At 41.4% G+C, this 576,716-nt stretch overlaps 7 protein-coding genes, 2 long non-coding RNA genes and 1 other non-coding gene across 25 annotated transcripts; 6 read left to right on the top strand and 4 right to left on the bottom strand.

The window, feature by feature from the left end:
- Positions 1 to 4,444: 4,444 nt before the first annotated feature.
- On the top strand, positions 4,445 to 144,051 carry RAI14 (retinoic acid induced 14). 7 transcript variants are annotated; one of them, XM_074356901.1, is made up of 19 exons: positions 4,446 to 4,582; positions 11,691 to 11,780; positions 27,251 to 27,333; positions 88,363 to 88,493; positions 112,372 to 112,460; positions 120,471 to 120,535; positions 123,661 to 123,718; positions 124,428 to 124,498; positions 126,071 to 126,177; positions 126,801 to 126,979; positions 127,227 to 127,255; positions 128,437 to 128,523; positions 129,445 to 129,531; positions 131,951 to 132,005; positions 134,484 to 134,602; positions 135,275 to 136,798; positions 137,998 to 138,147; positions 141,073 to 141,138; positions 142,139 to 144,051. In XM_074356901.1, the coding sequence occupies exons 3-19, from the start codon at positions 27,298 to 27,300 to the stop codon at positions 142,214 to 142,216; spliced, it is 2,931 nt and encodes a 976-aa protein (XP_074213002.1). In that variant the 5' UTR covers positions 4,446 to 4,582; positions 11,691 to 11,780; positions 27,251 to 27,297; the 3' UTR covers positions 142,217 to 144,051. The 7 variants fall into 7 exon arrangements, with proteins under 7 accessions (XP_074212998.1, XP_074213002.1, XP_074213007.1 ...); XM_074356906.1 differs by lacking the exon at positions 11,691 to 11,780 and adding an exon at positions 5,242 to 5,375 and having other exon boundaries at positions 4,462 to 4,582; XM_074356897.1 differs by lacking the exon at positions 11,691 to 11,780 and having other exon boundaries at positions 4,445 to 4,582.
- On the bottom strand, positions 115,569 to 150,968 carry LOC141575851 (uncharacterized). The gene is made up of 3 exons (XR_012503793.1): positions 150,831 to 150,968; positions 116,956 to 117,014; positions 115,569 to 115,719 (listed from the first exon to the last, which is right to left on the bottom strand). It is a non-coding gene; the product is annotated as an uncharacterized LOC141575851 (long non-coding RNA).
- Positions 150,969 to 151,259: 291 nt separating this feature from the next.
- Positions 151,260 to 205,884, top strand: TTC23L (tetratricopeptide repeat domain 23 like). Of its 3 annotated transcripts, XR_012503784.1 has the most exons (14): positions 151,260 to 151,509; positions 152,548 to 152,622; positions 156,158 to 156,341; positions 159,790 to 159,913; positions 167,412 to 167,568; positions 168,933 to 169,058; positions 171,968 to 172,145; positions 173,674 to 173,782; positions 183,721 to 183,848; positions 186,348 to 186,497; positions 191,699 to 191,781; positions 195,496 to 195,598; positions 197,662 to 197,841; positions 205,747 to 205,871. XR_012503784.1 is itself a non-coding variant. In XM_074356929.1 (13 exons), the coding sequence occupies exons 2-12, from the start codon at positions 152,555 to 152,557 to the stop codon at positions 195,572 to 195,574; spliced, it is 1,386 nt and encodes a 461-aa protein (XP_074213030.1). In that variant the 5' UTR covers positions 151,260 to 151,509; positions 152,548 to 152,554; the 3' UTR covers positions 195,575 to 195,598; positions 205,747 to 205,884. The 3 variants fall into 3 exon arrangements, 2 of the variants coding, with proteins under 2 accessions (XP_074213030.1, XP_045373039.2); XM_074356929.1 differs by lacking the exon at positions 197,662 to 197,841 and having other exon boundaries at positions 205,747 to 205,884; XM_045517083.2 differs by lacking the exon at positions 205,747 to 205,871 and having other exon boundaries at positions 197,662 to 199,628.
- TRNAP-AGG (transfer RNA proline (anticodon AGG)) lies at positions 184,314 to 184,386 on the top strand. The gene has a single exon. It is a non-coding gene; the product is annotated as a tRNA-Pro (tRNA).
- On the bottom strand, positions 200,633 to 209,188 carry RAD1 (RAD1 checkpoint DNA exonuclease). The gene is made up of 6 exons (XM_010955544.3): positions 209,051 to 209,188; positions 208,318 to 208,582; positions 206,878 to 206,986; positions 205,232 to 205,490; positions 203,263 to 203,361; positions 200,633 to 202,858 (listed from the first exon to the last, which is right to left on the bottom strand). Exons 2-6 carry the CDS (start codon positions 208,510 to 208,512, stop codon positions 202,675 to 202,677), a joined length of 846 nt encoding a protein of 281 aa, XP_010953846.1. The 5' UTR covers positions 208,513 to 208,582; positions 209,051 to 209,188; the 3' UTR covers positions 200,633 to 202,674.
- Positions 209,189 to 209,284: 96 nt separating this feature from the next.
- Positions 209,285 to 217,532, top strand: BRIX1 (biogenesis of ribosomes BRX1). The gene is made up of 10 exons (XM_010955543.3): positions 209,285 to 209,482; positions 211,615 to 211,726; positions 213,221 to 213,264; positions 214,790 to 214,860; positions 214,986 to 215,035; positions 215,138 to 215,211; positions 215,379 to 215,429; positions 215,558 to 215,659; positions 216,695 to 216,823; positions 217,077 to 217,532. Exons 1-10 carry the CDS (start codon positions 209,324 to 209,326, stop codon positions 217,344 to 217,346), a joined length of 1,062 nt encoding a protein of 353 aa, XP_010953845.2. The 5' UTR covers positions 209,285 to 209,323; the 3' UTR covers positions 217,347 to 217,532.
- Positions 217,533 to 220,788: 3,256 nt separating this feature from the next.
- Positions 220,789 to 245,026, top strand: DNAJC21 (DnaJ heat shock protein family (Hsp40) member C21). Its single transcript, XM_074356946.1, has 12 exons — positions 220,789 to 221,088; positions 228,600 to 228,693; positions 229,904 to 230,027; positions 230,338 to 230,460; positions 230,846 to 231,150; positions 232,019 to 232,170; positions 234,152 to 234,239; positions 236,872 to 237,030; positions 237,440 to 237,482; positions 241,068 to 241,240; positions 243,957 to 244,032; positions 244,542 to 245,026. Exons 1-12 carry the CDS (start codon positions 220,992 to 220,994, stop codon positions 244,704 to 244,706), a joined length of 1,599 nt encoding a protein of 532 aa, XP_074213047.1. The 5' UTR covers positions 220,789 to 220,991; the 3' UTR covers positions 244,707 to 245,026.
- A 20,548-nt stretch (positions 245,027 to 265,574) lies between these two features.
- On the bottom strand, positions 265,575 to 309,334 carry AGXT2 (alanine--glyoxylate aminotransferase 2). Of its 2 annotated transcripts, none has more exons than XM_010955541.3 (14): positions 309,159 to 309,334; positions 293,668 to 293,753; positions 292,452 to 292,636; positions 288,983 to 289,106; positions 287,604 to 287,698; positions 286,027 to 286,120; positions 285,271 to 285,364; positions 281,370 to 281,470; positions 280,713 to 280,805; positions 277,926 to 278,058; positions 276,356 to 276,447; positions 274,899 to 275,048; positions 270,083 to 270,181; positions 265,575 to 266,262 (listed from the first exon to the last, which is right to left on the bottom strand). In XM_010955541.3, the coding sequence occupies exons 1-14, from the start codon at positions 309,244 to 309,246 to the stop codon at positions 266,155 to 266,157; spliced, it is 1,542 nt and encodes a 513-aa protein (XP_010953843.1). In that variant the 5' UTR covers positions 309,247 to 309,334; the 3' UTR covers positions 265,575 to 266,154. The 2 variants fall into 2 exon arrangements, with proteins under 2 accessions (XP_010953843.1, XP_010953842.1); XM_010955540.3 differs by having other exon boundaries at positions 293,668 to 293,756.
- A 9,320-nt stretch (positions 309,335 to 318,654) lies between these two features.
- On the bottom strand, positions 318,655 to 459,953 carry PRLR (prolactin receptor). 4 transcript variants are annotated; one of them, XM_074356964.1, is made up of 10 exons: positions 459,799 to 459,953; positions 363,144 to 363,205; positions 340,085 to 340,197; positions 337,204 to 337,336; positions 335,622 to 335,791; positions 331,953 to 332,122; positions 330,443 to 330,584; positions 329,074 to 329,173; positions 328,532 to 328,601; positions 318,655 to 326,759 (listed from the first exon to the last, which is right to left on the bottom strand). In XM_074356964.1, exons 3-10 carry the CDS (start codon positions 340,152 to 340,154, stop codon positions 325,737 to 325,739), a joined length of 1,878 nt encoding a protein of 625 aa, XP_074213065.1. In that variant the 5' UTR covers positions 340,155 to 340,197; positions 363,144 to 363,205; positions 459,799 to 459,953; the 3' UTR covers positions 318,655 to 325,736. The 4 variants fall into 4 exon arrangements, with proteins under 4 accessions (XP_074213065.1, XP_010953840.1, XP_074213069.1 ...); XM_010955538.3 differs by lacking the exon at positions 459,799 to 459,953 and adding an exon at positions 423,555 to 423,721; XM_074356968.1 differs by lacking the exon at positions 459,799 to 459,953 and adding an exon at positions 420,938 to 421,077.
- Positions 459,954 to 475,085: 15,132 nt separating this feature from the next.
- Positions 475,086 to 498,018, top strand: LOC141575854 (uncharacterized). Of its 4 annotated transcripts, XR_012503828.1 has the most exons (5): positions 475,087 to 475,504; positions 476,335 to 476,471; positions 482,532 to 482,653; positions 491,236 to 491,339; positions 497,928 to 498,018. It is a non-coding gene; the product is annotated as an uncharacterized LOC141575854 (long non-coding RNA). The 4 variants fall into 4 exon arrangements; XR_012503824.1 differs by lacking the exons at positions 491,236 to 491,339; positions 497,928 to 498,018 and adding an exon at positions 480,765 to 481,247 and having other exon boundaries at positions 475,086 to 475,504; positions 482,532 to 485,022; XR_012503818.1 differs by lacking the exon at positions 497,928 to 498,018 and having other exon boundaries at positions 491,236 to 496,677.
- Positions 498,019 to 576,716: the final 78,698 nt, after the last annotated feature.

Raw genomic sequence — 576,716 nt, forward strand, 5'->3', positions numbered from 1 at the left:
GGCCAACAAGATTGAGCTTTGGGTGTTTGTGGCCTGTTCCAAGGTGATGACACCCGGGTTCTAGTCTTCCTGATGCAGTCCTCTGCCAGAGCTGGGAGAAGTAAGGAGATCCATAGGAGAGTAGTTTATAAATAGAGGGGCCTGAAAGCAATGCAAACTGCTGGTCGAGAGGACCACTCTGGAGTTAAGCATCCCAAACTACAATTTTTGGCTCCACTCTTTATGGTTCAAGGATTTGGACGACTTGCTGGATCTATTTAAAACTCAGTTTCTGCACTGTAAAAACAAGATAATACTCGGTCCAAGTTGTGGTGAGAATTAAGAAAAGCTGCATCTACTGCATCCTCCATCCACATTAGCTCTTAAGTGGACAGTGGTGCACAGCAGTGAAGAGTGAAGGCTCTAGAGTCAGGCTGCCCTAGTTTGAATCCCAACACTGCCATGTCCCAGCTGTGTGACTTTGGGCAAGTTACTTAATCTCTCTGTGCCCCAGTTCCCTCATGTGCCCAAAGGGGATAATCATGGTACTTGTAGGTTTGACATAAGGATTGAACTGACCTAACATTAGGGTGGCCTGACATCTCAGTTTGCTCAAGACAGTATCAGTTTATATCTTTTGTCCTGGTGTCCTGGCTGGTTTAGCATTTGCCTGCCCTACTTCACTCTCAGAAGTGTCCCAGATTGGACAATCAAGTAATGGCCACTGAAGTTAATGAATATATCACTTAAAAGAGTCCCTGGTATAGAATAAATGTTAAGTGTATATTAGCCCTCAGAGCAGTACTACCCAATAGAAATACAGTGTATGCCAGATAGTAATTTTTAAAGCCACATTTTCAAAAGTAAAAAGAAATAACTGAAATTAGTGTCAAGGATATATTGAACCTACTATGCTATATCCAAAATATTGGTGTTTCAATGGGTAATCAATATAAAAAATATGTGTGAGACATGTCTCTTTTTTTTAATCTTTGAAATTTGGTGTGTATTTTGCATTTACTGCCCATCTCGGTTTGGATAGTGACATCCCAGGTGCTCGTGGCTACCATACTGGACAGCACAGTTCTGCAGACTCTCCATTCCTCATATGAAACGATGGACCAGATGGTCCTATGACGTTTTCAGGTCTGTAGTGTCAGGGTTCAGATGCTTAGCTTCTCTGCCCTACTCCTACAAGCAGGGCTCTGATGCAGGGCTATGGAATGTATTTTTACCAAGCGTCTCAGCCTCACCTCCCGAGCAGGTGCCCAACGTCACTGAGAAGGAAAGGGTAGTAACCCACTCCTGGAGAAATTTCTGCTGGCTTCCTGGCAAGTGGAAAAACCACAGGCTAATCAGTGTTTGTGGACTACTTTATTACAATGGTTCTATGATATTATGAAAAGCAATGCCAAAGTTACTTTATTAATTTCTCCCACGTCACAGTTTCCTCCTATTTGGAAATATCACCAAGAAAACACAAAAGGTGACTTTTCTATGAATATTTGAGCCTTTTCCCCATAGATTATCTCTCTCCAGTCTTCTGACTGTTTTTGTTCCATTCTCTGGACCAGGTCCAATATCACCACATTCCTCTAAATGATGCTGCCTTGAACTAGACCCAGAAGTGCAGTCAGATCCTGACCAAACACCAGATAGAGTGGGAAGGGTACTTTTTGGCTGTCTCTATTTCCTCCTTCAGGGAGAGTTTCTTTTTTATATATACATATTTTTATTGAAGTATAGTCAGTTTACAATGTTGTGTAGGGAGAGTTTCTTTTTATCTCAAGTCTTAGCTTTGGTTCCTCAGACTTAAGGAGTTCCTAATATGGGAGAACTGGTATGGATGAGAGAGAGAGCAAGAAAGAAGGGATGTGATATTACTTAATTTCAAAAATGGAAACTGAGCCCTACTGATCAATGAATTTCATTTACAGATCCTAAGTCCTGGATGGCAACACTCTTAGGCATTTACAATCTTTTTGGTATGACAAGACTGACCTGCTAGAACAGATGCTTTGCTATATCATGTGTGGATAATATTGCTTGTGAAAGCTCTTCAAAGTAGGAGAATGGTTTTAGGATGTTAGGGGCCATGTAATTCAACATTGTCTTTTACTGATGGGGAAAGTGGGCCAGGAGAGATCCGAACACGTGGTGAAGTTCAAATGGCAATTTAGTAAAACAAAGGGATTGGGAAATGTGGTCCCTTTGGGCTAATTACTCCTAGTGCTATACATCACATCATGGTTACTTTGATTTGGGGGTAATTCTCCAATTGAAGTTCAACATGCTGTTCATCCCCAAAAGGTTATACCAACTTCATGCAGTTTAGATGGTCATTTTATCCTTGCTGCCATCTCTCCAACCCTTTCACCTGGGTCACATCTCCATCAAGAGGTGGTATTCAATGTATTCTGAACCTAATTAGCATTTTCTAAAAGGCCTAGGCAAAAAAAAAAACAACCAAAAACCAATGAGAAGACAGTGTTCAGTCTGGCATTTGACCACCGATCTCCCTCACAGGTGGCAGAACTTCAGCTGTGGACTGAAGCTGTGGACAGGTGGTTTGAGTTTTAAGTTGGGGGTCGGGAAAAGAATCTTGGCACATTGGACTTGGCACAGAGTCCTTCCCTCCACAACAATCTCTCACCCAGAGCTGGACTTGCAGATGTATAAAGTGGGATTATAAATTAAGGAGAATAAGCATACAAGCCACCTAAGGGAGCCACAGGGCTGACAGATGCGGGTGGGCTCACAGGCAGGTGGCTGGGACAGGACCTGGCCATGTAAAAGGAAAAAAAAAAAAAAAAAAGGAGAGGGACAGGGCTTCTATGAATAAAAGGCTGATGACCCTGCCTGACACAATTATTGTTTGATATTTTAACTCCTTCCACTACAGAATATGCTCATGTTAACTTTCCAAGGCAGCAGAGTAACACCCTGGACCACGCTCCAATTTCCACCTTCCCAGCTGCTGTTGCTTGAAGGAGACAGATGACCTCAAAATGGAACAGAAAACTCACAGGAGGCAGTATTGTTCCCAATAAGTACTCTAAAGTACACCATTCATATGAACCACAATGAAAAACTGTATTGTGGAAATTGCCAGCATTAAACTAAAAACTTTACCAGTTCACATTTCTTTTAGAGGGTGATTTTATTTGAGAGGGATTAACGACCGGAAGAGGAGTTGTACATCTTGCTTTAAACGGGGTATTCCTCACTTCTCTAAGAAATCTTGATTTAGGAAGGGAAGACCATGCAATTAGTTACACGGCTTTTGCTCCCTGTTTGTAAGTCACCTGTTCAAGATAAGACAGGTTGTTTCCTTGGCTTGGTGATGGGTGGGGGAGGTAGGGGTACGGTGGAGATCTGGCTAAGATCTTGTAAACTAAACTCTGTTAAGGCAAATTTCATTTTTGTTGGATTTTCTTTTTTGAAGTTCAATTGATTTAGAGTGGATCCCACCAAAAAAGGACTCATACCACTTATTTATGCTAGAAAGCTTCCTGCCCTGTGCAAAGAACCAAGAGTTCACAGGCAGAACACGGGGGCTTTGGTGAATAGAGACTTTCTAAGCCATAGCTAGTTGGCACGACCAGAATGAATGGCAAAGCCTTCCCAAATTAAATGAAAGGTGGAGAGCTTTGAAATCCTGGGAGTTAAAGGAGTCCATCACGGTTCAAACTCTGGCCTCAGCCGGCTGTGGAAGGCCGAGGAGCTCTAGGGGGCCTGAGGAGCAAGGCCGTTCCCATTTGCATCCTAGACCCGGCAGAGAGGGTGTCCCCCACATTGTGCCTCTCAGGTTAAGCTGTAGGGTTCTCCTTCCTAAATCCTGAGCTACACTTAACGCTGGGAGTTTTCGCCTGCCACCTGATGAGCGTTAGGAAACAGTCACTCCAACCAACTGGTTCAGTCCGGAGACTGTGAGCATATTCTAGTTTACTTTCTGTTCGGTAATTTTGGAAAGTACAACCGATTTGATTAGAGGGCGCTTGGATCAGTGATTTTAAAACACCCTCACGACCACAAACGACTTGGGACGTTAACCAGAAATTAATACTATTCAGGATCTCATCCGTCCTAAAGCCGGGGGTCAGAGCACCGGTGGTTTCCACTAACTTCAGGTGATGACGATGAAACAGATCCACGCGGGAGGGTCCCACGATCCGTGGAAAACTGAAAGCAAGCCGCGGACGCCGAGGGCGCGCAGGCCCTGGGAGGGGGCGGCTGCCGGGCCGGGAGCACCTCCCGCAGGTCCCGGCCGGAGCGCGGGGCCGGATCACCTGACTCGCGGAATTTGGGGCCGCGCGGGGTGGAAGGGGAGGGGAATGGTTAGCACCTCCCTTCCCGCTCCCGCGGGATCCGGGTCGGCGGGGGCCGGCGCCGGGCGGCCACGTGGTGGTGCTGCGGCTGCCCCCGCCCCGCCGGCCCAGCCCGGGAGCCGCGGCGCCCACTGACCCCCGCAGCGGGGTAGGAGGAGGGACTGAGGCGCAGGAAGCCGAGCAGGAAGCGAGCCCGGTGGCCGCGTTTTCCTGGGGAAGCGGCGGGCAGGGTGGCGCAGCCAGCAGGGAGCGGGAGCCGCCGCCGCCTGGATGGGGTGAGTGCGCGGCGCGGAGAGTTGGGAGGCTCCCCGGAGCGGGGTCCTCCCTCCGGTCCCCGCCTTTGTGTCTGGGGCTCGGCAGGGGAAGGAGGCGGCGCGGACGGCGCGCGGGGCAGAGTGGCTTGGCGGGGTGGCAGCGAGGGTCCCGCCACTGCTCCCTTGTCCCCGCCGGCCGCCAACTGTCTGCAAGGGGCAGATTGAGAAACGGAGGCAGAGGTGGCTGGTGGGGGTCGGAGCACAGAAAGAGGACGAGCCAAGTTAGGAGAGGGCTTTTTTTCCTACCGGCGGCCGAGACTCTCAGGCCGGCAGGGGCCGGGGGAGCTGCGGAGGGAGCGCGGGTGGGAATGAATGACCAGCCCCGGGCGGGGCGTTCTGGGCGCGCAGAGTCAGTTCCTTGGCCCACCTGCCTGGCCCGCCGGGTGCCTGGCTCCCCCAGGTCCCGGCTTCTGGGCTCGACCCGCCTCCGCGCTGAACTTGGGGGAGCTGGGGAGGAAGGCGCGAGCGGGAGACTCCGAGGGCTCGGGCGACCGAGGGTCTGCTATTGTTCCTTTTCTAACTCCAGGAGCCCTCAGCTGGTTCAAGGATGCAGGCGAGGCCACTCCGGGCCCGCGACTGCCCCTCGCTCACCGTCTTCCTTGTCCTTTTCTCCATCGCAGCTCTGGGGAGGGCCGAGAGGAGAGATGCTGGAGTTCGGGCTGACTCTGGGCAGCTGGGACTTCGGGAGGAGGGAGGATGCGGAGCCGCGAGAGGGGCGCCCGCCCGCCATCTACTCCAACCTCTGCTCAGGAGGGTGGGTACCCTCCCGTCGCTGCTGCCTTACGCAGGTTTTTGTGTCCGCGGTTTAGTTTCTGCAGTTTGCAGAGTTTGTCTGCTAACCCCTGGCTTATGCTCTTCTTTGAGTTTGGACCTCGTACCCCGCGTCTGTGGAGGAGGGGGCGCTCAGAGCCAGGAGGGGCAGCAGGCGCGGCAGATGGAGTCCAGGGTAAAGTGGAGGCGTTACAAGTGACCTCCCAGGGCCTGGGCTGTATAGCCAGGCTTAGCTTCTCCAAGGAGCCCAGCTCAGCTCAGCTTTGTTTCCAAAGATTGGGACACACTTGCGGACTCAAGGCCGCTTACCTGGACTGGCGGCTTTCCTTGGCCGCAGGCTCACAGGTGATTTAGATTCGTTTCTTGGCTTTCCTTCCGCGAGAGGAAGCATCCTGGGATGGCGAAACATTGCTAGTTCTCTGGAGAATATGATCTTAAGACCGTCAGGGGCCTAGCAGAGGGAGGAATTAGCTTTATCGATCAGTAAGACGCAGCAGAAGCTTATCTTACTGAGGAGAGTCTCACCTCCTTGAGGCCTGAACGAAGTTGGAAGAGAGTGCATCACAGGGAGGCTGGGTTTTAATTGCTCTGTCTCCAGCTTGCAGTCCTGTTCACAGGTGTGGCTGTAAATTTTATTGCTGATGGATGTAATCTGATCATGGTTTCTTGATGATGCTTAACTAGTGTCATATTTTTTCCCCTTTGGCTTGTAAAATAATAGATTTTATGTGAGGAAATTTACCCACTTATTGTAATTTTTAACCAGTGTTGGCATAACTTGGATTTGAAGAGGTGGCCCCCGTCTGGGCTGTCTCCATTCATTGAGATGCTTCATCAGTGAATTTATTGTATCATTTACAGTCCTTAGATTTGTTTTATGGCTTTTTGGGGGTGGGCAGGAGGTTATAACCCTGTTAAAAAGTCTTATTACTATTGTCTGTGAAATTTGAAAACAAAGAATGGATACTGGGCCCTGGAGATTCATTGAGGGCATGATATAGTGTCCCTGTCTGCTAGTATCTGACAATGAAGTTGTTTCCAGACTGACACTTCCATAGCTTCTTTGAGGCAGGCACACCTAGTATCACTCATGTTTTAAAGGTGAAGGAACTGGGCTTTGGAAGTTAGGGAAACTCGGACTTGGAGTTACTGGAATGTGATGGTGGAGTTTTGTCTCTCGCTTTCTCCCTTCCTTCTCTCAACTTTTCAAAATAAAAGTATGAAATGTTTCAAATATACATAAAGAGAATATAGTTAGGGTTTCCATTTTCCCACTACTTATGTCTGAGTTCGTAATCCTTCCATATTTTCTTCATGTCTCCCCTCCCCAATTGAAAATAAACTGCAACCCCAATTAAATATGTTCTCTATCCCCCCTCCTCTGCCTCCATCCTCAGGTAACCACTGATGTGAAGTTAGTGTTCAAAGTGTCCAGATATGTTTTAGTACCTCTGTATTACATTTCCACAGGCAATATCTGCGAGCTCGTGTGTTTAACATTTTACATAAATGGTATAACTCTATATACATACTGCTTGCATTTTTAAATTTGTCCCTGTATTTGAGATATATGTAGATCTTATTTACTTTAGCTGCTATGGAGAATTCCAGTGTATGAATAAATTATAAATTATAGGATACTCATTCCCTTGCCTTAGAGTGTTTCCAGTTTTTCATTGTTACACTTTTTCTGCTGAGGACACTTGATCTTTTTCTACTTTTTTACTATAAAAGTGCAGCAGTAAACATCTGAGACCTGTCTCCTTGTGCAGTTTCTCTGTCACACATACAATTGACTGCTGGGTAGTGGGATCTCGGTAATGATGCATTAATTATTTCACTCCTCAACAATTTATGTAGGGCATATGTAGGTTACTTGTTGAATGAAAAGTGAATTTGATCAGTTTTTAGCTCTAAAATTATGTTAGTTGGCTGAATTCTTTTGTTTTTCAATTTTTTTAAAAAAATTGAGCCTCTGTATTATAAAGTTGGAGCATGAGACAAACGTGGTGCTGAGTTTAGGATGCTTGTGTTGAAGCCGTTTCTTGGCCAGTCCCTGGTGGTGTAACCCTGGATCACTCACCCAGCCTCTCTTCCCCATTTCTTCCAGCATGGTAAGATTAAGGGGCTCAAATAAGCATTTGCAAAGGCACGTTCCTGCTCTAAGTGTGTGTGAAAATATGGCTGTGTTCATGTCTTTTCCCCCCTAATGGCAACCCCTTAATCTGGAAACAGTTAGAGGCGTTGAAACACATTGGCTTCCTGATTATTCCTTCAAATTTCCAGGCACATTCCTGCCTCAGAGCCATTGCATTTACTGTTCTCATTGTCTGGACTGCTCTTCCCCGAGATATGCCCAGGGCTGTGCCCCTCAGCCCCTCAGCTCTTTATGCAGACGTCAGTCCCCTTCTTAGCCTATCTTCCCTTGCCATCCCCTTCCAGCATGCCCTGCCCCTCTTTTCTCCTTCATTTTCCTCCATGGCACCCTCTAAATTGCCAGATAGTTTATATTAGTAGTCTGTCGGTCTGTACTAGAATGTATGATCCATGAAGACCAGGGTTTTATCTCTTTTGTTTCCTGTTAAGTATCTAATGTCCATGTTGACGTTCAGTAAGCCCTCAAATGTTTGTTGAATGAATTTCATGCTTTTTGTTGTGATTTTCTGCTTAGAGTTTGTCTTTTAGCACATATTGGATATCCTGAATGGTGCTAACTATTCCCACAGCTGTAACTTGAGTGCCCCAGTTGTCATATTTACAGGTTCCATCAGGACGAAAACCCATGTGCTTATAAAGAAAGCACTCTATTTCAATCTATGTGATCTATTCCACAAAGCACTTGTGTCTTCAGATTTTTTTCTGCCAACATTTGCCTAAACCTGAATTCAGAGGAAAGCATAAGTACCACGATGCTCAGAAGAACACCCATCTTTCCTTTTCCTGGTACCTTAACTTTCCAGCACTTTAAATGTGGAAGATGCATAACCAAGTGATGCTCACTCTCCATCCCCTACAGGATCCAGACAGACAGGCTGGCAATGGTCTTGAGTGACACACTGAATTTCTTAAGAACAGAAAGTGTATTTTTCTGAATTGCTGCAGAAGGTTTACTCATCATTGCTGACTTAGTGCATTTATCCTGAGGTTTTTGTTTTGTGGTTGGGGGGAGTAGTGACCTTGATCTGAAGATCCAGGAGCAACCAATAGCTATACTGGTATGCCCAGGAACACTTAAACTGCCAAGTCATAAAATCCTTAATTCATGGTACTGAGAACATACACTGTTAGTGCCGTGTGTTATTTTGCTAGAAGCCAACTGAATTTTCTCCATGTAGGAGAAATGATGAATATAGGAGTTGACAAAACAAAGCTAAATATATCAAAGGCCTCTTGGGTATATTTTAAATGGGCGATAGGAAAAAGGATTCTAGATTTCCCCCCCATTGTTTACCTAGGTATATGAAATGGATGGTATCCTTTCTTTAAAAAAATCGTTAAGATGCTACATGATTTAGAGATTTCTTTTTTATTGCTACCCATGAGCTGAAAAGTACAGGTGGTTTCATGAAAGAGAAAGATTGTTAGCTGAAACTGGGAAATTAATGTTTGACTATATACGATGGACAGACTGGTCTAGTCTTTAACATCAGACTTGCTGATGGGTATCAGTAAATTTAGTCAGTGTTTTAATAAGTAACTTTGCAGGCTTGACCATGTGTTTTAAAACCAAACATTTTTCTCTTTGAATGAAGTGTGCCTCATTCTTCAGTTCTGTATTTTCTGTGTCCAGTAGAGTGTCTGTCACATAGTAGGTGGTTAACATTGAACAACACCAACCTGTCCCAGGGGTCATAAAAGCCCTTCATGGTGGTCATCAGAGAGTGAGCTTTCCTAGTCTAGTGAATTTACACAGTAATCAAAAGGCAGAGGTAGTGGAGGTAGCAAAATGTAGGCTGAAGCTCAGAAGGTGTCCTCCTTTCTCCTTAGGCAAGTCATGTCACCTCCCTAAACCTTAATTTTCTTATCTGTAGTTAAGAAACACCTTTGCTCCCCGTCCACCCTTTGGAGAACTCACTGTCTTGATTGCTTCACCAGCTGATTTTGTATGATGGGTCCCACCTCATCTAACCTTACCTGTGAGCTACTCCAGTTCTTTCTGTAGTAAGTCGTGTTCACTGGAAATAGTGTCCTGCCGTGTAAATTCCATGACCATTGGTCACCCCTGGGTAAGGGGCAACCTTTGGGAGTTCATGCTTCGAACATCCCTGCTTCGAAATGAACAGAATCCAGTTGTGAGAAAAGTTGGTTGTAGTCCAAGAAGTTTATGGCACAGTAGAAAATATGTAGACTTTTTCCTTTTTTTCCCTTAAACTGACATTTAGCGAACATCAAAGTTGATCAAGTAACGTAACACAGTTCATCCTCTACCATGTGAATTTCCCTCACCATCAATTATTACATTGCTTTTTAAAACATCAGTTCGACTTTTCTTATCCCTATTAGATATCGAGTTGGTAACAGCAATATCAATCTTTTTTTTTTCCCCCTTTGCTTTCTAGATGAATTCAGTTTGCTTAATCTGGAATGTTTTCTTTTTAAAGAGCTAAATGACTCTAAAATTTTAACAGCCACAGCAGCATATCTGTCTCTTCTCACTGTCATACATCTGTCTGGTTCCTCTTGCTGGCTGAATTGACAGAAACCCAGCCAGAAGAGAAAGCTCTGACAGAGCTCACGGGTTGGGAATAAAAGGCCGAGAAGCTTCCTTTACTCTAGGGCAGCGCAGATTCAAGGGTTTCCTCCAAGAGGAGTTCGTCTTGCAAACTGAGGCAGGCCACTGAGCAGTGATTGTTAAATATTTTTGAGTCATAGGTGAATACTTTCGCAAATCGGGTTGCAGGGGTTGGACCTTTTTCCCTAGGGGAGATGTGCTTGTATGCAGTGATGCTCTGCATTTGGAATCTTTGTCACTTTCGAGAGGTTCATGGAACTCCCTGTGCTAGGCCCACTTATGAACCACTTTGGAATCCCCAAGTTAACCCAAGATCCGTTGAATGTACCGAGAAGATCTTGTTGCATTTGTCCTGTTTACCTTTAATAGCTACCTCTTCAGGATCAAGAGTACAATGACAGGGGGTCTGTTTTCTGTCATGTGCCGCTGTTCCCCAGATAACCTATCACACAGGAGTGAAAAGTACTAATTGTGGGTTTTATACCCCCAGTAAGAAAACCAGTCACTAGTTGCCACACCCAGCAGTCTATGTACCATTGACCATTTTTGGAAACTATTTCTAGTGGGTGCAATAAGATGCTATTTAGAAGTGATAAAAAGTGAAGCTGTAGTAAGACTGTTTCACAGAGATGTGATGAATTCTAAGGATGGGTCTTTTTGTCTCATCCCAAGGACAGCGTTTCTTGGTCTAGCCTTGGGCCTGCCTCATTTTCTGCTTTCCAGCTGGGAGCAGTGTCCTCTTTGCTGTTGCAGGAGGGAACTGAGATGTCCCTGGCTCTAATCTGTGATGCTTCGAAGCTCACGGGGGTGCATCTCTGACTGCTCAGCCTGGAGAGGAGGGATATCCCCCACTTGCTCTTGTCCTGTCCTTCTCATCTTGGCCTCCTAGCCTCTGGGGCTGCCTCCAAGGGGACCTGAGGAAGATGGGACCGCAGTTCCTCACTGGGGAGCTGGCCCTCAGCCAGAAGCCTGCTCTTCCAGAGGAACTCACCCTTCTGTGGGGAGTGGCAGACACTGGGGGAAGGGACGGCCATTGGGAGCCACACTCAGAAGCTTGTTCTGTCACTGTCCATCTTCGGCGGCATCCTCCACCTCTTCAGTCAATAATTGGGCCAAAAGGAATGTGGACCTACCTGTCACAAAGGGCAACTGATTCTGGCTCCTTCAACAAGACAGTTTAATTGAACTGAGTGCCTTCTCTTCACCAGTCAGTCTGTTCCTAGGCTGGCAGCTTCCGGGCAGATCCCCCCTGAGCAGTACATGCTCCGAGAGTCCTTGAGTAGCAGAGGACTGAGGATGAACAGCACTGCCTGCCTCCATGGAGCTTAGACTTGTAAGGAGGTTGACACATTTACATTCCACTGGAGCACAAGGCAACCGTTAACGGTTGGAGTGGAGTGGTGGGGGGAACTCATTTTACATCTGAGATTGAGGTCTAGGGAAGAGAAACGACCCCTCCGAAAGTGGCCCGGTTAGTAAGGGGCGGAGCTAGACGTGACCGTTAGTGCTGGTTGCTCTTGGCACCAGGCTTCTATAGAAGCTGTTGTGTTTGTCTCTTTCTCTCAGATGTAAACAGTGACCTGTACCTTTGTTATCAGTGAAGAAGACGGGTGGTGACTCAGAAAAGCTGTGCTGGAGACCAGTGGGGAGTCCCAGGTGAGGCACGTGGCACAGAGGTCAGAAAAGGACCTGGAATGCAGGCCCTCAGCATCCTCCTGGGCGGGAACCACAGAAACAGATCCATTGGTCAGGCTTTATCAGTGAGTTGACAAATTCTGTGCTCAGCCTCTTAATTTGATGAGAATGCTTCCAGAACTTGGCTGTCTCCTCCTATGAGAGTTGACCTGTTGGTGATTGATCCCTTTTCAAAAATGAAAGGGAGTGCTAATTTCCAGAGGGTGATGGGGACCTATAGTCATCTCACTGTTGGGAGGGGCGGCCCCTTCCCAGTGGCCCCTTCCCAGCCACCCCAGAGGACATGGGAACTTTGGCCAGGAGGCTCTTGGCCTGTGGGTGGCTTTTTCTTCCTTCCAGCTGCCTTTGGCAAAGAAGAAAAATACCATTGGCCCTTGAACAACATGGGGGTTAGGGGCACCCCCCTACTGCCCACAAAGTTAAAAAATCCGTGTGTAACTTTTGACTCCCCCAAAACTTTACTACTAATAGCCTCCTGTTGGCTGGAAGCCTTCCTGATAACAGGCGATTAACAGGTTTCGTATGTTTTATGTGTTATATGTTGTAGTCGCACAATGAAGTAAGCTGAAAAGAGAAAACAGTTCCAGTATGTACCGTATTTATTGATACCGTAAGTTTATGTTGTCTGTTTGCAAGATGAATTGTCTGTCAGAGCCCACATCAGTATTGTCTTAGGTGATGCAAAACATGGTAGATGTCATACGTGTTACTAACACTAGACGTCAAAAATGAAGCGAAAGGATATTCATATTTATAGGGATAACGATTCACACATTAAAACGAAGCAGCAGCAGTGTGATTGCTTGCTGGTAGCCTCGTGTAAGTGATGCCATTGCTTCGAGGTAGCCTGGCCTATACACTAATGGATGAATGGTGATAAAATTTTTATGGCATACATATTACAGTCATATTTATAATATACTAATGGAAACACTGTTACATTTTTAAAAAGACCACTTACCTACGATGATAGGCTGATAAGCAGTTTTTCCAATTATGAGAGGGAGGGAGGGAAGTAGGCAGGCATCCTTTACAGTAATGTAGTTGTCTGAAAGCAAGTCACCAGACAGTAAGAAAACTAACACGTTATTAATTTTATATTCAACATCACTCACCTTATGCCCATGTGAAGATAGGCTAGTATCTACTTGTAGTTTCTGCACTCGTGACATACCTTTTTCTTAATTTTTTTATATTTCTAGGCTTACACGATTCATCTGAGTTTTTTCAAGTTGTTTCACATCTCCAAAATTTTTTTCCAATATATTTATTGAAAAAAATCCACATATGAATGGACTCGCACCGTTCAAACCCATGTTGTTCCAGAGCCACAAACAGACGCCGGGCCCTGAGGTCCTGCACTGAAGGCCTCACCGGGGCTGGGTGGTGAGTGGCCTGCCATTCTCTCTCCAAGTGAATCTTTTTTTCTTTGTTTTTTATTTTTTTTGAGGGGGCAGGTAATTAGATTTATTCATTTATATATTTTTAGAGGAGGTACCAGGGATTGAACCCAGGACGTCATTTATGCTACGCATGCAGTCTACCATTTGAGCTATACCCTCCACTCAAGTGAATCTTGCTTCAGACCCAGTCCACATTCATCATGGATACAAAGTTGCTTTGAATGCTCTCAGAACCTTCCTGAAGTTTTGCTTTAAAAAAATCCTTAATTTTCTTTGGGATTATACCATTTTTCTCTTCTGAGAAAAAAAGTTTCACATTTCTTTTCAATGAGCTTTTTTTTAATAGGAGAAAAATTGAAAATAAAGGCATGGACACTATCTGTATACCATTCAGGATTTCCTAGTTTTTTTTTTTTTTAAAGGAAAAACTCATTTCTGCCGCTCGCCTTATGTACACACCCAGCCAGCAATCTTGATCAGCTCCTCAGTAATTAGATTCCTTCTGCGCTCCACAACTTTAGACCATGTTGGGTGTGCTGTTTGTTTACTTTTTCTACTGCTTTTCCTCTAGAGCCTCTTAGAAAGAGATTTTCTCAGAATGACTCCTGTCCCAGCCCATCTCCTGACCCATCTACTGAGGCTCTGTTACCTCTGTGCCTTGTTTGGCAACAAGCTTGCTTTCTTCTTCTCTAAAACAACCCCTGATTATTTTAAGCACATACCCCTTGGAACAAAGCGCATTTGATTCTCATTGCATTGAAAGTGGGTGTTTATATCCACGACTGTGAAAGAAACAAAGAGCCGCTCACCCTATCCCGGTGAGATCTGCTTCAGGCCTGGGTGGCAGCCTGCCGGCCGTGGGTGCTTCTGTGTGTGGCTCCCAGACCAGATTTCACCTGCACCGCCTGCCCCTTCCCGCCTCACTAGTGATTGTTCTAGGATATGCTTTTATTATTATATTGGCGCTTTTCATTGTCCTGAAGAACTGTAATATTTCATCTTTTTTATAGCTTGGAGAGAGTTGTTCTGCAGGCTATTAGAATAATTTCTTAAGGAACAGAAGGATCCTAATGATGGGGAAGCATCGAAATATCTAAAAGTTCTGCTTTTCCATGTTGTCGCGAAAGCATGGAAACCTCCACCCCAGTCTGTAGTTTGCCAGCTCAGCCGAGTATAAAAATAGCCACTTTGCTTGTCTATACTTATCTTCACGTTTTCTGTTATCAACTTGGTATCTTTAGCAAAGCTATATGGAAAAGGATCTTTTTGACTGGTGAGTTCTTTAGATTTATTCATTATGTATATGCTCCACGTATTAAAAGAACAAAGAAAGAAAAATGCTACCCTCCCCTGGAATGAGGCAGGGCAGACAGCCAGGGGGAATGGCCTTTTTCACATTGGTCCATTCATCCTTCTTCAGGGAGCTCTGTCCTGCCAGCTGCCAATGTGAGGACTGTCCATTTTTGAAGGTGACTGATTTTTTTTTTTTAAGTTGTAAAAAGATTGGTCTGTTGGCCAGACCTTTTTTTTTATTATTATTCTTACTACTGGTGTTGTCCAATATGCAGTCCCGTGTTGTATTTTGGGCTCAGGAGCTGAACCTGATTGTCGATCTAGCCTCCTCCACCTATAAATTGTACCACTTTGGCCAAATGATAACATATGCTTTTTTTTTGCTTAATGTTGTGCCTGCCTTGTAAGTAATAACATACTGTTACTATTAATTGGATGCTGTCATCACAGTCTTCAAAGGGAAAGTCTAAAGCATCACTGTCTAACAGAACGTAAGCAAGCCACAAATACAAGCCACTGTAAGTCAATTAAAAGTTTCCAGTAGGCCCAAAAAGGAAAATGAACCAAATGAAATTAATTGTAATAATATATTTTATCTAGTATATCTGAAATACTATCAACATGTATTCAGTCAACCTATTAATGATATGGTTGACATTCTTTTTTCGTAGGAAGTCTTGGAAATCCGTTGTGTATTTTGTACTTCAGCAGTGCATGTCAGTTTGCACTGGCCATGTTTCAAATGCTCACGGGCCACGTGTGGCTAATGTCTACAGTACTGGACAGCACTGGTCTAAGTAGTATGTCATGTTGTAGGTCCTGCCACTTCAGTATCACCTGACACCTAGAGTGCCCTCAATAGATGCCTGTTTGATTAAGCTTCCCCGCATCTTTACCCAGTTACCTGGAATTTTGCCCTTAGCTTTCCATATTTCCTTAGGGAAGTACAGTAGCTTCATCACAAATTGATGCCACAGAGTATAATGGCCACCTGTGTTCTTGGTTTACAAACCTGTATCTCTCTGCTTTCATGCAGGTGCATTCATCTACATGGACCTTTTTTTTTTTTTTTTTCCCTTTCTTGTAGGCAAGGATTATGTATGGTCCACATTTCTACATCCCCTATGTACTTGGCCCATAGTTGGTATTCGGTGTATATTACTAAATACAATCTATTTTTTTCTCTTAAATTGCAAGTTCTTGATATGCAAATTCAAGTAGCTATGATATTTTTACTCTGTAAACCTTTGTAGATTAAGGTGCAAGGTATGTGGATTTGTGGACATGTGTGGGGCACAGGACTGGGTAAGTGTGTATTAAATCTTTAAGTCTTTGTTACAGTTAATAGAAGCATTCTGCATCCTTTATGTTAATGCTGTTTTCTTCTTGTCCCAAAACACAGAAAATGGTTGAAAACTGAGACAGAATGTCCAGGGTACCAAATTCAGTTAACAGGAGTTGGTCTTCACTGGGGAGGCGGTTATGGGCCCCCCCACATAGCACAGGTGTGGAGCAGCCTGGGGCTTCTAATGGAAAGGATCTGAGAGGCTTTTCCATTTGCGCTGCCCGGACAGTATTGTGGCAAATCCAGGCTGGCGTAGCCCCTGGGGGGTGATGCCTTGGTGACTGAGCCTCTGTGTTGGGTTTCTCTTCCCGGTATTTTGTTTAGAATAAATTAGGGTAAGTGAGAGCATGTTTGTGTATCATATCTTCAGCAATATTGAAGGATTAAACTAACTGCTCAGAGAATTATCCTTGGGCCCCGAGGTCTCCTGGTCCAGCTGAACCCCAGCATTCCACTCCCTCCTCCAGGGCAGCTCTCCCACTGTCTGCCCCTCTCTCCTTGTCCCCACCTATCCTAAAGAGTTGCCCTATTCATCCTTAGCTGCGGCACAGGGTCCCTTCTGGGCCCAGCTGTCACAATGGCTTTTTATCTCAGGAGGGTTTTTAAAAGTCTAATGCCATTCATTTCCAGTTAATCATAGTTGTTTTCATTGTTGGCTGGTTCCTGTAGGAGAGTCAAAGAGCCAGAACATATTTTCAGAATGGAGACGGCCCAGAAGATGGGGCTTGCTGGCTAGGTCTTCTGTGGTGAATAAAGAACGGAATGCTTGGAGGTGGGGCTGGGCGAGAGTGTGCGGCTTGGGGCAGAGCTGATCAGGGAGCAGCTAATAGCTAGACGAGTGAATGATAAGTGTGCCCTCCCTTACCTGCAGGTTCAGGTGACCTTTTAGGTCACCCCTGTATTCAGCCCAGGGAGACTCTGGAGCGTGTATATTTCATTTCTGCAGGTTCCTAAGGTGAGTTTAGCTACTGACTTCAGAAATGAGCTGGACAGACAGAAAGGCAGGCTGCAGCAGTGCTGTCCAAGTTCTAGGCCCCTCTTTTACTGTGGCATCTGAGGGGACAGGCTGAGCAGGATCGACTGGGTGAGACGGCACCAAAGAACACGTCAGCACACTCAGACTGCAAGTGACGGAAACTCAGCTTGAACTATCCGAGGCTCGAAGTGGGGTGCCTTGGCGCATATGACTCCAAACCCTGTGCTAAAAAGGTGTCAGGGCCTCAGGAATCCCTGGAATCAGGCCTCCCTGGTTCCTTCCCTCAAACCAGTTCTCTGTGCTGGGGTTGGATTGGGTTGTGGGCGGCCGTCAGGCTCACGGATTTCCCAGTTTCTCCTCCAGGGAGGAAGATCTTCCCTTCCCCCTTCCACTCCTTTCCCTTCTCTACTGCCCTTTCCCCTCTCCCCTCCCCCAACTCCGAAAATGCCAGGGAGGGTCTCTGAATAGCCTTGCTGAGGACACATCTCTTGGGGACAGCTACAGTCAGAATATAACCTGGCTGGAGGGGGGAGCAGGGGAGGGGAGAAGGGCAGTTTTCTAGAAGAAGAGGAGTGCAGGCTGTGAGGACCCCAGGTCAGACAGCACGCACAGTAACATGTTAGAGAAAATGCGGAGAGCTGTCTTCAAGGGGGCAGAGACCCCCTCTGCTGGACCAGAGATGCCAACGTACGGTTTGAACACATGCTGTCCGAAGGACATCCAAACATGATAGCCGGGGCAGCAGAAATGATTGCTGTGCTCTCAGCCTACTCCCCCACTTCTGCTCCTAGGGCATCAGAGTTCACAGAATCCATTTTATTAACTTATTTACTCCTTATTGTGAAAACTACTGGAGGCACTGGAAGCCTGGGTAAGGATTCAGCAGCCAAAGAGAACCACTGTGATCATCATAAATGACATTTCCCACATTTCAGCATGTGGAGAGTCCAAGTTGCCCCACTTTAAAGCCAAGTCAAGGACCAGTGACATCCTGGTAACCATCATTTGGCAATTAAATCTTTCTAGAGCAAGATCAAAAATCAAATATAACCATCAGTGGAGCTACCCTCTCACTCCAAAGCTATTTCTCACTACCTGACAACTTTGCACATGGACCTCCTTTTCACTTTTTGTATTTGATCTTTTTAAAAATAGCTTCATCGAGGTATGATTTACATTCCATAAAATTCACCAATTTTAGTGTACAATACAGTTCAGTAATTTCTGATTTATAGAGATGTATAATCATCACCACGGTTGAGTTTTAAAACATCTCCCTCACCCCAGCAAGAACCCTCCTGCTCATGTGCAGTCCTTCTCTGTTATCATTCCCAGCCCTAGACAGCCGCTTATCTACTTCCTGTCTATAAATTTGCCTATTTTGGACAAGTCCTACAAATGGAATCTTACAATCTCTGTGTCCAACCTTCACTTCATATAGTGGTTTTGTGCTGCACATGTATCGATACTTTGTTCCTTTTTCGTGCTGGCTGAGACACACTCCTGTCTGGAAATGCCACATTTTGTTTACCTAGTTGATGGGTATTTCATTCGTTTCCCCGTTTTCCCAATTACAAGTATGGCTGCTATAAACATTCACATACAAATCTCTGTGTGGACATGTGTTTTCATTTCTCTTAGCAAGACACGTAGGAGTGGAGTTGCTAGGTTGAATGGTAAATTTATATTTAACTTCTTAAGAAACTGCCAAACTGCTGGCCACAATGACTTGCTTTCCACGTTTTATGTTTTCACCAGTGATGTTGGAGGATTGGACCTGTGTTTTTGAACTTGATTGGTTCCTTTTGGATTTTTAGATGAGTGAAATCTAAGGAATGGATTTGAGATAAAGAAGATAAGGCGCTTATTGGCACTTAAGCCTTGCCATTTGGGGTTGATTGCTAGGTATGTGCAGGGCAGCTTTTCTGCTTTGAGACCTGGACACAGTGGTGTGTTTAGACAGAGCATCAAAGATCTGGAAACATAAGACTAGGAACAGCGTCTTAGAGATCATCTTAAAAATAACCTCAACGTGAGGGATAATCACATGGAGTTGCTTAGTCCTAGAGTGATTTTTATATTCCAGAGGTAGCTTGTTTTGATTAAGACTGTGCTTTTTAAATTGGATGGATTTAGGGCACGAGATAACCTTGGGGCTTTTGTTTGGTAGGTTCATTGGAGCATGTGAATAGCAGATTTGACAGACCAGATAGTCATGTTACCAGAGCCCCGGCCAATTTTGTATCAGTGCTGGTGGCTCAGACTGATTCGTGAACCAAGACTGGTCCTAGTTGATGGCAGATTTTATTCTTAAAACAGAATGATGTGTCCGTTTCTCAAAAGAAACGTCATCCTCTGGATAAAGGCAAGTTATCAATATAGGGAGGAAGATTAACTTTCTCAAAAGAGTTTTACTACATGATTGTTATGATACAATACCTAAATGGCATTTACAGTTTTAAAAGAATGTGGTCATTTTTGAGGTGGGGAGGGAAGTGAAATATTAGAGCATTTTAGAAAGGATTCATTGCCAAAATGAAACTACTGCTTATATCTTTTTTTCTCCCCCTCCTATCTTCCTCCCATCTTTTATCATCTGGGCAATCTTTTAACAAACCTGCACCTTGGTTAATTAATAAGAGATGACATGTATTAAAGTACTCAGCTCATAATTAATGCTTAGGAAAGCTTGCATGTTTAGTCCTTCATTCATTTATTTATTTGTATCTAGTCTGCTGAGTAAATAAGACACCTAAGATATAATCATAAAGCAGCTTTGTTTTGTGTCCCACTGACTCTTTAAAATTTATTCAGGGAAATTCATATATCTCTTGCCTTTGGATGAGATCTGTACCTTTTCTGATTCTTCTTAGATTAAAAAAATTCTACAGTCAACTTCAATTGCTAAAGATTCTTATAGAACTTGGAATGCCGGATTTCAGATAAAGATGAAAACTTCAAATTTGATTTGAAAGAAAGTATCTTTCCTTTTCTCTTTTCCCCCACTTTTCCCTCCATTCTGCCATCTTCCTCTAACTGTCATGGTTTGTGTCCCCTCCAGAGTCACAGTGGTAAAACTGAGGGTGGGATGGGGGAGGGGAGAGGTAAGAGGGGCAAGAACATTCTTACTTGATGGTACCTAGAGGGACAGTGCTGGCTCTCTGAGCCTGACAGATGTGTCGAGCTGACCCTTGCTCTTGGGTTTCTTTTCTCAAAAAATTCGTATGTTGAAGTCCCAACACCCAGTGCCTCGGAATGTAATTGTTTTTGGATAGGGCCTTTAAAGAGGTGATTAAAAAGTAAATAAGGTTATAGGGGTGCGCCTCGTGTCCTTATAAGAAGACATTAAGACACAGACACACAAAGAGGAAGACCACGTGAAAACAAAGGGAGAGGACAACCATCTGCAGCCTGGGAGAGAGGCCTCAGAATAAAGTTAGAATCAACCCTGTGTTACCCTGGTCTTGGACTTGTGGCCTCCAGAACTGTGAGGACACACATTTCTGTTGTGTAAATCACCAGCGGGTGATACTCTGTTATGGCAGCCTTCGCAAACCTCTCCCCTCCATGTTCCACTCCTGGACCATCACTGGGGACCCCTCTGAGTCCCTGATGCAGGTGATGTACACACCTTTGCTTCGTTGCTTCTCTGTCTGGGCATCAGCTGCTCTCTGCCCCCTTCACCCTGTAATCCACTCTGTAAGACGGGATACGAGACAGCTTGCTACCCTCTCTTGTGACCTGTCTCCATCTGGTTTACAGGAAACATAAACCTGTGCTCAGATACATCCCAGCATTCAGGCTCATCACAACTCAGCAGCCACTGCTCCTTCATTCCCATGCTTATGGCAGAGGCCAGTTTCTCTCCCACCTTTTAGATTTTCCAGGTGAGGATCAGACATCTGCCTGGTCTCTCCAGGGGGTCCTGTAGGTCTTTCTAATGAGGCTGAGGAGGCGAGATGGGAATCATTGCATAGTTCTCTCCGAAGGAAGATCCTTCCCCAATCTCCATGTGCTCAGCCCCCTTTAAACCCTGGCTGTGAGTGATGGTTCCAGTCTCCTGTTAGCAGTTTCTAGCTAAATCCTTTGAAATTGTGCATCTTGGACTGGCCATTTCCTTTGGAATGAAATGTCTGTTGTATCGCTGTGCTTCCAATCTGACCCTCAGTGCTTACTCATTCTTCCCTCATCCTTTCCCTCAGCCATAAACCCGCCCACTGAGCGTTGACCCTGGAGAGAGTCTTAACTGAGGTTAGAGGTGAAGGCTTGGGTCCACCCACGCTGGACTTTCTCCTTGAGGAGCTCCCTGACTAGAAGTGGTAGAATCTCATACACAATAATAGACCTTGTCCTGCCTTGCATCAGGCTGATAAAATCTCTAGCCTAAACACTCGCCCCAGAGTGCTATCTGATAGTCGTGGCCCTCTGTTGATTTACATTCCATTAGAAGCTCGGCCTGGGGTTAGGGAGATGCAGCGGGAGGAGCCCAGCAATGAGAGGAGAGGGCAGGCGGGAGGGGAGGGCAGGGCCACCTAGCAGGATTCCTAGGCCAGATGAGCTGGTGGTTTTTTCTTAGCGCATTCATATGCACATGTGAAACCTGATCACCTTTCATTCACTCAGATCCCAGTGCTGCTAACCCTGTCCATTTGGGGCCCAAGAGCCTTGCCTAGGTCAAAGATGAAGCCTAAAGGCTATCCAGGCACCTAACCCATATCTCTGTCCTACAGATTCTTTCAGGAAACATGTATTGATTTTATGCCAATGGCCAGGACCCAAGTAATAAGCAAGATGAAAATTCCCTGTTGCAAAGTCAACAGGCAGAGATGTCCATTTTCATATATGCCGAAAACTGATACTGGGACTCCTTGAACCCCTTACTCATGTCCAAGGTCTGAAAGGATGAGAGAGTATGGATTTGGGGGCAGGATCTTTCTTCAGAGAGAGCTATGTGGTGATTCCCACCACGCCTACTCAGCCTTCTGAGAGAAGCTTACAGGACTGCTGACCGCGATGGGACAGGTGTCTGACCCTTGCCTGGAGGATCTCAGGTGGCTGTGCCCCGAAAGGCCTGACAAGATGCCCTTCCCTCACCAGCTTGCCCCAATCCCGAGTTTCCTCTAAAGCCAGTTAGAACCCCTACCCCTATGGTGAAGACCTCTCTGATTTTTTCCCAGCTCTCAAAGATTTCCACTTTTTTGAATGCCTGCGGTATTTGACACCTAATTAAGGAGGATTTTGTATCATTCTCTACTGATACTCTTGGTCAGTTTTAAATTCTCTGTAGTGTCTGCTCAGAGATCTAAATGTTTAAGATCCTGTCTTAACAAGACAAGAACAGATCTGCTGTAGATAAAATAGATTGGGGGGGGGGTCAGAACTCACTGGCTTCTGCTTCCCAGTTTGTAGTCTTTATTCCAGAAGCAATGACCCTGTTGTAGGCACGGCCCTGTCTGAGAGGCAGAGTCTGGAAGCAGCTTCTACCCCCAGGAGCAGCTTGCGTGGTGTGACGTGCTTTGTCGTCAGGGACATCTTTGTCGGGAAGGTCGGTCTGGACAGACCTTTGACAGCATGTATTTGTTTTGCCAGATTGAGAGAACTGAGTGTTTTTACAGCTTTCGGTTGAAATGCCATGTTTGTTGCAGAGAGATGGTTGTCTGCGGAAACAAGTACTCGCGGGAGAAGAGGTAGATGCTGGCGAGGAGAGGAGTATTTTAATTTTAGTTTCTTACATTTGTTCAGTGTCTTCTTCAGTGCTTTGGATTCTTTTCACTTGAAGAAAATATTCTGAAGCCTGTCTGGGGCGCGCGCTTGTGCTCTGCTGTTGCTGAGATTCCGTGGATGGAAGAATTAGGGTGAAGACATTGTTATTATTCTGTTATTTATTTTCCTCTGCTGGATGATTCAGAGGGAATTATTTTAAGCCACTACCCTTGAATCCTGTGGTATGGTGTCTTGGATACTAATATATTCTTGTGACTCAGGAAAATGTACATGTGTGCAGCTACCGTCTTCCTCTCTTTGTGAATTAATATTGTTTCTTAGTGGCCATAGGTAACCAGCTGATTCCTCGCCTAGATTTTAGTGTAGAGGGCTCTCCTCTCACCCCCTACAATATTGTGAAAGATTCAGTCAATGCTTGAAAATACTGATTTAGCATATCTAGTTAGACAGTGTCTCTAGATTATTTTTAATGAAGGTGTCAAGTACAGATACGGGGTCACTGAGTCTAAAATGGCGGTTCCCGGTCTAGTTGGGCATCCAGATCACCTGGGGAGTTAAAAAATAAAATAAAATACAATCACAGATTTCTGAGTCTCACCACTGATTACAGAATCTAAACACCTGGCTGGGGTGCCACGAGGGCCCTTAGATGTTGACATAATTGGCAACGTCTTATGAAATAGTCTTTGGGTCGTATGTGGTGGGGAGAAGAGGGGCTGGGTGGGGGTAGGAGTGGTTTGAAGCTGGAGGAGAGGAACTTCTTCCCAGCCATTTCTGTCAGGGGTGGCTTTCGGGAGAGGAGCAGCTAAACAGGAGAGTCTAAGAGCAACCATGTGTTAGCGCCGAGGGCGTTGCTTATTAACTGTTGTTTCCTCGAAGTTCTTTCTCAATCAGTCCAGAGGTTTCTAACCTGGAATTTTCCTAATTCTAAGGATTGGAGAAGATAATGTAAAGTATTAAACTATTAAAAAAAAAAAAAAAGCTTTGTTGAGATACAAGTCACATCCTATCCAGTTTTCCCATTTGAAGTGTACGGCTGAATGGCTTTTGGTATGTTCACAGGTTGTGCAGCCATCATGACAGTACATTTAGAACATTTTCACCACCCCGAAAGGAAATTCGGTATCCATTGTAAGTTATTTTTAATACTCAGAGGTCTAACTTGTTAGTTCTTAATAAAGCTCTATAGGCTAATATCAAAGTTTTTTGATTCAGGCTAGAATTAGATAAGAGTAGCTCATGTTAAGCTTTGATTGAGATTTACATTATTTTGAAAGGGAAAATGGATTAATAAGTAAGCCCTGTTTGGATCTAGTCTTTCAGATGAGAGGGCAATAAGCCTTTGCATCTCTGCCCTGTTCCATCCTCACCGATGGACTCAGTGTCACATGATGCCTGGGGACCAGTGATGGAGGCTACGGGTCAGTGACTTATTTTGATTTGAGCAGGGGGTAAACTGACTACCATTTCTGCTCCGTGGGGGAGATATGCTTTATTCTGCTTGAAATGGGAGAACTTAATTCACACACCTTTTCCCATAGATGTGTACTATTTCCTCCCCTTTTTGTACCGTTCAAATTAGATTGCTGTGCAGTCAATTCAGCTTCACCATGGCTCTTTTGAACTGAGCATCTTGATTAAGTGACTTTTCCAAGGAATGCTGTTAGTGTCACCTCACTAAATTGGTAGATGTCAGTGTATCCAGCCTGGGCTTTGGAAGTTTGGATTTGGGAATTGTAGCAATAAGATTCCAGCTGACCCAAGGAAGGCAAGTCTCTGATTTACTTGTGGGTTCTCTTGGGGAAGAGGAGGTACAGAGGCGGAGGGAGCCCAGCAACATTTCAGGGATGGGTGATTTCCCACTTCATGGCTTCAAAGTGTTAGATCCTCCTTTTTATCAATACTGGGAAAGCAGTGATCTGTTAGTAACTTCACCCCCAGCTACAGTTCTTGTTTCTGAAGTTACTATTCTATAGGCTTCCAGAACTTCTTTACCTTTGACCCCCTGGCGCGATACCCATGGACCACCCAGCTCTCACACACCCAGAGCCTTGACTCCAGGAAAGCATTCATTTCACAGCTAATACTTCTCCCTGGGAATTTTTGGAATTGGTGCTTTATTTACTTAATCCTCTTTAATTGAGAGTTTGCATACTTCTCACTGCCATGCTGGGAGGGGTGGGGGAGACAGCCAAAGACTAACACACCAAAAAACTAGCACCACACCCATGAAAACCTCTGTGACCTCAAATAAAAATAGTATCCACCTTTGCCTAAGAACATTGTGTTCTCAACTGAAACAGCACTTTGATTGGTTCCACCTTGGTGGGCTACACAGTTTGTGGATTATCCAAGTCTGGGTTTCTCTTTTCTCCCTTTCCTGCTGCATGGATTTGATCTCTTTTCTTGGTTATCAGCACTTCAGCCAGAGGGTGGAAGTTGCTGAACTCAAAGGATGATTTCGTTTTCTAGCTACAGTTGGTGGAGAATCACAGCTGACTGTCAATATTTCTGCTTGGATTCATCAAAAGGTGGTTTTTTTTTTAATACTAAAAAAAAAATGGAAGAATTCATATTATGTTTTCTAATTGCAGTGTGTCTATTTGTAGGAGACACTCGAATCTGTTTATTGAATTTTATGGTCCCTTTCTTTGGTGCTTGCAGGTTTCCTAGGGAGAAATTACTTCATTATTATAATAAAACAATGTCTGATTCAAAATTTGAACAAAGTTATTTAAATAAGTTGTATGCCAGTACAAGTTTATTGTTTCAGTATACCCATACGAATAAAACAGTGCCAACTGCAAAAAAAAAAAAAAAGGTTTGTTTTGAATTGAAGAAAGACTGTTTTCTAAACCAATGCAATTTTTGACAAGGGTACTCCCCATTCCACGTGCCCCATTTCTCAAACTTGTGTGCCAAGATTTAACCAAGGAGAGTCCTGGGCCCTGCTCCTGAGATTCAGTTTCCACAGGCTATGAACTAGGATTTTGCATTTAGCAGCCTGTCCCCAGGCCCTTCTGAGTCAGATTAAGGAGGGGCCACCTTTGAGAAACACCATCCTGGAGTTTGCACTTTGCCTTTTGGGGACCAGCCCAGACTTCTCTGTGGTTAAATAACATGGCAATTAACAAGGTGTAATTACAGTGCATGCAGTTTCCAAGGCAACACACTCTGTCACTCCTGCCGAGGCTGGAAAGATTGAAAGGGACCACAGAGAGGCTGCACTAGTATTGTGGCCTCCAGGTTAATGTCACTGAAGTGCCTTAAGATGACCAGGTTTTGGTACCATTCATCCAAAGACCCTGCTTCGTGGTGCCAGCAATAATGAAAGTCAACAAATTAGAGACCGGGGAGTCGCTGGACAACTTCTGGAGGCAGCGATGAAGACCCGAAGGGATGAGTCCAGCCATTCCGTTGCTTGCATTTTCCCCTGCTCTTTCTCCTCAAATCAGTTTAGTTTCAGAATAATAAGGATGGTGGAGGAACAAGATGACCTTGAAAGGCCTTTGAAAAATAGTAGTCAACTGCGGTCAGCATCTGACCACTCTGCCTTAGTTCCCAAATGGACGGGAATGTTAATGCTCCCCTGTTGGCACCGCCTGGCCGGTGAGGCTGGAAGTTACGTTTCTTCAGTGCTTACTGTGTGGTGGGAACTCGAGCATACATTTATCTGGCCTTTTTGACCTGAACGCAAGGGTTCCACTCTTTGTGCCTTTTCCAGGTTTAAAGATGGAAAAGGTAGTTTGCACCATATTTTAGCACAGGATTTCACTTGTGGGTTTTAGTTTTGAAAGCCATAGGGCAGTGGAAAAGGCACTTGCCCATCAGTCAGCCCTGGTCTGGTTCTGACTTTTGCTTAGAGGTTTTGTGAATTCAGAGGGGTTTCTTCACCTCTGAGGCTCTGTCTCTCCCTCTGGAAGATGAGGGACTTAGATCACTAGCTTTAACTTTTGAAGGGTGACAACCCCTTAGCAGAATCTGATGAAAACAGGAACTATTGCCATTCAGGAAAATCACCTCCACTTTCTAAAGGGACCACAGACCCCTCCTAAGTGAGGGGGTTTCTTAAGACTTCCAGGTCCAACTTGGGATTGCTGGGTCCCATGGGACCTCAGGGTGGCGTGGAGGGGGTTCTTTCACTGTTTTGAGTGGCCTCCTGAGGACTGAGTTATTTTGATGAGGGAGGTTTTGTTGTTTCTTGCGTTTTTCACTCTGCCCTGTGCATCTAGGAGGGGAGGGGAAAAAAAAGAAACCACACTGAGAAAAACAGGGAATGCCTGGCATCTGGAACGTGGACAATTTTCCTTATCGTGCTTCGCGGCTGTGGTCCTTGAAGAGGAGGCGGATGGTAGAGCTATAACTCAAAGGCTGGTTAGAGGATGAGTTCGGCAGGGACGCTGTATTGTGCGTGATGACAGTTCAGTTACTTAAGCTTGTTCTACTTTTAACGTTCGACAGGTTGGGATAGGATTTAAAGTTTCCTTTAACTTGACAACGTCAGAAGGTTCTAGGGATATCGCAAATGGGAATAACGTGTTCTTTACTGAGTTCCCAGCCCTTAACCCTGACCACCTTCCTAATTGGACCCCAGTCTCCTACCTAAAGTCATCATCCAATCAGGAGGGAGCATCTGTTGTGTGATTTGGAAACCTAGATACTGAATTTCTTTTTTTTCTTCTCTGCTTAGGTGCTGAACGTCTCCTCTAGAGCTCTGGAAGGCTGAATGGACTAAACATGAAGAGCTTGAAAGCCAAGTTCAGGAAGAGTGACGTAAGTACCCGTGACTCACGCCTGCCTGTCCCACCCGTGTTCCTGGGGCTGCAGAAACACCCCTCCACCCGCACCGTGATAAGGCGCCGGGCTAATCAACGACAGAAACCAGTGTGCTCTGGGGCCCCGCTCAGGGTGGCTTTTGTGAATGGCATGCTCCCGGCTCCTTGCTGTTTGTTTGTATAGCTGCCCACAATGACATTTTTAAAAAGTTTCTGGCATCTGTGCCTTGCAGAGAGAGGAACGATCCAATTAAACATCTTAACAAAAAAAATCAGTAAACTACCTCAGCATTTCTAACATCCCCCAAATCTGATTCAGAATGTCATTTTTAGAGAAAGCCAGCCTCATGAGAATGGTTAAGTAATTACATATTAGCTTGGTTTGTTTTGGCGTGTAGAGAACTGTTTTTAATTCTGTTAAGGCTTGTGTGGGAAAACAACAGTATCTCTTGCCTCCTGCACCTTTAACTACCCCTGCATTCCTGGGCTTCTTCCTCATTTGTTATTCATCATAAAAGCCTTTGAATTGGAGGCACCAGTTATGATGTCAGAACCATGAAACAAAGTCTCCCAGAAGAGAAAATGGAGAAGAATAACATAGCAGCGGGATTATACTCGACGGTATTGTAACAAAAGTTCGCCTCATAAGCCCCGCTGAGATTCCAGCCTCGGACTAGCTGCACTCCAGATGCTTGGAGCAGAGTTGTTGAATGGGAGAGATCCGTGGAAGGGGATTAGATGGAAGCACAGATATGTCACCCTCCTAGTGGGCTTGCTTGGCTGTCATTTCACATTAGGTAATTAAAGGGGAACCTGGATTTTATTGCTTTGCCGTGAATTATGTGACAGCTTGGCACAGCTGCATTTTTGCAATAAATGGAGGCTGCGTCTTCTAAGGCTGATGTGTCACACACGCACACCTCCTTTTGGCTGAGGTTTATCTCCTGAGGCTGCATCATGACATGTAACTTACTGCCCTGATAAGGCCCAGACCGGATGAGATGCTTGTGGGATGACTGCAGAGTCTGGTCCCGCTGAAAAAAAAATTAGAGCGAAAAAGGGTTTTTTGGAGAAAGTTAGCCTCGCCTTCTCATTCTTCAGGTGAATTTACCTGAAACTCAGAGACTGTGGAGTGACCTGGCCAAAGTCATCCAATGGGCCTTTGGCCGGAGTGAGCCTGGGTCATCTGACTTCCTGAGAAACCTTCAGCTTCCTCATTTGCTGGCCCGATGATATTATAGCCTAGAGACCTCGTTTAACTTCCATTTAAGAAAGAAAAGGCAATTAATGGAAAATGTTCAGTTGAGCAGACAGGGGTTTGTAAGTTGTATGACCAGGTTAACATATCTTTTCCAAGGGAATTTGGGCAGCTTCCATTTGTACAAGTTGAGATTATTTTAGCAAAATGTATTCAGTCTGGAGTTCCATACTGTATGAACAGGGACAGGCAGGGAGAAATGATAGTGTAAATTTATGGTTTAAAAACTAAAAACTGGTGACAGTAGGGAGAGTGTTGTAGCTGAAAACTAGTTTTTAAATAAAAACTGAAATATTTCCATGGTTTTAAAAAAATCACAGAAATAGCACTATTAAAAGCTTCTGGGGTTTGGCAGCAGAAAGGCTGTGATTTTGGCAGTTAGCACGAAGGGAAGAGATGTTAAAGGAACAAGCTTGAGGGAGGGGAGCAGAAGAAATTGGTGTTATGGGGCCAGACAGCATCAGATGGTTCCCCAAATTCATCCCAAATTGCTTCCCAAAGCTACACTGCTGTACTCCCAGGTGGAAGGGACAGAACCAGAAAAGAAAACTATTTCTTGCTCATCAGCTGTACAATGATCATAGGTAACCCCTATGAAGTATTTACTGTACGTCAGGCGTCAGGCCAAGCTCACGATTTGAGCTTCATTTAATCTTGCCACAAACCTTATCATGCGGTGGGTATTGTTGCCAGGCTCATTTCACAGATGATGAAACTGGGAGCTAGGGAGCCCCGGTCCCTTGCCTGGGTTCTCAGAGCTCCAAGTTGTACAGCCAGTTTTTGTGCCAAAGTAGCCTGATTCCAGAGCCCAGGTTTCCTGAAAGAGGAAATTTGGACGGAGGTTTTGATGTTATGAAACAGGACAGTCCAGGCGGTAGCGTGGAAAAGCGACGTAGGTCCGTGGTGACCTTGGGTAAGTCTCTTCCTTCTCCTGAACCCTCAGGTTCCTCACCTGACAGTGGAGACAATAGTATTAGACTCATGAGTTTGTTGTGAAGGTTAAATGTGCTGATGCGTGTAAGACACGCATCTCGGGCCTGGCGCTTAGGAGCTGCTTGGTAAATATTTATTCCTTTCTCTTTAATTAGAAAGCCACGATAAGAAGTCAACTGAAAAGTGTACATGGTCTGGGGAGGGGGTGGAATAATCTGGTAACAGTTACTGCCTCTGAGGAGGGAAACTGAGAGCTGGGAGGGGGTGGCGGAGAAAGTCTTCTTTCACTGTGTGCCTTCGGGTTTGCAGTTTTGGGTATACGTGTGTGCATCGACATGTATGACTTGTTACAAGAAAAGCAAGTTTTGAACTGTTTATATTCAGTTCAGTGAGCCAAACCCTTAATCTGCTTTACGTGAATTGAGTGGTCTCTCTCAAAGAACAACCCTAAACCCTCAGCCGTCAAATTTTCCTGCTTGTCTTTGTGTGAGGCTGAAAGGAGAAAGGGGAAGAAAGGGCTCTTTGTGTTTCTGGGGGGTAGGAAGAGAGGGACAGCAGATCACATTCGTGCTCTCATAAAGAGGAGGCAGGTGACCTGCTGGCGGGATCGTGTTTCAGCCCGCCTGTGCCTGGGAGGTCTGCCGCCAGATCGGTTTGTGGCCTTGGGGAGCAAAACCTAGGAGTGAGAAAGGACCAGGATGGCCCAAAGGAGCTCCCCTTAGATGGCCTTAAGGTCATTGTGCTACTCCAGGACCAGTATGTGATTATCAGAAATTTCATCTGAGCATCCCTTCTGGAACACTTGACCCAGATGGCTACCAAGTCGGGTGGTTTACGTGTGTGAACTGGGGAATGAGCCCGGTTCTCTGGGCTGTGGTTAGACACTGTCCCTGTCTAGATGCCTGGATCTCTAAACATACTTGGGAGCCTGCGGATAACCACAGGGGCTAAAGAAGGTTATGGAGCTAAACATGTGTCCTGCCACTGTGGATGACATTTTTCAGTTCCCATTTGTAACTTTATTTTGGGCATCCTTAAACCTGGGTTAGAGATTGTAAAAGATGTAAAAGAAATGTGCAGCGTGCTTCTTGTCTTTAGGAAGCTCATAAACCACACTGGGAGGAGGAAAACTACATGCAGGAAATAACCAAGGCAAAATACAAATCATGTAGACTGCAGATATTAAAGGGATCTCCAGGATGATATAACGAGTTGTTCAACTGTGAGATCTGGATGATAAATGCTGCAGATTTTCAGAGAGCGGCGAGTCACTGGAAATGGGAAGGTTGGGGGAAGTTTTATGGAGGTGAAGCTTCTTGCAGGCTTTGGGATGGCCAGGATTTGGAACGATGGTTAGGAGAGGAGGAAGGAGTAACACAGGGGAGCCAGCCGTGAAGCACAGTGGATGGACTCGCCTTCCAAAAATTGCCCTTGACTTGTGGAATAATAATACTTGAAGAGCCCAGGAGAGCGCCTGTGGCCCCATTCTGAGTCTTTTAATCAGAACACTGTAAATTTTTTTTCATTCTAGTTTTGAAAATGGATATGCTTGACTTTTTATGCTTATAAAGTAAGCACCGAGTTCTAAATCATCACTATTTATTTCTTTTATGACCATAGTTTGAAAGTAGCTTCTTTACCTCTTTAAACATTTGCAGCAACTAGTACGTGGTTCCACATGGAAAAATGAGCTGTCATCATGAGAAATGAGGCCAAGAAGGTTGGGATTTCCTTCTGCTAATAAAATGCTCAGGCTTCTGGAATTTCTTTGTAAATGCCAGTTTTTAGGCCCTGAGTGAGAGGTTGAGGCATGGGAATGAGGGTTGAAAGATCTTTGTACCAGATCTTGAGAAATGCCTCTCAAACGTGGTTGAGGCTTTTAGAGTTTACTTTGTGGGTGTGTGTTTAATTTTATGAAAGATTTGTTCCCAATTATGTTTTCCATTGTAAGAGGGAAGCAGTGGACATTCCATTAAAAAAAAAAAGAAGAAAGACAACCAGTTCAAAATGGATGGCTCCACAAGAGATTAAATTGATGATGTTTCTTTATGTAGCAGCTACTAATGGTTGCCGCTTTCAGCCAAAGAACGCACACAGCCCTGGAATCTTGGGGAACCAGACACATCCTGCTCAGACAGGAGCTTAAATTTGTTGCCTGTTGAGAGAATAGCTCTCACAAGGTCGACGGTCGACATCTCTGCCAAGGTGTTTCTTCCAAGGAGTTTTTAGTCATTTATAATAAATTTTTACAGATGCCCAAGCCTCCCTCCCCTCCCCCGCCACACATGCAAAAAAAAAAAAAAAAAGGTGACAGGGGAGGTATTTAAAATCCAAGCCTCTCTTGACAGAGGCACCTTGGCCAAATCTGTTCTAAAGCAAAGCCTCTTTTTTTTTTCCCGCATAGACATGATTTTAAAATACATCAGAGATGACCTTTTTGGGGTGGAGGTATGAGGCTCTTGTAAACTTCTGCAGAGAATTTGATCAGGTTTGTGTCACGCTGCATAGTTTCCAGGTCTTGTCAGCCCTTCTTAAAGGGGGAATGTGCTTGCTGCTTGATTTCACCTTGTGTTAGCGTCCTGGGGCGGCCCTACACACACCGATGGAGTGGCTTAAAGCACAGAGGTGTATGGTCTTACAGATCTGGTGACTGGAAGTTGGAGATCAGGGTGTTGGCAGGAGCTTCCTCCTAGGGCTGGGAAGGTGAATCTGACCCATGACCCCCCCAGCTGCTTCTGGTGGTTTTCTGGCCATCACTGGCTTGTAGATGCATCTCCCCCATCTCTGCCTTCATCCTCATGCGGTGTTCCACGTGTGCGTGTGTCTTCGAATTTCTCCTTTTTGTAAGGACACCAGTCATAGGGGATTAGGGCCCACTCTAATGAACTCATTTTAACTTGGTTACCTTTGTAAAGACCCTGTCTCCAGATCAGTCACATTCTGAGGTACTTAAGATTTCAGCTTATCGATTTTGCAGTGGGCGGGGGTGGGAAAGATACGATTCAACCCAAAACACACCTCCACCCCTTTGCATCTGAGAGCAGTTTATCCAAAGCCCTGGCGTCTCCCTGCTGAAAAATGCACGCTCATAGACTTCAGCTCCACAGTTTCCTCATCTTTTGGACTATTTTCAGGGTCTAAAAGTGAGCCTAGAGTATCACAAGGTTTTAGTGGGTGTCAGTGCTTAACATATAACATGAATCACATGAGTAAACATATATTGATCACTGACCTAACTGCCGCAGGAATTGTTGCCGAAAGATCGGCCCCCGTCCCTGACAAGCCAAATAACCCAGAGGCAAGGTCTTGGAGCTTAGTAGAAAAGAGAAATTTTATTGCTTTGCCAGGCAAAGGGGACTGACAGCAGGCTGGTGCCTTCAAAACTGTGAGCCCACCTTGGGGAGGGGGTGGGGTGGTTCTATAGCCAGAGCTCAAACAGTAAAGCATCGATAAGAAGCAGAAGAATGATTTTCTCATTAAAAGACTTAGAATGGTGACATGATGCCTCCAGGTGACCAATTCTACAGAGGCCAGCGGTTAGATCTCTTTATCTCCTAAGCACTCAAGGTGTGGTCTTCTTGGTAATTCAGGCTATTTTGTAAGGTTACAGTCCTGTGACCTTGGAGAAGGACTCAGAGACCAAGCTTGATTATTACTTTCAATGACTGGAATAAAGTAGAAACAGTAAGATCAATAGCTTTAGTTTTAACAGTGGGCCTGGAACTGTGGGTAGCAACGGGTCAGTCAGGTCAGTTGACCCTTTTAAGGGCAAGCGTAGGAGTCAGCAATCTGTTAGCCCAAGTGCGGCCATTTTATTAATCCTCCTTCACTATTAGAAGGGGAGTCCTCATTGACTGCATGCTCACCACGTGCCAGGTACTGGACCAGACCCTTTACGTGTGTTGCTTACAAAATCCTACCCAGTAAGGACCATTGCTATCATAGCAGTTTACAGAGGGAGAAATGAAGGTTGAGGGAAGTGAAGTAGGTTGGCCAAAGGCACATTTGATAAATGGCCGAGAGATCTGAACCCTGGTTTTTCCTAACACCTGAGCTTCCTGGCAGCTGCTGTACATGCTTGCGAACACAGGGCATTCATGTCTAAGTTACAAAGCTTCAACCTGCGTGAAGTGAATTCTGCTCTATTGCCCTGAGGGTAAAGACTCAGAATGACTTTATCATTATCAGCACTACGCACAGTGGCAAGGCTCACCAACATTAGTGTCACCCCCCACCCCCCAGGCAGGGGAGGATCTGGGAAGATCTTGAACTTGTACAGCTTGGGACAACAGATGCTCCTTCCCTCTGCTCTTTGGCTGCAATTAAGAAAACTAATTCTGATGCTACATGGAGCCCTATTGCTGGCTAACTAGACCACAGCTTCATTCTAGTTCCCCCAGACCATAGCTCTGGGAATTCTTAATTAAACCTGATACCATTCCAGCTGCAGCTGGAAACTGATATGAAACTCAGAACCTGGCCCCTAAACTTGGAGAAATCTGATCATCTACCCAAGTAGTGAATCATCTCAATTATTACCTCTTATCTCTTTATTCTGAATTAATTACCTAATTATTTTGAGCTGTTGCTGAGGTTTTTTTGTTTGACAATTTCCTGTACGTAACTTCTCCTTGGGAGTGAAATAGGAATTGCTTCTGAATTCATTCCATGGAGATTTTCAGCTGAATTTCTATCCGAAGATCTTTGCTGTAAGAGGTGGTTATTTTCATTTCTGTGGTTGTAGGTGTCAGCGTGAGTCGAAGACCCAGGCCGTCTGTAAAGATGATGTGAGGGATCAGCCTTGACTTTCCTTCTGAGCCCTCACCTCCTCTCCAGCAAGGAGCGTCAGTGTGTTCTGATCTACTCGATTGTCCAACTCTTAGCTTTTATCCCATGAAAGTATTTTCACTTTTGGGGAAGTGCTTCCTGAAAGGATTTCATTTTTTATTTTTCTCAGGAGGATGAATGATCTGGTCTCTCCCTCCCTCCTTCCTCCTGGGCTGTCCATGGGCTGACTTACTGGGAAGTGTAGAGATTTATAATGTGGGAAAAGAACAAGAAGTCTGAGGAACCACACGTTCTCCTGGGTTGGGTTTATTTTGAAATGTATTTCTCAATCCTGAGCATGTTTCTATGGTAATTTTTCAAACTTGAGCTACGTTTTTAGAGGGTTTTTTTTTTTTTTCCATGGGAGTCAGTGCCCATCCTTTGAAGGGCTGTTTCATAACTGAGAAGCTGCAGGGTCCTTCTGTGAAATTCCAGAGGGCACATTTATTGTGATACTGGATAAGCTGTGGTAACAAAGTACCCTGAAATCAAATACAATAGAAGTTGTTTTCTTAAGTAAAAGCTTCAAGCACTTCAGAGCCAGCAGGACAGGTCTGCTCCATGGATTCATCCCAGGACCTTGGTTCTTCTGTGATGTCTTTCTGGTGCCCTCCAGAGCTGCCTGGTGTATTGCAGTAGCCAGTTGCCACCTGGGGCCCTTGTGCATTTGAAATGTGGCTCATCTGAGTGGAGAGATTCCGTAAGTGTGACGTGCACCACAAGATTTCAGTGACTTAGTACCAAATAAAGGATGTTTATAAAATACCTTATTAATAATTTTTTCTCATTACATATTGAAATGCTAATATTCTGGACATAGTGGATTAAATAAGTTAAAACTTCATTTCCCTTGTTCCTTTTTATATTTTTAATGTGGCTGCTAGAAACTTTAAAATGACTTACTTAAAATTACTTGCATTATAATTCTTCTGGACAGTGCCGGTCTAGGATGTGCATGTTGCAGATTCTATATTTAATTCTCAAGGGACCAGAAGGAGGGAGAATGAAACACAAGCATCTTCCTTTTTAAACTGTGTGACCTTGGAGATGCACAAATCTCACCCTCACATGGTCACGTGCTCCTATGTAGCTGCAAGGGAGGCAGGAAAACACTTTCTGTAGGTGGCAGCCATGAAACCAGCTAAACTCATGGGGCAGGAGGAGTGGGTACTGGAGATTAACTCAGTGTTATGGGTTGAATTGCTGCCTGCCCCACCAAAGATATATTGAAGTCCTAACCCCTAGTATCTCAGAATGTGACATTTTTTTGGAAATCGGGTCTTTGTAGAGGTAATCAAGTTAGAATGAGGTCATTAGTGTGAGCTCTAATCCAGTATGACTGGTGTCTTTATGAAAAGTGGGAACCCTGACAGACCTGCACAGAGGGAAAGCTGTGTGAAGAGACACTGGGAAGACAGGAGAAGACAGGGAAGATGCAGGCAGAGCCCTGGGCGATGCCTCTATAAACCAAGGAAACACTAGAGATTGCCTTCCCACCACCAGAAGTGAGGAGAGATGCAGAACAGATTCACCCTCCCGGCGCAGGAGGTTGCCACCCAACCCTGTCCACACCTTGATCTTGAGCTGCCAGCCTCCAGAACTGGGAGGCGATAAATTCCTGTTGTTTAAGACTTCCAGTTAGTGGTACTTGATGGTGGCAGCCCCAGGAAACGCGTACAGCCAGCCACAGGCAGTTTCCACAGTGAGTCAGTCTCTTCTGAGAGTTTGATGATAAAGGTGTGCCAGATACTCTTAGTTTTGGTTACTTTTACCCTAGAAGTGAACATTGGTTGCTGTCTGCCCAGTTCCCCATTGTTGTGTTGGTGGAAGCCTGTTGGAGCTCCGTGCTCAGGTGAAGTTAAATGCCTTTTCTACGTTTGAAATGGAAACTGCTCCTGAGTGTTCCCTGCTGGTGACATTAGGTTATCAATCAGGCTTTTCCTTTTAGTCCAGTAATGTGTTGGGTGATCTGACTTAATAAGATGTGGGATCAATAGGGCCTGAGTTAAGCACATCATTTGTTTACACAGATGGGAACTGTCATGACCTGATCACACACCTTCACAGAAAGTTTGGGAATGATGTCAGCCTACAATTATATGTTGTAAACTAAGTTTTATGTTAAACCACGTGCATGCATTCATTTAGTCAACATGCAGTTTATGAAATTGTGAAATGTGAGGATTCTTTATTTCAGTTTCATTTGAACATATATGCCAGTTTGACTTACTTTCAAACTGGGGCTTAGAATTCTGAGCAAAGCATTAGGTTTGTTGCAAAAGAATTAAAATAGTGGCATTTCTACTCCCCAGACATGGCTTTGTTATAACCTGAGATCAGACTTTCTTTACCCACGTTTCCCTCTTCATTCATGTTGGGTTTATTGTGGATTCTTTTCTACCACTGTTGCTTGCAAAGCCCTGTCTGTCTCTTGGTGTGCTTACCTGTTTGGATATTTGAACCTGAATGCAGGACACTATAATTAACCCAGTTAAATTTTAGTTTTTCAGTTAAATTTGTTCAGTTTCATTTTGCTCAATATATCTGTTGCTCTGATTGTTGCATCATTTTAAATTCTGACTCTGACTGTAATGACATTGAGTCATCCACAAACTTGGTAGGCTTGTCTATTTAATCTAAGTCATTAATGTGTGTATTGAACAGCTCTGTCTTCAGATACGTGTATATATAACCAGATCCCAAAGAATGTGAATTAAGGCATTGTCTGTTTGGAAGGATGTCAGTAGTTATTTTATATGTATATAATGTATGTTACGTATTTTATGTATATGGCATTGTCGTACATTATATATGTCATATATAGGCATACCTCATTTTTATTGTGCTCCACAGGTATTGTATTTTTTGCACATTGAAGGTTTGCAGCAACCCTGCATCGAGCAAGTCTATTGGCACCATTTTTCCAGCAGCATTTGCTCACTTGGTGTCTCTGTGTCACATTTTGGTAATTTTCATAATATTTCAAACTTCTTTATTATTGTTATATTGTTATGATCTGTGATCAGTGATCTTTTATGATACTATTGTAATTAGGTTGTTTTTTGTTTTGTAATTTTTAATTAAGGTATATATACTGCTCTTAGGCATCATTTTATTGCATACTTAATAGACTATGGTATAGTGTAAACATGACTTTTATATGCACTGGGAAACCAAAACATTCTTGACTTGCTTTATTGCAGTATTTGCTTTATTGCAGTGGTCTGGAACTGAACCCGTAATATCTCTGATGTATGACTGTGTGTGATATTTATTGACAGCCTTCCAAATGGGCAATGCCTTGGTCTTTGGGGTCTGGTTATAGCTGACTCATTATACTATTTCTCAGCCCTGTTTTCTATCATGTCCCAGTTTTATCCCTTACTACCTATGCGATATTGGGCAAGTTACATAATCTCTCATTTTTTATTTTCTCATCTGTAACATAGGGTGATGACAGCACTTACCCCCTTCCAGCGTCAGCATGAAGATTAGGATAAAATCAGGCACACCGCAAATCCTCAATAAATGGCAACAAATGTTAACAGTTACCCTGATGCCTTGCCTGGTGCCTGGCACATGTCGGTCTTCAATAGTGTGTGTGTGAGATGCATGAATCACAAATCACAAAGTTGACCATCTAGTGGATTGACCGACATGAAACAGTTACAGCAGTACAAGGCTTGTGTTATTCAAAACAAAATCAGGAGTCCAGCTGATAAATACTACAGGAGTTTTGAGAGGGCTTCATTGAAAAGGTGAGGTTGGGGCTTGGTCTTCTTGATTGGGTGGGTTAGGATTAACAGGAAGCCAGTACGGGGGAAGGAATATCAAGAGAAGAAGTGGGGGTGAGGAGACAAACAGAAGAGGGAGTGATAGTTAGATGGGAGGGCTGGACTTCTGCCTGGCATTGGAGGCTGGGGGCTGGTGGTGTGGGCAAAATGGAAGAATGAGGTTGGAAGATGATTAAATTTGGCAGTAGGGCGATTAGGGGTTTTGAAAGACCAACAAGAGGAAAGGGCCAAGGCTAGGGTGGTGGCTGCTGTCAGGATAGAAAGGGTGTGGGATGCAGAGCAGGGAGGAAATTGTGATTCCTGTTGCTACACAAAAGCTGCACCCTGCCCTGGGCATGGCAGCCAAGAACAGCGCCCCTCATCTCCTGAGAAATCTGGTGTGGGCGATTATTATTATAATTATTGTGCTGGCCTTTTACTAAGCAACTGGGTGGGAAGAGACGTTAAAAAAAAAAAAAGAGTGAGAATCCACTTAATTAAAAAAAGAATGGAGAATATTAACATTCAGATGTACTTCTCTGCCAGACATTATTCTAAACAACAAATGGTAATTTGTTTATTCCTCTCTTAGAGGAGTACCATTCTTATTCCCATTTTGCAGATATGAAAATTGTGACATAGTAACTTGCTGTGTTAGATTGTTAGCATGACTGAAATAAAGTGATGTAAATGGAGTGGCTTAAACCACAGAAATATATCATTTCACATAAGACTTGAGATCAAGATGTCAGCAGGTCTGAGGGCTGCGAGGGAGAATCTGTTCCTTACCCCGTTCCTCGCTTCCAGTGATTTGCTGTGATCTTTGGCGTTTCCTTGGCTTATAGATGTGTCACCCAGATCACTGTCTTTATCTTCACGTGGTGTTCTCTGTGTGTGGGTCTCCCTGTCCAAATTTCCCCCTTTTGTAAGGACACCAGTATTATTGGATTAGGGGGCCCACCTTTCTTCAGAATGAAACGTGTCTGCTTCCACCCTGTTGCCAAATAAGATCACACTCATTGGTGCCCGGGGTTAGGACTTCAACGTGAATTATGGGAGGACTCCATTCCGCGTAACGCTTGTCCAGATCACAAAGGCGACGGAGGAACCAGGACTTGTGCTTGGGGATCTGGGTCCAGAAGCCCCGCCTTGCCCACTCTGTCTGTGATCGCTGCTATGCACAAGTATGATTCCAGCCAACCAAGTAAAGGCCTGGAATTGGATTTTAAATTCTTTCCATTGTCCAGTGGCAGCTGGTAATTATGGATAAAATGGGGCCACAGGGTGTTTTGGTGAAGCCTCCAAGCCAGATTCACCCTGATGGGTGTGAAAGTCTTTGGTGCCAGAGATAAGAGGAGGGCGGAGAATATGGAGAGCAGAGCAGTTAGACTTGTTTTCAGAGGGGGTGGGGCAGGTGGAAAGGAGGACCTAAAATGCAAATTGGGACCTGAGGCTTAAGGAATGTTTGTCTTGTTTTCTGTTTTCAAAATAACAAAGGACAGGACTTTCACTGGCCTGGCTATGCTAAGACATTTGGGGCACAGTTGTCCCCAGTTGTCACGAGTGGTGGTTCTGGCGCCACTGGGATAGGTCTTAGGGTGTTGGCTGTGCCCCGTGAATAGCTGGGAGATGGGTTGTTTGCTAAGTTCTGCTGAGTGTTCGGCAAGTAAGTCCCACGGCCCTGGGACCCTGGAACTGTAGAGTCCTGCCTTTTCCAGTGCATCTGGAAAGCCACCTCTGCCCTTTCCCCACAGTGAACTGGTGGATTTGGGTGGATCTGGTGGATCTGGGCATGGTAGGCAGGTTGAGATCATTGCCCCTTCTCTGTCTGCAGCATCCGCTGTGTTGAGTGAATGAATGAATGAATGACTAAGGGCAGCGTGAAAACACTGACAGTTCATTGTCACCTCTCATTCCTCTGGCCCCACTTTGCTCAGTATTTACTACTCTCCCCATATCGTGGATGGAAACAAAAGGGCAGAGGGGTTTTCTGGGTGCGTTTCCTTTAGGGTGATCTGGATGTCCTCTTGGCCACTTCCGGTTGTGTTATGTGACATTAACAAGAGTCACTGGAGGGCGTGGCTTGTTATGTACAGCACCCTCCTGGGTTTTGTACTCAGGCTGTGAAATTATTTGGTGTCTGTAGCTCATTAGCTGAAGAGGTTGGAGAACCACACTGATGAGACCAGTCATGAACTTAGACCTGGTGGAGGCTAATTAACTAGCTTGTGTCTCATGGGCCAAAATTACCTAAATTTAGACCCAATTTACTGACTGGCATCTTGTGTCTCTTTGCTCACAAGAGAACCTGAGTGTTCCTCATTAGAAGCACGACCACTCATCACTGGAAAGAAAACAGTGCTTAGGTCCTGGTTAAGGATGGGGCAGCTATTTCAACCTCATTTAAAGGAGGCCACAATATCATTATTTTTCAATGTTTTATACATTTCTGAGTCCTTTAGCCAAAGTTGGTCAAAAAGAGTCTGGACAACTTGCTCCTTGCTGGGGAAGAATTCTCTACAATAGTCAAGTAATCCCTCAAGACAGTCACCGGATTCAGTTTATGGTCTAGGTATAGTGTGGTGACTGTTGCTCATCTTCGAGGCTCTGTTACTTTCAAGTCCATTGTGAGCCCTGTTCATACATTTCATTTCTCTACCACAAACCTGTTTTATAAATAATACTATTGGGTTAGGCACTGCTTAAGAGAAGCTTTGTGAAGGAAATGATCTAAAATATGGAGTTTTTTTGTTGTATTATTTACAGTAATAAAATTGGAGAGTAACCCATATTTTGGAGGAGTAGGCAGATAAATGATGTTACATCCACAGACAGGAATGTTCTAGAGTTATTAAAAATACTAAGCTTAAAAAATCATGTAGCAGCGGGGAAAGTGCATTTGATAAATTAAGTGGAGATTCAAGTTACAAGATTATATTACATTATAATTACAGCAAATGGAAAGCAAATGCATATGGTACATATCAACACTTAGGAATACTTTGGAAATAAGGATGAGCAAAAATATTTAGCTTTAAGGATATTCACCATGGTGATACTTAAATATATAAAAACTCAAAACCACTTAAGTGTTCTAGTAAAAAAGTTGGCTGAGTATATTTTTGGGTACATATTACAAAGCCATTAAGCATGTTGCAAGGATCTATTTATGAGAGCTGTTTTGTATGTTATTATTATTAAGAGATAAAAGCAAGTTCTTAAACACATTTGTGATGTTTAAAATTTTTTTAACGTTTTTCTCGTCCTAGAAAAAAATCTGGAAGATACAAACATTTTAAGAGGCCTCCAAGGATACAGCCAAGTTTTATGGAGCCTGAGGTTTATACAAAAATACATGGGGGAGTTGTTCCTTTAAAAAAATTCCAAACAATTTCACTTTATAAGTTTTACAAAAACGAAAAACAAGTAAGTTATGTGTGTGCTCTGTGAGCATGTTGTTGCCAGCCCCTGGAAGGGACCCATACTAGTGAGGGGTCCCTGAGTTTTGAGTTGCAGTAGCTTCTGGGTAAGTCTGCATTTTTCCATCTTCTGACCTGAAAGGAGGAGGCTACAAGCTATGACATCCAGCCCATCTCAGATCCCAGCAGTTACCTTCTAGGCCCTCCTCTGATGTAGTCGTGAGCCTAGTAAATTGCCCTAAAGAGCAAGGTTCTTAAGAGAATTTGTGGTGGTTCTTTTCTCTCCCTTTAAGTGCATTTCTCTTTCTTAGAGTTCAGTTGTTCCCCAGGTGACCATCAGCATCCGGGTTCCTGGGGAACTTGTTAGAGATGCAGATTCTTGGGTTCACCCCTAGGCCTACCTAACCAGAAATTCTGGGAGTGGAGCCCAGCCAGTCCCTGATCCCAGGCAGTTCTGGTGCAAACTAAAGTTGGAGGTCCAATCTGTCTCTGTAGTTGCCACCCCTCACTGTACATGAAAACCGCCTTGAAAGCCTTTGCACCTGATAATTACTAGAATGCACCTCCAGAGATTCTTTGTCCAATGGGAGAGGGTGTTGCATCACCACTAAAGGTGAAAGATTTATAGTTTCATGGCACTTTGAACAAAAAGGAGAGCTGTGTAGATGAACACTTCCATTGTGTGCTTTGTCCTGTCTTTTCCTAAACTCTACGAGGGATTCAGTATCCCTAATTACTTGACTGGCTGGGTGGTGTTTTGTGCACGGAATCCAGAAAGTTATCTCCTGAAAGTTAGCTTCATTCATTAGTTAAGCACAATTTCTGTTTCCCACTTATTATCTCTAATCTGAGCCTATGTTTCCTATTCAGTAAAATGGGAATATGAGAAAAGTACCTCCCTCCTAGGATAATATGAAGATATTAAATAAGATTGAAATGCTCAAGATAGTCAAATCGCTTTTCCAAATTCTGATTCTATCCCCAGTAATAAACTCATCTATCAAATCTACTTACAAAAAACTCAATATTTCTTCCATTTCTGTATTCTATAAGGTGAATTTCATAAAGGTTTTAGGTGATGAAGGAATTATATTTATCACCCTATGGACTGACTTCAAGTTTTGTTTATTGCCTGTCTTTTGTATTCCATGGAAGATGTAGCCTCTTGAAAAGAGAAACGGCTCCTGGGAGGGTGGAACAGGGAGGGATATACGTATGAGACTGTGCTGTCCCCTCCTGTAGCCACTTGAAACGGGATAGAGCAACTAAGGAATGGAATTTTAAATTTTAATTTAAATTTTAAAATGAATTCTCAATTCAGATGTTGGAAACTTTTAAGTTTGAAACAAATGGAGTATGCAAATTTACTTGTTCATGTGTAAATTTCATGAAGTTGAAATACATGACAAGTATTTTGGACAAAAATGTAGCAGCAGAATTGAGATGTAGTGTAACGTACAGGATTTTGAAATCTTAGTGTGAAAAAAAGTGTAAAATATCCCGTTAACAGTTTTCATGTTGGTTTCATGCTGAATTGATAATATTTGGGTTATATTGGTTTATATGAAACATTATAATTAATTTTGTCTGTTTCTTTTTTACATTTTTAAATGTGGCTATCAGAAAATATAAAATGTGACTTGCATTATATTTCTCTTGGACAGCAGTGTTAGACACTAATAAAACAACAAAATTGCAAAAGCCACACACCTGTAGGACAAAATAAAATGATGGAGCTGATCACCCATCATTTCTTTACATTAGCACCATGGGCTCTGAGTCTTCATGCTTGGGAGCACCCAGCCCACTTAAAATTCACCTTTGGGGGACTGATTTACAGCCCTTTTCCTTTTCTTTTGACGTATGGCAATAACCTCTGTATTTGAAAAAGCGATAGCCTACCATTTGCCCTCTGAACTTAAGAGGAATTCGAGCTGCTGGTCCAGCCCCACTCATTTCAATATGGAGCCTCTCAATGAAATGCATTTTTTAAATACTGTAATTATGGCCTTTTTTTTTTTCTGTTAAGTGTTCTGTTAGCATAGGAATGTAATTGTTCTGCCCCAGTGTTTTATCTCTCTCCATACAAGGGAGTTACCATCTTTGGAGCTCAGATTTATAACCACTTCCTTATTTTTGTAATGCCTCCTAATACGCTTTTAAAAAGGGACTTGACCTTCACATAATTCATACTTTTTTCCTTGAAATGTTAAATCACCCACTTCAGCCTTGGCTTTATATAACCCATGGAATGTGTGTATCTTCCTGCATTGAAAGTTGCTCGTTAAGTTAAACTGAGCACAGTGAAGATTTCTTATAAGGTAAAAATACATGCGATGTCACTGAAGGATTATTTTCTGCCTTTATGTGGCTTTTGTCATATCTGGGGAGGCCCTTACTCAGTATCTCTGAGTAATGGATTCGAGGTTGATATTTAGACACTTACGATGACATTTTAAAGATGACACTGGAGCCATGGAGTTCTGAGCTTGTGAGGAAATTTTTCATTTCAGAACATCATTGCGCTGGTGTTTTGCCTATTGCATCATTATGCTACATCACAAGGTCTTTCAAGCTTTTTGTTCCTGATCTGTGTAGTGCCCTCTTTGTTGGTGGCTCCTGTTACATGTCTTTTGTTTTTTTAATGGATAACTTTATTTTTTAATTTTATTTTTAGTGGAGGTACTGGGGATTGAACCCAGGACCTTGTGCGTGCTAAGCATACACTCTACCACGGAGCTATACCTTCCCCCAAGGAGTGTTTTTCTCAGCTTGAAACGCCAGGTTATCCTTGCCATCCTGTGAGCACAGAATACCCCCACGCCCTCCCCCCACCCTTCTGCCACACATGGTTCTTTGACCTCGAACTTTGTACTGTGAATTGCGTGTAATGGGAAATATCCTCTTCCCACTCCAGAACAGCTTTTCATCTTAACAGGAGGTGGTAACTCAGTCAAGATCTCCAGCTCTCACCACCCCCCATCAATTACAGCATATTAAAGGATGATAAATATGTAAAGCATGAGGCCAGAGAGGCAAAGAGGTTGGCTCAGCCTTTTACTGTGTCTTCTGAATGGCGTCAAGACTTGGCAGCCGATTTTGTAGACGGAACTGCGGGCTTCATTTACTGATCTTAATTCTGCCGGTTACATGTGCGAGGCTCCTACAAGTCAGTTCACCTCCCCAGGTTTCCACCTGGGTAAAATAAGATGCTCTCAAAAGTCTCATTAAGCTTTAAAGTTCTGTGTTTCCTGTTAAGGTCTCTTTTCCAACCCCCTCTGCTCCCATTCATCTCTGCGTCCACTGGTAATTGCTTCTGTAAGAGAGTCGGAAAGCAGTACATTTCTTTTTACTGGAGTTGTGCAAAGTCCCACGGGTATCAGGAAAAAAAGAACACACATCTTAATTGCAGAGTGTTCAAGTCTCCGCTAGTACCTAGTCAGAATGTATCCTCTTGTTCCTCTCGCCCCTGGCATTTCTTGTAATCTCTGCTAATTAAGAACAAACAGGGAGGGAAGAATGTGACCCTTTTGTATGTAGTGGTTATAATGACCTTCTTTTGAAATATGCAGGTCTTTTTTCACGTTTCCTTAAGCACAAAGCAGAGCTGTAGACAGGAAATCTCTGTCTCTGACCTTCTTTCCAAGGGGAAAAATCAAAGCTTTGAGATTTGGGATAGGCAGGAAGAGAAAGAGAGAAAAAGGTTTAAGAAAAAGGCTCTTTCTGTCTTATGTCTACTGTATTGATGAATTTGTTTTGTTTCTGAAGTGCAGTAAGGAGACGTTATCTTGTCAAGAAATTAAGTAGTATAAAAGCTAAGCTCCTTCTGTGTTTTTTATATACGCTTAATTGAAGACATAATTTAATACAGTCTTTAGAGCCATAATTTAAAGTAATAAAGCAGCTAAGTAGAAAGAAATTGAAATGTTTTGAAGACGTCTGCAGAGTTCTGATCAAACACGCCAGCTGTTAAACAGTTGTCAAGTAATTACCTTGCCCTTTTACCAAAACTAAACAGAAAAAAACCTTAAATTTATTCAGAACATATTTCATAGGTGGTGGGTAGCTTTAGATTTAGATATTTGGATATTTTACTAACTTGCAATAGTGAAAAATATCAGTAGCTTAAAAAAAAAAGACTAAGATAAAATTTTACTTTCTGTTAGAACTATGGAGGGTGGGATTGAATATCTGAGACTATTATGCCGTAAATTAGATGTCTGAGAGCCTGGGTGGAGCCATTTAGTTAAAACATAGCTAATCTAACACAGGATGGAACAATTATTCATATGGAAATCAGATTTCTAAAGTCGGCTTTCAAAGTTTATGGCTACTTAATGTCAATTTCACACAGGATGGATTTTCCTATTATTTCTGAATTTGGAAGGGGTCCCCCCCCCGATTGATATTTGGGGGGGGGAACTTCACGCATGTAATCTTGGGCAGTTGTTCTTGCCTCCTACTGTACATTAATATTGCCTGGGGAGCTTAAAAGCCAAAGCAATTTCTGCTTCTCATGCCCCGGCCCTAAACCAACTGAATCAACATTTCTGGAGAGGAGTCAGGGCTGGGTGTCTTTAAGTCTCCTTGGAAGACTGTCCTTAGCAGAAAGCGTTTAGAACCACTGATCCAGGGTAGCAAGTGGTCACGTACCAAGGAAGTAGTATTGTAGATATTCCTGATCTGAGAGGCGTCAGAATGAATCCCCTCCATCTTCACTTACACCCACCCCTCAATGATAAGAAGTAGAAAAACCTGGTTTTCAAAGCATCCTGGAGAAAGCAAATGCAATTTAAAGCCTGCGTTTAAATGCAATTTAAATTATTCTCAAGTGGACTTTTGCAGTTTCTGTGTTCTGCTTTCAGACTGAGTTGTGCACGCAGATAGCTTCAGTCTTAGATCAGGGACGTTGAATTTGACCTTGACGAAGAAATACACTCACTAACCGATTGCATTCATTGGCTAGGGCTGCTATAGCAGAGTACCGTAAATGGACTGACTTAGAACAACAAAAATTTATTGTCTCACGGTCCTGGAGGCTAGAAGTCTGAAATCAAGGTCTGCAAGATTACGGCCCCTCTGCAACTTGTCTTGTTTCTTCCTGGTGTCTGGGAGTTTGCACACAATCTTTTGCATTCTTTGGCTTATCAGTATATATTCCAGTCCTCTGTCTTCTGTCCAGGTGTCTGTGTCCAAATTTCCCCTATTCATAAGGACATCAGTCCATTGGATTAGAGTTCATTCTTTTGACCTCAGTTTAACTTAATTACCTCTGTAAAGACCCTATTTCCAAATAAGGTCACATTCTGAGGTACTGGAGATTAGGACATCAATGTATTTTTTGGGGGGGAGAACATAATTCAAACCATAACACCAGAACATGAAAAATAATCTTCCTTTAACATATTTATTTCATTCTTGTATTCATTATATTATGAAAGTATAATTCTTCACTCATAAAGTGAAGGCCAAATATAAATTGGAATCATTTTCTTCTGTGGAAAGGTCATGGCAGATAGAAGAAGTTTCTGGTATAATTAGGGTGCCTTCACCTCAGCAGATTGTCTCAGTTTTAGCCTGGGATGGATGGCAAATGAAATTGAGACAGGAGGGAAGGGGGCAGGGCACAATCATTAAAACGATGACGCAACAGTTGAGGATACGACATAAACTATTTAGAACCAACTCATCCCAAGATGGCAGAGGATCTGACTTCCAGTGGACCTTGATCCTCCTTATACGATCAACATAGTGTCTTAGCATGCTAAATGGCACACCCACAGGTGTCACGACAGCTCTGAGGCTGGCCATAAAAAGGCCAAAAAGGCAATGGCCCAATTTCTGGAAATCACCCCACACACACACACACCCCTGTCTTTACCCAAACAGTTGGAATAATCCTCCTGCTTGTTAGCATATGCAATTACCCAGCCCACAGAAACTAACCACCCCACATCTCGTGGCCAATCTCACTTTCCTAGAGGACCCCTTCCTCGGGGGCCACCTTTTGCCTTTTGATTCAGCTTGCATTCTGTCTGTGGAGTGTGTATCTGTCTTCTAAGGCTGCTTTCACTTTCTCAGATGACCCCATGCTCCGGGGCCACCTCTCTTGCCTTCTGAGATGACTCGCACTCTATGGAGTGTGTTACCTCCTGGAATAAATCTGCTTTCACTTTACTGTGGCTTGCTCTTGATTTCTTCCATGTGCAAGAGAAGAACCTATATTCTCCAGCAACAAAATCAGAATCCCCATCAGCCCTAGGATTCATTCATCACAGCAAGTTCATCCTGGGGTACCCTACGGTTCCAGAACTGCTAGGATGGTAGACTACACGGTCCTCAGTACATTTGTTTGGAGGAAATAACTGCTGCAATGGATGGAGAAGCAAGAGTACAAATCAGGAAGAATTGACTTCAGAATGGTACAAAGTGCACTACACCTTTGATCTGGAGCTACTTTAACCCTCAAAGAGAAACCTATCCGCCCGTAGGCTAAAGGCCTTCAACCAACTTCGGGCAACCTTCCTGGAGTGCTCCCTAATGCACCGCGAGGTACCACGGAGGCTGAGGGACTCTGACACTTGTCAGACTTACATACCAGTTGGTAAAAGTACAACTGAAAAAATTGGAAGAGAATCATTCTAAAGCTTTCTGTAAGGAGTGGACTGAATTTACATGATCATGTTAAGAAACAAAATTCGACCAAGGACCTTCAACGATCTAATTGGCTTTATTAGGTGATTCATGAACGGGGCAGCATCCCATCCAGCGACCAGAAGGGTGCTCAGAGATTGTCCAAAATGGAAGGTTTTTATAGGAAGGTGGGGCAGGGGAGCTCTTAGCAAAAGGAAGAAAGAATTATTTTTAGGTAAGGACATCTTTTTGCGGGGGAAAGGGAAGGGCAGGGGTCTTTATCATGCAGATGGCCTCTTCTTCCTTTGGGGGATGAAAGAGGCCCAGGTGGCCCAGATTACCTCATTGGTGCTGATCAGAAGATTCCAGACTGGTTGATTAAGATTGCATTTCTGGTGAAGGTCCAAACTGCTGTTTGGTTGGGTATTAAATCTAGGTTTGGTGTCATGGGCTTTAGAGCAAGTGATGCCATTTTGGGCCTGTAGTTTTTCTCTTTAGCAGTCATATTTGCTCATGTGATGAAGCTGGTTAGTTAAAGCATTTGGTCGCCCGATTCATGATTACTTTGGTATAATTCCTTAATGGTGAGGCCCCCTTGGTCTCCTCCTGTCGGGCAGGTTCTCTGATGGAAGTTGCATCAGTAAAAGAAAGAACTTTCATGTCTCTTGCTGCTTGAAGGTGGACCGAGTGCCTCTGGGGCCCCAAGGCTCAGGAATTTGCTGAGACTGCCAAATTGGGTGGAAGATTAGATTTCAGTGTTTCCCAAACTTGCTTGATGATAAGAATCACCTAGGGTGCTTGTTAAAAACAGAGATCCTTACCTCCTCCCCATGGTGGTTCTGGTTCAGTAGGTCTGGGTGGAGCCTGGGAATCTTATTTCAGTGAAGATCTTCCCTCTTACCCCTCCACCGCTCACCCTCCACACATGATTCTTATCAGTGAGTGAGCTTGAGAAATGCTGGACTAAATGACTTCTGACCAGAATTTTAACACAGTAAGAGTCTTACATCTTTATTCTTCCTTCTTGGCAGAGATTGCTAGGAGACTACCCAATATCCATTTTCCTATTCTTTCTTAGTGATAGGACTTCATTTTTAAAATTTGGAATTCAGTGTACTCAACTAAAAGACCACATTTATCAGCCTATTTTGGGCTGATTTTGGCTGTGTGACCAGGTCTGGGCAATGAGATATTGATATGGGTGATTGAGGAAAGTCTCCATAAGGGATCTTAATCACTCTGCTGAAAGCTACGTGTTTTTTGCCTATTCTGTCTTTTATTTTTCTGCCTGGGATGAGGACGTGATGGCTAACATTCCAGCTGCCTTTCTGGGTCCTGAGGTGACCTCAAAGATGGAAGCCTTGTATTAAGATGGTGAAACAGAAGTTGCCTCAATTTTAACTGTCCATGGGGCTGTCTTGTTAGCTCTGGTCTGACTCCCCTCAGACCCTGTTTATACGTAGAGACTTCTGTCTTAGTTAAGCCACTGTTATTTTGGGTTTACTTCCATACAAATTACTTCAAATTACAGTTGAACCTAGTCCTTACTGATATATCTCTAAATTTGGAACTTTGTTTCCTCTAAGCTAAAGTCATATTACTAATCAAGTCACCTAATTTCTCTGAGTCTTCAAAGTAGATTTCCTGAACCTAAAACCAACCCCCCCCCCAAGAGTATAGGGAACAACTTAAAGTTTATATCTAAGGACCTTCTTAGTTCCAAGAGGCAGTCCCTTGTTGGGAGGAATAGGTCGAGTCACATTGTATCCTAAGTGACTCACAGTCTGAAAGAAAAGGAGTTTTCAGCTGATGGATGCATGAAGGAAGGGATGTGAGTGAGAAGTCGAGGGGGTGGGAGGAAAGGAAGACAGTGAGTTTCCCTTCTTCTTAATGTCTTTCTTTATAAGTCTGTCTTTTGTGGGAGTTCAGTCGTAATAACACATTGAAAGTGCCTTATAAACTGTAAACGGTCTTACATGTGTTATTTACTGAGCACTTAGTTATATATAGGATGTTGTTTCAGATTCCCCAAGCAGTGCTGCTGGATGTTGACAGGTATTATAGGCAAGAAAAGTTTGCTTGTGTCAAATAAATTCAGAAAATGTCCTGTTCAGCAAAATAAATAGGTTTCTTTATTGCAGGACAACTTGATGCCTTAACGCTGTTAATGTACATTGTAAAGCTTTGAGGAAGGGGAAGGTTGGGTATGGGGAGTGGGGAGTATGCCACATGGTAATATTTTTTACTTCACAACCCTTGGGGATGCATCTTGAGGAACAGAACAACCTTGGAGAAATGCAGCTTTATGGGGAAATTACATAATAATATTAAGAACACATTAAGTACCTCCCAGGTGCGAGGTCCCGGGTCCATACATAAAATGGGAGGCGTGATTCTTGCCTTTGGGGAACCTGCACTTTTCACTGGGGAGACAGGACATTTACATGTAGAAGAAGCATACTTAGGACAGAATCTAAGTGGTGCATGAGTGATATGAAATACAGGTTTTAGAAGTTCAGAGGAAGGTATTATCTTGTAGAGGGGAATTTTAAGAATTTAATAGCATTTTTGAGGACCTTCAGTAAGTGCTCCAGAAGATGCTAAGGTGCTCTGTTTGAATTTTATTTTTTTCCTGAGTAATCAGCAATTGTTCTGTTAAAACTGTATTTACATTCTTGAGCTAGATTTGTAAGTTTCAGTTATAAAGGTTCCATTACCAGATTTCTCCATCATTTTTAAGCATCCGTTAATAAGTTGTTTTAATCTTATTGACAGTTTCTATCTCTCAACCTGCTGTTCTTTAGAATTGCTTTTTAAAAAGTCACATTAAACACAAATGAGATTTGCAAAATAATTTCAAATTTTTAGAGAGGCAGTCATGTAAATGTGGCATTGGGTTAACTGGGATAGGAAAGTGGAAGGAACCAAAATAAATACATGTACTTTCTAGTGGCCATTCCAGCCAAGAAGCCAGAAGAATGATTTTCAGTTTCATTTTCAGGGCTGAGTGGCTTCACTCCTTCCGGAGCTCAAGGTCATATGATTGTGATCATATGTTGCCATGAGTAAGAAATGCTGGCCTAACTAATTATTGGACAGGAAAGGAAGCAACAACTCCCAGCTTTAGAAATCTAATAACAAATAATAATAATTAACCCTCTTTTGTTGAGTACCAGAGCCAGGAGTGTTTGACATGCAATTAGCAATACTGTGCCCAAATGCCTTCCTGGCATTGTCAGAAATTCTTAGCCTGGGGATTCTGTTTTTCATTTACTCTTTCTGTCCACCTCTGGGATCAGGGGCATGGATGGCGTCTGCTGGTTCTATTTAGATTAGAGCCGCAATAAACCAACCTTGAAAATAACAAATGTGTGATGAAAGTCAACTCCAGCCATCCAAGAAAAGGTGGACCAGAGAAGGGGACCTTAAGGCCATGAAAATTCTTCTGACATCTCCCTACAAGAGTGTTCTCTAGGGGGTCATAGGTATTAAGGTTAACCAGAGATAAAAGGATTTTTCTAAAAAAGCACCCCAGTATTATAATAGGTGCTTATATATAGTGTTTCACCTTTGCAGTGAAGGTGGTATTATCCCCATTTTACAGAAGAAGCTGAGACTCAGGGAATTTAAAACTTTTCCCCAAAATGCTATTAAATTTATCTTTTCTTTAAAAGGAAAGGGGGAGAGCCTTGGTAGACCCGATGTCTATCTGCCCAGGTGGCAGAGCTGGGCTTTGACTCCACACCTGTGTAATGCAAATGCCCTGACCTCTGTGTCACATCACCAGAGCATACTAGTTTTATGTTCAGAATAGGTCTACAAATGGACTGCCTCTCACTGTCCTGACTGCTACCACCCCATCTTGCCAGAATAGGTCTCCCTGCTTCTACTCAACTCCCTGCAGCTCGAGAGATCCTTTCATCACTCCTGTGCTCAGAGTCCTTTTGGTAGCTTCCCATCCCACTCAGGAAAGAGTCCTTTCCAGGTCCACAAGCCACCTGTGCTCAGCCCCTCTGACCACACAGTCGTCTTATTCATTCTCTTCCAGGCTTGCTTGTAGTTCCTCAAGCCCACCCAGCCCGCCTCAGCCTTTCACTTGCTGTTCCCAGCCTGGAATGCTCCTCCCCAGGCATCCTCAGGGCTGTCTGCTCGGATGTCACCCAGAGAGATCTTACCTGATTACCCCTCCCCCCAAATCACACTCTCCTGTCACTTCCTGTCCTCACTTCCATTTTTACACATTTATCACCCTTAATATTACACCTGCTTATTGGTAATTGTCTCCTTTGTGCCTGACCTGTTTCTTCCCTGAGAACAGCATGCCTGGGAGGACACAGGCTTTAGCTAGTTCACTGCTGAATCCCCAGCCTGGCATATACGAGCTGCTTAATAAATCTCTGTTGAATGAATGAATAAATGGATGAATGAATCACAATTACCTCAGTTATAAATTAAGGATGTTATCATTCGCCTTCCCAGAATTTTTATAAGGTCAGACACTTTGAAGGAAGGAAATGAGACTTGAAAAAAAAAAGATTCCTGGCAGAAATGTATTACTTTGTATGCAATATTTGGGTAGTTGTAGTACAGTACAAGAAAAACAGCCCTACTTCCTGTCCTCTAGGAATTTGCAATCTGTAAAGAACTCTGACCTTGGAAATGCCTGATAGTACGCATCTGGAGTTGTTTCTGGCAAAGGATGAGGCAAATAGACAAGTATTCTGTATAACAGGAAAGGCATAGGTTTTAAAGGATAAGTTTGGGTAGATTCACATGCCCGCATCTTTTGAGATAAGTGGGAATTTGGAGGTGATAATCCTGGGAGACGCAGAAGCTCCCTGGCTGTGACCAGGTCCACTGGGGCCCCTTGTACCTCCTGGGTCAGCAGTCCTGCGATTCAGAAAATGAAGTGCTAAAAGTCAGAGAGGTCAACAGTTCTTGTCACGTGGCTAATTATGAATTTGGTGTTAATTCCTTAAATATCTTCTCTCCCACTGCTTCAGCCTTTCTACTTCCTCCTCTTTTTCTTTTTCTTTAAAAGGAAAAGGGGAGAGCCGCGGTAGACCAGATGTCTGTTTGTGAGACTGTCTTCCTCTACTGCCTTCTGCCAAGGTTGGGAGACGGTGAGGTTCTGGGAGGGAATGGAGGACCCTTTGGGCTAAAGCTGCTTCTCTGTGTTTGGAAGAAACGTTCTGACAGCTGGTGGCCAGTATGTGAACTTAAAGGTGGACATGTGTGTTTATGTGTGTAATGAATCCTAGTTGTGTTCTTAAGATGACGGACATACATTTCTTTCATTTATGAATTAAACAGTGGTTAATTGGTAGTTCATTTTAAGACTGTGTTTATTTTGAAATAGTCACCACAAAAAAAAAAAATCTTTAAATTGTTCACATACCTGAAGTTAATGCTAATAAGCCTCAAGATATTTGAAAGCACATTTCTTATTTTCTTCTTTCCCCACTTAACCCAGAGCTGAACAGCTCACAAGCAGAAATCATGGGGTTTGGCATATAGGCACATAGTCTTAACAAAAAATCAACATGCAGTTTTAATAAAATGTAGTTTATGAATTGGAATTTCTTAGTTGGTTTGGCACCAACAGACTTCATTAGATATTGTAATTTCCCCCCTTTCTCTCCCCCTTTTGGGGAAGAAAGAAATCCTTGTGGAATGCAGAGATTTAAGAGCTTAGGGCAGCGGGGAAAGTAGCCTGGGGCTGGTCACATGGGAGGACTTGCCTCCCAAAGCAGGGCCTTCTTAAGGGTATGAATGCTGATTACTGCAGCTAAAGAAAAGAGCCCTGGGAAGAGAAGGTGCACCCCACCCACCCCATGCATGCTTGCCTGTTTGTCGCAGGCTGGAGGTGGCCCTGTGCCTTTCACTCAGCATCCCCTGTGAATGTGATAGCAAAGGACTCTGGTGAAGCTGTCTGTCTTTGCTGAAAGAAGCCTTTCTAAGGCATGTTAAGTACCAGCATTCTTGCCTCTTTAGCACAGATCTGAATGGAGCCCGCTGCCATTTCTCAAGGAGGCAGTGTACTTGCTCTACATTCTTGATGGGTAATAAACTTGTTCCCCAATCCATCACCATCACCGCCTCCCATTGCACCCCTAAGGGGAGCAGAATACTTGTTCAGTAGGATATCCTGAAGGATGGAGGCAAAGCAAGGAGAGCACAGAGAAAAGGTCCTTTCTCTGACTGCCATCCCTGTCACTTGCCTGTATATGGAAAATGGGAAGGCATATACATCATCATTAACTAAAGACGGGATGCTGGCCAGTGCTCAATGGGAAGAACAATTTACCAATTAATGAATTGTGGCTGAGGGGACCTCTCCTCTCAGCGCCCACTATTTAAGAACAGTCCCTAGATCCGTTTATTAGGTCACCTTTATTAGATCAACACAGATGCAATGTCAGTCCTTCGCAACTCTTGTGTTTTCCTGTGGTAACACAGTTGTCCAGCTCACCCGGCATGAATGTCTGTTACTCACGTAGAGGTGTATGGTTCATGGTTCCCAGCATCTTTAAGCATGAAAACCCTGTTCTAATATATGTATGGAAAGTTTATAGACCTTTAACTTCTAGTAGCTGTTCTACAGTTATCATCTGTTAGCTGAGAAGATAAATATTCAATACCCAAATCATAATAAAAATCAAGATCAGTAATGTGTGAGATGAATTTAAATTATAATTATTATGGAATTTACTATATTTGAAAAGTGTGTGTGTGTGGCGTGGATGGGGGCATACTGCACACAATGACAAGAGTTCGTGGACTGATGGACATTCCTCTTTGCCACAGATTGAGACTCCTTCCCCTACTCCTCGTCCCCGCCCAGGGCGAAAGCCCCCAGGGAGAGTAAAACGATGGTGAGTTCTATAGTCAGGCAGACGTGGAATCAGACTTCAGCTCTACCGCTGCCTGTGTGATCCTGAATAAGTGACTAAACCTTTCCGTGCTTCTGCTTCCTCATCTGTCAATGGGAATCACACTTAAACCTCGTAGAGATTTTGGAGGAATTGAAGTTTTCTCATACCCGACATGGTGCCTGGCCCAGGGAAGGTGGCAGTGTGTTTCCGATTCCTACCTTCTCTTTCCCACCTACAAGACAGACCCAAAGTCAGACATGTCTAAGGTCAAAATGAATCAGTTAGTTCTGCCTCTAGGCATTAATGTACATTCCAGTTACTAGGGCTGTTTAAAAAATGACTACTAAACTTCGTGACATAAAGCAAACATTACACTCACAGATTCTCTGGACTGGGTACAATGGGGCAGCTGGCTCTGATCCACCATGTGGGAGACTCAAGGGCTGTGGGTGGGAACCCCTTGGTAGCTCATTAACTCATCATTTGATGGCTGATGCTGGTTCTCACTGAAGATCTCAGCTGAGACTTTTGCCAGAACACTTCTGTCCCTTCTATGTGGCCTGGGCTTCCTCACAGCATGGCAGCTGGGTTCCAGGAGAAACATCCCAGGAGGGACCCAGATGGAAGCCACATCACCCTTGATGACCTAGCCCTGGGAGTTCCGTGGTGATAATTCTGCCACATTCCATCAGTTGAAACCATCTCAAAGTCCTGCCCAGATTCAAGGGGAGGAGCAATAGACTCTGCCATTGGTGCAGGTGGCAATGTTTTGGAAGAGCCTATGGGACCAGCAATCTTGTGGTGCCATTTTTGGAGAAGATCATCTGTCACAGTATATGAGCAGTTTATAAATTTATAGGCAGAGGAGCTCCCAGAATGTTCTAGCACTGGTGTTCTTTGGGTTACTGCAGTAGCCCCCCACCCCCACCCCGCCGGCAGGTGCACTGACCAAAACCCAAGACCTGAACCTAAGGGCCTGGAATTCAGGACTTTCAACTCTGTAGGACAGGTATCACCTTCCAGCTTTGAACCTGAGCCTGGGTTTTCATCTAAAAGCCACTGAAATGCCTGGCTGTCAACGGCATGTTAGAACTGAACTCAAAGGTGTAAGATACACTCGGGAAGCCAGAGGCTGACCCTTTTCTTCTCCTACTGCCATAACCTTGTTTCATTTCCAGACAGGAGCTGAGTTACCTGTACCTACTGTGTCCCCACTGATAGCGGTTCATCAGCTTTTCCCCTGAGATTTATCTTAAACTCATTTAGATGGTTCTAAAAAAGTTGTAGCGTTTGGAAGGTCACCTCTGGAGGGGAAGAGTTGACGTCGATTCTGGGAAAAGAGTTCTTCCGAGTGTTATCTGAGTATTATCACTCAGTTTTTCCTGGTAAATGATCATTTGTCTATCACTTTTCTCTCAAAGCTCGTTTGCGAGTGAGATAATCCTCAGAGCTAAACAAACTAAACTCTCAAAAGTATGAAGCCAAAAAGAGTGGATGCAGAATTTTAAAAATACACATAGATCCCATAGTCTGATTATGTGTAAACTAGAAAGTTTAAGGGAGGGAGGATGGGGTGAGAAAAAAAATTGTAGTTGTTTGTCATTTCGACGGAGTCAAGTTTGTCTGTAAAACGTTCAGTTGTTTCCAGAGTCCTTAAGTCACTTCAGGGACTGTCTCAGATTTTAAAAAATTTGTCCAATAAAAATAATAGTTCCGTGAGGTCTCACTGGGCTGTCTGGGATACATGAGGGATAACAGAGGTGAAAAGTCTTTGGAATTCACATGGAAAGTTCTGGCATTTTTGTTACTAGTGAGGGATGGGGCCCGACATAGTGCAGGGCTGCTGAGAGGAGAGACGGAGACCCGCCTTCCCACGCTTTTCCCTTCCTGTTTCTTGTCGTTCCCCTCTTTCTTCCATCCATCCTCTTCCTTACCTCTTTTCTGTTTTCTTCTTTGTCGTCTTACTGCCTTTTTTTCCTTCCTCTGTCTTCTCTAAGGCCTTGCATCTCTACTGATCCCTGCAGATATTGGCTGTCAGATTAAGCACCGACCAGCTGGTGGTCAGAACTTATGTCTTTAATATATATTTACAAGGATTTCACATCATGCCTCGCCCCAGGCTTAAGAGGGTTTGGTAACAGACTTTGTGATGACTGTAGCCTGTGGGGACGAATCATTGGCTAGGCTCAAACAACTAAGTCCTTGCTGCTTCCTACACCTGAGCAAGACGCAGCATATCGTCCCTGTGACAAATCGGTGCCTAAAATTCAGTGTCTGCCTTGATGCCTAGGATTTGGGGCTCTTATTTGAAATTATCTCTTTATTTTCACTGCCAACCAGTGTTTAAATGTATTTGCATGTTTTTCTTGATTGGATGCTTTTGGCTGACCTAGAGGAAAGCCACCCCTCTGGATGCCTTCCCCCGCAAGTGAGTTTTATGTATGCCGTGTATCCTGTAGAGTAAGTCAGATTTTTTTTCAGATAGACCCTCTGTTATGGGCCGAATTGTGCATCCTCCCTCCATTCATATGTTGAAGCCCTACCCCCCTGAACTTCAGAATGTGGCTGTATTTGGAGATAGGGCCTTTATAGAGGTGGCGAAGTTAAAATGAGGCCTTTAGGGTGGACCCTAAACCAATCTGACTATTGTCAAAAATTTGGACACACGAGGGGACACCAGGGATACAGGCACACAGAGGAAAGTCCACATGGGGACACTGCCAGCCGAGGAGAGAGGCTTCAGAAGAAACCAAACCTGCTGGCGCCTTGACCTCCGACTTCCCAGCCTCCAGGGCTGTGAGAGAATGAATTTCTGTGGTTTAAACCCCCCAGCCAATGGCATTCTGTCACAGCAGCCCTAGCAAACTAACATGCCCTCCAATTTTAGTGAAGATTTGCAGAGCCAAGCTTGTGCAATGTGTAAACAACTAGATAAATATCAGCTTAATTTCACTTTTTTATAGAACAGCTGTAGAGTGATGGTGATGGTGCACATTAGAGTTCTCCAGAGAACCAGAATTGATAGGATCTCTCTCTGTGTGTGAGTATAAATGCGTATGTATGTATATGTTTATATCTGTCTATCTAGAAATTCTAGGGAAGGAGCTCACACAGCTGTGGGGCTGGCAAGTCCAAAATCTGCAGGGCAGGATGGCAGGCTGGAGACCCAGGGAAGAGTGGATGTTGCAGTTCCAAGTCTGAAGCCTGTCGGAAGGCAGAATTCCTCTTTGGGGAGAATCTCAGTCTTGCCTTTTATGGTCTTCAACTGTTTGGATGAGGCTCACTGACATGGGGGATAATCTGCTTTACTCAAAGTCTACTGATCTAAATGTTAATTGCATCTGAAAAATACCTTCACGGTAACATCTAGACTAGTGTTTGACCAAAACAGCGGGGTACCGCAGTCTAGCAAGTTGACACAAGAAGTTAACCATCACACGGTGGTAATGCCAAAGTAGTAGCCTGGCTCGCATTGTAAGAAAAGTGGAACAGATAGACATTACTATATATAAATAGACTAACAACAAGGGCCTACTGTATAGCACAGGGAACTATGTTCGGTTGCCTGTAATAAGCTATAATGGAAAAGAATCTGAAAAAAAAGTATGTATGTATTTAACTGAATCACTTTGCTGTACACCTGAAACTAACATTGTAAATCAACTACACTTCAACAAAAATTTTTTTAAAGTCAGATTTCAGAAGCTGATTTAATAGACGCTAACTTTCAAATGATGTTTACTGCTACTAATATGCTTTTGCCATGGATAACCTCCCTTGATTCCTTCAGCCAAACTTTTTTTTCCTTCCAGTTTTATTGAGATCTAATTGATGTACAGCAGTGTGTTAAGTTTAAGGTGTACAGCATCATGATTTGATTTACATAATGAAATGATGACCACAAGAAGTTTTGTGAACGCCCATCATCTGGCCTCTTGATTTAATACATGAATATACACAACCATAATGTACTCCTTACCCCTAAATTTCTGTTGATGATACAAGCATTAAGTGTGGTATAGACTCTGGCCTGGTAGTTACACAGTGCTTCAGAATTTCAATACTCGTGCTACACTTGTGTCATAAATCACTTGGTCTACACTTTTTTTTTTTTTTTGCCTTGGTGTCTTAAATAGAGAATAGAAAACTGGTGAGACTTGTAGCTTAATTTTCCTTGGGACTTTGCATCATAATCCTGCTTTGCTACCGTGGGAAATTCCTACTTGGAAAAAAAAATCTAAGCTGTAGTTGAAGTAATACTGGAATTTTACTTTTTTTGTGTTACTCCTACTGTCCATTCGATTGAGGCTTAGAAAAGTGGCCGGCTAGTAACTGAAGCTGCTTTTCTGAGGTGACAGGCCCTGGTAGAAGGGAGAGGTGGGGTCTCCTAGGCAACCAAACTTGTGCAGCATCAATGCCCTCCTTTTAAAAGGGCCTGGGTCTATTTAAAATGGGATGGTAACTGTTAAAGAAGAAACCATTAACCCCCCCCAACCAACTTCATTGTGATTTAAATTAATCCCTGCTTTTCATTCTTGCATAGAACTAATTAACACCCTAATTAGTTAGAGTGCTTTAAAACCAGGTGACAGGGCACCCCCCTTTCTCTAAAAGGGATTGGAGTTTTTCTTCTGGAGCAAGTGAAAATGAATCTATGGGTAGTTTACAAAAGGATTCAAATCATTGAGAAATACACCACTACTATAAAAATTCCATTTTCTTTCAGTGACTGACTTAGGGGTCATGGAGATAAATCCTGAGGTTTATAGAACCTAAATAGCTTTCTAGATATATAAGCTGAATGTACTTCACAACACAGATTAGAGAAACTAGAAAAAAAAGAAAGAATTGAATATTCATTATATCTTTGAAGGAAGGGAGGCATTCTGAGCTTAGAAGCAGTAGAAGGAATCACAAAGTATACCTAAATTAGGAAGCTTAAGTTCGCTGGGTAGGAGATGGACTGCCTCACTGCACCTCCTGTTAGTAGGCAAATAACGGACTGAGAAAATACTTGTAGCAAAAAACTGGTTATCAGTCTTTATTATTGCCAGCCTATCAATTCAATTCAAAACAAGCAGAGGACACCAGAAGATAAATTAACAGCCAGTAACTGAACACAGCAGCAATGTTCTCACTCATCAAGAATCAAATGCTGCAAATTAAAATCAAATGCCAAAAATATCTCAGAATACAATGGAGGAAATGTGACTACTGATCAGATATTTGATAACATTAAGGTGTCATTGTTAAGTCTTAGATGTTATAATGGTATTTTTAAAAAATTGCTGTCTTTTAGATGAATGGAAATACTGAGAGATGAAATTACATGATGTCTGGGATCTGCTTCAAGATAGTCTAGGTTGGGAAGACAGGCCAGTGAGTAAGGACGTGGATAAAATAGAATTAAGGGAGAGAGAAGCCAGTGAGTTGGTATGAATTAAAGCCAGGTGATGGATACATAGGAATTCTTTATGTTCCTTTCTCTCCTTTTGTTTGAATTTTTTAAAAAATAAAATAGTTTAAATTGTTTATAATAAAAAGTTAAAAAAAAGACCATTTAAAAAAAAAAAAAAGACAACCAGACATTCTGTGCCTTCTGATGGAAGTACACAGCACTTTCTATGATGTATTTATTACTGCCAAAACATCGAACTTGAATCTGATCAAGCCTTTAGATCCTACTACCGATTAACAGGAAATAAGGAGATAGAGGAACATACCATTATGAGATGTGTTAGTACAAAGTCAGTACAAAATAGGACAGTTAACCTCATTTCTTCAACAAGTAAATAAAAGAAAAAGAGGGGTGGGAAGGGAGGGAAACCTACAGATTAAGAGGCTGAAGAGATGGAACCGTCATTTACAACATTAGGACCTTACTTGTATCCCGATTCCAACAAACCAAGAAAAATTTACAAGACAGTTGGGAAAATTTGGATTTTGTCTGGATCTTTGATGCGTTCAGGCATTAGTGTAACTTTTTTTTTTTTAAGATGTGATGTATTGTGTTCGTGTTCTTAAAAAAAAAAAGAGTTCTTATCATCTACAGACAGACACTGAAATATTTTTTGAAGCTACACTCTGTGGCCTGGGATGTAATTCAGATAATCTAGTGAGGGAAGTATTTAAAGTGGGGGAATAACAGAAACAAGACAAGCACTAGCTGATACTCATGGAAGATGATTATATAATTATTTTCTCTACTCTTGGCTATGTTTAAATATTTCCGTAATTTAAAAAATACCAGTTTTTGCTCATTGTTATATAGTTGTAAACATTTTCTACAGTGATGATATCCAGTGCCCTCACACTTTGCTGGTGTCCTTTATGGAAAGCAATTTTATCTAAGATATTTTTGAAAACTGTATGCACTGACGTGTATTCGGCTGTGTGTTTTACGTCACTTTCCTGAAAAGAAAAAAAAAGCCCTAAATATTAACAGAGGAATGTTAAGTTAATGAAGTTTTTCAAAATAATTTATAGAATTTTATGTATCCTATAAAATAACAATGCATTGCCCTGTAAGTTGCTGTTGATACGTTAGAGAGAAAGAAAGCAGGACATAAATCAGTGATGCTAGAAAAGAGATAGGGAAATAGACTAAAAAGAAATAAAGCTTCAATGTTTACCTTTGTGGTTAGCAGAGGATCAAATTATGGGTGTGGTCTCTGTTATTTTCTGTTATGTGGTTATATTTTGCTTTTAAAACCTTAAGGTAAACAGATTAAAATGTTGTAACTTGAGAAAGTATACGTCTATATGTATATTTAAACTTCATTATTTATCTGCCCCTAAAACAAAGGTACTGTCTTTAAGAAAGTCGTATCTTGGGGGGTTATTTTATATTTTATAGTGAATAGTTAAATTATTTTGTAGTTATATGCCCTAGAAAACTCTTCTATGAGGTGTTTATTTATTTGCATGTTTGTCCATTTACCTATTTATTGTAGAATAAACAAGAGGATGTGGCCTTGGCACTTTTGACCTGTGGGAGGTTTTTGCATTTTCTGACCTGGTGGTACGTGGAGGCTGTTGGCAATGTTGCCTTACAGATTGCTTTTCCATTTTCTTGTTTCCTGGCACTCAGCTACTGAGTGCTTCCCTTTTGCAGGACTCAAAAGAAAAAAGTAAAAAAAGGGCGGGGCGGGGGGGGGAATAGCCAGTGGTGTCTTGTAATAGTTTGGGGAAAAGAATTTAAGGAAATGACCAGTTAAGTTGCTGAGAATCTGGTAAGCTTTCTTTGTAAATGTTGTCATCTCAACTTCTGTTTTGCTAGAAGACAGTTGAAAGCACTGGAATGGGACCATCCTGGTGAAGTTTACATGGATTCACAGCAGGAAAGTTGAGGATTAACCAAATGACGGGTGGCCTGACCTTCCTGACGTCCAGACACGTCCGGACACTGCCAGGCTGCCTTCGTACTAAAGCCCTAAGGTTGGGGGGATAGTGAAACGCCTGCCTTACCCCCTGCCCCCGCCACACTGTCTGTTTTCTGCTTCTAAAGCCTTGGCGAGGAGTGAATCAGAGGTCCTGGGAGATGACTTGGTAAGAAAAAGCCGAGGTGCACGGGGCCAGCCTGGGTGTGCTCAGGAACCAGCCATTTCAGGGACTGCCAAGGGCCTGCGGCCGGAAGATGTAGCTGGCGGGGCTCCCCTGCTGCGGGACAGCCACCTTTGGCCACATGGTGGGTTCTCTACTGCTCCACAGGGATGCTGAGCTATTGCTCATGGACCAGGAGGAGGGGCCTGACTGACTCTCTACCAGTGCCCAGAAAGAATTGGTTCATGGATTGCGTAGTATACGTAGATACAGCACTAGTCCTGGATGAGTTGAATTCCCACTGCTCATTTTACCAAGACACTTCTTCTGGGTTTCTCCTCCCTTCTAAAGTACTGGCACTTACCATTAATTTTGCAAAAATATTTACACTGCTTGATATTTTAAAGTCATTAATATAGAGTTTTTGGTGCTTAGAGGATTTCCCCCCCTTTGGATCTGGAAACAAGGATAATGAGGTTGCAGTTGGCCCACACAAGGCGAGCTGTTACCGGCTTCCTTCAAGAAGGCCACTTGCCCTCCTCTCTTCTGAGAGCCTGGAGTGACTTCTCTGGGTTTAGAAGCCTCCATGTGGCTTGTGCTTGGGTTTCTGAAACACAAGCTGTTCATCTCAGTTTAGTTGTCTAAAGTGTGTGATGCTAAAATTTTTTTTAAAAGATTGTTTTATTACACTTAATGTCCAGGCTTCTTGGACATTTATTAAGGAGGCAGGTGGAATATGAGAACAAGATTCTCTGAGGAATCTGAGGCCCAAGAAGGTTAAGAAAGTTCCCTGGAATCGCTCATGTTCCTGGAATTTAACTCCACACAGCACAGGGCCCTTGTGGGTCTTGTTCACAGCTTTGTCCAGCACCTTGGAGGTGCTCAGTAAATATCTGCTGAATGAATGAATGAATGGGCCACGCCAGGATCTGAGCCCAGGCCTGCGTCAGTAATACAGTGCCCCCACTGAATATGTGCATTTTTCTGTTGGAACTGTAATTGATCTACTGAACTGTCTCAAATCCATAAAGTGGGACACTGAAAGGGTCCCCTTCCCTTCAGTCCTTGCTATCAACCATGCCAGGCTGAATCCCCCTTTCTTATCTCTTCATGGCCTCCATAAACTTCCAGAGATGAATCCAATTAAAAAAAAAATCAATCTCAAACATTTAAGCCTTCTCTCTTTCCCCCAGTGCAACTTGACCCTGACTCAGAGCACTGGAAGTGAGGGAAACATGGGTATTCTGCCCTTTCACTCCCACCGCTTGCTCTTTGGGGATCTAACCCCGAACACTGTCTCCCCCTGCCAGGGTCAGGGATGGAGAAGCATGGGGGTGGCAGGCAAGGGGAACATATCAACTTAGCTAGGTGCAGCTGCTGTCCTCTTGCTGCTGGTCCAGGCGATGTCTCTGGCCAACAGCTTGCTCAGAGCACGTTCCAGGTCTCAGCTCCCTGACTCAGGGGCTCTGCCTCCAGCTGGCCCTTTTCTAGGCTCCTCTCACTGCCCTCTGACTGCTGGGGTCCTCCCACCCCAGGACAGCCTTCTCAGTCAGGGTACCAGCAAGGTGGCTCAAGTAAGGCTCCCTAATGTGATATCCATGAGAATCCCAGGAAACTCACTGGTCCTTGCATCTCCAAACTGTGGGTGTGGTGGCTGCTTCCCTGGTGCTCCCTCTCCCCTCTCCTGCCCAGTCCCCTTTCCTTTCCTTTCTCTCCTCTTCTCTTCTCTGTTCTTTTGCTCAGGACACAGGGAAACTGGCCAATCCACTGCCTAAATAGATGGGCGACCAGTGAAAGGGGTGTTGGTTTTGCTTCTTGCAGATACCCCCAGTCTCTGCATGATTCCCTTGATACCCCACCCATTGTCGGGATGGGGAGTGAGCTGGGCAGCTGGGGTGCCTGGAAGCATGCGAGCTGCACTCCCCCCAGGGGACACTTGTTCTCCCTCCTCCCCTAGTGCTCATAGAGACCAGGAAGCTGGGATTAACAGGGCTGGCTCTGTTCCCTTTTAGTTACTTCTGGAGGAGTAATATAACCCCAGTTTTTTTAGAAGTTGGGTCCCTTAGTGGTTTTTTTATCCTCAGCAGTGGGCTTTGTCTCTAATGCTGAAGCAGCAGGGAAAATCGTATCAAGATTTTATTCTAGACACTTAGGTCTGAAATCTAAGGTGTGAAAGACATTTTGGTAGAAGGAAAAACACTTATGACAAGTGACACCCTTAATGGTCTGAAGGATTAAAAAAAAATTGTGAACTTATGAGATTGTCAGGCTGGGAAGATTCCAGCAGCATTTGTGCCTTATCTCATTTATTCTTAAAGTCACACTATACTATACAGACATGAATGTTCAAAGATGTTCAAGGCAGAACTGTTTATAATCATGAAAACCTGATAACAACCTAGATGGTCCATACCATTTTAGTGGTAAAAACTTGTGCTATAGCTCGATATTGACATGGGAAAATGTTCAGCATATATTACCTGGTGAGAAAAACAGGTCAAAGAACAAAATATTTTCTATAGGCATAGAAAAAATACGGACTGGTACAACAATTTTAACAGGTTTCATTTTTGAATGATAAGATTGAAAGTGATTCTGTTAATTTTATTCTTTTTAACTCTCTGTAGTCTTTGAACTTTTCTGCAATGAATCTTGTTTACATATATAAAATTTTAAATTAAAGTATTAATTGATTTACAGTATTTCAGAGGTACAGCAAAGTGATTCAGTTATATATATCTCTTCTTTTTTAGATTCTTTTCCATTATAGGTTATTACAAGATATTGAATATAATTCCCTGTGCTATACAGTAGGTCCTTGTTTATCTGTTTTATATATAGTAGTTTGTATCTGCCTGTCGCTAACTCCTAATTTATCCATCCCCAACTTAACTATGTTTTCTATGCCTGTGAGTCTATTTCTGTTTTGTAAGTAAGTTCATTTGTCTCATTTTTTTTTTTTTTAGATTCCACATGTGAGTGATATCATATATTTGTCTTTCTCTGACTTAACTTCACTTAGTATTATAATCTCTAGGTCCATCCATGTCACTGCCATTGGCATTATTTCATTCTTTTTATGGCTGAGTAATATTCCGTTGTATATGTATATGCCACAACTTCTTTATCCAGTCATCTGTGGATGAACATTTAGGTTGTTTCCATGTCTTGGCTATTGTAAACAGTGCTGCTATGAATACTGAGGTGCATGTATCTTTTTGAATTAGAGTTTCCTCCAGATATATGCCCAGGAGTGGGATTGCTGGATCATATGTAACTCTATTTTTAGTTTTAAAGGAACCTCCATACTATTTTCCATAGTGGCTGTACCAATTTACATTGCCACCAACAGTGTAGGATGGTTCCCTATTCACCACATCCTTTCCATTTATTATTTGTAGACTTTTTGATAGTGATATAAAAATGTTTTTAAAGAGATTCTATTAATGAAAAACTAGAGTATATACTTGCATCAGCTCTTTTATCTTTTACTTCTTCTATGTCATTAGTTACTGAAGAATTTATACATTTCTTATAACTTCTGAACTTTAAGGCTTTTAGTCAGTTTTTTTCTCGTGGCCTAATAACTATTACTTCATTCCACAATCTGGCTTATATTTCAACAACTGAATGTCCTAAATATTACTTGGCATTTATAAAGGCATATGGTAATTTGGAAAAATGCCTTTATTACAATATAAATCTTCCAAGTAACTTAAAAACTTATGTTGTAACTTTCATTTTGAAGACCAGAAAATGTGAACACTCCAACTTGTAGAGAGAGCCTCCAAATGCTATTTGTCTTACATCTTGACTGTTCTGTGATTTATTGGAATCACTGAAGTGTTTCAGGAAAATTAATTCCACCGTGTTTGTTTAAGTGCTGAGGGCTTAATAAATTAGAATGGCGTTTTAGCAGGCAGAGAGATGTTGTGTCACACGTCTGCATCTCTTCACCTATCTGAATCAACTATAGCCTGTAAGCTCTGCGGGTTGGGAACCTGGCTAAGGGTTTGATTTCCTGGGGGTCCCCCAGGCCGAGCACAAAGTGCGTACATGATACAGGTGATTGTGGTAGTAGCCTTTACTCAGCGCCTCGTATGCACAGAGCATACTACTATGTGGTTTTCATGCATTGTCCTGTTGAGCCTTCAAAACAAGTCTCTGAAGTAGATGATTTTTAACCTTTTTTTAAAAGGGTGGGGAGGTGCAGAGCTGGACTATTCATATTATGATGTATGAAAAAATGCAAGTGTTTTGGATTCCCAGCTGGCCGTAGTTATGGACACACTTTGGAAAGGCTTTTGATTAAGTAGATTGAACTTGGGTTAAATTAAAGCATTTTCATAAATGTCTTTATACAATGTGGGTTTGAATAAACTGCGACAACAGTGAGAGAAGGCACAAAAAATAATTCTTTAGTGTTACGGGAAAACTTTAAATATGATCTTCTTAATGGTTGCCACATTTTACTTTATTAAAATTGGTAGAATCCCCTGTATGTTCTGAGTACTGTAATTGGTATAGTCAGGATACTAAACAGAGCAATTCAGAGGTAGCAGGTGAATGATTCTAACATAGTGCAGGATGTGCTGGGGTTAAAGGTGGTGGCATTTATGCTGGGCTTGTAGGATTTTTGACAAGTTAAGGAAGGTGGTACTACTGGCATAAAATCTTGGAGGCAGATCTTGAGAATGGTTAGGCTTTTTAAAATACTATGGGGAATCATTTGGTTATCTGAATTAATACCCATCGTTCATTCCAAGAAGATCACCACTCTTTATGTCAGGAGAGTGTATTGGAGGAAAATATGGTGTCTTGAACTTTGAAATGTCAAGCCTAGATGTTTAGTATAGAGTGATGGCAATCAACATTGCATCCTCGTTTTCAAGTTCCAAGATAACTTAGAACTCCGTTGTTTTATAGCTGTATTAACAATATTCCCCCTTTTGCCTTACAACATTTACGTCAACCAAATTTTCTAGATTTGGGGGTTCTGATTTTGATTCATTTCTTGGTCAAGTAGACCCTGGCTTTGAAAACTTAAAGAGCATTTAGTAAGTGCACATGTAAACTCTGGGTGTGTGAGAATGAGTTTCTGTTTTCCGCACATCTGAAGGACTCTGTCAGATAGAATTGCTGCATGATGCTTGGTTCCTCTCAAAATTGTTGGTGGTGGTGGGCCACTGCCTCCTGGTGTTGGGTGTTCTGAAGAAATCTGAGCTAGGCTGATTTGAGGAGCCTTTGAAAATAATCTGTTTCTTATCTGGATACCAGTAGTGTTTTTCTTCATCCTTCGAATTGAAAAAAAATTCAGCAAAATTGTCTCAAGATACTGGTCCCTTTCCCCTCTGCCCTCCCCTCTTATTAATTCTCACTACAACTTGGAGAGGCATTTCATTTTATAGACCAGCTTTTCTTTAGCTCAGGGTAGTTTTCTTTTATTAGTTCTTTTATTTCTTTATTTCGCTTAGCTTTCTACATCATATATTGCCTGGATCCTTTTTTTCATATTTTTTTTCCCCTCTCCTTTGTATTGTCTTTTTTCTTCCCCTTTGAGTTAAACTTGTCTTTTCCTTTAACTCCAGATTTCCTAGATTCCTCAGTCTTCTCACTGTTTCCAACACATTTTAAATTTGGCATCTTCATGCAGTCGCCTTTGATGCCAGATTGCTCTATGAAGCAGTTTCATAGACATATTTTTCTCCTGAATCTAGTTGAAAGCACACATTAGAAAAGCTCTCTGGTTTCTTAAAGATTAATTCTGCTTCACAGGAACAAATGTGCTATGATTCCTCAAAGAAATTCCCCTCTGTGGGACTTGCTGGAGCTGTGCTGTTTCTGTCAGCTAATATTTACAGAAGAAGGGCGTTGCTCATTCCAAATTATGGGAAAAGATGGGTTCTATCAGATATTGTAAGACTCCGGTGCAAATATTTCAATCCAAAATATAAGGAGAAAATCTACAGTTGTCATTCTGCTCTTGGCTGTTTCCGAAGTCCAGCAGCTGGAGTAGCAGGTGAATCTGAGGTGGTTGCAGCAGGAAGCTCTCGTGTGTGCCAGAGTTCAGTGTCGGGCAGCCTGGAGTTCCGTGGGGCGGTGCCCCCTTCTGGGCTGGGCAGAGTTGCCTGCCTTGGGTGCTTGCCACACCTGTCTGCACTGTTGGCCTCCCATGTTTTGTCAAGTGTCCTGTTGGCGTGTGGTTCGCTGGGTGGTGATACCGAGTGGTCACCCTCACCGTCTCCCTCTGTCCCTCTGAATTAGGCACCATGAATGGAGTTTGTTGGGTTCTCTTCTGGCATCTTCTTGGCAGGCAGGAGGGCAGCTTATCATCATCGTTGGCCCAACTGGCCATTCTTCAAACTTGTCCCATCTGACCTAAACTTACAAAAAATTCCCTGAAGTTTCTGGCTTGTGGATATCATCTTTCCATAGCTTCTTGTGCAGATACAAGTTTCCCCTTAATTTTATATTCTGCAGTTCATTTTAATGGGACATTGATAGATCGTTCAAGATATTTAAGACATTGACGACTTTTCCCGAGGTCCAAACCACTTTAGTAGCTTAGCTTAGAGTAGAGTTGCAGCTGGAGCTTTGGAACGTCTCTCTGGTCTACAGCGTCCCTCATCTGTGCTGTAGCCGGTCAGTCAGTTGGGGTTTGGCCATGGGAGTATATTGTGAATGTGAACATCAGCCAATAATCCTAGAGGAAAAGATCCACTGTTCAAAATAACAGAAAGGACATTCCCTTAGGAGTGTGATTAATAATCATATGAGCTAATGCATACTGAATGCTTCCTATGTGCCAGACCCTGTTCTGAATGTCTTGCAAATATTTGATTCATTTAATTCTCACAACAGCTCTATGGTAGAAGTGACTCTTGTTGTCTCTTGTTTTACAGTTGAGACACACAGGAGTTGAGGAACTTGCCCAAGGTCATGTGCTGGAACCAGGCTTTGACCCTAGGCAGCCTGGCTTATGAGACCATGCTTTAAAGCACTACGTTATACTGCTTTTCAATAAGGAGCATGAGATTGGGGATCTGATAATGTAGAGTTTGGATTTGTTAGAATAGATAGAAGGGAGTCAGTCAGTTGACGGCCAGTAGTGCAGGGAGGTGTCAAGATGAAAATGTCAAGATAATATTTAAGTAGTTGCAGTGAAGACGAAAGACTGTCTTGGGAGCATTGTGAGGGCTGGCTATTTCCTCGGTGCTTTTCAGTGGCAACACTGTCTTTTAAAAAACCCAGTGCTTTGCTGGAGCCTTTTACTCATGCAAACAATCATTCACTCCACGAACATTTATTCATCACTAGCCACGTGTCAGCCTTGGTGCTAGGCGCCTGGGGTACAGATGTGAAAGCCATAGCCCCTGCCCTTGGACTCACAACCTGTGGGACACCACTCGGTGTACACCAAGTGACTTTCTGTAGAAATTGACTGTAAGTGATAATAAGTTGTATGTAGTATGTCCTGAAAGATAGAGTTTCAGAATTCTGAAAACATCCGTGTTGTTAATTATCATTTCATTGTTTTAGCAGTAGACTCATTTTCAGTGTGTATGTCCAAGCTGCAGAGTCCTGACATCTTTATTAGATCAAGGTCAAAATCCATAGCCCAGGACCACACGTTAGAGTTCCAATATTGCTTGACTAGAATTTTCCCTCTTTTGGTGATTTTTGTCTGTGTTTACCGGGCAGTCGGCATTTAGCTGAATCATAAAACTCTTATGACATTTTTGGAGGAGTCCCTTGTGGGCTCTAAAAGAATAATGAATGAAGCTTCACATATGGGAACCTCGATGAGTTTCCAAAACTCTCTGTGTCTCTCAGTGTCCTTGGGTTTGGCTTGTCTTTTGCTTTTGTTAGAAAACGTGCAGTTGCAGGGTTAAGTCTCCTTGGGCTTTTTATGGGGCCCTTTGTCTTAGGGGACTGGGGAGACGGTGGTGCAGGAGGGCCTCCTGTGCACATGCTCATGGAGAGCCTCAGAAAGAGCAGACTGGTGATAAACGTCACGGCCCCTCGTCTTGCGCTCTTAAAAATCGCTGCCCTCTGCCTTTAGACGTCAGGCAGAAATAATGTCTTGGAACCAGATTTTTTCCCCTGTGGGTGGATATTGGAGTTTATTTTGGGTTGGCTATTATTGGAGTGTAGAAAGGCTATAACAGATATGCCCTTTCTTGAGAACTACAAGAATTTTGATATAAATAAATCAGTGGTATCTGTTGTCTCAAATATATTAAAGTATCCAGCCTATTTTAAATTAACCTCTGATAACATTAGACGATGTGCTTATGTGTATGTAGTGTTTTGATTATTTAAGTCACTTTCCAGTTTTTGAGGCTTCCAAACCCAGTTGTGGCGTAGATAGAAATTTGGAATAGTGAAGATGAATTGGAGCACTGGAATGTTTCCTCCAAACTGGAGAAGATTTATTTTAATATATTGATTCATTTAAAAATATCTGGATAACTACCAGCGTGGGCACCATGGAAGACTACAAAACTTTCTGCCATCAAATATAATCTATTTGGGGAGTCAAATATTTTTAAATGTGTTGTTGCCTTCTATTTTACAAATGAGGAAACTGAGACATAGGGAGTCAAATGACCTCTCCAGGCTACACAGCTAGTAAGTGGTAGATCCGGGGTTTGGACCCAGGAACCTAGAATCCAGGCTCTTAGCCCTGCACTCTATTGCCCGCCTGTCCGAAGACATGAAATGAGAAAATTATATACTTCGCCTACTAGTGCGAACTTTGTTAAAATGCAGCTTATACGATGCAAAAAAAAAAACAACCCAATCATAAAATGGGTGGAAGACCTAAACAGACATTTCTCCAATGAAAGACATACAGGTGGCAAATAGGCACATGAAAAGATGCTCAACATCTCTAATTACCAGAGAAATGCAAATCAGAACTACAGTAAGGTATCGCCTCACACCAGTCAGAATGGCCATCATTAAAAAGTCCACAAACAAAAGTTGCTAGAGAGGCTGTCGAGAAAAGGGAACCCTTCCACACTGTTGGTGGGAATGTAGTTTGGTGCAGCCACTATGGAAAACAGAATGGAGATTCCTTGAAAAACTAAAAATAGACTTGATTCAGCAGTCCCATTCCTGGGCATATATTAGGAGAGAACTATAATTGGAAAAGATCCACACACCAGTGTTCATAGCACTACTATTTACAGTAGCCAAGACATGGAAGCAACCTAAATGTCCATCAACAGATGGTTGGATAAATGGATTGTATATACATACGTGCACACGCACATGCACACACACACATGATGAAATACTAGTCAGCCATTAAAAATGAATGAAATAATGCCATTTGCAGCAACATGGATGGACCTAGAGATTATCATACTAAGTGAAGTAAGCCAGAAAGAGAAAGACAAATGTCATCTATCACTTACATGTGGAATATTAAAAAAAACCACACAAATGAACTTATTTACAAAACAGAAACAGACTCAGACATAGAAAACAAACTTATGGTTATGAGAGAAAGAGGGGATGGGGAGGGATAGATTGGGAGTTTGGGATTTGCAGATACTAACTACTATATATAAAATAAATAAACAAGATCATACTGTATAGCATAAGGAACTATATTCAATATCTTGTAATAACCTATAATGAAAAAGAATATAAAAAGGAATATTTATATGTATAACTGAGTCACTAAGCTGTACCTCAGAAACTAACACAACATTGTAAATCAACTATACTTCAATTAATAACCAAAAAAACCTTCATTAAAATGGAAGGCATGGAGCCACTTTATGCCTCCTTGATGGTGAGAGATGGCAAGGTAAAAATGAGGGAAAAACATCCCTTGAGTATTTTCATGTAGAAGGGGAAAGAACAGCTTGGATTCTGGAGCCCAGAAGCTTGGCTGGAGTGGAGCATTTGTGTGGGGTTGTGACAGGGGCCAGAGGGAGAGCTGGGCAAAGTGGAATTTAGGATTTGAAACCAGATGAAGAAAAACCTTGAATTGTGTGTATATGTGGAGGGGTGCTAAAGAGTATGGGGTCTCTTCTTGGCCAGAGACAGCCGTGGATGATTTTGTGTAAAAAAGTGAGCCAGGGCAGTAGGCAAGAGTACTTAACCACTAGGGAAGTTGGTGTGGCAGAAGCAGGTGGAGGGGAACGGGACTAGAAGTTGAAAGGTCAGTTAAGAGGCTATTGAAATGTCCCAGATAAACAGTGATCAGTGGCAGAACCTCTTCCCTGGGTCTCTCAGTATCTGAACCTGTCACTGTGCCCAGGAGCTTGCAGAAGAGGAGGCCCCCTTCTGCAGTGTCTAGCATGATGCCTGGCAATAGCAGGAACCAGAAAGGTGTTTGTTGATCTGAACTGGATTAATTAAAGGCATTGACTGTAGGCTGGAAAACAAGTCAGTGCAAGAGAAACTGGAGAAGCAGTTGTCAACAGTTGTTGGTGAGTAAGTGGCTGGGGAGGTGGTGGGGGAGAAAAGCCAGGGTCTCTGGCTTGGCTGATGATATGACTCTAGTACCGATGAGAAAACGGGGGGTTTTCCACACACCTTCAAGCAATTCCTTGACACCAGCTGGGTATCCTACTATTTAATCCAACTCTGACACTATCTACCTGGAAATAACATCAGATCCACAGGTTACGGACTCAGTCCCACAAGCCTGCCCCCTACTTGAGATGCCAGTCACAAGTCCAGGTCATCAACTGTTCTTTTGAATGTCTGGCTATAAATCAGAGGTTCCCATGAATACCTTCCCTTTGGATTCGATGAATTTGCTAGAGCAGCTCGTAGAACTCAGAGAAATATTTTCTTTACTAGATCTCTGGTTTATTATAAAAGGATATAGGTCAGAATCAGCCAGACGGAAGAGAAGCATGGGGTGAGTTGTGGGGAATAGGCACAGAGCTTCCAAGCCCTCTCCACATCTGCAGGTGTTCACTAACCCAGAAGCCCTCCAGACTCTGTCCATCTGGGTTTTTACTGATACTTCCTTAGTTGGCGTGATTGATGAAGTCATTTACCATTGGCAGTGGATTGAACTTCCAGCCCCCCTCCCCTCCCCTGACGTCAGTTCCCACCCTCTGATCACATGATTGTTTCTCCTGGCAGTCAGCTCCCATCCTTAGTTGTGGTCCAAAAGCCACCTCATTAATATAACAAAAGATACTACCCCCCCCTTCATCACTTAGAAAATTCCAAGGGCTTTGGGAGCTCTGTGCAGAAATGGAGAAAGATCAGATATATATATATTTCTTATTGTATTTTACAATATCACAGTTGAATTTATCACTAACCAAGGTGTGGGCATCAAGACAGGGGACTCACCTGAAGGAGGGTACAGTGAGTTTGGTTAAGGTCCTTCTCTCTTTGTGGGGCATCTTGACTGCCTGTTGGTACTTACTCTATCTTTATGTGCAAGAAGGTGATGAATATTGAATTCACCCTCTCGTCTAGTCTAGCTTGATAGCAGATACAGATGTGGTTACTATCAGGCTAACTTGTCATCTTCATTGTTGTCAAGGGAAGAATAAGTCTGGCTGACAACAGAATCACTTGGAGAATTTTTTAAAGTTAGCACTCATTTTTTCCAAGAGACTTAGGTGATTCTATGCAGCCACCTAGCTGTGCTCCTTGAAAAACATTGGGTTAAACAGTTAATTTTTTTTAATCATAAAAACTTTTTCCTCTTAAAGAATTTGAAAAACGTAGAGAAGTAGATTTTTAAAATAAATTTGGCAGTCCCACCAGCCTGGATGCTCTACACGGCCACCTTACCACAGGTTCACCATTTCTGGGTCTATACCCTGGTGACTTTGAATAAATAGGAGCCAAATCCTTGTCATCTGTGGGTCCTGCAGAAGATTGCTGTTGACCCCAGTCAAGGGCGAAGGAGTACTCTGCGGGCCATTTTTGCTGGCTGAGCAACCCTCTTTCCATGTGTCGTTGTATTAGATTCTTAGGACTCCCACAAACTGGTTGGCTGAAAACAACAGAAATGTATTCTCTTACAGTTCCAGAGACCAGAAGTCCAAAGTCAAGGCATAGGCAGGGTCGGTTCCTTCTGGGAGTTCTGATGGAGAAACTGTCCCATGCCTCTCCCCTAACTTCTGGTGGCTGTTGGCAGTCTGTGGTGTTCCTTGGCTTGTAGACACATCACTTTAATCTTTGCCTCCATCTTCACATCGTCTTCTCCTTGTCTCTTACTTCTTATAAGGATACCCACTCATTGGATTTGGGGCCCATTCTTATCTCAAAATCCTATTTTCAATTAAGGTCTCATTCTGAGGTCCTTTGTGGACAGGAATGGGGGTAGGATTCGAATCACTGTAGTCGCTTACCACTTACACATGGCTAGTGTCAGGGGACGCTAAGTCGGGGGAGCTACCTTGGCCTCCTTCCCTAAACTTGGGGTCCTCAAATGTTCTCTTAGCCCCCAAGCAAGAAAACAAATCAATGGCAGTTGAGATACCCTGGTCCTGGAGTCATACTACACCTACGCCATTAAAGGTTCCAGCTTTCGGCTGTTGAGCTGACTTGTTCCAGAAAGGAGAGTGTGTATGGGGTGGGGGGCATGTAGGGAAGAGGGGTGCAGCAAGTGGGGAGGGCAGCAGAAAATACAGAGCAGTCAGATCTCCCCCAGGATTTGTAACTTCAAGGACTGTTTCCACTGCTTGTAGATTTCTTTAGCTGTCATTTTGTTCCTTGGTAATCATTTGCCATCTGTAAAGGGCACGATGCCCGGGCATGATCAGGGCAAGAGACCACACTGATCCCTTACTCTGACCATTGAGGCACTTAAAGTGCACTCTAGCATTTGGCTTAAGACTTTGTGGATGAAATCATTTCATCTGGATACTTGATGTGAAATCTATCCTTTGCCCCTTGGGTAAAGAGCAAAGCTTAGGGGTCATGGCTGCCCATTATGCTCAAGTACATGCCAAAAATACTTGTGGTGTGTGCTTGGATTATAGCCAGACACGTCCCCAAGGGTCCTGTCTGTGTGCGGGGAGAGCCTTGCTCAGACCTTAAGATACTCATTATTACCTGTGTATCTCCCTTTAAGCAATGAATGTTTCTTTGAATAAATCAAATCTCTCTCTCTCTCCCTCTCTCTCTCTCTCTCTTTCTCTCTCTCTCTCTCTCTCTCTCTCTCTCTCTATATATATATATGCTTACTATTCAAAGAGACCTTCCTATGAACATGCTTGTAAATAATCATACTTTATATGCTCTTGTATGACTAAATTTCACATATTGAGTTTCATATTGAGTTTGCTTTAGATGTGGTTCCTGTGTTTAAAAGGGACTTTGAGCTCAGAGTTTCTGATCTCAGTACCACCAGGCTGAGGTCTGTCCCTCTGCCTCACGTTCCCCCCCAACTGCCCTCTGTCTGCCTGGTCTTCCCTGGTGCTGTGAGCGTATGTGAGGGGCAGGACTGTGCAGTGGAAAAGGGACAAAGGTCTGGGTTTGAATCCTGATTTGTCTACTTTCTGGCCTTGGGACTTTGTACGAAATACATAATCTTCCCAGCACCAGTTTCCTCGGCAGTAAAAATGAGGATAATGATACACCACTGGATGGTGTGTTAATTTCCTAGAGCTGCCGTAATAAACTCCCATAAACCAAGTGGCTTTAAATAGCAGAAATGTGTTCACTCGCGGATCTGGAGGCTAGAAGCCCAAGATTAACGTGTGGACAGGGCCATATTCCCTCCAAAGGCTCTGGGGAAGAATCCTTCCTTACATCTTCTAGGTTCTGGTCCTTGCCAGCCATACTTGGCTAATGGCAGCATAACCCCCGTCTCTGCTTCTGTCATCACACACTCTTCCTCCTGTTTCCTCCATGTCTTCATCTCTCTCTCCTTGTAAGTTTGCCAGCCATGGACCTGGGGCCCACCCTAATCCAGAATGACTTCCTCTTACCTTGATTACCTGTGCAAAGACCCTGTTTCAAAATAAGGTCACATTCTGGGGGAACATGAATTTTGTAGGGACACTATTCAAGGCTGTATAGGTGCTTAGAGTGACTTAAATGAAATCAATTCTTTAGGGCACCTGGAAGGGACTAGCACATAGTAGAAACTCGGTAAATCACAGGAAACCACTTCTTTATGAGGCTTGACCGACTTGCTCTACAACCACATTACGCCTTTCTCTCTTAACACTCTTTTGGGTTATGCTGGGCCACTCTCATCTCACTTTCTTCACCATCTTTTGAGGGCTATTTCTCCTGGAATTTGGCTGCCACCCCCTGTTTTTCCTTTCTGCCATCGTTCTGGGAACTCTAACATTCATCTAAGTTACCATCTGACACCCTGTCTCTGGTCTATAGGACTGTGCCCTAGACCTTAACCTTATTCCCTGGTCTTTTTAGATACCTGCCCACTGGCACCTCCCATACTCCTGACCCTGGAATCTCTGCTTTACTTGTCTTTTCATCCCCAGTCGTGGATCAAGCTACCACCCCTTGCCCCCATCCTACTAATGCTTCTTGTGAAAAATCACACAACACCACTAAATGGTTTCTTTATGGAGTTATAATTCCTACTCTCAGCTGGGCGTTCAGGGCTGCTTGAAAACCCCTTTACTCATTCCAAGTGGGTTTCCTTTCTCCATTCCCCCAGGAGCTGTTGGGAACGTTAGCTACTGGGAACATTTGTCAAGCTCTTCAGCCCACCACGGACCCTGCCTACTTTACCTCCTGCTTTTCCCGGGAAAACAGAAGCCTTAAAACACTAACTGACCTCCTCTCTACCACCAGATCTCTGCTCACGCTCCTCTTCCTTCGTACCATCTCCCAGGCAGAACGTGGCTCATTTACAAAGATCAGCTTTCTGTCTGGGTTGAATGCCCACTTCTCCCCCCCCCCTTTATTTTTCCCTCCTCCTTTCTCCGCTGACTCCTTTCTTGCCTCAGTCTATAAACACACTTACATCTTGCGCATCCTAAGAAGTCCCTTCATCTTCTTGAAATTGAACTGCTTTAGCTTTCTTCTCTTGAGAGAACCAAGAGTAACTTTCTGTGTTTCTTAACTTCTCTGTGCCTCAGTTTCCTCATCTGTAAAATAAACCAATGATGGTACTTAACACGTAGACTTACATTACTATAAAATTGTGTTTATATTATTATGTAATATTGTTACATCTGTGTAATCACAGCTGTGTAATTTTAAATAGGAACTGTAGTATACTTCCTAGAACGATACATTTTTAGTTGTCTTTGGTAGTAATTGTACCCTCTCTGGGCTTTGATGGGACTTAGTTCACAACCCTGGCCGAGCACTGACAGATGCTAATGTAAGTAGGTACTGGGTGTGTTTCTGTCTTCAGAAATAAGTGAACTCCTTGAGGGTCAACATTACTTCATATCCATCTTTTTATTCCTAGGACTTTGCATGGTGCCTGATATTTGTATGTATCACATACACCTGGTTGATACAGATAAATAAATGGGTGCTTGAGCCCAGTTGAGTTGGATGGAACCTGTAGGGTAAAGTTGGCTGGACCTATTCCCAGACTTACCTCTGCTCCCATGAGACTGTTCTGTTTTTTTTTTTTTAACCTCATTTGACATGGTTTTTAGATCTAGAGTGATGTTTTAACGCTGATCAGCATAGTCAGAGGAAGGAATTAGATAGCATTATGGAGCCTGTACCTACATTTGTAGACTGAGACGAAGTCATCAATGGAGAAGGGGTTAATTAGCACTGGCTCCCAAGGGAGAAGGAAGAAAAACAAAGCTGTTGTGCACAGCTCTGACTCGAGCTCCTGCCATCTGGCAGGCCGTGGGCCAGGGGCCAAGGCTTTATGATGAACAAGGCAGATGCTGGCCATTGGCCATTGGCCATTGGCCATGCCCTGGGACTCCTAGGCCAGTGAGAGGTTGACAGACCTTTAAAAAGATACTTTAGAAATACAGGGGTGCCAAATGCTGTGGAAGAAAAGCAGGGGAGAGCCTAGCCGGGAGAAGGAACCTGGTCCAGGTGATTAGCAGTGAGGGGAGGGGGGCAGGCAGCAGTGGGTAGGGTGTTTTCTTGGTGGGTCAAGCAGCGGAAACAGCCTGTTTCTGGATGGAGGTGTTTATAATTACGGCTTATGCCTGTGACACAGCAGTCAGCACTGATGTGGAAAAGACCTCGGCGATCTCAGGCACGGTCCACTAAAGGGAGGCTGGCAGGTTGATTCTGGGGTGATTCGCAGAGACACTGTAACCTGTGTGTGGGGGTAATCTGACATAAAAACGTAGGGGGGTCTCATTTTAGGTGAACTTGTGTGTTTTGACATTATATGTATATGTAAGTAACTGGCATTATATGGAAAGCGCTTTCTAAAGCTGCGGGGCTTGTTTAAAACAGGAGAATTGTCAGATTTTTAAGTCCTGATGTGACGGCAATTTCCTGGGTTTACTATGGATGCTAACGAGAACAGTCTTATAAGACCTCACTTGGATCTACTGACTATTAACACTCTTACTAAATACATCCTGCGTTTTTCAACTGTTGTGTCTTCTCTCCATTAACCTAAATATTACCCATCGTTAAGGCCTAGTTCATGATCCAGTCGAAAGCCTTCCCTGCCTGCCCCCGTGAAAGGTGTCCCTCCCTTTTATTGTGTTGATTCCCTGTTTTACTCCGTCGAGCACTCTGAGGTCTGGTCTTGTTGGCGTACTTCTCACACTGCTCTGTTTCATCTCACCTACCTAGAAAATTCAGTAAAAACTATGCCAATCATGTAAAAGGCAGTAAGTATATATTTGAATGAATGAACGAACAAATACATGAATGGCATATCTATAGAATTTAAAATTACTTTGTACCTATAGCTGAATATCTAATAAGTACTGCTGGTACAGTCAACAGGGGAAAATGCCATCTGGCCCAAATCTTGTTGATTTCCCGTCCTCTGTCTTAAAATATGAGGTGTGTGCTCTTTTTTTTTTTTTTTTTTTTTTTCTGGATGGTATGACTCTGAAACCTTCCCGGTGGTGAAAACACTGTCTACTTTGTCTAACTTTCATTTTAGCCTTACTGATTATTTTGGCAAAACAGCCTACTCTCCGTAAACTAGAGAGAGCGATGCAGTCTTTCCAAAGATAATGTCTCAGACTCCTCCCGCTGACTGCCCAGCTCCATCCAGCAGGAGCTGTGCGAGGTTTTGATCCTTAGGCTTTTAGCATCTTCCCTAAAAAAAAAAAAAAAGGTCAAAGAAACTCTTTCTCTTCCTGGATTGTTCTGTGCCACTGGATTATTTTGGTTGGGTTGGTATATTCCAGAACTCAAACCTGCCCACTAGCCAGATGTCTGTGACCACTGAGTTTCCACTGGTTTTTTAAGTGCTAGTGATTAAACCAAAATAAAAGAAGGTGATGCCACGTCTGGCCAAGGGCAGACGTTGCCAGCTGCCAAAGCCGCAGCATTCATCACACAGTGGACATGATGTCTGTTACCCTTGCAGGAGGCGGGCAGGTCCTTCCAAAGGCCAAGCTTCATGGGAAAGCTCTGAAGCAAGTGAGTGTCATTTGGAAATGATTTGATGAATAAGACACTTACAGGCCAGCCATTGAAAATCCCATTTGTGATATATTAGCAGGAATGTTTGGAGCCCACATGGAAGGTAAGGTCTGCCTTTCCCACATGCTGCCCTTCATAGCTGACACATTACACATGTCTCCGGAGCATAACATATGGCTTCCTGAACTTGCAAATGTGGCCGAATGTGCTCTGTTGAAATAGCGTCTGTTTAAACAGTCTCCTGGAAAAGTGAGCCGTATTCACTAAAATGGGTAATTTCATGTCTGTGAATGTTTTCTCTAGAGCCCTTTAAAATGTGATTTTGAAGGAGCATAGTAGAAAATTTGCCAATTTAACACATTATCTGCCTCTGAAAGGGTAGTGGACCATCCGTCCTAAATTGTAAATATTCAAAGACTTGTAGAGGATGAATCAAAAAAAGGAACCGTGCAGATCATCTAATTCAAGCCTAATCATAATCACCATTTGTGGGTGCCTAATGTGTGCCTGGCCCTTTATGTGCATCACATTTAATTCCCACGGTAATTTGCAAGTAGGTAGGATTTCTCCCACTTCACTGGTGAGGAAATGGACTCGGAGCAGGGTGACCTGCCTGAGACTACCTCAATGGGAGGCAGCGGAGCTGGAATTTTAGCTAGGAAGCCCTAAGATCTGATGCCGATCTCTTTTTCTACACCAGGAATTCTTCACTTGGGCTTATGGATGGGTTGGGGGTACAGGCTGATACAAACCTCTGTTGTATACAAGCTTTTGTGTATTTGTGCATTATTCTGTGGAAAGTCTGTAAGTTCATCAGATTCTGCAGGGGGTTTGTGAGGCCTCCTGAGAACCATATTTTGGCACCACGCTGCCTTCATGTTAGAGACAAGGAAACAGCAAGTGTAAATGCAAACCATCCAAAGGCACTTGGTCTGGAATTGATTTGACCTGAAAATGAACCACAAGAATTCTTTCAAAACTGCTTGTATGCATGTGTGAAATAAATCACATATAGAGAACAGTGCACAAATCAAGTGTCACCTTTAACTCGTGAACATCGGTGGAGCCACTAACCAGGTCATGAAATTGAGCAGGACTCTAGAATGTACCCAAGTGTCCCTTCCTGGTCAAATGCCACACCCCCACCCCTGACCACTATCCTTTTCTTTATGGGTTTACCGTCTGTGTATGCACCCCTAAACAATATGGATCCACCTTTCCTGTTTTCATCTTTATGTACGTGTGGTCATACTGTTCTTTTGTGCCTTGCTGCTTTCACCAGTGTTGTTTTATGTATTTGTCTGTGTTGCATGCAGTTGTAGTTTGTTCCTTTTCACTGCTGTGTGGTTTTCCATTGCCTGATTATATTGTACTTTATTTATCCACCTTCTATTATTAGATCTTTAATTATCTGTAATTTTTGCCTTTGGTGAGCAATGCTTTTGTTAACTTTTTTTTTTAATGGAGGAACTGGGGCTTGAACCTGGGACCTCATGCATACCAAAGCACATGCTCTACCACTGAGCTATACCCTCCTCATTAACACCTTTATCCATGTCTTATATGTAGGTTGCACATGCAACTCCTCATGGAAGCCAAATATTTACGAAGCTTTTGTAGGAGACAAAATACATAGTTCCATAAGGAAAAAGTGAAGAATTTTTCTCCTTTCCCATCCCTGTCCTTCATAATGCCTCGTGGAGGAAGAAAATTCTTTCAATTATCTGCTTATCCTTAGCATAGGTTTCAGTTGTCCCCAAATGTGCAATAAGAATCCAAGGGAACACCTGTTGAACCTGGGTGAGTTCTGCACCCTCTCCCCACCCCAGATCCCTGGGATTGGAATCTCCAGGAAGGGGCCTGGGAGTCTGTGTATGTCACAAATACCCAGGCGGGTCCCCTGACTGGGAGACGATGGGTTCACCCTGATGAGTTGGTAAGGCATGGATCCTTGGTTGGGAAGAGATTTGGAGAAGGTGTACATATGATTAAAATCTTGACACATTGATCTTGGGAAAGTTAATGGAGTAGAGAAGTTAAGGGAGTGGAATTTGTTTAGCCTGCTTTGAAAAAAAAAAACTGAAACATGATTAAATAGTTGTGTGCAAAAGGATGAAAAAGTTTTAGAAATGAAAAAAGAAATATTTGCCAAGTCAGAGATCTAGGCTCATCGAGAAGAAAAAAATTCTGCTAAATCAGCAGACAGTGAGCATTTACTAGGCACCACAGGAGTAAGAAATAAAGGCTGTTGGCAGTGCCTTGAGGAGCTGAAGACAGGGAGACAAAAGGAGCACACACTGAGCTGACGAACAAACGCTGGGACGTGGCATTTCATCAAGTCTAGACTGTGGGCTTCAGTGGAGATGAGTGGGCGGGCCCTCCGGGACCGATGGAGGGGAGGGGAGGTCACCAGGAAAGGCTTGAAGAGCCTGCAGGGCTTGAGCCGGGCTTTAGAAGGCAACCTTTCCCAAGGCAGGTGGGATAATGGCATTCTGAAGCAGTGGTGTCCATCGTTTTTTATTGTGATTCCCCAGTAAGAAATGTATTTCATATCACCAGCCAGTACACACAAACCAAAGTTTCATAGCTTGTATAACCTTATTAAATATTATACATCTGATGCTTAATTTTTTTTCTATTTTATTTTATTTTTCAATGTTGGATTAACCCTCTAATAGGTTGAAAGCACTGTTCTAAGGGGCTCAGGAGCCCAGGGTGGTGGTAGAGCTGAGCCTGCCCCACACATGAAGGGAGTGCCAATAAGAGGAGGGGGTTCCCATGGGAAGAGGTGAGAGGGTATGTTGGTGTGATGGTGGTCTCCAGCAGCCTTCCTCGATTCCGGAGTATAAGTGAATTACTTTGGAATGTTATGGCGAAATCTCATACTTTACCCATTGTGTGATCTACTTCTGATACAAAACCCTTCTGACACCAGATGTGGGGTGGTTTCCTTCATACCAACAACCAATAATCCAACTCTCACAACAAAAATTCAGTGTCCAGTAATTCAGTTTTGACACTAACATCCTGGAGTTAGTTAGCATCAGACCCCACAGGTTAAGGTCTCAGTGCCACAAGATTGCCCCTACTTCAGAAGCCAGTTTCAAATAAGAAATGCATAGGGCAAGGCATGGGGTGTGTATGTGTTCACACGAGTGTGAGTGTAAAGCTTTCATGCCCTCTCTAGCAACACCACCCTCCTAGAAGCTTGATGTGTTCTTGGAACCATGTGCTCTAGGCGTTTTTATGCAGGTTCCATTACATAGGGGTGATTCATTAAATCATTGGCCATTGGGGATTGGCTCAGTCTCTGGCCCCACTTTCCCCCTGAAGATGGGGGGAGCTGAGAGTTCATACCCTCTAATCACGTGGTTGGTTCCTCTGGCAACCTTCCAGCCACTAGTCATCTCCTCATTAACCTAAACTCAGGTAAGGTTGAAAGGGGCTTATTATAACAAAGGATCCTTCTCACCCCTGTCATTCAGGGCATTCCATGGGTTTAGGAGCTTTTGTGCCAGGAACCTGGGACAAAGACCAGATACATGTATCACAACAACACAACCTATTTCACTGACCAGCGCTACCTTTAGACAGTAGATTGACCAAGATAACTTTTTAAGCAATTCCTTCTGATGCTTGATTTCAATTTGGTACCACTCAGCAGAAAGATGGAGCTGAGGGGAGAGGAATCTGCTTCTGGATTCCCAAGAGCCATGACATTAAAAGTGTTTATTAAATGCATGTCTTGTCTCACTTTGTGACTGGCCATAGCACTTTTGGTATCGAATGCAGTGCTGGATAGAAGAGCTATCTAGGAGAAGACATAGAGAATATCTCCATGGACAGATTTGGGCTTAATACATCTATTACTTGAGTAAATTTACTTTCTTTACTAAATATTTGTGTGGAGGCAGCCATGTTCTCTTTGCCTCATCTGCTCTAAGAGAAAAGTAACTTCTGGCCTGCGCTCTGGAGAGACTCTAGATGAAATTGAGTCCCCCTAAAACCGAGGTCCTCTGCTGAGTTTATGATTAACTTCTCTATCCAAAACTTTATCCTCTTTCTTGTCCCACCGCTGTTCCCCTGAGGATCAGGGACTATCAAAGACCAGAGATTGAAACCGAGCAGGACCCTGTGGGCCCTCCCGTGTACCAAAGCCCTTCCACAAGGTCACTGTTCCTGTTTGTAGAAAAAGGCTTGTCTCGTTGCACAATAAAGTGAACAACCTATACATTGAGAGTTAAGTTTTATTCAGCGGACCTTCTGAGGACTCGAACCCTGGAGGCAGCCTCTCAGATCCCTCTGAGAGACTGTTCCACCCAGACAAGGGAGGAGCCTGGATATATAGTTTTTGTAACAAAAAACAGGTAGTCAGAACATCAAAAGATTACTGTTTATTTAAAGAATAATAAGATAAAATATCTGAGTTAAGGAATTTAGTGCTTTTCTGTGTATGGGAAGGCACAATGGTATGGGCTCATTGAAATTATTTGATATGCACCTAGCTGTCTAGGGCCAGTATCCTGTTCTTTCACATCCTGAGTCCCCTCAGGGGACACCATTGTGGGTGGCAGCAGAGGCGGGCTGCCTGCCTATTCGCATCCTGAGTTCCCTCCTCTCACTGTCCAGGGTGGTGGTAGCGGCTGATGACTTGCTGGCTACAGCATCCTCTGTTTACTCATATGGCTGGCAGTATTTTTCATTCACAGTCTCCTAGACCTTTCCTGAGTCCCAAAGAGCAGACTCAAGCAGTTACTAATTAAGGAAGTGAGGGAATGCAGAAACGAAGGAAAAGCAGTCAAGAAATAGTTCAGCAATAAAACAGTCTTAGTTCCTCCTCAAGGGACATACAGAGCAGTCTGATATGTGTCTTTGAGTTGTTCTGCAGGAACTAAGGCCCCCCACCCACCCACGTGGAGGACGGTGATCACCTGCTGAGAACCCAGACTGGTGGGAACTAGAAGGTTGATGATTGAGTTTCCTGGAGCACCCCCCTGTTACCTCCCCACCAACAAATCAGAGGAAAGTCATGCCCCCCTGCAGCTCTCACCCCAAATGTTAACCTATAAAAACTTCCCTGAAAGCCATTGGGAGTTCAGGGCTTTTGAGCATGAGCTGCCCAGTCTCCTTGCTTGGCCCTGCAATAAACCTTTCTCTGCTCTAAACTCCAATATTTTGATGTTTCGGCTTGTTTGGCCTCATTCTGTGTTGGGCACAGGATTTGAGTTTGATAACATGACTAAAAGGGAATTTTAGACCTCAAGGGATGTGTTTGTTGACCTTGTCTTCTGAAGAGTACAGGGGGTGGGGGTTGGGGGACATCATTCTTCCTGTGTCCTATGGAAACTGAACTCCCTAAGGATACACATGTAACCAATTTTAGGAGCCCCTACAATCAGATTTTTCTCTACCCGAGTTGAGTGCCTTACCAGCACTGAGAAGGAAAATCCTTTCATGTGGCCTTTCTTTGCTTAAGTACTTTGAATCCTGTCTTTGGAGATTTAATACCCTTTTGATCTTCCCAATCCAGTTTTAATTTGGTTAGTTTAAGTTAGGGGAGGATTTTAAAAGGCAATGCTAATAATGCAGCATTAGGGATAATTTGCTAGGAATAACTGGTCCTAAATGTGCTTCAGTAACCTTTTTTGTTTTGTTGTGGCTTGTAAAATGCAGCCTGGGGGAAATAAGCTGCAGTCTGTTTCTTGGTGTGTGCGACATTTTGTTATTAAGCGAAGCTTGCTGTTCCACTAACAAATGCTTGTGCCTTGGGTAGTATATTTATTTCAGTCCCCTTCTATAGGAGGCTTGATTTATAATTGAAGGTAAAACCTAATGTCGTCTTTATGAGTAGATTGATTGTTGTAGGAAAATTGTGGATGATTTGGTCCAGACACATTCTTTCTTTGGTAAATATTTTGAGACCCTTAATGTAGAACTGCACTGTTCTGTATGACAGCCACTAGCTGCTGGCCTTTGAAGTCTAAAATTAAAATTAATTCATATAAAAATAGATTAAAAAAACAAATTTCTTCTGTATAGCACAGAGAACTGTATTTAATATCTTGTAATAACCTTTAATGAAAAAATATGAAAACAAATATATGCATGTATATGCATGACTGGGACATGGTGCTATACACCAGAAATTGACACATTGTAACTGACTATATTTCAGTTAAATAAATTAATAATTAATTAGTTTTGTTAATTCAGTTCCTAAGTCACACTAGCCACATTTCCAGCGCTCAGTGGCCACACGTGTCTAATCTGTGATTAGTATTTGGGGCCAGATAATTCTTTGTTGAAGGGAGGAGCCTGTCTTACGCATTGTAGACTTTAGTAGCACCCCGGCCTCTACCTGCTAGATGTCATTAGCACTCGCTGGTCATGACCGTTAGAAATGTCAGTAGAGATGGCCGAATGTCTCCTGAGGCGTAGTTTTGCCCCCGGTTGACAACTAGTGGCCTGGTGACCAGTTTTGGACAGTGCAGATACAGAACTTCTCCATGATTGCAGACAATACTGTTTTAGAGTAATTCCTAGCAGAGTTTGGTTTAGGGCATTTTATAGATTAAACCTTTTAAGGTTTAGAAGAATTGCAATGGTCATCCCGTTCAAAGCCTTGGGAATCGGCAGCACAGAGAGGTTTTGGGTGACATAAGGTCTGTAGCATGTAAGTGTCTGTCTGGGGTTCTGGGCTTCCTGTAGCCTAGAGTACAGACTTCTGATTTTCATTGAAACCTGCCTCATTTTTACTGAGTGCTTGCACTCAGTGATGGCCATGGGGGATGAAGGGGGTCCTAAGAAATGGGAGAGGTCCAGTCCTGAGACTCTCAGAGAAGCAAAGTCCTTACTTGAGCCCTGAGTACAGGTGTTTTACTCCTCCGTGGCCTGTGGCTTTCTCTAAAGCCTCTAAGCCAGGGTTGGAGGGGTGCTGGGGACGTCTGGTGCCCCCGTCTCCTTGCTCTATGAGAGGGCACAGTCCTGTGGGGTTTCCCAGTTCCACCAGTGCAGAGGGATGGGAACACACCCCTGCACCCATGGAAGACTGTCATTCTGTAAGAGTCCCTCCTGTTAGCTTTTAAGTCTACAGCCTCCCCTCTGCATCTTCCCGGAAGTGGTCCATGGAGAAGCCTTGCATATGAATTGCCTGGAGATCCTTATCTTTGGGATCACAAGGAAGCAGCCATCCCTGGAGACCTGTCTGTAGAAAGTGTTGGGGAGGGAGGAAGATTCTCCTTCGGCGGGGGGGGGGGGGGTGTCCACTGCTGGAGGGGCCAGAGTGGAGGCTTTGCAAGGGGTTGGGATGTGTCTGGAGGGCAGGCGGGGCCTGCAGTCTCCCAGGGCTCTGATGGGCCTCAGCATCTTTTCTCCCTCCATCGACCCCACATGCAGGAGACACCTCCCGATGACTCCTCTGCCATCACTGATTTTATTCTCCCCTCTGCTCTAAAATCGTCAGTGGCTCACTGCTGCCTCTTCACATTGGACACTTCTTAGTACTCAAGCCTCTTTCTGCTCCTCTATTGAGAGCCTCTCTTTCCTTCGTGAGAGTAGAAACTAGTTTTTGTGCCTCTGAAAGCTTTCCTGTTACTATGGCTTGCAGAGTTACTCTGTTGGGGCGGAGGGTCATGGTGGGGGACGATTTGCTCAGGGCCACTTGATGTGTAATAGCTTGTTCAGGAGGAAATTTGGTTTCTGGCGACACTCTGTTGAGTCAGAAGCCTAGACAACTACATAAAATCAGTGTCCAGTTCAAAAATCCGAGTCCAGTAAACAGGCCAGAGGAAGCGGCAACAAAAACAGGTGGAGAATTGCACGTGTGTAAACATGCAGGTAACCTTAGGCTGGTGGCTGGTTGGTTCTGTAACATCATGAGCCCAGTGAGCTATGGACCAGGTCAAAGGTCAGTGTTCCGGGGAGCCAGCCATCAGGTTTAGCTGGAAATAAGCTAATGTGTAAACTGACCTCTTGGTCTTTTTAAGTTGCTTCATCTTCCCCATTTCAGTTAAAAGAAGTGGCTCTATTTCAGAGTTCCATGACCGGCTGCTATTTGATTGACCTGTGGATGTTTTCTTTTGGGAAACCAGTCTCTTTGGGTGTCTCCATGGTGAAAGGAAAGGTATCTTTAAAGTTGCCCATTTGGGGGCAGGTTCTGATGGGGGCGGGGGGAATGGGAGGACCATGGTCCTGCTGGTTGGTGGCCGAGGCCACTGTCACTCACTAGCTCTGCATCTCCCCTTTGCTCTGCAGACCAACGAGTGGAACAAGAATGATGACCGGCTGCTGCAGGCCGTGGAGAACGGAGATGCCGAGAAGGTGGCCTCACTGCTGGGCAAGAAGGGGACCAGTGCCACCAAGCAGGACAGCGAGGGCAAGACCGCGTAAGCAAAAGAGACTGGCTTCTGACTGCCAGTTCTGGGTTCTCACCGTGCTCTCTGCAGTTCTCAGCATCCCGAGGGGAACTTTGCAAGCGCCTCTCTGGGGACTTTGTGAAGTTACTGCCTGCCTACTTGTCCCCCCACCCCAGCCATGTTAAAATACATAAGAGGATATTTTAATCTAGATCCTTCCTCTTCCAGTTCCAAATTACACATTTGGGCGTTACCTTGAATGGCACCATTTGCTCCCAGGTACGACCAAAGATTTGGCTGGAGAAGAGGTAGCAGCAGGCTTGCAACCCCTTCATTGAGAGGCGGGAAATGAATTGTATCCTGGATTAGAAACAGCATAAAAGAGAAAGTAATTTTTTCCATAACTCTCAAACCTTATTGTTTATAGTGTTATTCCTTTTAAAACCCCTTTCTTAACATAGATCTGTAATCACATAAGTAGTATGAATTTTGCTTTATGATTTGCCATATGTGGTACTCTTGCCAGCCGTAGTGAAAACTATATATTTAAGTATTTGTGTGTGTGTGTGTGTGTGTGTGTGTGTGTGCCTGTTTGTGTCCATGTAAGGATACTCTGGTCCTATTGTAGAGAGACCTCTGACTTTAGACTTCTAATCTGGACTCTGTCACTTAGGAGCTGTGTAGTCCTTGAATCTCAGTTTCTTCACTGTGCAGTGGAGATGACAGAATTCAACTACTAGGGTAGTTATGAGACTAAAATGAGATCCTGACATTGGTTGAGTGCCCCCAGAAGCAGGCTGTGAGTTGAGGATTTGGGTGCCAGTAGTTTTTTATAGCCCACGATCCCAGGAAGTGCACAGTAAGAGAATGAACCCTACGTAGCATGGTATTGGCAGGTTACTGCTATGGGCGACAGAGACGCATTCCCACTGAGGACCTCTGGGAAGTCTGTTTAGCCTTAGACCAGGGATGGCCACCTATGGCCCACTGTCTATCTTTGTAAATAAAGTTTTATTGGAATTCGGCCACACCTATTCATTTAGTAATGTCCCTGACTGCTTCTGCACCACAGAGATAGATTTGAGTAGTAAGACGGGGACTGACCCACAAAGCCTAATGTATTAACTAGTTTGCTCACAGGACAAGTTTACTACCCCAGGTTTAAAGTATGCCTCAGCACTAGCCCGCCTAAGGGGTCAGGGGCTCGGGGTATCTATTCCTAATCTCCTGTCCCTCCAAAGTTGAGTGCTATTCGTAGGGGCCATAATGCTCCTGGCCAGAACACATCCAGGGCGATGAGGGAGGGGCACCTACTGCTATAGATCCCGTATGTAAACAGCTAGCACGGTACCCAGCCCACAGTAGGCATCCTTATAAAGCCAACCCCCTGCCCTGCCCTCCTTGTCCTGGGTTAGTGGTTCTCAGCCCTGGCAGCTCCTGCATGAGCCTCTCCCGGAGTGCTTTGAAAAAATGCTGACGCTATGCCCACTCCAGATGTTCTGGATCATTTGATCTCGGCAGAGGCCCAGGAATCATTATTTTTCCGAAGTATGCTATGTAGGTTCAACCAGAGAGAACCATCCTCTAGAAACTAGCTGGACTCGAGATTGAAGGATAGGTATCAGGCATAAAAGGCAATTATCAGAAGAGTGTCACATTTTAGCATATTTTGCCAGTTAAACTCTCTTCCGAGCACCCACAGGCTCCCATGGCACAGACACCAACCCTGTTGTCTTGGGAGCCACAGGACAGCTTAAGGGGCTGAGTTTTATGGGGACTAGGCTGACTGGTACACAGAGAAGAGGGAAGCCTTCCCACGTCAGAGTCTGGTTCTCTAGGAGCAGGGCTTGCCCTCTCTGCCAGTTACCCCAGGTTAAGCTCCACCTCACAGCCTCGGGTGGACTTCCTCCTTTGCAGAAGCCTGTCTCTTAGGTGCGGGGCCCAGAGCCACATCCCCGTGAGCTCTGGCTCGGTAGCCGGGACACCCCATAGTAGGCGGGCTTTGGTCGTTGGCTCATATTTTGTGGCGTCAGTGGCCCACTCAGCCTTATGCAAGTTTCATTTCTTATCTCTCTTGCACTCTAGATGGTAATTTCCTTGATGGAAGGGACCGTGACCTTGTAGTTCACTGCTATGATTATATCCTCTTAGCCAGCGGCTCAGTTTGTAGTAGATATTCAATAAATATTTGTTGAATGAGTCGGTTAACCTTTTCCCATGATGCCACACTGGGAGTCAGTGCTGTCTGAGCTCTGCTGGCCGAAGTCATGCTTCTGAGCCTGTCTTGAGATTTCTGGTGGTAGACACTGTGCTTTTGCATTACTTCGTGACCCACTCTGCAGCTTTCCTGGCTCCTCTTCTTCCCAGTCTGGCTTTGCAGGTGTCTGGACAAGACACCTTTGTTGAGCCAACCCAGGGAAAGGGGAGGGAACTGTTGGTGATTATTTTGTCCAAGACAGTACTCACTCAGAAGACAGAAAATTTAGGTGAGCAACTTCGCCATAGTTGTGATCACCTTCATCCTTTTGTGCCTTTCGTTAATAAGACATTTATTACATATGGAATAGAAGGCCAGATTGTTACTTTCTAGTCTCTCTTTTTTAATTGTAAAATACATATATACAATTGACCATTTGAACCATTTTAACATGTACATTTCAGTGGCAGTAAGTACATTGACGATGTTGTGCAACCATTGTCGTCATCTCCTTCCAGAAATTTTTCATCGTCCCCAAGAGGAAACCCGTACCCTTTAAAAAGAGACACTCCTCACCTTCCCCTCCCACTCTCCCTGGCAGTCGCTAATCTGCTTTCTGTCTCTGAATTTGCCTGTTCTGGATGTTCCATGTGCATAGAATCATACTATCTGGGGCTCTTTGTCTCTGGCTTCTTTCACTTAGTGTAACGTTTTGCAGGTTCATCCTTACTGTAGCCTGAATCATTCTATCCTGTAGAAATGCACCCAGCAGCTATTAATAAAAAAACAAAAACAACCCATTCCCTCCATTTGGAAGATGATAAAACTAAGACTCACATGATATACAGCTCTCCCTGAATTATCTCTAGAACCATTTCTAACACCTCTACCTCTGCGCTCGCAAGTCTACCGTCTTTCCCTTCAGTGACTCTTAGGTAGAAAGTTGGAGGAACTATATGGGAAAGGAAGAGAGGAGGTAATTCTTCTTTCAGTGCAAGATTTTCCGTAAGGAATCATCTGCTGACATTTAACTTTGCTGCCTGGACTATTCTTGTTGATGTCTGAAGTTATTAACTGATCACTCTAAGAATTTAATTGTCAGAGGCACCATAGAATTAAATGTGTCTGGCTTTGTATATGCCTTCAAATCTAATGGTCTTTGTCTTGAAATTGAGGTGGGGCGCTGTGGGGTTGGAAACTGTCTCTCCTGTCCCCTTGGTACTACGTAATTCTGTAAGACCAGGTGTTTCTGTTGTAACAGTGAGCCCCAAGCAGCACTGGTCCCTTGGCGTCAGCCTGCCTACCTTGGAAGTCTGCACTTCTGGATTTGGGTGAGCCTGATTTGTGCCTTTCTGCCTGAGTGTGTATGTGTCTCCCTCGAGCTGTGGACACTTGGCTGTTCTTGTTCCTGCTCCTTCCACATGCATTTGGTTTGGGAGCATGTGAATGGGGAACTTCCAAGGAGCAATTCTGAATTCATAACAGACCAGTGCAGGGTGTCCCTCCTGCTGGAGCTCTCGGTGCCTCCAGCCCCGTGGAGCTTGCAGGGTCCGCATTTGTTCGTGGGGGTGTAGGTAATGTTTTGCATTTATCTCCAAAGGGTAACACAAGATCACACACTTGAAAAGTCCTTGGGAGCACTTGGTCTCATTCTCTGCCCTGCTCATTAGGGTTTACCCTTTGATTTATATGCACCTCCATATCAGAATTAATCTGGAGGCCTCTTTTCCAGCAAGCTTTTATGATAACCCACTTTTGTCATTGTGCTCAGTGATGCACAGTGTTTTCCTACTGCCTGACAGCCTGGAGTCCTGATTTTGGCTTTCAGGGGCCTCTCAGTGGCCCAGCCCTTACTTAGCTAACTGTAAGTCACACTCCCTTCTGCTGGAGGTTGCACTGTCTGCCCCCCCTCCCCCATAAGACCATCCAAATGTTTGCCCCAGGTTCTGTGGTCCAGAATGCCTTCCTCCCTGATATTCTCAATCCTTTCTTTTTTAATTTCACTTCTCTTTGAAATACTAGAATCTTGACTTTGAACTTGATGTTACAACACAGAGAAATCTCTACAGCTTAAGGGGGATCTTTGTCTTCTGAAAGACTTGAGTCCTTCACAACACAGAAGCTCCCCGAGGACGGGGGCCTCTGATTTTGGTGGCTTTGTTGGTCTCTCCCCCTGTTCCAGGCATCAGGGGGCATTTGGCGGGTATCTGAAAGTGACCTCTCAGCGCGGTGCCCATGGGGAAGGCACACTCCCGTTGCTGGTAATGCCTCGTGGGGAGAGGAGTTAGGGGTGGATTAACTTGAGGTTCAAGGGGGGAAAGGCTATCCTGGTGAACGTCACAACACTTGTCTCTCCTAGCTTCTCGTGCAATTTAAGTAGAGAAATACTCAGCCTTCTTACCTAGAGAACCAGACAACCCAGAACATCCCAAGAATGAGGCAGCCATCTCGGCAGACATTCTCCAGAGCCTCCATAACCCAAGGTCAATAACCAGATGGGTGGTTTGGTAGCTCTACAGGCTTTTCAGTTTCTCCTGGGAATGATTCCTTCAGGGAGAGATAAGAACCTTGTCGGAAAATCTCCTCCCTCTAAAGCTGATCAAAGAAGGGTTAAAAAAGTAAAAGCAATGGAATGACTGGAATTCATTTAGGAAAGGGTAAAAGAAGGGTGGCGTCTAGGGTCACAAGAGAACGAAATAGAGCAGGGCAGAGAGTTCTAGCTGCGGGCTGTGTTTACGGAGTCAAGCCTGGCCTCCCTCAGCCCATCTGTTCTCTTTCCGAGATGGAGGTGAGGAAGAGGGAGGGTGCTGCTGCCCCGAAACCTCTCACCATGGAACAGTCTAATTGTTTCAAGATGGTTTCCCCTACGGTTGGATGTGCATTTAATTAAAGTTATGTGTGTTTGTTTTAGGAACAACCAGACTAAATAAAATCACGGCTGGGGCTTTCGTATTTGAAGAAATACCACCCAGGCATGTGTGGATGTATGTGTATATTGTCTGCATCCATAACCCACGTTTCGGAAACCTGATCTTTTTGGCTTTGAAAAGAAGAACTTGTGCGAGTATTTTTAGATGACTCAGTGGAGCTTACATATAAGATGGTGGCGGTGGTCCTTGAATTCTGCGAGTCAGTGTGAGAAGGGGCTTCCCTGCCTGGTGGCTTGTTGCATCCTGTCTCTTCCTGTTTTCTCGGAATAGGGACAAAGCGGTTCACTCTTGGAAATCAAATCATACCACCTGGCTGCCTTCCTCCAGTTCCTCTCACGCTTGGCTGCCAAACTCATTTACCTAAAACTGCTATATGCTTTATGCATAATTGCAGCCTTCTTGCCAGCAAAATCCCCTTCCAGGCAAAATCTCCCTATGTCTTGTCTAAAGCCTGTTAGTTTGGTGGAGGGATAAATTGAAGAATATAATTGCTGTAATGCGTATCTGTTCTGCTTTTGGTCAGGCAGGTTTTTTTTTTTGTTTTGTTTGGAGAAGGGGAGGTAATCAGCTTTATCTATCTATTTATTTCTTTATTTTATTTAATGGAGGTAAGGGAGATTGAACCCAGGACCTCATGCATGCTAGGCATGCACTCTACCGTGGAGCTATACCCTTCCCCACTGGTCAGGTAGATTTTTGAAGGTGATGTCACATCTGTTCCTACCTTGTAAATGTACCCAAATGTTTGCTTCTAGTCAGGAGGTACTCCTTGTGTCTAAAATGTTCCAAACTCTATCGTAAGCACATATAAAAGAAGAAGATATGGTCCTCACCTAGAAGATGCATAGCATCTGGCCAAGAAGACAAGACCAGTGGAAGTACTGGAGAACAATTGTTAAATCATAAAGTACTAACTGTAAGGGGTTCAAGGTGGGAAGAGATGGGAAAGCACTGGAGTAGCAAAGGAATGCTTCCTGCTTGAGGTGTTCTGTCAGCTGGGCCTGAAAGAATGGAGGGGAGGATTTGGGCGGGGAACGGGCAGCAGAGGACAGAGCGGGTGTTCGTAACAGTGTGGATGGAGGCCATCCCAAACTGAGAAGAAGAAACAACACTGGTCGTTGTTTCCTTTCCTTCCTCCAGAGCTCATCATAGCAGTTCAGGTTCAGGGGCCTGCTGGATGCTAGATTAGTGGTTTGCAACTTAACTCCCTTTCGAATCACCCGGACAGCTTTGCAAAGTGCTGGGTGTCACCCTCAGAGGTACCTGTTTAATTGGTATGGGGTGCAGTCTGGGCATGGGGCTGTTTAAAACACCCAGGTGATTTGAATATTCAGCCCAAACCAAGAATCACGGCACTGGACACTGCACAGTGAGACCCCAGGTTTCTTAGCTGCAAGCTTCCCCGCAGAGTTTACCCCATGACAGGCTACATATGGGCCGAGGAAGGCCCATGGAGCCCAGGTGGGTTTTTTTCTAGCACACGTGCATGTACATATGTGTACATGTAATGCTTGTGCACAAGCATTTTCTTAAAGGGGAAATAGCGTTGTAGGTTAAAGCTCAACAGATCGTGTTGCAAAACTGTGCTTTAGGAGGAAGACTTGGAACCAGGGAAGCGGTGCACATTGATGAGAATAGATTTGGGGATAGAGAACCACATTGATAAAAAATATTGGTGGGCTCACAGGCTTTTTCATTTTAAAACTGTTTGCAAAGCTTGATTAATTTAAGTATATTGCAAAGGAAGGATTTTAGAAACTCAGACCGCTTCTTGCTGCTCAGGATTGAAGCAGTCTGGCTTTGGGCCTCTGGCCGGGCCCTCCACCGGCCGGACCTGCTGGACCTGCCCCCACACGCAGAGGTCAGGAGAGCCTGGGAAATGGACCTCACTGTGACGGAGAGAGGACAGGGGCGGATGGGCGTGGCTGTCAGCACACGCGGGCAGTGACCTCCACCCAGCCTAACCCCACGACAGGGGGCACCTGGGGCGGAAGGTTCTCACGCTGGCAGCAGCCAGACAGTTCAAGGGTTGAGGCCCCTTAGATCACTTAACACGTGTCTGTCCCTTCAAAACATTCTGCTTCCTTTCCTGCATCCCTGAAATTCACAGCTTCTCAAATGCCACTACCACCTCTCATGCTGCCGAGTTTTGAGGGTCACGCAAGGTCCAGTTAATGAAGCCTTTTCGAATTTCCGAAGTGGGTGAGCCTGCTCTCACCACTGCCTCTCTTTAACCACTTAGGATTTCATGGGTCTTAGTTACCTATGTACTTATCCCTTTTTTCAGACTATTAGGAGTTAGAGCTCAATCTTACCCAATTAAATAAGAAAGGAATTGTGATTAATCATGTTCTGTTGAGTGCCCGCCCAGCACTGGGCTAGGGGCTTTCACGTGTGTTATTCATTCAACAGAAAGTTCATTTTCCCACCCATTTTAAAGACTGTGTGTGTTTCCTCCAGGTCTTTCTCATCTGATGCTGTCAGTCACCCTGGAGTAGTTCGTGAAGGGGGAAGTGTGGGTCAGGAAGGTTCAGCTGTTCTAGGCTCTAGGTACTAGAATCTGGGGGTCTGTCGTAAATATCAGAGACCAATCATTTGCCCTAATGGAGATCTCATAACGCCAGGTGCTCCATCCACACTGCATTTGTGAAACCAAACCATCCTGAAAGACAAGAGTGGATGCTCAGCGTACATGTCACGGGGCTTCGTAGCTCTGAGCATGTGATCTTTCTTCTTGGCATCTCCTCCCTCCCATCCCCAGGAGGTCTCTGTCCCCAGAAGGAGCACGGCTGATTCCATTAGCACATTGTGGGCACTTAAAGGACAGTAATCCTGTTTTTAAGTCTTTCTTTTATGCTGGTCATCTTTTATTATATCTACCTAGAAAGCTGAGCAGGAGAAAGCAACCAGTGTTTCCATTTCTCAGACTGCCACCTCAGCTCCTAATAGAAGCAGTGATCAGAGACCCTGTTGCAGCTGCCTTTGAAATAGCTGAAAGCCAGGTGGCACTACCCTACCTGAGGCAGTTTCTCCTGGGCCCAGGGAGCTCATCCCTTCTGGTAAAGTAGAATTTATTTTTTCAAGGCTTTTTTGACTAGAACTAGACAATGATGCCTTCCCTACCCTCAGGTGATAATCTGACATGGGAATCTAGATCTTCTTGGATTAAGGATTGCTCCACTGAAATACTCGGTGTGGGCTGACCCTCATTTGAGCTTAGTGGCCTCGTTAGAATTTAGATGTTGCAGCAGATGAGCGCCATGAAACCACTGATAGGCTGGGCTGGAATCGTAGATGTTTAGGGCTGAACAAGGCATCAGTGATCGTATGGACCAGATGAAGGCCAGTGGATGTGAGTGACTTTATTGTCCCATCCTTGGGGATGGCAGAGTTAACCAAAACCAAAGAATACTGGCTTAGAGATCATGCTTCTTCCTACTACTGCCAGTGGTCCTAAAAATTGGACCTGCATCAGAATCACATAGGAGGCTGGTTAAGACTCAGAGTGCTGGGCTCCCTCCCTGAGTCTTGGCAGGATCTTAAGAGTCTGCATTTCTTACCAGCTCTGCTGCTGCTGCTGCTGGTGGTCTGGGGACCACACTTTGAGAACCACTGAATGACATGATGCTGGGAAGCGAAATCAAGCCTATAAATAACAAAGAGGCCCCAGTGTCTCTCTTAAGAACTTACATTACAACCTGAGAAAAGCCTGGTTATTGCCAGTTGGTGGGCATGTCCCAGTTTATGGAAACTCAAAATAGAAACTTCAGGTGAAAAGAACAAATTCAAAACTAAAGATTTGCACTATCCAAAAAAAAAAAAAAATTCAGTTGTGTGTGCTAGGAAAATTGCAGTAGGCAAGACAAGGTCTCTGCCCTCATGGAAGGTATAGTCTAGTGGACAGACGGACAATAACCACATGCCTCTCTAATGTAACATCAGGTGCACTGAAGAAAAAGAAGAAGCCAGGGGCCACTTTGAATGAACCTAGGAAAGAAAGTCCTCTCTGAGCAGCGCCCTTTAGGTGAGCAGATTCTTGAATGGAATTGAGGGGTCGAGCTGTGCACTTTTCTGGAACTGCTGTCCTGGTGGAGGGACCAGCGGGGCAGGTGCCCCGAGGTGGGAGGGTCCCTGATGTGCTCAGTGAACCGGGAAGAGCTAGAAGCTGAGGTCAGAACGGGAGCCAGGACCTCCTCATGTAGAGTCTGGAGGGCGTGGGAAGGATTTTGGATTCAATCCTAATAATAAATACTTAATTTCCCTGATTTGTCTTAATATGATTTAGTGTCATTTCCCCCTCCTTCAGAAAGAGGCTTGCAAAAGGAATGCAGTTAAAGCATAGGCGGTGTTAGGTGTTTGGGAAATGCTGAAGCTGGTTATTATCAGGAAGTATTTGAGTCTCTCAGTCCATTGTGACCCCTCTCTTGGAAATAAAGGGCTTTAAGAGGAAAGAAGGGAGAGGTGGGTTTAGCCAGGAGGAACTACTCTTAGAGTCAGGGCAGTGAATTCAAGTCCTGATCTTTTACACATTTCCTAACCTCTCTGGGCCTCAGTGTCTTCATCTGTGAAAGGAGGATGTTAGGCCAGTTTATCCTTCTGGAACCTTCTAAAACTCTACTGCCTGTAGGATTTGATGGACAGTCTTCTCTCTGTGGCTTGCTAGATTTGGAGGGGGGTGGAAATTGGTTGCAGGGGCGATGGAAGGGACTGGAGAGTTGATAGCCACCCTGTTGCATCCTGACCCCACGAGGCTGTTGGTGTCAGGACCTGGGATGCTCATGAAGGTGCAAGAAAGTTTGGTTTGAGTGAAGGTTTCTATGAATGAATACACCTCAAAAATCCAAGCTTCTTAAAGTAGCCTTGTGAGTTTGTATTTCCTCCCTATGTATATTTCAGCTGGCAATCAGAAACCAGAAGAATTGTGTTTGTTATTACTTCGAAAGATAGGAGAACTTTCCAGGCCATCACTCATGGGCTTTTGAACAGCAGCAGTTCAAATGCCCGTAGGGTTGACAGCCTTGAGTAATATCCTGACCTTGTCCCAAGGCATTGAATTCGGGAAGGTTTGCACAACTTCGCTGAGCGGTTTGGTAGGAAATGAAACCTCTGTTGTAGGCTCCGTTTGCTTTCCTGCTCAGATTGCATTCCTCTCTGCTTGAGACCACTGGCAACCCTAATCTGCCCCGTGAGAAGCCTGTATTTGCTTTTTGGCCAAATACTTCCATTCTTTTAGTGTAAACTTTATTTCTTAAAAAGCGGCACAGCCAGTACCTTATATTATACAGCGTTCCACACTTTGCAGAGTGATTTTAACAAATGGTGCAATTTCTCAGCGCGGTGGTGAAGGGTCAACTCTGCAGGCAGAAAGCCTCGGTCAGAATCCAGGCTCCCCTGCTTAATAGTTCTGGGACTTTGGGCAGGCTTATTTCAACTTCTCTGTGCCTCCGCTTCCTCCGCTGTAACATGGGGATGATACTAATGACCCCTCCCAGAGCTGGCTGGGGGACGTAATGAATTGAAACATATCTGGTGCGTTGTGTTTCAGCAGATAAAGCTGGCATTTGAAGGATGTGGATGTTTTTTAGTTGCCCAAACTTGGTTTAGAGGTGAGGGAAGTGAAGTTAAGCACCCCAGCCAGGATGGAACAGCAACAAGGCAGCAAACCCATCCGTGGTACCCTGGCCTCCCGGGCTCCCCGCTCTCTTTATGCGGGTTCTTCCTCTGTGCCTTCAGGCTGCTTCCCTGCTACTATCTGGGGACCCTCATTGAGTTGGTCTTTTCTTAGGGGCTGGAGGGCAGGGCACAAGGAGAGGGAGGAGGAGGGCAGGGGAGGGATGGAGGGAAGAGGAGAGGGAATAAGAAAGGGGGAGGGGAGTTTGGGAGCCACAAAACTTAATCACAGAAACCTTGGGAACTTTCCAAGCGATAAAAGCAGAGAAATTCCAAATCTCCATCAGCAGCAGAGGGATCAAAGGAGCCTGATGTAAATCTTCAGGCTGCTGTATGGGTGCCTTTTAGTTACCCCTCTGTGAAAGGGCCCAGCTGAGTTTCATAAGCAAAGAGAAACACTTCCCATCATAGTGAAACTTAAAACAGCGCAGAGTCCTTTTTTGTGGAACACACCCACAAGACTGCTCTCAAGGCTAAGGGGACTGTGTTCGCAGAAGAACTTTGAAACAAGAGGTACCTGGTGAAAATGACGGTGTGAGGCTCTCACCTCGTCCTGCGTTTAGAGCTGTGCTTCTCAAACTTTAACATGCTTGTGAATCAGCTGGGAAACGTAAAACACAGCTTCTGATTCAGCAGATGTGGAGGGGAGTCTGAGAGCCTACCTTTCTCACGGGCTCCTGGACCCTGGACCACTCTGAGTATCCGAGACTTGGGCTGGTGAAGTGCTGCCTCTTTGTCTGCACTAGAATCCAGCCATCCTGCTGTTTCCCTGGGCAGTGAAGAGAGTCCCTGTCACTGGGCCTGGTAGAGGAGTGGATAAAGGTTTTTATACCCGTCCCTCCTCCACTGAATTCTTGACCTGTCTAAGTGGAGATATAAACAAGCCCATAGAATCTCTCCTAGAATGTATTGCTGTAGACTCTCGAATGACATTTCTTGTCTTTAAAAGGAGAAGGCACACTGTTTAATTGGGATGAATAGCCCAAAAAGAGACAAAGCCAAAGGATGTTCTGAATTTATTTTGCATTCACGCTTGTATTCCTCTGAGGGGAGCTTTCAGCTTATAATTAACTGAAATAACTACCTCAAAGGGTTCATTAAGAAAGACTTACATGTTTCTTCTGTGGGTGTAATTAAAATTCTCACCTCTTAAATTAAAATTTGCCAGACAGTAACAAGTCTTGGCTAGGATGTGGACAAGTTGGAGCCTTCATGTTGTTGCTGGGCATGTAAAATGGAACAGCAGCTTTAGGAAGGAATTTAGCATTTCCTTAAAGAATTAAGCATGATTACATTAGTGCTTGGCAATTTCACTTCCAGGTCTGTACCCACTAGAATTGGAAACAGGTGTGCGCACAAGCACTCAGCCACAAATGTTTAAGCAGCATTATTCATAATAGCCAAAAAGTAGAAACAAACCAGTGCCCATAACCAATGAACGGATAGATGAAATGTGATCTGTTCACCCAGTGGCAGGAATGATATCCTGGTACCTCCTACAACATGGATGAACCTTGTTCACATAAATGCCACATAAAAGAAGCCAAACACAGAAGACCACGTATGTATGATTCCATCTTGATGAAATGTCCAGAATAGGCAAATCCATAGAGACAGAAAGTAAATTAGTGATTGCCAAGGGCAGGCATGGGAATGGGGAGTGGATACTAAAGGGGATGAGGATTTTTTTAAATCAATGGAAATGTCCTGGAATTAGTGATGTGTGGCTGCAGAAGTTTGTGACTATACTAAAGACACATTTGAAAATGGTAACCTCACATGCCATAAAATATATCTCAATGAAAAGGTTGGAATCTGCTCACTTTGTTTCTTCAGCCTTTAATTTGTTTTAATAGAATTATGTCGTGCATTTGTTTTTGATGGTTTATCTCAAATTCTCAACCTGGGCACTATTGCCGTTTTGACATGTTGATATTATTGACATTGTCGACTCGTCAGAGGATTTCTGTTGTTGGGGGGGCTATCCTGTGCATTGTAGGATGTTTAGCGGTCTCTGGTCTCTACACATTAGACGCCAGTAGAATCTGCTCAACCTCCACCTTGTGGATAATCAAAAATGTCCCCAGATGTTGCCAGCTGTCCCCTTGGTGGGGCAAAACACCCCCAGTTGAGGACCACTGTTTCATCTTTAGTCTTCTTACTAAAAGCCAAGATCCAGGAGGGCTTTGTTTTACTCGCCATGTGCTTCTCAGTGCTTAGAACAGTGTCTGTATCATAGTAAATAAGAGTGAATTAATATATTTAGCTACAACAGTGTATAAAAATACAACTATAGAAATATCCAAATTTTCCCATACTTGGGTTAGTTCCAATGCCCTAGAATTAACGTTGTTAAAATAATCTTTATGTTTTGGGGCGAGGGGGGTGGTTAATCAGCCTACTGCTTTGCCTGCTCACCTCACCCCCATCTGCAAACTCTATTTATCTGGAGGTGTGTTCTTTTACCAGCTCCCCAGGACACAGGCCATTAGACGTCACCAACCATGCTCTTCAGTTACTTGTGTGGTGACCTGGGGCGCTGTCTGCTCTCTGAGCCTGAGCCCCCTCCCCCCGACAGGTGCCCACCTGCAGTGCAGGCCAGCACCCATTGGTCACCTGGACTGCCGCCCTGAGGATGCCTTCGTTTCTCAGTCACTACATAAGAAAGGAAACCTACTCACTGTCACTTACAAACCCAGGTCCTGTCAGTGACTAATCCTGCTTTCCCACTCGACCAAGGCCAACTTTCCACTTGAGTATCTTATTCAAGTTGGCTCTGCTGCTCTTTCACGTTCAGAGGCTAAATGCTAATGACTTGTTGCTGCCAAACCCTGCTTTGGGGATTATCATGTCTTGAAAGGTGCCAGGATGTTAGCAGCTCAAGTGTGAGCAATTGACAAAGCTGGTCCTGGATGGTTGGATGGGGGGTTTTTTGTTGTTTTTTTATCATCTGCGGCTGTCGTCAACTTTCTTGCTTTCTTCTTGCTTTCCTCCTCCTCTTTTCTTTCCTTCTTTCTTCATGTCTTAAGCAGTGGTGGTTCTGACCTAACTTCTGCTAGCCTGTCTCTTCTGAACACTTGAGACAAATCCCTTTATTAAGCAGCATGTCGGGGACTGTGCCTTGCCTTGTGTTGGTGAGGCTCTAACAATTTTCTCGGGTATTTACTACATGCTTCACATGTTGCTATAAGTGCTTTTACATATAGCTCATTTATTCCTCACAGCCCATTTTACAGATGCGGAAACTGAGATGCAGAGAGCTCTTGCCCAAGATTGCATTTAATTAATTAATTTTTTAAACTGAAGTATAATTGCTGTACAATGTTATGTAAGTTACAGGTGTACAATATAGTGATTCAAAATTTTTAAAGGTCATGTTTCATTTAAAATTATTATAAAATATTGGCTATATTCCCCATGTTGTCCAATATATCCTTATAGTTTTTTTATACCTAATAATAGTTTGCACTTATTTATTCCTTACCCCTGTTTTGCCCCTTCCCCCTTCCCTCTCCCTGCTGGTAACCACTACTTTGTTCTCTGTGAGTCTGCTCTTTTTTTTTTGTTTGTTTGTTATATTCAGTACTTTGTTGTGTAAGCGGCAAAGTGCAGATTCAAACACGGTTAGTCTGAGCCCTTAAAAAATTATATGTATTGCCTCCCCAGTATCTCACTTCTTGTTACACTTTCTCATCTGACTACGTGTGTTTGTCCTTCCTCTAAGCTTTAATAAAATGCAAGGTTGGGAGTTTTGCTTAATTTTTCAAAATCATGGAAATTTGGAATAAGGACCAGATTTGCTGATGTTAAAAGCCTTAAAAATGACTGGCTATCCAAATTAAATATGCACACAAAAAATAACAATTTAATTTTCCCACCTTGCCCTTCTGCTGAATGGAATTTACTCCACTCCTGATTAAGAGTTTCCTCCAGGCGCAGGGCTGGGGGATGAGAAAGAAAAGATGGGCCTTTATCTTCCAGCAGCCGAAGGAGAACTGACAAAATGATCCAGCTTGTTCGGTGGTGGTTGGTTGAGTTCATGTGCAAGGTCAGTAGATTGACTGTAAAAGTGCCGCTGTGCTGGGAAGGAGATGGCTTGTTAGGGACTTGCTGACAGAGTTGTCTCCTTGTCCGGTTTGTGCCTTATTTCTTCTACATTTATACAGCTTTCTTAAAAATAAGACAAAGCTGAAACAGTACACTGACCCTTTGGGTTTTCTTTTATGTGGTAACTGGTTGAGCAAACTCAGATAATAGATGTTTTGTCCTAAGCAGTAAAATGATTTTCTGACTAAAATTCTATAGCGATGATAGATGATTAAATAAGATAGGATACTCTGAGTATCAGAGTGATCAACAGTCACCAAAGTAACTGGATGTCTTGATGGTTATTTTCTTACTTTATATTTTCTCTAAGTCTAGCCCACAGATTTTGTTCACTAGCCACTTTATGCTAATTTTTAAATTAATTTTTTATTGAAGTATAGTTGCTGTACAATATTATATAAGTTACAGGTGTACAATATAGTGATTCACAATTTTTAAAGGTTATATTCCACTTATAGTTGTTATAAAATATTGTCTATATTCCCCATGTTGTATAATATATCCTTGAGGCTTATTTTAGACATAATAATTTGTCCCTCTTTATCCTCTACCCTTATATTGCCCCTTCCCCCTTTCCTCTCCCCGCTGGTAACCACTAATTTGTTCTCTGTCTGTGAGTCTGCTCTTTTTTGTTATATTCACTAGTTTGTTATGTTTTTTAGATTCCGCAAATGAGGGAGTATCATACAGTATTTTTCTCTGACTTGTTTCACTTAGGATAATACCCTCCAAATGTTTATCCATGTTACTGCAAATGGCAAAATTTCATTCCTTTTTATGGCTGAGTAGTTTCTGTTGTAAGTGTATATACTACATCTCCTTAATCCATTCGTCTGTTGATGGACACTTGGGTTGCTTCCATATGTGGGCAATTGGAAGTAATGCTGCTATGAACATTAGGATGCTTGTATCTTTTCTAATTAAATTTTCGTTTTTGTTTTTTTGGATAGGTACCAAGGAGTGGAATTGCTGGGTCATATGGTGGTTCTATTTTTAGTTTTTTGAGAAGCTTCCATACTGTTTTTCACAGTTAGCCTACAGATTTTTTTAATAGTAGAACACAGTATAGGGTGGTATATTTATATATTGCATAGAGTAGTTCACAGTATTTATATAGAATATAGTCTGTGGTACTGAAGATTTTACTGGACCTTCTTTTACTTCTGCTTTATTACTGAAGAACCTGTGTTATTCCACAGGATGTGTCCATAGAGCTTTTAAAGGCTTTCCCAGTTTTAAAACAGCTGGTTATAGTATGCACAGCTGTGTGTTCCCATATGTGTTGTGGATGGGGTATTTGTTATTTTTTTCAAGACCAAATTCACTGTTTAAAATCTGAATTATCGCATTTCTTTTTTGCATCATGGAGCATTGTAGACTGAGTGCCGGCTCTTATTTGTCAGTTGTTTTTCTTATCTTTGGAGTGGTGTATCTTAAACCTTTCCAACTGGCTCTTACCTTGGCCTAACACTATATCAGAAAACACTTTTGAAGTCACTTATCATATTCTGTATAATTAAAGGAATTTGACACATTCTGCCATGAAAGCATTTTAGCCAAAATGCCCAAATATCTTAAGCAGACAAGCCAACTGAAAGCAGCGTTGAAAATTTTTTTTTATCGCAGTGGATATGACGTGTGCTTGTTACTGGGATGTACAATGGTGAAACTGCTTAAATTTGTCTGCAAAAAAAACTATAGAACTGGTTGAGTATCATGCATACATTTACATATATTTAACTTACATGTATTAATCCTCCTTCCCTCACATGGGTCTCCCTCCTTTAGAGGGTGCAAAGGAACCAACTCAATCTTACAAAAATTTGCACAAAAGTAAAAGGTCAGATATTTCTCTTTCCTGTATGAACTATATTTCAGGAAAACTAAATTGTCATTGAAGGTATTTTTTATTTTCCTCTAGAAGAATTCCAGCCAATGAATAGAAAAGAAATAATAGATTAGAATGTCACCATTTTCAAACCCCAGATGGAAGGATTGAATCCAAGTGGTGATGCTCAGTGGTGGTGAACATCACTGAAAGAGAGCCAGCTAGATATTGTGTGTCTCCAGTGGAAGTACAAGGTGCCACTTACGAAGCAGCCTTGCCAAAAAATGGAACCTGTATCAAACCAAGGCTCTAGGTCTGACTACAAGTTTGCAGGACACATAGAGGCATGAGGAACATGTTAAAAGATACTGTGGGGAGGGAGATACAGAAAAATACAGATACTGAAGATGCTACAGGCCTAGACACATGGCTTTTTCAGAAAAGAAATTACAGGCACCAAAAAAGAAAGAGGGAACATTATTAACTGACCTTTTGGAAATTTTGATTCACGTAAACTATTTAAAAGTGATGACATTTATGAAACAGTTGGAGACATGAATACTGATGCCTGAATATTTGGCACTATTGAAGAATTGTTAAAATTTTTCAGGTGTGATAATAGTATTGTTATTACATTTTTCTAGAGAGTGATTTTATTTTAGAAACACATACTGAAATATTTATGAATGGAATGATAGGACACGAGATTTGCTTCAAAATAGTAATGGTTGGTAAGGGTGTAGATGAAACAAGGTTGTTCTTACTGAAGTTAGACATGGTTGGATACAAAGCATTTCATTGCACTCTTATCTCTACTTTTTAAAGTGCTTATCCTTTAAATATACATGTAGAAAAATTTAGAGATGAAATATGATACGTGAGGTTTGCCTCAAAATAATCCAGCTGTGGTGGGGAAGGGTAGAGAGGGTGAATTTATAGATAAAATCTGTGACCTTGAGTTGTTGGTGGTTTTTTTTTTTCCTTTAAACTAAAAAAAGATCATGTTTAATTCTTTATCCTCTACTCCTAAATAGTTCTTTTCCCTTGGCCAATATTTTAATACACTTCTTTGTAATGTTATTACTCGTGGCCTGAATTAACTTTAAAAAAATCATAGGAATAGAACAACTAAGAAGTCAAAATATCTAGTTGTCTGATACTTTTTTTTAAACTGGAAGTTTGTACCTTTTAATGGCCTTCATCCAGTTCCCCTTCCCCCAAACCGCCTGCCTCTGGTAACCACACATCTGATCTCTTTTTCTATGAGTTTGTTTGTTCATTTGTTTTTGAAGTATATTATACCTACAACACTGTGTTAGTTCTTGTTATACAACATGGTGATTTGATATTTGTATACATTCCAAAATGATCACAATGATAAATCTAGTTACAATATGTCACCAAAGATATTACATAGTTATTGACTATATTCCCTACACTGTACATTTCATATCTATAACTCATCTTTTATTTTACAACTGGAAGTTTGTACCTCAATCTCCCTCACCTATTTCTTTCCTCCTCCACCCCCTCTCCTCTGGCAACCCCGTTTGTTCTCTGTATCTGTAACTCTCTTCCTGTTTTGTTTGTTCATTTGTTTTTTTAGATTTCACATACAAGTGAAATCATACAGCATTTGTCTCCCTCTGAGTTAACTTAGCATAATACCCTGTAAGTTCGTGCATGTTGAAGCAAATGGCAAGAGTTCATTCTTTTTTTATGGCTGAGTAATATTCCATTGTGTGTATATTTATGTATATATATCACATTCATCTATTGATGGGTACTGATGATGCTTCCATATCTTGGCTATTACAGATAATGCTGCAATGAACATAAGGCTACATGTATCTTTTCTAATTAGTATTTTTACTTTCTTCGGATAAATACCCAGGAGTGGTAGTTATATTTTTAATTTTTTGAGGAATCGCCATACTGTTTTACATAGAGGCTGCACCAATTTATATTCCCACCAACAGTGTACTAGGGTTTCCTTTGTTCCACATCCTTGCCAATATTTGTTGTTTGTTGTCATTTTGATAATAGCCATTCTGACAGGTGTGAGGTGATATCACATTGTGGGCTTGATTTGCATTTTCCTAATGAGTAATGTTGAACATCTTTTCATGTGCTTATTGGCCACCTGTATGTCTTCTTTGGAAAAATGTCTATTCAGATCCTCTGCCCATTTTTCATGGTTTTTTTTTTTATTGAATTGTATGACTTCTTTTTATATTTTGAATATTAACCCCTTATCAGATATATTGTTGGCAAATATCTTCTTTCATTCCATAGATGGCCTTTTTGTTTTGCTGATAGCTCTCTTTGCTCTAAAAGTTTTTTTAGTTTGATGAGGTCCCATTTGTTTATTTTTGCTTTTGTTTCCCTTCCCTGAAGAGACATATCCAAAAAATATTGCTAAGATGGACATCAAAGAGCACGCCTATGTTTTCTTCTAGAAGTTTTATAGTGTCAGGTCTTACATTTCAGTGTTTAATCCAGTTTGAGCTGCATTTTGTATGTGGTGTGGACAAGTCGTCTAGACCGATTCTTTTGCATGTAGCTGTCCAATTTCCCCAGCACCATTTGTTGAAGAGTCTGTCTTTCCCCAGTGTATATTGCCTCCTTTCTCATAGAGTAATTAATTGACCATATAAATGTGGGTATACATGGCCAGTGTCTGTCCCCGGGATAAGCTCATCACCTCCTGCTTCTCCAGGGGGCTCCCCAAGATCAGCAGTGGGTCTGACCCAGGCTTCTTTCAAATGACTACTTCTGCCCTGGGTCCCAGAGCATGGGGGATTTTGTGTGTACCCTTTAAGACTGGATCTGTCTTTCCCACAGCCCTCTGGCTCTCCTGAAACTAAGCCCCACTGGCCTTCAAAGTCAAACATTCTGGGGGCTTGTCTTCCTGGTGCAGGGCCTCTGGGCTGGGGAACCCAATCTGGGGCTTGGACCCCTCACTCCTTGGTGAGAACCTTTGCAATTGTAATTATCCTCCCATTTGTGGGTTGCCCACCTGGGGTGTGGGTCTTGACTATACCGATCTCCGCCCTTCCTGTCTCGTTGTGGTTTCATCTTTATATCTTTGGCTGTAGAAGATCTTTTCTATTAGTCTTCTCATCTTTCATTGATAGCTGTTCTGTAAATAGTTGTAATTTTCATGTGCCTGTGGGAGGAGGTGAGCTTAGGGTCTTCCTCCTCCACCATCTTCTCTAATCAAAAAAAATTTTTAAAGGCTGAATTTGGCCTTTTGGTGATTCAGTCAGACAATATCCACAGGAACCTAAGAGTTCATCTGTGGATGATCACACACAAAGTACCTAACTCTGATGTCATCCAAGTTCCCAGCAGGTAGCACTCTCAAAGAGGATAATTGATGAGCACTTAAGAAAGGAACTATTTACAAACTTGTGGGCAGAGTAAACCAGCAAGGCTGGGAAAGCAGCCCTGGCTAGTAACAAGGGGAATGTATTTCACCACCAGCACCACCCACACCTGAAGAGGCCAGGAGAGAGATCAGTTACCAAAACCCAGAAAGAGCGGCAGCTGTGGCTCTGGAGGAGCTGGCCCACAGAACTGTGAACTTCACCGCGGAAGCAGAGGGAGGAAGGCAGCCGTGGGCAACGTGTGGCCGGCAGGGAGGGAGCGGAGGGGATAATGCCCCGACCTCTTTATACTCCTCTCCTATCTCGCGTAAGTGCCTCCCATTGGTCGAACCCAACCAGAAGCCAAAGGACAAGGCAGCTCACCGGATGCAGCCCAGTCTGCCTGTCCAGTCTGCCTCCAGGGCCACAGACCCAGAGGTCAAGGTGGCAGGGCAAACAGACGATGCACAGATGCACAGCGTAGTGAATCATATCCCCCGAGAGCAGACTTGACACATCATCTTTCTTGGCTTTGCTCCTGTTTCCCGGAAATGCATACTTGGAAAGAAAGAATGATGATGGAGTTCTTTGTCTGTCTGGAAAAATGAATGAGAGACTTCTGGGTAAAATGACCAGATCTTCTCTTTCCTGCTCTTTTGGCCCATCTTCATGCCCACGTAGCTTAGACAGTAGAACAGCAACTTTTATGTGACTTTAGAATGTAGCAAACACCTGGACGTGAATCATCTTTGAAAAACATCTTGAAATAATAATATGTTTAATTGAATCACATCCACTGAGAGTGATTTTGTTAGGTAACAATAGGATATTAGATACTCAGTGTAAAATTACAGGCATGAATAGCTGTCCTTACAATCAGCTGTTTCTAATTACTTGTATTTATACTTGTTCATTTTATCTTTAAAAACAGTGAGCGCTGAAGTTTTAGGTAAAATATAGGAGGATAAAACTATGAAATGGGAAAAGACCCTCCTTCTCTCTTCTCAGCAGAATACAATACTCTGCAGGAGAAAAGTTAGAGAGTTCTCAGAATAAAGGAAAAATCACTTCCCACTTCCTGATCTAAACTCGAGAGAGGGCAAAATAAAGTCTCGTGCGTGCGCGCACGCGCGCGCGCGCACACACACACACACACACACACACACACACAAATTGTTAAAGCATGCAGCAAGGCCATAGTTGAAGTGTGTTATAGCCATCAGAAATGGGTTGATATAGGTTGATTTGAGGGATTTCATTTTAAAAAGCAATGTTTAAGAAACTTTCACTGGATTGGGTTGGATATTGAGTCCAACTTCCTAACACCTCACTTCTCTTGCCCCGTAGTGATCACTGACCTTCCAAATAATGATCCAGAAATCCTCCAGCTCCCAAGTCGTTCATGACTAGCATGTCAAGTTCACCAGACCAGATTTATCAGTGTGCAGTAGTAGCCTATAGGAATGCTTCATTGTCACATGAGTCTGCAGTTTCAATCCTCTGTAAATATAGTGTGCACTCCAGAGTTAATCTGAGAAGCCTCAGAGAAGGAAAAATATAAATATCACGTGGGGAGGGTTACGAACCGTAAGTAGAAGGGGCAGCTGGAGAGCTTCTGAGGGGCTAGCAGGAGCACAGGAGGAGGCTTTGGGGCCTCTGGTCATGTTGTGTTTCTTTAGCACAAAAGTGAAAGGGGCACGTTCCATCTGGGAAGCTTTAGCAGGCTTTACAATTACGATACATGTAGCTGTTTTATACGTGTTTAACACCAGTCAAGAGTCCTCTGTGTATACACACTCATACATTGTGTGTGTGCACGTGTGTGCACGTGCTGATTTCTCATCCTGGTACTGTTCTCTCTAGCAGAGGATGTGGCTGTCCTCGTGTTCAGATCGTTTTGATTGAGTTCCCCCTGGTCACAGGAGGCAGCAGGGTGAACAGCTTGGAAGCAAACACATAGACATGAAGAAAAGAAGACTAATATTAATAAATGTTAGCACTCAGTCATCCGGGAGATTTAGGTTAATAGCCTTGAAAGCACAGTTCAGTCACTGGGGCTCTTAGTGGTGACTTCACATCCTCAAGAACAATTAAATTACATGACACATACTTAACTAAGGCTGGGAAAATTTTAGAAATCTTCCACTACAACCAAACGATTGACTATTTAAAGACGAACTTTACTTACTGTACAATGAAGTTATCCCAATGATGCTAAAAACAGAGGTATTATTGTACTGTCTTTTAGGGAGGTTCTTTTGGTTAAGCCGTATTTAATCAGGGATTCCATTTATAAGACCCCACATTCCCGAGTTCTTCTATATGATTGAAGTTTCACCGTAATGTGTAATCACCTACCAAGTGGACTTTGACTGTGAAGAAACATTGCACACAAATTGCTGTACAAATGCAGAAATAGTTGGTGGGACAAGAGCCAGCTAAGCTAAAAAAGTACAATGTTAGCACTGGAGGGAACATTGGATATTGCCTGATTCAATCCCCACGCTTTACCATGGAGGAAATCTAGGCTCAGAGAGGTCAAACTGACTTCCCAAAGACACACAGCCAATGGATGGCTGATTTGCAGCCAGAACTGAAGTATCCCCATTTGCTGACCTGCCCACCTTCACTCAGCCTAGTTCCCCGGAGCAGAGGTGTGGGGTCTAGCTGACTTGGGTTTGAATGGCTTTAGCTCTTGGATTTGCTGCTTGGGTGTGAGTGACCCTGGGCCCCAGTGAAAGGTCCTGTCCTGTGAAAAAATACTGTCTGGATATTAGTTCACAGGGACCGACACTGAGGTCCTGCACGGCAAGTGTCCTGAGAAGATAATGCCCTAAGACGGAACCAAGGCAGGAGGAGAAGGCTCATGAACTTCTATCTCTAGGAAGGAGACTCAGAAGAGGGAAGACCTCCCTAGTGGAGACCGTCCCATGGTTTTCACTTCTCAGCCTCTTGAGTCTGAACAGCCAGTAGAATTGTGCTTTCCTTCTGCCTGCAGAGTGCCCTTCGCCCCTGGGTGCTATCGGGATGATAGGATTGGCATTTGAATGTTATCCCTCATTAATGGCAAGCCCAAGCACGCCGAGCATGGTTTGTACTCCCAAGTGTCCTTCAGTCCTGGAGCCTAACTGTGGGCTTGCCTTACTGCTGTTTGCACCTGACTGAGGGTAGACATCTGCCATTTAATGGAGACAGTCCTGGGACTTGCCCCAAAAGGCTGTTATGAGAATGAAAAGAGAACGTATTAAAGTGAGTAGTAAAGTGCTTGGCACACATTAGTCACCTAACAATAGTTGCGTATAACCGTTGTGATTCAGTTAGAACAGAACAATGGGTTTGACCTTGATACTGTCCAAGAACCTTGACCATTGTTTGGCTTCGACAAATTTCTCTTTATAGAGCATATTACTTAAAAATAACGACTTTGGTGAAAGCACTAGACAACACCAGAAAAGTTGCTAAGTTACTCGTTATTTGGGAATTGAATCTAGTTGGGATTCTTTGGATGTTCTTTTCCTAAAGGGACAACGAGTTGGATCTGACTTTTTTCAAACCTGGTCTTTAACTTGGAGGACCAAAGATCTGGCTCCTGCTTCATTACTTATTAAAAAGTGTCAATGAGCAAATCATCAGACCACTTTGAGCCTCAGTTTTCCCATCTTTAAAATGAGGTTGATAATGATAGCTACTCACTAGGTGGCTGTGGAGCTCAAGTGAGAGAAAGCTGTATGTGAAGAGACAAAAACATTGTGGGAGGTGAACTGTGCAGAGTGGAAATCTTAAGGAGACTCTGTTACTTCTTTTCCAGTTTTCATCTTGCTGCTACGAAAGGACATGTGGAATGCCTCAGGGTCATGGTCGCACATGGCGTGGATGTGACCGCCCAAGATACTGCCGGTAGGTGGTCTTTATCTCTTTTTAAGTCAATGGGTCAGCACAAGAGTTGCTATCACAAAAGCGATCCGTATTCATTGTGGAAAATTTCCAATCTACAGTTAAGCCAAGAGAAGAACATGGCATCTCCTCCAGTGACTAGGCTCTGACATGGATTCACCCTTTGTGCCTTTCCAGGTGTTTTCATCTTGTATGTGGTTAGTCACCTGGAAACTAGATGCTTCTTATCCTCCATTTAAAATTTTATTTTCTAAGATTATATGTGTGGATCACGCATCTTCCCTAATTTTTGATTTTACGAGTCATGTATGAATTGATGAATGGAGTGAGTTGTGTAGGTGCTCATTTTGTCAACTGGCTGAGATGACAGGAGCCGTGATCCTCACGTGGACCAGCTGCCCAGGGTCCACACCCCTTACGGTGCTCTTAGCGCACCTGAATCACGTGGGAACTGGTGGGGAGAAAGGGAGGGGGAAAAGAGGGGAAAGGAAAAAATACACAGTACACACACACGCCAGCCCCACACATATCCAAGCTCTGCCCTCGGAAATTCCGATTCTATTGTCTGAAGATTTCCAACCAGTTGTCTTCTTTTGTGAAGCTCCCTGGGTGATTCTGATCGGAAGCCAGTGTTAACAAATGATGATCAAGACAGAAATGTAGTGTTATCTTTTGTGAACCTTGTTCTCCAGGAAGGAACCCCTGGGACTGCAGGGTCTCCAGCCTGGGATTCTGCCCCTGTTGACCACACTGACAGACCACAGCAACTGCTGATTGCTTTTCTTGATTGTGCTTAAAAATCTTTGTCTTCCGATAGGCTTTTGTCAGTTTTTACTGGAATGTGAAATCAGCCTACTCCATAGCTTTCTTGAGGCTTCTCGTTAGTCCGTAATGGATTCCTATCCCTTTCCCCCAAAATACTGGCACCTTAGAGCAGTCATCTTGGAGGCAGACTAATCAATCAGATATTGTCAAAATGCAATTATTACTCGAAATATGGCTGGAAAACTTGTGTTTCAGAACTGTTTTCAAAAAGTCTATGGCACTTTTTTAAAAAAAATCATCTCAGTGTTTGGGAATCTTTATTCTTTGAGAATAGGTTTGTTTTTTTTAGGACAGGCCAAGAACCACTTGAAGTCAGGTCAGGTAAATGAGGTGTCAAACTGGTAAAACCATTTTTGGTAAAAAAAAAAATAGGGAGTGACTGAAGTAACAGGATGATTTTCTCAAGCAGTGCCACATAAAGCTCCAAAAAAAAAATACTTTGAGATGTGAATACCAACAGAAGAATGAATGGTTTCCTTAAATGACTGCCTTGAGGAAAACACTGATTTATGCTGCTAATTAAAGTCATCTTTAATCCCGAGACCCAGTTACTTTGTTTTTAAAGTTTATTGTTACTACTTTTAAAGCCATACCGCATATGCGTAGAGTAGCGTGATTGGCTGAAGTCCCCTTGATGAGATGTACGTCCATTCAAGTAGACAGCTTCTTTTCTAAGAAAATCATAAGCTAAAAGAATTTGCTTAGAATGAATAAACTGGAGCTGTAGTACAGTTTTATTTCACTGCATTTGATGTTAAAAAATAGATTAGACAGGAGCCTAGTTATTTCCATTGTAACCAAACGTCTCTCCCCCCAACTATGTTTTTGTTAAAGAGAAAAAAATGTTTCTTTAATACACACTCAACTGTAGAAAATTTGGGAAACACCGAAGACTGCTTCTACTCCTACCAAGAAGAAAACAATTTGACTGTTTCGCTATATTTCCTACCAGATTTTTCTGACACATTTTTGTATAGTTGAGATCACATTATATCATAAATTTTACATTCTGCCTTTAAAAAAAACCACACACCAAAACACTACCATTATCATTTCCTTCACTAAAAGCTCTTAAGAAGCAGGGTTTTGTGGCCATCTAACACCATGTGGGTAGAGTTTGTGTTTACCATCAGAGCCCTAACTCAGCTTCTGACAACCTGGTGCATTGGGCGGTGAGACCTGGACACCCCAGTGCCGTGCCCGCTTCCTTGCGGGCTGAGATAACCGTGCTCTCCCAGACGCAACACTGGAGGGGACCCTGCAGACACATCCTGGGTGCTTCTCCGTGCTGGTCAGTGGGAACTGCTGCAGTCTATTTTTTTCAGCCCAGATTGAATTTGGTGGAATCCACAGCTCTCTAGCCCCAGAATATTGTCCAGACATTCTATGAGCTGAGAACATCTCAGAGCTGTCGGTCAGTTCCCTCTCACCTGATATTTTTAGCGGTGAGGTCAGCACTCTGGTCCTCGGGCTTATTGTTTCACTTCGCTCTGAGTGAGACACTAACTTCTCAAGATTTCTTGAAAGCAGGCAAAGAGAATGCAAGAACAAAAGAAGGAAAAGCAGCCTGGATAAAAAGGCGTGGCAAGTCTGTTGTGTTATCTAGAACAACGCTTCTCAAGCTTTTTTCTGTCACAACAAGCAAGATAAACGTGATGTCTTTATTGCTCATGTCCTTCCTGTTGGCTGTATCACCTACTCCCATCTCTCCCTCCCGAGAATGCAAGGAAAGGGCAAGGACATTAGTCACCATGCTTTAGAGGTCATCCTCAGTCCAAAGCATTTGATGAATGGATGAATTAAATGATGCAGCTCCTACAGGGGTTGTCTTTTCAGTAACCCTACCTTAAGTATTGCCACGTCATTGCTAAGATACAGTCACCTCAACCCCAACACCCACCGAGAGCTCGCACAAAAATCCACAATAAATCTAACTGCCCTGCAGAGTTTCTGGGAAAAAAATGAAAAACAAAACCGGCTTCCAAAATATATTATTACAGTGACCCTTTTTATTCTTTTTGTCCACAAAGTCTATAGGATGGTCAGATTGGTACAATTTCCTACTTTTAAAACTGTTGATTGGATTTAAGTTACAGAAGCAAAGGGGTTTTAGCATCAGTCTCTTTTTAACAACTCTCCTCCCACATAAAATGCTTGGCAGTCTGACCAGAGACTCTTCGTGCATGCTTTACAGCCTTGGGAGCAGAACAGTGTCAGAAGATAAGGCCTTGGGTATGGTAACAATACAGCATCTCAGTAATCGGCATTTTGGATGGCCTGGGAGGCTCAAGCGAGATGACGTGTGCGGGCACCTTAGGAGCATCCAGCACGCTGAGTGCCCGCTGCGTTTGGCTCCTATGTTACCACCATTATTGCTACTTCGTCCACATCACCTTTATTCTCTTTTCCACATAAGGCTTGTGAAAAGGTTTCACGCCTTTAAAAATAAACATTAAAAAAAAAAAAAGAAATAAGCTTTGACCATCACCACGCCAACTCTTCTCATAGTACGAATGAGAAAAAGAAACCCCCAAACTGGGCTTCTGTTTTGATTTGGGGGTTCCCCCCCTTCCCTATGCCCCGCCTGCCGGACAGCGCGGGAGGCACGTGGACAGCCAGCCCGGGAAAGCCGCGCCTAAGCCCGTGGTGCCCTCTCTGAGCCGGACCAGCATTATTTGTCCAGCACTTCTCATTGCTGTTTGCTCTTGTGTTTCACTGATGTGAGATGTGGCATTTCTGTCTGGTTCTTTAGAAATCACTTCTCCAGATTCCTAGGCTTTTTTAGGGGGCTGGGTGGGGGGGGGGGGATGCCAGCTGTTAGCACCCAGGAGAACAAGAGAAGATTAAACAGAAGCATTAACAGAAGATTGAAGAAGAGCACAGAATCTTCTGCTTGTTATCAGTGCTTGCCTCAAACATTCGTTTTCACACTCCCTTTATTAATGAACGTGTTGCATTTGACACAGTGTGACATGGCAGCTTGAATGAGATTGACTTTTCTCTCTCAGTTGAAAGTCCCAAATCGGTTTGTAGCTCTGAGTCCACACTGAGGGACCCGGCCTCCTATTGCTCCACCATCCAGGGTGTGTGTGGCCTTGGTCCTGATGGCCTAGGACGGCCCCCTGCGCCTGCATCCCCGGACTAGTGAGCAGAAGGGCGATCCCAGCCCATGACAGACACTCCGATCTCACTGATGTTAAAATGTAGAAGGTTGTGCTGTTGAGGGAGGTGGAAACAGATGGAAGGCTGATGCGCGGTTTCTGTCACACTCTCAGATCTTAGATTTTCTCTGATCCCTTTGCATCCAAAGCTTCTTTTCTCATAAAAGAAGAGAGGCCTAGGAGAGTGAGAACTGAGCTACAGAAATGTTATAATGCAGAGTCCTGAGGAGGGGGAACTTGAGAACCCTGATTCTTTTCTAGGGTTTCAGGTGCTTGTTTAGCTTTTGTTTGGATTTCTGGGTGGCCCTCTGTTCCATTGTGCCCCTAATCCCACTCAGATACGACACCATGTGAGGACGCAGAAGGTGCTGTTCATCTGAAAGCTCAGGCACTGTAGAGAACGGGTCATTTAAAATGTAACTGCAGATTATAGCCCATTAAGTGGATTTTGTATTTTATTTTGGAAAAAAGAAAACCCAAAATGACCATATGATTTATAGCCCTTTACTTACTGTCACCACGTGTGTATAGGACGTCGGAAGGGCCAACTGTATACAATGACCAGCAGAACCTGAAACCATGAAAATATACACATGAGCTTGCAAAAAAACCCTTTTGATTCTCTGTAAAAAAAACTATGCAGATCTATTTTGTGGAGATTATGGGATAATTTCAGAACCTTATTTAATAGTAAGAATAGTTATTAGAAATAACATCTTTTATACTCTCATCTTCTCTCTCCTGGGACTATAACTGGATAAACAGTCTTGTGATTCAGTGATAAAAAGTTGATGTAAAGATGAGGATTTCTAAGAACACTGTTATTTAAATGTATTTAAAGTTCTAAATGAGAACCAAATTAATTTATTCTTTAATTGTTTATATCCAGCATTCTGAAACTTTGGTTTTTTAGTAGATGTATTTTAAACCTTATCTACTTGAGTATCATTAATTCTCTTTATTTTTCTAAATGTCTCTATATTATGATCTGAAACTACAGTTGCTCGAAGTTTAGCCTTTTGGTGGTTGTTAGCCATGTCTTTGTGTCCTGCGACCTCATTGGTTTAACAGTTGATCACCTGCACTTGAAGACTATGTCCCCATGTTCCCAGTCCCATCAGTAATTCCTTCACCATGTGAGTTAGTTCTTCTCTGTTTCTCCAGTGATTTTCAGTCCTTGGATAAATGGTTATTGTCCGAGGTAGTTCAGAGGAAGGTGTTCCGTGGCTTCAGTGGCTGGGCCATCCTTCTTCGAGTCCTTTCAATAACAGGATTGTGGATTCTTAAACCACTTGAAATAGCCCACAGCTCTTGACTTATAAATAGCGCAGGTCATTTTACTTACAGGCAAAGTTATGCCGGAATGCACTTGAATTAGGCTTGCCCTGTTATTTGCCTGTAGGGAAATTACTTCCTGATATTCCAGACAGATCCATAGCCAAATGGGGGCCAGACTCAAGCACTGTCTCGTTATAGTGAGGTTCTGTCACTAACATAATATATTCTCTCTGGAAAATGTTGCATTTGGAAAGAGAATTTTGTTTTAATGGTAGCAGTGAGGGACATCTCACTCCAGTGTAATGTCCAGGGACTGATGCATCATTTGGATTTGGGAGCTATTTTAAGTGAAAAATACTTTTGTGCTCCTGGTTAGGAAAACACATTATAAGGCCAAGAAATAAAAGAATTTTGTTTCTCTAGAAACACAGCACTCACTTCCAGGTATGAATAGAACTCTTGGAGTGAAAATGAAAGCCTGTAGTTTGTTTTATGATGAGTTGTTTAAACCTCCCTACCCTCTTGTCTTTGGAGAACTGTGCCTTTTTCCAGTGGGTGCTATTTATGTAGAAGAGTTTTGTCCACATTATAGACAAAAGTTAATGAGTCACACACACGACATAAACAGTCTTCTACTTACAATCAGGATGGGTTCCAAACGTTCAACTGTAAGGCACTTGTTTAAAACACAGAATGTGCTTGTCCTTAGAAACACTGGTATAAATGATGGTTGAGGGCCAGGCTAATGTGCCAAGGCCAGTTTAATGCATAGTGTAACTGAACTCACTGTTATGTGTTATACATCCTGAAAGGAGGGGGGTCTCCTGCAGTAAAAGGAGGAAAAGGAAGAGATCTTTGTCTTCCTACTCCCAAGGGTCTCTTTCCTTCATTTCCTGATTTTCCTCATCCTCATCCATTTGGGAGGCGGTCAGGGAACTCCTGCCTCTCAGTGTTCTCCCATTAAACAACTCGCCCTCACTCAGTCCGTCTGATCTCAGAAAAGGAGGACTCTGATCTTTTGACCTTACACATGCTTTTGTGCAGCTCACTGTGGTCCTCAAACCCTCTAATTTTAAATATGGCATTTCCTAGCCTTATGATTCTTTAATGATTAGTAGATTTCCAGTCAGTGTATACAGTAAAGACGAATTCAGAAAAGACAAACAGTATTTGGAGACCGAACCACCATACAAAAGAAATTGTTCCTCTGAGCCAGTGGTTCACAACTAAGGGTGACTCCCACCTACCCAGGAGATACTTGGCAATGTCTGGTGACATTTCTGACTGTCCCAACTGAACATGCATTGGGTGGAGGCCAGAGATGCCCCTCAGCATCCTCCAGTGCGTAGGACAGCCCCCCACAGCTTAAAACGTCAGTAGCCCTGCAGCTGAGAAACGCGCTTTAAGCCTGTTCCAAAATGTGGGTTGCTTACAGGTGTTAATATTGGGGGTGTCTTGGCTAAATCACTTGTGAAATGCAGAATTTAAGAGTTTACTAGGTGAATTGGGTTGGCTGGCAGTGGTAACTTTGGTTCTTTCCCTCCAAGCCCCTCTCCCCAGATATTTGTAATAAACATACCCTCTAATTCAAATTAACAAAAGTATATAATGAGATCGGTGCTTGTAGGTACTTGGGACACAGCCGGGAACAAGACAAATTCCTGTCCTCATGGAGTTTACATTCTAGTGGAGAAAGAAGAACAGCCAGCTCCGTGTGTGTGTGTGTGTGTGTGTGTGTGTGTGTGTGTGTGTGTGTGTGTGAAGAGTGGGGTGGGAAAGGTATTGGGAGCTGCTGGCTGCTAAGAAGGACAAAGAAATGAAGCAGGGAGTGGGGATAAATAGGATGGGGGAGGAACTGGAGTTTTAAGGGGAGAAGTCAGAAAAGGCCTCATCCAGAAGGCAGTGTTTCCATGACATCTGAGGGAGGTGAAGGGCAAGCTGGATAGTTATCCTGAAGGAAGAGAATCCAGGCTGAGCAAAGAGCCATTTGTCAAGGCCCTGGGCTGGGAGCCTGCTGGTCTGGTAGCCACACCGCGGCTCCCCTAAGCTTCCCTAAGAAACTCTATAAGCCCTCTAGGTGGGGGTGGGGACGGAGGGCAGGGTATATAGCATTAGAATTGCCTCAAGTTCTCTGACCATAGAAACGTCAGAGTCTCATGTCAGCCTCGTGTTCTGTGAAGGAAATGTGACGAGATGCCGCTTGGACAGCGCGTTGTTTTTATTACTCGTTCCCTTCTTCTGTGTAAGAATGCTGACTACCTGAGAACTCCAGGTAATTTCCACACAGATCTGGTGCACATTTGGAGGAGAGAAAAACGAGAGGTCAGAGTGAGGGTTTCATGTGGGTGTTTGGTATGTTCTCTGCAGGCTTGCTGACCGCCTTTGCTGGGTTCCTAGGCCGGGTGACTGCTGTGGATGTGGGGCATTTGGCCTACAGGCTGACGGCTGAAAGCAGAACTTCCGGGCTGCAGACCTGGGTCCACTGCCAGCTGCTCGCCAGGAGCTTACCCTAAGAGGACAGCAGCTGGCGGGGCCCCTGAACGTTATCCAGGGGGCAGGATGCTCTGTGTCCGCCCTGCTTTTGTCAGCCTGAACTTTGCAGATAAGAAGCTGAGGCCTGACTCTCAAGAGTAACAGTCCTGTCTCTGTTGGAGAACAGTTTATTTCCTCATAGTTGCCTTCATTACAGAGATAAGAGATTTTAAACGTGTGGTCTTTTTCTTCCATTTTTTTTTTTAAACCCATTTAGGACACAGTGCTTTGCACCTCGCAGCCAAGAACAGCCACCATGAATGCATCAAGAAGCTCCTTCAGGTAAAATGGAACCACTTAAAATGACAAATGTGCCTTTTTTTTAACATCGAAAAGTAACTGTGAAAGAACACATTCATTCTCTCTCCCTCTCTCTCTCTCCCTCTCCCTCTCCTTTAAATGTTATCGCAGAACCTGGATTTCCTAAGCAGCTTCATTATCAAAATGACAGCCCAGAAGAGCTATTTCCATAGCAATTACGCAGGTAGAGAAGAGGGTCCTAATAAAAATTTGGATCCTGGGATCCAGCCTTTTTCTCTTTATTCAGTTCTCCTTTTCTTATCTTGAAAGAGTTGTACCCTTTAAATAGATTAAAAAAATTCTTTTCTATGCTGTTAGAGATCCTTACAACACAAGATCTCCAGTATTCTGGTATTTGTTCTCTCTCAGTCATTAGGACACAGCTTGTTTTGAGAAGCAGCGTTTCAACCACTATTTCCTTGTATATAATTTGATGAGCTCTTAGTTCTTAGCTTTTGTTCAAGTTCTTGGTTTTATTCTTCTTTATAATTTTAAGTCAGCTCACTGGTTTGATCACCTTGCCAGGAAGTGTATAAGGATCACTTTGGGTGACAACGTCTGTAAATCTCTGAAGATGAATATTTAATAAAATCCCAATGGCAGTTTGTACAGTAACTTCCAGCTGTTGCAAGACAAAGTGCAAGCTGGCTGTTTTCAGGAACAGCACAGAGCAATAAAATATGTGCTTGGAGTACTGTCTGTTCTACCGAGCTGTTGTCTCGGCCTTCCTGAGCACTGTTTGGGACCCGGCATCTTGCTTTCATTTGGCTGTGCAATTCTAATGCAGAAATGTGGTCACATTCTTCAACTTGTCCTGCTCTGTTGATCACACAGCTTCTTGTCTTGCATTACATGATGCAAACTCCCACTAATGCCAGGAATGCTTACCCTTAACAGATCTTTGAAGTGAAATTCAAGAAAAATAGATCAACATCTGTGGTGGTGATGATGATGATTTTTATTATGAGGCTTCACGCTAAAGACAGTTACAATAGAACTTTTCTTACCTGCCTCCTCTGGTGCAGGGCACTCTGTACATAAATGAAAATCACTGACTCACCCAAGTGCCCTGTTTCCACACCCTTGGTCTTACCTTCATTTTTGTTAACTTCTTTATATTTTAAATCTTCATTCCCATCCTGGCTTGGCTAGCCAGACTTTGCATCTGGCTCTGGCTTTAAGGAAGAATGAACTTGACAAGTTGGCAATCCTCATGGGCAAGGAGCAGATATTCTAGCCTCTAATGTAATTTTATATCTGGTTATGCAAATAGATTGGTTTTTCCCTGGAATCTTTGAAGCCTTTAAACAGTTCCTTGTGCTGTTCTAAAATTAGGCCAAAGCCTGGTAAGTCGTAAATTGATCTCCATTCTTCTCACCACCATGGGGCAGACAGACATTTCCCTCTGACGCTGCCTGTTCTCTGCAGATTGTCTGAGGGCCGTTCTTCTTTCTGGGTAGTTGTTAAAACCTGAGGTTTTCATGTCCTCCTCATGAGCCACTCTCCTGGGGTCCTGCACCTCTCTGGTCAGGTCTTCACTTCTCGTCTAAGCATCCCACATCCTCTGCGTTCACTGTGTTTATTGTCTGTGTTGGGGCCCCTGTCGTCTTCTGCCACCCCTCACCCTGCACCCTCTGCGTTTACTCCTCTCTCTGGGACTTTGCTCATGCTGTCCGTCCACTGGGGAGACTTCCCTCCTCCAGTGGCTCCATTTTAAAGTTCTCCCTCCTCAAGGCAGTGAGCACCAAAAGAGGTTCGTGAGATGCTTCAAATTCAAATGAGCTCTCTCCCTCCCCTGATAGCCCACCATTCCCCCCATTCTCTCCCAGCAAGTGTTCCTTGGGCACAGTGCACTGTGTCAAGCAGTGAGTATTTACCCACGAACAGAGCAGCCCCCATCCCGCTGGTTTGCCACATGGTCAACAAAGACACAAATACACGTGACAAACTGCACGTCACTAAGAAGGAAACTAACAGAGAACTGTGAGATTGGAGCGAGGGGTGGATGTTCATGGAAGGCTTCCTGGAGGAGGTGATATTTAAGCTGAGAACTCAGTGACGCAAAGAGCCAAGGGGAGAGCGTTCCAGGCAGACAGAACAGCAGGTACAAAAGGCCTGAGGGAAGAAAGGCACTAGTCAGGGAGGAGGAAAGCCAGCGAGTGGGCCTGGGGCAGAGCGAGAGGAAAGGGCACAGAGTGCAGCCTTGTGTGCCCTGACAGGCAGACTGTGATTCATCCAAGTATAGCATGGAGCTGTGAAGGGCTTTTAAGTAAAGAGTGACCTTCCCAGTTTAAAGATCACTCTGTCAGAGAATCGATTAAAGAAGGAAAAAGCAAACTGTGGAGACCCACTGGGAGGCTGTCGTGGCTGTCCAGGTGAGCAAGTGCTGGCTGAGACCAGGTGGTGGTGATGGAGAAAGAGGAGAGGGTAGATGGGGGTGTGTTTTGGAGACAACTGACAGGACACAGTGGTAGATTAGATGTGCGACGGGGAAGAGGACAAGAAATCAAGGATGATGTGATGGTTGCTGGCTCACTGACTAGACTGACGATAGACAGGGAAGAATCGGGGAAGGGAACCCAGAAGTTTGGCTGTGCGACCTTCCAGGTGCTTGTGGGACATCAGACCGAAGTGTGAAACAGGCAGCGGATTGTCAAGCCTGGGGCTCAGAGCTGCCGTCTGCTGTGTCCAGGTATAGATAGGAATGTGGGCTCTAGCCCAGCCCTTCTGGTTTTGAATCCTGGCTTTGCCACTGTGACCCTAGCAAATTACTAACCTTTTGGAGCTTCAGTTTCCTCATCTGTAAATGGTGGTAATCATAGTCCCCAGCTAGGGTTGTTAGGAGCCTTTAAAACAACTCCCTGAACAGTGTCTGGCACATCATAGCTAATATCCACACAGCGGTACCGTTGTCATTGTTAAGATATGCATCGGGAGGTCATTAGCTTCTGGATGGAATTTCAAGGTGTGGGTGTGGATGAGATGACGGAGGAACAGAGCTTAGAGAAAGGATGCTAACTAGTAAGTCGCATCGTACCTTGCAGGGAAAGGAGGAACTGAATAGAACTGAATTTTATCATATGTATTTATGGATTTTTGTCTTACAGTCTAAATGCCCAGCGGAAAGTGTCGACAGCTCTGGGAAAACAGCTTTACATTATGCAGGTAATTTTCATTCTCCTATTTGTCTTCTTCTGCCACAAGAAACGCAGAGTTTTCACCTTCCTCATTTAAGGCATTAGCCTTACCACGTTATTCCTGGTGCTGTTTTCTGCCATCCCTCCTAGCCATCATTCCCCTTTTCCTCAGTTGGCAAAATGTGTCAGATTTTACCAAGGAAGTCATCAGTCGCCTGCCAAACAACTAGTAAAAATTGTTATGGTTATTGTATTTTAATTTATGTGAGTTTCCTGTTTAAGAGAGATTGATAAGCATTGGTAGATTTCAGGTAACATGTGATACTTTTTTTTTTTACTTGGGGATCAAAAGGAACATCAGTCAATTTTATTTATCAGCATTTGGCTTTACACAGTTGCAAGTGACAGCACGTGGACATGGAACTCTGGGGTGATTAGGTTTACAAATTTCTTTTAGAGTTGGTTTGTGGCAAAGCTAAGTCCTACAAAAAGCTAAACCAAATTTGCTTAAAGGCAGCTGGCGGGCACTGGCTTTAGGTCAGGTCTGGGTGACACTGAAATTAAACAGGAGTTTAAAACACCGCTTACTTAGCCTTCCTGAGTCCATGTCTCTTCAGTACAACTGAGTAACGTGGGCAAACTGGGCAGAACGTGAACTTTCCTTCCTGGAAGTGTTTGGTGCCCCGGGTTGTGAGAGTTGCTTTGTGATTCGCTGTGGTTTCTGTGTCTTTCCTTAGCGGCCCAAGGCTGCCTTCAAGCTGTGCAGGTTCTATGCGAGCACAAAAGCCCCATAAACCTCAAGGATTTGGTAAGTACCAGGTGGCCCTAGAGGTGGAGATGGACACTGGTTTCTGGAGCCCCATGGGCTACTTCTGGGAGTCACTAAGACCTTAGAGACCCAGGCATTTGGCAGAAGTCTGTTGCTTTCTGACCTGGATCCTCTTATGCAAAACAGATTTTAAGTATTATTCCCATCAGTCCTTAAACCATTAATAAAACATTTTGTAGCATGCACTTCCTGTACTTGTTTCTAGGGATGGACATGTGGTCTGTCATCAACCCAATTATTAATAAGGCTTAATTTCTTGATTTTTTTTTTATAAATAAAAAGTAAGTCTAAGTAGAAGTTCTGTTATTTTCTTTCTGTACCCCATTTATCACCTTCAGTACTCTGGGCTAGAGTTTCTCAACTTTAAAGACCACTTCTAGCCAATTTTAGCCTTGCTGGGCTATTTTGAGAATAAATTGACATGCCTGTTGCTCCTGGTTACAGGCTTCAATTTCCTGCTGTAGCATGGGACTTCTTATGTATACCTTATCCCTGATGTGGATGTTGTGAAGTGACCATTTCAAATCTATAAATGAATTCATACTCCCTGAATCTCAGTACTTTATACCCAGAAAGTATTATAACATCACAAAGATAATTTTTTAGAAATGTGTCTGAAATTCTACTTTAAGTGTATACTTAATCTTTGAGCAGCCATTGTATTTTTTTTAAAAACCCATGTTAAAATAATTGGACGTATTCTTAACTTATTTTTTTCCTTTGCCTACTTGACTACATCTACCTTAAAATTACTGTAGACCCCATTTGTGGGGAATGTTCAAGGAAAGAGCAGAATGAATGCTTCTCTTTATGGCTGGCATAATTTGAAAATCATAAGATTGTGGAAATTGTCACCTACATGTTGTTGCCAGTATTTTTTTTTTCATTTGTTTTATATTGTAATGTCAGGGTTTTCAATTCATCTGACATAGTTTGTGTGAGTTGGGGAGCTAATTTTTTTCCTAAAGGAATTGCCAATTATGACATATTAAACCATTCTTTCCATCAGTCTCTTTATCTAGTCATGTGTCAGTAACAGACACAAACTCTTAGTTTTGTGTTATGTTTTGGTTCCTAGTAAGATTATGGAAGGGTCTGCTTTCTGAGAAGACAGTGGGTGTAGAATATAGGATACGTGGGGTTCACTCAAAAGGAACTGCTTAGAGAGCAGTGGGACCTACAAACGCCAAGCGGAAACAATCCTCATTTCTCCAGAACTGTGGAGAACCATTTCTCGGTAAACCTGGTAGACTTGCCTTGAGCCTTGTCATACTTTGTGTCCCTCTCTCTCACATCATCACCAGAGTGAGTGATAGTTGAGGGGACAGGCAGCGCAAGAGGCTGGCTCCTAAGGAAAAGCTAACTGTCAGTGAAATTCCATGAGAAGATTGTGCTGGAATGTGATGTTGCCCTGTTGGGGCACAGACTGTCCTGGTGGGTCAAATATAATACCAGCAGGATAATTCTGGAATAAATGTAGATGGAATAAGGACCTTTGCAATTCTGTCTTTGGCATCGAAATTAAAATCTTAATCTGAGTTTGTCTCCTAGGATGGGACTATACCACTGCTTCTTGCAGCACAAAATGGCCACAGCGAGGTCTGTCGCTTTCTCCTGGATCACGGAGCAGATGTAAATTCCAGGGACAAGAACGGAAGGTACCACAGAATTAGAAATCATGTGATTTCAATGATACCCACATTCTGAGAAGCTTTCAAAATACCATAGCTGTATTTTGGATCATTGGTTCTAAAGTGGTTTTAACTTCTTTCCTTTACTGTTTTCTGCCTTTTTGGATAATTAAGAATCTGTTTTGACTTAAAAAAATATTTTCCCCAGACCTCTGGGAGTATCATTGCTGACTGTGTCTGTGATGAGATTAGATGCTACAATGAATAGACCATTTCCTTTGACTTTTTATGCAAAATGAAAGTAAACATATGGGTTGCTTTGTAAAAAATCATTTTAACCATGGTGTAGATTCTTTAAAATACTTGATTTGAAAGACAAGATTTGTGCCAATCATATTAAATTCCATTACGTTTAGAAGATTATGTCTATGTTTTTTGATGTAATATTGTTTAATGTTTTGACTTGATCTGAAGTCTTATAAAACAACTATCCAATTTTATTTTGATAGCATTTATTTCAAATTTCCTAGAAGACTAAGTGTAGTACAGGTTTAAGTACATTTAATCTCTGTTTTTAAGACAAGTGAAGTGATTTTCTAGCAAAAAGTTTTCACATTTTGTTAGTACTAATTTGTTGTCTCCTTTTTTAGAACTGCTCTCATGCTGGCTTGTGAGATCGGCAGCTCTAACATCGTGGAAGCCTTAATTAAAAAGGGTGCAGACCTAAACCCTGTAGATTCTCTTGGACACAATGCCTTACATTATTCCAAACTCTCAGAAAATGCAGGAATTCAAAGCCTTCTGTTATCAAAAATCTCTCAGGATGCTGGTATGTGAAAGAAAATAGCCAGTGTTGTTTTAAAGTTATCCACCCCATTTTCCCCAAAGGATAAAGGAATTTGTGCAATATATTTTATTATTCTTTTAAACATACTCTTGAAGAAAAATGAAGTGTTAAATAGTGTGTATGTTGTGTGTGTGTGTGTTTGTATCCCCTGCCCCAAAGTGGATATGAGTCATTATGGTTCTTATAGTGTTGTTGTGTCCCCCCCCCCCCCCCCTTTTTTTCTCTATAGATTTAAAGACACCAACAAAACCAAAGCAGGTATTTATCTTTGGGGAAGGGGATTTTTTTTCATCATTGCTTGTGGGAATTTCAAAATGTTCAGTGGTCCATTAGTGATAAAGACTTATGTTGAAACTACTAAAGGAGTAAAATATCTTTGGAGTAAATGATTTGCTGTTAAGGTGGTAAATGTTTTCATAATGATTTGCCCAATTTCCAAAGCATGTAGTTTTAAACTTGCTACTTATATATTCATCTTTTCCTGAAATGTACTAATATTTCCTACTGGTATGAAACTATTTGATATGATTTTAACTCTGAGAATGAACAACAGTATCTTAACTGCTTGTAATATCACATGAAATTATAGAACTCTATTCATGTTAGATATTTAATGAAAATAAGAGATTTGGCATTTTCTTTCATTTTAGTTAGAGCTTTTTAAAAATGTCATTAGTGTTACACAGATAGAAATTGAGAAGTTTGCTCTGTTATTTTTGGAATTTTCCCTAAAAATATAATCACTATTATTTATTAATGAGATATATATTTGGCTGTTTTATTTATTTATATGCCAAGATTCTTGAAAAAAATTATCAGAAACAGCAAATACTACCTAATTTATTTTGTACTAATTCTGTTACTTATTTCTCCATAACGTTCAGAGATGAAGTTTACCTTTTTTCATTCCTTGATATCTGCAGGGGATAACCAAAACCTGCAGATGCTCAAGTCCCTTATATAAAATTGTGTAGTATAGTTGGTTCTGGGATATGCAGGTGGTTGAATCTGTGGATGTGGGACCTGCAGATATGGAAAGCCAATTGTGTATTCTTTAAGAAAAGGAATGGAAATAATGAAGGTTGGGGAGATACCACTGCTTTGCATTAAGATGGAAGCTAGACTGTGAATGTATTCTGGGTTCTAAATTGTGTAAACAACTCCTCATCCTCTACTTTCCCAGTTCTCCACACCAACTTAATCTGGTTTTGTCTTGTGTTTTTTTTTTTATTTTCTTGCTATTAAAGCATGGGCTGCTAGAAGAAAACTTGGAGCATGCATATTACTTATTTTTATGTTGGTAGCAGATTTCAGATCTTGACAAAGTAAGAAATGCATGAACTGTTGAGGATTTTCTCATTTGTTTGATGAAGCTATTTGCTCAGACTTTACTAACCTAACTAACCCACCTCCATTCTTTGGACTGTGATAACTTTCAGCATGATCAAGTCTCTAAAATAAGCTCAGAGAGAAGTGGAACTCCAAAAAAACGCAAAGCTCCACCACCTCCTATCAGTCCTACCCAGGTAAAAATAAAAGCAAACCAACAATGAACAAACACATAACAGCAAAGCTGTAATTTTGTCATTTTGTGTTTAGGCCAAAGAGAACTATTTTAAAATTGACCCTTAAATGCATATTTAAAATTTTCTTTAGTGGATTTAAATTACAAATAGTGGTATGAAGAATTTTCATTAATGGTATGGAAATAATGTTGATTCATACATATTTCAAAACTAAAGAATTAAATAGTATCTTTTTTAAAAGCCTCAAAGAAAATTCTCAAAATCTGACAGAAACTTTTTCCTTAAGACAATAAGCTCGTCTATTTTTAGAGCTCACATTAACAGCTCTACACCAAAGCGGGGATAGAATGCATAGCTGGTGAGGCATGAGTTGAAAATGAATTTTAGTTGGTTTATTAAACATTGTTAAAGTATATTTGCCTTTCTAATTATATTTAAGGTTGACCAACGTTAAAAGCAGCTTTCATTTCTGAGCTTACAGTGATTACTAAACAGACGTGAAATGGAAAATAAAAATAAGCCAGGGTTTGCTATTAAAAGAATGATAGGCCTTAAAAAGAATAATCCATATCAAATATTTGAGAGGAATATCTCATCCAGTAAGCAATGCTAATAAATATGTTAGCATATTCATTAATAATACTCTCAATCTGCAATAGAAGTTTTATAGATCTTTAAAGTTAATTCTAGTGAATATAGGAGTAAAGTTCCTCAGTTAATAGTACTCTGCAAACTTTCAAGAAGTATTTGAAGTAGCTGAATTACACCGAAAATATGTTACCCTTGAATTTTAGTTGAAACTAAGGATAATCACTGTTAGATTTCTTTGCATGGGGTTAAATAGGCTAATTCTTTGGCACCAGAAAATATTAGACTTTGAAAAAGAATTCTTTATTTATGGGTTTCATTTTGTTTTTTTAGTTGAGTGATGTGTCTTCCCCAAGATCAATAACTTCAACACCTCTTTCGGGAAAAGAATCAGTATTTTTTTCTGAAGCACCGTTCAAGGTATTTCCTTTCTGTTTCTAACTTACTGTTGAATTTTAAGATACATAATAGATTTGATTCAGTTAGATAACACTAGGCAAACAGAAAATACTTCTTAGTGATTGGTTCACAACCCTTTCATCATGAAACACCCTTTGATTACTTTTGCTAGCATAGACTCCATACTAAAAGAGTAGGGTGAATAAATTACAGTCACTAATATTTAATTTTATTCATTTAAAAAAAGGGACAAGGATAAGAACTTACCTAATAACCAGTCAAGCATCTTGCCAAATTGAGTTGATGTAGTACCAAGCAAATTGAAAGAAATGTTGGTTTTTCTCTGATGTTGTACTGAGAAGTAATTGTGTATTTTTAATTAAACCTTTTCCTGACCATAAAATATGTATGTATTTTAGAAATTAAAAAAAAATCCTTTTGGTCTTATTCCATCTGATTCTTTAAGTTTGTGGTTGGAAAGTATTTTAAGGAATGGAAGGCTATTTCAATTTAATATCTGTTTACCTAAAAATCACTAGGAAATTGTACTTGGAAAGAAAGTAAAATTTCTAATTTTTAAAGTGAAATTTCAGTGGTATAATTGTATATTTATTTCCTCATCTAAGAATTACTAAAAATAAATTTTCTTTTAACTTGGATGCACATTAATCTGAAAAAGATTCTATCAACCTATCATTTCCCTTGCTCTAATGAGATTTTATTAATAAATACCTAAACAAGGCAGGGAAAGGAAGTTATGCTCTTATAATTAGCACCCTAGTATCTTCTAATACAGTTATGGCTCAAAGGAGGTAATGCATTTCAAAGAGTAGTATCACAAATTATGTTTTTCAGAAACAGTGTAAATAGACTTTTATTTCTTTCAAAAAATCATAAAAAGATTAAAAGGACACCATTTAGAATGGCTAACATTTAAAAAGATTAAAAATACCAATTGTTGGCTGTGATGTGGAAGAACTAGAACTTTCATACCCCATTGGGAGGATGTAAAATGGTATAACTACTTTGGAAAACAGTCTGACAGTTTCTTTAAAAGTTCAACACACACCTGACATATGATCTAGCCCTACATTCACTGATGTTTACCCAAGATTAAATTAAAATATGTCTCAAAAATTTTTATACACAAATGTTTATAGCAGCTTTATTCAAATATTCCCAAACTAGAAACAATCCAAATGTCCTCCAATAAGTGAATGGATAAAGGTAATGAGATGTCTATAATGGAATATTACTCAGCCATAAAAAAGAATGAAGTGCTGTCCAAGCAGCATTATAGAGCAATCTGAAATCCATCAAGCTGAATGAAAGAAGCCAGACTCAAAGAAATTCATCCCTTATGACATTCCATTTATAAGAATGCTGCAAAATGCTGAAAGAAGAGTAGTGGTTGCCTGGGAATGGGGTGGGCAGGGATTGGCTGTGATGAGGCATGAGGAAACTTTAAGAGGTAATGGGAATATTTCGTACCTTGATTATAGTGGTGGTACCGTGGGTGTGTATCTGTCAAAGCTCTTCAAATTGTAACCTTTCATTGAATGTAGTGTATTGTACCTTAATAGAGTTGAAAAATAAAAATAAGCATATATTTTTAAGTGAAAGTACAGCTTTTGTAAAGATAAGCACTTGCCAAAAATGAGGCACTCTAGTTTTAGCATTTGGGCCTTTACAAAGGTTCCTTTGCTGAAAAATTATCTCTCTTACCATGGTTTGTGGCCCATCTAGATGAAACATAGTAATTTCTGGCAAGTGACTGTATTTTGTTTTGGAATGAGAGTCTGGCTTTGAAGTTATAAGAATTTTTTTCATCATATTAACAGATAGATATTCAGGGATGCAGGCTGAGAGATAAATCTTTAAGGAGAGTGTCAATCTATGGCCATAAGAATTTTTGTTGCTTTATAAAATTAACTTTATCTTCCCTGACAGGTCTTATTTACTACCATTTCTCTTAGAAATATTAATAACAATATATTAATAGAAGTTAATTTATAAAATGATAACGCTAAGAAGTATTTTAATCCATGTACTTTAATCAGTGTATTACCCAGATAGGTAAAACTTCTATTTGCCTTTATTATGAAAGTAGCATTTATCATCTCAAGTTGAGCATATAGCCCACTAAATTAGCTATTATGTAAAATTATTATAATCTTAAAAGATACTTGTACTATACTTACTAAGAGAAATTTCTGGAAAATATTTTGCAAATATACCCTCTGGAACCTCTTAAGTGATTTAAAAATTATACCTCAGGAGATAATTGTCACTTATGTTTTCAAATATCTTCTTTCTTTGAGATTTTCTGGTTTTCTAATAAGATAACAGCAACTCTGTTCTGTGTACATACAAGGAGGAAAACTTGCTTGATTCTTTACACTTGGGAATATTCTTTCAAGTCATTTTTGTGTTCCAACAGGCTGAGATCAGTTCTATACGGGAGAACAAAGACAGACTAAGTGACAGTACTACGGGTAAGATGAAGGGACACCTGTTTTTATCTCCCTCTCATGTCCCTTTAAGAGAGCAGAGGTCACGCGGGGCTACCCTGGATAGAGGAGGTTGTAGAACCCTGGTGTGCCCCTCTAACGCCACCAGTACTGCATAGGCTGATGCGCTCTCTCCTTCAGGGGACTTTCACCTGGATTAAGGGGTCCCTGAGCTTGGATGTGAAAATATATCTGTTTCCATCTGTCCCTAACTAAACGTTAACACTTCCTCCAGTTACGAATATAGGCAATTAGCCCCAGTGGTATTAGCAGTCCAGTGGTTTTGACACCAAGAGGATTCACAGATGATCTCATATCCCCTTACTGTTATTACAGATTTCTTGAAATATCATTTAGAGCATCTCTGCTAGAAATAATGGCAGTTATTAGAGCTGCTGCTAGATCCTGTTATTTGGCATGTTACAAAGTAAGCTCTGTAGTGACTGTAGCCTCTACATTTCTATTTTATGCATTTTAAAACATTGTTTTGAGATGAGGTCCTTAGACTGCAGTCTTGGGTATGGATTAGTGGCCCTCCTTGCAGCCGAGCAGCAGGCTGTTTCCTGGAGGGAGAGCCAAATGACCCCTTCCGGAACTTCTGCTGTGGATTTTAAAGACACATGCAAAGAGTGTCAATGACATCACACATGATCACGTTTTCTTCACCAAGACAGGGTTTAATTCATTGTAGGGAGTCCATCCTGTTGCCTTTGCCCTCTAAGAATATAGTAGAGTATCTTCAGAATCAATTTAAGATGTAGAGTAGGAAAGGGTACAGCTCAGTGGTAGAGTGTGTGCTTAGCATGCATGAGTTCCTGGGTTCAATCCCCACTACCTCCATTAAAAATTTCTTTTTAATTAAAAACAATAAACCTAATCATTTCCACCCCCTCCAAATGTAGAATAGATGATTTCAAAGGCCCCTTTGTTGCTCCAGCATTCAGTCCTTAGTCTGTTATGCATTTCATGTGTGTTTGGAGCCCTTACCTTACAGAATTTAAAAATATTAAGATACATTCCTGGCAGGGAACAATGTTGAGATAACTGACAGTTGTTACATTGGATACTTTAAAAGCCATCCATTGAGTCTTAGAAGTCATTTTTATTGCTTTAGAATTGCCCTCGTGCTTCCAATCCCCTGGTTCATTCCAAGCTGACCAGACCAGACTTTAGAAGTAAGCATTTCTATGAAGAAATACAGTTTTGCATCCTTCCAAATTAAGATTAAAGCTTTCACCTTTGCATTAAATGGCTGTGAGAAAAATTTTTAAATAACAGTAAAAATTTGCCTCAGTGCTATTCAGAGTGTGGTCTCTGAACTATTGCCAGTCTGCAGTAGGTAAGGAGTTTGCACCAGAAAGTCATCCAGTCAAGTACACTGTTTTGTCCATCTGACATTGTTTTTTCTCATAGAAAAACTTTCTGGATGAAGGAAGCAATACTTTAAATTACATTCAGGAACAAGTTTCTTGTCTTGTCTCAGTGAGAACTTTGAATAGCGTAGCTTTAGATGTTATTGTAGCACGATAATCAGTAGAATGTCAAACAATTGTGGTTTACCAATAGTGTTTACTGTGGGATTCAGAAAAGGCTATTTCGTGCCAGGGTGGTCAGCGAGTGCTTTAAGGCAGAGGCAGAGTTTGACATGGGTCTTGAAGAATGCTTAAGAATTATCTAGCCACAGAGATGCAATGAGAGCAGTTGTATGGATGAAGAATTAAAGCAGCAGGCTAGTGTTGCGAATATAGAGGGTGTCATGGAAATCTTGAATCTGATGAAAATGGAATTCTAGAGAAAGACATCATGAGTTATAAACCTGGGTGGAAAAAAAATAGATTGGAACCAGACCATAGGGACCTTACTCCAGATAAAGGAATTTGGAGATTATTTTTGGAGGAAGAGCAATTAAAGCACTTGAACCAAAGGAATGACCCTATCAAAGTGTATTTTAGGAAGATTAATCTGACAGCATTGTACAGGCTACATTTTCACTAGAGGAGAGAAAGAGAGATTTATTTGAAGGCTGTTTGCAGAGTTACCAAGTATGGCGATAAAGTTTGAACTAGAGTGATGGAGGTGGGGGTGAGAAGTGAACCAGATTCCAGAGATATTTCTGAAGGGATTCATATGATGGGATATAGTAGGCATGGGAGGAACAAAAACCTGCCAAGGTTTTTATGACACTTAATTTAAGTGAACGGAAAATGTGTGGCCAAGTCCGTCAGTTTTCAGTTGAGCTTATTTGTATCCAGGCGTCTAGTATTGTGCTTGGGATGCCCCAATAAGGAGAGCCCGGTGCTTGAGAATTGCTGGTCATCTGTCCCGCCATGGGGGTGGGGGGTGCTTTCATTCATAGTCCCAACTAGGAAGAAGAACTGGATTGGGTAGAAAGTGAGTTTGTTAGAGGTCAGAGAAATAACAGCTTAATTATTAAAATAATTTAAATTGCCTCTCCTTACCAAGGTGCCGATAGCTTATTGGACATAAGTTCTGAAGCTGACCAGCAAGATCTTCTTGCCCTACTGCAAGCAAAAGTTGCTTCTCTTACCTTACACAATAAGGAATTACAAGATAAATTACAGGTAGGTAAATAGGTTGCTACTACCATCTAATCTGTAGAGTCAAGCTATTGGGTTTTTCAGGGTTAGCCAGATGGCATTTTGTCTTAAACATCTACATTAGTTTCTTCTTCTTTTTAAAATATAATCAGCCTTAAGCATTTTATAGATTCAAATCATTTGTCTCTTGAGTTATTCATTAACTCTATTTCTGTAGAATGGCAAATTGGTAAATTATATAAATTAAAAATTAAATTGGTAAATATATAATATACATAGTAATATATATGTATAATATGACACACACATATGATTAGTCACTCATTTAGTAAAGTTGTTCATTCAGCAGATTTAAGAACTTGATAAGGAGTTGCTGTACTAAAGCCCATTGTCCCTCTTGGCAGCTACAATAATATGAGAAACAAAGGAACAATTTGAGTCAGAGGCTTTACTGCCAAAACAAATCTTGTGTTTTTAAAGAGGCTCACATAATCTGCCCTAATAGAGCACAGAATAAGCTTAGTGTCGTTAATGCGACTCCCGTGTCCCAGACCATATTTTTTCATGGGGCAGGAGGACACATGCAGAGAGATTCGTCTGCTCTCCTGTATGTAACGTGTGGATTGTTCTCTCAGTCCAGTTGCTGGCTCACCTAACCACACTTTTGGTGCCATTTCATTCTTGCCTTTCCCCTAGGCCAGAACACCCAAGGAGGCAGAAGCAGACCTGAGCTTTGACTCTTACCATTCCACTCAAACAGACTTGGCCCCATCCCCGGGCAAACCTAGTGAGACCTCTCCCCCAGACGCCAGATCATCTCCATCTGTCCTAACACATTCCCTGAGTAAATCTCCTATCGACAGCGATGTCAGAATCCAGCAGCTGCAGGAGGTTGTACAGGACTTGCAGAAGAGACTGGAGAGCTCCGAAGCAGAAAGGAAACAGCTCCAGGCCAGCAGGACGGAGTCCGTGTGCTTAAACAGTGCGGAGATTTCAGAGAACGGCTCCGACCTCAGCCAGAAACTTAAAGAAACGCAGAGCAAGTACGAGGAAGCTATGAAGGAAGTCCTGAGGGTGCAGAAGCAGATGAAACTGGGCCTGGTCTCACCGGAAAGCGTGGATACTTACTCACATCTCCGTGAGCTAAGGGTCACTGAGGAGGAAGTGGATGTGCTAAGGCGGGAACTCCAGGACGCCTTGGAAGAAAGTGAACGAAATAAGGAGAAAGTGCGAGCGTTAGAGGAAAAGCTTGTGGAGAGGGAGAGAAGTGCGGTTCTTAAACCACCCGTGGAAGAGTACGAGGAGATGAAAAGCTCGTACTGCTCTGTTATTGAGAACATGAATAAGGAGAAGGCATTTTTGTTTGAGAAATACCAAGAGGCCCAAGAAGAAATCATGAAATTAAAGGATACCCTCAAGAGTCAGATGACCCAGGAGGCCGGTGACGAAGCTGAGGACATGAAAGAGGCCATGAACAGGATGATAGATGAACTCAACAAGCAGGTGAGTGAGCTGTCCCAGCTGTACAAAGAAGCCCAGGCCGAGCTGGAGGACTACCGCAAGAGGAAATCTCTGGAAGATGTGACAGCTGAATATATCCACAAGGCAGAGCATGAGAAGCTGATGCAGGTGACGGATATATCCAGAGCAAAGGCAGAAGAGGCGCTGTCTGAGATGAAGTCGCAGTACGCCAAGGTGCTGAGCGAGCTGACCCAGCTCAAACAGTCGGTGGATGCGCAGAAAGAGAACTCCGTCTCCATCTCAGAACATTTGCAAGTGATAACCACGCTGCGGACCACTGCCAAAGAGATGGAGGAGAAAATGAGCAGTCTTAAAGAGCACCTCGCAAGCAAGGAGGGGGAAGTGGCCAAACTGGAGAAACAACTCCTAGCAGAGAAGGCGGCTGTGACCGATGCGATGGTGCCCAGGTCTGCATATGAGAAGCTCCAGTCGTCTTTGGAAAGCGAAGTGAGTGTGCTGGCTTCAAAGTTAAAGGATTCCGTAAAAGAGAAAGAGAAGGCCCATTCAGAGATGGCCCAGATTAGAAGTGAGGTCTCACAGATGAAAAGGGAAAAGGAAAACGTTCAGACTCTCTTGAAATCCAAAGAGCAAGAAGTAAATGAACTCCTGCAAAAATTCCAGCACGCTCAGGAAGAGCTCGCGGAAATGAAGAGATACTCCGAGAGCTCTTCGAAACTGGAGGAGGATAAAGACAAGAAGGTTGGTGAGACTCTGTTGCTGATGGATTTCAAGCTAGTAAACCCTAAGGCCTTCAACTTTTATTTACTATCATTAACATTTTTAGCATTTGTTAACTCTAACCTATTGTGAATGCTCAGAGGCTCCACACATGACTCCATCTGTCCCCAAGGGCACATTGAGAATAGAAGGCTGGACATTTATTTTTAAAAAAAAGACACTGATCTTCTACCACTTCCCTCATACTGAAGCATTTTCACATGTGTGGTACACATTTTCCCTTTAAAAGTAATTTTACAGAAGCTCTGCCAAGGGTCAGGGATCAGAAGTGAGCCCACCAACTGAGAAGCCTTTGTGACCCATCTTGAACTTGAGCTCTTTTGGAATGCAGACAGATGCGTCTGTCATGTGGAGACCTCAGCACTCCCAGACTTGATACAGATTTCCTCAACTCCATAAGCTTTCCCCTGAGTCCATATAAAAACCCTCCCTGGCCCTCATTTTCAAAGGTGTATGGGAGAGGAAGAGAGAAATGTTGGGGGTGGGGCACGGAGGGAGGAGGAAAGGAAAGGGAGGGGAGGATGGTCCCGTACCTGGATCTGCTCTGTACCCCTGGTCCTCTGGATCAGATGTTCTGAATGGCATTCATTAGAGCACTGTTTATCTTTTATTCCTTTATTATAATGAATGTTTCAAAACGAGCTTCTAAAGCCAAGGGGGCAGGGGTCGAGAGTGGGTAGGGGTAGGGTAGGGTACTGCCTTCACTGTACAGAGCAAGATGTCGGAGATACCATGGCGCCTCCAATGTACTCCTGGTTACCCATGTCAGCAACATTGAACAAGGCATGGCTGTCTCCAAACAAAGAAAACCCAAAATCCTGTTTCTGATTTATTTTTTTGACAGTACCCCTTTTAAGGGTAAAAGAAGGAAGTCAACGTCACAGCTTTTGTTACCTTCATGCCCCCAAACACAGTCTATAATTCAGGGGCTCTTGTTTGCATATAATGGCCTTAGAGGGCTTTGTTCGCTTGCCTGATTTTATCTGTTTTTTTTATCTGTTTCATTTTATGGGTTTTCTTTTTAAAATAAACAAGGGATTGCTTCAAAGTCTCGAGTCCTGGAGGCCAGCAGAGGCTGCCTTCCAGGTTGAGAGATGGCTGGGAGTTCTGCTTCTTCAGGGACGTTCCAACCTATTGATAGACGTTTCCTTTCTCACTAGATAAACGAGATGTCAAAGGAAGTCACCAAGTTGAAGGAGGCCCTGAACAGCCTCTCGCAGCTCTCCTACTCCGCCAGCTCGTCCAAGCGGCAGAGCCAGCAGCTGGACGCGCTGCAGCAGCAGGTCAAACAGCTGCAGAACCAGCTGGCTGTGAGTGGGCGAGTTCCCGCCGCCCGGCTGGGGTGGGGGCCGGGCAGCTCGTGCCCCAGCCCCGCCGCTGGGGCAGGTTGGCGTGAGCAAAAAGCCGCCCAGCCTGGGGGTACCTCAGCGAGCGCTTGACTAAAGACATCTTGGGTGAAGCCCAGAGAGGGAGCTGGTGGAATTCCCGGTCACTACCTGCAAGGAGATGGGTTAGACGTAGCGCTGGGAAGGGAGGAGTCCACAGGACAGTGGGCGGAAGCCTTTGTTCTTGTTTGCTCATCCACTTACTTTTTACCCTTCCTCCATTCATCTGCAGTGGTGGTCACTGTCTCTGACTGTGGCAAGAGCTGCCTCTTATTAGGGGCCAGGGTCTCTGGGAGTTGTGTATCTACACGTTGGAAGCTGTTCCTTGGCCCCTCTCGTGATTTCACCCAGAAAAGCCATATTGCATGTCTGTCTGTATGCGTTTCCAACGGCTTTCGTAATACAGCACCACAAACTTGGTTTTAAGCAACACGAATTTATTATCTACAGTTCAGGAGATCATAAGTCTGAAGAAATCAGTTTCACAAGACTAAAGTCGAGGTGTCAGCAGGGCTGCTTCCTTCTCAAGGGTCTAGGGAAGAATCCATCTCCTTGCCTTTTCTAGTTTTTAGAGACCACCTGAATTCCTTGGCTCGTGACCCCTTCCTCCGTCTCCAAAGCACGTCACTCCAGCCTCTGGTCCTGTCCTCCCATCTCCTCCCACCTTTGACCTTCTTGCCTCCCTCTTCTAGGACCCTGGTGTTTATATTTAAGGTCTACCCAGATAATCAGGATAATCTTTCTTTCCTGCTCAAGATCCTTAACTTAATCTGGAAGGTCCTCTTTGCCTTAGAGATAACATTCCCAGGTTCTAAGGATTCAGATGTGGGCATCTTCGGAGGGCCATTTTTGGCCACCACAATATCTGTTAAGGTTTTAGTTGACAAAGGTGTGTTACATTTTCCACGTGAAGTCAAGGGTCAGTCTGTCCTGGACTGTGTCTAGCTTCCATTTATAAACAGGACCTGGACTTTGTGGTTTCTTCCATGCAGATTCGACACTGGTGAATTCAGGTTTCTACAGTCCTTCCTCCAGCTGGCTGCAAAGTACAAAGCCAGCTTTTTGTGTGTTCCCAGCTGTAGCAGTGGAGGAATAATCAAGGAAGGAGAAGATGTTCTTGACTGTTTTTCAGGTCGTTTCAGACTTGGAGATAAAGTACTAATGGTTTATACAGTCATTCTGACAGTTATTCAACATGCGTTTAATGAGCTCCTGTGCATCAGTGATGTACAAGGTGCTGGTGATGCAAAAATGAATGAGACACAGTCCCTGTTCTCACATAATTTACACTCAGTAGAAAGGCTTACCATGGACCCAGTGTAGTAAGCGTCCACTGATAGATGCCCATCATGCTGTGGGCGTAGAGAGGCAATGTGCTTACCCAGTCTGGGTGAGTCTCAGAGGGCTTCCTGCAGGAGGCGATGGTTGTGCTGAATCTCTAAGAGATAAGCAGGAGGCAGCAAGGACTGAGATGTGGCATTTTGATGGCCCCTGCTATCCTTGGCGAGCACAGTTCCAGTGGAGTGTGGGGTGGGTTGTGGATTGCAGTGGGCTGACTGCTGGAGAAGTGACTATGGAGCTGGGGTATCTGGTGGGGCTGACGGGTCATAGAAGGAGGCAGGGGAAGCCTCAAGTCCGTTTACTGGAAAGGTAGGAGGTGGTGGTGAGGGAGTGGGCTGCTTTCAGATGAGATTTCAGAGGTGATGACCGAGGCAGAGCTATGACAGTAAGAGCGAGTGGCTGGAAGGAGGAGGAATAAGTCAAGAAGCTGAGGTTGAAGGACTGAGGCCAGGTTGGTCAGTGACTCATCCACGTGGAGAGTGGAATCAACCAAGTGATGACAGAAGCGGGCATGGCAGAGAAGACAGTGATCAGGAGATACAGTTATAAATGATGGAGTGGAGGTCACCAAAAGGGTGGAGGAAACTCAAGCACAGATTGAGAGCCGCCAAGCGTACCTTCTAATGGCGTGAACTTCAAAGACAGAGGTTCCAAAGGCTGTCCTAGAATGGGGCAGACACTTCATGTTCTGACACTGATGGGAAGGAGGTGTGAATGAGTATTGCTGAACTTTTATCAATTTTTTAAGCGGTCCGTATGAGTCTCAATTTGCACCATGAAGTAGGAAGCAAGGCCTCTTTTTAGAAGAGTTTAAGAGCCGAGATCCTTGAAATAGTCACTGAGAGGAACTGGACTAACAGCTCAACAAGGAGAAATCCCAGCATTAACAGCTGTACTGAGGAACTGTTTGAGACTGGTGCCGTCACCCTGTTCACCTCCTTGGTACACAGACAGCTAAATAATTGAATTCCCCAGGGATTACACAACACTAGGTCATCAATAACTCTGTAAAAGAGTACATTTTGAATGTTAAATTAATAAATATTTGGTCACAGTAGAAAAGCTGGAAGATACAGAAAACTCTGGAAAAGCTACTATAAAGAAAAATGGCCTATAATCCCACCACTCAGAGACAGTAACGTTCTACATTTCATATAGTTTCATATAGTCCCCTGCACTATTGACTGTGTGAATAATTCCGCACTTAACATAGGTGTGCATATAGTTTTAAAACACATTTTGAAGTATAATAACTACTTTTTACATGAATTTTCTTTGGGAGTTTACATACCAAGGTATGAAATAGGTAGATTTTTTTCCCCCTAAGAAGATTGACAGGCGTTCCAAATTGGCACACCCACTGAGTCCACGACAATTTTAAAGGCTTCCTATACTGGTTGGTGGAAGGGATTGCTTTGGTCGCTTTTGGCTGCAGCTTTCTGAGTTTATTGGTTTTGTTTTTTCACGGTCTCCTAAACTCTTGAACAATGTCAGATTGTCTCTTTCTAGGAATGCAAGAAACAACACCAGGAAGTCATATCGGTGTACAGAATGCACCTTCTGTATGCTGTGCAGGTATGGTACCTGGGGAGCCTGAAGAAATTCCACAGCAGGTGTTGCCCAGACTCCCTTCATTAAGGTAGCAGAACCAATGAGGATTCAAAGAGACAACTTCTCACTGGAAAGCTTAAAAATGCCTTTTGCTTTGCTTTGGATTTTGTGTCGGGAGCAGCCTCATTTGCTGCGAACTGAAGGAGGATGTGACTGCCATCCGCCACCCCCCTCCTCCTCCTAATAGAGGAGGAGTCTAGATTTATTTTCCAGGCATCACGGTATTCTCAGAGCCATCGGCGCTGTCTCATTCCTGGGACTGTTGCTGCTGTGGTTGGCTGGGCTCACACTTGCAGAAACTAGAAACCCTTTGCTTTTTTTATTTTCCCCTTTAGAAAAAAATATTTCATCAATTATCACTGATGGATATAATTATTTCATTTTAAGAGTATTAAGACAAGGATAGTTTAAAGGCTAGAAGACATTAAAAATATATTGGGTTTATATGATTTTTGGGGGGAGAGGCAATTAGGTTTATTTTTATTTATATTTTATTTTTAATGGAGGTACTGAGGATTGAACCCAGGACCTTTCACATGCTAAGCATGTGCTCTACCACTGAGCTACACTCTTCCCACTCTATATGAATTTTTAATGCAAAAAAAGGACATCTCTTCCCTCAAAAAGGATGAATAAAATCCCTGCAAAATGCACTGCTTCATGCTTTCCTTCCAGTGCAGGCTGTGGTAGAAACAAAATCTGTCTTAGAGAACTAGCTGTGAGAAGTAAGACCTAAACCTGAAGGTTTAGGCAGCCCAGCCTCACCATCCTCCAGAGGAAAAAGAGCAGGGCCCGCTCTTGGGCTCAGTTCCTGCTAGAAATGTGGGAATGGGTAGAGCTAACATTCCTTTAGGAGATCAGTGGGGAGAAGCCAAGGGCTCATTCCAGCCAGCCATCTCCATCCCTAGGTGAGACAGTGTCAGGACTCAGGTTCTGATCAGTGTCTTTTGTTTGAATTTCCTAGGGCCAGATGGATGAAGATGTCCAAAAAGTACTGAAGCAAATCCTTACCATGTGTAAGAACCAGTCCCAGAAGAAGTAAAGCAGATCCCTTGGCAGGACGCTGGCCCCTTGTTGTCCACCTTTGTGTTCAATCCAGAGTTGTTGGCAACCACTGCCATTGTTCTCATTCGTGGTATCACTGTGACCCTGATAATAGACTTGCTTCCTTTCCAAAGGCTTCTTTCTGAGGACTGGTTCCAGGAGAAGACCATCGATCTGAGAACTGCTTAGAGACTTCAGAGCAGCAGAGGTGAAGCCAGCCCTTCAGATTCCAGAGCTGGGATTGGCAATGCCCAGGAGTCCGGTCCTAGTGCTGGCAGTGGGAATCCTCCCCAGTACCTGCCCAACTGAGGGGCTTCCCCATCACTGAGTGATACTGACGCCGCCACGCAGTGAAGGCTGCCTCCATTCGCACACTCAGGCTGTGCCGTTCAGCACAGCAGGGCTCTTTTTGCCTTTGGTTTCCAATCCCCAAACATGATTTGATTTCTAACCAAATTAGTATAGCACTGGTTGTGCTACGTACAGCACTGGTGCGTGCCTAAGACCCTTTATCGTGATATCCTGTGGATTTAAAATCTCTAGTTCCATCCTTTTCCCCCTCAATCTGCCTTATATTTCTCATCACCGTGCTTGTCAGTCTCCTAGCTTGATGAGCACTATTAACTAAAACATGAAGTTTAAAAAAACAAAAGCAAGTTGCCCTTAAAAGTTCTTTTTAAGTAAATCGCTGACATATTGCAAATTTTTCTATGCAAACTTGCCTCCTGCTGTTTGTTACCCACAAAGCTCAGGAAATCCAAACATTTGTGTTTCAACAAGGGACAGTAAACTGCGTGTTTACAGCCAAAAGAAATGCCTCATAGTTTTTAACCTCAATTTTTTTAAAGTGTTTTTTTTTCTCTACCATATTTTTATTGGCTCTTAAAGAGGTTTTCATATCTAAATCCCTAAATAGGTGAAATTTACATTAGACTATATTAACAAAATATTTTTTAGGTAATCATGCTTAAGACTTTTTTTTTAATGTAACTTTTTCCTCGGAGTTTTCAGCTATAGCAAACGGTGGTTATATACTCCAAACTCATGAACTGCCACCGATACCCCTAGATTTTTCTGCCGTCATGTTCTTGCTCAGAACTGTAGCACATCTCTGAATGGAGTAAGTCGTCTTTAACCTGTTGAATATTTTTGAATGCCCCAACAATACCAGCACTCGTAAATTATCTCTGGAAGGACTGTTTTTCAACTTTAAAACAAAAAAATCCTGGTAAGCGTTATGGTGCCTAGCCGAGGTCTTGGCAGAAAACATTTCTGTTCACTTTACTTTCAGGTGAAAAATGTTTCTAACTTGCTTGCAGCTTCCCTTCCCTTATGGCATTGATCTTACTGAGGGGTGTAAACGGAATACAGAAATCTCTAAAGTGTATAACCAAAAGTGGAGGCCAGCTCTGAGAGGACCCATGGGCCACTTGGCAGGGGTGGATGGCGTGTTCATCTGTGTTGGATGAGGAACGACAGCAAAGCAAAAATGGCTTTTGAGCTGGGTGTTACTGTCCTTAAGTTGTTTAGAGCTCAGCAACTTCTCGACAATGCTCCAAAGAAATGTGAAAGGACCTTTTGTCACAGCACTTAAGAAAACACATAGCCACCCTCCACCTGCCCCCCTCCCCCCACAGAAATGCTGCAGAGGGTAAAACTTGAGACATTTTATAGGATGCCTGACAGAGTGTAGCCTTTTATCTTGTTTCAGAATGCATATTTATTACAAGTACTCTGGTTAAATATTGAAAAGTTACATGCTGTAGTTTAGCATTTTTGCCTTTGTAATTTACAGACAGGATTGCAGAAAATAAACTTCTGTTTCATTTTGCATCTCTGGTGTGGATTTTGAGCATCTTCGTCAGTGCGCCGGTACGGCTTCTGAAGATTGGCTCAGCAGCCTTTCGGAGCAAAGGTTTTTATACCCTGTGTTCAGCTCAGTGGTGCCAGCTGTTTGCAGGTACTCATGTGATGTGTCCTGTCATTTCTGTACTCTAGCTCCCGGGGCCATTTTGAACTCCGCCCCAAACATCAGCCACTTTGGGGCAGTTGCATCATAATTCTTTTCATTCAAAATTGCCTCTCAGTTGATCTGTGGTCTTTTTAACTATGTAAAAGCCTCCATTAGATTTTTTTCTTTCTTTTTTGAAACAGTAATATACGTGGTTTAAAAAAAAATAAAATAATGCTCTTATCACAAGGATAATTCATTCCTGAGAAAACTCCTGTAGGGTGAATTCTGGCAGGTTGAAATCATAATTAAAATACCAAATGACAATGAAATGGGTGCAGTTATTTAAGTAGCTCACGTTATTCTTCATAACGCAACGTAAAAAGGTCATCTCCCCGCATTGAGGCCGTTTCTCATCACTCACAACACGGTTTTTGGTGCCTTGACTTTAGCTCCCACTGCCATTACATACCATACATACTTACTTGAACCTTTAGTCTCCCCAATCCCTCAAAAAGGACAAGGAATCAATGAAAATAATGCAAATGGTGTATGAGGTTATTACTCTTACAAATTATCAAGTACGTGCACCCTGAAAAGAGAACCTACCTCCATAGAAGGCAACCATTCAACTCAGAAGATGGTTTTTTTAGGGACATTCAACTGAGCACATAACCTAGATAAATCCAAACCAGTTTCTTCTTAAATGGAAAGAAATGCCTCAAGTGCCGAAGTTGGAGTATGAAAAGAAACTGTCACACCTCAATGATTAGATTCTCACAGGGTATGAATAAATGAAATAAACTGAAAAAAAATCTCCTGGTCCAGATCCTTATTTTACCTCCCCAGAGGTAACAGCTATTAAGTGTCTTGAGGGACCCTAGGCTATTCAGTGTCTATGTACATGTAGGCATGTATTTCACATTCCCCTTTAAATATAGAAACGATACACTTTTTAAATTTTCCTTATCTTAGTGATTTTTAAAATTTTATTGTTTTGGGGGATAGGTAATTAGGTTTGTTTGTTTATTTTAATGGAGGTACTGGGGATCAAACCCAGGACCTCGTGCATGCTAAGCATGCAGTTTGCCACTAAGCTATACCCTCCCCCTGTATACACTCTTCTTGATCATACTTTTTCCACTTAAAATTATCTAGGAGGCTGTTGTCAGTACATACATCTCAACCTTTTCCATGGCTGCATAATATTTCATAGTAGGATTGTGCTGTATTTTATTAACCTAGTTCCTCATTGATGGGCATTTAATTTGCTTCCAGAATTTTACAGCCCTCAAAATGATATGACTATCCTACATATAAATGTCTTTATGCATATGTGTGAGGATTATTTGGATAATTTTCAAATTGCCCATTTTCACACTAGCTTCCATCATGTGATGCAAGAATGCAGAGAGAAAAAAAATCATTTATAGATCATCACAGTGAATGAGAATGAACTTCACAATGTTTACATCAGTCATCAATTTGTTTTTCTTACATAAACTTTCAGATAGACTCCAAAGCCTTTAATAATTAAACTCACTCATCTATAGACACATAATATACTATGTGGGGAAAATGCTCCCAAAACATGTTGACACACAACCTTTTGCAATGTAGCATAACTGCGGAATGCTGGGTGCTGACAGCAGTAGAAACACCATCCAGCAAAGATGGGGGTGATAATTTCTGAGCACGGTTAAAAGGCAGACTGCAAGACAGAAAAAGCTGGGAAAAGCAACAGACCAAGGCATTCAGAGTAGCAATTTCTGTTCACCAGCTGAGGGCAGAGAACTGTCAAACATTTTGGGAGTGTGTGGCGTATTTGTGAAACAATCAAAGGATAATAGCTCAACTAGGATGGTCACTGTAAGTGGGCCATCAGGGCCATCAGAGCTGGTTGAGGGAGCAAGTGATGTGAGTTCCAGCAGATGGAAAGGCTTCCTTGAGTAAATTCCACAGAGATGGATGGAGGTGAGTGGAAGGGAAGAGACACTATAAGCCAGGCCCTGAAAGTGGGAAGAAACAGTATTTCCAGAACTGTGACTGGATGTACCAGACTGTTAGTGGAGGATGTGTAGGGGGAGACAGGAGCAAGACATAGTCAGTGTACGTTTTTAACAAAGGAGGGATGTGGTAGTAAGAGTTACCTATGTGTCACCTCCAGATGTTTTTAAATGTGGAGGGGAAGTAATTAGGTTTATTTATTTATTCTTGGGGGAGGTACTGGGGATTGAACCCAGGACCTCATGCATGCTAAGCATGTGCTCTACCACTGAGCTATATCCTCCCCCACTAAACCTGTACATTTAAATTAGCTTAAACACCCTCTGGAAGGCAGAAGAATACTTCCCCTCCCCTCAAAGAGGTTCATGCCCTGATTCCTGGGAATTTAAATATTTTATGTGGCAAAGGAGAATTAAATTAGCAGATAGATTAAGGTTGTTAATCAGCTGACCTTAAAATAAGGAGCTCGTGGACCTGAAGATGGTCATTCTAAGTGAAATAATCCAGAAAGAAAAATGCCATATGATATTACTCATGTGGAATCTAAAAAAAAAAAAAAAAGACACAAAAGAACTTATTTACAAAACAGAAACAGACTCACATAGAGAACAAACTTATGGTTACCAGGAGTTAAAGGGGGTGGGAAGGGATAAATTGGGAGTTAGAAAATTTACACCTCTTGAGAGTGATGGAAATGTTAGCTATGTTGATTGTGGTGGTCGTTTCATAGGTGTATACATCTACCAAAATTCATCAGATTGTACACCTGAAATATGTGTAGTGTACAGAAATACCACAGTAAAGTTGTTTTTAAAAAAATAAGCTCATCTTGGGTTACTCGGGTGAGGCCTGATGTAATCAGAAGGGTCTTTTCAAGTGGAAGGAGTAGTCAGAGATTTGAAAATGTTTCCGAGAACTAAGGAAAGCAGGTGGTTTCTAGAAGCTGGCAAGGGCCAGAAAACAATTCTTCCCAAGAGCCTGCAGAAAGAACCAGCCTTGCCAACATCGTGTGTCTAGACTTCTGACCTCCAGAACGAGGAGATAATAAATTTCTGTTGTTTTAAGCCTCTAAGTTTGTGGTGACTCGTTACAGCAGCAATAGGAAACCAACATCCAGAGAGAGGCCGGAATCTCTACTACTGGTGAGTTCCTGAAGACAACTCAGCTTACTGTTACTGAACATTAGTAGTAAGCCAGGCACTGTGCTGAATGCTAAAGGCTTGGTGGTGAGTATAGAGCTGCGGTTCACAAGACCTCAGAGCTGATCCCACAGGGCCCGCCACCCAGCAGACACTCAGCATCACTGGTGGGTGGGTGGAGACTTAGAATGATTGCCGATAAGACCCTGCATGACCTGCTCTTTTGCTGACCCATTCTCTGGTCTTTCTTCTCATTCCTTTTTTTTTTTTTTTGTGGGGGGGCATACACATATGTTTTTTATTGAAGTGTAGTCAGTTTGCAATGTGTCAGTTTCTGGTGTACAGCATAATGCTTCAGTCATACGTGAAAATACATATATTCATTTTCATATTCTTTTTCACCATAAGTTACTACAGGATATTAAATACATTCCCCTGGGCTATACAGTATGAACTTGTTGTTTATCTATTTTATATATATTAGTATCTGCAAATCTCAAACTCCCAGTTTATCCCTATGAGTCTGTTTCTGTTTTGTAAATGAGTTTTTTTGTCTTTTTTTTTTTTTGATTCCACATATAAGTGATATCATGTGGTATTTTTCTTTCTCTTTCTGGCTTACTTCACCTAGAATGACATTCTCCAGGTCCATCCATGTTGCTGCAAACAGCATTATTTTATTCTTTTTTATGTCTGAGTAGTATTCTATTGTATAAATATACCAGAGGTTCTTTATCCAGTCACCTGTCAATGGACATTTACTTTGTTTCCACGTCTTGACTATTGTAAATAGTGCTGCTGTGAACATTAAGTGCATGTATCTTTTTGAATTAAGGTTCCCTCTGGATATATGCCCAAGAGTGGGATTGCTGGGTCATGTAATAAGTCTATTTTTAGTCTTTTGAGGAATCTCCATACTGTTTTCCATAATGGCTACACTAACTACATTCCCAACAACAGTGTAGGAGGGTTCCCTTTCTCCATATCCTCTCCAGCATTTATTGATGTGGACTTTTGAATGATGGCTATTCTGACTGGTGTGAGGTGGTACCTCATTGTAGTTTTTGATTTGCATTTCTCTAATAATTAGCAATATTGAGTATTTTTCCATGTGCCTATTGGCCATTTATATGTCTTCATTGGAGAATGCTTGTTTAGGTCTTTCTTCTCATTTTTAATTGAACCTTTTGCTGCCCTTTTGCTGTTCCTTGAACCCATTAAACTTGCTCCTGCTTCAGGGCCTTTGCATTTGCCATTGATGTTTTACAGTGGTCTCGATATTTGCATGATTTTTTCCTTTATTTTCTTGAATGCCACCTTGTCAGAGACGCCCTCCTTAACTACACTGTATAAGCTGGCATACCCCTCCCCACGTGCCCACATCACTTTCTAGATCCTTTACTTGGCTTTACTCTTCTCCATAGAACTTGTCACTTCACTGTAAGGTGGTTTGCCAAGCTGAGGGATGGAGGGAAGGAAGGAGTCCAGAAATCTAGCCTACTGTCTCTTCCCAAAGCTAAACCCCTTAGCTGGGGACTGAGTCTGGCTGGAGGAAGAGGCTTCCTCCTAGTACACAAAAAGTGCTGTCTATTCCCTAAGCCACACACCTTTTTCTAACTTGCAGAGAGATCACATTGTTTACTAGCAGCCCTAGGTTTTTCTTCACCTGCTAGAATAGAAGCTCCAGGAGAGCAAAATCTTTGTGGATTTGTTCACCTTCACTTCCCTAATGCTTAGAACAATGTTGGGCACATAGTAAGTATTCAATAGATATTTTTGCCTGGGTGGATGGACAGATGCATGGAGAATGTGAGAAACTCACAAGTAAACAGTGCCAATAGACTTGTGTCATGATGAGACTGGATTGTGGGAGCTCAGAAAGCAGGCATCTACTCTAGCCTTGAGAGGCCGGAAAACGTGTTTTAAGAAATTACACAGTCCAAGAGAAAGTTTATTCGGATTTCCTTGTTCTTAAGTTTCACAGTTCCTGGGTTTGGAATCATTTGGAGATAATCACATTTGATGAGGGGTTGGAAGAGTCCAGAAGTGCCCTCTACAAGTGGTTCCTCTGTGTGACTTCCACAGCAGTGATGCTTACCTCGGGACCCAGGGAGGGAGTGTGCATGAACACACTTTAAAACCAGATGACTGGCATTCCATTCCAGAGTTAGAGAACAAAACTAAAGCACACCTACTGTAACTAAGTTTACATTGGCAGACAAGGTTAAGATGCAAGGAAAGAAAAAAATATCACAGAGGTGTAGAACTCTAACATTTGAAGTTCTTTTAATTTGCTTTCTAATTTTACAGATGAGGGCCACATGCTTCCAGTCAGAACTAATTAAATGGAGATGGAACTAGAGTGTACACTTTAGGAATGGGAATTCCGTGCCTGTTCTGGGACCACACCTCCCTTTACAGCGATCAGCAAAGCAACTGTTCAGGAAAGAGAAGCTACATTTAATACGCTTAGAAACACCCTCCTAGCCATTTCTTAGAATGACAGAATGTTAAAACTTTTCAATTCGATGAAGACAAACTTGTAACAAGGGTAAAGGAGACAAGCGTTATAAACAGGAGACCAGTTCTTTTTCATCCCCATACATGTTAAATACAGTTTATAGAATCACACAAATCTGTGGTTTACTCTCATAGAATCCTAGAACTAGAAATAGGATTTTAGAAAGCAAGTGGTACAAATACTCTCACTGTACAAGCAAAATTGGGTCCCCTAGGCTGTGACTTGCCCCAGGGCACAAAGAGTCCAAACCAGGCCCTGTTATCTTGAAGCCCAGCTCAGGGCTCTCATCATTGGTCCATGCTGAGGGTTCTTAAAGGAAATAAGAGAATAAAGGGGGTGGGGTCTTTCTAAAATTTCTGCTCAGGAGCTTGAGGGTACAGATTTAAATTTTTAATAGGTCATCCAAGTTTTACTTAAGCGATATTAAAGCAAACTCATTTAAATAGCTCCTCCAACCTAACTCCAGGAAGGCTGTCTTAGCAGTCTTGGATCAATAGCAATTAAACTTCAACCTTAGAAGTGGAAAGAACAAACTAGCTGTAAACACCACCTGTCAAGTTCTTGGTAAATATTTTCCTGCTCTCTACCGAGCCTGCATTTTTTTTTTTTTTTGAAAACAAGAGGGACATACATACCAGTTCCAACTTGACCTGTCATACCCCCCCACCCCCGCCCAAATCATGGTAGCGTTCATGTCAACACCCTTAAACACAAGGCTGCTGTACCTGTGCTGTTCGTTTGGGTATCGACCGCAATTGCCCTTGCACCTGTCAGATCTGTGTTACTGTTACCGTTGTATTTCAGGCCACTGAAGATGGATAGGATAAGAATACGTGATGCATAACTTAGGGCTTCGCGGTGTTTGTCGAATGTGCCCTCTGCCCTCGAAAAATATTCTCTGAACTGCTAATCATTAGCAGAATTAGTGGTCCATTTCTTAAACTACTCATTTCCTGCACTCAGCCTCCCTAGTCATGCATTGCTCAAATCTTACCGGGAGAGGTATCACAGACGGTGCCAGCACCATCAGTAGTTCTATCTGAGCCTTTCCTCCTGGGTCCGGAGATCCCGAACACCCCTGCAGGAACTGCGGGGACGCAGGGAGCGCGGAGAGGCACGCGGGGTATTCCTGATTACAGCCGGGTACTCGTAATTTAAATAAATAGGGTCGTGGAGCCGGGCGCCCCTTCCCATCCTTCGATGGGATTTATTTCCTCTTCCTGTGTCTTTATCTCCAAAAGGTGAAGTCCCTTTGAGAAAAACAACAGTGGACAGCTCAGCCGCCGCAGAGGAAAATGTGGAGACGAGCCAAACGTCGCCTGCGGGGACCGGAAACCCGAGGGTGCGGTGTCAGCTGCGGTGGGCGGGAGCTGCCCGGGGATTCCGCTGGGCCGGAAGTGAGCCGCGTCGCCATGGCTACAGGAGCCCACGCTCCCTGCGCCGCCCGCGGCGTTCCGTTCCCACGGCAACCCCATTGTCTCCAGAGCCAGAACTCCGGCGGCGGGCGGGAAAGGTCGACTTCACGGTGTCTCGCTTCCGTAAGGCGTCCCTGCGGCGCCCTGAACGAGGCCCACCGACACCGGGACACTGAAGCCGCCCGAGGAAGCCGAGCTGCCAGGCTGAGGGAGCCGGGAAGGCTAGTTCCGGGCCGTGGCTCCTCTGACCTCGGCCAGGTACGCCGCGCGACGCTTGCGTGTCGGCCGTCCCCGCCCGCTTTTCGGGCCAGGGCTTCTGGGGCTGGGCACTGCCTGCACGATAGAAGCCGGGGGAAGCTCGCAGGTTGTTTGGAAAGTGGGATCCGGGCTTACTAAGTTACGGCGAAACAACTGCAGAAAAGAAGGAAACGATTAGTGTTTGAGAGAGAGGCCAACGTTTGGTGTTACAATTCAGGGCCATGTGGAACCTCATAGAAACAGAATTTAGGAGGTTAAGAAGGCAAACGCCCTCGCCCTGGCCATAGATTTCAAAGTAGTGGTTAGAAAGAGTGTATCTTCCCTTCTGGTCTTTGGATTGTGGATGTTGTGGAGCCTGAGTCAGAGAGCTACTGAAGGCTCAGGTGCGAATGAGAGACATCCTGTAGGGTGAAATGAGGAGCGACCTGGTGGGTGTTTGTGTTCAATTAAAAACAAACAAACAAACAAAAAAACCGTTTGATTTGGATTTGATTTAAGCGACAGGAATAGCTGTGAGGGTTGAATTTAGCAAGCAGTTAAAAGTCAGTTTTTTTTTGCCATGAGTTTCAACCATTTCGTCTGCCATAAGTTAATGGCACAACTAAGACACGTGTTAGCTCCTTAACTAGGATCACCTACTAAATAGTGAGATGGCCTTAGGGATACGAATAATAATTAACCAACACATAGTTAGTAGTGAGAGCTGGTTACTTTGCTTGGATCCGTCTTGCTCTCTTATCTGCAAAAACAATATCTGACTTGAGTGGGAGATGACAATTTTAATGATTCAGGAGCCATAAACGATTTTGGAGGTAATGTGGAGTAAAAATTGAAGAAATTTAATTCAGAGATTTAATTTGGCAAATGTCTTTAATTTCTGCTTTCCAGAGTCTCCATACATGAGTGGGTGTGTATAGTGTATTTGTGGATTTAGGAAAGATTATGTATTTGGGCAGTTTCAATTTAATGCTACTAGCATCCAACAGAGACAAAATAGAATAGACTTCCAAAGCTGACCTTACATGTGATTCCTGGTAGGAAGAAGATGCGGGCCAGCCCCATCCGCATCCCAACTGTCAGCAACGACACTGACTGGGACTTCTGCTTCCATCTGTAAGTATCACAGAAACTTGACATCCCACTCACTCACTGCCCTGAAACACTGGGACCACCACTTAAGGCAAACCTTGGTGAGAAGCTTTGCAGGCATATTATATTGAAGAGACGGTTGAGCTTCTGTGATGTGTTCTAATAATGATTCTGTCATATCCATTTGTACTTGTGTAACCTATGGAAGGTGGAAAACAAATGTTTTTTCCTAACTTAAGGGAAATTTGAATTTTTTAATAAAGATAGGTTAATTATAACAAAATTGGTAAAGTCATAGAGAATTAAATATAACAAAGTTGATGAGCAAATTAAAATTGTTTCCTGAAATAAAGAGACAATAAGTTAATTAAAAATTCACATTCTAATAGCTAATGCTGATTGAGCAAATCCTCTATGTCAGGCACTGTTCTGAGTACTTATACATATTAACTCAGTTAATTCCCCCAACATCCCTGTGAGGGAGGCACTGTTATTACCTGTTTTTTAAAATAAATGTGAATCAGAGAGGTTAGGGAGTTTGCCCAAAGTCACACAGCTGGTAAGTGCTATCCACACTGGGCAGTCTAACTCCAGAGTCCATTCTTTAACCACATCTTTTGTACCAGGGTTTCTCAACCTCGACACTGTTGACATTTTGGATCAGATAATTCTTTATGGTAGGGGGCTGTCCTGAGCATTGTAGGATGTTTAGCAACATCCTTGGCCTCTACTCGCTGGATGTCAGTAGCACTGCCCCAGCTGTGACAAGCAAAAATGTCTCCAGACGTTGCCAGATGTCCCCTGGGGGTAATATCACCCTGGGTTGAGAACCATTGCTCTATACCAGCGCTGTCGAATAGAAATATAATGCAAGCCACAGACGAGAGCTATATACGTAATATTACATTTTTTAGTAGCCATATTAAAAAGTAAGAGGAAACAGGTAAATTTAATTTTAGTAGTATATTTATCTCAAGATATCTAAAATATTATATGGAATAATTGATGACATATTTTATTTTTTTTCTTCACAATAAGTCTTGGAAATTCAGTGTGTAATTTACACTTGCAACACATCTCAGTTCAGGCTAGCTACATTTCATGTGCTTAGTAACCACATGTGACTGGTGGTTAAACCTATTCGTGTAATTCTGTACCATCTCATAAAATATCTGAAGGTTAAGGGTTATATAACCATAACAACTGAAGTTAAAAATGTAGAGTTTGCAGTGGACTGTCTTGGAAATAATCAGATAATTCATATTTATTGTTACCAGTCAGAATGCCTATGTATGATGGCAATGTATAGAGTAAGTCATAAACCTGGCAAGGCAGACCTTTCATTCAACCGGCCTCGTCTTTTTATTCTGACTATTAGATCTGATATCTGACTGGTCAGTATTCTCCAGGTATCTTTCTTACCTTTCATAGCAAGATGTTCAAAGCTAGTTCAGGGCTTTGCAGTCTCAAGTTCTTTGTCAAGACTTCAGTGTTTTTTCTTCTTTGAGGCCCTACTGTTGAAGCTTGCTGCCTTTGGTCTCAGCTTAATTTCATTCAAGGCTGAATTTTAAGTATTTAGGGCTTATAATTTTTTATATCCGTAATTAGCCATCTCCTTGGTGACCCTGGTAGATTAAGCTTCTGCTCCGGGTCTGTGAAATATGCAACCTAAACAAAATCTTCTATTGAGGGGCTAAGTTTTCTTTCAGTTAGTTTTCTTGAATTATGATCTCTTGCCACAAATTTCCTCTCTCTTCAGTCTTTTTCAGGCATTCTAAAGACCTTACACTTTCTTTTTCCATTCATTTGTTCATCATTTAACAAGCCTTTATTTGCCTTGACTGTGAGCCAGGAATCAGGGTTTCAGACACAAATTAGCAGCCCCAGCCCTGGTGGAGTTTACTTGCTAGGAAGCAAAGAAGACTCGGAAACAAAACAGATTTTGAAAAGGAGACTATAATATGATTCACACCATAGTAGATGTTGGAGGAAATTTTTGCAAGCCCTTTGGAGGGTGTCGCTACTGCTACTCTAGTGTGAGACTTCCAGCAGAGGTGACATTCAAGTTGGGTCTTGGAGGAGGAGTACGGAATTCACCAGGTAGAGAAGAGGCAAGGTTAGCACCAGTCTCCTGATCACCAGCCAGTGTCACCTGCTTTCCCTGGCTCTTCTATGGAGTTTGCGTGTCTTCTGAAAGCACACTTTGTTGGTGGGCAGAAGGCAATCCTGCCAGGGCCTGCGCCTGAGCCTGAAGAAATGTTGCTCTCCTACCCACAGAACCTGGTTTGTCCACGTGCCTAAGTAAATGTCAGTTATTTAGAACAAGACTCTGGATAGATATTAATCATGTCATTTTTTCAAACCTGGTGTAAAAGTTTACACCTGACATTTATTTTCCTTTCTGAATTTTCCTTTCTTTTTTTTTGTTAACAGTGAACATTTATGACTTATCTAATAAGTGGAAAAGGAAGATACATTTATTTTAAAAACTATGCAATGGTTGGACTTTTAAAAGCTATTGTGAATACAAAGGCGATTCTTTCGGGGATTAGATTATAGTTAAAATTTCTGTGGTTGCCCTTAAGATCTTAAAATTCTATTTCTTCTAGCTCACTTTATTTTGATTTTTCTGGTAGAGTTAGGATATCTATTATCTCCTTTGTTATATAGTATTAGCTCTTTTGACTTTTATCAGTGTCATACCAATTACCCATTCATAATTATGTTCAGCATTGAAGTGTGAGATCTACATTGTGTGTGTGTGTGTGTGTGTGTGTATTGGGGGTGGTGGGGAGCGCTGGGGAAGGAGAGGGAAGATTTTCAACCACTCAGCTGTTTTTCAAACACATTTTTTCCTAACATAATTGCAAAGGACATTTCTCTTCTGAATCTGCACTTGACCCAGTGTGGGTTCCCTCTCCTCTCCATGGTGGGACCACATCCTCTTTAGTTACTATATATGTTGAAGCTGTCAAGAAATATGAACGAGGACATGTGAAGTTCTGACCGCAAAGTGTTACTTCCCTTTACCTTATTTCATTATATCCATCCCCCCCTCGCCCCAATTTGGTCCAGAATTTTAGAACATCAGGAATCTTTGAGATCTTCCAATTCAGTACCCTCAAGTCATAGAGCTAATAAAATAACAATAGCTAATGTTAAAGAGCACTTACTAAATAGCAGGCACTATGCTAAGTGATTTATATGTATTATCTGATTTAATCCCATGACCTCATCAGGTAGGAATTCATATTGACTTGATTTTACAGAAAAGCAAATTAATAACTTGTTTCAGGTCACGTAGTTAGAAGGCAGCACAGCTGTGTCTCTGCTGTAGGTGGATGTTTCACCACATCTGTTTCACTTGGACCACCACATTGCTGTCTGAATTCTGGGCTTTGTGAGTGACATAGGTTTACCACCTAGCTTTATTCCTCAGGTTTGTTTTAGCGATCATATCCCTAGCCCCTAGTTGGGAGGGCTCTGTCCTTCAGTTCTACCTTATTTGAGATCTGCAAAGGTCAAATCTGACTCCATTGTCACTCTCTGGTACCCACAGGCCAAAGCAAACCAAGATCCCAGCGCATCAGCGAACAGATGGGTTGTGTCCCATTAGTGGGTCTGGAGAGAGTGAAGAAGACACTAACGCCAAGGCGAAGAAGGCCATAGACTGTATGTCTTTTCCCAAAGAGCAACTGGCTCAATCCCAGAAGAAAATAGCTCAACTGATTAAGGAGAAAATGGTAAAACAAAAAACTCACTGGATTTTTCCATTTGAAAATATGTCCATGACTAGAGAAGCTCTTCCTTAACTGTAGACTAAAGCACATGAGGGAGAGGAAGGTGTTATTTCTTAATAAGTGGGAGGAAACCAAGCAGAGCAGAGCTGTGGAGCGAGCCCGCCTTCGGGCTCCATGCTGGGGCACTCTGCATGTGCTTCCTTGAGTATTTGCACTCTGAGATTTAAACTCAGCATTAACATTTAGTTCTTCCTGTTGCTGTTTGATTACCTTTAATTAAAGAACAGTTTTTGATTCCTCCTGAAAGGTTTCAGGGTAGTATCTTGGGTAACAAAAAGGCCAGAGTAGTGAGGCAGGAGGCTGGGAACAAGGGGAGCCAGGCAGAGTGTAGGCTCAGGCCTGGCAAGGATGTGGTAAGATGCCTGCGGGGACAGTGGAATCATAAGCAAAGCAAAGGACCGGAAGTGGGCGGTAGCAGCAGGGCTCAGAGAGTCCGGGCATCCATCCCTAAGAGCACAGCAAGGACTTGGGAACTAGGACCTCGGAGCAAGGGTTTACAAGAGGGTTCAAAATCCAGGGACCTGCAGCAGCATGACAGTGACCCTCATTATTAAAACACAGACACTAGCCTGCACCCAGAGCATACTTCACCAACAGAGGAGCTCACACACTGACTTGCCGGCCATTCCTGGCCATGGGGAAAACATGATCTTAAAGCACATGTGTGAAGAACAGTCTGCAGATGGCTTAGGAGAGCCTGAGAGACACCTCGGAGGGAGATAAGAGAAGCTGATACCCCCTTAAATGGATGTATCTCTAAATTTACCTCTGTAAATTACCCAGAAACTTCCAAAGGACAGTCATCCTGGCCTGGACCCACTAGGATTTCATGAATCTAGGCTAGAATGATCACTTCTACAAAGACAAGTACCAACTGCCGTGGGGTGCAGGTTGGGCTTTTAAGGCTTGACAATGACTTGACCAGCTTGGATACCGACAAAGATTCAGAGTTCAAGTGAATCTAGCCCAGCCCAGTGCTGGCAGCCCCGAAGGGCAGGAGGATTGGCAGTGGCAGTGCTGGGTTGACCTCTGGAGCCCACGTGGACTGTCTCCGTTTCCCCAGGGCAGGGAGTCTGGGGATGGATGAGGACAGAACGTCCAGCCAGGACACAACTCAAGGCTTTGGACCCCCATTCCAGCGATCTTCCATGGTGTTCTGCTCCCCCCTCGGAATAGAGCTCAGCATTTACTGTGCTCAGCCCAGGGAGAACCCTCAGAAATTCGGACTGAGTGGATGTTTTTAAAGCATGAGGGGAAATGTCCCTCTAACATTGTTTGCATGTGTGTATTTGAGCTGGGAGCAGGTGAAGCATCAGGTTAGGGAGGAGGCGGGATCAGGAGGGAGCCGTCCTTGGATACTGTGTCTGTGTGTAACTGTGTAAATGGGTTGGCACGTAACAAATTTGGATCACTCTGATGCTGACTCACTTCCCTTACAGTAACTCCATGAGGTGGACGGTGTAGATTTCCAAATAGAAAAGGAAGCTGGGACTCAGGATAATCTTGCCCCAAATACCACAATTAGTGAACAATAGAACCAGGGCTGACGCGCCAGGCTTTTGAATCTGGGAAGTGCCGTTTTCCCCTCACCAGGAGATAAATGCCTGTCTTTGTCAGTTAGTGCAGCCAGCTGATGACTGTGTTTGTAAAGCCACTGACACCTATGACTTGAAGATGCCATTCTGTGATTTCTTAGAGAGCTCTCCCTGTCAGTTCTACAGGGGCCGGGGGCTCTTTCCCCACCCCATCTTTATCCTTGCCAATAGAGAAGTGATATACTTAATGAATAATGAGGCCCTCCTCTGTGCACTGGGCATACAGTAGTGAACATGAGAAAGAAACTTCTGTTCTTGAGGAATTTACTTTCTAATTGAGGAGACAGATAATAGGCAAACAAACAAACAAATACTTAATTCACTATCAGAGAGAGGTAAGTGCCATGAAGAAAGAAATCAGATATGTAATGGGACAGTAAATGATGGGGTGAGAGGCTGCTTTAGATAAGGTGGCCCAGGAAGGTCTCTCCGAGAGGAACAAAATGGAAATGAAATGAGAGAGTGAGTGGTGTGTAAGAGGTTGCCAAGCTGGGAGAATAGTAGGTGTAAACGCTGAGTTAGAAGTTCGTTTGCCATGTTCAGGAACATCAGATGTGTTTAAAAATCCATTAAGTTTATAATAATAAGAAACTAGCTATTTGGTCACCATGGGAGGATGCTTGTGTACGAACTTGCTACTCTGGAAGCTGGTAAATAAAGGGAAAGAGTAAAGCACGTAGCCTGTCTTTCTGAAATGAACTGTACTATTGGGTAACCAGAAAGTAGATCAGGAGAGATTTCTTCTTATAAAGTTAGCTAACAGATAAGGAACAAACGGTAGAATTAGGATATCACCACTTTATAATCTTTTATTAACTCATGTAGTTGTGCTTTTATCAGAAAGAGACAACCAGAGGGTGGGTGTCTTCTGATGAAAGAACATATGAAGGAGTTTAGCTTAAAAAAAAAAAAAAAAAAGCTAAAGGTAACTAAACTTCTCAGTCCAAATACCAGTATAAAGGCAGAATGGAAAAGGGAGGAACATGTCAAGTGACACCATAAGAAGACAATCAACAAAACTTATACCTTTGGGACATCCTGTAAACCAAGTAATTCCATTTCTTCAACAAATAATTTGCAATAAAAAGAATTAGGAATGCAGGTGGAACCTCTGGAGGAAAAGAGACTCAGGAGACTGATCTCAGTGCATGGACAGTCCAACTGTAAAAGAAAGATTAGATTTATAAAGTAATTATTTGATTTATGAGACTAGATATTTGATAGTAAGGAATCATTGGTAATATTTTGGTGAGAGAATGATTTTGTGGTTTTATTTCTAAGTCTGTATTTTTTGGAGCTACTTAGGAAATAGGAGATAGCTTAGTATCTTTGATTTGCTTCAGAATCATGGAGGGAGAGGGTGGGTGAGTGAGGAGCACAGATGTGAAACAAGATTGACCGTGAGGAGTTAACCCAGTGAAGCTAAGTGAGTCATTCTCCGTGCAATTTTTGTATATTGTTAAAAGTTTTTCACAATAGAAGGTTAAAAGAAGTCACTCTGACTATGATATAGAAAGTAGACCATGGGGCCAAGAGTGGTGGCAGGAGGGGCTGTTGTCACCAAGGTAAAAGTTGAGGGGGGCCTGGGCCGGGTATACATGGCAGGAATGAGGAGAGCTTGGCTTTAGTTTTGGAATAAGGTGGAGCTGGCAGGACTTGTCAGATTGGATGTGGGATGGGGAGGGAAGAGGAGAGAAAAAGATGACAGTGGATTCAGTCCAGCAGCCCAGTGAGAAGACTGGGCTGGAGATTTTCTTCCTTTCCAAAAAGCATCATGACTTGTTTGCTCTCCACAGAATACCCAAGCAAACAAGGAGCTGATTCGCTGTGTCATCCTGTCTCGGATCATTTTTGGGGAAGAACACTGGAAGTGTGCACAGGCTCTGGCTAGCCTGGCATATGGCTACTTGACACTGAGAGGTACTTGGTTTTCCCGGCTGGGTCTGGGCGGGCCGGCCTGGGAGGGCCACACTGAGCCCACACACAACCACAGTCCGTCCTGTCCCCAGCTCGCACCTTGTCAGGAGGAGGCAAAATCCATGGATGAGGCAGGCAGTGAGACAGGGATTTAGAAGTAGAACTAATAATGAGGGAAAGAGGGCAGAGGACAGAGGACTGGGACCAGGAGCGTTAGGAGAAGCCGAGGCAGTGTGAAAATAGAGGAATCAGGAGGCACTGGGTCAGGGAAGCCAAGGGAGGGGAAAGGGTTTCGAAAAGAGGTGCAGCGTGGTTCCAGCAGGTGCAGATGGCGGGGAGAGGTCAAATGCGGTGAAGGCTGAAGAGGTACCCATGGATTTGGCAACTGGCAAGTCACTGACACTTGGTTTGACACCAACAAGTATACCTCTTGGGCCCTGGGAGAGCCTAGAATGAGGGAGACAACTTTGGGAACTTTCTCTGAAATTCAGGCTGGAGACAATGGCCGCTGGAACCTGAGAGGAAGATACTGGAAGTATTTGACGGGGACATTTGTCTGAACCGGGGGCAGACCAAATGCTGCCTCCCTTTCTTTGGAGGTTGACTGTGGTGGGTCTGTGGAAGGAGGTTGGCCTTCATCTTCTGAAATCAACCCTTTCTGTGAACAGCCACAAACAGATTTTGAATTTTACTTCTCCAATTAGATTCCAAGCTGAGTCAACAGGGAAACAGCAACACCACCTTCTTTTCTCTAATTCACAGTCCTCCCTGCCACCTGAACAGAGAACCACGTTCAGTTAGTAGGTTGGAGGGGGAGAAAGGGTTCCTGTAAAGGAAGGTTTTTGTGTCCTTGTGTCCCCTAGATAGAAAAAACCACTTCCCGATTAGATGGAATACCCAGCCTTGAATCCAGCCTTCCTGAAGCCTAGCCTAGCATTTTTCTAGAATAGTTTATGATCATGACCTTTCCGTGAGAATAGCCCAAGGTCTCTTATTTCAGGGATAGGCCTTCATTTTAACTCTTTTTTTAAAGTCTGTGGTCCTTGGAATAAAACAACTAAAACTTTGAAAAATCACAAATCTTCAAGAGGGATGAAGTGCTTGCTGAACTCCACTCAGTTTTGTTGTCAAGAATCCTGCAACTGCTTTAAAATGGACAGAATTCATGAGCCAAGCTTCTGTGTAGGCAGGACGTAGGCGTCTGGGTGTGTTCATGCCTCGCTGCACCACGTGCGTGTTTTACCGCCATCAGACCTGCTTGCCTGCCTCACTTCCCTGGGAGCCTTTTCCCTCATTGGGGGATGGGAGGTCAAGCCAAAGGGATAATTTCTCTCAATAAACGGTCTTCCAGTAAGTATTTAACGAGACACTTGTATATGCGAAGTACCGTGAAGAGGGCTTTGGGAGCCATCAGTACAGAAGGCACAGTCTTTGCCTTCAAAGATCTTACAGCCTTGTGTAGAAGGTGACCTCCGCACAGATAGTTCTGATAAAAGTTACCAGAAGGCAAATGCCGCTTAACTGACTGAGTGCAGGGCCCTGGGGAAGCTGGGTGAAATCATTTCTGGCTGAAGCTAGCAAGTGATAGATTCAGGAAGAGGTACTATACAGCAGTGCCCTTTAAAATGAGTAGGGTTGAGCAGGCAGAAGAATGGGCGCACATTTCTGATGAAGAACAAGGCCTGGGCAGAGGCCGGGAGGGAGGAAAGTGCAGTGTGTGTTCAGAAAGCAGTCAGCGGCCCTTGTCTAGCTGAGGTGGGGACCGCTCAGGTGAACCTGGAAGGGGGGCACATTGCGTAGGCTAAGGAATTTGTCATTGGCTGGTCAGCAAGGAGGACAATTGGAGATTTTCCAGCAGGGGGGTGAACACGTCAAGGTGTGCTTTGGGGAAGGTCAGTCTAGCAGTGAATGGGAGCGCTCTCAGTCATCTGGGTGCAAAGCCAGGCTGGTGACGGGGGCATGAGTGGGAAGGTAAGGATGTAAGAGTCTATGAAGGACAGATGCATTTATCTTTTAAGCCAGAAATTCCGCTGCTGGGACTCTTTCCTAAATACACACTTAAAAAATAACATATGGGTGAGGTTAGTATCTGCAGCCTTGTTTATGGTAGTAGAAGACTGGCAACAACCAAGTGTACTCGTCACTGAAGGACTAATGCACACTATGGGGGTACATGCAGCTTTACAAACAGCGTGAGGAAGCGCTGTATACTAACCATGAGGGAAGGATCCCCTGGATGCAGCTTCAGGCAAAAGAAAACACACGCTATAGGACAGTGTTTGTCCCATCTCCTTTTGTGTGAAGGAGGGGAGAGAAAGGAGAATATGTGCTTGTATTCATATAAAGAAACGCTGAAGGAAACACAAGAAAGAAAGCAAAAGTTACCTGGAGGTTGCTTGTGGCAACAGGGAATAGCATTCGAAGTGAGACCCCTCGACGTTTACCTTTTCAAACAGTTTTAACTTTTGAACTCTGGGAATGTATTACCTATTCAAAAATGATCGTTAGAAAAAGACTGTGAAGGAAGAATTGGCAGGATGTGGTACTGGATTTGGGGTTGAGGGAAAATGAGGCCCCAAATGACTGTGAAGTTTAGGCCCTTCAAGGTGCCATCGTGAGAGCTGAGCAGGTCAGGGCAGGAAGCGGAGCAGGAGGGGAGTGGTGGGTCTGGCTTTGAGATACTGAGTCTGAATTGTGATAGAGAAGTCTGCTAGTATATTTTCGCTTGGTGCCGGGAAGCTGGGACCAGGACTTGGGAGGAGAGAAGAGGAGTCACGGGCCTGGGGGAATAGCTGAGACCCGAACTAGGGAGGGGACATGGACAGTTGTAAGCTTGTTGGCCAAAGGTAAAGTTACAGGAGTTGATAAAGGCTTGTGGAAGAAAGAGAGAAGGAAAGGAAGAAACTGAAAGGCAGACCCTTGGAGACCGGACATGTTAATGGAAGGGAACAGAGGGCCTTGGTAAAGAGAGGGCAGAGAATTGATGAGAGAAGGTTTATCAAAGAGAACTGAGTTGGTGCAGTGCCTTGGGCACCAAGAGAAGCCAAGCAGCTAAGGTGTCTGATGCTGCTGCGAGGTGGGGGTGCAAGCGACCGTGATTGCATTACTGGGTAGTGGGTCTTTGGGGACCTCAGCTCAGAATGGTTTTGCAGAATGGTGGGAGCAGACGCCAGATCCCAGGGATGAGGGGAGGGAGTGGGCCAGTAGACCAGGCTATGTGAGCTACGTGCTGCATGTTGGACGGAAGGAGGGCAAAGAGGAGGGTCGCTAGGGAAGGCAGAAAAGTCACTGAAGATAATTTCCTAAGAGGAGGAGACTCAAGAAGATTTTAGGCAGCGAGGAGAGAGCTAGTTAGAGAGTTTGAGTTTAAAAAAGATGGAACGATGGATGGAATGGGGGTCAGGAGGCAGTAACGAGAGAGCACAAGGCTTTTGCAAAGCAGAAGCCACCTCGGGCACACTGTCTCCACGAGTTCAGGAAGGAGAAGACATAATGTGGACAAGCAGGTTCATGATATTTTGCCTACTATTAATGAAACATTGAATTAATCAGTTAGCCTGTTACTACCGGGAGCTTTCCAGGTATCTGGGGCTCTATTATTAGTGTTGGAAAATATAGGAAGAGAAGCATCAGTCATGAACCCTACCTTCTCTAATTGGTTAAAAAAAAAATCCGGTATAGGAACAGCAGGGAATGATAAAAACCAGGTGATCTGACCTACAGGAAGCCTAGTACCTACGTGAAGTGAGTATGCATTTGAAAAGGCAGCCTTTTATAGAAATTCTGTGAGCAGCTTTTTGAAAAATGCCTAAAGTGCGTAAGGACAAGTATGACAAAATGCTTAAGAGGAACAGACCCTGGTAGTAATGATAATAATATTGGCTCATATTTATTCAAACTGATTTCATTCCTGGGTGCCAGGTAGTATTTAATCCTTTTTCATGAGTTAATTAAGTTGATCCTTGCAACAATCCTACAAAGGCGGCGGGTATTTTCATTTCAGTTTGATAGGTAAATAAACTGAGGCACAGATAGATGAAATCGTACCTCAGGCAAGCAGTAAGTGGCTAAGCCAGGTTCTGTACCTGGAAGCCTACTCCCCATCCTGCTCTCTTAATCACGGTGCCACGAGAACTTCTTAACTAGAGGCGATGACCAAAGGTGACAGCAGCAGCCTCCAAAGACTGAGTAGCTCTGAGCAGATTCTCTGTAACCTGAGTCAGAGTAACCGACGTCAGTGGTGAAATCTTACCGCAGCTAAAGCAAAATGACTGATACATTTGGTGGACAATCTCTGGACCCCATTTCCAGCTCATCAGTATGTCCATGTGATTTCTGAATCTCAGGCTCCAGAAGTGACTCTTACAGCCACTCTGATTTTCTTTTGTAGTTGCTGCACTGTTGGTGCAGGGAAAAGGCTGATGCCCTTGGAAGGGCAAGTAAAGGAAAATGATTTGGTCTCAGAGCAGACATTGGAATTGGGGAGGTGGAACTTGGGGTTAGGGAGCAAGATCACTGATCTGTGAGCAGCCTCCATAGAGAGAGAAAGTAAGTCTTGTACATAGACATATAGGCAGAGTGTTGTTTTTACATAAAAGAGGGTGTTCTTGCAATTAATAAAAAGCAAGTACATTTCAGAGTATTCCTGATTCTGATTCATCATACTTTTTGTCATCTTGAATTTTTTCTCGTGCTACAAAAATATTATCACACAGTGAGGTTTTTTAAAACATAAAAAGAGCTCTTTCTTACTGGAAAACGTTGGAAAATACTTGTCTAGAGCAGTGGTTTCTAAATTCTTGAGAATTAGCTCCCTTGTCACTAAAAAAATTTTGAGCACTCTACATAAATATGTATTTATTATAAATTATATATAATAGTATTAAATATTATGAAATATTATAAATGTTCATAAAAATAGAAAACAAAAAAGAGTTTTTTTAAAACAGAGGGGTTTTGATTTTTTCCCCACACCCTCATGGCATCTGCACACCTGTAGGAGTACACGCACTCCACTTTGGAGACCAGGGTGGATTCTGGGAAGGGTAAAGGAGTCATTTTGTCTTTAGGATTGCCTTTAAAGTTTACTAAGCTATTTTAAGTCAAGATCCTTGTTCAGTTTACTTAAGTGGTCACCAGCTCAGCTTTTTCATCAGAAGGACCACAGTGTGGGGCATGGTCAAGTGGAGGCAAAGCACTGTGGAATGAATTAGCTGCTGAGTTTAGAGGAAAGTATTCCTGTTGGGGATTTCACAACCAGCACGGGCCCCTAGAGATGGGGTGTGGGGGGAGTGGGCAGACTTGCAAAGCCTCAGAACAAGTTTTGGATTTGTTTTCCATTCAGGAGCCCAGAAGCAGTGCTGTGCTGACCCAGGGGTGATTTTCAATAGCTCATCCAGTTTCCTTCTTTTTTCCTTCCTGTAGACCCAGAGAAGCATCTAAGTGGGATTCCTGTGCTCCTCATTTATTTTTTTCTATTGAGTTATGATCAGTTTACAATGTGGACAAACTGTACTCCTTGTTGACACACCCCCAAGGGCCCACCCAGTGGTGGATAACAACCTATTTGATAAAAAGACTCTTTCCGTTTCCACTTTCCATCGCTGGTAGTTTTTTTTGTGGCTGCTGCCTTCTTCCTGACCTAACCCTGTTACCTAACAGATCAAATCCAACTTGCTCATCTTGGCATCCAGGACTCCATTTTCCTTACATGTCTTGCAGTTGAAACCCCCCTTCAGTCAGACTGGTCTTCTTACCGCCTTCCCTAATACTCTAACACCCACCTCTCAGCCCACCCCACCAGGGCACATGGGCACATGTGCGCCCACACACACGCTTATTCTGTCTTTATGACCTTAAGCTGTTTACTCCAAGTGGAAACTCATTTTCCATTCTTCTCCATCAGTCAAAACTCCACCTACTCTTCAGAAAGGAGATGAGTCCCGCCTCCTGTATAAAGACGTCACTAATTCAGTGTTTCTCCAAGTGGGGTCCTCAGATGGCCTACATCACTATCACCTAGGATGGGTGCTATAAATCTGAATCCTTGGTTCTCACCTTAGAGCTTGTGAGCCATTACTGCTGGAGGCGCGGGAATCTGCAGTTAACAGGGGACTTATGATGCACAGTGCAACGTCAGTACCACTGTTCTCTGGGAACTTAAGATGCAGCCCTCTCTCACGCCAGAGTCCGTTTTTCTCTTCAGTGGAGACCTGTAGAGCAGGCATCTCTGAGTATTCTACAAAGACCTCTTGGCTTCTGGGTCACTTTTAGGGCTCTTCCAGAGAAACTGTTCTCATTGTTGAACTCCTGAAGAAGGACCTGCACACCTGGAACACAGGAGGGCTGCAGGTATCCTTTCCAAGCATCTCTGCTGCCACTGACTGCAGCCAGCCTGTGAAACCAGGCTCCAAGGGTCAAAGGGAGAGCACGCTAAGGGCGGGAGTGTGAGGTGAGAGTCAGGGGCACGGTGGGCCTACTTGGCGGGGGTGAGTATGTTTCCCAGGCCCTGGGTGTGCAGAGAGGAGTAATGAAAGTGGACACGAGCCGTGAACACCAGACTGGAGCAGAACTCCTAGGGTACCTTGTTCTCTACCGGCCCTTCTCTTCTCCAGGGCTTCCCTTTCCCATCAGGGATCACTAGATATGAGAAATAGGTCTATAAACTGAATTCTCCCAAGTCTCCCTCTGTTAACTGGACAAATAGCAGTTCAAGGAAGTGCCCAGGAATGCCAGCTTTTAGTTAGAAAACGAGGGGAAACATGCCCCCGAGTTCTGTCTAGTGGGGGTTTGGCATTCTCTTCATCTTCTTAGAGAGGGGCCTCACTGCATTTAGCAATTGGATCCTGTGTGTGTGTGTGTGTGTGTGTGTGTGTGTGTGTGTGTGTGTGTGTGACCAGTCACTAGCTTCATCCTGGATTGAAAAAATCCCCAGATAGAAGTGATTGTTTCCACAAGCCCTGGTCTTTATAGAACGCCTTGTCCAAGAAGCTCAAAGCTTAGCACTCTGTAGCATAACCTAGTTTGTTCCTGGACGATCTCCATGTGTTTAATAAAGGGGCAGCTTCTTTAATTTTGTTGTTGTTCTTCATTTGGAGGATAGAGAAGTTGTGTGTTGGAAAGGTCACCTGGCGTTGGTGGTAGAGTTGGGCGTGGGGTACTCAGCTTCCACCCCTTCTGTATCAGTGATTTCCAGAGTCCACAGACTGAGGCCAGAATGGCTGCTTAAGAAGCACTTGTGGGATTAATTCAAAATGTAGAGTCTTGGACCCCATTCCTCTAGAGATTTTTAACTCAGTAGTTCCGGTGGGAGGGGTGACCCAAGAACCTATATTCTTTATGAGCACTCCAGATAATTCTGATGCACTGCCAAGTTGGGAAACCGATCTGAAGACCGTATGACAGCCACACTGCCCTCCGAGCCCACCCTAGGAAGGTCTTTGACAGAAACATGCCTTTTTAATGTTTTTCTTCTTACCCACCCACCCTCAAACTTCCCCAGGCCTCCCAGCTCAGGCCAAGAAACATGCTGATTCCGCCAAGAATACACTGCTGACCTGGAAGGAAAACACGACCTCAGGCAAGGAGAAAAAGGAAATCGTGGAAGCTCTGGTCATGCTCTACTACACGCTGGGGGTGGCCTGGCTCCTGCAGAACCAATATCCTTTCCTTCCCAGCTGGGTCTGGTGAGCAAGGCCGGGGGCTGCCCAAGCCGGATGGGTCGTCTCACACGGGGCTGGGAGAGGCACCCAAGGCCTGATAGTTCCGTCCCAACATCCAGGCCCTTCATGAGCCTCCAGTATCCTTCTAGAAAAGTATGAGTGTTCCTCCTGTGTCTATTCCTGTAAGCTCTGATTTGAGCCATGGGAGGGATCTCACTGGGGACACATCCATCCTCTGGCCAGTTGAAATTCATTTTTGGAGTCTGTCCTGCTCTTCATTGGACACTCAAGGTGATCAGTATTAGCAAGGAGGACATGGGTGATAGTGGGGGGAGTGTAGGAAGACAGAGAATGGGTGGAAATGGAAAGCCCTGTTTGTCCAACAAGGCACGTTCTATTCCCCTGGGGAGTTTGAAGAATTACTGCTATTTGGGTCCCACCCCAGAGAGTTTGATTTAGTAGATCTGGGGTGCATCTGTTCCTTGAGATTTTTAAAAGCCCCAGGTGATTGTAACACACAGCCAAAACCTCTGATTTAATATACTCTTGATCATTTTAGTTTTTCTGAAATGCTGTTGAAAACACTGCCCATGAAACTGGAGGCCAAGCAAAACAGACAAAAGAAATAGTTCTCCGTATTTCCAGAGGGGGAACTGTTGTATATGCCTCTCCTCAAAAAGCTGTGATTTTGATGGCCTTTTGGTACCATCTGGACTTGAAAACTGTTCAGGGTATTTCATGTCCATGAATAATCCTGAGCCCTCTTTGAGCCCATGTGTCCCCAGTCTCTCCTCTCTAAGCTTCCCCCTCTTGATGCTCAGCTTGCAAAATCTGATATGTTTCCTTCCTCTTTTGCCCTTAGCAGAGGGCTATTAAAAATGTGGGAAATAGAAGGATATTTGGGAATTAAGGGGATTTTCTTTGCTGCTATTTGCCTCTTGCCAAAAACCTGCTTTGCTTGGACTTTCTAAATGGCCCAGAAAGTCCCTTTCAGCAGAATTAGTTCCTCTCTTTTACCATTCATAGAAGCCAACTTGGGAAAAGATGAATAACTGTTGTCACGCAGTAGAGGCCTCCAAGGAAATCTAGTGTTAATTTATGGTTTCCGTTCACTCCGAATGCTCCCCACCCACCCCAGCCCTGGATTCAGACACCACCACAGGACACCCAGGGCCCTGTTCCTTTTCTAAAGCATCCTCCCTTCTACACGACATATACAGATGGAAAACAGAGAACCCAGGGAAGTGCCCATTTTCAAATACTGCTTCCTTTTCCTAAAGGGCCCTTCTGTTTGCTTACCAGCTGCTGTCCCTGCTTCATAGGGTGGGGTGTGTACCCAGCATTTTCCTTGACTGTTTCACTGGCAAGGAGGCTTATTTCAATCTGCAGAAGTCAGACAGAAACATGAAGGAGCTGAAAGAATCATACAAGGGAGGCGTTCGTGGATTACAGGTCTCAGAGAAAGACCTAATGATTGCCTTGGGCAGGTACGATCTGGGCCTAGAGAAGCTTGGACTTTTATGAATAAGGCCTGGAAGCACATGGTTGTTCTGTAGTCTCTGTAGAGGGGGAGAAAAACATTCAGAGCAAATGGACCAGAGACTCAAATGATAGAGAGGCCTCTATTTACCAAATGCATCCACCGTGGTCTAAGCTTCGTGTGCTCTGCCCCAGTTAGTCGTCACAGCCACTACTCAGGGCGTTGGTGCAATTATTATCTCAGCAGAGAGAGGGCAAGGACTGGGCTGAGGTTAAACAGACCGTCCAAGGAGACGAGCTTTAAGTGTTGGATCTGAACTTGATCTGAACTTACAGACCCTTAGCCCCTCCTGTGGTGCTCATACTTCTTCTAAAGTTACCTTTTTTTCCCCGAATTGCCACCTACTTTTGTCATTACGTATGTATGACAACTTAAAAGATGAAGAGGGAACGCTTAATCAAGACAGTTAGTTTATTGGCGGTCCAGGAGTTACGCATAGCACAAGCATTTTTAAGTAAAGTTCTGTTCCGTATGGAAACAAAGTTCATGTAGTTGGTTCAAGCCAGGACAAGACTTGGCTATTTTACAGATGGGTTAGGGATCCTCTGAGAATCAGAACGTTTAGTTATAAGAGTGGGCCCATCAGATTATCAGAAGAAAAAAAGAGTAATAAAAGGTCTTACAGTTCCCTAGATTTTTCAGACATCTTCACATCCTTGAAAGCAAGCTGTTTCCGGAACTGTAAGCACTTGGCTTGGTAGTGTAAACAACTGAATGGGAAGTAAATGAAATATGTGAGCCATGCCTGTCTCCTCTAGACAACCATGAATCTAGAAGTCACATGAGAAATGATGGGGAGATGTCCCAAAGTCCAGAGTTAAGTCAGACTATTGACTTCAGTCCACGGGGAGGTAAATTAGAGTCTAGTGAGTGTCTACTGCTGTCACGTGGGGCAGTGACTAAGGTTTTCATGCTTATGTGAAAGGTGGCCTTGTTCTACTTTCAGAATAAATTCTAGTGCACGTTTCATTCATCCATCCCACACTGTTGAGCACCTGCTTTGTGTGTGCACTGTTCTAAGTGTTGGAATGGTCACCCAAGTATAACTACATCCTAGACGCTGTTCTATGAGCTTTCCATAATTTATTTCACTCAGTTTTCTACCACAAGTAGGTATTTTTATTTTTAACTTACAGATAAGGAAATTAAGGCACAGGAAAATTAAATAACTCAAGGAGACACAACTAATAAGAGAGCCAGCACTGGGTCATTGGAATGCATAACTTCTATGCCACACTGAGTTATGTCTGATACCAACCAGATACCTAGTAAGGGCAAATCTTTTTTCCCATTTTAAAGGTGGAGAAAATGAGGCAAGATTCTTCAGGCCAGACAACTTGGCTAATATTTGTCTATAAGCTCTAGATGATAGGCATCATTCTGTAACTTCTGCTCTTATATTCAAGGGAAATAGTGGTCTAACTGAACCCTCCAATTTTTTTGTAAAGGATTATCAGATAACATGCTTTATATATTATTTTGATTGAAAATCCTAATCTTCAGAGGAGGAATAAATCTTAGAGCTTAAAATAAATTGTAACTACTGCATAATGCCTTATATAAAGTAATTTTATACACATACTTATATTTTTAATTCAACTTGGAAATACAAAGGTGGGGACTAGGTGTGAGGGGGGAGAAATATTGATTGTGTATCTACTAAACGTTAGGCGATTTTACGTATAATTTTTAATCTAATCTTCACAACAACCTTGTAGTTTAGGTATTCTTAACCTTGTTTTATTTGGAAGGAAATACAGATTCCTGGAGTTTGCCTGTAAAGCTAATAACTGAGAGCCAGCTTTGCACTAGCCATGTTCTTCTCGTTGTGTCTTGCTATCTCTAGAAAGATAAACCTTAATGAATCCTATTTTATTATCATTAAAAATTTATATTCCCCATTTTGTTTTGAAAATTTGAAAATACAAACATATATGAAGAAGAAAATAAAAGTCAGTTGTAATATTACCACCCAAACGTAACTGCTGTGAACAGTTTAGTTATCCTTCTGTCTCTTTCTACATACACACACACACACACACACACGTATATATACACACATAATATATACATGCCAGGATCATATTTTAAATACAGTTTTATAACTTTTTTTAAAACTGAGCACATTTTGTGTGGGAAAGGATAGCTCACTGGTAGAGTGCGTGCTCAGCATGCGTGAGGTCCTGGGTTCAAGACCAGTACGTCCATTAAAAACATAATTCAATAAATAAACCTAATTACCTCCCCGCCACCACACACAGAAAACACAAATCTAGATAAAACTTAGCACATTTTAAGTTTCTCCCCATATGAGTTAGTCTAAAAAGAAAACATGATGTTTAACGTCTGAAGTATTTCATCGTGTGATGTGCCGTAATTTATTTAACCACCCCTTTGGGGGAGATACTCACATTGTCTTGTCTATCCTCTCTCATTTTTAACTGAGAAGGGAAAAACTAAACTTAATCAAACAAAATAAAGGAAAACCTTTGCTTTGGCCTAAAAGAGAAGGAGACAGAGGTAATAAAATTTTATTTTGATTTTAGAAAAATGTTTTATGGGTAAATTATCCCATCTTATGAATTACTAGAAGCCTTTTTTTTCCATTTGCTTTCTTATAAAATTTAGACTATAGCATGATATACTAATGGGCTTGATGAATGGTTGTCAGTGGAATCTGGTGGGTAAAATGCAAGTTAATAGGATTTCGTTTTCAGCAAGGCTGGATTTTGAGCCAGCCACTCAGATGATTGACCTGTGAAGTCCAAATTGTTTAGTTCTTAGAATCAGTTCCTTTTGTGTCTGCAAAGCAAGTGACTTCTCTGTGACTTTCGGTCCTCATCCCTTTTTTTCCAGAGCCTCCTTGGTCAACCGCAGGCTAAACCTAGCCCTGGCGTACTTTGAAAAGGCCGTTGGCAATGTTATTGCTGCCAAGGGTGATAGGACGTCAGATTTGGTCATTCTATACGAGGAAATTGCTCAGATTGAGCAGCTGAGGAGGAACCATGAGCAGGCCATCCAGTACCTGCAGCAGGTAAGTGGGCTGGAGCCCCGGCCAGGTGGCCTTGTTTGGCCCCAGGACCAGTTCCCTCAGAACAGAAGGTAGGATCAGTTTTCCTCCAGATCCACACAAGAGACCTTCCTCAAATTCAAAAGACCCAGAGAATGCTTCTTAGGTGCGCATGTCTGCTATGCTGCATGACCTAAGGCAGCACACCCCACCCACACCCCCGGCCTCCCTCACCCCGACTGTGCTGGGAAGAGGTGGCTAGCTGAGTGAGTCCACTCTGAGCGAGAAAAGCCATAGGGGCAACTGAACTTAAGTTTTAGCAAACGCAAAGGGCTTTTTAAATGAAAATTTATGATATTTTGGTGTAATGCTGTCACTTGTCCTTTAAACTAGTCTAGCTGGTTGTATTTCCAAGTCTAAGGTTAAACTAACAAGAGGGTGTTTCGCTTGGAGGTAACTAATTTGACACATGCCTGAGGAGAACAAAACATACAAAGGAATGTTAAGTCTCTCATAATGAAAACAGTGTAGGCACTTTTATGTATCAAGTACTTGAAACTTCTCTCAAACTGCTAGTTAAATTCACCTTTTCCCTCCTCAAATGAGAACCATGCCTGGCCTTCAGGAATCTTCCAAAGTCAAAACCACGACAATATTGGATTTCCTATGTCACAGCATAGGTGCCGTGCCATCCAGCAGTGTATGTAAAAACAGCCTGATACTGAAGAAAAAGCACTGCAGTAAATCAGAAGTCCAAGGCTGTTAACTTCACACAATGCAGGAATGTTAAAGAATGCTGCTCTGAAGACAGGGAGTCTGCTGCTTACAGAGAGAGCCAGCCTGGTTTTTGTGTCCAGGACTTACTCTCTTCTTTCTCTTTCCAAAGTGTTCCTCCTTTATTTCAGATAATAATAATAATAGTAGTAGTAGTAATAATAATAAAATCTACACTTTTCTAGGGCTTACTACACTCCAGGTGATATTCTAAACACTTTATGTGTATTCATTTAGTCTTTTCAACAGCTGTTTGTGACAAATACTATTTTCATCACCCCTGTTTTATATTCAAAGAAATTAGTGATTTGCCTCATGTCACAGTAAATGGCTGACGAGGATGGGAACCCAGGCAATGTGACTCTGGAATACATGCTTTACTAGACTTTTTTTGATACTGAAATTTTGAGAGGCTGAGTTAAGGTTACGATTTTATTTTTGCTATGAAACCTAATAAAAAATAGTAATAGATAACATTTATTGAGCACTTACCTTGTAATGGGTACTATGCTCAGTGCTTTGCATGCACCATCTAATTTAATCTTTCCAACACCCTAATTGGTGGAAACTATTCCGTCTACATATGAAGGTAAAAATACTTGAAGACTCACAGCTAGGAAGTAGCTGAGCGGGGACGCAGACTCATCTCTCATGGAACTCCATGATTACATGTATATCAGCTCTCAATCAGCTAGCAATTCTACGAGAGCTGGTATACAGTCCACAGTGAAACACTGTCATTTGGGTACTTACTTCGTCATGATTTTCTCCATTCCAGGCTCATTCTATCTGTGTTTCTTTGTTCACTGAAGTCAGCCCCCAAGCTGCAGAGGCAAGCGCGTTACTGGCCAAGGCGTATGCCATGTCTGGAGAGGCCCAGCACAGGGGTAGGTAAAAGAGATGGCCTTGCAGAAATCATCGCTTCCCGGTCAGAGGAGGGAAGCACGTTGGTGAATGGTCTACCTGTCAGTATGGAGAGATTATAACTAGCTATTCATGCCTGTGAGGGAGAGAGAAGACTGGACACCATTTTGTACAAAATCATTTACATGTGAATTTAGGCACAATAATATCTCCCCAGAGTAGTTGGAAATCAAAACCAATAAGATCATCTGATTTCTGTTTCCTTTATTCACTTAGAGTCTCAGAAAAACTCACCTGCATAAAGAGAAGAGATGGTACCCGCTGTGAATGTGACCTGTGTTGTATCAGTTGATGAGGAAATCCAGAGATAAAGGAGGAAACATGGGCTCCTCCCCTCATCCTCCTCTACCCTCAACCTCCTTGACTATTCCTCTGGCTTATGAGAGAGAATGTTTGTAGCAGCTAGAATTGTCTTGACCTGTATTCATAAGTGAGGTACTGGGGGTTCTAGAGGAAAGCCAGGTAATGAACTCATCCTTCAGCAGCGGTCCTTTCTCAGGCAGGGTCATCCTTTCCAGAGCCGCTGCTTTGGGGGAGACACAGAGGAGCTGGTGACCGATGCTCAGCTGGCTTGATCCGTTTAATGGACACTAATGGATTTAGTGGCTTATCAGGAGGAATTTATGAAGAATGTAATTTAAAGCTTTTTAAAATGTTGATTTTCTCTGCTTATAAAAGCAATCCGTTTTGGTGGACATTATTTTCCAGTCATACATGAGAGAGAGAAAGAGAGGGGAGATATTACAGGGCAAGTTTTTATCCTACTCTTTTCCACTCTTGTATTTCCCCAAGTGATTAAACATTTTTTCAGTTTTCAGAAGTTATTTGGATATTTTGAATATTGTTTTCTTTAGCATGAATGTTCATTGCAGACTCATTTTCTGTGTTCTCTAGCTAATTATCTTGCTCCTTTAAAAAATTTCCTTGTGTATGCTCACAGTACTTGTATTCAATCTATATATTTGAGTTTTTAAAAATAGTCTTCGTAGTTGTTAAGAAATTTAGTCTGTGGCTATGTAAAATTTGTTTTTAGTGAGAAAAAGTTTATGATTATAGAGTTGGGAGATTCCAAGGCCACCTTCTTTTCTTGAATACTCATTTTTAACATTAAAGAAAATCTGAATCTTCACCTCATATCATCCACTAAATTCCAGGTGGATTAATATTTTTATATCAAAGCTAAAAAATATAAATTAGCCAGAAGAAAATATAGTACTGGAATAAAATATGCTAAAATTAAAAATTAGAGGAAAGAAGAACTCTTGAGCTCACAAGGATATACCAGAAAAGAAGAGATTGATAGGTTTAATTATAAAAAGATCTAAAACTTGTGCCTGTTATGAAATACCATAAATAAAATAAAAAACTCAACCAAGATGAACAGATAATTTGAATAGGCCCTAATTATTTTTTTTAAAAATATAGTTAGCATTCCGAGAAAGAAATCTCCAAGCCCAGATGATTTCACTGGGTAATTCTACTTAACATTTAAAGAAGGAATAACACCCATCCTACATAATATTTTCCAGAAAATTGAAGAGATGAGAATACTTCCCAACTCATCTTAGGAGGCCAGCATTACCCTGATACTAAAATTGGGCAAAAGCATGAGAAGAAAAAAACCAAAACAAAACAAAAAAGCCTCTATAGACCAATACCTTTCATGAGCATAGATGTAAAAAAATTCTCAGCAAAATATATAGCAGTGTATAAGAAAGAATAATATACCCTGATCAAGTGAGATTTTTCCCTTGAGAATGTCAGGCTGGTTCAATATTAAAACCTGAATCAATGTACTCTACTGTATAAACAATCCACAGACAAAAAGCGAATAATCTTATCAATTGATGCAGAAAAAGCATGTGACAAAATTCAACATCCTTTTATGATGGAAGGGGAACTTCCTCAATCTGATAAAAAAGCATGTACAAAAAACCTACAGCTAACATCATGTTTAATGGTTTAAGACTGAATGGTTTCCTCTTAAGATCAAGAACAAGGGAAGGATGTTCACTCACTACTCTTATTCAGCACAGTGCTGGAAGTCTTAGCCAGTGCAATAGGCAAGAAAAAGACACACAGCTTAGAAGAAATAAAATGGTTTCTATTTGCAGACAACATGACTGTCCAAGGAATCTATAACTCTGTGAGAACTAGTCAGTGAGTTTAAGCTTAGCAAAGTCAAAGGGTACAAGATCAACACACAAAAACCAGTCACATTTCTATATTAGCAATGTACAAGAGGAAACCAAAATTTTTTAAAAAATCACTTGTAATAGCCCTCTCCTCCCAAATGAAACACTTAGTTATAAATCTAACAAAATATACAGAGGATCTGTGTACTGAAAACTACAAAATCCTGAAGGATGTCAGAGATGACCTAAATAAATGAAGACATACTGTGTTCATGGATTGGAAGACTCAGTGTCACTTCCCAAATTGATTTATGGATTTCACTCAATTACAGTCAAATTTCCAGCAGGAATTTTTGTAAATATAGACAAGCTGGCTCTAAACTTTACGTGGAAAAGCAAACAAACTAAGAAGCTAAAACTTTTTTTAAAAATAGTACAGTTGGAGGAATCATACTACTTGATTTTAAGATTTACTGTAAAGCAATAGTTACCAAGAGAGAGGTATTGTTGGAGGGCTAGACAGGATCAGAATCATTGGAACACAACAGAGAGTCCAGAAATAGACTTAATTAATTATTGGCCAATTTTTGACAAAAGTACGCAAGCAATTCAACATTTAAATGATAGTCTTTTCAACAAATAGTATTGGAACAGTTGGTATCCATGTGCCAAAAAAAAAAAAAAAACCCAAACACTCTCATACCATACATAAACATTAACTCAAAATGAATCACTGTTCTAAATGTAAGAGCTAAAATTTACACTTACTTTACAATAATTAAGAAATAATACAAAACAGCAAAGAGACCAATTTTCTCCTGTCAAACTGTCAACATTTTTAAAAAGATAACACTTAGGATTGATGAGAGCAATTTGATTACAAATGCCCTGAAAAGCAATTTGGCAGGATGTCACACATCTTAAAACTACATATTTTACAACTATAATGAGATCAAGTCTTCACCCATCCTATATGAAAATTTAAAAAATTTGAAAATACCTAGCATTTGCCAGATTGTGAATAAACAGCTCTGCTCATTCATAGCTGGTGGGAGTGATAGTGTAAATTGATAGGAAATTTGGGACCAATTTGATATCTAGTAAAATTGGAAAGGAAACATGTATAAGGATGTTCACTGTGGCAATGTTTGTAATTGTGAAAAATTAGAAACAAACATCTATAAATGAGAGGAAAATTTGGTGTATTAACTAGATAGAATTCTGTAGTGTTTAAAAGGGCTAGATTTTATAAATGAAAAGGTTAATTTTTAAAAAGAGCATTAAGAAAAAAATAACTTGCATTTTTAGGACACAGAAAATACTATTATTTATAGTTATGTATATGTAAACATGAAAAATGAACTGCAAGTAAGTGAAAGTGCATCAAAATGTACATCAATGTGTAAACAGAGGCAGAGACATCTGAACATGGCTTTGTGAATAGGTCTGTGAACCCTCTGAACACACAGCACACACACACACACACACTCAAACTGAATTAAAAAAAAAATTTCAGGGCACTGGAAATAGATAGGCTGACAACAAAGAGCACTCATATTCAAAATACTATTAGAGCTTTAGGTAAAGAGTGTCATCTTGGCCATCTTGCCTGGGCCTGCTCCCATCCATCCACTGCCCCAGCTCAGTCCATGAGAAAAACAATTTTATCAGCCTGGGGCTAGCCAAGAGAAACAGCTTTGCTGGCAGAGGAGGCTGACTCAGTTCACAGCAAGGGGCAGAAACCTACAGATTTATCAGGTAAGAGTGGCCAACTTAGTAGGAAATGAACTGGGGAAAGCCTGAAACTTGTTAGCCTGAAGTTGCTGTCCTGGTTGTTGTCAGTTGCAGGCCAGTCATAAATTTTAACTAGAAGAACCTGGAATTGAGAGAGCCATAGAAAGGCTAGAGAAGCTCTCCCAACATCCCTGCCCAACTGGGAAACTGCGTACACATGCGGGGGACACTGGAGAGTCCAGTGGAAAGTAACAACCGAAGGAGACTCGAAATGCAGCAGAGCTTTGAATGCGCTCCCCAGTCTACTTACAGGTTACTCAACGGAGGATGAAGGAAAGACGTAAAGTCTGGAGGTATTTGAGCACAACTTCTTCCCAAGCCAGTGGGTCAACACGAAGCTATGCAGGCACAGGGTCACCCCCAAGAATCCAGACTGAAAATAAAAACAAGCATTAAAACCTGAGCAGAGACTTTCAGTTCTGGCCCAGTATGCAGGGACTTGGAAGTCATCACTCCATCCTAACAACAAGAAAAAAGCTGAACAAACTGAAAAGTTGACAACTCTTCTTAGACCTGTCAGAGGAGTGAAGTCACAGGGCATACTGATGGCCCTGAAATTGAAGAGGCAAGTGAATACAGAGAATCACAGTTGACCAGAACACATGCCCATCTTCACAGGGACCAGTACTGGGATAGGAAAACCTGATCTGTAGTTGATGAATTTCTGGAAGCTCAGTGTGGGCAAGTCTGAGAGTTAAAAATTCCAAGGATACTCAGTCATAGGGGAGCCCCCACATTTTTGTGAGTTTTACCTCCAGGAGCTTGGCTAGGTTCTTAAGGTGAATATTGGAGAAAAATCCCCCTTACTTCCAGCAGGGAGAGGGGGAAAAGTAACCATTTAAAAATACACCAGAGCATGCTGCTTAACAAGGCCTGTCCTCAAGAGAAACTTTTTACCAGGCCCTAACTATTGGAGTTTTTTTCCTGAGCTGAACCACCCTGGAGAAATGGAAACACCCAACTCCAGCCGCCTCCATCCTGTCCCACCAAAGGGAGATGGGGACTGAGGAGCACTTGTGAAGTTCACAGCCCAGAGGCATAGGCTCGCTAAAGGACTGAGACCTAATGATAGGACTATAAAATACTTCCCTTCCCCCAGTGCCTCACCACATTACTAAAGGCCTGTTTAGGGCAGTTCCTTTTATCCAATTCATCATGCCCAGCTATCAGGAAAAAATTACAAGGAATACTAAAAGGCAAAAGCACAGTTTGAAGAGAAATCTCAAGCATCAGAACCATACTCAGATATGGCAAGGATGTTAGAATTATCAGACTGGGAATTTAAAACAACTGTGTGATGTCCAAGGGCAGGAGAGAGAAACTGCACAGCTCAAGAAGAGAGAAGGAGAGAATTCTCCCTTCCTGTACCTTTTTTTTTTTTTTTTTTTTTTTGCTACTTGTTGTTCTATTTAGGCCCTCAGTGGATTGGATGATGCCCACCCACACTGGTGAAGGTGGATCTTCTTTACTCAGTCTGCTGATTCAGATGCTAATCTCTCCCAGAGACACCCTCACAGACACACTCAGAAATAATGTTTTACCAGCTATTTGGGCAACCTTTAGCCCAGTCGAGCTGACACAGAAGTAACCATCACAAACCCACTCTTGTCAACTTGATACCTATACACATCTCCTTAAACATACTCTCCAAATAAAGAAAATAACAAGGTCGTAATTCCACCTGACGTGATAGAACTATCCAGGGTACAACTGAAAATGCACCAATCCTTCCCCAGAAGACGAGGTAAAAGTCTTCAAGGATGTTACTCGTCTCCAGGTATCCGATAACTTGAAAGCTATGATGTAAAATTAATGATACTTAAATACTGACATAAAGTCAGTACATCTTATATAACATGATAAGGGAATAAAAGAGGAAAGAAAACAAAGATATTTGCTGTGCGTATACACACACACACACACACACACACACACACACACACTAACATATTCATAACAAAATAATGAAATACTCAATTACATTTCTGTAACTGGTTATGTGGTCATAACTGGTATTTATAACAACCTTTTTCTACTACCCATTCTGTATTCCTTTTCCCTTCAACTAGCATCTCAGTTTGTAGTGGTTCTTTACCTAGTGGGATGACCCAGATTTTTATTCCTGAATGTTCTGGGCCATTACTAATGTGGCCTGGATTGGGATGTTAATCACAGGGCGTAGCCGTACTGAGAGAAGCCCTGTGGGATCTCCTGTTTTCCAGGCATACTCTTCCTTACCTCCATTGTGGATTAGTACTCCAGTTTCCCCTTAGTGGTCAGGATCAATCACCCCAGTCAGCACAATGACTCCGTTCCTTGTCTTGTTGATTCAAAGGCATGAGGAACCCAAAATGGCCAGGTGGCAGCCTTAATTAACTTCCAGTTCAATTGAATCATTGTTGTGTCTCCTGGTGGAAGCCCTCCTCCCTCTGGAACTAAGACCTCCAGCCCAGCAGAGCATAAAGTTACAGGAACAGGAAGCAAAAATTTTGCTAGTGGATCACTAGGGGTATTTGATGCTATTCTGATGTTACTCATATTTCCACCCCTTGATTCCTAGACCTGTGTATCTTGACTATTGGAGAAACAGCACCATATATTGGATGCCAATTCAGAGTATATATAGCCTTCTGGAGAATCTTGACCCAGACTTGCAAAGTATTGCCACCTAGCTGGCACTGTAACTGAGTCTTCAAAAGGCATTGCACTGTTCTATCAAGCCAGCTTGAATTCCAGGAGCATGGGCCCATTGCCACACTTCCTTTGCTGTGAAGTGAGTTCCTTGATCTGAAGCAATATCGTGTGGAATACCATGATGGTGGATAAGGCATTCTGGAAGTCCACAGATGGTAGTTTTGACAGAAGCACTGCATGCAGGAAATGCAAATCTGTATTCAGACTAGGTATCTATTCTAGTAAGGACAAAATGCTGCCCCTTCCATGATGGAAGTAGCCCAATGTGCCAACCTGCTACCAGGTAGATGGCTGATCACCTGGGGAATGGTGCCATATTGGGAGCTCAGTGTTGGTCCCTATGCTGGCAGATTGGGTTCTCGGCAGTGGGCATAACCAGGTTGGTCTTGGTGATTGGAAGTCCAGGTTGTTGGTACCAAAATCTGTATTAGTCAGGGTTCCCCAGAGGAAAATAACCAACAGTATATATAGACAGAGATATGTAAGAGGAGGTTTATTATAGGAATTGGCTCGTATGTGGTTATGGAGGATGAGAAGTACCCCAGTCTGCCATCTGCAAGCTGAACCAGGGAAGAACCAGGCAACCAGGGAAGATGGTGGTGTAATTTAGTCTGAGTCTGAGGGCCTGAGACCAGGAGAACCAGTGGTGTAAGTCCCAGTGTAAGGCCAAAGGCCTGAGAGCTGGGGGATGAGGCGGCCACTGGTGTAAGTCTTGGAGTCCAAAGACCCACACAGCAGAAGTAAATGGGTTTTTCAGCTCAAGAAGAGAGAGAATTTACCCTTCCATTGCCCTTCTTTGGTTCTATTCAGACCCTCAATGGATTGGATGATTCCTGCCTATGTTGGTAAGGGTAGATCGTCTTTACTCAGTATACTAATTTAAATGCTAATATCTTCCAGAAAAACCTCCACAGACACACTAGAAATTATGCTTTACCAGCCTATCTGGGCATTCCTTAGCCGAGTTAAGTTGACACAAAATTAACCTTTAAGTACATATTTGGTGGCAGGGTGATATTGGAAATCTCTGTACCTCCCACTCAATTTTTCTGTGAATATAAAACTGTTCTAAATAGTCTATTAATAAAAAAAAAGAAAAGAAAAAACAAAAAAAAATACACAAAAATAACACCAGAGCAAAGACATTAGCCTTTAAACACCATGGAGGAGAGAGATGCTGAAAGTTTCCTTAAAAAACAAAACAAAACCCACAAAGATAGATCAGAATCTGTGATTGCTCCTATATGTTATCTAAAATGTACAGTTGTCAACGAAAAAGAGACAAGAATACAAAGAAGCAGGAACCTGTGACTCACATACAGAAAAAGAGCGGTCAGTAGAAATTGACTCCAAGTGGGCTAGATGTTGGATTTAGCAAAGACTTCAAAAGCAGCTATAATAAATATGTTCAAAGAATTAAAGGAAACTGTTCAAAGGATTAAAATAAAATATTATGAAAATTCCTTAGTAAATAGGAACTCTCAATAAAGAAATATAAGCTATTTTTAAAAACTAGCTTAAATGGAAATTCTAGTTTTAAAATATAGCAAATGAATGAAAAATTTGTTAATGTCTCAGCATCAGATTTGAAATGGCAGAAAAGATAGAGATAGCTCAAAGGTCGTGCTAGCTCATCACTAGAGATGAGCCAATCCAAAGAAGAGAGAAAGAAGATACTGAAGAACAATGAACGGAGCATAAGAGGTCTGTGGGACAACAGCAGGTGTACCAACACTCATGTACTGGGAGCTCCAGAAGGAGAGGAGATAGAATGAGGCAGAAAATCATCCAAAGAAGTAATGGCCTCAAAGTTCCCACATTTGATAAAAAAAAAAAAGTTATATACAGATACAAACATCTCAGTGCCAAGTAAGGTAAGCATAAAGAAAACCACAGTTAGACACATAGTCAAATTGCTGAATGACAAAGAGAAAATCTTAGAAGCAGCAGTGGAAAAACAACTCTGCACAGAGAAGCAACTATATGCTTAATGGTTGATTTTTCATCAGATAAATGGAGGCTAGAAGGGAGCGGAAAAGTACTTGGAATAGTGGAATAGGAACATACTTGTTCAAAATACTGCAATGAAATTCAGTCAAGAATTGTACATCCAGCAAAACTATCCTTCAGAAATGAAAGTAAGATAAATACGTTTCCTGATAAAGGATTTATTGGCCAAAAAAGGATGCTAAGAGAAGCCCTTAGACTGAAAGAAAATGATGGCAGATAATAACTCAAATCCACAGAAAGGAATGAAGAGAATTGGAGCCGATAAGTATGTGGATAAATACAATAGACTGCATACAAAGACACAAATATTCATCAGCTTGCGACCGTGTAAACAAAGTATGGTATAGCCATACAACAGAAAACTACTCACTCGTTAAAAAGGGGTGAAGTACTAACTTCTGTGACAACATGGCTGGACCTCAAAAACAGCATGCTGCATGAAAGACTCCAGACTCAAAAGGCTACATGTTGTATGGATTCATTGATGTGATCTCTAGAAAAGGAAAATATATAGAGATAGAAAACGGATTGACGATTGCTTGAGACGGGGGATGAGAGCAGGCATTGACTGCAACCAGCCATAAAGAAAGATTTTGGGGTGATGGGCATGTTCTAAAAGTGGGTTTTGGTCATGATTACATAACTTTTAAAATTTACTAAAATTTTATCAGACTGTATAATTACAATGAGTGAGTTGTGACACACAAATTATACCTTAATATAGTGGTTTAAAAAAATGTTAACAAGTGTCTGTTCCTGAGTGATGTGTGTGGAAATAATTTTCATTTTCTTTTTGCTTTTCTGCATTTTCCAGATTGATTACATAAACATCTATTATGTTTAGAGTAAAAGACAACATTACAAGTAAATTTTTAAACACTAACAACTGTATATTTAAAGTTCTTTAAAAACCAAAACTCATCCCCTTTCTCTCCACACACATATACTGAACAGAAATCCCAGTAAACAGCAATCTCTATCAGACTTTAATTTAGCTAAAAATGTCTTGCATTGCACTTGGGAGTTTAACATGGTGGTTATTTTGGGTCTTAGGATAAGACTGTTCAACATAAGGCTTTTTTTTCCTACAGAAAATCCATGTGTTTCATCCACAGAATAAAATCAAAACATCATCTGATGCTGTCAAATGATATCTCAGACTTGTTGAGGCTTTTATGAGTCAAAAGAAGGTAGACATGGGCTTTAAGCATGAAAAAATGTCTAAGTAATTACAGCTTGCCTGAAATAATTGTGTCACTTTTTTGCAGATGCTGTTGAGATATATTTTATAAAAAGTATCACTGCGTATCAAACAACATTGGGCCCAGAGGGTTATGAAACACTGACGACCATTGAAGACTTTTGTAAATGGCTTATCGAAAATGGGGGAAAACAGGTAAATATCATCAATTCATAAATCTAATTGCTAGATTGTTTATTAGATCAGGACCTCTTTTTCATCTCATAATTCAGAAACTGGAGCTCAGAGACGGTTCAGGTAAAGCCAGGGATAAAAATAGGGCTGCTGCAGCTTGCAATATTAGTGAAAAAAGGAAAAAGTATAATTTTTCTTGTATCTTGAAACTTGAGGTTCTTCAAATCCAGGCACATATAATCTCTGGTTCTGTAAATTTAATATTTTAAGTCAGAATGGGCTTTCACCTTTGGATATAGCTGGTGGTTTCTTTTTTCTCTTGATACTATTCTTTCCTTCTCAGGTTTTGGTCTTCAGTTCTTTATTAGCCAAACTTTTGTTTGCAAAAAAAAAAAAAAGTTATAGAAAATGCTTTTGATTGCTGACCTTTTTACTTAGAAGTCACATAAGTCTAAGCTTTTACTCAAACACTTCTGACCTGAGCGGGGAGGGTATAGCTCAGTGGTAGAGTGTACGCTTAGGGTGCATGAGGTCATGGGTTCAATCCCCAGTACCTCCATTAAAAAAAAAATGATAATAAACCTAATTACCTTCCCTCAAAAACAAACAAACAAACTTTGGACCTGAACTTTGTGTATTGAGTTCAGCATGAATGCAAAAAGGCATCCAAATAGGAAAAGAAGAAATAAAATTAATTCTCTTTGCAGATTACATGATGTTATATGTAGAAAACCCTAAAGACTCCATACCAAAACAAACAAACATACAAACCTGTTAAAACTAATAAACAAATTTCAAGATACAAAACAAAATTTAGGATACAAAATCAACATACAAAAAAATCTGTTGCATTTCTATACACTAACAATGAACAATCTGAAAACAAAATTAAGAAAACCCTCCCATTTACAGTAGTATCAAAAAAAAAAAAAATACTTCTGAATAAACTTACCCAAGGAGGCAAAAGACTTGTACACTGAAAAAAATAGGAAAATAATTTAATTATATGAATGTTTTCCTATTTTGAAAAATGCAAGGTTTTTGTTGTTTGAATTTGTCCATATTTACTCAGCACCAATAAATGGCATGTTCCATGTCAGGAGACACAATCTGAAGCCAGAGAGGGAAGTCCTGTGGCTCTCCAATGCTGCCACTTTTGGCAGGGCAAACCCTGTTAAGTTACTTCAGAGTAAAGTCACTCAGAATGTACAGCACAGTGTAAAGCACTCAGCCTCTAGGGCCAGCTGGACTGGGTTTGAATCCGGGTTATTGGCAATTATTGGCAATGTTTCCTGGAAAGCAACAATTGACATCCTTTTTATGTTTGTGCTGACGTGCCACATATGAAGGATGCTGCTTGCATGTTCACCCAGCTCCAGAGAAATGTTCTGTTTATAAATGTCAGCACAGCTGATGCAGGCAGGGGGTGAGGGTGCCAGCAGTCACTACATCTCTTCACTCCCTCTAAAGGTAGCACATTGGGAAATCCAATGAATTACAAGCAGTGTTGTTCCAGGAATAACTTCCAACGTATACTCAATTTTTCTCTGACTCACATGCCATATAGTAAGTAGTTAGGAGTCAGAGCGGTGCTGAAAGACAACTGGCCTGGACTTAAAAAAAATACCAATATTATGAAAGACAGAAAGGGAAGAACTGTTACAGATTAAAAAAGACTAAAGAATTGTGAAAACTAAATTCAACACGTGACTCTTGATTGGATATTACTGTTTTTTAAGTTATAAAGAACATTATTGGATAATTGAGAGATTCTAATACAGAGGATATATTAATATGACATCAATATAAAAATTTTTGAGAGTGATAATGTTCTTGTAGTTACATGGAAAGATGTTCTTGTTCTAAGAAGATAGCATGCTTAAATATTGAGCGGTAAAGTATCTTAAGTACAGATTATTTTCAATAAGAACATATGTATATGCATTTATGTATGTATATAAAAATGTTATCTATATAATATATATATTTTATATATGTATGTAACTTTTTAAAGAGAGAATGTAATAAAGTAAATGTGGCAAAATGCTAGTAGCCATTGGTGAATTTAGGTAAAAATATTATATGTATTCATTCTTCTATTCTTTCAGTTTTTCTGCAGGTTTGAAATTTTAAAACATAATAATTAAAAAAAAAGAGAGAGCAAGTGCTATGGAATTGAGACTGGTTTGAATCCTGACCTGCTAACTATAGGCTGTGTGACCTTAAGGAAGATCCCTACCCTTTATTAGTCTCCATTCCTTCTTCTATAGGAAGCCTATAATAATATCCCTCTCTCATAGGGTAGTCATAAAGGTTAATTAATAATAATAGCTAATTCATTTCTATTAATTATAGGCTTGGAACTTTAACTCTTCGTGGGCACATTACTTAGGTTATGCATCACCACTGATCTTAGTGAGTTACGCCAGTGTGGGGTAGAATGCCTCCTACAGAAAGCAGCCCGCACGCTCCTTCACAGTTGCCAGGCTAATTTTAAAACTGTATTTTTTATCCCCTTAGGAGGCTTACAGACTGCTAAAGGCTTCCCTGAAGTCTCAGGTCATCAGTTATGGTGACTATAGTGAAAAAGTGGCTGAAACTTTTTTTAACATGGGCAGGATCTGCTTTGCCAAAGGAGAGCTCAGAAAGGCAATTCAGCTGCTAAGGAAGGTGAATACTGGCTGGTATTGTTACATTTTCTCCTGGGCCTGTAAGCACAATGTGAGAAGAGCTGTATGTGTGTGTGTGTATTGATGGATGGATAGATGGATGGATGGATGGATGGATGGATGGATGGGTGATGTATGTGTATGTTTTCCCTTCCTTTCCCTTTCTCTTTCCTTCTCTCTTTTTTTTCTTTTTTAAAAAGTGTTCTATTTTGAAAGCTCTTCACATTCTTAGATGTGCTGAGGGAGCACACAGCTACAGAAATTTTTGTTGTGTCCATGCCTGGACCAGTCTTAAGAGAGAAACATCCTAATCCTGGAATCGTGGTGTGGCAATGGCAGAGTCTTGTGAAAGCACCCAAGGTTGGGTTGGAACAAGGAACACCTTGTATAACTATCCTTACCCAAGTACTAGGTCCCCTTTCAAGGATCTCAGATGACTCTGGAAGTGCACTCCCTAGTAGTAGGACGTGGCAAGAGGTGTGAGTGGCAGTTGTTCAGTCAGTCAGTGTACTAATAGACCAAGCTAAAGACTTGGTGAGATTGGTAGTGATGTCTCTACATAAAACCCAAGTTTGCTCAACATCAGAAGAAAAGTTGGGAAAGATTAACTGATATTCAAGAGGGTGGAGTCAAAAGCAGTCTACACGTGTACATTGGCAAACATCAGGTCTGGAGAGATTTTATCTCGTTTCAGGTTAACTAAACGTAATCAGAAAACAAGTATGAAAATAGTAAATAATAGGAGAAAGGGGACTTCATTCTGAAGATTCAGAGAAAAAGAAAACCTTATGAAAATAAGTTGTAAGGATGAGAATCACTTCTTCAAGGAAAGCAGGACACATGATGGCAACTGTGTAATGGGAGAGAAAACTGTAAAATCAGGAGAGAAAATTTTAAAATAAAAGGATGACAATTTGAGGCCAAAAGATGAGGTGAGATTAGTAAGGGTGAATTAGGAAGAGATAAGAAGAAATTTCAGGGAAACAACAAATCTAAAAGAGTTCAAACCCACACTGAAAATAGTGAAGAGAGTTTTAACATGTCATAGTGATGCTGAGCCATATTTCCCAAATCTAGAATTGCAACAGAGTCAGTAAAAAACAAAACAAAAATCAAACAGAAAACAGATTCCTGAGTCCCACCCTAGACCATCAAATCAGATGTTCTAACAGTTGTGTCCAGAATCTGTATTTTTAATACTTCTAGAGGTATAATCTCCTGTCAGTTTTAAGAATCATTGATTTATATGACAAACTTCAAAAGCTCTCCCATAATTCAGGGGAAAAGGAGAGACAGGTATAGTGAGAAAGTAGTTGATGTGGAGGACAAAGTAGATGTTCAGCCAAAGAATTCTATGTATTTCTGAAGAGGGACTATAATACTTGGAATAGAACTCATTGAAGATAACTTTTCTGAAGTGAAGAAAGGCCCCAGCAAAAACATGATAAGGGCTTATTACCACATTCCACACAAAATCAGTGAAAGGAGAGTCCCATCTTGACTTCACCTAGCAATGAATGTTTGGTGGAATGGCTACATCCTCCATCTGGAATAGGGATTCAACATGGAGATTTAGGATACTATAAGTGTGGGGAAGGTCTGCATCTTTGATATCAGCTTTTATCCTGAGGGCTTTAGATACGTTCCTACTCCAATGTCCTAGCCCAGAAGAAAGGAGAAGAATAGGAAGATATTCTGATGGTAGAGCTGCCCTTTTGAGTTTGAAATCCATCCTCATGCTGAATATTCAGTAACAATGAGATGCTGGTGATGAAGTTTCTGAAATAGACTATGGTAATGGATGCCACTCTGGGGGCTAGAAACTGCTCCTGGAACTAAAAAGAAAGTAGGAGATCTCAGCAAAAATTGACGCTGAGAGGAAACCCCTTTGATAGACACAATACAGTAGAAAGAGGGTCATGGATGCATAATCCTAGTGACACTTCTGGCTAACTTTTTCTCTTGGGCAGTTCAGGTTTCATGTAAAAGGAATCAGAGTTAGATGTAGTAGGGTGTAGGTGAGAAGATACAGGAAAGACAAATATTAAACAGTAATGATCTTGTGATGGAATAATTTTTATTGGCATACAAAAAACCGCACATTTTGAAATGTACAATTTGATCAGTTTTGACATCCCTATTCACCTGTGAAACCATTACCACAATCAGGATAATGAATATATTGGTCACCCCCAAAAGTTTATTCATGCTTTTTTGTAATTAATCAGTTCTACCCCCTTCCCAGGTAACAACAGATCTGCCTTTTTTTTTTTTTTTACTATAGATACATTTGCATTTTCTACAATTTTGTGTAAGTGGGATCATATAGTTACATATTTTTGAATGGTTGTTTTGTGATTCATCCATGTTATTGTGTTTATCAGTGGTTCATTCCTTTTTATTGCCAAGTATTACATTCTATGGACACCACAATTTGTTAATCCATTAACCTGATGATGGATATTTGGCTGTTTTCAGCTTGGGTTTATTATAGATAAAACTGCTATAGATGTATGCTTTTTTTCCCCTTGGGTAAATATTTAGGAGTAAAATGGCTGAATCAGATGATAGGTGTATGTTTATATAGAAGAAACTGCCAGTTTCCCAAAATATTCTTATCATGTTATATGTTCCCACCAGCAGGGTATGAGAACTCTGTTTCTTCCACTTTCTCACCAATATTTGGTGTGGTCAGTGTTTTTAGTTTTAGCCATCCTAATAGGTATGCAGTGGTATCTCATTGTGGTTTTAATCTGTGTTTTCCTTGAGCATCTTTTCATATACTTATTTTTCATCTGTATATTTTCTTTGGTGAGGTATTTGTCCAAATCTTTTGTGCATATTTTATTAGTTTTTTCTTATAATTGACATTTAAAATTCTTAATATATTCTATATACAAGTTCTCTATAAAATATGATTTGAAAATATTTTTCTTCCAGTGTGTAGTTTGTCTTTTCATTTTCTTAAGTGTCTTTTGAAAAGCAGTTTTAAAATTTAATAAATTTGAATTTATCAATTTCTTTTGTGAATTTTGCAGCTTTACTTCTTTCATTCTAATTTGTATATTTTTTATTTCATTTTATTGCTTTATTGCACTGGCTAGAATATCTAGTACAGTGTTGAACAGAAGTGGTGAGGACAGGTACCCTTGTCTAATTCCTCATCTCAGGTGAAAAGAATTTAGTCTTTCATAATTTGGTTTGATGTTAGCTGTAGACTTTTCATAGATACCCTTTATCAGGTTGAGGAAGCTCCCTTGTAATTCTGGTTTGCTGAGAGATGTTTTTGTTCTGTTTTGTTTTAAACCAGGAATAGATGTTCAATTTTTTAAAACTGGAGGTTGGATATCATAAAATTCTTTTTCTGTACCTGTTGGGATGATCTGTGGTTTTTCTTTATGGATAATTCCTATCGTTGTGTCTTCAGCTACACTCATTTTTTTCCTCCAATGTCAAACTTGCTATTAATCCCATCCAGAGTATTTTTCCTATCAGACATTGTAGTTTTCATTTCCGGAAGTTTGATTTGGTTCCTTTAAAAAAAACTATATTTTCCATGTCCCCAGTTAACTTTTTTAACACATGGAATAAAGTTACAATAACAGGTTTTTGGTTTTTTGTTTTTGTTTACTTTTCTTTTTAATGTGCACATTTAAAAAAAATTGAAGTGTAGTCAGTTTACAATGTTGTGTCAATTTCTGGTGTACAGTAATTTCAATATACTTCTCTGCTAATTCTAACTGACGTCTGTGTCGGGTCTAGATTGGTTTTGATTGAAGATTTTTCTCATTATGGATCACACTTTTCTATTTTTTGGATGCTTTGTAATCTTTGTTTGGATGCTAGGCATGTATTTTACTTTTCTGGGTGTTGGATATTTTTGTGTTCCTGTGAGTATTCTTGAACTTTGTTCTGGAACTCAGTTCAATTACTTTTTTGTGGAACTCAGTTAAATTACAGTTTGGTCCTTTTTGGTCTTGTTTTTCAGGTTTGTTAGATGGGACTAGTGCAGCATTTATTCATGGGCCAATTATCCCCCACTACTGAAGCAAAAGTCTCCCACCCAAAGCTCCACAACAATGAGGCTTTCCAGTTTGGCTGGTGAGACCAGGCACTGTATCTGGCTCTGTGTAAACACCGAGCACTGTTCCCTCCAGTACCTTCAGGTGATTCTTTCCTCAAGCCTTGGGCAGTTTTTGCTCATGTTTGTGTTAATCAGTACTCTGCTGAATACAGTTGTCCTCAAATCTGCAGGGGATTGGTTCCAGGACCAACTCCCCCGACACCAGATCTGCAGATGCTGAAGTCTCTAGTATAAAATCGTACAGTACAGTTGGCCTTCTGTATCCACAGGTTTCCACACTGAAGGCCAACTGTACTTGAAGGGGATGCACTGCAGATATAGATATTCCTGTTCTTTTGCTGTGCAGCTGTCTCCTCTCTGTTACTAAGCCCTGAGAGTTTCCCGAGACTCTCAGATCCGTATCCTCAATTCAGGGAGTCTGCTGAGCTCCACTTCCCTGCATCACAGCCTGGAGATACTCTCAAAGCAGTAACCAGGGGCAATCATAGGGTTTATTTCCCTTGATTTTCCTCTCTCAGTGAACACTGTCCTTTGTTGCCTGATGGTCAGTGTCTTGAAGATTATTTCAAATATATTTTGCCTGCTTTTTCTTTTTTTGGTTGTTTCAGGTGGGAGGGTAAATCTGGTGCCTATCATTCCACCTTGACTGGAAAGAGAGGTCAGCAGTAGAACTGAAAACAGAAAACTGCCTACGAGTAAACTGATGTAGCATGAGAATGCATTGCAAATTTGGTACACGTACACTGATTTAACTTATATCCATCCATTTGGTTACAGTTATTTGGAAAATCCTGATGGAAACTAGTACTGCAGCTGTGTTTTCAACAGGAATGCTGTCAATTCCCAGACCTTAATTTGGTTACCCACAGCCACGTGTGGTAGCGGAAGCTTCACTGCAGTGGAGTGACAGACGTACAGCACGAGGGCGACAGAGCCTTCAATTCAGACTCCTTTCTCCTTGGTGGGGAACTGGGAGGAAATGTCAGTGTAGTACAGGCACAAGAATTGTAAACCTGTGACATCTCGGGTCCATAGGTGCTCTCCTGAGTTTGGTTTGTAATTAAGGGCCTTGCTATCTGGTTTTCTTTAACCTGTTTTGTTTCTCAACTCACCTACAGTGTCTGATGATTCAGATCGTTATATATGGAAGTGGGCACAGTAAAAGCAGAGATACAGAAAACCTCCTTACCCTACTGCAGAGGTGAGTTCTGACTCTGGTCACCAACCAGGTTATCAGTGTGGATATGTGGACAGCATGGCCTCTCCCAGATGCATTCATTTAGGGGTGATTCACCTCTGTTGTTCTTGCTAGTGAGGCTAAACACCAACTTGTACTATGGATTTGGCCAAATCCTGAACTGGAGATACCTAGTCAATCTCTAGTAGTCTCTCAGAACCCAACAGAGGTCTGCTGAAACAATATTTAGTACTTATATCTCTTTCAATACTGAGCATTATAACCGAATCCTACAAGGCAGTGTCTCAGGTAACAGCCTGTGATATAATATAGGTTTATAACAAAGTAAGTGAACACAGTAAATTTATTTTTCTGCTGAATATACAAAAGCTAAGTCCCTAAACATATGGCAAACTTTGGGGAGAAATAGTTTCCATAGTTAGCAATAAAAGAGCTTCTTCAGAGTCTTTAAAAAAAAAAAAGCTTAGAATTTCAGCAAAAGAGAGTGCTTCGTGCAGACCTGCCCTTGTCCTAACCTTGGCACATTATTGCTGTTTGTTCATCTCAGAATAATGTTGATCCTGAACTGATCTCTTCTGTCGAGTGTATACTAAATCCCTAAAACCGAGCTAACTCCTACTCATGAAGTGTTTAGTCCCCACAAATATGCTGCATGATAGCTCTCATTTGACAGAAGGGAGCCGGATGTTCTATACAGGAGAAACTGTCTAAATTTGCTTAGTCTTGGAAGTCTGGCCCCAAGCCAGTGTGACTCTAAAGGCCACAGGCTTTCCCGCTGTAATGAAGAGGGGCATCATCATGGGCTGAGTCAGGACTCTGCATTTCCTGGGAGGTGGCTCAAAACTGCTACTTTCTCACCAGGCTGGACAGGCGGGGAACAAGATGAGCACAGAGAATACATTCAGCCCACCCTGTCCCCACCTGTCTCAATCGGAGCCACACCTAGGGTGGGCCCAGCAGAAGACAGTCTCTTGTTCCATCCTCATCCAGGAGAGCACGTTCTCAAGTCTCTCTCTGTGATGCCCACGGTAGGCGGTATATGGGGAACTCTGCTCCCTGCTTACTGGCGAACATGAAAGCGTATTTTCTTACTCAATAACCATGACAATATTAATGATAACTATAATGTAGAACTCCTTCCAGTTCCCCGGCACTTTACAGCACATATACTACTTCTGACTCACAAATAACACTATTTGGTAGGTGTTTTTATCTTTCATGTTTGGGTGATGAAACAGAGACTAAGAAAGGTTAAGTATCTTGTTTACCATCTAGCTGGAAAGTGTGATAAATCTGACCCCAGATCTGTCATAGTTTGAAAATGCACTGCTTTTCACGATATAATAGGGATTCTGACGTTGGTGAATTTGAGAACTTTTATAGGGACACCTGTCAGCAGGCAGGTCCCCAGCGCCTCATCTGACATACAGGGGAACTCAGGACTAATATGTTCAAGTCAGATTACCCAAGAGGAGGCAGAGCTGGGACTTGAACCCAGGGCTCCCTAACTCCAGAATGTGCTCGCTGTAGGCTACACAGCTTACCCTCTGAAGGCAGACTATGGATTTTAAATCAGGCTCCAACACTCAGCTCTCTGACTGAGGTGAAGTTCCTTAACCTCCCTAAGCCTCTGTTTATTCATCAGTAAAATAACAGGACCTTCCTCAAAAAGCGGGTTTTCTGAGAATTAATGAGCTCACATACACATTAGATCAGGGCCTGGCAGGTCTTCTGTACTCAGTGAATGTTGGCATAAGAATAAAATAACAAAAAGACTTATCTTTCTGAGATGCTGGAGGTAATAGGCCAGAATGTTTAGATAAGAAGCTCTGTATATCACCCCGACTATTATTATTTTATATTAAGAGTGATGGGTAAAAAGTACGTATTGCTGGAGTCAGCCCTGTCATCTTAACCTACCTCTGCCACTTACTAAATATGTGACCTTGGGAAAATCACTTAACCTCTGAGTCTTGGTTTCTTCATCACTAAAATGCAGACAAATAGTGTATCACATGGAGTTTTTGTGAGTTTTAAATAAAATAATGTATATAACATGCATAGGACCGTGCCTGGCAGAGTACTCAAAAAATGTTAGCAAAACACCCTTCCCGCCCTCTTCTGCAGCACATGGCCCTTTGCTTCCAGGGCAACAGGTCAGAATATTTGAAATCAGGGATAATTGTTAGGCAATATTACGGTATGTTTGTATGTTCGAGAATTAGATTGAGAATTTGAATCTCTGAATACATCTAAAGTACATTTTGTACTCTGAAGGTAATAGCAGTGAAACTAAAAGAACAAAACATGTAATTTCAGACAAGAAATGCATGCTTCCTCAAAAGTGGAACAAAATTTCTACTCAGCTTGTATTTAAGAGACACTTCAGAATAGCTGGAGTGAACCCATTTCCTCAGTAGCCTGAGGCTGCTTTTCCCTCTGAGTCTTTTACTGTTCCTTGTTCCTGATTTGAAAAGAATCGGGGAAGAAAGAGAGGAGTTGGGAGACGCTGGCATAACCCAGTTCAGACCCCGGGTAGTGGGAGTTTCTTCTGGTTCTCGGAGACGTCCTTCTCTCTGTAAATGGCAGTGAGACCTGGACCTGCCAAGGAAGTACGCGTAAGGGAAAGAGTTTTGATGAGACTCTGCTGTAGAAGTTGAGTCACTAAAGGTTTTCCTTTCCCTGAAACAAGTCCGTACCTCATCCCTCCGCAACTGCTGAGCAAAGCCATAGGAGCGCCGCCAAAGCCCGGATGTTAAAAAACAAACAAACAAACAAAAAATACTCCCAAACCCACAAAAAACCCAGTACAAAAGTCGTCCTCCTTGCTGGAGCATCTCACTGGAATAATCAGTCCCAGATGTCCTGGAACTCTGCTGGCTGCCCGATGTGCTCTCGTGCTTTCTACCCCGCCTCCTCCAGAAACCCAGTGACAACACTCCCTGGACGTTCACTGCCAGGAGCCCCAGTTCTTGCCTTTAGCTCTCCACCCTAGGGTCTCCCTGTAGGGGAACAGAGGCTGCTAAGCCACACAGAGCCAGCTCAGGGCACCTTGTCTTTAGCAGAGCAGTGGGTGGGGGCACTCTATAATCAACAGCCTCTCTGCTGTGCCCACAAAATGTGTTGATAGGAGGGAACAGCGCGGAATAGTGCAAGGAGAGCAAGTATATTTCATCTCATGGGCCCGCTCTGTTAGTGGTTTCCTTCAGTGATGCTTGAGTTTCCAGAGCAAAAGCCTGGGCTTGGTGGAGCCTGACTTATTAGTACTGTCTGCCGTGGGTAGGGTGGGGGAGTAGTTAAATTCTGCCATGAATTTGCTATTCAGGCATAGTGCAAAGGGCAGGCTACTTGGAGTCAAGGCACCTGTGTGTGAGTCCCAATTCTGCTACGATGTAACTATGTGACCATAAGTTGCTTACCATTCTGAGCCTCTCTTTCCTCATCTTCAACATTCCTTCAACAGATTTATCTGGTGAGCACCTACTAAGTGCTAGGTACAGTTAGAGCTGCAAGTGGTAATAAAATAAGATAAACAAACATGGTCATTACTCTTAAGGGGACCACAATCTAGTGCAAGAGACCAACATGAAAAATAATGAAAATGTGAAATGTAAGTTCTGTAGCAGTCTCAGTGCAGTAAGAGCAGAAAGGAGAGAAAACCTAAGAATGCTGGGGAAGACTTCACAGAGAGGGTTACACTTGAGTTGTTTCTTGAAGGGTGAGTAACGGTTCGTCCAGATGGAGAAGCGAGGCCACTCCAGGAAGATACTCTCTATGCAAAGGCACAGGCGCGTGACGGGGGCAGCGTATGGAAGGAATGGTAAGTGGTCTCTGGCTGCTGGACGGGGCAGCGTTTCCTAACAGGTATTGCAATCAATGCTGATTTCAAGGGATGGAGGAGGGAGAAAGACTCTGGCAGAACTCAGTTTAGGGAAAAAAAATGGATTAAACAAAGTGACACAGGCTGATTTCCTGAGACTTCTCAGGACTTTTTTTTTTTTTTTTTTTTTTGTAGCGGGAGGTAATTAAGTGTATTTATTTTTTTAGTGGAGGTACTGGGGATTGAACCCATGACCTCATGCATGCTAAGCACATGCTCTACCACTGAACTATACCCTGCCCTCATCAGGACTTTTTAGATACTAAACCTCCCTATTGGCATGTTGGAAACAAATTAGTTTTTTAAAAGCCACTGTATTTATATATACTTGAATTCTTTTTGAAATAGTGATTTACATTTTGGCAAATAAAACCTTATACTATCTTTAGAACCAAAGAGAAAATACCTTAGGCTTGGTTTTCTTTAAAGCAAAAAGAATATACAGCACATGCCTGAACTGAGGATACAAGAACACTTTTGTAGTTTGGTAAAGAATGTGAGCCCCACTTTAGGACATAATAAATTCTTCATAAGCAATGACTATCTCACCAATGAACTATTTTATCTGATCATGGAAACATGACGTCAGCACGTCCTTATGAACTACTTTTTCTTTATGATTCATGGAGGTTAAGAGCTCTGAGTCTGCAGACAGACAAGCCTGGGCTCAAACCCCAGAACCACCACTCCTGGCTGTGTGTCATCCTGGTCTCGTCCACAGGATGGGGATGAGAACAGTACTTATCTCTTAGTGTTGCTGTGACAATAAATGAGATCACGTCTGTAACGTGGTGAGCAGGGTGCCTGGCCCCACAGTAACAGGTAATAAATAACAGCTGTTTTTATTTGTACTGAAACCTCGGCTTTCACTATTACCTTCTAGCTGCACCACTGGCAGTGAAGCCAAATGAGATAGGGGCTAGTAACTGAAAAGCGACCACTCTGCTGGTGTGGGGAAAACATTTCCTGGTTAACATCTCAAAAGTGTGCTAGAGCTTCTCACCCTGTGGAAGGACAGTGTTATAGACAAGACAGTCCAATACAGTTACTTAAATCCAAAGAAGATGATACACACACCATGGAACTCACGTCCTTCCAGGGGCCTGAGGACTTCAGGCTGGGGAGCCGCCACCTTGTGGTGGGCAAGTAGGCTGACTTCTAGCTGGTCCCTGGCAGACATCCCTCAGATCTTTGCCCACCCCTGATTTCATGAGACCCCTGGGCAAATGACTTAATTTGTTTCTATTTTTCCTTCAAATGTGGAATCATATTATCTCTTGGTTTACTGACAAGGAAGTTAAAGTGCCAGATAGCTTTCTGTATTTTATATGGCCCAGTAGTAGACGGAGGATTAATCAGTCTTTGGTGGGATTTGCATATAAAAAACCCTCAAGTTACCCATAAAATTTTGTATCTCATGTTTCTGTGGAACAAAAAAAATTTTTTCCAGGCAAACAGGGGCTATGAAAACCACACTTGTTGCGGGCTTGAGGTCTAAATGGGGGGTAACTGAAGAACACTTAATAGAAACCGGGTTTCTGGATCACATTCTTTTGGACCAGATTACCTCTAACGCCAGCCCAACCTCTCCAGTATTAAGAAACCGGAGAATGGAACTCTTAATGGCTGGAAACAGGGAAGATAAATCCTCTTTTTAGGACTTTATAGTGCCTCTGGGCTCTAAATCTCTCTGCTCGTGAGAAATCATCTGAAAATCACAAACCGTATAAAAGGCCCCAAATTAGATAAATTTTTTTAGCTGTGGTTAAAAGCAATCCAGGTATCCTTGGCCTCCCTGCTCTTTAGGGAGAAAACCCAAGACTCTAGTACCATTTTGGAGGGCTACTAGAGGAGTCATATTTTAGGGGGATGGTCACATGGGGAAATAGTTGCCTCAGTCCGAGTTTAGCCTTCCGGCTTAATAAGGCAGTGATTTAGGGCTAGAAGGAGGAAGAGAAGGCTCGAACCCACAAATGCACAAATGGTTTTCTCCTTTTCTCTAGGTCTTCTGTTATCAGTAAGGACAAAACCTCTATACAAGATAGCCAACAATAAAGCCAAACTTGTTGGTAACAAAAATTCTGGACCACAAAATATATTCACCAACACTCAGAGCAGTGACAAATCGGAAGCAGAACCAAGAATTCTGGGGGGAACAGGTCCACTCAGCAGCAGCATTACAGGTAAAAGACCCGAGAGCCATTAGAAACCAACATCCCGTAACCTGAGAGGAAGAAATATTTTAGGCACGTGCGTTAAGTTAGTCTCTCATGCCACTGGGACTCCCTTTACCCTCCATTTCCCTTCTTCTAACTCTAATTCCATTCTTTTCAATTCTGACCTTTTAGAAAAATTCTGCAATGCCTAAGTAGTTTATTGGTGAACATTTTAATATACTACTTGTAAGTATCTTTAGTCATAACCTGTTAGAGTTCACTACAACTGCTTTGTGAGGAGATGTCTGATCTGGTGAAACACTGGCCTGATCTGGCTTACTGGTCATGCGTGTTAAGAGTCAGAAAGGCCTGTTTGATTCTTGTAAGTGAAGAAACCAGGGACAAGAGGAACTGATCTGCTCAAGGTCAGCCTGGTGATAATAAAGCAGACCTCCCGAATCCCGGACAGTTCCTTTCCATCCCCCCGTGCCATCCCCACCAAACTGGACGATAAAGGCTTTTTTAGGAGAGGAACGCTCATGCTTGCTGAGGCTGTTAAATCCTGAGGCTCTGAACAAGTGTGTATCTAGGAAACTGGCAATCTTGAAATATATTCCTCCTTTTCCTCTTTGTATACTCAGGGACAGAGGAGAAATCAGATTCAAGTTTGCACTTTTAGTTTTCCTTTTCATCGTTCCTCAGTTACCTGAGCTCATTTAACGAAGCTCAAAGACCTGTCTTTGGAGAGCCAAGTGTGTCTCTGACAACGTCTCTATCACTCAGTGCTTCTCCAATCACATTTTGGTTCTTGATTCAGGAAATTCTTTTTTCATTTCAGTCATTTGTTCAGTCTGTAAAATCTAAACATCAACCAGTACCCAAGGTATAGCAGTGAGCAGGGCTCCGCATATTACCAGTTAATCCAGCGGCTGGTCCGCAGACTTCCTCCCCGCAGCTGCCACTCTCCCTTAGCTGACTCGCAAAGTGCTTTAAGCATGGCACTCAGGACCAGGGTCTTGGGCTTCGGCCCTGGCTGAAGGCCGCAGTATGCCACTGACCTTCTCTGCAGTGTGTATGAACCGGTCACCCCGTCTGGAGATGGGACTGCTGTTCTTGCCCAGAATATTCTAAATTGACCAAAGCAGCCTCAGAAGAGTTGCTTTCATTTTCTCATATCCAGTTGAAAAGAGATTGTCAACAATGACTGTGATAAAAACAAAGTATCAGAAAGAAGTGGTCATTCAGACTCCGTCTTGGGTGGCCCTAAAATTTAAAAAATTTTATGATTTTGTGAGACCCCAAAATCTTGAGATCTCCAAACCGACAAACCTGTATCAATAAAACAATAGCATAAAGTATAACATAGTAAAATAAAATGTTATGGTGTAACCCTGTTATTTCACTTGCAATTATTTTTAGTATTTCCAGTTTTTCTTTATTGATAGTATAAAGTTGCTAAGTAAGCTAACATTGTTATAAAGTTGTCTGAGGTTTTGATGTTAAAATGTCTTATGAAACAGCAGTGAGAATGAATGGTAGTTATAGTTTTAATATCCTCATATCTGACAAAATAGAAAGTTACTACTTATGTTGGTCTCAAAAGTTTAAAAATTTGACCATTTTGTAAAGTTCCCAAGTTTTATGAAACCACATTGGAAAGTTCAGGACAATACAACTTAATATGAAGCTTCACTCTTAGAAAACTGTAGACGAGAACTAAGCTGCTTTCTAAATCATTCAGTGGGAAGCAGCAATCTGGGTATCAATCCAATCAAACACCTGATGTTTCCACCAGACATAGTTACCATAGTCATCCCCACTTTTAAATTCTTTTAAATTAGCTACTGTCTACTGAAATTTCTGAGGTGGATGAGGGTTAGCTATTTTCTTTCAATCCCTGTATACCACATTAGAAAAAAAAATCAAGCCCAGATCAAACTGTCCCACATACAAATTTGAATAAACATTCATTAGTGAGCACGCAGGACATTTATGCGGCCTGTTCTGCAGGCTTAGTGAAGCCTGACGTCTCTGTCCTGGCTGCTCACCCACCACTTTCCATGAAAGGTCCACTGAAGGCAAACCTGACAATATTCCAGAGATGGGACTGCCCTAATCCAGTCAGCAAATGCTTGGGCAAAATGGCAGGAAGACAGACCACTTAGGGGTTAAGCCTCAGGCACCAGGCCTAAGGGTACAGGCTACCGGCCTCACTAGGTGCTTATATCCTTTCCATGCAAGGATGGGAAACTAACTACTCTGAAATAATTTAGTTCACATATCCTGAATAGCTCTAGTTTTACCAGTGAAAGCCACTACTCTTTAACTATTATACTGATCAGTGAGCTATTAATTTCAAAAAGAAAACCTTCAAACATTTGCTCTGCTAGTTATCAAAACCTCTGGTGGTGACTGAGATATGGATGCCAGACACACTTGTAACGGTGCTGCGGCACTTCTGATTAGAGCACTGGCTGTCCGCTGCTGGAGCGGGAAACCCCTGTGAAAACTGCCAGCTGCCGCAGGGATGCGTGTAACCTGATGTGTGTATAAAAACACTACTCACGCACGATTGGGGGAAGAGAAAATACTATATAATGTCCCCAATTTCGCAGGACCCACAGATTTTATTTCAGGTGGGGACAAGGGCCAGCAGTGTGAAGACAGGGGGAGAAGGGAGTCTACACGTTCGGAAGCCCCACCGCCCTAAACTGGAGCGAACGCCCATGCTGCCCTTTTGGCACCTGTCGCTGATTCTTCACAGCACTACTTAATTCTTATGGAAATGATTGTATTACAAGACTTATTTTGATTAGAATAGGAGAATTTAACAAGTCATTTTATTTTTATTTATTTTGAATCATCTCATTAATTCTAAGTGGAAGTACCTCATCAAGAAGGGAGTAAACTAATTAAAAACAGAGAAAAGATTACCTACCCAGTCGTGGTAAGCACAAACTTACTGGAAAGAATATGAGATAAACTTCAAAATGGCAAAGCGAAATCTTAAAAATAAGATTGTAGTCTTCTCTGTGACACAGGAAATGAACTTAGCCTGGGGAAGTGCTCCCCCTAGTGGTCTGACCTTTCATAGGCACTTGAACAAAACCCAGCGAATTCCTAGGTCAAATAGGATGGCACATAAATAGAAAACTTTATTAAATCATACCTTGATGTTAGGGTGACTTAGAAAGAATTAAATTCATTAGCTTCTGAATTATAAATAACTCAAGATATGTGCAGCTAAAACAACAGTCTTAAATGTGCAAAAATGTCCGTCAAATCGATACATATTTTAAATTCTTCATAGGTTCAGCTCTTAGGAAATACAAAGTTCAAAATATATTCATAACTAAATAATTGGAATTAAATAGTGAATAATAATCTGTAAGTAGAGGTTCTTTCATCTAACAAATATTTTTTGTATCCTAGGCACTGTTCTAGGTACCAGACATACCAATGAACAACAACCAAAAATAACTGCCCTATTTTAAATTTAAAGAAAAATATAGTCCTTGAAATGTTTACTGATTGAATATTTTCATAATTGTTTTAGATTTGTTCTGTTCTTAGTGTTTATTTAGGCAAAAAAAGAAATCTGACATTTAGTAGATTCGATCATTTCCTCCTTAAACACATACTCTACAAAACTCCAGCCTCTTTTGTACCTGCTGGGCATCCTGCGACTGCCTGGGAAACTTACTAGTTATCAGGTACTCAGCCTGGGCGAGATACCCAGAACTGCTTGAGTTGGACGCAAGCTTGGGAGCAGTGCCTGCATCTGTTGTGGGGGAGCTTTTCCCTCAGTGCTTGGCTGAAATACTCTCCAAAGGCCAAGAGTGCCTGCCCACTGAGACACACTGAGCTGTTGTCACCTGGTACAGAAACTTCATTTTAGTTACGTATTTTTTCTACTAGAAAACAAGGTAGATAATTTTAGCATTATATTTTATCAAATATCTGCACACCACAAACATTATTTCATTGAAAACTATCCAAGAAAGTGTAAAAACAGTAACTGGTTTTGTACACCTTAGTTTGGTTGAGAAACTTCTATAGGCAAACAGAAGGTATCTAATAAGTATTTACTACACTGAACAGTTTTCAGAACAAGATGAAAATCTAACTCTGAAGACTATTTTATATCTTGTACATAGATGTCTTCAAAATATACACTTCAAAAATAAATCATATAATTATCCAGACTTGTTTGGTGATGCCTAAGTTTCCTAACATTTGTGAAGAAATCACATGTAAAAGTAGTCACTTCAATGCAATTAAATGCTATTTTTAAAAACGGATTCTTTAAAACAGTGGTTCTCAAACTTTAGCATCCATCAGAATCTCCAGGAGGGAAGTTTTTTAAACTATAGATTGCTGGCCTGCCCCCAGAGATCCTGACAAGTTTCCAGGTGATCTAGGCACTTTGAGAACCACTGCCCTAAGATAGATACTCTAGAATTCCAACTAATAAGCAATGCCCCTTTGCCATTGCTTTCTCTAATAGTAAATAAATAAAAACATTTCAGATATAGCTTCATCAAACTTTAAATTTTTAGACTCTTGGAAGGTCCAATTTAAATAGAATAAAACATAAAACTTACTCATCTTGGCCCTTAATGATTCCCATGAGTTCAAAAGACAGAACCACAGGGCAGTCCAGGACTGGATAAACCTGTGACCACATGAAAACATTACTTACAAAATACAACTATTAGGGGACAGGGACTTTGCTCCAGTCTCTTCCAGGCTTCTTTGCCTTAGAAAATCCAGTAAGAAATCATGAAGAGCACCACACTCAGAGCAGGAACACGACCTATCAGGAACGTGTACGTAAACACACACACGGAACGGCCAGACTTAAGACTCAGACTCAGGAACTTCTTCGTCAGGACAGCAGTAATATTCCACAAAACATATCTGTCCGTCTTCATTTCTAATCATATACTGTAATGAGAGGAATCCTCGGTTATCTGTCCGAATAGACACCTTACAAGACAGGACTAATGCCTTTGTAGAGGGCTTCAGTAAAGAAATCTTGTATCTGTAGAAGAATAAATAAAAGGCTGTTATTTGGACACACTTTAAGCAGTGCTCATAATTCCAAGGAAAGGACAAAAATTAGCCAACAACTACCAAGTAGCAAATATAAGAATAAAATCAAATCCTTGTCTAATTTACTAGTATTTTCTCATTTTAAAAATTTCATCCCTTATTACAATCCAAAATCCCCAAGTAAACCCAGCAACCTACTGTTTATTGATTGGTTGGTTGATTGATTGACTGAATTATAATCAGTTTACAATGTTGTGTCTATTTCTGGTTCACTATTTACTTTTTAAATGCTACACTTTTATCAACACATTGAAAGTTTTAAAAAATTTAACAGAAATGTGGTAGTTAACCTCCCCTTCATCACCAATGACAACCTTTACAGTAAGAACTGACCTGTTGACCTGGGTCTGAGTACACTGAAATGATTCCATCAAATCAGAATCTTTGGGATAGTCAAGGTGTGAGCTTCCTGCATTCCCAAAAGTAGATAACCTGTAGTAGAAAACGAGCAACTCATTTATTCATTGGTCCAACAATAAGCCACATTAGGATCCAAATAAAGACAACACTTGCTTAATAAAGCTCATTCTGTTGAATGAAACAGATATGTAAACACATGCTGAAAATGCACGGTAACAATTACATAATGAAGATTCCTGTAGGATGCTGTGGGAGTATAGGAGAGCTGGCAGCTAGTAAACAGCTTTGAAAAAAATCAGTCACAAAAGGAATTGGTGAGGGGTGGGCTGCTTCAATTTCATTACCTTAATTCTTCTCAGACATTGTCCTTTCCTCACCCTTAAATGAGAAGTATGTAACAGTAGAGTTGACGAGTGACAAAGACCCTGGTCTAAGTCAGCTGCCAGCCTGGGGTCCTGTTCCCTATCTTTACTGCCACACTAAGCAGTTAAGGCTTTTCTGTATCCCAGACTGCAATCAGGATGTTTTATGGTTTTCCTCGCTTGGTAATATCAGCAGTTTGTAGGCAATTTATAAATGTATGTTTACTTAATGTGCAAGCACTCACCACTTGCTATAGGGATAACAGGCGGATGAGTACTCTTCTAGCACAAGAGAGAAGACCTATGTGCTGATTTCCCCTAGGACCCATCTTTTCTCTCTTATAACGTAACCTCTTTCTCTGAGTCAAGTCGTCCATGCCCAGCCATGATGATGGTTCCCAAATCTAAATTTCTGGGCTAGACTCTCTCCTGAGCTCTAGATCTGTATGTCCAGCTACTGCCTAGTGTCACAGGCGCCTCACATTTAACACATCCAGAAACAGTATTTCAACTTCCAGTTCCCCACCACCAAACAGTTTCCCACAGGGGAGATGACAGATACCATGACCCATCTGGTTACCCATGCTGAGATCTTTAATATGGGGATCCTCTGGAACACTCTTGTTTCAGTGAATCTTAATTCATATCACTGCTTAAGTAGGGTTCTGTTGATTTCTATTTTGGTTAACATTTTAACCAATCTTGAGCCAAATTTTTAACTGCCTAAGCCATGAAAAGGGCCTGCCGTTCTTCCACAGCAGATACAAAAAGAACAGTTACACCTCTCATATCATGTGTATTTAACTTCCTACTCTTTACTATTATGAAATATTTCAAAAGAGAAGAAATATTTAAATTCTCTCTCCAAATTGATTCTAATCCTGAAAAGAGTTCTGCCCCTTCATAATTTATTGGGCCAAAATATGAGAAGCAGCTTGACAGCTTTTAACATTGTATTCCTGCAGAAAACTGCCCTCTTTTAGGATGCTCATCCTGACCTTTCCTCCCTAAGGACTCATCTATTGGTTCCTGAGGATCTATGTATATTATTTTAGAATTTGACGGCATGTAATTTTGTTCCCTCTGAGGTGTTTCACATATTTCCTCTTCACCTTGATTTTAAGCTGTTCCTTCCTGTTGTGCTTAATAAGGCAAATATGCACACAGGAGGTGATCAGTAAATACTTAGTGGATGAACCATGTCTAGAAAATACCTACTTCCTTTGGTATTCTGTACTAACTTGAAAGAAAGAGATACCATATAACATGAACACCTTTTCCAAAAGTTTAAGCCCAGTTTTCCTCACGATGCCCCCTGACCCACAACAGTAAGGAGGACAACAATGAAAAGACCACTAGTTTGTGAATTCGGAGACGGGGCTACTCTCCTAGAAACCAACACTACCTGTGAAGCTTTGGAGAGTGAGCTAATCTTCCCGGGTCCTAAGGGTCCTGACCTTAGTATGAGCTAAGGTAAAAGCTCTCTGAAGTTCTCAAAATTCTAATAACCTGGATAATAAAAGGTCTGCATCTTAAGCAAACGTGTAAGTAGGGAGATGGAGTCAACTGCTGTCAAGTACCTGAAATAAGGCTTATCTGGAGACATGGTGATCTGTAGGACCTCGCTCGTCATATCCAATTCGGAAAATGCTTCACGGAGCCCCTCTGACTGCAGAATAATTTTATTAATAACATTGGTGCTGCAGAAATCAAAGTCCAGGGTCTCCTCAGGCTCCTGTGTATTGATTTTACAGACTGTCACCACTCCACCTTCTTCCAGAAATAGCATCAAAGGGTAACCGTAGCCTTGGTAACACATCCGAAGTGCAGTTAAAGTCCCTGCGATGGAAAGAAATCACACTTTGGGCCTGGCTTTATAGCTCTGGGTTCAGCTCCTCCTCAAATAATGCAAAAAACTCCCTCCTCAAGAGTATTTTATTCTGTCCAATTTCTAGCATGTATGTATGTATCTCCTTATAAGAAGGGATCACATCTTCCCTGATGACAGTTGTGTGTCGACAATTCCAAAAATAACTTCAAGAAATTGGGGAACCAGAACAAAATGTAATGTAACTCTTTGAAACTCATTTTCCAGGTTGCCAAAAACCACCTGCAAAATAGCTTGTTGATTCTACATATACAACGTCAGGCTGGAGAATCTACGTGGTCCAATACTGTGTGTCATAGAACTGCTGCAGAGTAGGCTATGCCATGGCTGAAGGTTCAGTTTGTGCAACAGTGGATTGCTTCGATACTGTCTTCCTATAACCTCACTCTATTCACTGTGATAAGGATCCCTCCAACCTTTTCCATTGGGAGACAGTCTTTACATTGCCTCAGATTTTAAGATCTAATTGGGAGAAAAAGAGTGGTTAATGGTGGGCAGGGTTTTACCACTGCAAGCCGTTAGAGAGGAGGAGTAATATGACAGGACCTTCCAGCTCCTGTCTCTTACTGGGTGGAGAACCACAGTGAGGAATGGGGGAAGGCAGAGGCTTTTATGAAAAACCAGCTGGGGAACACGGCATTAAAAAAATTTATAATTTTAGCCAATTCTAATAATAATGGAATTGTCAGTACAAAATTAAAATATATTTTCTAGAGAACCATAACTGAATTTTTTCTAGTAATATCCAGATTCCTTTCCTGTGAAAAAGAAATCATTCGTCTTGGGATTCCTTGTAGTTTTATACCCATAGCAACCAAAGTCACTATTCCTAAAAATACATCAGTATTTTAAAGGAAAGCATTTAGGAAAATAAACATAATTTATAAACAGGGCTTAAAGAAAAAAAGCAAACAAATTTTGAACACAGTAAACTGGGAGTCAGGAGAATTGGTTTCCATTTTTCTCTGCCGCCAACTGTAATTCTGGACAAGTCAGAAAAAAGAAGCAATTAAAATATATTTCCCAATGTTAAAGATATTTAAGACATGTTCAAAGTCTTCTTTTGATTAGTTTAAATTTAAAATCTTAAAAGCTTTGTAAATTTAAAAAAATGGATGGGTGTAAATACTTTTGCAAATATGAAAAGAACCACAAGCATATGTTCTGTTAATATTATGAAAAATCAGAATCCATGACTGTGGCAAATGAAAAATGAATCAGCAATTAATTTTCTAAAGAAATGTTTATATTACTTATATTCTAATAACTTTTCCTGTATTTTTCTGACCATTCTGTATAATGCTTTTATGTTGTTATAATGATAATAAAATGGTTCACCTGGAGTAGGACTTGATCCAAAAATAGATAAACAGTCTAAGAGGACGGTTAAATTAATTCGAAAAGTAACAGACTCTTCTTGAACTGTAAATTCTTGAAATATTCCAGCCTATGAAAAAAAGTAAATGTGAAAATGTACGTACATGAAAGAATGAAAACTTAACACTAAGGCTCTAGAGTTCCCTTTTAAATGGTTTTAAAATAACAATATTGTGCTAAACGCATTAAAGTAATTTCTGATTACCAATCAAAACATCTTACGCTTTCCAACTGTGATCCATTAGAACACTACTCAATAGTTAAAGGTGTAAGAGTGATTTCGATTCCATACCAAACTTTATAAGGATCCTTCATCTAGCTTGGATCTAAACTATCCCCCACGTGACTCTCTTGTCTCCTTTTTGTGCCCATCACTTCAGCTAAAGTCATTTGGAAAACAGCCAAACAATTAGACAATTAATGAGTGATACTGGTTTTCAATTTCTTCTGAGGACAGGAACCATGTCTTAGTTATCCCTCTATACCTAAGGTCATACAGTGCACTTAGGTGTTCCCCAAAAATGCTGAATTAATCTGAAATCCTATCTGAACCATACAAATAATACAATGTAAGAACAAGTAGATTATAACCAATGCAAGGAAATTTTTTTTAATAATAGGGAGATAGTGGTAAAGTGTTATTATGGAAAAAAATATTCTGAGGTCTTCATCCCAACTCAGCCATCTGCCAGCTGTAGGACCACTGACAAATCCATTAAAACTGTCTTAGTTTTCACATATGTAAAGTGGGAATAATAACAGAACCCACCTTGTAAGACTACTGTGATGATTAAATGAATTAAATATATAAACATATAAAACACTCAGTAGAGTGAGCGCCTGACCTATACTTTATTTTTATTTGGAGGGGGAGTTATTCTTTTACTATTATTAAGGAATCCACTTCTATGACTTCTGTGAAGCCCAGGCTTGGGTAACGGTGGCAAGCCCTGAAGGGAGCTCTACCCTACTCTGGACTTTCTGGTCATAACCACTGTCTTCTCTATCTCAGCTGAAAACCCAAACACAGGAGGCCTCAATCTCTGAACTCCTCCCTCCCGGAAGATGCCAAAGCCAACTATATGAGAGGTTTTATCAAAGGAGAAGACGACCTTATCCTCCCAGAAGACAAATCCTCTACTTTGCTTTATGAGGCAGATAGCAACCCCAAACCACAGACAGGTTGGGACCTGCGCAGGCCTCACACTGGCCTATACATTGGCTTAATATATTTTAGACATTATTATTAACCATTATCTCTGTAAAACAAGATGGGAAAAGAATTCAAATAATGACATTATGTTCTACAACTTAAATGACGTTTGTTAAAACGTTCGGAATTCACTGACCTCGGTGAAGAATATCACATGTCACAGGCTTAAAGGTGCCTTACTTCCGTACCTGAATAAAAGCATTTGCTTGCACACATTTTGCGTTTTCCACTGTCACCTTGATTCCATTCTTAGTAGCGAAACACGTGGCATGTTCTCGGAAATGAATGGCCTTCAAGATAGTGGAGAGATTCCTGACGTTGTCAAGGCTGGCCACTAAGCTGTAATCACTCTCATCTGGGATCGGCTGGGTTAGGAGGGGCATGGTCCACGGCGCATTCGGCTCCCGGGGATGCTCCCGGTGCCAACACCCGCGCCCGCGGGTCGCGAAACACCTGATTAGATTTGACAATAAAACTCCGCGTCAATGCCGACGAGGCCCGCGATCTCAACCCGCGCGGAGCCAAGTGCAAAAGGCCTGGACGATGATGGTAGAACCCGGCCGACCAGGGACCGAACCCCACCTCTGCCACGTAACTGTCTAACTCTGGGGGAAACTACTGATGTCTCTAAGCTGCGGTTTCCTTGTCGCTAGTATGGGAATAGTAACACACGAAAAGTTGTGAAGGATGAAAATACGCTCCTAACACGGCCATTCACTCGGGCCAGTTCCTCACGCCAAACTGAGGCTACGCATCCCAGGAGACGGCTTGGAGCTGTCCTTTGTCACTAAATTTGCCCCTAACAGAACAGCCGATGGGAGGCAGGCCCCAGTCCTCCCCGACAGCACGGCTCACCAGCCCGCCGCGGGACCGCACGCGTTACTAGTCTCGGGATCCGGAGAGCCCAAGCCCAAACCCTACCTCTACGCCGCGTCCCGGAGACAGCTCCCGGGAAATTGGAGAGAAAGTGGGAGACTCCCGCCACTCTTTTCAGATCGGCCGGCCACTTCCGCCCCCGTCACCACTGAGATAGACGAGGCCTAGAGAGTCGAGCGTGCAGTACCACAGAGACAGGAAACAGGCACCATAGAGCTGTAGGAGGACCGCCGAGAGAAGCCCCGGGACCATAGAGATGGGAATGCGGAGCGAGCGGCAGAGCCGGAAGGAAGGCCCAGAACGTAGGCGCGCAGCAAGATGGCGGCGACCAAGAGGAAACGGCGTGGAGGCCCAGCGGGTCAGGCAAAAAAGCTAAAAAGAACCGAAAAAGATGCCAAGCCGCCTGCTAAGGCCAGCGACGTAGCAGAGGAGGCGGAAGGGGAAGAGAGAGATCGTATCCCAGGCCCGGTTTGCAAGGTAGAGGGGGCTCTGCGGCCTCGGCTCCACGGGCCTTCTTTGGGACTACCTACCTGATAACGGCTCTGCGGGTTCCCGAGTTGCTGGGTTGTTGTGGGAGCTCAGTCTCAGCTCTCCCGGCGGGACCTGTGCTGTGTTTACATCTTATCCTCGTGCACGTGGCCGCCCTCCTGGAGGCGGTCGGCTGAGCAACTGGCCGGTCGTCAGAGCTCTTCGCGGCTCACAGAGAAGGGAATTAAGGGGACTAGTTCCAGTGTTCCGTCTTCTAGCCGTTCCACGTTTTGTTGGGTTGTTGTTGGAGAGTAGTTCGTTTCACTAAAGTTACTTCTCGCTATTGACTATACCCCTTCCAGGTATTAATATTCCCATATTCAGCCATAGTTAGCTAAGGTCAGTTAGGGATACTGAAGCTTGTAATGCGGTCCTTCAAAAAGTTGCTGGTCTTGGGACTGTGATTTTGACTTGTTTGATCTTCAACTGTCATGGGATAACGAAAGCTGAAGTAGACAGTATGAGCTTTACTTATATTCGACGAAGTTTTATCATGCCAGGCTCTGTAAAAGGTTAGGTTTCCCCTGTTTTGGAATTGCAAAACTAGAACTTGATCACTGCCTCTTAAAATGTTGGCTGTTAGAAGGAAACTACTCATATATAAGTTGATGGTTTTTATTCAAAAGAAGGTGAACCCAAGTTGTTGGATCTTTCATTCACCTGAGAGCTCGTTAAGCTAGATCAAAGACTGTGGAGACAAGAACTGCGTTTGACTAATTTCTGTATCTCCCCAGCTTAGAGGAGATCTCTACTACGTAGTGAGTGATGAATAAATGACCCTTTGTGCTGTGGTGGGGTGGCAAGCACTGGGAAAGGAGTTAGCTCTGAGGAATGAAAGACGAGCTTGAATGCTAGCCCTGCTGTTAATTAATAGGGAAATGTTTTTTGAGCTTTTTTCTGCAAATTAAGAGGAAGAAAATGTGATTTACTTTTTGTGACGAATAAGCTGGACTTCCAGTAGATTTTCAGTGAATGTTACTGCTCTCACTTTTCCCCTTAGGAACTAGAAGGATGGAAATATGATAGTGTTTATGATCTGAGTCATAATATAAAAAATTCTACTTAAGTACAGAAAATGAAGATTGCTTTTACTCTGGGATAACCAAGTAAGGGATCAGGAAGGATTTATGTAGCCTTTGAGCTGCATCCCAAGGTAAGGGCAAAATTCCAATATTCAGAAATGAGCGAGAACAATGTAAGGGAGAGAGAGAAAAACAAAACAAAACTGAACAAAGGTGTTGAAGTAGAGGAAATGCTGAAAGTTTAAAAAAATACAGCCAAATTGGCTAAAGTGTGGGGTCGATTTGGGACAATAGTGAGGTAGAAATATAAATATTTTAGAATTCAGTGTTAAGCTGTGTCATTTTGGACCTTGTTTAGAAAAGCCTGGAAGGTAAAGATGTGATTGGAGCAATGCTTTAAGAAGTTAAGCAGGTGCTAGTCTGCTTTACCTACGGTAGGAGCTCCTAGCTGGGAAGACTAAAATTTAGGAGATCGGCAATTGATATGAGATTATAAGAATCTGAAAGAAGGCAGTATCACTAGGAAAGGATTAAGAGTTGTTGCAAAGAAACTGACATTTCTTAGTGCTTATGATATGAGAGGATAAGGGCAAGTGGAAGATTCAGAGCATGGGGGACTGAAATGGTGGTGACATCAGAAGTATAAACAGCAGGGCAATTTACTGGATTTTAAGCTTTAGCATTCTAGAGTTGAATTTGAGGTAAGTTAAGTTAGGCTAGAAGAAGTTCCTTACCTTTCTGTAGAGTTGGCAGTTGAAGCTGTGGAAATGGTTGTGAGAACTGTCCTGGAAAGATCAGAAGTAAAACAGAGGGCTAAGAAAGAATCTTTAGAATCAAGAGAAAGAATTGGAGAGATTAAAGGAAAAAACTGAAAAGATAAGAAAACAAGGAAAGCATTTTTGGCTCGCAAATGGGGTCAGTGAATGCTGCTGAGAGATTGACTTAAAGGTTAAAATCAGGATTATTTGGCTCACTACTCTTGGAAGCTTTATCTTTAAGCAAACAAACAAGGTAGCTTCACTATGAGATTTTGAAGTCTTCTTTTTTTTTCCCCTTTAGGGCAAGTGGAAAAATAAGGAACGGATTCTTATCTTTTCTTCCAGAGGAATAAATTTCAGAACAAGACATTTAATGCAAGACTTGAGAATGTTGATGCCTCATTCTAAAGCAGGTGCGTATATATATGTATATACTTAAAAATTAGTGTTTATAAACTTGCTTACTGATGTGTTTTCACTTTGTGTCACACTTTATTTGTTCAGCCTTGTCAGGTAAAGAGCCATGACTTCTCAGACGTTTCTCTATTCAGTGCCAAGATTTTTCCAGTTAATATTTTTTAGAATCCTTTGCAAAACTCATTAAACATTCTCTTCACTTTCTTAAACAGATATCCTAATTAGCAAAACATTTCTTGAAGGTCCAGGAATGCCTTCATTGTAATGTTCTCAGAGAACTTGTTTGTCCAACTAAATATTTCAGGACTGCTATGAATTACTTTCTGCATTTAAAAAAAAAGAAAAAAAAAAAAAACAACGTGTTCTTATTAAAAATTTAATGGACCTGGAGTAGGATTTCAGGCACCTTTAAGTTGGGGCTCAGCCTACTCCTAAATGCCAAGCCTATTCTTTTTAGCAATGTGGTATCTTAGAGGCAACTGAAGATCATCTGGTTTGGGGTTTAGAACCATGGCAGTGCTATCATGAGACTGTTTTTGTGCCTGTGTTAGGAGGTGCTTTTGATTTTAGTTGTAGGTGATAACTTAGTTCCTTAGACCAATGTTCCTCAAATTGAGGTCTGCTATTGCATCTTCAGATCCCTGAAACAAACTAAGAGAATTTTAATTTATTTTGTTTCTTAAGTGAGTGTTCCTTGAACCAGAGTCCTAGAACGTAGTTTGTGGTTTGTGAAAATTTTTCTGTTTTTGAAAAGGATTCATAGAATGCAGGCAAAGCCCATTTTATTGCACTTCAGTTACTGCGTTTTAAAACAAATTGAAGGCTCATGGCAACCCCACATGGAACAAGTCTGTTGGCGCCATTTTTCCGATGGCATTTGCTTACTTTTTGTGTGTGTGTCACATTTTGGTAATTCTTGGAATATTTCAAACTTTTATTATTGTTTTATTTGTTGTTGTGATCTGCAATCAATGATTTTTGATGTTAGCCACTGTGACTCACCTGGGGCTCAGATGATGGTTAGCATTTTCTAGCAATAAAGTATTTTTTTAATTAAGGTATTACATTTTTTTGACATAACGCTGTTGCACACTTAATAGACTATGGTATAGTGTAAACATAACTTTCATATGCACTGGGAAACCAAAAAATTCATGTGACTTACTTTATTAAGATATTTGCTTTATTGTGGTGGTCTGGACCTGACCTGGCAGTATCTCTGAGGCCTGAACACAAAGTCTGAACACAAAACACTGCTGACAGCTTAATAATTCCTGAGAACTATTATTAATCACTCACTTTTACATTTGAAAAAACAAGATTTTTTTAAAGAAGTCATGTGTTTTTAGGTCTAATCATTTTGAAGAATAGTAACATCTCATTTAAACTGAAGATTATAAAAATACTTAATATAATTTCCTAGAACATGTATGATTTGATTGAAGTAGCTTTGAAATCTTTTGTTTACTTGCTTTTTTCTCTTTTTTTAGATACTAAAATGGATCGTAAAGATAAGTTATTTGTGATTAATGAGGTAATTTTAGAAAGTAATTAAAATATTCTAGCAACATTGTATTTAGGAACAAAATATTTTGGAACACTAAAAATAGTTCATTTGAAAAATCTAAAATGATTATAAATCAGTAAAAAATGTTTAAAAAAATGTTATTCTATGAGTTAAGTTGTTTTAACATACTCAGACAAATTTTATTAACTTTAATAATTTGCCTTCCAAATTTTTATAGAACTCATTGTCTATCTCTCACAGTTTAGGGCTTCAGGATATATTATTTCTTGATCATCCTTATGTTTGTCTTCTCTCAAAAAGCATATTGAAAGCTCATTATTTTAAAAAGCTCAAATTGAATAGTATTTGCCAGTATTGAAAGTGATGTATGTGATAGTTGCTCTTAAGTTGTTGCAAACTAGTAGTGGGTTAAATTTGCAAAGTAGTGTTGAAGACTAAGCTTACATTTTAAGCAGATTTTTTAAAACCTAGAAGAATTGTTTAAAAAAAAAACTCTGTAGCTGTTAGAAAAGCTTCTATTATTCTTTTAGCAAAAATTTTTGAAGCTCTGCTGTGTTGTGGCATTATTATATGGAAACTGTTTAAATAACAATGCCCCTGTTGTCGTGAAGACTACATTCTAATGGCGGTGACAGTCCCTAGACAAGTAGTATAATTTCAAAAGAAGGTATGAGAAATAAACAGGGTATGGGTTTCCAGCAACTGAAACTGAATTGGAAAACGCCAACTTAGCATTGTTATGTTTATTCTAAGACCAGTAAGAAATAGAGCATTGGACTGAAGAATTTTTTAAGTCTTAGTAGTTTAGAGTTTATAATTACTATATGTATTAGTTTGTGAATCCTATAATAATACAGGACATAGTTTCTTTGTTGCTTTTGTGTATTTCTCAGTTGTGACTTTGTAAACCGTCAAGATGTTGAAGTTTAATTCAACTTGAAATAGGTTTTATATACTTCAACCTTTCACCAATCCCTTAGTAATTTTACAGAACCAATCGCAGAAATGGTAGTACAGATAAGAGGGGGAAATGTAAATTTCTTGAGCTTAAAGTCAAAAAGCTAGAGAGTTAAAAATCAGAGTTAGTATTGTAAAGGATGTTTTAGGTTCTCTAAGGACTGTATTTTCCTACCTTGGTCAGGCTATTTGTAGTCTGCTTTATCCCTGGGGCATCAGTTTTTAGTCTTTGTAGTTTTTTTGGTAGTACTTCGTAGTCCTTTGTGCGGTATACAGGACTATGGTGAGAAGAGGCTCCCAGTAATCAGAAGTGAGGCCAGTTGTCTTTGAAATGCTAGCCAAAAAGAGTGGCTGCTTTCACCAAAGAGGTGGGCAGAGCATCTAGTTTACCTTGGGCAGAAAACCTAAGAGGAACTTAAACGTTTCTTTCTGTGAATAAATTTACCTATATTTAGACCTTTGTCGCCTGTTAGCCTGCTCAAGTATTTTTGGAGGCATCTAAATATTAATTGCATTGAATTGCTTTAGTTATTTTTCTCATCTACTTCAGTTTTCTGTACTTTGCTCCATTTAGGTTTGTGAAATGAAAAACTGCAATAAATGTATCTATTTTGAAGCTAAGAAAAAACAAGATCTCTATATGTGGTAAGAGAATGTAGTAATATTTGGGAATGTGTGAGCACATTATGGTGCCTTTTAAACTGCATCGATAGTAAGCATTTACTGCATTCTAAATTCTAATTAGTTGGAAAACCTTTTATATTTTTTAGGCTTTCAAATTCACCTCATGGACCATCTGCTAAATTCCTTGTTCAAAATAGTAAGTTGATTCAATTTAAATTTTTTGGTGAGAAAATTGAAAGTAATCTTTTGGGATAATTGTGCCAAAGTATAACTGTTTTTGTTGTTATAATTTTTCTAGTTCATACTCTAGCTGAGCTGAAGATGACTGGAAACTGTTTGAAAGGTTCTCGGCCCCTCTTGTCTTTTGACCCTGTAAGTTTCTAATTTAGTGTATAAGGTCTCATTTTCTTACTCTGCATGGTTGTTTTTTAGTGTATATAGTTGTATAATTCAATTTAGTTAACATAAAAAAACCCACAAAAATAATTTTAAGCAAAACACTGCTATTTTCAAATAACACGTTCACTCTATTTTTATAGGCTTTTGATGAATTACCACATTATGCTTTGTTAAAAGAACTCTTAATTCAGGTAAATATCTTTCCTAGAAACAGTTTTTAGTAAAATACTATAAATGAATGTCTTCCTTTAAACTTAGCTATCAGAACGCACATGGAATGTCATAGATTACAGAACTGACGTGTCCTTTTTTTCGCTAGATCTTCAGTACACCACGCTATCACCCCAAAAGCCAACCATTTGTAGACCATGTGTTTACTTTCAGCATTTTGGATAACAGGATATGGTTTCGGAACTTTCAGGTTAGCTTTATTAACTTTTAACTGTACTTTGAAATAAGTTAGGGTATGTGATGTTTATAGACATAGAAAATGCAAACGATAAATCCTTTTCTTTTAAATGGGTTTCTTTTCCCCTCAGACTTGTAGTAAATAACTACTGCTTAAGTTCGTGGCTATCAGCGGATGTGGAGTATGGGTTTTCTAACAAGCCACTATATGTTCAGTAAAATAGAAGCTTCTCTCCCAAGAGGTTAGAATCTACTGGGGGAGGGGTGGGGTTAAGACGTAGAAAAACATAACCCCTGTAGAAAGCATTCAATGAGAACTATTAGGTGAGTCATACAGTGACTCATTCAGGAGGAGAGGTGATTCTGGAAATCGTGAAGCAGGAGTTTGGCAAGATAATAAGCGCAGAGAGGTGGTGAGGTGGAGAACAGCAAGACAAAATTTCAGACAGCTTGTGAAGTGCTGCATGTGCTGTTATGTTGGGTACCTTGCGTTGGGAGTTAAACATACCCCCTTCTTAACCTCTGAGGGCAGGCATACCTTAGCCAACAGTATTAATATTTGTAGTTCAGAAGTTGCCTCTTAATTCCACAATCAGTAGCCATTCAAAAATAAATTTTACCATGTATTCTTTTATATACCTTTTAATCTAATTTGAATTAGATTTATAAAAGCAACTTAGGGGTTGATTTAAATTTTGAAAGGGGGCCCCGTAGGCAAATCACATTTAGTTACCGTGGTTGCAGTTTTAAATATTCACTTAACCACAGTTTTTCAAGAAGACTTGCATTGTAGAAGCAAGATACAGACCAAATTGAAATGACTCAATTTGGAAAGAACACACTGAAAAAAAAAATGTATATTTTTCCATGACAACTACTATATTTCAGAACATATTGATGATTTTGCACTTGCCAAGTTTCACTTCCACAATAATTTTATTGGTTATCAGTTCTTTTAGGCACGTTTGTAATGAGGTCATAGTCAATATATATACCTTTTAGGAATGGTATAATCAAACCAAAATGAAATGTTTCCTTTTTATTAAAGATCATAGAAGAAGATGCTGCTCTGGTAGAAATAGGACCTCGTTTTGTCTTAAATCTCATAAAGATTTTCCAGGGAAGTTTTGGAGGACCAACTTTGTATGAAAATCCTCACTACCAGTCACCAAACATGGTAAGCTGTTTCTGTTATTCAGTGCCCCCTCAATGTCTCAGAACTCTTGGCCAAGATAATTCTGTCAAGGAATTACTGTTCTGTGAACTATGAAACTGAATTTGGATTTTGCTGCATACAGTCTTGCAAATTACTACTTTTTTTTTTTTTAATGACACGATGTGAAGGGAAATAGGGTTCATAAGTGAATATCCTTGCCATACATAAAATGCTTATTTTCATTTCAAAAGTGCCTGTAATGTTTTGTTTCTAGCATCGGCGTATCATAAGATCCATCACAGCTGCAAAATACAAAGAGAAACAGCAAGTGAAAGATGTGCAGAAACTGAGAAAGAAAGAACCAAAGACTATTCTTCCCCATGATCCCACTGCAGATGTTTTTGTTACACCAGCTGAGGAAAAGCCGATAGAAATTCAGTGGGTAAAACCAGAGCCAAAAGTCGATTTGAAAGCAAGAAAGAAAAGGATTTACAAAAGGCAAAGAAAAATGAAACAGAAGGTGAACAGTGGGAATGCAAAGTGAATCAATGGATAACTAATTTGTTTTCAGTTGTTTTTATATTTATTTTCTATTCAGTGTGTAAATACTTTTGTTATCCAGGGCTGTCTTATATCTAATTAGTGTGGCATTTAAAAGAAAAATGAAAATTAAGATCTTGTGGCTTCAGTGGCATCTGTGTTTTTCTAAATAAAATATCACCAGAACTCATCAGTTAATTTCTGTTTCTCTTTTCAAAGCTTGTTTGGTATTATTAAAAACTTAGCACACTTAAGTTTTAGGCCTGTTCTCTTGGATTAAAATTTTGAGGTTAGCAAGACTGAAATTCCAACAAATTTTTTGGGTCATTACTACTTGTAAAACAGCATTAGGCACTCTGAGAGCCTAGTTTCAGATGGTAAAGTTGGGATAGCCTAGTAGAAGGGAAAACGTGTTACTGAGGTTTGAATCCCTGAGTCACAAGTCAGTGAGGCCCTGGAAAAGCCAACTTCTCATCTTGGTTTCTTCTCTTGAAAAAGAATGTGTAAAAATACTTAGGTTTTACAAATCAAATAAGTTAATACGTGTGTTGAAAGCTTTCTGTAGATTACAAATTTAATTTAGAAGCAGGTGTAAATTACTTACCAAATTAACACTAAAACGAAGAAAAATGGGACAGTTGTTAAGAGTGCACCAAAACATTTGAATTTCTCCCCTTATGAAAGAACTTTATTTGAAGCAAAGAGAGCACTTGCCTTACCACCCTGGGGGTAGGTTAGTAACAGGGAAAGAAAAGATTCTGGGTCCAAGTGGCCCTAGACAGGATTGGGTCATGCATGTGGTGTTTTGTCACCTTATTTTTATTTCAGGCTGATCATTTCCTCATGTCTTTGTTCTGCAACATGATTAGTAATTACATGGCATTCTACCCTGTCACAGCTATCTAAACAGTCCCCTATTGTTGGATATTTGAGTATTTCAGTTTTATGTTTTTCTCTGGTATAGGTGTTTGCAGCAAACATTTCTATTCCTATATTTTGTACAATATTTGTGGTTTCCTATAAGTAGGACTCAGGTCAAAAGTTATGAACATTAAGACATTTTAATTGTCCCCCTAAATACTGTATTTCATCAGAGGTTGATTTTCATTTCCTTGTACTCTTGCTAATGGTGAGATAATCTTTGTCAATTCGATAGATAAAAAAAGGAATACTTTTTTGGGGGGCTAGGTAATGGTTTTTGTTTTTGTGTGGTAGTTACATGAATTTGTGAGTTCTTTTATATAGTAAAGTTTTTCTAGACATCTTTTCTAGTTTGTCACTTGCATTTTAATTTTGTCTTTAGATCCATCTGCAGGCAGAATGATCAGTTTTTCCATTTCAGTTTTTCTCAATTTTCTGCTAAGAATTTCTTGAGTGTACAGTTAGGTTACTTTATCTTGAAATAGCCTGTTAGGCTAATTATCTTGAAATCCAGATTATGTAGGTAATTCAAATCAGAGGTTCACTGTAAATACTTTTATGTGGCTAATGAAGGGCAAATCTGGTTAAGTCCAGGAAAAAAATGGCAATTTAAGCAATTGAATATAGGATGAAAATAAGACAGCTGTATTCAGAATTCATTGCTAAACACCCATATCTCAAGAAGTTAATTACAGGTTGTAAACATAAACTGGATCAACAAGTGAGTTTGAAGACCCAAAGTTAATATTTTTTAAGTGTCTGTTGTAGAGTTTTAATGGAACTTATAATTTAACAATTGTCAGTTTCCATGTAAAGGTATTTTTTTGTCCCCAGTTATTTCACTTTCACAGTCATTTATGTAGATACCTCATTTGAATGAGAATTCCTCATCTCCCAAGTCCATATTCATTTAGAAGTCAACTTGTTTTGCAGGGGAGGATATAGCTCAAGTGCTAGAGCACATGCTTAACATGCATGAGGTCCTGGGCTCAATCCTGAGTATCTCCTCTAAGAATAAATAAATAAATAAACCTAATTACCCCCTCCCCAAAAAAAGTTAAAAAATTAAGGGGAAAAAGTCAACCTGTTTTCATAAAGATCTTCCTTTAGACTACAATTTAAATCCAGTGTAATTCTGTTTAACTTTTGATACAATGTTATAGGCAAAAATAGATCCCTCTTCCCTCAGGAGGAACAACAGGCAAATCTCAGAGGGAGCAAAACCAGATGGAGGAAGAAAAATTTTTTTTTTACTCTGTTCAACACCCTCCCCACTACCCCAGTTCCATTCTCAGATGGTGCAAGGTCCTGTTTCTCCTTACACTCAAAACTTCTCAATTCCCACCCATTACCAGTTTACAAGCCAAGGCCATATGGTATCTTCCCTCTTTGGAAAAGAGACAGGTGTTTGAATTTTGAGTAATGAGTTGATGAGACAGTGTTGTGTGCCTAGAAACTTGAGGTTTAGAGTTGGTTTGTTTTGATTGTGCAGGGGGCAGGTTACTAGGGAAGAAAGGGACAACCTTCCTAAATTTTGGGTACCCTAACCCTGTATGATAAATTTTGTTAGCAAGAGAACCAAACCTAACCATATGTGGTTGACAAATATAAACTACAACTAATAACTGATACATATATATACATTTCACATTACAGTGAAATAAATTGATGTATCGAGGCATTTTAATAACAACTAGGATACAATTTTGACACCTTATCAAATTGTTTGGAACAGTTGTACAGATCTTGCCTCCCATAATACAATGTATCAGTTAGATCAACCAAAACCTGCTGCTTAAATATAATCCCTTAACTGCATTCTTAACCTAAATCAATCTTGGAAATGAAGGTTTATAGGCCACAAAGTTAGGATTAAAGAGCAATGGATGGATGGGTCAGCACAATTTCGTCCACATTGGTGGTAAAACATTTAGTACTGTGTTATTTTAAAGCGTGTTGATGCTTCCCTCTTAAATTGCTTCAGTTTAAGTCATCTTATTTTCTGTTATTTCTCATGCAAACTGGCCAGGATAAGCAATACTAGAGATCTCATTAAGTGGTAACCGAAGGTAACTGAAAAGAGTTTAAAACCTGGTTTATCCAACCGAATCCTGCCATTGATTAGTTGGGGAGGCTTGAGCAAACCGCTTGACTACTTCAAGCCTGAGTTTTCTCATCTGTAAAGGCAGGGCTCAAAATGAGGAGTTATCTTCAAAACCTTACAAGATGTTTTCCAGAATCTTATCCCATCAGACTTCTATCTCAGCTCTCAGGTTGCCTGCCCATTTGGTGTCACCCTGACTGCCCGTCTGTACCCCTCACAATGATACCCACGAGGCCCCGCCCCTCCCGCCGCGGCCCCGCCTCCTCCCCGCCGCGGCCCCGCCTCCTCCCAGCCGCGGTGCCCCCTCCTCCCCACCGCGGCCCCGCCTCCCTCCCGCGCGACTATTTCCGGAACAGAGCCCTCCCCCCGCCCATGCAGAGCCGCCGGCGCCGGCGCCGCCCCCTTCGCGCTGCCGCGTGCCGCAACCCGCGCCGCCTTTCGCCGCCGCGCGCAGCCGTCGCCCCGCGCCGCTGTCGCCGCCGCCGCGCTCGCTGGCTGGCCCGGTGCGGGCGCCGGGCTCCCGCCGCAGGAGAGGATCGTCCGCGCCGCCACCACCACTTCGGCCCGGGCCCAGGTTCTGGCCCCGCCCCGGGCCCCGGCCCGAGCCCCCCGCCCGGCCGGGCGATGAAGTGTCACTACGAGGCGCTGGGGGTGCGGCGCGACGCCAGCGAGGAGGAGCTCAAGAAGGCCTATCGGAAGCTGGCCCTGAAATGGCACCCGGGTAAGTACTCCCAACCGCCGCGGCCCCGGCAAAAACCTCGGCCCCCCCGACCTTTCTCACCCCTCTCCCCGGAGGAACTCGGGGAACCTGGCTGTGCCCCGACCTACCGGCCCTGTAACTCCCCTCGCCCTGGACACCGTGCCCGCGCCCCGCCCGGCGCCCGGCCAGGTGGCTCCTGCGCAGCCCTGGCGGCGAGCGTCCTCTGCATCCCTCGCCGGACGCAGCCCTCCACCCCTAGGCTTCAGTCAGCCCCGAGCACCCCATTCCTTCCCAAACGCACCCGGCTTCCCGCATTGCCACTGGATGGGGAAAGATAACCTCCCAGCGACTTCACCTGCTCCTCCCACCCCATCGCAGACAGCCCCGAGGGAGGAGGAGTCTCGCGGTCTTAACCCAGTCCTGCCTCCGGTTTGTCCCTTGTTTGAGTCCCCTGCAGCTCGGCTTCTCCGGACTTTTCCTCGGCTACCTTTAACTTCATCAAGGAATCTCATCCACTGAAGTGTAATTAACACAAAAGAGCAAGTAAAAATTCTTTTAAATAGCTGTACTTTTTTTCTTTCTCTTTTGGTAGGCCAAGTGACCCTGTACTTCGCTTCGGGAGTTCGGCAGATTAAGAGTTTTCATTAAGTGTCTTCCCTAGTGAAGTTTATGTGTTTACTTAGAAGTGTGCTTCCTTTGGGTGTTTTGTTTGGTTGTAGTCCAGGCCTGTGTGACTTTGGTGAAGTAATCTGATCATCTGGACTGGGAAACTAAGACAGTATTTGAATCTCAGCTTTTTGAGGTTTCTAAGGGGCCTTCATATTAGCACTAATCCATAAGCATGTTTATAGTCTCCAGTATATGCACCATCAGCACCCTGTGGATTCTGAAATGCTAAGACGGAGACCTCAGCGTCTTGCTTGGAAAACACTCCTTTACACACACATAAAGTTAAATATGAGTGCAAACAAAATAGCACGACATGTATAATTGGTAGTTGGATTAACAGAACAACTAATAAATGCGCCCAGGAATTCAGGGGAGGGGATTTTCACTACGGACTGAGAGGCAGTGAGGCTTCCCCTTGGCAGAAGAGCCTGGACTTTAGGTGGGTCCTGGAGGAATGGAATTGGAAGAAGAGAATTTAACCGTATGGGAAAGAGCACCGTGGTGGACGACAGGTGGTCCAGGGGACAGTTTGACTGAAGACAGTGTTTATTGGAAGTCTGAAAATACGGTTTGAGAGACGTGCCGAAGGAAGGGCTCCGGGCCCAAAGTAGTTGATGGAAAGGGAAATAAAGGTATGAGTTTGTTGCTTAAAGTTACAATGATTACCAACCGAGGAACTGAAAAAAATCTGGTATATACTGAAACAGAAGAGGTAAATGAGCTGAATGTTCATCACAGCAGGAAGTCATTAGCTATATCCAAAATTAATAAATCCAAAAATCATTTAGAAGCATGTTCTTAGAGTAATAGAGGCTACTGTTAGAAATCGAGTTAGGAATTCTTTGACTCTCTGGGTGGGAAAGGGTGAGGAAGAGGATTAATGCTTGTGACCAAATGATAATATCATTTTGATGACCAAATTAAAACTTTTTTTGAGTGGTAGTTTGGGGTTAGATTGTAAAGGGCTTTGAATGTTAGGCTAAGGACTGTGAAATTTGTTTTTCCAATAATGAAGAGTTGAGGCTGGTTTTATTAAGATATCTTGGGGAAAAACTATGAAGGCAGCTGCATGGCTTGAGGAGGGATGGAGACAGAAGTCAGGTAGAGCCCACTGTGGGAAAGTAAGGGCCAAAACCAGGCTTGGGATCAGTGGGAGGAGTAAGGCCTGGGTTGAAGAGATGTTACAAAGGAAAATTACCAGATTTGGTGATTAATTGGAAACCAGTGCAGGGAAGAAAGGAAGTGTTCAAGTGTTGCTAAAATATCAGTTAACTACTTTGAAACCAAATGTGTTAGGAGCTAAATGTGTATAACTTCTTTGAATTTCATCAGAATTGATAGCATCCTAAACACCTTGGTTTGAAGATGCCTCTACATCTGAGGGATAAATATTCTCCCAGGAGACACTTGATTTTGATATACTTTGCTGGCTCATTAATTTAAGGCTGTCACTCAGCAAATGTTTCATTTCATTCTGTGTGCAATGTACTGCACTAGAAGTTTCCAAGGTTAACATGTGGGTTGGGCTTCTAAGGCTAATATGTATCTCAAATAGAAAGGCTACCTGGTTTCATTGTTAAAAAAGGAAGAAATGATCTTTATTTCTTTTATTGAGGGACTGAGGATAATTTCCAGTAGGGTCAATAGCACTGCCTAGTGAGGTCACTCCTTGTGAAAGTCAGGCTTTCAGTAATGCACCTGATGACTCTTCCCCGAAAGCTTTGCTGTGTGAACTGGATAAGAATGGTCCCTGCCTTGCTGGCCTGAGCTGTCTTCTGCAAGACACAGAGAGGAAAATAGGCAGTTTCAGTCTGGTAAGACAGGGCTGTGTGAGGGCAAACACAAGGTGCTTATGAACACAGGTACCAGCCTGGACTGGGTTTTTGTGTGGGTGGGATAGATGTGCATCCATGAAGAAGTGACATCTGGGTTGAGGCCAAAGGGGGAATGCAGGGAATGTAGGACGTGGGAGGCAAGAGGAAGCATGGCAGAGCCCAGGAACCAGAAAGAGGTGAGCCCAGCCAGGTCCTGAAGGTTGTGGTCAGCTGGATTAGGTAGACTGGATTTTAATTTAAGGGCTTTGAGAAGCCATTGAAGAGCTGGAAGCAGGGGAAATGACAGGTTTGTGTTTTTCAAGTATATCTCTGGCTGTGATGGGGAGACTGAATTGATTAGTGGCAAGGCTGGAGGTGGGGAGACCAGCAAGTCCAGGGACACTGATGTCACCCAGGATGACGATAGGACCTGGGGGTGGAGACTCTGAGTCATGTGCCAAAATCCTCAGTGAGCAGGAGGAGTGGTTGGGAGATCTGTGGACAGTGAGAGAGAGGGGAGGAAGGTGTGATGGCCAAAAGGTCTGCATCTGGACAGAATACTGGTTTGTACTCAGGTTGAGTAAGTGATTGGTGACCAGGAGGATGTCATTTCTACTGCCGGACCTGTGAAAGTTGTAGCAGGAGGAGCCCGGGAGGCCTGCAGGGAAGTGGTGTTCTCAGGTAGCCTGGTCTCAGTCAAGGCAGGGCTTAAATGACATGATCCATGAAATGTTCTAGAAGGTACTGTGAAAAGATTTGGGAGAAATTGGAAGAGGGCGTGAGTGGATCAAGAGAAAAGTGAGAAAAATAGTATAAGAATGTCTTTTAAACTCTAATGACTGGATTTGCAATACCTGTGGCTTTTGCATTTGGCTAATAATTAAGGTGGGCTTCCCATTTTTGGGGATTGATTTTTAGTTTATTACACTCAGGCTTTTTAGATCTCAGTTCAACCTCCTTGTCAACCAGGTATAGGCATATTTAAGTGAAATAAAAAGCCATATGACAGATTGAAACAATTATGTGAAAAAGAAGTTTCAATAAGAGATTAGATCTTACTTTCACATGGTGCGTTGATGCATTTTATGTGTAAAGCTTTAGCTTTCTCCAGATTTCTCTGAGGGAGGAATGAAGTGGGAAGAAACAGTACGACAAAGTACAGCACAGATAAAAAGGTGAAGAAGAACCACCCACCTGCCACCCCGAGACAGTCACCTTTTCTTTGTTTCATGGCAGAAGATCTAGTTACTGGCTTTTTCTGCCATTCTGATTGAATTTGAACTGTGGGGGGTTTTTTTGTTTGTTTATCTGACAAAACTCTTATTAATGATTTGATGAAGATATAGAAATCATGAGTTAGATTGTCACTTTGAAGGTGAATCGCGATTGTGTTCAGCTGCAGGTGACAGGAAGCTGACTATAGTGGCCAAACCAAATAGTCATTTTATTTTTCTAACAAGAAATCCAGAAGTGGCCGATCTTGGTCACTCCAGCTGCTTGATGAAGCCATCAAAGACCTGCTTCATCATCCTGGCCATAAGGCGAGTCCTTACATCAAGTGTAAGCAGTTAAGCCTCAAAGAAGTTTGTTGCTGTCATGTCGAGGTGCAGAGAGGCAGGTGACCCCCAGTGTAGCAGCTCTGCTCCATGAGGTCCTTGGACTCTGCTCAGCACCTATCAGATGGGGCCTCCTCTTCTGAGACGGCAGCCCAGGATCCCAGGCAGCAGGGCGGAGGAGGAAAGGGTAAAGCAGGGACACAGTGTTTGCTGGTAGCCTTTTAAGGGAGAGTCTTAAAAGCCGCCATAGTACTTTTGTAGATTTTATTGACCAGCGCTTAGTCACATGGTCATGCCAAGCTTCAAAGGAGACTGGGAATGGAAACTTTATTTGGGGACCAGATGCCCCCATAAAATTAGGATTCCGTTGTTACTGGAAGAAGGGGATAAACTAGCAGTGTCTGCCTCAGTCTTCATAATCTGCCAGCAGCAGTATATCCTGGGTTTGAGCAGGACACAAGGGATGAGCTAAGGGGAGATGAATTTTTTTAACTGGGTACATTACCACTATTAACAGAGTTTTGTTAGGAAGAAGAGGAGAATAGATGTCGGGTATACAATTAGTAGTATATGTTACAGAGTGGTAAGCAAAATCTAAAATATGTAATTACAACAGGATACTGGTGTCTTGTTCTTAGAACCCTGTCGCAGCAGGGCTGACACAGGGTGGAATTTGATAATATTTGTTGGAAATAACAGAAAACCTAGCTACAGTGGGTTAAGTAAATTAAGAATTTATTTTTCTCAACCACAAGAAGTCCTGGAGGTGGTGCCTGTTGACATTGTTTCAGTGGCCAAGTAATGTCACTGTGAGGGTCTTGACTTTTCCTTCATAGTCTCAAGATGGCTACTGAGGCTCCAGCTGTCATGTCCACATACAAGACAAGAAGGAAGAGGAAAGAAGGAAAATACATCAATAGACACCTGCTTTCATATCATTGGTCAGAACTGTGTCACATGCCCATTTCTAGCAGCAAAGGAGGCTGGATGAGCTAAAATACTTGCTTATTTTATAGCTTATCCAGCCTCCACAGTAAAAGCTATGAGAGAAAAAGGAGCGGGAGGTGTTGGATGATCTAATAACCTTTAGTGTCTGCTGCAGAATGGATTAAGTGCTGTATTTGAGTTAAAGTTTTGTTATATAGTCATTAATTAGCTTGTCAGTAATTAATATGAAAAATACTTGAAACTTCGTCAGCTGTAAATTCAGTATGACTTAATGTGTTGCTGTTGCTAAAGCTAATGTAATTAGCTATAGTGCATGGAATTAGAGTGTTGAGGAGTTAATAAATGGCCCCTTGATCGTAGGCTTCTGTCTTGACTACATTTGAAGTAGAGGTATCATGGTGTGCGGTCAGAAAGGGGAGCTTTGGGCCAGAGAAGAGGTAGGCTAGGAGATGACCCACTGGGCTGCTCTGTGGAAGAGGAGTCAGACCTGCATTGTACTACCTCACATACAGCTGGGCTCCTGTGATGGAGTGTTGTTGTTTTTACCCTTTTCAATCCCAAGGGACCATGATTCTAAAATACCTAGAGCTTTTTGTGTTAAAGCATCTTAGCAAAAACAGCTGTATTGAGGAGATCATATTTATTTCCCTGTGGAAGGAGCACTGAAAACCTCTTTAAATAAAAACCATTTGTGTTTTCCTTGAACAGTCTGTTTCAAGAGTTGTTACTTAGAGATATCCGATCGCTTTATAATTTTGACTGTGAAATATTTTGTAAATACACTTTTTTACTTTTTAAATAACGGAGTAAGATAATATGCAATGAATTTTATATAAATGATTTTCAAGTTGTTTGATATATTTCATCTAGGTTTTGCTTGACTCAGTGTAAAGTTGTCATTTTGGTTAAGCTGTGCAAACAATAGTACCATGTGTAGCATTTTGAAACATTTTCTAAAACCGCTGTCTTGCTGCCGCTATTAATGCGGCATTGTGAGGAACTGTGTAAAGATATTTTTGTTACAAACCTGTGGACCTGTTGAATACTTTTAAAATAAAAAATTTTATCCCATGTTTGCTTGTTTTGTATAGATATTTCTCTTCTATATAATGCTTAAAATATTTTCTTTCCTTATGTACTGTACAGTTAATCCTATTTGCCATCATCTTGAACATAAAATGTGTATTTAGAATATTTGTATAACTGTATAAAATAAAAAAGGAGTTATGTGGTCAGTGCATTGTTTTCTAAACTCATTTTGTTTTAAAAGTTAATGAAAGGCATATTAAAATTGAATAAAATATGAAATATGGCAAAAAAAAAAGAGCTGTACAAATTGCTACACTGGAGAAGGCGTTGTCAGTGTCAGTTTTTGAGCAGAAGGCCACTTGAAGGACTTGGAACGGTATAATGGTATCTGAAAAGAGGAGGTAGGGTGCCCCTGAAGGCCTTGCTTTAAGGCTGTTTCTGTCATATATTCTTGCCTCTTAGAAGGCAAGTATTGAGTTGTAGCTTAAGGAACATTGATATACTTCATAGTAGATTTAAGATATTTTGCCTTCTGAGTGTGTGAGTTATCTATTGCTGTGTAACAAATTGCCAAAAACTTAGGGCTTAAAATAAACAGCAAATATATTCACTGTATGGACTCACACAATTTCTGAGGATCAGAATCAGAACAGTATAGCTGGGTGGTTTGGCTCAAGGTTCCTCACGGAGCTGAACCATCACTGTCTTCAAGCTCACTCACATGGGCATGGCAGGCCTTGCTGCTTGTCGGCTGTGGACCAGAGGCCTCCGTTCTTCACCGTGGGGTGTCCTCCTGCTGTGGCACCTGCTGCTTCCAGGGTGAGCTGGGAGAGAGCGGGCACCCAGGATGGAAACTGCAGTCTTGCATAACGTAATCTTGGAAATAATGTCCTGTACCATCATCACTTCTGCCGCCTGCTTTTGATTGCACAGACCAGCCGTAGTGACATGGGAGGGGACCCCACAAGGGTGTGAATGCCACGAGGTGGGGGCCTTGGGGCCATCTTGGAAGCTGGCTACCACTTTGAGGCAGAGATGCTATCTGAATTCCACGGTTAAGGAAGCACAACTATGGGACAGTAGTATATATTTTTAAAAATATATGAGCTTTTGGGATGTGTTGATAAGAAAGAAAACCTTAAGGACAGTGGTAAAGACAGATCAAACACAATCTAGCACTGAATAGTAACAGCTTTTCTATAACTGACTTGATGTATATATTTTGATCCTTTTAGAAATAAAATGTGTACTACTCAGAGTTTTCTGTTTGTGGATATCCAGATTGAGTGCCCAGTGATGCACTGAGGTTTAGGGAAAAGCATGAAATTTCTGCTCAGGTTGACACTTATAGCAGATCCTGATTATCAGCTGTCATCTGTTATCTCTGCTTTTCTCTGGTGGTTTTTCTTCGTTTTGTACACTCATCTATTTATGGAGTTTGTGATGAAAGAGGTCCCTTTTAGATTCTGTCCTCTACTTTCTGGATGACTGAATTTCTGTGCCCTTATTTTAACAGATAAAAATCTGGATAATGCCGCAGAAGCAGCTGAACAATTTAAACTAATCCAAGCAGCATATGATGTGTTGAGTGACCCTCAGGAGAGAGCATGGTGAGCATCACGCTGCCCCTCCCGGTGTGTCTTGGTGGAAAGAATTGCCAGTAGGGTTTTTAAAAAAATTTTTTTAAATATGTTAAATGGTTTTGGGTGTGTTGAAGTACCAGTCACCTGTTCACTATACAAAATGCAATATTTAGGTAGGCGGGAACCTTAGAGATGATTACTCCAACTCTGGCTTTATAGATGATGAAACAGGAAGTTTGGCAATATTAGATAGTTTTAATTTTGATACTTATGAAGTGACTTCTCATTAAGTAAGGTCTCTTTGATGTCTGACAAATTTACTGATGTCAGAAAAGGAAAAATGTTGACTTGTCCTTGAAAAACAAAACTGTTTTCATCAAGAATTGTAATATTTTCCCAAGAACTATTTTATATGAAGAATTTGAGTTAAGCTTCTCCATTATGACAGATACTCTAACTAATAATGACCTGATCTTTTAATACATTTCGACACAAACATTTCTACATTTGGAGTTCTGAGTTTCCAGATTCTTGATGAACTTTTGCTACAAAGGAATAGGCTTTAAGCCCTGACATAACTGTGTGAGATCCTGCTGTTACAAGGAGCAGGTGGGTGTTCAGATCAACCATGCACATCTTCTGCGTGTTAGTCTACAGCATGGCTGGCCGACAAGAGAGAGAGGCTGTAAAGAAGATTCTTATTAAATTGTCTTTTATATGAAAATCAGAGAATCCTCAGTTTTTCTCCTCCTAAGAAATTTGGAGATCTGGCCTTACAAATGCTTTTGCCTTCCTTTGGAAACTTTGAAAATTTTCCCTGCCTTTCTTTATCGTGGTACATGTTGGTAAATTTTCAGATCTCAAATGTGTGACTGGTCTGTGGACTAGATGACGTCCACTGCTGTCCCACTCAGTACAGTTTCTTCCCTGTGAAAGTGCAGCTCCTTTCTGGGAGAGTCGGGGCAGTTCCCTGGCTGATGAAACTTCCCTCTCCATGCGGCCTAGTCCTGTGTAACGCCTGTGTTGTATTAGAGGTTGCAGTCATAGCTTTTTAATCAGCAGTCTGTGAAAGATGACTAAGTCTTTTCATATTGTTATTTTTCTTAAAATGTTTTGATTGTGGCTTGGCCACAATTAAAATGTGCAATAATGATCTTTTGGCTGTTTCAGAGTAAGGAGTTCTTTGGAATTCTTATTTATTCAGCCTTCCCTCTTGTTGCTAATTGTTTGTGTTTAGGTATGATAATCACAGAGAGGCTCTGCTTAAAGGTGGGCTTGACGGGGAATATCAAGATGACAGCTTAGACTTGCTTCACTATTTCACTGTGACCTGTTACTCTGGTTATGGAGATGATGAAAAGGTAAGACATGAACTCACTCATAATTTCCAATCAAGTGCTTAAGTAAGACTCTCAAATACAAAGAGAATTCTTAAAATTATTCTGTAATAGAAAGTGAAACTGTTCATTTTGAAAACTGAAAACTCATCACCTTTCTGTTTAAACTGTCAGCGTGTAAAAACCACGAGTTGAAACTAAACGTACTTGCAGGGACAGAGCTTGGGGCTGCAATTCTTCAACATCAGAGGTTTCCATGTTACATTTTAAACTCTTATTCTGTGATTAGACTACAAAAGTATTAAGACTTCATGTTTCTGTTACTTTTTTTTAGGGCTTTTATACAGTGTATCGTAACGTTTTTGAAATGATTGCGAAGGAAGAGCTAGAATGTGCTTTAGAAGAGGATGTCGAGGACTTCCCAACTTTTGGAGACTCCCAGAGTGACTATGATACGGTAAAAGAAAACTGCATTGCCACGTTGTGATTAGCATTCATCAGTGTGTCGTTTCCCCCCATTTCTTTTTTTAAAAAAAATGGATTCTAGATCTTGGTCCTATCCTGGGACTCTCCTCCTCTTTCTTCCTTCCTGGTCGCCTCCCCTATTTACTTTTCCTTATTTATTGATCATGGTTCCATTCCACTAATTTCTTCATCAAATTTATTCTGAAGAACGATTTATTTTGGAAAGCCTTCAAAGGTCTGTCTTCTCTATTGATTAATGGTAATGTTGAATATATATATATGAAAAAAGGAGGTTAGATATTTTGCAGCACCAGTATCTCTGCCTTACTAAAAAAGACTAAAAACCCCAGCAATATGCCCATTTTCTCTGTCACTAGGTAGTCCATCCTTTCTACGCTTACTGGCAGAGTTTCTGCACTCAGAAGAACTTTGCTTGGAAAGAAGAGTATGACACACGACAAGCTTCAAACCGCTGGGAGAAACGCGCCATGGAAAAAGAGAACAAAAAGATTCGAGACAAAGCAAGGAAAGAAAAGAACGAGCTTGTCCGCCAGCTGGTCGCTTTCATTCGTAAAAGAGATAAAAGAGTGCAGGCTCATCGGAAACTGGTGGAAGAACAGAACGCAGAGAAGGCGAGGAAGGCCGAGGAGATGAGGCGGCAGCAGAAGCTAAAGCAGGCCAGGTATGGGGTGCACGACTGGGCCCTGCCCTGACGGGGTGTGCGTCCCAGGGAGCATCAGCGAGTACCTGGCGTGGGGGCTTCAGTTCTCATCCTGGCTCCATCCTTCTGTTTTACATCCTGGCATTGGATGAGACCTTCATCTACTATGAAAAGATTTTTCTTTTGACTTGGATGTTTTCTTTCAGAGGCTTTTTATACTTGAGATTCTTTACAGACTTTTCTAACATTTAATAATAACTAACGTTAATTGAACTCTTACTCTGTACAAGGCCCTGTTCTGAGTGCCTTTCTCACAGTAATCTGTGAAGCAAGTTCTGGTTTTTATCCTCTTTCTTTTGAGGAAATGAGGCAGACAGGCCTGGGGTCACATAGCTAGTAAACTGCAGAAGTGGAAACTGGACCCAAGAAGTCAGTCCAGCACCCTGTAGTACTCCACTTTGTCAGTGTACTCTTAGATATTTAGTTCATCTTAGTGCCTTTAAAGTACTGTTGTTGTGAGTCACTGTAAAAGCATTGTGCCCAGAGCATTACAGCATTCTTTAAAAAAAACTGTTCACTTCTTGAGAATTCTGCCCACCTCATCTTTGGAATATTAGCACTTTACTTGATACATACGATTTAAAACCACCTGAAGACTTTTTAATGAGTTACTGAGAGTTATATGTTTGGAAACTCATTATCTAGTGGAGCAATTGAAATCAGCCACAGAACAAATAACAGATTTAAGTGACTTTGCCCATTTCAACCAAGCACAGGTTTTAAGTTTGTAAGCACTGACAATGTGCGAGGAAGAAGCTCTCTGGGGGATGGATTTTTAAGTCCCAAAAGTAAATAAAACAAGTACAGACACTGTGCTGTGTGTGTCTAGACTGGCAGAGCAGTACAAAGAGCAGAGCTGGATGACCGTGGCCGATCTGGAGAAGGAGCTCAGGGAGATGGAGGCGCAGTATGAAAAGGAGTTTGGAGATGGATCAGGTGAAGATGAAATGGAAGAACATGAGCTCAAAGATGGACTGGATGGTAATTTCTTCCATTCCTTACGAAACTGTAGAAAATAAATGTTTTTTGTGAGCAAGAGTTGTTCACTCACGGTGCTTTCAGTAAACTTTAAAGGGCTCAGGTGAGAGACAACAAGGAGTGGGAGGGGGTGAAAACCTGGAGATCACCTAGGTTCCAGCCGATTGTTGCCAGTCTCACGTTTGTTTTGTTTGTTTGCTTGTTTTTTAAGTGAAGCTGGAAATCTGGATTTTTATATGCAATCTCCCAACTTTTAAATATAGCAGATAATTGAAATGAAAAACAATTTTGCGTGGCCAAGCAAAAGTAGTCTATAGAAGTAGTAAGATTGCAGTAATTTCATTAACAGATTCTTTTCAGACCATGTTTTAAACCATTTGTGCTTCTGGCTGCATGAATATATTGAGAAGTGGGCATGTTGTCAGGTGTAACCGGTTATTATTTAAAAATGCAGTTCTGCAGTAGGTCAAGTTTTAATAGCAACTCTTTCCAGAAAAGCTGATACTGTGCAGGAATCTATGTGGTATATATAAATTCTTCCTCTCATTTCTGACTTGTAGAGGGGCTCCTCTTGGCGTGCCGGGCTGTGTCTTTTCTCTGCCTCTATCACTAGAGCACAGGCATGTGACTACCTGAACAGGCGAGGACTGGGCATTATTGAGGAGAGCAATACACCAATTTCCCCCGCTGTCTCTTGCTGTTCCATGAGAAATAGAATTAAATGATCTAAACATAATTTAATCAATTTTACCTTATCTACAAATGTGGTTTTTCAGATGAATAGCCCAAATGATAAAATAACAAACTTTTATTTTTTCCAGATGATTAGGAAATGAAATGTTGTATTAATGAATTAGAAGTAGTATGTGTGAAGGTGCTTTGAAAATTATAAAGTGCTATATAAACATGAGGTGGCATAATTATGTAGTTTTACAATTTATAAGGTGCTTTTACGTACAAGATCTTGTACAATCCTTACACAATGCTTCTTAAATGTGGGTTTTTGCTCATATAGTCATCCCCATCTTACTGATGAAAAAACTAAGACTCTGAGAAGTTATGGGAGATGTCTGAGAATGTGTGAGAGCGTTTTAGATCCAGGTTTTGACTTCAAATCCAGCATTCTGTATTAACTGTTTGATCAAACTATTTGAAAGTATACAAATAATTGGAAAATAATGTCTTATACTAAATTGGATGTATTTTGATCATTTATGATTTCAGATGAGAATGTCCCTCAGAATTGTATTACCATTACTTATTATTAGAAAAAAATGTAGAATATAGAAGAAATGCCTTGGGATCTTTATTGATCCATAATAAATTCCCAATGGCAATCAGTTTGTTCATTTCGTGTAGAGGTAGAATGTGGGATTATGCAAGGACTTTCAGTTGAGCTTTTTAGTTGTTAAGATTTTATAGTCTATGTTGATAATAATTATTTCATTGTAATAAAGCTTTAGGCTTATAAAAAGTCTGTAAAGGCAATTTTAAACTTTACGTGTAATATGCTATTTTATGACCTTTCTAATGATGGAATGTTATAAGCTAAGTTTATTTAAGCATTTAAAAGTAGAACAAATTATAAATATGTTTACACCAAATCTTGTTCGAGTAAACTAAAAAACCTTTGTGGGAAAAAACTACTTTGTAGTGGAACTATGAAAGTGATGTTTGAGTTTTTGAACTGGGCTCACACCCCGGACTCTGAGAATGTTTTGAGTCGTTTTCTAAGCAGACTTGTGAAAATACGTGAAAAGTAAAGTGATCTGTTTAGATGCCTTCCATTGTAAGTCAGTGCTGCTTTTAAAGGCCAACTCAAATCCTGATAACATTGGGGTTTTTTGGATGAGGAAATAACAAAAATTTTAGTTTCTAATTTATGTGCAACTTTTGATCCTTACTAGGGAGTTGTAACTGGTTACCATGTTTTAGATATATGTTCTAATCAGACAGGATTCTGATTGTAGCTTCCATCTCGTAGGTAAAGAGAGTGATGAGGGAGAAGATACAGAACTTTACGATGACCTGTACTGCCCAGCGTGTGATAAATCTTTCAAGACGGAAAAGGCGTAAGTTTAATATCTCTGAACTCGCCTCTTCTTTTGAGGCAAAGTGTAACACTTCTAAAGTTCTTAAATAAATAAATAAATAAATAAATAAATAAGTAAGTAAGTAAGTAAGTAAATACATACATACATACATACATACATACATACATACATAAATAAAGGCTTGTAGCAGTTGGTCCTTAGCCCTCACATGTCATCTTGGGGGAATAGCTTCCCAGCAGGGGAGAAAGAAGAATCTATACCAGCAGCAAAACCTGTCGTGCTGATCCTCGTTCATGCAATGTTCCTGTGTAATAGCTGCTTTTTAAACATGCATGCTGTCTCCAGAAAGAACTGTCACTTGTTTTGGTGAGGAAGGCAGAGTCACACCAGCAGGGAGGCTAACCCACTGCTAGCTGGTCATCTCTCTCCGCTGCTGGGGGCAAGCTCACTGCCAGCTGTCGCGCTCCCGTGCAGGCTGCTGCTGCCCACCCGAGAACGTCACACCTGCCCTGCCTGCAGTGACCACAGGGGAAGCATTAAAAAGGATACTGTCATAAAGTGGTGGTGGTGGGGGGCGGGATACAGGAGAAAATGAGAGTAGAATTAGCAAGGGAAGAGGGAGCAGGACACATGCAGTAAAGAACAGGAGATGAAAGGGTGAAACGGGCTGTGGAGTCCTAAGTGGTGCTGTGTAACCCGGGGAAGGCGGCGGGGCAGCGGGAGAGGTGGTGCGAGGCAGGCAGGTGAGAAACAAGCAAGGAGATGGAGCAACAGTGGAGGAGCTTTTTAAAATTATTTTTTATTTGGAAATAATGTCAAACTTACAGACAGGCTGCATGAATAGAATATAGAGGTCCACTTGTTGCTCTCATTTTGCCCCATTTGTGTGCACTCATTCTCATGCACAGATAAGATTCTTCTGGAACAGTCTGAGAGTAAGTTACATACATAATGCTCCTTTACCTCTAAACACTGCAGTGTACATTCCTTAAGAATCAGGACTTTCTCTTACATAATCACAGTGCAGCTGTCACTTCTGGAAATGTGTAGCGTTGATACGGTGCTTTTATTCCATTTACTGCCCTTCATTCACTTTTGTCAGTCAGTCCCTTATTAATGTCCTACGTGGCATTTTCCCCACTTCAGTACAGGATCTAGTCTGGAATCATGTACTGCGTTTATTTATTTAATCTCATTCAATCTGGACCAGTTCCCTTGTCTTTGCCGCTGACATTTTGGAAGAATACTGACCTTTAAAATGTTTTTTAATAGAATATGTCTCATTTTGGGTTTGTCTGTTTCCTCGTGGTTAGATTCAGGTTATGTGTTCCTAGCTGGAATACGGTATAAACACGTGTTGCTCTTGAGATTTCGTATCTGGAGGCAGAGACATCTGTCTGCCCCTCACTGGTGGTGATCATTTTGATCATCCAGTCAAGGTGTTATCTTAATTTTTCCACCGTACAGTTAGTATTTTTTTCCTTGCAACATGTTTAATATGTGGGGAGACGCTTTAAAGCCGTGCAGATATCTTGGTCTTCTTCAAAATTTCCTTCCTAGATTCAGCGTCCATTGGTGATTTCAGCTTGTACCAGTCTTCACTGAAATTGTCTCAAAATGAGGCTTTTCTGGTGCCAGAGCTCCGACGTCACTGGTCATCAGTTGTCCTCTGCTGTTCACAGGAGTGTTTATCTACCTGTTGTTAGTGTGAATTTATGAATCTCTTTTCAGTGTTTTATAATTCATTGTTGCCCTTCTCATGCTCAGAGTTTTCCAGACATGGTTAGTGAGAATGAGAATTCCTTGATCCTGGCTCACATGTCCTGCGTCATGTCCCAGTTATATTTGCTTACTTTCTGCCATAAGATGTTCCAATTTCTCCAAGGAACCTTGGTCTTAAGGAGAATTTTAGTAGGAAGGAGGAGTAGTAATCCCAACTAGAAAACCCAAACCTGAGCAGGATGAGACAAAGGGGATAGAGACACACGTTTCCTACTTTCTAGTTTATCTAACCCTCAAAGCTTAAGTGTTGTCAGCTCTGTTCTGTGAGGTGTTACTTAGTTACCATGGGGACACTAAAGTAGACACTGCTTATGGAGTTTTAGACAGAGGGTAGAGATGTGTCTGAATTCACATTTAGGGTGGCGGGAGTGAGAAGGGAGACCCCTCTTGAAAAAAGCAAAAGGAAGTAAACTCCTCTTGTGCTTCAAGGCCCCAGCTTACCAGTTCTCAAATCCAAGGGGTCTTCTTCCTTTTAATGCTAGGATCTTGTTTTGTAATTTCCCAGGGAGCAAATACTCAGTGATTAAGAAGAAACAGTGAGGAAGACTTGAATTCTAAGAATTGGAAAGGAAAGATAATAGAGAATTTGACAAAAAAAAAAAAAAAAAAGATAGGAAGAAACTATGTAGATGAAAGGACAGAAGGAGTGGAGAGTGCTGGGATACAGGAAAGAGCGCAGTCATGGGCTTCCGCTGCACGTGATGCTGCAGAAATCCCGACAGGGTTCTGGGCCGCCCCGTAGTGTCACTAACGTTTTGCTTAGTTAACGGGAAAAAGTTCATTTTAGCTTAGCTGCACTCACCCAGCAACATAGTTGGACACGTGAATTAATCCCATTGCAGCCGCTCACACCAGCTTGTCCTTTCAGCTTGAGGAATCACGAGAAATCGAAGAAGCACCGGGAGATGGTTGCCCTGTTAAAACAACAGTTGGAGGAGGAGGAAGCAAATTTTTCAGGACCTCAAACCGATGAAAATAGTCTGAATGCCAATTCGGAGGAAGAAATGGAGGATGCACCAAAACAAAAGTACTTCCAAAAATGTCTCTCGACCTGTTTAGCACATTTAGAGATTTCATTTAAATGCTCTGTTATCTCAAAGAAGCTCTTCTGTTATGTTAATATTGTCTGCATTTCTTCTAATTAAGGGAAGTTTATAGTATTGAAGGGGGTAAAGAGATAATGTCAAATACAGTTTTTACAGAATATATTATGACTGTATTAAAAGCCGTTTTCCACCTGGGTAGTAGACATGCTAATTACTACTAACTGAGCCAGTTACATTTTTCTAAAATGATAATGTGGATACTTTCCTTTTCTTTTAATGCTTTATGGAATTACTACTTTTTAATGTTTTACTTCTCTTTTATCACTAATATTTCAGTATTTTTTTCTTTTTACTTAGGTGTTTGACATTTTGATTTATATTTGTTCTTAGGCTTTCTAAAAAACAGAAGAAAAAGAAACAGAAACCAGCACAGGTACGTACGTTGGGAAAGTTTTATTAACATTCAGCATCAAGTATAAAGTTGGATGCTCCTGTTTATTCAGTATAATCCGTATTAAGGAGAGGGACTTTTGCTCCCTAATTTCATGTTGATTGTAAAACAGATTACAGTGAGTTGAAAATATTTTGATTTTTCAGTGCTTCACCCCATTATTTGTATGTGGCTAATTTACCTAATTACTATTGTCTGTGTGTTTAAAAATTTTGCATGTGGAATTCCCATAATACAAATTAGCTGAGGGCCCATATTAAAAAAAAAAAATCTGGATACATGTGATGACAAGATTGTCAAGATTTCTTGATGAAATCAAGACAACAATTAAAATCAGAAAGATATAAAAATTTGGGGATTGCTCGTATGTGTATCCAAGTTTATTCTGCCAGTCACATAAATGAAATTTTGGAAAAGGAACATTTGCTTAGAAGCTTGTAATGATTGTAATTCTTGAAAAAAAAATGTTTATATTACTCAAAAATTTAAGTAGTTTAAATATTTCACATGGGGTTCAAATTTAATTTCTATCTTAAGAATTATTTTTAAATGTAGTTTTATGTTGTTATATGTGTAACACAATCTTTAGGATTTTTTTAACCTATACAACAAAATGAGCTTGTCCATTTTACTAAGGATATTTGGTGGTTCTACAGGGAATGGAATTGATTTCTGCCCTATTTTAATAATTTAATCTAATTTTATTAGATTAAGTATTAAATGCTAAGTGTACTGATTTTTAAGAAAACTTAGGTAACTAATAATTTTTCATAAAACTTTAGGTTTGACTTATTTATGCAAATGGTTATAATATACTAGATAATTTCTATCTGTTTCAATTCCAAAAATGATCCATGACACATGACACTATTAAAACTGTGACTGGAACTTTTTGCCTCAACTGTAAGACCACAAAGCAAATTGTATGTTCCTTTTATAAAATGACTGATAGCATCTTCCACCCAGAGACTCTCCAGTCGTTAGTTTAGAACACATTCTCTTTTGTATGTGCGCCGGAACCACCAGGATGAAGGCAAAATAGAGCGGAGAGGGTTCTGTACCTAACCCAGCGCATCTCATCTCAGTCATGCAGGATAGGCCCTAAGATGGCAACAGCAAACCCATGTGTTTGTCTTTCTTACCAGTGAAAATGCTGCAGTTTACCAGCCCATTCTTCCCCTCCAGAACCATATGTGTTCCTTGACGATGCCTCTTCTTTATGGTTTCTGATTATATCAGGAGGAAAGCCCCACTTCAGACCTAGGGTCACGTAGCACTTTTCCTGACATTTTCTAGGCTGTCTTTGAAGGGGGCGGGGGTGTGAAGACACGTTCGGTAGATGAAAGAGCAGGAGGCAGCAGGTACCGAGAACCGTGAAACTTCGGGCTGGGAGCTGTTTGCGTTGCCAAAAAAATTACATTAAGCCAACAAAGATTGCGAAAGAAAACCCAAAAAACTAAAATTGAGAGTAAACAAACAAAACACACTGGCTGACAGCAAGGAAGAATTAATCCAAGAAACTTCTGAACGTAGTATTCTGAACACCATCCATGGGACATACTCTAAAGACAAAATTAACTGCGAAAGAAAAAATCTTGAACTTAGTAGATATTTTGGTGATATTGGAGTAGGATTTCTGAAACTGTTCTATATGTATTGTAGGCTAGAGCAAATGAGTAGATCTATTAGTGTTTTTGGGAACCAGATTCTCTGGTGGGAGAAAGGAAATATAGTCTAGATTGAGGGAAAGAGGTAACACACTGATGTTGGGTGGAATTGGAGGTATCAGTCTGAGCTCATGATATAAAAAAATAAATAATACATGCATGAGCAGAATACACTGAGGGCCTAAAAGTGAATGAGCATCTTTGCTTCTAAATCTCCTTCCCCAGGAAAAGGAGGCAGGGCTTGGTCCTTGGAGAAATGGCTGATTCTAGGGCTGAGGCAGGAAAGGTACAAGGTGAGCCCAGATTATCTATGCCAGAAATTAAGGGAGTAATTCAAAAATCAATGGGGGTAAGTCAGAAGTACCCAGGAGTCAGCTTAGGGGCTTGTCAAATATGGGAAAGTTTGAGTCATCAGGAAGAATAGTGGTGATAAGAGTTTTACACATTGATTTTATTTAAAAAAAAGAAAGTATCTATATTAAGCCTAAAAAAAGAGAGTTGGAGAAAGGAGGCAGACAGAAAAGCTTCATTACAAAAATGTGGATTAGTACAAAAGCAAGTGACAGGACTGACAGAAGCAGAAAGATCACTGTTCTGCATCCACCAATGTAATAAATAGTTCCCATGAGGATCATCAGTAGATGCCAGGTCCATTGGGTAAATCGTTATTAGGGAACTGGATATTGACACAATCTCAAAGTATCACTCTGTACATTACTTATTAGTTAAAAAAGGAAAAAATTACTTTATAGTAGAAAAATTTGGCAGTACCATCCTAACCAAATGATGAGACTTTAATCACTGAAAAGTGGGCACTGACATTTTGTTTCCTGATAAAACGCACTGAGAAGGACACAGCATTATCTTTGCAGTATTCCTGCTTAGAAATGTTTAATCTGCATCTCATTGCAAGGAAACAGTCAGACAAAGCCAAACTCTGGGACATTCTACAAAACCACCATCAAATTGTCAGTATCATGAAAGACAAAAAAATAGAGGAGTACTGTTCTGAAATAAAGGAGATAAGAGAGATACGACAGCTAAATGCAACGTGTGGTGCTTTGTTAAATCCACTGTCGGGGTTACAAAAAAGGACATTATTGGAACATGAATATGGATTGTGTAACAATAATGTCAGTGTTAAATTCTTGAGCACGAAGAGGGTATTGCGGATCTGTGGGAGAATGTTTCTGTTCTCAGGAGATGCAGTATCTGCCTGCGGCTTACTGTCAGCTCGTGGTGGGGAGTGTTATGCAGAGAGAGGGCAGGAGGGAAGAAGAGAGGGAGAAGCAGGTGTGGCAAAATGTTACTCCAAACGGAAACAACTGCTTGCACATAGTGAAGATCTGTTTGCCAGGTGTTTTTTCTTTCATAATGCCTGTTATTGTTGTTTCTTTTATGTCTGTTGTTGTGTTGTTTTTCCTGACTACGAAATAGTTGCTCATTGCAGATCCTTTGGAAAATATGGAAGAATATAATAAATACCATCCCTAATTTCGCTTCGGATATTACTTAATGTTGAATTAAATTGTAATCAGATGTTATATATCATTTTCTCTCCTCCATTTTTGCTGATATGTTGTATTTTTCCACATATTTCAATCAGTATCTTTGGAAACATGATTTTTAGAGAGTTTTATAATTTCTCTTCATATATCCAACCGTTCATTTATTGAATATTGGGATTGTTTCCAGTTTTCCCCCAATTTAATATTTCTGCAGTGGGTATTCATGTTCTTAAATTATTCCCTGCCTGTCCTTTTTGTTTCCTGAAGATACTCTCCTACCAGAGTGCACAGGACATCACCATTGTTTATTACAGCTATTTGGCAACATAACATAAGAAGCCAGTATTACTAGGATATTTATTTTGTAATGGCATGCATGTTTTCTTACCTAGAATTATGATGATAATTTTAATGAAAATGGAACTGGAGAAGGAGTAAAGATTGATTTGGAAGATAACAAACTAAATCAGGACAGTGCCAAAGAATTGGGAGATGGTCCCCAAGAAAATGTGGCTGTCACAGAGACTGTCAAACTATGTGATGACCCCAAAAGTGAAGCGAAAAGGTAAGTCAGTTGCTTAATACTGGTGGTGAGGATGGCTCTTGGTGTAGTGAATAAAGCCTCCTTTCCCATGACTGACACCGTGAGTTAGATGCACCTGTGACTCATGTAACATACATGCATCTGCAGAGGACAGTGTTGGAGGGAGAATGCTGGACGACGTGCTCACAGACGTTTCAGCAGTGCGACCCAAAGCAGAAAGAAGTTGCTCGGACCCGTTTTTGTTCCCCTCATCCTGCTGACATTCTTGTTTTGCTCTGGATCAGTAATCCTTGGCACTCAGCTGAGGTCAAGGCTGCTGATGAGGCCATGCCCCACTCGCCTGAGCATCACTAACTGAACCTCCGTGCTCGGGCCAGTCCTGTGCCAGCCCGAGTGCGGTCGTCAGGGTGTATGTGCACAGCTTGGGGCCCTGCTGCTTGAAGGGGCCCTGGAGTCCTGGAGCTGCACATGCCACCGCCGTCGGCCGGGGGAGGGTCTCGCTCAGGGGAGGCGGCATTCTTTTCCCCCGCCTTCCTCTCCTGGTCTGGCTCTTTGCCCCCAGCCTCCTCTGTTCCTCTAGAGCAGAATGATTTCCTACTCCTTGAGGAAAGATCTCAACAGTAGGTGGCCTAAGGGTTCCTGTCACAGGACTATGAAAAAAAGAGTTCAAATGACAGAGTAAGGTGCGAGCCTGAGTTGAAAATGCCCAGCACTGGAGCAGGAGTGAGGGGTGGTGGCATTTAGGTGGCATAAATGAGGGAAGAGATGCTATGGAGGCCCGGAGGAGGCCTGCGGCTGTAAGAAAGTGAGGACATGACCTCCACAAACTGGCCATCTGGAGGCCTTGAAGCCTGGAGAGTGGAAGGCTGGAAGGGGAAGTTACACACTACTCTGCTGCTCGCTGTGTGTTCCCATTTTACACATGAGGAAACTGAGTCTCAGGTTAAATGACTTGCTCCAGAAACAAAGCTGTCACTTAATCCCATCTGCCTGACTACTTGAAGGACCCAGCCCAGCTCATTCTGTGTGGCCCCAGTGTCCTATACAGGTCTCTTGGGGGCTGCTTGGCTACATGAGGGGTGGGCTGAAAAGTGGGGCTCCAGGCCCTTGACCACCTCCTTCATCTAGAGCTAAAAATGTTTTCACTCATTAGTCATCTTCCCTCGGCGTGGGAGTGTATTTGGGGAAGAAAAAGGGTTCTCACTGCTCACAGTCAAACACTGGCTACCACTGATAAAGTCCAGCTTTCTCATTTTACTGATGTGAGGAAAAGAATCAGAACTCAAGTGACCTCCTCGCTGCTGAGGAGTGGCAGGCTGGGGTCGACACCCCTCCTGGGTGTCCTGACGCCCCAGGCCTTTCTGCCTTCTCTGAGCGCACGGACACCAGCCACCTAGTGAGAGGCTCTTCCTTAAAAAGTGTGTGTATGTGCAGGGTACAGTTTTTTTTTTTAAATTGAAGTAGAGTTGACATATGATGCTATTTTAGTTTCAAGGGTATAACATAGCAATTCAATATTTATTTACATTACTCATCAATCAGAATAAGTCTAGTAACTATCTTTCTGTGTACAAAGTTACTGCAGGATTATGGGTATATTCCTATGCTGTATGTTACACCCTCTCTAGAGTTCTTTTTAAAAATAAGGGCTTAGATAATAACTTCAGAGACAGAGCTGCTGTCTTTCATAATATGGTAAATTGTTCTCTGGGAATATTATCCTAAATTTTCTTGGATATATTTGTGGCACAACTGTGATGATATTTTATAAGTTAGTAAATGTTAATTTGTTGCCTTTTATGCCATTGTGTCCTTTTCTTGTTTCTTTCAAAGCTGGCTGAATCCTGCGTGATGTTGTAGTCAGCATCTTTAAACGTAGAGGCCGCGTAACTGAAAGCAAACTCTGGGGTCCTGCTTGAAGAGCAGCACCCTTGTGAGGTGCTTGGCCACATTGTGACTCGTTGGTTGTAACCCATCCCATCTGTTCTGCAGATGTAGTTGCACTCAGATTTTACCCTAAAAATTTGGTTAGCACAAATGAGAAGTATGAAGTGACAAAGGAAAATGAAAATTCATATAGAAGACTAAGGAGAGGAATGTTCTGGTGTTAAAGCAGAATAGGAGGCAACTGCCTGTGCTGGCTGGCAGTTTCTGGGTTAAAGAATATGGGGGAAAAACCCGCCAGATCAGCAGGGAGGACATAATCTTCTAATATAAGAAAATACTTTACACTGAACAAATTTAATTTTATGAAAAACACATTATAGTGTCTTTAGTTTTCTCCTTTCACTGTGGAACTGTTGAAATAATGTTTGTCAGAAAAGGTTCAGCAAATTGCCTTTGGGGAACCACAGTTCATGTGGATTATTTGTGAGTGTTGCTGGGTGGCTCTCAAGATGGTTTGCATCAGTAAATGGAGCATTAAGTGCTTTGCTTTTTATGAAAATACACTGTATTAAAGTTCAGAGATATTTTAGGAGTCTTATTTTTGCTTGTGTTTTCACTGTTTTAAATAAATTCCTGAATTTTTGTGTTAAATTTGGTATCTAATGTGATCTCTAAAGTTACTTTCTAAAGCTCTTCATTTATGATATGAAAATGTATTAACTTGGCCATTAAAATGAATGGATTAGCCTTTAAAATGCATGTTACTCTTTTGAGTCTTCTTGGGAGCAAGATGACAGTTAAGAGGTGCATTATTATTGGATTATGCTGAATTCTTTTATTTATTTTCCAGTGTTCCTAAACCCAAAGGAAAGAAAGCCAAAGATGTGAAAAAATCTGTCAAAGTACCTGCTGAACCACAGACAGTGGTAGGTCAAAATTATATTGACAGCTCTTCAGTGGACCTTATGGTTTAAGCACTGTAATCTGAATTCTTAATTCTAATTCTAAAGATGTGTGTGTTTGGTGAGCCCTTCTGCACCTGCTCCATGGGTGCGGATCCATCAGCGGTTTTCCTTGAAAACAGAATTTATATATGTGCCACTGACATTTGTTTTCTTTAAAGTAAAAAGAAGCATATTGGACATATCCGATTGTACCAGAATATTTACTACTCTGTTTTCCATTACTCTGAAATCCAAAGCCTTGTCCATGTGGTACAAGCTCTTGAATGTCTCAGGACCCTTAAGGTGATGATGTTGGTTAATGACACTAGGCTTCCAAGAACAGCTGCCTCTGTTGAGCCTGTCTTGGTAGCTGTCCATTTTGTTGAAAGGTCTTTATTTTGCAATTATTTGATATTTAATCTCAACATAAGAACACCTCTATCAAATAATAATACTTGTTCTTATTTATGATTTTTTTTTTCCCTTCTCAGAGTGATGTTCTTATCAGCTGCACAACCTGCCATAGTGAATTCCCGTCCCGGAATAAGCTTTTTGACCATCTAAAGGCCACAGGTCATGCAAGAGCACCTTCATCATCTTCTTTAAACAGTGTAACCAGTAGTAGAAGCAAGAAAGACAAACGTAAAAACAGATAGAAATTCTGCCAGTGGTTTTTCTTTTTGATTGTCTCTAAATTTTGAAACCAAAAACCGAACTGAAATCATCTAAAGAGTTAAAATTTCAGTGATCTGCAATTTACTGCATTGTGGAAGATTATTTTTTATCTTGTAAAACTTTTTTTTGTTTAATATATATTTTTTAAACATTTCATTAGTGATTGAATTCTACTTTTGCCATCTGAATTGACTTGAATGTCTCAAACAGGTAAATATTGTAAAATATGCATTCTTGATTCTGTTGCCTCACGTGGACAGAAATGTACAGGGAGAATTAAATTATTTTAACACATACAAAAGCTCCTTTCTGTTTTATTTTGTCAATTTCACTTTAAGTATTTTTATATGATTCAGTGCTTTTATGTTTTATTATGCTTCATGGTCTGTTGAAGACTCAGAACGTTTTAAAATTGTCATAGATTTTTTTTCCCACCTGATACCATGACTCCAGTTCTGATTTTAAAATTGTTTCTAAATAACCTATTGTTGATTACTGCATTTTTTTTTCCCCTCAAGGACAATGATAGGTAGGAACTAGGTGAACATACATGGTTGTGTTTCAAGAATAGTATCCCTTCAAGGTATACTTACTGATTAGAGTTGCGATTTTACTGGCAGTTATCAATAAGATGTAACTTCCTGGTTTTTGAATTGTGGAGGTGGAACAAATTAATTTGCATGGTGCTTCCTCCTTTGGCATGGTGACAGCTGTAAAGCATGATGGATCAAGATAGCAGATGGTGCAGAATTTATTCTGACTCTTTAACAAGGGATATTCTGCCTTGGTTTTTTTTTTTCTCCCTCCCCACTATTTTCAGAAAATTTTTAATTTTGTTTTTTCCATCATTCAGTGGAGAGAAACTTTTTTAATGAAATATTTTTTCAGTAGGGCTGATGTTTATGCCATCTATTCTGTAACAAAGATGAATTAAATCAAAAGAAATATGGAGAATCTTTGTACGTGAGTGTGCAAGTATATGGATCAGTGGTGAGTCCATTTTCAGGATGGATATTAATAGGCAAAGCTTTTAGTTAGTCTTGAAAGTAAATTTGAATTCACCAACTTGAGATGCATACTTTCTATTCATTGAAGTGGTTTCTCTCCTTATACCCTTGAATCGTCAAATGAAGCAATCTTCAGTTGTGCATCAGTTCTGAAACATGAGTCCCCGATGGCAGGGTCTGTTCTGAAAGCTGCATGAACAGTATTGAAGAGGGAGATCGTTCTGTATGATGGACTTGAAAATATACATTTATACATTAATCTTTAACTTTTTTCTTTTAAAGAGATGGATATTTTCTCTACCTTCTTTCCATTCTATTTCCGTCTGATTTCTGTTGCTAATTCCTCCTAATAGTTTTCCCCACTTTCTTGGTCCCTTTAGGGGAAATACCAGTCAGATTTCTGTCCTTGGTCTCTTCCTCCCAGACTTCATCTGAACACTCGCCCCCTTCCTCTAATTGGAACTAGATGTATTAGCCATCATTATGAACAGGAGGGCATATCAGTCACATGTCTTTTATTGTCCAGTAAAAAACAGGAAGTCGTCTTGAAAGGCAGAGAGTGTCCTGCAAATTCCCTTCAGACCTTCCTTGCCCCTCCTTGTACCAACCATGCAGGTGTATTTAATCTATTCCTGCTTCACGTGAGGATTGATTGGGGTTGTCACTTTTATTCTGGTAGATAAAAGTTTTCCATAGTTTTTAAGAGATCTTCAGTTGTGATTGGAAGTTAGATCTCATTTCTAATCCTGTGTGTGCGATGGTGATGAGTCAAAATTTAACTTCTCTGAACTTACTTTCCTTGTCTCTGACATGGTTCTTAGTGTGGTAATATTGTCTCCGTTTGTCATACAGGATTATTATGAAGATCAAATAAAATAGTATATATGAAACTACTTTTTAAATACAAAAGCTTTACACAAAATTTTGAATTTACATGAGTTAAATCCTTTCGTTAAAACATTTGCAGATAGAGTGTACATGCTGAATTAAATGTGCTTTAATTTTAAGTTTTATGGGAATTTCCTTCCTAATCTACTTCTGAAGAGGAAAACAGAAACATGTATTATGCCGAGGGTAAAATATTCTTTTTTGGTGAATCACGGACATTCGATTTTGCTTGTCTGAGGCAGAACAGAATATTTGAAAATACACGCTCACATATTTTGCACTGATCTCAGAGGTCAGTGGTAACTACCATCTTGACTGCAGTTAGCTCAGGCGTGGAAGGTGCATAGCTTGAGGGTTCTGGGAGGAGACGGTTAGGGGAAATCCCATTTTTTCCCTCCATAATTCATTCAGTGGCACCAAAGCTAGGGTTCGCCATAAAGCCCAGTGAGATTTTGTCTGTTTCAGAATAGGAGCAGTATCCTTAGCAAAAGCACGACACTATAGGAAAACGGGGCTGCATCAAGGTGAAAACTTCTGTAGAACAGCAGGCACCATAAGTAAAAAGATGAGCCTCGGAGAAAACGTTTACAGTACATACAACTGACAAAGGATTAATATCCAGAATACATTAAAGGCAAAACAACTTCCTGTCAGTCAAGTGAGCAAATGGCAGCCATGCATTAATACAGCAGTTCTCAGACTTCTTGGTATCAAGACCCCTTTACGCTCTCCTAGCGATATTTACTCTACTAGAAATTAGAGGAATTTTTAAAGTATTAATTTATTTAAGATGATACATGCTAAATAACAATTATAGAAAATAACTTTCAAAATAAAAGTTTAATGATAGAGGCATTGTTTTACATTTTTGAAACTCTTTAATGTTGGCTAAATAGAAGACAGCTGGATTCTCATAGCTGCGTCTGCAAGCAGTCTATTGCTGTATGTTTTGGTTAAAGTATGAGGAGAAAACTGAGCCTCATGCAGATAGGAAATTGGAAGAGGAAGGACCTCACGCACCCTCCTGGCTCCCCCAGGGTCTTCAGACCACACTGAGGACTGCTGCATCAGGGAAATGGATAAAATACACGAACAGAAAAAGCTTGAATAGTCAAATAACGTGAAAAGTTAATCACTGTCACAGATTATCAGGGAAGCATGACTTAATTGTTTCATGCTTTCAGGTTGGCAGAAGGCAGAAAGTCTCACAAGACCAAGTGTTGGTGAGGATGGAGACATGAGAACACCTGCTTTTGTTCTGGAGTCAAATTGATTCAATTTGACGATGTCTGTGAAAGTTGAAGACGTGTGTACCCCATGACCTGACAAGTCCGGGTGTAAACCTGGAGTCTCACTTGTCAGTGTTGGCAGAACAACAGCTTGGGCTCCCCCTGGGGACTGTCACCCAGGTCCCACCCAGGGTCTGCTGAATGAGAACTTGGCGGTTGACAAGATCCCTCAGGTGACTCATACCCTCCTCATACTTGAGAAGCAGAACTCTCCATAACACATGTGCATGTGTATGAGGAGACTTAGTGGAGTTCACAAGTGAATTGCTTGTACTTAGGAAAAGTCAGAGATGCCCTAAATGTCCATGGATAAATTGTACCTTAGAAGGTGGCAAACAAGCAGGTAAAATGAGTGAACTTGGTATGAAGTATCAGGGGCCAGCTCCTGAAAAAATACTGAGTAAAAACAAGCTGCCAGAAGGTGGCAGGTATGCCACTTACACAGTTTTTTAAGTACTGTTATTTATGGAGAAAAAAACAAACATCGGTGGGAAACATGTCATTCAGAAAAGTAGCTGCCTCTGGAAAGAGAGAGGGATGGAATAGGGCCGTGGTTGTGAGGGGCCTTGTCTGAGTCAAGACTTCTTTTTAAGATCTGAAGGAAGATGCTAGCATCTGTTAATTCTGGGTGGTGGGTAATGAGGGTTTGTTACTCTGGTTTTCATGAAATACTTCAAACATCCAGAGAATACAAATTAACGTTCCACTTCTTGCTAGCAGAAAATACACTTGCACAAAATAAATGATTTCAGGTCTTCATTTTCTTCTTGGTGTATTCCATAAGCTCACTGCGGCAAACGCTATTGCTTGTCTCAGTATTCATTCTCTCCTTCTTCCTTCTAATTCTGATTTGTAGTTGTGCACAAAGCCACCTAGACTATTAAGATTACCTTCCCAGCCTCCCTTGCAACCAGATGTCAGTAAGTTCTGGCCAGTGACTTGAGCACCATTCTGGACATGTCCTTGAAGATGTGGAATGCCCTACTCCTTCCTCCGCCAGCTTAAGTGAACCGGCAGTGGTCGGGGCTCTAGCCCCAACCCGGGGCCTGAATCCTCGCAGGGCAGAGCAACAAAAAAGCACAGGAGCGTCAGCCCTTGCCACTCAGAGGGACCCTGTGAGCCCCGAGCCCCCACTACCTGCATCTGCACTCGAGAGAAATAAAACTCCTGCGTTCCCGAAGCCTCTGTTGTCTTGCGCTTCCTGTCCAGGTGACTCTGGTCCGGTCCTGACTGCTGCTGCTCCCAGCACGGGTCAGTTCCCTCCCCGTGTGGGAGGCGAAGCTACACAGCGGCTGGCGGGGACTGGGCTCTTGCCTGAGACCTGAGACCAAGCTGCAATGGCAGCAGTAACTGCGGTCTTGGGTAAGTCATTTAAACTCTTTAAGCTCTTTTTGTTTTTCACTCTGTAAAATAGAGGTGAAATCAACCTTGCAGAATTGTAAAGATGAAAGCTTTTAAATGTGAGCACCGGGCCTGGCACATGGTAGGCATTCAGTAACTGTTAGCTTTTACTTATTTGCAGTAATCTCGTCTGCTTATAACCGCCTTGCTTTATTCAACTGCTTCCTTTGATTTCTGAGATAAGTCAGTGGAGTGGTAATTTGGAGAGAAATCCATGATTATATTGATCCTGTGGTATATTTTTATTAAAGTACTATTGTATATATTGAAATTCTTTCTGGCCCAAATGGAACAAAATTTGTATAGGCTAAAGCTAAAAATACACGATTTTGATGTGGTTGTGACTTCAACGGACACTGTCTTGACGATCAGCGATCTTAATTATGTTGACTCAGTGTATTTGTACAGATAATTACTTTGCCATTAAAATGAGTCAGGGCCCCAGCATCATCGATGTCCTTTCAGATACAAAGTACCTTCTGAAAATAGAAAAGGCGTAAGTTATCCTTTGCACTATAAATCATTAGAATGTCACTTAGAGAAAGTTTCTAATAATTCCTAAAAATGAAAAGACCATGGTATCACTCAGCATTTAGATAAGATGGTATATAGTTAATACATCTCTTCAGGTAGTTATTTTCAGATTTAATAAGGACTCAAGCTTTTGTGTGTGAGGTAAGTAGTCTCAGCATACGTGAAGCAGAATTTCCAATCCTTCGTCCAGTAGTGGAATCTGTCTCTTACGATGTGGCAAGCCCCCTGTCCCCGTGACTGTCCAGGCAGGTTGTCCGTCAGAGATGCCGGAGGGGTGGGTAGGGGTTCGCAGGCTGACAGCAGGATCTCAGGCTGGGATTCGCTACCTGCTGCTCCAGAGAAGCCCAGCAGCTTGGTGAGGCCTCTGACAAGCAAGCTCACACCACTCTCCACCTGTCCTGGCCACTCGGGCTCACTTCGAAGCTCTTTACTGATTTTAGGACACCTATGTCTGTACTGATTTCATTGTTCTTAATTCCTGCAGTGACACTTGTGCTGGATTGGGCAGGTGGGAAGTGCTTTCTGCATGTTTTAGAAGTCATTCTCCAGGTTGCTGGCAATATCGTCAGAGACCATTTGTCATATTTTTGCTTTTGAGTTTAATCTCCATTTTCCAGAAAAGAACAGCAGTTTTTCTTTTCTTTCTTTCTTCCTTCCTTCCTTCCTTTTTCTTTCTTTTTAATTTTGGGGGAAGTAATTATGTTTATTTTTTTTTAATGGAGATACTGGGGATTGAACCCAGCACCTCGTGCATGCTAAGCATGTGCTCTACCACTGAGCTATACCCTCCCCACTGAACAGCAGTTTTTCAAAAGCTGATTTCATGTTTGTTTGAAAATTGTTTTAATAATGAAATTATAAAATTCTCTTTGCAAAACATTCAGAATAATACAGAGAAGACAAGCATCACCTGGAATCCCACGTACGGGCATTTTAACGTGTACTCCCAAGACTATTTCTAGTCAGAGATACTTTTTAAAAAAACTGAACTTGTCCTCTAGATAAGATAGTGTTTTTCAACTTGCCTTTCCACCTAGTATACACAGGTTCTCTGTCAACTGTCATGTATCAACATCATTTTAAAGTCTGCTTAATATATGATCATATGTATGGTCGATATAATTGATGGTCATTTAGGTTTTCTGATTTTTCACCAGACATTCTGATAGATGACCTTTTCCTTACCTTTATGATGCTTGTATTTTATTTTTCCCCCTTAGGATAAATTTCTAGAAGCAGGAGTGTTGAGTCAAAGGGATGCCCTATGTATAATGTTGATCTGCAGTGGCCAGACTGCCCTCCTCAAAAAGTGTACCTGCTAATATTCTATTCACAGTGCATGAGAGAACAGCTTATGTCAGTGTGTCAAGGCCACCATAAAAATGTCTACAACATAGCTTAAAGAAACATACACCTAGGTTTAAACTTGATAGAAATGAAAACAGTTTTGAGTGACACCATTTTCCTCTGAACAAATAGGCTTGTCGTTGCTTATCTGCCAGTGACATCAGGACGCACGCCCTAGGACAGCCGCAGTTGGACTTTGGTCCGGGACGGGCTGTGACATGTTCTGTCCCGCACTCTGACAGCATGGGAGCCTCACCGCCGCCTCACACAATTTTCAACACCATTTCCAAGACCAGCCACATAGTTAGGCATTTAGTGTGATTCCTGAATATTTTATTAACTCAGAAGATGAAGCATCTTCATGATTTCAAGCTTTGATTTGGTCACTTTTGGTCCTACTTAGTACCTTCACTGAACAAAAAGCAACAAGTCAGCCTCAGCCAGCGTTGGAGACGTCTCTTGAGGGCCTGGCCCCGGTTTGCCTTTAGCGGTCTGTGTGAAATGGAGCCATCTCGAAGAGCTTTCCCCCCAGAGAGGCTGGAGACGCTGCCGGCTGGGTGGAGAGGAGGGGATAGTCAGAAACAAAGTCCCCTCTGTCTCACCGAACAGCCTCTTAGAAAACCACCGCACGTGTATGCTTTCTCTCCAAACCTGAGCTGGGATTTGAAAGGGTAGTGCCGATGCAGATAGCAAATCCCTGCAAGATTTGAGGAGAAAACTTATCCGAAGTGGGCTGGCCCAGCTGCAGGCACATTTTTAGCTGAGATAGGTATGTTCTGCGACCTGGATCATCCTGAGAGAAAGCTGTGCAGCTGGAGAGAGACGTCTTGGGTGGTCTACACTCCCCGCTCTGAAAATGCCTTTAACTCAGGCCCCCTGGGCTTCTGGCATTCAGTGCCCTCAGGTGGGCCCAGAGAGATCCAGTCGCTCCTTCCTGAGGGGTCCTTCCTAGTCCTGCTGCCCAAGGACCCTGCCCTCCTGAGGTCCTGGACAACAGTGAGTGAACCCTAAGAGGTGGCGACAGTTTGAGAATCAAGGTAGGTATGTGAGGGAGCCTTTTAAGGTGCCTCAAAACCAAAAGGCAGAGAAGGTATTTCCTCCACTTATTCAGAAGATCAGTGTGGAGAGAGTTTGTATGGGTCTTGTACTTAGAGCTACCTAGGTTCAAATCCCAGCTTCAAATGTATCATGCCAAAGCCTTGAGCCTGTTTCCTTAATGTGAAATGGAGATGATAATACCTATTTCACGTCAGTGGTTAAAACATAAAAAATAACGAAATATATACAAAGAGCCCTGCAGAGTGCTTGCCACACAAATGCCTAGTAAATCCTAGTTCCCATCCTGTTCTGTTTCTTTTCCCCCGCAAGTGCCCTGAGGAACATGGATCTAGTTGCCAGCCCATCTTTACCCAGATCTCCCTGTACAGAGCGCTTTCCTCTCTGGGTCTCAATTTCTTCACCATTTTGTGGGGACCCAGAACAGTGACCTTCCTGGATTTCGAGAGTTCTCTTGTCTTGGGGAAACTGTAAGAGGCAGACAAGGCCACCTCCAGTCCCCAGACCTGCAGCTGCCTCAGTAGCCCCCAGGGAAGGGCAACGTGGGTGGAAGGGGCCAGGTGTGAGAGAAATGTGTGAGAATGGGGAGCTTCTCCTGCTAGGAACTTGGAAGCTCTTTTGCTGTTGGAAATGTCACCAACTCCCCGAGATCCTCAGCCAAGAATAGAAATCGAAAAGCCAAGAAATGTCCATTTTACTTTAATATTTGCTGTAAGGCTGCCTTGTGTTGTCCTGTAATCCACTGAGCTGTTCTCTATTGATGGGAGGACTGGGTACTTCGGGGAGAAGGACCTGAGCTTTGGAAGTAAGTGGATCTGGGTTTGAACCCCAGCTCTCCCCTCACCAGCTGTGTGACCTTAAGCAGTTACTTAACCTCACTGAGAAAATGAGGGTAATGGTAGTGTATTAATTTCCCATTGCTGCTGACCACAAACTTGGCGACTGGAAACAACACAGATGTTTTATCTTACAGGTCAGGAGTCTGAAATAGGTCTCACTGGATTAAAGTCCAGGTGTCAGCGGGGCTGGTTCCCTCTGGAGACTTGAGGGGAGAATCTGTTTCCTTGCCTTTTGCAGCCACTAGAGGCCACCTGCATTCCTTGGCTTGCAGGCCTTACCATGTTCAGAGCCAGCAGTGGTTGGCTGTGGTGTCTCTTCTGACTCTGATCTCCTTCTTCCACTTAGAAAGACTCTTGCAGTTTACACTGGGCCCACCTGGACCATCCAGGACAATCCTCCCAAGATCCTTAACTTAATCACTCTGCAAAGGCGTTTTTGCCACATGAGGAAACACAGGTCTCAGGGATGAGAGTGTAGGCATCCTTGGGGCAGGAGGTGCATTATGCTGCCTACCAGAGCCCTTAACTCAAGGGGCTGTTGCAGGGACTGAGTGATGATGCCTGTGAACCACAAAGCACTCAGCCAGGTGTACAGCCGCGTGCTGACAAGTCTTGGGGCTTCAGCTAGACTGTGAACTTCCTGAGGGCAGAGAGGGGCTCTGGCCTCCTTTTCTGTCTTCCACCGAACTGAGTCTGGTGCTGCAGCCATGGCCCATGCTTAAGAAATGCTTCCTGAACTGAATTCCAAGCCAAACTCAGAGCAGGCACAGAGAAAGCAGGCTGTGGTCGGAGCACTCTGGCCACTCATTGTGTTATGTTCCATGAAAAGTAAACGGGCATCAGCTGGCCAACCAGTTGGCAGTTTTAGATGCAGAATCCTAGTGTGGTTCCACTTGCCGCTGCGCTGGTGGGGCAGATCTGATAGGCACTCTCATTCCATGGAGCCAAGTCCTGGCTCTGTTGAAACAACACAGTCATCTAATGAGAGCACTCTCCTCTCCAACAGCAAAAGACAGACCCCCTCCACTCGCTCCACGCACACTTGAGATGAAGCTGAACTGGGAAAACCTCCTGAGTATCCAGCCCACGAGCTTTGTGCTAGCCTAGTGTTCTCCATTGATGGCCCTTCTGTTTTTCTTTTCTGATTTTTTTTAAATTGAAATATAGTCAGTTTACAATATTGTGTTAATTTCTGGTGTACAGCATAGTGGTTCATTTATACACACATATATATGTATTCCTTTTCATATTATTTTTCATTATAGGTATTGAATATAGTTCCCTGTGCTAGACAGTAGGACCTTGTTGTGTATCTATTTTACATAGCAGTGGTTAGCATCTGCAAACGGGATGCCCCTTGTAAAGTGAAATCACGCAGCTTTGAGGTTAGGGAAGCATCTGATAATGGTTTTCTTTTAAAGGAAATTTGAAATGTACTAGCTTCCTTATATTTTTCTCAAACCCTCTCATACTTTATGAGATGACTCAGGATTCAAAAGAAGTGCTCACAGATGAGTTCTAGAAATAAAAAGGTAAATGAAAGATATATGACTTACATTAAAAATACAACTGGAACAAAACAGAATAGGGAAAAGGTGGCTTAACCACAAGATGTGGAAATGAAGCAGGGCTGGGAGTTGACCGCAGCATCGATGCGAGTCTGGGTGAAGAGGAACGTCCGCTGTCCTTAGGACGGGTCCATAGCTGGGCAGAGCGCAGGGTGCAGGAGGTCCTGCTCTGCCCAGCCGTGATCAGTTCTGGGCATTGCACTTAAAGGAAGGCACCCTGGGTAGGAGCACTGAAAGCAGGCGCGGCAGGAATTATTGGAAAGTTTAGGAACATTGACTCTAGAATATAATGGAAATTGATCAAAGATACTTTGCAATATTTGGCTGGAGAAACAACATCCCAAGGGAGTCAAAGTAGGAGTCTGTTTTGTTCACTGCACCTCACCAGCCTGAAATCTCTCCTTCTATCTGTTTCTCCAAATCCTACCCTTCCTTCAAGTCACACTCGAAGTGCAGGCACACCCTTAGAATTCCTGGGGCCTGGGGGAGGAGAGCAAATGGAGACCCACGCACCATATGTTGAAATGTTTCAGAGTTATAAAGCAAGCTAACAAGCGATTGAGTTAAACTTGCTTTATCTTCCTACTTTGGTCATTATAACTCAAAGGACCCAACAGGCGGGTTTGAACTTTTGAGTTCTCAGATTCTTGCCTGTCCTACCAGAAAGGGGTGGCATGGTAAGACCTGACACCTGCCCTCTCATCCCCCTACTTCCCCCCTCAGCTCCATTCTGCTTTGTGTGTATACATGTAGGTCTCCCAGCTCTCATGTTCCGAGCTCCAGCTAAACCTCAGCCACCAGCTGCATCAGGAGGAGATCCATGTAGGCCCTGCAACTGAGCTTGGAGCCATTTGGGCAGGTGATGCTGGAATTCTCGGGGCCTGGGTATCTGGATTATGATCTGGGCCTTAGGGTCTTGTGGATTCCTTACTCCTTTGAGAAAGGCATGGCCACAGGAAGGCCAGAATGGGACCCCTCTAAAGCTGGGGGCCCAGAGCAGGGGCCCCTATTGCCTGAGCTTTAGAGCAATATTATTTGACTCCTTTTCCATGAAGTTTTCCCACTATCTCCTCAGTCTTAATAAGTTTTTCTTCCTCTGACCTCCTCCAACATTTGATACTATATGCTACCTCAAAAGAAAAACAATGGAGCTTTTAGAAGATGCACCCCATTCCTGATTGCTGGGGGCCTGCCTCTGAAACCACTCTGCCCTGGAAAGCCAGAGGCAAACAGAAATACTTAGTCAAGACTGGTATCTGTTTTGACCCCATGATCCATTTTCAAATGGAAACTTCAGCTTCTTAGTCCCAGTGTCTTATTTGCTTTAAAATTTAATGGACCTCAAGTTTAATTCTTTATCATCCTATCCGTATTAGCTCTGCTCTACCTCGGGAGAGAATGCAGTGATGCCTTCCCCCCAAAGTGATCACCCTTTCGGAGAGGGGGGCCCTAATAAAAGCATTATACATTTTAAAAATGAATTTATTTTTGGAATTTTAGGAATTGATTCATTACCCCTATGGAAACCTTAATGCCTAAAGCTTTATTATTTATTTTTAATGTATAGTTACCTTATTAAGCAGAATTTCCCCTTCATCTGAATCATGTATCATTTGTGTCTGGGGTTTAACTTCTGTGCCAAACACTTCACTATAGGATGAAGGTCTGTGAGACTTGCTTTCTAATTTCCTACATCGTTAGCAACACTCCGGCATCCTTACGGGCACTTAGGAACATAACCTGTCTGCCAGAAGACCTTGGAAGCCGGGGCTGAACGAGTCTGCAAACTCCTAAAGCCACAGAGCTCAGACTCTCTGAGAACGCACTTTCTTCCACTCTGTTTCCAGGAAAAAAATACACAAAAGTCGTCTTACAGCACCCTGCTGCTCCTTCACAATTTCGGAGAGTAGCAGAAAGCTGGGGCTGATGGGGACCTTCGAGCTCATCCATTCAGTGCAACGTACTCATTTTACAGATGAGAGAGCGGGCTTTGTTCCTTCCTTTGTTCCAAGAAGGGATCTGAGAAATGTCTGGTATTAAGAAACCCATCCATGAAGGAAAGACATAAGTTCTCTGTGCTACAGGGAACATTTTTCTCACCTAGTTATGTAAGTGAGGCCTATTTGCTTTCATGCGACTGAATCTTTGTCATTCATTCATTTATGCAATCTAAATCCCTATTAATTCTTCACTCTGTCCTCAATGGAAGAAATATTCTCATACATAACTATGTTCTTTAAAAATCTTTGGAAAATTGTTGTAAGAGTTACCAACTCAACTATTTTTAAGTGTACAATTCACTAGCATTAAGCACATCCACAAAGTATTCATCACCACTAGCCCATTTTCAGAACTTTTTCATCATCCCAGACAGAAACTGTATCTGTTACACAATAATTTCCCATTCTCTCCTCCCCTCAACTCTTGGTAACCTCTATTATATTTTCTGTCTCTATGAGTTTGCCTACTCTAGGGGCCTCGTGTAAGGGGAAGCATACAATATTGTACAACAGTTATCCTTTCATGACTGGCTTGTTTCAGTTAGCATGGTGTTTTCAAGGTTCATCCATGTGACAGCTTGTATCAGAATTTCCTTCCTTTTTAAGATGGAATACTATTTCATTGTGTCCGTAGACCACATTTTATTTATCCATCAATCCACTTATAACATTTGAGTTGTTTCCATCTTTTGATTTTTCTATATTATGCTGCTATCAACGTGTTTGTGCAGATATCTCTTGGAATTCCCGCTTCCAATTCTTTTGGGTATATACCTATTCCGCTAAGGTGGAATTGCTGATTCACATGGTATTTCTATGTTTAACTTTTGGGAGAACTGTCAGAATGTTTTCCACCATGGAAACATTCCCACCAGCAATGCATAAGATATCTAATCTTTACATATCCTTGTCAACACTTGTTATTTTCTGGTATTGTTCTTTCTATTTTTTTTTTTAATATAATAGCCATACTAATGGGTATAAGTGGTGTCTCATTGTGGTTTTGATTTGCATTTCCCTAATGACTAGTGATGTTGAACATTTTTTTATGTGCTTATTGGCCATTTGTATATCATCTTTTGAGAAATGTCTATTCAAGACCTTTGCCCATTTTTGCACTGAGTTTTTTTTTTTTTTTTAATTGTTGAATTGTAGGAGTTCTTCATATATTCTGGATATTTAGCCCTTATCAGATAAATGGTTTGCAAACATATTATCCCCTTCTGTGGGCTATTTTTTACTTTCTTGATAGTGCCCTGAGATGCACAAAAGGTTTTAATTTTGAATAGACCCAACTTATTTACTTTTTCTTTCCTTGCCTTATCCAAGAAATCATTACCAACTCTGTCATGAAGATGTTTACCTGTATTTTCTTCTAAGAGTTTTATAGATTTCTCTCTTAGGCTTAAGTCTTTAATTCGTATTGGGTGAATTTTTGTATATATTGTAAGGGAAGTGTCCAACTTCATTCTTTTGCATGTGCATAACCAGTTTTTCTAGCACAATGTGTTGAAAAGATTATCCTTTCTCCATTGAGTGGTCTTGTCAAAAATTAATTGACCATATTTGGATGGGTTTACTGTTGGCTCGGCTCTCTGTTGTGTTCTGTTGGTCTAAATGTCTATCCTTACGCTAGTACCAACTGTTTTGATTATGGTAGTTTCCCTCCTAGTAAGTTTTGAAATCCAGAAATGTGAGTCCTCCAATTTTGTTCTTCCTTTTCAAATATATTTTTAAAAAATTGCTCACCTATGTAGTATGCATTTCTGAAAGATATTTTCAAGAATGGCAAAATCTGAATCTTTAAAACTTTGAGGCAGATACTAAAATTTTTGGCCTACCTTTCTTTGCCACACTAAAAGATTGAATGAAAATACATCTTGCTTCTTTGTACCAAAACCTACCTCCTCTTCCTACGGCCTCTCTGGAAGGGTTAAAGGAGTAAGGGAGGAGTTTATTCTGGGTGTAAAGATGCCGCTTGAAGAAGTACGAGAAGAGGTGAACAGGTAGAGGAAGGCAATGCTCCTGGGAAGGGAAGGGGCTCCTTGCTAAAAAAAGGATGGAGGGGAGGATATTGCTGAAAAGAAGGAAGAAGGGGGTTTACCGGAGATGGCTCCCAGGGTCTAGGAGTTGACTCTGGGGATTTTACCAAGAATAAAGAGGACCCTCCTGCCCAGGTTGGTGGCATCGGCACAGGACCACTGAGGAGCATGGGCCAGGCCCCTGTGCCAGGTCCCGGTGTGTGGCAGTGCCGAATGGAACTAGCTGGAGGCCAGCTCAGCCGGACAGTGGTTTTTAATGACACCTCTGCTAGAGTTCACTCCCTACAGTGACATCCCTCGTCCCCAGTACCATCACAGGAAGAAAAAAGTCCCTAAAATATTTTATTTCTGGCATACTTTTCACTGTCTCCTCCTACTTCTTTGCTTTTTAAAAAATTGCTTCAAGTGCCAATCAGTGATGCCTGCAAGTTGGGACTTTGAGCTGGAGCAGAGAAAGAGATAACAGGAACAGCTCACTGCTTAACTCTTGCATGGATAAGGATGTGTTGATGACTGTCAGCGTGGGCAACGTGACAGGGAAGGGAACAGAGCAGTGAGTAGGATAAGGAAGGCCAAGACTGTGCCAAGGGCCAGCAGTGAAACTCCCAATCAGCCATGACAGCCAGGGCTGGGGCAGTTAGAGGAGGCAGGAAAGCTGTGATGGGGGATAGGGTAGCTCAAAAGGATGGCAGGGAGGCAAGCAAGAAGAAGAGGTTTGGGTAAGACTGGCTTGTAGGGGGAGGCGATTTAGTACCAGGCACTTACAGAAAGAAGGTAGTTGGCTCAATTAATACCTCCTGAGGCCAGGAAAGCATTTGTGCTCCAGGGAGGAGGGAGAGAACGCATTCGGTACCCAGCGGAAAACGGTCAAGGAGGTGCTGACAGTGTGAGTGTATAGGCCAGAAGGAGGTGGCCCTGGAGATGCGTTTAGATAGTAAAGCCATCATGGATAATGGATGAACCCCCCCCCCCCCATAAAGTATAGGGAGAAGGAGGAAGAAAAAAGAGGTTGAGATAAAAATCCCTGGGGGGCACCAGCCTTAAGGAGCAAACCAAACAAAGACCAATGCATGAGAATGCGAAGGACTAAAAGGGTAGTAAGACAGTGACTGCGGAGCCGTTAAAAAAACGGGAGAAGAAGATGGCTGAGTCAGCTGCCACAGAGATGCTAAGTAAGGGGAGGGCTGTTGGATTTGGCAGCTGGGGGTTATATTAGTCAGAGTTTCCAGAGAAAGAGAACCAAGAGGAGCTATTGGTTCTGACTCCTGAGAACACGCTCGGTTCCTTCTGTGATTATTATGGCCTCACCATCCATCCAAGAGTGCTTTCCTTTTCTTTCTAAAGTTATCTGTGGTATTTTATTACCAAAATTGTATATATACGAAACATTGAATTTGTAAATACATATTTCTTTCTATATTATATATTTCTAATTGTGTGTGTTTGTCAGTGTATACCATGTGTTTGTCTACTTCAGGTGGGCTAACTGCCGTGTTAAACTGCTGGTGACACTGTAGCCTGTGGATGTGTCTGTGGATAAAATGCACACGGCACCACTGGGAGTTAGTTTTTGCCTTTCTGTGGGGAGCGCTGTGTTAGGCCTGATGTACATGAGGATGGAGAAGACAAGGTAACCCTGCCAGGAGCTCAGAGTCTGGTTAGGAGGTAAGACACAGGAATCAACATTATCCCACGATGGTGAGAGCCAAGGGCCAGCTGAGGAAGTCCTGCATTGAAAGGAAAGTGACGCTAAGGAAAGAGTTAATATTAATTAAGCAGCTGCCAGTGTATTTGCTTATTTAAATCCTCCCAAGGGTTCCATGGGGTTATATAATCCTCTCTTTGGGCCCAAGGAACCTTCAGCTCAGAGAGGTTCATTTGCCCAAAACAAATCAAGTGGAGAGCTTGGGCGGGCTCCCTCCGTTTCTTCGTCTTGCTGCATCTAATTAAAAGTTTGTGTTTTCCTTAGTTACTGTCCGCAGTGACCCTCCCCAACTAGCTCTTGATTAAATGTTTTCTGTTTTTTTAAAGTTTTTTTTAAATTATTTTTTTGGGGGGGGGCGAGGGGATTTGGTTTGTTTGTTTGTTTGTTTGTTTATTTATTTATTTTTTAATGAGATTGAACCCAGGACCTCATGTATGTTAAACACTCACTTTACCAGAGAGCTATACCCTCCCCCAAAATGTGTTCTTGACATCTCGTTACGTTCTCTGTCCTGGATTACTAGCACTAACAACCCCTTCACTTCTACCGAACCCTCCCTAACATCTGCCACCAATCAGATCAGGGTGACCCACCTTTATCTGAATGAAACCTGAAGGGATCACTGTAACTGAACCTTTGGTTCTGTGTCTTCATTCTTACTGAGGTAGGTGGTCCTCTTGTCTTTGTTGAGACACTTTGTGGTGTTGGACTCTACTATGGGCAAAGCTGCGCCATTTTTACAGTTTGTGCCTCAGCTGGAAATGAGGCTTCAGCTTTAATTACCCCGATAACCTGCTGCTGCGTGCAGGGTCCGGAGCCCGCAGACTTGCCTCTGAACCATGACTACGATGCTCTGGCATTAAGTGATGATAAAGTGGCCGATGTCTATGAGATTTAAGTGGGATTTAAAAGTAGAAGAAAAATCAAGTCCTTCTATAGTTTAAAGATACCTTTTGAGGTTACGTTGAATTACTGAAAAGTTAGAAACTACACTGATTGTAAAAGACAGAGCTTTAGAACACAAATAAGTGCATACTTTATGACAGTATTACCAATTTATCAGTGTTACATTGCATCTCTTTATAATAATTATTATTAATCATATAACCAAAGCTTGATACTTTTTAAAAAATATTATCCCCTCCTGAGTAGATTGTCATTTCAAGGGTTTTTAAACAGTTGCCAACATTTTAATGTTATGTTCTAATCACATGATTAACTGTCAATATGTTCCTTGTGTGGAAAAAAGTTTACTTGGGCAGAGTGTTCATTATCTTCACTTTAGGCAGTTTTAACAAGAAAGGAAATAAAAAAGAGCTTGGCAACCATGTGGGCTTCTTGCCTTATGTAAGCTGGCTTACAGCCCACCTCCTGTGGGTAGAGCAGAAAATGGAAGGGCAAGAAATGGTGGTGCCAAACTCCTACCCGTAGTTCCAAATGAAGAGAAGTAGGAATCCATCATGTGCATAAACTAGTGAAAGAAGCGAATACGTGCTCAAGGCCACAGTGTTTGCCCTTCCTGCTCCGTGCCTCTGATAGCTTATGCATCTTAAATCCCCAAATGCTAGTTAACAAGGAGGAAGAGTTTATTCTGATCAGCAGGCACTTGGGTAGAGCCATGCAAACTTCACAGTCAAGAAGTGAGACCCAGGACCTGGCTACGTTTCTGAATTCCATTGCTGGCTTTTACTCTGCAATGACCCCTGGAGGTGGGACACGGACAGGATATAATCCTAGATGCACGCAAGATCCTCCAGGACTCAGGAAGCCAACGAGGAATGTGTTCTATGAATTCACCTGAATGATTAAATCCCTCAGGCCCCTTCTTCCAGGAGAGGATGTCCTAGCAGGAACCTTGGCCTGAACATGAAAACTTTTGTTTTTGTCTCTGTTTTGTTTCAAATTTTGTTTTAATAGAGTTTAGCACAGACAGCTAGTTACTGGGCAATCTCTGCTAAATGCCAGAAGCATTTTTAGATCCACATGTTTAAGCTTGACATACACATTTATCTGGATCTGTTCCTGTAAGACTCTCCTATGTTGGCACCTTATCCCTATCATTGTCTCCATCCTAAGGAACTGCCCAAGGACTCTTCATTCCTCTCATCGGCAATTGTAGGAATAAATCAGCATAATGGTTGTAAAGGGCTTTGAAAAAATAAAAAATGCAATACAATGCAAAACAAATTTGTGTTTTACTGTTTTCTCTTCACATTTTACTAAATTTCTAAATGATTATCATAAATGTAATTTTCAATGTTTTCCCCTTTTACTTTATCTTGAAAGAAAAGAACTATTGAAAATGGGAAGGCTTTGAAGAATGACAAAGAAGTAAGTGTTGGTTTTCCTGTCCAATCTCCTTGATTCCATAATTTCCACTGACAAAGAAGAGAGGACAAGCGTTCCAGGTAGAGTGAACTACAGGAGCAAAGAACCAACATGCACGACATGGAGAGAACAATGGGAGTAAAGCTTGAAAACTTGGTCTGGGGACGAATCATGAAGGCTCTTGAATGCCACGATAGTTGGAGTTTGGGCTTTGTTCCATGGGCAACAGGGAGCCCTCAAAGGCTTCAAGAGATGAGAGATGTGATCACACTTATCCTTGAATTAAGTGACTTTGGAATCAATGTTGAGAATGGATTGGGGAAAAGTCCAGAATACCAGGTAAGAGGGCACTTTAAATAATTTAAGAGAGAAGATGAGGGCCCACATTAAAATAATTTTGGTATAAATGAGCCATATCTGAAAATTTATGTTGGAGAAAGTATTTATAGACTTCGCCATATGAAAGGAAAAAAGATAACTTGGGGAAAAATAATGCCCTAAATTATGAGCCTGAACAAGAGGGGTATTAATCAAGAAGGAATTCACTGTAGGAGACAGCTTTAGTGTGTCTTGTGTTAGAAATGTGGAGGTGTCCTGTGACATCCAAATGAAGGTGTCCAGGTAGCTAGCATCTTGGGGTTGGAGCTCAGCAAAAAGTTTGCGATGGAAGATAAATATTTGGAAATCATCATTATAGTCAAGATAGGGGAAATTTCCAAAGTAGATGAGGTTGACAACAGGGAGAGAGTATAGCATGGAGGAAGAGATGGCTCAGGACAGAAACTTGTAGTGGAGGAGTTGCCAGGGGAGGCCAGAAAGGTACCATCTGAGAAAGAAAGAGCATATTGCAGAAGCCAAGGAAATCATTTTCAAGAAGGAGCCATTGTTTGGAAAGAACAACTTAAGGAAACATTAAGTTTGGGCCATAAGGAAATCACTGGTGGCCTTTTGAGAAGACAGCTGCCAAGGAGTGAGAGGCCAGAACAAAACTCTGGCTGTTGAGCCATGGGTGGGAGGCCAGTAAGGACACTGGAGCACAAAAGCTGCTCTTGGAAGATTTTGTAGTGAAAGAAAGAAGGGAAATGTAGCTTGAAGGTTAGAAATGTCTATTTGTATAGTTAATCAGTTTGCAAGCACTTTTACATCTGCTAGCTTACTTGATTCCCAAGACAACTCAGGAGGTAGAAAGGGCAAGTATTGATGTACCTGGGGACAAAACGAGGTTAAAAGTCTTGCCCAAGGTCCTCTATAGCAAATAAATGGAAGAACTGAGTTTAGAACTCAGGTTATTTGGCTTTTAATCCAATCATTTCTCTATTGTGCCAAAACAGAGCATTTCTAAAGTGTTTGCTCCTGAAGGGCATTGAGCTCCCTGTTAAAAGGATTTTGATCTTATCCAGGGGACACTGAGGAGCCACTGGAAGCTTTTGCACAAGGGACTGCCATGTTTAAGTCAACTCCATGTCAGGAAGGTGTAGTATGTCTTAGCAGAACAGACACACCTCAGGGGTAGGTGGTTAGGACATGGCTTCAAACAAGGACACAGCTTAAATAAACATCAAATTATATGCTGAGAAAGTTCCTTCCCAACCAGTTCTCATCTCGGTTGGCCAGTATATATTTTTTTTAAACATACTTTATTGAGTTATAGTCATTTTACAATGTTGTGTCAAATTCCAGAGTAGAGCACAATTTTTCAGTTATACATGAACATACATATATTCATTGTCACATTTTTTTCACTGTGAGCTACCACAAGATCTTGTATATATTTCCCTGTGCTATACAGTATAATCTTGTTTATTTATTCTATATATGACTGTCAGTATCTACAAATTTTGTATTCCCAGTCTGTCCCTTCCCACCCCGCTGCCCCCTTGGCAACCACAAGTTTATATTCTATGTCTATGAGTCTGTTTCTGTTTTGTACTTATGTTCTTTTTTTTTTAAGATTCCACATATGACTGATCTCATATGGTATTTTTCTTTCTTTTTCTGGCTTACTTCACTTAGAATGACATTCTCCAGGGACATCCATGTTGCTGCAAATGGTGTTATGTTGTCATTTTTTATGGCTGAATAGTATTCCATTGTATAAATATACCACATCTTCTTTATCCAGTCATCTGTTGATGGACATTTAGGCTGTTTCCATTTCTTGGCTACTGTAAATAGTGCTGCTATGAACATTGGGGTACAGGTGGCTTTTTGAAGTAGGGTTCCTTCTGTATATATGCCCAGGAGTGGAATTCCTGGGTCATATGGTAAGACTATTCCTAGTCTTTTGAGGAATCTCCATGCTGTTTTCCACAGTGGCTGGGCCAGTATCTTTTACCACTCTTCAAATACTCTCTAAGCTCCCTTTTGAACAAAGAATAAGCCTCAGGTTCAGAATATCTGCCAGCAACTGTATCTTGCTAGAACTGAATTACATCGCTTTGTGTTAGCTCTATTTTTTGATCACTTTCCAGTTGTGACAAGTGGCACTTATTTCTCATTTATTATAATTATAGTAATGTTACTATCAAATACATCAAAGTAAAAAAAGTCAAATTGAGGGAAAATATTAAGTCAATTTTAAGACAGGTGGTGTACACTAATGGGGAAAAACACTATAAATGTGCATTCTAATGACTAAAGTTTGGGAAATTCTGTTCTTGGAAACTATTGCAATAGGAGTAAGGAGGGTTTAGTCCAGGCTGGGTTGATGGCAGTGAACACAGAGAAGGCTCTGATAGACATCTAAAGGGAGTTAAAGAAGAGGACAGTTATCTACCTGGGATATTTTCTGCACCGTTCCTCAGGATGCTTGTGGCTGTAGTAATAGAAAACTGAAATCGAAAAGGCTTGTGCAATACATTGAATTTATTATCTCATTTAACAAGAAGCCCCAAGGTATGGTAGCTCCAGGATTGATTAAGTCAGTGGCACATTGACATCACTAAGGACTTGGCTTCCTTCCACCTTCAAGCTTCAGCAAATAAGCTTTGTCTTCTTGGCTGCAAAGTGGCTGGCATGGTTGGAGCCGTTCTATCATGACACAGGATGTTTCAGTGCAAGAAGAAGACATCTCTTTAGGAGATGAAGAGGGAAAGATGAAGAAATTTTCCCTGAAACATCTCCACCAAAGGGGCTTCCTTCAGGAATCATGTCACATATCATATGTAATCACCGCAAAGGGGAATCAAATGACCATAACTAACCTAGACTAATTAGGATTTATTCTCTGAGCTAGGGATGGAGATCTTTTCCTCAAAGATGGGTTTTTCAAGATAATAGGGGTTCCATTTACAAACATGGCTGGTAGGCAGTCAACCATGTCTTTTATAATGTATACCAGGGGCTCTGGAATTTCCCAGACTAATGCTTAAACATGAGTGGGAAGTTCTTAAGACTCTGGGTTTTTTTTTAATTAAAAAATATATTTATTTAGCTCTTCTCTCCATGTGTTGGATTAAGGCAGAACGGAATACTTCCACTGCAAAATCAACTTCTGGTTTAGTGATGCACATTGAGGGTGCAATGCGGAATGTCTGAGGAGACAAAGGAGAACAGAGCAACGGATCGTTAGGGAATCAATTGTGACTTCAAGGAAATGCGCTAGACTAAGAATCCAAAATCTAGTTTTCATGACATTCCTTACATTTCCCTCTTGGGTTGGTCTCCTCCCTCCCCAGTGCTGTGTCCAGGCCATTCATCCTCCAGTCCTGTAAAAATTCTGGCACCATCTGCTCTTTCCCTTTTCCTCTTTGTCATCTGCTGACCTCCTGGTCCTTCCACCACCTCCACTGAGCTCTTAGGCTTCTATCTACAGTCCACTTCCACCATCACCCAGGGTGACAAACTCGTGTCTCAGTTTCTTGATGGCCACGACCCCCAGAACCTTCATCTGTGCTCCTCCGCATCTGTGCACACCCGAGGCCAGTGCCATGAGCCTCTTCTTCACTAGGAATGTTTTGATTTCTGAGTCCCATTATATCTGCCTTTTCACCAAAACTTCAGTCTCCTCGTTTCTCCATTATCTTCTAGTCTGTCACCCCACTCAGATCTCTTCCTCCCTTTCCTTCCCAGCTTGGAGCACATGGGTGATTGAACTACTCTCTCACCTGCCTCCTCACTTTGCTTGCAATTCTACCCTTCTGCTGCTGCACCCATACAGCGAAGTCCTAGTTCCGATTGAAACTATAATTGAACCGCTGTGCTCCAACCCACAGAACTGAGAAGTGGTAAAGAATCACACTGCTGGGCAGACTGACACTGCCAGAAACGCAGGGTCCTAACTGCTGGTGCCCTAAATCTTGTCCTCTGTCAGCTTCCTTTCCTGTTCTAATTTCTCTTCTTCTCAAATTCCTCACTCAACTCCTACACCCCTCACATTACTTCATAGACAATCTTGCCTCATGTTTCTCAAAAGCTGTCAGGTAAGACTTTGCTTGCTCCCACAGCCATTCTTAATTTCCTGCCTGAAGGCTCCGAGAATGAGGTGTCTCTACTAGTCACCTCCAGATTTTCCTCCTGTGCCCTTGGCCCTTGAAGATCCCATCACCTTCCCTCCAGGAGACATCCTGTGTTCTCTTGCATCTTCACTTTCTCTTCCACCTCCCCTCAACTTATAAACAAGCAGGCTTAAAGCTCTTGTGACCCAAATCCAAACCGCAACAAATAAAACTGTGTCGACCTTCCTGGTCCCTTCTAGCCACCATACAAATGCTATCCTGCCTTTCATCAAACTTACTAAAACTAAAAAGACTGGTTGATGCTCATTGGCCATTATTTTTCACTCTGCCCTCCCTCTCTTCACATTTCAACCCAGTGCAGGCTGGCTTCTGTCCCATCAACCTACTGACCCCACTCTGCCTAAAGCTGCTGGTCACCTGCTAAGTGGGGAATCCAATGGGCTTGTCCCAGCCCTTATGTTGCCTGGCCTTCTCTGCTGCATTTGCCTCTCTGGTCCCTCCCTCCTCCTGAGCCTCTCCATTCTCTTGCTTCCATGACTCCACCCTCTTCTCGCTCTCCTCACACGTCTCCACCTGTTTTTTGTCTCCATCCAGACACTTCTTATTTCACCTGCCCTTTGAATGTGGACATGACCCAGGTGTCTAGCCTCATCTCACTGAGTTTCACATCTAGACTCCCTTCCTGGGAGATCTCCTCTCACCCCTTCTAAGCTGATGACTCCCAAATTGTGATCCTCAATCCTTTCCTCTGAGCTACAGACTTATCTAGAGAAAGAAATGTCCAGAAACACCTCAAACGGAGCAATTTCAAAGCTGAACTCACCCTCGAGTTCCCTAAGCCAAATTAGGCATGAGGGGTTCATCCGTGATGCTCCTTCTTCCTTCGCACCCAAGTCCCGTGCATTTCACTTCCAGAGTCTCCTCTCTCCCTACTGCTGCTGTTCGAGTTCAAAGAGCATCAGCAGCCCCCACCGGGACCCCCAGCCTCCAGTCTTGTGCCTTCAGGCTTATCCTCATCAGAGGACAGATTCAGAAATTAGACTGCCTGAGTTTGATCCTGGCTTTGCCACTTACTAGCTGTGTGGCTTGGGCAATTCACTTAACCTCTCTGTGCCTTTTTTCCCATGTGTAAAACAAGGATAATAATAGTACTTATTTCATAGGCTTGTTGAGAGCATTAAATTAGTCAATACATGCAAAGTGTTTAGAACAGAGTCTGACAAGTAGTAAGGCTTCTTACCATTACCACTCGGTGCAGCCAGGCTCTTGGTCCAGCCAATTAGTGTGCGTGTAGCCCTTTGCACGCTGCTGCATTTCTGCATGTGCTTTGAGTATTTACCTCATTCTTTAAGGCTTAGCTTAGCCAGAATGACTGGCTTAGGAGTCCCTGTTCTTTCCTCCTCTAATATCCCTTTTTATAGCTATAGATAAGCTTCATATTTTGTATTATGATTTTCTGTTTATGTCTCTCTCTTCTGCCAGCTCCAGGAAGAGAGGGACAGATCTTATTTATCTAGGACCCAGCTTAGCAACTGCTGCTTAGTACTTGAGTGTGTGCCGCCAGATAACTAAGGAATAACTAAGCAAGTAAACAATTCATTGTTTTCTGTCTTTATAAGTTGCCTGTCTCAGGATTTTTCATCATTAAATTACTCTGTCTGATCTGTGCAGAAAAGTATCTGTGACCAGGACTAGAAAAGACTCATCAAGTATGTCCCAGCAAAAGTGCCATTCTGGTTTTGTTTACTGTGGTTTGGTTTGGGCTGGGAGAACTTTAAGTCTACCTGTTTACAGGCTGAGGGGAAGCTGAGGAAAAGCTGCAGATACGAGAGGACACAGGTCTGTTTGCTTAAAGGGAGGGGGGGTCGAGGGTCAGGAGCGTGGGTGAACAGGAGAGATGCCTAACTCTCTGAACCTTTAGGAAAGGAGGTAAGAAGTGGCCCTGGGGACAGACAAGCTCATGAGAGACCTTAGCTAATAGCTTCCACTTTCTCTGAGAAGAACGAGGCAAGACTGTTCACTGACATAGAGGGAGAGGCAGGGGTGGAACTGAGGAACTGGGGAGAATGACTCATGTTTAAAATGAGAAAAAAAGATGACAAAGGCCAAAAAACAAATCAGGGGAGGAGCAGATGTCACCCTAAATCTTAAATCTCTGCCCCGGGGCTAATCCCTGGAGAGGGTCCTGCTGGTGTAAGGGGCTGAGGAGCAGATCCTTTTATAGAAGCAGTAGCAGCCCGTGCCCAGGGATAGGGCCACGCTGGGCCCCGACGGGGGAGCTGGACTTGGTTTTCCCAGGAGTGGGGCAGGGAGAGATTGATCTCCGCCTCTCCCCTCCCGAGGGTGCAGGGCACTGGGAGTGGATGACTTTGAGTTCTGCATGTGGGACTCAGCCCCCACCTGTCCTGCAGTCCTCCGGGCCTGCCAGCGCTATTACGTTGCTCCTGGCCATGGGGGCCACTAAGGCTTAGCAGGCTTGGGGTTCATGAGGTCAGAGCCCAGGGCTGAATTAAAAACGACCAGGCTCGCTCTTACAGAGGTTAAAGCTAATTCACACATGAGACAAACTTCTTAGGCATGATCGTTATGATACTATTATGACCTACCCTGTAAGCCCTCTGGCTTGTCTGTACGGCCCGTTTATGCCGTGTTAGACTGTTAATCTGTGTTTATTCCGCACAGAACCGCAGTAACCAAACTATTTAGACACAGCGCCCCCTCGTGGCCTAGTGGCATCACTATTTTTTTCTTTTTCTTTTTTTTAATACCTGCGCACTAAAACCGACACGAGGTGGAACTGGGTCCCCTAGCATAGTCGTGAAGTAAAAGGACCAGCATTAGGACATCAGGGAGGCACCTACTTAAAGCGATAGGTAAAGATCAGCCCTTTACTTACTTGAGAAAAAATGCCGCCTCTGCCAATGAGAAGCCCCATGCATTTGCAGTCCTGGTGGATTTGATTTACTTCTTCACAGGGAAGAGGCTGGTGGCTAGCCTGTAAATACATTTAAAATTTTTTTTTATATTTTGCATTTGAATGATTAAAGACATTATTTCCAAGAGAAATAAAAAGCAACTCAAACAATCAATGCTCTTCTCTCTCAATCACTCTCTCCCCCGTAATTGAATAAAGCTGCTAATTGCTGGATCAGATTTCTTTGTTGGGGGAGGGTGTTTTTAAAAATATTTGTTTTTATTCCAGTTCATCCCAAATTCCCAAAGACAAGATGAATTTGAATGCAGATCGCCAGTGAATCTTGGCCCTGCCAATGGTTACCTGGGGAACTTGGTTCTTGAATGTCCATCTTTGGAGTCTGCTTTATTTATATGGAAAGTGTCCTCAACTCTTCACTTTGTTTTGTCCGTGTAAAGAGCTCATTTTGAAGTCCAGGAAATGGCTCAGAAGTTGCACAAAGGCACGAACAGTCCAAGCTTTCCCTGGGCTACGGCATGTCCCAGGCGTGGGACTGTTTGTTCTCACCTTCTCCGCTTGTGGAATTTGCTCTTTCTCACCCAAGACTTAGTCCCCCAGGATCAGGAAAGGTAGGCGTTTCGGGAGCCCAGAGGCTGTTTCGGGTCACTAGGCATCAGGAGCTGTTCTCTACTTAAGACTGCTCTGATGACACTGGCCCCGGGGACTTCTGAGTCTGTGACAAACACTCCTCCTAGCGTTGCAAGTCTGACTTAGTGTCTGTGTTGCCTGGAAGCCTTTTTCAACTACAGATATTTAGGCCTTGCGCCAGGCCAATGGCATTACGATATTTGGGGCAGGGCTTGGGCATCTGGGTTTGTAAAATGCTCTTCAGGTGAGTGGGCTGAGCACCGGTGAGCGGTGAGCGCTGGATGCTGTCGCGGCAGCTGGTCTCTCTGCAGCATGGCTGTGAGCAGCAGCACGGGGCCTGGCTCTCTGGTTTCAAATGCAGGAGGCCTGATCCTGGCTCACAGCCAGTCCCTGCGATCCTTGTGAGGTGGAGGAGGGCTCCCTCTGGTGCTCCCAGCTTCATTTTTCTGCTCAGGGCTTCCTGCCTGCCCTCTCTCTGGTCTGTGGTACCCACGCCCCTCCCCCACCAGCCCCCAATCCTTCATTCCTGGTTAGGTGTCAGTGTCCCGGCACAGAATCAAACTGGACTGCCCAGAGATGTTTGCATTCTTTGCCTGCTGAGAAGCTTTAAGATAAGGAAAATACTATTCAAACTTTCAGACTACTAGCAAAGGGAGGAACTGGGATGGCACGAAAGACTACAGTCTTCTCATTGAGGATAAAATGTCATCACGCACTCCTGCCTGCCCCTGGGCTTCTCATCTGTTAGAGAGAGAAGATGAAAATACAGCAAAATAACCCAGGGCTAAGCTGTGAGATCTGGGAAGAAGGCAGATATGGTTTGGGGGACGAGAGGTCAGAGGGTCAGAGGGGTCCCGGCACCGTCCGGAAAAGGTGCTCGAGGGGTGGTGGGATTGGTGGGGTCTTGGTGGATATCAAGGGTCTGGAGAGGTAGGCGGTGTTTGGCCCTACCCTGGCCTGGGCCATCATCCTCCCTGCCCCTTTGGCTATCTGATCACTCCCTGGCCTCAACTGCTCTGACTAACTGAGCATCTTGTATGCATCTCATGGGAAATCAAACAAGGCAAAACCACAGGACAGCCTACCCTGGTCCTGTGTGTAATTGACCTCTTCTTGTGGGTATAATGTACTTTTGTGTTTATGTATTTTGTTTCTTGGCTTTTTTTGAAGGGGTAAGTCTGCATTTAAACAATTATAAAAATAATCTACAGATACTGGGGAAAACCTCTTAAAGCAATATGGAAATACACGAAGTAAAGATGGAAAATTTCCCCTCCTTGGATCCCACTTCTAGGGACACTGCCTGTTGGTAATTTGGTGTGCACTAGACACCTTTTCTATGTATGCAAATACACTTATAAGCATATTTAAAAAATAAGTGGTACTTTATAATCTTTTGCAATTTGCTTTGAAAAATTTACAATGTATCTCAAACATCTTTCCATGTCAGTGTCTTCTTAAAGATTACTCAGTATTTTGTTGTTTGTTGGTAGAGATTTGTTTAATCTTTTATTGTTGGGCATTTATGTTGTTTTCATGTTTTTGTTTATAATTATAAATAATGGTGCAAACATCCCTGCTCACATCTATCTTTACACACTTCTGTGAGCATTTCCTTAGGACACATCTATAGAAATAGAATTGTTAGGTCAAAATGTCTACATGTCCTACTCCTGTGGGAAGGGTGGCCATGGGACATTCACTACTTACAGGACACTCCTCAGAAACCCTCTGTGACATTTCTAGATGGGGAGAATTTGGTTCCCTTGTGATGGTGGAAAAAGCTGCTGTTGACACTGAAGTTACATCTCTAAGTGCATTTAATTTATGAAATTCAATGTACACATTTGCTCCCAAAAAAGGAAAAAAATTTTTTTTGATAGATACAAATTTCTTTCCAAAGAGCTGTACCAATTCACATCCTCACCAGCAGCACATGGAGTGTTGATTTTGGGCTATGCTGGGCAGCATTAGACCCAAGTTCTGAGCTGTTATAATTATATGAACGTGGTCTGAAGTGCTGCAGGGGCCTGGAGTCAATCAACAAACACTTATAAAGCACTCACCACCTGCATATTTCCTGGCCTCAAAAGTGTACGATTTATTTAGGAGAAGAAGGTGTTTATATGTGAAAACTGAGTCAGCAAATACATGACTTATTTGAATGATCCTTTCAAAGGAGCTCTTTAGACAGTGAGTGCTGGAGGGACTCTTTGAAGGCTGGAGCCCCAGGGGAGAAGGAAAGGCCAGCTTTAGACAGGAGGTGTGATGAAAGTTGGATCCTGAAAAAGGAGAGGATTCCTGTAGGTAGGTAGACACAGAGAGGAGAGGCTGTGTCCCCTGCTTGGAGAAAAGTCTGAGCAATAGTTGGAAGTGGGAAAGTGAACAGCCTTGAGGGACAATGCATAGAAGGGACAGGGAAGCTCCTTCAGAGACCATGCCTGCAGCCACCAGAGGGCAGCGGGAAGAGGAAACAGCTCATTTTACACGTATCAGTTCATAGCGTGTTTCATTTTTCCCACCATACACTTTGCACATCTTTCCGTGTCACATGTATTTCTACGCCATGTAGTATGAATGTGTCACAGTCTAGCTTGTTCTACATCCATGGCCATACAGGAGGATTCTGATGTTTCACCATGACAAATCAAGTTCGATGGACATCTCTGTTCATATGTCTTCGAGCACACCGAAGTTGGGTCTGGATTAGTGGGAAAGGAGGACCCTCTCTTCTCTCGTGGGCTTTCCTTGGCGGAGTCTGGACTTTGAGGAGTCTAGATGTCCTTGAGGGAGCTCCTGGGTTGGGGGGCTAGGATGGACTCTTCTGAGCCTTAAAACAGCCCTTGACGGGGCCTCAAGCTGAGGATAAGTATGTTACGGCTGTTACTAGCCAGAGGGTCTAGTCTCGTATCACTCTTATTTTCCTACTGTTTTCCCTGATTTTTTAATTTTTTATTTAAAAAAAACTTTATCTTTTTATTTATTTATTTTTTTCATCTTTTTGTAGGGGAGGTAATTAGGTTATTCATTTTTTTAATGGGGGTGCTGGGGATTGAACCCAGGACCTCAGGCATACTAGGCATGCACTCTATCCCTGATTTTTTAAGTCCTGTTTAAAGCATCCCAGCTTTGTACTGGCTCTGCTGTGTGGTGTTAATAGGAGAGTCTTACATCCACGGTCTGGTCTGAGTATTGGAAGAATTGAGCGTCAGTCCTTCTAAACTAGGGTGATGTGGTGAGATCAAACAGCAAGCAGTCACCAAAGGGAGAGCGGGGTCTCCACGCACAGGAGTTAGGGTAAAGCGGGTGGTCTGACTACCTCTCCCTGTGCTGAGATCCCCCTCTGTCACTCTCCCCAGAGGATCTTGGCTTTGTTTTGACAGAGGACTGGGACAATTTCCTACTGCCGTGGACCTCAGGGGCAGCAGTAGAAGCAGTGGAAAAGATCTGAGAAAAGGAAAGACTCAACAGGACTTGACATTAGAAATAAGGGGAGAGAAGGAGCCACAGATTATTTTGTGCTTTTGAGGCTGAGGAATTGGGAGGAGAGTGGAGGGTGTAACACAAATAGTGAACTTGGGAAGAATAACTGGCTTGAGGGAAAATGCTAAATTCACCTGTGGTCATTTCAGTCTGACATCACAGTGGTGACGTCATCAGGAGGTCGCGTTCCTCCCTGGCTACTTGGGAGACTGAAGTCCATTCACAAACAAACAAATAGAAAACCCTATAGATTTTTATCATCCTCACCCCAAACCATCACCACAACCTTCTCCTGGCCCTTCTCTCTTACTTTCATGAGCTCTCTGGATCTCTGGACCTGCTCCCCCTCAAACAACTTCCTCCCTTCCTAATGTTTCTAACTCAAAATATTCAATCATCACCAATGCCCTTTGCCTAGTCTGGCAGGCATGGCATCAGCTCCCTCTTCTCACTGCTCTTCCTCACTCCTCTAGAACTCTTGATGGCATGCTAGTCTTTGCTTCATACCCACCCATCTCTGCTCATCCCTAACTCCTCCTGGCTGAGCCTTGCAGTCCTTGTGTGCTCTCACGCTGAGAAAGAATGACGTGAGCTTCAGCCGAGGGGTCCTGCTTTAACTCTTGCTGCCCCCAAGAAGCAAAAGAGAGAGCAGCAGGTCAGAACCTACCTTGTCCTTCACCATTTCTATGCCTACCATGAGCCCTTTGCCTCGGACATCTCCAATAATTTCAAATTCATCCCGCAGCTTAGCAAACTTCAGTAGCATATAGGTGCCCACTTCTTGGCTGTTTTCTTGCAGGTTTTCTTCTTTAATCACCTGTTCAGAGGAAGCCCCAAATGACCTTGCATTAAAAAAAGTTTTAAAATTGACAGAAACAGGGAGAAATAAATGCATGTGACCCTCTTTACAAAATCGGTACCAGACCAATAGAACTCAAAGTCTAGTGTGGTCCTAAGGCTTGGTAGAGGGGATGCATCCTCTGTATCTCCCTTATCCTGAGGGTTGGGTAAAAACCGAGGAAAGAACAGAAGACAGTTTTCAGTGTTGAGCTCTGTGTGGGCCCAGAGTCAGGGCACCTGAAGATACAAAAGGATTTTCACCTACTGCCACCCACAGCAGAGCCTTGTGACTCCTGACAGATTCGTGCAGTGTCCTACACTTATATCTAGCTGATAATGGTTGCATGACTCCAGGCAGAACTTCATGTTTTTAAGACTTATTTGTTTACCTAAATCCTCTCTATCTTCTAAATTGGTTGAGGTGACACAGCACTTAAAAAAAAAATAAGTTGGCAATGTCTAGAAAACGAAATAAATGACACATCCCTACACACGTTTTCTCATTTCAAGATTTTATCATATTTGAAAATACTTTTTAACTAGCAAGGGCAGCCTTTCCTTACTTTTAAATACTTTTAAATTTAATTTTTTGAATAAATGAATCGTGTACCTAGTTCAAACATCAGAAAGTACGGAAGTGTAGAGAAGAAAGAGCCTTGCTGACCCCTGTCCCCTAGCCACCAAGTTTCCCTCTTCACAAACAACCACTGTGATGAATTGCTTGAACATTCTTCCAGAAATACGTAGTGCTCATTTAAGCAAATGCTATTATGCATGTTAGCAAGGGCATTTAAATCTTTTTCAACAGCTGAGATCCCAGGCAAAAATCAGTGGCCTGGGGCTGAAAAACAGCTGAATCACCTGCGGGTAATTGCATGGAACTCGCTTGCTCTCTAGTCCTTTAATTTATGACAGTACAGCAAAAGTAAGGAAGACTAGACAAGTCAGGGCCAAAATTCAGCTGAAATCAAGGACAGCCGTTGGTAACCATCCATAAAATACCACTCAACTCACAAAGAAATTTCAGTGCTACTAACTAGCCAGGGGAATTCTTCTATTTCCTGTGTCTGTGAGGTTTATTATATATTACTTCATATCCAAGACGTTAAGCTCTCACAGTAGATCTTAAAAAGAGGGGGAAAGGGCAGAATAATAACTGGAAATCTAACTTAAATTCACGGACTAGTGATTAAGTCTTCACTTTAATAATTCGATGTGATAGAGTTCTGCCAATGGGTGTGTAGCTTTGGAGCAGTCTTTTTGTGGAATGAGTGACGGAATTACCTCAATCACTGCTGATCCAATGGCACAGGCCATGGGGTTCCCGCCAAAGGTGTTGAAATGATGCAGGCGTCTAGCCAAAGACTTGGCAATCTCTAGGGGAGAAAATAAAAGATGGATAAAGAGTGACACATCCCTATCTATAATCTCCCATCATGTCATCTGGACTATATTTACTTTCATGTTGCGTATGTATGTATAATATGTTTCATGGCATCACATCCAAATCATTCTTCACTCTCCAGATAGTGGATGTTATGTGAGTGTAATTGGAGATGTGAGTGTAATTGGAGATAGCACCTTTAGGGAGGAAATTAATCAATAAGGTCATAAGGGTGGGGCCCTAATCTAATAGGATTGGTGTCCTCATAAGAAGAAGAGACACCAGAGCCTTTCTCTGTGGAAAAAGACTTGTGGGGACACAGGAAGAAGGTGGTCATCTACAAGAGAGGTCTCACCAGAACCCAGCCCTACTGGCACATTGGTCTTGGACTTCCAGCCTCCAGAACGCTGAGAAAATAAATGTCTGTTGTTTAAGTAAGCCATCCAGCCTGTGATAGCTTGTTATGGTAGCCCGATCTGACTAATACAGTGAATAAGGAAAAATTGCCTATTTACTCAGTGAGACGTTTGATAACAAAATCTTTAATGTGTTGTGTGAATTGAAAAGTACCTTAAAACTTGATTCATGGGAATTTACATGGAACCTTCATTAGCTAAACCTTTTTCCTGTATTCCACTCTTGAGACTAAGAAGGAAATATTTGTGAAAAATATCATCTCAAGGGTTTAGTAACATAATTTCTGGACTGTTTCAGGGTGAGTATATGAATATATTCTTCATTATGTTATATTCACTATACTTCACCTTCTACATACACATTTTAGCACCTTTATTCATTCAATTAAAACACTGAGATAGTACCAGGCACTTAATTACCCTTTAGAGCCTCTGAAGTGTGCCTACTATGGTGGGGAAAAACAAACGAAGTAATTTTAAGGTTTTCAACAATAAACATTTCATAAAATTGTTTTCTGTAAAACCTCCCTAAAATGGGAAATACAGCTAATTCTAATGTTCATTTTATAGACTGCTCTGGTTAAGTGAGATTGTACTGTATTTAGCTGTTTTATGGATGATCAACAGTGAAAACTGTCACTCCGGACCTTGTGTTTATAGCTTATCAGTGTGGCAAGATCAAGTCAGAGTCTCCTTCAAGAATATGACTCCCTCGGAAACTTCAGGGCTGGCTTCGGGTTGGTTAACGAAGATCTCTCCTGTTGGTTTTGTCTTTGTGGCACGTTTTCCTAGACCCTGTTGGTGTGGAAGAGCCCTGTGTTTCATTATGGGGGTGGGAGAATTAGTCTTCCCTGCAGCAAGAGCAAAAAGGGCTACTTTTCTTCCACGTCTTCCACACTCTGGCAGACAGACTGTTTCCCCTTTTCACTGCTTAGGAAGTGCATGTGTAGTTCCCATCACTGTCTCCAACACACACAAGTCCCAATACACATGCTTTCTACCATTGCTGATGTAGGAGACCCAGAAGCAGGCACAAGCTGCCCGTAGTACCCACCTGGAGTTGTCACAACTGCTGCCATGGGAAAGCCATTCCCGATCCCTTTGGCCATGGTGACAATATCCGGCAGGACGTCATGGGTTTGGAAGCCCCAGAAGTGAGAGCCTAACCTTCCAAATCCTGTCTGCACCTGATGGGAACAAATCCAAAGTCACTGGAAACGTTTCAAGAAGTGTTGGTTTTCCTGGCTCCTTGGTCTCTTCTCTTTCCTCTTCTTCCATCTCCTCCTCCTCCTTAATATCATTATCACCAGCCATCTTCATCACTTAATCCTTGTACTGTTCCAAACAAAGCACTTAATCTGTGCCTGAGCTTTTAGGCACCAGGAGCCATTTACTAGCATTGTGTGACTATAGACATGTTTCTTAAGTTCTCTGGACCTGTGTTAACTCTGTTGAATGGAAACACTAAAAGCAGTATGTCCCAGGGCTGCTGCGAGGGCCATATAAACAATGCATGTGAAAAAGATCATGATGATTAATAATCCTTAATAAGGATTTCCTGTGTATAGGGGTGAAGGGTGGGGAAGCTACGTTTGCCTCAGGCTGGATGAATCCAGGGTTACAGCAAGCAGATTGGCGCTGGGGCACCTGCCACCCGGGCCAGATAGGCTGATTACTCTCTTCCCTTTGATGTCCCTTTCTTCCTGAGAATTAGTCATGAGGAGGGCCCAGCTGAGCCAGAATACCATGAACTCATCTACAAAACAGTAACAGATTCTCAGATGTAGTAAACAATCTTATGGTTACCGGGGAAAGGGGGTGGGAAGGGATAAATTTGGAAGTTTGAGATTTATAAATGTTAGCCACTATATATAAAAATAGATTTAAAAAAAGTTCCTTTTGTATAGCACAGGGAACTATGCTCAATATCTGGTAATAACCTTTAATGGAAAAAAATATGAAAACGAATATATGTATAGTATATGCATGACTGGGACATTGTGCTGTACGCCAGAGACTGACACATTGTAATTGACTGTGTTTCAGTTAAAAAAAAAATTAAAAAATAAGGAAGAGGAAGCCGAGGCTAGCTCACTAAGATGAAGTATATGATCACTGGGTGGCAGCACTGGCCCCGCACTCAAGTTCTTCATCTGCTCCAGCCTTTTCTGCCATCCTTTGTCTTTCTGCACCACTGTTCCCTCATTCTTGAGAGGCAGGTTTTCCCAGTGGTTAGTGTGGTCTTGGAGTCTGGGTTTGAGTTCTGGCTCTGCCCCTAGGCACTGCATGATCTTGACAGGTGAATTAACCATCTGGGACTTAAATTCACTCATTTGTTAAATGGGCATGGTGACAACAGGACAAACCTTATAGAACTGCTATGAGCATTGACTGAGTTAACACAGACTAAGCGTTATAAACAGTGCCTAACACCAGAAGGTTCTAGCTGTTCTTTACCTAGTCATTAGGACAGTCCTTCTGAAGGTCACCCTTTATTAGTTTCCAATTAGGTTCTTGAAAATGGTAAAAACACATATCATAGGAAATTCTGAGATCCATTATTTTCTTTGAATTCAGTCCACCTTCCCCCTAATTAATCCAACGGTGGCAGCTTCATTCTGTGCTGCTTCCAAAGGCTAGAGTTTATTCTCTTCACCAATGGGGCTGATTGTAAACTGACTGGCTGAATATACTATTTTTCTTGTTTTAACAGCAGGTTAACTTTTGTCAGGACTTCGATTGGTTCACGTTCCCTAAACTGGTACAGGCAGGTGGGGGAAGGGAGGATGGGTGGGGCAGGAGGAGCTGGACCACACACGCTTCCACGTGCAGGGCACCGGGGGCCGTCCAGCCACCGTGGGGATCACAGACACCTGGCTGCATGTGAAAGAAACTGCGAAAGAATTCTGCTGAGGGGACAGCCCAATGTCCTCTCTAAGGAAAGTTTTAGTTGAGAAAAACTGTCCAGGCAAAGCTGGCAGGACTGAAATGGCTATAAATCATACAAGGTCTCTACCTGTTCTTGGGGGTCTAACCACCAGTTAGTAGACTCATGGTGGGTCACCCAGAAATGAGCCAGGACCACTTCGGAGGCCCTGGTGGCCAGCCTCCCATCTTTCCATCTCCATTGCTATTCTCAGGAGGCAAACGACTGCTTTCTTTGATGCACTCCAGTATGAGGTGTGATTATAATGGAAATTAATCCCTTTAGGAAAGACACAGGCTGGAGTTGACGGAGCCAGGGATTTTATTCCCTTCAGTGTCCCCTTAGAGGTGCTATATCCAAAAATGTTACCTTAACTCAAGCTATTTTAGAATTTTTTTTTTTTTTGGAACTAGTTTTTGAATATCTATGATGATGACCCTCTTCTAACATAGAGGTTGGATTTTTTTTCCTTCCTTTTTACTGTCATTTCCAAACAAGTTTTGTTATTAAGGTAAAATGAATGCCACCAGGTTGGTTAATATTATTCTGGCAAAAATTAAGATAAATATTGGTTATGAGATTCGATAACATTTAAGTTGCCCCTGATGCACTCCCCAAGTAGGAATTTTCCATGTGGAGTAATGGCAGCATTTACCGATGCCTGTTTGCCACTTATCTGATGGACTTCAGTGTGGATGTTTAAGTTCTGTTGTCCTTGTTTAAATGGACCAACTAATCCACTAACGAACTAACCAGTCAACTAGGAAAAGCTTCATTAACTTACACCCACATCTTGGAATTTCCACGGTGGATGGAAATTTCTGCCTGGACCACAGAGGAGGGTTTAAAGCAGTTTCTCCCTGTACTTTTCCTGTCCTGGCCTCACTACACAGCACCTATTCCATGACCACTCACTTCATCCGCAATGCACACGCCTCCCCGCTCTCGCACCAGCTCGAAGGCTTCCTTTAGAAATCCCTTGGGGTACTGAACAACTCCATTCACCCCCTGCAAAAGACCAAACCAAGAAGCCTTATGATAACAGCACAACCCTTGAAAGTATTAAAAAAAAAAATGGAAGCTAGCTCATGCTCATCATTAGTAACACCAGCAATTTTGAAAACAGTCGCTAGAACTGTTTCAGCTACGGGTGAAAAAAGAGGCCATTACTCTTACATCTTCTGGATGGTTGCAAATGTATTCTTTCCTGAGATTAGAAAAAAAGCAGGTTAAGGGGATTTAGTGTGATTATAGAAAGGCTCCCTGTGACAGTGTGTATGCTAGACAACTAAATACCACTGGGGTTTTCTTTTCTTATAGAATTTTAGGAATTCAGTAGGTCCCTCTGTCTCTCTGTTTGATCTGGGAAAGTAGGGGATGGTTTTTTAAAGCCATTCAATTTTCAATTAAAAATCAGAGGCTCTCTTTTTTCAAGGAGACCAAGAGAATGAATTGAGTTTGATGAGGGACATAGCAAGGTCACTCAGATAGTTTGGAATTCTCTAGCACGTATGGGTTAAAACTCTCTGATCACTTTAAACTGAGCTCAGTGTTTGAAGTTAATACACTCACCTGAATCGGCTCCGCAAAAAATCCAGCAATTGATTTGGCCACAGAAGTGCTCAGAGTATCTTTGAATTGTTCAATGTACTGGTCTTTAGCTTGGCAGCAGCCTGCAACAAACAACAAAACAAACAAACAGAACACAGCATTTGAGGATTTGAGAATGGCATCTGGAAGAACGAGGGAAAACATGGAAAAAAAAGAGAAAACATGATAATAAATTGACCAGTCCCTCAGGATACAGTAAACCAGGACATGAGGATGTACGTTTCTGAAGGAGGAACGTTCTGTCAGGAGGACCTGTACTTTGGTTCGAGCAGCAAGACTTGTGTAGCCATAAAGGCATAAACAAACCACTTCAGTCGTTTCCATCTGCAGAAGCCATGCCCCAAAGTACCACTGAGGCTGGTGTACAGACAGCTGTTTCACTTAAGGATACGGATCCTCTCCACTGGGTAGATTTAATTCAAATGTAATTGCTGTGTGGATTTAATCTATTCGGAGACAACTCTATTTACCTTTCATTGCCACTTAATCTGATGTACAATTTTAAAGCTACAAAGTAGCTCAGTCTTTATAATTAGTAAATATGTTTATAGAAAAATTGGAATTCAGTCTAAAATGGATTACAGTCAGATAACTTTCACCCATTGTAGCCAGGGAGAGGAAGCTTTCTCCTCCGGAACACCCAAGGTCCCAGATCTACTGCATCCGCATATGACTGAAGCTTCAGAAATGGTCTCCACACCTGTAACTGGGTTCTAAACAGCACCACACCCATATCCATGGACAACAGAAGGGACGCTGAGGGAGATGTGACAGGGGTCCCTGGCCCCAGTGACGGTGAAAGCGTCTACCATCATGATGACTTACCTTAGAGGTAAGGATGTAGCCCTGTTGCCTGAAGGCTGGACATAAGGAATGGAATCTTTCAGTCATCACCATAAAAAAGGAAGTGTAAATATATTTTATACTTTGGATCTTCATTAAAAAGTGGAGGAAACATTACCTAGCCCTGAACATACTTTTAAGCTACATGTGATGTTTGGGAAAGCTTGACTGACAGCGGTACCTGATCTTAGCTGAAACTGAGGATTGGGGATTTGAAGAAGGAAGTAATGAATTGACTATCAAGCCCAGAAGGCGCATTTTGTTTTTTAGCATCACTCACGTTGTTTGATGGGCAGGATCTGGTAGGCAAATAAACCTATGCCCCTAGAGACTGAAATGTCCTATTTTTATTAAGAAGGGATGAGAAAAAAACCTAAGATGACCCTAAGGGATAGATGAGACATATGTTCAAAAAACATAATTTGGGAATTTAGCAAACTCATTTGTAACTAGAGAAATCAAAGGTGGAGCCAAATCAACCCTGATGACTTACATTTGGACAAAACTGAACCATGAAGAAGGTTTTGCTTGGACCTGTGCTAGACCTTTCAGGATTTCCCCCCTACTTCCCACAAGTTCAGCGGCGAGAGAGGTCATCAACTGTCATCGGCTTTTTCCTTCATTTCCTTCATTGGCTCGTTGCTGTAACTCTAGGTCAGGCCACCTCTGGGGAGAGACTTGGTGCAGTGGTGTTACCATGACAGCTTCATGGGGGCAAAGATGCTCTCCTGGATGCTCTCCAAACAACAGAGTAGAGATGGAAGCACTTCTACTCCAGCTGGTGGTATAGCAAGAGTTAAGCAGACTGAGGAACCAAGAAGAAAACATTTTTTAAGGAAAAGGCAACTTGTCTTGCAAAAGGAAGAAAAGAAATGACATGATCAGCACCAGGTTTGGGACATTGTGGGGGCAGTGGGTGTTGAGAAGTGCATTTCATCACAGGTTACATCTGAAATTCAGGCACTGCAGTGAACACTTGGAAAGAAAAAAATTCCAAGAAGGGGGCGGAGGAAGAGAATGAAATCTACCACATAAACATCTATATTTGGCACAAAAATGGATCCTTGCTCAAAAATGGACTCTCTGAGGGGGTGATGACATACTTCTGAGGTGAAAAAAGAGCCCCTTACCAAAAATGGCACTTGTTTGTGCCCACTGAATGACCTCTAAGAGGAACTGAGAACCGGAGACTTCTACACTCAAAGTAACTTACACATGGGGATGCATTTGTAAACAGATATGAATGTACCTTTTTACAACAAAGGCCAAACTCTTCTCAGGCCCTAACAGCGCTAGAGGAGGCTGGAGTCCCTTTTTGTATAAAGATAGGCTATCTGTCTTGTCTCTTGACGATATGAGTTAAGAAAACAGCTGAATTCAGTTGTGCCAAAGACCATGGTTCCAAGAAGCAGAGATGTCTGTCATGATCATTTAGTCTCCAGATGCCACTAGAGAGATGACACTGGGGTTCTGGTACTTTCATGTCGGCCTGATGTTGGGGAGAAGGCCTCAAAGAGGGAGGAGGCAGGGAGGATGAAGGGAGAGAGGGACAAGAGCCAGGAGGGAAGGAAATGACCAGGGCTTGAGGCTCCTGCCTCCGAGGCTCTGCACTCGTGGTTTTGCAGTCTGGTCGATGTCTATGAGGTGCATCCACCTGAGTTTGGTTCTTGATGCTGCGTGGGAATGAGATGCAGGCATGGCTGTCCTTGGTGTTGCTGTTTCCTGCCTGCCCCTCCCTACAAAGAGCTCTCTCCCTTGGTCTCATGAGTGCCTGGAGTAAGGAGCTGTGGGGTGTGGGGAAGGTAGGTACTGCTGTCTCCATTTCACAGAAGAGAAACAGAAGCAAAAGATGCAGCTTTTGCTCACAGCTGAGCCACGGTAGGGCTGAGAGTCCAACCCAGGTCTCCTGACTTCGTGTGTCTCCTCAATCCCGGCCAGCAGATCAGGAATTGTTTTTAAGCTGGGGTTCATCCGGCTGGCACCCCAGTGTGAGCAATGGTGGTCCTGGGTAGGGGGCATGGGCTTTGGGGTCAGAAGACTTGGGGTCAAGTCCTAGCTCTCAGCCTCCTAGGTGTGGACCTCTGTTTCTTCATCTTTAAAATGGAGAGTTTGAAAGACAGCTTTAAACTTCCTGACGGTTTTAGGTTTTGTGAGACTGACATCTTGTTCTAAAGCTCATTCTTTCATCCTGCTACCTCTGTTTTGCCATTATCCCATCTGAATTTTCAGATGGCTGTGAATGTCTTTCCCTTCAGAGCTGATTTTTCAGGTTTCCATTTGCATTCAGCTCCGTGACTCACCCTGTTCCATTAAAGTTTTTTGGCTGGAGCATTTAGTCCTTTCCTTCAAAGGGCCCTGCACTGTGATGACAAGCACGAGGTGGGACTTGCTGATTAGCAAAGAACAGATGCTGTCTCCATGCCTCCTCTCCCTCATGGTAAGAAGTGGTCAAGATTGCAAATGACAATGCGGCTGATAAAGAGATGCTTTCCTTGTGAGAATGTCTTCACAACTTTTGAAGGGATGTCAGCAGCCTTCAAGAAAGGACTTATGTTTTGACAAGTGCTCTCATCTTGGCTGGTATTCTGAGTCCCTAGGGGAGCTTCTCAACTGGACCTTTGAGATTGCTAAAAGCATTCTTTCCCCTTTCCCCTTCTTCCATTGGGACTTGATAAATAATCCCCGCCAAACTTGTTTTCTTTTAAAATTGGTAGCAGAGTTATTGCTGAGAGAGGTAAGAGAGCCCTTTTAATGAAGGACCAGGTGATAGTCTGGTTTTGGCTTAGCCCTGATAGCACGGGGTGCATTTCCTACTAGGAGATGGACGCTCTGACAATATGGTGGCTGAAGGCATAAGAGATGTTGGTTCAATGAGGGGTGACTTCCTAGTTGTGTTTCTCTCGGCTTCTCCCTTTCCCACTTTTTCAAATTTGTTCAATCAGGAAAAGTTCTGTCTTCCTCCACATTCCTTACCCCTCCTGACCTTCGGCCCTGTGCCTCCCTCCCTGCCCAGTTGGACCTGGTGCACAGCTGCATTTCCGAATGGTTTGCACTGGAGAATCTCGGCAGTGGCTTCCTCCCCAGGGCCCACGGAAAACATCTGGGCACATTGTCTGCAAATGACAGAAGAGGGAGTTTGGCAAGATGTGAACACAAGACAGTCAATTTGGGGCAGCATATGGTACCAATCAAGGCAAGAGGGCTTCTTAATTTGATACTGAGATTCCTCCTCTACTCTTCCTCGACTTAGAACAAAAACCTAATATTCTGCTTTGAAGAGAGAATTCTTTTCTTGGAAATCAATTGTGTGGGCACTCTACAAAGGAAACTGATTTCAGTATCAGCCTGGAAATAATTTGCTCAAGAGTTTGGTGAGTAAGGGCATCTGAAAGAATAAGAATAATTAGGTATCTGATTTTAATGCTGAAAGGTGACCACAGGGAGTGAGAACAGAAGGTGAGAACAAGGATGACCCTATGGAAATTTTATGCATTCAAGGCTCCGAGAACTTATTTCAACACATTTATTTGCAGTTTACCTGATTTTACTTAGAAACAAAACAACAAAAATCCTATCATTAACCATTACTCAGGCTCTGAAGGTCTTTCTAAGAAACATTTCTTTTAAATGGTCTTTAATTCAATTATATCAAATTGAGCCCCTGATTAATTATAGGCTCTATATTAGTTTCTAATCCTAATGCCTGGAAAATCTGATCAGTGATTCCACACACCCAGCAGACCTTAGAGAAATAAGACAAAATCTCAAGACCTACTGATTGGCAGCCCATCCCACTGGGGAGTTCCATCTTGAAGAGCCCCACGTTTGTCAAGCCAAGTGTGTAAGGACTGCACCCGTGGTAGGCGCCTCTGCAGGGAGAAAATAGTGGGAGGACTGAGTTACGTTTATTTTCCTTCGATCCCTGGTCTGTGGAACACTGGGTAGGATGAAAAAGAAAATCCACAAAGGCTACAGAGGTGAAAGAGAACATTATTGATATGCGACTCCAACGATCGCTAAGAAATCTTCTAAGCCTGTGTCAAATGAGTTTACTTATTTATCTTCCCTACTGGTGTCATCGGTCTGAAATTGTGAAAGACATTTTGGAGACCATCTGGCCAAGGACTGACCTTAGGTTTGCTCTACTCTGTTACTCCAAAGCAGTGCGACTCATAGCAACATGCTAGAAATCACATATTCAATGAGTCTTAATCTGCAAAGCAGTTTGCCTTTAAGAAGCCAAGTATTTGTTCCTGTGATGCAGCTGTTGCTTACCATCTTTGCGGACTTCTCTTCATGTCTCATAAGCCACCCTACTTGAATCTAATAAACACAGGTTTTGTTTTCTTTTGAACCTGAAACAGTCATATTTAGCATAAGTCATCCTAATCTCCAGTCTTGGTTTTAGATAAGTTTTGGCAACTTTCCAAATCAAGTGTATGTATTTGATTCTCAACAGTCACCCAAAGGAGTAGAAATATACAGGGTTAGATATGCATCCTCTGAACTTAAAAAAAAAAAAGGTGAAAATTGGTGCAGCCAGCACCATGAGATAAGTACATGGTTCCTCATCATAAAGAGAGATTAAAGTGGGTCCAGTGTCACATGGCAAAGTGATGAGCTTCTGGGGGCCTAGACTTCACCACCTGGTGTATGTTGGAGTCAATACCACGTCTTCAACGTTAAAAAGCTCTCATCTACAAAACAGAAACAGACTCACAGCCATAGTAAATAATCTTACGGTTACTGGGAGAAAGGGCGTGGGAAGGGGTGAATTTGGGAGTTTGAGATTTGCAAATGTTAGCCACTATATATAAAAATAGATTAAAAAAAACCCAAAATTTCTTCTGTATAGCACAGGGAACTCTGTTCAGCATCTTGCAATAACCTTTAATGAAAAAGAATATGAAAACAAATACATATGTATGCATGACTGAGACGTTCTCTACACCAGAAATCGACACATTGTAACTGACTATACTTCAATTAAAAAAAAGTTAAAAAACTATCTTATGACCTTCTCTTCAATTCCATAAAAGGATCTATGACATAACTAGGACTCCAAACTCTTGGTTACCTTAGTCAGGGACCCCTATGTTGGATCAGGCCAATTTGGATTGCGTTATTCAGCCATAAAATTCATTTGGCTGATCTTACCCTAAAACCTAAAATTAGAAAAAAAAAAAAAAAAAAAAAACCCAAAACCAAGACCAAACCCAAACAAACAAACAAACAAAAAAAAACCCTGGGGAAGCCCCTCACCTGCTCTAGGCTGTATTTTAAAGATAAACCTTTAATGTCAGGATGAATCCATGTTACTAAAGTTAAACATTCCAAGATGCGATTGATTACCTGAAAGAAATGATGTCTGTGTTATTTGAGTGTGCTCTGGCCATCAGCATGGCTAGGTCATTGGCTTCTGAGCCACTGTTCACCAAGAAAATGACCTGGAGAAAAAAAGAAGACATGGCCATGAGATGCATTATTATCCAATTAATTCAAAATGGCTGAAGACAGTGTGTCCCAGCCTCTGATTATTAAGAAGTTCCCTTCTGACCGGCAGTCCCATCTTTTAATTACTATTAATTCTACAGCTCTTTATTGAGCAGATGCTAAGCACTAGAGATACAAATACGGCTAAGGGATTGTCCCAGTTGTGAAACGTTCTGGATGTTCATTGGCTTTGCTTGATGCCCTGCAGAATGCTAAGATGGGAGACTTGCTGAGATGTCCGGCGGTGAGTGGTTGAGTGGCTCTGAGGACTGGGTCTCTTGTCTCCTGCCCCTGAACCACCCCACCTGATCGTGAAAGCTTGGACCAAGCAGGCTCCCTAATCCTGGAACCCCAGAGTGTACCCCAGCCTGCCTCTTCAGCATGTGTGAATGCTGAAAAAACACGCAAGCAAACCAAAAATGCAGCTTATCCTGGCTGAAAGAAAAGGGTACCAGGCTCGGGGACCGGGGGCAGGTGCTGTGCCCCGGCTGCCTTGTGCCCTGGCTGCCTTATGCCCCAGCTGCCTTCCCTGCATCAGCTCTTCCATGAACCTGCCTGCCCTGAACTTGGGTTGCAGCTCTTTCAACTTCCTTCATCCCTTGTAGATAATGTAGTAAATAATGCATCTAGTGATATGGTGAAATAATGGTAAGAGCTGATTCGGGTACGGCACACTGCTCTATATGTGTATGAACTCACTGAATCCCAAAACGCAAACCTTGGCCAACAATTTTGCATCTCAATTCAGTTAAAAAAATTCAGTCATTTCAGATGCAGAAAAACATCTCATTTGGCAAAAATATCTAACTGCATCTCAGACCAAATAAACTAAATGGTATATTAATTTTATTAAAAAATGGCTCCAATCTTTGTTAAAGAAGAAATGCTGATGACTTTGCAGAGGGGCTGTGGAGCAAAGAGACAGAAACTTCCTGAGGAACAGAGAGGGGAGGGTCAGGAGGCCTGGGACTCCCGCTGAGTGATTTCTGCAAAGACGTGATGGCGAGGAGAGTGACCAAGGAGGGACAGCCGCTTAGAGCTGATGTGGTACACACTGGCTGGTTTCACCAGCAGTACCTCAGTTCATTTCTTCTCCTTGGTTGCTTTCAGTACGGCTACTAGCTCACTCATTTCAGTTGTTCAATGCACAGACCAGATTCCCCACCCATACTCCCGCTTCCTAGGCCAGCTTCCGGGGACCATGAGCCTCCTGTCCCTGTGAGCTGGGAGCATCATACCTTCAGAGGCTCAGGAAGAAGTGCTGAAAGCTTCTCTGCATATTCGTGGATTGGAGGATGGAAGAAGACGGTACTTGTGTGCCACAGACGGCCAATCTGCTTTTGTGCCGCTGCGTTTACCTTCCTGGGTGAACGGAAGAGCTGAGTTAACCACACATGCAGTGGGCATGTCCCTCCCAACACATCACTGGCCATCGAGCTCAAACCTACGGCCGTTTCTCCAAGAGATTCAAGAAGCTGATTTCATCCGTACACAAGAAAAAGTTTCTCTAACTTCCAGAAGTATCTGGCAATGGGATGAGTTGCCTCAAAAGGTCATGAATTCCTTACCAAAGGAAGTGTTCATTAGGAGACTAAATGATTGTCTGCTGGAGACTTCAGAAAAGACATGCTTAGTGTAGGAGGAGGTTCGAATTTACAATCTCTTCTAACTAGGTTTTCTTACTAACTACCTTTTGAACAGTTAGGGAAATAGAGACGACTAAACGTAAGCTTGGGTGTCTTCCCATTTTATTCTAAAGAATTACAGATCCATCAAGTACATGCATACACGACAAACAGTTTTTCCTTTCAAGAAGATTCCAATATTTGGGTCCAGTATAATTAGTGGTCAGTGTTGATGAACATTCTGTAACCACATTCTGTGAAAGAGCCAAAGGTTCATGTTGAGGGAGGAAAAGAGGTAAGTGTAGGTAAGAATGTGGGATCTGACTTGGCATGCCTTGAAAAGACAGGCCATGGTGTTTGAACTTGATCTAAAGGACAGCAATTGCTAAAGTCTGTTACACACCAATTCTGTTTAATTAATTTAATTTAATTTAATTTAATTTAATTTAATTTATTGATAGCTGTCACCTCCTCCCCCCAAATCAGTTCAGTGGTTAAACAATTTTGAGGAATACCAGATCAAACAGATTTCTTTACTGCAGGACTTGTCAGTACCTTTAATAGGTTAATGTATACTGTGTTTCCCCAGGAAGGATACTTTCAAGTGTTTCCCAATCTTATTTTCTAATGAGACCCTTAACAATTAACCTCTCCTGTGCTTGGTGTCCCATGGAACTCACTTTAGAACTGTGGAGTATCAATAAGGTCTTAAGTGGATGAGACACTTGATAAGAGCATTGTTTAGCAAAATAAATCTGAGAGCCACATGAGGGTAGAATGGAAGCGGGGATACTGGTAACAGTGAGGCCAGCTAGGAGGGCATGGTTGCTTCCAGGTGTGGGAAGAGAAGAGCTCCTAGTGTTAGGCAGTTAGAAAGAAATGAGCACTGGGCAGGGGGAGAGGAACCAACCAAGAAAATAACAGTAGGTCTACATTCAGGATAAGGGACTCCAGAAACTATTACTTTCCCTAAATGAGGGCCAGCAAAAGAAGCCAGCTAAAATCAAAATGCTGCAGCTGCGCCTAAGAGAAGGATCCGGCGTAACTTGACCCATTAACCTGCCTGAAAGGGGATGGGCGTGCCAGGGCACAAGGAATCTGAGTTGTCAGTCAACCTGAGCACTAGGAACCTGAGCTGTCAATCAGCCTGATCACTCAAAGAACCTGAGCCATCAATCAGTCAATCAATCAATCAATCAATCAATCGCAAAAATGCCCCTAAGCCAGGATATAAAAACAGGAAAAACAAAGGAGCAGTGCCATTTTTCTTCTCTCGGATTGGCCTGTTTCCAGTTCTCAGGAGTGGACTATCTTGTATTATCTTTTTACTTTACTAATAAAAATCTTGCTTATGTCACGCTTTCTGTCTCTCGTTAAAAATTCTTTTTTTTCGGGTAACTAAGCACTGAGGTCATTCTTATTTCCCTTTTCCTTGAAACACTAGGAGACTGGGGTTAGTGAGAATTAGTGGGAGGGGAGTGGTAGGAGAGGCATTTCAATGGAGGGAGAAGTAGACCTTAGTATCAGGTTGGTTATATGGAACGAAAGGCAGAAAAGAGTCACAGATGACTTTAATATTCTTGACTGTAATACTAGAGAACTCTCAGGGTTGGTTGAGAAGGACAGCCAGTTGTCTTAACTCCTCAGCTCCTAGCAAGGACTTTCACTGAGTAGGTGGCTCATACGTGCTCTTTGAATATGTGAATAGAAATAGTACTGTGAGAGCATGGTGGATTTGATCTTTGTAATGCTGAATTTCTCCTGATAGTGGAATATCATGGGGCAGGGTGTGTCCTGGAGGCTGTGAGAGATATGGGGCATTTTAGTGTCCACCCCGGGTGTCTTAGAGCTACTATCACAGCTTGGTGAGAGGCCAAGGCTGCTGGGTAAGGCTGCCGAAAATGCAGCAGTTAACTGAGCAGAGGTGGGGAGATGCGGTGGGACCATAAGAGATGAAGGGAGTATAGAGAGAAAAGCAGGGGGCTCAGGAAAGAGCCTGAGGCTCCCAGAGTTAGAGGGTCAGAGGGACAGACTGGAAGGTCAAAGGGAGATCAGGAGAAGCACCAAAGTCATGAGAGTGGTATGTTATTGGGAGGATTCATTGCGAATATTTAAAAAAATTTCTCTCCTTCATTTTTCTTTACTTCTTTCTTGCATGTTTATCGTATGTTTTAAATTGCATCTAAAATTTATTTTGCATGCCCCTCACGACTTCATATGGGACTAGTGCCTCCTGAAGATGGAAATGGGAAGGAGAAGGCTATGGGAGGAATAGGCGAGGGCTAGACCCGGGTACAACTCCCTCCTCACCACCTGACAACTGCTTGCGGAGAAGACCCTTTGCACCTGCTTTGACAGAAGAGCCCGAACCTACTCCATTTATTTAGACTTGTTGCTTTATTTTTGCCCCACTTAATGTGAGCTTTCCTGGCTAGATTACTGAAGGCAAGTGAGAACAGACGTTAAAATGAGGTGGGTGCACCAAAACAGTAAGGACCCCAGAAGCATCTGCCCAGGGCATCTGTGGATTGATGATCAAGGTTGCAGGAAATCTCAAGACTAATGGAGTCATCCGTTTCCGATGTAAATTTCCAGCCAGAGTTACATCTGCTATCATCCTTTCTATCCTCTCCATCACTGAGTTGATGAAGAAGACCCTCAGTCAAAAAGTGATTTCTCATCTCTCATTGCCCCCCACCCCACACACCCGCCCTGTGCTCTCTGAGAACCGCTGGCCTTTTCCTTCCTCTCTGCCTTTCCCTCAGTGCGTTTCCTCTTTGGAAGCTGTTACTACTGAGAAGAACACACAGAGCCAACACTCCCGTCACATGGTACACACCCCACTGCATGTTCAATGAGAATGATGAAATCTTGCATTGTCAAGAGAAGGAAAAGGATAATGTCAAGGTTTTTTGTTTTTTTGTCACCCAGGAAAATAACAGGGAGCATGTCAACCATCAACTGGGATGTGCCTAAGGAGAGAAAGTTTTTAATAGAAATTTAGAATCACTAACGTGGTCATTAGCCTGTTTTCCATAGATTCTTCTGGAGTGCAAAATCTCAGAATTTTAAGGATACTCACGGGTGGCAGTGGCCAACACTGACAGTGACGATCCCAGAAAAGAAATCCAGATATCTGTTTCCCTCATAGTCAAAGAGCCACTCCATGTGACCTTGGGAGAGCAACAGAGGTGTTGGGAAATATGCTGTCGGCACAGGAGAAAGATGTTGCTCGTGGATCTCCAGGACTCGGCTGTAGGCAAGGGACTGTTGGTAGGCAAGGTTGAAGGGTTTAAAATCTTCCTTTTCCTTATCCTACCATTTCATACAAAATCAACAGCAGGTCTACAAGGCAGGGCCTGGCCTTTCCACCGACCCAGCCCAGGGCTGCTGCCCTCGCTCACTGGGGTGGCTATTCACCCGGTGACCTCCCAGCTGGACAGACACCGAGGCCTTCCTGTCAAGTGGGGGAATTATTAATGTGGCCCTTCAGTCCCTTTCTAGATCAAACATGAAGAAGGGGGCTGGAATTTTCCACCTCTCCATGGAAAGTCTTGGCTTTGAGCTGATTTTAGCTGTGAAAAAAAAAAAGACTTTGAAAGTCAATACCTGAAGTAATTTTTTCCCCCTCTGTAGCTTTTTCTAAGAATTAAAAAAAAAAAAAAACCAACGTACTGGTGGTGTTTTTGTCTTTAATTATTAAGCTCTGCCCTATAGCTATCTTCGTCGTGGATCCCTCTTGACTCTATTGATTCTACAATTTCTAAATTATGAGTATCTCATAGAATAAAGGGGTTGGAGAGAGAGACAGAGTTGGCGGGGGGAACAATTTCAGTATTTATTAGCCTGTGAACAAAATGATAACTTTATATTTTCTGGTTGAGGACTCAGGAAGGTCAGCTCATGCATTGCTATATGAGGTAGAATAAAAACATTTTAAAGCAAACGTGTGCCGTCATATTTGTGATATGTGTATTTGCGTGTGTGTGGCTATACCTATGTCCCTGTGATATATGTATTTTCATGGAGTCTATTCCTTGAACTCTCTGTCTCCCTCTGTTGTGTCTCTCCATCTCTGCCTCTGTCTCCATCTCTCTCTCACACCATCTCTCACAACAGCACTGAATGGAGTCAGAGAGTTCAGATGCTCCCAGTGATTTAAAGGACAGGGTATCTGAGGTGGATGGCTCTGTGGAAGGCAGGACCATTTGTTGTGGGTCTTTCTTGGGGAAACAATTACTTTAGCCTTCTCAGGAAGAACCACTTCCCTGGGTTTTTCCTAAACCTTTGACTCTTACCTGGTATCTTTCAGGTGTGAAGTCACACGGAGGCATGCTGGGTTTTGTATGAAGACCGAGCTTGGTTACAGACGTCCAGAAAGCACCTGCTGAGAGTGAAGTGGGTTAGGATCCTCAACTAAACATCACACAGGCCCGTTGGTAAAAATAACTTACAGTTAACCTGAATCAAGGTCCTTAGGCAATCTTCTTTATTTCTTAGTTTTGAGAAATTCATTTAAACCAGCCTTTAGCTTGGATTTAAAAACTGAGATACCGCAATAATGAATTTTCTGGAGGAAAGAGAGAATCTTGAATCTAGTCAGGAAAGGTGTGGAGGACGTTGGGAGAAGTCATGGATTCTCCCTTTTTGGTCCCTCACAATCTTGGGAAGCTCCTCCTTCAACACGCCCCCCAACCCCTACTCCCATCCCTCTCCACCATGTGTCAGCTACAATTCTCTGTTCAGTTGACCAGACTCTGCTAGTGTAGGGTGTTGCTGGTGTATATCCTCTGTGTTAATAGAGATGATCTCTAAGCTGTGAGCTGAATAGTGCCTGAATCCCAGCACCTATCCCGGTTCTGGTACTGGGTTGGCGCCAATGAACAAGGAATGAATGGCTGTTGACTATTTTCATAGGGAACGAAGAGAGATGGGTGCTAGATAATGCAAGGTAATAATCAATATACACAAACAGATCTGGAAGACACAGCTTCCTGCAGAACACAATGCAAACTCCAGGACAGCACAAGACCACAACAAAGCCAAGAAAAGCTGAGCCAGAGGAATCATTAAATATTTGGAGATGTGGGGTGGGTATAACTCAGTGGTAGAGCCTTTAGCTTAGCTTAGCTTGCACAAGGTCCTGGGTTCAATCCCCAGTACCCCATAAAGAAAAGTTTAGGAAAAAAAATTTGGAACTAGAAGGAAACAGATTTTTTTTTTTTGTCAAAATGCTCATTTTATAGATGAGGAAACCAGCCTAAAGCGGTAAATTAATTTGTTCGGGGTCACCAAGCTAGTTAGCTGCAGAACAAGAAGGAAACTCTGAATTTCTTTTTTTTTTTTTTTAACATTTTTTATTGATTTATAATCATTTTACAATGTTGTGTCAAATTCCAGTGTTCAGCACAATTTTTCAGTTATTCATGGACATATACACACTCATTGTCACATTTTTTTCTCTGTGAGTTATCATAACATTTTGTGTATATTTCCCTGTGCTATACAGTGTAGTCTATTCTACAATTTTGAAATCCCAGTCTATCCCTTCCCACCCTTCACCCCCCTGGTAACCACAAGTCTGTATTCTCTGTCTGTGAGTCTATTTCTGTCCTTTATTTACGCTTTGTTTTTGTTTGTTCGTTTGTTTTTGTTTTTGTTTTTTAGATTCCACATATGAGCGATCTCATATGGTATTTTTCTTTCTCTTTCTGGCTTACTTCACTTAGAATGACATTCTCCAGGAGCATCCATGTTGCTGCAAATGGCATTATGTTGTCGGTTTTTATGGCTGAGTAGTATTCCATTGTATAAATATACCACCTCTTCTTTATCCAGTCACCTGTTGATGGACATTTAGGCTGTTTCCATGTTTTGGCTATTGTAAATAGTGCTGCTATGAACATTGGGGTGCAGGTGTCATCCTGAAGTAGATTTCCTTCTGGATACAAGCCCAGGAGTGGGATTCCTGGGTCATATGGTAAGTCTATTCCTAGTCTTTTGAGGAATCTCCACACTGTTTTCCATAGTGGCTGCACCAAACTGCACTCCCACCAGCAGTGTAGGAGGGTTCCCCTTTCTCCACAGCCACTCCAGCATTTGTCATTTGTGGATTTTTGAATGACGGCCATTCTGACTGGTGTGAGGTGATACCTCATTGTAGTTTTGACTTGCATTTCTCTGATAATTAGTGATATTGAGCATTTTTTCATGTGCTTTTTGATCATTTGTATGTCTTCCTTGGAGAATTGCTTGTTTAGGTCTTCTTCCCATTTTTGGATTGGGTTGTTTATTTTTTTCTTATTGAGTCGTATGAGCTGCTTATATATTCTGGAGATCAAGCCTTTGTCGGTTTCACTTGCAAAAATTTTCTCCCATTCCGTAGGTTTTCTTCTTGTTTTATTTCTGGTTTCCTTTGCTGTGCAGAAGCTTGTAAGTTTCATTAGGTCCCATTTGTTTCTTCTTGCTTTTATTTCTTCTAGGAGAAAATTTTTTAAATGTATGTCAGATAATGTTTTGCCTATGTTTTTCTCTAGGAGGTTTATTGTATCTTGTCTTATGTTTAAGTCTTTAATCCATTTTGAGTTGATTTTTGTATATGGTGTAAGGGAGTGTTCTAGCTTCATTGTTTTACATGCTGCTGTCCAGTTTTCCCAACACCATTTGCTGAAGAGACTGTCTTTATTCCAATGTATGTTCTTGCCTCCTTTGTCAAAGATGAGTTGACCAAAAGTTTGTGGGTTCATTTCTGGGCTCTCTATTCTGTTCCATTGGTCTATATGTCTGTTTTGGTACCAATACCATGCTGTCTTGATGACTGTAGCTCTGTAGTATTGTCTGAAGTCTGGGAGAGTTATTCCTCCAGCCTCTTTCTTTCTCTTCAGTAATGCTTTGGCAATTCTAGGTCTTTGATGGTTCCATATGAATTTTATTATGATTTTTTTCTAGTTCTGTGAAATATGTCCTGGGTAATTGGATAGGGATTGCATTAAATCTGTAGATTGCCTTGGGCAGTGTGACCATTTTAACAATATTGATTCTTCCAATCCAAGAGCATGGAATATCTTTCCATTTTTTAAAGTCTTCTTTAATTTCCTTCATCAGTGGTTTATAGTTTTCTGTGTATAATTCTTTCACCTCCTTGGTTAGATTTATTCCCAGATATTTTATTACTTTGGGTGCTATTTTAAAGGGGATTGTTTCTTTACTTTCTTCTTCTGTTGATTTATCGTTAGTGTAAAGAAATGCAACTGATTTTTGAACGTTAATTTTGTAACCTGCTACCTTGCTGAATTCTTCAATCAGCTCTAGTAGCTTTTGTGTGGACCTTTTAGGGTTTTCTATATATAGTAACATGTCATCAGCATATAATGACACTTTTACCTCTTCTTTTCCAATTTGGATCCCTTTTATTTCTTTCTCTTGCCTGACTGCTGTGGCTAGGACTTCCAGGACTATGTTGAATAGGAGTGGTGATAGTGGGCATCCTTGTCTTGTCCCAGATTTTAGTGGGAAGCTTTTGAGTTTTTCACTGTTGAGTACTATGCTGGCAGTAGGTTTGTCATATATAGCTTTTATTATGTTGAGATATGTTCCCTCTATACCCACTTTGGCGAGAGTTTTTATCATAAATGGGTGTTGAATTTTATCAAATGCTTTTTCTGCATCGATTGAGATGATCATGTGGTTTTTGTCCTTTCTCTTGTTGATGTGATGTATTACACTGATTGATTTGTGTATGTTGAACCAGCCTTGTGTCCCTGGGATGAACCGCACTTGGTCATGATGTATAATCTTTTTTATGTGTTGTTGGATTCTATTTGCTAAAATTTTGGTGAGGATTTTGGCGTCTATGTTCATCAGTGATATTGGCCTATAATTCTCTTTTTTTGTAGTGTCTTTGCCTGGTTTTGGTATCAGGGTGATGGTGGCTTCATAGAATGAGTTTGGGAGTATTCCCTCCTTTTCAATCGTCTGGAAGAGTTTGAGAAGGACTGGTATGAGTTCTTCTTTGTATATTTGGTAGAATTCTCCGGTGAAGCAGTCCGGTCCTGGACTTTTATTTGTAGGGAGGTTTTTAATTGCTATTTCTATTTCCTTTCTAGTGATCGGATTGTTCAAGTGTTCAGATTCTTCTTGATTCAGTCTTGGTGGACAGTATGTTTCCAGAAACTTGTCCATCTCCTCTAGGTTATCCAGTTTGGTTCCATATAGTTTTTCATAATATTCTCATATGATATTCTGTATTTCTATTTTGTTTGTTGTAATTTCTCCATTTTCCTTTCTTATTTTGCTAATTTGTGCTCTCTCTTTTTTCTTCTTTGTGAGTTTGGCCAGAGGTTTGTCGATTTTATTTACTTTTTCAAAAAACCAGCTTTTGGTTTGGTTGATTTTTTCTATGGTCTTGTTAATCTCTATTGTATTTAATTCCTCTCTGATCTTTATTATTTCCTTCCTTCTGCTGCTTTTTGGGGCTTTTTGTTCTTCTTTTTCTAATTCATTCAGGTGGTGGGTTAAATTGTTTATTTGAGATTGTTCTTCTTTTTTGAGGAAGGCCTGTATCGCTATAAACTTCCCTCTTAGCACTGCCTTTGCTGTGTCCCATAGGTTTTGAGTGGTTGTGCTTTCATTATCATTTGTCTCAAGGTATTTTTTAATTTCAGCTTTGATTTCCTCATTGATCCATTGTTTTTTCAATAACATATTGTTTAATCTCCATGCTTTCCTTTTTTTCTCCTTTGTTTCTCTGTTGTTGATTTCCAGTTTCATGGCATTGTGGTCAGTAAAGATGCTTGAGATAATTTCTATCTTCTTAAAATTGTTGAGGTTTCTTTTGTGCCCAAGTACATGATCGATCCTGGAAAATGTTCCATGTGCACTTGAAAAGAATGTATATCCTATTTTTTGGGGGTGTAATGCTCTGAAAATATCCACCAAATCTAGTTTTTCTATTGTAGTATTTAATTTCTCTGTTGCCTTGTTTATTTTCTGTCTGGAAGATCTGTCTTGTGATGTTAATGCAGTGTTAAAATCTCCAACTATGATTGTATTCCCATCAATATCCCCCTTTATCTCTGTTAGTACTTCTTGTATGTACTTAGGTGCTCCTATATTGGGTGCACATATATTAACGAGTGTAATATCCTCATCTTGTATCACTCCTTTAATCATTATAAAATGTCCTTCTTTATCTTTCTTTATGGCCTTTGTTTTAAAGTCTATTTTGTCTGAAATCAGTACTGCAACACCTGCTTTTTTGGCTTTTCCATTTGCATGGAATATCCTTTTCCATCCTTTCACTCTCAATCTATATGTGTCCTTCTCCCTAAAGTGGGTCTCTTGTATGCAGCATATTGAAGGTTCTTGCTTTATTATCCAGTCTGCCACTCTGTGTCTTTTGACTGGAGCATTTAGTCCATTAACATTTACAGTAATTAATGATAGATGTGTGTTTATTGCCATTTTGAACTTATCTTTGCAGTTGAATTGGTATATCCTCTTTGTTCCTTTCTTCTTCCTTTTGTGGTTTGGTAATTTTCCTTTGTATTATCATGGATTTTATTTAATTTTTGTGACTCCTTTGTAAATTTTTGGCTTGTGGTTACCCGTTTTTGTAAATCTGTCAACCCATTACTATAACTGTTTTTATTAAACTGATAGTAACATGATCTCAAACCCATCCTACTGTTAACAAAAATTAAAAAAGAAAGAAAAAAAATTCTATATTTCCCTGCCTCCCTCTCCCACTCTCAGTGATTTGTATGTCTTCTTTTATAATTTCATGTTTACTTTATTTGTAATTCATGAGTTATCACCTTTCCAGTTGTGTGTTTCTCATTTCTGTAGCATCCTGCTGCTTTTCTATTTAGAATAGCCCTTTCAATATTTATTTTAGCATGGGTTTAGTGTTGCTAAACTCCTGCAGCTTTTTTTTTGTCTGTGAAACTCTTTATTTCTCCTTCTATCCTCAAGGATAGCCTTGCTGGATAAAGGATCCTAGGCTGCATCTTTTTTTCATTCAGGGCTTTGAATATATCTTGCCACTCCCTTCTGGCCTGTAGTGTTTGTGTAGAGAAATCAGCTGGGAGCCTTATGGGGGTTCCCTTGTAACTTACTCTTTGCTTTTCTCTTGCTGCCTTTAGAATCATTTCTTTATCCTTGACTCTGGCCATCTTGATTATGATATGTCTTGGTGTGGGTCTATTTGGGTTCTTCCTGTTTGGGACCCTCTGAGCTTCCAGTACTTGGATATCTGATTTCTTCTTTAAGTTTGGGAAGTTTTCAGTCATGATTTCTTCAAAAATCTTTTCAATCCCCTTTGATCTTTCTTCTCCTTCTGGGACCCCTATTATGTGAAGATTGGGATGCTTTATATTATCCCATAGGTCCCTTATGCTATTTTCATTATTTTTTATTTGCTTCTCTTGTAGTTCTTCTGAATGGGTGCTTTCTATTGCCCTGTCTTCTAGATCACTAATTTGTTCCTCTGCATTATCTAGTCGGCTTTGCACAGCTATTAGATCATTCCTCATCTCTGTCAATGAGTTTACCCATTCTACTTGGCTCTTCTTTATAGCTTCAATTTCATTTTTGACATATTTTATATCTCTAAACACTATCTCTTTTAATTCCTTCAGCAATTTGATCACTCCTTTTTTGAAATCTTGATCTAGTAGGCTATCGATGTCTATTTTGTTGATCTTTCTTTCAGGGGATTTCTCTTGTTCTTTTAATTGGGAAAGGTTTTTCTGCTTCTTCATCTTGCTCATACCTCTTTGGCACTGTGGTTTATGGAGTATCAGTTGTTTATTTTGGTCCTTAAGGATTTTAATCTATCTGATGCCTATTTAGGAATAGAACTTAGGAAAAAAAGAAAAAAAAAATAAGAGAGAGAGAGAAAGAATTTTAAAAGGGAGAAAGAGGGTTTGAAAACAGTGTATAATGAATAATAGAAGAGTGAGTTGAAGCAGAGTATTAATCAGGTTGAGACGTCCTTTTGAAACCTTTACAAAAAAAGGGGGGGGGGAGATGAATAGATGTATTTGAAACTTGTGTCTAATCAATAGCAGGACATCAAAACCCAAGAGAAATAGAAATGAATTAAGAAGTAAAGATTAAGAGAGTAATAGAAAATAGAACAGGTAAAAACAGATTTAAAAAGAAAAAAAGGGGGGGGGGGGTTTGTTGGTGTTCTCCTGGAGTCTGTGTGCTTTTAATGTGAAGTCTTTCTGTCTTCGTCCTGTTTTGGAAGCTCAGCTTGCTGTTTTCAGAGGCCCTCCGTTGGCGCCCTCTTTTGTGCTGCTCTGAGCACCTGTCGGCAAGCAGATTGCGCCTCCTCCTAACACTGGGTCAGGTGCAGCTCTCTGCTGTGGGCGGGCGGGTCGCTGCCCCTCCGGATGCCGCAGTCAGATGTTGCAGACTGGCCGGGTAGGAGGGCGGGTCGTGCCCCCTCCCAGCACCTCGGTCAGGGGCTGTGTTCCTGCCCGAAAGGCGGGGGGCCGCTCTCGCTCTACCTGCGCCGCGGCCGGTAGCTCCGCTGCTCTGGTCGGCGCTCCGCCCTGGTCGGCGCTCCGCCCTGGTCGGCGCTCCGCGCGGGTGGGCTCGGGAAAGACCGAGGGACAGCCCTGTCCCTGCTCCGAGCCAAAACCCAGCTCCTTGTTTGTCTTTGTGGAGCAAGTTCTCCGAGGGACCAGGGTGGAAGGATCCTATCTGCCCCGGGCTGCAGGCCAGTCTCAGTCTGGCCTCTGAGGCTGCCAAGCCCCTCGGTGCGGATGCAGGTTTCGCCCCCGCCCCCGCCTGAGTGCTCAGCGCGGAGGATATGGCGGCTGTGCCTGAGCCCCGCCTCTCTTCCCCCGAAAACTTTCCGCGGGTTTTCAGAGATGGGGGTGTGCACCCTTCCCCCGAGAGCACATCAACCTTGCTGTTTTATGGAGGGCCCAGGTTGTTCTGCCCTGTGCACCCACAGCCACGGCGCGCAGCCCCTTGCGTTCCCCCGGGGCTGCCTCGGTGCAGCCACTTCCGTCCTCCGCCCCGCTTGTGCAGCCTGGCCCTGCCCGTGGCTGCCGGCCCGCGTCTCAGGCTGGGTGTCGGGGGGACGCTCTGTGCCCGTTTAACTTAGTTCTGTTAGTCAAGGGCTGCTCTGTATAGATCCGAGCCTCGGAGGCTCCCCCTCCGTCCCGCTGGCCTCTCAGTTGGAGAGGGGAGACCCAGCGAGTGAGCGCCAGTCCTCCTTTGCCGCTCTGTCCCGCGCTGCTTTGCCTTTTGTTCTTTCTTTTTTCCTTTTCTCCTACCAGATTTTTGGCGTCTTTATCTTTTGAAGAGGGCGATGTTCTGTCGGAGTTCCACAAGTGCTCTGGTTGGCTGAGTGGGTCTGTAGATGTGGGTCTTGGTGTATTTGTGGGAGAGGGTGACCTGCGAGCATCCTTCTACTCCGCCATCTTCTCCGTCTTCCTCGAAACTCTGAATTTCTGATTCCCAGCCTGGTACTCTTTTGCTCCTTCACTGGCCACCTCCACCCAACCCCCTTTCCAGCACAGATTTTGACTCCTCTGTAGCACTGGGATGACTAATGGAAACAGAGAACAACAGAGCTGGAAGAGTGTCTAAAAACCTTATACAAGTACTCTTGGAAAAGAATGCTGCTAATTTTGAAGATTCAAGGTCAGTGTTGAAACAATTTTTACAGGTGGAGAGAGCTGAGGAAATGATGTCTCTTGATCAGCATGAAGGTTTGAATCCATGGACTTAATGTCGGTGTTTTGTGTGACTATGAAGTCACTGTCCTGAGAAACACAATGAACGATTGTGTTTTTAAATGAAGCTGGAAAGTGACAGCTCTGAGTATATTTTCTTTCAGAGAGATCTCATTTACTTTTCTGCTCTAAATAATCACGAATGTCATTAATTTGCTCTTACTTTAAAAGTAAGTGGCTTTTGGCTATCCATGCATGGAAATGACAAAAAAATGATAGCTTAAGTTTTCTGAGAATTTCACCCTTTGAAAAGCTTTTCATTGTGTCTCTTTACATTAGTTACTCTTCTGAGACGGGGGAAAACATCTCCTAGTTTTTCTGAGAATTCAAATTCTCTTTACTCATTCAGTCTCACTTTCCTATCTGCAAAAGTAGACTTACCCATTGAAGAGGCTGAAAAGCCTCTTGACTCCAAAGTTACAGGAATTATGAAAGTAAGTGGAGGGGTAAGAAAGAAAGTTGGAAAGATTCGATGAAGGAAAAGTCTGGATTTTAAATAGTTAAGTTAGGTATATTCATTTGTTCATTCGTTTATTCACCAAACTGATAGGAATATGATAGTGAAATGAGGGCTCAAAATGAAATACATAAAATTCTGCTGGAAGGAAGGAAGGAAGATTAGTGAGTAAGTAGGAAAAATAATTATTTAATAAGTGAAATAAATCTAGATAACATCTCACCCTTATATACAGAATCTAAAAAATAAAACAAATGAATCAAAATAACAAAACAGAAACAGACTCACAGAACAATCTCATGGTTATCAGTGGGGAGAGGAATGGGGGAGGGGCAAGAAGCTATGGTAGGGGATTAGGAGGTACAAACTGCTATGTATACAATAAATAAGACACAGGGATATATTGTACAGCACAGGGCATATAGCATTATTTTATAATAACTTTAAATGGAGTATAATCTATAAAAATACTGAATCACTATGTTGTTCACCTGAAACTAATATAGTATTGTAAATCAACTATAAGAAAAAAAGAAACAAAAGTCCAGATTACATCTCAAAACATCTAGAAAATCCTCTCACTAAACAACCCAAACTCAAAAATAACAGTAAAAACAATAAGTGATGGATAAAAAGAAACAAAAATGCTTTGGTTTCCATGATTTGCTTAGGAAAAAAAAAAATCAAAATCTAAAGATGTACATAGTTGCTTGCAATCTTTATTCAAAATAGTCTGCATTTTGAGGATGACATAGAAGTTGAGGGTCCATAAAGCTTCTCTTGGGCTCCTGGAAATTGTGTGTGTGCACGCATGCACAAGCCTATTTGTGTGTGTGCACATGGGGACTGTGTGTGTGTATGGAGGAAGATGTATCCAAGAGGGGTTGGGGAAGGGAAAACTGAGATCTGGATTAATAAAACTGAATCCCAGGTCTATTTCTGTATAGGCATTTAAAAAACATTTATTATTTATTTAAAAATTTTTTGAACAGTGACATTTATTTATTTAGGGTTTTTTTTTTTTTTTTTTGTGGGGAGAAGGCAATTAGGTTAATTTATTTATTTATTCTTAGAGGAGGTACTGGGGATTGAACCCAGGACCTTGTGTATGCTAAGCATGCACTCTACCACTTGAGCTATACCCTTCCCCCTGTATAGGCATTTTTAAATTTCTTCTTTTATCATTTTAGCTGGTCTGATGTTCCCTTTTTAAGCCTGATGTTAAACATGGATGACAGCTAATAATTTTCATTAAATTCATTAAATTTAACAATTTCCACTCAATTCATGTAAACAACTCAAGACATTTAAAGAAGGCATAGAGGGAGGGATAAATTAGGAATATGGGATTAACAGATACACAACTAGATATGAAATAGATACACAACAAAGACCTATACATAGCACAGGAAATATATTCAATATCTTGCAATAAACTGTAATGGAAAAGAAACTGAAAAAATATGTATAACTGAATCTCTTTGCTGTACATTTGAAGCTAAGACAATATTGTAAGCCTACTATTCTTCAAAAAAAAAAAAAAAGATGGCATTCAATTTGGAGACCACCACCACTCTTGCCAAGTGGGTAACTAGATTTAACAGCTGCCTAATGCTCACCAACAGACAAGTCACCTTGTTAGAGCAGGCACATACGTAGATAGGAGCAGAGAAAAGGGGACACAGACCAAATGGCAGGAATTGGGCAGAAAGGAGGGGCACAAACCAAATGCAGGAAAACCACACATCATGTAAGCAGCAGGGGTCCCTGGGCAGATAAAAGCAGGAACCTTTGGGCTGATAAGGGGTCACACCTTTTGGGGTGATGAGTGGCCTGGAGACCAATAAAGAAAGGTGAGAAAAGGCAGGAGTTTCTACTGTCCAAATGTAATCTTTTGCTCATTTTGCCCTCATTTCAATAAAATTAGCCTTGCAGATCAGAAGTACCTATCATGCACTGATGCCATGACACTTCCGATCCAGACTAAGTAAGGACAAAAATCCCTCCCCACTTTGGGAAGGTGGAGTTGGAATGATAATCAGGGAACACGACCCCAAGTCCTTACCTCCCCAGTGAATATTCTGCCCATTCATTTTTATACCCTATGTAACTAACTTGACAAAGATACACAGGGCAGCTGCTCACCTGAGCCTGACCAATCTCCCCTGAGAGTGTACTATCCATCCTTTAATAAATCCTCACTCTACTTTTTTAAACCACTACATCTTGTCTCTGAATTCTTTCTGGGACGGGACAAGAACCTGGAACACCAGTTGTATCCACCGGCAACAACCTTAACTTTGTTTTCTTTCCCTCAAAACCATAGTATCGAAAAGTGAAAACCTGTTGGGCACAGTAAGTGAAAGAAATCCACTTTTGTGGGCATTTGAAAATTTTAGGGGAAATTGTCTCTGTAACGATAAAGATTTTTCTAATATCCACAACCAGCTTTCAACAGAGACTGGGTATTTATCAGGAGCTTGCTTACTCTTTCAAATTAAAAAAAAGTTATAAAATATTTGAAAATACACAATGGACATACTCGGTAGAACATTAAGGTGATTTATTAAAATGCTAATTATGCCTTATTTCTGCACAGCATATTAGGTAACTTAAAAAAAAACCTGTCACTTTGTGTATCTCATTTGATACCTAGGATAGCCAGTGAATTAGGAAAGAAAGGGTTCCTTTTATGACAATTTTTTCATTCACCTTAGAGCCGAGGCTGTGGTTAAATGGGAGGAGTTCGCAGTTTCAAGCACCCCCCAACGCCCCCCCCCCATAGGGTTGAGAGCCACCTCCTTTGTCCCTTCATCAACTGTCCCACAGTCTGCAGGGAGTTACAGAGGAAGCTAGTTCTTGATTGAACTCTGTGCTCTGAGTGATAGTGAGACAGGAAGAGGGCAGGGCACAGCCATTCAAGGAACAACACAACAATTAACACCAGAATGGCAAAAGATTCAACCCCCAGTAGGCCTTGAGGCTCAAGATGGTGGGAGATTTGACTTCCTTGAGCTCCATTATATGCTCACTGTAACCTATTAGCACGGTAAATAACATAGCCACAGGCACCACCACAGTCCCAAGGCTAGCCAGAAAAGGTCAAAGAGTGGGAAGTGGCTGACTTCCTGAATCTCAGCCCCTTCCCCAGGCTAGTTAGACTGGCCGTTCCACTTATTAGCATATGAAGCCACTGAGCATAAAAACTGGCGCCTCCTGGCTGCCGAGCTCTCTTTCTCTCTCTTACCCCTTCAGAAACAGCCCACACTCTGTCTATGGAGTGTAAGCTTACTTTTACTCTAATCTGAGCACCCAACCCCCACATTTCGTGGCCTTTCTCTTGCCTTTCGATGTATCTTTCTAAATAAATCTACCTTTATTCAACTGTGGCTCGCTCTTGAATTCTTTCCTGCATGAAGCCAGGGACCCACACTTGGCAGGGCACGTCCCAGGGTCTCAACTGAATCCTGGGACATGGCCCTCCTCACACCCCACATCCATTTTTCCTGCATCAATAGGATAGTAATACTAGGTGCCTGTCTCCCGCCAGGGAAGCCAAGAGATGGACATGAGACCTCTGAAGGGTGAATCAGATGTCCTCTCTTTGGATCTGCAGTCTTGAGCAGAGGTCCCGGATCAGGGGACTAGCTGGAGGCTCTGATCAGAGCCATGAGGACCTTCTGAGGCTGTTCCTGCCTGGAGTTCCCGCTACTCCTGCAGGGTCTTCCCGGGTGTATTTCCATGTCCAGTCCTGCCCACCCCTTCCCCTTCCTGCTGATTCTCACAGCCCCCTCTCTCCCTCCCTACATCTCCTTCCAAGGACTGTCCTTTTGCTTAAGTAACCCAGGGCCAGTTGCCGTTGTTCACAAGCAAGAGCTCTGCCTCATTCCAAGGCTGGTGGCTCCATCCTTCCTTTTGGCACTTTTGGGAGCAGGCCTTCCCTGAGCCCCTCCTGGCCCCCTGGGCTTAGATCAGCAAGGATGGCCTGGCGGTACAGAAGGAACACCTGCCTTTAGGGCTAATTTGAATGTTTTTCTTGGAAGAGCCTTTGCAGGAGGCTTGGAAAGTTTCTCAGCTGGAAATGGGCAGGATTTGCTATCAGTCTGCCTGCCTCTGCAGCCCTTGTAGGGGAGAAGGCAAATGAGAGCAAAGCGGTGCGTTTATGCACACACCGCAACTGCCTGGGCACGTTACACATTTAGTTAGTAAGAAACAAGGCACCACTGAGATACTTTCTCTACTTTTTTATACTGAAAACAAATTGCCTCTATAACTTTGTGAACATAGCCTAAAGTGACTGGGCCTATCAGAGGCAAGGCTGAATATTGTAGGCACACATACAACCCACAATATATTCACAGGTGTTTGCCAAGGATTGCGACACATTTTTATTTCTGCCTATCTGACAGCACGTAACACCTGGTGATCTTATCTAACCCTGGATCCCCCTTCCCCCATTTAATTTTTCTATCTTCTCAGTGTGATTTGGTTTTATTCACAGCATACATCTCCATTGGATGTTTTTTCTTATTTCTTTGTTTATCTGTTTATGCTCGGTGTCTCCCACTGGGATAGATCAGGGCGGAGGTTTTGCCTTGCTCACTGGGGCTTGGTCTGTGGCACAGGTGCACAGTGGGTGCTCAAATACTTATTGGAAAAATGTATACTTGCACCCAGCTGGTTCTTAAGAAGGGTGTGTTCAATGAGTGTGTGTTTGGATGAACAAACGTAAGCAGGCAGATATTTAGGACTAGTAGGAAAGAAGTAGAAGCCAAGTCCCAAAGGGTTTTGAAAGGCCAGGAAAAGAGCGTGCCCTCCGTGTCTACACGTCATGGGTTTTCAAGATGACTTCTCTTCCATAGTTTCCTTGATGGAGCTATGTGAAGGAGGCCCCAGTGAGTCGATCAAGATCTCTAAGCACCTCATGTGCCATTTCTAAGATTTCTAAGACACCTACTCCCACCATCAGCCCAGCTCCACAACCCCTGGGGCTGGGGTAGGAAGTGGGAAGGGCCAGCAGAGAGGATATTCATCTTGCTTTGTCAACAGCTGGTACTTTCAGTGTAGCATCCTCCTTACTGAGCATAAGACTCTGGGTATAATTCTAGCTCCTTCTCAGAAAATGTTAGAATTAAATGATGTTCTGGCAAAAGACCCATGACTGAGGGGAAAAAAGAAATCCAAACAGAACTGGAAGAATAGCAGGTAAGAAAGGGCCTGGCGGAATCATGCTGACTTTGGAGTCAGACAGACTGGCTTTGAATTCCAAGTTGTCACTTTTCTGTTTCTGCCTTTGACCAGATTATATAAACATTTTTTTTTTATTGAGTTATAGTCATTTTACAATGTTGTGTCAAATTCCAAATTCCAATTTTTCAGCTATAGACGAACATACATACATTAATTGTCACATTCTCTTTTGCTGTGAGCCACCACAAGATCCTGTATATATTTCCCTGTGCTACACAGTACAATCTTGTTTATCTATTCTACATTTTGAAATCCCAGTCCCTTCCCACCCCCTGTCCCCCTGGCAACCACAGGTTTGTATTCTATGTCTATGAGTCTGCAGATTTCTTAATTATCCTTTATTCTTCTGTCTCCTCGTCTGTGAAATGAGACAATAGTACTCCCTGAGAAGTTTGGTCGAAGATGAAAGGAGATAATGCATAGAAAGCATCAGATATGTATTTGGTTCCAAAGAGTTGCAAGTGTTAAGGAAAAAAAAAAAGGAAGAGGAAGGAAGGAGAGAGGAAAAGGAAAGATGAGGAGAAAAATCAAGATAAAATTGATCACGCTAAGGAACGGAAAAGGGTCCTCTCTGTGTGTTTAGGGCCTGTGGGGCACAGGGTCCCATGAGAGCACATCAGCGTGGAGATGCTGATGCTCGTGTCTGCACCAGGATAGCTGGTGAGGAGGCGGGGGCTGCTAGTGAAACCAGATACATGTGAAAATCTCGAGCGTGTAGGATGTATGTATACATATATATATATGAATAATATATGAAGTCACCAATGACTGGCTACGGAGGTCTCCTCATATTTTCTGTTCCCGCTGGAGAAAAAGGAAGAGTCTGAGTGGGAGAAGAGGGCTCAGGGTCTAGTCCTGCGTTGGGTGACTTTGGGCAAATGACCGTACTTCTCTGGGGCTCCATCTCCTTGTCAGTAATCGAGGGGGTGGTGCCACCTCCTGAGGGCATGGTGGAAATTTGTGAGGATGCTTCATGGCTTTTAAAGTAGTTATCCTCAAGCATCCACGTACTACAGCTAATTCTTTATTTTGAATTGCTTTCCTTTTATTTCTTTTTTATATTACAGTGACTGTTTTTGCTTTGAAATTGTGTATAGTTGGGTTTTATTACCCATAAATTTCATTTTAGGACAAAAGAAAGCATTACAAAACACTGGACCTGAGAAGGGGGCACTGGGTCTGACAGGGTGAGGTCTAGCCCACAGGTCTTAGATGACCTGTCTCTACGACCCCATCCAGGTCTAACATTCCAGAGCTCTGGGCTCCAGAGCTCAGCCCGTGCCCTCCCACTGTTTCTTTGCTGACCCATGTCCCCCTGGTTTCCACTCACGGCTCAGAGAAGGGCATGTCTTGGGGGTCTTGGACGATGAGGTCTCCAGGTGCAAAGCTCTGAGCACACGTCTCCAGGCTAGAGTCATGTCTCCCAGGCAGGAGGCAAATCCCTGTGGAAGCCGTTTGGAGGAAGGGCTCCACTGCTCACTGACCAGCTGGACTTTGAGATTAGGACGGAAGGGGAGGAGCTCCCGGGGGGCATCCTGGAGTGGTTACTGCCTCCACTTCCGGCAGGCCCCAGAGCTTCCAGGGCTGGCAACAGTGCCTTAAAGGGAGAGAAAGAGGAAAGGACTCCGGGAGAGGGAAGGAGAGTGGTAGACAAAAAAAAAAAAAACAAAACAAAAAACAAGGCAGGCGAGGAGACAAAAAAAGAGAAGGCAGGCGAGCAGGCAAAGCAGTCTTTGGGCTATATTGTTAGTTTTCTGTCCTATCAGGATCTCATCAGGATGGTGATGGGTGTGTGTGTGTGTAGGGGGGTCAAGATCCCACTGAAGGAGTCAGAGACTGAGAAACTAGAGGTGTGAGTAAGAGTGAGAAGGAGGATATTCATGGAGTGAACGGATAAAGGCACTAGTATTGACATTGGGGGTCCTGGAGGAAGAGAAGAGGGACAGACGAAGGAGGTAGTCCGTGGGGAAGGAGAAGGGGCACCAAACAGCTAGGGATTGCTCTGGAAGCTACGCATCCCCTTAGGTGTCCAAACAGGGCCAGACATTGAGAGCTGAGGAGTTTGGGTGCTTTATTTTTATTACATTTTAATTTCTTAAATTACCATTTGTCACTCCTGCCTCCCTGATATCCCTCATCTCCACAGGAACTATTTTGTGTGTTGAATATATAACTTTTTGTTGGTATGTGTATTGTTTGTGGCCAATGCGTTCTTGATTTATGTAAATATATGTACTTTTTTTTTTTTTCCCAACTCAGAGCCATGTTTTTAAAATCCATGCAGGTTGCTGTGATTATATCTCTGCTGGGTTTCCCACTGCTCCGGAGTGGGCGTCCATGTGCCCTCGCATGGCAGTGACTAAGAGGGGACAGTGACAAAGACAGTTGGAGCTAGGAGACTGGGGGATGTTGGTTTGAGAGCTGGCTCCCATACATGGAGGACGAGGAGAGATGGAAGAAAGAGGCAGGCCACTCCAGATGAGTAGGGGGCAGATTTAACAAATGGAAATTTACATATGAGCATTGGGCAAGTAGATGTCTGCATCTGCCCACTGGACTCTTAAAATTTTATATAGAGGGCTTAACTGGGTCAGCCATGTACACTGAACCCCGATGAGCTGGGTTCAGTCATCTACACCATCCAGTAATATCCATGTTACTTGCTCAAGGCTGAATCCTTGGAACAGCTCCCATTGTGGGAATGATGGGCAGAACATATATTCCAAGGACAGAAAAGGAGGTGAGGAGCCTCTGAGTGTCTGGATGCAGCTCATGGGTCAACCAGGGGTCACATCCTTTCAATGATCTCCTCCAACAAGTGTGGGCTTGGGTGAGCACTGTACAAAGTGGACATCTAATATCACCCTTCAGGGAGGACAGTTGGCTTGGCCACATCCTCCATCAACATCTGGGAAACCACCTTCTACCCCAACTGCCCACAAGTAGTGAGGGCATCAGGTAAGTGCAAAAAGTATTTTAAATTCAATGTAAATTGTCCCCTTTGGCATGGGCTTCCAGCTCCCAGCCTCTTATGTCTTGGGGGCTGTGATACAGCTGGTCAACCACTGTGGGAATGACCGACATCAATGAGGCCAGTGGTGACACGGCCCCTCCCGGGGGTGGCCAATTATTCACGCTGTTGGACTGGGGTGAGAAAATGTTGAGTTCCTAGAGTCTAGCATACCTTCTTCAACTCCACTGGGCTGGGCTCCATTTTGCCTTTGTGAACACTGTAGGTGATAAACTCCTTTGATGTGAAATTTTTCTTGGGCTGAAAGATTAAAGATTGTCATGGTGAGAGGCAGCCCACAGCATCAGAGGCTGTCTAGGGTCAGGAGCAAACACAGCATCTGAATACCTTCAAAGCGAGAAGTTGTACCTTCTTTATTTAAAAGGAAAAATGTTTATTTTGATTACCATAATACAATAGATGCTTTTTGTGTATATAACAAACTCAAGCTTAGAAAAACATAAGGAAGAAAATAAAAATCAGAGCAAATCTAACCTATATTTTTGTAAAGATTTTTTCAGAAAAATTTTTATACTTGTGTATGCCTGCATATATACAGGCTGTTTCCTAAACTACTTATAGTCAATAATATAGCTTTTCATTCAAAATATAGAGATCTGAGTTATCATTCTTAATTCTTTCATAGTATTCCATGATATGTTTAATTTTAGAAAATTCTTGGCCATTATATCTTCCCCGTTCTTTCTTCTCCTCTTGTATTTCAATTACACATTTATTACACCTGTTGAAACTGTCCCACGGTTCTTGGAGATTCTGTATGTTTTTTTCCCTCCACTTAATTTTCTCACTGCATTTTAATCTGGGAAATTTCTATTACCTGTCTTCGGAGTTCACCAATTATTTCCTCAGCCTTATTCGGTCTACTCATGAGCCCATCAAAGATATTTTTCATTTCTCTTATTTTTTGTTGTTATTATGTGTTTTTGATTTCCTTTCAATTCTTACTGAGAGTCTCTTATCTCTCTCTTTACATGACTCATTTGATACTATATAATGCCTGCCTTTTCCATTAGGGCCCTTAATGTATTGATCATAGTTGTTTTAAATTGTCTGATAATTCCAATATTTGTGCTATATTTGAGTCTGATTCTGGTGCTTACTTTGTCTCTTCAGACTGTGATTTTTTCCCTATCATTTTAGCATCTCTGGCAACTTTTTGATGAAAGCTGCACGTGATATATTGGGTAATAAGACGTGAGGTAAATAAGCCTTCAGTGTGAGGTCTTATGTTAATCTGGTTAGAAGCTGGGATGTGTTTAATGTTTTCCGTAGTTGTAGGTGCCAGAGGATTCAAATTCCCCTAGTGTTCTTATTTTTGTTTCCTATTATCTTAGGGCTTCCCTAAGAAATTCTCTTTAAATAGAGCCAGGGCAGCACTTAGAGCTGCAACCCACTATTATTATACTGGAGCCCTAAAATCTTTTTTTTTTAAAGTTGAAGTATACTTGATTTACAATGTTGTGTTAGTTTCTGGTGTACAGCATAGTGATTCCGTTTTATATGTATACATATATTCTTTTCCATTATAGGTTATTTCAAGATATTGAATATAGTTTCCTGTGCTATTCATTAGGTCCTTGTTGTTTATCTATTTTATACATAGTAGTGTGTATCTGCTAACCCCAAACTCCTAACTTATCCCTCCCCTCCACTTTCCCCTTTGGTAACTATGTTTTCTGTGTCTATGAGTCTGTTTCTATTTTGTAAATAAATTCATTTATATCATTTTTTAAAGATTCCATATATAAGTGTTATCATATGATGTTTGTCTTTCTTTGACTTACTTCACTTAGTATGATAATATCTAGGTCCATTCGTGTTGCTGCAAATGGCATTATTTTATTCATTGTTATGGCTGAGTAGTATTCCATTATATATATATATATATATATATATATATATATATATATATATATATATATATATATATATATACCACATCTTATTTATCCAGTCATCTGTCGATGGACATTTAGGGTGCTTCCATGTCTCGGCTATTGTAAAAGATGCTGCTGTGAACATGGGGGTGCATGTATCTTTTCAAATTAGGGTTTCTCCAGGTACACACCCAGGAGTGGGATTACTGGATCATATGGTATTCTATTTTTATTTTTTAAAGGAATCTTCATATTGTTTTCCATAGAGGCTGCTCCAAATTACATTCCACCCACAGTGTAGGAGTGGAGCCCTGAAATCTTATGATTAGATCTCAGTCTCTAATTGGGCCTATGTCTCTGGACTGGGCTGTGATTCTCTATGAGTACAAACTGAAAAAATTTCTGCTTCTATTCCCTTCCCTGGCTTCAGATTGCCAGTCTGTTTCTTTGAAGCCCTTATGCCTTTTGATTATGTTCTTTTTTCTCCCTTAGGTGAGGTGGGAATCATATAGGTGGCTGGTGTGTGAGTGAAACACAGCTGATACAGGGCTCTGGCAAAGTCGTCTCCCTGGAGAACAGAACTTTGTTCACGCGAAGTCTGTTTGTTTCATGATGATTCCCCTCCCCCTTCCCCAGGCAGAGCAATAAAGGGATCATCACCATGAAAACCTGGTGATGTTCCTGTAGGTAATGCCATTAAATTTTAGGGACCCCCTAAAACTCTGGCAACCAGGGAGCTTCTCTTTCTCATGCTAGTCTACACTCAGTCTCCAGCAGTTTATCAAAAATTCCTATTTAAGTATTTCTACCAGTTATGGCTCCAGGTTAAGAAAATCTTGGCTGGGAATTTTAATATTTGCCTGTATTTCTAGATTTCAGAGTGATGTTTCACTCTGCAACCTCACTTCTTTGCTGGGTTCAAGAAAAGTCAATTGTTTTCAGTTTGTCCATCTTCCTCAATGGGAGTGACATCTTCCAAGCTCTTTACATATTGAAGAATCTGGAAGTCTCCATATATTTTATTTAATAAGCCCATATATTTTATTTAGTAAGTCCTTATTGATGGACAGTAATATTTTCTCCAACATCTTAGAACACAGAATTTTGTGCACTGGATCTTTTCCTTGGACAAGTCCTTGAAGAGGGATTTCTAAGTCAAAATGTATGTACATTTTATCTACTGTTTAACATAAGGAACTATATTCAATAGTTTTTAATAACCTATAATGAAAAAGAATATGAAAAAGAATAAATGTATACGTATAACTGTATCACTATGCTGTATACTAAAACTAACACAACATAAATCAGCTATACTTCAATAAAAAAGTATGTGTATTTTAAATGCACTCTAATAAGATGGCATCAATTCATAATTCAACTAACATGGCACACAATTTTTTTTCAAGATGTTGGGTCTTTTGATCTTTTTAGAATTACAGTGATATCCATTGAATCTGAAAACTGGGATGAAGAGGAAACATAGATCCCCCAGGTCTAGGAGTCATTTGAAATAGCAATCCAAGATCTTCCTCTAGGGTCACAGGTAAAATTACTATTAAACAGAAATTATCTCTGAGTTACAGGGACATTAAGAAACATCTGGTTCTTTTTGTTCTCTCTCCTTTAAGTAGGCCAGATGTAATGTTCTTCATTTTATCTAGCACTACCCGATGACTGGTAAATAGGAGGGACAGGATGTTAGTTAAGAGACTTGCTTTCTCTATTTCCCAGATAATGAATGACTTTGAAAATACAGAATATAGTTCACTAGCCAGGAAAATATTGGTATTTCTCCTTGAAAAAGATAATTGGCAAATGAGGAGAGACGGAGATTCTGTCCTCATGTTAATAATTATAGGGAGGTTTTATTTGCACACAGTTTCACTAATGATTTATCAGTTAAATCCTGAGTGAACTTTACTCGTTGACCCTAACCTTCTGCCAATAACAGAGCAGGGTCTGTAAGAGTTACTAAGGATAAATAAAAGCTTTTCCAAAGTGACTCTTTCCCTCTCCTAACTCATTTAGGAGTGATGGATTGAAGGAAAGGAAAACAGTTTGTAAGGATTCCAGATAAAACCCAGCATACGTGAGCCCGCCTCGTACAGGTGTTCCATTTCACAGTGAGTGGACTCGGAAGGGGAGCGTGTGCGGCTGCTCGGACTGAGGTGCAGAAATGGCAGGTGTGTTGGGGAGAAGATCTGCACGGAGATGTGGCTCAGACACTCTTAGACTTTGGGGCAGTACTGATTTTCTTGAAAAATGGTGTAGAGTCAAAGTTCTTTGTGTATTATGGTGAACTCTTTGGTCAAGTCTCACCTGGAATTATTAGACAATAGTTTTTGAATAAAAAGTCAGTCTAGTGAGACCAGACACAATGGCTACCTCAGCCTTCCCACTAGACTGTAGTCCCCAAGAGAACAAAAAGCATGTGCCTAATTCTTCCTGAATCCTAGCACCGAGCCTGGAACACAGTGTTCGTCAAGTGTTGTTCAGTAATGCGTGTGGTTGAGTGACTGACAGATCACTTAATTGAGGAAGAGTTAAAAGGAGGGCCTTGAACATCCAAATTAATTTCTTTTTGGTAGAATGTATGGCAGAAATAGTTTTGTGTATAGGGCTCACTGTCACTGTCACAACCTAAGCTCACTGTCTCTTCCAGTTGCATCAGGAGGAGAGTCATTAGAATCTGGCTCCCTATGGCCAGGGTTGAAACAGGGATGGGAGAAGAGCTGCCCCTAACCTCGGTCCCTCAGATACAGTGAATTCTCTGACTAGGACCTCTAATTATATCCTGTTCCTACAATGATTATCACAGAGTTGGTTGATTTAAATTGCAAATAGATTCAGATTGCAAAAGAAGAATGAAGGAAAGGTGCTCCCAATGAGGAAAAGGGAATGGATTTATCACCTAACAGAAAAAATTCTCCATTTGTATGAGAAAACAAAATCTAGCTATACCCTGTTTATAAAAGAAACACTTAAAACAATAACTTAAAACAACTGAAGCAAAAGAACGGAAAGAGATTCATCAGAGAACTACCACCTGAAGGAAAGCTAGTGTAGCAATATCGGTACCAGGAAAAAAAAATGTTTTAAGACAAAGAGAATCATTAAGGGTAAAGGGGATTGTATTCAATGATGAAAGGAGTAGTTTGTTAGGAAGACTGAATATTTAAATGTATATATATCTAATAATATAGTCACAAAATATATAAAGCAAATATGGGTAGAATTTCAAGGAGAAAGAGGAATTTCCATAATCTTAGAAGATTTTACCTTGTTTACAAATCACCTCAGAAAGCTATATCTTAAGCAGCACAAAAGATGAATCTCATAAATGTAAAATTCTTAAATAAAATGTTAGCAAATTGAATGCAGCAATGTTTGCAAAAACACATCATGACCAAGTAGAGTTCACCCTAAGAATGTGAGGGTAACTTAACATTGAAGTATTTTCTCTCAATAAATTCTCTGTAATAATTTGCATATTAACTGAATAATGGTGAAGAGCTACATTAACATATCAATAGATGTAGAAAAAAATTTTGAGAGCCTTTAACACCAATTCAAGATAAAAAAATTATTAACAGACAAGGAATGGAAAGAAATTTTCTTAACACAGCCAAGGGTATCTGTAAAAACCTACAGGAGACTTACTTAATGGTGACATTTTAGTAGTATTTTCTTTAAAGTCAGGAACAAAAAGAATGTCCACTATTCTGCTTCTATTCAACCTTGTACTGGAAATCCAACCCCAAGAAATAGATCAGAAAAAAGAAATGAGGTCTAAGGACCAGAAAAGAAGAAACAAAGTTGTTACATTCTGATGATACAGTTGTAAAAATGGAAAATCCGAGAAAACCTACAGATTATGAGTACTAATAATTAGATTTCAATAAGGTTCCAGGATATGGGATCAATATTAAAAAAATCAGTGATTTCTATATATAAGAGACAACCGCTTAGTAGAATAAGATAATTTTTAAAAAGATACCATTTACAGTAGCAACGAGATTTTTTTGGTGCCTAGGGATGAATCTAATAAAACACATGTAAACATTTATGAAGAATAGCATAAAGCTTTATTAAAGACAAAAGTAAATGAAGTGATACCACGTTCAAGATTAGGAAGACACACTCATAAAAATGTAACTTGTCCCAGAATTAACACATAAGTTCTATTAACAACAATTTAATTACCAGCACAAGTTTTTGGGAAAGTTGATAGGCTTATCTCAAAATTCATCTGATGAATAAATGGCCCAGAATTGCCAGAATAAATTTGAAGTTATGGGGGTGTAAGAATTAATTTACTAGATAGTAAGACTGCATAAAACTAGGGTAATAAAACACAGAAACATGAGAGCAGGGACAGACAAACTGACCACTGGACTGGAACAGAAGCCCAGATGTGGTCTCAAGGCTTATGTAGAAACTCAGAAGATGACAAAGATGGCATCAAAGATACGCAAGTCAAGGGTGAGTTGTTCAGATACAGAACAGATTCATTAGGACAATGAAAATGGAAATAGCAGCAATAAAGTCTTTTATGTCCATCAAATTGTCAAAAATTAAATATCTGACAACACTTGGCAGTGATTAAGAAGGGAATGAAAACTCTTACACTGCTGACTGGGGTATGCATTGGTACGACCACTTTGGAAAGCAAGTTATCAATATCAAGAAGATGTTGAGATATGTGTTCCATATGATCCAATAATTTCCCCTGTAGTTGTGTATCCTGGAGAAAGTGTTGCAAATACTTAAAATCTGAGACTTGCTTAAAAATGTTCATTACAGAGTCATTTATAATAGTGGAAATGGAGATTGATTAACACAGGGGTTAACAAATAGATTGCATATATGTGCTCAATTGCATACAGCAGATAAAACCAATAACCTGGAGCTGTTCAGGTCTAAAAAACCCAAAGCTGGTTGAAGAAAATATCAAGATGCTTAATGATATATGCTATTATCTATGTAAAATTCATAAATACCAGAATAATTATATATTGTTTATAGATACATATATATGAAGTAAATGCATTTTTTAAATGGCCAGGAAGGCTATTCAACAGCTGTAGGGTTGTGGTTACCACTGGAGAGGGAGCTAGAGAATTGGTTATTAAGGGATGCAAATTACTGCGTTTGTCATGTTTCATTACAGAACAGGTATGGTAAAAAGTCAATATTTGTGAAGTTTTGGTGTTGGTAAGTGGATCTTTGTTGTTACCATCCTCTATAATAATTTTCAAGTGTGTCGAAATATTTTATGTAATAAATAAAAGATCATAAATGGAAGATTAAATTACAGCTGGAATTTTAGGTGAAGTCATAGGATAATTCTAGGTAGGAAGAAACAAACAAAAAAAAAATTGTGCATCCTCGGTGCTGAGATTTGTGGCTTAAGCTTCATCTGGGAAAGCTGGTTGTGTATCAGATTTGGAAACTCTCATTGTGATTGATCTTGGTTATTCCCAGAAGGCTCAGGGAACATCTGTGTGCCTTCCAAGCACGTTAGCATTTTTAAGGCTTGGATCTGGTAAATGGCTAAAACCTGGGGGAACTTGAGGGCAGTGGAAAGAGAAGATGTAGAGTTTAGCTGGGTTGGAAGCAAGATGTCAGTTTTGATTTAGAATTAGTAGGAAAATAAAATCAGAGAATACATTGAAAGGGGAGCATAAAAATGGGTTCCTGGAAAAAAAAAATGCCTGGGATGAGCGTTCTAAGCCAAATATTTTAGCATGTGTCTGCGTGTTGTATTTCCAGAGAAACTTAGAATGCCGTTTTTTCCCTTCTTTCAAAAAATATGTCCTAATAAATTTCACTGAAACAAATAAAAACTTCCCAAACTTACATTATTCGTGAAATATGTGTTTCATGTATATATATATAAAAAGACCCTCCAAAAATCATTGCTTAGGAAGTAATTTATTGATTCAAATTAAATTAAGCATTGCTACCATTGCAAAAGCAGTTGGTCTGAAAAAGGATTGAAAAATACATCATGAATTTACACAGTTCAGTAACAATATCAATATTGATTATGTGAAGTAAAACGACTGGCAAATGTCATTTAAGCTCATCTTGTAATTTTTAATAATTTATGGAGCGAATGTGTGTCACCTTAAAAATGTGCCTGTGACATTTACAAATTCTTTCAAACACATTTATAAATACAGTAATAAAAATTCCTGAGCTCCTTTTTCTTATACCAGTGTTCCCCAACTGACATCCAGGTGTTTTATTTGACCGACATCCTCTAGTCTTTACTTAAAAAAAATATTTTATCACATTCATAAAAATATCTGTGCTTCAAGTTCATTTGTAAGCATATGTTTTACTGTGAACCTGATCGTAATAAGAGAAAAATACTTAACACTTGTATGGGCAGCAGAAGCTGCAGGGTGGGGTGAGTAGGCGAGGTTGTAGACAAAAGAATTCCAATCTAGGTGTCAAGACCTCCAAAGCAGAATATGCTTCACAATATTAAGAATGGATATAGTCTCACCTGCGTCATTTGGAAGGATTTTCACAGGAAAATCTGGCAAGAATCTGCTTCCCTGGCTGGTAAGGTCCTATTAGGTGCTTCGCAATAACCCCATTTCCTATAGTCCCACCCTACCCCCATCCCCAAGGTTTTAAGATTTCTACTAAATGGATATTATATTTCCCAGTCCCTTAAAATCGGGGAGTTCAGAATGTGTAAAACTTGGTTAGTAAGTTGTAGAAAGTTGGGTGGGCTGAAGTTTTCAGATACAGTTCTGGCAAGATATGGCAATGTAAAATTTCTGTTTTCTTTTAGGAAAGTACATGCAGCCATTTGGAAAATTAGCTACATCTGACTTTTCCAGCTCATCATGAATTACATGAATGCTGTGTCTGGTGAATGACAGTCCAATTTTTCCAGTTTAAAAGCAAAAGAGTGTGTCCAATAATTAAAGGCAGATGGCACCAACATAATCATGGAGGAGTTACTGCTTCTTTGACAGAAGCCAAGTTTTAGGGCGTTATGCTCACATAAGACATTTCTCATTCCCCTGTAAGACATGGCATGTAGAGAATTTAGGAGGCAGAGAAGAATTTGTAAAGCCAACCCCACACCACCTCATAATTCTGTCACACAAGCATCAACAGTAGGTAAAGATTTCTAGATCTAGAGCCATTAAAAGTAAAGGGTTATCCTTTTACATTTAATCCGATGAATTTTGTCTGAAAAAATGCTGTTAGTCATATGGATGAATCATACTGTTCAAAAGCATTCCGTGTTTTTAATGGCTTGGCTTTTCCTTTATTTCACAATATTTAAATAAGCTTCTCTGATCTGATCCCTGTGTTCCTGGTTCCCTCTCACTTAATTTTTAGCAGCTTCTTGTGTGAGGGGTGGGATGAAGGAGGGAAATTCTGTTTTGCAATCATATGGAGGGGTGAAGATAAAGGAGGAAAACTGTTTTGGTCCAATTTATACAAACAATTTCTAGATTTATAGATCCTTTAGCAGCAAAAAGCCATCAAGAAAATTGTTTCTGGCCACACATACGTGTTATTCTGCTTATTTACATATCAAATAAAAATAAATGGAGGAAGGGAAGGCGAGGGGAATAAATGTTTATTGAGCCAGGCACTGAGCTTGGTTATTTTCAATAACATGAAGAGAAATATAATGGTCATATTATATTGGGATGATTTTGTTTGGCAAGCATTGTTTTTGGCATGCAGTAAAAATGAAGATGTGTGGTAATAGCAATTAGCATTATTTCCCATACTGTTGATAAGGATTTAAGTGTCCACGTTGTCCCATCAAAATGGGAGGAGACAAATGAATAAATCCATGAAAACCAGAAAGCATAATGTGCAATAACCAAAGATTTACAGAATTAAAGATGCAAGATAAATCAGATGACCACTGTCGTCTATGATTATTTAAGGCTAAAAAAAAAATACAGTAAGTTCATGTAGAAATGAGTTTTTAAAATCAAAACAAGGTTATTTCTCATGTAGGGCTGACTTTTCCCACCTCATAATATATTTGATGATTAAAATCAAATGAGGAAAAGATTGATTTCTAGGGCCTTTAGGGAAATCAAATTGTGAGAAATACCATTTTCATGGCTTTGGATGACCACCTTGCGGTGACTCACTGTTAGGAAAAAATCTGCATCTATGGTTTTACTGGTTTTTCATCTGGTGACTTCCTATGTATTTTCTGACCCTTATTTGTCAGCCAGTTTTTAGAAAATGTAAAAATGGTTACTGAGAAAATCTAGTGTAAACTTACAAACTGGTGAATTAGAAGATGTCTTCTCATGTAAATACAAAACCAAACCAAACCCCTGCAAATTACTGTAACACTCACTTCTAATTTCTCATATAATGTTAAAGAATTTTGCTTGGCATTTTCTAGGGAGAGAAAAAAAGCAGAGGTAGTGATAGCTTTGAAAATATGGAAACTTGCTATTCCATGGCCTTCACTTCCATATGGCTTTACAGAAGACACAGCTCTCCTAACAGGTTGGTTCTAGACTGCTTTGGTTTCCATGTGAGATTCTGAAGTTATCTGAAATGACTGATGAAGCCCCTAAACGAGCCTCATGGTGCAAATAATACCCAAGAAGTATCACAGGTCACATGAAGCAAAGCTGAGGGGTTGCTGGATATAAACAATTGTTGGATTGTACTTAAAACATTTACCCCAGATCAGCTGTGCGATGGTAAATTACACTGACCTCTAGACAGAGATTGTGAAAAAAATGAGTACATTCACGATTTCAATAGAAATATATGATTACATATTTTTGTCAGTTTTGTTTTCCAGACACAGACACAATGAAATATGTATGGATAGATTCTAAGTCATTAAACAATTATTTTCCTTTGTATTACTTGGTGAGTTACACAACACGAGGATTAGGTATTTCAATGTGTCATATAGTTTTTGAACCACAGAAAGCAAGACAATGTAAAATTCCAGAGCAGTTACTTTAAAATCAGGAACGTTACATGGCAAATACACCAAAACTCTGTCACAGAAAATAGTCAAAGTGTGAGACGCGATGTCTTTCATTTCTAAACGGTAAGCAGCTTTGAAGGAAGGACATTAAGATGAGATGGGGAGGTAGTTACTTTTCAAACTTCAAAATCATTTTATCAGGAATTTTTATAAAACAAATTCTTCTTCAGGAGCATCCTGGCCCTAAGTTTTTCAATTTCAAATAACCTAACGGCAAGATTTTCCCCACTCAAGATTTGTGAAATTTGTGTGGAAAAACTCAAGACTGTATTTGGAAGTGAAGTATAATTTGACCATCACTATTAAAGGTTATTTTTCATAGTACTACTTCAGTAACTGAAGTGTATAGAGTCATTTTTTCTTTTTAATCAGCAGCAGGTAAAAAGTTAACTAACAGACTCTGCTTATCTAGAGGTCTTTCTCTTCACTGACCACAACCACATGAACAGTGTATGCTCTTCCACTTTACACATCAAAGTGCTTCCTGACATGAGATCAGAGCATATATCAAAGGAATCGATGTGGACAAATGGTGGTGGGCACACGGCACTGTGAGTTATGGACATCTCTTAGCCATAAACTCAGAACACCGAGCAGATTAGAGTCACTACTTCCAATCAGATTTGGGGTTAACAGGCTACGCTCAGCCTTTTGTGGACTCTTGAGATGCTCAAACCTCTGCAAACATCTTATTTTCTATCGTTCTGTCTTTTCCTTTCATTGAAATAGATGCCATAATGGTCTCAGACCAAAATTCACCTTCCTGAAAGACTCAAGGCTAGGGAGACAACTCCTATTTGATCTGCATATGATATATGTGCTGACCATAAGTCCAGACCATTATTATACACAGAACTTCTGGTTAGATCATAAGCTCACAAGCAATCTTTTTTGTCTTTCTAAGTTTCTACTTGAGACCTCCACAACCAAGTCTTCAACATAGCCTGGATTTACTAACGGACTTTGAGTCTGTACCTAAAATATTGATCAAATGCATATGCAGTATGTTAGGAACAATTGGAGCTGATGATTTAAAAGTGAAATAAAATGAGCACATCATTGAAGAGGAGGACTTGTATTTCTTTAATGAAGGGAGATAATTTGTTAGCTGAATTAAGATACAAAGCATCGGTTAATAATCACTGTTGGAAACTATTTAGTGAGTCGTGGAATCAAAGAGTCAGAGTTTAAAAAGACATTGGAGATTATTTGGTCTAACATTTCCTTCAGAGGAAACTGAGGCTCAGAGAAAGGAGTTGCTCTAAGGCAACACAGTTAGGACTAGAACCTGGGTCTCTGCATCCTTCCATCCGACTACAGGACTCCTTAATTGAAAATAGATCATAATTTAATAAAGAGTGCTAATTGACCGTAGAATTATGGTCTTGGCTTTACTGAATGAGTGGTAGTAATTTACTTGCTAATTGGCGTTTTTTAAGGATTCAATTCAAGGTGAATTTTTAGCCATAACATTTTGTCCCCATATATACCAAATTATATGTGAAGAGAAGATTATTTTTGAATGTTTGTACTATCAGAGTCATTGATTTACATCTTGGAGGAGATTGGACTATTCTGGGAAAGGTTTAGGCTGTCCTGGCTTTGAAGGGAAGAATCTTTGGTCAATGCTTCTCAAGGCGGAATATATTTCCTGATCCTCTTAGAAGTTGTGTGTACTTTTGTGGATCATTCACTACTATTATGTGAATCCTAAACCACCAATAGATTTTTTAAAAAATGATGCCTTCTCCTAACACACAGTATTGTTTAATGCAAATCATGTAGACTCGACCTGTACTTTCTGGGAGAGGATCACTCCACACACTAAAATAACCTGTAGTGGAATTGATCATTTAGGCAATGCTTCTCAAACTTCATTGTGCACATGACTCATCTGGGGATCTTAGGAAAATTCTGATTCTGATTCTGTAGGTTTGGGGCAACGGGACCAAGATTCTGCATTTCCAAGCAGCATCCAGGTGATGTGACAAAGCTGGCCCTTGGACTGTATTTTGAGTAGCAAGGGTCTTGGGGATTGAATAAACTTGGACAACTTTGCCAAATATTCCTGTCACTCTTAACATGTTGTTTGTATACTGGGAGAATAGAGCTCAGAGTTACTACTTTTGCAACTCTGGAAGCCCTGGCAATGTGTTCACTTTCAAACATCAGGCTACCTCTGAGTCCAGCTTGTATCATCATGGACTTATTGGGGCTGAATATTTAACTCACAGAGAGAGTTCAAATTCTCTATGTCCCAGCTAGTGAGTGGACATCGAAATGGATTTGACATCAGGTGAAATGAAAGACAGAGGCGGACAGCTGGATGAGTCATGGATGTTCTCTTTAAAATGGAGATCCAGGCTTTTGATTGCTCTTGGAGAGCCTGCCCTTGGAACTGACTTGGAGATTCTAACTACCAGACCCTGGTCTTTGCAGCTGTTCTCACTGTTCCACAAATGCCTGGTTTCTTGGAACTTGGATTTGGACACTTCTGACATGAGTGCTGTCTCTGCTTCTGCCAAAATTTTGCAAATGGATCTGCTCCCAAGAGATACAAACTCCTGGCTTTACTTAAAATGTCTTTGTTGCTCCAGATTGCTCAGAAAAACAAAACAAAATCCCTCTCTCTAAAACAGTATGTTAGATGTCACCACTCCCCCTTTTCATGGGAGCTTTATGTGTATCTACCTAGAGAAGAGCAGAAGCCCCAAGAAGCCCCAAATCACAGGAGAAGTAATTTGTGGTCTGTGGAGAGCCCTGAAACTCTGGGCCGGTGACTGTTGCTTAAAGTATCCTGAAGAGTAAGACTCAGATAAACTAACTGCACTGTGTGGGAAATTGAATATTGTCACCCACTTCCTATTCCTCAGTGGCCTTTGGGTTGATATGGCATCTTATTCCACAAACAGGGACTGCATATACTACTGTGTCCTGGAAATACTCATTATCACCTTGTAGCAGAAAATCCTGCCCCCACTGAAAACGTAAACAGCTGTACTGGGAAGATAGAAAATAGTCTTTTATTTTACCTAAGTGATAGAAAAATAGTCTTCAAAAATACACTGTTAAACTTACGGGTTTATGTTAAAGCGCAGTTTGTATATACAGTAAGGCAGTACTTCCATCAGCATCCTGTTGTGATTCTTTAAATTAAGGTTAGTCTTTTGAGATTTTTTTTTTACTAACAGAAGACTAGGGGGTATAATAAATTATCATGCTAAAATGAAGCAAGAAAATATTTCAGAAAGATTTGTCACATGAAACTCATTTGCCTCTTGTGTAAGAATATTTCACTTTCTAAAACTATAATCTCTAGAAGCTCTAGAATGGAATATAATTTAGGGGGAAAATCCATGCTCAACAAATTCAAACTATTTTAAGAAAAAATTGGAGGCATCCTTTTTACTTACAAATTGGCAATGCATCATCGTGATAATAGGAACTGATGTAAACAATTTGTCAGGTGTTCTGGAATGCACTCTTTCTTTAAATGGATCGTATTTAGTTAACTGTAATAAAATGAAGGAGGAGTGCAAAGGTTGAGCAACTGGTTTTCAAAAGCAGTTTTCATGGCGTTTTCCTTGTATCTACCATCTTCCTGTGGTAAACAATTCTGACGATTTCATTTCCTTCTGCAACGTACTGAACCATGAAAGCCTTTTTCAGAGGCTATACCTATTGGTACTGTCTCTAAACAGTACTAGACAATGTGCTTTTGTTTCATTGAACACATAATTTTGTTACTAAGAGCAAAAAGTAAATCTACAAATCACAGGAAACGAAAATGATTTGTTCTGGAATCAGCTGTTGGAGAAAGGCAACCGGTTGAAAATGGAGCGTGAAAAGGAGTGAATTCTGAGTTTTGGTAGTGTCCTTCTAACCCCATGCTGGAGCATTCTCTGGTAGAGTGCATTTCACGGACTCTGTAGTGTTACCTGAAGAGAAATCACATTCTAACCCATCCTTTCGTGAATCAAGCTATCACTGAAAGGAGTGCATAAAACACGCGGGATCCAGGTAATCCAAGCCGCCCAGCTGGAGTCTGCGGTGGCTTGGCCCTGCGGGGAAGGGGACCAGGTCTTTCTCAGCTGCATTCTGTGGCAGGGAGTGCGGGACCTCCTTGGCTGGCTCTTCAAACAAAGCCAGGTTTTGAGCTCGAGGATCCTGCACTAACACCAGGATGTTGTCATCCATCACCCGGGACACCTTCGAGTACTCCTTGCTGGTTTCAGGAGCGCCAGCTTTGTCCGCCTGGTTGCTGTTCTCGTTCTGTTTGGGGAGCAAGGACAGTGCTCCATCTTTGCTGATCTTGTGGATCTCCACGTACTCCAAGGGCTTGGCAGAGATAAAGGGGGTTTTGTCCTGGGGCAGCAGCCACACCGTATCTTGGTCAGTCTTGGAATGGAAGCTTTCCAACTCCCTCTGCTCGGCGGCCTTTCTCTCCCCACCAGCCTCAGTGGTTTTCGAGGGTTTTAAAGCATATTTGTCTGTTTTGTCCAACAAAGTGGCTGAGGCACCCGCCGTGCCCAGGGCCAGCTTACATACATCAGCAAGGTTGTGGTAAGAAGATCTGGGGTTGTGCATGCCAGGGGGCTGCGAGAAAGGCCACGTTGAAGATTTGGATCCGTCGGCATGAAAGTAGGGGATTTTGCCTTCCACGCTTGTGCTCTGAGGGTCTCGGGTGCGGGTCACGTTCGTTCCCGGATTCTCTGGCTTCTCCATGCCCTCAGGAGGGTGGAACTTGGAGGGAGGGGCTCGAGGTTCATCACACTTTTCAGACAAAAGGGAAGGGCTATCGCAGCTGCCCCGGCCCGAGTCACTGTCCAGATCCAGGTGTGTGGGCTTGGTGCCTGGACCTGGGTGTTCTTTTGAGTGCGCTGGCATCAGCTGCTGGTCCTCGCTGTCATCCACTTCCAGGAACTCCACCAGCAAGTCCTCGCAGTCCGAAGTGGGAGGAAAACCCTGGCATCCCAGGGCGCTCAGAAGCTCTTCGGACTTGCCCTTCTATGAAAACACAGACACATGGACAGAAAAGGCTGTTAGCTTAGCTTTGTAAGACTCCGCAGCAACATCACAGCCAAGCCTGTGTTCGTGACTGTGGGCAGGTGGGATGTGGTCACGGCCTAGCAGAATTTCCCAAACCTTTGTGTCCCAGGCCATCTATAATCACCTCCTGGACGACAAGTCATCTAATTTTTTAAAGTCAATTCATGATTTTAACTTAGTCTTTCTCTAAGCAGTTATGATCATGAGTTTAATGGGCCAGTAGTATATACCCATGTAATAAAAATCTAACTATTAAATAGAAAAGCTTGGGAAGCTTCTAAAACCGCTGTGCTCATGTGTGCACTGGGCACTCTGGGACTCACTGGCTCTGAGGTCTGGCTGTTAGCCTCCTAACCCTGTCCCCCCACCCCAAAGCCTGGCAATGGTTTGTTGATCCTGGACTTTTCCTTCTCCTCTTCTGGCTGCCCCCATCCTCCCTGCTCCTCCTGGCCTGCTTGTTCTCTCTTCCTACTCCATTTCCCCTCCCCTTCCCTCCCTTCCCACCAACCCAGATTCTCCCCTCTCCTTCTGTTCCTCTCCCTCCTCCTCCTCCTCTCTGTCCTTCCCTCCCCTTCCCCCTCATTCTCCTGCCTCCTCTTCTTACATTCAACTCTTCTCCCTCATCCCATCCTCTGACTTAGGTCAGGGACTGGTGCCTACATCTTGGCTCTAGCACTTATTAAAGGGTTTATGGTTTTGGGCAAGCTGCTCTGTGATCCTCAGTGTCTCCATTTGTCAAATGGGAATACTAGCCCCCATCTAGGAAATTTCTTTTGTGGATCAGAGGTAATGTCATTAAAAATCCAAGAACTTTTTTTTTTTTAAACACAAAAAGCAGTTATTCTCTCATGAAGTTTCTGTGGCTAAAAGGTCAAACTGCCAGCTGGACAATCATTAATTTTGTCAGTTGAGATGTTCATGCTGAGTCTACAAAAGTCAGCGTGAGAGACTGGACAGTGGTGGTAAGAGCACTGGAGCAGGAACTCAAATTCTGGGGCTCCAGTTCTTGCTCTGCTATCTGCAATCAAGGTGAAGGCAGTCCAGCCAAATCCCCTGGGACTCCTGTTTCACATTCTCATGCTTTTGGCCTCCTAGTGGCTGGGCCAAGTGACAACACGTGCAGGTAACTGCTTTTTATACACATCAGTGTTAAGCTGAAGGTCAAACTGAAACTCTGTATGTCAACCTGCAGAAAAATTTAAACTGTTCTAACCTCTCTTTTCATTCAAAACACTTAAGTTTAATTCCCACTCGAATCTGTCTAAGTGGGTCCTGTACTGATCTAGTCTCAACTGAGCATTCAAACTGACCAAAAATCACAACAGCATATTCGGTTACTATGGCCTTATGTAAAGAACATTCCATTGGGAGCTTACACCAAAGTATGATAGAGGGGCTGGTGGGAGCTCCCTTTTTTGTATTAATCAAAATATTCACCCTCTTTCTAAATTGATTATTTGTACAAAATATTTATGACTGTGCTTATGAACAGACCATGTGTTTTCCTGGCCTCTTGGCTTTTTTCACTGCCATCTGACACTAGTATCTGGTATCTGGTAGGAAGCACCCCTGAGCCACCCACATCTTTCTGTAAACATACATGCTGAAGAGAAACTGGTCAGGGATGGCCGAGCTGGCCAGGCTGAACTTACAGGGACTGTGTGTACACATGGAAGGACAATGATTGCAGACCAGTGAATCACAATACCTCCTTTATCTCTGGCACTTACCTCCAGCAGATGGGTATCAAAGCCTTTTATTTTTGGCCCAGGAACCGGTGGAAGGATGCAGGTCACCATGCTACAAAATAATTTGAGAGAGAAGACAAATGTCACACGTTCCCACTTTGTAATGTTTGAAAGATCAGCATTATTTTCTAATAGCTGCCCCACGGAGTTAGAGTTCCGAGGCTACGTGAAACCAACAAGCCGTGGTGGAGACAATTATTAATTACAGAGGCCGACATCAAAATAACTCTGGCTCATGGAGGAGGCTGATTCTGAAATTGCTAGTGGATTATTTGCTGCTCTTGCCAGAGTTTTACTGTTTCACAATTGTGAGCCTCCACTGGATGGAAAGAGCTTCAGTTTCAAATGAGTCTATTCTACTCTCAATAGCACCGATAAAAGGTTCTTCATGGAACACACTATGACTAATGGTTAAAATGAGGTGCCTGAATTATCTGTAGGTTTCCATCATTTTTGTATTGTGTTTTTTGGCCATTATGCCTGACAACCATGATTGGGAGGAGAGTTGATAGACAGTGAAGTACCTATAGCCCTTCAAAGCCACTGCCCAGACCATAATCAAACAGACGACAGCAGAAAGAACGGCCACAAAGATCCACACGGTTGTATCTTTTGTTGAGAAGTCTAAAAAGCAAACAGCCAGAAAGCTCTGATCACACACAGCATCATTAAAAACAAACAAACAAACAAACAAACAAATCTTTTGAATGTAAGTTTTTCTCCCCCTCCCTACACCTCTTCTGAGTTGAACAGCAATCCAAACAGAGTAGCCTTAATGAGGAGTTTAGTTCTTTTCCAATATTATTAAATTTCAATATGTGGCATATATTTTATGATACTCTAAAATTTTCAGAATCCTTTTAAATATTATTTTATTTGATACTTAATAGAGGAAATTCAAGGGTACATGGTTGTTGCATTAACCATATTAAAAAATCTAATATTTATTAAGTTTTTAGTAAAAGCCATATGGTGTTAAGCTCTTTACAGATATGGCCCATATGTAAAGATGAGGAACTGAGGCTCATAGAGTGGTTTACCTAGGGGCATGTCACTATACAACAGCAGTCTGGGATTTGAACCCAGGCCTTCTGCCTCGAGACCCTGTACTTTTATTCAGTAAGAGCCGGGGCTGGACTAGACGCACAGTCTTATGAGCCGTAGTTCAGGGCTCTTTCCAGTATGCCAACGCAAGTCCTGACACTTTGGCCAGAAAGTTTTCACACGAGCTAGGCTTCACCATGTAGTTCTGGGCAAGACTTCTAACTCCACTGAGCTTTAGTTTCCTCACTTTCAATTCCTAATGGCCATTCTATTCTCTCTGAAGAGCTGAGATGGTGAAGAGGACCAAGCAAAGTAAAGACTTTGTAAAGTACTTTAGAAACGCGAGATGAATCATTCTCTTGTAGAGAACACAAGCCACCATGTGTAACGGCACTTAAAGAATTGAGTGCCTTTTACATTCTGTGCCTCGACTAAGAGACCCCAACATATACTAACATTAGGGACTGAAAATCAGTTCACGCCTTTTAGATGAGAGAAAACCTTACAAACTCTGGGAGAACTAGATGATGGCCTTGACTAAATGAAAGGGATGGGGCAGATGGTGGGGGGCACAGAATGATTAAGCATCTAGCCCTGTGAGACACTCCAAGCCCATGTCTGCAGACTTATCCTAGAAACTGGTCCTCGCCGACAGTGACCCAGGGAGCAACGCGACACTTCCAAATGTCTTTGTGCTGAGTGGAGAGTTGATAAACCCACCTCTACTCATTCTTCTGGCAAAGGCTCAAGATAGTATCTCGTTAAGTAGTTACTACATACAATTTTACTAAACTCATTCCATTTGAAAAATATTTAGGAATATAAGCAAAAGGTAGCCAAGATACTCACCATTAGGTATCTGGATGGAGCTCTCTGGGCTCCACTCACTCCAGAATCCATGGTCTGGCTTGCAGCGAACCTGGACAAGGTATTTCTGTCCTGGATATAAGCTGAGAATCTTAAACTGAGTCTGCTGCCCAGCGAAATGAGTCTAAGGAGGAATAAGGGAAACAGAAGTCACTTTGATTTGTGTTAAGAAGAAAGAGACTCTTCCCTAAGATAATAAACTATTGAAGGAGTAAGACCAGATGATCACACTTAGTAAATACCCCTGTTCACACCATTCTACCCTCTCAGCCCATCCCTTCCTCCTCTAAAACATTGCTCACACAAAAACAACAGGTTTCCTATCTCTGCATTTGGAACTCTATTTCAGAAAGACAAATATTCTGCTCCCTACATTCTGCCTTCTAAATTCTATATTATTTTGTAAACTATAATAAAAGAATTGATTCAAGGCTTATTCATTGGTGTAAAGCCATTAGGTGGAAGAGAACAGGACACAGAACACTGAAGCAACTCTGCACAAACTAAACATGACTTTACAACCAAGGGATCAGGTTGGGACCTCTCTTATCCAGGAGTCAATTTTAGTATCATTTATGGTAGGTCAACCAGATTGTTTAATGGTAATATCAACCAGATTTACTATGATGCAATATGAAGCATATAATATCACCTCTGAAGTATTTTTAACCCAAATTGTTCAACCTGAATCTAAGCAAGTCTTTAGATCTAATATCTGGTTACAGAAAAATATGGGGACAGAGAAATTAGCTAAATGATCACACAAAGAACTAATCAGACAAATGCAGAAGGTGGGACCTTCTCTGGGACAAGTGGCCCAGTCTCCCAAACATGTTGAGAGTAAGGGGATAGCTCAGCCAGCCACAGTATGCGATCCTGAAATGGATTCTGGATTGCACTAACTAGCTGTTAAAGATATTTTTCAAAGTAATTAGGGGAAGTAAAATATGGACTGGCTGTTAAATAATATTAAGGAACTAAAAAATGATATTAAGGAATTTTTTATTAATTTTCTACATGTGATCCTATTATTTTGGCTATGTTTGGAAATATTCCCTGTTTAAAAGAGACATACTAAAGTATTTAAGAGTAGAATACCATGATGCCTATAATTTACTGTATTGTTTCTTTACAATGAAATATTTTAAAGTAAATAAAAATGCCATTGGCCAGGGACTGGCTACACTGAGATCTTTTCCTCCCACTGGTGTCATTTATGTACTCTCATAGATACTTAGATCTAAGATCTCCTGAGGGAGGTGGGTTGGAAGCCGGCTCAGTGCCAGGGAGCTGGCCATGGGACAGTTGTGAATACGAGCCCCCATCCATCCCAGTGGAGGGGAGAAGGCCCTTCCACATGTGGGTGGGTCACATCAGCATCAGGGAAGCAACATGGTGGCCCCATAATTAGGAGGCATGGCCTGTTCTCAGTTATAGGGATTCATCTTTGCCGAAGGACATGGTTCCTTCCAAAAGCTTTCTGTTGACTCACCTCCCACTCAGCTACTTTCTCAGGTTTTAATCGAATTTCATACTGGAGTGTGAGCCAACCAGATCTGACGTCAACCAGGGTGGGTGGAAACCATTTCATCCACAGATATGATTTTCTGTCTTCTGGCTGTTTTAATTCCAAAGTCAGGTTCACAGGTGGGTCTGGTTCAACTGTAGATATGAAAGAAACTATATATTTAGTCAAAGTGGTATCTGAACCCAGAACTATATGACTTGAAGGCACGTATCTCTACCTTTTCACTCTACTGTGGTTATGAGACACTTGGCATTTGATGTCAGATGCTGGTCAGCAGAATTAGAATTAGGTCAAAGCAAATGAGACACCTAGGTTGCAAAATTTAAGGGGCACAAATGTCCAGAAAGTACATGAAAGATGCTCAGTGTCATCAGCCATTCGGGAAACACAAATCAAAACCACAAGGAGGTACCACTTCACACCCACTAAGATGGCTAGAATTCAAAAAATGAAAAAATAACAAGTTTTGGCAAGGATGTTGGAGAAATTGGAACCCTCATATATTGCTGGTGGGAATGTAAAATGGTGCAGGCACGGTGGGGAAAAGTCTAGCAGTTGCTCAAAAAGTGAAAGTTAAAATTATGATGTCACCCATCAATTTCACTCCTAGGTATACACCCAAAAGAACTGGGACCAGGTGTTCAAACAAAAACTCATATAAGAATGTTCATAGCAGCACAATTGCCAACGGGTGAAAACAAGCCAAATGCCCATCAACTGCTGAATGGATACACAATATACACATAATGGAACATTATTCAGCCATAAAAAGAAGAAAGTACTGCTACATGCTCCAACGTGGACGAATCTTGAGAACATTATGCTAAGTGAGAGAAGCCAGACACAAAAGGCCACATACTATATGATTCCATGTATATGAAATATCCAGAACAGGCAAATCTGTAGAGACAGAAAGCAGATGAGGGTTGCTCTGGGGCTGGGGTAATGGGCAGAATCCAGAGAAGCTGCTGAATGGGTATGAACGGGAATGAGCGATGAAGATGTTCTGGAACTAGACAAATGGTGATGGTTGCATAATGTTGTGAATGAACTCAGACCACTGAACTGCGTGCTTTAAGATAGTTAAAATAGTAAATTTTTTGTTATATGTGTTTTACCACACACAAACAAACAGAAGAGGCACTTACTCTCAGGTTCCTTCAAGTACAGGTCTGTGAGCATCTCCTTAAAAGGGAGATGCCTAGGGCGCTGGCTTGCCTGACTCTGGTCTCAGTCTTGCTGGCCAGTAACACTTTCTCTGTTCATTCCTTACCTCCTCATGTCAGTGTCCATTCCAGGTAAGAGGAGAGTGTGTGTTAACTATGTGTACTTGGCATTATAACCTACAGCTGTCTAAAAAGCAAACTTCAGAAAATTTGCCACTAATCCTAAAGCTTCTACGTTAGTAAGTAAATAACTAAGAAAGATTATTTTCTATGAACTTACTAAATAAACATCAGTTATTTAATGCAAGTTTAAAAAAATTTAAGTACAGTCAGTTTACCATGTTGTGTCAATTTCTGGTGTACAGCATGGTGATTCAGTCATACATGAACATACATATATTCATTTTCACATTCTTTTTCATTATAGGTTACTACAAGATTTCAATATAGTTCTCTGTGCTATTCAGAAGGAACTTGTTGTATATCTGTTTTACATACTGTAGTTAGTATCTGCAAAGTTTCAAGTTAAACAGAAGACCGAGAAATGCCTCTGATCAAGAAATCTTTGTACAAAAGTGCAACTAAAATGTTCAAGATGAATCCTTGAAAGCAATGTTTCTCAACCTCAGCCTTATGTGTATTTTGGACCAGATAATTCTTTGTTGCGGGAGCCATGCTGGGCCTTGTAGGATGTTTTTTAGCAGCATCTCCGGCCTCTACCCATTAGATTCCCTCCCTCCCTGAATTGCAACCATCAAAAATATTCCCTGCCATTGCCAAATATCCTGCGGGAGGCAAAAGAGCACCCAGATGAGAATCACCACTTTCAAGTGTGTTTAACATAGTGAAATATTTGTCAGGGACAGCAACAACAATGAAATCTAAGGATTTCTGGGAGGTTATCTGCCAAGACTCTGCACTGCAGGTTATTACTGGATGCGAGTCAAGCTGGTAGACCTTGCTGTGGTTAAAACTGAGTTTTGAATGAACTTCTGTGGCTTGTCACCAACACCATATGCTGCAGGGTCATATGAAAATTCTATGAACCTTTCTTTTATTATTTTTAAAAGTCTGGTCCAACACATTCGTTCACCAGAGAATTTATTTTCACCAGAGTCAATATGAATTTGATACCCTCACTGATTTCACTTTTTAAACATACCACTTTTCTTTACCGATCCTATTTTTTTCTTTTTTGGCAGATACCCTTCATTATAGTAGTTGCACATTTTTAAATTCTCTTTCTTTCACTGTCTTCACCTTAAGTATTAAATATTTTAACATTTGAGGGCAGATCATTTGAAGGCAAGGCAATCTAAGAAAGAGCCCATGAAAACAGAATTATTTGGCATTTAGCATTGAAAGACTACATATCTTAAGTAAATTTATATGACTGGAAATTTATCTTATGCCTACTTGTCAGTGGGGTTACCTTTCTGATTTTCCTAAACTAAGATCACATTCTGTTTCCACTCCCATGCTCACCACAATGATTTGCTGGGGGGAGAAAATATTCAAATGTGTACCAGTTGATGTTGGAAGCTTTTCTAGTTTTTAAGGATCAATCACCTATAACGTGCCAATGGGATGAAGGACAAGTGAATACTTCTGAGTCTTAGCCTGCTTTTCTTTGTTCGTTTGTGTTAGGTGAACCAGAAAGACGTGGCTGACCTTGAACCGAATTAGTTTCTCCTTCGGTTACTACCCAATAGGAAGACTGAACCCCGTCCTGGCCAAGCCATCTTTTGTCCCACGATGCCCTTTCCCATCTCTGCTCTGCTAAACCATCCAGGCCACTGCACTTACGGCTCATTGCCCTGCAGGTCAATGTTGACCATGCAAAGCAAGAAGCAGCTCTCAGGTTGATTGGTTTCACTTTGCTAATGACTTCTCCAAACACTGTGGTTGTGACCTTGGCCTTCAGCCTTCTGTTCAAGTAGCAATATTTACTCCCCTAATCCTTTAATTCTAAAAGAATAGCTCCAGTTGCTAAGAAACATCTGTATATTGAGAACTGAATCTGCAGCAAAGCAGTTGGAGCAATTCCTGTAGGTATAGAAGAAGCAGATAAGCTTCTTTAAGAGTTGCTGCTCCGTGAAGCAGCTCTGTCTTCCAAGGAGAGAAATCTCAGAGAAGAAATTCCAGCTTGCCCACGGAGAAGGCAACACTGATTGCAGGAGGAGGGCTGGAGGGACGGTTGATAAGGGAAACATAAATAGTACGTTCCTGCTGGGTGCAAGACATTGGGAAGAAGAGTCAAAGGAAGGCACAAGAGCACAGGGATCTCACTGTCTTACTGTCATGAATAAAAATTGGTTTAAAATATCCAGTTGACAAGGATATTGTGAATTTTCTCATCTTTCTTTTTGGAGATTCATCCATAAGCCAAGAAGAGTCAAACTGAGTTTGACTATTGGCAGATTCATAATGGAGTAACAAATTCCTCACCCATCACTCTTCCCCTTACCTATGTAAGTCACGTCCACGTAGCGTGGCTCCGAGGAACTGCTTCCCATCTGGTTGGTGGCGTTTACTGTGATGATGTATATTGTCCATATGGAGGTGTGCTTCTTGTTAAAGTAGCAGGAGTTGGGGCCACCAGTTCTGTAGTCTGGACATTCGTGGGTGACTGTCTCTCTGCAGTGAGTAACATATTAGGAGTGAGTAAGAAAATGATAAAAAAGGGTCTGGTTTTCTCTTAACAGATCAATACCACTGGATTTGGGGAAACAGGCATTCCAAATGCAAAACCCAGAGCTGAAGATGGGCTCCCCAAGCTCCTACACTCTGCGCACGTCAGCTGGGAGTGACCCAGGGAGGAGAGTGTTGGAGAAGGGGGTGGGTCACTTCATAGCCTCAGTGACTGTAACACATCAACCTGTCCTTTCTACATGCTGTTGTGAACTTGGGGATATGTACCCCCATCAATAAACACTTGAGTTTTCCATGGCCCAGGCATCGGCCATGCCCAGGGAACCACCACTGGGTCATCTCAGGTCACTGGGACTTTCCTCTATACATACACACCTGGGAGGGGCCATACACAGTGCAGCATTCATTGCACAAATGTGCTGAATTGCATGTCATTAAAAAAGATTAAAGAGAATAAAAACTGATGTCAATATATTTTCGATCGCACTAAGCTAGCCACAGAGTAAAGCGGCGGTGAAGGGGGCTATTTCAGGCCCAAGGCGCTCATTAGGCTGCTCATTTTGAGACTCAGGGGCCCCAGGGCAAGATTCACCACACAGGTGTGGAGGCTTTTTCCACTTCGGTTGCCAGTTTGAGTTCCTGCAATCTGTCTGCTTGACACCCCTTTGGGTCCCAGAAGGGATGACAGCTTTGTGTACAACAGAGAGCAGTCCCTGGGATGTGGGCCAGCTGTTCCTCTCACTACAAGCTTTCTTCCCTGGGGCAGGAGACAGCCCTCCCTGGACTTCCAGGAGGGTCGCACTGTAACTGTGACAAAATCCTTGCCCAGAGATGACCCTCTTTAGTCTGTACTACAATTTACCTCCACATACACTTTCTGGGAATCGTGGGTCCTGGGTCAGCAATTTCCTAATGCAAAGGTCCTCACCTTCTCTTCCTTGTAGGGCTCTTTATTTTCTTGCACATGAAACAAGTTCGAGAAGCTAGGATACCATGGTGGTCAAGGATTACAAGATAATCCTCTTATGTTGCAAAAGTAATGATTATGGAAAAATGATAAATGGCACAAGGTGGATAGCTAAGCACCTAGAATTAACAGGCACTTAGGAAACACTTATACATGATCTTGGGCTACAACCTAAGCTTACGACAGGCAATGGGAACGTGACTATATTGTGTGGCCATGGTGGTGGCCAAGCTTCTGTTCATTGAAAATGTGGCAGGGACACTAACAGGAAGACATGGACGTGGATGTTTGACTCCTCTCTCCCAAAATACGAGCCTTATCAGTGTCAATCCAGGAAAGTGTGGCAACTCTAACCCAGAATCAGTGTTCCTTTGGTCCGGAGAGTGAGAACACTCACGTAGGGTTTGATAGGAGAGAAGAGAACATTTACCCTTCCTTGTGGTAAGTCAGTGTGTAATTGGTAGGAAGTCCTCCATCTGCCCCGGGCTTCCACCAGCAGGTGAATGTTTCCTTTTCAGGAGAACGACATTTAAAGATCTCGGGTTTTTCTGGAGGTGACTGTCCTAGAAAAAGCCAGAAGCCACTGGAATCAATGTTAAGGTTCATTCATACACTCAACCATTCTGCTGGTGACAGAAGCAGATTGATGGGACCAGCCCAGTGATGAGGTCTTGGGGTGAGTAAGCCTAGGGGTTGGGGGGACTCAGAAGTGTCAAGGTGTCAGCATCCAGCCACTCTCCTCTGTAGGCTGCCTTGAGGTTGGCAGGATTTAGAGAGAGCTTTGCAGTGGGGCGTGTGTGTGTGAGTGTGGACCTTAAGACAGAGATACCAGCCACCTAGGATCAGTGACTAGATGTAAAATTCTAACAACGGTGAGCATTAAAATGAAGGATACATATGGACTAAAGAGGGCGTGGCCCTTCCGTAATCCTACAGAGTCTGTAGAGTTGATACCCCTGCCCCCCACAGTATCAGAGTGACCCTAAAAAGAATTTTTCCCAAGCACCTGGTGGGCATTTGTTGATACAGTGCTCTCTGGACCACTCTACTCTGCTCTCTAATCACCATCGTTCTGCCTTCCCCACACTGTGAACCCAATCTCTGCTCTTTTGTTCTCTCACTGTATCACTGATGCTCCTACTTCAGCTGCTGCCTCCCCCATCTTCCCCACCCCTTCCCTCTTCTCTTCACTCTTCCTTGATTCCATTCAGCTTTGGCCTACGATTCAGTCTCACAATGTCTCCCCATCTTTCCTGCCTCCATTTCTGAATCTTGGTTTTTAGTCCACTTTCTCTTATATTTCCAACCCCTGTCACTTTGGGTCTTTATGTGGTGAAGAGGCAAAGGCCCCCTTGTAATTCTTGGCTCTTTTTGGGGTAGGAGGCATGGGAGCGCCTAGAGGTGGGGAAGTCGGTAGCTGCTCTCTGGTTACGAGCTACCATCGTTATCTGCGAGCTGTATCCAGTTGCAGCTGGAAGCTAGAAGGGCTGCAAGGAAAATCCAATGTCGAGTGGATGGAGTTTTGAGTTGCCTAATCCCCAGAACTCTTAGTGAACTGGCCCTCCCTTTTGTTCCTTATCTGTTAGGTCCAAGGAGGGAAAGAGTGGTCCTGAGTTTGCCCTGATGCTGCTGGGTGGGGGAGGGGGAGGGGACGGGGGGTTGCCCAACCATGCCCAGCCCTGTAACCCCAGGTGATGCTCCTGCTGGCTGAGCTGGACACCCAACATTTAGTTCAGAAAGTCGGGAGCAGAGAGGAGAGCTTCCAGGAGGCAGGCTCGAAACCTCAGGGGCTTCTCTGTTTTCTCCCACACTGTCCTTCATCCCTCATGCTGGCTCCTGGCTTGAACTACAGATCAGAAAGAGCAAGTTTGGAGGAGAACACAGATGGCAGGAGGGGGCCTTGGGCGAAACTGGCCAGAAAGAAGAATGTACTGGAACAGCATGACAGCATGATGCAGTGTGCAGGCTGAGTGTCAGCTGGAGCCATGCCAGCTCCCGGCCCCCGAAAACCGTCCACGCCAGCCAGCCTGGGGCCAGCTCTGCCAATATTTGTACCATTGCTCATCCTCTAGGGAACATTTCTTCAGGATAATTGCACAGAGTGAAGTTATTTTTGTTTGTTTGTATGTTTACTTTTTGTTGTGGCTGGGGAGGAGTGTGTGAAGTTGAAAGAAAAGTTCATTTAAAAAAAAAAAAGCAAAAAACCTTATCGCTCAATAATGAACATATTCAAATGCTAATTAAGGCAAGTTGATTATTTGAGTAAAGGTTCCCTGTGGATTAGACTGATGTCTGCTTTCCCTCTTCTCTCCCTGAAAGCTTATCTTTTTCACATATCGCTGGTTATTAATAGTATCTCTTGGACACTCAAGAGAGGAGGGTAAAGTTGTGAAATTATAATTAGTAGAACGTTCCCTTCACCCACTTTAGACAGTTACAATTAATGAACTGTGTCTTTATCTCTGTAAAATACACACAAACAGAGAGGAACACATAGGTACTACACACACAGGTACACACACACACATACACACACACATATGCTCAAGTATAGCTATATCAGAAACACACCTACACACCACAGAGGAATCATATAGACAGGTGCATACTTATAGAAGTCGACACTGGTCCCCACACAGGTATACACACAGAAACACACACACACAAACGTATATGCACATAGGTACACACAGAGAAGCATCTGCAATCAGGCACGTACATAAGAAAGTTAAAACACACAAGTACACACACCCAGAAATACGTAGGATAGATACACAGAAACATACACATACAGGCTCACACACTGCAGTTCAGCTGTGAATTTCATTTCCTTCATTAGCACAGATAACAGAGTTGGCTGGACCTGTTTCCCACCAGGTAACTGCAATCCACTGTCTCTATAGATTTGTCAAAGATTTTCATTGAAGGTGGAGGAAACATCACTATCTTCACTTTGAAAATGTGGAAACCCAGAGAGGTTAGGTAATTGGCTGAAGATTGCACAACTAGTAAGGGAAGGAACCTGGACTGAAACTCTGGTCTGTCATTGATAGAGCTGTTTCCTTGCACTCCCAGAATGAGGATGGAAGTCAGAGGATAGTGACAGGATTCTGCATTAATTGCATTCATTAACTTACATTAATTTTTGCATTAATTTTAATGCCAAAATATTGTCACTAATTTAATAGCAGCAAATGACACAGGCATTTTCCTTTGTCATAACTGCATTGCAAGAGGACTGTGATGGATTCTCCCCTCCTCTCAACAAACACCTAAGGTAATGAAAGAGAGCAGGACAGTCTGGTACTTACCATTCAGAAGGTTGGTGTTGAGAAAAAGTAGCAAAATGAAAACCAGGGTGGATGCCACATTTTCCTTCATGTTGGCGCCCTTCTCTTTCCACAGGAAACGTATCAGAGATTCACTGAAAGAGAAGGCACGTTTTTGAAATGAAAGTCTGATTAGGCACATGCACCCCTTTATTCTGGGTGTTTGCAACTGATTCTTGCTCCTTGCTGAACGTGAATAACAAAACAGGAGGAAAGGAATGCAGGAAAATGTAACAAGGATGGCTTGGCTCAGAAGCATAGCTGCACACATGCTAGGAAAAATTCCACCACTAGAGGTCACCAGATGACAACGTTCAAGGGCAGCTGGCCGCAGCTGGCTTCTTTGCACACATCCCAAGGGAAAATTGCTCTCTCTACATCTCAGTCACCTAACAATATATCACCCGTTTTATGTGACGCAGATTGTACGCCCTACAAGAGAACTGTTCTGGGGCAGCTATGATCCACCAGCCAAAAATAAGCCAGGCTGAAAAGTCAGTGCGTTCAGTTTAACTCCAGCCTGGTCTCACGGATGCCACAAGTAAAGGGGCGCTTCCCCTGAAGGTTCAGGCTGAGAAGATGCTGGAAGTCTTCTGGGCGATGGGTATGGCCGTGAACCACACAGTCAACTCTAGTGAACCTCCATGTAGTTTTTTTCTCCTCTTTGGAAAAACCCCATAAGCAAGAAATGACAAATCCCGGTAATAATTCAAGTCCTTTGGGTTTGGAGTATTAAGCAAATTCTGAACCTGCAGGGGTTGAGCATTTTGAGCAATTTATTATTAACATGATTATTTTTTACCCTTGGAACAACTTTCAAAGCCTCTAAATGTCTTTCTAAGAAAAAAGGATTTTTCAAGACACCTTTTTTTTTTTTTTTTTTAATGGAGGGAGGTAATTGGGTTTATTTATTTAGTAGAGGTACTGGGAATTGAACCCAGGACCTCATGCATGCTAGGCATGCGCTGTACCACTGAGCTATGCCTTCCCCCTCAAGACGCTTGAAAAAGGTTCATTAGTCTAGTTGGACTCCAAACACCTCTCTGAAAACAAAAGATGTGATAAATTCTAGGAAACACATGGCTTACATTTTCCCTCTAAATGTTATGGTTTTTTTAAATCAGGGGAAGGGCACTCAGTGGCACGGCTGCCCATCTTGAGACTTCTGAAATGACTGAGTGTTGTTTGATGAGCCCTGAAAAGACCAGCCAGAGGGCAGGTCTCCATCTGACAGCCGGACACCACCTAACAGAGAACTTCTTGAAGCTTCTCCACCTGCTACTACTCCCTCTTGGAAATAAAAATCTTAGTGGCAGTAGAGATTTGGGGTATAAGGTACCATCAAGTTACTTACTCCCTTATACTGGGGCTCCTGGGAGGCAGCCAGGATGTTGTCCTTTGGGAACCTTACAGTTGCTTTTCCCGGATTCCTTCCATAGGCCCTCCCAGGTGGCACATACTAAGCTCAGGGTAATTCTAACTTAAATCAAGTGGTTAAGGGCTCATACTGGGTTTCAAGTCACTCCTACTACGTATGGAACACTTACTAGAGGCCAGGCCCTGTGCTGAGTGTCTTAACCACCTAGTGGGTGGTTAAGGGATAAATTAGGAGCTGAAGATGTGCAGATACTAACTGCGATGTATAAAATAGGTAACACGTTTCTACTGTATAGCACAGGGAACTACATTTAATATTTTGTAGTAACCTATAGTGAAAAAGAATATGAAAAGGAACGTATGTCTGTATATGTATGACAGAAGCATCGTGCTGTACACCAGAGACTGATACAATGTTGTAAACTGACTACACTTCAATACCAAAAAGTTGCATTGCACCCTCACAATAGCCCGGTGAGTAGCATGGATTATTACCAACCCCTTTTACAGATGGGGAAATTAAAGTGCAGAGAGGTTTAGAAAATTGTCAGCCGCGTGACACTCGGGGAGAGAAATCTGGCAAATCTGTGAGTGTCTGATAAATCATCCTGCTATGTGGACAATGTGATGAATGTGCGATTACTCCCCCTTCCGTGGGGGACGTGGGGGAGACAGCAGCAGCGGAGCCGGGGTGAGCAGCACGCCCAGCCTTGAGCAGGTGTGAAGGAGGCAGAGCCGGGGCTCAGTGAGATCACCCGCCAGACTTGTGCCTGAGGAGCTCAGCTCCGCTGTTCTCACTAACCCCGCTTCACTAGGTCCACATAAACCTCAAAGAATTCTTCGTCCTGGAGATCTGGTGATCTCAGCCTGGCTTGGGGAAGAGAATTTTACCCACTGGCTGAAGTTCTGTAATATCCTTTACTGAGATGTCCCTGCTCTTTCGGGCATTGCACTGAAATGCTCGAGATCGTTATGCTATAAGTCATACCTTCCGGGCGAGGTCATGTGCTATCCAGACAGCTCTGCCAAGTAAGGGTTCCACGTGTTTTGCAAAAGAAACGCCCGGATGGGGAGCAGGGTGGGGCAGATAGGAGCAGATTTTGTCATCACTTATGCTTCCTGGTAACCTGGTCCAGGCTCAAAGAAACTCTCCTACATTAAGTTTTCCAATAAAAATGCTGTCAGGAAGCATTTTATAAACTAAAAAGAAATAAGTTCCTCTTGGATGTCCTAAGATATCCCAGAATCCGGTAACTAGCCATGTGCACTTTCTGATGCCTTGAAACTCCTGTGTCAGAGCACCGGACACACTCATAGTGGTCTCAGTGCTGTGTTTTGATAATGATTCCCACCTCACACTACATCTTACCCTCCAGTAGGGCAAACACAGTGGGGTAAGTAAACTTTCAGAGAGGAAGGCAATCCCAGCTGCCCACGCCTAAGGATGCTACACTGCATGCTAACCTGGTCATCTGCCGTGGTTTCTCCCAGCACTAGGCACCCCTCCTGCTGTCCACTGATCATTTTTTATGGCTAGTGGACACTAAGCTGGGGATAAATTTGGTCTCTGTCTCTCTGAGTCCACTCCCAAGCAGGATCTTAATCAAGAGTACTTGCCCCACCTGGGGCTGGCTCCAAAGAGCATCCACAGACTACTTTTAGTGATGCTTATAGTGGTAAATGGCTCCAAATGTTTGGAGACCAATTAGGAAAAAGTCAGCCCCACACCCCCATCGAAGGACAATGATCTTGGCTTCATTCCTCAATAGCTCTCTGAGTGTGACCGTGGTTTAAAAATGCAAGACTTAAAACTAAAGAGCAGGTCTCTAGCAAGTCAGCAGCCCCCACACCTGGCCCAGGACCAGCTGTCTTGGCTTCTTTGCTTCTGCACCCTCAGGGACTCTCCCATCTTTGTGCGCCTCCCATTATCCTATTCAAATATGCCTTCCCACTGAGCTGTGTCCCACTGTGGTGTGACCCCACAAAGCCCCCTTCTTCCTCCTTTCATCAGTGTAGTTTCTGTTCAGATTCTCTCCAAAAACTTCCCTTCATCATCCCCTTCTATTATAACCAAGTCTCTTCTACACAGGCCAACAGTTGAGAAAGAACTCTAGCAAGTTTTGTCCTAGTAGCTTGCTCTTCTGAGAAACAAGAGCCACTCTCTCTGGATGGCAAAGCAGGGCCACAGTCCCAGAGCCTGGGCTGATCCCACTGTCCCCAGTAGGGATGGCGCGTCATAGGAGAGGGGGCAGTGCGGTCTCTTGACAATTAAAAAGAACAGATCTGAGCTTCCTCTGGTAGACTGCATCTGCACATTCTGGCTCACCCACTCCTGAGCCAATCTCAAACGCCAGAAATCTCAGCGCGATGATTTTGTGGGACTTGCTCCCAAGACCTGGGATCAGGCGGTCCTGAAGCGAATGCAGTCCTCACCTGGTCTAGCCTCATCTGCTATGATTGCCCCAATGCTCGGCTCAGATTTTTTCACTCAGTTCCCCAGAGTCTAGAAATGGACCTAGCATGCTGGGCAGGGCCCTACCTAGCTTTCGCAAACCCAATTTCCATGGACAAGCAGGACCCCATCCAAGACTTGGATTTCTTTAAAGATTGTCACCCGGGTGAAAAGCACAAATCCTAAGTATTCTGATCAATGAATTATCACACAGTGAATATGTCTACATTTCAACCAGGTCAAGAAGCAGAACACTAATGGCATCCCAGAAAGGCCCCGGGGATCTGCCCCCAGGCTCTGCCCACCTCTTCCCAATAGAAGCCATCTTCTGACCTCTAACGCTTAAGCAGATTAGTTTTGTTCACTTTTGGACTTGACAGAAATAGAATCACACAACGGGCATCTGAGTGTGTGTGCCTGGCTTCTTTCACTTCACGTTGCTGGATGATTTATCCTTGTTGTTACACGTGCCTTTACAGATTTCCTTTTCATGTCACCTCATTCATCTTCATTTATACTACATTGAATGAAAGATCATAATTTATTTACCTAGTCAACCCCCTTGATGAACATTTATGTTTTCCAGGTTTTGGTAAACCTTGGATTCGGCCAAGACTGATCAAGTCTCAGATGGCAGGAGAGCCCTGCATGCCTCACACCCGCTTGGTGCCTCTGCCCAATTTCTACCATAAATGATAAGGACACTGCCTGCCATAGCTCCTGACTGTAAATGCAAATTAAATTTCTAATGCCTTTCTCATCCTAAAAATGCAAACAATCTCATTTCTTGCAAACAGATTTTAAATACATTCACCCATTGTTTTAAATGTTAGGAACTGTGTCAGCTGCTTCTTTTGGGGTCTGCTGGGTCAGGGTCCTCTGCTGCCTGGGTCTCCTTACCTGTTCCTCCACCTGTTAGATGGCCTGAGGCTAAAATAACAGGGAGAGAACCCCACAGGTGCCCTTGGATTTCCAAGAATCTGGCTTGTCTTTCCAACACAGAGTGCCAACATTTAGTCTGGAAAACAGAGGGATTAATCTGCTCAGGGTGGGCAGAGTGGCAGCGGGAACGAGCTGTTTCATTCACTGTTGTACAAGCTCTGCCAAAGGTCAATGGTGGATGACTGTTTGCAGAAAGAATGAGTGACATGGCATCTGCTCTTGAATGTAGACCTTGACTGCTGGGGACCCAGTGCGAGGAGAACCCTGGCCCGAGGGTGGGGAGTGAAGGTTCTAGCTCTTCCTGTGTTGCACGCAGACATATTTACCTGACACGAAATCTTTATCTGTCCATAGGCATAGCCCAGAATTTTACAGCAGGACACTTGCTCATATGTCATCCATTGTTGCTATTTTTTTTAACCATTGCAATGATCAAGTTTACATATTATTGCTTCTCAAACAGGTTTCCACCTCATTCCTTGTTTTGAGATATCCTTCAGTGGGAAATATCTGGCACCTTCCACAAGGGAATCACTTCTATGTAAAACGACCATCGCCTTAGAGGCCAGCAGTTTAATCAGAACATCATGGCTGTGTGGACGTTATTAGAGTAGAGAGCCTGATAGAAAACATCTACCTCTGATTCCAGACGCCCTTTCCCTCTCTCTTGTGAATCCCAGAGATTTCACAGAGGGAAGAGCTTCTTGAAGACTCTGCTATGTGACGATGTGTCCAAGGGGAGGGGGTGTGCTGTGCATGATGAAGGCTGTGTGTTCTAAGAGGTAGACAGTGAGCAGAGATTGCATTTGTCCAAACTGGAGCTGAATCAGGGTTGATATTCCATGTGGGGACTTAAGTAGAAAGATCTCCTGGCCCCTAACCTAGCCGGGGTAAATCACCACACAGTGATGTGTGTGCCTCTGCACTGCAATCACCTTAATAAAACAGAACACTGAATGCTTCCCTGTGGCTGGAGGCAGGGCTTCCAAAGCCAATGACGCCAACTCCACTCACTGGCTACAGCATGCCAGCAACATCTTTGATCTGAGGGACGCTTGTTTTCACTCAGCCTGCTTGGCCTGAAGGCCAGAATGGGAACTGAGTGAGTTTTAATTCTCCCCAGTCAATGCACACTTCAGACAGATGGTGGAAAATACCCTTTGGCCTGATTTTCAGAAGAACTAGTTCATTGTAAGATTATCAATTAAGAACAAAAAACATCCATAAATTGGACGTTGTGTTTTGCAGTTTACAAAGCTGTCCCACAGACGTCAGTGGTTTTCAATCCAGAATTCACATTAGAACCACACAGGGTACCTCTTAAGTCCCTAGAGATTCTGATTAATTGGTTCAGAATTGGACTTACTGGCACATGAGCATTTAAAAAAAAGCTCTCTGGATGATTCCAGTGTAAAGCCAGCGTTGGGATCCACTGAGGTCATCTGATACATATGCTATCCCACCTCTGCAGGGAGGCTCCCCTTGGTGGAAGAGGAAACGGAGGCTCAGAGAGGTAACTGGCTTTGTCCACTATCTCACAGCACAGGCAGCAAAGCAGAAATGGGAACCCAGTCTTCAGGTCGCACGTGACTCTTCTAATAATCATGTGCAGTGGACAGGAAAGCTATTACTGTCACTAGTACTATACCATTGCGCCCATTTCAAAGGTGAGGAAATGGAAGCTCAAAGGGATAGGTGGTTTAAACCAACAACTTATCTTAAAAGCCTCCTGTGTGCTCAGAAATGTGTGGTGATGAAGCCAGCAAACCTTTGTATAGGACGTACTACATGCCAGGCACTGAGATGTAAGTACCAAGAATATGTCCATTTTACAGATGAGACTGGGGCCCAGAGAGGCTCCCTGAGTGGTCCGAGGTCCCACAGCTAGCGAGCAGTGCCTGGAGGGAGAGAAACTTTGCAGCTGGGCTCCACTGTCCGTGTCGTTAAACACCATGCTTTCGACTTCTCATGGCTGGTCCCTACCTTCAGGAAGCTTCAACATACAGAACCCCATGGCTTGGTGGACACGTCAAGGGACCTTGAGACCATGGTTTCTGAGCCATCTAGGGCATCTGTCTTTCTGATCAAGGGCTCTCTCAGCACACTCCCCTTTCCCAAGGGTGGCTCTGAGGCAGGGTGCTGTGGGGAATCCAGGACGGTCCTGCAGCAGCAGTGAATATCTTGAGGCACTGCTTCCAGAGCATGTTCTGGGCACTACTGCCCATCCCAGATAAAACAGGTCAAAATTCTTAGAGGGTGGGGCCTAGGAAGAGGCATTCTTTTAATTAGAAAATTAAAAACAATTATTGGGACATAATTACATAAAATTAAGGTGCACAACATGTTGATTTAATATATTTATATATTATATTACTACATTAGCTAACACCTCTATCAAGTCACATAATGATCATTTCTTTCTCGAGATGGGAACAGTTAGGATCTAGTCTTTAAGAAACTTTGATGTTTATAATACACTGTTGTCTATAATCATTATGCTGTGCATTAAGCTCTCCAAGACTTATTTATCTACTGGTTGCAAGCCTGTACCTAAAGGGGCATTTCTAACAAGCATTCAGGTGATTCTTACGCAAGCTGACGTTTGAAAGCCCAGCTTTCCTATGAATGGGAAGATGCAAGAATCTGGGGTGCTCCTCCACCCTCTGGGCCTGGAAAGGGCATTTTCCTAAAAGGACCGACCTGACCTGGGCATTTCTTGTGGGGAGGGCTCTGCACTTCAGGAGCTGTGAGGTCAAGGGGACTCTCTCTCCAGGGGTGCAGGCTCACAACGGGGGGTAACTGTTACCTTTGCAGGAAGCTGGAAGCCCGCTGGCTTGGTGTTGGTGGCTTGAAATCAGCCATAGCGGGAGTATTTACACCACGGGAACCGGCAAATGCTGTAAGTGGGAATTTCTTCTTCTTCTTTTTTCCTCTTTGGAGAGAGCAGTTGTTCAACATTTACCAGCACATCCTTAACTCCATCTCTCTGGGCTCAGTGTTCCCACATGTAAGAGGAAGACTTGGGGTAGTTGAAACTTTCAGGCCAGCTTAAGGCAGGTTTGCAGGGAGCCTTTTTCGACTGGGAGAGACCTGGGAGGGGACCTGTGAACCCAGGCTCCCCTCCTTCCTCCTTTTCCTCTCATCTGTCTCCCTCTCCTGTGCTACCCTAACCTGGCCCTCCTGGGGGCCCTGGTCAGGCTCCGTCTGCCCTGCTGCCTCTGCGTACCTCTCAGAGCCATGATGAGAATTTAATGAGTTGGTATTTGTGATGAGCTTAAAACAGTGCCCTGTCTACAATGAGGACTACATAAACATTTGCTAAAATCCCTCCACTCCCCCATTGCTCACTGCATCTCCCTCCTAACTTTCTCTAGTTAAAGAACTTCCCACAGCATAAGGGCTAAGAGCCAAGGTAGAGTGGCTTCCTCTCCATGAGGAATGTTGCAATTAGAATTTCAATGGAGGCAATGGAGGTGTGAGCAGACTGGATGACAGTCCCCAACAATTTACTCCCTCCCAGTCATAGGATTACGAACCCCCACCTTCTGTCATAGGACACACTCGTGTAAACAAAGAAGAACAAACAGCTCACCACCCAACTCTACAAGGATTAAATCAGCCACTGTATTCACTAACAGTGCACCCTGAGAAGAATTCAGGATGAAAAAGAGGGCGAGACACTCTGCCTTGGAAAAACAGTTCCCTCAGATAATTAGATGCATATCTCATGAAAAGTTTTAATAGCCTCAGATTCTTGCATCTTCCCATTCATAGGAAAGCACTAAAATCATTAACTTGAGATAGCCATTCTTTGTGACCAGCAGTAATCTTTCACAAGAGGTATGCTCCACTGCATGTGTACCCCAGCCAAAAATCATATATAAACTGTCTCCTCCCCTACCTCTTCAGCACAGTTCCCTCAGAGCTACTGAGAGCCTGTCTCTTGGGCTATATAGTCCTCAGTAAGGTCCACAAATAAAACTAAAACTCACTACTCTTACACTGTGTGTTTTTCTTTAAGTCAGCACATGGACCCTGTGTGAGGAGTTCACATGCATCTCAGTGACTTTGAACTTGGCCATGTGAAAAATTCTAGTTAATGGAATGTGAGTGGGTGTGAATTTTTCTGTCCAAACGAAGCCTTAAGAACAATTGCATGGGACTGTATTTACTGGCTGAAGGCTTCTTGCTCTTATTCTCTGTATGCCCTCGGGATATCCCAGACAATGGCTATTTCCTCTGTCAGGGCTCCAAAATGAGAAAACAGGTGGAACCAGCTGAATTCAGCCAATCCCAGCAAAGCCATGGTCAACCTACAGCTGATCCACAATCCTTATGTAAAGGAAGAAAAAGGAAATGTGTTGTAAGCCACTGAGATGGCACCATTTGTTACCACCGTAGAACTGACTAACACAGGGCAAGAGCAGGAGGAGGAGAACATATGTTTTGCATGACTGTTAAAACAAAACTGTATTTCACAGAGGGAGCTCTGTGTGTGTTACATATGTGTGTGTATGTGCTGTTCATCCAAATGCAAAACAACTTTGCCATAAAAATGATCACTATTATATTGGTGACAATCTTGTCTATTATGTATATTTTAATTTTAGAAATGTGGGCTTGGAAAGTTAAAAAATGAAATAAAAAAATTATTGACCAACTGGCATTGCTTCCTGGCTCTTTGTTTATTTGTCTCAGGAGGAAATGAACAGCAACAGTTCTAGAATCATAGCATTTTATATATAAAAAGAGCCAAAAGACTTGAAAGAATTCTGATCCAACCCATCTCTTTTTCACATGGGGCAACTGGAGCCTCAAGAGATGAGGTGCTTTTTGGCCAAGTACCAGATGGGAGACTCTTTAGAGCTTTGAGGGTGGCTGTGTGCACATCTGAGAAAGCTGCAGTGTCTAAGAAGAAATTCTCAAGAATGTGTCAAAAGCGTTTTCCCTCTCTAACTCCTGCTTCCTGCAGGACCACCTCAGCTACAACTCTGGGAGACCATTCACAGGCATAGCAGAAGCTTCTAGGGTCCATCAGAATTTGCTTCTCCTTTTCTTTCTGGGCACAAGAGCTATAGTTTACCTCACTGACTGCCCTGTGGTTAGACAGGATCAGGTATTGAGTTGGGGGCCTCTGAAAGTGGGCAGAAATGATACACTTCTTGTCTAGTTCTGGTCTTTAAAACATTCACACATTCTCATATTCTCTCTGTCTCTCTGATCCGTTATTGTCCAGAGGAAGATGAAATTGAGCATGTCAGTCTTAAAGGCTTAGTACAGCCCATGGATGGAAGGATCCTGCATCCCCTGCTGATGCCACTGGATTGTAATGGGTGAGAACCAAACCTTTGGTTGTTAAGCTTCTGAGACAGAGTTTGGATGTTATAATGACTAGCTTTATATAGCACGACTAATCCAGATACTCCAGGACAATCAGTGTAGCTTAGTTTAGATGGTAACTACTATCTTTAGCCAAGTAGAAGAGCTGTTAATAAGAAGGAAGCCTCTGACGTCCAGCCTACTGTTCCATCTTGAATACTATCACCAAAGTCTGGGAGTCACCCCTGCCTTGCTTTCTCTATATTTTCAGCCCCGACACAACAGTCACAATTATACATGCCTGCAGGTGTTCAACACCAATTGTTGGATGGCTAACTGAATATTTTAATAAAGCCATATATTACACATTACTTTGATTCACAGATCCACTGAAAAAGCACTTGACCTTGAACTCTACAACATATTCTTCCCATTAATCAGTAGGCCCACCATATTCGTGCAAGATATATCTTGAGAACTTATGGATTCCTCCAATAAAGCTGTTTGTGTTCATTAATATGAACTTGAGGACAGATGAGTGACAAAGCCCACTGAGATGCGGTTGCAGGAAAAGTGAGCTTTGAAGAGCGAAGCATTTCTGTAACCCAAAGCAAGACAACTGCACTTAGGAAAATGGGGTACACTATGCTTAACATTTCAAAAAGGAAGTGTTGCTGTCAATTACCAAAGAATCCCTCCACATATTTCTTAATAAGCCCACCGTCCCATTAGTGTACATCAGCAAGCAGTGGGCCTAGCTCCCAACTGGCTGCTAGGCTCCTGTGCCAATGTATCTGCACATGGCAAATGGAGTAGGTCTATGCAAATGTCTACATACTTGGCTACCATAACACTGGCCTGGCAGAACCCAGTTAATCATGTTGACTCACTGCTTTACAGTAATAATGTCACCTCTTTGCACAACATATAGTTGATGGTGTGTCTTCCAGAGAACCCTATCTGAGACCAAAGGAAAAAAAAAATAGATTAGGAAGTCAATATCTAGAAGCTTAGTCAATTTCTCCTTATCTTTGTAAACAATCTTCTTGGAATATTACCCATAAGGAATTTTCATTTTTTGGTGTGGCAGACATCCCACTGTTGCATTCCCATGCTTCTCAACTCAGCTTCAGAGATAGAAATTAACTTTAATATTACAACAAGAACAATATAATTTGGAAGGGAAGTTTGCTGCTTTGCTGATTCCTCCAGTTCTGCCAATTGTCAGCTTGTTTACAAGTCAAAACGTAAGTGGCTTGGGCTGTTTCTCCTAGGAGTACCTAAGCAGAGGGTCTGATCGCACCTGGATTTCTCAGATGCATTTCTGAAAGTCCTTGATTGCTTAAAAGACCCATTATAATCCTGCCTTTTCTTTCAAACGGTGTGCGTGTGCCAGGCACGCAGAGCTCAAGTGGGGTCAGTGAGCCAATATGGGAAGAAGAGCAGATAATGTTCACTTTAATATCCTGTGCAGTTCAGAAGAGAGGATCCCTGCTTAAGAGAAGTCTCCAGTAGCACTTAGATGCTTACAGAATGAGGGACGAGTAAAGCAAGTGTGCAGCCTCCAACAGGCAGTCTTAGTTCTCACTCTTTACCCATCAGGAGGTCACGTTTAACTCCACATCACTTCATGTATTAACAAGGGAAAGGATTTTGCGGGTAGACAGGTACCACATTTCAAAGCAGACACTTGGCCAAATTCCTTATTAAGAGTCTCTGTCTTTTCCTCTGTAGTTCCTCTCCCTGCCAGTTGCCTTGTCTTGCCCCTGTATCTCCTTTCCACTCTGCGCTCAAATCCCCTCTTCAGTCCCACGCCATCGTGCTCTCAGCCTCAGTTAATGTGTCTCGTTGATTGAAAATGCCAGGCTGATATCTAAAGAAATTAACACCACCCAGTGTTTCTCAAAGTATGCCCCCCAGGGATCTTGTCCTCCCATGTGGCTTGTGAAAGTCTTTGCCACACGGAAATGGCTCCCTTTCTATGCAGACGTATACGTACTGGGAAGATGCTGTTTCAGAAGCAATGAGGATTGGCACATGGCCGCCCACTCCGAAGCCCCGCTGCCACCTATCCTCAGTTTCAGCTTCCTTCCTTCAGGCAGGAACTTCCTTGGGTTTCCCCAAAGTGAGGGATGCTTGTCTACAGAGAACCCAGGACCTGACCCTATCATAGAACTGATAGTGAATCCCTAGTTATCTTTCTTCCCAAACTCCACCCAGGCTAGTAGCTCAGTGATGTCAAGAACTGTGTTTATTATTTTTTTACTCTATATTCCTCTTAATACAAAGCTCAATGCATAGAAGGTACTCAATACATGATTTTAAATAAATGACATTTGTTGGGTATCAATCATATTTAGGGGAAAGCTGGTAAGGATTATAGTCTCTAATGGGCTGTAAATCATTGGTGCATGTGGTTGAGACAGATAGTATCTTACCTATCTTGGGTAGTCTAAGAACTGATAATGAGGGCAATGCGGGTTTTAATAGGATTTCGAATTTTCAAAGTATTTTCTTATTAAAATATTTTATTTTATTCTTTTCCCAACCCTGTGAGATTTCACAATGGTAACAGTGAGTTTGCAAACATTTCTTGTTGTTTGAAGGTAGAGGCGGGACTGGCACTTCGCCTTTTGAGTGTAAATGTATACAATCTTCCTGGTAATACATATTAAAAGCCTTAAGACCGTAGACACACTTTGAATCAGAAAATACACTTCTAGAAATTTATCCCAAAAGAACAGAGATGTGCAAAAAGAATTATGTGCACACACAAAAATCCCCCCAGTGCTACTTTATAAAAAGAGAATATTGTAAAAAATCTAAGTATCGAATCATAAAGGCTTATTTAACTAGATCACGGTACAAATCTACAACAAAATATTATTTAATCTTTAAAGTAATGTGATAAAAAATTTTTAAAGATACGGAAACGTGAAAGAAAAATGATAACTGAGTAGAGAAAGCAGATGTGTTTGACTTCAATTACAATATAGGTAACTCCATATGTGCACAGAAGAAATATATATACACTGGAAATATATATATGTATATATACACACCTATAAAATATGTTGAGATATATATATATATATATATATATATATATATATATATATATATATATACACACATTGTAATATATATATATACACACACACACATCAATGTATTAGCAGCAATTATCTCTGGGAGGATGATCGTAAAATTAAAAAAATTACTTTTGTAATAAAATAAAATATTACTAAAATACCTAAATAAAATACTTTTGTAATTGAGGGGGAAAATTCCCAACAAAAATGTTAACACCATAAAAACAATCCCCTAATGAAAACCTGGACTTTAGTGATGTAAATACATGGAAAAGGTCCCCATTAGGGTGGGTTACAGAAATTGCTTATATGGGTCACAGCAAAATTTTCAGCTGTTGACAGTCAGCCTCCAATGTTCATCTGTGTGTGGCTGAGCGTGGGCCCCATCTCTCAAGCAGTAAAGAAAGCTTTCAAGGTTTTGATGTCCTGCTCACTTGTCTTTAAGAACTCCCTCCACTTCTCCGAATTCCATTACTATGTCCATTTTAGGGTTATTTAAAATACCCAGGGCCGATGAGCCATTATTTGTCATTAAGCTTCTGACAAGTGGATGAAAGGCAATTTCATGGAAAAACTCTGGCAGAGCCTCAGAGAAGGGTGGGGTCATCTTTTTAAAGAGGAGTTTAAGAAGTTCAGTAGGATTCTCTCATGGAAGCTGGGGATTTGTTTTGCCCTGGCCCCTCAGTTTCTGTTCATCCTTCAAACACAAAGCAAGAGGATCTGGAAGTTTAAAGTGAGGAAAAGAGGGGAAAAGGGTGGAGAAAGTGGGAAAATCTGAAAGTCCAAAGGGTGGTGGGGAAGAAGGGCAGCTGGCGGGCTCAAGAGTTAAAGCCCCACCCCCTTGCCTATGGCCTGGCGGTCTGCCCATCTCTGCACCATCTTGAACCCACATCAGTACCAAGCCCCTCTCTCTCCCCTCATCTTGCTCCATCTTGTACCAGCACAGCCTGCCTCTACCTGATTTAGTTACTCGTTCTCACTCATGTACAATATGCTCTTTCAAACTTCCTTCTTCATTCAGAGCCTCTGGGCTACTTATCCAGCAAGATAATTACTTGTCTCTCTTACTGGCTTATATTCACTCTTTTTTTTCTTCCTTCTCCTTTACTCAGCTTCTCTCAGGAGCCCTCTCTTAGCAGAAAAGCAACCTGCCCAATCAAAGACGTAATGGCCAGGGACCACAGGCAGGCTGGACCTGGGACTAAAGCAATAAAGACTCCCAGTGCAGAGCAGAAATGGTAAGAGGAACAGAAACCAGGATTTACCTACTTCTAATGCATTTTCAGAAAAATTCAGGGTCGACCTAGTTTGGTGGCTGAAACACCTATCCATCCATCCATCCATTCACCCATCCATCTTTCAACAAATGTCCACTGAGCAGCAGGCATGGACAGGGCCCTGAGAATCTAGCATTGCGCTAAAGCAACCCGCTTAGTACTTAGTCTGGTCGAGGAGAGAGAAGCTAATAAAAAACTCATAAGCTTATGAGACCCTGATTTGGCAGAGCTGTCTGGATAGCACATGACCTCGCCTGAAAGGTATGACTTAAAGCATGTTGATTTTGAGCATTTTGATGAAGTGGCCAAAAGGGGCTCTTCAGGAGCCAGAAGAGTCAATAGCAGGCAGACCTGATCTGCTCAGGGTGGTTCGGGGCTCCCCTGGGGCGGCTGCCTCAGGGATGAGGAGTAGAAAGCCCCTCTTCTTTCTCCATTCACTGCCCTGTGTAGAACTGGGTACAGTAGACACTGCTGGTTGTTTTTCCAACAACTATTACCCCCCCCCCCCTTTTTTGTTTTTGCACAGAACAAAACAGTTTTGTCTGCTATCAGCTGCTTGGTCTGGGAGATAAAGAGTCATCAGTCTAAGGTAACCGTGGTAATCTCATTTCCGGTTTGTCTGTGATTGGTTTGGGAGTGGTTATCCCACCCAGTATGGCCACTGAAATACAGCAGAAATCTTCTGGGGTCTGCTGGGAAAGATATTTGGCCATGGTTGAAAGAGAGAGTGGGGAGGAGACATCTCCCCAAATGGAAAGAGTCTGGGTTCTTGCTGATACTGGGAGCTGGTGCCAGCAACCTGGAACTGGTTTTCTCAGGATGGTGAGTGTAACACGCCGACTGTTTAATTCACTTTTAGCCGGGCGTCTGGCTTTGGGGGATGATTTCATCAAAGATTGGACAGCTCCCTGGTCTAACTGATGACATAGTTATGTTTTCAACTCCAGTGGCTTAGAGATGAAGAAAGTGGGCACTGACTGAGAAGAATCAAGATGCTGGTGTAAAAGGAAGGCACAAAGTAGCAAGTGGCCAGGGGTATTGCTTTATTAGGCACATTCATAGTAACCATCTTGTTTTTGTCACTCTCCTCACTATTGCTTTATCTATTTGATTAGCTTGTAGATTTTTTCTTTTTAGTTCTGATTTAGTGCTAGAGCTCACTAAGAGTGGAAGTCAAAGGTTACTCAGCACATCTGTTGATTTATGTGCCTGTTGTGTCAAAGGAAACATGGAATCTGATTGGCTGTTTAGCCATGTATATAAATGGTTCTCATACAGTGAGAAATCCTCTTAAATTTGAGAAAAGTCATAAATATTTGGCCACAAACTATTTGAAAGTCCTACAGATGGACTAATCTAATTCAGTTTTCTGGATCCTTTTCTAGCCAACAAAAGCCCTTGGCATGTTCCGAGGTCTCCCACTGCAGACTTAGAGTTTTGGGGGCCAGGAAAACTGTATCTTCTGATGTCTTGTGCACTGGAAAACAGACTCAGCAGCTTTGGTGCGTTAGTGCCATCAGTATTTTTCTGGGAGGCGTCTTCTGGGAAAAGTCACATCGGTGTTCTCATTCCAGCCAGGAGTCCACTTTGCCCTCTGCTTGGCTACTCGCAAGGGTCATTGGGTAACAAAGCATCCAGGAGACAGTCAGGGCTTGGGACTGGATGTGAAATAAAGTTGCAGCGTGATCCGGATGGAGGTCACACCCTTTGGGGCTGGCATACTTGGGGATCTGGAGGGGTACAAAGCAACCCTCATCACCTGAGAGGCAACGCAAGCTGCAGAATCAGATGGTGGTTTCTAGAGCCCATTCTGCCATTTCTGAGTCAGACTGACTTTGGATCCTCTCTTCCTCTTTCTGAGATGCATTTCTTCTAATAGAAACTGTTGAGAGGGTCCATCTGTCCTGCTTTCCTCAGCCAACTATCGTAAGGGCAAGATGAATTAATACTGTGAAAATGCTCCACGGGACTGCAGGTGCTATGTGAGTGAGAAAGAGTCAGCAGTGGGGGCAAAGCTCCTCAGATCCTCCATGCCCCCAGACTCTGAGCAGAGGTCGAATTCCAGATGGAGAAGGTGCTCCTTTCCCCTTCAATGTCTTTTGATTTAGGAACTCCCAAGGGGAGACTCTTGGATACTGAGGGGCCGCCATGTGCCACCGGAGTGATGATTTCCCTTTGGCTGGTCGCCCAGTGACTCCTTTGCCCTTCTTTCAGCTCAGGGTTCAGGACAGGGTCTCCTGCTTCTTCACAGGGAGCCCACAGATCCCAGGGGCCATACAAGGGAGGAAGTGGAGCCAAAGCCAACCCCGGTTGCTTCTGTGTTTGCAGATGTCAACATCAAAAGTTTTGCGGTGGGGTAGATGCACGTTTGCTCAAGGTTGGGTCCTTGACAAAGCACACGAAGTTTGCCTTTGATGCCCTTTCGCTATCTCTTTGGAATTCTCTTCTCTCTCCTGTTCTTCTCTGTCCTTCCCAACACAGCTGGTGATTTTAGGCTCTCTCTGTGTCCCGGAACTCTCCATTGGCAGTACCACCTCCATCGAGATGAGTGCCACACAGGAGAACTTTCTACAGTGATGGAAATGGTCTATGTCTGCTCTGTCCAATATGGCAGCCACAGCCACTTACGTGGTTGAGAAACTGAGTTTTTAATATCATTTAATTTCAATGAATTTACATTAAAATTGCCACATGTAGCCAGTGTATTGGACAACACAAGTCTACAGCAAGCTCAATATCTCACTTGTTTTAGTCTTTCCACTCCAGTCAAAATTAACTTGTCTTGTGCCCCCAATTCCAAGGCCCTCTTCTTAGAGAAGTACCAACAAGCTAATCTGATAAACAAATTCCTATCTGTAAATTAAGGTCTTCCCCCTCTTAGGTAAATGCAGATTTTGAACAATGCCATAGTTCAGTCAATGCAAAGGCTCAAATGATAGGCATTTGAAGGATAATGATAGGCCAGCATGGTGGGTGAAAAGATTATGGGCTTGGAGCTTTAGATCCACATCAAAGCATGCTCTCTGGATGGGCACATCTTTCCCAGTGCCCTGGGCTGCTTCAAAGTTCCTCCTAGCTTCTTGCAATCTGGGGAGAGTTAAGGTCTAAGATATGCAGATGGGAGCCTGGGAAAGAGCTGGAGGTAGAAGGGTTGGAATGGGCAGAGCCCAAAGGATGTCAAGCTCTTGCAAAAGAACCTGGCTTGCTATTCAGACTGGCATTCTGTTCCGCCCTGGGGAAGAGGTGCCAGGGAGTGGTTGTTAGGGAGAGATCATTACCACTGGGACAGGATTGGAGGGTTAACAGTTCAAAGACACCAGAAGCCAGACTGGAAGCCACACCATGGACTGTGGCACTGTTGCAGGGTCCCAGATAGGAACTGCAATTCTATTCTTAATTCTAATCCCCCCTTTAAGGGAGAGATTTTCCTTCTGAATTCTTTTATGAACACTGCTCTCTGAATATCCCTTTTACCCTGACACTGAGCGGTGTTTCTGCTTCTCTTGGATGACCACAAGACTGCTCTCAAGTTCTTGCCTGTATTTTCACAGATATATACTGGCATCAGAAGCAAATACTTTCACACCAAATACTAGGTTGGGTAAAGGGAGGAAGATAGTAGGGGTGAATGCAGGGGAAGATCAGCTGGGGACAGAAGAGGCACACTTGGAGATGAGCAGGAAGAGTGAAGATCAATTCTGGTGCTCTGGAATTTACTTTCGGGGCCGTGGTTTGCCAACTGGTCCCCAGGTAAAGCTGCTACCACCACCTCACTTGCCATACGCTCTTTGAGGGATAGAAAAAGGATTTCCAGTTAAGCCACTGCCCAGAACCCACACATATTTGTTTAAACAATATCCAATTTTATGAAGGAAATGAGACAATTAAGTCACAAATCTTTCATGCAACAATGTAGTTTATAAATAAGTACACATATAAATTTTAAAAAAAGAGTAGCCAAGTCCCTCTGGGGCTTTGCAATGCAGTTCAGACCACACTGTGCTTTTCTGGACCTCATGAAGGAAAAGACTGCTTGAGTGTTCAGTGTTGCCCTGTTCTCTCTCATTTGCCTTTCATTCAAGCAAATCTTATGAGGCATTTGGCATGCCCAGGAAGAAACCCAGGAAAGGGCAGAAACCCAGGAAGAAGAAAGAAACTCAGAGGAGCTGGTGGTCTGGTTTGATGGCAGTATTACCAAATACTTCTGAGCTTTAAGCCATAGGGCCCTGCCATGCCAAACCATTTTGACAATTTATGGCACCCCTTCTGCCAGTCCTTGCTAATGTTTACTCTGGACACTATACATTTCAGTCTATTTGCATGAAAAATAAAAGTTCTTGCTGGGTTGAGGTAATTTTGGAGCAGGGGTTTTCTTTGGGGGTGATTTTGCCTTCCCCAACCAAGGAGACATTTGGCAATGTCTGAAAACATAATTTTATTGTCACTACTTGGGGTAGGGGGAGATTTTGTCCTCCCTGGATCTGTAGCCAACATCTGAAGACACCGTTGGCTGTTACAAGTTGGGCGGGGTGGTGGACTACTGGCATTCAGTGGGTAGAGACCAGGGGTGCTGCTAAGACTCCTATAATGCACAAAACAGCCCCCACAACAAAGAGTTATCTGTTCTAGAATGCCAACAGTGCTGAAATTGAGAAACTCTGTCCCAGAGGGAAAGCTCAGGCTTGGTTCTTGACACTGAAGTGTCAGATGGTCCTCAAAGAACTATCACTTTTCAATGCTGAAAGACTAGTAAGTACCCTGGAGTGACCTCAGGAAATCCTCAAATAATTTTGGCCAGAATTCTCTTCCACCCATGACCTAGTTAGTTTCATGTCTTCATGAGTCCTTAACGTCCTCTGAAAGAGAGAGTTCACCTTCAGAGCTACATGTGTCAAGTTGGTTTCAGAGGGTCTAGATCCCATTTTACTGTGTAGTATATACAGAGACAAGCCCCGAGGCTTGGTTTCTCCATCTGTCAAGCTGACTCTTAATACTTCATGACCTAGTTATCAGCTGGGCCTAGTATCCTAAGGAGATGAAATTGGGGTGTGCTACTTGAGTTGGCATAAAGGGGGAATATGTGAGTTAAGTGCTTCCATACAACTCTAACTCCAAAGAGTAATAGAATATTGTAGGTAGGGAAAAGTAATCAACAAAGTGTGAGAGCCAAGCCAGGAGATTGTGCCTGGGGCTCAGTGGGTCATGGGGCCATGAAGTGATTTTCCTTGCTGATAGTAGATGGGGAAGATGCAGAGCCCACCATATATGAGCCGTTCTATAGGGACTGTCAGTGGGCTGGGAGGGAGGGGATGTGTAGTAGTGACAATATTGGGGGCTGAAGCAGCCAGAAAGCTTTGGCAAGAATTTATGCAGAGCTGCTTAAGAAAATAAAAGCAAACATAATGTTTCTTTTCCTGATTAAAAAATACAGTCATTGTTGAAAAACTCTCAAGCACAAAAAAAATAAGGAGAAAATTGAAATCTCCCTTAATTTCACTACAAAGATGTCAGCTGTTAATAGTTTTGCTACTGTCAAAACTGAATCAAGAAGAAATAGATAATTTGAACAGACTGATCACTAGAAGTATGACAGAATCTATAATAATAATAATAAAAAAACTCCATGCAAACAAAAGTCCAGGACCAGATGGCTTCACTGGAGAATTGTATGAAACATATAAAGAAGAACTTGTATCAGTCCTTCTCAAACTTTTTCAAAAGACTGAAGAGGAAGGAACATCCTCAAAGTCATTCTATGCAGCACCATCCAAAAACCAGATAAAGACACCACCAGAAAAGAAAATCACAGGCCAATATCTTTGATGAATATAGATCAAAAATCCTCAACAAAATATTAGCAAACTGAATCCAACAACATATAAAAAGAATCATACACATGATCACGTCAGATTCATCCCAGGGTCACAAGGTTGGTTCAACAGATGCAAATCAATCAATGTGATACACCACATCAACAAAAGAAAAGACAAAAACCACATGATCACTCACTAGTTGCAGAAAAAGCATTTGATAAAATTCAACATCCATTCATGATAAAAGCTCTTACCAAAGTAGGTATAGAGGGAAAATATTTCAACATAATAGAAGCTATTTATAACAAACCCACAGGCAACATAATACTCAACAATGAGAAGCTGAAAACAGTCCTATTAAAATCTGGAACAAGACAAAGGTACCCACTCTCACTACTTCTATTCAACATAGTGTAGGAAGTCCTAGCCACAGCAATCAGACAAGGAAAAAAAAAGGTATACAAATTGGAAACAAAGGGGTAAAATTGTCATTATATGCAGATAACATGATACTATATATAGAAAACCCTAAAGACTCCACACAAAAACTACTAGAACTGATAACGAAATTCAGCAAGGTAGCAGGATACAAGATTAACATACAGAAATCTGTTGCATTTCTTTAATAATAAAATATCAGAAAGACAAAATGAAAAAACAATTTCTTTTAAAATTGCATCAGAAAAATAAAATACTTAGAAATAAACCTGACCAAGAAAGTGAAAGACTTATATGCTACGAACTATAAAACATTGATAAAGGAAACTGAGGATGATTAAAAAAAATGGAAAGATATCTCATGCTCTTGGATTAAAAGAATTAATGTTAAAATGGCCCAACTACCCAAAGAAATCTACAGATTTAATGTGATCCCTATTAAATTACCCAGGACATTTTTCGAAGAACTAGAACAAATAACCCTAAAATTTATATGGAAACATAAAAGACTCAGAACTGCCAAAGCAATCCAGAGGAAACAGAACAAAGCTGGAGGCACAACCCTCTTAGACTTCAGACAATACAACAAAGCTACATTAATCAAAACAGCATGGTATTGTCACAAAACCAGACATATGGATCTGTGGAACAGAGTAGAGAGCCCAGAAATAAACCCACACACTAACAGTCAATTAATCTTTGACAAAGAAGGCAAGAATATACAATGGAGAAAAGATGGTCTCTTTGGCAAGCAGTGTTGGGAAACCTGGACAGCCACATGTAAATCAATGAAGTTAGAACACTCCTTCACAACATACACAAAAATAAACTCAGAATGGCTTAAAGACTTAAATATAATCCAGGACACCATAAAACTCCTAGAAGAGAACATGGGCAAAACATTCTTTGACATAAGATGTAGCAATGTTTTCTTAGGTCAGTCTCCCAAGGCAAAGGGAATAAAAGCAAAAATAAACAAATAGAACCTACTTAACTTACAAGTTTTGCATAGTAAAGGAAACCATAAACAAAATGAAGACAACTTATGGAATGGGAGAAAATATTTGCAAACGATGTGACCAACAAGAGATTGATTTCTAGAGTATACAAACAGCTTACACAGCTCAACATCAAAAAAACCAAACAGTCCAATCAAGAAAAGGGCAGAAGACCTAAATAGAAATTTCTCCAAAGAAGACATACAGATGGCTAACAGGCAAATGAAAAGATGCTCAACACTACTAATTACTAGAGAAATGCAAATCAAAACTACAATGAGGTATAACCTCACACCAGTCAGAATGGCCATCATCAAAAAGTCTACAAATAATAAATGCTTGAGGGGGTGTGGAGAAAAGGGAACCCTCCTATACTAGTGGTGGGAATATAAATTGGTGCAGCCACTATGGAGAACAGTATGGAGGTTCCTTAAAGAACTAAAAATGGAATTACTGTATGATCCAGCAATCCCACTCCTGGGCATATATCCAGAAAAGACGGAAACTTTAAAGCAAAAAGATATGTGCATCCCAGTGTTCATAGCAGCATTATTTACAACAGCCAAGACATGGAAACAACCTAAGTGTCTGTTGACAGATGAATGGATAAAGAAGATATATCTATTTATTACTCAACCATACAAAAAGAATGAAATAATGCCATTTGCAGCAACTTGGATGGACCTAGAGTTTATCATACTAAGTGAAGTAATAAGTCAGAGAGAGAAAGACAAATATCGTACAATATCACTTACATGTGGAATCTAAAAAAGTGATACAAATGAACGTATTTACAAAACAGAAACAGGCTCACAGACATAGAAAACAAATTTATGGTTACCAATACCAGGGGAAAGGGGTGGAGGGATAAATTAGAAGCTTGGGATTAACATATACACACTACTTCATATAAAATCAGCAACAAGGTCCTACTGTACAGCACAGGGAACTATATTCAATATCTTGTAATAATCTATAATTGAAAAGAATCTGAGAAAGAATATGTGTATGTATATATATGTATAACTGAATCACTTTGCTGTACACCAGAAACTAGCACAACATTGTAAATCAACTATACTTCAATAAAAAAGATAGTTTTGGTATTTTTCTTTGAGAAAAACAGAGAAGGGTTTTCTAGGTAGGACAGGCTGGGGAGCTAGAAAAGGTCTCTGAGAATAGCATAATGCAACAAAGTGGATGTTGGCTGGTTGGGATTTATTCTCTCTACGAGTCAAGAGAGTTGAGTCCTTGCCGGTGCCTTGATGAAACGGATAGCAGGACAGACGGGCAGTGTGACAAGCAAGAGAGCTCGCCATCAAGTTCCCCTTACCTTCAGGGTTCATATGGAAAGCATCCTTAGTGTTCATCTCCAGACATAGAAGAGTTCTGTAGCTGAAAGAGGAAATGACTTAGTTTAGCTCAATGATGACGAAACAAGAGATGCTCCTTCTGACTCACTTCACAGCAACAGCATGACTGAAATTACTGCGCTTCAGTGACAAGCATATGACAGCTCTAGTTTTGTTTTTGTTTTTTGAATTAGTTTTCTAGCAACTTTGATTTATCATTCCTTTTCTTTTCTGTATCCACAAATTATTATTTTTCTCTGAATCATTTGAGAAATCATGATGCCTCTGCGTCATTCATTATTTCAATGTGTCTCCCTAAGAATGAGAGCATTGTCTTACATAACCACAGTGCAATGACTAAAATCAGAAAATTACTGTTATAGTACTATTATCTAATCTAAAGATCTTACTCAAATGTTGCCAGTTATCTTAATTGGGATTAGATTTTATGAATTTGGCCCTGGAGACCTGGAATGAAATTTACTGACATATCCTGTCATTGCCATGGCTGACTTGAGAATTTGGCCACTCCAACTGCAAGCTGGAGTTTGATTCTATCTCATGGGTTCATCTGAGCACTGGCAGAAGACTGCTTTTGGAAATGTGAATAATTTTTGGTTGTGACGGGACCTGGACTGCCAGGTATGTGCTTATATCTGCTGGGCTGTGCCCATCAGGGCTTGTGGTTTCCAGCTGGTTCCTTCCAACAGATCTGGCTCTAAGTCTTGTCTAAAACATTCTAAACTCTGGGGACTGACTGGCCTTGGTCTGTGAGGCATGGGGTGACAACTGCTAAGAGTATGGATCTGAGTTAGAACAAAAATGATCTCAGGATTGGAATACAGGAAATTCCTGAATACATGAATTCAGGAAATTAGGCTATGTGTCTGCAGTCACTTTTTAAAATGTGCTTTGATATACAGGCAACAATTCCTAATTTAGTGCTCAATTTTCTCTTGCACATTCCATGAAAAAAAAAACAGTCTAACCAGAGTAGCAGACCACACGATATTTTCAAATTATTTCTATGTCTTCAAAATCCAGAATCCTGGGGATTATCCTTCGAGGAATCCAGTGCTGAATATACCCCACGCTGACTCAACCCACAGAGGAGGAAGTGGCAGGCGGGAAGCTGCGGACTACTTCCAGTGGCTTTCTGCCACCCCGAACCTCTCTCATACATCCCACTTCCTCCACATCGTGGCTACTGGCATAATGAACAGAGACCCCGACATCTTAGCAATAAAAGCGTGTGAAGTGACAAGGGCCACCTGAGCATAAAGCGGCCAGCCCCAAGGCATGTGGTAGTGAGGTGTCTGGTGAATGCAGAGTTCCTAACACAGCTGTCTGGGGGCTTTCTCAGAAGCCACCAGTTCTTCTTCACAGGGTCCTGTGATGTTGAATTTTTAATTTTAAAATGCTAAACATTCTAGAATGTATTTCAGATTCTGGGAATCATTTCAGGACTAAAAGCCCTCTCTTTTGATCATGTTCTAACTCTGTTTAGAACAATTCCTGCTCTGCTCTATTACCTCCCAAGTGAAATCTCAACTCTTCTTATACCCTTGCGGGAAACCCTGAGGGGTCAGCAGAGGCTAGGGGAGGAGGGGGGGGAGGGTCACACGGGAGGAGGGCTGTGCTGAGGGTGGAAACTCTGGAACAACTAGCGAGCAGCAGTGGTCAGGGCTTTGGGGCAGAAGCGCATAAAGGACATTGTGGTCCTTTCACTCATTTCTGCAGTTGAACAAACATTGACTGAGTGCCAGGGCTTGCGCTCACTTCATTCATTCATCTGTTTATTCATTCAGAATTTTTAAAAAGCACCTGCCATACCACCTAGCTCTTGTCACTTTCTGCCCCAACTCCCACACCTACTCTCGGTCCTGCTCTGTGCCCTGGGGGCTGACTCCTGTGACTCACATTTCCTCCAGTTTCTGGTTGGGTCCCACACACAGTAGGCAGAGGATGGGAGAGGAGCCCATCACGGTATCTGTTTCCCCATCTCTCTGCCTTCCTCCTAGCTGGGTTCTGGCAGGGGTTATGTCTCCACTGCCACAGCTCCAAGTGAGGAGCCTCTCTCCATGGCTCCAGCTATCACTGGGTGCCAGTAAACCCCTCCCTCCCCATTCCCTTCCTGCAGAGAGAGTGCGACAAATTTCCTTGTTAGTTTCCTCAACTCTGCCCACAGGTACGTAAACTGTAACATAACATTCTCTTAAAAATCCTAGCTGAGTAGTTCATCTTTCTCCTGTCTGGCCCTGACTGATACAGCCTTCGACTATGTGCTGAGTTGTTTTCTGATGGCTTTAGACAGGCCAGAAAGATGTAAAGTTTTGTAGACAGTTTTGCAGACACTAGGCTACACCAGTGTAGGGTGGGGAGGCATAACTTAACAGAAGCCTCCGGGAAAAACAAGTCAGAGGTTTAGTCCTTTTTGACTCCAGTGTTGTGTGTCAGTCGAAGCCTGACCTGCTCTCTGGCCACATAATTGGAAGTATGATGTCCAGAATAAGGGAGGTGATAGTACTATTTCATTCTGCCTCCATTAGCTCCCACTTACAGTTCTGGGCTCACTTCTGGGACTCCCTACTTTAAGAGGAGATATGTTAGTTGTCTTAAGTGTTTAAGGTCTGTCATGTAGGGCAGAGTCTGAACAATTTTTTCTCTAAGGACCAAACAGTAAATAATTTTGACTCTCTGGACCATACAATTTCTGCTGCAACTACTCTGCTATCGTGCAAAAGCGGTCACAGACAGTGTGTGAATGAACAGTCCTGACTGTGTTCTAATAAAACTTGATTTACTAAGTAAATGGTGGGCTAGATTTGGCCTGCAGGACTTCCTTTGCTGACTTCTATTAAAAAGGGGAAAATGGATTTATTCTGGATGTATCCAGAAGGCAGAAGTTAGATCAATGTGTAAACATCATAGGGAAGCAGATTTGTGCTAATTTGAAGGAAGATCTTTCGAAAAGAGATGACTGTTCCGGATAGGATGAGCTCATTCATGAGGTGAGGGGTTTCTTGTCACTGAAAGTACTCAAAGGAGGAGCCAAGTGTTGTAGACTAATGCTCTGCAAAGCATGGAGGCTAAATCAGATGATGTGGGAGATAGCAAAACCTCAAATATATATATACTCTGCACAGCACTATGCATGTAGTTAGTTTCTAGATTTTATATTCCTGGAGGCAGGACACTGTGTCATACCCATCTTTGCATCCTGCCCACTCCTGAAAGACTGGTACCCTGCTTTAAACATGGTGGGTGTGACCGACACATGTTTTGTCAACTTGGCTCTTTGAGTGAAATCTGGCTGACAGATTAATTAAACTAATTTGTCTTTAGCACAGTTATCACTACTAGTTGCATAAATTCATTCAATTAACTCAAATAGGCCTCAAACCTTGAGGATTTTCACTGAAAAGAACAGACATAATAGTCAACATTTATCAAGTTCTGAGAACATGCCAGCTACTGTGCAAAGAACTTTACATGCATTATCTTATTTAATTCTCCCCAAATCTATGAGATGGGTATTATCATCACCTTCGTTTTATTGATGAAGAAATTGAAATTCAGAGAGGTCTCATAGCTGGAAAGTGGCATACCGAGTAATTCACCTGGGATCTCTTTGATGTCAAAGGCTATGGTCCAACCACAACTCGATCCTGCTTCTCATTCATTCATTCATTCAATATTCAACAAACACCGACTGGTTGTCTGCTATTGGCTAAGCACTGTTTTAGATGCTGAGGACTGAGCTGTGATCATAATCAGATCAAGTTCAGGCTCTGAAGGAACTTAATTCTTGGTGGGATATATTGAGGGCAGACATAGCACTGGCAAACGAGAAGATATTAAGTGGTAATTCATCACAAGACACAGAGATTAAAAAGATAATCAATATTTCTTTCCACACCAGAACTTCTAATCCCAACTGATGAGTTTATCCAAGCTCTTTCTTATTTACCAAAAAAAAAAGTTCTGAGAAAAAAAAAGAAAAAAAAAAAGAATAAAAAAGAAAAAAAAGGAAAAAAGAAAAAAGAAAAAAGAAATAACAGAAAAAAGAAAAAAGGAAAAAAAGAAAAAAAAAAAAGAGAGATGAAAAAGCCAGTTCAGTTGACACAAAAATAAAGAAGAAAAAAATAACTCTTGGCTATGTTCTATTTTTCCCTTTCCTGAAACACAGAAATAGGAAAAGTCTAAATTCTAATGCCCAGCCCCAGGGATCAAGAAATCCATACTTACAACAAATGCCACAACATGGAGAATGTCTGACCCCCAATAATATGGAGAGGAAAACACACCAACTGGAGTCAAGGGGATGGGGCTTGTTTAGAAGGAATAAAGCTCCCACGGTGCCTGGGAGTGGAGGGAAACCAAAGGGAAATTCCAAAACCTTGATGGAGATGGAGATTGGGAGAGGGACCAAGAGTGCGAAGCTTCAAACAGCGCAAAGCCAAACAGACTGTCAGGTCCAACAGGCAAGTGCTGACTGGAGTGGGAGACAGAGCCCGAAGGTCAGGGGCTGAATAAACACAAGCCCAGAGGAGGAAGTGAAAGAATTCAGGACCTTGTTTGTGTCTTTTTGGTACAAACAACCAGAGGTGGGCATGGATGGCCTAGTTAAAGGCATAGGATGGCAACTGACAAATAGTAGTCAGACTTCTGCAGTTCCAGAATTCCTCTTGTCAGTAGACTGCAAAGTGATTTTCAGTTTAGTGAGTCCTTACAGCATCAGCGGACTGTTATTTAGAAACATGGCACGCAAACAGAGAATGATAATAATTAGTTAATGTTAATTGACTGCCAGACACAGCTTTTAAACACCTTAATGCATTGTCTCATTTTAACCTTCACAAGTACATCTGGAGAACCAAGCTCCTTATTAGAGACTTAATTAACAAATGATTAAAGATATAAGTGACATTTGGAGGCAACCATAACATGTCAACAGAAACAAGCACTAGTCATTGTACTAGTCATTTATTCACTCATTTACTGGCATATTTCTTCAGCCACTAGTGATGGAGCACCTAACACATGCTGGGTACCATTTAGGGTTTGGTCTGTGCATGGGTGATTTCACTGATTTCCTTCATTGTTCAACAGAGAGTTGGTACAGGAAGCCAGGGATTGTGAGTGGGAAAATATCAGGTCTGTTTTAGCCTTGCCTCCAATTGTTCCTGTGGTCCCTGGACATGTCAGTTTTCTTTCTGTTTAACGTCAAGTCTAAAATGAGGAGCAAGGACTACATGATGCTTGAGGTCTTTTAGAATTTAATGTTCAAATATTCAGTAGCATTATAATATACATTGCAATTTATAATAAACATCCACTTACAGTCTATCATTATACTCTCCCCCCCACCCCTGATCAGGTAAATAATATGATGAAGCTTTAGAGAAATTTGTCAGGGCTTGAACCAAGTTCTTCTACCCTTTTCACAAAAACTTGCTGCCTTCTGTGTGTGAGTTCATGCTTGGTTTCCGGAAGAATTGTAAGAGAGCTGGGTGCAGCTATCAGAGGAAAAGGAAGAGATTTGGGAGACAGAGAGGACAAGGAGATGCTGCAAGCAGGAAGACGTGCCAACACTCTGGGGCTTTGTGTGTTGTCTCTGAAACCATCTAGGGCCTCTATGATCGCTGAAGAAGTGGATCCAAAGGCACAAGAAGAGAAATTCTTTAACTGGAGGAAATTACATGGAGGTAGATTCAAGTTCAACAACAGGGTAGTGATGTGCCTCCCTGGACAATCCACTTGTCCATCATTGAGCAGAACCACAATAAATGGGTCAAATTATAGGGTAAAAGCCCTGGACTCAAGAGGAAAAACAGCCTTTTAATGAAAATTACGCCCCAATGATGAAATGAACCCCTTGGCAGGAGGCCAGCTCCTCGTCACTGCAGATGCTCACACAGAGACCACATGAGACCCTAAAGGGGTTAGCGACTTGGATCAGGCCTGGAAGACCAGTCTTCCAACTCTGAAACGGTATGATTCTGGAGACTGGACTCTTACAATTCAAGCTGTAGTCTATAATCCCTACTCCAGAGTATAGATATTCCTGCAGTCATCTGTGGGGAAAATCTGAGACACTTTTCCAGCTACTAACATTCAGGACAAATTGCTTAATTCATTTCTTTCTAAGAAGTTCCTTGCATGACTCCTTGGCAGCATATCCTCCTGGTCTTGGTGTTACTGACCTCCCATTCTTAAGAAATATCCAAGATGGGAACTTCTCTGGAGGCCAGAGTTGAAACCAAACACCACTGTGTTGGACCAACATGTTGAAATGCTAGTCCTACCAGTCCACAGATTAACAAGGTGACCCTTGCATTTGTCTCGTATCCTTATTTTCCGAGATGTTTTCCATCTGCTAGCTTTATCAGAAGCATATCACAGGCAATTGGGGTTCTGAGGGTAATCACTTTAAGAAGAGAAGGTACATGGAAGGGCTTTGGAAGAGTTTGTTGACTGAAATAAATGTGCAGCCTAAAAGTTGAGAGTTACGTTTTATTTGGCGGGAGGACTCGAGCCGGGATGACAGCCTCCCAGATCGCTCTGAGGGACTGCTCCGAAGAGGTAGGGGAGGAGCTAGGATATACAGGAGCTTTACAACAATGACCAGGTAGTTAGAACAATAAAAGATTACTTGTTATCTAAAGAAAACCAGGCATCTCAAGTTAAAGAATTTAGTGCTTTTCTATGCAAGGGAGGAAGCAAACATTTGGGCTCATTGAATTCATTCCTTTGACAAGCACCTAGCTATCTAGGGCCAGTATTCTGTCCTTTCTTATTCTGAGTCCCCTCGGGGTGCACCATTGTGAGTGGCTGCAGAGGCTGGGCTGCAGGCTTGTCTTCACTGGGGCTACTTCAGCTACAGTGGCTGATGACTTGATGGTTTCAGCATTCTTTGTTTACTGATATGGTTTGCAGTATTTTTTTGTTCACAAGTGAAACACTGTGAAAGGTTGGATGTCTTATGATTGTTATAATGTGCCCCAGGTCACAGTACAGAAGAGCCGTATGTAAAACAGGCTACTTCAAATCGTTTTTGGGAATGAGTGTAAAGTAAATAAAGAGTACTAGCAATACTTAAAAAAAACAAACACAAAACAAAGTCCAGATCTTCTTGATTGACTAGCAGGGAAGGGTAGAGTTTAGAGCTAGATTTTACAAGCCTGATAGCAGTAACTCAGGGTCACTTAAAAGCAGGGTGGGGGTTCCAGTCTGGTGAGTGGCCACGGCATGAACGTGAGTCTGCATAAATCAGCCAATGGCCACTTTGACTGGGGCGACCATGGGTTGGATGAGGTGGCCACCAGCAGTGGATCTGAACAAAAGAGCTTTCTGCTTATTTTAGTTCAGAGGCCACGAGTGTAAATCCACCTTCCCAATGAAGCTTGTAGCATCTATAAGCTAGGGTTACACTCCTCATTAAAAGGACAATAAAAAACAACCTCTCAGTGCTGAAAAGACCTTATCCAGAATTCTCAAGAAATTGGCTTAAAAGATAATCCCCAATTGATTGCAACATTAAGAACATTTTTGGAATGTTACATTTGTCCTGATGCCTAAATCCCCATGAAGGGGTTTACGAAAATGTTCTTTATGCATCTGAAGCCACTAATACTATAAGTGGGGAAAGAACATACTCTTTTAATTAAAATAGCATATTGTTATGATTGTGGTAATCTGAATCGAGAACATCTTTTTACCTAGAAATAGGAGAGAATAAATATTTCCTGGATTTAGTATCCAAAGTTCAGGATTATTTAGGATTAGTAGCCAAAATCGTTCCTATTTGACACTGTGTAATCAGGAAGGCTGTTTAGAGGGGAATGTTAGGAGGAAAATCTGTTTTTGCTTTTCTGCTACTTTAGCCAGTTGGGGACCATCTAAATGCCATCTGGCTCTTGAACTGTTTTCTCCCTGACTCTTGAAGCAACACAGCTAATGACCCTTGTGTTACAACAAATAACTAGCATGTGTCAATGCTGACACTTCTGTTTTTCAGTCTAGTTGTTGGCTTGCCTATCAGATGTTACTTTTTTTAGGCAGTTGACCGTGGCAGAATGATAAATTATGCTTCTGTTTACTCTTTTGTTCCCAAGGCTAATTGAAAAGTGCTGTTGGTGGGTGAATGGTGATGGTAATGGGAACATCTTAAATCATTAAGCTGAGAACTCAAGTATCAACATGGGCACAACAGACTTATTCCCCAGTCGATGGAAATAAGGCAACACACCTTCTTTAGTACGAAGAGTGCCATGTTCAGTGTTCTTTTATTTCCCATAAACCTGGGGCCTGGCTCCCCAGAGTCAGGAGGACTAGCATCTAGCCAGACAGTTTGTTTTACTCTGAGGTTCCTTAGCTCCATGTTTGTTTCAACAGCTTCATCTCAGGCTCTTACTTCTGTTTTCTCTCCATGGGTTTTGGTAACATCATTTTCCAAAGGGGCAATGGCATTACACTTTTATTTTTATTAAAACAAATTTATGTATGTTAGCGTAGCTGTATCCCAGTATGCAGCACATTGGCTAGCATGGTTCATTACGTATAGACACCTGGGTTCAATGGATGGGTGAAGAACTTGAACCGGACGAAAAGGTATATAAAAGTGACTTGTGCCGTTTTTTAGCCACGTGACCTTGAGGAAGACATAAAACTTCCTGGACTCTCAGTTTCTTCATCTGTAAAGTGGGAATACCTTTAGCTACTTTTGGATTGTTGTGAGAGTTCAATGTACAGTATCCAGGAACTAGCAAGTAATGAATACATGTTAATGATATTAACAGTTAACATCAACTGCACATTTGCTATGTGCCAGGAATTAAGGGAATCCCCAATGCATCTCTGGGAAATAAGAATAATTATTATCTTCGCTTTGCTGAGAGGACAAAAGAGACAGGTTAAGTACTTGCCCAATGTCACAGAGATGTGAAATGACCACGACAGGATTCCATAGCTCTCAGTCTGGCCACATAAGGAGAGTGGGCAGCAAGCATTTTGCCACATTGAGAAAGGACTGTCTGAATATGGATCCCAGAGCAACTTCTCAGACCTGTGCAACCGTATTTGTTCCCTCTCTCTCCACTTTTCCGTGTTTCCTCATTCTTCCCTGAGCCAGAAGCAGAGACAGACAGAAACTGACACAATGGTCCAGTGTGACCAGTAGACCCCTGGCAGCCCAGCCATGGAGCTGAGCCTCAAACTCAGCTGTTAATTTGCTGGCTGAACACAAAGGAAAGTGCTCTATTTCCTGTGCATGTCAGTAAAAAGATTTCACACATTCCAAAGTTATTTTGTTAGAAGGGAGGAGTGAACACTCTTCAATACAGACCTATTCTACTAAGATAATTGAGAAGCACAAATATAAATATCATGACCTTATTGTATTCTTATCATTAGGTCATCTTGCAAACATCTGCTCTCCACAAATTAAAATAAAAAAATTTTTGCAATCGATATGAAATTCCCTGAAATCTAAGATAGTAGGATCAGCATTGGTTTTATGAGCTCATACTTACAGCTAAAAAGGTGTTAAACTCAGATCGCAGAGATTGTGACAAAATTTCCTCTGTTCATTAAAATACTAGTATATTAAAATACTAATGTATTTTAATGAAAATAAAATAAATAAAATCTATCCATCAAACAAAATTTGGTATATCCTTATGAGATCTTATTTAGCAATAAAAAGAAAATGAAGTACTGATACATCCTACAACATGGACAAACCTCAAAAACATCATCTTAAGTGAAAGAAGCCAGTCACAAAAGACCACATATAGTATGATTCCATTTATATGAATTATCTAGAAAAAGCAAATCTACAGAGATGGAAAATAGATTCGTGGTTGCCAGGGGCTGGGGGTAGGGGAGCTAGGGGAATGGGGAGTGACTGCCGATGTGTAAAGTTCCTTCTTGGGGTGGTGAAATGCTCTGGAAATACACTAAAAACCACTGAGTTGTATACTTTAAAGAGGGAAAGTTTATGGTATATAAATGATATCAAAATGAAGCTGTTTAAAAGGAATGTTAGTGTGTTGGTTCCCCTACTTCCTTGAAAGAATGATAATAGATATCCTTTCCTGTTCAGCAACCCTCATTATTAGCCACACTCTTTTTGAATAAACAGTGATGAACATGAAAGCATTTATCCTGTCCCCCCCGCCCCCCAAGAGCCTTGACAATTAGTCTTGTCCTCACTTTTAACCTGTCCATCAAGTATTTGACAGCTGGGAAGTCGGAGTTCTAGAGATAACTGGCCCTGTATTTAAATACAACTTTCAGGCCGAACCTTCAAATCTACCTCCATCTCTTGCCCCTTCCCTGTGTTCTCTTTCCTTCCTTTCCAAAACCTTGCTGCTGAGGACCCAGTATTCCAAGTCAGAGCAGACCCAGAACAGGGCCTCCAGATTGCAAAGGGAACAGAACCAATTGTTAATCAATACAAAGCAACAGAGATAGAATTCAGTGGGGAAAGAACAAGCAAAAAAACAAAAAAACAAAAAAACAAAACAAAACCCCATAATGTCTCATCCTTTGAATGGTGGTAGTGGAAATGTATGCAGCTTTTATTACAGGAGCTGGATGGGAACTGAGATGCCAATTGAGAGAAATCCAAAAAATCATGATTGGTATTTAGGCATCAAGAGAAGAAAGTTCTCTCCTTAGTGTTCTTGATTTGCTCCATTACTGTACAAACAACTAAGGCAACAGCAAAACCCTATCCTATGGATTGAATTCCCAGTCCAGTTTCTAAATATTGAGCATCCTGTCCTCCACTCAGCTTTCCCGTGTGCCTGGCGGAGCTGCCAGCAGATGGGCCACGTGGATTTGTGCCGGTCTGACAGAACCCTTCCTCTGCCTTCCACATCTCAGGTCCAAGGAGGTTAGGGAGGACTTACACAAAGGTCAAGGGACTAACCATGGCAAACGCGGAGTCGGGGCTCAACTGGTTTTACGACACGAGGAAGTCTTGAAATGTGGACAGATTCCAGTATCTTGGCCAAATCGACTTCCTCTATCATTCAGAGATCATTATATTGTATCATGATAGGTCCTGATCATTTTACCCACTGGTAATGTTTTCTTTCCTCTTTGAAACATATTTCCCCTTTCTTCTGTTCTTTTTTTTGTTTGTTTCCCTCTTGCCCTCTCCTTCCATCCTCTGTAAGTGGCAGAGTGGTTTACCCTACCTGAGAAAGCTGGTCAAACGCCAAGCAGAAGGGTGGGAGGGTTTGGAAACACACTTTCACTGTCTCTCCACCGCTAGAAGACCTGATACTCACCGAGGTGTGGGGGGGGGGGGGAGACAGAGACAGAGAGAAAGAGAGCTTGTGGCACCAGGAAATCTGGCCAGAATCCAAGAAGTACAGTGACTTACCCTAGGCATGCCACAAGCCAGGTGAAGTTTGGACCCTTGCTTCAGAATGCAGAGGGCGAAGGCACAAAATTTGCTAGATTTGGCCAAGGTGCCTGGTAGGTTCGTTCCTGGCTCTGAACATCCTCAATGACCGGTCTGTGCAGCTCTGATGAGCACCAACCTGTTTGCTGATTACCCCTTGGCAAGCTGACTCTTTAGGCAGATTAATATTTGACTTGTGATATATAAGGCCCTTACTGCCCCTCCCCTCACTGCAAAAAGAAAAAAAAAAAGGCAATAACTGGATAACTTGCTTGTGACAGTGGCTGGATTTGCGCAGTTTGGCTTGATTTGGTTTACAGCTCACTTACCACCAAATCAAAATGGCTAGATTCAAAGCAGCTGTTGTTTCCCAGCCAAGCAGAGAGGATGAGCTCAGGCAGAGGGGGGAAGCACTGAGAGGGGTAAGGGCCAAGACAGCAGGGCAAGCAGCAGGGGGCAGGTCATCAATCCTCAGGGCCCTTTCCACTGCAAGCTTGAGTCTCCTCTACCATCCCGGCATTGGCAGCATTACTTGGGTTCTGTGGAGTGTGTTACGCAGGTTGGGACGTGTGTTTCTCACGGGGCTGGCACTGGCCATGGAGCTTGGGCTGTTCTCTCAATCCTTCTTGCCAAAAATCACTTCCCAGATGGAATTGGATTTTTCACTCTGATATGTGTCAAGTCAGGAGCCCAGCCACAACAGTAAATGCAAGTGGAAACCTTGCAGTGTCATCGGTTTGGATGGTTTCATTGATTGAATCGTGTCCCCCCCAAAAGAGATGTTACCATCCCCCAGTAGCTCAGAATGTGACCTTATTTCCCCTAGTAGCTCAGAATGTGACCTTATTTGGAAATAGGGTCACAGGAGATGTAATTAGTTAAGATGAGGTCACATTGGTAAGAAGCGGAGAAGAGACACACAAGGAAAAGGACGTGTGGTAACAGAACAGAGACGGAAGTGATGCAGTTGTAAGCCAGAGGATGCCAAGACGTGCTGGCCATCACTGGGAGCCAGGAAGAGGCACGGAAGAAGTCTATCTAGAGTCTCAGAGGGAATGTGGCTCTGGTGAAACCTTTGTTCTCTGTAAGTGTGAGAAAATAAATTTCTGTTATTTTAAGACATTCAGTTGTGGCACTTTGTTACAGAAGCCCTGAGACACTAATACAGATGGTTTGTGTCTGAGTGAGCTGGTGTGCTTATGTAAAGACCTTCTCTGTGACCAATTCACATTTCTTTTATGAATAATTTAAACTTTGATTGCATTTTTAAAAAGTGAAAATAGCTGGAATGTGTAGCATTTGGTCAGCCTGACTAAAGTGGGCACAGCCCACATCCTATTCCAGGGCAGCACCTAAGCCCCTTCCAGTGGGGAAGTTGCTAATATCTCACAAGAAGCCAGGATGGTGTTCTGCATTCACTGCTTTGAGGTCTTGTTAATTTTTAATTAAAGGAGAGCTTGAACCACTAGAAGGAGCTTTAAGAACAATTAAGGGGACTAGGATACTGGACAAATTAAAAAATGGGAAAATGGTACCCAAAGCATATTGCTACTTTTGGTACTTCCCCAGCAGGAGGGGGAGGAGGTACAGAGGAGAGGTAGTCACGGAACCTCACCCTGCAGTCCTCATTCTGGCTTTGATGGTGCAATTAGTATGCGTCCCCAGCAAAGTCACTAAAACTTCTCAGGGCTTCCATTCCGTTCCTCCCCTACCCCCCACCAGGGTAAGCTTTCAGCTTACCATCCTATTCATATAACACAGAAGAAGGAAAGGTAAATTAATTCAACCTTCTTATTCCAGATTTTCAGGAAAAATTTTGTGTGGCCTCGAAAGCATCTCTTGGCTCTGTGTCCACAACACTCAAGACCATTTGCTTACTTCTTCAGGCTCCTGACTCCTTTTTCTAGAACCTAGATTCCATATTCAGAAAAGGTGCCAGCCCAAAAGGCATCTTGTGAGATCTAGATATATTATTGGATACATTACTTTATTTTATTATTTTTTAAAAAAGCAAATCCCAGACATCCTGCTATTTGACCGCTACCTATTTCAGTATGTATATCGAGCAGTCATGACTGTGTTCTTACACAGCCATGGTGTTATTTTCCTTGTCTAACAGAAGTAATAATAGTTTCTTGTTATCTAATGTAGTCCTGAAATTTTTGCAATTCAAAATAGGAAACAAATTGGTGAATTAGTCTGCAAATTCTTGAGCAGGAACCTCCTCTAATCAAGATTCTATTAATACCCACTCAAGGCAGAAGGCTCCATGTCCTGTTTTTAAATATCACAGTGTGTTAGTGTGTAATAAGGGACTTCGATGATTACCCAGCTCGGCCTCTCACCTGACTGACGAGGGCATTGAGGCCCTGAAAACTCATGTTACAGGCATGGTCACGTGGCAAGTTAGAGGTCAAGGTAGGATTGAGACCCAGTCCTCTGATCTCTGTTTCATAGCAGACTGTCTCTTTAGCAATAAATACCACTGGCTTCTTCCAATGGTCAAATTTATTATTTAATCCTGAAGTTACTGTCTCTGGTTCACTAAACTGACAATTACCTGCACTTTAAGCTTGTTTCCTCTGTGGAAATAGTGACCAACTAGCCTGAGTTTTCTTTTTTTATTTTTTTTAACAGTTTTTTTTTTTTTTTTTTTTTTACTGAGTTATAGTCATTTTACAATGTCGTGTCAATTTCCAGTGTAGAGCACAACTTTTCAGTTATACATGAACATACATACATTTATTGTCGCATTTTTTTCATTGTGAGCTACCACAATATCTTGTATATATTTCCCTGTGCTATACAGTATAATCTTGTTTATCTATTCTACATATGCCTGTCAGTATCTACAAATTTCGAACTCCCAGTCTGTCCCTTCCCAACCCGCTCCCCCTTGGTAACCGCAGGTTTGTATTCTATGTCTATGAGTCTGTTTCTGTTCTATATTTGTGTTTTTTTTTTAGATTCCACATATGAGTGATCTCATATGGTATTTTTCTTTCTCTTTCTTAGCCTGAGTTTTCTTTCTGCTCATCTGTCATGCTTTCAGAGATCATCGTTAAGTGGTGTTTTGGGCTCTTCCTATGGGACTGAGCAGCCCTGAGTAGCCCTGAGTCTGATCCCTTCCTCACAGGGTTCGCTTTCTGTCCTTAAAGGCTGTGCACCTGCAGATGAGGTGCCCGGACTAGCAAAGGACCCCGCTGCTAGGAGCACAAAGTGGTCTCGCTCAAATGAGGTCTCACAAATGGTCATGAGAACAGGCCATCACAGTAGAATGCCCTCTGAAACAGGCCCTGGAGTCTTTCCAGCTACGCTTACTGAAAAACAACACAACTCTTCACATTTGAAGACGCAACAGAAACCAGGGAGCTGAGACAGAGCCGGAACTGGGAAGCCTCTGGAAGTGCTGGCTGAGATGGTGAGGTGTGGCTTGAGGGATTCTGATGGCTACTTTCTCCTTACATGATCACACCCGGATCCGGCACCTTGGAGATGTTAGTGCTCCCGACTGACTCTGGGAACACGGTGGTGAATAAGTCAGAAAATCCCCAAGGTCCCAAGTTGTGTCTGGATAAGTTAAAACACCAAGTTATGAAGCTGAAGATTAAACTAACAACCCCAAATCAGTGAAGTTGACTGTTTTGACTATAGGAGGCCAAAATGCTAGCCTGACAGCTACTTTGACCCCAGCTAGTTGCCTTCTGGGAATAAATTAGAGCACAGCCTCGATTAACTGAGATTTAATTCAATTAGTTGAAAAACAACATATTCTCTTTCACGTTCCACTTTTTAGTAAAAAGTGGCAAGACAGCAATCCAGTATCAGGACTTTACTGAAACATCCTCTAAAGTCGTGGTTCCTCAAATCTGTTGCACGTTGGACTCCCTAGGAAACCTTAAAAACACATTGACTTCTTGGCTTCCCTGCCACCAAACATTCTGATGTAATGATGTGGGGTGCCACTTGAACTTTTCTAGGTGTTTCTTTTTTTTTTTAATTAAAAAAACCTTATATTTTATTTATTATAATATTATTTAATTACTTTATTTTGGTGGGAAGAGGTAACTAGGTTTATTTTTAAAGGAGGTACTGGGGATTGAACCCAGGACCTCATTCATGCTAAGCAAGCACTCTACCACTTGAGCTACACCCTTCCCTGGTTTTAAGGTATTTCTTGGGGTTGGTAGGCTGCATCTCTGTCACCTAAACCATTTAAATAACATTGGATGGAGGAACATTTTTTTCCCCCTTTGGATCTATTAACCCAAAGAAGAATGGTTCATTCAAGTCTACTTAAATACAAATCTAATTTAATGCGGTTTAGAGTTTTGAGTTATTTTCCTTAAAGAGTTAACTCTGTTGCTTTTTAAAATTAAAAAGTAGGAAATAAATACTTCTTTTCTATTCAGTTAGACAAACAAAATTCTGATGTCATGAAACGAACTAAAAGAAAAGCAAAGGAGCTAGGAGGGGTCAGAGAGGGAAGGGATGAGTGGCACAAAGGACAAATCAAATCTCTCTGTGGCGCCTTGACTTCCTCAGCAAATGCAGCATTTCCACTGTCTCGTCCTACAAGCCTCCTGACTGAGCTGTTATGTGGATTAGCTTCCGCTGAGGAAGGTGGCGAGTAAAAGCAAGAGAGACAGAAGTGCCTTACTTTTGCTGATTGTTCGATAGTATTGGTTTGTTTCTGCTTCTGCATCTGAGCTTTTTCTTTGATCATGTGGACCCCTTGAGCCCTGTCCCTTCTTCCTGGACCCCAGATTACCTCCCCCGCTTGACTCCACCCTCATCACAGGCTTCTGAACCTGCTGGTCCTTACTGCACCCTGCTTTCTGTTGAAGGTCGATTCCGTGCTCTTCCCTTTTCCAGACGACCTGTGGCTTCTCCAGCCAGAGCCCAACCCCTGGATTTTCTCCTCATCATCTTAGTTAGACAGGACCATCCTGATGCTTGCCCCAGTCAGCGCCTGTTCTGAGGGAGCCTGCCTTGAACGGTCGTACAAGGACCAGCTGACGTGACTCCCCTCCGGCCTTCTCCATGTCACGCTGGGTCTGACCAGGATCGGGGCAGCTACTGCACTGGATTGTCAGGGGCCCACGAGGACGTCTGGTGTGAAAAGCTCCTCCCAAAGAAGAAACAGCAGTGTCAATCAGATGCCTCATCTTGGGGATTTGAGCTGGGAAATGAAACAAGAAAAAGGAAGCAGCAGTAGGGGTAGAAGTTGAGAAGTTACGAAGCAGAGACAGCAGAATGGCCGTGAATCTAGAATGAGCTGAAATGACCAGCAAACTGAAGTGGTGAATGAGCAGAACTCTGAGGCAGAGAAATAATACACAGAATTAACGTAGAAAAAGCCTCTTAAGAATTTCATGAAAACCATGCACCGCAGCCTTCCCAAAGCTTGCCACACACACACACACACACAAATAAATTAATGAATAAAGAAAGAAAAAGACAATATTTTGTTAACATTTGTGGGAGTTTATGGACTTTTTGAGTTCTATTCATGGACCACCCCTGAGGGTTCACAGAAGCCAGTTAAGAGCTTGTAGGTGACAAGGAGAGAAGTTAGTTGGTTGCGGGGAGAGATGCAAGTAGATTAGGAGGAAGACCTCCAGAGAGTGGGGTCTCTCAACTTCAGCACTATTGACATTTGGGGCCAGATTTTTTTTGTTGTGGGGCTGTCCTGTGCATCGTAGGATGTTTAACAGCATCCCTGGACTCTACTCACTAGATGCGGGTACCACCTCCCCAGTCATGACAGTAAAAATGTCTCCAGATAGTGGCAAATAGCTTTGGGAAGCAAAATTGTCCCTGGTTGAGAATTATTGCCCTAGAAGTTGACTGACTGATGGGAAAGGCAGCACCGGGGTAAAGACCTACTAACGCCAGCTCCCAAGGTCCCTGGATCTGGCTTCCAGTCCTTGAGAGACCAGTTATTATTAGACTGCTGTCTCTGCTACAAACTGGCCTACCCCATACCTCTCCTGTTCCCACTTTAGCTGGTTAGTCCCTGTGAGTCGTTTCTTTACTCAAACCTCAGTGTGCATCAGAATCGCTTGGAAGGCTTATTAAAATACAGATTGCTAAAATCCACCCCCAGAGTTTCTGACTCATAGGTTTGGGGTGAGGCTTGAGATTTTATAATTCTGATAAAGTCACTGGTGGTGCTGAAGCTGCTCGCCCAAAGCCCACACCTTGAGAACGTGCCTTACAGGGGGAATAAAGCACTTATCTAAAACTCTTTCTTGACCTCTTATAGAAGAGGCAGGTGGGTAGGAGACAGACTGAAAAAAAGTGACATCCCATCAATGACTGTGAACCAACGATGCTTGGTGCCCTGCAATGTCTGATGCTGGCTACCATCAGCCAGCTGAATTCACTGAGGACGTGAACTTCATGTGAGACATGCTTAATACTCTATTTTACAATCCTCTCACCAGGTTGGTGATGACAATACCTAACATTTTACTCATAAAGAAAATGAAGCTTGGAGGTTAGCGATTGGTCTAAAGACTGCACAGGTCTGAGTTATAATTTGAACCCAGATCTGTTTAAATAAAAAGCGTCTATTTTCTCCACTTTTCAAGGAATTTTTTTAAAGCAGCATAACTTTCTTTTCTTTATGGAAATCCTGAAAAATCTATACAAGATCTCAAAACATTACAAAACAGAGAGACTCACTGACATAGGAAACAAACTTACGGTTATCAGAGGGGAAAAGAGGTGGGGAAGGATTAAAACACAAACACACACGCACACACACACGTGTGTGTGTATATAAATATATATAGATATTTTTGTGTGTGTATAAATATATAATATATATATATACACCAAATAGGAATATTTGAAAGCAGAGAAGAGCGAGCATGCAGCTAGCTCCATCCATTTAGCCTCCTATTTGTACCCTGTGTTCCCTCTGGAGGCACCAGCACCGAGGTCTAGGGCTTCCAGAAATTCAGTAGGAAAACCAATTTGCCTTCTCATTAGTTCATATGTTTCAAAACAATCTCCTTCAACAAGGATACAGTTATCTGATTCAACCATACCTTTGAGTGCAGATCATGAAAGACTATTTTCTGACTTCAGAGAAGCACAGTATCATTAAATAACAAGGCAAGACAAGAAAAGAGATCTGGGAACAATTACTGTAATGCGTCAGGTCCTTTAATGGAAGGACACATTCCTTTTTGGTGGGAGCCAATCAGCAGGGAATGTTTTGAAGTATGAAAGTGCTAAAATATTAAAATGTTTAATTCCACTTTATAGACTGATATAGTCATTCAAACAAACTTACACACACATACCTAAAGATAGTAAAGTTTGAAACTTTAAAAAAAAGTTTTAATGGTCTAATCTGGCTTGGGCTGGGGCTAACCCTCTGGGTTGAGGCTTAGAATTATCTGAAACTGTTCTGTCAAAAATTGTAAGGGCTGTGTAGCTAAAAGCTGGAGATTAGAGAATTGCCTTTTAAAAGATATCACAGGAATTCCAGTTTTTCAAGATGAGGGGAGTTCTAGAGATTGATTGCATAACTACATGAATTACTTAACACTCCTGAACTGTACTCCTAAAAACGGTTGAATTAAGATGGTAAACTTCATGTTATGTATATTTAATCAGAATTTAAAAAAAAGAAGGTATCACAATAACTACAATATTCTCATTGAGTAGATAGGTGACCAGGAAGTTACTTAGTGATTTGTTTGCTATTGTGGTGGGGGAGGAGTGGAAGGAGGACTGGAAATTTACAGAAAATAGGACATGCTTTATATTTTGGTTTTGTTAGTCATTTGCAAGGCATAGTCAATAGGTTCAAAAACTGCAGTTGAGAAAAAATCCTATGTAGAGACTCATAAGGACAAGTATCTATACCCTTACTTGCATTTCCTATTTTCAAAGACTTAAACCTCATTCTGGTTAGGATATAATAAGACGGCACAAGTCAGAAACAATTGTATGGTTCAGAGCAGGTTCCTGGATCATTCAGAAGTTCTTCAAAGTAGACTGTTACTGTTGGAGATTATTTTACTTCAACGCATGTGAGAAGTCATCAATTGTTTTATTTCCTACTGTTAATTTATGTACTGCCAAGGGGAAAAAGCCTTCCGATTAAATCATAATATGCAGCCCCCTTCCAAAATTAAGGATGTATCCCAATTTCAAAAATAATAAAATGTGTGCAAAAAAAGTTCATCTTAGAATTGAAGGTGTAGGATATGAAGAAGATAACCCACCATACTTTACTAATTTAAAAAATCAGCCAGGCAAAAATGTAAAGAGATTTCCTGAAAGGACCAAAAAAGATGTAAGTATGTAGCTCAAATATTAAAAGGAGCCAAAGCAAGAGATTAAAGATAAAGGAATGAAACGAAGCACCCACTATATTCTAACCTTTATTACCTCATAGAATAATTTGCATTTCAGAGGTGTTTTAGTGGAAATTATGATTCAAAGGTAGGTCTTGCCAAGCTAATCTGGAAAGTGGATATTGCATATGTATATTTTTCTTAGTAGCCCATTGATTTTTTCAAATAATTTCGGTTATACTTGTATTTCATAAAAAAACACAGAATGGAGAATAAACTGGAGAAGAAGAGCAAATGAAAAAAGTATAGTAGAAACTGAAATAGCATTTAAATATAGTGAAGCAGAGGAAATACAGGCACTTGGAAAGATTTGATTAGTGAAAATTAAACTATGAACATTAAAAATACGTAACTCTTTTTTTCAAGAATAAGAATTGATACATGAATTTCTGAGTTAATCTCAAGTTTATAAGAAAATTAAGTAAAACCCTCCATCCGTACCTCTCAGCATTCTAGTTACTCAAAATTCGAGTGAAAAGAAATAATACACTATTAGGTTTATTACAGGCTGGAAGAACCAGATGTAATTCTTTAAGGAAATGATTTTTTTAAAAATTCTTTATTGTAACAGGGTGGGGGTGGCTCCTTATTAATTCTATTCAATCTAATAAATGAAGGGAAAGGTCTTCTGAATCTCTGAAGTGAAAAGCTTCAGGCAATATTTTTTTCTCTCTCTTTTTTAAGTCTATAATGATCCTTTTGAATAGTTGTAAGAGATCTAAACAACCTTCAAAGCCCATATTCATCTGCCACCTTTATAATCAACTGTACTGTGGCATTTAGGATATACAGTCACCATGCAGAGGAGAAGAAACTGAACAGATAATAACTTGAATATTTCTTTGCCTAGTTGTCTCATCCTTAGATTATAATATGAATAATTCAACTCCTTTCAACAAAAGTGAACACTTACTTTATGTAAATGTCACTCTTCTGGAGAACGGAAAGAATATATGAAAAATATAATCCAGTCTTTTATGGACTTCGGGTTATTACATGGGGGAAAGGGGGATGCAATGACTATAATGCCAAGTAGAAAAACTTGAGGGCAGCTGTTCAGCTTGTAGGAGCTGCTCCAGGGTGCTGGCCAGCATCTGTTCTGATTGCTCCGTGGCTACACCAGATCTATTTAAAAATATTTTGAATATTACATCTGAATAACCTTCAGCAAATGATGTGAGCTGCCTTTCCAATATCCTTTCTCCTTTTCCTCCTTATCAGCACAACCCTCATTCTGTTTAGTGCATCAATGTCCGTAGTCAAAAAAAAAAAAGACCATTTCCCAGACCTCCCTACCCCTAGGCATGGCCATATGACACAGTTCTGACCAATGAGATTTAAGCAGACGCCAATGGGGCAAGCTCTTTCAAAGAAAGCATATTCAGCCAGCCCCTGACTTGCCCTTCTTGATAGCCCTTGTTCTTGCCTGGATGTCAGACTTGAAGCTATAGACGGAGCAGCTGTCTTGGAACCACAGATGGCTAAGAAGAAAGTTTGAGGGAGCCTGAATTCCAGATGCCCTTATGTACCTATTTCATCAACCATAGGCTGCCTGCCTCTGGACTCGTTAATAATTGAGAAAAATAAACCCCACTTGGCTTAGTTCCTGGTCAGTCAGGTTTGGGATGACAGACAGAGTAATACAATTCTAACAGATACACCGTCCTATGATCCAAAATTGGGAAACTCCACACGAAGCCGCAGAGATTAGGGAAGCATTATGAAAAGGACATGACTTAAAAAGGTAGAATTTTAGAGGTAGAAGGAACCACAAAAATCATTTTGTTCAATTTCCTTATAAAGATGAAAAGACAGGCTGAGCAAAGTTAAGTTCCTTGTCCAAAATCCCACAGCTGGTTACTAGCAAAATGAGGCTGGATCGATTCTCTTACTATCTTGAGGCAGAAAAGCATCCATGAAACATTGCAGAAGGTGTCCTGATTTGAATGGATGAGTATCAGCTTTGGATGTGTGTAGAAATATATACTGAGAAAAGGCTAATAATTCAACAAAATGCTGGTGATGAAACCAGATGTCACCCTTGGCTCCTTTATTTCCAATCCTCTCTCTTTGTATACTCCAACTCTGATCAACTATATCTTCTAAATTTTGTCTTTTAGGAAGCCTTCCTTGACTATGCTCTCCACCCCCAACTCCTAGTTAGGTGCCATGGGTCTGGACTGCTCTGTCATCCTGTTCATTGTTCATCATAACACTCACTACATTGTATATCCACTTTCCCTCTCCCCACTGTTCCATGAGGATAGAAACCATCACCACCTGTGTGATAAGGTACTGTTAGCACTTTATGGTTACTCAATAACTATTCATAGTTTCAGGGTTAAGGCTGTTAGGAGCCTAGACTGGACTAAACATCACAGAATTTGGACTTTCCAAAATAGATTTTTCAGGTGAGTTTACACATAGTTGTACCAAGTATATGTAGGATTTTAGTGGAAATCATCCAGAAATCCAGGGAAGAGATGCTGAAGTTACACTGGATCCTTAGGAAACGAAGAATGATAATGGCTCTAATGAACATCTTACAGTCAAAACAAGGGAGAGTCTGCAGAATTATCTAGTACATTTAGTAATGAGCTCATTTGGGTAATTAAAGAAACAGACTGGATTTCCAGTATGGATGTTTCTAAATGATTTCTCCAGGGCTTCTCAATGAATCTTGAGAGGAAATCACTCAGAAGCCGTCTCTTTATTCTGAATGCTAAGCAAGTAAGAGTGGTAAAATTTAGCTCTAAAGCAAGTTCTAAATTCTCTGGAGCAAGATGTTTGCTTACTTGTGCAAATTAGGAATAGAGAGGCAGTTTTAAGCTATGGGGTCTGTTATGGTGGTCGAGTCGCAGAATGCTAAGTCATGAAAGTAATTTAGGACAGTATTTATGACCCAAGCTGTCTGGTTTTGAATCTTGGTGCCACCACTTGCTTGCTGTGTAATCAAGTGAATCACTTAACTTCTCTGTGTCTCAACTGCCTCATCCATACCCTGGAGTGATAATCCTACCCACCACATATGGCTGCTGTGAACATTAAGTGTAATGCAATTCACATGAAGTGCTTAAAACAGTGCCAGGGATGTAATTTCACTCAATAAATGTCAACTATCATCACCAGGTGCATTTTATCAGAGTTTCTCTAAATGGTTGGTTTGAGCTCACAGAGTTTTAAAGAATAAAAAAAGGCCGTATATAATGATTATTCAAATTGGTGATTGAGATCAGGTGTTGGTAAATTTTTTCTGTAAAGAGCCAGATAAATATTTTCAACTTTGTGGGCCGCAGGGTCTTTCCTACAACTGTAAAGCTCCAGTGTTGTGGTGTGAAAACAGCCACAGACAGTACATAAAACAGTCCTGGCTGTGTTCCAGAAACACTTTATTTACAAAAAAACGGTTAAATTTTTAAAAAATGGAAACAGATGGCAGGAGAGGATTTGCCAACACTTGATTTAGATAATTGCATACTGCTTTTGTCCAGGCAGAGCCATCTTTGGAAAAGAGTAGGTAAATATTCTGTTTTCTGCCTGAAATTCTTTTCCTCCCTGATTTGCATGATTGGCTCCACCTGATCACCTTATGTAACGCACACTTTTACACATGCACACACACACGCACACACCTACCATTTGTTTTTTTGCGCATCACATATCACAAGTTCTAATATCTGGCATATTTTTGGTCTATTTGTTTGTTTTCATTATCCTCTTATCCAAGCATAAACTTAAGGATTCAGGACCCTTGATTTCCAGTGCCTAGAACAACAACTGATCAATCCACAGAAGCAGATCAATACATGTTTGTTTAATAAATCAATAAATGGAAGAGTTCCTGGCCATAAAAGACTAAAACATTCTGACAGTTTAAACTGATGTAAATTAAGTGCTACTCTCAGTAAAACACCCTTATGTAACTAAACTCAATTCTAAGTAAACTGATCTGTGCATCGGTTTCAATATTCCAAGTCTATAAATGAGGCTTTCTTCCCCAAATGCATGGGCGCAATCGTGCTGTTTCCAGCTTATCAGTTTACTCATGGCTGTTGATTGAAATATGTGATCTGGAGAGATTTTGAGTTCTCTCATTCATTATTAATCCACTTCTATTGATGGCATTTATTTCATGGCCTTTTATTGTCTCTAGATGATGCCACAGTTTTTGGAAAAGTTTGGGGGAAAAAAAATAAAAACAGTCTCTGTATCAGATGCTTTCATCCTTCTCATTGTTCTGTGTTGAAGACAGAGTGTAGTGCCAGGCACACAGTGGGTGCTTAATGTATACTTGTAAATCAACAAATGAATGAGTTATTGAGTTATTTCAGAATATTCTACAGTAAGAGTCTCAGCAGAAGGTGATCTACTGGCTGAAAACACTGGTCCAATAGAGGAATATCCTCTATGTGTTGTGTGGGCACCAGAAAGTAAGAATAGGAGGAATGTAAAATCCAAATTTGAGGTAATCTTGTCTGAGTTTTTTTTGTAGTATTTACAAAAGAAAGACAGTACTCTGGGATTAAAAAAAAGAGCAATGGGAACACTGTGTTTCTCAGATTACCATATGCATATTATTTACCAGCATGATGAAGCAAGTAATGAATACACAAGGAGAACAGAGCTCATCCTCTTTGTGTTTGTGATAAAATATCACCCCTGTCAAACCACCCAGGAATGACGCCGATGGGCTGTGGAAAGCTAGTGCTCAGTTTAGCCTCATCCAGCAGGTACTGAAAATTGATTTCATAAACATTATGCTGATGACAGAGCACAAGCTCTCTCCGACTGCACAGAAATAGCCATCTGTTTTTTTCTGACACGGATTGCTGGAACATCCAGTTGCCCTGAGGATAATTTAGTGAAAAATCCAAATAAAGAAGAGAAATGTTGGTCTTCAGGATCTGCTCTGATAGAATTCATGGCAAGAAAAAGTGGACAACACCTCACTTATGTCACCTGCACACTAACTGGTTGCCTTCCTTTGTGGTTAAGGGAAGAAGTCCCCACTTTACAAAGCTCTTAGAACCTCAGGGTTGGATGAATCTTTGGAAGTTGCCTGTTCCTATCAAATGCACCCTGAAAGCATCTTTTTGGTGGTACCCCATATATTAGAGGGTTTTTTGAATTCTGCTTGAGCATTTCAATCGCTTTCTCTACGCATCTACTCTATTTTGTACATGTTGTTATTGTTGCATTATTGCAACTAAAATAAAGTTTGCCTTGAGGGTCATGAGTATCTTGAAGACAGGGTTCTTACTCCACTTTTGTGTCTCCAATACTTTGCTGAGTGCCTGGCTCATGGCAGTCTCACAACAAATGTTTGCTGACTGAATAAAACAAGAAATGAAAGCTTACCATTTGAACACAAAATTCATTTCTCTGCTTGGAAACTTCTTAATACAATGGTATAAAAATATAAGAAATAGACTACATTTCTATTTATCAGTGACTAAGGCAACTGGAGTTGAGATAGAAAAATAAAGTTAAGCCTCACCATAGCATACTTGTTATTTTTAAAAAATTTTACTTTGTGTACGAACACTTAATGTGAGATTTACCCTCTTAAAATTTTTTAAGTGTACAATACATTATTGCTAACTGTAAGTACAATGCTGTACAGCAGACCTCTAGAATTTATTAATCTTCCTTAACTGAAACTTTATGCCCATTTATTAGTGGCTCCCCAATCCTCCTCCCTACCCAGGTACTGGCAACCACCATGACATTTTTTAACCCCAGATGCTGTAGAACTCCTAGAGGAAACCATAGACAGAACACTCTTTGACATAAATGGCAGCAATATTTTTTGAACTAGCTCCTAGAATAATTGAAACAAAAGCAAAAATAAACAAATGGGACCTAATTAAACTTAAAAACTTTTGCACATCTAAGGATGCCATAAACAAAACAAAAAGACAACCTACAGAATGGGAGAAAATATTTGCAAATGATGCAACCAACAAGGGACTAACTTCCATTTTTTGATTCTATAAATTAGATTGTTTTAGATACCTCAAATAAGGGGATTCATGCAGTATTTATCTTTCTGTGACTGGCTTATTTCACTTAATGTAATGTCCCCCAGGTTTATCAGAGTTGTAGCATATTGCAGACTCTTTTTGATGGCTGAATAGTACTCCGTTGTGTGTATATACAACATTTTCTTTAGCCATTCATCTGTTGATGAACATTTAGGTTGTTTGCATGTCTTGGATATTGTGAACAGTGCTGCAAGCAACATGGAAGTGCTAATATCTCTTCAAGATCTGGATTTCCATTCTTCAGGATATATACCCAGGAGTGGGATCCTTGGATCTATACAGTAGTTCTATTTTTAATTTTTTTTAGGAATCTTTATCCTATTTCCTATTTCAGCTGTAACATTTTGCATTCCCACCAATAGTCTGCAGGGGTACCAATTTCTCCACATTCTCAACAATACCTGTCTCTCCCACCGCTTTTGGTAATAGCCATCCTGACAGGTGTGAGATGATATCTCACTGTGGTTTTGATTTACATTTCCCTGATGACTAGAGACATTGAGCATTTTTTCATATATCTTTTGGCCATTTGTAAGTCTTCTTTGGAGAAATGTCTATTCAAATCCTCAGCCCATTTTAAAATCTGTTATTAGCTGTTTTGTTGTTTGTTCTTTTTTTTTTTTTTTTTTTTTTTGCTCTTGAATTGTAGGAGTTCCTTCCAAATTTTGGATATTATTTCCTTACCAGATATATGGGAATATTTTCTCCTATTCCATAGTTTCTTCTTTTATTCTGTTAATTGTTTCCTTTGCTGCACAGAAGTGCTTAGTTTGATGTAGTACCACTTGTTTATTTTTATTTTTGTTGTCTGTGCTTTTGATGTCATATTCATGAAATCACTGACAAGACCAATGTCATGAAGCATTTCCCATATGTGTTCTTCCAGGAGTTTTATAGTTGCACGTCTTACATTTACGTCTTTAATCCATTTTGAGTTGATTTTTGTGTATGCTATAAGATAAGGGTCCAATTTCATTCTTTTGCATGTGGATATCCACTTTTCTCAACCCCATTTGCTGAAGAAGACTATCCTTGCCTTGGTGTGTATTCTTGGGACCCTTGTCAAAGATTGATTGACTATGTACGTGTGGATTTATTTCTGGGCTCTCTGTTCAGTTTCTTTGGTTTATATATCTATCTTTATGCCAGTACCATGCTCTTTTGATTACTGTTATCTTTGTAATATATTTTGGAATCAACAAGTGTGATGCCTTTAGCTTTATTCTTCTTTCTCAAGATTTATCTGGCTATTTATGGTCTTTAGTGGCTCCATATTTTTGTAGGACTGTTTTTTTTTCCTATTTCTCTAAAAATACTATTGGGATTTTGATAGGGTTACATTGAGTCTATAGATTTGCTTCTGTAGTATGGACATTTTTAATACTATTAAATCTTCCAACTCATAAACCATTTGTTTGTGTATTCTTTAATTTCTTTCATCAGTGTTTTGTAGTTTTCAATATATGAGTCTTTCACTTCTTGCTTAGGTTCATTCCTCATATTTTATTCTTTTTGATGCTATTGTGAATGGGATCATTTTCCTAATTTTCTTTACGGATAGTCTGTTGTTTGCATATAGAAATACAACTGATTTTTTGTGTGTTGATTTGTATTCTGCAACTGTACAGAATTCACTTTTTAGTTCCAACAGTATTTTTACAGAATTTTTAGGGTTTTCCATATGCAAGATCATGTCATCTGCAAATAAGGGCAATCTCACATCTTCCTTTCCAACATGGATGCCTTTTATTACTTTTTCTTGCCTAACTGCTCTGCATAGGACTTCCAGTACTATGTTAAATAGAAGTGGTGAGAATGGGCATCCTAGCTTTAATCTTAGAGGAAAAGCTTTCAGTTTTTCACCTATGACTATGATGTTAGCTGCAGGTTTTTCATATATGGATTTAGTTATGCTGAGGTACTTTCTTTCTATTTCCAGTTTTTTGAGAGTTTTTATCATGAAGGGATGTTGAATTTTGTCAACTAATTTTATTACACCTATTGAGATAAAACTCATGTGGTTTTTATCCTTTACTGTATCAATGTGGTGTATCACATTAATTGATTTGCATACATTGAGCCATCATTGCATCCAAGTGATCAATCCCATTTGGTCATGGTGGATGATCCATTTAGTGTGCTGTTGGATTCTGTTTGCTTTTTTTTTTGTTGAGGATTTTTACATCCATATTCATCAGGGATACTGGCCTGCAGTATTTTCTTATGATGTCTTTGGGTGGCTTTGGTATTAGGGTAATGCTGGCCTCATAACATGAGTTTGGAAGTGTTCCCTTCTCTTCACTTTTTAAGAGGACTGTGAGAAGAATTGACATTAATCTTTAAATGTTTGGTAGAATTCACCAATGAAGCTACTTGGTCCTGGGCTTTTCTTTGTTGGGTGTTTTTTGATTACTGATTCAATCTCCATGCTAGTTATATCTGTGTTCAGACTTTCTATTTCTTCATGATTCATCTTGGTAGATTGTATGCTTCCAGAAATTTATCAGTTTCTTTCAGGTTATCCAGTAGTTGATGTATAATTGCTCACAGTATTCTCTTATGCTCCTTTGCATTTCTGAGTTACCATCATTTCTCATTTCTTATTTTATTTATTTAAAGCTTATCTCTCTCTGTTTTAAAAAATCAGTCTAGGTATGGGTTTGTCAGTTCTGTTCATTTTTTCCAGAGAGCAACTCTTAGTTTCACTGATTTTTTTCTATTATTTTGGCATGTTATATTTCATTTATTTCTGCTCTAATCTTTGGTATTTCCTTCCTCCTGCTAAGTTTGGATTTAGTTTGTTCTTCTTTTTTATAGATCTTTGAGGTGTAAAGTGAGGTGGTTCATTTGAGATTCCTTCTTTTTTTAACATAGGAGTTTACTGCAAAAATTTCCCTCTTATAGCATACTCGTTATTTACATGGATTTTTATGTTCCAAAAGTCTGATCATGCAACGGGAGCCTTGCGATGCTAGGTTGGGTTTTTTTTTTTCCTGGTGGGGGGAGGTAATTAGGTTTATTTATTTAATTACTTTTTTAATGGAGGTATTGAGGATTGAACCCAGGACCTCGTACATGCTAAGCATGCACTCTACCATTTGAGCTACACCCTCCCTGATGAGGTTAGCTTTTTTAACTGCCTTTAGCTTTTTCTCGGACACAGCGGCATAATAAATCTGAGCTTTCTTTTGTTTCTTTTTTGTTAGTTTAAGGTTCATTCATTTCTGATTCATCAATAAAAGAGAAGAAGCATTAGTAAAGACTGGCTTCAAAATCTTCATAGTGTTTTGAGTACACTTATTTTCTTCACAATATACATCTCCTTGTAATGTGCACATTGTTTTAATACATTGGAGACTAAGTTCCTGCCATAAAGGTCTTTACAGTCTTAAAGTCACTTCAATTTTGAAAACAAATTTGGTTATATTCAATGCTCAGTGCAGTTAACTCATCGCTAAGGGAGTTAGAGAGCCCAGATATTTTAAGTTTTGTAGCCCAGGCTCTTGGTGAGTTCTACTGGAGTCTGGTTGACTCATTGGCTGGTTGAGGAAAACGTTCACGGTGAAATAAAACAACAAAAAAGAGGGAGGAAATAGTAGTTGCCGTGGGCTGATTACTTCATCACTCATTCTTCCCAGCTCTAATTAGTCCTAAGTACTACACATGTTGATGAAACATCTCATGATAATAATTATCAGAAGGTGGAGCCTGGAGGAGGAAAAGTCATGCTCAAACCAGCATGCTCAGTGAGAGTTAGAAACGCTGGGTTCCATACTGAAATATTTTTCAAAATATAGCCAATGCAGATGGTTGTTAAATGCTGTCTAGTGGAGGGAGAATTTCCTTCAAATTAATTAGGTGATACTTACTGCTTCAAGCATGGTTGTTCACAATAGACCGCATAAAATTTCCTTAAGCTATTGATGGTATGAACTGGTTAACAGAGAACCTCCACAAATCCTTCATCATGATCTGCACACCTAGGATGATGGAAGTCTCACCAAGCTACACGTGCCAAGTCACTGCCAGAGTCTGGTTCCATCAACCTACCAGTCAGTCAATGTAGGTGATCAACATGACATGTTTAGTACCAATCATTTAAAATGGACTACCCTGGCCACTGGTTGGGGGCCATACCAAGGAGCACATACAGATGTAATTAATATTGTGCTCTCCTTCAAGGAACCTACATAGTAGTGGGAAACAGACATGTAAACAAATCATTTGCAATACAGGTTTGTAAGTATGTTTCTGCCTATAGTTTTGTTTTTTTTTAATAACATGCATCTCTTGGCCATGTGCACATTGTTTTATTACATTGGGGGTTAAATTCCTCCCATAAAGGCCTTTACATTCCTAAGAAGAGATACACTTTCTTAAACACAACAGTTTTCAGTATATGCGTGGCAACTTTCTTTCCTAATTGAGGTTTGGGGAACACCTCAATGTCTTCCCCATGTGTGTATCATCACGATAACTCCTCATGAGACTATGAAGTCAGGGACGCATGCCCAGGGTGGGACACCACACATGCTGTCGATGGTTTAGAATGTGGAAATTTACTCCCTCTTTCTGCAGGAAGAATGGAGGTCTCAGAATATATAGGCTTTGAGTGATGAAAGATACCGCCAGTGCTTTTTCAAGAATAGCGCTGCAGCCAAAGCTACTGTTTAATTAACCAGGGGAATCAAGTCAGCTCTTTTTTAAAAGAAAAATTAGGTTATACATTTAGTCTCCCTAAATCTTTCTGAAGCCAAGACTTCTTTCACTCCTTTGGAAAGGAATTTGAGAAGAAGAAAAGAAGAAGAGGGAGGTGGAGCTTCCAACTAGCCTGGGGGCAAAAAAGAACCTACAACCACCTCACCCCTGCTCCCCACTCCCCAAACCCCTACTCCTGTCCCTAAACTTCTGGGGACCCAGAACAGGCATGGATGCTGCGGACAAGAGTAGGATGCTAAAGTAAGCCCCAGCCCTCCTTCCAACACGACCCCATCTGCCAAGCTTTTTTCTCACCATAGGTCATTGATTCTTCATACAGTTTTCTGTTTCACAGTATCTTGTATCAACCCAGCTAGAAAGCACAGCAAAGGTTTCATGCAGTCATGGCGGGGGCCAGCCACAGCTGGGAAATTGACTGGTCAGGCTTGTGACTGTTCCTGCTCCACGAGACTCACTTTTCTGCTGCCAGTTCCTGTGTCGCTCAACCTTCCCTTCCCCGAGAGATTTATCACTCGCTCTAGTAGTGCTGCCTCGACTGCGCCTGGACAGCATCATTGCTTCATATCTGCCCTCATTTCTGGAAGATAAAATGCTTCCTCAGGGTTCACATGAATCTGCTAGCGTCCCATTTCAGAAATGATTAAAGCGCAGTGTTAAAAGGCAGCTTTCTTTCCTATGTTGAAATGAAACAGAGAGGCAGTTCAGCCATTTTTCACTCAAAGTAGATGTTGACAATCAGAATGTACGTCTTGGGACACAGAATTTACCGGAGGCTGAGTGGTAATGGGACTCACAGCAGTTAAAGCTGTGATTGACGTCCTCAGGGTTTCTTGAGAAAAATGCTTTTGTAAAACTCAAAACCAAAATAAAGGATAAATTCCAAATCAGGAGAGGCAAACTTAAAACAGCCACATTTAGAAGAATCAGAATATAGAAGAAATTTAAAGCATGATTAAAGAACTCTTGGTTTATTCTTAGACAGATATATTTTAATGCTCAAAAAATAAAGGACAATGAAACGTGGAAAAGGAAAAACAAAAAAGATTTGTCAAACATACATAGTGCTTCTCATGGAACTGACTTGATAAAAAGATTATCACAGATGGGGCATGTCAGTGCATTTACTATGGTAGCACTGGAGGGAAAACGCTTTTTAAAACTATGAGAACAATATGTAAGATATATTCATGTTTGTAATACAGATAGGGAACAACAGGTTTAATTTTTTCACTCATTTTCAAGAATTAACTTGGGAAGCTGTTTTGGCTAAATTCTCTAAATATACAGTACTGACTTAAGTTGGACAATTTTACAACCCACTCTCAAATATTTCAAACTGTCTTTTCCTGAATAGCAGTTATTTTGACCTTCATTATCTAGAAGATTGTTGCAATCAATCTTCAGATGTGGAACAACTACCCTCTACACACTAACAATATTCCAACCTTTCAATTTGGGTTGAATTTCCTGTATATGGGTTTTTGGGAATTAGTGATACTTTTTGTGATGCCAATAAAAGGAGTATGTTTGGCTGCTGGCCCCACTTGATAAGAAAAAAAAAAAGGCTTAATGTTTTGTGGTGGAGATGGCCACTGCTTACTGCAAATTACCAGGTGAGCTGAGGAGGGGCAAGGACACCAGACAGATTCGGGGTGGAATTCCAGGTTCCCTGCTGACCTGTCATGTGAACTTGAACCAGCTTTCATCTTTAGGAGGTTTGGGTTTTTCATTTGTAAGAGACGAACAACAACATCTACCTGAGAGCGCTGTTGTGAGTATTAAATAAGATGCTGTAGGGGGTATGGGGCACACATTGCATCCCTGATAAATACTAGATCCTTTCCTTCTCTCAGAGAAGGGGCAGATCTTAGAAGCCATTTAGTTCAGACCTTGATTTTAAAGGAGACAATTTTTAAACTCAGCATTTTACTGGGAATTTGATATTGCCAACAAAGGAGATCCTAATTTCAGATTTTAAAATGCGATTATTCGTATTTAAGTATAGAAAAGAAAGAAATTACAGGCAGCATGTATGTTTGGGAATTTTACAAAGTATACATACATACATGTAGAGTTTTACAGATGGAAGACATATACATCAAATATACACATGTAGATAGTTCCTTTAATGTTTGAGAACTAGTAAGCCTTCAAAAGTTTTAGAAAAGTACAAGAAGGTGACCTTTAAAAGTATAGCTGCGGGCTGTAAAAGAGTGGTTTGGATTCTCAAACATAGAATAAGTGAAGTTGGTGATCTGTATCTAACATGATGTAACTCAAATTCTTAGAATTCAAAATGTTGAGCTGTTTAGTAATTTCCTTTTAGTATAATCATCATCATCTAACTTAGCTTACATCTGACTGACCTTAAGAGACCTGAGATTTCATTAAAAGGCAAGTTCATCAACAGGCTACCTATTGTCGGTTTTGCTTTTGGTTTTGATGATATCTCTGTTTATTCCTTTTGGCTCAGCCAGATATGGCATGCTAGATCTGAGGGCTAACTGGTTGACCTAGTTTGGCAGACCTAAGGAAGCCACGTAGTTTCAGCAAATTAAAACCTATGATAATAATCCTATAAATTACCAGTTTTAACCTAGCTTACACCTAAGATATTGGGATAGACTAGCAGACAACTAAGTTTCTTCTATCATTTCTACAAGGGTTCTTGTTATTGTGGGTGCACTTCAAAAGAGGAGTCTCTACTGAAACGCTTTAGCAATCCTAATTTTTAATTTTACTATCTACACATTTATTTAAACATATCTTGGAGACATTTTTCATGTGTACCTCCAACGATTTCCACTGTTTGCATTTCCTATTACTTGCTGTTAAATAAGTTTAACAGCCCTAAGTTCTCGATGAATTAGAAAATTTCAGTGGGAGATTCCATAGGATGATTTGCTGTAGGGATAAACCAAGGTTATGAGTGATTTTCTACATACTCAAAGTCACCCAGGAAGACAGCCAGCCAGGCTAAAACACAACATCCTCACTTCAGTCTATCACAGAGCTCATTTCTTCCTCTTATTCTTTCTCACCAGAGAGTGAGGACTGTGGTTTTCCACTAGAAACACACAGTCTCTAATTGAAGACTGAAACACAAACCAGCCCCAAACAGAGCTCCTGATGGTTTTTGTTCCTTTCATTATTGAAATGCAGCTTATGAGATCTGCTTTTGGAAAACAGGAGACTTCGGGCCAGAGTTATCCATCGCTCACAGCCTTGATATATAAATTTCCTTTAAAACAACAACAAATGGACTCATGCTGTTAGATTAATGATGGGCGATAGCTCCAAACTGGATTACAGCCATTTAATTTATCATACAGTTTATTGCCATGGCAGTGTCTGATTAATAGTTATCATCTGCATTTTCTGGAAATACAGCTGCATCCTCAATAGTCTGTCATGAAATTAAGACCTGAAAAGGGGAAGACAGATGATGAATATTGAAAGAAAAAGGGTTTTGACTATACTAGTATATGAAAATGATAAAATTGATGACCATGGGAGGTCAGGAGAGAAAAAAAGTCTGATTTCATATGCCTTGGAGGGGATCTGAGAGAGACGCCCCCCCCCGCCTCCCCACCTCCCAAAGGTGTCAATGACAAAGCAACTGAAATTTCAGTTGGTTTTCTGATGTAAAATTATATGCTTTTGGTGGGAGCAGCTGAATTACTTCCAGGAGCTAGCTACTGATTTGTTGCACACAGGCATTTAAAACAGATGTGTTAGCTGGATGAAGCGACGAATGAAGTGACTGGACAAAGTACCAAAACCAGCCCTGAAGGGAATTACGGGGTTTCACCACTTGAGCAGTATCTCTGAGGCGGTGATGAACACCACTGCCGTTTGCCAACATTTCGAGCTCTCTTTTCTTTCTGGGAACACAGCAGGGCTCCACTGAATTTAAGCATGGCTATGCAAGTGGTGAAATGTGAGTAGAAGTGACTTCTGTCCCTTCCAGGTGGTGGTATCGAAGAGTTGGTGTGTGATCACGCATGCTGCTCGCGCCTGGCAGCAGTGGTTGTGGAATCCCGGGTTGATATGGAGGAGCAGCAGCCATGCCAACAGGAGGACATCTGCTCTGCAGAATTGCCTGTATCCACAGCAGACTTTGAGCACAAAATAAACCCTTGTTGTTATAAGTCAATGAATGGCGACTAAGGTATTCCAAAGATGATCAAGATAGCCCACAGCATCTCCCATCCAACGTGCTCCAGTGTGAACCTGCCAACCTCCCAGCACGAGGTAGACTGTGTCTCCTCTTCCCTTCGACTTGGGTGGCGGAAGTAATGCTCCACAGTGGCTGAGAGAGGTCAGACAGGGCCAGGCAGCTTCTCTTGGAGCAGCTGCTCTCTTGGAAGACCTGCTCTCTGCACGTGTCAGAATCTAGCTGCCAGCGAGCCCAAGCCCACTTCACAGATAGGTGCTCTTGTCAAGAGTCCCAGCTAGTCTGAGTCATCTCAGCTAGGCTCCGAACATGTGAGTGAAGAAGCTTCCAGGTGATTTCAGCTCCTAAGCCATTTGAGAGTTCTCACATGAGACCCCAGATACAAGTCATCATCTCTGGGTTGGGTCTAATTTCCTGATGTACAGAATTTGTGAGCATAATAATACGATTGTCACTTTACGCTGCTAAGTTGACGTGCTGTGTTATAAAGTAACTGGTATCTGGAGCATACCAATGGAATTTGCTACCAAACCATAATTTAGCCCATCCTAATACAAAGATGTTTTCTGGAAAGTCAAACAACACAAAATAACAAAGTAAGATGAACAATATTTTCAGTTTTTTGGTAGTAGTGCTCTGTATGGTACCACCATAATGGGGGAGTCATACACGCTTAATCTGGGATCCATTCTCCTTCACTATAAATCACATCCCCAGTACCTTATTTATGTATGCAAGGTTTAATAATCTGAAGTTACTGGTAAACAGTAACAATTTTTATTGCTTCATCCAGGAAAGATTTATTCTGCAAATAACCATATTCTTCTGTGCCTCAAGGAAACAGAGGATACATTAAAAATATGTACACATGATAAAATGCTATGAAGGAAACTGGTAAGCTCATTTGTGGGATGATTGGTTGACATTTCAGAAACAGTTGTCACCTAAGCCAACCATGGTATATGTAAGTTTCAAATACTGCCATGTAAGTTTGGGAGACTTAGTAAGTCTTGCTCCTCCCCTTCAAATTGTTGGTATTAGTACAAAAAATTTTAATAAAACAACTAAAATAACTTAGGAATTTATATCATATATTAGGAAGCATGGACACTAGGAATGAAAAGTATTGAAGAAAATCGCCAACATTGCACACAACAATTACACTGATTGATAAGCATAATTTTAAGATTCTACAGTTCCAGGGACAAATGGACATCACAAATCCACACCACTGCAAGCATTGTCTGAGTAAGGTCTGTTTCACAGCTTCTTAATTAAACCCTGCGAGCTGATTTTCAGTATTCATAATGTGCTGGGAGACGTGTCCCAGAGAAAACAGGAAATGTACATTACTAGCTTGTGGAGAAGGCAAAAGAAATATCCCAACCCAGGAGCAAACCAATCCAGAGCAAGGAATCAACTACACACAGAAGACGCTGATGTACATGATGACTTCGTGTCATTTGTATCTCACTCAGAGCAGTAAGACAGGCAGAATGAGAAGTACATAAGGGCCCACACGTTAGGGTCGTGTACACGTTTGCTAAGTCTCACACAATTAAATAAAGTCGAGTTAGGGTACTGGAAGGAGCATGGGGCTTGCTGTTGGCAAGACCTGGAATTAAATTGTAGCTCCGCTTTAACTTGCTGTTTAAGCTTGAGCAAATAAATTTTTTATGTCTCAGTTTCCTTATCTTTTACATAGGGGTAATAATTTCCATCACAAAGGGTTTAATTTTAAGGAGGAGAAATCATGCGTATAAAATACCATGCCTGATATATTGTGAGCACTTAGTAAAGGGTGGTTATCCTGATCAGATTTTAATAGGAAAGATAATCAGTAGCCATCTTTCCAACACAAAAGGGTTTTGTCGTCCCTTGGATTACAAAATCCAGCAGTCAGTTTGCTTCTTGGTAATTTGCTAAGAGAGCTGCAATTTGAATTTAGGCAAAGGTTTTGAATTGTCCTCTTGTTTTGTCCTTTCCTTTTGTTGCCAAGGCAAACTCATCTGGGACTTCCTCTCTCAAAAGGCTATGTTATGACCAGTCTTAAATCTGCCTCTTCAGGTCGGTAGAGTCAGACATATAGACCCCCACGTTTGAAGACTTACTCGACACAAAAGCCATATGGGAAACTGGCCAGTACGCTGTGATTCCCTTCTGTTCTGGGCTTTCATCAGCAACACCAAAATGATTATTATTATATAACAAAGGCAGGAAGTGATTTGCAAGCCAATTGTTCACACACACAGCCAGTGCTGCCTTCTAAGAAATTCTTTGATTTGCTCAGGGTGGGTTGCTGCTCCTGTGATTGTTTCCTTTTCCTATCTCTTCCTCATCTCTCTGCCAGCTGCCTCCCATCCTTTTATCCCAACACACACACACACACACACACACACACACACACACACACACACACACACACGTCATTATTTCTGCAAGACTGCGGGAAGCCAGCTGCCTGTCCTCGTGCAGTCTTCTGGACCCAAGGGTGATGACTGCCCTTTTGGTTACATCTGAAACAGTATCTAAGTCCCAGATGCCCTCCTACTTTGTTTTATTTACTGCAAAGCCTGTTGATGGTGAGATCCCTTGCCTCCAGAGAGAGCCTTGCTGACAGATTTCAAAATCAATCACACAGAATTGATGATTCCTTTCACTGGGTTTGATAATAATTTTCTCAGATCCCAGAGGGTTTGTTGACAAATTGCCGTAGTTCACCAAAACTGGATTCTAAAATTTAGGATTAAATAAAATATATGTGAATATATTTTCTACGCCAAATGGAAGGAGCAGTTTCCAGATAGAAGACTGATAGAATTACAGACCCCTTTAGCTGGAAGATCTCTTTGAAGTAAAAGAATCCAACTTCTTGGCTGACGTTTGAGGAGGCAAAGATTCTGGAAGCCAGACTTGGAAACTCAAATAATCTAAGGTGTAGAGACTCTTGGAGGCCATGAAAATCATGTCTCAACTTTCGCAGTGCCTAAATACCCTATGACACATTTTCAACTTTATAGCTATTTAGTCTCACACCTTCCTCTATTTTACTTATTTTTTTAAATGTATCTATTTCTTCTTTGGCATCATCACAAAGCATTCAAGGCTGCGTCCTTCCAAGATGAAGAAAATATTTCTATCGGCAGGGATGCTTGTTTTCCGAACTGTTTTCTCAGTAGCAGTGATGGATTTACACTCTCTTGTCTGACTCATATGTAATCAGTTCCACTCATTTGTGAAGCTGAGTGAGGTGTGTGGCCAGGAAACAGAGTGAAGCTAATTTGTGAACACACAAAAAGGGCACCTCATTAATTTCAGAATATAACCAATTGAGCTAACTGGTTTCACCTCTTTGCTCACATAAACCACAGCAAAAAAAAAAACAAAAAACCCATCATTAATTGCTTATGACAAGGAAGAACAATGAACAAGAGTATAAATTATAATAAGGATAAGTCCAAATATTTGTTTAACTAACTTCTGCTTAAATAAAGGCCATTAGAATTTAATGACACCTGGGGTTTGGATGCTGTTTCCGAGCTGACAAAATGGGCAACCATCATCCTCATTTTTAAGATGTGGGAGGAACTGAGGCTTAAAAGAATTAAAGAACTTGCTGGAGATCCCAAAGCTTTAATAAGGGCTACGCCCAGGACTTGAAGCTAAGACCAAGGACTCATCCTACTGAACCATAGTAATTTTAGGTGCTGAACTTTTCATTAAAGGCACAAAATGAAGTTTGAACAAAAGGTAATTCATGATTTTGCAAATCATTCTTTCCGGCTGTGAATATTAGTGTCTTGAAAGATACACACGTGCACATTTTGCACGTTGCTTGCACAGACAGAGCAATACAGGTTCGTCTCTCTTCTTTTTCAGAAACTTTTATTTTTACTGTACTTCAAATCATCCAGGTGCTTTTTTTTTTTTTATAAACTGCCATCAGTAATATAGTTTATCATTATGTTCACCCCTATGTTTTCCTGAATAGCAAAGTAAATGAAAATACTGACTTTCTCTCTCCAGTTGCTCAAGCTAAAAAGACTTGGAGTCATTCTTCACTCCTCTGCTCTCTCTCTTTTATGCCACATCCAATCCATTGGCAAAGCCTGTTGACTCTGCCTTTACAGGAGACAGAAAAGGCAACTTCCTCTTATGTTCGACCTGGCCACCGTCTTGGACTAAGCGATCACCATTTGCCTGGAGTACTGCATTCACCTCCTGCTCAACTCCCTGCCTCTCCACATGCATTGTTTGAGGGCCCTTGTGGTAGGGAGGGAAAAAACAAGAGGGAGGGAGGGAGGGAGCCTGGCCATGGGCAGAACTCTTCACTTTCCAGTGCAGTACTCGGAGGAGTGTGAGAATGCCAAGTCAGAGCATGGCCTTGTACGATGTAATAAAGGTTTATCATTAAGGTGGGAGGATGGTCCATAACTGATTTCACAGTTTATCAACTATACAGACATTTGGCCCACAGTCCTTCATTTGTACTTTTCTTCCAAGCCCTGCAAACATTAGGGGCATTCTGGCTTCTCATGACTGCTCTATTTGTAATCGCTTCCCTTCTCTTGGACACTCCAAATCATTCCTCTCTTCTTTTTGTTTATCTCCTTAGCACTTATCACCACCTGACATGCTATTTGTTTAGTTTATTTCCCACACGGAGACTGTTAGCTCCACTGAGGACAGGATTTATTCCCTGTTTTGTTCATTGCTGTTTCCTGAGCACCAAGAACAGCTCTTACCACATGGTAGACATTCAGTAAACCTTTACTGAGTGAATGAGTGGTTGATGGTTATCCTCTAATGAGCACCTACCCATTTTACACGTGTTACATCATTTCAGACTAACTAACCCTCTGAGCCTATTATAATAAACCCCATTATTATTTCCATTCTCCAGTGTAGTTTTTAGAGGGTTGAAATAACTTCCCTGAGGTCACACAGTTTCCAAATAAAAGAGCTAGAATGTGATCACTGGTCTCTCCACCTCCAAAGCTCATGTTCTCTCCACCATATTGTCTTTGGATAGGCCAATATTAGATTTAGAAGATTTGTGATGCAAGGATTTCTATTCCATTTGCCTGGCTAGCTGACTCTCTCTTTAAACTCAAGAGAGCACTGAATTGACCAGAGAACTTGAAAATGGAAAAATTTTTCTCTCAACAATTTGAATTTAATTTACTTTCTTTGTTCAGCCTGGACAAGTAGTGATGATGTTTATTAGTTGGGGAAATTCACAAAAATGTGCTTGGACTGAAAATATTCAGAAGGAGAATAAATGTTTTCTACTAGTCAGATGTGTTCAAGATGGAGTTCTTACATAGCGATTCAAGGTGGTGATAGGGCAATTGTCAGTGGTCTGTAAAATAGCCTGCTCTTTGGAACAGAAGCAGAAATTGGGGGAGAAACAGGACTTCACGTTTATTCATAGCTGGTTTCACTTGCTTAGGACTATGAACACTTTTTTCCTAAAGTGCCATGTGGAATGTGGGTTGAGATATTGTGGAAAAATTACAGATGCCTACGTGGGGCTGCTTTTCACCAAAGCTTCCTCAAGTCTGGTGACCGTCTATTTTTCTCCTAGGATGTCTCATTACATCCTCAATCTAGCTCCTGATTCAAAGCCAATCTCACATTCCAGGAAATAATCCAAGAAATGTTCTGCCTGAGGGTCTTGCCCCTGGATACATCGACACCAGGCTGCCCCTTTCTTGCAGACTGTCCTTTAAAGCTTTCCTTTTGAATCACAGCCCTTTGGACATAATTTTGGAAATCACAAATTTTCTCTGGATTCAAAGAAGATCTTATTTTATTTCAGACGCTATCAAGTCCTTTCATGCCATATTTGTTTATTATATTATATAGCATTATATATGTATGTGTGTGTGTGTGTGTGTATACATATATATAGTATATAGTATAATAACAACCTTCCCTACCATTTTAAAACTTTGCCTCTCTGCCTGAGTATTCATTCATTCTATGTATATGTACTGAGCGTCTGCTATGTGTTCTGGCTGGAAAAAAAACCTGAAATAAATTGTAATCACTAAATTCACAGTGTTTACAAACAGACTTAACATGGACAAAAAAACAACCATTATGGAGGGACCATGATAGATTAATTGGGCTTTCTGATGCAAAAGAAATGATATGGAAGGCTACTTAAGACTCAGCTTTCCTGAAAATGTCAAAAACCGAATTCCTTTTTCCTTCTGTAAATGGGACTTTATGTGGCTGGCATAAGGGCAAAATCTTGGATCTGAAGTATGCACTTCTTACCAGGTCTGGGGACAGAACTCACTGGCAGCCCAAATTTATAACAGCACAATAGTTTGACTTTCTATGCAAGGCATGGAATTTTAGGGAGCCTCATGGACACTTCCAGAGGGCTGAGGTGTAGATGTCATCATAGCCAGTCTGAATAACCACTACCTGGTTGATGAGATGTCTCGTCCAGGAGAGGACTTGACCTCTTTCCTGAACAGAGCAGAGCTTGGTGACTCTCATGCTGAATCCAGTGTAAGCTCAGAACACAGATCAGGAAGGTGGACACAGGATCACAGAGTATCCACACGGGACAAAACTGTGGGCCTTCATTCATCTGAACACCTCATTCTATTCATGAGTGTCTGAGGTTCCAAAACCTCAGGCTTCTTCTCTGAGGACATAAAGCCATTGGAAAGCCTGAAGAAGATAAGAGAAGACCCCAAGAAGTGACATCCTGATGAGTTTACCACTTTTCCCCTTGCAGACTGTAATTTCCCTTCTTGAAAAGGCATCTGACTTCATATTTTCACATTGCTTCGGGTGAGTTTTAGCACAAAGAACATCTGGAAAATACTTTTTTATTGTGTGTTTTATCTGCTACCTCCTTCCCAGCTGGGGAATCTACTGATTCTTCATTTTCCATTAAAACACTGACTGAACATTCATTATCTTCTCGCTGTGTTCTTGCCATGATATGAGGCTCCCTCTGTAAGCCAACTGTCTGCTAGTGCCACGCTTTGGGTATTCAGAGACCCTATGTGTGGTGCTGAAGATGACGGTCCTGTCATCTGAACTTGTGCTAGCTTCCATAAGGCACTGACATCAGCACTGGCATCAAAGTCTTTGCACTGTCTGAATCCTCACACCAGCAGAGGAAGATGGACCATCCTATTTCTGCTGTCTCTGACCCACAGCAAAGTGGATCAGCACCCTGGGCAAATAACCACAATCTCCTGTCACTCCTTGGATGTGTGCTGTTTCTGGGTTGCCTTCCTGAACTAGACCATGGGAATATCGAGAGCAAGGATGGGGTCTTTTTCATTTGTGTTACTTCAGCTCATAACCCAGTGAAAGGAAGAATGAGTAAAGAAAGGTCTAGAGATAACTGATGACTCACCAGGTGTCTTTCTGATTTGCTGTTTATGAAAACCGCATTCTTACTGAATACAAATGAGTAATTTGAGTAATTTACCAGTGCAGTAATTTACCTGAAGCACACAGCTTTCAGTTTTGTATCTGTCCCACTTTCTTTCATTTTTAGAACTGCCTCCCACTCACCCCTCATGACTCTAGTAAGACCAAACAGTGAACATCTGGCCCAAGCGAGTCAGTGTATTCCTGCCTCCTGGATTCACTGAGTTCAAAGGTGAGCATGCGACTCAAGCAGGGACACCGAGGTCTTTTCACAGAGACAGAAACAGGTGCTGAAGTGTGTGTGTGTGGAGAGCTTTCTCCTTTTGAGATCATGAGCTGCAAGGACCCTCTGAGTCTGGAAAGGCTGCAACCTGCCTTCTCTGCCATGTGGAGAAAGTTTGTCAGAGCACAAAACCAACACAGATAGAAGCTTAGATAAGAGAAAGAAAGGGAAGTGAGATGATGCTTGCTGCTTGAATACAGGATGCAGTGATGTCTGGAGATCAATCTAGAGATCTTTTCAGATTTTGAGCTAATGATATCTATTTTTTTAAATGTATTTAATTTTCTTTGGGTCAGTTTGCTTTAGATTCCACCACTTGCAACCAGAAAGTCTTGATAACTACGGATGTTGTAACAGGCAACATTGTACCAGTATAAGTGATTCCAGGGACGTACTGTGGTCCACAATATTGTACAGGCAATGCGAGTGAGTGGTCCTCAGAGCCTGGTGCCCATGGAAGGCATCTGAATTGGTGTTCTAGACTGTAGTTCACCTACAGTCCCTTCATTCTGTGGTGGTTCCAGCCAGAAGTGGAGTTACAGTGGCAACTATCTGCTTTGGCATCCTTCATCCTTCTCTTGCCTCCAGAAAACCTTCATGGCCTACTCTTTTCCTCGGAGGGCCCTCCATTCAAGAAAAGAAAAAGAGCACAAAGCATTCTTTCTTAGCTCAGACCTATCACCCTCATTCAGGTCAGAAAAACCACAGACCCGCATCTGCTTCTTTTCAACCCAGAAAAAACTGGAACGTGTTACCAGAGGGCTGTCCACCCTAGTGATATAAATAAACAGTGTCAGCAGGAGAGAAAGCCCTTGGATTTCAAGGGGATGTTTGGCTGTTATGTTAAGTAAGCAAACAAAGGAGGCCATTCCAGGGAATGGGCCACCAGAGCTCCTTCTGATCCAAGGAATGTGGCAAATTCCTGAGGCTCTAGTTTATACACAAACCCAAGTATTTCCTTCCATGGTAAATACAGAGTTAGTGATCTGAGTAAGGAATTTGGGGCATTTTATGTATTTCTCACTATAGCCATGTTAACCAGCAACATTCATACTCTCTCTCACCCTGTGTTTTTAAGTGTAACCCAAGCCACCAACACGCACAGAGGATGTAATTGGCATTTGTGGCTGGGTCTGTGTCAGAAGGATTTCTTTCCCCTGGCCCTTTTTCTAAGTGAGTCCCATGACTTCAGTCTTACCTACAATGACTTTTATTAAATAAGGCACTTTAGAGACAAAATGCAAAAGTGACCTGACTGTAGTGTCTAACGTGACGGCATCCGTGCAGAGGAAAAGTGAGTGAGATCTGAGGTTCTGGGGTGCGGAATGGAGCCAGAGAGGATGACTACCCGGAATCAGTTCTCTCCTGGGCTGGGATACCTTACTCTGCAATATGGATACACATCCTGGCCCTTGGGCCAAATCTAGCCCACGGTGATCTAAGAATGCTTTTCATATTTTTTCAATAGGTGAAAAAAAAAATCCCAAATGGATTACTATTTTGTGAAACATGAAAAGTGTCCTTCTTTTAACCAGCTCCTACCCCTCTTCTCCATTCCCCACGCCCCTAATCCCATCGGTGGTTTACTTATGTGGTTTGATCTCCAGCACAAAGCTCTACTACTGAGCTATATCCACCCCCTTATTTCAAATATTTCTTGCCTTCTGGCTTCTGGGATGAATTTGGCCCACAGGGAGCCTTGGCAGGAGAGGGAGGGAGGGAAGGAGTGTGGATGGGGCATTTCTCCACCTGCTGCCTTGCTGTGAGGTCACCTTGGGCTGTCTGAAGGTCACTGCCTCCCTCAAGGTGGTCCCTTCAACACAACTGTCCCTTTGGGAGTTGAGGTGGGACTGTTCCCACCCCTGATACTCCATGTGGTTCTGAGTACCCTTCTCACTCATCAGGCCCTTCTCAAATTGCTGTTTCCTGCAGGGACCCTGCACTGTGGGGACAACTCCAGTCTCCCCACAGTTTCTGCAGCAGCAAGAGGTCCCTCCTCACAGAGGATAGATCCCACTAACCCTGACCAATTGTGGAGACTTGGTGTCTGTTTTCACTCCAGGAGGCACTTTCTCTTCTAGGGTGATGGATAAGGCTTGATTTATTCTGAGGAAAAGATAATTCTGTATTTTTATTTAAGCAGAAATGAGTTCTGGTTCAGGAAATGGTTCTGTGAAAAATGTAACAAATTCAATTTTTTGCTTCAGCCTCATGGATAAGAGGAAAGTTTCTGCTTTGGGTTTAGAATTTCTTTTTTGCTTCCTAAAATTTTTGGGGGGGTTTGTTTGGTTTTGGTTTGTTGCTATGATTTTTTTCAAGCTGGTCTCCAGAAAAATGAGCCTTGAAAAAACTTGACTGGTGGACAAAGCAGTTCTTATTCCCACTCTGAGCCCCCACACTTTTTGGCCATTTTGTCCTTCTTCTAACCAGCTCCTACCCCTCTTCTCCATTCCCCACGCCCGCAGTCCCGTCTGTGGTTTACTTACATGGTTTGATCTCCAGAGAATGGAGGATCTATTCCACAGAGGATGTTGGATGTTATAAAATTCACTATCTTTCAGGGGTGAGTTCATTTTATGAGGGCCTCTTACAATCTAGAAATCCTTCTCTGTGGTGATGGGCTGGCCGGCAGAGAAAATGAAATGATTATTTTGGGCACAGGATCCATGCATTACCTGTCTTCTCTCTTCCTTAGCTTTGATCTGGTTCCCTAGGGAGAGTCATTCCAGTGGAGGAGAAACGGCCAAAGCAGGTGGAGGTCCTGCACAGCTCAGTACTAAAGGATCTGGAAGAATCATTTAAGAACTCAAGGGGCAAGCCTGGCCTGACATCTGTGTCCATTTATTTAAGGAAGAAAATTGGGAAACAAAACGCAGAGCCTTGCTTTCCGCAAAGGCCGCTGGCAAGAGTCACCCTCTAGTTCAGAAGGTAAATTCTGCCCTGCTAATCTTTCATTTTCAACTGAAAATAAGCAATTGAAACTTTTCAGCCTCTCACCTCTTTAAAAAGACAAGTCACACTCAACTGCAAGACATTTCAACTGATGTTTCAGCAAACAACTTGTGAAAGAAATGGGAAAGGAGGGAATGACTGTCCGCATGTGTTCCTTTTGCAAGTAGTTTTTTGTTGTTCTTCATTTTCTACGTTGACACATGCTGCTCGGGTTTATTAATTTTCTCTGCTGAAAATCTGATGATTTGAAAACCCCCAATTGACTTGTCCATTCCTGGTGATGGGTAACTGTTTCCCACACTCTCTCCTTACAGACATTGCTGCTGTGAGCACTGTCGAGCCCAACGCCAGGCACAAACGCAGAGACGCCGCCACTTTGCCCCCTCCATCGTCACCTTGCCCCCTCCAACGTCACTCCCTTCCTTCACCTTCTTTTCCAGGGAACCCCCTCCTTCTGCCCCATGTTCAAGCCACTCTGTTTGGGCTCCATCTCCTGGCTCCTGTTGCTGGACAGGCTCTTGCTTCCATAACCTGTTTTGGGACCTGCCAACTTAACTGTACCCTTAAGGTCTCCTCCAGGCTGGGGCTCTTGTCTCTGCCCTCCAGCTTCAGGCTGAAAATGATGGGTAAGGGCCCCACCTGAGCACCACAGGGCCTGTGGGGCTCATCATACCTGGGCCAGCTCCCTCCTGGCTCCTGCCTGACTAGACTGTAAGCCCAGGGAAGCAAGAAGGGGTCTGGCTTCATCAGTGATAGATGCTCGGCTCAGGCTCAAGGCCCAGTACTGGTATAATCTTTCTTTAAAGCTAGTTCTTTTTTTTTTTTTTTTTTTTTAAATTTTTGTTAGCTTTGTGGGGAGGTAATTAGGTTCACTTATTTTTACTTATTTATTTATTAGTGAAGGTACTGGGGATTGAACACAGGACCTCTTGCATGCTAAGCACAGACTCTACCACTAAGCTATACCCTTCCCCCGCTCCCCTGGCACTGGTATAATCTTAAGGGTGATTTTAAAGTTATTTCGTGACTTAGCAAATCAATTTTCATTACTTTTAGGTGTCAACTGTCTTGTAGACATAATCAGATTAAAGACTGATAAATAGATAGATAGATAGGCAGACAGACAGACAGATATTGATCTGTAATATGCCTAATACCTAGTGACTTACACAGAGTATACATGTGGTTGCCTCAACTTGAGGGAGAATCTGTTGCACAAGGAGAAAAGGCCTTTGTATGCTTTGCCTCCAGAGTTTTTTAGAACAAGCCCTCCAAGCATTAGCATTTTAGAGGCTAAGCCATGCTCAGGTTTTCTGTAGTGATGCCCACCACAGTCTACGTGTTTTCTCTCAAAGTGAAGACAGATCTCTTCCAGCAGGACATTACTTGTTAGTAAGACTGACAAAGACCCCTACTTTCTTGGTCTGATCAGAGAGTACACTTTCTTAAGCAATGTCCTTCCACCCTCACTTTTTTCTCCTTTCGATTTAACTATAACTATGTGATCACTGTACACAAAGTAAGAGAATATTAAGAAACAAAGGGAAGAGGATTTAGAGCACCAGAAATCCCACTGAACAAGGACAACTGATGTTAACATTTGGTGGTATATTCTTTGAGAATTTTTCTCATGTGAATATATATATTTATTATATATTATGATATATAAAATATATTATATGTGTACATATATATTTCAAATACATACACACCCTCATGTACATCTGATTGATCATTCTCATAAACCTCAACCTAGTCTCTCTGTAGTCTCTTGTTATCATCTAATTCTCCCCCAGTCTTCTTTGACTCATTCCTTTCTTTGCTTATAATTTCTCCCAATTATAATTTTTTCATGGCTTTCCTCCAAACCAAGAACTAATTTCACTATGTGGCAATCTGCTTCAAAACATCATCAACAATTCCAAGTCTAATTTTTTAACTTCCTTTTTTGATTTTTATAATGAAGAAATAATTCACATACCACAAAATTCACCCCTTTAAAGTACACGATTCAGTTTTTTTTTGATATGTTCTCAAGGCTGAGCACCACAATCAGTTTCAGAATATTTTTATCACAACCAAAAGAAACTCTGTAACATCAATAGTCACTCACCACTACCCGCCCCCATCAGGCCCTGGGAACCAGTAATCTACTTTTTGTCTCTATGGATTTACCTATTCGGGATATTTTATATACATAGAATGATCAAATACATGGTCTTTTGTGTTTTTTTTCTTTCAGTCTGCACAATGTTTTTGATGATCATCTACGTCATAGTATGTATCAGTAATCCACAGTGGTGAGGGATCTGTGAATGTCTGCTGGGAAAATGAACAGCTATATTTGACATGTAATACTTGCTACTTATTTTGGCTCATCTGTTCATCCCGTCATTAAACTTCCTTGTGTGTTAAAAATTTGCCCATCCTTCAATACTGACTTCCACTACGTAGCTTCATCAGGCTACAGTCTTTCACTGATTGCTGGTTACAGGCCAGGTGAATAGAACAGATGTATAACAGCAGAGATACGAGCCTTGCCCTCATGGAGCTTCCAGGCTTGAGTGGTGGGACAAGAACACTCAAGCGAGCACGTAAAGCGCTATCTGTCACTGTACAGTGCTTGGGGAGTGCGGGGTGTCACACTGTGACCTCATCTGGCACTCCTCTGCCCTTCTCATTTGGATACTCGCTGCATATCATTCTGTCCAGCTGTTCAATTTTTTTAATGAAAATATATACCTCCTACATCCTCAATTCAAGCTTGAGAGCAGTGGCAGATGGTAGGCATTCAGAATGTGCCGTTGATTGGATGGCCTTGGGCAAAAGTACTGAGCAGCACATTCAGCTAAGCCCTAAAATGTTCACTTCTTGAGAGTCCACAGGAATGACAATTTGTCCTAGGACCTTTACTGGGATATGTAGTTGAATCCAACAACCAGCTAAGCTCTGCTGACCATTTTTACATTGGAATTCCACCAGACATTCTAGCTATTTAACCAAGAGTGATCTCATTAGGAGCTGCAATTTATCAAAGTCATGATTACTAACCCTGGCATTGCTGTACACTAATTAGTCAGGTGTCAGAGTCCAGCTACTAGTTACTCTAATAGAAGGGTGAGCCCATACCTTCCAGCTGGTGTAGTATCAGTGAGGAAAGAATGATTTAGCTCCCTTAAATTCAGTAAAGTTGTGAGGGAGAGATACTGTGCGTGTATATTAATTTTGAATTATTTAATGTAACCATTAAATGCAGACACATTTCTAGACAGAAAATTTCTTAATAGGCATTTCTATGCCTGTTAAATGAGAGATTCCACTCAGGCTGTGTTATTCTTCTAAAGGAGCCCTTCTCTCTCTCTTAATAAGTTTAATAATCCCAATTTGTGATACTCAATTCTCGTTGTATCAGACCTCATCTACAGATTAAGTGCAATTCTTTGTGAGGTAAGGAATAAAGTGGAGGCTAAAATAATTTGACCCAGTAAATTCCTTTTTTTTTTTTTAATGATTAAAAGGAATAGATCTGAAAGCTTTCCTAAGTGGGAAAGGCTCTGAGGAGGGAGAGAGCACTGTGGCCACGACAGGTTCCGTGTGTGCAAGAAGTTAATCGGCTCCATTGCTCTCCTCCTCTGTCCACACACATTGGAATATTCCTCTAGGCTCTTATTTCTGAGGTCTTCTTCCAAGGACTCCTGACAGCTGTTTTAAGGTCTTCAACTATTGTTAGGCAGGGGTGACAAGTGATCACATGTGGTTGAGAGAGGATTTGGAACATGTCACACCACATATGACCCATGTTTACTGTCACCCCCTGAATGTTTGGACGATGTATTTTTCTACCTGGGAGAACGTAACATGCTGGTTTACAACCTCCTGCCAACAGGCTCTGTGGGCATTCTTTACAGATCAGTATGCAGCATCTTCTGGACAGGTGAAACCTTTCTGAAGAAAATTCTGCCGAGTTTAACCACCATCTATATAAGTGCTCAGTCAAATAGAGAACTAAGCGAAATAAGTCAAACAGAGAAAGACAAATACTGTATGATACCACTTACACGTGGAGTCTAAAAAATACAACAAACTAGTGAATAGAACAAAAAAGCAGCAGACTCACAGATACAGAGAACAAACTAGTGTTTACCAGTGGGGCGAGGGTAGGGAGGAGGGGCAACTTGGGGTAAGGGATGAAGAGGTGTGACCTGTTATGTATAAAATAAGCTACAAAGATATACTGCACAACATGGGGAACATAGCCAATATTTTATAATAACTATAAGTGGAGTATAACCTTTAAAAATTGTGAATCACTATATTGTACACCTATAACTTACACAATATTGCACATCAAGCATACTTCAATTTAAGAAAACAAACAACAAACAAACAAACAGAACAACTAATAATGGCTGACCTAAAGAAACGAGGGCACTGATTCTAAGTCACTAAGTTAGCCGGTCAAACAGTGCCTCTTGAAGTTAAACGTTATTGCCAGAGATATTTTTTCCTCTGTAGATTAAGTGATGTCATGTTTCATACAGTAGACAGATTTCCATGCGGATAGATGCTTATGGCTAGTGTCATAAGCAATAAAAGGGAAAGAAATAATAAAGAACAAAGCAAACAGGAGAAACACCTTTCATCTCACATTTGATTCTACCTCATGTTTCATCCCCACTCAAAATTTGAGGATAGGAATGAACCTGCAAGTTGGAAGAGTCCTAGGAGGTGTGCTTATGCAGGAGATGAGCCCATGCTACCCAAGCGCTGATGTTGCCCCAGAGCACACTAATGCAGCATAATAGTTCTTAACATCTTACGATAATGTTGGTTTAATAGACAATTCAAGAAAAAGGGAACCAGTGTAAGCGCTCCTGCTTGGCACCATCCAGTTTCCAAAGAGACCATATGGAGTTGTCTGCATTCTCGCTGTTGTATCTACTGAGAGCATGAAAAATAATCTCACTCTGCCATACGCGATTGATCATTTAAAGTCAGGACAGGGCTGCCTGATTTCACGTAGAAACAAAGTGGTGTAACCCCCAGGACTGAAAAGCGCTTTGCTCAACAGCAGACTCTGCTGTTTCCCCAGAGATCTGTTTCATTTGGACAAACGAGCCGGCAGAAACTCAACAGCTGCATAATTTGTCCTGAGAGGGACATTTAAAATCTTTCTCCCCTCCCTTTCATTAGCTGCCAGCCTAATACAGTGATGAGAGCCTGGGAAATTCAAAGGACTGGAGGAGGAATGAATGGCTCCTATACCCCAACAAGACCTCTCAGTGCAAATTATCAGGCAATTATCAAGATGAGAAACTAAGCCCTCTTGTGTCATTTTCTCCTCCTTCCCCCCTCCTCATACAGGTGCTCTTACGATAAGAAAAAAAAAAAATGTAGAGTAGAGATAATTAGGTTGTCAACCAGATGTCCCTGCATTGTCAACAAGAGGGCAGAGGCGTAGTCTAGAGGAAGCCATGATTTTTATTTCTCTCGGGGAACCAAGAAGCCAAGACGCAGCCACAAGAAACAGTGGAAATCCCAGGGACCTGGCTACACTCCCATTCTCTTTGGGATCCACTACTCAAAAAAAAAAATCACTGGACTCTATTTTTTCCTTTGCTTCATGGGACTCAGCTGTCGTTCACTCCACCGATAGGATTTATCACTCCTGTATTGGCCACTAAAAAATGTCCATTATTACCAAAAAGGCAGCCATATTTAACGTCTCCTCTGCGTGATAGCACAGATCAAAGAAACATACACGTTTTTGCTGCAAGCTGATGCCACGCCGTTTAAATTCTCTCATGGACTTAGGAAATGATACTGGCTTCTCCTTCTCTAACAGCATCACTAATCCGGACTGAGTGCTCACTGCGTACAGGGCAGAGTTCTCATGTTCTAGATGCGTTCCCAGACCTCAGGCTCACAACAGGAGTACAAGGCAAGTGTTATTGTTTCCATCTTGCAGCCGTAAAAGTGAAGGCACAACTAAGTCAGGTAGCCTGTCCACAGGCGTGGAGCTTCAGGAGGGCAGAGGCAGGATTCGGACCCCTGTGGGCTCTGCCCCACAGCCATGCTCTTACATGACCACACGGTGCCTTGTGTGATCCAAGGGTGTCCCAGAAAGTATGTTTAAATTACCCTGCAAACTTCTTAGCTTTCCAGATTCACAAGTTTTCCATGCACAGAATAGTTAAGATGGTAATCATCGTTTCTGGAGTACAGAGACCATAAACACCCCTTTATCGCTCATCCATTAAAAAAAATCACAAAACCATGCTCTTCACAACTACAACAGCCTGAGTAAGTCTCTAGTTCAATCTCCCACCCAAGGGAAGGCAACCCCTCTTTAACCTCCCCTACTGGTGTCTCCTTTTCCCCCAACCACTGGACCAACACATCAAACACCAAGAAAGCCCTCGACCTGCCTGCACAGTGTTAGTTCCCTGCAGACAGCACTGATTGCCGGAAAAGCCTGATTGTCCAACACTACCCTTCCACTGCTTCTATTTTTAACATTTGGAACAAAGAGGAGTACTCCGTCCTCTTCTCTCTGAGTGCTTTAAAGAGTGGACAGCCGTCTCATTCCTCCAGGCCTTCCTCTTCTACAGGAAACAACATCCCAATTCCTTCTCACATTTCTCTGGTCTCATCCGTCTGTTTCCTTGTCGCCCCCTACTGGACACACATTGTGTTGCCAATACCTCTTGTCAAAAGTATATCATATGGGGTGTAGGATTCTCAGCCTTGGGTTCTCAATGAACCTGGCAGGTCTACGGCATGCCTCCCAACGGCCAGAAGGTGTGGCTTATCCCAGGTCCTGCGTCTCTCTCTGAGGATCCCATCACATTTGCTTAATTTAGGCCAAGGATCTCCAAGACACAGAAAACAAGGTCCCTTAGACACCATGTGTTTTCATTTGACACACAGAGAAGGGCCACAGAGAGTAAATGAAGTCCTGGTCCTGAGCTGGTTAGTCTGTGGCAGCTGCAGACACACATGCAGTGGGCATGGGATAGTTCTGATTCAGACAGAGAGCCCAGAACTGAGTGGAGTGTTGAAATCTCGGGGTTATGAACTGATGTGTCTCTGAGAAAAATGACACAGACATGGTATTTGAAGGACCCCACCATCTTCTTTTGCCAAGTCACTCACTCAGGGCTGTAAGAGTTTTTCAAAATATTTTTCCTACCTGAAAGAAGGCAACCCAAGAAGATCTGAATTTATTCTTATAGAAAAAGTCAATCTGGAGTAGATCTGACTAGTAGGTCATGTCAAAGGACCATCTCTTGTGGTCTGAATTCTCAGCATCCCATTTGAGGCCACCTCCGAAGGTTGGCCTTTTCCTATATGGTCTTCCTCTTTCAGATTCCTGGGAAGATGTAAAAGAATTTCTGATAATGGTTGGCTGATTCAAAGCTTACGCCTCCGAATAGAATCTGCTTTTTAATGAGGCGCCCGTAAGCTTTCAGATGAAAGTAAAGTTGAACCTGGTGGGCAAGAATGAATTAGGCACGGGCATGGGGGCCGTCCCACCACACAGCCCTAACCTATCAGGGTCTACCTGTAAGGTCAATCCCGCCTGCCTGCACATCATCTCCTTCCCTTCCTTGCAGGGAGTGGTCCTACCTGCTGCAGGTGAGATGGGGGATGGCGGCATTCTAAGCACTTTGCATGTATTTATCCAGTCTTCCGAATAACACGGGATCCCTGAGGCTCCTCTGGGGTAAGTCACCTGACTGTTAATGTATACTGTCAGCACGGTGCTACACATATAGGAAACACTCAGCAAACATAGGTATTATTATTAACTCAGAAGGATGATATTTTGGTATGAATTAGGCCAAGGTCCACCTTGGTATTACATCAAAAAGGAAAGTTTTGTTTCACATAAAAAAAATTCAGGGGACTGAATTCGAAGGACTTTAGAGAAACAACTGTTATATAAGACATTATCCAGTAGCCTTGGCTTTCAGATCTCCTCGGGAAGGAAGCAAACTGACCTGCGTACGAGCCATTAGCCTTGCTCTCTAGATTTAGGACTTCCTTTCATTTCAGACGCCTCCTCCACATAGTAAGAAAAGACACAATGAATTCCCACGTCCCTTCCAACCTAAATTCCAGGATGTGTTACTTTCATGGCGGGTATATGCAGCCAATAAATCACATTTCCTGAGAGCTTACCATCACTGAGAGTTACTTCGTACAATGAATTAAGTTCTCTTTGGACACCCTGAAAGTCAGGCCAGATGACCGCAGGCCCTTCTAAGGTCCCAAAACCCTTGTGTGGTTGAGATGTCAAATTAAGAAGTCCACTTTCCTAGAAAAGTCTTCCAAGGGCGTTCCCTGAGGTTTTAGGCTTGGGTCTCTTCTAATTGAAATTACAGGCCCAATTGTTTGTCTCTCTGTCCACCCTGGGCCCCGAGGAGGAATCCAGTGGGGGTGAAGTCCTCTTGGAAACGTGCTTCTAGAAAAGGCACAAGTCCTGGCTCACTGAGAAGTTCTCTGGCTGTTAATAATTAACTCTGGAACTCTGAGTGGGGGCAGTCACAGTGGTGGAAGGCAGAAATTCTGTTTATATGTCCACACTGCTGAGAACTTGAGGTGAAGGCTTATCAAGGGACAAGAACAGCTGTCTCCGCTTTGACCAGGTGTTTTGTGCCCTTAAGACTGGCTTGTTGACCCCTCTGAGGGGCCGGGTGGGGGACGAGGGGAGTCGGGACTATGTCTGCAGCATCTGTTTCTGTTCAGAACACTGGGAGCAGGAGGAAAGTCTTCCCAGCCACACTGGTACATTGTATCTCTGCTGGGCAGTGCGGGGGTACTGAGCACAAACAACCTCACCTCCAGCTTCTCTTCCAGCGCGGTACCGACCTGATGCTCGTCAAGACTTGCCGTGATGCTGGCTAGTGCTGCTGAGCATCAGGACCGAGCTAAATCCAGATGTGCCCTGGGGAGATCTTAGAGACCTCAGTGATCTTAGAGGGTGTCTCTTCTTCGCCCAGAGGAGCAGTGATGCCTCAATTGAGGAAGTGGGCACCTGAGAGGTGCTGGCACTACCTGGGACACCAGTGTTCTGGTGCACCTGGACCTGTGAGGGAGGTGGGGAGGGGAGGAGAGCCAGTGTAAAAACCTCACCGTGGAGTAGAGAGGCAGCTGCCACCCCACTACCCTAGGGTGGACCTGGCTGACCCATTTTGCTTCAGCCTTTGATAAGTTAATTTCTAATGTCACATTTGTAACATTTTCTTACTTAAAATCTCATTTATCCATTGCAGAGTCATTCACACTGGGAAGATGAATATGGCTTTTCTGCAGCTGTTTAGAAGAAATATTCTTGCTTGCCTGTTCCCAACCCTGGGATGGATCCATCTGCCCTCAAGAATCAGACCCTCACTCTGGCTGGGCACCCAAGGTGGCCCATGGCTGGATTTTCTAAGGGCAATTGGAGGCAACTGGTGGGCAGCAGGAAGTACACCAAACTAGCAGTCAAAGTCCTGGCTCTTCTACTCAGTAGCTGGAGATCTTGGGCAAGCCACTTTCCCTACCTGTAAAATGGGTATAAGAAGATCTACTTCAGAAGGTTGTTACGGGGGGAAATGTAAGCACTCTGACACAATAAGTAGAGGCGGGGTCACTGTTGTTAATGGAATGAGCCCCAGGTGGGACACCTGACTCCTAGGGTCCTGTCCCCTCACAAATTCAATAACTGTGAGCCAGTCACTTAACTTTGTAGCCTTATGTTCCTTATCTACCAAATGGATCACACTGGATTCCCAAGATCCCTTTAACTTGAAGAGTCCCTGACCTCCATGTCTCCAAGCCCCTCAAATAAAAGATGAGGAAACTGAGCCCAGAAAGGTTAAACTACTTGTCCAAGGTCACACGGCTTGAAGGGCAGCAGAATCAGCAGGCATCCTACATCCCAGTGTAGGGTTTTCCTACTGGAGCGCAGAAGCCTTCCTGTTTACCTAGTGAAAAAAAGGGAGGAATTTGAGGGGCCAAGGGGAGAGAATGACCTTGCCTTGGCCTTGGCGGTCAGGGAGTCCATGTTTCCCAGATGAGGGTTGGTTATAGGTGTCAGTCAGTAAGGTTCATCCCCTGAAAACCTCCCTGTGGACAACAACCTTTCTGTATCTCCCTCAAATGAAGCTACACAACCCCGATCTTTTGCGTTGGCAGCTCTTTTTGACTTTGGCCTAGGTGTCAGCTGCCCCCTCTCTCAGGCCCACGCTATCTCCTTAATCCCCTGCCACTGCAGTCATGGGGCAGCCACCAAGATGGGTCGGGGGGCTTGCTAAGAAGAAGACCCTTGCAGTGCCCAGAATGCTCTACAAAGGGGCCACTGGGTCCCCCAGGTCCAGCCCTGGCTGGTTACAGCAGCTTGCTTTCTCATAGTTCCTCTTACTCGTCTTTACCTGGAATTCATTTGGGGCCACCTGATTTGTTTAACCACCCACACAAAAGATCAACAAGTCTTATTTATTTTTTAAAGAGCTGATTCTAAAGGGAACTGAGGTGAGCAAACACTGTTCTTCACGTCAGTCGCTCTCCCCTGGTGGCCTGGGTTCAGCCCATCTGGGACACACTTCAATCAGCTTCATCTCCAGAGCCCAGCATGCTGGCCCAGCCCTAGCCCACAGCCGGGAGCCACCAACAGTGGGGAGTTTGCCTTTGTGGGCTCATCAGGAAGAGAGGGCTTCACTGGTTCTTTTTTAAAAGAAGTAGCAGGTGCTCTTTTCCCCTCTGGGCTAGTTGCATTGCTCAGTATCCACAGCTTAGAGACCAGAGAAGAAAAATCACAGACCTTACTGGATCTACGCCTTTTCATTGTGGACCTGTTAGCTGGGAGTATTATCCAGAATGTTCATCTGGTACGGTATCAGCCCGGACAAATAAAAAAGACACAGGTCATAAATAATTGGTGAGGCATTACTGGTACAAATCAGCTGAATTTCAACACTGCCATCCACTAACCGGAAGGCTTTTCATTTATATCTAGCATAATCTAACATTATTGAGAGTCTCTAAGTGCCAGGCACTGTTTTACAGGCATTAATTCATTTAATTTTCTTTGAAAATTCTATTTAGGTGGCGTTATGGGTTAAATTGTCTCCTCCCCCAAAATTCATATGTTAAAGTCCTAACCCCCAGTGCCTCTGAAGGTGACTATATTTGGAGATGGGTTCATCACAGAGGCAATCCAGTCACAATGAGGTCATTAGGCAGACCCTCATCCAGTGTGACTGGCGTCCTTACAAGTTGGGGAAGTCTGGGCACAGAGACTCATTCGGAGAGGATGCCACATGAAGAGGAAGGCAGAGATTGGAGTCATGCATCTAGAAGCCAAGGAACACCAGAGATGGCCAGCAAGTCACCCGAAACTAAGTGACAGGCATGGAACAGGGTCTCCCTCACAGCCCTCAGAAGGAACCAACCCTGCCAACACCTTGATCTCAGGTTCTGAGGCCCCAGAACTGTGAGACAATACATTTCTGTTGTTGAAGCCTTTCATCTTGTGGTACTTTTGTTACAGCAGCCCCAGCTGCCGTAACACAGGTGGGCAATACAATGATCCTACGTTACTTGTGGAAACTGAGGCACAGAGAGGGTAAGTGCTTCCCTAATGCCACACAGCTCACACGCGGAGGGCAATTTGTTCCAGAGTCTGTCTTCCTACCTACATTGGAAGAAGGTCTTTGTCCATGCCAGGCTCAGAGACCCAGCTGCCTGGCATATTCTCACAGCCTCAGTTGGGAGGAAGTCTCCTCCTGGATTATAAGCAGGGACACAATTGTCAAGACTCTTGTTCTAGCACAAGATGGCAGCATGAGATGGGTGGGCTTATGGACTGCCAAGGAGTTCATTTACCTCCTTCTCTTCACTACTGGAGTATGCCCAGAGTAAGCTTCCTTTCAAAGGAAAGGCAGTTGATTGTTTAGATGAAAACGGAATTTGTTTTAAATACTATAGTTAAAAAAGGCAGATTCTGGAACAAACTGCCCACCATGTATTAACTGCGTCTCACTCACTTTCTCTGTGCCTCAGTTTCCAAATGGAACATAGGATCGTTGCACTGCCCACCTGAATTCATTTACTGGGGTGGCTGTAACAAAGTTGTACAAATGGAATAGTTTAAACAACAGAAATGTATTGTCTAACAGTTCCGGAGGCTAGCTTTTATCAGGAGGAAATATTTACACGAAGGTGATTTCACACGACGGAGACTGTAAAACAAAGCAGTAGAGTCACCGACAGCACAGAAACGACGCAATGAACGAGCGAGTTACTTTCCTGACAGCTGTTTTACCAGCTTGCCTTCCCCCCCGGCAGGAAGCCCAAGGTGCACAGCTGCGGAGAAAGGGACTTCCAAGGAACACCATTTCCTGGTGATTTTACCGTAACAGACTCCTAAGTGTTCTCCGTGTCTCTGGCCTTGTTCCTTCCAAGCTGTTGTCCACATTTCAGCCAGGACTTTCCTTCTACAACAGTAAGTCTGATGGCACATCTCTCCTGTCCACAGTCCTCCTGTAATTTTCTGTGGCCTCAGCCTTCTTACTGGCCTCAAAGTCCATCTTGAGCTGGCTCTGCCTTCTGGCCTCAGGTCTCACCTGTCTCCAGGCTGAACCCTCAGTGTTCCATCCACTTTACACCCTAGTTTCCCAATTCCACCTGCCTTCTCAGTGCCTCTGCTCTTGCATTGGGCATCTTCTTCTGCCAGGAACACGCTATCCAGGGCCCCCTCCTGCTGACTTTACCTTCAAGACTCAAGTCAGGCATTTAGTCCTTACGAATTCTTCCCTGATCAGCCCAGTTGGGTCCCAGGTCTTCTCATGCAGACCCCCTGCCCTCGGGTCTTTCAGGACCACAAATTTCATCACCCTTGTTATGGCCATTACTGGTCCATGTGCCATGTCACCCACCAGCTTCCTGGGGACAAGGGCTGTATTTCATCTATCTTTGCGTTAAGACCTCCCCTGCTATGTAACTGATGCTCAGTCAAGGTTGAGAGAATGAGTAATTTGTTGAGAAATGAATAAATGAAAGATCCAAGGTTTACTATTACAAATAGTGAGGAAACAGCCCTGAGCTCTGTCACGAGTGTCTGTTCTGCTGTGTCCCAGCAATTCAGGGCCTCTTGTTAAGGTGCTAGTGCTGACTTCTGCATGCCATTCACAACTCTGGGCCCTCCTCTCTCCCCAGCTCCCTGTTTCCTGGGGAGCCGGGACCACTGGTTGAGGTTTTACCTTTGTTATGGGTGGGAATTTAAATGTGCTCCAATGGCTGAGAAACACAGGGTGGATGGGGAGAAAGGATGTAGACTAAGAGAGAAGGAAGTAAGTCAAAAGAGTGTTGTTGAAAGCAAGGGAGAAAAAGCGTGAGCAGGAGGAGAAGAGGGTGGGGAGGATTTGTGTCGTGAATGATTCTTATTCCCAGGACAGAGTAACCCAGCCCAGGGCTGTCTCCTCTTTTTCTCTCCACTGTTACCAAATGTCAGACTTTGCCCTGAATTTCCTCAAGCAGTCCTCCTGATGAAGGCAAACACATTAAGCAAGAAAACGAAGTGACAGTTCTGTGCTGGTGAGCACCCACAGAACAGACGCCCCGAGAAAACAGACCGTGATGATATACACGTGTGGTCTTTCTCACAGAAAATTCTGGCTACAGAGTGGTAGTTCTTTGGGGCCCATATGTGCAAGAAATGCCCCAGAGACCAGCCAGGTGCAGGAGAAGTGGCCAGATGCTGATGTGTTAGGAGAGGCCAGCTGTCTCAAAGGTGATGCTATTCTGGAATCAAAGCCTGGCTCTGCTTGCTTTCCTGGTTACATGGAGGTGTTAGGGCTACTCCTGTAGTTGAAGGAGTTCTGAGGCCAGCACCCTGGGAACACACAGAACCAACACTGGGTCATCCTCCCCATGGATATGCTCCCTTCTTCAGGGACTGCGATTTAGGGGGCTTCAATGGGAAGGCCCTCCTTGCCCTTACCTCTGCCCTCTGCATCTAATTGACTGTTCTGTGACCCTCAACTGCCCTAGTTATGTAACAGGAAAGACAAGGAGTAAAATCTATGTCTCTGGATGAGTTATGCTGTTCAAAACAGCCTTCAGGCAACCTAAATGTCCATCGATAGATTATTAGATAAAGAAGATGTGGTATATACAGACGATGGAATATTACTCAGCCACGAAAAAGAAAATGATGCCATTTGCAGCAACATGGATGGACCTAGAGATTATCATACTAAGTGAAATAAGTCAGACAGAGAAAGACAGACATCGTATGATATTGCTTATATGTGGAATCTAAAAGAATGAGACAAATGAACTTACTTATAAAACAGAAAATAGACTCACAGATATAGAAAACAACCTTACATTTACCAAAGGGGAAAGAGGGGGCACTGATAAGTTAGGAGTTTGGGATTAACATATACACACTACTTTATGTAAAACAGATAATCAGCAAGGACCTCCTGTATAGCATAGGGAACTATATTCAATATTTTGTAATAACCTATAATGGAAAAGAATCTGAAAAAGAATATGTATGTAAATATATATATATATATATATATATATATATATATATATATATATATATATATATATATATAAAACTGAATCACATTGCTGTTCACCAGAAACTAACACAACATTGATACAATGCATCCTTGCCTCCACCATCTGTGGCTCCCCCTTCCCACACTCCCGGGACTGGTCTGTCACATGACTCTGCTGCCGTGTCATCTTGCTGGTCTCTTCATCTCTGCCCCCAGGCCAGGCCCACATTTTCTCCCTGGAACCCCAGAGGTCTCGAGTGGGCCCTCACATTGGTCATTATGGTCCCATGCCGTCTCCTTGTCCATCTCTTCTTAAAACATGGACCTTTCCCTAAGACTTCTATGCAGCCGTTGAGATCCTAATCATAGTCCATGCCTCCTGCCTGTTCCCAGTCCAGAAGAGAAAAGCCAAAGGGAAGTATCAAAACTGACAAAGAAAATGGCAAGTCTCTCACCTGTGGCCTTGCTGCTGTCTGTTACCCTGCTCCCGCTCCCGGTTGGAGCCCGCCACATCTTTGAGTCTTAGAGGCCAGTGGCCTGAGATGACATTCTCCTCCACATTTCCTGCCTTGACAAGGAGAATGCGGGGACTCTAACAGTCATCTTTTTACAACCTGGGACAAGGCACAACCCACTGTTAATAATTTATCTCCATATTAAAGTACGGAGGGTTGTTAATCATTGTTCAGTTGTGGGGATAAGGCGGACAAGACAATCTCTGCTGAAAAACACGAGAGCACACTTTGTTTCTGCAGGTTCCAAGGGTCAGAGCTTGGGGTCAGGGGAAGGCTTGCTCACGTGTGTCTGCTGAGTCTGGCTGGGGGTGTGGGGTCGGGGAGAGGACCCTATGCTTTAACAGGTTCTAAGTGAAAAGTACACGCTGATTTTGAAGGAAAGCACTAAGCCTCAAGTTTCCAGAAAAAGCAGTCCATCCACTCCTGTGAAACACGGGCACGGAGAAAGACCAAGAGAATGGCTCATTCTGACACTACACTCAGCGGTTCGAAACTGAGCCCGCACTCCAAGGCAGGCCAAGTGGAGAAGTCTGAGCTCAATCCAATCCTGCAGGCAGGGAGGAGGCAAGACGTTTTCTGGGAGGTGACGGGAATGCGGCAGGATAAAAGGAAGGAATTGAAGAGAGGAAATTAAATGGAGAAAAAACCAAGTGGATGAAGGGACGAACAGTCTTACTTTCTTAGAAGTTCTCATTCACAGGCCGTCTGCCTGCTCGGAGACTGGACACACATGGACAAAGGGGGCTTCTTTAAAGAGCAAGCACATTTAGGGATGTTTATGGCCAATTGAGACTCTTGAAGGAATTCTCTTAAGACCAGCTCCCCTGAGGAGAAACATCTCCTTGCACCCTCGAGCCTTATTCCTTCCACCCACCAGCAGAAGTCAGCCAAGGGAGCAGGCCTCCCGCAGTGGGTGTGAGCAGCGGCCAGTCCCTGGATCCTTGATGGAAAAAGAGAAAAAAGCAGTAACTGGGTTTTGCTCATCAGAGTAGAAATGCCCAGTGTGTTCTGGTTGTGTTCATGGCTCTGGCCACCAAAGGAAGGCCTCGTGATGGCATTTGGGAGAAGAGAGGGCCTCTGTTCCTTTGGGAAGGTTGCTGATGACTGCCCTAGTTGGAGGTTCTTACAAAACCACACTCTGAAATGTGAAACGGGTTTGGGCTTGGCCTATTTTGCCTGAAGGTGAAAGAGTCTTGCCCGGAAGAGAGAAATGCTCTCTGGAGGCGGGTTAGAAGGACACATAGGGCAGGGGGAAGGCGGGGACCTCAGAAAACACAAGCAGGACAAAGCTGTAGCTAGTGGGGCTCACTTCCTTGTGAAGATGGTTTCTGCTGACATGATCCTCGGTCTCCCAGGCTACCCAGGAGCACCGCAGTGCAGGAGGGAGGCTCGGAGCTCCTGCCTGGGAGCCTGGGCAGTGGCCCAAAGGCCAAGGAAGGACACTCGAGTGCATCTGCAAACAGACCAACTGAAGGCTGGTCAGGACCTCCCTGGAGGGAATGGGTCTTGGGGTCAGGCGTGTAGAATTCTGGCAACCACTTTCCTTTGACCTCAACATTTTTTTTTTTAATATCCAAGATTGATCCATTTGCCAAGAACTTCAGCTATGGTGAGAACTAAACTGTCCCAAGTGGGAAGGGAAAAGGCTGAGGCCAGTTCTCCCTGTGAGCTTTGCTCCAGCACCTGTAGGGATTCACAGGCTCATTAAGAAGTGTTGGAAGCTACAACCGTTTTGGGTTTTCTTTTTTTCTTGCTTTGTACATTCACCAGCTGTGGGGCCGACTCCTCCCCTTCTGGCTGCTTCCCCAGGTCTATCCAACTGCCTGGCTTCCCCTTGGCGGGGGTTCCCTCATGGATCAGATCTGGGAGCCATCAACTCCGGTGAATGATGAGGGCACAGGTGATTGATTAAGACTCAGCCCGTGTCCCCCTCGCTGAGTCTACATGGGTCTTGCCCTTATCCGCTCAGCTTCTTCTGTCTGTCACTTGTAACCACAGCTGCCTGGCCCCTCCTCATGCACTTTCAGTCTTTGAGGCTGGAGAGAAGGCCCTACAGGGTGTAAGTCTGGGTGGAGACTCAAGGTAGACCAGCCAACTAACCTGGCAGCATCCCTGAGAGAGCATGCTCGCCGGCAGTGGAGACCCACCCACTCCAGGAATCCTCTGTCACCAGGGAGTGCTGCTCACAGCACGCAGCCTTACTTGGTGTGTGGACCAGAGAAAAGCTCCTCAGAGGCCACGTTCAGGGGTCCCTGACCACGTGGTTTTCCACCCTGCATCTGCTTCATTCCCCGAGGGTGCTCCTCAGGCAGGCAAGGGCATGAGGCCTGAGCCTGTGAGCTGAAGGAGCAACGCCCGTCCTGGCAAGCGGGAAAAGCAGCCTCTGAGACCTGCCCTGATGACAGTGGAGCAGTCCAGGCTGTTCTGCTATAGATGCTGATGGGACCATTTCTCTAGGCAGCCCATCAGCACCTCTTACAACATTCTTCACCCTCCCTTCAGATCCCCCAATGACACAGCGACCTATTTGTAGCCCAGCTCTCTGGGGAGTTGGCCAATGATGCTGACACATTTTATACTCCTCCTGCAGACATCTCAGGGCTCCCCTGAGAGCAGGTAGCTTGAGACAATCTTGTCCTAGAGAAGGATTTCCTTCTCCTGCTCAAAGGGTGTCAGCCCTGGGCCCTATCAGAGAATGGCTTTGTAAAGCTGTCTTACACCTGCCAAAGTAAGCAAACAGAACACTGTGATATTATGCCCTTGACTCTACAGCGTATTCCTCCAGGCCCTAGTGAAGCTGCAAAGCTGATGCCCTTCAATGGGTTTCCCTGGCATCGGACAAAAGGCGTGTTTCTGCAAGATGCTTACGAAAGTTTCTTTTTATTTCATCCAGTGGACACTGGCCTTGTCAACTTCTCTTTGCCACTCTCCTTCCCAAAGATTAGAGCCCAGATTCCTGACTCTAATTTCCTTGCCCCTGCTCTTTAGTAAACTGGCCTTTTAATCTTAATTTCATTTTGGTTATTTGTGGTTAAGTAGGAGACAGTGGTTCTCTAAAAAGAAAACTATTTTGGTTGCTGAAAGAAATATTCTTTTGGTTTCCTGCTTTGTTTTTGTTACTAAATTCCACCATGTGGTCTTTTTTTCCCTCTTTCTTCCCTGCCTCTTCTTTGCCATTGAAAAGTATGTAACACCTACGTGGTTTGGGTTATAAAATCGGTCACGTGGACTGTGTTTACAGCAGCTCCAAGCGTGGTGTCCTCAGGGAACTGCAGACACACTCCACAGGTAACTTGTTAGTGCGATGATCTGCCTATGATAAGAAGCCTGCAATCTTCGCTATAGCCAGCTGATCTGTGCCCCTTGAAGCCTGTGCCCTAAATCACAACCAGCATCACAATAACAACAGCTAAGTTCAAACGAGCTGACTACGTGTCATCCGCCTGTGCCCTTGATTGTCCCCTCCAGGCTGGGTTCCTGGTTCTCCCCAGAGCCGGCCACAAAGAAAGCAGGGTCCCTCGGCAGGAAGCTCCAGCCCTGGAATAGAGCTTATTTTTCTCAGAAGCAGGAGAAGTAAGAGAAGATGCCTAGAAAAGTAGCCCTAAGGCCCCTTAACATCACTAAAAACTTACAGAGGTTCATATGGTTCACAAGTCAATGCGCTTTTTCTTCGGTGTAAAGCAATTCTACAGGACAAATGCAAGACCAACCAAAAGACAGAATCTGCTACAGATCCTCTTCCTTTTCTCCCCTAAGCCAGGCTGTGTCATTTGTGGACATTTTCAGTTTCAGATATCAGAGATGTGACAGTGGTTATGACTGTGAGAGAGACAACATGTTTGGTTGAAAAATTGTCTGAAAGGAAGACCAAATGGCTAGAAATAATCACCATTCCCACTAATCTCCTGTGATTAGAGTTATGATAGAAAGGGTTTCAGGTGTCATTTTTACAGCTATAAATCTACCTTAAAGGAGATGGAATTTTAGGGAAATTTTTAAAAAGTGTCTTCTGACAACTTTCCTTCAAAAGTTGAAAAAATTGAAAAAAGACAAGTCACTTAAGACACGTTCTCCTCCTTTACATTTTACCTATTATAATTCTCTAAATAAAACCTGGTTATTACATGAGCAATACACTAGTCACGTAACCCATTTTGAAATTCCAAAAGAAGGTTATTGTAGACCTGCAAATGAGACTTAAAATGAATATTTTGTGTATTTCAATTCCCAAGCTACATGTTGTAGCTTCCTTCTCCCCTATAAATTCCAAATTTGTACTCCGAGGCATTAAAATTTCCAAAAATGTATCTATTATCATAACTAAATAGAAACCCAAGGCTAAATGAATATAAGAGAAGTGAAGGCTTTGATAAACCGGCCCCCTCCCTCCAAAAAAAGCAAGAGTTGGGGTTGGTCATAGACCAGTCTTGGCCCAAAGTGGGGATATGAGTTTTATAAAAGGCAAGCTTTCTTTCCTGTCCGCTTGGTCCTCCGAGCCCTGAGTGGTTCTCACGATCAGTGAGAAAGGAATGGCGGCACTGGATGAGGAAAGGGTGGCACTCTGAAAACAGCTGGTTGTGTAGGTGACATGGAATGGAGGATAGAGGAGGGAGACCAGTGTGAAACTGGCTAGCTCTGAGGTCCTGGGCAGTTCTCCCAGAGTCTTGCTTTCTCCTTTTGTGAAATGGAAATAAAAATCCTTCACGGGGGCTATGGTGAGGTTTAGAAATTATACATTTAGTGCACACATCCCACAGGAGGCACGTGGTAGATGGCAGCTCTCGTGACAGTCAATGACCTTGAACATAAGAACAAATCAATTCTGTCTCAGCCACAGGCTGCCCCAGGACCTTCCCTTTGAAAGCCCTGTTTACTCTAGGGCTAGTCATTCTCAGAAGATAAAAATCCTCAGGGCAGTGACTCTATCCACTTGGTTTGCTGACTGACAACTGCTCTGCCCAGCAGCCAATGAGAAGATGCTCAAAAATACACTTGACATGAGGTTTTTATACTCTAAGGAAAGGGAGATAACTCTTACGGACACATTCTCTAAGAACAAAGCTGTTTTCTTCACCAAGCTGGTCTGGCAGCTGTGGAGGGAGCCTGGGTCTGAGGGAAGAGCCCAGACCTTCTGGGCACTGCTATGAGGTGTCAGGACACCAGGGCTGCAGTCCCAGCTCTGACACAAAGGACAACACCTTGCCTTCATGCTGTTCAGTTTAGGGAGACCCCAGGCATATCCGGTCTGATGGATCCTCTGTGGTGAGATATCAGGCCAAATAACCGCAGCCCTATTTTATAACAAGAAGCCAAGAGCCTGAAGGATGAACAGACATGCCTAAGATCACACAGATGTACAGAAGCAGTTAGAACTCAAACTCAGACCTTTCGCCCTTCTCAAAGTCCTGCAGCTTTTCTCGGGTTTAGCTTTTTGATACTAGCAAATTACATAGCTTAACACCCAGGTCTGGAGATAGACTCAGTCTGTACCAATATATAACTTTGACCAAGTCGCTTATGTTCTCTGAAATCCAGTTTTTTCTTTAAGTGGGGATAATAATGATAGCCCTGAGAAACGATGAAGAGGAGAAGTAATAATGCATATAAAGTAATGCATGTGCTACCTAGCACAGAGCAAGTGCTAAAAATATCAATGAATCATTTTACAACTATTGCTGTCATTATTTATCCTTGCAGGCTTTGATTCCCTTCCTGCAACTGGGAAGGCAGTCGTGGAGTAGAATACAGAGCCCAGGACGTGGCTCTGTCAGAAGACCAGAGTCCGAGCCCTGGCCTGGCTGTTTCTCAGCCACGTGGCCATGGCATGCCACATCACTGTTGTGACTTAGTCTCTTCACGTACGAAAAATAAGGCTAATAATGTAGGTCCCCTTGAGTCACTGGGAGAACGGAATGAAAAATAAAACCCCCTGGAAGTCCTCTGCAGAGAAAAGCAGTGTGTAGAAGTGAGCAGCAATCCACCTGCTGCAAACCTTCTCTACTTCTTCTCCATGTGTTAACAATGAAGTATGTTGTTGAAGAACCTTCTGTCTCACAAGAGGAGCTGAAAACTTGGACCCATCTTTTGTGACTCAAGGAAGCTGCATAGAACAGAGACAGGCATTCAGTCACTCACTCTCCTGGTGCCATCTTGAGAAGGTCAGAGAGTGGCATAAGCACACGAAGCACTGCTTTGGAGCAAGGGAGTAAGATGAAAGGGCAGAAGTGATAATTAGCTGGATTCAAAAAAAGGGGTGGAATTTTCTGCAGAGTTGGCACATTTTTTTGGCCAATGTGGTGGGGGTCATCTCAGCAGTGAAACAGAAGGGCAGCTGGTACTACTGTGTGTTTGCCTAAGTTAATAGCCTGAAGAATGACTAATGAGTCCTGCCGAAGAAACTTTACGGCAAGAGATAAGACCTGTGCTGGCATGAAACACAGACAGGCCCTAGGGAGTGGGCTTACTTGATCTCGTGTCTACCAAGATGCGTCAGGAATTTTGGCAGTTCTAAGAAGATATTCAGATCTTGGGGAGATCATTGACTTGGGAGAACATGGCCCACTCTCTTGCAAAACCATGATCCCCCAAAATGTGTAGCTGATCGTCAAGTGAGATTTCCTGTAGAAGAGAAGCCAAAACAGAAAGAAGCTGACTCTTCAGTTGAGCTCATTTCCAAGTAGAAGGCATCAAATCTTTTTTTAGGCTCTCCAGTAGGGTCTAGCCAAACCATCATTACTACCTCTCAACATGGCAAAGAGAAAACCAACCCTCTTTTTAATCTACCAGTTATCTCTGCTTTATACAGACTCCCTAAGGCAACAAGTACTGATTCAGTTTGGCACATACTTCTGAGAAATATCTCATTTGACCCAGGTGAGAGCTGATTCATGGCGAGAAGTGCTATTTAGTCACCCACGCACATTTATTTTGTTGTTTTTGTCATGTTACTACTAGTAACATCACGTTGTCTGAAATTTGTCTTGCTATTGGGACACTCGGACTTGTGGCTGCTTCATCAGATGCAAACAATGCATAGTCTCCTTTTGCTCTGACCCAAGAAATTGGGAGACTCCTAGTATAAAAACTCAATTTCACATGTGCTTCTTAAACGTTAGCCACATGCAAGGAAGGGGGATCCTGGATCATCAACAATGCATTCTAGGGTAACAAAACAAAAGATCAAATCTCTCCATGAAAGCTACCCAAATGCCCGATGGCCCCCTTCCTTAAGGAATTTTTATTATAATTAAAACTGAACACAATGTCCACATATAAAATAAAGGACTCTATCCAAAGGGCCATTAGCAACAAGCACTAGAGACAAGAGGATGTGGAAGGATGTTGCGCCCCAGGTTCTTTATCTACAGTATAATCCGCAGAAATACCTCTCCATGTTCTACTTTGTAAATATGATCAGAGGATTAATGAAATTCTATTAAAGGTGTTTGCCACATACAAATACAGATATATAAATAACATATACATGTGATTCAAAGTACTAAAATTTCAGAAGTATAAAAATAAACATGAAGATGACAACTACTTCTAAAAAGTGGACTGAATATTCTTTCCCATATGGGATGGGTGAGCATGCTAAAACAGAACATGAAGGTCTTGGGGCTGGCCAGTGCTTGTAAATTTTTTCATACTTCAAAGCTAGAGAAACCTTCAGAGAGCATTCCAGTCTAGCCTCAGACATCATGCTCTTACTCCGCCTTAGCACCGACTTCCAATAATTATCCAACCTCTGCTCAGACACTTCTGGGGAAAGGGACATCAGGGTTTCGCGTAGTAGGTGCAACGTATCACACTACTAGTTAATCTGAAAGCTCTTCTTTATGTTGCTAGATGTGTCCTGCTGAGACAATTCCCATTGTTCTGGTTCTAGCCTTTAAAGTAACTTGACCTCCTCCCACACAAGAAATCTTTGATGATGAACTTCCAGCAAATACTAATTCTTAGTAAGGTATTGAAAACCTATAGATCTTGGGAATACAGTCGATGATCTGTAAAATCATAAAGTTTGAGTCATGTTATAAGAGTATATTTTACATCTGGGCTTCCAAGGAAAATGATCTTTTACTCTTTTGGTAAGTGCAAAGTAAGAAGACAGCCCTAAGGCCTGTCTGGATATTAGTAATATCGATGCATAAAGAGAAACACTTGCAGGACCTGTCTGTCCTGCTCTGACTTCAGCTTATACTCCAATGTCTCTTCTATTCATTCCCTGAATATTTAAACAAAACCAAACAACCAAAATCTATCTGGCACATAATATGTCTCTCAGATTTTCAGCCTTTTACAGTGTTTTGGGTAGCAAATATAATTTCAGTATTTGTAGCAGCTTAGGGGTCTCCTCAAATCTGTTAATATTCCTTTAAGACTTTTCTGTTACTTCTTTGCCCTTAACCTTAACCTTAAGGTGGCCCAGTTCCAGATATCTGGTATCAAACAGCCATGAGAGGGTAAAGAAAAAGATGTTTGGGGACACAATGAGGGATTACCCTTCATTCCTTGACCCCATGACCTGTATATTCATCATTCTTTTTATTTCACAATTGGTCAGTTATCAATTCTGTTCTGGAAGGCAGCCTTTACTTGCAGACATTAGCATCAGCAGACCAGAGACAAAGGCATAAAGATCTCTAGATCAAGAGAAGATGAAGTGTTGGAGCTAATACTTCAGACTCTGGGATCACCTAACTAGTTGTGTGACCCTGGATGCGTTACTTAGCTTCTTTACGCTTTAGTTTCCTCATCTGTAAGAGGAAGATAATAATAAGAGAATTCACCTATTGCTTCTAGAAGGTAATTTATGTATTTCCATTGGGTGATCACTAGCCAAATCTGGTGTGGTGGTCACTAGCATTTGGAGGGATGAGTGTTATCTAGCAGAGAATACCAAGCCTCTGCATCAAGAGACCTGACTTCAAGTCTTCTACTAACTGTGACTCCAAATTGCAGATCAAACCACTTAGCACAGTATTCAAAGTCCATTACAATCTGACCCCAATCTAGTTTTTTAACTGCATTTACTGTCACTTCCTACTTCTTTTCTGTATGTTATACCTGTCTGACTGTTTGCAATTGCCCAAAATATCAGGGACATGTGAATCACTGTCAGTTTGTGTGTGCTATTTCCTCTACAGAGTCTCCTCCTTAGTCTCTTCCTCCTGGTTGAATAACTGCCCCTACTCCCGCCAGTTACCATATTATGACTCTCTCCTCCACTAAACTGTGTGCTTTTTGAAGGCAGAGAATGGTCATCTGGTTCATACTGGAGCCTAACACAGTATCCAATATTGTGGGCAAGCAAGAATTGATTGCAAAATGACTGAAAGAATAAATGAATATATTTTATGTAAGCTCTTAAGAATGGTGACCATAATACGGCTCTGTTCTATGTTAGAAAAATATGTGAGGGCATCTGTTTGAAAATAAACTAATAATACAAGATATACTAAGAATAAAACCTTGACTAAAGACATGAATGCAGCAGAGCCTTAGGCTACTCCTACACTCCTCTGAAAGCCTGAAAAGCCATTCAAGTGGCAATTATTTTGTGTCCTTGAAAGTATCAGTGGAAATTCCTCTGTTAATGGAGCATCTGTTCTCTGACAATCGAATGGGGGGCGTTGCACAATGATCCCATTCTTGGCCTTCTTAAACATGTTCTAAATCCTTGATGACTTCTCATTGTCAGCTGTGTCCTGGGTAGATCCTGCTCCCAAATGGCACTGGGGACAGGAGAGGATCTGAGTCAACCACATCTTTCAGGCTACCTTGTTGACATGTTGCCTCACATGCTCCCTTGTTTGAGAACAATCCTTTCAGAAAGATTAAGCTGTCCTTTTCTACAGGCAGCAAAACACTGAAAATGGATTCTTGTGCTATAGAGCTTGGGTTTTTGGCAAACTATGGTTTAAAAACATCTTGAGGTACCATCAAATATCTGGTTATGCCAAAGGTGATAGTGGCCATGTTAGATGCCCTGAACAGCAGGACATTTTGCTGAGTATGTAACTAGCAAGACCCACTTAATGGGAGAAAAGAGATGAGGAACCAAGATTTCTTGAGGTCCTACCATGGCAAAGAGTCATTATGTTGGGTCTAAAATCATCAAAAGGAGGCAGAGAGCATCCTGTTGTGCCAAAACTTTGGATCCAACACCATTCTATCCATTAGTGGTGGGAAGTACTGTCCACCATTCTTGTAAAGTTGATGGACCAGGGGCTGGAGGTGTTAATGTAGATCTGATGGGGGCTCTGTGCTAGTCTACTACAGCTTTGCTAATAATGTGTAAATATCTGCATCAAGAGAGCAATAATTCATACAAAGTATTAGTGGGGCTAATTTTTTTAATACAGTTTCCTAATAACAAAGATCCTCTTTTCATTGAGTGTTCAAACATAGGCATTTGGAGCCTTTCTCAGAAGCTCAGAATTGCTATACTAAATATTTTGGGTAGGTAGTTAATCCTTCTTTCCTTGAACCTTTCTCTTTGTTTGGTAACCTTGGTGTTGCAAGCCAATATTGAGAAAGTCAAGATTGATTTATTTTTTGAGGGTTATGAAAAGAACAACACAGGTCTTATTTTTATTGCTTGTGATAAGAAAAATCATCAAGATGAGGACATACGTGCTTCTTAGGATCACTGTTTTATGAAACAATGTTTTCACGGTATTTTAGAGAATATGTATTTCAAAGCTAATCATATGAACCTTTTTCTCTCAAAAGAAGATTGGAATTTAGCTTTGTTGTATTACTTCTGGATTGGAAAAGTATTCTGGGCTGAGAGTATATAATACATACTCATAAGTGACGATGAAATGTTTAGCTATGTTTTGAATCTTACAGCGAGGGAAGACTTACTTCCTGAGGGAGCAGGTTTAGGGATTTTTCATTGTACACAGCAAAGGGTACCTACAAAGTGCCTTAAGAACTGTGCTGAGGTTCAGCCTTAAGTTTCTGGGCTTTTTAGTGTTATTTTTCAAAGACTTTCACTTCCCCAGTCTCAGTGCCCCCATGGAACAATGCAATATAACTCCAGAGTCAAAAGCTTTCCTGGTAAACATGAAGGATATAATTCTAAGAGATTTAAAAAATACATCTGTATGAGAATCAAACGATTTTTAAACAATATAAGAGACTCTTCACAACTCCAAGGACTGGAACTCACTAGTCCCCAAAATGGCAATAGTAGAGATCAAAGGAAGAACTTGAATTACGCAGTGCAGGAGACCATGTCTTACACATCTCTACAGGGCTCATTTGTAGAATGCGCCTGACACATCACATAGGCTATGTGTTCACAAATACTGGGTCTAAGTAGATTGATTTTCATTCCAGGCTGCATAAACATGAAAAATAAACAGCAGAGCCAGTGGAAAAAGTGCCTAACAAGGCAAGTTAAACACCATCTCAAAGATAATTGTAGAAAACTGTTTCTCATCCTCAACTGATGTAGATAGAGGATATTGTGAAAAAGAACAGACAGCCATTATAAGGTAAAAGGAAGGAAGAAATAAAAGGTGCTGGGTAAGAAGGAGGAATTGTAGGGAAGCAAAAAAAGAACTGTATTAATAATAATAATAATATGTCCACTGAAGGTAGTAAGAGGTAAAACTGACACTACAGGAAACAGAATCAGACACTCCCTAAAACGTAGAAGCCCCACATTGTACTCCCTGAAAGGAATACAAGACATAAGAGATGGTAGATACATAAACGGGGAACAGAATCAAATTAATGTTAATTTGTACTCATGAAAAAGAGAACAGTCATCACAATGAGACAGCACTACACCCCAACTAGGACGACCCAAATGAGAGTAACCACACCATTTACTGGGGATACAGGACAACTGAAACTCACACATTGCTGGTAGGGGTGTCAAATGGCACCACCACTTTGGAAAACTGCAGGTAGTTTCTTAACAGTTCAACATATTCCCAACCTTTGACCTCAAAATTCCACCCCTAGGTAATTAGTTATCCAAAAGAAATGAAAAATATGTCCACAACAAACCTTACAAGAATATTAGTAGCAGATTTATCCTTAATAGCCCCAATTGGAAACAGTCCAGGTAGCCACATAAAGGAAAATCAATAAACAACCTGAAGTGTACTCAAGTAATAGAATTCGACTCAGCAATAAGTGAAATGAACTACTGATATAAGCAATGACATGGAAAAATCTCAAAAAAGATGAGAAAGAAGTGAAAGAATTCTTATACATAATAATGTAAGATTCCATTTATATGCTACTCAGAATAGGCAAAACTAATCTATGGTGATAGAAATCGGATCAGTGGTTGCTTCTGGTAGTGGAATTGCCTGGAAAGGAACATGAGGGTATTTTCTGGAGTGATGGAAATGTTCTATATCTTGATAGAGATGTGGGTTACTCAGATATATGCATTTGGCTGGCAAAACTGCTCCAACTATATACACACTTTAGAGTCTTTGTATTTTATCAGATGTAAATTACATCCCCATAAAAAACCATTCAATATGAAAATGAATATATGTATGTACACGCATGACTGGGACATTGTGCTGTACACCAGAAATTGACACATTGTAGCTGATGGTACTTCAATAAAAAATAAACTTAAAAATATTCAGATTTTTAAAAATATACTTTAAAAAAGAGAATGAAGAAAATATAACCAAAGAAACATTCAAAATTATAAAAGAATTTTAAAAACCTTCCCAGTGCTAATGAAAGATCTGACTCTGGAAACTGAAATGACTCAGCAACTACTATGCAAAACCTGTAAAAAGTGTTCACACCTAGATACATTATGATAAGATATTTGAATGGCAGAGTAAAACCTATAAAAATCCAGGAAGAAAAACAGATTACTAAGAAACAAAAATATGGATGATCTCAGATTTTTCTATCACATGACTAAATACGAAAAGCAAGAAACACGGTGAAATAATTTTAAGTCCAGACAAATCATTATGTTGAAATCAGACAGAAACTTATTTAAGATTAAAAATATATGACCTACTTGCCCTACTTATGACAGTTCTCAAAGACATCTTTTAGCTGCAGGAGAGATGAATTAAAATAAGAAGTCAAAAGTAAAAAATTTGTGGTATAAAAGGATATTCGCTATGGACACAGAAGTCAGATAACCACTGACCTGTCCAGGAATGGATCGTAAATATGGTCAGTTGCTGAGAAGATAAATAATTCATGAACGAGAAGTCATGTAATATAAAATAAATATAAAATACTGACTGATGGTAACCTGAATAAAAATGTTAAATTGTCCTTATAAATACTGAGAAAAAGATTGGGAGGAGGTAAAAAATGAATTAAATTTCACATCTGTTCTGAACTTGATTAGAAAAGTGGACGGTCATGTCTTTGACTTTGGTAAATATAAAGTATAGGTAGGAGTGTATTGAAAAATTTTAATTACAATCACTTGTAGAAAATTTAAAAAGATGACTACCTTCTAAATTATTGGAAAAAAAATAACAGCAAAACCAAACCACAGTCCATATGGCTAAAGAGAGAGATGAGGATGCACACAGTATCAAAAGAGAAAGATCACATGAATATAATTTTGACTGTCACAACTGATACAAATTTCCAAATGGGAGAAAAATGCTTCTGTGGTCAAATGAATTTTAGAAATGCTCAGCTAAACTCAGTGGAACACTTTTTTTATTGCGATCTCCTACTATATTAATATAAATTATGAACCCCAGGGAGAAAGCATTTCATTTGGAGCATTTCCCAAGTTTATTTATTAGCTTTCACAGAATACTTTTGAAAAATGTTAAACAGAGGGATTCTTCTTAAAACTGATATTAGAATAGGACACTCACTCATCATCATTATTTAATAGAAATTATAATCAATAATGTAGATATCAAATAGAAATTAGATGCAACTATTGGAAGGAGGAAAATTACCACTATTCACAGACACCACAGTTATAAACTCTTAGAATCAACTTAAAACTCTTATAATTAATTACAATGAGTTATATAGTCAGACAGAAAACATACATTTCAGTATTTTTTTCCTGTATTTCAGCAATATCGGAAGATACAGAAAAAAGATCCATTCATAATGAAAAGCTAAAATGATAAAATATGTAGAATAAATAAAAAGAAATATGCAGGACTCATGAAAAAAACTACAACGTTTTAACAAGAAATATAAGAGAAAATTCAAATAAGTTCAATGCTTCTTGACGGGCTGATTCAATAGTAAAAAGAATGCCATTTCTTCCACAGCTGACCTATAGGTTTATCACAGTCCCAATCCAATTACCAATGAGAGATATTATATGTGTGTGTGTATATATACAAATGTGTATCTATATAAACACACACACACATGTATATATATATACATACATACATATATATATACACACACACACATGAATTTACACACATATTATTATATACATGCATATATTTTTCTAACTTTTCAAAATTGTTTTAGTTTATCTAAAGAGAACACACTGGCAGAGTAGATAAAGCAATTTGAAAGTAAAAAGGGATCAGAGGGTGCATGCCCTACCAGTTTAACGCTTCATAAAACTCAAAACTAGCATGATGTTGGGCCAAGAATTGACCTAACAATAAATCTAAATAAACTATTCTGCAATAGACAGCATGCTATGCCTAAGAACTTAATCCATAACTGAAGCAGTGCTTACCGAATGAAAAGGCATGAGTTATAAAGCATATTTCCTGCCCATCAGTACCTCTCTCCTTGGACCACAGCAACAGCCCCCCACTTCAAGGGTCTTCTGCTCAAACTCCTGACCCCATCCCATGGCACAAACACATACACTCCACGTTCTAGGCACAGAGCACATTCAGCATTTAGTTAAGTGAACCTTTGCACATACTCTTTCCTTTCCCTCAATTCACATCGCCCTTATCTCTTCATGCCCAGCTAGGAAATTGCTTTCTTCCAGAAGCCGTCCCTTAGCCCTAATGTCTAGATTAGGTGTCTCATGCCACCCTGTACTTCCTCTCCCACAGTTTATAATGAGCCATAGTATAATGGCCTGAATTTTGTTTGTCTTGGCTGCCTCATTAGGCTGTAAACTCTCTGAAAGCCATCTCTGTCTTGTTTTCTGTTTTATCCCTAGTACCTTGCTCAGTGACTAGACACATAACACTCTGTAAGTATCTACTGAATGAACAGCTAAAAAGTAATCATAAAGGAAGAGTTCTGACAGACTTCGAGCCACAAAAACTTATGAATTTGTCAAATATATTTTAAACAGAATTAACAGACAATCACCAAATTTGCGGAAATATTTATAACAAATATTATAGAAAACAGATTGATATCCCCAAAATATAAAGAGTTGTTTTTTAAAATTAAGAAATATTAAGAAAAATGAAGAAAATATTGAATCAAATACAAATTTTGATAAATCAACATGAAAATAAAAGAAACAAAGTAAGAAATATTTTTTGGTAGCATTAATTACACCTGCTATTCAAAAACATGAAAATTAATGTTATTTTAGACTTATATTGGAAAAATAGTACATTGACTTGAAGGAACATTATGTAGGCTTAAAAATGTGTTTTCAGAAACTATTTACTGGTATAAGACTATCATATAACATTAAGTTTTAAAAAAGAGGTTTTAAAAATGTATACACAATATATTCCTAATTTGTCAAAGAACAAGAGAGGAAAAAATTTCACCATATACAAACAGGGATTTCCTTTCTAGGTGGTGTAATTATGGGTGATATCAACTTTCTATTTTTCCATTCTATAATGCCAGAAAAATGTTATAAACATTTTAAGCCCATATATTTTAAGCTAACCTCTCATCAACTTCAGGAAATCACTCTATAATATATGAACAGCAAGCATTTATATTCTTATGCAAAATTACTTTCTTCCATTTCTTTAAGGTATCAAATAATATCAAACTTTCTTAGAATCCATTGATCTAAAAAAACATTCTTCTCCTGGGGCAAAATGAGTGTCTAGAGGTAAGCAAACAAACAAACAAACAAACAAACTTTCAAAGACCCAGAGGGTAATTAAGTCCCATGGTTCAGAATTGACCAAACTTGAAGGATAAACCAGTTAGTTGGTTTATTGATGGAAATGATTAGCGGAGATGGAAATCCTAAGCAGAAAGAGACGCTAAGAAAAATCATATCATCCTGAGGTGCCAAAGTATTAATACTCACAGGAAGCTGTCAATTAAGCTGTGTAGCACAACATTCACCTGTACATGTTCCCATAGGAAAACATCTTAACTGTGTGATGGTCCGTGGGTTTGGGCCACCTTCTAGTCTATAATTTAAAAATTGTAACTATAACTCAATAAAAAAAGGTAAAAAAATAAAATAAAATAAAAATCATACCTGGCAAGTCACCATCATGGCTCATCTTTCTTACCAACTGCCTTAACCTCTGAGTAAGTCCATAGGCATTTACTCTTGTCTCCCACAATATTCTCCATAGTGTAGTCTGTGTGGTTCTTTTAAAAAATACCCATCAGGTCATGCTATCCTTCTTCAAACACCTCAAAAGGCTTTCTATGGCTCCTTGAGATTCTGTGTGATCTGGCTTCTCTCTTCCTCATTTTTTTCAACTTGGCTCAGATACACCGTGTTTCTTCTATTTCCCCATATTCGGCATGCTCTCTCCTGTGTCTTTGCATGTGCTGTTCCTTTTGCTGAGAAATCTCCTCCTTTCCATTTTGACCTTAGGTCAGTGATCACTTTCTCAGGGTTGCTCTCTTAGACAGTAATAGGCCTCCCCTTTCCTGTCCTTCCATACTCCCAAATGTACGTGAATTTGACTGACATCTGTTCCCTCATTACATTATAAGCTCCATATGAGCAGAGACCTCTCTGCTCACTGTTATTTCCTAGCATACCTAGCACAGTTTGATCAGTGTTTGTTTAATGAATTTTGCAGGATCATGCCCAATGATGATTATGATAAATTTTAATTTGAACTTCTGCATAGGACTTTCAATGATGACACAGTCCCTCTATAACTGATCTCACTAGATTCAGGTAAATTTTTTCCATGGGGTCAGGGCAGAGGAGAGAATTCAATGCCAAGAGAGAACTTTCCAGATTAGTAGTGGAGTCCTGTCTGAGCAGCAGAGCTCATTTCATTGTGCTAAATTAGGTCCCAGATTTTCTCATCCCACATTAGAAGTGTAGTTTGTGTAACCTCTTCTGACGGTTGGTATCCATCAGAGGCAAATTCTCACCAGAGTTCTTCACTCCAAATTACAATAGAATCATTCCCAGGCAAGGCAGGATGCTGGTTTTGTTCTTACTCTTTTCAGAACTCCAGAAAGCTTATTGTGGTCACAAGGAAGATTTAAAGGAATTATGGAACACACGAGTAGTCAGTTCAGAGTGTTTTACAAGAGTCAATGTTTTCTGTTCATAGTCCCTTCTGCTCTTCCAAAAATCCTCTGGGCTTTCTCAGTTTCTTCCTTACTTTCACACTTTTTACTTTGTTTATTGCTTGCAGCAGTCAAAAGCTGTGGCTGGGCATCATTAGCAAGAGAGGATGTGACCAATCTGGAACACTGTGTTCTAGTCTAGTGTCTAAACTTCAAGGACTCACAAAGCCCAAAGAGACTCAGTGATGGAAGCCTAAAATGATTAAGGAGATGAGGGAGGGGGCGTTATTAAAGGATTAACATGAAGATCTGAACTATTCAGTCTGCAAAGACAAAAGCTATCATAGGACAAGGGATAGGATAAATGGACTTATTCCCAATACTGTAATTATGTAAAATCCCTTCGCATCAGAAAAAGTTAAGGAATGGGGAAAGGATTTGCTACAATAGCCAACAGGTGGTTCACTTAAGATACTTGCTATCTCAAGGGATGTTTGTTGTTGACTATAGATACTGATAGTGTAAACAAAGATTTAAAAAAATTCATACATGACGTGACAACAGATTCATGATGTAATAGTAATAATGTCTAAATATTAATAGATCAAACAATGTGTAGATAAATTCATTGGTGGTATGACAACAGATTCACAATGTATTATATAATTGGGACTAAAATAGTAATAGGTTAAACAGAATTTAGGATAAATTAAATCTGTGTTATGACAGCAGACGGATACAGTGGCATTAAGAGTCTAGAACAGGGGTCAGCAAAATATAGCCCATGCGCCAGATCTGACCCATTGACTGCTTTTGATAATAAAGTTTTGTTGGAACACAGCCACATATTTATTTATGCATTGACTATGGGCGTGTGACGAGGGCAGAGTTGAGTAATTGTGACAAAGACTGTATGATTCACAAATTCTAAATATTTACACTCTGACGCTTTACAGAAAAACTTTGCTGATTCCAGTCTAGGACATATTAGGAACATGCTGGTATTTTTCATATTTGAGGTCCTGTTAAGCAGGATGAAAGAAATTCTTATAGATAACACCCCCTGGTAGGTGCAGAATTTTGGCTAGGACAGAAATTTCTGACAATTATATGAAGAGTCTGAAAAAATGCATATTTGCCAATCATCTGATCATCATAACTTTGGAGGTTTAGTAACCAAGTTAAGGATGCTTCTTGAATTTGAGGGATATGGTGGGCAAACAGGGTTCTGACTACATTTAGCTGTTTTGATGCTTTTCAATTTTGGACTCTTCATCCACAAAGAATCATGCAATTGTTTGGAAACAAAACACAGAAATGCCATAGAAGTAATGTCACAGAAGTAAGGTCATAAAGTTAGCTGAAACTAGTATTAGGGTTTCTGATTTTTAGATAAGAAAATTGCACTTTCCTGTACACCAGATATATTAGCAGCATTTTACCCCAAAAGAAACTAAACTCATAGTCTTCAGAAATAGTGACTTCCTTTCTCTGGTGAAGTTCCCCAGTATGAAGTCAATTTGTATATGTGCATTATGACATGAGTTTGGTAATCACAATAGTTCTACTGCCCCCAAAAATGGTTATATGAGGACAACTTAGGAAAACGACTCCATGGTTTGGGCTCTTTTGCTCTCATTTTGCATAATAAAACGCATCTGGGGACAGATTTTCACTCAGGGACCCCTCTTCTGATAGTAGTGCTCAGAATATAGAGACCATTGTTAAAGGCGGAGTTCACAGTTGAATCTAGTTCATACTTGACAAGTTGGTATCAACTAGAAGGCAGGGAGTTGCTGTTTTGGTGTTGGCACTACTAAGAGCTTTTCTATATTCTAAAACATCGAGTCCCCTAGAGCATTTAAGCTACCTGTCAAAAGAGAAGGGGAGAGAGCCACAGCAGTTGATGAAGATCTAATTTTGAGACATCATGATTAAGCTCTTCAAGTACAGGGTGCTGACTCAGTCACCAAGTCCAAGTATGAGATTCATTAAGGTATTTCGTTTTCAACTGTCATCAGTAATAATCAGTGTCACTCTCCCACTCCTATTGAATGTTTGCCATTTGTTGGGCCAATTCATCCATAAAAAGGAAGTCTCACTAGCAGCCATCTACCTACACAGAAGACAGATTCCCAGAGAAGCTCAATGCTTTGCCAGGAATAACGCCCTAGCTGCTTGGATAATCAGAGCCACCAATCACGTTGTACAATAATCAGTCCTATCTGAAATTCACTGTCTGCTCCCAAAAGAATACCATTAAAAAGGTCCCAATTACTGGCTGCTCTGTAAAGTAGGTCGTCATGAAATACCATTGTGGGGAGAAGTTGTTTCACATTTGAACATGCATCCGTCAAGTTCTTACATACTCAGTCTCCTGATTACTTTGGTGAGAATCCACATGCATTGCTTATGCTCTGGTTGAAGATTCCCCTCAGCCACATGTGGTTTCTGTTTTAAAAGAAGTCCACAACCTTTTAAGTTATTACATTTTGATCATGCCTTAGATTTCCAAGCATTCCCTGTACATTGTTGATGTTTACCTTAACGACCTAATGCAGGATATTTGGAGCACATATTTCTGTAGTTCCAATATCTATCTTAGTCTCCTACAGATTTTCACTATTGGATTCTTCCTATACACATTGCTCACAAATGCAAGTTACCTTTTTATATCACTCACTGCAATTGCGTCTAAGAAATTAGAAATAAATGGCAAGAACCAAAATTAAATAGTGAATAAGAGCAAGCATCTAAACCTGACAGTTACTCCTGGTATAGTCACCAAGGAGTGGTGTCACACAGCCAACCAAGTCCAAAGCCCCCTCCTCTTGGCCAAAAGAAGCCAGGCATTTTGCTTTTGGAATTGTTTGGCCTTCCAGGCAGATTAGTGAGTCACAAATCCTGTATAATTACATTGCACAAAAATGGAAGTAGGCATGCTTTGTGAGGTTGGTTTTCAATCCTCAGTGCCCAGGGCCCAGTTCCTGCACAGCCCAGCCTCTGGCCACCCAGGTCTTTGTCCAGTTGGAGGCCAGCATGACAAGCTTTCTAGCACCAGCAGGGAGCAGTGCCTTCACCGGCAATGTGATTTTTTGCAGCACATTTCCTGCCTTCTCCATTGTGCTTGCCAGGTGATGATGTGTTTTTGAGCACTTCCACTTGCCTTGGCTTTACTAGAGGAAGGACAAGTGTTTCTGCCTTCTCCTCATTTCTCAGAATTGCACACGGCCCAACCGGCTCTGATTTGCCTGTGGCGTCGAATGTAGGGCAAATGGAGAAGGTCTATTCAGCGAATCTTCCTGCTTCATCTCTCTTGAGAAGTTTCCCTAGTTTCCCTGAATACTTATCAGATCTGGGTCCCAAAGACTCATAACTTGGCTTTCCAGTTAAGTATTTGGCAAGAACGATGACCTTGAAAGCGTGCCATTTGTGTGGCTGGGTTTACAAAGCACCAAATCAACAAACTATTTGTTATCATTCCAGAGCCTTCCCTCCGTGTGTGACACACTGCTCAAACCATCTGAGTATATGGGGTCACGGGAGAAAGGAGCAAGCTCATTTTAAGGGCAACTATAGATGAGGTGCTTCTCATCCATTATCTTACTCCATCCTCAAAAATTATTCTGAAATAAAGGCATTTTCTTCATTATCTTGTTTTTATGAATAGAGAGACTGAGGCTCAAAAGAAGTGAAGCAAACTTTCCACGGGTCACACACCTCCTCAGTGGCACAGCCTCTAAGCACATTCAGCAGAAAAGAAGATGCTCATAGAGAACCCATTCATAAGGATTGTCAGCCACAGGTGCCACATTGGTTGGCTGGCAAAGCACAAGAAGTAGGGCAGGGGTTGAAATAAGTGGCCCATAAGAGGATTTCTGAGGGGCTTGCAGGCTTATCAATTCACGCTAAGCTCAGACTAAACACTTACTCCATGCCCTTGGAATTTTGCCTTGCTGACTGTACATTTGTTGGTTTCCCACCAAGTCATGAATTCTTTGATGAAGATGACACTAGCTCCCAAAAACTGAGTGCTTCCTTGGTGCCAGTGTTCTACATACTTCATTTCGTCTTATTCTACCAGCAACCCTAGAATGTATGTTTTAATGTCCACATCGTCCAGATGAGAAAATAAGGCACCGAGAGGTAACTGACTCGCTCCACAGCTTCACCCCTACAAAGTTATGGCTAAGATCTCTGCTGAGTCTGTCTGAACCCAGTGATGCTCTCATTTGCAAGACTCACAAATGACTCTTACCCTGACGGCAAGTTCCAGGTCTTTAAAAGACCCTAATTCATTGATGTTTAGAAATAAGAGTAAGGGCCCTGGCAGTGAAGGCTTACTTTTAACTCAGCTGGATACCAACAAGGCTTCTCATGATTGTAATGGTGGGATTTATACATCGGCAGCAGAAGAAGGCACTGCAAGATGTGATTGGAGGTCTTCGCTTGCCCCAGTAATGTTTTCCCTACCTAGCTGCTAGTGATTCCCACCAGGAGAGACCTTAGTTTGAACCATTGCCATTAAAATGCAAATGCTGGGGGTGTTCATTTCTTGAATTATGAGCGCCTGAATGGCTTATCAAGTTCTTTAATACTTTCTTAGGCACATTCAGTTCAGAGGACGAAGGTGTTTGGCAGAAGAAAGCAGACAACAGAATGGGAGTGGGGCCAAGAAAAGGATCTGGGGTCTTACGTGGGGCATCTTAGTGTGGTAAGAGGAGGCAAAAGGGAATCCTTTCTGGAACACAGTAAAATGATAGTGGAGGAGGTGAACTTATTTCTTAGCCCTTACGTGCTATCCTGTGTGAACCCCTAGATGAGATATGCGTAGAACTGGTCATTAGTGCGTGATGACCATGGGCAACCTCTGACATAGGTCAACACCAGACAGTCTGCTGCCTTAACAGCCTTGGAGTCCAGTCCTAACCAGGTAATCCCCAAACTTCCATCTCTTCAGGCTACATGGACAGCAATTTAGTTAGAACTGATAGGAGTAGGCAAGGATTCAGTTTCTGACCGTCTGTCATCTGTGATGATTTGCAGTGTGGCATGTTGCAATCTGAAAGACACTGCTAGGCTCTGGGGCAGAGGAAGCAAAGGTGAATCACATAGTGCTGCCCATCAGTAATAAACCTACGGCTAGCTTACACCAGGTGATGAATAAAGGTGCTGGGGGTAATGTTGCAGATAGAATGAGTGAATTCTCAAATTCTCCCTTGGGTCACAGGTTTTGTCCTTCCTCATACTCCTCCCAAATCTTGACAGGCAGCTAGCTCCACTGACTGATATTCCACTCCACACATCCTTCTGGACATCCAACCCGGGCAACCCTCTCCTGCTGACATACTTCTGAGACCCATGATGGTGCTGAGGCTCGGTGAATGCCAGGAGGAGCTAATACCTCTGGTCTCCTGAAAGTGGGTATATGTAGCAGCTTTTAGGGTCCAAGTGAACCCCAACACCCCTACATCCCTGCAGAAGTCTGAGCCCAAAGAGGCCTAGATCCCAGGTCCTCACCCTGATACTTAACTCCATCTGGATTATTTGTAAAATCACCACTGAAAAGAGAGCCCATGTCCACCAATATCCAGAGGTGGGCATCTCATGTAATCTCCTCTTCTCCTTTGTACTTGGCAGACGAGCCCCTCTATAAACATACTGCTGTTCATCCTCTAATAGTACACTTGAGTTGAGACAGGGAGCTCCGGGACCCATAAAGAATTGGTGCTAGTAAGACTGGGAGGTCAGTAATAGAATATAGTCTCTGCTTTCCCAGAGTCACAGCATCTCAGATGTGAAAGAACTAAAAAAAGACATCCAGCCCATATTTACACACATAGTGTATTTTTGTAAAGGTGTAGGATATTTTTTATGATAATCTGATAAGAGTGATGGCCCCTGGGGGTAATGGGGGGCTGTGGGACAGGAGAGGGAAGACCTATTTTTTGTTGAACTCTCTTTTGTACCTTGAATTTTAAACCATGTACAAAAATAAATCAACATTTAAAAGTCACAGATAGGAACAGTGTTATGGTTTCAGCGATATCCTTTGAAAAGTAAAATCAGAAAACTTTGCTGAAAGAAAAATAAAACTCCTCCGGTCAAACTCCAAATGAGGAAATGGAGTCACCCCTATGATCAAACAGCTGCCATCACACTGCTCTGATTCTTGAATGACTTGGTTTCTGGATGTATCTACATTTGATACGTACTCACCCTTGCTCTCTGCTGAGTATTTAATCAAAACCGTCCAATAAAGGAGGAATTGACCTTACTTGTTTGAAGATGAATTTTTAAAATTAAGCTACTTATAGGATTCTGAGCTATGTAGAGGATATTCAAAGACCTGAAATGGCTTTCAAGCTTTCTTTAATTAATTGATGTTCCACTGCAATCTTTCTAACTTCCATGAGATGATAATCTAATGCATGTATAACTATAGTTCTTTGTTTCCTTTGTAGTTCTGAATTTGAGAGTTAATGTAACTATAGGAAATCCCTGACATGCATAACATTTAAAAATAACACTTATTGAAAATCTAAGTGTTGAATGAAGAGATTGATGACTTGATTAGATAAATTCAACAATTTCAATGAATGCACATCAATCTCAGTGGAAAATTACCCCATGGCAACTGGAGCAAAAAAGATTGCCTTCTACTTGATTGAAAATACGTAACAAGTTAAAACTTATAGCACAGAAGATGAATCACCACAATTACTGCCTTTACAGTCATTGCTGGAGAATTCACTAATGGAGTTAAAGAAATTTTCATGAATTTCTTTGTATAAGCCTTAATTCTGCTAAATGCATTATCGTTACCACCATTAGGAAGAGGGGAAAGTCCGTTACTTTCATGTTAATTATTGGAAAAACAAGTCACTTGAGAAGAGAACTTTCTGGAAGAAGATCTGCAGTAGAATGTAGAGGAGACAGCATGACATATTGTGTTCCCCAGACTCATTTAAATTCTAATAATAAAGAATCTGAAAGAAAAATATGTATGTATATGTATAACTGAATCCCTTTGTTGTACACATGAAACTAAATTGTAAGTCAACTACACTTCAATAAAAATAAGAATTAAAAAAAAAAACTCAGGAGAATCTTCAATCTTTTTAAAGCAAAAATGTGATAACATGAATTAATGATTCTTCTTGTGTTAGTTTCTAAAGGCCAGCCTCAGATGACCTGGAGAGCAACTAGAATTTGCTACACGGCTTATTGAGTAACTTGGATCTTTTCAGTCCTTTAAGAAGGGACAGGTAGGTGGGCTCAACTACAGGAACTATGTGTGATGGGCAGAAGGGGGGTGAGGAGAAGAGGGAGAATTTCCTCGAGAGTCCTCTGGTGTTGGCATCTTTGTCCAGTCTGCTCCCTGGGTGGGGGTTTGTCCTCCCACCTAGCAGATGGCGGGTGGCTTAGATGCGATGCCCTCCTGGAGGGGGTGGGATCATCCAGCCTCTGAATTATGCCATTTCCTCTCCATTCCCTCTGCTGCATTCTCGGCCCAGCTGAAGGGACTCCTAGAGGTACCTTGAGATTTTTGCAGGAGAAACAAGTTCAACACTGAACTCGCAGTTTCAGTGATGGAAGAAAGGGTCGAAAGAGGCACAGCTTAATGATTAGGAGCTGCGCTCTCAGCCAGATTCTTCAAAACCTGGCTTTGCTACTCACCAGCTGTGTGATCTTGGGCAAATGACTTACCCTCTTTTATTTTTTTGCCTTGGTTTCTTTATTTATAAGTCAATAATAGGTAAGATTATTCATTAAAGGGTGGTTGGGAGGAATAAAGCATTAAAATGTGAAATTGTTAAAACAATGTCTTGGATACAGTAAATGCTTATTAAATGCTTGCTATTATGATGTTAGTGTTTATATGGCGAAACCGACCAACTACGAAAGGCCACATGTAAACATCTGACAGCAAGCATTCAGTAAACACATCCCAAGTGTCAAAATAATCAGAAAAGACATAAACTAGCAACATGATTGTGACATTTCCAGCACTTATGAAAAGCACAGTAATGAAAAACATCAAAACCCATCAAAATGGTCTTAAGAGATAGGATGAAATTTTTATGATTAGAGATTAAAAAAAAAAACCCAAACCAGTAAAGAGAAATTTCTCCTTGGACAGGAATTTGTTTTCTTCCCCAGCTTAAATAAGCTAAGGTCAAAATCCCCAATGTTTCCAAATAGCACTAGATGTTTTTCCATTTTGGTTCAAAACCAGTGGTCCAAGTTGAAATAGGGCAGGAGCAGCGATCTCACAGGACTAGGTCTGGCATCACTTTTCCTGGCCCTGTCCATCTGCAAGCCCTGCTGGCCCCACCTCCACATTCACTCCTGAACCCAATACTTCTACCCACTGCTACCCCTTAGTTGACCCATCATCACCTCTTGATGGACTCCTGATCAGCCTTCCAAGTTCTCCCTCTGCTCCCAGTCTACAATCCACTCTGCACACAGAAGTCCAAGAAAGCTCTAAAATGCAGGGTAAGACACATTACTCCCCTACTTAAAACCTCCCAGTGATTTCCTTAAAGCACTTAATCCTAACTCCATCTCACGATCGTGGGCCCTCTGAGCTGTTTTCCTCTTTGACTCTGTCCCTTCCTTCCTAAGGTCCAAGCACAGTGGTCTCCTTTCTGTCTCTTAAACATGTCAAACTTTTTCCGACCTCAGGGACTTTGCTCTTGCTGCTCCCTCCGGCTGGTCTTCTTTCTTCCTGATCTCTGTGTGGCTCTCTCTTTAGCATCGATCTGCTAGCTCACACGCCACCTCTTCAGAGAGGGTAACTCCTGTGAGTCTATTGAAAGCAGCTCCTATCAGTCTCTTTCCTCACTACATTTTTCTTCATAGCACTACCTTATTTGATTGTATATGTTTGTTTCTTACTATGAATATCTCTTTCCTCTCACTGGAATGTAAACTTCACATGAGCAAGAACATCAGTCCATCTCTAGCTCCTGGAATGGTCCCTGGTGCAGAGCAGACCCTCCATGAATATTAGTTGAATGAATAAAAATGGCCAGTGCTTGGCTAATGCCAGACCTTTGCCCATCCATCTCCCTGCAATCTCCTTAACAATTGCTTATCTTCTAATCTTGCAATCTCAGCACTCCAGAAAATTTCAGTGGTCTATCCTTCCCCTCTCCCACCCAAAACCTAGTACAAAAATTGGTTGATTTTTAATATTAATAAAATCTTCCTTGTCAGCTTAATTTCCAGAATATAAAAACAGTTCATACAGCTCAATATCAAAAAAATAAACAATCAAATCCAAAAATGGGCAGAAGACCTAAACAAGCATTTCTCCAATGAAGACATACAAATGGCCAATAGGCACATGAAAAAATTCTCAATATCACTAATTATCAGAGAAATGCAAACCAAAACTACAGTGAGGTACCACCTCACACCAGTCAGAATGACCATCACTAAAAAGTCCACAAATGCTAAATGCTGGAGAGGGTGTGCAGAAAAGGGAACCCTCCTACACTGCTGGTGGGAATATAGTTTGGTGCAGCAATTATGGAAAACAGTATGGAGATTCCTTAAAAATCTGAAAATAGACCTACCATATGATCCAGCAATCCCACTCCTGGGCACATATCTGGAGGAAACTCTAGTTTGAAAAGACACATGCACCCTAATGTTCTCAGCAGCACTATATACAATAGCCAAGACATGGAAGCAACTTAAATGTCCATCGACAGATCACTGGATAAGGAAGTTGTGGTACATTTATACAATGGAATACTACTCAGCCATAAAAAATAAAATAATGCCATTTGCAGCAACATGGATGGCCCTGGAGATTGTCATTCTAAGTGAAGTAAGACAAAGAGAAAGAAAAATGCCGTATGTTATCACTTACATGTAGAAGCTAAATGACACAAATGAATTTATTTACAAAACAGAAACAAACTCACAGACATAGAAAACAAACTTATGGTTACTGGGGAGAAAGGGTGTGGTAGGGAATAAATTAAGAGTTTGAGATTTGCAGATACTAACTACTATATATAAAATAGATAAACAACAAGTTTCTACGGTATAGCACAGCGAACTTTATTCAATATCTTGTCGTAACCTATAATGAAAAAGAATATGAAAAGAAATACATGTATGTATATGTATGACTGAAACATTATGCTGTGTATCAGAAATTGACATAACATTGTAAACCGGCTATATTTCAATAAAAAAAAAAATACAATCTCCTGAGAAGGGTTGGCATCTTAGACTTAACCAGATCCTGGATAATCATTCTCAGATTGATTCTGGAATCATGTTCCATATCCTAAGTTTTTCCATATTGGGGCAACCTGTATTCAGCTCTTTCCAAACCAAAATCCTGACTGCCCTAGCCCAGTCTGATGCTGGTGGCCTCTGCAACCAAATCATTCCCTGAGACTGAGAGGGTTTTACACAACCTAGTTAGTTCTTGGGTAATTCACCTTGTAAAGTCTACCCAATGACAGAGAATACTGCCATAATTATATTTTTAATAAGGGTGTGGACAGGAATGGAGTTAATTGGCTTTAAAATGGCTGAGACACAAAAGCAAGTGTTGATTGACTAAAGATCAACATAGCAATTGGGAAATTTAGTACACGGTAGCAGGGAAGTTTAACTTTTATCTTTCAATCTCATAATTACAAAGCTTCTGGCAACTTGCTTTCCCAACTGCACATACAGAAATTGTAGTCATTAGGTTATGCAGGGCCACTCTGACTATGAAGTAGTTTATATGGGAAGAAATCTTAACATTATGCTAGAAATTCTCCTTTCCTAAGAGCAGAATGATGAAGTTGCTACCCCATGAAAATAAGGTTTGAATGGTTCTCTCGGGTCCATGAGATCTAAAACAAGGCAAAAGAAGAAACAGAAATAAGTAATTAAGATTTGGATCTTAGCTGAGAAGTTCGGTCAGCTCTTAGTGAAGCTCATGTGGAGAACTGTAAATAAATAGGAAATCCAGGCTCCATTTCCAGAATCTTGATTTAATGGGTTTATGGGTGGGGGCCTGGGCCTCCGGATTTTTTAAAGCTCCCAAGATTATTTTCATGTGCAGTCAGAATTGAGGACCACTGTTTTAGAGGCTTGATTTGGGCTATAGCTGAAAGACACTAGAAATTGTTCTTAAATCAGTAATGGATTTCAAGACAGGGAAAAAGAAAATAACCACTGTGGAAAGGAACAAAACTGACATCTTCTTGTCGTAATGAGGCTGTAGTGGCAAGACCGAGCCTTTTTCCACTGCCCTTCATAAAGACCTGCCAGCTTCATCATTGGCAATAAATCCAGAAGTTCTTAAGACAAACAAAGAATTCTTTAAAAATGCAGCTGTGAAAATCGCTGGGCTTTCTTCTCTATTTTTGGGTGTGTAGCAAAAATCAGTATCCTTTCAGTGAATAGAAGCTTCAGAGGAGAGAAATCAGAACAGCCTGAAAGCTCTGGGGTGAGGGAGACTTCACTACTCAGAGGTAAGACTGGGGGAGCTGTAAGAACGCATGACCAAGCTTTCATTCCAATGGAAACTCCGAGACGGTAGGGATGGGACTTCAGGGACCCCTGTGGCTGCCTGTGGGTCACAAACACTCAGAATCACAGCATTGGCAGCTCCAGCGGACGAGTCATCTTTTACCTACTGACCCGTCACACTCATTCATTCATTGAAGAAATAACATGGCTAGGTACAGAGTATTCTAACACCAATGGGAGACTGGGCACACACATTTTAGGAGTCCAAAAAGATGACGGGGAATTCAGTGGCTGAGAATCCTAATTTCACTTCTGTCAACAGCAAGCCTCCAGGCTCAAGGCAAGTAATTAAACTCCATTTCCCGATTTGTAAAGTTGGAGAGGTGAGGGAAGGTTACAGATCGTTATAAAATAGCTACTGTGGGCACTAATGGGCATGATAATGCAGCCCTTTGCAATGATTACATAAAGCCTGGTGAATACAAGGAGCTATGAGATACCAGTTGGCCCACGCTTAGCCAGGGTTGACTACAGGGTACCCCAAAAGCACACAGAGTACAGGAATGCGCAGCTGGTTACATGTTTCAGCTAGTCCAAGTCAACAGCAAACAATGACTACAAACAACGACTGTCTGTGAATTCAAAAGACTGCATAGAAATATACATGATTATAAAGTTTCCGCAAAATAAAGACCATACTTCTTGACTGTCCATTTCACCTCCTTTAAAGTACTACCCTTTTAATTTCATTTCCCATTATTATAAGACAGAGATCTTGTGGTTTTGCTCAGTAAATTTTCAATTCTGGCTTCACGTTAGAATATCCAGGGGAATTAAAAACAACAAAGATGACCGTAACACTGGCCCTCAGGCCCCATTTCTAAATTAATTAAATGAAAATGAATAAAAATCAGGACTTCTTAAAAGCTTCCCTGGTGATTCCAGCTGCTCTTTTTCACATCTCCACATACTCCATGCACATTTCCATCACCAAGACCAGTTGTACAAATTTCCTTGCTTGGGGCGTCTTTTCTTCCCCTCTGCATTTGTCTGCAGCTTAGCCTTACATCCCACAATGTCCACCTCTTACCCTGTCTTTTTCAATGTACTTTCGGGCTTACACGCTCACTGCCCTCTGGAACCCCCAAGTCTATAAACGTCCATTCGTGTAACGCTTAGCGTTATTTTACATTGCTCCTGGCATTTCATGTTTATGCCCATCTTCCCAACTAGATAATACGCTCCCCCTAAAATCCTTGTTTTAGGATTTTTACATTTTCCCCATGGAGTCTGGCACAGACTTCTTGGCTTAGAAGATGTTAAAAAATATGTATTACTGTTGATGTAGACACACTAAAATTCATTCCTGGCACGTTCTTACTGCCATTTCCCCCCAGATTTAGATTTCGAGTGGAAATGAACAAATGCTACTTGTCTGTCTCAGAAAGCATCTTGTACAGGCAGACCTCATTCTATTGGACTGGACTTTATTGCACTTTGCAGATATTTTGTTTTTACAAATTGTATTGTCAGATGATGGTTAGCCTTTTTTTTTTCAGCAGTAAGTGTTTTTTAATTTAAGATAGGTACATTTAGACATAATGCTACTGCACACTTAAGAGACTACAGTATAGTGTAAACATAACTTTTATTTACACTGGAAAACCAAGAAAGTTGTGATTTATTCTATTGCGATTATTTGCTTTACTGCAGTTGTTTGGAACCAAACCCACGCTCTCTGAGGAATGCCTGTATACCTTGTTCAAGCCCAGAAAGGAAACTCCCCTGCGGGCAAAGGTCTATAGTTCACAGTCAACCTTTTTATAGTATATTTTCCCATCACCATTTATGTGGTATTAGCTCATCAACTCTGATACACACAAACCAACCAGTAGAAAAAAGCAGAATTCAGGCCTCTGATCTCTCAGGCCAGAGGCTTCCTCTAACAACACCAGAACCTGACTGTTCTTCCTTTTGGAATAAATGAAATTTCAAGACAAAGTCATATTTTTACTTCTTTGATATATTCAAGGGCCACTTTAACTAGTGGACAAAAGAAACCAAAGCGGCCTTCTGTCATGTCCTTGGAATGTCCTTCTGGAAACTTGGACTGTATCTTGTTCAAGCTGTTTTAAGCAAAGGACAGAAATGGAGAAACATTTATCACCACAGTGAGATGATTTATTTAATGAGCTTTGCCCACAGACATGAAACTCTGGCTGTCTCCTAGGCTGATTTACAAAGTACCAGAATGACAAAAATACTGTCCTGGGAAGTGATTTTAAAATAAAGCTAAATCCAGATTCAAAAATGACACTTTGGTCATACGATGTTTGAAAGCTTCTTGAGATTTGCATGAGTGAGGGGATGGGTCCTGGTGATGAAAGGCACCATTCAGTCATCTATTTCATCAAATCCAACAGTGGCATGATGTACTAGACTTCAAATGATCACCCACTCGGCAGAAAAAGGAGGGTGAGGGAGGCCACAGACGGACCTCTTTTTCTCTTGTCTACTGCTTAACCAAGTAACTGAATTTGGGGACAGATTGGAGGAGTCTGAGCCAAGAATAAAGGAAGAGTTATGTTAGGAAGAAGGAAGAAAAATTTCCTATTATATCTCTTTCAGCTGATTAGTCTATCCCAGTCCTGTTTGATGGAAATATGCCAGTCGCATGTGTGATTTAAAATGGTCTATTAATAACATTAAAATTAATTAAAAGGAAGCACATAAGATTAATTTTCATAATAGTTCGTCTAAACCAATACAGCTAAAATATTACCACTCTAACTTATAATCAGTATAAAAACTGAGATAGCGATGTATTTTTTGGTACTAGGTCCTTGAAATCTAGGGTGTATTTTACACATAAGGGCACGTCTCAGTTCGGACTGGTCACATTTCAAGCGTGTAGCAGCCACACGGCGCTAGTGCTACTGCACCGCACAGGGCAGGTCTGGACAAGCTCACCAGAAACCGGGACGCCAGGCAGGAATCACTGTTCGCATCTAGCTGCCTAATACACTTTTAATGTTGTCTTTCTGGTAGCTCTTTCGCTATCCCTTAGAAGAGATGGTCTCACTGGCCACATGCTGTATTAGCAAAAAGTTTTGGCCCTTGGAGCAAAACAGACAATGGGATTCAAACACCAGCTTTATAACTTTGGGCTAGATGCTTCTTCATTTATCAAATCAAGACAACATAGCTAACTCACCAGATTGTGGGAAATACTAAATAAGATGGGTATCAAGTACACAGAACTGCCTAGAAGAGTGTAACAGGATTCAAACAATGATTCCCCTTTATAAAACCCGGCTTGGTTTGTAAGGGGACATCTCACTGTATTGGAGGCTCTACTGCTTCCAGAACTTTCCCTCCAGGGAGAGTTTCTTCTGCTCAGGCAGCCCTGTCACCAGTCTTTCACGGGGCTGGCGCCCTCTTATTAGGCAGGATTAAGTTTAAGGGTGACCTTCTTATGCAAATCTTCTCTGCTTGCATTATTTATTTATTTATTTATTTATTTATGAGTTTACTGAATTTTTAAATAACTCTTCAAATTTTTGTTTTGGTTTTTAATTTTTTTGGGGGGGGGCAGAGGTAATTAGGTTTATTTATTTATTGTATTTATTTTTTTTAATGGGGTACTGGGGATTGAACCCAGGACTGACTAGAGCAGACTAAGCATGCACTCTACCACTGTGGCTGCCCTATTTAAAGTTGTCCCCAAACCCTGTTACTCTCTAGCCCCTAGCCTCTTTACTTCCTTTATAACATTTATCAATATCTGAAATTATCTGATTTATGTATTTGCTCACCTACCTCTTTGTCACTGTCTCCAGCATAGAAGCTCCATGAAAGCCACGACCTTGTCTTATTCAGAGCTCAGCAGGAATTTGTGGAATAAATGAATGAACGAAGGAACACTTAACACAGGGAGGCAAATGGAAACAGTGTCCTTATTCTAAAGGTAACAGACAATGAAAATTCCAGTTCTTTTGAACTTAAAAGCATCGCTCAGGAAGTCAGTGGCCGAGAGCAGCCTCACCTGCTGAGGATGAGTATTACTTATCTCTGAGTCTAACGGCTGGACTTGGGAAGGGGTGGGAAAATCATTCTCCACAGGAGATTTCATTGCTGCTGTCTGTTGATGTGTATCACATGCAAAGTATGTGTTCCTGCCACTTAAATCATCCAGAAGCTTTGGTTATTCCTGCCCTTTAGGAGAAGAACTGGGTTGGGACCCAGCTGGCAGTATGCAAAATGTATGACCCCAGGGAGCCTGGCAGCACTGGGCAGTGGAACAAGAGTGAGTGTCAAAGTCAGACAAACCAGGGCTTGGATCCTGGTTCTGCCTTTTATCAGCTATGCAGACCAGGCAAGTCATGTCAGTGTCTCTAATCCTCTGTTTTCTTATCTGCAAAGCTTTAAGTGATAATCTGTACCCCACAGTGTTGCTATGAGAACTAACTGAAGGATTGCAGGAAAGTGCTCAGTACATCTTGAAGGCTCGATGAATAGTAGGTATCAACATTGTCATCTTTGTATGCAAGGATGCCGGGATATCCTGATCTATCTTTGGAATGGCTACTTTGAGGGAATCCCATTTCCTTTTAAGGTTCTGATATTTCTTTGAGAAGTATTTCCGAGAGAGAGAGAGAGAGAGAGAGAGAGAGAGAGAGAGAGAGAGAGAGAGAGAGAGAGAGAGGGAGAGAGGGAGAGAGGGAGACATCAAGATTGCAGGTATTAGCTGAGTCGAATAAATTTGTGTCAAGCTCTGAAAGATGACAATGGAGACATTTCCCTTTACAGAGAGTTTCTGGCATATCTGGAGATGGATGCAGCCATCAGACCTCTCCAGTTTCCACGCCAAGATGCTTGTAGCTACAGGCACAGGTCTAGCTGTTTTGTACTCTAAGTTATGGGCCAAAAGAGAATTGAGAGAAAGGGTCGAGACTCCATGCCAGTCTGGACACATTTCACCTGCTGGCATAACAGAGTGCTCTGCCTGACAAAGGTGAGAGAGTAAAGCTGACCCTGTATTCTGAACCCACCACTCATCTTTTAGAATAACTAGTCCAGAACTGATTTCACTCATTCTTTTGTTGACAAAAGCCCCATAAGAGAGAGAAGAAATTGCTCTAAAAAACGAGACTATTTAACACTTAGTTATAATCTCGTATTAATATCAATAATAGCAGTTCATCATTGACTATAGACTAGGCATTTCCATTTTGTATTTTCCTAACAACCGTGCAAGAAGGCCAGTAGTGTTTCCCATTTTACCAACAGGAAAAGTGAGGCTCAGCAAAGTTCAGTGACTTGCCAATGTGTGGGAGCCAAGATCTGAAGTCCAGTTTGTTGGGCTCCAAAGCTCCCTGTGTTCTCTGCCACACCTTGTTGGCATTACCAATGGAAGACTCACGTCCCACACGGTGTGAGTCCCTAGTATCTTAAAGGAAAAGTGCAGAGGCCATTACTATTCCTATTATGCACTGGGGAGCGAACAGTACTTAGTTTCAAAGCCAAGGCTTGGTCCCACTGTCTGACATTCAGCTAGGGGACCTGAAGAGCTCCCTTTGAGACTATCACCCTCTACAGGTGGCTCTCCTGTACTGTTTGTAGGATTGAAAACTCCAGGGGTGAGGACTATCACCATAGGAAAGTCATTAACAGAGTTTGTATGGAGGGTTCCCAGCGAGACAGACTGGTGAAGCCCTTGGGACACAGTGTCCCAGGAGCTCACTCAGGAAAGGAGGGCTCTTTCCTTTGGCAGCATGACTGACTCCAGACCCCTGGGGAAGGCTGCAGACTACTCCCCCAGCCAGCCCAGCTGCCAGCAGAGGTTTGGCTGGATAGCTGATGCAGGTCCTTAAAACGAAGGCAAGGGATGTTCACCTGGGGTTCAGGTCTTCAGGAGATGTCTGCAAGCCTTCGGGGACTGCTTGCAAAACTTTATGTACATTCCATAAGAACATTTCCCTCCCCTCTTGGGAGAGGACTCAGCTAATTCTCAAAAGGATGTATGATCCCCAATTTTTAAGAACCACTAAAATTAAAATTATCATCAGCTTCTTCCTTACACTATTCAGCAACACTTTTACCCCATTAATTATATATATTCATATGAATCATATATATAGTGATCTAAATACATATAGTGCATGTGTAGGTATACACACATATAATGTTTAATGGGATACACACACACACACACACACACACACATCTCCTAAATGTTGCAAGGAAAACTGAGGCCCAGAGAGGGCAAATGTCTTGCGCAAATTTGCACAGCCAGAGGCAGGGCTGGGATTAGCAGCACTCCACTGACTGAGAAGCATGAGACTCTGGTGGGAAATCTATGCCAGCCAACTTGATGAATGAAAACAAATGAAACCCTCCAAATTCATAATAAGGTTCTGCAACCATTTTTCAAGTCCAACCATCGAAAATCCTCACTTGTTTGTTATTAGGGCAACGTGGGCTGCTTCCCCGGGACACAGGTAGAGGTCACTAAAAGGATACTCTCCACTCATAGAGCTAGAACTCCAACCCTCGCTTGGCAGCGCTCTGGCTCCCCGGTTACCTGAGTTTGCCCGACTTCCCCCTCCTTTCCCCTCTGCTCCTCTCCAGAGGATTCTCCCGGCTTCCTTCCTCTCCAGCTGGAATTGCTCTGCTGAGGTCAAGGCGCCTCCGTTCGGCTCCAGGTTGCGGGTTAGAGCCAGGAGTCTGCTTACCTGCCACTACTCCCACTGCCTTTGGGGAGGGAGCGCTGCGCCTTCGGGTCAGCGCGGGTACCACTCAACTTAGCACGCCGGATACCCGGGAGGCGGCGGCCGCTGCCGCCGGCACCTGCCGCCGGCACCGCTGCTGCTGGGCGAGTCCTCCAGCCCGCTGTCTGCACATCACCTGTATGAGCCCCTTCCCTCTCCCCGCTATTTTCCTCTTTTCAATTCGACGCAATGTACCTTCCGAGAATCCCACAACCCCGCCGAAACTCATTCTCAAGGGTGCATCTGAAGATGTCTTTTATAACCACTAATGTGTGCAGTTGTAAAAGCCGCAGCGGGTGGAAGGGAACGGAGGGCGGATAGAGTATTTTCAGTTCCTCTGAGAAGGGACATCCGTGCAGTCAGAGCCCCGGCTCTCCCCCAGGCTGCCGCCGCCGGGCGGCTCCGGCGGGTTTCCGGCGTTTTCCAGAGCTGCCCGCGTTCCGCTCGCGCCCGCCCGCGGCCTCGACCCCGCAGCCCCCGCGCCGCGCCGCGCCACCCCTGGCCGCTCGGCTCAGCCCGCGCTGGGTACTCACTTCTGCCGGGGGCTAAGTCTGCCGTATCAGTCCGTGGGCACTTCCTGCCAAAGGACGTGGAACTCCATCGCGTGTAGCGCGGTTTCGCGAACAGCCGGTAAAATCCAGAAAGCCGGACAGGAGCCCGTAAGACCGAAGGGGGCGGGGGGCGAGGGGGTGGGGGGCGGGGGCGCGGAGCCCAGCCCGAAGGCCGCGAGTCTGGGAATGTCAGCCCGGGCTCCGGCAGCCCGGCGGCTCTGTGAGAAGAAGCCCAAGTGCACTTGTTCACTCTTTCTTTATTTGGAGGAGGAGTCAGGGTTACAACATTTCTGCTCCTTGCTGGAGGCAAAACAGTCATTGTCTTCAGCCCGCCAATGTCCATAGCCGGCCAGTTTTCCAGGTGAGGGAGGCAGCTCGGGGAGCGGGAACGCAGCAGAGAGGTGGAGAAGAAAGGACGGATTCTCCCCAGCTTGGTGTTGCCTGATGAGGACCCCACATCTTCCACTGGAACTGCACCAAAACACAGACTGACAAAACACTCACAAAAATGTCTTCATGAATGGAGTGACCTCAAAGGTGATATTTCTCCTGGCAGCCAAGATATGGAGTGTCCCCGTGTCGAATTTCTTTCCTAACTTCTGAATAACCTTGAACTGCAGCTTCACAGCATTTGAGGGGAGCCCCAGGGATTTGAATCTCACCTTCTCTGGGAAGGAGGGGACAGAATGAAAGGGGCAAAAGAAAAACAAAACAGTCAGTGACCTGAAACAGCGGGTTTTGCTTTCTTTTTTGATACCCCAAACCTGAAACTTGCAGAGTGTCTGTTAATTCTCTGCCACATGAGTAGAATACATTGGTGGTGCTGAAAGACTCCACTCTTTTGCTGTTTTCCGTGAATATAGAATTTATCATTTCTAATAGAGCTGTACGTGGGTCTGACTTTTTTTTTCCTGGTAATAAAACCAGACACAACCACCACAACCACCACCTTTTTATCTGACAAAAAGTAATGAAACAAGTAATACTAGTTGCCTGAATCAAATAATTATCCTTTAATTAGTAAGTTTCTACTTCTGTTTGATGCTATTAATATCGCATCTGATTGTTTCATAACCCACAGGGGCACCAAGGAGATATTTTGAACAAAGACTATGGAGTTTCAGCAAAAAAAGGTTATTAGAATGCTGTGTGGCCTTTTCCCTTTTGAGTGACCGCCACTGTGGAATAATCAGCAAATGACATTCAGTAGCAGCCACTTGCCAAGTCTCAGGAAGCCACTGAAATCCCAGGATGCTTAGGTGATCCTTCTGGACTGGAAACCAGAGGCACCTGGAAAGACATAATCACCTGATGCTTCCTGTTCAGTAATATGACCTTGTTCATGAAACTGTGGATGCCATCTGCTTCTCTCTGCTGATGGGAGACGCCTCTTTTGTGCATACTTACCTTCACTCAGGCCACAAAGGTATGCAACTCCTATTGATTTTCCAAAGCCCTAGGTGATATGGGATCTTCAATGGCAGACTATTTCTACATGACCTTTGCAAAGCAAGGGGTCATTAGTTTTTTGGGAGTAGTTCTAATCAGACAATTTTAATAGCTGGTGAAAAAAGCATCATCCTAATAACTCTAGACTGTCAGCTCTTGGAAGGTAGGGCCCTCACTTTTCCTCCTCGTGGTTCCTAGTTAGCTGCAGGCAGCTCAGCTCATCTGTGTTCCTGGCTTCCTGACTGGTTGTTGAGTGACTAATCCACATCTCACTGGGTGAGGCGGGCGAGACTGGCTTTCTCCTCCGCTGTGCAGCACAAGTCATGTCAGTGAACCACTAGCATTCACACGCAGTTCTCAGTGGGTTAATTACCTTGCCCCGGCTTTACTGAGATGATGAAGGAAGTCCACCATGAACCTTAGCTTCTTTCCCCATTGCCTCGTCTCCTTTTCTACACACTAACGTGCTCTGGTCCCTTCATGTGTGTAACCTTCTTACACGTCTGTCTTGTCACTGCCTCAGTGGGGGTGTTCCTCCTTTTTCCCCAGCTACTCCTCCAGCTGAGTCCTAGACCCCAGCCCTGCCCCCTGCCTGCAAGACCTTGCTTGACAGCCAGTGCAGGGGAAAGAGACCAGATGTTGGGATGGGTTTGGGTCTTTGGTATTATTTGGATTCCCTAACCCTCACTTGCCTCACTCTAAATCAGATACAGTGATATTGGTCTCAAAAAATAATAGTGGTGATTATTAATTACTGGTAAAAAGAGTAATGATCACGTATGTGAAATGCCTGACAAATAACAGAAAGTCTAGAAACATTAAGCCCATTTTTTTCCCCTTTCCATTTCCCCCTACCTTTCTCTCATATTTAATGTTTTCTGCCCCAGGGGCTTCTTCCTTAGCCTACAGCATCCTTCCATCTTCCTTGATGCTGCTAACCCTTTTGGTGGCTTTACAATTTAATTCACTCCTTTCTTCATCTGTCAAACAGTGAAAGCATGCTCTGCCCTCAGCCTCCCTGACTCACTGCCCTCTCAATGCCATGCCTCTGTGGTTCGTAATCTTGGCTGCACATGTCGGTCATCTGAAGAGGGTTTCAAATATACCGTATCTGGGTGTCACTTGCAGAACTTCTAATTCAGGAGTTTTAGGGTGGGGTCTTGATTTCTGTTTCTACAAAGATGCACAGGCAGTGGGGACAAAGGCTGCCTTAATCCCCTTTGCACCCCGACATCCACCACTACTCTCACCTGCTCTCAGGGGGTGTCCGCCTGGGTCTCTCTGCTGCGTCTGCTCCCCTTCGCTCCTTGATCCTGAAGCTCTCATTCCTCGGCTCTGAGTCCCTGTCCTCCCCTACTTCTCTGTCTTTCTGGGGCATTCCTCTGCTGCCTTTTGCTGTGACCCCTCTTGCTTCTTCTCCTTCCTGAATGGGAACAGTTGTGTGTTTGGTCCTTCATCACACCCTCTCCTCCTTTCATCCAGTCTCGTCTCCGGAAGTGACCACCATTCACTTATTGGTGCATATCTGTCCTCTATCCTACACGAATGTGGTCGTGTCCTTATATGACATGCTTCTATTGTTTAAACTAAAAATTGAATAATTTCTATGACTTGTCTTTTTTAAACTTCACACAGTATGTCTTCCAGGTTTCAAGCTACAGACTTAACCTTTTCTTTTTAATTGCTGTCTAGTTTGTAATTTATTCTATTGTTCTTGCATTGTTAGATCGTTGGTAATTTTAATTTTTTACTGTAAAAAGTGCTGCCATGATTATCTTTGCATGTACCTTAGGACAGATACTTAGAAATGGCATTGCTAGGTCAAAGGGAATGAGAAGTAAAATTTTGCTAGATCACTGCTAAATTGCTCTCCAAAAATGTTGTAGAAGAAATTCCTAGAAGTGAGACTACTGAGTCAGAGGATACGAACATTTTAAATTTTCATATATACCTTTAAATTCTCCCCCAAATACTTATCAATACATATTCCTACTCGAATACACTCCTACCAAGGATGTTTTCTCACAACCTTGCCAGTACTGAATTTTATCAATCTAATTTATGTTAGTTCAATCAACAAAGTATTGTGACTTAGTATTGTTCTAATTCACCATCCCCTGACTTCTTGTGAGGTTGAATTAATATGCTTATCATCATTTGAATTTTTTTCTCTTATGCTTTGGCTGGTCAATCCTACGTCTCTCTTTCTTCTGGTATATTTTTAAAATTAATTTTTGATGTCTACTTTACTATATTTTATTAGCACTTTGTTAAATACATTGTAAACGTTTTCCTGTGCCTGTCATGTTTCCCTTGATTTTGTTTATGGGCTGTTTTACTGCACAAAGTTTTAAATTTTCACTTGTTTAAATCTATCAATTATATTCTATTAAGGCTCTGAGTTTTCTCTATTCTTCCTTGCTTCTAATACTGTTAAAAGTTTTTTTTTTAAAAGATCTTTAATAACCTTGGGAATTGTCTTTAAATATTATATAAAGTGGAGAATTAAATTAATTTTCTTCTGAATGCACAGTCAATTATCCTATTCCTTTTTATTGAAAAATCCACAATTTTTCCACTGATTTCTACTGTCAAATAACATACATTTCCACATATATTTATATCTATTCTGGACACTATTCTGTTCTGTTTATCATGACTATTTGCATGCTAATTATGCACAATTTTGATAACTGTATTGTAAAAACAGTATAGTTTAATACTTCTTAGTACAAGTGGTTGAGCAAGGTCTTTCTTTTTAAAATTTTCTTGATAAATGTGATATATTTATTTTCCCATAAAATTTTAAAATCAATTTGTCCAAATTAAAAAAAAGTTAGTCTTACACTACATTTATATATTAATTTGGAAAAAAAAATAGATATCATTAAGGTGTTAACTCTTTCTACCCAGGGAATATGTCTCTCTGTCTACTTAAAAAAAATCTTTAAAAAAATATCCTTTAATTTTTAAATTTAATCTTACAATGTCATTTATTTTATTGTATGATAATTTGCTTAATTGTACCATGTGATGAATATTTAGGTTCTTCCCCAATATTTACTTTTATAAATAATGTTACAATGAATCTATTTGTAGAAAGAGATTTTGTTTGAGGAAAATTTATTTCTTTAGTCTGAAATCCCAGTAAAACATACTTAGGTCAAAGGGCATGCACATTTTTATGGCTCTTGAGATTTAAAAGCTTATCTTTTCTAATAGTGTCAACTGTTGATATTTCCTCTGTCACACTCTATATCCAATCAGGCACAAGGTCCTGTAAGTGTTTTTTTTTCCTTTTACTGTTAAGTTCAGGCTTCTTCCTCTTTAGTAATCCCTGACTAGCTTCACTTTCACCAGTTTTGCCTGTAACAAATGCAGGTACTTCTGCATTTGTGTGAATCTGATTGCATTAATCCTTGAATTAAAAAATTTTTACGGTGTTATTTCCCACCGAATAAAGTTAAAACATCTTTGCTGATTTCAGTGGGTTTCAGAGAAGTAACTCAATAAATATTTACTGTGTGTTTGCATCCCATCTTCCTTTCTTGGAATGTTATTTTCCCCACTCCTCACCTACATGAAACTATCTATTCTTGATTTCCGTATTCAATGTCACTTTCTTCTAAAAGTTTTCCCTGATCACTCCAACTCTGAAGGCACTCTGCTTGCTTCTGTCTAGCAGTTTATAGTACACCCCTCTGTTCTACTTCCAAGTAGCATCGTGAAGCTGATATGAGCTGACACACGAGTGCATTTGTAAATTATAAACCATGTATAAAATAAGGCACTACTATTATTAGACAGTGTTTCCTGCCTTCCAGGGAAACCTACACTACCTGCATAAGCGGCGAGGCTAAATACAACTGTCATGAGCTTGAGAATGGGGCTAATTTTCTCCATGTGGACATGCAGTAGGAAGATGCTAAGATTGCTGGCCTGTTGAGTAACAGGACTCAAGTCTTCTAAACCCAAAGAGGGAAACTGAGCTTGTTGAATCAAATGAGATGGTTGTTAGTCCCTGCTGTAGTTACATGGAAGTATTTCGGGCTATTGTGGTATAAGTCTTGCTGCTCAATATGTAGTCTTTGGAATAGCTGCATTGGCATCACTTGAGAACTTATTAGAAATGCAGAATCTCAGACCCTACCCCCACCTTCTAATTCTACATATTAACAAGATCCACTGTTCCAGGGCTAGATTTCATAAAGCCCAAGTGATGGCAAAGTGACTGTTCCTCTGGAAGTGCCCAAATTGCACTGGGCAGGAGGATGAGTTGACTTTGACTTACATGTTTTATCCATCTCTACCTTGTGGTAGTGATGGTGGCAGGTGAGGGGTGGTGTGCATTTAAGGACTGGCTGATGTCACACATTTCACCTCTAGGACTTACTCATCTTGCATAACTGAAACTTTATACCCATTGAACAATGACTTCATATTTCCTCCTCCCCTTTAGATCTTGGCAGCTACCATTCTACTCTTTGCTTCTATGAGTATGGCTATTTTAGATACCTCATATAAGTTGAGTCATGCAGTATTTGTCTTTCTGTTACTGGCTTGTCATTTAGCAGTGTGTCCTCCAGGTTCATCCATTTTGTTGCATATGGTAGGATTGCCTTTTTTAAGGCTGAATAATATTCCCCTGAATGTATATACTACATTTTCTTTATCCATTCATCTGTCCATTGTTTTCATCCCTTGACTATTGTGACTAATGCTGCAGTGAACATGGGAGTGCATATATCTCTTTGCAATTCTGATATCATTATATAATATATATATATCTCCCAGGAATGGATGGATCATATGTTAATTCTATTTTTAAATTTTTGAGGAGCTTTTATACTATTTTCCATAGCAGCTGCACCATTTTACATTCCTACCAGCAACACTCAAAAGTTCGTTTCTTCACAACTTTGCCAATACTCATTTTTTTTTTTTTTGGATAATTACCTCCCCAACAGGTGTGAGGTATTACCTCATTGTAGTTTTGATTCACATTTTCCTGATGATTGATGATTCTGACTATCTTTTCTTATACCTGCTGGCTATTTGTGTATCTTCTATAGAGAAATGCAATTTAAGTCCTCTGACCATTTTTAGGTCAGGTTGTTTGTTGCTGTTGTTTGCCTTTGAGTCATAGGAGTTCCTTATGTATTTTGCATATTAACCCTTTATCAGATATATGGTTTGCAGATATTTTCTCACATTCCATAGGTTGCGCTTTCATTTTGTTGATTGTTCCTTTGTTGTGCAGTAGCTTCTTAGTTTGATGTAGTTCCACTCATTTATTTTTATTTTTGTTGCCTGTTTATTTGGCATCATAGCCGAAAAGTCATTTCCAAGACTAATGTCACCCTTATCAAAGATCAGTTGACCATAAATGTGTGAATTTATTTCTGGGCTCTCAGTTCCATTCTGTTGGTCTGTACATCTGTTTTTATGCCAATACCATACTGTTTTTATTACTGTAACTTTGTGAAAAATCTATAAGTCTGGGATCTCCAGCTTTGTTCCTCTTGCTCAAAATTGATTGGCTATTCAAGGTCTTTTGTGGTTCCATGTGATTTGTAGAACTGTTTTCACAAATACGGGATTATCTTTACATTTGATTGTGTATGCTTTAATTTCAGCATTGTTGAATAATTTTCAATGGATGAGTCTTTCACCTCTTTAGTTAAGTTTATTATTATTTTATTATATTAAAATTGAAAGCATTTTTTGATCTTACTTTAAATAGGATTGTTAATTTCCTTTTTGGCTAGTTTATTGTTAGTATATATAAATGAGCATGTATATATATATGTATATAAAAGCACGTATATATATATATAAAAATGAACTATGTTGATTTCGTATCCTGTAATTTGACTGAACTTTTAAATTAGTTCTGACAAGTTTGTGTGTGTGTGTATGCAGAGTCTTTAGGGTTTTCTACATACAAGATTATGTCATCTGCAAGCATAATTTTACTTATTTCTCTCTGATTCAGATGCATTTTATTTTATTTTTTTTCTTGCCTAATTGCTCTGGCTAGGACTTTCAATATTGTATTGAATAGAAGTGGTGATAATGGACATACTTGCCTTGGTCTTGATCTTAGAGGAAAAGTTTCAGTTTTTCACCATTGAGTATGATGATACCTGCGGGCTATTCATGTATGACCTTTATTATGTTGAGGTATTTTCCTTCTGTTCAAGTTTGTTGAGAGTTTTTCATCATTAAAGGGTGTTGGAGTTTTAAAGGTGTTTTTCTATATCTGTTGAGATAATCATGTAATTTTAATCCTTCATTCTGTTGATATAATGTATCACATTAATTGATTTGCAAATGTTGAAACATCCTCACATCCCAGGGATAAATCTCTCTTGGTCTTGGTTTATATAATCCCTTTAATGTGATAATCCTTCTTCTGTCATGGAAGTGTTTATCACTACAAACTTCCCTCCTAGTACTGCTTTTGCAGCATCCCTTAAGTTTTTGTATGTTATGTTTTCATTTTCATTTGTCTCAAGTAATTTTCTTATTTCCCTTTTGATATCATTGACCCAGTGTTGTTCATAAGTGTGTTTTTTGATTTCTACATATTCATGAAATTTCCAGTTTTCCTTTTGTTACTGATTTCTACTGATTTCATTGTGTTTTGAAACAATTTGTAATTGTTAAATCTTCTTGATGAATTGATCTTTTTATTATTGTATAATCTCCTTCTTTACTTACTGTCAGTTTTTGACTTAGTGTATTTTGTCTGATATAACTATAGCCATCTCTGCTTTCTTTTTTTTTTTTTTATTGTTTGCATGGAATATCTTTTTCATTCCTTCACTTTTAGCCTTTATTTGTTCTTAATTCTAAAATGAGTCTTTATAGATAGTATATAGTTGGGTATTGTTTTTTTAATTCATTCAGCTACTCTTTGTCTTTTGATTGGGGAATTTAATCCGTTCACATTTAAAGTAATTATTGATAGGAAAAGTTTCTTATTGACATTTCATTAACTGTTTTGTCTGTCTTGTAGTTACTTTGTTTTTCTTTGCTTCTCTTGCTGTCTTCCTTTTGTATTTTGCTGATTTTTTAATAGTAATATGCTTTGACTTCCTTCTTTTTTGTTTAACTTCTATAGCTATTTTCTTTGTTGTTGCCATGAGCTTGTTTAGAACATCTGATAGTTATGAGTCTATTTTAAGCTAATAACAACTTTACTTCTATTGCATATAAAAACTCTATACTTTGACTTCTCCCCCAACACACACACACTTTATGCTACTGATGTGACCATTTGCATCTTTTTATGCTGTATATCCATTATGAAATTACTTCTAGTTATAGTTATTCTTAGCACTTGTCTCTAAACTTTTACATTAAAATAAAAAACGTTTTATATGCCACCATTACAGTATTCTGTATTTGTCTATAAATTTACCGATAAGTTTTATACTTTGATATGCTTTTTTATTGCTGTGTAGTGGCTTTTCATTTCAACTTGAAGAACTCACTTTACCATTGTGCAAGTTGCCAGCCTTTTAATTTAATTGGTTAAGGTGAACATAAAATCAACCATTTTAAAGTGTACAATACAGTGGCATTTAGTACATTCATAGTGTTGTGCAAACAGTTATATTCCAAAACATTTCATCACTCTCAAAGGAGACCCCATATACACCCATTAAGCAGTCACTCCCCATTCCTCTCCTCCCAGCCCCTGGTAACCACAAATCTGCTTTCTTTTTCTGTGGATTTACTTATTCTGCTTATTTCATATTAATGGAATTATACAGCATGTGATTTTGTGTGTGGCTTTTTTCACCTAGCATACTATTTTTTGGTTTATCCATATTGTCGCATGTATCATTATTTCATTCCTTTTTTATGGCTGAATACTATTCTGTTGTATAGATATACCATTTTGTTTATCCATTCATCTATTTAGGGACATTTGGATTGTTCTCAACTTTTGTCTATTCTGAATAAATTGCTTAGCTTTTTTTTTGCCCCTACTTTCCTTATCTGGAAAGTGGGGATAGTAATTCAGAGCTTTTGGGTCATTCTGAAGACTGGAGCTAATGCTGATCATGTGTCTGGCTCAATAAACAGAAGCTGTTGGAATCATTCTGTGTGTGTGTGTGTGTGTGTGTGTGTGTGTGTGTGTGTGTGTGTGCAGAGAGAAAAAGCCATTAAAATAGATTCTCAATTGATTTGCAGACAAGATGAATGTTCCTATTTTTTAAACCACTAAAGATTTATCTCATCCTGCCTCATCTTCCTCACCATATTTGGGTTGCAAATCTCATTTTTCAAGTTTCTTTACTACTGGGATCATTCATCCTTTTGTTATTATCTTTACCCATCTGCTTTCTCTTTTTCCTCCTAGTTTTGCTCATTTTTTTTTTCTCATTCATTCATATATCCACAAATACCTGGCTCAGTTTTAAGTGCTGGATTACAGCAGGAAAAAAAAAAAACTAGACTCAATCTGAAATCTCTTCTTGGTATTATATTCTAGGGTTGGGAGAGGAGAGATTAAAAACAAACAAAGAAATGAATCTTATGTCAGGTGGTGATGTACGCTAAGAAGTAAAACAAAGCTGAGAAGTGGTTTAGATTAAGTCAAAGGGTCAAAATGGGCCCCTTTGTTAATATAATTTGAGCAGAACCTTGAATAAGGACCGTGAAGCACCTTCTGGAATAAGGCTCCTCCTGGGAAGGAAGAGGGAAGGCACTGGAGTGTTGAGCAGAGTGACAGGAGCTGACTTTCATTTCAGGGAGATCACCCTACCTGCTGCCGTGGAACACCACTGACAGTTGCCATCTGTCTCCCTCCTTTGCTCCTTCCTGAGATTTGTGCTTTCATGAGCCCATCCTGAAAGTTCAATTTCTTTTCTTCTTTAATTGAAGTATAGTCGATCATACTAAGTGGAGTAAGTCAGACAGAGAAAAACAAGTATCACATGAAATCACTTACAATGGAATCTAAAAAAAAAAAAATAAGACAAATGAACTTATTTACAAAACAGAAACAGACTCACAGACACAGAAAACAAACTTATGGTTACCAGAGGGGGAAGGAGGGCTGGGAGGGATAAACGAAGAGTTTGGGATTCGCAGGTACACACTACTCTATAGAAAATAGATAAACAGACAGTTCAGTTTCTTAATGAAATCTTTGAGATTCAGCTCTGTAGGCTGACTCCATCCCTTTCTCCGTACTCCACCTCTCAACTCCCTGGGGAAGAAGGAAAATACTATACAAAGAAGCTTTCACCACAAATTTTCGTCACCTCAGTAGCCTCAGGTGACAAGACCTGTGGCTGGAGGCTATTGCTTCCTTCCTGGTTCAAAGTGAAGACGTCCCTGAGCTTTGTCTGCTCTGATGCCTGTAGTGTGGGAATTAAGCTGAGTCTTAGAGCCTTTTTTAGAGCAAGTTTTCCTTTCTGTCTTTGCCAAGGCTCATTTTCTTGATGAAATTTGAAAATAGGGAAGGTTACTTTCTACTTTCGGTAACAGAAGTAAAAGCTCTGTGGGTATCTTGTTCTCCTGGGGAATTCGATTTGGGAAGTCTGTACTCTCTCCTTTCCCAGCATCCCCCTGCTTTCTCCTAACCTCGTCCTGTCCACACTTGGAACAATGTAACGTGGTGGAAAGAGCACTGGACTGGGAGCCGGAAGGTCTGAGTCTTAGTCTGAACTCACGCTAACTAGACACGGGCTTGTTAGCGGAGAGGTGGCGGAGCAGAGTGGTAACGAGTAGTGTGACCTCTGGTGTCAGACTGGCTAGTTTGAGTGTGTGGCTCCGCTATTTACTGGTCCTGTGTCTTGGGTAAATTAAGTTTTCTGTTTTCTGTTGTCCTCATCTATACAATGGGAATAGAATTGTACCTGTCTCACAGGACTGCTTGAATTTTAAAAGAGATAATTGAAGTCAAAGCACTTAGAATAGTATTAGGCATGCAGTAAACTTTATGGCTAGTCTAACTGTTGACAAATCAGTCATCTAAGTTAGGTCCAAGTGCTGGAACCCGCATCACATGTAGAATGTCCTATAGACCTGGCGATGATTGGCTGAGGAAAAAGAAGGCAAGTAGGTTGGTTTTCTTCTGTCATACAAAGGACTGTCCAAGGAAAGAGGTGCCACTTCTGAATTTCTAAGTCCTTTGCAGTTTAATTTAAAATAATGGAGATCTTTTATTATGATCAATAGAGCCTGAGAATTGGGATGACAATTTTGCAAAGCAGTGAGGTCTCCATCACTGAAAGATTGCAAGTGAAGATGGACTCTCTGTTGGGATCAGGGTAGAAGGGATTCCTTTCCCTAAAACGTGACTATGGAAAAGTAGGAGGAGACCTCCTCTCCGTAACAACCTGGCAGTTACTTCTCAGCTGCCTTCATACTGTTGTTCCTTTGACCTCCCCGAAGGGAATGGCTGAGGGCTTTCCAAACAGGCATGATGGCGTCAGTGGTGGTCAGAGCTGGTAGGGACATTTCTTAGATGAGGAAACTGATTCCAAAAGACAGTGGCATGGGACCAGAAACAGCAAGTTCAAAGGCTCAGATCAGTTAATGACTGGGAACACGCTCCCAGGGCATCCCTGAAGCCTGGCAATAAGATAGAGTTAATAATGAAAAGCCATGCAAGTCAATACAGAAAGTTTAATTTAATAAAACCACAGGTATCCATTGGCAGAGATCCTGAAATGTTCTCGGATGGCCCCTGCCACTTTTGTCAGCTTCCTCACCTGCCATCACCAATATCCTGACTTCAAATAACAAGGTATACTTTTGAATCAGGTTTCCAGATGTTACCATCCTCAATTACTAACACGTGGTTATAAAACCTGCCTATCAGATCTCATCTCTGCTCCCACTAGTTCCCCATCTTTCCCTGCTTATAACCCTGGTTGTCTTAGTCACTTTGGGCGGCTATAACAGAGTACCAGAGACTGGGTGGCTGAAGCAACACGTATTTATTTCTTCTGGTTTTGTCCAAGATCAGGGTGCCAGCATGGCCGGGCTCTGGTGAGAACTCTCCTCCTGGTTCAAAGCTGGCTGCCTTCTCACTGTATCCCCCTGGGCAGAGAGGAGCCCCATTTCCCTTAACTCCTTATAAGGGCACCAATCCAATCATGTGGGCTCCACTCTGAGAACCTCATTTAAGCTTAATTACCTCCCAAAGGCTCCACCTCCAAATACCATCACACTGACCATTAGAACTGCAGGATAGGAATTTTGGGCAGGTACAAGCGTTCAGTCCTCATTGCATGTCTACTTACTTCTGGGCCCTCATATTTGCTGTTCCCTTTCCCTGGATCATCCCCCTTCTCCCGTATCCACAAGTCTTCCTCTCCTGCCTCTTTCAGGTCTTCCTCCTTATCCGCCTTGGGTCCTATCAGTGAGGCCTGTCCTGATCTCCTCCTTCAAAGTGGCCTCCCACGGCCCCTCCCAATCCTCTTTTCCTATTTAATTTTTACATAGCATTTATCACCTTCTTTATAGTTTGAGTTACCCTAGAATTGGACTTTGTACCAAGAATTCAAGTATAAGTGTTTTCTTGGGAAGATGCTTCATAGTTACCCAAGTGGAGAAGGATCTGGCCTATTTTTATATCAACTTCCACCAGCCATTGAGCTGGTTGAGGGCTGCTTAGGGGTGGAGTGTTTGTTCCTGACACTGCTCCAGGTGGGCGAGTAAGCCTTCTGGGGCTTTGGGGAAAGTCCCAAGCCAAAGCGAACTTGGCCCCTGGAATCAGAGGGAGCACACCCAAGTGGTGATGTGATATGTATCCGGGGATATGGGCGGGCACCAATGATACCTGCTGTACCATCTGACATGCCAGACAGTGTATGAGATACGTCATACGTGTGACATGTCACATGCATATCGTCCCCTTTCCAGAATGAAAGCTTTATGAGGGCAAGTATTTTTGTCTGTGGAACTCTCTGCTGAGCTTAGAACAGCACCTGGTGACCTGACACATGTTAGTATTTATTAAATACTTGTTGAATGATTGAATGATCTAGATCAGAGATTTTAGGGGAGGGTATAGCTCAGTGGTAGAGTGCATGCCTAGCATGCATGAGGTCCTGAGTTCAATTCCCAGTACCTCCATTAAAAAAGCAAATAAATAAATAAACCTAATTACCTCCCCCCTTACCCCCCCCCCCCAAAGAAATCACCTAATTTAGACCAGAGATTCTAAACTGCAGGTTGTGACTCATTTAGCAGGCCATGAATTTAATATCAAGGGTCATGGCCAGCAAAAAAGGAGAGAGAAGAGAATTAGAAAAGGTAAATACAGTTTAATGAAATGTTTCACTTTAGTTATTCGATATACATATTATAATTATTAGATCTATAGATTGAATTTAGGTTGAGTCCTGAAATAAAATATACTTTTCACTCTGGGTTGGGATATTTGACAATCCCTTATCAATTTTCTCATTTTAGAGATTCGGAGAATCAGAGCCCAGGGAAGTCAAGATTTTGCTGAGGTCACAAAACAGGGCCCAGGCAAAGCAGACCCCGTGACATCATAGGACCTCTGTGCGTCTAGCAACTGTTAGATGTTGGTAATTTAGCTGATGGGTCGGAGGTCTCCAGCCAGATCTCCCTCTGAGCCCAAGGAAACCAGATCCTTTATAAACATGAGAAACTCTGAAAAACCACGTTGCACACTGAGGATCTGGGGTTCTGTGGGGGGCTGAGAGGTGGGCTGGGCGACTGAATGGCTTCGGGAACAGCGCCCACCTGCCAGACTCCGTGCCCTTGTGCAGCAGGACCAGCTGCTCTGCCGTCTGCACTCAGCGTGCAGCAGGCTCCCCAGGCTTCCCTGGCCTGCGAGCTCCTTCAGCATGGTCATGAAAAAGCATCGACACTAGGAGGTCCTGTTAAAAAGAGATTCTCTGAATCGTTGTCTTGATTATGATTTAATTCCACTTTCTTTTTCCAGCTTGGAAGCAAGAACTTTCTCTGAGCCTGCCTTTCTTCTTGCCTGGCCCTCACTCTCTACTCTTGTGCTTCCTACATGGAAAGTAGTATACAGAAGTACAGGGCATCCTTGCTTCCGAGTTTCAGGACCATGGTTCTAGGAAAACAGTGTTTCCAATGACTGTCCTCTAGAAGGTGTTATGCAGATTTCCTCCCTAGCCTGAAGTTCTTGGCTGGAGTCAGAGAAAGAGCTGCTGGCAACGATGACAAAGGGCAGGGTAGGGACACCAGTGCTCTGTTCTGCTGCCTTCCTCAACCTCACGTCACGAAGAAATATTTGGGAGTTTTGAGGAATACATACCCAGGCAGAACTATAGGCACTGTGGACCTCCATCCAATGACATCCCAAGGCAGGGTGTGGCTATGGGCAGGGCCTGTTTAAGGAAAAAAAGAACCACCAGTTTGCAGGGACTACAGGGGTCAGGCTGGACCATTTGGAAAGTGCTGTTTTCTCCCAGATGTTATAAACACATTAATCTTCAATGTTCATGAGTAAGGAAAGGAGAGAGAGAGAAAGAAGAGGGAAAGGGAAGTGGTGATAGAGAAATAGAGCAACGGAAGGAGAGTGGCAGGGAGAGGGGGAGAGAGAGAAAGACAGAGAGGGAGGAGGGGAGGGAGAGGAGAGGGAGGGGAGGAAGAACAAAGGTATTTATTTGTCTTGTTTAACTGCTGCCCTCGCTCCTTCTCAGCTGGCTTTCTTCAGGCTGAGGACACAGATCCACTCTGCCACAATGAACCCTCAGTCCTGCCTATTTTTACTCCAGCCATCCATCCCAGCAGAGCCAGGGCTCCCTGGTCCTGAGGCTTGTCTTTAGGGTGGGAGGCGGGGCGCTGGGAGCAGAGTCAGGAAGGGGAGTGGAAGTGGTTTTGGAGGCACTGAAATCTTGTCACTCGTGCTCTGAATAAACCATCAACATTGCTGACCCTTAGCTAGAAATTGAGAGAAGAAACAAAAGCTAGGAAATCATCATGTAGTCTGCTGTTCTTTCTTTTTTCTTTTTCTTTTTTGTTTGAGAGGGAAGGTAGGTTTTTCTGTCCAAAATGTGGAGCGTGAAACAAACTGCTTCCTGACAGAGTGAGAAAAGCCAGCAGCGGGGCTGAGCCACAGCTGGGACATTTGGCAGCCTGGATGCTTCGCCAGCTTGTGCCAAAGGAACCATGGCCAGCGGCTTCTTCTGGCCTTTCTCGAACCTGCAGGATTCCTTTGCAGGCTGAAATCATGAAACCAACTCTTGCTGCGAATGGGAGGAGCGGGGTGAGTAGAGGCTAATCTCTACCTCAGGGTTCACCTCTGGAGAAAGATCAGGTGGGCAAGCGGCAGAGAGGCTTTGCCACTGTCGCTTTCACCCTGTCTCTGCCTCCCATTGACTCATGATGCAAGGGCAGCTCAGGCAATTCACAGAAGCCCTACATGCAGGGCTCCCACGTGGGCGGGATGTGGCTGCCAAGGTAAACACGTCATGCTCCACTTGGGCTGAAGGGCAGACATCACTTGTTGTTCGTGTGATGAGGCAGACCTTAGCGCTGTCCGCGGAGAGTCAGGGCACCATCTTGAAGTGTCCTGGGGTGAAATGATTTGTCTTTCCATGGTTGTCCCATCTGCCTCCCCATCCTGTAGCATTTAAATAAATCAGCGTAAGTTGGTCAGTGCCGAGTGGAAATGACTCCTTAGCTTGAGTCTGTTGGCTTAATCTCTTCTGAATTAAAAAGCCCACAAGACGTTGATCATCATGAGATCTTACACTCTTACTGAGAAGTGGGACTGCTCTGAAAACGGTCCTGATGTTTACTCTTCTTGTAAACACCTTTCTTAAAAGGAGACTACAGCCATCTTCATCAACCACACAAATCTTCCAGGAAATAATACTTTTCGTAACGGTAAATCTCTAACACTGCCACTGCAACTTTAGCCAATCACATAGTTCAGGTGTCAATGTCTGCAACAACGTCACTTCATTTATGTGAATGGCAGGCTTAGCATTGAAATTTAATGCAGCTCAGAGGCTTTTTTCCTCCAAATTGGGAGATTTTACCCTAAAATCCATATGTGCAGCATTACTTGAAAAGTACTGCCTGTCCCCACAGGACACACATTCCCACGTGTCACTGGTCCACTGTCCCTGTCGCTGGGACACTGTCACTAGTCCGCTGTCCCTGAGCTCCTCTTCCGTGGATCCTGCCCTCTGCAGTTAACCTGGTCTCCTCAGTCCCTGAAGCTGCAGGTTGGTTGCTATTTTTTGTTTCATTGCATTGTTTTTCTTAGACTGGAAACATACTTTTCTATGTCAGGTGGTTGCTAAAAGTGAGAAAACAAGAGTTAAACTGAGAGAGGCTCGTGTGCCTAGGGGAACGCAGGGAAAGATGACAGTTGTTAAATGGAAGATAAGAGTTTTACACCCGCACCTGCTTCCTGCCACCTCCCGAGCCCCGTGTGCATGTGTGACCGCGGCCCCTGCTCACGCCCGTCTCCACACACTCGCCGCACACTCTGAAAAGCCAGCTCACTTGCTGTAGCTCGTCCTCTGTCTCACCTCCGTCCTCTACCTCATTCCATGTGTAACACCTCAAAGGAACTAAGGTCAAATGATTTGAGAAAATAAGAGACCAATTGATCAAAGGTAAGATTACAGTTCACCATGGTCATCAGCAAAGGACAACAGTACAATTTGGAGATAATAGGAGATGTGTTTTTTTTTTTCTTATTGCTGACTGGTTGGAGAAACAAAGTGACTGTATTTTGAAGAATAATTCTTAAGTCTCATAAAGTGCATACTTTGACGTTTCATCACATGTTGGTATACATCTGCATTCATTTTCTTAAAGATGCACGTATAAGATTCTGAAAAGGTACCCAGCATGATAACTACGATTACTCTTCATTTCTATGAAAGCTTCTCCTTAGAGATTTGAGGAAAGTGCTTTGAGGATGAAGATAGTTTCCAAAACAAAACCACAATATTTCAGATTCTTCCTGTTAGTAAAAAACCAACAGAAGATACAAGTCCGGAACACAGATATAATGATATTGAAAACAAGATCTTCATTAAATGTGTCCTCAGGATCTACTAAAGGCCCAGAAGAATGTTGTAAGTCCCTGAAGAACTGCAGACCACCCCCTGCAGTGAATCCCCGGGACCCATAATCGCTTCTAACCACTTGCCCAGTAAACAGCGCCTTGGTGAGCAAAGCTCAGCTGAATCCGGCAAACCCTTTCTGTGTCAGAATCATCCAGAATGAGGCATGGGGAAAAAACGCAGTTTCTAAGAGAGATAGGCTGTAAGAAAATGAACTGTGGATGCAAGGGTTCAGGAAAGGAGGGAGTTTAGACCTCAAGGAAGGAGTTAGTGAGTTTGGGATTTTAAATGAGAGCTATTTTGCAAGAATTTATATTCAAGTTGGCATGTGAGGGAAATAGGGGTCAGAGGAAGACTGAGAGGCAAATAACTAAAAGGGGAATGCTTCCTAGATGGCAGGGAAAGGGAAAATCACACATACACACGCACACATGAGTATTTGACATTTGCCATATTTTCTTTATCTCTCAGTTTGTGTTTATAAGATATAGATGCATGTGTGTGTATATAAGCACACGTGTATATGAACATATATACATCTCTCTCTCCCCCTCTCTCTGTGTGTATGTATATGTATACATAAACACACACACGCACACTGAGAAGAAAAGCATATGTGTGTGTGTGTGTGTGTATCTCTCGCAGCTTTATCTTTCACTATATGTGTATATATATATATCTTTTTCCCTAGGAATATTTGATAGAAAGTTGCAGGTCGCACAAGACTGCATCCCTAAATACTTCATCATGCAGCATTTAAGACCACAAATATTGTCCTACGTAATCGCAGTAGTATAATGACATTTGAGAAATTTAATATCGAGACAATAGTGTCTAATATACAATCCATGCCCAAATTTCCAAAGTTGTCCTCAAGTGTTCTCTATAGCTGTGCATGTGTAGTTCCCCCAGACCAGGATTCACTGATGTTTTGCATTTGATTGTCCTGTCTCTTTAATCTTTATTCTAGGACAATCACCCTGACTTCCGTGACATTGGCATTTTTGATGAGTTCATACCAGCAGTCTTGTGTCTTTGGGTATTTTTTAACTTAAACCTGTGTGTGTTTTGCTTGCATTAATAGACAGACCTCATTGTTCAAATATTGAGAATCAGAAGCCAGGTGGCGTTGGTTGGAATCACAGGTCTGTTAAATAGCTTTGGGACCTTAGGCAAGTTATTTACCCTCTCTGTGCCTCAGTCACATCCAGATAATGCGTATAAAACAGGTATAATAATTACATGAATATTTGGCTACCGTTGCTGTTTTTGTTATTATCAGAGAATATATTCCAACTCAGTCTTACAGCAGATGGGAGAGCTTTGTATGATTCCTGATGTGCTTCAGTTGCAAATGACTTGAAAGTAATTTATTCTTAATTTAGAAGAATGATTGTATAACAACAATAACAACAACAACAACAAATAATAATTGCAGTAAAATATACTGACCTCTCAAGATAAAATTATGTGGTCTCTGATTACTGTATCTAAAGGTCCAGAGTGAAGATAATGTCAACATTTTTATCTAATTATGACACTGGCTACTGGTACACAGAAGGTTAACTATGTGGGCTAGGAGGTAAAAATATCTTGCTTTGCCACCCAGCTCGGCTACTCACGAGCTATTTGAGCAGATTATGTATCTCTCTGAGCTGTCACTTCCTCACGTGGTAAATGAGGATAATAAAAACTACCTCAGGGACATGTTTGTAAAACTCCACGCTCCTTCCCCGCACCCAGCAAGCCCTGCCAAAGGCTTGCTATCAACATATTAGTGTGAAGTGTTCCCAAGAACAGACCTTCACTAATTAACTTGCTTTCAATAGATGTGACCAACACTTAGTAAAATTACTAAAACTTATTGAACATCAGTGATTTTATGATAATCCTAGCCGTACCGTTACCTTAATTTGACTTCATATTAGCTCGACCATTCTGTCTTTGGTGTCCTTAAGGGCAGGGACACTAGATGGTACATAAATCTGTACCCCAGAGGGTGGACGTATTTAAAGATTGCATTAACTTGTGGAAGTTGTGTGGTTTTTTTTAGCACCATTAATTAAAACTTAGTAAGAATTTTGAGGAGAGGCAACACAGCATTGTGGAAAGGGCAGGTGCTGTGGAGGGAGATAAGGTAGCACCCCCCCTTTTTAGAATGGGGTTTGGGGAAATCACCCCACATTTTTGCACCCTAATTTCCTCTTTTGCGAGAAAGCATCTCACACAGCACCTAAAACACAATGACTCCTCACTAATGCCTTCCTCCTTCCCTCCCTGCTGTTTTTCTTTCTTCTCATCTTCCGTTTTTCCCTTCCTCTCACCCTCCCTTCTTGGGTACATGAGCCAAGGCATGGAAGTGAAGACTAGGTCCAGGGAAATATTTCCAGAGGCTTTTGAGAAAGAGCCCATCCGCAGTCCCTGGTGGCCTGGGACGTCCACGTCCTGCACGTGTGTCCTGCGGGTACCCCGACCTTGGGGCGAGGGCTTCCTGTTCACCCATGCAAAGGAGCACCTTTCGTTCCTCAGTGAGACAAAGACATGTAGTGCCCACTCCTTTGGTAATGGGAAGACAGTGGCTTAAATATTGCGGTTTTCAACAGAAAACAGGCAGAAGATACCTGGTCAGGGGAGAGACGGCACAGGAAAAGCGCTGATGCTGCCGGCCGCAAACATCCCCCAGAACAGCAGCAAAGGCAGAGCCACCGTGCTGCTGTCAGGATGTCCTTGACGCCTCTTATCAGATATTCCTAAAACAGCACGTGTATGTTTTGGCAATTTTGGGTACACGGAGAGGTTAAAGTGGCAGTTTTCAAATGTTTGTCTCAGGAACTTTCCGTACTCTTAAAATTATTGAGAACTCCAAAGAGCATTTGTTTATGTATACAGATACTTACCATATCAGAAATTAAAACTGGAAAAATACAAAAATGTTTATGTATTAATTCATCTAAAATAACAATAAAAATATATTACATGTTCACATACGTAATATTTTTATTAAAAATTATATTTTCCCAAACAAAACCATTGTGTGAGAAGTGGCATTGCTTTACCTTTTTGTAAGTTTTTTACCATCTGGCTCAATAAGAAACAGCTAGATTTCCGTACCTGCCTCTGCAGTCAATCTGCTGATACGTGACAGTGTTTGAAGTATGTGAATTACAGCTAGCCTCATATGAGTAGATAGCTGCAAGGGGTATTTTAATATTTTAAATATTTTAATAAGCTCTCTAGATAATTATGGATGTTCTTCTTTGATTCCACACTGAAACTCAACTAGTTCCTTCCAAGTTAGTTGCAATGTGGGATCTGAAACCAATGTGAATCAGTGAGTGAACCTTCCAGAGTCTGTTGCATTAAAATCCACTGTTGTGCATTGCACTTCGAGTAAGTTTCCCACACGCACAATTCTGTAACATCATGCATTGGTCATTTCAGATATATTGGTTCACTGAGCTATCAAGGTCTTCCAGATGGTGACACACTTCATGAAGCACATCGGAAAATACATTCATTAATACCATGAAGTCTCCAAGTTATTGGGATCCTGTCAAGTCCACAGTCACGATTTTTCTAAATTTCTAACTTTCTCTGGAAATCTCAAATTTTGCCACTGGTGACAGATGCCATCAGTTGTTTTCCTTGATGTGACGGACACACTGATCCGCTTCTGAGGTGTCTCCCAGATGCCTCAGTCTGAGTAGCCAGAGTTTGTCATCCTGTCTTTCAAGTAAAACCAGTGTTCTGAGGGGAGAAAAAGGAAGAGAAGAAAAGAAAAAAAAGGAAAAAAAGGCGGCTGGTTCAGCTTGCAAGTCAGTCACACGGGCCCTTGTCCTCTCACAACCCTGACACTTGGGTTTGAGGAGAAGTGTTTATGTGAACTTCTCATTTCATACACAGTGTAAAAGCCTCGTACTCAAGGTTTGTGACTTCGTAAAATTAGTCAGTTTTACTGCTTTATTAAGGATGTTCTCAGGTGAAAATGGCTATTTTGATTTTTTCCCGTGAATGTGTGTCTGGAAAAAATACAAGGAAGCTAACTCAGTGTGGGCCCGTCTAGATTTATACTAACATGTCAGCAATTTTACCGACTATAATTTCATCAGAGCAAATGCTGACATGGTAAAAAAGTAAGTAACTATTATTCTTAACCTAATCAGATGATGAAAATTGTTTTGACCTTGTAGTCCCAGCCCTGAAAGGGGGTCAAGTGTCCCCAGAGGTCCATGAGCTCTCCTTTGTTTGAGAATCACTGTGTTAAGGGCGATGGGTCAGTTCGGTTTTAATTCTGTGGGCACACTTTCTGCTAGACTCGGGGAGAGAACTAAATTGTCCGAAACCCAGTCCTGGGAAGCTGGGATCTGGTGGAGAAGACAGACGTGTACACCCCTAGGGAAACCATGCCCACACGGGTCCTGGAGGCTGAGGAGGGAGTAACTCCCTTGACGTGGGGAGGCTGGGGAGCCTGCTCAGAGGGCCTGTGTGCTGGGCCCTGGAACCATGTACCAGTGCATGTTCCCAGCAGAGCAGTGGCCCAGACCTTAAGTGTCTGAACCCCGGTGGATGGCAAGGGCCCGGGCTGGCTGGATAACAGGGTGCCTCAGAGTAGGCAGTCCTGCGAAACCGGAAAGATAGGTGGGTGCTGGTTGGAGGGGGCTGGTTGGCTTTGGGGGTACATAGCTGTTTTACATCACACAGAGCAGGAACGTCAGCTCAGCCTAGAGCTGTGGTCCCCGGACCAGCACCACCTGGGAACTTGTCAGAAACGCAGGTTCTCAGGCCCCACCAAGACCTACTGAATCAGGAACTCTGAGCGTAGCCATGGATGTCCGAATAAGCTCTCCTTGTTAAGATTCTGATGCCTGCTAAAGTTTGAGAACCAGGTGCCTAGAAAGTGACTCTTGAAAGAGAAGTCTCACCTGCATCAGAATCCTCTTGGGCTGAGGGTGGGACACCTGCATGTATGTCCCTGGGCCCCAACCAGAGCTACCAAATCAGAACCTCGGAAGCAGAGCCCAGAAACCTGGATGTCTGCAAATTTGATTGAATTGCGAGCGTCACTGAACTAGCAGAGACGAGGCTGAAGGAAAACTTCCTAATTTTTACCAAAAATTATGTTTTGGTAGACGGATTTTTGAGGAAGGAATATAAACATAATTTCACCTAGTTTCCATTGCAAGTCACTGTTTATCTGCGTTTTTACAGGGCATAAGTGAACCGTGGATTCTCTGCAGATTCACCAAATCCATCCACCGTTCTTTCCCGAAGCCTCTCTGGACATCACTGATCTTTACAACTTACGGTGCGGATTTGGGAAGTGGAGTGAAGTAGGTGACTGATCGCACAAATAATTGCAAAGCACAATGAGATCTTCTGCCAGAATGAAGGCCACGTTATGATTATCTAAGGGAAGGGGTGTCTCCTGGTGGTTACTGAGAGCACCTAGATGTCTAGTTCTGGTTTTCTCCCGGCTAAGCAGACGTTAAGGGACACCCGCAACTTAATTCCCTCAAGTAGTTGCTCTAGTCAGACGTAGTATTTCCTCAATCTCTCCAGTAAATTTGAGTTAAATATAATGTAGCCGGGTGTTAAGTGGACAGTATTTTGCCAGGCACTTCAAAATTATAGATTCTTCCACATGGATTTGTGGGAGATGAGGGGAAACACATTGAGGGATTTAGTTTGTGTGTGAGCCTAGAAAGTGAGCGCCAGTCTCGGATGTGTGACCAGCAGGTGCTCTGGGAGATTTCCTGTGTAACTTACGTAGACAGGACGGGTTGGGCTGTGGACAGGATGAGGGTGTAGACAGCACTGGAAGGGAAGGGTTTAAGGAGATGATATTTGAATCTTGCAGTTTTTTTTTTTTAGCTTTTCTTAGTCCAAAAGGTAAAGAAATGCTATTAAATATGCTTTTATACATAAACCTTATAAAGGAAATAAGACTAGAAAATAATACTTATTCTGCAGTGTGTGTCTAGTGTCTTTCCTTTGAAAGTGGCTGGACTTTCATCTTCTGTGTTTTGTTTTATATATTTTTATTGTGATATAATCAGGTTACAATGTCGTGTCAATTTTTGGTGTACAGCATAACACTTCAGTCATATAGGAACATACATATATTCATTTTCATAATTCTCTTTCACCATAAGTTACTACAAGATACTGAACATGGTTCCCTGTGCTATACAGCACAAACTTGCTATTTATCTATTTTATATATAGTTAGTATCTGCAAATCTCAAACTCCCAATTTATCATTCCCCCCCTCTCTGGTAACGATAAGTTTGTTTTCTGTATCTGTGAGCCTGCTTCTGTATTGTAAATAAGTTCTTCTTCTTTTTTATAAAATGCTTTGGGATAAATGTTACCCTTAAATCAGAAAAAAGACGGTATGGACTACATACTCACTTTCTGAGTCTTCCTCCCAACTATATTCGTCAGAGACCACCTAAAGTGAAAAGGTTTTGTGGTTAGATTTACTTAAAAGAAGCCCATTCTTCATTTGGAGGAAAGTTTCGCATCACCAGGGAGTCTTTTAAAGGTTCCAGCAAATCGATTTTAATTTAAGGGAAAAGGTGTTGTGGGCTTAGGGGTAGGGGAAGGGGTTCTCAGACCCCACCTCGATGCACTTCAGTCTGAAGCCTGTGCTTTTTTAAACACTCTCTGGTCCCGTTTGCTTTGGGACACTGGTTTCTGAGGTGCTTGACAGAAACTGAAACTCCCCCACCCAGAGCTTCAGCTGATTCGTGGATGTTAGGAGCACCTGCAGCACCCAGAGGGGCCCAGGGCAGACGGTCTGCCCATTAAAGGCACGGACACTGGCCGAAGGGCAGAACTGGGTCAGAAAACATGGCTCTTGGCCTTTCATCTAAAAGACAAGTCTGCCTGTGACAATTTAGAGACACACACCCTTTTAAGAAATCATTTGGGAAAAATCTGCCTGTGCATGAACTGAGGAACATAAGTTCCAGCCCTCTGAGCCTCGGGGGTCTCATCTGCTGCAGACCCGTCCACGTTGGTGACGCTCGCCGTGTTTCCCCAGTGGGAAGAAATGCCGTTTCAACTGATAGGCACTTGCAGCCTGGCTGGTAATCACTGTCCATCTGGGAGGAGCAGATGAAATCAGCATGTGCCTGATGTGGTTTTCTTGTCCAAACCTGCAGTGATCAAATATCCCCTTAATATGTCACATCATTATGCATGCCCTCCATCAAATTCAGCTAAAATGTACAGAGAAACTCCCATATGCAAAGCACTGTGTGTGCTCCATCCAGTGGAAGGCTCCCCACTCCAAAGATCTCTGACTCTATCCCTTGGGAATCTTCAAAAACATACCTGTGTTTATGCCCATTTTCTTTCACCATTCTTTTCTTCTGAATGTTTAATTTTGTGTATTTAAAAGCAATGATTGCGGTTCTGCTTAAAACAAGGATGGTGGCTTGCTACTGTTTCTTGCCACCAGCTGCCTCTGTATTTTTCTTCCTACTCCTCATATTATGAAACTACAGGCATCAATAGTTAAATTGCAGTATTCTGGAAATAAAATATGGTTGCAGATACTTTACATTTTATAAAGTTATAGTGTTTCAAACTTCTTTACCTAATACTCATTGAGTATTAATAAAAGAAGCATAGATGGATGCTGAGATTAAGAGATTCATTTCAATGTAGAATTATTATTCTTACAAGTTTAATGTTGGAGCTTATTTTTCAAGACTGAGTATATTCCAGTTCTCTTAATAAAAGAATTATCTTTTTCTCATAATAGTTTTTTTATTCTACAGTGATTCTAGTTCTGTAAAATATGTCCAGCTTCGCTGTCATGGACTAGAACTCACTGAGGAAAAGGTGGTGTCATATCTTCACTATTTGTCCAAGGTTATCTCAGTCTCAGTAAGTGTGTAATAGGAATTGACTTAAGACATAGTGTACAACAGCGTGCAATATTACAGTTAGCACATCCAGTGTTCACCAGTATAACAGCATCTCCACCACTGGACCCCACATCTCCACTGAAGGAGAGTCTATTGTGGGCACAGTGTTGCGGGCCAGTGATGCGCGTTGTTAGAAGAATTACCAGAGACCAAGAAGAGTTTAGGAAAGTTTAATAGGGGTGCTGTTATAGGGGACAGCGGGCCACACAGCCGAGAGGGGCCTGGGAGAGCACCGAGGGTGGGCATGCAGGGTCTTTTATTGGGGGGAGGGGGCTGTGCACAGCAGAAGTAGGGGCTGCATGATCAGTTCCTGCACAGACACCTGATTGGTTGTAAGCTCTGTCAGGGACTTCTCTGAACAGTAGGTTTCAGGACTTTGATAAGGGCCGGAGGTGAGGCCTGTTGCCTAAGGTACTGTGAGATGGGCTGTCTCCCGGGGCGATGAGTATTGTTAGGGTAAACACACATCAAGAGATGTTCTCATTCTGCAGAAATGCAGGCATGCAGAGGGTCCTGCAGTGGGGAGTGGGGGCTAAGGTGCCAAGAGGCTCCAGGCACACGGAGAGCCCAGGGGAGGGGGTTATGACTCCAGAGAGTGCCAGCTCCACAGAAGCCACTTTTGAGAATCAAGGATGTTGTTTGTTAACAATCTGAAGGAAGTCTGTTTCTCAGACCCAGTGCCGTCATGACTGGCCACCTGGGAAATGACTGCTCACAGGAACACTTTAAGGTGAGGGGTAAATGATGCAATATCCTAAGGACCAAACTATCCCCCTCACAAATCTTTGAATTACATGAGGAACAGATAATCCAAGCTCATCAAGTAATTCTTTCAGAATTAACAAGGAAAGGCTGGAATGTACACAACCTAGCTCCTTAATTTGCCAATTCAGTGTAAAGTGAAAATGCAAGGCCCTTTGTTCAAAATTATTAAGAAGTTCAAAAGGGAAGGAGCAGAGCATTAAATCAAGGAGCCTGGTGCCCTTCTCAGTGCCAGGTCCCTTGTGACTGCCTTGGCTTCATCTGCAAAACAGGGTAAGTGTTAACTAACCAGTGTCTAAGCAATCTTCTAAAGTCAACATTCCATCCTTCTCATTAGAGCTTCTTACATGGTCTAGTTCTCCACAGTTACAAGAGTAAGAGATGATTTCCCCTAAAGCCATTTTTCCTACCCACTGCCTCTTTCTTTCATGGGAACCACATTTCTCATACTTTCTCAGAGCCATCTTGGTTTCTTTCTTTTCCTCAACTAATTTGTTTAACAAGCCACTAAGACTTGTCCCTTATAATGTTTTATGTTTATTTATTCTTTACCTTTCTCCTGGCCAAAGACCGCATTCCAGGTTCTAAGTTTTTACGACAATCTTTTTTTAAGCTAACCTTACCAACTGCATCTGTCACCTAATGCTGTGTAACAGATCATCCCCAAATTTATTATCTTTACAAGTTTTTGTGTCTCAGAAATTCAGATATAGGTTAACTGAGGGGTTTGGCTCAGGATTTCCCATAAAGTTGCAGTCAGACTATCCCCAGGGATGCGATCATCTAAGGCTTGACAGGGTGGAAGATGTGCTTCCGGGATGGCTTATTCATGTGGCTGTCATGGGGACGCTGGTTGTTAGTGAGAACTCTTGTCATCCTCCCAACTTGGGCCTCTCCTTGGAGCAGCTTAAATGTCTCATGACACTGGAGCTGACTTCCCTAAAGGAAGGGATCCAAGAGAGACAGTTAGGCAGAAACTACACTTTTGACAACCTAGCCTGAGAAGTCACACACTACTCTTTATGCCATGTTCTGTTAGAAGTGAGACATCCACTGCAGCCCACGGTCCAGGGAAGGGAGATTAGGTTCCATATCTTGGAGGAAGGAGTGTCAAAAATTTTACAATCGTATTTTAAAACTACTACATCATCCTTTCCTCTACCTGCTGTGAAAAGGCACGTTTAGTTCCTTCCACATTCAGCTTCCTAAACCACAGCTTTACTCAATTCAGTTCCCGGGTCACGAAATGTAAATGACTTGAACGTATAAAAGAACAAGTAAGAGCATCCCTTATTGCTCTAGTCAGCACTCTGTGACCCATCATACTTCCGGACCCAGCAATCCTCTCCAGCCAGGCCTGCGCACTCCCCAGCCCCCAACACACCTGGACCTTCCTCAGGCATGGATACCATGCTTCTATCCTCACTGTTTCTCCCTGTTCCAATGCCCTCTGCTTCAGCACTTACAGGTTCAAAATAAAACTCATCCAGTCATCCTTTCAGATTTTCTGTGGAAAGACAGTGTTTTTCTGGTTACTACCATTTTTTCAGCCATTCACTGATGGTTTTTGGGACACCAACATTCAAAGATCCAGGCAGTGTGCTGAAAGGTGGGGATACAAAGGTGATAGTGTTTTCAGTCTGGAGTGTTCATAGGTGCTCCTTTTAAATTTCCTTTTGTAAGATCCCTTAGGAGCCTTGTTCACTGGAAGGAGCCTGGCACTAGGTATGTGCTGGGTATTCAATAATAGTCACTGATTGAAGAAGCAAATAAAGATGATAAAATCAGTAGGTATGGCTAATTCTCTCCAACAAGAAGTGGCATTTTGCTTTCTTCCTTTAAAAAAAGACAGCTCTTTTGACGCATTTGAGAGAATTAAACCTATTTTGTCTTAAACTAGAATTATAATACTCAAATGTTAATCTGATTACAACAGCAAAAAAGGTAGTAGTTTCACATTGATAATTGGTTTTCTGCTCCCTTCTTCAGCCCACCCTCTAATCTTACATCTGTTTACAATATTGTTATCCTGACTTGATCTGTTTTTGATATTTAAATCTTTATGAATTCTGAACTATCACACAATACAATCAATATTATAAAGAGAAAGGCCCTCTACCTGAACACTCCTGCAATTGTCTGTCAAATGCCCCAAATGTGTCTTGTTTTGATTTCCTGTATATACTTCACAGGAGGAAAGAGCCAATCTTTATGGTGCAACGTTTTAGCTGGCAAAGCTCTGCCTTCATAAATGTTCACTAAAAGCTTAGGAACAAGGCATGAGTCGGATTCCTGGAAAACCTTTGGCCACATGGGTCTGAATCACTCCTCTCAAGAGACAAAACAAGGTGCTAAACAGAAATTGCCTGATGCAGAAGGAATGTGATATGATGTGATGCCTCACAAAACACAAGGGATCTCCTGTTGGGTGGCTTGGATTCTGTCTTTCAACATCCATACCCAAGATGAGCATCAATAAACAGGGGAACTTGGTAGTATTGACCTCAAGGAAGAAATAAAGCCAGAATCAGGGCTGGCTCCCCCGAGCTATTGCAGAAGGGATCTCGTCTGACATGCTGGGCTAGTGGACTGGTTAACTACGTGTGAGTCCTCACTGTGGAGAGCTGCGTGGCTCTTTGGTCTCCATGAACCTTTATCTTGTTAGAAAACCATCCAACTAGGAAATGACTTCACATTCTCTTAATGTTCTGCCTCTACAAAGGCAACATGGAGTTGAGCTGTCTGGTTTTCAAACGTCTCCTTTCAAGCTTAAGCTGCCTTAGAGTTGGGTATGGAGTAAACTTCTTGATTGTGTACGAGCTGAATGTTGGAAAAATTGGAAAGCTGGCTTTTAAAAATCTTAAAAATAATAAACTATAATGGAAAAGACTAGAAAGAAGAATATAGATATATACATACATAGGGCATAACAGAATCACTTTGTTGTATACCTGTAAGTAACACAAAATTGTAAATCAACTATACTTTAAAAACAAAGAAAAAAAATCTTAAGAAAAAAAACCTAGGATAGATTCTCACTAAATGAGGAAGGTTACAAGATGCTTCTTTCTGGAAGTAGCGGGAAGCACTCAGAGCTTCTTTCAGAATGACGAGCATATGAAAAGTGACCAGCCTTGCTCCATTTGTAAGAATATGCCATACTGCTTGTGGATTTTCTCTTTCTCCAAAGACTGATTGCCACATGCTGGTTATGTTCTGAGCTGTCTGAAGGTCCTCTTGACCAGATACCCAACTTTAGGTCATGCTAGAGAAATACAATGAGCACTCTTGCAGGTGTTACATGACCAATCTTGGAACACTGGGTCAGCAGGACATCGGGGCTGCCCTCCTATTCACAGCTGGAGAAGTGAGAGTTCAGCCTCTTGGAAGGAGCATTGCCCAAGGTATCTCGGCAGGGCTGGGAAGCTCCGACTTCTGATCTTGGGCTCCAGCCATGACGTCCTCCTCCCCGCACAGTGATTGGGTCAGACAGACATATTCCCTGGGGACACAAGACAGAAGTTCTCAAAACGTTTTCTTTTTCAAGCTTGTTGGAACTAATGGACAAGGGGAAAGTCACCTGCAGGACAGCCTCACATGGGGACTCGTGGTTGAAACATATGTATATTTAATTGGCAGCAGTATAGATAAGAGTATGGGAAATTTGAGGTGTAGTGTCGCCATTACTTCATTCCTCTCCTTCCCACTGATCTGGGTCACAATCACCTTCTTGATAATCCTCACTAACCGATACATCAGAATTTATGTCACTGCATGATCCCAGAGACATGGGTGACACAGGGCAGTGTAGTGAACAGGGGTTTTGTGACTCCACTGACTCTACTAATCATTAAATATTTATTAACTCTAATAATCTTGAAAGGAGTAGTGAAAGAATATAACAAAAGAAGCCCACTAAGGCCTGCACATTGTGGTGGGGTCGGGGGGTCCACTCCCAACTCTGGCACCAGCTAACTGTGTAACATTGGGTCTAATTTAATCTGCGGCTAATTTTCCTCCTTTATAAAATTAGGAAATTGGAGTAGATGACCTCAAAAGTGCCTGTCTATAATCTTATGGATTTATAAATTTGCACAAAGATTTTTTTTTTACTTTTATAGCCCTTGTTTTTCATGATTATTATAAGAAATTTTTCAGTGAAGAAACTTTCCAATATTAATTTTCATTCACTTAATTTTACCATAAAACATTCTGACCATTACTATTTGGAAAGCAATAATTAAAATAAAATGAATCCCATCCCTGTGGAATATACAAAGATTAAATAGGGGAATGAACATAAAGTGCTTCTCATGGCCTCAATAGTAAATTCTCAATAAGTGGAAACAACTTTTATTGTTAATATCACAATCATTTTTTCATTCATAAATATTAATGCCTATACCAGCTCATGGCAATAGATGAATGAAACAAGACAGACAAGTGTATTATCTTCACGATTACTGTTGGCTGAGCCGAGTGATTCCCAAGCTGACCCAGGCCATTTTAGAACTTGATGAGCAAATATTCACGACCAGAAGTGCCCTCTTCCGTTTGGTCCTACCCTGTGAAGGGCTAGGGATGAGTTGGGTCTGAGGGACCGCATCAAGGGAAAGAGCCATCTCCTGTTCTGATTTGCAATGAGTTACATGGATAGCTTCCCATGTTTCTTACTCCACAAAGTCCATTCCAGGCTTATGTTAATAAGTCTTTGGTGGTTCTCCCCCTTTCAGAGTGCAGCGGCAATGGGCTCGCCTAAGGTAATGTGACTACCCTCCCATCAAATCATTTACTTGTGTCTTTTATTCCCTTTAGGAGCTAAGTAATAATCACAAAGTACAGCAAATATTGCTGGGAAGTCTTATGGATTCATCCTGGTTAATCATTCTGTACTTCCTGGATGCAAGTTATACACAAAATCAAGTGATTCTCCTACCCACGCTGCCCCATGTAGAAAAACTTTAATTTGGTCATGTCAAGGACAGAAACCTTCACAGGGAGAAATTGTTAATGCTCTCAGTGACAAATTGACCAGTTAAACCTGGTTCTACTGTTCTTGTTCAGTTTTCTGTTTAGTTCTAGAAAGTTCAAAGCAGCAAATTTATCCTTCTTTTCCTGGGGAGATACTCATTAAATTTTTTTCTTAGCATTTAAAAACATATTGACTAACATAATTATAAAATATAATTTTTCTACTTTCCTCCTCTCAACAGAGGCATGCATTTGGCCACATACGGTGAAATTCAGTTCCTAGGAGCAGCCTAATTCCGCTAGAAGACACCGTGGATGCGTGGATGGGCTCCAAATTGTACCGAATGTGGGTTTTCTTCTATTCTTCCCGGTCAACGTGGGAGGAATGGGATGCTGGCAAGTGGGAGAAAGAATTTTTTTCCTTTTGTTGTACAGAGACACCCACAAGGATTTTAAGTATCTTTCCTTGAAAAGAACAGACATACTGAGGGGAGTTATGACTATTTTAGAAAGAATATAAAAGTCAAACTTTTATTATTAGCATGTTCTGGCTACCATCAAAGTATCTGCACTTAATTCTGTCAAAGTTATATAACACATCACACATTTAACTGGAGTTGGGTCAAGCCATCCTCATGACTTTCACTCTGCCCTTCTCCCAAACTTGGATACTGATGACCTCTGCTCCTTGCTGGGCTTAGCTGCTCACTCTTTTAGATTAGTTGTGTTAATCTCAGTAAGGAGCAAAGGGGTGTTATTATGTTCTTGGGGGAAATGACAGAAAAAAAAAGAGTTGGAAAGGTATGGAGACGAAGGTCCTTGAACCTGGGCAAATTTTACTTCCTTGCATACCCACTTCACTGCTATTTTGTCAGTAATCATTCATTTGCTAAACTTACAGGTTTCCATAAGCTATGGGGGATGGAGAAAATGAATCAAAGAAGGTAGCTAAAATATGTAAATAATATAACATAATACAATATATTCTTTCAATCAAGCACTTATTTACAAACTTCTAGTGAATTCCTATTATAAGCTATTTTTCTGTGCTAGGTGCTAGCAATTTAAGATTAAAGACTTAGTCCTAACTCTCTATTTGTTAAAAATATTAAAAATAATCCAGACACAGTGCTTTGGATTCTTAGGAAGGAAAAGTAGTATAAATAATCAGGGGAAAATTTTTTAAAAGCAGACTGCATAAGGGAAGTAAAATTATAAAGGGGTTAGTGTAAAAATATGTCCAAGCATATTGGACATAAAATAAAATAAATAAAATATGTATTGAAAATAAATGCAAGAACCATCATTTTTATGGAAAAAATAATTTTGCTTATATTTGTTGCTTGGTAGAAGATAGAAGTATTTTTAAAATTCACCAGCTGTAGTAGAGTAACTATGGATAATAGTCACCCAAATTGTCCCAAACTAAGTAAACAAAGGACATAATAAGGAGAAATGAGAAGGCAACAAAAGTACCTGTAAATCTGAACAAGTCTTGTGAAATAAGACAAAGTATTAAATAAATTTTCATGATGGTTACAAATAGAGGCTTAGTGATGGGAGAAAAAAAACTGGATCGCCTATAATTAAGCCAAATACACATCCCTCTTTTTAAAACAATTGTTAACGATTTAAATGATTAAACCTTCTGAAAAGGATTTGGATATAAAGAAAACCCAGTGATCCACTCAAAGAATCCCTGTGGGAAGAGGTTCTAGAAGCTCTCTACCAAGTTTCCCATCACACTCTGCCCTGCGTGGGAGAGCCAGTTCCATTGGATCTACCACAATCACACTTATTCAATACTAGAGGAAAATCTAATTCTAACACCACGTTTATCGAGAAGGGAAAAGTCCAATGGGAACAGATCATCCCTTTCTGGCACAAATGTGGTTTTGTTCCTGACCGTCCAGAGATTGACAACAGTCCTACAGGCCTGGTCCTGCCCAGTGGCTCGCACACTGTGCCTCTGTAAATCTCTTTTCCTATTCACATAGGAAACTCTGAGATTCAGCAGACTGTGTGGCTCTTGGCCTCTCACAATCTGGACAGTAGATTTGTTGGCATCAGCAGTGGGAAAAGCTAATTAAGCCTTTAGCCAACTCTCAGGCCAGAATGAATTTACTGTTTGATTACAGCATTGTTACGTGACTTATTACTTCTTTGCACTAGAGAAATGATCACAATTGCTAATTTTGTTCTAAATCCAGGATCTGTCTTTCTCAGGAATAGGATGTTTATGTGGGGTACATATATATAATTTAGTTGTATAAATTATATGTAAATTATATATATGATTTAGAAGTAGGATCATACGCTCTAGAGCTCCTTTTGTCCTTCCTTTTTTTTTTTTTTTCCTTGATGAGGGAACAGTGGTTCAAGTGACCACAGGAATTAGAAAGAACTTGGACTGAAGAAAAGATGATGGACAAATTGATGTCTGGATCAAAATTGCACTTTGATGTTAAAAAATGAATGTAACAATATTCTGTCCAAACTGGTTTGCAACTTCTAGGCTTAATGTGGTTGGAACTCAAAAGCACATGGAAGATAGCATTTCTACCACACACCAAGGATATTTTGGTCATTAAGACATCTAAAGGTTTACATTTAGGAGGATCTTAACTGACCCTTAACAGTACATTGATATGGTCATTGGAATGGATTTAAAATGGGAAGTAAGAAAGATCATACTTTTTGTCAAAATCTCATCTTAAAAAATTTCCAGCTTAAATATGGGCCCCACTCTCTCCCAGTTGTGATAACTTTTTCTATGATGGTGATGCATCTAAGAGTGTTCTAGAAAACTCTTGAAAAAGCTGACAAATTTAGTAGTTATATTTAAAGTCAATGTTATTTCTGAAATCTGGATTTAAAAAAACATAAATAGAAATGATTATATATTTTAAAAAAGTTCCACTATATTATCTTATTAAACATCATTCTATTCTTACGTGTTAAAAATATTACTCAGACCTTCAGAATAAATCTCTAGTTAAAACTTAATTCACCAGAAGCCACCAATTAGAACTCCATTTAAATTGTTTATGTTTTTCTCTATAGTCTACTTTTATGAGTCAAATCACAAGAAAAAACCCACTGAGTTCATGAATTGATTTATTTACATATTTATTCACACTTACATATTTATTTGTGTATTTACAAAGCAGATGGTGTATGGTCAATCTTCCTCCTTCCTTCACTTTCCTTCTTCCCTTCCTCTTCTGAGTCATATTTATTTACTGAACACCAATTGTGTCCCAACCTTTGCCACATGGCAGCAATACAATGGTGAACAAGGTAAGCTAGGTTCCAGGGCTGATGGAGGTTACAGTCTGCTGGGAGTATAAACAAGCAAGCAGAGAATTCCAGTAGTCCTGTGACAGGGAAGACACTGAGCGCTCAGGGACCACAGAGGAGAGATGTTCTTCTCAGACTTGGAGGTTAGGGCAGTGACATTGAAGCTGACAGCTGAGAGATCAGTAGCAGTTGCTAGCCAAGGAAGGCAGAAGAATCTTATACCTGGAGGGCACTGCATGTGTGAAGGCTCAGGGGTAAGGGAAATAACACAATCTTTGAGAAATTGTAAGAATAGATATAATTGAAAGACCAGCCTGGAGTGGCGGCAGGGGAAAGCCAAGAATGGAGACAGAAAACTGACCGATCAGAAGGCTAGTAAGAGTTATGCAAGCTAGGAATCACAGGGTTTGAGCTGCAGTAGTGGCTGTGGGGTGGAGCATAGTAGTTGATTTCCAAAAATATTTGAAAGGTAGGATTAATAGGAGGCTTTGAGTTGTGCGCATGCGTGCACGTGCACAGTTTGTGTGTGTGTGTGTGTGTGTGTGTGTGTGTGTGTGTGTGTGTGTGTGTGTGGTGGGGCTGTGGAGGAAGAATGAGAGGAAGAAATTAAGCATGACCATAGAATTTCTGGTTTTGGCAATATGACGACATGATGATGCCTGAGATACAGAAGGCAAGAGGTGAGGATGTAGGAGAGACTGTGAATTCAATTTAGTGAGAAATTAGCATCAAAATAACTAGTAGACAGTTGGCTCTATGGTTCTGAAAGTGAGAAGAGCTATCATAGTTGGGGATGCAGAATTGGCAATGTAAGAACAATTATTAAAGCTAGAAGAGTGTGTGAGGCCACATGAGAAATATACTAGAGAAAAAGCTTAGAATTTAGCTGGTTACCTGTCTGTTCCGATAATAAATAGGTAACAATCATGTATCCAATGAGCTGTCAGTGTTCTCTCCTTGGGACTTCTCATCTGTAGAGGTTTCAGATTATGACACCCTCGCCCCTCCACCGCCCACCACCGCCTACAGTGTCTTGTAGAAACAGCCGCTTGGGAGAACCATTCAGATCCCTGGCTCCATTAGATATTGGCTCACGTCACACCAAAAGCATGTTTGGCTCAGTGCTTCACCGAGTTTGTTCCTGGGTGCCACAGAGGTGTAGACAGCTGTGGAAGGAGTCAAACTATTTGGATTCACGTTGCTTTAAAAGCTGCCACTTTCCCTCTGCAAGGTCATGTCAGTTACACTCAGCTATCAGGTTTCAAGCTAGGGACACAACCTAGGATTACATCTGCCTTCAAGCCATAGAACTGTTCATCCCTTTTCTATTCCTCTCTCATAGTCTACAGACCTTCAGTACAGAGCTCCAGACTTTTCATTAAATTGTAGACATCAAATTGCTCTAGAAAAAAAGCTGATGGCAAAGGTGTATGTGTATGATTGTGGGTCTCTTGTGTTTAAGCGATACTAGAAGGGAATGGTGCTTGCTAAGTTTAAAACCAAGCAAGTTATCCAGAAAAGCAAATAAATTACTCATCTTTATTTCTTGAAAAACCAACATGCTTTCTAAGAACACCCAAAACTATTGAAAAGATGAAAGGGGTTCATTAGAAACACAGTGGAATATATCAATCAGAAGAAAGTGTAGCCATCTACATTCAATGACATTTCCAGACAAATCCCAGGTGAAGTCTATCGATGATAGCCTTGCAACTTTTGTCCACATCAGAGTTTAGAAATTCATTTTGGGGAAAATGATTTCGAAATAATGTAAGTACTATAGAAACCTATATAATTCAAGTTGGTAAAATAAATATGAAGAAACATACACAGTTCAATAAATTGAAAGTACAAGCATGTGATGGAATGCTTTGGGGGTGACGAAAAGCCAAGAGGAAAAAGAAAACAGAAAAATTGGTTTTGCCAGAAAATGGTCAGGAAGCTGGGATTCTGCTTGCATGATAGTGAATATCAACACTTAGAAGACCTTGCCTGTTAAGTTCCTAAGGAATAAAGAACTATCCACACACAATAAAATGCTGTGAGGATTAATGAGTGTGTGTTTGAAGCCTTGCAAAGAGTCCAGATGAAAGACACTGTACACAAAACATTTATATTATTTATTAATCTAACCATGGCTAAAATCCCAGCAATACCACACAAAAAAAGCATTTTTCCACGTGAAGGAAATTGAACTTCAGAGAAAGGAAGACAAGTGCTTAGTGTAACTGATACATCCCAAATTTTCCACTTCTAGATTTTATTGATGGCTATAATATTTTCTTATACAACTCCCTGAAATCTAAACAATTAAAGAGTTTCTTTCCTCCTTATTAAACTGATTTGTTCTAAAGTCACAGGACAGGGTTCAGCTTTTCCCTTCATTTCTATGTGATGCATCAGCACATGCCTTAGGAACTGCGGAGGGAACACAGTGTGTTTGCCCAGACCATTCTCAGGCATAGCCAAAGCACTCAGATTTTTATGTGGGGATAATTAGCAATAGAAAAAAAAACAGAAGAGTGCAGGGCACCTTAGTGCAGACATAGAACATTAGTGTTGCAATGACCAAAAGTTCCAGCATTTTAGTTTGTAATTTGCCCAATAGTAGTACTGTAATGTGGAATCAAGGATGGAACTATTGCCCACTGGTTACTTGGGCACAGAGTGATGTATCAGTAATGACCTTGACTATTGCTAGAACATGTTTATAATGTTCTTCAAAGGCAGGTATGTCTGCTGGCTGATAGTCTCAGTTCAGGTTCCAAACAGGAAAGGATGCCTTCTAAAAGGAGTTTACACAGACGAGTGGAGAAATCAAAGGTAATATACTACCAAAGGGAACATGTCATCAAAGAGGGCACAGATAGGAACCATTTAGGATGGAGAGAGGCAGAGACCTGCTCTATCACATGACAATTGCTGTTACCTTGTAAAGGCAGCACCAATTCTTTTCCAGAATGAATTACTAGGCAGACAGACTCTTCCATAGAAATTATTGATGAACTCTCTGAATGTACAGAATTGAAGAATTGTGGGTGACTCTAAGGTCTCTGAATCAAGAAGTAGATGTCCCCACAAGATGGCCTGGGAGCTTCAGAGTAAGGCTGAGAGTGGCCAAAGGACAGGTTCTTGTCTTGGATACAGAGGATAAGAGGCATTGCTAGATTCTTAGGTTAAAGAAGAAAAATTGATATGAAACTCACTTTAAGCTTTACAAGTCATCATTTCCAAGTAGAGAGTATGGTCCAGGCATTCTTACAAGTCTGTTAAGATCTTATTCAAATAACACGTGAACTGGGTGGTCCTTCCCCAATTATTCAAAGGAGATTATTGGTGGCCAGTAGGGATGAGATCAGGTAAGAAATAACCTTATGACAGTCTGTGTTAATGAGGTGTGGTAATGACTGAGGGGGCTGCATGTTTCAGAAAGATTCCACTTCTTTATTTCTTTTCTCATCTGTAAAATAAATATGGAAAATAGTCTTTACTTTATATGAGCCCTAGGAAGATCAAATGAGAGAATGCACATTAAATGTCATCATTGTTATAATTAACAGCATTATTATTTTATTATTATCTCTTAAAATTTTTGGAGGGGAGTGTAGAAAGTGTTTTCCTTCTTTCCTTCTAGGTTTTTTGGCTGGCCTAATACAGGCATACACAGGAAATATGCAGGTTCTGTTCCAGACCATCTCAATAAAGCAAATACTGCAGTAAAGTGAGTCACAAATTTTTTTTGGTTTTCCAGTGCACATAAAAGTTATATTTAATTATACTGTAGTCTATTAAGTGTGCAATAACATGATGTCTGAAAAAAATGTACATACCTTAATTAAAAAATACTTTATTGCTAAAAAATGCTAACCAACATCTGAGCCTTCAGCAAGTTGTAATCTTTCTGCTGGTGAAGGGTCTTGCTTTGGTGTTGATGGCTGCTGACTGATGAAGGCAGTGGTTGCTGAAGGCTGGAGTGGCTAGGGAAATTTCCTAACAAAAGAGAACAATGAAAATGGCCACATCAATTGACTCTTCCTTTCACAACAATTTTTCTGTTGTGAAAAAGCTGTTTGACAGAATTGGAGTCAGTCCTTTCAAACCCTCCTGCTCCTTTATCAGCTAAGCTTATGTAATATTCTAAATCCTTTGTTGTCATCTCAACAATCTTCACATTGTCTTCACCAAGAGTAATTCCATCTCAAGAAACTACTTTCTTTGCTCACCCATGAAAAGTAACTCCTCATTCATCTTATCATGAGATTACAGCAATTCAGTCACATCTTTGGTCTCCACATCTAATTCTCATTTTCTTACTATTTCCACTACATCTCAGTTAATTCCTCCATTGAAGTCTTGAACCCTTCAAAGTCATCATGAGAATTGGAATTAAATTCTACCAAGCTCCTATTAATGTTGATATCTTTACCTCTTCCTATACATCATGAATGTTCTTAATAGCATCTAGAATGAATCCTTTTCAGAAGGTTTTCAACTGACTTTGCCCAGAGCCATCAGAGGAATCACTATCTATGGCAGCTATAGTCCAACAAGGTGTATTTCTTAAAAAATAAGACTTGGAAATCAAAACTACTCATTGATCCATGGGCTGCAGATGGCTGTTGTGTTAGTAGGCATGGAAACCACATGAGATTCATTGCCCATCTCCATGAGCGCTCTTGGGTGACCAGATGCATTGTCAATGAGCAGTAATATTTTGAAAGGAATATTTTCTTGTGCAGTGGGTCTTAACAGTGGGCTTAAAGTATTTGGTAAGCTATGCTCTAAACAGATGTGCTGTCATCCAGGCTTTGCTGTTCCATTTATAGAGCACAGAGTAGATTTAGTATAATTCTTAAGGGCCTTGGGATTTTTGGAATGGTAAATGAGCATTGGTTTCAACTTCAAGTAATCAGCTGCATAACCCCTAACAAGAGAGTCAGCCTGTCCTGTGAAGCTTTGAAGCTAGGTATTGACTTCTCCTTTCTAGCTATGAAATCCTACACAACATCTTCTTCCAATATAAAGCTGTATCATATACATTGAAAATCTGTTGTTTAGTGGATTCACCTTCATTCATAAACTCAGCTATATCTTCTGGATAACTTGCTGCAGCTTCTACAGCAGCAGTTGCTGCTTCATCTTGCACTTTTCTGTGATGGAGTTGGCTCCTTTCCTTCAATCTCGTGAAACAACATCAGCTGGGTTCACACTTTTCTTCTGCAGCTTCCTCGTCTCCCTCAGCCTTCATAGAATCGAAAAGAGTCAAGGCCTTGCTCTGGATTAGACTTTGACTTAACGGGATGCTGTGGCTGGTTTGATCACCTCACCAGACCATTAAAATTTCCTGCACATCAGCAATAAGTCTGTTTTACTTTCTTAGCATTCCTGTGTTCACTGGAGAAGATCTTTTCCTTTCCTTCCAAGAATTTTTCCTTTGCATTTATAGCTTGGCTACTTGTTTGACACAAGAGGCCTAGCTTTTGGCCTATCTCAGCTTCCTCATTAAGTTTAATCATTTCTAGCTTTTGACTTAAAGTGAGACATGTGACTCTTCCTTTCACTTGAACACTTAGAGGCCATTGTAGGGTTATTAATAAGCCTAATTTCAATATTGTTCTGTCTCAGGGAATAGAGTGGCCTGAGGAGAGAGGGAGAGATGGGAAAGGCCAGTAGGTAGAGCATTCAGAACACACATAGCATTTATTAAGTTCTTGGACTTTTATGGGCACAGTTCATGATGCCCCCAAACAATTACCATAGTAACAGCAGAGATCATTGATCACAGATCACCATAACAAACGTAATAATAACGCAAAAGTTGGAAAAATTGTGAGAGACAGCAAGTGCACAAATGCTGTTAGAAAAATGGCACTGCTAGGCTTCCTCAATGTGGGGTTGCTACAAACCTTCAACCTGTAAAAACCGCTGTATCTGTGAAATCTGTATGAAGATAACAAAATGGTCATTTTTTTTTTCCATTTTGAAGAGAAAGTTTTGGCCTTTGAACAGTGTCTGATTAATTTGTGAATAAAGCATTTTTTATTCCCTTAATATATATTTTTCATTTATAGTGATTCTATCTCTTGCCAAATCATATAAAAAGGTTAGTAAACATTTCTGTAAGAAATCAACTCTAAGGTTTATATCCTGGTTGTGTTAGCAGCAATAACGCTTCTTCAAGAGTGCATTACTCACATTGGACATAACTCTTAAAAGGCTATGCCCATCTGTAGTGAGAAAACTTGGTAGCAATGTGAGTGCGAATTAGAATGGAGATGTTTTGTATTTATCATTCTATCTCCTGGCTTTCTACCTATGCTGCTGCCTGCTGGGAAAATCTTTACTTTGCCCTGTAATAATTAAGTCTGATTCAGTTTTACTTCATCAGTTTTCACTGAGACTACATCCATATTTTCTAATCTTCTTCTCTGACTTTCTGCTGCATTCGAAGTCAGGTTGCATTAGAGACTTAGAAACTATCACAGTCCACATACTCCCACTAAAGTGGCTGGGGAAAGTGGTGAGGGGTGAGAGGTGGCTGCTTTGTCCTAACAAATTGCCTCCCTTATTCATCCCCTTTAACAGCTAGAACTGGGAAGTCATTGCTCAGGGCATACTAAGTTGTTGGTGTTAGAACTATTCTTGATAGCGCAATGTTTCTACCCAGCATATTCCATCTGTTTTATTCAAATGCCTACTGGCCATGCAGTGTTTGAAAAGGTTGCTGGCAGCTCTTCTCAGGTACGAATCAAAAGAACAGTCCGAAATTGCTTTTAATGGACAATGATTCCAAGTGGGCCTTGATAAAATGCTGAAGCAGTTTCATGTGTATAATCAAATAGCCAATAAATAACCCAAGCTTTCAACTTGTATTGATGACAACAGAGGATGTCTGAGTTCATAGTTTTTGCCTGATTTTTCAGCTAGGTAAGAAAATTGGCCAACTGATTTAATTTAAAGGTAAGGTAGGTGGTAAAAAGAAGTTTCTTGGAACCCTACAAAATCAGCATCACCAAGGGTGATAATTGAGTCAGCCTACAATCGACCTGTTTGTTGTTTCTCCCTGTGAGTTTCAGAGTTTCCTGAATTTCTCTCAAGAGTTCTACAGATTTTATAATGTTTAATTAAAAGAGCATTACCTTCCCATGGTGTATACACTCATAAAAAGAGTTCCAGTCATTGTAATGGAACAAAAATTATTTGATTCTGCAGAGCCTTGCCTAAGCCAGATTAAACAGAGGTAAACACAATAGTGGGATGTTTCTGGCTCACAAGGAGAGACCACTCTCAGCTTCTATTGTTAAAGATGTTCTAGAAAAACATTGTCATAACATAGCAAAATAATGGCAATAATGAACATTAATTTTTTGGTAAGATTCAGAATAAATGCTTAGCACCTCAATGCACTGAATCATTCAAACCTTACAACACATCCATGATGAAGGTACTTTAATTGTCCTCATTTTGTATATGAGGAAACAGGCTGGCAAGAGGCAGAGAAGGAAAAGAGGATTAAGTCTGCCTGGCCTAAAGCCTGTACACTTAAGGACTAGTTACTGCCCATACACCCCAGAGAAAGCCCTGGATGGCTGTGAAGATGGCACAGGTAACCACTCCAATATGGGTGGGGTTCTGCTTAAGGGCCATGACGACTGCTAGCAACAATTCAATTCCAATATTTTCTCAGCACCCAACTGAATCATTTATGTTATGGTTGAGGGGACAGTGGTTTGTTACTCCTCAGATTTATGTGATAGAGATGCACACAGAGGGAAGATGGTGAAGCTAAAAGAGCAAGGGACTGAGAGTCATGCCACCTGGATTTGGGATTCACTTTTTCCACTAATTAACTGTGTGCATATGAGCAAGCCACACTACCCTTTGGCACATCAGGTTATGTTATATTTGTCTGCTGGACAGGAAAAGACTACTGGTGATTGCTTTTTTTACTGGGCAGCAGAGATTTACATAAACTTTCTACTTCTAAAAACTCTTTGTAAGAATTTGGGGGCAAGAGAATTTAGCGAGTTTAACCTGTGGAGTTTGTTCAGTTCTGGCCACATTAGACCTTAAGTTCTCCAGGACAGGGTCTACCCCTGCTTAGTTATTTTTTTGGAAGTATATACAAGATAGTCTTTTTAGTAATGTTACTGGATAATGACAGAAATAAATTGTGGGGGTAGAGGGCAATAGAGTATGTATGAAACAATAGTTTTGGACATTGGACAGCAGGTAGTGCATGACAGTAAGTCCTGAAAAAAGGTAAACAAATGAGGTCAACCTTATGGATGCTACAGCTTACTCCCTAGAGCAAGTTTCCAGGCCACAGTACAGAGTTCAAGAGAGCCCAGCCATCTCCCCAAGTTGAGGGAGAAAGAGTTGCGAATTCAGGGAGACCAAGATGGCTAGAATTTGCAGGCGAGGAATTTGCCTCTCCTCAACCCAGAGAGAAGAACTTCAAGGAGAGGAGATAGTGGGAGGAGGGGGAGAGAGTGATCACACTACGCTGGAGATGAGGGTTCCACTCAAGTCTTTGGTTGAGTGTTGATCAAGGCACACATGTAGGGAAACTACTAAGAACTGAAAGAACCACAGAAAAGAAACAAGGGCAATAATTGGAATAATTCCTCATATAGGCCTGGGGATAGTTTGTGTTTCCAGTAGCCAAAGTGAAAAGACCTTCTAATATGCAAGGCACCAAGTAATGTCCTGAAAAAGGTATTGCTTCAGAAGTAGGATCAATTTAACCTGGACTAAAAGTGTTTTGTCCCATCCAGCAAAGCTTAAAGCCAGGACTTGAAAGGATAAAACTGTTTCCAAGTAAATAAACTAAGTATTAAGAGCAAAGTGTAAAAATATTTTAAATAAATACAACAATATCCAACACCTGAAAGTTTAAAATTCACCATGTCTGGCATCAGATATCCAATCAAAAACTACTCAGCAGACAAGCAGAATATGACTCATCATCAGGAGAAAAACTGATCAGTATAAACACACCCAGAAATGACCCAGATGATAGAATTAGTCAACAAGGACAGACATCAGTATTTTTTTGGATATGTCTCCTCAGGCAAGGGAAGCAAAAGCAAAAATAAACAAATGAGACTACACCAAACTAAAAAGCTTTTGCACAGTGAAAGAAACCATCAACAAAACAAAAGGCTAAGGAGGTGGGGGGTGGGGGGGTGGGGGGGCTGGGGAGGTGGGAAGGGGCAGACTGGGATTTCAAAATGTAGAATAGATAAACAAGATTATACTGTATAGCACAGGGAAATATATACAAGATCTGTGGTAGCTCACAGCAAAAAAGAAAATGCAACAATGAATATATCTATGTTCATGTATAACTGAAAAATTGTTCTCTACACTGGAATTTGACACAACATTGTAAAATGACTATTACTCAATAAAAAAAAGTTAAGAAACAAAAACAAAAAAGACTGCCTACTGAATGGGAAAAGACATTTGCAAACAATGTATCTGATAGGGAATTAATATCCAAAATATACGAAAAATTCATAGAACCCAATGTCAAAAAAATTAAAAAAAACAATTAAAAAATAGACAGAGGACCTGATTGAAAAATAAGCGGAGGATCTGAATAGACATTTTTCCAAAGAAGACAAACACATGGCCTACAGGCACATGAACTGATGCTCAGTATCACTAAACATCAGGGAAATGCAAATCCAAACCCCAATGAGATATCACCTCACACCTGTCAGAATGGCTATCCAAAGCAAAATTAGTGTGAAAGCCTACTTGGAAAAATTAATTCTTCTGGGAGATTTTTTTCCTTCCTCTGTTACCCAGATTAAGAAGACCGTATTCTCTTGCTATCCTCTTTTGCATTTATTTCCTCTTTAATCTAGCACTGAGAGGTTTACCCTTTGAGATTTCAGGTTTACATAGAGTTTTCCTATTAGATTCCTTAGAGACCTCCTATCTCCCATACCCCATACCAACCGCAGACAACCATGTCCAAGAGGAAGCCCCAAATCTTTACATTTGGCAGAAATCATCACAGCAAAGCTGGTTTTACTTTATTCACTTACTCACCAGGAGTTCCACTTACACTTTGTTTTGTGAGATAGGCAGATTCCTTACTTTTGTGATAACTGAACATCGCATTTTTAAATGATGCTTTTTATTTATTTTATTTTCCTCAGCTTTTTAGTTGTCTCCATCAAATGGATCACTCGGTATCTAATCTGCCATATTACTGGAAATGGGAGTCTACTATAAAATTATAAATTATTTAGTATATTCTCAGCTATATATTATTTTATTCATACCAAAAATGGCCCATTAGTTAAAGTGAGGAAGCATGAGGCATATTCAACTTAAAATAAAACTTAATGAGGAGTAGGAAAGTGACCATATATTTGCCACTTTACTTCAAGAGGCTTGTGAATAACTCTATGAGTTGTATTTGGTCAGTTAGCATGTAGATATAAAATCATCTCTAATATTTTAAAAATCTACATTAAAGAGTAAAATATGATAAGTAAATGTGATTTGGCCTTTCATTCAATGGTAGGAAATGTTATTCATATCTTTAATGAATCATTTACAGAAAAATGGTTGAAATTTTTAAACCTCTAAACTAATCATTTGAAACAAAGCAGATATAAAAAATAGACCAGTTGATTTTTCTTTTTTTTGTAAAGCAAAGTGGAATAATTCAAGGTTAAGGTAACATTTTTTTTCTCCATTTCAGTGCAATAAGACAACTCAACTTTAGTCTACATTTTTATGCTTGACATCAAAACCGAATATAATATCCTTTAGAATAAATTTGCCAATAAATCGTGCATTTCTTCTCTTAAGTGATTTAAAGCACATTAAACCGTATGCATCTCTAATTAGCTGTTAAAAAGTCATATTTAATGTTCTCATATATCATAAAGATCAATTTATTCATCTTTAGTTTTAAAATCTAGAATATTTTTATTTCATCACATTTAATTTTATTGCAAACAGACACATTAAAATGATTCTTAATGTGGCTCTCAGGATTATGGATAACAATGAAAAGAGTCTGGGAACCAAAACTGAAGGGAAAAACTGCTGTACTCAAGAGTCCCCAGCTATACACATAGAGATCTTTTCTCTGACAGAGTTGGAAATTGAGAAGTGGGGAAGGTAAATGCATCTGGTGAGGAGCAGCATGGGGAGCAGGGAGCAGATTGCTGGGTCATCCCAAAGGTGGGAAGTGAAACTGTCTTCACACCCACAGGGACAAAGAGATAACTCTGCTGTCAGAACAGCATTGACTGCACTGTACATTGACCTACCCTCTTGCTCACCTGGACTTTATTTTCCATGCAGGGAGAGGTGAGGACTAGGCGAGCATCTGGCACGACTCTCCTCTTTATTTCTGCTCTTTACAATAGACCCCCGTTACTTTATTTTTTCCCTAGCTTTATCAAGATATAATTGACATATAACATTGTATGAGTTCAAAGTGTGGGATGTGATGGGTTGATTAACTTGTATATTACCAAATGATAACTGCCATTGCATTAGCTAACACCTCATCATGTCATATAATTACCATTTCTTTTTTTTCTTTTTGGTGATACCATTTAAGATCTATTCACTTACCAATTCTCAGGTATATGACACAGTATTGGTAACCATAATCATAATGCTGTGCATTAGATCCCAAGAGCTGAATCATCTTCTAACTGGAAGTTTGTACTTTTTGACCAACATCCTTGCAATTTCTCTATCCCTGAGACCCTGGTAACTACCATTCTACTTTTCATTTCTACTAAGTCCAGCATTTGTAGATTTCACAGGTAAGTGATTTCATACAGCACCTGTCTTTCTCGTTCTGATTTATTTAATTTAGCATAATGCCTTCAAAATCTACCCATATTAGACTCCCATTACTTTAATTTAACCCAAGCATGTCTTATTTTTTAAAATAAATCTAAGAAAAGCTTAGCAGAGGTTAAAAGAATAAGATCTATGCAGAAAGTTTAAAAGGATCCCAGAGAAGAGGAAAACCATGGGACAACAGGCTTGCTTGCACCATGTACTGTTCATGCAGCACTTAAATATTGCTTAGCCAAAGGTAGGACTTCAGGAGCATTGGGCATACAGCATAGAAATGGGTGGCCACAAACAACAGAGTCCTCTTAAGCCAAAAGGATGTTTAGATGAGACCACAAAGGGAAGAGAAAAGCCTATTAAGTCTTCCACCCAGCAGACAGCGTAATGCAGTAGCCATTATTTCCAGTTATGTAAATAATACTTACTGAAACTTATCAACTCCATCATGTCCGTAGAGTATGGTAAAGTGCACACCTGAATTTTTTTTCTGTTTACCAATTTTCTATCAAATGTTTAGTTGTTTGCCAATCTGAAGATGATCTGTGGCTCATTAGGTGACCCCCAGTACATTTTTAAAGACCTACTTTGTGCTTTCAGGATAGTTAGAGAAAAATAGGAAAAGAGAATTTCCTTCTTTACAAAAGGGTTATTGTTTAAATTTTTTCTATATTCCTTACCTGTCACATCAGATGTAAAGATACACTTTTCTTTGTGCTGATGAGAGGTACAGCTTTAGGACACAGCGCAATAAATACATAATTAGGTCATTGAGAAAATCCAGTTCAAAAAAGTGTCTCCTATGATTTCTTTCCATTTGTCTAAATAGATTTTTAAATTTTTAATGGCTAGAACAACTTCTTAACAATTGCAGGTCAAGAATTTGGTCAGCAAAGATGTCCCTGTGGGGACAATGCACAAAACCTCATTGCCAGGATTGGGTGTTTATGTCAACTCAAAACATTTGGGCTTATCAAATAAGAATGAGAAGAAATGGAGTCAAATTGGCTATATGCTACCTTTGTGACGGGTGAGACAGGTATCAGGTGTCTGTCTTCTGAACATTCTCTTGAAACGAAGACCCCCTGAAACTGAGTTCCTCCGCTGAGTTTATGATTAACTTCTCTATCTAAAACTCTGTTCCCTTTCTTGTCCCGCTTCTGTTCTCCTCAGGATTGAGGAGTATGAAAGAAAAGGGGAGATCAAAGCCAAGCAGGGCCAGTGGGGCCCTCCTGGGTACAAAAGTCCCTCTGTGTCCCCTGTTTCTTGTTTGTGGAAAAAGGCTTTAGTCTCCATGGCTTTCCCTGAGTCCCAAAGAGCAGGTGCAGGCAGTTACTAATCAGGGAAGTGAGGGAGTGTGAGAACAAAGGAAAAGCAGTAAAACAAGAAAAGCAATGACGATAGTTCAGCAATAAAACAGAGTCCTAGTTCCTTCTCAAGGGATATACGTAACAGTCTAATGCATATCTGTGAGTTGTTCTTCAGGAACTAAGGCCCTCCCCCACCATGCACGTGCACTCACGCACACACACATGCATACACACGTCCCTTACCTGCCTCTTGTTGTAGCAGAAGCTTGGCATCTCTGACTCCATACTGCAACCATCTTTTCTGCTGTTTTAACCTCCGAGTCATAGGCCTTTGCTTAGCCCTGCACGTACACATATTTAATCATTAAAAGGATTCTGCTTATAGTTTAAGGTCTCTGCAAACAGCCCCTTACCCAAAACTTGCCTCCCACAGGGGTAAGAATCTATGAACAAAAGTAATGATTGTCTTGTCAAGATTTATAGGAACATCGTGACCAGACTCATATCATCTGAAGTCAACTGATCAAGAACAAAGAGTTTTCACAACACTTGCTGGTGTCCAGCTCTCTGCGGCTGTCCATCACTTACTGATCTTAACCCCCTCCTGCTTCCCCCTTCCCTAGCATAAAAGAAGATTGAATTCTGCCCTGAATTAAGATGGTTCTTCAGGGCATTAGTTTGTCATCTTTTTGGTTTGCTGGCTTTCTGAGTAAAGTTGCTTTCCTTGACCCAATACTTTGTCTCTCAACTTATTGGCCTCTTGTGAGGTGAATGGCATGAAATTGAACTCAGCAACACTCTCACCTGGGAAAACAAATGTTTCTTCTAGATCTTCAAAACCCAGGGTCTAGGTCAGTGCTGTTCAGTAGAAATATAACGTGAACTACATATGTAATTGTATGTTTTCTGGAATCCTGTATAAAATAAAGTAAAAAGAAACAGAATAAATTAATTTTTAATAGTATATTTACTTTAACCCATTATATTAAAAATCCATTAATTTAGGAAAAAGTACAATTTCTATGGAGTGCTTATGAACATTTTCTGCAATCAATGCAACTACTTGGGACATTTAATCTATTTCTCTGTCAACTTTGGAAATGACTACAAAATAAAATTTTATTATACTGGTTAATGAAACATCATTTCAATGTGTAATCAATATAAAAATATTTATGAGATTTTTTACACTCTTCCTTTTATTTGTTCTAAGTCTTCAAACCCATTGTGTTTTTTACATTTACAACATATCTCAATGCTGACCAGCCCCATTTTGAAAGTTCAGTACACACCTGTGGCTGATGGATACCACATTGAACAGTGCAATCTAAACCCTGAGCTCAAGATTTCTCTCCCATTGGTTCTAGAGGACTAGATTTCCTTCCACCAATGAAACTTCCAATTCACTGCAAGGATTCAACTTGCCCCTCTGATGTAAGCAATGGGTTTCCTGCCCAGATGGAGGCAAAGTGCTTTTAAGTCTAGAGAACCATGAGATGTGGCTGTGTCAGTAAGCTTGGACTATTTAGTATGAAAGATGTCAAAAGCCCATAGCCAGGGGGCAGAGTAGATATTCACTTTAAAGCTGTGGTCTTTGCAGCTTTCAGGATAACCCTGCCCGGCCTCCTGACTCTACCTGCCATTGTGCAGACCTTCCCATACAACACGTGTATACTCTCCTTGGGGCTGTCTACTCTGCATAACTTTGTCAGATTTCACCTGCCTTATTTTGATTCTCTACTTTTTTGGGGGGAGCTATAACCCTGATGTCTTGCATTACAACCTCAACTCTTGCTGATTCTTGGTTTTGGGGGTCAGATTCTTAGCACCCTGAGGCAGTCTTTGATCACTTCCCATAGAACCTACGTTGGTACAGACCATTTAACTTTTCTGTCTAGGATGGCATACCATGAGAGATAAATGGAAGTAATCATTTACATTTCAGCAGCCTGAAAGCCTTTAAGCCAAAATACCTATCACTGTCTTAAGCAAGACAGAAATTCATTTGTTTCTTGTGTAACATCCAGGAGTAGGTTGGTCAGGGTTGGTATAGTGGCTATGCTCCATGAGGGTGTCAGAAACTTTTTTGCTGCTCTGCCATCTCTATGGTATTGACTTAACCTCATGGTCTAACATGGCTTAGCACCAGGATTATTTTCAAGAGCAGCATGGAAACAGGGAGAGGGAATGGGAATGGATTATCCTTCAAAGACACAACTTAGAAATTGCTTTCATAATTTCTTCTCACATTCCTTTGGCCAGATTTAAGTCATATGGCTATATGTAGCTCCATAGGAAGATGGGCTATGTGGTCTTTATCCTAAGTGGCCTTGTGCCCAACTAGAAATTGCAAGTTCCATTATTCTGAGAGAGAATGGAAGAATGGTTGTTAAGGGCCAGCTAGCAGCCTCTGTATTATGTAAGGAGATGTACCTGCCATAGGTTAGTTGCTAAGATAGCATGGATAGCACTTTTCAAAATTATAGGTTAGCAACCTTCTCAAATGATGGGGAAATTTACAAAGAGATACAAGATACAGATGAAGACAGTGATTCCTTATAACCACTGGGGTTTGAATGGGGTGGATAGAGAAGGACTAAGATGGTGACCAAAGAGATTTTAATTTAACATAAGAAAAACCTCATTGACCATGAAGTGACTCTGCAGTGGATCAAGAAAGAGACCAGTCAACTACCTGTCCTGCTCCTTTGGCCTTCTCAGGTAAACTCTCTTTCACGGTCTCATCCAAGATTCTGTTCTATTACATTCAAGGGTACTTATATATCACTGTCACCAGCATAAACTTGTTGAAAAGGGAGGTAAGTGGAAACACAGTGATAGAAAAGAGAGGAGGGAGGAAGTTGGTAGATTTGGTATACCTGAGAGAAAATATATGAAGACTTCTCATCTTAAGAGAAAAAAAGTTGCAACAGACTCTGTTGATTCAGGGTGTTCCTACTTTGTGGGGAGAGTACTCTAGTAGAACATTCCTCAATAACAGTCCTGTACTGTGTTACTATCTGTCTCACAGCAGCTTTGCTTCTGGCTCAGTCTCTGACATCTTGGGGTGAATTGTCACATGAAGGGGCAGTAGTAAGTGTTGCTCTTCCACGAAGAAGGGACCATACATGTACTCCCTGGTCTTCTCACTCTATATTTTGTGCACATCATGGCTATAATTATGACTTGTTTTCCTGATGGAAGGAAAACCTGTCTTCCCTAAGGAAGTTCCTGTTAGAGAAGAATGTCCTCCTCAAGGACTGGGGCTAGAAGCGGGTCCTCAGGGCCCCCTTCAGTAGTGTGCTCTCTGGGTGGGCCTGCTCTCAGACCTGCCTCAGTGCATCTCCTCCCTTCCCTCCTGCAGCAGCTGTAGTTGCCATGGCACTGCTGCTCTCTCTCCACTCCTGGTTAGATCGATTCCACAGCAGTGCCAGAGATAACAGCTTCCGTGTCCACCCTGCCAAGGCTGAGACCCTTAAGAGCAGCTCTTCTCTCTTTCTAGATGTAATGAGTAGGAATTGAGGCAGGAGGGAAGGGGGCAGGGCACAACTTTTAAAAGAATAGCACAGCTGTTGAGGATATGACAAAAACTGGTTAAAAGCAACTAGGTCCAAGATGGCAGAAGATTCAACTTCCAGTAAACCTTAAGCCTCATTATATGCTCATTGGAATACACTAACATATAAATGAAACAGCCATAGGCACCTTGACAATTCCAAGACTGACCATAAAAAGCCAAAAGTGGATGATGGCCCAATTCCTGGAAATCCCTGCCCCTTCCCCAAAGTAGTTGGAAGAATCCTCCAACTTGTTAGCATGTGAAATCACCCAGAGCATAAAAACTAAGCACCCCTGGACTCCAGGATTTCTCTCCTTCCTGAGACAGATTCTGTCTATGGAACATGTATATCTCTAAATAAACTCACTTTCACTTTACCATGGCCCACTCTTCAGCTCTTTCCTGTGCAAAGCCAAGGACCCTCACTTGGTGGCCCATCCTATGAACTCGCCCACCTGAGACCTTGGTCATGACCATCCTCTTGGGACCCATTCTCCTGCAACAGAATAATGTCCAAAGTCCTCTTTCCTAGGTGGTTGTTTTTTGTTTTTCTTCTTCCAAATTGCATTAGTAGATGGGTGCCTTTGATATATTGTTCTGCCCTTCTGCTGATCATCTCGGCTTACACCAGTTTGGTCCTCTGATAATGAGAGGAGCCCAGTATAGCAGTTGTGAAGCTTGGGCTTTTTGAAGTTTACATGCACATGGCCACAGATCGCAGATTGCATGGAGCCCAGTATAAAGTGACTGTCTTCTTTATATTACTTAACCACTCATTCAGAAAGCAAAAACTACTGTCACATTGTCCCTCCATCCCTGGGGAGTGATGCAGCTGTGGAACTCAGGGAGGCTTAGCACATATTTTACTGCAAAACACGTTTTGTAGATCAGTCTCCCCCAAATATACTTGGAAACTTTCTTCATTTCATTAACTTGTGGAATGTCTGTAATTTCTGCCCTCCTGTGCCCCTGATCCAGACACATTAGAGAGATGATGTCAGCTGCTTGCTCAGATCTATTCAGATATTCCTCAGGAGTACACGAGCTCATTTGTAGTATTTTTCGGTTTGGGCTGTGTATTATCCCAATCTGCATATTATGATTCTGTTTAGCACAATTCCATAAAAAGAGAGACTTAAAGATTCAAGGCATTGCTCCTGAAATCAGTTCTCTTGTGTCTGTGGCTTGTTGGATTTGGTCAAAGTTAGCATTTCCTCCAGATTGGCAAATTCAAATATCCCCTGAGAGAGTGATAGAATGTTTAGATAATCTGCTCACCTTTCCAGGGAACATAAGTCATTAGGTTTGGCCCATTTTTCAAGAACAGGTTGTCCTGGGAATGTCAAAGCTAAAATATATCAGTTAAGTTAATAATAAATTCCGATGACTCAGTTAAGTGACATTGTTTACTGTCAGGTGAAAAACGAATCAGTCATCACATTTCTCACAATTAAATCATGATCATCAAAAGTCAAAATGGAAATCCTTTACCGATTATGAAAGTTTTTTATGTTGCTAGCAATGTTTAGAACTACCCATTTGTAAGACAATCTTATTACTCGATAGAGCATAAATCAAGGTAGAGGTTTTGTTAAGCCTAAGGAACTGTAAATCCAAACTAATTTTTTTTCTGTTATGTCTGCATTTCTTTAGGGAGTTCCTGGGTTTAGCTTTCTGCTTTTACACATTTTGTTTTTTACTCAGGTGAGGATAGTGTAGAAAGGTAGGCATTTAGGCTGCCAGTCAGGAGACCGGGACACCCTCACTATCGGTGCAAAGTGTGGCCCTCAGCACTGGGCCTTCCTAACTCTCAGGGACAGAAAGCATGGCAGGAGTAGACGCATTCATAAATCCATTCTGCCCTTCACTGGCTGTGTGACCTTGGGGAAGTCACTTCATCTCTCTGAGTCTCAGTTTGCTTTTGCACTTCTATTTTCTAAGTCGAGTCCAGAAAACAATGGCTAGGAAGGCAGGAGGGTAAATGCAGAAACACCAGTCAAGGTGGCAAAAGAGCCACCTTCATGAAATTCAGTTAAGGCAGAAAGGAACGGGTAGAAAAAATAATCCAGGCAGAAGAAAGGTTTCGTCTGATAGACAGTGTGCCAGAGCTCAGGAAACTAAGTAAAAGGTCTTGGAATCCAGGCTAAGGGTTTCAGATAGAAACGAAATTAAGCCAAGAATACGGGAGATGAAAAGCAGGGTCTGGTCTTGGGTCCAGGCGTTACGCAGGAGACACCTGCAGCTTGACCAAGGCCAACCAGGCTGGTGTAAGGTGAGAGCTCTTTATTCGCTTGAAGGGATCTGGGTGTATCTGTGAGTCGATCCAAAGAAGATAAGAAAAGGCCAGAGAAGGTGGGACTGACCTCCTGACGAGGCAGTTCCTGACGGCTGTGCGAGAAAGAACACCTTCCAGATCCTCTCTCCTTAGAAATAACACTCACTTTTAAAGCAGGGGATGAACGTGGGTAGCCCCCATAAAAAATACATAATAAAATGATACGTTTTGCAAATACATTCCTCCAGCTAAATATTTGGTAAAATCAAGAATTTGTCACTTTAAATAGAGTTACGTTTCTATTAAGATGTGTGAATATGACTCCAATCAGAGTCCTTTTCCATCAATATCCTTGGGAACTGCTTTGCCTCCTTTTTGGATTGTTCTTAGTAGGCAGAGGAGATACATAGGTGAGTTCTAAGTTATTCAGAACCATATAGCATAGAACATTTTTTCTATCATTTCCATCCTCCTACCCTTTCTTTTAAATTGAAGTATAGTTGACATTCAATAAATACAATTTCTTTCTTTCTTTCTTTCTTTCTTTCTTTCTTTCTTTCTTTCTTTCTTTCTTTCTTTCTTTCTTTCTTTCTTTCTTTCTTTCTCTTTCCTTCTTTCTTTCTTTCCTTCTTTCTTTCTCTCTTTCTTTCTCTCTTTCTTTCTTTCTTTCTCTTTCTTTCTTTCTTTCTTTCCTTCCTTCCTTCCTTCTTTCTTTCTTTTCTTTCTTTTTTTTTGGTCACAGTATATACTGGCCCTGTACATGGAGGTCATTAATCCCTATCGGACATGTGTCTTTTCGTCTGAGATGCTGATAGGTCAGCTCAGACTTGTGGTCTTTCCGCCTTTCTCTGTCATTGACTATTTCATTTGGTAAGAAGAAAATCATGAATAAAGAAGTGTTATGGAGCACAAATTACCTAACTTATTGTGGTTACTAGAATTTTAATTAACAAAACAGAAGCATGGGGATAAATTGCTTTTTTTTCTTATTATTTTCTTATTAGTGATTCAGCCATCTGTTTTCACTGGAGAATTATTTCACAAAGTTACAAGGAAGCTGAGCAATGGTCATTTACAGATATCCAATTTTCTTTTCAGTAAACAGTCTAGAGTCACAGAAAGATTCCACGGGGCCCCTCCTCGAATTATTGGCCTCTGGGTAAGAGGTGCTTTGGCTGTAGAGGTGGTGAATCTGTCTTGGTTGAGTAGAGGATTTCAAGCTAAAACACAGCTCAGAGGATTGAAAATCAGAGGCCTGGGGCCGGGCTTCTCATCTTAGGATATCTTAAGTCAGTGAGAGCCTGGTGTTGCCAGCATGTTTGGAAAATATTGCAAGATTCATGAGCAGATTTTCAACCACAAAACCTTTTCTGAGAGTCAGTTTATTTAGCTGCAGTGAGGATTTACCAGGGAGACGTGGCAGGGAGTGAGTCATGCTCTGTGTTTGTCTCTTAGATAAGGAGAAAACTGGCATTCGAAAATGCTTCAGACACTTAATTATTTTAGGCACTAATAATCTGTGGAGGAGAAAGTACAGAGGTTTTCCTACTTCAAATAATTAAAGCATTAAGAGGAATGTCTTGAGGTGATTTCATTTTAGCAGATGATACACATAAAGTGACTTCCACTGTCTTTTCTTTTTATCTCAACCTCAGTTTAGCATCTTGATAAGAGTTATATTAACAAAATCAATGAGTTAGCCACATAATTGTGTGTGTATGTGACTCAATCCTCAAAGAAAAGCCTTGTGGGACAATCTCTATAGCTAACAAGACTGAGGTCTTTTTCAATATATTCTTGGAGTGAGATCTTATGTTTTACTTGAGTTGGTTAAAGACATTTTTGAACTTGTACTTTAAGAAGACATAAGAAGTTACTTTGGAGTAGATAGGTTTAGGGAAATAAATGATAAAGCATCAACCTTAAATCATTTAAGACCAGAAAAGAGAGAGAGAGTTTATCTATTGCTGCATAACATTTCCCCAAAACCTACTGGCTGAAAACGATACATACTTATGATCTTATGCTGCTATGAGTCATGCGTTAGGGACAAGCTCCACTGGTTGGTTGGTTCTGGTTCAAGGTCTCTCCTGAGATTGTGATTGAGATATTGGCCAAGGCTGCAGTCATCCAAAGGCTCGACTGGGTGAGAGGATCTACTTCCAAGCTCATTCCTATTGGGTTCGGTTGTTGGCGGGACTCCTCAGTTCCTCACTGGCTGTTGGGCTCCGTAGCTCTTCACAAATAGGCTTCTGCATAACAAAGTTTGAGTGTCTTCACAAAATGGTAATGAACTTCTCCCAGAGTGAGCAATCCCACAGGAAGTGTGTGAGGCTGCAGTCACGAGGTCTTTTATGACCTGTCCTCAGAAATAATATTCCCTCGCCCTTGCCATACCCCACTGGTAGACCAACATAGTAAAACCAACCCCAGTAAGACACGGAAGCGGACATGAATACCAGGATGCGAGGATCATGGGGGCCATGTTGGAGACTGGCCTCCAGAAAGGGTGTGATCCAGAGAAGCAAACTTGATTTTAATAGATGTGAGGTGGTCCAAAATACTTGGTGACAGTACTGTGACTTAAAGAAACTAAGTCAAATTTTTATTTTGTTTTCATATTCCCAATGAACATACTCATGGATTGAAAATTTCCCTGTACCTAAACCAATAGATGTGTAAATGTTATCATTCTGTTCCTCTAGCTCATAGGAAAGATGTGGTAAGAAATAGTCATACCAGTAAATGTTGGTGTTACACAGAAGGGAGATGTTACACAATTTTCCCTTTTAAGTCTAAGACTATGGCTTTGCAGTTCCCTTGAGGATTGGGTACTTGAATACTTCAGTAGCCTCATGGGTTGAAAAGATTGCTTATTATGTAGCCCACAGATCTCTTTCTGAAAATTCACACACTATGGGGAAGGCAGTGAACGGTACAAACCAGAAGATGTGGTCTTGCTTTCAGTGTGAATGGATTTGCAAGTGTCTGGCACACTTCTCATAATTTCCAGTGCTGGAAAACTAGGTGGCTGTAAGTTCCAAACAATCAATTATTTTAAAAAACCAAACAAAAATGAAAGAAACAGAAATGCAAATGGAGGCTTGAAGGACTCAGCCGGGTAGTTTACCTTGTATTGTCTCTTATCGCTGGTTCATGGGGACATACTTCCTGATCTTCTGCCTTCCTCCACATTGTCTTGGATGCATCTAGTAAGATGCCTGGACATCCACATCTGCTCTTCTTTAGGGACTTCTTCTGTTTCAACATGGTAGATTTTTCAAGTCAGAGTCTGGATGTGATATACAGGTGATTACAGGCTATCAAACCAGACCTGAGTTCTACTCTAGCCCTCAGGGCATCTTTCTTTTGATCGTTTAGGTCAGCCTTGCTGAGAATTTGCATAAGCCCCTCCACTTTCTTTAGTTTTCATATACTTTCTGAGGAAACTACCCTGTACTTGGCAGTGGCAGCTGCTGAATGAAAGCCTTTCATTGGAAACGTGTTCAATATCCCAAATCAAACGCTTCTGTCAGTTTGGGCGCCAAAAAGATGCTTCGATCTTCAGTTGACCAAATGAAGAGCAGAGGCAGAAGTTGGAAGAGCCAGGCTCCCTTGGTTCCATGGAACCACCAGGAGGACCATGAACTAAGCCACTGAGTTGCTTTTCAGAGGAGGGCAGGTGACTCATCAATCACCACTTTGCCCCAAGAGCGGTGATTTCACTTTCTTACTTGCTACAGAATTAGCTTCAAGTTTAAACTTCTATAACCACAGCTCAAAACAATGACTACTTCAGAAAACTTACCAAAGGCAAGAGAGGCATTGGTATGGCCAAATAGGAGGAACTGAGAATTCACCTGACAGTCTCTCTAAGCCATTCCTGGAAAGCCCCAGGCTGGGGCTGGTCGTACCGCTTTAGATTCAGAATCTTAAGCACCGAACGATGAAGGGGACAATTTTGAATTTTTCAGGAGCACTAATGTACCAGAAATAACTGAGGTCAGTAGATTGGTAGCTCGGAAAACCCCTAAAAATAAGAGGAAGGCCTGTAGAATTGAAGGAAGGATGTAGAAATAACTGGGACATTTGGGTTCTGTTTATTAACATACAGTTTGGATATTTTCTAGGCATCCTTCAGCTGCTGTGTTGAACAAAAACGTTTTGATTCTTTTTTCGCTTCCTCCCAACTGTAGGAGAAAGAAACCTAACAGCTCATATTTCTCAAAGCTGCATTGAGAGAATGGCTTTCTCATCAAAGCCCCTCAGCAAGAGGTCATCCCAGAAGAGAACCTTGGCTCTTTGTGAAGGCAGCACAGCCTTGAGGAGACGATTTCCCTTATTTTGCAAGTTCTGCTGAATAAAGCTTCCTGCAGTGACAAGATGGTATTGGGGCATGACTTTTTCAATTGTTTTTCCAAGCAACTGTCTCTGTCTAATTAGGCTTCAGCTCACAGACTTAGTTAAGAGAAATGGTTCTGCCGTGGCTAATTGTGGCAATGTGTTGATATGGGCACATCTGACCACAGGGAGAGTCTGTCCTTTGTAACTAAGCTGATGGTGGCTGAGATGACCCAGCCAGGCCGTCTGTCCCTGCTTGGAAATCACCTGTTTGGAGTGAGTAGTCTCCTCATCTCACTGCCTGAGTTGATCCCTTCAGAATTCAAACCAACCTGGTCTGGATTGAAAACCTGGAATTTCCTTATCAGACAAATCAATAATGACAATTTGTGTTTGTTAAATGTAGGCTTCCATCCATTAAATCAAAATCTAGCACATTAGAACTGAATGGGCCTCAGACGATGCCTGTTTCAATGTCTAGAGTTTGACAGAAGCAAATGAAGGACCAGAGAGGATGAATGACTTGCCCAAGGCCACCCAGACTTTAGAACTGAGGCTAAAACTGAGGTCTTCTAAGTCTTCTGCTTGTTTCCTCCTCTGCGCTCTTCCTACTCAATAAAATGTATTAAATTTGCCAATTAACTGCAACTCTTTCAGGACAGGAGGTCAGAAAGGATTTGGGCTGGGAGGTAGGAATGAACATTTCTGATGTGCTGACATGTCCAGCCTCCTGACCCCTAACAGCACTGGATGTTCGTGGCCTGTGTCCCTCCCCTCTCCAAATCTCAGTGCCAGAGAGCACAGGGCCTGCACAATGGCGACAGGGGTCAAGCTCACCACTGTCCGCGGGCGTCCTGGGGACAGAGAGCAGGGCCTGGCACATGAGAGGGGACAGGGAGAGAGCTCATAACATAATTCAATGAAATAAAGAGACACCTGCTCCTTTGCTTGAAAGTTGTGCTTTAACTACTCAGTCTTCTTGAGGTTTCCCTCTCCATTTCTGAGGGATGAACTCTGACTTTCTTATTTTCAGTCATTTCCTGTCACTCACCTCCTTTCTGTCATCCTCGCTCTGCCCCTCACTTCTCTCTGTTCATTTCCTCACATGCTTTTACCTTTGCTTTTTGGTGGTCTCTCTGAGTTCTCACTTCCTTCTTTGTGTTTCAACATCTCCACTTGCAGCTTAAACCAGACGAGTTTTCTGATTTTTATAGGTTGGTATGATGATTAAATGAGTTGAAATATACAAACATTCCAGAAGAATATCTGATGTCTAATAGGCACTTCCTGGAGGGTAGTTATTTTTTCCCTTATTAACATTCCATTTGTTTTCTTCTCTTTCTCTTGTTCTGACTGAGGTTCTGTTTTTATCCTGTGCTCTTTAAACAAACTCTTACTATCTCTGTCACTCAGCTCTGCACTTGACTTTGGATGCTCCCTCCGTGTTTACTTCTCTTGTAGACCTGATAGAATCAGGGACAAGCTGCTCTTCCAAGAGGTCACCTCCTGGATGAAAAAGTGAAAGCATATGCCTTTAAGATATTATTTTAAAAATTCACATTATATACCCCCAATGCTGTATTTTATAATAATTGTATGATTAGAGCTATGTACTTTATTCAACATTGTCACTATTGTAAACATCAATTTTAGTCATCTTTTGAAATTTTCAGTTTTTAGAGTATTTATTTCTAAAGTCCTTAGAAGTATACATCTTGGGAGGAAAAAAACTCCAAATTGTAAATCTTTGAAAAAAACAAAAGACATTTAGAGCAAAATTTAGTAAGAAGGAAATAATCAAATTGAGTAATGATATTTTTAGTTAAAAAATATTATATATAAAGGAATCATAGAGTCACTTCAGATATTTGTCATAATGGAGAGAGAGGCTGATTGTCAGTTATCCTAACAACTGATGAGGTAACAAACATTAACAAAAAATTTACATGAAGATTCAGTATATCTTTAATATACAATTAGATTGCCATTAAAAGAAGAACTTTATGATTTGGGGTTTATGGGAGAAAAAAAGATTACAAACAGCTAAAGCACATGTTGAATACATTTCGTTAAATAATATAGTTCACAGTAATTTTATTTTTGCTATAGTCCTAGTTTGCCATCCTAAATGTAGTCGGAAATGAGATAAATGTTCTACGCAGATTGTTTGAGGGTGATGAAAGAGAGGACTTTGTACACACTGACTGCCGCAAAGATGGTTTCAGTTGAGGACCAGAATAGAAGTGGTATGGTTTACAATTTCATAACATTTATTTTCAAAAGCAATGTAATTTCCTTTTCCAAACTGCAAAGCAAAACAAGCAAAATGGTGCTCCTCTTGCTGAAACACTTCTGCCACCTGACTTTAACTCCCAATTGCTAGCCGTATTTTAGATCCCTAATTAGTATCTATAAAAAAATAAGCCATCAAATCAAAGAAAAAATGGTTTTATCTGATATTAAAACATTATAACCAGCTGGAATGGGAAGTTTGTTAAATGTGCCTGAATGGAAGTTTAAAAAAAATCGTAAAAATGAAACTCAAGAGAAACTAGACAGAAGTGAGGAAATATATCATTCTATGTGCTGTGAGAAGCTTGGCCCTGGACCAGTCTTTTAGGGGGAAAATTTTAGTATGGTTGAAGCTTAGGTGTTTTTCCAACAACAAGACTCAATTGCTGCATTGATTAGGTACTCTGTGGTCATAATGATATCATTTGGTGATTTTTACCCTCCTGATTGATTTACAGACGATAAAAACCTTGCTTACTATAGAACAGAAATGAACTTGGCAGCCAAGTCCTTTGATGCAACCACGGGCCAGTCAGAACATTAAAATCATATCTGTGCCCTGGTCATAGAAGCTTAACTTTGTTAGTCTCTTGTAGGATCTATTTCAGTTTTGAAAGCAATTCAGTTTGAAAATTATAATAGATTTTATTTTAAACCAATTATTAATCTAGCCCTTTCTGCCTCACTAGACAAAACTCTGGGTTGTTTTACTAACCACACATCCTAATTTCTTCTTCAGGAAGGTTGTGATTGGTGATAATAGGTGGATGTCTACTTGGACTGAAACCAGACTTCCTGTTGGAATTTGGGATCCACCTTTCCTTTGACTTCAGTAACCTCTCAGCAGCAACGTAGGCCCCCCTCACCTAGGAAAGCACGCGTTATGCAGTGTTGCCATTGTTCACTTAACTCTTTTGCGTCACAAACTGTGGGCTCTAGGAGGGTGGGGACAGGTAGGTCTTATTTCTCGATTGATTACAAATTGATCCCAGCACCTACTATATTGCATGGCACTTAGTAGGTTCTCATTAATAGTTTTCAATGAGGGAATAACTGACACGTGGTACTTTAGAGAAGACCTTCATTGTAGGTCTCTGGGAAAATCGTTCCATCTCTTTGAGACATATGTCCCTCAGTTATTAAAATGGAGATAAGAGATTTGAGATACCTAATGTGAAAGTGTTTTTTTAAGCTTTGTTTTATTGTACTTTATTGTGTTGTAATTTTCCAAAGGCAGGGAATAGTTAATAAGGGTAATTATGGCAAAGTGAAAATAGATAGTAGTGACTCACTTCTAGAAAGCTAGTTTAATCTAGTAGTAAACAATCTTTGCTTAGTCCTAAAGCTTAGTCCTGTTATGGCCCAATATACGCTCATCTGCCAAAAGGCTTGCAAATCTCAAAAAAAAAAAATGCTTTTTTAAACCTTAAAAGTCTCTAGATATTCCCAAATTGAGGGATATCCAGATTCAGTTTACTCTGAAGGACAACTCAAGATCATCCACAGCATCCACCAATCAACCACTGAAACCTGTGGCTTGTGCACAGGCTACTTGGAGTTCATCAGATGATGGGCATTTGTCAGGCCTACCAGTGGATGTGTCTGCACAGTGGGTCTGCTCAGCAGACGTCATCCCATTCTTGCCACTTTTCCTCCTGGGACTCTTTATGCCCACGGCGGGATGGCTGGAACTGTACAGGCCTGTTTTTTTTCCAGCTCCCAAATCCTTTGAGCAAGGCTGACAGACAAGTACCCATCTCTTACGCTGTGCTCATCTCCAGTGATGTGCACTTTGGGGAAAAACGCAGTCACTGGTTATCAGAAAGTCACTGACTATTATACATTACTAATGTCTTGAGGACATGTTTTCAATCAAACAGGATATTAAAGAGGAAAATCTTACTTACAAATGAAAGTTCCAGTTAAAACAAGAAGTGTTTGCTCTTCTAGACAACATAAATATTTTAACACTGTTCTCCTTGACAATTTCACAGAATTTGCCCTTTGCACGGCCCACAAGTAAAGACCACGCACGTTGTTAGTGGTATACAGTGGTCTCACAGAAGCAGAAGATAGTTGTAAAAGAAAATGTTTCATAAGAACATACAAAATTTAATTGATTTGATTTAACGTTTGACAGTTACCCACTTAAATGTCCAAATGAAGTAATGCATGACATCGATGCACTTATATAATATACTTCTGTACTAATTATAGCACATTTGAGGAAAGTAGAATGGAAAATACGTTGAAACGCTACATAAGTTATAGCAATCTACTATCATGAAAATTCATTGCAGTACTGAATTTCATACTGAAATTCATTATCACTTTATGATACTTTTTGTAAACAAGAGCACTTTGCTTCAAATAAATGAAGAAAAATCTTTCACTTACTGGTTAAAAAAAAAATCCCTTACAGACCAAATTTAAAATACAAACCACAATCTCCTTACTGGATAAAGCATATAATTTTCCTCCTTAGGTGTGTGGATTTAAAACAGCTGCCAAGCCTATTAATTACGGGCCCTTAGAGTCAAAATAGAAATGATGGATTTTCATTTTGATAGCAAACACATTCAGTGTTTATTCAGCAAGTGTGGGTAATTATTCCAGTTCTTATTTGAAAATTTTCTCTGGAATTGGCTGCATATTGTTCATGAAAGTCTATTATCTCAATACTCAGCATCTTAGGGTCTTTTTTTTCCTCCCTCTTTCTCCTTTGTTTTTTTGGATGAGATTCTCTCTGAATTTAAAAAGCGGTTTCTTGCCTACAGGTACACAAACATGAACTCTATCTCTGGAGAAAGAGATGTATTAAAGTGCTCATGGGAAAACATTTTCATGTTTCTGGGCAGAGGTCTGAAAGCAACATATCCTGGTCATCGACTCAGGGGGTCACTGTTATAACCAACATTTCTCATTCCAATTCTTTAGTCCTTCACTGTGAACAACTGAAGCTACGGCAACTGTTCTTGAAGGAGGCCCTTCATTTACTAAAGGGAGGGGAAGGAGGCACCCATACTCTATCTGCTGATCTGAATTGGTTTACAAAGCAAGGAATGAGGCAGAACTTTAAGCTCCTAAATTCGAAGCTATACAAGCAACTTTCCACCATGATAGTACTTGCATATTTTGGAAGTATTTTCACTTCATTCATCTTGTTTGAGCATCACAATAATAATTTAAGATAGGAGGGAAAGACATTCATACTTCTATTTTAACTGAAAAAAACCCCTGAGTCTTAGAGATGTTAAGTGCTATGGACAAGTCAAACACCTAGAGTGCACTGAGTGTGGAATTCTAGGCTCAGGACTCCGAGCGCAGGGTTCTTCAGAGTATAGCCATCGCTCCTGGTATCTTGATGGAGTGGAATGGAAACCAGAAACTACCAGAAGAAGGAAGACTCACAACAGTTGCCAGATAAAATATAGGACATCCAGTTAATATGAATTTCATATAAATAAACAATACATTTTTTCAGCACAAGTAAATCTCAAAATATTTGAGACACACTTACACTAAAAAATTCTGCATCATTGATCTGCAACTCAAATTTAACTGTAATTTAAATTTAAATTTTAATTTAATTTTTTCCCTAAATCAGGTAATCCTATCTTGTTTCCCTCTGATTGGGTAACCCAGATTAAAAAGGTGACACTGCCAACAACCTGCAGTATAACCTAGTGTGTTACCAGCTGAACTGTGTCCCACAAGAGGACATGTTGAAATTCTAACCTTATTACTTCAGAATGTGGCCTTATATGGTAATAGGGCCTTTATAGAGGTATACAGAGGTTAAGTTAAAATGAGGTCATTAGGGTGGGTCCTAATGAGTATGACTAATGTCTTCATAAAAAGGGGACATTTGAACACAGAGACAGACATGCACAGAGGGAAGACCAGTGTAAAGACCTATAGGGAGAAGACGGCCATGTGACTGGAGTCAAGCATCTACAAGCCAAGGGACACCACGGATGGCCCGCAAATACCAGAAGCTGGAAGAGGCAAGGGAGGATTCTTCCCTAGAGCCTTTAAAGGGAGGGTGGCCCTGTGCCATCTTGATTTCAGACCTCTGGCCTCCAGAACTGTGAGACAATAAACATCAATTGTAAGCCACCCAGTGTTTGGTACTTTACTATGGCAACCCTAAGAAACTAATGCACCTAGTAGAAGGCAGCATGCAGTTTACATCTCTTACTTTCGCATTTTTACAGGCCAGAGGTTCTGAGGTGCTTCTTGCACATACTGACTGTGTATCTCTTACATTTGAGGATCATTGTGGATGCTGTAAAGGTCTATGCTCTGTGGGGAGCACTGCAGCCACATTGAATCATTATGATTTGATAGTATTACTAGACCCACGTTCTTATTGGGGTTCTGGTTCTCCTCACTTTCTATACCCAAATGGGTAGAATTCCACTCCCGTTTGAGAACGTATCACAACATGCAAATGACAGATTAACTAGAGAGGACTGTAATGAATTGGTTTGATCACACATGCGATCAGAATCTCTTGCCAAGTTCTGATCATTTTCAAAATCTTGGATATCTTAGAATGGGGCAATCAGAGCCACAGAAGGATGTGAAATGCGGCAGCAGAAACTAGCACGGACCAAGGTACATCTCTCCTGAAGACACCTCTGTGCAGTAGTATCGTCCTGCTCCACTGTAAGGCCAGTCCGTCCGAGTTATACTGAGCAAATTGCATGTGCGGGGCCCCAGCTGCCAGGTAATGACCTGGATTGCTTTGTTCATTAAAAGCTTACTTCTCTCTTTTCCTGTCCGGTGAAGCTTAATGGAGAGGGCACTTCTTTTGAAGTTAGCACGTGGCAAGAAACACAACAGGCTTATTCAGCTTTTGATGCTCCAGCCCTCACATCACCTTGGAATCACAGAATGACAATATATGGAGCATAAGATTTTATATATATATATAGGAGATATATCTATATCTATATCTATATATCTATATTAGTGTTAATAACTTTCAGTATCCTGTCTGACCTGGGGTGCCCTAAAATAATAGTGCTATGGAACCAGGAGGGCTAATAAATTAACAAAATAGAAATTGAAAAAAAAAAAAACGACATGTATATGATTTTGAAAACATTTAGCCATATTCTAAAGTTTAAGAAAAACACTATCTTTGATCTCTTTCTGAAACTAAACATTTGTTAAAGATTCTTATTCTTGGCAAGTCACCTCTGCCAGGCTTTTAAAGGGATCATTTAGAGAGCAAATAGACATTTTCCAATATCACTTAACACTTCATTGCATTCATTTTAATATTTAAATATAAAAGAATAGAGAACAAAGATTTAATTTCCTCTGAAATAAGCTATCCAAAAAATAAGAAGGAACAAGTTAGTCAAAAGACAATCAAATGAAGGGTTCTCTTATTTTAAAATCGTTAACTTCTTATGAATTTTAGAGTAGAAAAAACAAACTCCATAGGCCTGTGATATTAATGTTTTGTGAACCGTCTTGGAAGAAGCACACTGGGCTGCATTCATTCATTTGTTCAACAGTCTATCTTTGTACTCCTGCCGCGTTGCTGAAAGGGTTGGAGGTACATCAAGTCCATACAATGAGCTGCGTTGTCAATGTTTAAGAAGAAAAGTAAGCTCTTTCTCAGAATTTCTACTAGCCTCCTTGCTGTTCCTTAAACTCTAGTCGTGTTCCTACCTCAGGATCTTCGCACTTGCAAAACGTGCATCCACTTCCTGGATCTCTACACCTCTCACCCACCCTCTCCTCTTTGTGAGATATTCCTTGATCAATGTCATTTAACCATTTCCAGTCTTCCTCAATTCATACCATTTTCATTAACTTTCCATCCCTCTCACCTGTTTTCTTTTTGCCATAAAACTTCCTATCACTTACATCAAATGTTCCACTTCTTTTTAAAAGTTGTCTAAGTTCTAGGAGGAGCAAGGAATTTTATCTTGTTGTTACCTGCTGGTATCCTTTGGATATAATGTTCTTTGAAGGTGTATAGTTTTATGTATTTTGAAAGCCTTGATGAACAGCTGCTTCATAGAGTTATGTGATCATTCAGATAATTTAAGTAAAGAGCTTATCACTGTGGTTAGTACTTATCATGACTATTATTTTATTATGGATAACCTTGTATGGTATATAATATGTCAGGAAGAATTATGGAAAACCTTGCAAAAAAAAGAGAAAATGACTGGATTTTTCATCCAATATACCTTACCAGGTTATCTGTGACATTCATTGTCTTTGAGCTACTTTACAGCTCCGTAAATTATAGAAAACCGGAATAATGCAAATTATTCTTTTCCATAAAAATACAAATGATTTTTGCCCAGAAGTGCAGTTGATTAATATCCCATTGATATTGACAAGTTGTGCATCTGTTATGGAATTCACTCCAGCATTTCTAATTGCCTATATGTCTGTCTGCTCTTTGGATTCCTCTTTGAATGGGTTGTGGTTTATGAACCTTCTTAATGAATAGTTTACACAAATTATTCGATATGTATTTCTTTTAGATTTTATGAGGATTATGACTTTACTTCTTCAATATCCTTTAACAAATACATAGTTCCTGTATAAACTATGGCTTTAGTCATGAGCAACAAGTCATTTTATTATTTTTACCAATGTTCTAGATGTGTATATTTCTTTTAGTAAATACTCAAGGGTATTAATTTGTGTTACATTAATTTGTGCTAATAAAAATTACTCAATGCTCAACTTAAAAATAGACAAATAGAAAGAAAATGATAGGAGAGTTATTTGAATAGAGATATGGTGGGAAATACCAAAGAAAGGAGGTGTGGCAGAAACCAAGATTATGGAAGAGCTAGTGTGCCAGACTGAGGAGCTTGTGTTTGGTTCTGAAAGTTCTGGACTCTGTTTGAACCATAAGGACATCATTCCTGAGCTCACAGCAGTTTAAGGGCATCACAGCTCTCTCTAGTATGTCCTGTTACCGTCTTCCTTCTTACTTGATAACCCATGGATTTGATAATGTATTGAGAATTAAAGCCTGTTGCAAGTTGCCCCACTGGTGATAGCAGAGCTCTTGAGTACTTTGCCCTTCCTGATTTCATGTCAGTGATTGATATCCTATTATTAATCAGACTAGATTTGTCGTGGGGGAAAAAGAGATACTTGGATTGTGTAGACCAGACAACCTGGAGGTATTTAAGATTCAGATGCCCAGAGTGGGCAAGAATAGACTGGACTATTTCAGAACTATTTCCTTAGCTGCTCTGGTTGTCAACTGTTGTTTTGGAATGTGGGATTGAAGACTGATGTAACATTCTTTGAAGATTCATAATTTTATGTATTTTAGGATCTTGACTACCATGAACTACATATTATGTGATAGTTTAAGATAATTTAAGTGAAGGGCTTTAGTGGTTTATCCATCTCGTGGCTACTGTTCTATTAACCACATTCCCTGCCCATTCCTCTTTACAGAAAGTGGTCCTTCTGAGTCTTTTCTCTAGTGAGTGCCTCGCACGTTACACAAGTAACGTACACTTGCATGATTTATATTGCAAGGGGAAGACTTTGAAACCCTTGCCAGTAACAAGTTTCACAAGGTTCCACCAGTGTCCATGTACTTCGTAAAATCCCTCCAGCGCATTGTGCGGGGAAGCCCCTTGGTGGATTATACTGCCCATCCTGAGTTTTAGGGGCTTGAAGTCAAACATCTGGCTTGCTTAAAATGACTGTATTTTTATCTCAGTGATCCTCTCGAAGGAACCCTACTTCAGGATGACACCTGCACCCCAGTGTTCATAGCAGCACTATTTACAATAGCCAAGACATGGAGACAGCCTAAATGTCCATCAACAGATGACTGGATAAAGAAGATGTGGTACATTTATACAATGGAATACTATTCAGCCATAAAAACCAACAACATAACACCATTTGCAGCAACATGGATTTCTCCTGGAGAATGTCATTCTAAGTGAAGTAAGCTAGAAAGAAAAAGAAAAATACCATATGAGATGGCTCATATGTGGAATCTTAAAAAAAAAGAACATAAGTACAAAACAGAAACAGACTCATAGACATAGAATACAAACTTGTGGTTGCCAAGGGGGAGAGGGGAAGGAAAGTATAGACTGGGAGTTTGAAATTTGTAGATACTGACAGGCATATGCAGAATAGGTAAACAAGATTATACTGTATAGCACAGGGAAATATAAACAATATCTTGTGGTCGCTCACAGCGAAAAAAATGTGACAATGAATATATGTATGTTCATGTAAAACTGAAAAATTGTGCTCTACACTGGAAATTGACACAATATTGTAAACTGACTATACCTCAACAAAAAAAAATGTTAAAAAAAAAAAGATCTTCTCGGATCAAGGCTTCGAAATGTCAGCGCTGCTCTTAAAACCATGGTTGTGAAGTGCACAACTGTTTTCTGCTTAAAATCATTGATTTAAATGAAGTCTGAAATGAAAGGCAGATGGCAGACTCCACGTGGCATAAAGCCTCAGGGGCTTGGGCAGTGGTCACCCACAGAGGTGTCAGGCTTGGGCTGTCTACCTGTCAAATTGCTCTCAACTTCCAGTTCAAACCAATCAAGCCTCCATCACCAGGGCTTTCAAGCATTTTGCTTACTTTGAGGGAGAACTCTAGAAACATTCCTGAGATGAACGTCTGCCTCTTCAGAAGTAGCCAAGGTGCTAGGAAGGAACATGAAAAGGCAGCACGATGATCTGTTGACAAGTAAAGACAGAGAAGGCACAGAGTCCCTGGCATCTTACTGAAGTGATTAGGTTAAAAGAAGAACACGGACCATGTCTGTTCAGGCTCCCTCCTGCCCACAGAGCACCTTTTCCAATAGAGGTCTCCCATTAATGAACGTGTAGCTAGAGTCAGAAGCCTGGGTCATAGCACCGTTACTGAATTATGTACTTCTGTCTCCAAACTCGAACCCTGTATCTAATTCCACCATGAGAGCATCTTGAAGGGTAACGCCATAGATTCTACTGCAAATTGACCCAATAATAATGGTAATAAACACTTACTTATTTGCTATAAGCCCTTCAATAACCCCGTGAGACAAGCTTTTATTATTTCTAATGTATGCCTGAGGTTACTAATGTTTTCAGAGCTTTAGTAATTTGTCCGAGGCAGTCAAAATACTCAGGAAATAACAGAACTGGGATTCAAACCCAGGCAGTTCAATTTCAGACTCCATAGCTTGATCACTGTTCTCTAGTCCCCTGGCTTTTGGGGAAAATTTAACCATCAGATATTATAAGACCAAGTCTGAACATTCAAAAGTCGTACTCACTGGGACAAACCATATAGAGTAAGGAAAAGAGAAAGAACATGTAACGTTCTTCCCTGCCTCCTCCCTTTTCCCTCCCCAATGTTTTCTATAAAACTTTTAATTTCTTTTTTTCAATGGTGAGGGTGGGTGGGTGCCCAGGGCTGGGGGCTGACCCCTGTCTCTGTGGGTTACTAAGCTCTGCACAAAGTGGTGGTGGGGGGGGAGGGGGAACTTAGGGGGGCCGCCTCCATTCTGGGGAATTCATGTTCGAACTGAGGCTTTGGCCTCAAAGCCCAGGAAATTTTATCAAAGTAGTTTAGGAACTAAAGCCTTGTTTCCTTCCCTGTTCTCTGCTTCCTATACCTCTCCTTTCCACCCCTGGCCATCCTCAGCTCCAGTCCTGCCTTCCCTGTCCCTCCAGGGGCCATGAGTGCCTGGGTTTCTCATACCCTATAAGGTTGCAGCAGGGGAGAGAGGGACATTTTATGATGAACCAAGAATTCCATGTCTGGATGGGTGGAGGAGGGTGAGGGGTGCCGCCTGTAGGCCACAGACCTCTACAAGTGCCTGAGATCCCTCTCCCCTCCACCCTAGTGCTGGTCCGTCCTTCACCCCCAGCTGCCCCTAGGACTAGCCTTTAGGCAGGCAGGTGGAGAGGGGTGCCTTAAAACCAAAGTCCCCTCTGCCTTCAGCTTGGGCCTCTGGGGTGGGGGTCTGTGGTCAAACCTTATACTGTATTGAGGATGGAGGGTGTGGGGGGAAGGGAAGTTGGGGGCTACTGGAGAATATATTCAAAACAATAAAACTTTGGACCTTTAAAAAAATCTAAAACCTTTAAAATAATTTTCCTCAATTCATTTAAAGGCTGTATTTTAATGGAAAGTGTATGGCAAGAAAGAATCCAGATTGCATATGTCAACCAAAATCACCCTAGTCAGTGCTCAGAATTCTCATCAGCAGTGTAGCAGTTTGATGCTAATACTTAAAAACTTAATGAACATATACTGAGAATAAGCCATTGTCCCAAGCACTCTATCTGTGTTAACACATTAATTATTCATAAAATCCCTGGGAAGAGAGCATTGTTATCCCCATTTTACAGATGAGAAACTTGAGATACACAGTTCAGAGGCATAGCTTGGAGCTATGGGTGCTCCATAGTCCAGCTCTAGAGTCTACGTGCCAGACCACTATGCTACACTCCCGTTTAAGAATCTTGAGCACTGTCCATTTTCCCCTGAAAGTGCCATTAACAACAGTTTTTTCACAGTCTAATCATGAGGTCAAAATTACATGTGTGTGCACAGTCCTTCCTGGGGTACATGGAGAAGTTTCACACACTGTGTGTTAATTGATGTAAATCCTTCTAAGGAAGCAGAGCTATCGTTAAAATGTCTGTTTCACAGATGAGGGAAAACACAAAGCCAGAAAGAGTAAGTCATTTGCCTGAGGTTAGACCGCTGAAAAAAGGCACGAATGAGCACTGGGGGCCAGGTTGGCTTGCTCCTGGTTCTCGTTATCACATTACTTGAAGGTGGCTAGCAGCAATGTAGCGAGTCATGTAGAGTCCACAGAGGTCTAGTTTTTTAGAACAATTATATCCCAATTCAAGGGATCTGCCTTGTGGCCAAAAGCTGGAGAAGGAAATCCGTACCCAGGGCTGGTTGCAGAGACCACTGCCAAGCATAAATAAATGCCTTGGGTCTACATTAAGAGCATATCCTATGAGGAACTTACAGATGTATGAAGAATGAGTGGGTCTACTTACTGGGCCAGTTTCTCATTCTTTTCCAACTAGGGAAGTGTTTCCCAAATTGTAGCCATTCACCTGCCCACTTCTGTGACTCTTTTCTTATCAATGTATCACTTGGGCTAGTTTATATAATCCACATTTTCAGTCAGCTCACAAATTTTCTGTAGCCTGAGCAATATAATCTGAAATTACAGGTTTGATATGTGAGTTATTTTTTTTCAGGCATGCATTAAGATAAATTAAAAATCATCAAAAAGTTCATTTGTAAACCCCTAACATAATCTCATATAAAAATGAATATTTATTGAGCACTTACTAGATACCAGGTACCCTTTAAAATACCTTGCATATATCAACCAGTTAATTCTCATAACTATAAATAGGTATTTGTATTATTCCCATTTTACAGGTTAGGAAACTGAGGCACAAAAAGTGTTGGTAAGCTGCACAAGAACACAGAGCTGATCAATGGCAGAACTATAGCTATGAATCTAGGAGGTCTGGCTTCAAAATCTGGGCTCTTAACAACTGGTGGTGTCCATTTTGGATAAACTTAAATTGTGTGGGGAAAAAAGCCCAAACAAACTCGTGCAATTGTGTAGCATCTTTGGACAACATCATGACCCTAAAAACCCAGGATCCCACTTGAGAACTGAGATAAGCAGAGTCTCTATGATGAAGTGTGTAAGGAAAAAGATATTTGATGACCATAGATAGGTCCAAACTGACTGATGCTTACAATTTGTTGTGAGAAGGTTTGGAGAATTTCTACTTTCAGTCTATCACCCAAGAATATACCACTAACCTGAAGCCAGGGAGCAAGGAGAAGTTTGAGATGGACCAGCTAAAGGAGAACATGGCAGTACAGGAATGGACCGTATGAACTCAAGGTTTCTTGCATCCTGTCATGCTCTTAATGGTTTATTTGCCCAGCTATTAAGGTATAAAGCTCCATTTCTTGTTCATAAAGTTCATTGAGCTGTAGGAAAAGCTTTAACTGTGCTACACTTAATACAGAAGTATGATGGGAATTCATGATGATGATCAGGAGCAGACTGGCAGAATAAGAAATGGCAAAATACTCCATAAACAGAAAATTGAACCTTAGCCGAAGAGAAGGAGAATCGATCCTTTTGCCTTGTAGAAGGGTGAGGTGGGGACACTGGCTGCTGAATTTTCAGAGGGGTACTGGGATTCTCCGTGGGCGTTTTAGAGCTATCACGTAAACCTCTGCTACATTTCCTTCCCAATTTCCATGTCACGATAAAGGTAAGCATGATTCTCATTTGAATTCTAGACATAGAAACTGCAACCAATAAACAAGTAGGAGATTCCCAAAATGTCACATCTGAAACTAGCATTCTGTTCCCACCTAGCTAATGTCTTCACGGAGCTAAGCCTATATTCACCATTTATATGTATATGCATTACCTATATGTGTGTATCTGTGCACAGGTAATATTCATGGACTGAAGCAGCATTATTTAATTTAGTTTAATTATTGCAATAACCTTCTATCAATGGTATTGTCATCTCCATTTTGTGAATGGGAAAATAGGCTGAGAGGTTTGGTAACTTACTCTCAGCAAGTGGTAGAGTTGTGATTTGAACTTAGGTCTATGGAACTGATTACAGACAATCACAAAATCTTTTTAGCTCCTTCTGTTGAGAAGTGGAGTCTGATTTCCCTTCCTTGAGTTTGGGCTACTCTTAGTGACTTTCTTGAGTAGACTGCAGTGGAAGTTGTATTCTGGAATTTCTGAGGTTTGGTCATAAAAATGTTTTACAGCTTCTGCTTTAGTCTTTGAGAAACCTTTCTCTTGGAAAATTTCTTCTCAAGGCATTCCCTCTTGGAAGCCAGCCACCATGCTTTGAGGAAGCCCAAATGGCCCCATGGGGACGCTCACATAGAGGTGAATTGCAGCTGCAACTGACAGTCTTGGATGAATTCCCAGCCAGCAGCCAAGACCAACTTGCCAGTGGTGCCATGGATTCATCCTCAGTGACTTCTCACCCAGTTGAGCCTTCAGATGATCACAGAGCTAGCTGAGATCTGATTGCAATCCAATGAGACACTCCGTGTTCATTTTTCAGGGCTGCTGTAATCAAGTGCCACGAACTGGGTGGCTTAAAACAGCAGAAATTCATTCTTTCATAGTACCTGAGGCTAGGGACATGAAGTCAAGTTGTCAGAAGGGCCTTGGAAGGCCCTACCTTCTTGGAAGTCTCTAGAGAAGAATCCCTCTTTGCCTTTTAACTTCCAGGTGGGTCCCTTGACTTGGAGCAGCATAACTCCAATCTTTGCTTACTTCTAGCTCCACATTGTCTTCTCTCTGTGAGTGTCTTCCCTCATCTCCTTAAAGACGCCAGTCATTGGATGTGGGGTCCACTCTACATCCAGCATGATTTCATCTTAAGATCCTCAACTAATTATTTCTAAGAAGGTTACATCCTGACATTCTAGGTGGACATGCCTCTTGGGGTCACTGTTCCATCCATTACAGATGCTAAGCAAGAACTGTACAGTCAAGCTGTTCCTGAAATCCATCCACAAAATATTTGTCACAATGAAACAGTTGCTGTAAGCCACTACATTTTGCGGCAATAGAAACCATGTCTTCCTACTTAACTACATTGCCTCTCTTCACAGAACCTGCAATATCGAAGGTTTGTAACACATATTATTGACCACAGCTATTTTGAAAAATATACTTGAAGTCTGCAAATATTTGTGTTTATTTAGCTCACAGAAAATTAGATTTGTAAACTACCAAGCACAGAAGCTCACACATGACAGGCGTTAACGTATGTCAGCTCTTTGCTTTATTAACATTTCTAAACCATAAAGATTTATGTGAATGTATCTTCTCCAACAGAAAATCTTCATCCTGTCTCTATATACTTGAGTCCCTAAATATAAAAATATTTTTTCTTTATGTTTGTTCTCTCTAATTCTTGGGACCAGTCCAGAAATTCAACCTGGCACGGAGTATGGGAAAACATCCTGAACTGCGGAAGGATATCTGGCATCAGTCACCTACATGCTATTAGTTTTGCCAAAAGAAAGGCAGCTTTAGTCTGTGTGTGTCTGTGTGGGCGTGAGTGTGTGTGCACACACTGCATTACAATCAATGGTACAGTCACGATATTAGTAACTGTGTTCTCTTTTATAGTTTGCTTAATAAGGCAGGGGTGGGAAGTCAGCCATCTGACTTGGATTTGATATATCCAGTGGGCTGACCTAAAATCAGTTCCAAGGGGTGATATTACCCTGCTCATTGTTTTTAGGTGTATCAAATAATTTTCCAAACCGAACAGTTAGATCATTAAGAACAGAATATCATTAAAAGCAGTTAGAGAACTAAGGACATTGACTACAGTGCCAATTTCAAATCATAAAATAAAAGGTAAACGTTTTCCAAACCCACAACCCAAGTGAAGAGCAGGATAAACTGAGCGTCTAGTAATATCTAAGAAATTGCTCGGTTGTCTCCCTCTTGTCCAACTCCTCGCTGACTCTCTTTGCACGAGTCTCCGTTTCCTTCTCAGTGCTGTGGTTCCCCACTCCACTGTCCTCATCCCATCCCATCCTACGTCACTATTTTCCAGTGACGTTTGCCCTTTCCATTTTCACCTCAAGCCAATGGCAGTTCACAAGCAACCGCAGTATTGTTTATATTGTATATAGTATTTACTGAATGACAAGTTTTCTAATTTCGAATTCTTCAATGGTTATCTCAAGCAGAAATGTAAAATCACTGAATCAAGTTACATTATTATTTACTTCTCTGTGTCTGGTAATTTCAATAATTTAATTTTACCTCAGGCCTACTACGTACATAATGTTTCAGATTATATGCTTAGTTGTGCCTTTTTAAAATAGATTTTCCAATATGAGAGGACATTAAATATCATATCCTTTCTAAAAAGAGAATAAACTTCATTAATTATTAATCATTTGGGAAGACTGGTTTGGAATCAGTGAAGAGCCTAAATTAAATATGTATGCATTTTTTCATTAAGTTTAACATTTTTACCCTAAGATGAGAAAATTGTAACTAGGCCAATACTCTCACTTACTTTTGAGACCTAATTTATAGAAATGATCATGTATGAGGGTGTGTAGTAAAGTATAAGGAATAAAAATTTACTCACTGGAAATCTCCTCAAAGATTTCTCAATAGAAAAGCATTCAGAGTGAAAGAACTGTGCTTCCCAGTGTAGACTTATGGGCTGAGATATTAGGAATAAAGGTAAGGAGCATGGAGCTCTGGGTCCTCCAGCTGTCCTAGAGTGACCCCATATGGCCTTTAAGAGTGAGCAGAGCACAGGAAGTTACTTGCAGCAGAGGGGTGAGGCTGGCACAGTTAAGTGGTATCTCCGTGTATGACATAAGTGGGAAAACAAAAGGCATATCAATAAAATAAAGCAATGCCTACAAAGATTAAAACTGTTAAAGAAAGTCAAGCCAGATATAAATGTGAGAAGATAATAAAAAGACCTAATGCCCATCATGTGAGCTAAATTATCATGTTTTATGGTCCAGCAATCCATCTGTAATGAACTATCCATTCGTAAATTCCCTACACGGTTATCCTAAGGGAGGAAGGCTTCAGGATAATCCCTCAAACACATTCGTCTTATCTCAGTATTAAAAAGTCTGCTTTAAATATGAATTCTGTTTTGCATTTAAGCTGGGTTATTTTTTAAGAAGAAGAAATAGATTATTCAGCCAGACCTCACTAATTTATACCACAGATATTTTAAGTCTGAGTTTAGGTTTGTCTTTTCACTAAGAACAGAGACATTTCAATGAATGATCATCACAAAAACAAAGTTGCAAGGTGATTCAACTATCAAATGGAAAAACTAGGCTCCTTTGCATTCAAAGAATTGCTGTGCAGCAAATGAAAATAATCCTAATCTATGTACCCCATAAGTGTTCAATAAATATTGGTTAAATTAAATATGCTAAAATTTATGACATGTATGAGCTGCACACTGAATTGTAGGGAAAAAAGCCCAAAGTTTCATTATTTTACACGTAGTATGAGATCAACTCAATTAAACTCTGAGAGAGACTCTGAATATTCAGAAAATTTTCTCAAAATTTTGTTTTCTTTGGTGAGGAATTACAGCTTCATTTATAGTACAGCCAAGAAATCTCTTCCCTACCCTACAACTTGAGAGTGTGCCTCAGGGAAGTTGTCATTAAGTAGTCAAAGAATCATCATCAGAGGGTGATAACAAAGAAGTGAGTAATAGTAAGCTTCAAGAGCAAAATGTCCATAACTAAATGTGTCATGTCCCCACCTCCTCTTCCAAATATGGTTCTTGCATTGAGTCCACACTTCTAACTGGCCAGCACGCTTGGTGTAGTATGACAGGACACACAGGTTCCTCCTGGTCACAATTTGAGGTCCAGGTGGTAGGCAGAAAAAGGTGAAATATGGGGTTTGCGGATACAAAGCCTCATTTGTGAGCCTTGGTGACCTGTAAGGAAACTGTAGACGTGTCATCTTTGGCAGTTTCACTCTGTGTCCTCATGCCCATGGACTCCTGATCACTTATCAGTGTTTCACTTTGCACCTCCCCATGTAGATTACATTCTTACTTGCAGGAGACTAACAGGCCCTACAAGCATAACAACAGCTGATTAAATCACAGCAGTATTTTTAGCCAAGCTTCATTAAAGACGCCACACAAGACCAAACTGTGTTAGTCATAACGTCTGAGCAAAACCGAAAACTCCCTTTTCGTTCATTTTAATCAAATTCATTTACATATATTTACAATCGCCTCTGCTTACCCAGAAACAATCTTTTCTGCAATTTGGTCATGAAGTTACTTTGTTGAATATTCAAAGAGGCTCTAGTTCTTACTTAACTTACAACCACCTATAATGGGATTTCTTCTTTTCCTTTTTCTCCTCTTCCTCCCTCTCCTCCTCCTTTTTATCACAGAAGTCACCCATTTATAGATTTAGATATGCTATTTGCCTGTTGAAAAATGTTTCTTAGAGTTTGTCAAGCAGTATATGGGGCCTACCAATACCTTTAAAAATGTAGATTTCCATTTATAGACTAAATAAGAAAAAAAGATGTTTAAATCATTTTCAGTCACAGATATCTTTTGATTCATGGATATATTTCAGTTCACATAATGAATATGAGCTTAGTATTTGTTGGAGGTTTTTGTACTGGCCACTTGTTTCAGACTGTTTTTTCACTGGGAAAACTGAGAGCTCCAACCCGACCCAGCTCTTCCTCGACTTACAATGGGGTTACGTTCCAATAAACCCAACATAAGCTGAAAACATCGTTAAGTCGAAAATACATTTAATACAGCTAAGTTACCGAACATCATAGTTTAGCCTGGCCTTCCTTAAACATGCTCTAACTCAGAACACTAACATTAGCCTACAGTTGGACAAAATCGTCTAACGCAAATCTTATTTTATAATAAAGTGTCGAATATCCCATGGAATGTATTGAACACTGTGCTTGAAGTGAAGAACAGAATGGCTGTACGGGTACAGAGTGGTTGTAAGTGTGTCAGTTGTTCATCCTCGTGATCACATAGCCAAACGGGAGCTGAGTCACTGCCACTGCATCAGAGACATTTGCATCACTGGAAAGTTGAAAAATCATATTTCAAACCATCGTTAAGTTGACTGTCTGTATACTATTTTGAAAAATATTTCTGAGAGGGGCTGAATCTTGACTCTTTGCCCCATGTTGACTCTCTCTTAAAATGGATACATCTTTCAGTATTGATCTCATGAGATAGAACCAGTGATAGGGAACCAATTCCAGCCTGATGTAAGAAATTTTCAGTTATTTATGGATTATGACCATATCACAAGTCCACATGGAAAATTACACATGCCCACTGAGCTGATACACCCTGGATGCTCTTTTTATGAACATACACCAGTAAAAAATGACTCCACAAAGCAATACTCTGGTATAGTTTCTTTGTGTACCAGAAAAATTAACTTCTCAACCATGTCTGGGATTTCTTTCTTCACTCATAGTCAACTGTGCATAAACTTGAATATAGGTCTAATCTGTTGGAGATTGAGTACACACTATGCACCTCACATTATGCAGGTGTCCACACATACACATACACACATACACACACACACCCCCACAGTAACCAGGGAAATTAGGAATTCCTGACTAATTTATAGACATTTATTGGTTTCCTATCATATGGCCAGCTCTATCTAAGGCATGTGGGATTGTATGATGACCTTCACCTTAAAGGAGTTGCTTGGACTCTAAATTTTATTTATATCAATGCCTGAATGAAGGACATTTTCCTGTCCCTGAGCCCCTTGCCCCCAGCCCTCACCTCTAAGCTGATCAGGCTCCCACATGCCTCATCGTGGGGAAAGAAGGACACTGCCATTGGACAAACCAAGAAGGCTTTGGAAGTCATAGCCTTGGGCCCATTGGTGGCACCCTAAGTGGCAACAAACTCATCTTGAATGGACAACCCAGGAGTCGTTACAGCTCACTGTTCAGGAGCACAGCCTTCTGAATCAGATATCTGGGTTTGAACCCCAGTTCTATTTCTTATAAGTTGGGTCATCTCAGACATGTCACTTACCTAATTTCAGACTTAGTTTCCTCCCTTGTGAAAGGATAATTATAGTTCTTATTTTTGACTGTTGTTACAAGGATTAAAAGACATAAATTAAAAGATAAAAGATTGCTTAGTTTCCCATAGTATCTAGCACAAGGTAAAGTGCTCATTAAATAAAAAAATTAACACATCCATTATTAAGCACTGAGATAAGAGTCTTCCTTCCGTGCACCAATTGGTCTCAAGAGAACAGCAGAAATACAGCTATATCACTGTTCTGTCCAGCCTCAGCTCCACCAGGGGCCCTTGAATCACCACGAATCACCAAGTGTTCGTAAAACTTAGATTTCACATTGCAGGGGCTGCCCTTTGAGAGGTTTTCTTTACCTATGAAGTTTGTGGTCCTTTACCTTCTATTTCATTCCTTTAAAAAATAAAAACAGATTATATTGAGTTTATGGTATCTCTTAAGAACACTTAATTAAAAACTGATAGCTTACCTGCCTTACCTGATTTGTACTCTGATTTGAATATTATGAAAACTTTTCTCTGAAAGCACAAGTATAGTGCATCCATAACATTCTGAAAAGAAATTAGCATCAAATATTCCATAGCTCTGTGTGTTATGTGCATATCTATTGCACAGTAAACAAATACACTAAGGTAACCAGCAGGATTGTAAAATGTGATGGCTTTGTTATGAGTTCAAGTATATTTTCAATTTCAAGGGTATTAAATATTTTAAGATAGCTAAGATTTTCTTCTCCCTACCTCCCACTAATCCACCCAGTTTCTTCTGGCCTTTGTTAGATGGTAAGGTCAATACTATGATGCCCTTGTAGTAAGTGAAACAGGAAAAGGGTACTCGTAATTAACCCTTTTATAAAACAAGAATTTACCAGAATAATCTGTTTTACAGCTGAATTTTACATTAGAATTTTTTAGGTTCAAGCCAATGGCGGCCATAACATGACTGATACATATAACTCTATTTTACACTATTCATAATTTATTACACATATACATACATGAACACCCTTACCATGAAGAAGGCTAACACTAACTTTATATGATATAGTTCCTTGCTTGGGCTCTCACTGATTTTTTCCATCATCAAAAGTGATCTTATCGAAAAACACTTAGAACAAAACTATGGGCTATCAAGTGTTTCCAGCTGAGTATTTTACAACCAGTCCATTCTTTTTCTATTGAAGTGTTGTAGGGAGAAATATGACTCTAGAATCATTCTAAGTTTAGCTGAACAGTCAGCTCTAACAGATGTTTTTATATGATCTTCCAGTGTAACCTACTAAGTGCCATACATTTGTGTCTGGTGGTTTTCAAGTGAGCCAGCCAATACCTAAACTTCCAATGTAGCTCCCTTCCAGCAACATGATTTCCTAAGAGGGTTTTAATAGTTTTGACTTTGACTACAACCAACAGGAAACTGTTCAAGGCTCTTAAGACTCATCTCACCCAACAAACTTCACATGTTCCTGGATTAAATTAGGAAACTTTGCCATTTCCTAGGGCACTTCAGTGTGGAATATTTTGAAGGAAGAAAGTAAACTATGAAGAGACAAAGCCCTGACATTTGAAAATCAAGCTGCTTCATTTAGCAAGGAGACATCCGTCTATGGCTCCTTCAGTCATTGTTTCTCTGAAATGTTGGAAATGTCAACAAGGGGCCAAGAACCAGGACAGTACAGAGAATGGGCCGTTGCCATGGAGATGGGGGGCTGTTGTGGTGTCAGCAGCAGCCATAACAGTAGCCACACAATTCTTGCCATTTCCTGGTGCTGCTGCCAAATGTCTATCTTCTTCAATACTGTCAGCAGAGGAGTGTGGTATAGTGACCACCACAGACATCTCATAATCTAGAGTGAAAGGCAGGATATAACCTAGCCACATTACCTAGATCTGGTGGCCTAGACTTTGGTTAATTGGCTCAACAGAGAGCAAGGTGAATGGTGGGGTTGCAGCCAAGAAATGTGGACTAAACCCAGGCTCAGTTTGGTGAACAGCAGGCTGGCTCTGTGCTCAAGGAGCTGGAACAGAGCAACAGTGGAAGGTAACCGGTGGAGTAGTTGTTGACTCATTGGATCAGCCTGATGTGACCTGGTTCTCTTGTTTACCAGTGTCATGCTACCCTAGAGAGCACAGAGACCTGGGAGGATAAACAGGAGCCTGTGCTGGAAAGATTCCAATGGGATGGGGAAAAGAGAGCAAATATTGAAAGAACGATAATGGATACGGCCCATAGCAGATACCTGCCTACTTGCGGACATACAATACACGTTGAAATGTATTGAAAACAGGACATTTATGAGGAATTACTAGGAAAAACCAATGGGACATGACACCAGCAGGAAATGGCAGAGGAAGGGGAGGAAGCCAAAGAAAGGTGAGCCATCAAGCAAATGACCACTGTGGTCCACTAGCTGGATTTTACCAGGGAACTAGGAGAGCGTATAACACAAACACCACAGTGTTATCCTGCCTAAAGGACCTGGGATATTTACCCATCAGATCCTCTTGGACATTGTTTGAGGGCTGTTCCTTAAGATGATAACTCTTGAGTGCTTCTTGTTCTTGTCTCACATGTAGGCTGAAGAGGCTTTGGTGGGCAATGGAAGTCTTCAAGCAAAGGGTCGCTGATGCTGATAGTGGATGTTGGTTTACTGCATGGAAATGGTAAGCCAGGGAAAGATGGACTTCTGTCAGTCACCAGCCATGGGTCACACCCACCATCTACCTCTCTTCCTCAGAATGTACCTAATCTTATTTTCTAGCCATACAAGTCTCTATTTCCAGCTCTGATTTTGATTGGAATTCCAGCTGTACACTTGTGCTACCCAAGTCCAAAGTGAACTGTGACATATCGCACATTTGTTCCTCACATGTGGTGTGAACCCAGCATCTTCCTGATACTGTGCTGTTGAGGATTCCAAGATGAATGATGCACAATTCTTGTCTTCAAGAAGTAAACTGTTTAGAGCTTAAAATGATTTCCTCCTCACTTCTGCCTGCTAAAAGAAACCTACTTCCCAATTTCCTTTATACACTGTGTCCTCTTTTCTCTAATACACTCAGGTTCACTTCTGTCCTTTCAATATGTACTTGCTGAATCCATCATCTTTAGGCAATTTCTCTTTCTGATCAACCAATAAACACCTGTGATCTTTTTTTTTTTTTGATATTTCTAGCCTTGGCTTATTCCATTCCATTCTAACTGCCATTATCCAAACAGCTCATGTCAGTTTCAGCTTATTTTTTCTAATATCCTCACTTAACAGCCTTATTTCTCCACCTCTTAAACTCCTTTACACAAATAAAATTTATCCCCCGTGCTACAATGATGTGATGAATCTTTCTAAAACATGTCATTGTCTCCTGAAATGCTTTTCCTTTTTCTTGCTTGTTCAGGAAGATTCAAGGTCTCTCCCAAATTTTTCCCAGTTCTACCTCTCCAAAATTCTCTTATATTACAGGAATCCTCTGAATAAGCCAGATTAATCTCTACTCACTGTCACCCAAGTAAACATGTACATTCAGTGTCCATAGTCACCACTCATACCACTTTCCCATCTGGTATGATCTTCTCTTTTCTGTACCAAATCCTATTCAGAGTCCATCTTCCCCTGAAGCTTCTGACTATTCCAGTCCAACTTTATCCTCCTCAACAGAATCTTTTATTACATATACTAATCATTTGACATTTTGTTTTGGTCTACAATATATGACGTTAATTATACATAATTTATTATGTCTGTTTTAGAAATTACAATAACTATTATTGAATACTTAGGGGCCAAGCCTCTTTAAAACTTTTTTCCTCTTTTCATTTCATAAGAATACTCTGACATAGCTATTCTTTTCCCTACTTTAAGATGAAGAAACTGAGTATCAGAAAGGATAAGGAACTTGTCTAAGGAAAATATTAGGTAGAACTTTTCAGAATTAGAATTTGAAACCAGATCTGCCTGACTCATAACAACTACCGTATCTTCCTAGTAAAATTATAAATTCATTAAGAACGAGGACTAATCTTATTCTTTCTTTATAGACAAGGCTTTATATGTTGGAAGAGTTCAATGAAGTTATTAATTTAAATTCTGGGAAATTTTCTTAAATAACTTTGAAAAGCATTACAAGGAGACAGTTGTATTTTGTTTTACTTTGTCTACTTTGTTCAAGAGAAAGCTGATAGCTTTAAAAAATTAGCTTTGCCCATGTTTGGTGACTCCATTAGTCTGTAAACTCCATGAAATCATAAAGAGTGTGTTTGTTCACTATATTTCTGTGCCTACCATAAAAATTATTTGTCAAATGAATATTTTGGAATCAATATACCCTTATGATAGTAGCTCATCTTAAACAAAAATTTTGAGAATAGGTCCTGACATACAGTTATGATATTGTCTTAAAGGAATTGATATGCTAAATACTCAGAGTTGAACCACTTAGAGCAGAGACAATAGGATCTCCTCTTTGCCCTGGGCATTTGACTCTGGACTTCGCATCCACTGAAGCCTTAGCAAAAGCTATTTAAGGTTGCATACTCCCACGCAACCTCCTCCGCTAAGCAGAGCATCTGATTCTGCCTTACTTTAGATGAAATAATCTAACAATCATTTCTCAATTCTCTAGTGATAGCTGCATCAAACAGCTTTCTCCTTATTTATTTTCCTTGAAATACCAGTACCTGAACTGATGATACAAATATACTGGTCACTGGTGGTTTATGCCTCTATCTGTCAGAATTTCTGAAAATGGTGTCCATGCATGGTCTCTGAAGATTCTGCAAACACTTTAATATTGTCAACAAATGTTGGATACATGTGCACTATATTTCTCAGAGAGAAGGTTTTAGGATGTCAAAAGATCCCCAAAGGATTTTATGATGCCTCAAACAGGTTAAGCATACTTGCTCACTGCAAACTAGTGAATTGCAATCTTCCTTATGAACTATTAGCAGGACACCGTGTTTCATAAATTATTTTACTATGTCCCACGCTCCTGGCACAGTGCTAGGTGTAATGTGAGATGCAAAAACTTGCAAATCAGTTTGTTATAGATAATTTATAAAATGATCTCCTTGAACTTGATTTCCTTCAAGTTAGCTGACAATCAAATTTCTGATCTCTAAGGCAGAAACTTAATTTTCTTGTCCAGAAATAACTAATCCCAGGTCCCCCTCACCACTGTCTCCAATTCACAAATCTTGAGAAGTTTCATGTCTACATGTTCCCCTTCTAGAAGTGTGGGTGCAATGCCAAACTCCAGTACTGAGTCCCTGCATACAAGCTGTCCTTCACATATTCTGATGCTGGCAACTATTGTTTTGCTATTTCTTTGAATAAAATTAGATTTACCATGAACTATCTACAGTCTCATCAAGTCACCTGTAGATCAGGAGCATCTAAGAGCAAGATGCCTAACTAGGTTTGGAAGTAAGGTCAGTGGCCAATACCTAGGGACAGAGACCAACTAGCTCATAAAATGAAATCTAGAGAGGAAGCGCTCTAGTACTCTGTGCCAGCCCAGACACTGACATAACTGTGGTCTTGGATACCTCTGCAGAGTTGCTGTGCTTCTGTCGGGAGATTTTAGAGTTATAAACTCGACATTTGGTAAAATTACTAATTTTTAAATTATTAGATCTGAGGAACCCAATTCCTCTTTTTTCCCCATTGCTGAATTAAATTTTCAGCATTACTTGTATATTTATTCCAGAGTAATAACTACACCACAAAAAAGAAACATTGCAAATGGTACGAAAATATTTCTCTAATTTTTCTATAATACAGATAGGACTGGAAAGAAAGATTTTTATCATAATTTCAATACCATCCTGTATCCAGGTTTACTACCCTGATGTCCAAACCTTACTTTATTCTTTTTTCCCTCCTCACTAAAATTTTCCCTTTCTTCAGAATGCTTAAACAAAAAGTCTTAACTAGAAGCGAGTATAAAAGAATTTCACTTTCTTATTATTTTCTTTTAGGAATACTGTCATTATTTTGTCATTTGATTTAAGTTATGGATTTCTTTTCATGAAGACATTCTCTGCTACAAAGAATAATAACGAAGAAACTAACATGTCACAGACTATCTCTTCCCATTGAATCTCTCATTTTAGTATACTGAAGGAAAAAAATGGCAAAGTAAATAAGTTGAGTGAGTAAGGAGACATCTTGTCTGCATTTCCAATGATATAAAAGGAGACCAGCAAAGAAGTAGGGACTTATTTTATGCTCAGACAGTCCTTTCCTTTGAAAAGCATATTTGAATTAAGAAAAACCGAAGGATTTTGTGGCTTGCTTTGCTCATAAAACATTGAAGATCCCAAGTTAGTTCACCTAGTACCTCCTGATGGGTTAAGGACCTGATATACACATGCTAATTAAAGCCATTATGGTAAAAAACTAAAATTCCAAAACTCCCTTGTTGCTGGAAAAAAAAAAAGTCAAATCTTCTTTAATGTTCGCCAAGTTAAAAAATCTGACCATAAGAAAATAGTGCATTTTTTTGCTTTTTGAACACGTTCTTTCTAGGAAAATTTTTGCCTACATGTCAGTTAAATTTCAGTCTCCCATGAAACAAAAAATTCCAGGAAGAACAATCAATGTGTCTTGGAGCAGGCAGGCTGACTGTCTGTAAATCTTAGCTGGAGGTAAAATGATAAAAATAGTAGAAAAAATATGAGCTTCGGAGCTGTAAGTCTCAATTCAATTTCCAATTTCACTACCTAATAGTTAGTTATGTAAACTTGGATAAGTTACTTATCCTCTTGGGCCCTCAATTTTTCAACAGAAAAAAAATGGACAATAACATGAACCTCTCTAGGTCTTGTTAGTGATAAAAGATAACACATGTACATTGTTTGATATAATGTGAAACCCTGTTAGAGGTTGAATTGTTTCTTCCCCAAAACTCATATGTTGAAGCCCAAGCTTCAGAATGTGACCATACTGAAGGTGAGAACTTCGAAGAGTTAATTAAGGTAAAATAAGGTTATATGGGTAAGTCCTGATTCACTGTGACTGGTGTCCATCTAAAAGGGGATTAGGGCACAGATAGGGGTACACACGGAGGAAAGACCAGGTAGAAGCATTTAGGCTGGGTAGACAGGGCTGGCTCACAGTGGATGGTGAACAACCACCCACTGAAAGAATTAAAGGGCAGATAGAGCAAAAGTTGAACTCTTGAAATATCTCCAACCAGCACACCGGAGTAGTAGAAATACCCCGCTCAGTTAGGTTAGAGCACTGAAGAGTCCTTTTAAGATGCACATTAAGCCATTATCCTCCATTAACATCTTTAGAAAAATAATTTAGGAGATTTTAGCTGGTCTTAGAGACCAGCATCTTGAAAACATATTATCTGGAGGAAATAAGTTTTCCAAGGGGAGAGGGAGATTGAAAGCATAAGGACATAGGGCACCATGGGTGAGAACACTCCTCCATAGAGATCCCAAAGAAATAACAAAGAGATTGTGCCCTGGAGTCACTGAGTGCAGGGGGGTCACGCAAATAAAATGAAGGCGCTGATAAAGGGATGCTAAGGACAAATTTTCTCAAACCACAGTTTGCCTATAGAAGAGATTTGTTCTTAGGAGACAGCACCTGTGTGTGTGTGTGTGTGTGTGTGTGTGTGTGTGTGTGTGTGTGTGTGTGTGTGTGTGTTCTCTCACACAGATTTCTTCCACAGAATCAGAACAGTCATACAAGATGATGAGTTCATTATATTCCTATTCAGATGTTAAAGATTAAATGACATCTCAGCTTGGCTACCACTAAGACACTCAAGAAGAGAAGAATGAGTTTATAGAAGGTTAAGAAGAGAACTGACGTGAGGAAGTAAATTGAAAATATGAAGGCATATGGAGATTGGCCATAATAAGATAAGGAATAATAAGAGGGAAAGGCAATCCGAAAAGCAGAAGAAATCATTGACTCAGAAAACTCAAAATATTTCTTAAAAAGCCTGTTATCACTATTACCCATTTCTTCCCCATATTTAACTAAATCCCAAACAGGCAATTTAAGATCATCTCACCTTGGAGAGTACCAGTTAAAAAGCTCTCTCTTAATAAGTCTTCATTAACTTGAACCATCCTTGGACTTGGAGGAAGCTAAAATGAAATAAACTGAAGAAGAAAAGTAGGATGAGAAAGAAATTAAAGCGAGTAAATCAAATGAATCCAACTGAAAGCAGACAACTTTTATTTGTCTAGGAGTCAACACTGATGCCAGCCATTTAGTCATTTTGGTTGGGTTGTTAAGAAATAGTTAAATCTGACATTTTAAACTGGAAGGAAACCCAGAGATGTCAATTTCCTCATTTTCAAAATGATGAAGGTGCTCTACCTGAATCATGTCCATTCCAACCGTATTATTTTTGGGATTCTGTAACACACTAACTTTCTTCAAATTTTTCTGCTTATCAGTATCAGCAAAGATTGCAATGGCCAGATGAGGATAAAATTAAATGATATGAAGCTTATAATTATAAATTATCAAAAGGACACAGTGCTAAATCAGATCACTTTCCAAATAATAAATTCAATGTTCTCCATTTGGCTTTTATTTTTTAGGTAACCAGTCCAAGATTTAGGTTTGAAGTCATTTCTTGGACCATGACTTCTTTTAAGTTTAGTTCACCAAGTCTGAGTGTCATTTAAAATTCTCTCGTTGTTGCCCATTTTATGACAATTCCAGCATATTCACCAACACCACCTTCTTCATCTGGTACAGGCTATGGAATGAAGGGTGCCATGAAGCAAACAGCTGTGATCCCCTGACAGAAAGACTTTCTGATCCAGTAAAATGGCTAAGATGTTGTTTTGTAAACTGGTGATAAAAATAAAATCTCAGCAATAACACAGACATGATTGCAAAATGCCTGTAACAAAATATATCTTAAACACAATAGCTTGCTTAAACATTTAAAGAAATGCTTCAGATCTTAGAGTTATCAAGATAAAAGCTACAAAACAAACCCATGAACCCACAGAAGTCAATAAGGAGTAAACCTACAGTTCTCCTTGGGTTTTGTTGGAAATGAAGGTCAGTGTCGCTAAATTAATGTTAAGGTGACTGCACGGCGCCAAAGATGGGAGATCCATTTCAACCAAGCCTAGTCTGCAAGTTTCTTGACAGCAATAGCCATTTCTTGTTCATCTTTGTCTCTTCAATGGGATGTCACATAATTCATAACAGACATTTACATACATTAGTTGCATATGTGAAAGAAAGAGTTACTCTTGTAAATTGGGACCAGTTAGAAGCATTAAAAATGTGTCTAACTAGAGCTGATTTATACTTTTTATTTTTATTTTTTTTGGTTGGGGGAGGCAATTAGCTTTATTTATTTATTCTTAGGGAAGTTACCTCAGTAGAACTGATTTATAAAGGGCAATTTTCCTTGAGGAGTTCTCATCTTATGTTGGCATGGAATGGAAGCACCAGTAGAACAGAATGAATTAAAAGTGGACTTGGAAAAAAAAGATAAAAGTAATTAAAAAAACATTAAAAATGAATATTTTGAGCTGTCTGTTTCTTTTTTCAACACAAAATATGCTGTGAAGTGTAAAACAGTTTAGGTAAACACAAGAATTCAATAATCACAGTTGGGAAACCCATTTGGTTAGTTATGAGATATTTGCATATGAAGTTATGCAATTGTATGTAATGTATCCAAGTGCGGGGACATATTAAAGCTTAACTGAAAGGGGAATTACTTATGTCCTTTTTATGAATGGGTTGCTTAGTGCTGGTACTCTGTTTCATGCTTTTGAACTTGAGATAGTTGAACGTGCAGCTTTTAGGGCTACAGTTTACTAGTCCAGTTGTAGGAAGGAAGAATTCAGGAGGAGTAATAAGCCTCTTAAAGATACTGTAAGCCAGGTTAGATTGAGTTATGACTGGTTTCTTGCTATTGCAAACTTAGTGTGACATATTAATTTGAAAGATGATTATTGTTCCTTATTACCATTCTGCATGAGAGGAAAACATTGAACAAAACAGAGGAAAATTATTATCCCCTGGGGTTTTCCAATCTGTGTTATTGAGGGGAAATCTTTTTACTTCTCCAAAATGTTTAGTAATCACGACATTGACAACACGCGTGGTCTATGCTCTGCTTTTGTAACAATGCTCCTGGGTAACTGAAATCAATAGTCTAGTTGTAAATAAGCTTGCCATTTAATCCATTAAACTAGAATAAGTATTCACTTGTTTGAATAATCCAAGTATGACATTTAAATCAGGTACATTATGCACAATTTTCCCTCCCTGCTGAGGGGCACGTGCAGTTGGAAGAACAGACGGATCTTGTTCCTTCCTGATAAGGTCAGCAAAGCTTAGCTAGAATGTAGTGATGCTTAAAGCTCATTGGTTTTGCCTCTGGAGCACAAGGCTGTTACCATGACTACAAAGCTGCGGTTGCTACGGCATCCACAGACACAACCGATGTCAAGGCTTCTGGGTGGCCCAGCACGAAAGCTATTACTTCACATTGTTTTCAAGAAGTCTTTGAATAGTAGTACAGAGCCAAAGTAATTCCAGGTAAACATGGTTTCCTATCTTTTCCACGTAGACATGAGGCTGTTCTTCAAAATGGGAATTAATGATTAGAAACAAATTCATTACTTCCAATGAGACCACTGGAGAAATAAATTGAAGGGAGCTGAAGGGAGAAAAAAGTGCATGACTAGTATTAAAGTACTGTTTTACTTTCCATTTTTCAAACATGGATTTAAATTTTACAGAGAATTTTTAAATAATCTCACAAATCTGTAAATCATTTACACTGGCAAGCCACAACAGCCTAATCACTGTCTGGGAAGAAGGATCAGCAGTGTTGCAAAGCAGGAAAACAGAGAATCAAAGAAAGCACCAGAAGGGGCAACTCATCCAGTCTTGCCCCTCGAATGGCTAACGGTGTCAATTCTTTGTTATTTGTTTGTTTACTCCAGCTTTATTGAGGCATGATTGACCAACAGTCATTGTATCTATTTAAGGTGTACATGTAAAGTTTATATATATATATACATACACACACGTATATATATGGTGAAATGATGCCTAAATCAAGCTAATGTATCCAACATCTTATATATTTACCTTTGTGTGTATGTGTGTGTGTTGAGAACAGTTAAAGTCTACTTTCTTAGCAAAATTCAAGTACACAATACATTATTATTAACTATAGTCACCATACTATGCACTAGGTCTTCCAAATTTCTTAATCTTATACCTGGAATTTACTTCTTCCCATACACCTTTCCTGATACTCATACGAGATTGCTTCCGAGTGCTTCCCTATGTTATACATGCCTAGGGTTTTCTGTTCTTCATGGAACTTGACACTCTTGTAATGAATGCTGTACATGGTTACTATGACCTATTGGAAAATTGAAAGATCTCGAACATACGGCTAGTTGCCTACAAGATATTCATTTAATTTTGAAGCTGCATGGGAGGCTAAAGTCCAAAGCCCCTGGAGAACAGAGTAAAATCTCCTGTATTCTCATGAAACAAAGATCTCTGAACTAAATCACCTGCAGAATTTCAAAGCCAAAGAGTCAAACATTACCAGACTGTCAATAGAAATCCCGGAGACCAATCCCCTAGGAATAGTGATGAACTAGAGGTAGACTGAAGCTTACTAAAACTGTGCTCCAATCCTGACCTAGCTCAGTCCCTGACTGAATTATGGTGATGTATGCTCTACTTTCTCTGCTTACCAGAGGAAAGACTGAACCTCATCTGGGAGAGATAGGATCATCTGGAAACTCTATAGTTCTTTTGTACTCAACAAACTTAAAATTCTTGACATGAGATAGAGCAAGAACATATGGTTAATAACCAATAGAAAAAAAAGAATAGATAATAGGAGCCTACCCAAAAGTGATTCAGAACTTGAGGTCAGCAGACATGAAATTTAAATAACTATGATTAATATGTTAATAAAAAACAGAGAAAAAGATGGAGACAACATATGAAAAGATCAAAGATTTCACAGAATTGAAATCTATGAAAGAGAACCAATGTACATTCTAGAACTAAAAACCACAGTATTTTAAATTAAGAATTTAGTAAATGCATTTAATAATAGATTGGATACACAGGAAGACTGGTAAGCTGGAAAAGAGGTTAATAGAAAATACCCAATGAAGTACACACAGAGAGAAAATACAAAGAAGAAAAATGAACAAAAATAAAAGAATCATGTGGAGCATGGTTAAAAAAATTCTAACATCTGTATAATTGGATTCAAAAGGAAAAATGACATGGACCTAGACAGAAGCAATTTTTGAACAGATGATGGTAGAGAATTTCCCATAACTGACGGGATACTTCAAACCATAGGCTCAGGAAGCTTAGAGAACCTCAGGCAGCAAAAATTCAAAAAATTATACGAGGCACATCTAAGTCAAATTGGCTGAACATCAAAGACCCAGAGAAAATCTTAAATGTGACAGAGAAAAAAAGACAACCTTCAAAGAAAACACACTAATACTGACAGTTGACTTCTAGTCAGAAAACTGCTGAGTGACATTTAAAGTGCAAAAAAACAAAAACAAACAAACAAACAAAAACCACCAGAAAACCCAAAACCAAAAAATACCCAAGAGAAACCATCCCAAACTACACCAAGAGAAAACATCCCCCTAGTGACTTCTGAGTTATTCTGCCATCAATAGACTTCATCTAAACAAACAATAAGAACAAAAGGAGTTCTCTAGGCAGAAGGAAAATGAGCCTAGATGAAAACAGAAGTGTCAGTGTGAAGAAAGAACATGACAAAGTGAATACATAGGTGATTCTCAATGAAATTGATCATATAAAATGATAGAGATCTTTCTTGACTTACACTGAGGTCATATCCCTATAAACCCATCATAACTTCAAAGTATCACAAGTCAATAATGCATTTAATACACCTAACCAATGGAACATCATAGCTTAACCTCGTCCACCTTAAATGTGCTCAGAACACTTGCATTAGCACATTCTAGGACAAATTATCTAACACAAAGCCTATTTTGTAATAAGGTGTTGAATATCTGATGGGATTTACTGAATACTGTACTGATAGTACAAAACAGAATGGTTATGTGGGTATAGAATGGTTGTATGGATATCAGTTATTTGCCCCCATGATCATGTATGTGGCTGACTGGGAGCTACAGCTCGCTGTATCACGAGAATTATCTTCAGCATATCCCTAGTCATGGAAAAGATCAAAATGTAAAATCCAAAGTATAGTTTCTACTGAATGTGTGTTAATTTCAGACCATCATAAAGTAAAAAAATCCTAAGTGGAGCCCTTGTAAGTCAGAGACAGTCTGCATTATGATATGTCATGGAATTTAAAGTATCTATTGCCCTGAAATTCATGAAAATATTAACACAGAAGGCAAGAAGACAGTAAGTAGATTTAAGGTATTCTAAGGCTGTAGCCTTATGAGAGAAGTCATAAAAGTAATATATTGTATGATTGTCAAGAGTGCATAAGGTCAGCTCTGAATTTGTGTTTCCTAAAGCCCAGATAATGGCTGACTATACCCAGTTTAGCTTCCTTTGATATTACAGATCCAGTACCTTATTGCCACTTTCTTGTAAGTATCCTTCCACTTCCATATCCTCAATAAGTTTTCCTTGACCAAAATTAGGACCTGAGTAGACCTAAATCTCATTATTTCCTCTACCTTTGAACAATTAACTTTCAGCAAATCAAGAATTAATTGGGTCCATTGTCTTTTAGAAGAACAAGGCTGCCAACTGGTGTCCAGACATGCACCCATCATCTTTTTTTTTTTATTAAAGTTTAGTCAGTTATAATGTGTCAATTTCTGGTGTACAGCACAGTGTCCCAGTCATGTATGTGTGTGTGTGTGTGTGTGTGTGTGTGTGTGTGTGTGTGTGTGTGTGTGTGTGTGTATATATATATATATATATATATATATTCATTTTCATGTTCTTTTCCACTAAAGGTTATTTCAAGATATTGAATATAGTTCCCTGTGCCATAAAGAAAAAACTTCTTGTTTTTAATCTATTTTTATATATTGTGGTTAACCTTTGCAAATCTCAAACTCACAAATTTATCCCTTCCCATCCTCTTTCCCCTGGTAACCATAAAATTGTTTACTATGTCTATGAGCCTGTTTCTGTTTTGTAGATGAGTTCATTAGTGTCTTCTTTTCTCTTTCTTTTTTTCCTTTTTCATTTCTTCTTTTTTTAGATTCCACATGTGAGTGATATCATATGGTATTTTTCTTTCTGTTTCTGACTTACTTTACTTAGAAAGACAATCTCCAGTTCCATCCATGTTGCTGCAAATGGCATTATTTAATTCATTGTTACGCATAAGTAGTATTCCATTATATAAATAAACCACAACTTCTTTATCCAGTCATCTGTCAATGGACATTTCGGTTGTTTCCGTGTCTTGGCTGTTGTATATAGTGCTGCTATGAACATTGGGGTGCATGTATCTTTCTGAATTAGAGTTCCCTCCAGATATACACCCAGGAGTAGGATTGCTGGATCATATGGTAAGTCTATTTTTAGTTTTTTGAGGAATCTCCATAATGTTTTCTGTAATGGCTGTACCAAACTACATTCCCTCCAGCAGTGTAAGAGGGTTCCCTTTTCTCCATATCCCCTCCAGCATTTATCGTTCATAGATTTTTTAATGATGGCCATTCTGACTGGTGTGAGGTGAAGGAAACCATATGTAAAACAAAATGACAACCTACAGAATGGGAGAATATATTTGCAAATGATGCAACTGACAAAGGTTTAATTTCCAGAATATATAAACAGCTCATACAACTTAATAACAAAAACCCAAACAACCCAATACAAAAATGCAAAGAAGACCTAAACAAGCAACTCTCCAATGAAGACACACAAATGGCCAATAGGCACATCATCTCTTTAATAGTTTGCCTCTATAATATGCACCATTACATTTTTTTCCTGGCCAGTCCGTTTGTACTATGACCTTTAATTCTTACCTCAGTATCCTTTCTCTCCATTTTGCAGATCTAAGGAACAAGCGTACTTTACTTATTTCTATTCTTTCTTTCAATTCAGTCTGTTTCTTTTGAACAAGGAATAAATACCTTTCCTGGGACATGTTACCCTCCCATTCCATCAGTTCTATGAGAGTAGCTATGAGCCTCTGTTTACGTTTATTTGTTGATATTTATATTTTATTTTGCTTGTGATCTATACTTTGTTCATGGGCCAGTCATCTTGTTCTTATCCATCTTCCTATTTGTTTTTTTCCCATAAATTTCAATATACTTCTTTCTCTCAGTTGTAATGTAGATAAAAATACAGACTTTGGAGCTAGACTGCCTTGCTTCAAAATCCCAGCTCCAGTAATTACTGGGTAACCATGGATTTTTTTCTTAACCTTATTGAACTTCTCTGATAAGTAACCTTATCTATAAAAATGGTAGCCATATCTACCATTATTTGGGATTTGGGGGCGTTTAGTTTGAATTAATATAAACAGGACTCTTATTAACCATTTGTGCTGGACAAGTGATAATATATTCAGTAAATGTTAGCTATTGCTCTTATTGTTTTTTATTCATTATTTTTCCTTTTTGATGTCCTGGTTTATGGTTTTATGCATTTATTCCCTTCACATTTAAGTTGAAGAATAGTCCTAATCTTTGACTAATTTTAATAACAACAACAAAAAATCTTTCATGTGTTGGCTTAACATTTTTATCTCTACTCATGCCTTCCACTGGTTTCTCTAGTTCTAACCTTCAAGGCTTCAAAAAGCAGCTGTTCCATTTTCCATGTATAAGCCCTTCTGCAGACAACTGTTTTGTGCCCTGTGAGCAGTCTCATAGGTAAACTAAATGTCTTCATTTCACCTCTCCGTTTCTCCAAGAAACAGTCTACCTCTGCTCTTGTCACTTTCTTTGCTAGCAGGAAAGGGGCATTGTATCTTCTGTGCTGACAATACACAGTGCCCAAGTGGACACACTGTCTTTCACAGTTGAAAGTAAAAGACCTTCAATGTCTTTGCGTTCTTGATTTAAGAAACTTCCATTTTTTTGGATCAAGAGGTTATCACCACTGACGTATACAAGCAGCCTAACCCTGATGAGCTAAACATTAACCTAAATATTGCCAATACTTCAATAAGTGAGAGGCTAGCCAAGGATTAGCCTACACCCTACCAGGCAGTATAGTGAGCAGAAGTAGGAGCTGGGAAGGGAAGGCGGGGTGGAGAAGGGGAAAGCTGGACAGGAATATATAGTGGGGACCAAAAAGGAGAAAGAACCTGGAATGAGATGAGGCACAGAAGGCATGCTATCTCCCCACACCCGCCAGGAACTAGCCTCGGTACACACATCTGTGCTGAAAATACAATGCAAGTGATTTATTTAGTGAACACTTCAAACACTATGATTTAAATATGAGGGGTTTAGCACAGTAAATTGAAAACATTTTAACAAAACACTTCTACCTTTCAATGTTTAATAGTTCTGGAGGGTTCGGATACTTTTTATTTCCCTTGCCAGCGCAGCTTCTCAGAAGAGCCCTTTGATGTTAAGGAAGACTTTCTAGGGGACTCTGCAGAGTATTCCTTTTTTTGTTGTTTCTTTCTGAGAAGCAGAAAGTTACTCACTTTCTCTGAAGTAAACAAGTCAGAATGGTGAAGGGTTTTTGCTTTCAGTTCACAATTTCAACCCCCAGGGAAAGCAGACCCCTCTAGGGACTGTACCCTCCACTGGACAAAGAAAGCCCAACCAGCAAACACTCAGCTGTTCCTTCTCCCTCCGGACAGTAAGCGACTCCTTCAGTTTAGTTATTGTGCTTAGAGATGGACTAAGTGTGTTTTGATGCACAATCTAAGATTTATTTGACTGATTTTCCTATATCAACTCTTCAACTATTAGTTGCAAAATTAGGTTACTTCTAAACCATTATAACATGGCAATAGTATTTCTAAACACACACACACACACACACACACAATATCATTTGTATGCTAGAAAAGAGCTAAATATTCTTTTATCTTTAATATCCATCTGTGGTAAGGATTCAAGGAGAGGCTTATTCATATTCTTTACTTAAAATGTTGTTTGAGGGGGAGGGTGTAGCTCAGTGGGAGAGAGTGTGTTTAGCATGCATAAGGTCCTGGGTTCAATCCCCAGTACTTCTGCTAAAAAAATACATAAATAAATAAATAAACCCAATTACTTTCCTCTCCCCCCAATTTTTTTAAAAGTTAAATAAAATAAAATAAAATAAAATGTTGTTTGAATACACAACCAGCTTGGGAGAAGGTACGGAGTCGTCATTCAATTCTTAGAAAGGTATTTGAAACTTTGTTAGGCAGGCTAAGCCAGGAATGCTGCAGTAACAAATGAAACCTGGGAATATCAGTGACTTAGCTTACCAGTGTTTTATTTCTAGCTCTTGAGGATATATACAGTTTGACTGGGGGAGGGGAGAGGTGGAGTACTGTTTCTCACGCCGTCACTCAGGAATCCAGGCTGATAGATGCTCCACCATTTTACGGATCATGGCCTTCTTGACTGGCAGGGAAAAGACAGCATGGAGATTCCATACCTCTCCTCCTATGCATCTTCCCAGAAGGGACACATGTCACTTCCACTTATTTTAGTCCATTGGCTGCAACCAGTCACATGGCCCCACCTACCTATAATGCGGCTGGGAAGTGTCATGTTTCTGTATGTCTAAAAAGAAAGGAAAACCAGATATTGGTTTTGCAAGAGAAATTTCTACTATGGAACCTAAAGAGACTTGGATTATACTAGAAGCTTATCATATCGTTTTATCAAAAATTAATGCCTCCGTTTGGTAGCTGGGACTCTGAAGAACAGAGTCAACATTACCTGTTTATGATTAATACATAAATGTGTAAAGGATCTGGAACTTAATTATGGAGCTTTTGGAGTTTTGTTTGCTAATAATATTTGTACTTGTGAACTGGGAAACATTTAAGTATGGGGCAGGAAGCCCTATCAATTAAGTCTTCGGTAACATAATTCCATTTAGGAAGACAAATGCTTTCAACAATTTACTGCATTTTAGTATAAAAAAATCCCCAATTTTTTTGGACGTAAAAGCATTCAGTGATTGAATCTTTGAGCCACAACAGAAATGGATTGCTGGCATATGGAACTGTTTCAAAATGACACTCATATCATTTTGGAATTAAAGCAATGTCGAGTGCACTAGGGGAAGGGATCTTCATGCCCACACATCAGGGCATTTAGTTTAGTTTTGCCAGATTTTTTCTCCACAGATAGTGCCTGCTCCTTGATTCCTCTGCCCGTCCTCTGTCGCCTTCCTATCAGCAGACCCTGCCACTGCATGCTACATATTTTGGGTGCTACTTGCAATACTGCCTAACCTCATTATCCATTCTCCTCTCCTCTGGATGCACTGAATATCCCCCAAACACTTCCACACGGTCTTTCCACTGAAAGCCTTCTCTGTCTCAGACCAGATGTCCAGCTCCAAGTCTGGCACCTTCCATTCTGTACCATTCAGGTATTCCAACTATAACTGTGCCCAGCCATGTCCAGGGTTGTGGCACTAGTACATTCTGCATGTGTATGATGGTCACTTATCCTTGGAGGCAGGGATTGTATCTTACCCATTTCTATATATCTCTGATCTCCGTGGTGATGATTAATTTTATGTGTCAACTTGACTGGATCACGAAGTGCCCAGATATTTGGCTAAACATTATTTTGAGATGTGTCGGTGAGGGTGATTCTGGATGAGATTTGCAATGGAATCCATAGATCCGGTAAAGTCGACTGCCCTCCCCAGTGTGAGAAGGCATTATCCAATCTCTTAAGGGCCTGAATAGAACAAAAGAGGGAGGAGGAGATAATTTTCTCTCTCTCTCTGTGTGTCTCTCTCTCTCTTTTTGTTGACTGTTGAACTGGGACATTGGTCTTCTCTTGCCTTTGGACTGAGACTTCCGCCATCAGTGCTATTGGTTCAAAAGCAGGAGTGTAAGCCCTGGTGACACCCACATTCATACATGCATTGCCCCGGGACCCAGGTCTACTCTTTCTGTTGCTTCCTCTCTCTCTACTGCCCTAAAAAGTGGAAAAACAAACATTTTAGAAAAAATACAAATTTGAAAATAAACCAAAGTTTTCTAGAGGCTTTTCTAAGTCACCAAATATTTTACAGTGTCTTACTATCATGAGCAGGATGGGTATAAAGAAGAATAAAATCCATGATACAGGCTGCATTTTCAGATTGAGTTGAATATGCAGTTGCTCACAGGCTGATTTGGTTTCAATACCATCTTCTTTCAGACAGTAGGATTATGGCCCTGTGTTGAGACTGTCTGGTCAATTCAGAAATTTAAGATCAGCTCAGACTTGCTCTTTTTGACCAGGGCAAGACAACCGGCAACAATTTGTTCTCAAAGGGCAGTACATTGCATTGTATTCATTATCCCAAAGCTGGCTGCAGTCAGAGGTTATAAAAAAAGTACATTTTGCAAGAAAGTTTCCAAGCTGTTCAACTGTATAAATAACGCAGACTCTTGCTCTCGACTTAGGAAAAGAACACATTTCCCCTCACAAATCAGACTGCCTGTTCTTTTCTGATGCATTTGTTTTTGTTTGTTTGCTTGCTTCGTTTTGGAACAGCTATCCAATTCATAGAGGTCAAAAAATTTAAAATATAAACAGAATGAAATAACTTCAGTCTCAGTCCTCTACCCACCCAGTTCCCCTCCACCCCCACCATTGATAAAATAGGTGAGCATTATTGGTACTTTCTTGCATATCCTTCTGGAGGCTTTGTATGCCTAAATAAATGATTATGAACTTACATCCTAATTCTCACATCTTTTAAAGAAAAAAGAGGCTAGGCTTAAGAGGACCACCAGTGTCTCCTAGCCCAGAACATTCTCAGTTTTAGTACTGAGAGTCTTGTGTCTTGGGAAACTTTTTAGTTCTGGGCAAACCAGAATAATCGGCCACTCCAGACAGTCCATACACTATCTGACAGCAACATATTTTGGAGATGCTTTCATACCAGTACCAAGATCTTCCTTATTCTTCCTCATTCTTTTCATGGCTGCATAGTTCTGTGAATGCACTGGTCTGTACTTCAGTACTCCCCTGTTGACGGATACTTGAGTTTTTGTTGTTGCTCTTGTTGTTTTTGGTGATCTTTTACTATAACAAGCTGTGTTGTCACGCTGCAGTGAGCAAGCCTGTCCATCACTGTGCAAATGTATGTGCAGGTCATATTCTCAGAAGTAGAATTGCTGGGTAAAAGGGCACATACATTTGTAATTTTGATAAATATTGTCAAATTATCATCTATAAGGATTGTGTCAGTTGACACAAGGCTCAAGGAAGTTCATGAGAATGCTTCACCACCGTTTTGCCAAGAAATACCATGTGTCATCGAACTGGCAAAAATCTACAAGTTTGACATACCTGTAGAGTTTAAATCTTCATTTCTCCTTTTTCAATAGTCGAAGTTACACTTTTGTCAACAGAGAACTTTTTGTGATTTCCTTTTCTGAGAACTTTATATCTTTCTCATATTTTTTTTTCTATTTTTCTCCTTATGAAAAATATATGTATGAAGCCAATATACCCTTCTTGTTGTGATGTTCCAATATTTTTCTCAGTTAATCATTTGTGATTTTTTCCCTCACTTTATCATTTGTGTTTTGACTTTGATTATTTTTTAATGCAGTTAAAAAAGCTTTTTATGTAGCCAAACTAATCAAACTTCATAGCTTATAGATTGTGAATCATAGAAAGGCTATCCTTACTTCAAAATTATAAAGAAATTTTCTAATTTTTTAATTTAGTGTTCTATGGCTTTAATTTTTATAATTACATCTCTGATTCATTTAGCATTTATTCTCATGAATGGTGGGAGTGTAGCCCTAACAGTTATGTTTTTCCAGGTGGCTGCAGCACCATTTATTGAATCATCCACCTTTTTCTTACTGATTTGAAATGTTACCTAATTATATACTAAATTTCTAGTTGTTTGGGGGTCTTTTCCTAAAGTTATTTTCTGTTCCATTGTCCTACTTGTACACGAATATAGTATACTTTCAATTATTGAGGCTCTGTAATATACCTTAATATCTGGTAAAGCTATTCCCATGACTGCTGTTTTATTTTCCCAGAGTCTTCATGGCTATTCTGTTTTTTTTTTTTTTTAACAAAAACATAGCTAGATACATTAAAAAAATTGTTAATGTATTTATTAGGATTTTACTACATTTATATGCTAATATAGGGAGAACTGAAATTTTTATAATGTTGAATCATTTTATCTTTAATTTATGAAATTGTAATAAGTCTTTTTTTTGGTGACTTTTGGTAATCTTTTAAACTTTTCTTTGTGTTCATCTTGCACATGAATTTTCCAGTTTATTTCTAAGATTTTTACATTGATTCTCTTATATTTATTTTATTCTAATCTATTTTATTATTATATATAAATATTACAATATATTAATTATTATACTGTAGTTATAAAATCAGGGTAAATTATAATTATGTTTACTATATTATGATGATTTTATTATTAAAATGATTTAATATTTATTAAATATAAAAATATGTAAAGCTGTATAAATATCTTTCTGGTTATTGTTTATGTACATAAAATAATTGATTTTGTATTTCCCAAACTTATGTAACATCTCATTATTTGAATTTTTTTTATCTTATAATTTGGAGTTTTTGGGTATATAATAATACCAGTTGCAGTAGGGAAAGGTTCATTTCCCCCTGTCTAAATTTTGTACCTCTGATTTCTTTCTGTTGCCTAATTGCTTTGGCTACAATAAGATGTCAAATAATAGTAGCAGTAGTGGAACTGCTTGTCTTATTTCTGAATTTAGTGTTTTCTCATTAATCATGATGTTGGAGTTGACAGAGAATAGTTTGTTATATAAACTATCCATTTATTCTTTTTTAATTGCTTCTTTTTTATGTCTCAAGAATGATTGCTGAATGTTGTCAGATGCTTTTTCAGTTTGCTTGGAAATGATCACATGATTTATATCCTTAAGTCAAATAAAATGATACATTACACCAACTAATTTCCCAGCATTGTGTCATTATCATGCAGTGGGATTAAGTTACACTTGATCTTTACATATTATTCCTCTAAACTGCCATGGAGCCTTTTTGTTGTTGTTGCTAACATTTTATTTAGAATTTTTGTTTTGTAGTTTTGTTTTTCCTGTATTATTAATGTTACACATAGTAGCCAAGATATCAATAAAACTTTTTGGAAATTTTCCTTTTTATTCTTTGCTTTGAGTCATTTAATAGCTCTGTAATTCTTCAGGATTTGGTACAAACTCCCCAGGTCTGGTGCCCATGAGGTTGTTTCTTTGAAAAATTTCTCTATTTTTTTCCTACATAAAATTGCATTTTAAGATAGTGTGTTTCATCTGGGATAAATTTTAAGTTATATTTTTTTCTAGAAAATTATTTGTTTTAACCCCAAATTTTAATTTATTTATATGAAATTGTACAAAGGCTTTCTTATATTTCTTTAAATTTCCTTTGTTTCAACCTTAGTTTTATTTGGTACAGTTGTACTTTTTTCTCTAATTTTTTTCTTAAGATAGCCAATAATTATTTTATTGAGTTTCTCAAAGAACCAATGTTTGGGTATTTTTTAAGTTCTACTCTTTTTCTGCTTTCTAACTTTCTAATTTCTGCCTTCATTTTTAAAGCACTTTTTACTTTTTTACGGTGTATTGTATTGTGCTTTTTTCAATGTACTAGTCACAAGTGAATTAATTCATTTTAAATTTCTTCTTTTATTGATGTAAGTATTTAAGACTGTATTTTTTTCTTGGTATTACTTTTCTTGCTTTCCATAAATTTGAAGATCATTTTTGTAAGGGGTTTAAACAGGTACCTCACACATCAGGAAACACAAATGGTCAAAATACATTATGAAAAGAGTCATAAAGGCATTGTGAATTAACACAAGGGAATACCATCATGTACCTGTCAGAATGACTAGTATTGAAATAAAAAAACTGAAACAACCAATGTTATGGAACAATGGGAACCCTCAAGTGTGACTGAAGAAAGTATAACCTGGTACAAACGTGTTAAAAAGGAGTTTGACAATATCTACTAAAAGTGAACATACACATACCTCATGATGCGGCAGATAATATTCATAGGTGTTACAAATATTACACACAGTAACCTAAAATAAAACACAATGAAAATGTCTACTGCAGTGGAATGAATGAATGAATTAATTAATTATATGTGATTCCAATTATGTAAGGTTCAATAGCAGTCAATATTAAGCTATTACATTTAAAAGTTATTCTAAGATGATAAAAGCAAGGAATTGATCACCATATGATTCAGAATATTGGTTATATTTAAGAAGAATCAAGAGAGCTGTAAGTTGGAACATTCAGAGAACTTCCAAAATGCCATCAATGTTCTATCTATCGATGAGGCGGTTGAGTCCAGAGCTGTTTGTTTTATAATAGCGTAAGTTGTTTTATGCACTTTTGTATATGTGTTTTATTTCAAGATAAATACCTTCAACAAGCATTTATGGAATACCCAATGTTTCAAACACTTTGCTAGTATCTGCATATAGATATAGATATGAAGGCACAGTCTTTGCACTAGAAAAGTCTGGGTCTGTTGGGAAGTTGATGTGTAAAGAGATAGAATGTGATGAGTGTTATGAAGGAGGTGTAGAACGCTATATGAGTGCTGGTTACTCATATTTGTGGGAGGAGGTGAGATCCACATCCTTCAGTTCTGCCATCTTGATCACCTCCTCCTGAGTACTGGTTACTCGTGATGAATTCACTACCAAAGGAATTTGGGAGGGTTGTGTGGGAAAGATGTCTTTGAGCTGGACTATGAACACCGAGGAGTTTACATTATTTTTCCTGATTATTTATCTACAAGAAACCTGAAGAATCATACAAACATAAAACAGAAGATAAAAATCAACTATGACCTCGACACTCAGAGGTGGTTATTAAAAAAAAAAAAAAAAGATATATTTTCTTCCAGTCTTTTTCCCACGCATTTGCCCATCAGGCATTGGCTGACCAACACTATTCTATTTTCAGCAATGAAAAAAACAACTAAATGAGTGTATATCGTATTGTATGCATTGCAGGTGGGGCGTGAAGATCTATCGACAATAAATACTTAAATAAAAGGAGGAAGAAAATTTTAGATATTAACAAGTAGTGTAAGGAAGATGAGCTAATGTGCTGGCTCCTGGATTCGGAGGTGAGGGGTGAGGTTTGCCTTCACCAGTGGTTCAAGAAGTCATTCTGAGCCAGGAGCATTTGCAGTGAGACTTGAAATGATAAGGGGGAAGCCAGGAGAAGATCTTGGAGGATAGTAACTAAGTAGAAAACATAGCCACAGAGATGTGTGAAACCTGATGTCTCACTTAATATATGCCATGAACATATGCTTCCCTGAACATATGGTTCCATGAACATATGCTTCTTAAAAGCATCACTTTTTCTCATGGTCTCACGAGGTTTCATCACATGACTGTATTGTCATTTATTTGTTCTTAATCCTCAGAAATTTGGATTTTTCTAAATGTTTGCTGTTATAAATACTTTCTAGATCATAAATCTGTACACAATTCTTGTTTACTCCTTTACAAGAATTCATAGTAGCAGGAGCAATAATTTATATTCTGAAGGTCTTTTTCTGTTCAGCCAATCTGTCCTACAGAAAATGTTACATTGTTAGAAATGGTAAGTAAAAGGGTCTGTTGACTGCATATTCACCAATACTAAGAGACCTTTACAAACAACTGCCACAACGGTCATAAAACATTCACCTAGTTGGAAAGCAAAGAAATTGTTCACATTATTATTTAACATGTTTATATTTAATTACTTGGTGAGGTTGGATGTGTATTATATTTATTAACCATTTGCATTTTTCTTTTCTGAAATTCATACTTGCCCATTTATTCTATCAGATTTTTTTATATTAAAAAACTATATTTACCAACAATGTGGAATATAGTTTTCTCCCAAATTATATATAGCATTTAATTTTTATGATGTTAATTTTATATAACTCAATTAAATTTAATTAACTGATACTTTCCATTGTGGCTTACTATTTTGTGCATATTTTTTATTAGTCAAGCATTCTCATCCCTAAATGAGATGTACATGTTTCTATACTTTTAAAACTTTTAGCATTTTATTTCTAATCCATGCAGAATTTAGTTTGGTGTATGGAATAAAGAACTTAACTGCCATCACTATTTTCTCAGGCTTATTTTCCAAATAATTTATTGAATCACCCTTTATTTCTCCACTGATTTGAGGTGCCACTGCAAAGCCAATATGCCACCTTCTACATATAGATTCTGGGATCTCTTTCTGGGCTTTCCAGATTAGTCCACTGATACGTTTATCTGTCACCAGAAGGTCACTGTTTTAGTGACAGTGCTTTCATAATATGGTTTAATGTCTGGAAGTACAGAACCTACTTCATGGCTATTCTTTCTCAATGCTGTTTTGAGGAAACAAATGTGATCATTAACTGCTGGTGGAAATTTGAGTTGGCACGTCCTCATTAGAGGGAAATCTGGGATTAGCCATCAAAATCACAAACTCCCATGCACTGGGTTGGACCCAGATCCTGTGGGGCTAAGGCATATATTTTGGGAATCCTTTTTAAGGAAAATACACACACACAAAATTACAAATAAAAATGAAGTGTGATAGTGAATGTTTATTTAGAATGAGAAAAGAAAGACAACAATTAACTCCTTTTAAAAGCTCATAAATACCACAAATGTCACAAAATCCAGGAGAATTCACTTGATATTTTTATTTATTAGCTGTCAGATAACATTCCATTACTTTTTTTCAGTTCTCTTTTCCATGTGTTCTTTGATTGCTTCTTTCTGTAATATTTTTCTATGGCAAGAATTGATTTTTGAATAGCTTCTCTAGAGAAAAGGAAGATAATTTGGTCTCTTCTGGCATGATTGATCAGAAGTTGTTTTTATTATTGTTTCATCTTCACAACTCTTTATTGGTAATGTGATGTGAATCTGAAATTTGGAAAAGCCTCTCCTATGTGAGCTGTAAGATTTTAGGGCATTTCAAGTTTTCTTTACATTAGACTCTGTGTGTGTGTGTGTGTGATTTTGACTTTATTTATTTATTTTTAATTTTTAAATTTTTTAATTGAGTTATAGTAAGTTTACAATGTTGTGTCAATTTTCAGAGTAGAGCACAATTTTTCAGTTATACATGAACATACACGTGTTCATTGTCGCATTCTTTTTCACTGTCAAGTTTTCTTTATATTAGACTCTTAAATACTCCGAACTGATGACATTCATTAGCCAGTTTCTTGTCGATGTTTTCATTGTAGTGGGATATTATGAATTTTATATTATCTTCATCCAAGGCAGTATTTAATGTCAAATTAGTAAACTCCACAAATAAATAAACACAATGAATGTTTACTTTATGATCACATACTCTGCATTATTGAGTATGTTTTTTATAGGGAAGCATTTCCACTTTGACCCGGCACTACATCTAGACATTGTATCTTAAGAATTGGTTTGGCTGCTTGCAGTCAGTGTCCTAACCAGCCTGCAGTGCTCCCTGTACTTTGCCACAGGCATCCCTCCCGCCTTAACCACTGCACTGTGCTCTTCCTGACCCCCCACTTCCCACTGCCGCACTCTGTGTCTCCACCAAGGGAGCTCTGGCCAGCTTCCAGGCTTGAATGTGTCTAAATAACCCACTCCCTCAGTTCTCAACCAACGACTGGGGTGCACTGATGTCTAAATGTCCCAGTTCTCTTGCCCCCTGGGTTCCATGACTCCTGGGCACACAATTTGCATGGTTTGTCAAAATTTCCCTGTGGGATGAAACTCCAGTCACCCTCATGGTGACTAGCTGATGACTCAAGCTGTATCATCTGCTTCCCTTTTCTGACGCCCCTACATCTTTCCCAACATAAACAATAAAACACTTTTTCCAGATCCATGCCTCCGGATCTGCTTCCAGGGAAACTCCATCTAAACACAGATTTTAAAAAGTTATGTATACTTACCTCTGTATTTTTAAATTTCTTTCAATACTCACTGTTAGACTTTAAATGAAACAATTTTCAATTCTCTTTTAAAAATTGAAGTAGAGTCAGTTTACAATGTTGTGTCAATTTCTGATGTACAGCATAATGTTTCAGTCATATATATATATATTTTTTTGTTTTCATATTCTTTTTCATTAGGGGTTACTGTAAGATATTGAATACAGTTCCCTGTGCTATACAGTAGGACCTTGTTGTTCATCTATTTTATATATAGTAGCATCTGCAAATCCTGAACTCCCAATTTATCCCTTCCCACTCCCTCCCCACCCTGCCGTAAACATAGGTTTGTTCCTATGCCTGCAGTTTTCACATTCTTGATACCTTGATTTAAGTTCATTTCTTAGCCAGATAGAGTACATTTAAATTAGCTACCCCCTCCTCCACCCCTAGAGAATACACGAAAGGCATTTTTTGTTCTTGTTATTACTTGAGGATGTTTGAATGGATTTCTCTTGCTTTGGCAGACAACTGAACCAGGTCCCCACATTTCCCCACAAATACCCATTAACCACATTCTGGAATAATATTCAATCTTTTAGTACTGATAATTCTCTAAGGTCAGGATGATTTTTGTTCCTTTGCAGCAACTTTTAAGAAAAGTATTTTTGTGTTTAGATAGATATAGGATTTTTCTTTACCCTTAAAATACAAGCATTTCCAGCCTACATCTAAGTATGATTCTATTTCCATTCACTTTTTCTAGAACTGTGTGTTGCTTTTCTTTTTTAATATTAAAAAAATTTTTTTTTTTTATGTGACAGCGAAGTTCATGGAAACTTCTGCTCTGTCCCTCTCTCTCCTTCCCCTTTGATTCTGCAATTCTTCGATTGGGGTGGGGATGTGATGCAGTTACCTTTACGTCTATTTTAATGAGAATCTGGGAGGAAGTCTTACAGGACTGGCTGAGCTACCACAGGGCTGGCTTCCTGCTGTGTGACCATGTGGTTGCATTGGGCCCTGAGCTGAGAAGGGACTTGCATAAGGGTTAAGGCTCAGTCTGGAAATTCTTAATAATTTTATGTTTGAATTTGTGTTTTGTGAGTGAAGGGGTGTGGGTCAATAATGCATGTGCCAGTGGTCCTGCCTCTTACAGCCTCCCCACTGCATCCCATGGGTTCTGGCTGAAAACTTCCACGCCCATCCCAGAGACCACTGTCACCCCTGCCACCACAGGATCCTGGGCTCCGGGTCAGTAGAGGGGGAAAGGGGTGGGCTGGGCACAAATGCTTTGCATGCTGTGCTGCAGGATGGGCCCTGGGCACCTGTGAGGGCCTATAGTTACCCTGTGGTAACCCTGCCTGAGAAATCACCACACCAACAGCAAATTAAAAAGCACCATGACAGATGGAGACAGAGAGGGAACTGCAGAAAAAAAGAAAATACCATTGTCCTGCTTTTTTGAACAAGGAGACCCATTTTTATTTTGCACAGGGTCCTGCAAATTATGCCGCAGCCAGGGAGGGCCATCACATCACCACAGAGTTCATCTTCCCCAGCTCTAACTCAGTCCCTACAGAGAATATTGTCTGGATCATACCCACTGGCTGCTCTGTCTTGCACTGTCTCACTCTGTATTATATGATGTTATACACATGACTGGTCCGCTTCTTCTAATACCTTTCTCCGTTATCCGTCACGCAAGACTGTGTGGATGGAGCACTTTCCTTCTTTTTCTGTTCTCCCATCCATTCTTCCTCACATGGCTATGCGCAAAAGGCACTCTTAATCGAAGAGGAAAGGAATAAATAGCGGAATGAGTGAAGGAACAAAAACCAGATGGTGTCTTTGCCACTGGTATTGTTTTGGACGTTTATTTATGATAGCCTTTTCCAGTAGGGTCAGGGGACATTTATTTAATATGTCTTCGTACAAGTGTCTTGGATAAGAAATTTACTTCCTGGTCAGTGGACTATTTCTGCAAAAAAGGATTCATCCATTCAGATTTTGATGGAAGCCCTTTTCTTTCCCCAGCACGTATTCTGATACGACAGTGTTACCAGAATTTTGTTAAGCACTTTAGTTCAACAGATTCCTAGTCACTTTTGTCCCTTTAAACTGGTGGCCATCATAGTCAACTATGCCAAGTGTTTTGTATTCCCAAACCAAAAGGGTTTGTTTTGGCCTTGACAAAAGATTCTATGTCTATAATGCCTCTGGAATTTTTTAAACATTTACTTTAAAAATGTACCTTCATATGAACAGACACATAGCCTTCCTGTATATTAATATTTGGGAAATGGCCAGTTAATTCTTCCCATGTAAGTCTGGGTATGCAAATTCAAACACTGGTAGGGTTACTTTCCTAGCTTTGTTTTCAATTTTATTCCCAAATAATGTGAAGTTCTCTGTGGCTCAATAAACTAAAACTTATTTTTCAAGTGTAAATTAAAAAGTGACTTGGTGCATTTAGCTGAGTGGATACACTCAGGATCTGGTAGCATGATGACCCAACTCTTCCTTGATGTCATTTTTATCTGCAGCCTCAAATGGACCAGTTGTTTGAAATTAAGCTACTCTCACTCCTGATATAATTGCTGAAGCAATGTAACACGTTATTATCAGAGACTCTCTCCCACTAAGTGGATTTTGATGTATTTGTGTATTATCTATGGAAGAGGGCAGAGAGACGACCAGGGAAGTGATCTAAGTACCTACATGTATTCAGACTGAATTTGATAGCATTATTATTGCTTATTTCAATCTTTTTTTCCCGCTGAAATTTTCCAGTGTCACAGAATTGCCAGGTATGTAGTACAGTGGCTGTCACAGGAGAGGATCTCTTTGAGGTTGGAAGGATCTAGGTAAAACAGACTTAAAATCTATTTATGTTTATTCAACACTCCCCTTTTTTAATTCTTATTTTTTATTGAAGTGTCTTTGATTTACAACAGGTGTATAGCAAAGCAATTCAGTTATACATATGTATAAATATATATGGCTTTTTTTCAGATTCTTTTCCGTTACAGTTCATTATAGTTCCCTGTGCTATACAGTAGGCCCTTGTTGTTTATTATTTTATATTTAGTAATGTGTATCTATTAATCCCAAACTCCTAATCTATCCCCCCCACCCCACCCCCCCCCGGTAATCAAAGTTGGTTTTCTATGTCCATGAGTCAATTTCTGGTCTGTAAATAAAATTAAACACACTTCTTCAAATTACTTTACACAATCATCCAGTAATATTAACATCAATTTATACCTCAGTTAACAAGCTTAAAGAATCAGGAAATACATCTGCCAAGGAATCTGAGTTAGGCTATGCTTTGTGATCCTAGGCTGCAAAGTATTAGTTTGCAATATTATTCTTCTAGAAAGAATTCCAAGAAAATGTTGAATAACATAGTTAAATATCCTTGTTTTCATCTTCATGTCTAAATGTTGGCATATTTTATTTGACAACATTTAAAAAAATCACAACCTCTTTAAAACTATTTACCTCCACGCCTTATTCCTCCTTGCATCCCTAAGAACTAACAGAACACTTAGCACATAATTTATATTTGAATAATAGAACATGATTTATGAAGTACTTCATCCTCACACAACCATATAAATAGATTAGTGTGTTATGATGTGATCATAATTTTACAGACAAGGAAACTGAACATCAGACAAGGTAAGTTGTCTGCTCAAAGCCACACATAGGAAGAGGATGAACTAAGTCTTGACCAGTCCAAATCTTCCAATTTCTAGCTTCTAGCTTCTCTTTTTCTTTCTTTCTTTTTTTTTTTTTTTTTTTTTTTTGGTGGTGGGTGGGAGTGGGGGAGATAAAAAGCACATTCCCAACTATAAAATTAAAATCAATTTGAATCAAATAATCAAAGATATGTCTTTTATATTCTATGAGCAAATTTAGGACTAACACCCAATCAGTCAAAGATGTGATTGAGTATTACCCTTTAACTTACGATTTACATGGTCATTTTCCCAGAAATAAACTTTTTACTGGTAATGCAAACTTTATTGAGGTATAACAAACATACAAAAAATAGACAAATCATATATACACAACTCAATAAAATTTGAGAAACTATACACATTCGTGTGACCAGCACCTGCAGCAAGAAATAAAACATGATCAGCATCTCAGGATGTTTTCCATGTCTTTCTGGTCATGCCCACTAAGCTCTTCTATTGCTTCTTAGTAGGCACACTTTGTACCAAGTGCTCAGTGGAATAGAAGAGGCTCAAGCCTTTGGATGAGACAGTTATTCTCTTAAGATTGGTGAGCCGTCCATCATGAGAACTCATCCCACATGATGTGACCTTAATCTCAGAGCAAATTATTTTTTAATTCCTTTTTTTCTTCACCCTCCATAGCCAATCAGTTGCCAAATCAATTATTTTTTTCTAAATATCTTTGACAAATACATCCTTCTTACTGTGGTCATTCATCCATCCTAATTCAAGCCTTTATCCTATTTTCCTGAGGAAGAGTTTCATGGTCTCCCTACCCATCTCTGCCTCTGGGGTCCCACCCATCCTCAGCTTTCATGCAGTATCTGCTACTTGTGCCAAAAGGGACACTAGGTGACAGAGAATCATGGGTGAATAAGAAACATCTCTGATCCTTTATAAGAGTTCACTGTCTAGCAGGGAAAACAAATACCAAAATACATCACTTTAGCCCAATGTCATTAAGGGTGATGACAAAAGTCCACATGATGTACCATCAGAAGGCAGATGGTATCTTAAATTTGCCACTAGGGTTTTCCTTCCAAATTACAGATCTGATCTTAAAATCCTTCAATGGTTACCACTTGCCCACAGCAGAAGTTGCAAACATAAATGCCCATGGAAGTCCAGCAGGTACAACAAATATTTGTGAAGTGGGCAGGCACTGTACAATTTGAAAATTGTGGTGAACTGGTGAGAACGGGCCTAGACTAAAGCATCAGAAGCTACTTTAACCATTTGTGGTCAAGTGAGGCCTAATATGGTCAAATAATCTATTTTAGTGGGGTGTGGTTTGTGTGTGTGTGTGTGTGGGGGTTGTTTTTTTCCCAAGTGAAGCTAGAATTTTGTTACTTTTTCCAATTTTTAAAAGGTTTTTAATTTTGGAACTCAAATTACAAACAAAATAAAAGCCAAAACCCCCTAAAACACACAAAAATACTATGAGAGCCAACTGAAACACATCAGCAGGCCTCTAGTTTGTGACCTTTGGCCTGTAAAAGAGTGAAAACATTTTAGAAAGATATTCAAAATTTTGCAGAATCTGGACTCAGTCTACTCTTCCCTTTAAATTTGTAGGTCACCCTACTGAAAGCACACTGTTGTTTCTGGAACACACCTTCCACTCTCATGCCAGATGTCTTTGGTCTCTGGCTCCAGTGCCCTTCTGTCTTCCCTCATGAACTTGATGAAATTCCTCTCCCCTTTCTGGGCCCACTTCACACGTCAAGGGAGTACGTAAGTCTCCATTGTGTACTCAAGGTGTAACTCACTTCTCCCTTCTCTTTTCTCCTGGAACATTTCATTCCTGCTACTAGTAGAATACTTGTATCTGGCTCAAAACTTCACCAGTTACGGGTTTTTTCCCCTTAGTTTTATTTTATTTATTTTTTAAAATTGAAGTATAGTCAATTTACAATGTTGTGTGAATTTCTGTGTACAGTATAGAGATTCATATATACATATTCCTTTTCATAGTCTTTTTTGTTATAGACCATTACATGGTATTGAATATAATTCCCTGGGCTATACAGTAGGACCTTGTTGTTTATCTATTTTATATACAATAGTTAGTATCTACAAATCCCAAACTCCCAATGTATCCCTCCCCATACCCTTTACCCCCTGATAGCCATAAGTTTGTTTTCTATGTTTGTGAGTCTGTTTCTGTTTTGTAAATAAGTTTATTTGTATCCTTTTTTTTAAGACTCCATATATGTGATATCATATGGTATTTATCTTTCTCTTTCTGCCTTACTGTCCCCATGGTTTTAAATTCTCTCTTTATTTCTTCCCCCATTGGATTTTATTTTCCTTCCATTAAAACTTATATATGTTTTTAAAGGCTTGTGATATTTTATGCAGTATTGAAGAATGGTATGAAGTTTAGCTGTGCTCCCTCAGTCTATTTTGTGGTTAGAATCTATTTTTTTCCCAAGTATTGATGTTCTATCACACCCTGATAAAGTTTGGATTGGTTTCCTTTTGCTGCCATTACAAATTAGCTTAAAATTAATGGTTTAAAGCAGCACAAATTTATTGTTTCTCAGAACTCCCACAGTGGTCTTCATGGGCTAAAATGAAAGTGTCAGTAGGGCTGCATTCCCTTCTGGGGGCTCTGGAGAGCCTGTTACAGCTGCCAGAGGCCACCCTGATTCTCGAGTCATGGTTTCTTTCCTCTGTGCTTAGAGCCAGCATCAGTGGGTTGAGCACTTCTCACACATTGAAACTCTTAACTTCCTTTTCTGCCTCCCTCTTGGACTTTTAAGGACCCCTATGCTTACACTGGGCCCATCCAAATAATCCAGGATAATCTCTCTATTTTAAAGTCAGCTACTTAGCACCTGTAATTCCATCTGCATCTCTTAATTCCCCTTTGCTGTATAACCTAACATAGTCATAGATTCCGGGGATTAGGACGTGGACAACTTTGAGGGGCCATCATTCTGCCTTCTGCATCCTCCTCTAATGGCACCTTATTTTAACATCATGAAAATTACACCAAACCAAAAAAAGCAACTCTCAACCCCCTATCTTTATAAAACTCAAATCAATAAGGTGAAGAAAAATGATTTGTTTTCTCAATTGATCTTTGCTGGGCCTTACAGTCTAGGTATATGTGGAAAAGATCATAGGTCCAGACATGTACTTATGAGACTACACATATCTCGGTTCAAAAGAACAACTGACACGATCATACCTAATTTAAAAACCTTATTCATTTCCCACTTTTAAGGGTGAGCAAAGACATTTCTTCTGTAAACCTTCTATGAGAAGGTTTTCTGTAAGAAGAAAAATTCAGTCAAAACAAAAGCTTTACTATTGAATAACTGCTTGTAATATGAATCTACAAATGAAATGTGACAATTAAACCTTTTTTTATGTTTTAAGGAACTATCACTAATGTCAGCGATGATTTGATTTTTCACATGGTTTATCCATATGTCAATAATATCCTTTGCCAAAGTCCCCAGACTATAACATACCTATGTTATAATAAATTGTCTATGTCTGAATGGCATTTCTCCATCCTTTTTCAACTTTTGTGGGACTGTTCTTCAGTCATTAGTAGCCAACAGCATGTAGTCCTTTCCATGCTGTTTTTTTATGTCTTCAGTGAACAGGGTAACTTGAGCCATTACTACAAAAAAATTAAGGTAAAAGTTACATGAAGTTTAGCCAAATCATGATACTAAGACATTAATTTTGACTCCATTGGCTACCATTGTCCAAAACAAAAGGCAGAGGTTAGGTGAGCTACTTTGAACCAGATGGAGATGGAAAGAATTGTCCTCCTGAAGTTTCTGCCTTGCATTTTACTTTCTTCTTATAGGAGGAACCAAAATTAGTTTTGTGGATTCTGTAGATTTCAGATGATGTCCGGGCCATAAGACTGAAGTTCAGTCACTGACATTGGCTGCTCCAATGAAAAGGAAGTTTACAAAATACTAGTGAACAATCTTCTAAATGGTGACTTAAAAGTCCATCCCAATCCAATTGCACCATTTTGATGCCAGCCTAACAAAAATCGAGTAACAGATGGAGTTCTAGAATACGTTTCCGTCTGGGCAGCTGCAGACACGATAGGCACCTGTTTAGAAGAAATCAAAAAGCATGAATCAGCAGCTTTGCTTGCTCTCGGTTCCTGAGGTCACGTGTGGCTCTGGCATCATCATTTAAATGTTCCAATCACATGAAGATATGGGCAGGCTCAGAAGTCTCATGCAGAACTACTCTTACAAGATTTATGTTTTTGTTTTGCTTTTTTAAGTTAAAAACCTCAAACTCTTTAACAGAGCTAATCTTTTTAAAACAACTACAGCATGTCTTGTTTGACCTAGACTCCAGACAGAGGGAAAGAGAGAGAGGAAAAAGCGATCAAAATCAAATAAAAGCGTTATTAAGAAAACCTCTCAAATTGGCACAATAAGCAGGTGGCTACAGTACATATTAACAAAGTGTAAATATTGTGTTAAAACTATATCAGCTCTGACTTACTGGTCACCCAAGGCAGCCCTGAGGCCGGTGTGGCAGAGGCTTCCTAAGAGTGAGTCTGCGTGTTTGTATTTATAACTTTTTTTGCCCATGAAGTTTAGAGAGTTAGGAACAAGTGACACTGAATGTACTGTGATGTTTTCTCTTAACTTTTAAGAACACTGTTCATTTTTGTTTTGACACTTTTCTCAGCATTTCATAGAAAACTAAGAGCATTCTCCCCCTTCCCCCTCCTTCCCCCTCCCCCTCCTTCCCCCTCTCCCCCCCTTCCCCCTCTTCCCTTCCTCCCTCCCATTTGCTGTAGTTTCCCCTATAACTTGCTTCCTTCCACGTTACCTGTCAACATAAGACTCTATATATTCGTAATTGCTCCATTCATTCTCCTTTACACACGTACCTCTTCCATGAGTTCTTTCTTTCTTAAACAAAAATATAAGTACCTTTCCAAAAATTAGAGGACTTGAAGGGTCCTTCAGAGACCATTTGGTGAAGTCCATGCTTGTGCCCGAGGCTGCACTGCACACGCACTGCTGCAGTCAGATGAAGAGCTATTCTGTTCTGAACAACCTACAGAGGAAGTAATTCTGTTTTACCCTGATTGATGCTTGCTGCTTATCAAATTCATGTTCTTTTTGGGCAAGAGATTGTGTCTTACTTTCCCTTGCTTTTAGGTGTGTCCTTGGGACTGACCTTTAGCGAGGGAATAAGGATGGAAATAAGTCCCACTCACAGGCCAGGACCATCATAAGGGCATCTCCGTACGCCTCCTTTTCCTCCTGGTTAGGTCAGAGAAGAGTGCCAGGATGACCCTGGAAACAGCCTGTTGATGGCGACAGACCTTCGGTCATCCTCCATCTCTGAATGGTTGTGTAGAAGACTTTCAACCGACCTCTGTTCGCCCACCTAGTAACTGTTTTCTGCTTGTGATACATTTCTGGCTTTATCTACCATAAAAACTAGCGTTATCCTAAATAATACAATCATATCTTAAAAATCAAACCGCCATCCTGTGAAGCACACATGCTGTTTCATTCCACTGACCCAAGCTTATGAAACCAAAGCTGCCTCTTTGACGGGCCCTGGACACTTTTGCTGATAGGATAAAAGCCTTCGGGACTCTTTTGCTTATCATCTTGACTTCACTTTTATTTTACATAATGTGATTTGATGTCTGTACAGAATCCACTGTTTTCCTATTGGATTTCCTATTCATTATTTAGTTCAAAGCCACCACCATGATTTCCTTTTAAGAAATCTTCAGGGGCATTTAAATGCATTATACATAATTAATCTGTTTTCTCATTCGTATGTTAGCGTTGGATAAGAGAAGTGTGAAGAGTACCTTTTTTTTTCCATGTGGAATTGTTACCAACAATAGAAATTGATAAGAGGCCAGACAAGAAGTTCAGGCCAAGCTTTACTGGGATTCAGGCTGTAGCAGAGGGAGCGGCAACAAGTAACAGGTTCCCTTGCTCGCTCTCACGGAGAGCGGTGAGCTGGTCCCTTAAATGGGGTGAGGGTAGGGGCGGGTCCAGGAGTCAGGCTGCCCACCCCCTTGGTGGTGCTGTGTGCAGGGATCATGCTCAGTCCCCTGCTTTTTCTCCCAACATCTCAGAAGTGGCAGTTGGGTTTTTGGTCTTTTTAAATCTTTTTGTTCATAATCTGCCCCAACTGTGCATGCACACAGTTATTTTTAGTCTCTTAGAATTTCTTTGTGTTTTGTTACTCCAGGAATCCTTTGTCCCGGGGACAGCCTAAACCTGACCAGCAAGAGCATGAGAAAAACCCTTTAAACTGTTTTACCGTTAAGCAGTTACAAACACCATTACAGATATCAGATGGTCACCGATAATGACAATAGGGTTCTGCTTGGTTACATGATGGCTGCTTGCTTATTGGGGTCTCTCCATCATGGGGCAAAGAGATGCATGTATCAGAGGAATGGAGATGCAATGCAGTCAGCTGGGAATCAGTCGGAATATGTAACCTGGTCTCAAAAAGTCCAGCAGTCCTTGGTGGGAAGCCATTTGGGATTGTATCTTGTAACTAGGGGCTGTTGGGTCTCACTCTCCTGAGACATAGACAGTGGCCTAGGTCAGTAGTGATGCTCAACAGAAGTGGGATAGTAAATTTATGACCACAAATGTGGGAGTTCACATAAAAGACATAAATTGTAGTATAGAAGAGTAAAGTCAACTTGCAATGGCCAGTCCCTCTCCAGTACCCACTGCAGAGTGTTAACCAGAGGAGAGTCAGGGGTGAACAATAAGGGACCATAGTCCTTCTCCCTTCCTACCCTCACTCCCACCCCACTCCCTAACATCCCCTTCCCCTGCAACATACACACACTGTGGTAGTGGAGCCACACCTTTAGCCTTGAGAGGAAGGGGCAGTGGTGTGCTGGTAAATGTTTAACAACTGGTTCTGTGGGAGGCCAGGGGGCAGTGTGATTTGTAGTGTTTGATGATTGCCATAGTGTAAACACTCCCATCATGGTCAATTTCAAGTTTCAACATATGCCACTCTGCTTGGAGTTGGGAAGAGAGGCACCCAGTAGACCCTTGTGAGCTGGTGAGAGCTTTGAGTGTAATGTGAGATTATAATTTTACAATGGAAAACATTCAGAATCAACCAAAATGAGACTGTTTTATTAACTGAAACGCCATGACATCAGATTGATTGCAACAATTTGCTACCCTGTATCTGGAAACCTACCCAGTGAGAAAGAAGACTAGCTAGTTACTGAACAAATAAAAACAGATTCATGTTTATAATTGAATGAAGAGAGGTTTTTAATTAACTCAGTCTTAGAACTCT

The sequence above is a fragment of the Camelus bactrianus genome, chromosome 3, assembly GCF_048773025.1.
Source record: "Camelus bactrianus isolate YW-2024 breed Bactrian camel chromosome 3, ASM4877302v1, whole genome shotgun sequence".
NCBI classification, from domain to species: domain Eukaryota; kingdom Metazoa; phylum Chordata; class Mammalia; order Artiodactyla; family Camelidae; genus Camelus; species Camelus bactrianus.

What these genes read in the sequence shown, in the direction of transcription:
- DNAJC21 (XM_074356946.1), top strand. Translation starts at nt 220,992, where the DNA reads ATGAAGTGTCACTACGAGGCGCTGGGGGTGCGGCGCGACGCCAGCGAG. An exon ending in GACCCTCAGGAGAGAGCATG is followed by an intron (nt 228,694 to 229,903) that starts GTGAGCATCACG and finishes GTTTGTGTTTAG; the next exon opens with GTATGATAATCACAGAGAGG. An exon ending in CCCAGAGTGACTATGATACG is followed by an intron (nt 230,461 to 230,845) that starts GTAAAAGAAAAC and finishes CTCTGTCACTAG; the next exon opens with GTAGTCCATCCTTTCTACGC.
- BRIX1 (XM_010955543.3), top strand. Translation starts at nt 209,324, where the DNA reads ATGGCGGCGACCAAGAGGAAACGGCGTGGAGGCCCAGCGGGTCAGGCA. An exon ending in TCCCAGGCCCGGTTTGCAAG is followed by an intron (nt 209,483 to 211,614) that starts GTAGAGGGGGCT and finishes TTTCCCCTTTAG; the next exon opens with GGCAAGTGGAAAAATAAGGA. An exon ending in AGTTATTTGTGATTAATGAG is followed by an intron (nt 213,265 to 214,789) that starts GTAATTTTAGAA and finishes TGCTCCATTTAG; the next exon opens with GTTTGTGAAATGAAAAACTG.
- RAD1 (XM_010955544.3), bottom strand. Translation starts at nt 208,512, where the DNA reads ATGCCCCTCCTAACCCAGCCGATCCCAGATGAGAGTGATTACAGCTTA. An exon ending in CCAGATAAGCCTTATTTCAG is followed by an intron (nt 203,362 to 205,231) that starts GTACTTGACAGC and finishes TTTCTACTACAG; the next exon opens with GTTATCTACTTTTGGGAATG. An exon ending in ACTCAGACCCAGGTCAACAG is followed by an intron (nt 202,859 to 203,262) that starts GTCAGTTCTTAC and finishes ATTCTTCTACAG; the next exon opens with ATACAAGATTTCTTTACTGA.
- RAI14 (XM_010955549.3), top strand. Translation starts at nt 88,148, where the DNA reads ATGACCGGCTGCTATTTGATTGACCTGTGGATGTTTTCTTTTGGGAAA. An exon ending in AACAGCTTTACATTATGCAG is followed by an intron (nt 123,719 to 124,427) that starts GTAATTTTCATT and finishes GTCTTTCCTTAG; the next exon opens with CGGCCCAAGGCTGCCTTCAA. An exon ending in TTTCTGAAGCACCGTTCAAG is followed by an intron (nt 129,532 to 131,950) that starts GTATTTCCTTTC and finishes GTGTTCCAACAG; the next exon opens with GCTGAGATCAGTTCTATACG.
- AGXT2 (XM_010955540.3), bottom strand. Translation starts at nt 309,246, where the DNA reads ATGACTCTAGCCTGGAGACGTGTGCTCAGAGCTTTGCACCTGGAGACC. An exon ending in ACAGACATCATTTCTTTCAG is followed by an intron (nt 286,121 to 287,603) that starts GTAATCAATCGC and finishes TTCTCCCTGCAG; the next exon opens with AGGCGCCTACCACGGGTGCA. An exon ending in AGCAGTTGTGACAACTCCAG is followed by an intron (nt 276,448 to 277,925) that starts GTGGGTACTACG and finishes TTTCTCCCCTAG; the next exon opens with AGATTGCCAAGTCTTTGGCT.
- PRLR (XM_074356964.1), bottom strand. Translation starts at nt 340,154, where the DNA reads ATGAAGGAAAATGTGGCATCCACCCTGGTTTTCATTTTGCTACTTTTT. An exon ending in CAACACCAACCTTCTGAATG is followed by an intron (nt 337,337 to 340,084) that starts GTAAGTACCAGA and finishes GGCTTTTTCTAG; the next exon opens with GACAGTCACCTCCAGAAAAA. An exon ending in GTGGCTTTGAAGGGCTATAG is followed by an intron (nt 328,602 to 329,073) that starts GTACTTCACTGT and finishes ATTATTTTGTAG; the next exon opens with CATGGTGACCTGCATCCTTC.
- TTC23L (XM_074356929.1), top strand. Translation starts at nt 152,555, where the DNA reads ATGCGGGCCAGCCCCATCCGCATCCCAACTGTCAGCAACGACACTGAC. An exon ending in GCCTGGCTCCTGCAGAACCA is followed by an intron (nt 167,569 to 168,932) that starts ATATCCTTTCCT and finishes TGACTGTTTCAC; the next exon opens with TGGCAAGGAGGCTTATTTCA. An exon ending in CTAATGATTGCCTTGGGCAG is followed by an intron (nt 169,059 to 171,967) that starts GTACGATCTGGG and finishes CTTTTTTTCCAG; the next exon opens with AGCCTCCTTGGTCAACCGCA.